This window comes from Pleurodeles waltl, chromosome 9 (genome assembly GCF_031143425.1).
Source record: "Pleurodeles waltl isolate 20211129_DDA chromosome 9, aPleWal1.hap1.20221129, whole genome shotgun sequence".
Lineage (NCBI taxonomy): Eukaryota > Metazoa > Chordata > Amphibia > Caudata > Salamandridae > Pleurodeles > Pleurodeles waltl.
Window position 1 is genome coordinate 472,119,093 of NC_090448.1, and position 576,716 is coordinate 472,695,808.

Consider the following 576,716-nt stretch of genomic DNA (forward strand, 5'->3'; position numbering starts at 1 on the left):
TTAGGCACAAAAGTGCTTTCAGCATTAGGGACAGGGGGTGCTGGGGGGATTTACCCAAAATCTTACCAATCAGTGGCTGGGGGACAAAATGCTCATCAGACATAGGGAAATAAACATAGTTTATATAAAAAAAATTGAAGGGTGGGGACCGGACCTCTAACTACTTTTCCAGTCTCCAAGTGCTCAGTCCCTTGTAAAACTAAAACAAGTGCTCAGTCCCTTGTAACACTCTGAGGCTCCCAAATATAGAAATGCCATTGCTAAAAAGGACTAGCCCAGAGACTAGGCTGCTATCATAGTTGTAAATGAAAACAAAATTAGTGGCCTGCTGTTGCTCCTAGAACCCAAACACTATGAGATGAAAAGTCAGTGGTTTGCACCCTGTCCAAGTAGGGACCCTCACTCTAGGCAGGGTAAGAAAGTCCCACAGCTAAGATAACCCATGTTCACCCCCTTGGTAGATTGGCACAAACATGTCAGGCTTATCTCAGAGGCAATATGTAGCATATTTGTAGACACACACAGTAACACAGTGAAAACACCACAAAAGTACTCCACACCAGTTTAGAAAAATAGACAATATTTAGCTGAATTAAACAAGACCAAAACGACAAAACTTCAACATACACAAGATGCCGAATTTGCTCTTAGAAACACAATAGTTCCAACTGGAGATATCATGGTGTATTGATGGAGTCATTCCCAACAGTCTGACGCCACTTGTAAGGGAGTACAGGCTGGTCACGAAGTTGCATGGACCCCAGTACAGAACCTTGGAAGACAAGGAGGAAGCAAAGACGTTGCACAGAGTCGGGGATGTGAGGTGTCACTAGAGCTGGTGCGGCATTGGTCCCTTATTGCCACAGGGGAGGTGAGGCATTGGTTCCTTACTGCTAGGCAGGGAAGGTGAGGCATTTATTCCTTATGGTTGCAGAGGAGGTGATGTAGTATTGGCGGCGAGGCATCAGTCCCTTACAACAAGGTGGGGGTCGATTAATCCAGCAGGTCAAGATGCGAGGCATCGACTTTGCGGTGTCGCGATCACACCGCAATGCCACAGGTGCTCTGGCGGAGTCAGGTGTCACAGAAGTCGGTGACACAGCACTGTGGACTCACACTGTGGCGGGACGTTGAAGTGCTGCGACATCGGACCTGTGTTGCAGGTCGTGGTCACTGCACTCGGTGGGGACCACAGCACCATTGCAGGCAGCAGGGCGGTGTCAGAAATCGGCGCCAGTTCTGAAGTTGCTCTGGAGTCGATGTGCTTAGTTTCTTCTTGGTTGCACCAGAGCTCACTTCCAAGGGCCCAGGAACTGGATTTGGCACCACTTGGTAAGCCAGGACTCTCAGCAAGAGAGCCCAGGCGTTGGCAGGTGAAGTGTTTGATGGCCCTGAGACTTCTTAACAGGAGGCAAGCTCAGTTTAAGCCCTTGGAGAACCTTGGAAAGTAGGATGTGGAAAGCAAAGTCCAGTCCTTTCACTCCCAGGGCAGAAGCAGCAAGCAGCAGACCAGCACAACAAAGCAACAGGCAGAGTGGCAGTCCCTCCTACAGAATCCAGCTCTTCTTCTTGGCAGAATGTCCTCAGTCCAGAAGTATTCTAACTTTGTGGGGTCAGAGGTCAGGTACTTATACCCATTTCTGTCTTTGAAGTAGGCAAACTTCAAATTGCACGAGATCCTGCCTTTCCTGCCCTGACCTCAAACACACTACAGGGGGCTGGATACTGCTTTGTGTAAGGAGGGGTACAGCCCTATTTAGGTGCAAGTGTCAGCTCCTCCCACCACTCTAGCTCAGCTCCCTCTGTGTGACTCTCTAGAGTGAGTTCACAAACAGCCCAACTGTCATCCGGACCCAGACATGTATTCCATGCCACTTTCTAAAAGTGGAATTTTCAAAATTACAATTCGGAAGCCAACTTCACCAAACAATGTATTTTTGAATTGTGAATTCAGAGACTCCAAACTCCCTATCTCTAACTGCTCCCGATGGGAAATTACACGTAAAAGATATTTCAAGCCAGTCCCCATGTTACCCTATGGGAGAGATAGTCCTTGCAATGGGGAAAAACAAATTTAGCAGTATTTCACTATCGGGACATGTAAAACACACCATATGTCCTAACTTTTAAATACACTGCAACCTGCCCATGGGGCTGCCTTAAGCCTACTTTAGGGATAACTTACATGTAGTGAAAGGGAAGGTTTGGGCCTGGCAAGTGGGTGCACTTGCCAGGTCCCAAACACAGACACTGCAGTGGCAGGTCTGAGACATGTTTACAGGACTACTCATGTGGGTGGCACAATCAGTGCTGCAGACCCACTGGTAGTATTTAATGTACAGGCCCTGGGCACACATAGTGCACTTTACTAGGGACTTATTAGTAAATCAAATATGCCAATCATGGATAAACCAATCGCCAATACATTTTAGACAGAGAGCAGATGCACTTTAGAACTGCTCAGGTATCCCCAATGTTATTCTATGGAAGGGGTAGCCCTCACAATAATGAAAAACGAACGTTGGAGTTTTTCACTATTAGGACATGTAATACTTAAAGGTACATGTCCTACCTTTTAATTACATAGCACCCTGCCCTTTGGGCTACCTGGGGGCCTACCTTAGTGGGGGCTTATATGTAATAAAAGGGGAGTTTAAAGCTTGGCAATGGGGTTTTAAATGCCAGGTCGGCATGGTGGTAGGGCACTGCCTTCAGGCTGCAATGGCAGGCCTGGGACAAGTTGTTAGGTGCTACTCAAGAGGTGGCACAATAAGTTCTGTTGGCCCACTGGTAGCATTTAATTTACAAACCCTGGGAATATGGTATACTACTTTACAAGAGATTCACATGTAAATTAAGGATGCCAAACAGGTATATGCCAATTAAACCATGTTTAGGGGAGTGAGCACAAGCACTTTAGCACTGGTTAGCAGTGGTAAAGTGCAGAGTTTTAAGGCCAACAAGCAAAAATCCAACAAAAATTAGGAGGAGGAAGGCAAAAAGTTTGGGGGTGACCCTGTAGAGAAGGCAATTTCCAACAGAAGGGCAATGGTCTCATAAGTACAGAAAGCTGAAGGGGGCAATGTTAATACCGCTACTCCAAGTCGCCCAAACAAAATTCTCCCCGTCTCTGACATATGGGAGTGAGAGCCAGGGAAGGCAGGATAGTACCAGTCTGGACAAAATAATGAGGATATAAAGGAATATCTTTAAACTGCCATCATATATGTCTCCTGCCCAGATTAGATTGGAATAAGGCCTTGCTAAGTAACCCCTGGCCAGGCAGGCCACCTTCATTAACTGCTATCTTAATTTAAAATTTACAAGAGAGGTCTCATTTAAATCACCATCTCTGGCTTTAAATACAAGGTAGGGGCCGATCACCAGCAAGAGTCTATCTAAATTCATCCATAACTAATCTGGGCCTTTTTCAGCCTGATATTGACCACTGGGCAAAGAAGAGTTTAAAAAAAATAACAAAATCAATGTCACTTTTGGAGGACAAATTTGCCCTAGACAGGCACATACATGGATGGCTCACCCTCAATAATTACACATTGCCTACGACCCAGTTTGTTTTGGTGAACTTTACAACGACTCAATAAAGTAAAAGTTCCTAAGATTCATTCCTGCCTGCACTGATGCATGATCCACCATGGTGTAGAAATGGAACCCAGAGCAACTACAGGCTATGTGGACAGGAGACATGCTCTATGCGCTGTGCCTGTGTAAGGCTACCTTAGAGGATCCTCGATTAGTCCTACGCAGGAAATTAAACAAAATATTAATAATGTCCTGCAGAAAGGCAGTTGTAGCCTGTTTCAATTTGAGTGATCCCCCTTGGCAGTAAAATATCTTCAGAGGGTAGAGAAGATGGTTTTGCACATTGAAACAGAAGCTAAGGCCAAGATACAAGATGAGACAAGATGACGCTAAATAAACTCACCAACCCATAAGAACAAAATTTCCTTGCACTTTGTACTAAATATGCTGAAACCTGAATTTTGCGATATGCTTGGTTTCTGTCACATACAAATTGACAATATGCTAACCTTGAAATTACTAAGCAAAGGACTAGCACTGCACGCTTTTAGAACTATTTGCATCAGTTTTATCGTACTGGGACTAGTTATTGCATTGTAGGGTCACTTTATGCGCAAATCATTTTATGATCAAAGGGTATTTCCCATTTAAATTGTCGGTGCTCTAGATTAGTTTCAGACTGTGTTGCAGCTGAATTCTTTGCAGTTGTTATGTACTGTACTGATAGCATTATGAAAAAGTAAGGTACAACTGCACTTTAATCTTTTTTGGGTCGCGTATATGCACTGTCATGCCAATTGTGGCATTATGGCTCAGTTTATACTCCTCTTATACCACTCTTATTTCAGAATGGTTTTGGAATATGATTACTGTGAAGTGATTTCTAATTATGTATTGCAATGTTTTTCATTAATCAAACAAATAAACGATACTGAGTACTATTTGCCAAACATACCTCCCATTATCTACTTACAGTGAACCCTACATCCAATTATCATGCCTATCTCAAAAGAAGCCCAAGCATATATATAATAAATAAAAAACAGAGCTCCTATTATAGAATTGAATTGAATCAACTCTCTGAGACCAAACAGCCTTAAATTTAGGAGAAACCCAAAGACCACTATTTTCAACAATGCCTTTGAGGGGGACAAGCACATTCTAGGGACCAAGCCCCATCAGACAGAATTATATTCAGACAATCTTCACTTTTTGTATTTTTTTCTCTACGTGGAATAAGCTGGGTCTGATAACTAATTTTGTTGGGGTGATGATCCATCTCCAAATCCTCTTTACACTCCTTGATTATTACCGAACTGAAGGGACCAGTAAGATCAACCCACATCATTGCACTCCGTGAACATTTTGAGTGTGATACAAAGCTTCCTTAATAAACAAATAAATAAAAGATGGTGTATAGGCCTCAATGGGGAAGTCACATACCTTCTCATATCAGCCCATTTTGGTGCGTTAATTAATGAGCAATGAACATCTATGTGGCTTTGTTGGAAAAAACATAAAAGTGCAAGTCACTAAATAGAATACCACAAGCTACCACTAAATTGATGCCACTATACACAACGTCCAGTATATCAACCCGTAATGCATTTAACATAATTAGCATCTACCACAACTCCACTGCAACAACAGACCACCTACAATTACATTGAGGCTAATCCTATACCTAACACTAATGCGTTCGGTGATCCTCATCTGAGTCCTATCCCAAAGTCCAACCTGAACACTTACAGTAACTATTTGTCACCCTACACCTTACCTTAACACCAACCCTAATTTTAACCCTAAATCTAACTTTAGCCCTACCCTTGAAACTGCCCTTACATCTTACCCTAAACCTAACCTGAACCTACCCTACCCCTAACAACAAACCATAATCATTACTCACACCCTAATCCTAAACTCCCTTACCATACCAATTCCTAGGGAATAAGGCCCTCATTAAGAGTTTGGCGGTCAGCAGAGGCCGCCCGCCAAACTGATTTGCACATAAGAACCCCATGCCGGTCTTCCATCCACCAACCCTATTAAGAGTTGCCTGCTGGATCAGCGGGAGGAAACAGTGTTTCTGCCTACCGGCCCAGAGGGGAAAAGGGCCTTAACATTGACGCCGGCTCATAAGTGAGCTGGCGGCAATGTGGAGGTACATCGGGTGCAACAGCACCTGTCGCGATTTTCACTGCCTATGATTCGGGCAGTGAAAAGCGTGACAGGGCTGTCCATGGGGGCCCCCAGGCACTGCCCATGCCAGGTGCATGGGCAGTGCAGGGGACCAATGGGGCCCCCGGCATCCCCTTTCCGCCAGCCTTTGCATGGCGGGGCTACCGCCATGCACAGGCTGGCGGAAAGGGGACCTGTAATCCCCAGGACAGCGCTGCCCTGGCAGATTGAGACTGCCAGCACCGCCAGGCTGTCTGCTGGCAGCAACCTGGCGGTGTCAGCGGTCCGACCATGGTGGCTCGGCAACAGTCGTAATATGGAGGCCCAGACCGCTGCTTTGGCGGTGGTCCCACCTCCAACGCGGCCCTGGTGGTCTCATGACTGCCAGGGTCGTAATGAGGCCCTAAATGTTTATTCATATTGAGCTTGGTAAGGTGCTTGGGATGCTTGATCATAGTACTCAAACAGTATGTTTTAATACATTAGATTTCATCTGGGCTCGAGTTTCATTTGATCTTACGCTTAAAACATTTTAGAAAACATGCTTCACTCAGTAGTAAAATATTTTAAATTTTATTTATGTTTATCGTGGGAGCTGAAACTGAAGAAAAAGAGGCTCCTGTGTGCCAGCTCAAATATGATGGATGACTTAGGTAAACAGTAGAATTTTCTCTCCATGCTACAGTGACCTTGTTTTGCAACTTATGTGGGTAAATAGCTTTCACTTTGGCTTCTTTTAGGTCCTACTCCGAATATTTGTGAGGCAGCTTGTAGGGAGGCGCTTGCACTCAAGCAGTGGCCTAGTCCATCTGCACCAGCCGTACTTCAGAATCACCTCTCTGCTCTCAGCTGCCCTGTTCCCCATGGGAAACTCTGCACATGTGGCAGTATGACCCGATTACCATAAGATGTATGGTGCATCACCTTTTTTGCATAACTCTTCTTGCTCCCAAAGGAAGCCTCCTTCCTTGAAAAACAGGCATTTGGCAAGTTCTCACGCATACGAAAGATGCTATGCTTTGTCAATGTCCCATGTAATGCTGTGATATGGCATCACTAGTTGTAAACACAGCAGGACACACATCTGTGATTTAATGTGTTCCATCAATATCTGAATGGCTTTGTCTTGGTACGTAATATCTAAGTCTTACTGTAATAGGAGGTCTTTCATGAGAGATGTTGGGCCTTTCTGGAGAGGTGGGGGTACTTTCTGGAGCATGTAGTTGGAAGCTTTAAGGCAAGGAAAATGTTATAGTTTGTCAGGGAGACATGTCATGGATCCAATTGGGCAATTTCATGCTAGGAAAATTGCATGGTTGATATGAAGACAATTCATTTCATGTTGAATAGGGAATATGTTTGTGTACTGATAACTTAAGACTTTTTTATAGTTAATGTGGGACCATTAATGCAGGAAGTGTGGTTATTTCATGCTGTTTTGACACTAATTTATCCTGAAGTCAAGTGTAGTCGCATTATGGTGATATAATTACTCAAATGTGGCAATCGGTGACATTTTCTAGGCTTGGGTATGGATAGATGTATGACTCGATTGCTATATGGTTTGTTTTTATAGCTTATGATGGGTGACTTTTAGGAGATCACGAGTGGACTATGTCATTACTTGTTGAGCAGAGGAGGGCAAAACCTTATGGCAGAAACCGAAAAGGCAATATTTACATTTTTTTCAGCTCCAGAATGAAATTATGATTGCTCTGCTTGGAAATTAAAATGTATTAATAATGTACAGGATAGGTCCTATTGTTTTTTCATTTTTCTTTTTTACATTTTATTTACTTAATACATAGATACAGCAGGCAGGTAGGATACAAAACACCCAAATTAATATTGTTTGCGTGATACAATCAAATTTGTCCCTATATTATCTCATACCAGCCTTGGAGGTTTGATTGGTCCTCCCAAATGTTTCAAAATTTCAATATTGCCCCCCATCTTCGAGCATAAAATTCTTCCCTCGTCTGAACCTGTTTCATCTCACGACCCAAAGTACATATGATGGGGGTACTACAGTTCTCCACTGTATTAATATTAATGATTTCGCTATTAAAGATGTAATGAAAGAAATCGTTTTTTTTACATAAGGAGAGATTTGAACAGATAGGGGTTCCAAAGAGAGCCTCCAGGGGGTCCGGGGCTATGCACACCTACATTTTGGCACTAAGCCATTGAAACACTTTGTCCCAAAAGCCCACTAGATTGAGGCAAGTAAAGCATACATGTAGCCAATCTCCCATATTATGTTTACACCTAAAACATTCCCCCAAAACAGAGGGAAACATTTTGTTAAGAAAAGAGGGTGTAGAGTACAACATACATTTTGTAAAAAAAAAAAACATTCTTTTAAAATCAGCCCCTTTATAGATTTATGGCCCATATATTATATTGATTCCAAAGATGTATGTCGATTTTAAACCCCGTAGTGGTCTCAATCTTAATCAGGGCTTTAGGGACCATTTTCGCATGTAGTTGTTGCTGCAGTATGTGGTACCAGTTCCTCACCCCTATTTGACCCCACACATAGTATGATTGAGTGATGGTGAAGGCTAATGCGTCCATTGATGTCTGACTTGATTGAATAAAGTAGTTAATTTGTAATATACGAGAAATATAAAGGATAGGGAATTGCAGGGTTGCTTGTCTTTAGCTGGTCCCACAATTTCATTCTCCCAGCCAATAAAAATCATTAAACTGAAGGAACCCTACCTTCTCCCATCCTTTCATACTGTTTATACCCACCTGTAAGCCCAACACCTCACACTCATGCAGTGACATAGAGGGAGGTTGTGACAGTTGGTACTCCTCTTCAAGCTGGTTATACCTGGAAATCACTATATGGGGAAGCTTATATCTAGTATGCTTTGGAAGCCTCACGGTTTTAAGGAAATGGAAAAGCTGGACATTATCCTCCAACAGCATTTGTTTGAGATACAAATTGCTGTCAGGATTGTGGGATGCTGCAGCTCTGATAACCCAATCTAAAGATGTTCTTTAAAACATTTGTTTTGGGGAACCTTAATGATAACATTTCAAAAGACAAAAAAAAAATAGTGGGAGACTCATCTTTTTAATTAACGTGGTAGAACAATAACTTTTAGAGGGAGTGATTTCCAGTGACATAGGAGGCTTCATGCCTTATTAAGAGTGGACAAATAATTCAAGTAATAGAGATCTGTGAAATCACGGGAAACAAAAAAGCCCAAATATCTAATAGGAGGTGAGGCTTGAAAATGTGCCTGCATGTCCCCTGGCAAAACCAGTTTGGTGCTATTAAACATTAGTGCCTCTGACTTTGCATGATTAACTCTATACCCTCCAAGATCTGTAAATAATTTGACCTTGGCGAAAGCTCTATCTATGTTCTGCCTTTCTGCTGCCAGATACAGAATCATGTAATCTGTGAATAGTTTGACTTTGGGTGCACCCTGCAAGGGTGCCTTAATCTGGAGATCTTGACCCAATGCAGCTGCCAGCGGCTCTATGAATAGTATAAATAGCACTGGAGACATAGGGCACCCTTGGCGGGTCCATAGACAGATTGACACCGTTCCCACCAACCATGCATTTACCATTATTTTTGCTTCTTCTTTACGACATAAGTTCTGGAGTAGCCTCACCAATTTTAAAGGAAAATGAAACCTAAGCAGAATGACAAATAGAATTTCCCATGGCAGTAGATCGAATGCTTTTTTGGCATCCAGCCTAATGATAGTGGCCTTTACCTTATTCCTTGTAATCTATAGCCTGTAATAAAAATTTAGTTTTGGTTGAAATTGTTCTACCCGGGAGAAATCTGCATTGGTCTCTGTGGCCCACTGCTTGGGCTGGTGGAGTAATTCTGGCAGCTATAATCCTCGAAAGTAATTTGTAATGGTTATTCAAGAGGCTAAGAAAGCAATTTGAGCCTAGATCATCAGCCGCTTTATCTTTCTTCAAGAAGCTAACAATTACTGCCTCAGTAAATGAGCTAGGCACCTCCCTCGTTAAGTATTTAATAACATTTATTTAATTAAACAGGATAACTAAGAATCTGGCAATCTGAGCCACCAAAATTTTGTATAGCTTCACCGGTAATCCATTGCATCCACAGGCCTTCCCGTTGGGGCCCTTCTTGCTAGCTTCTTTTGGCTTTGATTTTGTAGGCAAATTGATAGCTCCCAGGTACTCATTTCATCAGGTTGGTCAACTATGCAACACTGAACCTCATCAAATATAGATTTAATGGCTGAATTATTTAGTTTTTTCTTGACCACCAGGCCAAGGCCCTCTCTACCTGTTTGTTCTCCTGTCGCACCCGACACACAGCCATATTGCCGCCGGCTCATATGTTAAGGCCCTGTTCCCCGATGGGTCGGCGAGCAGAAACGCTGTTCCTGCCCGCCGGCCCAGCAAGCAACCCTTAATAGGGCCTGTAGATGGAAGACTGGCGTGGGGGTCTTACGTGCGAATGAGTTTGGCGGGCTGCCTCTACCGCCCACCAAACTCATAATGAGGGACTTATTCCCTAGGACCTGGTATGGTATGGAAGTTTAGGATTACGGTGTGAGTAATGCTGGAAGCATGTATTCTGATTTACTATTTCCTGGGACATGTAATGCTTCCTCAAATTTTGTCTAGCCTCCATCATGGTAGCCCCAGAGGCCGGAGTGTGGGTTAGCTGATGAGCCCAGGTTGCTTGAACTAATTCCTGGTGCAAGGCTATAGATTTTTCCCTTCTCAGTTTGGAAATTTGCACTTTATACGAGATGGCTCCCCCCTGATAAAAGACTTACATGTCTCCCATGCTACAAATGTGAAAGCCAAGCCTGTATTCCTAACTAAGAATTCGGTAACAGAGGATTATAGGGTTGCTATCCACCCAGCATCTGTCAGTAGGGATTTATTTAACATCCAACCTGGATGTTCCATTCGTCTAGCTGGGATATTTAAATCAATCAGGGGAACCGAATGATCAGAGAAGGGGTTTAGCAAAATACGGGAATTACCACTAGCCCAATGATGTGAAATTAGGAAAAAATAAAATCTTTTAGGAGGAATTAAATCTTTTAGAGAAGCAAGTAAATTCTTCGCACTGGGGGTGATCTACCCTCCAATGATCTGTTAGGGCTAGATCTTTAATGATTTTGGATAGGAAGCGGGAGGCTCGAGGTTTGTTCTGAGCCTTTCTCTTATGTGATGAGTCAAGGCTTACATCTTGTATAGTATTAAAATCACCTCCTATTATCAAGAGACCCAAAAGTGAAATTAGAAGATTATATTTCTCCTGTAAAGCGATTGTCTCATTGACTATAGGACAATTAAAACTGACCAGATGCAATACCGGACTTTCAGCTTTTACAGTGACCACGATCCATCTGGCTTGAGGGTCTCTATGGACCTGATATACCGCCCCCCAGAATTCCTGTGTGATCAAACCTGCCACCCCCTGAACTGCTGCACTAGCTGACGCAAAGAAAGCCTGGGAAATAAAACTGGGTGTTTTAGGCAGTTTGGCTTGCAGCTTAAGATGTGTTTCTTGAAGTAGAATTATCTGTACTTGTGATATATCCTTAGCCATTGCAGTATAGCCCTAAATTTGGATTAATTATTTATCTTGTTCACATTACACGAGGCTAGCATAAAGACTGGTCACTTTGCAGAATAACCTGCCTGCCTAGCTCCCTGCACGCCTTCCCCTTTATGTCTTGCTTGTTGCCATTCGTCTCCGCCTCTTCTTCCTGTTAATCAGACCTCCTGGAATTAGTGAAGTATCCTAGTCCCATAAACACAAAAGAGAAAAAAATCGTCTCCATTCTTCCCACCTACATGCCCATCCAACCTCTGAGTGATCCACTCATTCCCACCCACCACTACTACCCATGAAGCCATACCCATCATGGCCTCCCTCCCAAGCAATAGTGACCCCACCCTTGTGCCCTTGAATTGCCCCACCCTCACCCCCTCCCCTGAAAATGAGTGCCCTGACATGGCACTCCCTGAACCTGCATTTTTGGGGTAGTAGCAAACGAATATAATCAATTTGAGCATGGCACATCTTAGATTAGGCACCCTGCTGTATTATGACAGAAAAGGTTTACCAGTAGCCAGTAGCCAATTAAATCCCTGAAAAACCTAACTTAATCTCTCTCTTCCTAACAAGTTTAGTTCAGGGACCAATAATAAGAATTACTTCAAAATCCTTGACGGATCATATGGCTAATGAATCCTACTTTTCCCTTAAGTTTCTAAGGATATGTATCTTGTTGCTAATATTTTCCTCAAAATTTGCCACAGGAACTGTTTCAAGCCCTCTTCCCTGACCCCTCCCCTTTTGGCGACTGCAGGAGTCTTTTGGCTTGATCCACATAGTGGACTATTTAGGCTTGGCCCTTAAAATACATCTTTAGTTTTGACTGCTGAATAATACCAGCTGGTGGCCCTTGGCGCTTAGTCATCAATCAGGCCTATAAATTCTCGATGACGTTGTGCATGATTTACATGTCTGAAAAAGTTTGAAAAGAACAGTTATCTGTGATGTTATAAGATTTAGTGCCTGATTACGACCTTGGCAGATGGGATACTTCGTCACAAACGTATTACAAGTTCCATTATATCCTATGGTACGTGGAAAATGGTGGGCGGGATATCAGTCACGTTTGTGGCAGAGTATCCCATCCGCCAAGGTCGTAATCAGAATCTTAGTCTTAATGGTGTGCAATAGAACTCACTCTTTGATTCTGAACTTGCCAAAGTTCACCAGGATAGTACATGGGTCTTTTGCATTCAAGGACCTAGACGCTGGAACGCGATGTGCCAGAGTGACTGTTAAATCCATGCCCTCAGATGTTTGATACAGAAAAACATATTTATGGACAAGTTCTGAAATCAAATTAGTCAGCGTAGATCTTGCTTCACGATCCTCTGGTCCTCCTACGAACCTTAGATTTGAGCATAGGGTCCAGTTCTCAGTGTCATCTCATTTTAACTGAAGTTCTTCAAGTTGTGTTCGCATTTTAGAAATTCCGGTTTCGTGCTTGTTTTTTGAGTCGTACAAGAGCAACACCCTTTGCTCCACCTGGGACATGCAAGAGGGAAGCAGTGAGATGTTAGCATTCATTTGTCCCAGCTGTTAATTGGTCTTTCTATGGGTGTCTTCCTGAGACAATTTCAGCTTGGAAATCTCCATGAAAACCTGATTGAGTGCTATTTTGATCAATGGCACTGTCAGGAAACTTTCTGATGGTATTTTCACTAGTGTTTGCTCTAGAGCTCCCTCTTCAGATGAAGTGTGCCAAGTCATCCCAGATTATGCTTGCATCAGGCTAATTGCTCCATCCAATACCTGAGGTGGTAGGGCACACAAACCCTCAGGGACATCTTCTGAGGTCGCGATCAGGTTACCCCGCTGGCCTAGAGATTAGTCCTCCAGGACTGCTACCACACTTTCTATTGGCATTCCCTTGCCATTGCTCATCGTGAACAGAGGATATGTTGGCTTTTCCTTGGAGGTATCACAGGTTGTAGGACACGCAGTTGGGGGGGCTCCCATCATCCCCTTGGGGCTTAGAATAGTATTTTGAGGAGGGGCCGCCCCTAGAGGCAGGCTGAACCGGGAGTTGTTCAAATATATTTGAATTAGATGGATCTACATTTTCCTGAGTCATAGGGGAGGATGTAATAGGCATTCCCTGCTGAGACATAGCCTGCCCCAACTCACCCGGTGAATTGGCTAGGGATCTATCCTTGCTTGCTGGAGCCTTATGACCATGACTTAACGCAGGTTGTATCCGACCCTTGACAGATTTGGAAGGTATGGCCAAGATTCGAGATTTCATTGACCCGTCTCTGGAAATGTGTTTAATTTCTCTTCAACCTTCTCTTAAATTTGACTGCTTATAGGGGGAGGCCAAAGAGGTCGCAAAGGAGCAGCAAACCGCATCTGTGCTACACAGACCTCTTCTGCTACAACTCTTGATCCTGTCCACCTTCGGAGGGCCTAGAGCTCCCCACAGGCTGCTTTCAACCGCTGTCCAGAATCAGTTTAAGTGTGATTTCCGTTAGTTCACTGGCTAGATACAAGTTGTATTGTCCTTATTATTTTAGGACTGATGCTTGAGTTATGCTGAAATTTCTCTTCATAGTTAGACGTCTCAGACATAGGTCAAATTTGGTAGACCTAAACACTAGGCACTAAACAGTAAGGGGGTCATTATGACCCCGGCGGTGAGTGGAAATGTACCACCACATTATGAGAATGGCGGGTTGGCTGCAGCCAACCCCCCACTTCTCCACTCATACCGCCATGGTGGTATCAGCTGCCGGGCCAGAGATGTCAATCTCCTGCCCGCTGCCGGCATAGAACCTCTGGCCGCATTATGAGCCTGCCTACCATCATTTTCATGGTGTTAGCAGTGTCACGAAAACCATGGCGGTAGGCCCTACCGGTGACAGGGAATTCCTTCCCTGTCACTGGTAGGCGGCTCCTCCACCCCCCAACACTCACCAGATGCCCTCCTTCCATCCAAACTCCCCCTACCCTCTCCGCTCCACACACACACCCCCACACACCCATTCCTCACACTCCCCCACCCCTCTGATCCTCACACTCCCTCCATCCCCCCTTCGATCCTCACACACACACACCCACAGACACGCACCATGCATACACCCAATCACACACACTGGCATACACACACTAATATACACACATTCATACATGCATACTCCCAGACATGCTCGCACACATTCTTCACACAATCACACTGACATGCAGACATGCACTAATTTCACCATTCTTACATGCATTCACTCACACGCATACAACCACACAAACAACACAACACACACAGACACATTCACACACTCACACATTCATGCACACAACCAGACACACACACACACAACACTCCCCTACCCCCTCCCCTGTCGGAGGCCCGACTTACCTTTGTCAAGGATGTCTTCATCAAGGAACAGGAAATGGCGCTGCTACCGCCAGCAGCACCCACCAGCAGAACACAGCCAGGCCATATCACAGGTCATGATACAGCTGCCGGTGTTCAACTAGTGTGGCGGTGCTGGTGGTAGTAGCGCCAGCTTGCCACCGTCCGCCAGAATATCACTGCTGGTTTTTCCCCCTTCTTGTGGCGGAAGGCTGTCAGTGCTCATAATCTGGCAGACGGATGGTAGCAACGGTATTTTGGCGTCCGTCACTGCGGCAGTAGGCGTTTTTTACCACCATTGTTGTAATGACCACCTAAGTGTGTCTGCACAGGCTCCCACTTTGTCGTATCAATGCTTTAATCTTTCAGTCTTTCTATCTTTAAGAGTGTAAGGATCTGTGAACCAAAAGCGTTGGGAGCGTGCGACAGGGCGACCACGGAGGGGTTGTGAGAGTGCACCCTGTTTCTAATGGCTGGACGATCACAATAGTCTTGGATAGCCTTGAGGGGTTGCCATTATGACTGGCACGATGTAGAGATAGTTCTAGTGCACTGCCATGTAACATATCTCCCCCTTCCTCCCACTGGGCCCTGCTGCACCAAAGATATGCTCCTATCTGTGCTAATTATTGCTGGATATAGGGGGACATGCTCCTGTTGTGTGAAATTGTGTAGATTCTGGCTGGCTGTGAGGGGGTATGTTCCTAGTTGTATCAATTTTTTGGGCTGTCGCTGGCTGCTACCGTTCCCACCCTTGAAATTACCACTGCTTAGCAGCCTAGTTCGATACGCTGACAAGCGGCCTCCTCCGTAGTCTCCTCTTCTTCCTCTCCTCCATTCACCACTTGTTATCTGTAGCATGCTCCACAGAAAGAGTTCCACACAGCCACAGGGGATCCTGCCACCAACGTACTCGCCTCCCGTCACCTGCTGCAAGCCATGTCGCAGCTCCTACTAGTAGCCCGTAGGCGCATGAAAAAGACTTCTGCTGGCACCGAGTACCCCGTTAGAGCCCGGCTCCAACTCCGCTGACGCTTACATCTTGCTCACATGTCAGCCATCTTGCTGCTCCCCGCAGACGCAGATTCAATCACAGAGCATGACAGAGCTCTACGGGGTCCCTCGCTTCAACAGCTCCATGCTCCATTGTTGTGATATAATATGGATCCAAAATAAGCAAAAATTAGACTAAGTAGATATAACAAAAGCCTGACATCACTGATGACCCTAAACCAATGTAAAATAAGTTAACTTTTAGTAACTGAAATTAAAATAATTTCTCATAACCGTTCATTTTTGTAAATTAAAACACAGATAAAAGTTTAAATATAATCCTGTTTAATTCCCCCTTAATTATTGTGTAGAATCTTGAAATTAAATTAAATACTATTGTAATTATGTTTAATGATAGGGGCTTTGACTGTAGTGGTAACCTCTGCAGTGGTCATGTTGATGTTCCACCACTGATGTAGTATGGGATGTACAGGCAGCATTTCTTCAAATCATTTGTGCGCTTTACTGGATTGGTGCTTTCAGTGCATCTCAAAACCTACCTGGGTCAGTTTGAACAGAAAAGTGCACTGTGATCCGGCCAATTAGTACATCTAGTCCATGGTACTTTAGACAGGTACAGAAAAGGCTCAAGAATCAGATGCCTTTTTGCCTACTGATTAGATACCACAGATGTGGAGGGTGGAAACAATTTTTCGAAGAACTTTGTTAGGGTATCCTTTCATACCTATGGGAGCACCTGTTACGGGAGGAAGACACATTATGAAGCTGTACAACACGAGGCAGGTCTCAAGAACATCTTTGTCAGGAGGTAGATTATTTTGCTCTGACAAAGTAGGCTTGCCCACGGGTTCCAAACCCAATTCACAAAGAAGATGTAATCACAGAATATTAGGTTACAGTAGGCAGTCATTATGTGCCTCTTAAAGTTCTAACGAGATAAATTAATTTCCTCCAAGATGTGCAATGCAAATTTTTAAGGCAACCCTCCAAACCTCTTCACTAATTTCCCAGTGCAAATCAAAGGTGTATCCTATAGAAAATGTTGCCAAGATGGAAGTGCCCTTCATAAAACTTGCTTTGCCTATACAGGGAGTGCAGAATTATTAGGCAAATGAGTATTTTGACCACATCATCCTCTTTATGCATGTTGTCTTACTCCAAGCTGTATAGGCTCGAAAGCCTACTACCAATTAAGCATATTAGGTGATGTGCATCTCTGTAATGAGAAGGGGTGTGGTCTAATGACATCAACACCCTATATCAGGTGTGCATAATTATTAGGCAACTTCCTTTCCTTTGGCAAAATGGGTCAAAAGAAGGACTTGACAGGCTCAGAAAAGTCAAAAATAGTGAGATATCTTGCAGAGGGATGCAGCACTCTTAAAATTGCAAAGCTTCTGAAGCGTGATCATCGAACAATCAAGCGTTTCATTCAAAATAGTCAACAGGGTTGCAAGAAGCGTGTGGAAAAACCAAGGCGCAAAATAACTGCCCATGAACTGAGAAAAGTCAAGCGTGCAGCTGCCACGATGCCACTTGCCACCAGTTTGGCCATATTTCAGAGCTGCAACATCACTGGAGTGCCCAAAAGCACAAGGTATGCAATACTCAGAGACATGGCCAAGGTAAGAAAGGCTGAAAGACGACCACCACTGAACAAGACACACAAGCTGAATCGTCAAGACTGGGCCAAGAAATATCTCAAGACTGATTTTTCTAAGGTTTTATGGACTGATGAAATGAGAGTGAGTCTTGATGGGCCAGATGGATGGGCCCGTGGCTGGATTGGTAAAGGGCAGAGAGCTCCAGTCCGACTCAGACGCCAGCAAGGTGGAGGTGGAGTACTGGTTTGGGCTGGTATCATCAAAGATGAGCTTGTGGGGCCTTTTCGGGTTGAGGATGGAGTCAAGCTCAACTCCCAGTCCTACTGTCAGTTCCTGGAAGACACCTTCTTCAAGCAGTGGTACAGGAAGAAGTATGCATCCTTCAAGAAAAACATGATTTTCATGCAGGACAATGCTCCATCACACGCGTCCAAGTACTCCACAGCGTGGCTGGCAAGAAAGGGTATAAAAGAAGGAAATCTAATGACATGGCCTCCTTGTTCACCTGATCTGAACCCCATTGAGAACCTGTGGTCCATCATCAAATGTGAGATTTACAAGGAGGGAAAACAGTACACCTCTCTGAACAGTGTCTGGGAGGCTGTGGTTGCTGCTGCACGCAATGTTGATGGTGAACAGATCAAAACACTGACAGAATCCATGGATGGCAGGCTTTTGAGTGTCCTTGCAAAGAAAGGTGGCTATATTGGTCACTGATTTGTTTTTGTTTTGTTTTTGAATGTCAGAAATGTATATTTGTGAATGTTGAGATGTTATATTGGTTTCACTGGTAATAATAAATAATTGAAATGGGTATATATTTTTTTTTTGTTAAGTTGCCTAATAATTATGCACAGTAATAGTCACCTGCACACACAGATATCCCCCTAACATAGCTAAAACTAAAAACAAACTAAAAACTACTTCCAAAAATATTCAGCTTTGATATTAATGAGTTTTTTGGGTTCATTGAGAACATGGTTGTTGTTCAATAATAAAATTAATCCTCAAAAATACAACTTGCCTAATAATTCTGCACTCCCTGTAGAGAGGGTCGACTGTAGAAACGATAGCCTTCTGGGGTTTTGCGGAGGACTTCACTCTCGGAAAACATTTGTTTTCCATAGGTTTGTGGGAAGCACGTACTTCTGTATATGCAAACGATGTGACAAATCCAACACGCAGATTGCCTTGTGATATTGAAATCATTCGTGTCTGGGTAACTGTACTTAAATTCATGATATATGTTATGTAACCTATTGGCTGAAACACACCCTAGCATAAATTCGTTCTGCAGTACTGGCATTCATTCTCGACTTGTGCGGATATGACCAATATCTGGGAGTTTGCCAGCTCCTTTTAATTCCTTCTATTTTAGGAACAAACGACAGCTGCCTTTCTGTTTGGGATGTCTACCATCTCTAGACAGTGACTGAGCGAGGAGGCGCTGAAGGAACCTTCTGAAGATAATTCTGTATCTAAACGTGTGACTCTTTTTAGGTCCACCACAATGCATGGTGTGATGTCTATTTCCAAGCAAGCAGCTCAAAAGCAATATGTAGGTATTTCCCTTCGCAATGTTACATACACGTATAAAATGTTTGTGGTTCTTCTATTTATTCAGTTAAATACGGCTTTAAATATTTGAAAGTGGTTACATTTGCTATCTAGGGATTATCTCGTGTTGCAAGAATACTTTTTTCGTTTTCATCAATAAGCCTTCCTTTAGGTTTGTGAGGAAAGTGCACAGTTGTAAGTTTGCATTTTGTGTCAGGGTTATTTGCCAATTAAAAGACAATTTTCATCCTGTGAGGATTCAACCAGATGGATGTCAAACATGCCGCAACAGACAACCAATTTCAATGCCAGACTTTGCCAATTTTACTCTGCTGTGTTTTAAATGTGAACCAACATGTGCACAAAAACTGATTGTACCTTTTGCCAATAGACAGTGCGCTGTATCATTTCGGCTTCTTCAAAACTCTGATTTCCGTCTGGTATTTTTGAAACAAATAAAATAAATTGCATACCAGATAAGTACATTTGGGTCGATTCATTAAAGCACGTATGATTATAAGCAGTAGTACATCAGTACTAATTTACATAATGCCAAATGCCTTTGTGAATCAGTCCCAAAACATCAAACTCCATTTTCATATAAGTGCAAAGAGTACATAGTCCTTTCTATTCGAACTAATTGTATATTAATATTTACTCAATATTAGATGGTTTGGGGCCAATAGACAAAGACATGTACGAATAAGTAAATAAATACTATAGGAGTACTACTTTATGTACACTCCAAAATGCCGTTTTTAAAAAGACCTCATAGCTGGTAATTTAATGAGGAACTGCACAAGAGTAGTTAAGGACATGTTGGCCCTGTAAAATGTGAATTCCTGGAATGTGCACAAACTCAGTATCAATACTCCACGTGGAATCCATTTGGATATCATTCCAAAGGGAGAATACTGAACTGAATTTTAATTTAAGTGGCACCTTTTATTGACATATATTTTAATTACTTGCCTTACTAACAAGAGAGGGTTCGTGGTTTGTGCAATGTCAATAAAACACTGCACAAAGGGAATAACATTTTCACAACAATGTGGTTTCCATTGGGCAATCTGTTCAAAATACTCAGCAATCTCCAGTAGCTCAATGATCAGCCCACTACGATATAAAAAATGTAGTTTATTAACATTAACACGACAAGCACATTGCAAGACCTCAACAGAAATAAATACACAGCATGATACACAATTAACACAGTAATGCTTCCGGAAGATATAGACTGGTTGTTAATTTAAAATTAATTAACAACATGCCCACAGCTGAGAAACAAAGGGTACATTATTGGGATGAACAATGTTCAATTGCCAATTTAGAACATAAGATACACAGATAAAAATACAGTCACATGTCAATGTGTCCTTTTATATATTATCGTATTTGACAATGCGGTTGGCGTAAGGAAAGATTATAAAATCTTATACAATAATGTCTATACTATTTGCTTTATTAGATCACAATAGAAATTATTTGCTGATGACATAGAAAATATGCAATTCTACCTTTTCCAACAAGAATATCATTTCATTAGTTAGGTCATGTTTTCGCACATGTTCTTTAGAAATTACTGTAAAGTCTATCAGCACCAATAAGAGAAGCTTCACATCGCAGAGAGAGTACGACAGTCTGAAATGTTTCCACGTTTCAGTAAGATAGAATAGTTCAAATAAAACATAGCAAATCTGTAGGAGACTGACAGAAGAAACGAGCAATAGGTATCCAGGATCCAGAAGCGTAAACTTGGTTTGTGGGAAGGATGGAGGCTCTATTAGAATAGCCCCAGTTGTTTTATTCACTGACGGTGAAGAAGACTTAAGGAAATGAATGACCTCTTCATAGAGGAGCAGTAATAGCATGAGACTAATTCCGTGTGGGGACGTAGTTGATCGCAAGCGACTTGAGTTGGCTTTTACCAATAACAACAGGATGTTATTCATAATTAGAATTTTAAATGTCCACAGTTTTGTAGATCAATGTGAAACATTTTTGCACATACATGGTACAATGGGAAGTCTAGGTGATATGTTTCGGTTCAGAACACACTTACTCATTAGACTTTTAAATAAATTATTTTATAAATATATATGATTTATAAGAAACGCACAAAATAAAGTAATCTATTTGAAAAAATATCAATATATACCATATATATCACTGTCTGATTGTGGTTGTCAATTTCCGTTCAAGTCACAGAGCTGTGGGTCAATAACTGAAAGATTTACAAAGATCTTTCCAAAAATCTCCCAGGAACCATTGTCTAACGGCTCGACCTTGGAAAATACAGAGCAACACATCTGATTTACTTGAATTGGGGAAAACAGACAGCAGAAATATCACAGTTTGCTCTTTTGTTGAAAGCTTGTACAATGTGTTGGCCGTCAAGCTGTGACGCTGTATCCCTTGTCACAGTGATGCATGCCAGTGGCAACTGCAAACAGCAGGAACTGGCTCTCATGCCTCCCACAAAGTATACACTGCTTTGGCTTCCACCAAAAAAGATATGAATCTGTATGAAATGGTCAAGAGTACCATTCAAGGGCACTCTGAGCAAAGGCATATGTGCTGAGGGCTAGAAGGCCAGCCCTGAAAAGGAATAAAAATATAGATAAAATAAAAGGTTCAGCCAGCTGATAAGATCAATCCTTAAATGTCGAAGAAAACGCCATGCAAGGCCCTTCTATTGTGACATGAAGGCAAATAAGAGATTGTTCACTTCGGCTGGTTGAAATACATCCATGGTTGTGTGCTTAAAGGCTAGAGTGTGGCTTTAAGACTACAGAACTGATAAGGACATGATGAGCTCTCCGTGCAATTTATTAACACTTGAGATTAGAAATATCATGTAAAGGACCTTGAGTAGACCCAAATTCTTTTCTCTAAAGTAAACATAGATTGAATGTGGCTGTCAACTGCATAAAGTATCCTACTGCACCATCTACCTCCAGGAAAGTATTTTAAATGAGTACTGTAATGCATATCACTCATTCCGGTCACTGTCATGATTACAAGAACAGGGGAGTCTTACATTAAAAGGCAAAAAAGTGCAACAGATCTTAGTAGGACACCACTGATTAGGATGTTTGGGCCCTGACTAAAATCCACAATGATTCTATACACCACACCTTGCATGTATTAAAAACAAAGGGCCTGATTTAGATCCTGGCAGAGAGGAGTACTCCGTAACAAATGTGACAGATATTCCGCCCGCCTTATTGAGATCCAATTATAGCCTATGGGATCGCAATACGGAGGACGGGATATCCGTCACATTTGTGACGAAGTTACTCCTCCGCCCAGATCTAAATCGTGCTTAAATAGTTTTTTTATGAGGCTCATAATTTTACAGTCTTTCAATTAGTAGGGCGAGAAGGTGGTATGCTTCAACCTCGCTCAGCCAATCAACATGCAAGAGACCTGGTTTTGGACAAATCTCTGCCATGGTCCTTATAACCCTTCAGGACTGTTCAGAAAAGATAACATGGATGGGTACAATGGTTATTAGAACCTCCACGGCATCTACAGAGTACAACTTGTTGCACACCAAGCTACTGTGGACCATAACTAAAAAGAAGAGGAAACGAAAAATACATTAGTAGACGTGCTTGAGAGAAGGGGGCATTGTCAGAAATTAGAAATATTAGGTTTTTGTATACAGTGATCACCTTGAATATTTCTTGGAAGCATAAACTGATTTGGATGACTAGTCACTCCTGAACCCAGCAATACTGAAACATGACAAAATGTAAAACTCTCAGCCCACTAAATTGTGGGTACTATTGCTACTCTTCAAAGCCTCAATATTTTATGATTCTCTGAGAACAGCACTGTTGACAGTTTAAGTGTCATCCATTTTTAGTAACTGGGCTGATACAATGAAATATTGCACAAGGCTTTTCAAGCATCCCATCGAGTATCTTCTAAATCTTTCTACTTATCCCCAAACCACTGCTGTGATACTTATGTCTGGGAGTGTCCTCAAGGAGAGGGAAGACAGAAAAAAGGAATGATAAAGCAACAAAATCTGTGCTGAGGAAAAAGTTCTTGCTGAGTGATGAAGTTAGACTTTGTAAGGGCAGGCTGTGGAATGGGGCTGTGATCTTTGTTAATAGTGCTAAACAGATATTAATATAATCAGGAAGTTCAAACTATTGGAAAGCACATCTAGTTAAACTTATTTAGCAATAGTCGTCTTTTTCTAGGATACTTCTGGGGTAGAGCAAAAAGCAAATGCATTACAACTGAGTCATGTTAAGCAGACTGTTCAGCCTTATATAAGCTGTTTTGCTTGAAGCCATCATATCTCATTTTGCCTCTACTCACAATGCTGAGCGGAAGCCTGATAGGTATGGAATTCTACTCAGTGTTACTTAGACCAGTGCATCTCTAGGAAATTTCCTGAAAGTGAACGTCAGACTGTCTTTGTAGAAGAATGAGCTCCTGGATAACTACATAAGAGGCTTCCTTAAGTTAGTGACTAGCTTAAATACCAATAAAGTCAGGTTAAGTAGTAAACTGGGAAGACCTATAAGGATGACACAGGAAGTGCCGCTTCTTATAGATAACATGGGTGATAAGGGGCTTGGTCAGCAACGTGAACACCTTGTTAAAGTCCACTGACACGAGTATTTCACCAAGAAGAACAAAGGTTAGGCGTTTGCTAAGTCTAGCCTAACTAGTCACTCCAGTGTTGAAACTATACTCACTGTGTGACAGGAAAGAAAAATTGGCTGTTTGAACAACCTGGGGTCCGGAGACATATAAATTCTGTCTCTCATGGGGTCCAAATTCCCAACACCTAACCGACTTGTGTACCATAACTATCGGTCCTTAAAAGCTGTAATGCAGCAGAAAAATGCGTTTCACAAGAAGGTGTGGAAATTAATGCATATGTGGCTTTCCATATTCAGCACTCAACGTAGTGTTCACAGAATCCTTCTGGTATGGTCGAGGAGATTGTACTATTTATGTTTGCAACAGGGAGGTGATTTGGAAAGCCACCTACATTATGGTTGGGTTGGTGAGGGGCAGGATGTGTTGTGTGAAATCTATAACGTTGTTGAAATTGGTTGTATAGGACAAAATCCATGAGGAAATCGAATTTTGCTTGCCAATTGAACGGAAGTTAAAATTTTCAAAGATCAAAGCTTGTTAACAGATACAAAGTAAAATCTCAGAATAAACCTCATGAGCATGGTATGCAATGTTGCCTTCACTATAGAGAACTACTAATAAAAATGGCTGAAAAACCTCTTGGTTGAAGAGTAAGTATGAAAAGGATGGAAACATCAACCAAGTATTGTACGATCTCTGCAAATTGATTAGAGTGGCAAACGTTCAAGTAACAGTGACCATGAGCTTAAAAGGAGATTAAGCCACAAAGATGTTCATGATATAAATCCCTGCTCCTTGCTTGCGGAGGAGAAACAGCAAAACAAATAAAACACCCTCTAACAGCAGGAGCAGAGAACAGGAGTAATCTACACATTCCCATAAGGCTAAAATGCTAACCATAGCCATTAGAATTGATAGCTGTGATGGTGATGTTGGCTGAGTGTAGCATAAACCACAGTAGAGTAAAAAGACCAACAATAGGGTTACTGCCCTGAAAACTAGTTTCTCAGGAATAATATACTTATGTTCAGAAGTGGAAAAGTAGAATGGAGGATGTACTGCTGCTTCTGATATATGTGGTTTGGGTACCGTGGATGCCAGCTTAAGTTACCTTCTGATCAAACTGTAACTGATAGAATGTGTGTGCAGTTTGGCTACCACTTCATCACTGGATGTAGGTGATGATGTGGATCTGTGCGAGGCAAGGATACATATACAGCATATTCTCAGACCAAATAAGCTGGAAAGCACAGGGAGTCTATAGCAGAAGAGATGCAAAAAAAGTAGAAGACTGGGGGTCTAACATCTTGCCTTTCCAGTATAACATCTTTTAGGAATCTAGCTAGTGACAGAGGAATTGTTGGTCTTGCAAGAAGAAACACTACAGATTGCTTCAAACGCTATGTAATGCAACATGATTAATGCAGGCTCATAGAAAGGTATTCTGTAGTCAGCATGAGTGCTATTTGTAGCACAGTTGTATGCAGAATTCCATGAAAAGGTTTTAATGTACCAACAGCAGACCCAGCACATCAAATAAACCTACATAACTGACCAAGTACAAATGACGCACTTGAGGGAAAATTCTGGCTGTAATGCACAATGGTCTACATTTAAGAACCCCAGTTACACATTACTTGAAACCTGTGTAAGTCTACAGAATCTGAGACAGTCAAAATTGCTTCTGTTTTTGGAAGATTTTGTAGGGGGCTGCTTCTTTCACAATGTTTGGAACACAAGCCATTCTACTGCATGACAAACCAATGTGGCCGTGGACATGAATATCACCCACTAGTGAATTATGAATCTTGCATTTTTTTGGCGAGTTGCTAAATGGATACAGCAGGTTAATCGATAACTGGTTTAGCAATTATCATCCAGCCTGCCTTGCTTGCTTGTACCCTTTAACACCTCTTTGTTAAAGAGACTGCACCGGTACATCCCAACTCATGATCTGCAGAACCACTGTTAAGACATTTTCCAACAAGCTACTTATGGCCGATAGAAAAGAAAAGCAGATATCAGCATAGAATAACACAAATGTGTCCTACCTATGATTCAAAAAGGATTAGTAGGACTGCATTCAGTCGCATACAGGAAGTCCATTCTGCACACAGAGAGAATGGAAGTGGCAATGTTTTGTGATCATGTTCATCTTTAGGTGAATGCTTTTACTATAAGAAAAGCTTACATTCCAAGTGGAACCACGATCTGCGTAAAAAACAGGAATTTCAGAGGTGATTACATGTAAGGTCGGGAGAACCAGAACACAATAAATCTGAAAATTATGTGCACAACTAGCGTAGAGAGTCCTAGGAGACGATCCAGTACTCAAAGGAAATGGGTAACCTTAAATCAGACAAGAAGCTAATTATCTGGCTTCATCATAAATTCTTTTCGGTGTTCTCAACAATTCTTGAATGTCATCGCCTTCATTATCCACCAAACATTTAAGAGAAGCTGAAGCGAGTGACCAGTTCTGGCAAAAACAAACACTGAGAGGTAGGATATTATAAATACAAAATAAAATAATTATATAAACAAAAAACACTCATCTGAAAATCAACTAAAACAGTTCGTTGAAGGATCATTTCGATTCCTGATATTTACACCCAGTGAAAAGGAAAATGGAATTATTCCTGTAAAAAAAATATGATAATTGAAGTGAACGGCCCAAGGTGCAGCGGGTCTAACTTTCAGAGCCATCACACACTCTAGGAGATAGCTATGCAGAATAGCTCAAGGATGAAAATGCCCTACTGTAGTCTTTAGTCTTGAAATCTTCGTTAAGATACAACTTACATCTCAATTTTCTAGAAAATAATTGTGATGTCAAAGATGAAGTCCCCAAATATCTTAGAGGGTGGTATTTAAGGTGCATATTATTGAACATTTCTATGGTATACAGTTCATAATAGCATACTTTTAAACCTGGGCTATCTGTGCATCTTTCTTTGAAGCATAGCTGTGTCCTGCTAGAAAGTCTAAGTTTTCAAATGTTCAATGAGATGCAACTTAAGATCTCTGCCTCTATAATATTTAGGTAGTGGAAATGTTGATATCACCAAAAAGATAAAGAGGGAGAGCTATAATCTTTAATATCAAAATAATTTTCTCTCTTTTGTAATAATTAGGGATTTTAATGTTGAAGTTCCTAATTATTAAATAAGTGAGAGATCTAAATTGTACTTTAGAGAAAGGGTCTAGCTTTTAGTTAAGCAAATGCTTGCGAAGCAACTGCAGAACTGCTTCTTCATTCCAATTCGAGGTTTTCAGGTCCTTAACACATATTCAACACATATCAAAGAATTTAAGAACAAGGAGAGAGAATTATCAGTATCTTAAGCTCTTAAAGTGTTGACCGTGTAGGAAAGGCAGGACTTTCTGTTCTCCCATTGAACTTGAGAGTAAAGTGCGGAAGCCAGAAAAACAGACTTTGGTTTGATGAGCCCTTAACTGGTGTGCATTTTATGGAATTAAACACAAACATGATCTCACATGTACATGACATTCTAGTTTCCACTAAATTGAAAATGATCCCAGAATGTGCGCATAGCATGAGACTAGGGCCGCACATGTAAGGCTTTTGTGAACCCCAGTCTCTAAATTAAGACATTGGTTTTGTCTACCTCCCGAAAAGCGGGCATGGATTTACTACTGGTCATTTACACAGATGGTAAGCAAGCATTCTCTTCACAAACTTTCTACCCACCACCCCCACCTACATCACCTATGGAACAACCCTTTGCATATTTATGTCGCATGTAGTAGACTCATTTGGTTGCAGAGGGTAGATCTGTAAAAACCAAATGTATTTGACTCAGAACTCCAAAGTTCAACAAATGCCCTAGTTTAGGGTGAAAACAATTTGAAATCTGATAATGATGCACAGCATCGATGAGCTTTTGATTATTCTTAACAGTGCAGTAGTGTTATTAACTACGACATATATATTTATATTGTTGGTTTACATTTCAAAAGAGAAATAACAGCAGGTTAAAAAGATTTTTCTTTGTTAACCGGCGATTGCTATTCTGTCTTTCTGCTAAGAAATATCAGCCTATTCACTGTCTTAAAAACAAAGATGTATTTAGTAACTCCTCCTAGTAGCATTCTAAATAAAAAAATAAACTATGGTTTTGTTTTTTGGGGGAAATTGGATACACAGTTTGTTTCCTCGCATGTCTGATGAACAAGGTATATGAGGCTATGGAAACATATTTGCTACAACATTGCACTTATTTATTTTATTCTTTTGACTTCAGGGAGTGTTATATATGATAAAAAAGCCAAGTTTCCACAGTACACCAACCTGACCCTGTGCTACTGTCTGTGGTGTCCTTACGGCTGCATTTCAAAGAATCATGCTCTGTGGGGGCTATGTGAAGGTGAAAACAAGCTTCTTTGGGTGGCTTGAGAATGTTATGTACCCTGTCCTTACTATACTCAAAGATAGTAAAATGGGTGTTAAAAAAAAATACCAGATTACGCTGAGTTTGACCATACTGCAGCGAGGATATGAGCACCATTGGAAATTTGTTCAATTATTACTCAAACACAACTACAACATTCCCAGGTGTGATCGTCCCCAGGGTGGAAACCTGGCACCTTTCCGACATTTGCTTCTTTTAAGAATTAGAAACCCTTTCATGCTTTTTTTTAATAAAAAAAAATAGCAGCATTGCCTTTTCATTACCAAATAATTGGCCAATTTGAACAGAAGCGAAAACCATATTAGCTTTTGTTAGTGGGCTTCTTAACCCCTACATTGGTTAAACAACCCCACCGACCCTAAATGTTGCTTGATCTGTGCTAATCCACCCTCCCTCCCTGTTTTAAGAGAGCCCAGAGTGTTTTTGTATTGTTGAACGTGTAGCAGCCCTCTACATGGGGGCCTATGCTTTTACCCCGTCCGGCTCTCTTCCATGCCACAAGGCACCTCCTTGTGCGTTCTGACTCCTCGTTGAAGACTGGATGGTACAAAAACCCGACCTGACCGTTTCTTCTGCAATACCACCCACCATGTCAGGGGTCGGGTAAGTCCGAAGTATCCACTATGACCTTAATAAAAATAGTATCGTCTTTAATATATGTCCCATTCTCCAGTACGGTTTGGGCCACAAAGACTGGGCAACCGGAGGCAATGTTCATTTCTCCAGTAGGTTTCTTGAAACTACTGCTGTTTGGATCTGGCTTGAAAGCGTCCCCCAAATGACGACGTGAGGGTCCTTGGTCCATTAACATGAGACTCACTTTCTGTTTGAAGGGCCATGGAAGTAGGGCATCGTACTCTCCACGCATGATCACAAAAAACAGCGACAAATGAGTCCCTTTTCCCATCCCGTCTCCATTCAGGTAAACTCTAGCACACATCTTGTAGCCAAAGTATCCGGTGTAAAATGGCTGGCTGTACAGGGACAGGGTCTTTCCCATGACAGCCTCTTGCTTCCGCCGTTTATAATCTCGGATCTTCCAGATCAGAATTCCATTGTAACTGGCAGTCTCCAGAACTTGGAATCGGAGGTCCATGTCGGCCAGCCGTATATCATGAACACTGAGCATTTGATCATGTCTATTTATCTGTGTTTCAAGTACACCTGAAGAAGAACGGAAAAAAATTTCACTCTCTAAAACTGTAAACAATGATGAAACGTTTAATAAATCAATGAGTGTCAAGGCTGTGAAAATTACAGGCAATGTTTTCAAATCAAACAAAACACTACCAATAAAGGCAAAGCTTTGGTTATAATTTTTAAAAATGTGTAATTTGGTGTTACATACTGTAATCACAATCTGTTGTTGCATTAGGATACTTTGATAGGCCAAGAATGTGTTCTACTGTATACAATACTTTTTCAAACTTTTTGCACTACTAGTTAGTTTTAGACTCTGACAGTCCCAGAAAGACGCTCTTCTTCTTGCTAACAGTCCATTGGCTGTAGAGGCCATGCAGTTTACCTCTGTGGAACACACGAAAGAAGGCACGTTCGAGAATACAAGCCTTAGTGTATTCCATACTGAATGTTTTCACTTTTTTTTACCCATGAGGATAGTGCCCCCTTTCCCAGTGCCTGCTTCAGCATTGATGGCACTCGGTGCTCCAATGTTTGTTGGTACCCCACCTGGCAGTGACCTTCTTTCTACTTCATAGATTCCTTCACTGCCACCCACCAATGGTGCCCCTCATATCTCCTTAGCTCCTCGCCCAGGTTTATTTATTTTATATTGCTCCTCATCCCAACATAAAAGAGTGTCAGAGCCCTTTACAACATATATTTTTCGGAGTCAATGAGGCATACAATTGTGTAAATAAATGTATAGAAAATGTTACTTAAGACAATAAGGACTACAAAGTGTAGGAGCCACATTTGGGCTTTCCTAACTGCTGGTATGTTTTAAAATATTTGCACAGTTCATTTATAGGCATTTAACTGTTGTTGTGAGCCAGTACAAAAACAGTCATCCTACAGCTTTTGTTTTCATACTCCCTGTGTCCCCGAAGGACTGATACATAGTTTACTAAATCCTCCACCTTTGCAGTCAACGAAAGAGATGTAAACACCAGTCTACATGTCAGAAGAATAAAGAGCAATTTGTCATATGACACAACCTGATATTTGACCTCTGTTTTTGAAAGCTTAGCAAATGTGACTATATAAAAAAAAAAAAATGTAAAGGCATTTTCATTGCTCATTCACCTTCTGAACTTCAGCATCCATAGACCCCCTACTTCCAGCGCCCATGCCAGGCACACAGATCTCTGCGGGCTGCTCTTATCTCGCCTCAGCCTGTCATGCAAAGGACGCCCCCTCGTTTCTGACACTGCGTAGCTTCAGGGTGGGTGTTTGGGGTATTGCACTCCCCTGATAAATGTATTTTCTAAAGAATAGTGGGGTACAGTTGCTTACAGTCAGGCATGGGGGAGGTGTCTGTCGGATTTCACACGGCATTTATGCACACTGACAAAAACACACACGCTCTCTCGCGTCTCTATATTGAAAGCACTAAAAATGTTCAAGTATTTTACAAAATATTATGTTCCTCTCACTTAGTACTCCTACCAATTCGCATACCTCTCCTTTTCCACTGCCTCTTAAGCACCCCTCCTGCTCCCTGCTTGTGATATAAGATATTTTAACATTATATGCCATCTTGATTGTCGGGACATCTACAGCTCACCGCCCCCTTTCCCCTGCCCCCTCCCCGCCCCCCAATCTTACTAACCAAACTACACCCCTGGCTACATGTGTGGCAAGTTATGGGCAAACCAATTTTTGCACAACTGCACTATGCTCAAGGTACGGTTCCAAGTGTGGGGTTGCATCGAATACTGCACGGGCTTCCTTGCTGGAAGCTTGTTGAAGCATAAGACGTTTCAACTCTTTTCTTAGCACTAGAGGGCGTCTAAGGAGCTAAATATGTGTTAGAGAATTACACAACTAATCAGGATAACCCAGCAGAAGTTTTCACGTGAAGGATAACCATGCCAAAAGAGAAAGCCCATCACTGACCTGAATTGCGGGAAGCAGCGGTTTTACTGACACTTTCCAGCTGCGTCATCCTGATCTGAAGAGATTCCACACTGCTTTTCATGTTGTCGGCTTCCTCCCCAGACTGGCGTAAAAGGCGGATTTCTTTGTCCAGGTCCTTCAGTTTTTCTGTTTGGCCATCGATCACCCTCTTTATGGAATATGCGTGGAAAAAAAGTAAAAACTATTAACATCGAAATTACAAAACTATCATAACCGCTTCTCGCCCTTTTCTCTCCGTCAGCCTATTCTTCCAACTAACATGAACTCAAATTACTCCTTCCCGTTATAGGAAGGGGACAAATCTGCCATTACCAGCAGCAAAACATTGGTGGCAACTGCGCAGGAAAAGTATGCAAAACCTTGCAGTAACAAGTTTACCATATTCCAGGGGCGACCCCCAGCCAAGAGATGAAAAATAAAACAATAGTTTAATATTGTTTTATTTTTCATCTGCTGGCTCAGCCAGCAGTGCAGGGAGGAGAGGGGCTGGGTCATGGGAGGGAGGAACAGGAGAGAGTGTACCTGAGAGTGTATGTGTGTTTTACCGGCGGTTTTAGGCCAGCCAAACAACGTGCAATTACTTTTTTACAGCCTGGCTGTGTTGAACAGTCGGGCTGGAGAAACTGCACAGGCCCCAGGGTTGTGTCTGGGCGGCAATCCAACCCGCTCAGACCAATCCTGATGCTGCTTTCAAGCTAGGTTTAGCATGAAAGCAGCACCAGGACTGCTGTGAAGCCTGTGCTGGTGTCCCAGTGAATGCTGGGAAAACAGAAGAATAGGGCATGGGGGCAAGCCGCAGCGACTGGAAAGGTACATTAAAAAATATATATATTTGTGAAGTTGTTCCTCCCCCGTCCTCCCCCCTTGACATTTGCGGTAGCCGCCACTATTTTATGCCCCATTTTCCACTGCAAAACTCAAAATCAGTAGGTAATGCCAAGCGCAATGGCAACTACGCAGCTAGGTTTAAATGTGAAATGCCCCATCGCTATGCATCCAGTCCTCTGTTTTCATTGAACCAGTACATTTCGTGAAATGTAGTTCTGGTTCACTTTAAATTAACAAAGTTAAAGATGCAGCTTACAACAGGCTGTAATAACAAAGCTAAGGAATGTGCAATGTTGCAAGGGCCAGCACTAGACACCCTCATGTGGGAACCACTCAAACAACTTCTGTAGATCAAGTGGTACCACAAATTTTGCAATCTAAAGTTACTGTTAAGATTGCAATTTGCACCTCATCCCCAAGAAGTGAACTAGCACATACAAGGGGTATCCCAGGATCCACTGGAGCCCAAATCAACCTTACATACAGACTACTAAAAGTCAGCTTCATGTGAGGAATGATACTTCTGGGTGGCATACTGTTGTCTGCTTGTCTAACTTCAGCATTTGTACACTCCTCTAATAACATCCAACACCAGCTGGAACAATGACTGATCTCCCACCTGAACGGCATCCATTGTCTTGCAACAAATGCTGACACGCTCAGGGGTCCCCTTTAATCTGACATAAAGACTTTGAGTGATCACTGTCATGGTACCCTATTCCACCCTTTTCCACTTAGGATGGATCCTTCGATGTATTTGAGTGGTGGGTTTCCACCTGGGGTCAAACCCATTGAGTTGTCTCTTACTACACTTAGAAGTGTGTAAATAGAAGACATGTAACAACAGACTTATTCATTCTACCTGGATCCTCTGCCCCTAACACAGATGAATAAATGTTTTGTAAAACCTCGAGCTGAGGTTTTGCAAGCTGAGCTGAGAATTTCAATGTGCTGAGCCAGCTCAACATTTCAATCTTAGTCCTCCGTTGTACAGAGCAACGAAATGGTATAGTTGGGGGTGGCATCTCTTCCCCAAAAGGTGCTAGGACATTCTATAGCTCTGTGTTGTGCTTTATTATAAACGGCTCCTTTCCTACGTGCAAATTAAAGCCACGTATGATTAGATCCGACATGACGGAGCAGATGTCTACAAGATGTATTGTTATGAATCAAGTAAAATATACATGAAATGGACTTTGGTTTCACCCAGCGGAGTACTACTGTCTGGTGTATCACTCCACCTTCCTAGAAGTGCTACCATCAGAATGCACGAGAGACTATTTTACATTCAATATCCACTCTGTCACATTCATCCTTTATATCCTGTAATCATACTATAAATAAAGCAATAATTTTGCTACTTTTCCCCTGGATTGGCGGTCAATAGGGTTGGCTTTAACCTGACAAATAGCATTTGTTAATTCAATGCATGTAAACAGCATTTGTGAATAACTTTTACATGTGTTAGAAGCATACCAATTGGCTTTGTAAATGCTTGTTTTTGAAACGCCATCGCTCTGACTAGTCACTGAGACCATAGTGTGCAATCACTTCTGTCATTCACTATCTGGATTCTAAACCTTCCACCACCTCCTGTAGTGAACCGTCACTCTTTCAACTCATTGGGTTTGGATAGGAAAGTGTACACTGGAACCAGCTTGAATATCCACTAGAATTGCAAACAGGTTCAAGACTGAAACACCAGCGGTGAATGAGAGTATCCACAACTGATACTGCCTGGTCCAGGACTCCAATAAAAAGACCTCGAGTCTAGCATTGTAATGGGAAAATCTAGATGTACAGCTCTATCAACAAAAAGTGGATGAGCTTAAGCTGATAAAAGAATAACAAGTAATAAACATTTCTTTATTTCTAAACTGCCCTTGGTAGGACCTTAAAAGATATTTGGATCAAGTGCTTTATTCAGCAGCAAAGATAAGATAAAGATCACTTTGACAGTTTTGAGAGCTAAAGTGGATATACCCATCTGGAATAAGATCTCTGGGACTCGTGGGGGAAGATTTTTGTTGTTGGGTGTGCTCACAAATATTGTCTTTATGAATGAGAAGTGCACTAAAGCATTTATAAACGTCTAGACAAACTAGGTCAAATTGTTTTCTAAATCTGAAGGAACTATTAGGGAGACATTTACTGGGAAACAAGACGATCACATGCATACAAGGACAGAAAGTAAAAGATACAAGTTCCTCTGGATAACCGGATCTTGTCTAAGATTGAAACTGAGTTGGGTAATTAGTGTGTCTAATACTGGAAAAACAAGCAAGTACAAGTCCTGCCCGGATTTTAAATGTATTTTTGAAAGCATCCAGTTCTGGTGCATCTGTGCCTCTTTACAAAAGCAAAAATTCGATATGCTTCCATTGGGCGTCAAGTGTTACACATTGAAAGCTGCTGGATGCTCCTCCCACTCCATACAATACTTAGGCCTCACCATCACAAACTCTCTGTCACTATGGACTTGAGTCAACTGGGAATGATAGCGCAGGGCAATGCTAGAGGACCTCCGGAGCTGCGACCTCTCCAAATTTTATGGCTAGGATGCATCAATGTTGTTAATATGAACATCCTACCATGACTAGCCTACCTCTTTTAATCACTGTCCACCCCTCTCCCCTCAGATGATATCAAAAGGATGCAGGGAGATCTCTGCTCATTCATCTGGAAGGGAAAGAACCCCGTGTATCTACTGCACTACTCATGCTCCCCAAAAATCGGGACGGTCTTGCCTGTCTCAACCTACAGGACTACTACTGGGCAGCCTGTCTGTGCTACCTTTCAGAGTGGGTGGTGCGCGAGAGCAAAAAACACTGCACTGGGTACACATGGACAGAGCTGTTGCCCACTCTGGGATCCTGCGTGGCTCCCGAGACAGCTTCGCCCTCGCAACGCCAATATGGCCACCCTTACATGCATAGTGTTGAAGATATGGGACAAATTAGCCACAACACAGGGCCTAACCACATTTCCGGCCCAGAACACTCCCACTGCCCGTTCACACCGGCCCTTCCTCGAGATTCTTTCTCAGATTGGGTGCTGGGCGAATGTATGACCCTTCAAGATTTGTTTCAAGGTGAGACTATCAAGACATTCAACCAATGCAAAGCTGAATTCCGCCTCCCCGACTCTGCCCACATCAGTATTTTCAATTGTGGCACTGGGCTCTCCAACCCCCCCACCAACCCCCCCCCATTCCCCCCCCCCCCCCCCCCCCCCACTGATGCACTGGGCACTACCCGCTCCCTCACCACTGTCAAGGCACTTGTTAGAAGCTTCAATGGCACCCGTGGCCTAGTGTCCAAAACATATGAAGTCCTCCAACGGTCTTCCCTTGTACCTTACCACCCATATCAGTGGAAATGGACCCGGTAAGATTCTCCAGATATCACACAACAACAGTGGGAACAGTAATGGAGGGACATTCTAAACATCCACAGAAACTGTCCCTGACAAGATACAGGATCTTCAATGGTACTACACTCCCACCCGCTTACACACCATCTACCCTACAATCTCTCCCTTATGCTGGTGTTGTCGTATGCGACAGGGTGATTTCCATCATATCTGGTGGGCATGCTCCTCTCATCATTTTCTGGAAGGAAATCCTGAGTCATATAAAGGGCACTCTGGGCTACCCTATAACGGCAGACTAACACACAATCATACTGGGGAAACGCCCTGCCTCTCTGGCACCTTATAATTCACATGACTGGAGCAGCCAAACAGCTTATAGCCCACGCCTGGAAGTCCCCTATCGCTCCACCGATAGCATCCTGGTTCACACAGCTTTGGCACACCATGGCCATGGAACAGATGACCTCTCATGGAACAGATGACCTCTCAGTAAACTGAACTTTACTGACAAAAAGTTTTTACATCTCTGGACGCCCTTCGTTGATCACATGTCCCGTCTTGAATACTTGTGTCTTCAACCCCCAGGCTCCGAGCTTTACACCTGTTCGATTCATCAGACTAGGAACACATAACCCCCTTTTCTATAGGGCCCACCGACAACTCTTGGGCCACATTATCTTCGACCCTGGCACTCCCTGGAGGGCCCCGCCTGGGCAGACATCGACTGGAGACCCAATGCCTTTGCCTGTTTTTTACTTTCCCCTTGTTTGTTTTACCCATGTTCGACATATCCCTTTTCCAATTAGAAGCACAAAAATGCTATATCGCTGCACGAAGACTCCTACACAGGAATTTACTGTATTTTTGTTAACAACATGTTGGTGCACCAAGGAACTTTCCTCTTTCTCATCTACTAGAGACGGCACTAGCTTTCTTAACAGTTCTTAAAGCACTGTTTCTTTGATTGCATTACTGATGACCTGTATATGTAAGCAGTGTTCCATTCTCACCGATGGAAAGCTGATGTAAAATGTTATATGTTAATAAAGAGATTCTATTAAAAAAAGAAAAGAGAGCTGCTGAATGCAAAACATCAACCTGTAACTGTGGCCTGAACCAAAGAGGTTATTTAATGCACCATGCTTGCCTGCGTAAAAAGTGTAAAGGAGAAAACCTTACACCAAAGTGGCTTAAAAATGGAACAAGACTGTGCGAAAAGGCAAGTGGCTACTTGTAAAAAAACGAAAAATCCAATGGATATAGGTTGTTGACAAGTCACAGAGGGCAAAACTGTTTTTGAAAAATAAATTGGATGCGGAAAATGAGGATTTTAGAAAAAAACACTACAGGTCGACCTGTGTTGTTTTAAGCAAAACCTAACTAGGATGAACTGTGCAACTATAAATTTTGGGAAAACAAGTAAAGGCACAGGGTGATATCTTTACAGTTTTATGTGAAGATGTATACCTAGGGCGTATCTAAACGGAGGCAATATTATGACTGTGATGTTGAATGCTGTGCCCATCTTCAGAATAGCTACAACCTCAAAAGCAGAATCAGTATCAACTCAGATTGATGCCTGGATGTTGATACAGTGGCTGTTTTGGTGCAACTGGTGTTTCTTCCAGAAAAAGACACTTTAGCACCTTGGGATCAAATGTAGTCTAAGATGCGAGGGACTGTAGATGGAAATATCATCAGAGCTTCCACTAATTGCTCAAGACCTTTAGGAAACTCATATGCGCTTCTGGGAAGAACAGGTTATGGAGCCCACTGGTGACCCGGTGTAAACATAATCTGCTCACGCTTTGCTTCATAGCCAAGAAGGCCTGCAACTCCCATAAAGGCTGAACCTCTAAGATGCTAGTTAACTTGTACAATCCATTCTGAACCAGTCTAGCTGACAGGTAATTGCATATCTAGCATGGGTACAAAAGATGAGGGTAACCACCACAAAAAATAACACTTGTGGGGCAAGAAGTCTAAGGAAAAGAACTGGCTATATTAGTGTTCCTTGAAGCATTTGACCTATGACATAAATATGGGACCGGGTGCAACTGATGCTGATGATAGAGCTCCATGCTGTAAAAAATATGTACAGAAGTACCTAAAGCGCCTGGAAGTGTGTGGGAAGCCGTGGCCGCAGCATCCTCTTTTAGGGTGCTACAAGATGTGAAGACGAAGGAATGACGCAATAGTATTTTTTCCACTTAGCAAACGTATTTATCTAGCACAGACCTAGTCATAGAGGCAACAGCATAGTGCACATTTACAAAAAAATAGACCTGATTAACAGTTGTACCAGTGATCAACCTGGTAATGAGAGAAGAGCTAATTCGAAGAAAAAAGTTTGACTATTGTCCGATACCAAGGAAAAGCTAATTTTGACCACGTATTCTCAGATTCTCTAGATTCAAGCTGAACAAGCCCTCACTTTATGGTATCCTATCTCTAGCTGAACTTACATCCTGTGTGTGCCAAGTTGATACTAGAAACATTCAGCAATGCAGTGGTCCGCTTGTCTTCATCCCTCTGCAAGCCTTCCATACTCTACCCATATCACAGTTCAAGTTTGCTGCTGCACTGCGCTTTCTACTTTTGATAACTAGCCTGCCGCCTTTAATATACCATAGCATGTCATCCAAAAGAACCTTACACTGAATCCCAAATGTGTATCAATAACTTAGATACACCATATTCCTGACAATCCCCGTAAACTCACCGCCACCAAAATGCCACCCATACATACATACATGTCTGTTTTAGGGGCAGCGGGTATTGGTACTGACTTACAAGCTTTCTATGCAAGTGGTAAATCCCGCCACCTTAGCCTTGCACACTAAAAACATGGGCACACACCTAAATGAATAAGACACATCCACCTAATCGAGAGAGTCCAGAAGACAATTTCTGCAACAAACAATCATAAGCAGAAACAGACTCCTATCTGCAAAGGGAACCCCAGAACAATCTGGAAAGTCAGCGGACTTCTATGAGGTCATACCATGTGGAATTTGTCAGCCAATCAAATGGCACTTGCATAACTATTGGTTATCTTTCTTGGGGACTACTGTAGCCTATAGCTGCTATTAAGTTGTGGGGAAGCATAAGAAAAGTCGTTATCAACTATTGTGAGGTCACAGCAGAGTGAAACTCAGAGCAGAATACCTCTGTGTAAGCGTTACACAAGGCACCATGATGTAAACAATATACTGAGCCAGTCCTAGACTTTTAAGTAAAAAGAAGTTTGAATTCCAGAATTAGTCACTTCATAATTCAAATTAAATATGTGGCGTGTTTGATTGCCACCGTGCAAAGTCCTGTTTGCTGGAAAAAGCCAGGAAAGGATGAACCTCGTGAACTGGGACTGTGTAATTGCTATGCAATTGATACACAGGACATTCTGTATTGCAACAGCACAGCTATTGCGCATGCAGTTGGGATAGGGCCGAGGGGTGTCAGGAGCCCATGGCATCCAAATGAATTTTTTTTACTAAGCAAATGAGGGAGTTGGGACACCGGCCTCTTTGCTTCCATTACAGCTTATAGTACCCTTGATCCACCATTGCTGTACTGCTGTCCAGTTGCTTGTTTTTAACACAAAAACAAGTATCATTCCAAGAGTTGACACAGGTTACTTCACAGTAGGTTGCATACAAGGCAAAACTCCAATGAAAGGAGAGGGTCCAGAGCACTAGCTTCCTGTATAAATTGCCTGAATGGTATAGTTAAGTGGTATATGGGGACTTAACCGGAGGACATGGACCCAGGTCCTCCTGAGGTACAAGTGTATAGACTAGAATTGTGGAAAAGTCCCTCTGGAACAGTATCCCGGTCTTTATCAGGAGACGGACGTGTTTCTTGGCATGTTCTTGTTTTTTCAAGATTAAGAACTCATACCATGTTTATTCCGAAATAATTGGTTTGACTTGTATTGCTGTACTCTATTTGAATGCCTTGAGAAAGCCCTGGCTTACGTGCCTTTTAGGGGTGAAACACGTGTTGGCTGATGCTTCTGTGTCGTTGCTACGGACTTATCATTGATGTTACTAATTTTGGAATTAATTTGCTCGCAATAAACTAAGAATCTAGTGGATCAACTATGATGCAATCTTGTTCACCTTATTTCTCATCTAACTATTAATATTTGGATTTTCACGACAAATACTGTTCCAGAGGGACTTTTCCACAATTCTAGTCTACTTCACAGTAGGTACTGGCTTGTGGAGTCATCGAATAGTAAAATCCAGTAACATCCAGTCGGGATTTTTCTACGGCCAACAAATGTGCAAATAATCTCCATTGAAATTCATTCTATGGCAAATATCCTCATATATATCTTAATTGAGAATACCCAGAAAAACTAAGTGATTGTTATTCTACGGTGGGTCATGCTGCCTCGACCTTTCGGGATGCACGATCAGTTTCCACGAATAAAAGCATTTGTGCTCCATACAAGTCTACATTCAGGGTAATAATCGCTTCACTGTTTTCGTCAAATGGGATTAAAAAGCCAGGGCTGCATGATACATGGCAAACAATGCGCACCATGGAGGTACTGCAGGCGCTCATCCGGCGTCCTGCACTTACAGAAAATGGCGCGCGGGACGCACGCAGCAGCAGGCGGGTATCCGGTGCTTCATTCACCTCATTCTTTACCGCTCACAGATTTTCAGAAAGCAGGTCAAATCTATGTCAAACAGCCAGTGACATGACATCACCCAGGTTCAATTAATGTACTGTATTAGAAAGGAAAGTTTAAAAAACAAAAATACCAGGAAATAAGAGCCATTTAAAACTTAATGGCAATACTGGAAAGATGGTTAAGTGGGATATTAAAAATATAATATAAAGCGTAGGGAAATTAATGGCCTTCTGTTTACATGTGCAATGTAGGCTAGTGGCTTCATTCACCTGCTGCAGAGATCCGTGAGAGGCCTGCAACTCATGCTTCCAGGGTGCAGCACGGCGGGCTTGGTGTTTTATTCTTCCGAGCCCAAAATCCGAGGTTAATAAAATGAGCATCGCAGAGTATTAACTCCTTTTACGTTCAGCGACACTGACGAAGTGAGCGCTTGGTGAAGAAAATAACTATATCATTTTAAAGAAATCTGGAAGATGACGCCTTTCTAAAAGTACGCAGGACGGGAAGAGGTCAATCTGAAACACACTGTTCTTTTAAAAATGTAGATATGCAAGTATTTAGAAATATGTGGGGTGTCCACTCGTTTTGTCCCTTGCACTATTGGCTAGCAGGGCGCCTGACTGTGCCTGCTGGTTCATCGGCCGGTTCAAGTATACCCCTGACATCACACCCTCTGTGAATCACCTCAGGGCTATTCCCAGTGCGTCATGGCTAATGACAGCGGCGGTTTGTTGGGGCCATACGATCCATACTTAGAATTCGCAATACCCATTTTAGAATTACCTCTGACTGTACAAGTAAGTGTGCCAAGTCTCATGTGCCGAGGAAAGGAGACTGCGCCACGGCCGCTACTCGGGTTACCGACCACAGAGACCCCTTTTAAAAATAAAACCTTCTTTGCATCACAGCTGTGAGGCGACAAGAGAGGCTATTTACGGGGAAAGACTGATAATTAACGGCTCGCAGTGGTGCAGCGCCAAGGTATAATGTAAGCGAGGAAAATGTGCCCCATCGAGGCGGCAGACGGAACATTTACCCCCACCCCCATCTTGAACCATACCACTAATGGTGCTGTATGAAAGCACGACTCGCCTTAGAAGAGTATCTTTTATCTATCTTTCCTTCACACTACATGCTTCCCTCTTTCATTTTTACTCTCCTTCTACCACTCTTTTCTTCCTTTTACACCCTATATTTTACTCCTCCTTCTCAACCGTTCCTTCCATCTATCCCTTACCCTTCCTTCCACTTCCTTCCTTCCCCCATCCATCCTTTCTTCTTTCCTTACACCATTCTTTCATGTCATCCTTTATTCCTTCTTCCCCCTCTCCTGTGGTCTTTCATCCTTGTGCATTGCTACACTGTCCCTGGGCGCGGTATTTGGCGGCCCCGGCTTCCACCCCTCAGCTCTGACATGGTACTCGCTGCCAGTGCAGTCTGTGAACTTCTATCTGGTTGGGTAGGGCATGATAGGCATAATTAACGTGTAGTGGGCCCCTTTCAAACCGGAGCCCTGGTGCCACTGCACCTCATGTACTAATGATAGCCAGACTCCTAAAATGGTCGTTTTGCAGTGGATTCTGAGTTAGGGAGCACTGACGTTTTTCACACACTTCTTGTCGAGCCAGACAGACCCTTGCCAAGTAAATGAGTGCAGCCCTTGTATATTTTCTCGATTTATGACTACTGGAACTTCACTTCACCTGCCTCAAGCATCCTGGACTCATTATACGGAGCTATGATTGGAACACCATGAACTCCGCTACCAAGCAACACAGCACTGCGTGTAGAAGGGGTTACAATTACAAAGCGAGGGCTGACAGACAGTATATAAAATCAAGGTATTTACTTCAATTATGGTGTCTTCTTTGAGAAATTGTGATTAATGATTGCACTGTTTTACAAAGCTTCAATATCAACAGGGAAGTAGTTTCTACTTACAAAAAGTCAGCGAATTCAGTCTGTGTATGTACCTTTTGTCCTCTGAAATCCAAAAGGTTCTCAAAATACAGATTCAATGTCATAAACTGTGGGTAATATATATTTTTGTAGGATAATACAACATCTAAAGGCTAATTTTGCAGTTTGGTGATCAAGTTGCAGACTTAAGGACTGGATGACGGGGGTTGCAATACCCGCTTCTTAACATAGTCAAACTGTGTGATCCTGGATAAATAATCTAATTTCCTTGTTTCTTAGATCATATTCCCAGTGTGTACAATGCAAGCATATTCCTTTATTTATACTGCCACAGTGCAAAACTCCAGGTTCAATCTGACTCGTGGTGTGTCACGCTCAATCCGTGCCCTTCCCCCATCTCCCCAATAGCACCTAAAAAACAAATAATTTATCAGATTGTCTGAAAAAAGTCTAATTGACAACTTGGCACACACCTGCAATCACCATCTGTGCTGTCACATCTTCTTTAAACCCGATAACTAATTCTGGTCTGGGAATTACATGGGGTTCAAGTATGATTTAGGGCCTGATTAAGATCTTGGCAGAAGGGGTTACTTCATTACAAACGTGACAGATATCCCGTCCGCCATATTATGATTCCATTATATCCTATGTAAACCTTAATATGGAGGGCGGAATATCCGTCACACCTGTGACGTAGTATTCCATCCTCCAAAAGTGTAATCAGGCTCTTAGTCGTCACTGCAAAGTGTGTGTGTGTGTGTGTATATGTATATGTATATATATATATATATATATATATATATATATATATATATAATTTTATGGCAGTTTTATATAGCACTAAATTTGCCCAAGGGCATTACGGCGCTTTAAATTAGGACCAGTATATTCCACAAAATCAAATTAAATTTTTTTTAGGCATAGGGAGATTAAGTGATTTGTCCAGAATCACAGGGTGCTGAGTCAACACCAGGGTTCAAAACAATGGCAAGATGTACAAACACATTTTGTGGTCACAAACCCAGAGATTAAATAAATCACAGTGTTTGTAACAAGAAAATGTGTTTTTCAAATGTACTAAACTCGTTTAGCAATTAAACACGGTATCAACTCGCTAAGTAAGTTTAGGAAACTATTAAGAAGGGGCATGTTTAGGGAGTCCCTTCCAAACAGCGATTCCTTATGGTATGTACTAATGTTTTGTGACCAAAATGTGGTTACAAAACATAAATATTTTTTTGTCACCTAAACAGAGGTAGAAACCATACATAAACGGGATGGAAACTCCTTTCACCCTTGTTAATGATCAAAAAAACATTTTTTGGAGTAAGCAGTGGTCCATAGGGTTTAATGTCTACTCTTAAAAAATAGCTTTAAAAACGTATTTTAAAAAAACACATCCCGTTACCCTTTAAGGAACATGGCCTGTATTCAAAAACAATGATTGTTTTATCCAGAAGAATCACAGACATGGTAGTCTGCAGGCCAGCATCCCTGTGATGCCACAAAATCATAGTGGATCGGAAATTTGTGGCCTACTTCATTAACATTCATGTGATAAGTTGAATTACAACCCATTGCAGTTTGTAATTTGTTATCGTATATAGGTTGGTTCGCAAAATACCATAGGATTCGCAAAAAGTCAGTGCACAATTTTGCAACAACCTTTTCTGAATCCTATCTTAGTACATCTGGCTCCAGGTTCCCTGTTCCAAAGTCGGCAGCACCTAGTTTCCCTGAAAGAAAAACTGCAAGAAAGGCAAAGTGGTATGTGGCATTCAAAAATAGTGCTTAGTAGAGGGAGTCACATCTCACTTTTTCCTCATTTCTCATTTACTTGTAAGCAATGGCTTGATATTATACTGCCCACTGCTGCACGCATTACTGATGGATGTGAAAACTGTCCATAGCGAAAAGAGCTTCTATAAAAGTAATACATTAAACATTTTATTCTATCTCATGATGGCAGTTGGCTGAAGTGGAGAGATTATTTTATGTTTCTCTTTGCAGTGCAGAGTACACACTCCAAATGTGGTTATATGCCTAGAACTTTTTTTTTCTTTTAAAGTAAATATATCTATTTTTTAAGCACTGGAAAGGCTCATATGCTCCATTATGCAAATATTGTCATGTGTCTCCCAAAAAGTGTATGTCAACTCCGAGTCACCTTGAAAAACTGAGTAAATGAGCTGGAGCTAAATTTAGCCTGGATTTCCAAAGTTTAATTACTCTCATACCAAGCAAGTGAATCATTTTTGGTAACACTCTTTCTGGCCGATACTCTATGTAACTGCAAATTTCTTACCTTATGATTATCCCCCGGTGCCACTCAAGATCTGGACTTTTTTTTAGTAGTACTCCCATGTGCCACTAGGTGGCACTGTGAAGTTCTCCACTGCCATCTTACCACCTCCCAGAAGCGGCAGAGCAAAGCCTCTAATAAGTGCCATGCCTGCACACAGATGTCAGTTTCTTGTTTGAAGCATTCCACACATGGACACGGAGCATAAAGCAATTATTGGTACCAATATGCAGATTTCTAATTTAGGCCCGTTTTAGATGGTAGAGAACAGTGCACAGAATGGGAATGGTTATAAACCACATTACAATAGGGGGCTTAAATAGGGCAACTAGGTCGGTAAACACAGAAAGGGCCAGCAAATAACCCTTAAAAGTGCTCACTGCAAGACTTTGTTTTGGTTATTCACACAAACCACAAATCGTACTAATTCTACCAATGCATTTGGACATTGATTAAACAATACATATCCAAAGTAAGGAATTAATGCTGTATCCCTATTAATGTCATTACACATGTCAATGTTAAGGTAGTTTGTAATGTCACAAGTGATGTCATCAATGTCATTTGTGAGGTCATCTGTCACATCATCAGTGAGGTCGTAATCACTGCATTTGGGGTGCAGTTTATGGTTTCCGTTGTGGGAGCATGCAACACGGTTTATGTAGCTAAACATAACTTTCCAGGGTCAGTATTATTTCATATTTGCATATTTACTGTAATTTTAAAGACATTTCAGAGACTTTTAAATATGTTAAAAGTTTTTTTGTGCAAAAGAAATAAACTATAACTCAACAAACTTTTTCACACATAACACCAAAGGTTTTTCAATCAATCAATAGACGCATGCATACACACAGAGTCACGTGCATACAAAAAGTTTGACAAAGGAAAAAAGGAAACGGATATGGTACAACGGTCTGCACCTTCATAATTTTGGAACTCTTTTCTGGTTGCCATCTTTCTGGAGAGGTCGTCTCCAAATCTTGTCACTGAGTTCGGTTCACTGTGTGATACCAATACAAATTTTATGACAAGACCGGAGGCTCCTATTATGCGTTCTTTTCTTGCTTTATTTAATGAGCAGCAGTCAAGAAACCACAAATCCCATAAGGCTTAACATCTGTAGCCAATGGGATTAAAAACGTAGTTCAAAACACCAGAACCAATAGTCATCACGATATGCTATTATGACGTCACTTGACTGCAAGCAGCCCTCTTTTCTTGCTGCTGCAGTCGAGATAAGTCGCATTTTCTTTTATCCAAATTAATTTCACTGTATATTGTTTGAATATCGCTGTTTTATAAACATACTGCATTGTTGAATTTATTATGTACGACGGCAAGTTGCCGCATGTTTATTTTCTGATTCGGTCCCTCGTGCACAGCGCTCATATTATTTCAGCTGAGCGCTTCAGTTTTCACTTCAGCTTTTGTTTATTTTAACGCGCGTCGCGCGTTTGGGATTCCAGGCATTCCTCTCTGGCCGGCGGCAAGTTACCGCATGTTTATTGTTGTTCTGGCCCCTGCACAGCGCTCCTGTTCTCTAGAGCTGAGCGTTTCAGCTCTCACATCGGCTTTGTTGCTTTAACGCGCGTCGCACGCGCTCCGAATTCCAAACATTCTTTTGCCTCATGCAGCAACCGTCTTTCGGATTGCTCCTGAGGCAAAGACGTCGGGTGAAGAGCGCTTCCGGGAGACTTCAAATTCTTTATTCAGAGCAACTTTAGTTGCTATATTTCGACGATTACCCTACTATTAACCCCTTCCCTTTCCTTTTTTCCTAAAGGACCCCGTTTTTTCCTATTTTAGTCCTCTTAATTTTAAAAAAATAGATTATACAAATGTATTTCTATTTTAATTAATAAGATAACAAATATTTTAAATTATATAAATATTTTATTGGCATTAGACACAATGGAACCTGGCGCTTCTATGGAACAGGATGTTTCCACTGAACTAGAAGATATGAGACATGAACTCTGTGATTTTATCAGAAGTTCTGTCCATCAGGCAGTATCTTCTTCATTACAAAAATTATCAAAAAATCTGGAGAACAACCTTTCTAATTTAATATCCAAATCGGCCCAGACTGCGGGGGAAAGCAGTTAGCGTCCACCAACAAAGCCAGGTATGGGGACGCAAATGGAAGGTGAGAACATCTCACGCACGCCAGAGGACGCGGTTCCTCACAAGGCTCCTGCCAAGGAGTATAATAATATGGCCTCAAAAACTTCCTTAAAACGGAAATTTAAGGAACGTAATGTTCTTCCTGTTATTTCTCCAGTTATTCAAGATTCAGACGAAGACATGCCTGATGTAGATTCAGATTCATACATATCTGACAAAGACGATGATGATTCCTTTTCTATTTCTCCTCCAAAAAAATCAAAAATAGCCTCTTCTACCCCTTCTCTTTTCGACTCAGAAGGGTTTCCTATGTTTGATCCCTCTCAAATTCATCATCCCAATTCTACTGAGTGGTTTCCAGCTGACCATGTGGGTCGTTATGTGGCACAAAAATTATTTTCACCCCTGGACAAACAAACTAGATCTAAATTAAAGTCCGAATGTCCTCGTCCCGTACTTTCCAACAAAGCCACCATTACCCCTACTATTGATGAACAAATGTTGACTTTTTTCACCAAACAAGGTAAAGACCCTCGCAAGGGTGTGGATAAAGCATGGTCCTCTTGTCAGGACAAACTCTTAGACGTTACGGGGCCGCTTACTAGGATTTTTGATCTTGTCGAAGCAGCCAGACTAGACGGTTCCTTCCTGGACCCAGAGGAGTTATCTTTATGGGTACAACGTTGTTTCTGCCTTTTAGGAAATGCAAATTCTTCCTTTATACACGAGAGGCGTAAAGGCCTCCTTATCAAACTTGATCCCAAACTCGTAAATTTGGCAACCGTTCAACCTCAGCTTCAATCAGATGGACAACTTTTTGGAGACTCCTTTATAAAAGACCTCAGCAAATATGTTGCTACGTTCACCTCTCTAACCAAAGCCCAACAGTCAATGAGGAAAATGTTTCACCATCGGGTTTTTGCCAGGGCCGGTAGAGGAAGGGGTCGCTTTACCGGCCGTGGATCCACCTATCAAGGCTCCAGAGGTTATTACAGTTCATACCAACAAGACTTCAGACCTCAATTTTACCCCCAACGTGGCAGAGGATACCGTGCCAGGTCCGCCAGACATTCCAGAGCCGCCAACCCAACAGGTAAGCCTCCTAGTCGATTCTTTCCCGACAGGGGGTCGTATTTCCCATTTTCTGTCAAATTGGCAAGCAATAACAACAGATGCTTGGGTGTTAAACACGGTTCTAGGTTACAAAATAGAACTTTATTCTACTCCGGTACAAACCTTTTTCCAAGCTCCTCCCCATTTTTCCACAGAAATGGTTCACCTAATTTCTCTAGAGGTAGACACATTGTTACAGAAACAAGCGATTGCACCCACTCCCCCCCTTTCTTCGGGATTTATCAGCCCAATTTTTCTTGTTCAAAAGAAAAACAAAAAGATGCGTCCAGTCATCAACCTAAAACATTTCAACCAGTTTGTAGTATACCGGCATTTCAAAATGGAAACAATTCTCCATCTCAGAGACATTCTCCTCCAGAACGACTGGATGGTCAGGCTGGATCTACAAGACGCTTACTTAGTAGTTCCGGTTCATGCGGAATGCAGGAAATTCCTTCAATTCCAGTGGTTGGACAAAATGTATCACTTTACCTCTCTGCCCTTCGGTCTATCGTCAGCTCCATGGTGTTTTACCAAACTCATGAAGCCCGTAGTAGCTTTTCTAAGAGCTCAGGGGATAAGATTATTAATTTATCTAGACGATATCCTCATCCTAAATCAGTCCTCACAGACTCTCCTAGTCCACTTACAGACAACTTGCTCTCTGTTGGAGGAATTGGGTTTTATAATAAACAAAGAAAAATCCCTTCTTATACCCTCCCAAATCGTAGAATTCCTGGGATTTCAAATCAATTCTCTTACAGCTTCCCTTCTTCTACCCTCGTCAAAAATAAAATCCATAAAATCAGAAATTTTGCAAATTCTTCGCAATTCCCTAATTTCCCTCAGAAATCTAGCCCGGGTGGTAGGTCTTCTCTCTTCCTCTATCCAAGCAATTTTTCCGGGTCCCCTTCACTACCGTTCTCTTCAAAGATTAAAGATTCAACACCTAAGAAAGGGGCTTTCGTATTCCGATCTCGTCCCTTTAGACATAGAGTCTCGCACAGAGCTTCAATGGTGGATAGACCATTTGGACGCTTGGAACGGGAAAAGTATCTTTCCATCAGCCCCAGATCTTGTGTTAGAATCCGATGCAAGCCATCAAGGCTGGGGAGCCCGGTGTGGACCCATCTCGACTGGGGCTACATGGTCAAACGAGGAGTCCAAATTGCACATCAATTGTTTAGAGATGCTTGCAGGCTCCTTTGCAATCAGAAGTCTGGCAAAGCACAAAGTACATTGTGCAATCCTGCTCAGGATGGACAATATATCTGCGGTCAGATATATAAACCATCTTGGGGGTACAAGATCCAAACCCTTGGCAGACCTAGCCAAGAGCTTTTGGGAGTTCTGTCTCTCAAACCATCTTTCGGTACATGCAGAATATCTCCCTGGAGCTCTCAACACGGTGGCGGATTGGCATTCTCGTCACCTTCGAGACTCCAGCGATTGGAGACTTCATCCTTCCGTGTTTCACAACATTCAATCCTTATGGGGCCCGTTCTCCATAGACCTTTTTGCATCCCGTCTCAACACACAACTCCCTCAATTTTACAGCTGGCGTCCAGATCCCTTAGCCTTAGCATCAGATGCTTTCTCACAAGACTGGTCTCATTCCCTCAACTATGCTTTTCCCCCTTTCATAATGATCAACAGGGTTCTGGCTCAGGCCAGACGTCAACACGCCTCTCTCTCTCTCATAGTCCCGTTTTGGCAATCCCAAATTTGGTTTCCCACTCTTTTAGAATTGGCAATAGATTTTCCCTTGTTAATTCCATCCTTTCCGGATCTGCTTCTAGACCCTCTTCAACGTTCTCATCCCCTTATCCTGAACAATATTCTCACCCTATCTGCGTGGAAAATCTCAGGGATCCCCAATCTTCCCCTGTCATTTCGGCAGAAGCTTCCCATTATATCTCAAACTCCTGGGCCCCAGGCACCAAAAAAGCCTACAAGGCAGCCTGGTCTTTATGGGACTGCTGGTGTGTGGGAAGACAAATTAATCCCTTTTCAGCAGATGTAATTTTTGTCGTAAATTCTTTTTAGCCTCAGAAGCCAGTAAAGGTAAAGCATTTCGCACTATTAATCTTTACAGATCTGCTATCTCTTCCAACCATATTCATGTTCATGGGAAACCGGTAGGCGAACACCCCTTGGTATGCAGATTATTAAAGGGAGTAAAATTTTCCAAGCCTCCGCTACCAAAATACAATCAATTGTGGGACGTTAATATTGTTTTGAAATATTTGATTGCATTACCAGATAATTCAAGTTTATCATTAAAGCTTTTATCTGCCAAATTAACAATGTTACTATGCTTAGTTTCTATCAAACGTTTATCAGATGTTAAGGCTTTGGACGTCTCCAACCGTCAATTCACTCCGTCGGGAGTGCTGTTTTCGGTTGTCCGACGTACCAAGACCAATTTGTCATCAGTCTTTTATCCATATTTTCCGCTTCAACCAAAATTGTGTGTGGGACAGTGTCTCAAAGTTTACGAACACAGGACCGCAGATTTGAGAACATCCTCTTCCCAACTTCTCATATCTTTCAGGAAACCCCATAACCCGGTTTCTTCTGCTACTTTAGCCCGTTGGGTAAGACTAATCATGTCCTTGGCTGGTATAGACGTTTCCAAATTCGGGGCTCACTCCTCTAGGGGGGCTATGGCTTCCAAAGCTTTCTGGGCTGGATCTCGTTTGGAGGATATTCTCAAATCTGCGGATTGGTCCAATGATAATACTTTTAGAGTATTCTATTGTAAACCAATTGATACTGCTTCATTGAACGTGATTAATATGCTTTAAACTCGCATAATAGGAGCCTCCGGTCTTGTCATAAAATGTAGATTTTCCTAGTCTATGACGGAAAGTCTTAATTTTATTAAAGACACGGAGGCGAGTATTATCCCACCTCTTGTATAACTTTGTTTCTCCCTCCCTTTCTTTAGTTCCGGCTTCAGCCACTCAGACAACGTCCTAATCGGATCTCGTCAGACCATCCAATCATTTCGCTTCCTTCAGGATTTGGATCATCTCTGTCGGTTTGGCCGGACCATCCTTGCCGCTGCACGCTCCTGGATTTTTTCTCGGATGTTTTCGCTTTCCTCATGGCACTGTTTATCCTCTGTTTATTACTTACTTTGTTCACCGTTAACTGACTACATTTGCAAGAAAAGAGGGCTGCTTGCAGTCAAGTGAAGTCATAATAGCATATCGTGATGACTATTGGTTCTGGTGTTTTGAACTACGTTTTTAATCCCATTGGCTACAGATGTTAAGCCTTATGGGATTTGTGGTTTCTTGACTGCTGCTCATTAAATAAAGCAAGAAAAGAACGCATAATACTCGCCTCCGTGTCTTTAATAAAATTAAGACTTTCCGTCATAGACTAGGAAAATCTACATTAGCTGCAGAAACATTTCCTCCTTCCTGAAGAAGCAGACAATATGGTCCAGAAAAACAGAAAATGTTGGCAGGTCAATGGAATTCTTACCTGTAATTGATGTATTTTCGATTCATTATTCCGCAGCATTTCCTTGTGCCTTTCTATTTCTACTTCAAAGCCACACATTTGGTTGTGCAAAATCTGGATGCTTTTGTTCTTTTCCACACTTTCATTCTGCAGCATCGCCACCTGTGGGAAGACAAAACCTGCAATTAGTTGGTAGGTCTCCACCACCTGTGAGCTCAGCCCAGCGATAGGATCAATATGCACAATGAGAGCCAGGTGTCCTGGGTGGGCCACCTGCAGCACAGCAGTGTCCTGAGCTATTATGACCAACGTGCTGCTCCCTGCCTTATTTCCTCTCCTCGCATCCATTCGAGATTCACATGTTGATTAATGAATATTCATGAGCTGGCAATGTTGCACCAAGGATACCCTTCCGACAGATCCAGTGCTGAGGAAGAGCATCTATAAGAGGGCGAAAGGGCATACAAAGTCAAGAATATCCACACAAAAGGTACCAAACGCCAGGTAGGCTGCATCTAAAAATCGCAGATATCAGTCTGAAAGGGAATATGGGCGAGGCCATTTTCCAATGCTAACATCTAATTTTGAAATGACGGACAGTAGGGCCATCTTCGAGGCAGCAAGGGCTGCAGCAGTGGGTTCATGCAATAGACTGCCCCGGATTAACGTGGCACAGGAGCACCATTGCCTACCAAGAGCAACGAATTGCCTGCCCCAAGTTAGATCCAAGCTTCACGTACAGCACGAGTCAATGTCAAAAACTGCGTTGTAAACGCTACACGAAAACAAGCATCAGTATCTCGGAGTGCCTTTAACTTTTCCTTAATACTATTTGTTCATTTGGTCGGTTCGCCCTTTTCTGACTTCAAAGGGTCGCAATGATCTTAGCGTATAAAGTGTTTTACGTGCCATTTTTGAATGACTATGTCGGAAGGACACAATGTATATACTCAGAGCTCACAAGCCACACTGCACCCAACATACATTCTGTCAAATTTCCTAAAAACTCTGTTTTACAACACACTTGAAGCAACATTGAGAACAACACAGACATGTAACAAAATAATATATAGTAATTTCTGAGCTTTTTTGATTACTTTTTACATCAAACAGCGTAAGTTAGAGTGCCACGACAGTGGCAAAACCTTCAGTTCGTTATTATCTCACAGTGTTATCAGTATTGTGGTTTTACAGTAATGCAGTACAATCTTTTATTCCTCTCACCACCCACTCTTTTGCACTTAAGTTATAGCATCACACCTCATGCATCTAAATGTAAAGAAGGACTTTATTTCAATGGCCAATTCATACAACAAAAGTGCAGTGGATTTGTTAACTGAACAAATTGGCGGCTCACTTCCTCTACTACTTTCCTTTAGACAAACTGAATATATTAAGTGACCAGGTACTAGAGTATTACATTGTTTTTACTTCTGTCACTTAGAAGAAGCATGTGAAATCGCCTGAATGCTTCTGAGGATTTTGACTGGAGGATGCTCTAGGAATGGTCTAAACACGAGCTTCAGGTGGGAACGGCATACTGGGATCGTGTGAAATTAGCCAGCCAAAGTTTTGAAGATGAGCAAGTTCCCAAGCACCAAGCTCACCCTAACTTCAGGAAAGTCTACACTCAAGGTCCCACATGCAGAATAGATGGTCTTCCTTTGAGGGTGAGGAGTATGGGAAAGTAGAATGCCCCAGTATCCTCCCGCAAATGAACAACACAGAAAGCGGTGGCATTCACCCAATTCACAGTGGCCAGAATGCTGGGACTTCGAAGGGAGTGAAAGACCCTTTGAGTGTTTAGCACTCTATAAATGCTGTGAATCAAACAACATGAGAACCCACTGTGGAATTTCCATTCCATTGTCTGTTTGTGTGTGCTGCTCAATTTGGCAGCGCTGAAGCACTCCATAGTCTGAGCGATTTCACCTGTGAGAATGCCATGCAAACCACATTCTGTCCTCCCCACCTTCCTCTGACTGGCATGGAATAAAAATAAAAATTAAAAATACACATTTTACTTGGCCAGATGGAATTATTTGTGGAGGTCTACCCACTGTGTCTCAGTACAAAATGTTTTGACAACACACAATAAATGACAGAGGTGAAAGTGATTAACTAATGAGCACCTAAAATAGTCACTGCTGCTAGTTAAAAAAACATGTTTCACTTGTTTTCTAATGTGAGAGGAACGCTGAGTAGAGTTGTAGACCCTCGGCAATTAGAGGGGATCTTTAAAGTCACTGTGATGGAACAGGTGTTTTAAAGATTACATCTACAGCAGAGAAAAGATACGGATGTTGAGACAAGCTGGGCAACCCTTGGTTCATCCTTTATGCTCTAGTGCCCTCTCTTAGAAGTGATTGACTTCAGTGGAAGCAACAGCCCTTCTTTGGTTGCTCAGTCAAGGAATGTCTAAACGCTGTTTAGTTTAAACCCTAGGTTTCCTACATTAGGCACATAAACCATCACACTGCACATCATCTGCTCTCAACCTGGCACCAATCCAGCATTCTAATGGTGAGATATTTAACCATATCTCTACAGATTCAACCAGGTAATAGAATAGCATGTTCCTAGGGAACTTCAATCGCTGGTGTTAAGAATCCTCCAAAAAGGTGATGAAAGTGCTCTTCAGGAGGTTGGCCACTCCTGACACCCTTCAGCTCTTCACCCTGCCTACCCCTCACCAAAAAGAAAGACATGGACTTAGTATCCACCTCCATGAGAAACCTCACCTGCCACCCATTGCAGCACGTGAGCCAGACCACCATCATCTTTGATATGCTAGCTAAATCTCCCATCTATTGAGGTCAGCCAAATTCATCAAAGATGATAACTAGATCTCTCAAGCACTTCCTTACAGAAGCTATCCACTTCAGCCTGACATGCCTGGCGACCATGTATGACCCCAACACTGACATCAAGACTGTACAACAGACTGCCACCAGACCATCAAAATTACAGCAAATGCTCACATCCCACAGAATAGACAATATTGACAAAACATGATAGCACATCCACAATGCACCCACATTGGACTTGGCCATGATGATCCCACTCTACAGTATGTTTAACTGGGCCATCTCCAACCACCTCTCCATTGATAATACTCTTCAAGTCTCTTACGGCTACCATATACAAAGAGATTGTCATCCCAGCACCCTGACTGCCAGAAATCTCTTCTGAAAGCCTGACACGTCTCCCTACTATTGCCAATGCATCACTTGGCCAAGATTCCTTGTCAGATACTCTCAAGAGAGATCCCACATCTCATGAAGAAGTCAAACATGGGCCTTAATGACCTCAGAAATTAACATCTCATCAACAATCTACCCTTCCTGGAGAAGACCACTGACCAGGAGGAGTTCTAACCTCAATGACGTGCAGAGATGGCTACCAACAAAGCGGCCTATAAAGTCATACATATTTACAACAGTGGGAAGCCCTGCCTACCTGACACTCTCCCATCCCAAATTGGTTTCTACAGTCATTCTCCAGTGGTTTCAGTCATACATGGGGAACAGGGTCCAGTTTATTCATATGAGTACTTCCAGACCAGAATCCACCCCGTCTTCTGTGATGTCACCCAAGGCTCAATATTTTGTCAGTGATCTTTATCCAGGGAGTTCTGCTCACAGTAAGGATAGCAGAATTCACCACTACACAGATGACACACAACTCACCTGTATCTCCAGAGCCCACCAAGATTGAATTTGGGCCTGTTATCAATGTGGAGTAAACTGGTCCAGGAGACCCCTGCCAACTTTCAAACAACATTTAAAAAAAAGTAATTTTTAAAATGTAAACCTTTTCCTTTACGGGAAAATCTGATGCATTAAAAAAAAAATTACTTTATTTAAATGTCATCAGACATTGTTGTCTGTTGCCCCTGGCGTGGCATCATCCCTGTGATGGCATCCAATTGGAGTAAGTTGCAGTTTGCGACCTACCTCATCAATAATCATGACATAGGTTGGCTTGGGACCCACTCCTAGTGGTAATTGTGCAAACTGACCTATTAGCATATAAGTCAGTTCAACCTGGCTGCGCAACTACAGGCTACAGTTTCTGACCAGTATTCTGCAACCAATGCTTTATGCATCAGGCCCAAGGTGTCTTTTAAATCCTTAATATATCGGTAGGGTGGTGTCACTAGCATTGGTGCTGAAACTAGGGCTAAAGCCCGCAGTAGCACTCCCAGATAACATTCAAGAAGTGCATGGTGAAAATGAAAAATTCTCTGCATGTTTTTGTTTTTGCAACATGTACAGTTTCTTTTGTTTTCAAAGACCGCCTATCAAATGTCAGATGACTTCTTTTAACCAGCCACTAGTAATTCTGTAAAGGAAATATTTACTTTGACTTTCTGTGACTCAAAACAATGAAGGTGCTTTGCTTGACCCAAGTGACCCTCTTGCACAGAGGTGCACAGGAGTGTGTGGAAGAATAAAGCAGACTGTCTGACACACAGGTAAATAAAAACATCTGCTTGATTAACAACCTAAAATGTTCATGTATTTCAAATATTAACAGCAACACTGAAACACAGTGGGGTTTATTATAATACCTACAGGATATGAGGAGTGAATACCGCACCCAGTGAATACAGCTGCAGTGAGGTATTTACCAGGTTTAGTACTTACCTAGCCATTGTGAGCTCTACACCTTGAACTGAGGTATAACATATTACTAAAAATTGTTCTATCTTCGAGCTGTTAAACTCAGAATATTGTGGCATTTCCCATTAATGAGCACACTGCAGGTTTTACCTGCCAAACTCTGTGCTGGGAAAAAGTGAGGTATTTTCGCACAAGCTGGAAACCAGATCCAAGCTCAAATTACAGCACATTAACCTACACTCTACATTTTAGACATATATTTGTTACCATACCACTCCACACTTGCACTAATCGGTAATTCCCCATTAAATATACTAGGCTTTGGGTAGCAACTGGATTTTTCACAAACCTTTGTCTCACTGAACAGCACCTCCACTCTCAACACTATGTCAGCATCATTGGTCTCTGGACTTCTAAATTGATGCCAACCTCAGCTTCAGAGATCACATCAAAATTGATGCCAACCTCAGCTTTAGAGATCACATCAATCACAAGAATAAGAAGGCTGCCAGGAATCCATTGGCCATGCTCAATAGAGTGAAGCCATTACTATTGGTAACATATTTTAAAACAGCTATTCAGTCTCAGTTCCTTTCCCAGCTCAAGAGAAGGAATTTACTAATGACTGGTATATCCGAAATCTACCATCTTCACTAAAAAACGTACTCAGAGCAATCATATGTCTTGTTTAAGGTCTTCACAAGTCTAAAAGGATCACACTAGCTCTCAGGAAACAACACTAGCTACCACTGCCCGCATATTTTGCATTCAAGACCTGATGCACCCTCTAAAACACAGACAGTTCTAGCACCCCACCTCTATAGGTGACCAAGAATAAGATCTCCTCTGAAGCATGCTCGACGCACAGCAGTTGCTTTGCCAGACTACAAATCCAGAAATGCAGGCAGGAAAAAAAGAGATGCCAGGTTTCTTAGTTCTGGAATGCATCTCAGTCCTGATCTACCAGGCACCATCTCTTCTCCACTTCCGCAGGGAGCCAATCTCTTAAGCAACACCTCGTCACAAGGTAACAATTCAGATGCAGACTACTGCTGAAAAATTCCAAGCTCCTGTCTTTATTAACCAACTCTCACTAGGTCACTCTTATCACTGCCTGACCCTTCCAACAAGCAGCACATCATCAATCTTCCCCCTCACCGCTGTAAGCCAAAACCCTTGTGCTCTACATCCTTGTTTATCCCTTTCCTCGCACTACCTAATGTAGCAAACTGTTCCATTGCTGTGTAACTAGGTTATGGCTACATACAATCATATTATGAAAATAGAGAAATCATGAGGAAACCCCATAAATACATCTTCCACACTAAATCTTGCTGTCCATTCCTTGATGTGTATGCTCTAAGGTACCTTTATTACCATTGTACTTGGATCTAATGTTCTTTTTTTAGGGTCGAGCGCAGAAGCACTCTGGCCTGTTGTAATCTCCCTGTGGGCTTTTAACCACGCCCACTTTTGATATTCATTCTTTGTTGTGCTTGTCTTAAAATTCATTGGTGCATTTTGTGCAATGTCCCTCCTTTGTGTGCCGAGTTCCCTCCCAAGCGATTTAATGAAGTGAACATTTTTGTTGGCCATCACACTACGTCATGCTTCCTCCTGTTACACTGTGTGATAGCCCCTACTCTGGTTTCGGTTTGACTTTCATCCCAGCCGCGATACTTTCTAGACATTCACACAGGGAGATAATAACTCTCTCATAGCGGCTGTGGCGCTTTGAACTGACTTGCTCATGTCAATTGTTTTACTTTTAATTTTCAATTTATGTGGCAAGAAAAGTCCAGATAGGAATTTATAACGCTAATAGCTCTAACTCGAGCAAACGCGAGACCCATTGCATTGCGAATGCTTGTTTAATTGGTGATCTAGTTAATTTTCTATAAAGTGCTTCATTGCTTGCATTACTAAGTTTGTGGTCTGGAAATACCAAAACAAAAACATTTAAAAATAATGAATATATAACAAACCACAATGACGGTAGGAAAAATTGCAGAAATACCAAAAACAAAGTAATTTCAAAATAATGAATATATGAAAACCACAATGCAGGAATGCAAAACTTAAGAATTAATTTGTTTGAGGTAATACTGCCCCTGCAAGGTCGGAATGGTTATGGAGATTATCATGCAGGTAACTTTTGTACTAAGTGACATTATCTGGCAGGGATAAGATGTTTGTAAGAAGTTCTATGGGGCACTTCCACAGACTTCCACAAGAAGGATGAGGACAAAGAAAGAATCCTGGATGGAGAGAGCGAACTACAACTGGTGTTTTGGGGGGCCAGACTCAAAGATCATGCTATATTCCATCTTTGATTAAAACTTCCCAAAGCCAAGCCGGAATCAATATCAACACATCAAATGGGATGTTCATCATGGTGGCCTGGATGTCCTCTAAAGAGCTGAGAGGATGCATTCAGATATTGTGATGGATGGCAATGAAGCCTACAGATTGAGCCACCGAATCCACCATGTCCATACCAAAGCAGAGAATTTGTTATACTACATCTTGCCCATGAGGCACAACCTTTGTGAAATGATCATAGAGGTGGTTGAGAAGGTTTGGAATGACTGGCTGTGTCATTTGCCACAAAGATTGAAAGAAACGAACCACAAGACAGTTGCATTAGTAGATCACAGGCAAACACCCCAAGTAGAAGACCTTCTTCCCCAAAGCCTCTACTTCCTTAGACTGCTTATCTAAGGTGTAGAGAGGAAGGAATCAGAATTCTGTTTGGAAGACAAAGAGGCCTGGACCAATAAGCTCACGAGAGAAGATGATCAGTCAAAATTGGTGAACCTCCAGGAATAGGATGATGGCAATGCAAATCTGTGAATTCATAACAGATGCAGAAACTGGATTGTCATGCACAGTAAAAATATATATTGAAACAGGGCATTATTGAAGAGAAGCAATTTTCGTATATGAGGCTATATGGTCTTGCATAAGACTGACCACAAATGAAACAAATGATTCCACTGCAGGCTCAGCAAGGCAGTCCAAGTCCACATTCGAAAAAGTGTCCAGGTTACTAGCATTTTGGAGGGCCACACAGTTGTCTGCAACACTAGTCATAAAAAGAAGGAGGTGGCCACCCTGACTACTGTCATCATCCTCTTTATCATCATCATCTATGGTAGCCACCACCAGTGCAATTTAATCACTGGGAAAGGCACTGACTAGCTTGTGAGTCTCCAGGCAGGAATACTACTCGGCTTCATATTTTGATCCAAGAAGGAGAGATGCACGTAAGTGGAAGGTTGAGAGGGAACAGGCTGAGAGCAATAGGTATTTGACTACATTGAAAAAGTATACAGAGTGTCTATGTTAGAAACTTTTCACGAACTTAGACTTTACTAATGAAGTGATAAAGAATGTAACCAGTGTTGTTGGTTGCGTTGAATCTAAAACAAGCAATATAAAAGTAATACCATTCATTAAAATCCAGAAATACTTTTGATGACACCTCCTTATGTTTACCATAAAGTGGACACATATTTATTGTTTGATAATTTATAAGCAAGGAATAGATTATTCTATTCCAAAAGTAATTATGAAAGGGAAAGTACTCTAGGCGGCTTAATAAAAAGTGATGGTGTTAGAACTGAATTGAAGTGCATCTGAGTGCATGAATTGCATAGAAACAATTAGAAACTTTTAATTATGTTTACCATGGAAAATTAATTTGCAGCACAACAGGAGTGAAATATACAACAACACAATATTGTGGGATGTGCTACGCTCACATTAATGCACCATTTGACAGTGAACACTAACGGATGGTTAGTTGCAGTTAATAAATACAAATCATTTGGGAGACAGCTGAGTTTTAGTAGAAGTTACCAGGCATCTTTTCTAAATTTTTAAAAAGCGTGCTATATGTAAGAAGCACTGTTTCCATAAATTAGCATTCAACTGCTCAAACTGAAACATATTTCCCACAGGGTTCTGTCACCATACTGAGGACCGGCATGTACAACATAAGTTTCTAATTCTTCCCGTGGGGCGTAACAAAGGCCTATGTGGTGCATTTTTTTTTTTGAGGGGGGGAGAGAGACATCCCAAAATGGACTTCGCTTGGTCAGACTCCTTTGTATATCTATGAGGTGGTCTATCTGAAATGCAAGGGCTATGACGTTGTGTTGCACCCCACACTGTAAGACGTCTGACTAGATAAGGCCCTCTATAAGTACACATTAATCACCATTACGTGTGCCAGCGACCTTGAATGAATCCTCTACAATGAATCAGGGACTTGAAACAGGAAATGGCTTGCGGAGCGTTTTCTTTCTGCTTGTCGTGTAAATTCATCATTACAGCCCTAGATCAATTTATTGAGCGCGTCCTCGTCGCAGCCAGCGAGAGACAAATTGTGACAGCTCGGCTGTGCTTCAGCCCCCATCCCCGGGACGCCACTGCAGACATGTGATGCGGTCAGCTATTTCGGTAACGTCGTCGAGTGTCTTGGGATTCCCGGTGATTCAAACCAGTCATTATGAATAGGAAAGGGACTACACAGTGAGAGGTGGGGTGATGTGATGGAGAAGTGCAAACGCCAGAAACTCGATATCTTTCAGATAAACGTCATACTGGGTGCCAGGAGGTCTCCTTCTAAGGGGATATCGGACTCTAACAAACGGTAGAAACAAATGATCTAATAAGAACCAAACACCTGTGTCACCATCTACACAGGTGACCATTTAACAGAGACAGGTTGCCATCAGCTTACATAACTAGTCGGTATAAATGTACATTTCCATTAACATATGTACTCATCAAATAAATGAAAATGCAGGAACCCTGCAAATGCAAGGATGATGGCCTGCTACCACCCCTGCATTCAAAGTTATTCCAGAGGGTCACACCTTGCGATCTGCAGAGTAAACATTCATTGGGAAGGTCACTGTGCAACCCCGTGAATGCACATCTTGCGATGTCCTCTGTTAGTACACATGCTGCACTTCAAAATGACAGCCAATTCATAAAAATGATGCAGACGTTGCATTCACCACTTTGGGTCACCGGCCCTTGTGTGGCCATGGAGTCCTGGTCATCAGCTGCATACAGGGAAATGCTAAAAAGCGATTAACTGAAAGCTCTGAGTGAGCTACAGCAATACAGAAACAATACACAGGCAAGAACACCTTCTCAGGATTTCTTGTTTATCACTGGGTGTACAAAGTGGATCCAATAGCATATCTTCTGATAAGGGATTCCTGCATTTGATCTTCTATAGTCTCTCAACGATGGTGCTAGTTGTCCTTTCAGCAACCTTAAACCAAAACTCCTGACTGAGAAATTCAAGACTGATTTGACGTTGGCTTTGAAGCCTACTCAGATCAAGGCAAAACCGTTTCTTGATATGTCCACTCCCCACCCTTCGTATAGTGTTTACTACTGTGGAATTGCACACAGTTATAGCACACAATGACACAGCAGTAAAACCTTTTAAACCTGCCAGATATCATTTTGTGGATGACTATGAGACATATATGGATCTGTGAATCGAGTCCTATACATCTAGCAGAGAAAACTAGGATAATTCCACCAGTTAGAGAAAAGTATCAACTAACATCATTACACACCAAAATTAGGTGCAAGATGTAGTGTAATTATGTTTACAAATGTTCACTCGAAGTCCAAAAACACATATTTTACCAACTGGATACAGAACAAACCATTTGTAACTAGTCAACTGGAATTTTATGGCAAGACAGGACGCTAGCATTGTGCATTAACTTTTATTCACCGCCTCCAAGCAGCAAACACTTCAAAGTTCTAAACAAGAACATTGCATGGCTCATAGAACTTTACAACATTCTATCCTTAAAACCCCACAACATTCTATCTTCTCCATTTTTTGTTTGCTGTTTCTGAGCAGATAAGTATTCTCTTTTGTATTTTTAATGATTGATATTTAAGGAGTTAAATTACGATGTGTTTCGATTAGAACAATGGTGATATAGTATGGCAATTAATCTAATTTATGAATTTTTTGAAAAAAGAATTGTTTATGGAGGTTGAAGTATCAGGTTTACGAGAAATGTAACAGATTCATATTGATTTTGAGAAAAAAACTAACCATTGATTTTCAGAAAAACTGTAAGCATTGAATGGTATGGAAAGGAATGAAGTATGTTGGTAGAATGTAAGTCTGAAATTAACTGTACCTTATTGAATTTGAGGTTAGACTCATCATTACATTAGGACAGCGCATCTTTCGCTGTCCCTGTTATTTTTCAAATGTGCATCTCGAGACCTTAGATCATCCAGAATGCCTCCGCACGCCTCATCCTGGACATCCCCCGCCACTGCCACATCACAGACCACCTGAAAAACCTGCACTGGCTCCCACTCACCTCCAAACTCCTCACCCACGCTCACAAAGCACTGCAGAACACCGGACTAGAATATCTCAACAGACGACTCTCCTTCTACACCCGACCCGGCATCTCCGCTCCGCCGACCTCGCAACTGTCCCATGTGTCTGCAGAACTACAACCTGAAGATCATTCTCACACCTCGCCGCCAAAACGTGGAACACTCTTCGCACCCACCTGTGCCAGACCAAAGACCTCCTTACCTTCAGGAAACTTCTCAAGACCTGGATGTTCGAGCAGTAGCAGCGCCCCTCCCCTTCTCCCCCCTTCCCTACTCAGCGCCTTGAGACTCTCACAGGTGAGTAGTGCGCTTTACAAATTCCTGATTGATTGATTGATCATAAGGACAGCACACCTCAAGTTGTTGCCACTGTATTCAGATGCGTGGCTCAAGCCTGAGAAACTGATTAAGCTGATCGGCGGGAGGAGAGTACTACATAACAAAGTAGCAAATGGCCATGTTTGTTACTGGCATGCATTGTTATACAGAGGCAGAGGTGCCTGGCTGCCATATTCAAAACGGGCACATGCCGTGTTTACAACATAAATCTAAAGGAATTAGACATATGAAGGGCTTTAGAGGAAAAGGCATTAATTTGGCTACCAGCATGCTCTAAGGTGAGCGTTTGTGGAGAATATTGATTGGAACGTTAAGGAGCGGTTGGAGAGACAATCTTTTACAGGCAACAGGTTGTTTAGCCAGAGATTACAAATTATAAGAAAAGGATAAAGGTATGGAGGGCAGCAAAAAGTAAGTGTTTGAAATAAATATATTACAGCAGATATTTGTTAATTTATTAAAAGACAGAAATTATGTCTGAGGAACAGGGAGCTCAGGAAGAGAGCAAGCCAAGAGAAATAGTAAGACAGGATATTAAAGACACTGTACAAGATACTGTAAAATCCCTATTTAAAGAAAGCAGAAAGAGGAGATTTAAGGAAAACAATGAGGAAGAATTTTGGCCCTTGTCCAAAGAGGTGAGCTGTTCTAATAAAGCACCAGGACCTAAATGCTTGAATAAGAAGAGGCACATTTCTAATGAGGAAATATCTGAGATTTCTGGCAGTGTAGCCCCAAGCAATGAACAAAGAAAAGGTGTACATACCGGCATGTCAAGAAGGCAGGGTAACCCTGCAAATAATGAGGCATTTGAACATACCAATTCAGAAATAAAAATAAGAGATTGCGATGAAGACATTTTGAACTGGACATGGATAGCTATTCAGGAAATGCATCTGGTGACATGGATGAGGTAAAGGAAGCAGCAGCTGGCTCAATTAAAGATCCTTTAGTTCAGACTATATTTGCTCCGATAGACGTTAGACAACCGAGGAGTTCGAATTGGTGGCCTTTGAGACATGTAGTGGATTATATTAAACAGAAAGCCTTTAGAAAAGGGAGAGAAGAATGTAGTCAGGGCAGAATGTCCACGACCAGCTGTGGGTGAAAAAGAAACTATGACTCCAAATTTGGACCCTGATTTAATAACATATTTGTTTAAGCTTAGTAGGGACCCCAGAAAAGAATTAGAAAGTGCACTAAACCAGTGCAAAGATAAGCTTCTAGATGTGTTGGGTCTTTTAGCTACAAATTGTGAGTTGGTTGAAGAGGCCTATATTAATGGAACAATGTAAATACAGAGCTTCTCCAAGTCTGGCGCCAGAGGGCTATTTGCTTTAGAGGGAATGCAAATGCCAGCTGGTTCGCAGAAAAGAGAAAGGAAATTTTTATGAAAATAAATCCAAAACTGGGTGATTTGGCTCATAAAGAGTCATTAAAGGAGGTGAAAGGCTTTTTATTTGGAGAAGGGATGGTCAAATCCCTTGGGAAATATGTCTCGACTTTCATGGTCTTAGATAAAGCTCAAACTTCTACAAGGAAAGTGTTCAGTGGAAACAATTTATATGGCAGGGCCGGAAGCAGAGAGCAAACCTACAGCCAAGGAGGTACAAGAGCCCAATATAATCAGGGAAGAGGAGCATATAAAGGATATCAAACAGGAGGACGCTTTTATCCTCAGAGAGGTTGATGAGGAAGAGCAAGGGTCTTAAGAAAGAGAGGTCTGCAATCCACAGCTAACCAAGGTGAGTATGAGGAATTGTACTAGTTCTATCCAGAGAAAGGTGGGAGAGAGACTGAGACTTTATGCAGAGGAATGGAAATTGATAACTCACAACTCTTGGGTAATTGCAACCGTAAAAGGCTATGTCATAATGTTTGAGGGCAAGCCATTTCAGGGAAAGGAACCAAAGGAGTTGGTATTCAAACAGGAACAAAAGGGGGTGGGAAAACAAGAAATAAATGTATTTTTGGAAAAAGAAGCAATTTTAAAAGTATTGAAAGAAGCCATAAAGTTTGTAAGTATATTGCTTCTAGTGGAAAAGAAAGACAAAGGTTGGAGGCCAGTGATAAATCTAAGGCAATTGAATCGTTTTGTAGTATACAGGCATTTCAAAATGGAGGGAGTTCATATGTTAAGAGACATTTTGCCGGGAAGGGATGGTGAAAATGCACCTGAAGGATGATTATTTCACTATTCCAATAGACAAGGAAAGTCAATTGTTTCTTCAGTTCAAGTGGGAAGGTCAGTTATATCATTTACAGTGCCTAACTTGAGGACTTTCCTCAGCACCATGGTGCTTCACAAAGGTGTTAAAACCAGTAATCGGGTTCTTTCTGGAGTTAGGAATGCAGATGACTATATACTTAGACAATATTCTTATCATGAATCAAGAAATTGAGGTTTTAATGAAGCGTCTGTCTATGGTAAGAAACCTACTAGAGAGGCTGGGCTTTATAATCAATCATTAAAAATCAATTCTACAATCATAATTAAGAATGGAGTTTTTGGGTTTCATTGTGGATACAGAGGAAACTCAGCTTCAATTACCACAGGAAAAAATAAAGATGATAAAGAAGGAAGTGCGTAATTTGAAGGGAAAGGAAGAGGTAACTTTGAGAAAACGCGCTTGTGTGTCTGGCATTCTGTTGTCATCGAATCAGGCAATCTTTCCTGGTCTGTTGCATTGCAGAGCTATGCAACGTTTAAGGACAGTCAGATTAGCGAAGGGCTTATGGTATGGAGACAAAGTAGAGATGATGTACGATGTAATATTAGAACTGGAATGGTGGTTAGAGAATTAGGATGCTTGGAATGGTTGAGCAATATTTGGGATGATACCAGATGTTGTGGTGGAGTCGGATGTGAGGAACCTTGGAAGGGGAGCTATGTGCACAGGACTAGAAACAGGAGGGTGATGGAATCGGAAAGAGGGGAAGGAACATACACATTAATTGGAAATGTCAACAGGCCTGTGTGTTCGTCCTAGTTTCAAGAATCAGTTACAAGGACATGTGTTATTAAAAAGATACAATGTAGCAGCTGTGTCAATTATAAAAAAAACGCGGAACAGCAGGTCAAAGAAACTGTTGAAGCCTGCAAAAGAGTTTTGAAACTTTTGTCAGGAACACAAAATTCAAGTAAAGGCTCAATATTTTCCAGGGAAAGAGAATTTGGTAGCAGATTGGAATTCCCACTATTTGAGAGACCGCAGCGATTGGAAATTGAGGGAGGATTTATTCCAGAACATAGAGGCTTATTTAGGGCTGAGAGAGGTGTATTTGCTTGTGTCCCATTTGACTTGTCATAAGGAGAGATATTTCAGATGGCAACCGGATCCAGGAGCAATGGCAGTGGATGCTTTTACTCAGAAATGGTTGAATCTGAAAGGATACGCATTCCCATCCTTTGCAATGATTCAGAGAGTGCTGGTTCAGATGAGAAGACAGAAGTGTCAAATAGTTTTCTTAACACCTTTTGGGGTGACTCATATTTGGTTCCCATCAGTGATGGAATTGGGGGTGGAGGTACCTTTTTAAATTCTGACTTGCAAAGGAATGTTGAAGGTGCACAAGAAGAGGAGCATCCTTTGGTGAAATCTGGTATGCTCAACCTTCTAGGTTGGAGGATATCAAGAGATCAGAAAGATTTGGAAGTCTTTCAGGGGAAGCTTCAGAGTTACTCAATGACTCATGGGCACCAGGAACAAGGAAAAGATAAAGGGAGGCATGTAATGTCTGGGTACGTTGGTGCTTAGAAAGGGATGTGGATCCCGTGGAAGCTGATGAAGTAGAGGTTGCAAATGTTTTTGCAGATTTGTTTACAAAAGGTTTTGCATACAGGACTGTTAATTGTTAAAGGTCAGCTATTGTGGCAGGTCATTCTTTGATCAATGGTTTATCAACTGGGAAAATCCCTTTGATATGTCGAGTTTTAAAAGGGATCCAATTGTAGAGACCTCCTAAATCACGTTATGAAAGTGTTTGCGATGTCAGTTTGGTATTACAAAAGTTTGAATCATGGCCAATGAATAGGTATTTAACCTTAGGAGAACTGACATGAAAATTAGCAACTTTACTTTGTCTGATTTCATTCACACAAGTTTCTGATGTTCATGCTTTAGATATCTGAAGCAGAAGTTACCAACTAGAAAGGGTGTTTTTGAGATATGGAGGAGAACAAAGACAATGTCGGAATCAATTTTTTATACAAAATGTGAGAAATAGCCTATGTTTTGTGTAGTAGAATGTCTGAAAGAGTATGAACCTAAAATGCATGAGATGAGGAGTGCTGTTGTGAATCAGTTACTAATTTCTTATGTAAAACTAAACAAGGCTCTTACTGTTGATACTATCACAAGATGGGTGAAAGAGGTGATGAAAGAGTCTGGTGTTGACATAGACTGGTTTCAATATTATTCCACAAGAGGGTCTATGGCTTCGAAGGTCTATGCAGCAGGAGGAAGGCTGGAGACTGGTCAAATGCTGAAGGTTTTAAGAAATTTTATTTTAAACCTGTTGAGCATGTTTCAGCTCTTCTCGAGGCTTTGAACATGCATAATGCTAGCCTCCTGTCTTGCCATAAAATGCTGATTCTCCTACCTTAGTGACAATAGAATTGTGATTATTTTTAAAGACAAGGAGACTAGCATTATCCCCAACCCTTCCCACTTTCGTAAAAAGAAATTGGAGGGAAGGAAAGGGATATTTCATTTCAAGAATTCTGAATTTAGAGCAATTCATATGAAATAGATTTAAACTGTAAAATTGTTTATTTCAAGAAGTGTTTTTAACTATGCGTTGAAGATATTTGATTAGTATCATTTTTCTACAGATAATTGAAAAGAAGCGTAGGAGTTTTTGAGTACAGTTACAAGCAGGATAACTGGGAGCAGCCTAAAAGAGGGAGAAGATAAAATGTTGTGGTGGTCTTATGGGCAGATTGTTCTAAAGTTCTATATGAGTCATGCAATGTTCTTATTTTGGAACTTTGAAGTATTTGCTGCTTGAAAGAAGTGAATAAAAGTTAATGCTAGCCTCCTTGGCTTTAATGAAATCACTATTCTCTTGTCACTAAAGCTAGGAAAATAAGCAACCTTCCAGAGCCTTGTTTAAAACATAATGGCTTTAGCCTGGGACCATGCAATCAATAATGGTGAAACAACGAGGTCCTTCTCAAAGAAAACGTGTTCATATGGGTCTGAAGCTCACTGCTCATTACAGCTTAAGATGCACTTCCCAGTTGACAAACAACAAGGCCAATATGCTTGTACATTTACAGTGGGGGAATGGATTAGAACAGCTCTTCTAGAATGGGGTCAAGACTGAATTACATAGGGGTGGCTCTGTAAAGTCAAAGACTTGCTTTAAAAAGCTAGAGAATGGAATACTTGCTTTAGGAATGTATTACAATTAGGAAACTATGACACTAACTTCACCATCTACCACTAATTTATTTAATCTTCAAATTACCCATTCTAAAATCCAAATTTTAAGACTTGGACCTCAGATCCAGATAGGATTTTCATGACAGCCACTGCTACTGATAATGAGATAAATTTGAGTTCCTTTCATGTGTGTGTGTCTTATGTGGATATGGTAAAACTCTGGCGAGTCCTTCTGGACATACGGTGGACAACTCTGATGTTGACCAAGAGGTCTGGATCAGCAGCCTGATATTTTACAGCAACAGGATTGAATTCCCTCACCAGCAATTTCAGAACAGCTTTGTTACAATCTAGCTCCTCAAACATATCCTGCCTTGTGACTTCCTGAGAAAATCAACGCACATGTAGCAGGAGATAGAATGGTGGGGTGAACAATACTGGCCTATTGTGATAAAGCGTACACTGAGGCATACACTACATGTGAATTAATATAGCACAATTTTGAGAGCTCCCTATCTTACACTTCACCACTCAACAAAAAATTAAGTATACACTAGTGATATTTATGTGTCAATTGGTACAACACTTTACGCACATACAAAAAACAAAAGCACAGTTCCCCCATTTTAGTGACTTGAAAATAAACACAGCTTCTGTTTTACCCAGTGTTTTTATTCCATGATTTGTAACCAGGCTGCAGTACCTTCGTTTCAAGGGAATTACTCCACTCCTTCATTAGGTTAACATGCTGCACTGCTGAGCTTGCTTCGTGTGTTTTAATTTGCTGATTTGTCCCCTGGGAAATGGAAACAAATGGAGATTTTTAACCCACTGAAATACACTTGAAAAATAAAGAGTGCCCCACTGGAAAAGTAGCCTGCACTGCACATTTGGAGGAAGCAGCATGCATAATGAAAATACTAGGTCTGAATGTACATCACCTACGTTTAACACAATCAGCAATGAAACAGGCAAATCTAAACGCTCTGCAGAGCGCAAAAGTAAGCAACTCTGCAATAACCCTTCAGAGCAACTACACTCAATATACGTAGGGGCTTTGGATATCTGTGGGATGGAAGAATTTCTCACGCACATCAAAACGCATTGTGGGTGGAACATAAGGTTGCATACAATGTTTCCAACCCTGGGGCTTTTAACCCATAAAACATTGGTAGCAGGTGGGTTTGTCTGAACTAAGCATACATCAGCCACAGTGCATTAGGTTGTAACATGAAAGCCCAAGTCTGCAGGTTCCATAATAACGCTGAATGAGGTGCGCTGGAGGTCTGTTATGTGGCTGAGCAGTGTGATAGGCCACATTCACTCCGACCTATTCACTTACAAGTGCATGCGCATACTCACACCCACCCATCCACATGCACACTCACTCACAGCTATCCATTCACAAGCGCATGCTCAAATAAATCCACTATTCACAGGAACATATAAAGGTGCAAATCCATTCACAGCATGCAAGCACAGACGCACACTCATTGATACACATACACACACATTTATGCATGCATGCATACAAGATTCAATAAGCACTTAGCGGGCAGCAGCAATGACACTGGGTGGAAGGAGGGACCAGCAGAAAGGCCTCAGTGCTTCCTGGAGGATTCAGGGAAGGAAGGGATGGAAGACTGTGTTATGGGTCAGCCAACAAGAGAAGAACCATCCTCATCTCGTCAGAGTGGGAAGTAGCCAGGACTAATTATATAATTCTATCAGTGATGCGCCCTCTTGTCATGAGGGGGAGGACCTGTAGGAGGCTGGCCTGGCTTATAGTGGGTACCAATGTTACTTACACCTTGTGCCAGTTATCCCCTATTAGTCAAGTAGTAGTGTTCTAGCAGCTTAGGCTGATAGAGGTAGCTATAGCAGAGCAGCCAAGGATGAACTAGGAGACATGCAAACCTCATGCAATACCACCTATATCATATAGGTACTATATCATAAGAAAGACAATACTCATAGTTCCTAAAATTAAAGGTACTTTATTTTAGTGACAATGTGCCAAAAATATCTCAGAGGATATACTCCCTTAGGAGGTAAGTAACTTACACAAAATGTACACAACAAACCAAATCAGGTAAGTAAAACAGTCAGAAAGTAGTGCAAACACTGTAGAATACAATAGGATGCAATAGGCCTAGTGGCAACACAAACCATATACTAAGAAAGTTGAATGCAAACCACGAATGGGCCCCAGGCTAGTGTAGTGTGTAGAGGGTCGCTGGGAGTGTAAGAAAACACTAAGGGTGTCAAAGATACCCCACCCCAAGACCCTGGAAAGTAGGAGTAAAGTACTACTATTTCCCCAGAAACACACTAAAGTCGTGATAAAGGATTTTGCAAGGACCACAACAGACTGCAAAGCACTGAAGATGGATTCCTGGACCTGAAGACCTGCAAAGGAAGGGGACCAAGTCCAAGAGTCGCTAAAGTGTCAAGGGGGGGCAGGAGCCCACTAAATCCCGGATGAAGGTGCAAAATGGCTGCCTCTGGTTGGAAGATGCTGATGATTCTGAAACAACGAAAGGAGATAGGAAGTTCTTCTTCGTGCAAAAGATGTCCCACGGCGTGATGGAGGATGCAGAGTTTTTTCCTTGGCAAAGTACCACAAACAAGCCTTGCTAACTGCAAGAGTCACGGTTGGAGAAAAAGGGTGCTGCAGGGGCCTAGGAAGGACCAGGATGTCGTCACTTGGGAGAGGAGACAGAGGGGGCCCTCAGCAACGTAGAGAGCCCATGCACAGACAGGAAGCACCCGCAGAAGTCCTTGAACACGGGTTCAAGAAGACTGAACATGGCAGTGGTCTCAACACTGCAAAAGGAGGTCCTACGACACCAGAGAGCAACTCAGGGCGTGGAGCATCACGGGATGGAGTGCTGGGGACCTAGGCTTGGCTGTGCATGCAGGATTTCTTGGAAATGTGGTGCACAGAAGCCCTTGTAGCTGCAGAATATGCGGTGCACAGGATTACTGTCTGGGGAAGGGAGGCAAGGACTTACCTCCTCCAAATTCGGACAGTCGGACCACTGGACAGTCTGGGTCACTTGGGTCCACCACCTGTGTTCCAGGGGCCACCCTCGTCAAGATGAGAGGGGACCCAGAGTCCCGGTGAAGCTGAAGTTTGGTGCCTGCTGAAGCAGGGGGAAGATTCCGTCAACCCACAGGAGATTTCTTTGTGGCTTCCAGTGCCGGGTGAAGGCAGGCAGCCCCCAAAGCATGCACCAGGAAACAGTTGAGAAAGCCGACAGGATTAGGCGCTACAATGTCGCTGTAGTCTTCTGGCTACTTTGTTGCAGTTTTGCAGGCATCCTGGAGCAGTCAGCAGTCGATCCTTGGCAGAAGTCGAAGAGAGAAGTGCAGAGGAACCCTGGTGAATTCTTGCAAGTCGTTATCTGAGGAAAAGCCCACTGGAGAGACCCTAAATAGCCCTCAGAGGAGGACTGGCCACCTAGTCAAGTAAGCACCTATCAGGAGGGGTCTCTGACGTCCCCTGCTGGCACTGGCCACTCAGAGGCCTCCAGAGTCCCCTCGCACCTCTGGAAACAAGATGGCAGAGGTCTGGGACACACTGGAGGAGCTCTGGGCACGACCTCTGGGGTGGTGATGGACAGGGGAGTGGTCACTCCCCTTTCCTTTGTCCAGTTTCGCACCAGAGCAGGGACTGGGGTTCCCTAAACCGGTGTAGACTGGCTTATGCAAGGAGGGCACCATCTGTGCCCTTCTAAGCATTTCCAGAGGCTGCCCCTCCCCAGCCTTTAACACATATTTTCAAAGAGAGAGGGTGTAACACCCTGCTCTCATCGGCAATGCTTTGTTCTGCCTTCCTGGGACTGGGCTGCCCAGACCCCAGGAGGGCAGAACCTTGTCTGTGGGGTGGCAGCAGCGGTAGCTGCAGAGAAAACCCCAGAGAGCTGGTTTGGCAGTACCCGGGGTCCATAGTGGAGCCCCGGCGGTGCATGGAATTGGCTCCCCAATACCAGATTTGGCATGAGGGGACAATTCCATGATCTTAGACATGTTACACAGCCATATTCCGAGTTACCATTGTGAAGCTACATATAGGTATTGACCTATATTTAGTGCACATGTGTAATGGTGTCCCCGAACTCACAAGGTCCGGGGAAATTGCCCTGAACTATGTGGGGGCACCTTTGCTAGTGCAAGGGTGCCCTCACACTTAGTAACTTCGCAACTAATCTTCAGCAAGTGAAGGTTAGACATATAGGTGACTTATAAGTTACTTAAGTGCAGTGAAAATGGCTGTGAAATAACGTGTGCGTTATTTCACTCAGGCTGCAGTGGCAGTCCTGTGTAATGGTTTGTCTGAGCTCCCTATGGGTGGCAAAAGAAATGCTGCAGCCCATAGGGATCTTTTGGAACCCCAATACCCCGGGTACCTAGGTACCATATACTAGGGAATTATGAGGGTGTTCCAGTATGCCAATTGAAATTGGTAAAAGTGGTCACTAGCCTACACTTACAAATTTAAAGGCAGAGAGATCATAAGCACTGAGGTTCTGGTTAGCAGAGCCTCAGTGACACAGTTAGTCACTACACAGGGACACACATTCAGGCCACAAACTATGAGCACTGGGTTCCTGGCTAGCAGGATCCCAGTGAGACAGGCAAAAACAAACTGACATACATGTAAAAATGGGGGTAACATGCTAGGCAAGATGGTACTTTCCTACAGGACCTCAGATGGCCTTTTTGGGTTGATGAGTTTATACCCTCAAGCTGTGAAATCTTCAGCCCTGCAAAGCTTTGCTCAGGCTGTGAGAGGCCCGCGTATTAGAACATTTAACGCGATTGGCTGCCTAACCCGAACATGATGACTGTCCTTCGGGCTGACTGTTGCTCAGCCTTACAGACACTCTATGTGTTGAAATACTTTTTCAAAATATAATATAAAAAACATATTTAAATTAGTTTATAATTTAATACAAAGTTTATCTTAGGAGGTAACGCATTTTACCATTTTCTTTAGGTAGTCCTAGATCATTTTATTTATTTATTTATTTTTTTAAACGTCGTCACATTTCCCGATATTTTCTAATACGGTGATCTTCACCCGGTTCAAGAGATCTCCATAAACAGGTGTGAAGTTATTAATAGTAAGTCAAGTTGTAAATTCAGTTATAGCAGTCTCATTTGAGGGTCGAGGACTTTTACGTTTACATTTGGGTGTAAATATCCATTGGGAAATCATTAATACCAAAATTAAGTCCAGAAGTAACTGGCATGTTGTTTATGAACTTCGCATGGTGTCTGTGCTTAAATGCCTTGCTCCATGGGATATGGAACCAGGCTGAATAAGTGTGGGGAAAAATGAGAGCAAAAGTAGTGGCTTGTGCCATCACAACTGTGTTTCGCAGAAGCTATAAAAGCGTCCAAAAACATTCAATAACAGACAGCAAATGTATACAAAGCCTTGTCTCAAAAATGCTTGGACACGCTCTTAGCAGTAGTGGCACGTTGCCCTGCAAGTGTCCACGCCACTTTCATTGCTTTAGGGATGGCGCGCCATGCCTTAGCAGTAAGCACAGGACATAAGCAAGCCCCACATAAACAAGACAGAGTTATTGTTTTTTACTTTGTATTAGAACCCTGGGAAGCTCTTTGTTCACAGTGTGTCATTTATTTCTTTCCACTTTTCTATGTCACTGCAATAGCAGGCTTCTCTAATACATTACGTGATGCCAGCGGTCTGGCCATGCCACACTATTGCTCACAGTCCTACTATGGGCTGCTCTTGGGATGTAAAATTCCAGTACATGGTAAAGTTCTCTGCATAGTAACAGAGGTGCACCCCTGGCCTTCGTACCTCAACAGTACTGATGTCTCAATCAGTAATACTGATTTTTGTGTCAAAGGCAAACACGGATCACACGTGTGAGCCATGTCATAGGCCTGTCTCATGCACTGCAGTCTTGTTGGACCAGGAGAGGTGCCCAAAGTGCTATCCTCAAAGTGGTGAGAGGCTACACCAGCAGTTAAGCATCACAAGCGCGGTGGTGGCAGCATACCGTGTAGTGATCAGTAGGAGTGAACAGGTCCTTCTTAACTTCTTTTACTGGAGTGAGGCCTACAGACTCACTCATTTTAAAATTCTACTGCTGTGTGCTTAACTCATCCTGGGCCTACATTGGGTTTATGTGTAGCGGTGCGCAGCGAATGAGAGGTGTATCTGCATTGGATGTACATGTGCCTAGGAAGGGTATGATACAGGGATAATGCAGTACTGTGCAGTGCGTGCATGGTGAACATGTGTGCTGGATGTACGCGTACCTATGAGTAGTGCTATACATAGAGGATGTAGTGCGGTGCAGTACATGCACGGTAAATGCATGTGCTGGATGTATGTGTACCATTGAGTGGTATAGTACATGAAGAATACAGTGCTGTGCTGTGTGTGCATGTTAAATGTATGTGCTGGATGTATAAATGCTTATGAGTGGTATAAAACATGGAAGATTCAGTGCTGTGTAGTGTGTGTAGGCTGTATACATGCATGCGGTCTATGTGTGCTTCAAGATTGCACAATCCATGGACGGCTCTGGGTTCCATTTTGGGAGACCCAGGCCTGCATGCTGAAACATGAAGAGGTAGAGGAATCCCCCCAGACAGATTTGTGCATAGAGCAATCCCCCAGACAGATTTGTATATTTCTGCATTCCTATAAGCTGGGTGGGACAAATACTGGAGAGGGGAGAGCCAGGCTTTCCCTATACACTTCAAAGGGTAAACAGCACATCTGAGGAAGGAGATGGGGTCGGTAAGAGAATCACAAAGAGTAGGGCTAGGCTCCTGGGTTAATCTTTTGATACACTTATCACTGTGGTTGACATCAAGGTGTGAACTCTAGTCACTCCCATGATGGACATCCCATCCATTGTATTACGATATCCATATGATGTAATGGGATCATAATATGTCAGATGGGATATCCGTCACGTTTATAACAGAGTAACCCCATCTGCCAAAATCTAAATCAGGCCCTCAGTTTACCCTTGTGAATTGGGCCCTAATACCCTAAACCACATTTGGTGCCTGCCAATGGCCTATAAGAAGGGGGTCCTCAGACCACAACAAATGTCATCTGCCAAGCACCAAATGGGCTGTGTGAGGAAGGGAAGCTCTACATGACTGCTGACTGTGACCAGGACTGGGGGCCAAGGCTTGTTGGTTTCCCTGCTGGGTTAGGGGATATCACTCAGCAAATCCAAGATCACCTGTCCTGCAGCCAGGAGAACAAGCGCTTGCCTGCCTGCCAAGACCAGTGTGCCCTGTGAGGGAGAGGAGAGCGTCGGAGAAAGCAAGGGCCTGTGGGAAGCCCTGCAGAGAGGACTCCCTTTTGCAAGGTGTGAAAAGATGGCTGCTTCACCGATCAAGTAATTGCCTGTGTGCAGGATGAAGACGGTGACCCTTGTATGCCAGAGAAGGGCTGCTGTAATTTGAGCTATGTTATCACTGTGCAGATTGGGTCAGAGCCTGTGTGTAGGGGGAGCAGTGACCCCATATGCCAGGAGGAGAGACGGAGAGAAGACTGCTGTCCAATAAGGGCCATAGCCCAAATGGGGTAGTGGGGCATGACCCTGTTTGCTAGGAAGGAAGGGCCACCGCAGAGGTCTTCACTGTGATGATTGGGCCGGAGCCAGTATACCGTAAGGATACAGCAACCGCGTATGCCAGAGGGAGTTACCGGATGAGCAAGTTGTGTGACCTAGTCTGGGTCATCGCTGAGAGAAGCAAAGCTGCTGTGGGACCCTGCGCACCTGCTTGGGGTGAAGGATTTGCACCAGGAGCTTTGTATTACCATCCCCCCATTTTGGGATGAACCAGAGACTTATTTCGCAGAGATGAGCTGCTGAGAACCTCCAGTCACTGTGGAAGCGCAACTGCATGTGAAGACTCTACAACCGCTGAGTGCACCCTTCTTGGGCTGCATGCAGCAAACTCATCTGAATCATCTGCTGCCACTCTAGACCCCATGGAAGGGGCATGCTCAGGTGCTTCAGTCATTCTAATCCTGCATGGTGAAGGCAAGACTGATTTTGGGCCAGTCAGCCCCGGGGAAAGTTGCTGCTAATTAGCACTTCTGCGCTAGAACACTGTGGACTCTTGAGACTCGGACTACTAGTGGGGTTTACCCAGAATGTTTCATTTGTTGAATAGGGAATAGCCACTACCACTAGAAGCAAGGGAGAGTGGGTTCCAGGGAACCGCCTAACGAAACGCTAGATGCCCTAACCTCAGGGGCACTGTTTAGTTGCTTGTGAATGTTGTTTTTTCCTTTTTGTGGATAGTGATAGGAATAAAATACTTATCTTCTTTCATGAAAGTGACTATTTGCCTTGACAATTATTTATTGCTGCTGCTGTGCGTATTTTGAGTAGTGAGCCTGTGTTCATTCACTTTGCAGCATCCACACCCTCGCCCCCCACCTGCGGGAGCCTTGGACTGCTCAGACTAAAAGGCCTCAGCCCCCATGTTTGGGTCCAGTAACCCCTGCTTGCCCCATGGCCCTCTGGATGGGGTTCTGACAGCTGCCAAGGTGATTGAATTGTGCTCCGTTAACATGCTGAGTTGGGGACACGCACACATGCGCCCAGCAACCCCCTCTACTTAGATGTACAGATGATGTCTGATAAAGTATCCAGTACTGCAATGGTAGACGTGCCTCCTAGTTTGGAGATAATGCTTACACACACCAACCTATTCATACTTTTGTATTTACTTTTTACATAAAAATGTGCAGGAAGGTCTACACGGAGACCTTGGTGTGCACATCTGTTTTACAGTAAGTCAACATCAAGAGAAAAAGAGTGAGACCTATATATCATTTCTGGTTTGAAACAACATATTCCCTCTTCTCACTGCTAGAGATCTGTGCGGCTATGCACCTGTGCAAGGGTAAGCTGACACATAAGGTGGCCTCGCCCCCACCATCCTCACTCACGGTGAATACTACTCTAACGATTTCTCATTCATAAGATTATTTCTACAGACATCTTCAGGTTTCATAAAGCGGTTTCAACGAATTGACACTTCCAGGCATCAAACCGACCAAAACCTAGCCCAAATTGTAAAGCCTCAAGCTGTTTCCTGCTGCAGAGTTTCACATTTAGTGCATTTTGTTCGGGGCTTACAAGGCGAAGCTCTTTCTCAAATAGGGTTCTCGGGCTGAAGAATCTGAAAGTGTTACATTACAGCTTTGCACGACAGACGTAATTTGAAGATACTGACCTGGAAAGTACAACCGTAACGTTTAAAACTGCAGGTACTTGGAGCATTCACACATTCAGCCAAATGAGTGTTCAACTGCAACAGAGAAACAGAGGTAAAATGTTAACAAAATATACCAAGGTAACTTACCAATACAAAATGCGACAAATCGCTTTGTCATACATGGCATGATGTTTATCATGGTACAGGTGTTCATATGAACGTTTATTGTACACAGATTTCTAAGCCTACTTTATGGTAACGAGTTAGACCGGCGTAGGACCTACCGGATTGTAAATCCAAAGGGCTGGAGAGTCCCAATAAAAAAAAAGACTATTTCGAAACATGACAGCCTGAGTACAGTGCATCTCCAGATAAATGCCCTCTCCAGCAAAACTAGTCTGAAAGCATGTCCGCTAACACCACCGACAAACGCGAAGTGGAATTTACTGTACTTACTGGAAGTACAAATTTAAGATACATATATACTTCTGAACGCATTCTATGCGAACCAATAGCTTTCATATTTAACTCCTGTTTCAGATATGAATTCTTTAATTGCCAATTTGTTCATTTGAGATTCCAGAAAGCTTTATTTTATTCGAAAGTTTCAGACTTCGGTGATTATAAGCTCCATATCAGCAATATGTAAATTTAATATCCGCCTTTCTGTCTTTTTTGCTATTTCATTAATTAGAATAAGTTTTCAGAAACAGTAACTCACAGACGGGAGCTCTGGACTGTTGCAGTTTTTGATTGCCACGTTTAAGCTCCGACTAAATTCATATAGTGAAATGTTATAAATGGAACTTTGTGCATTTTCCAGATTAAACCCCTGCTATTCTGCACCCCGTACAAGCACACCTCACCACCAGGCGTCAATTTCGCTAATGAGCATCCCAACTGGTGACATTATTTTACTTCTAAAAACGTGAACTAACATGGTGCAACCCTGCAGAACGCAACTCCCAAATGCACTATATGTATTTGCTGTCTAAATATAGCCCATTTCCAACCACAATTGTGAACAGATTTTTCTAAATGTCGTTATCCACTGCAGGAACGCAGGGTAGAACTGGTCTCTAGGACAAGCAGGCAGTGCATTGTTCTGACAGGTGTGTGCACAGTTTTTTTCTGTGTTCGTGGCCCTGGTTATGGTTAGTGGGTCCGTTTTTGTTGATTTCCCTAATATTACCCCAAACATTGCCTGCAGCATGCACCAAATACATGTAGTTTCCAATACCCTGCAAAACACATTTGCAGCTTCCCTTTACAAGTTCAAAACTGCCCCGATTTGCAAATGAGTGACACTTTCTTTTGGCCAACTGATTCGTTAATGGGGGCCACTTTTATTTTAGTGACTGGGCCTATTTTCTGTCACAGTCTGACGCTACAAGTACGTCACAACAGCCCGAAACACAGCTGTGACATTGCAATCTTTCCCTCAGTGGGAGCCTGCCTACTTCAACCCACGAGTAATTCTATGTTTAACTTTTTGGACGCGGAAGTCGGGTCTCCACGTCCTCCACATTACCTATGGAGTGTGGAAAACATGATTACCTCTCAAGTGCGGAAGATTTGAAAGTCATGTTTTCACTCGCAGGAGTGGAAATCCCTTGGGCCCTTGCACTAGACTAGAGGGATTCTATTTTTTGCCCCACCCTTCCCACCGCCGTCCCCTCAGACCTGGAGGGGGCGCTGACCTCAAGTGGAGTATGGGGGGGGGGGGGGTGGGGGACGCTGTGTTTAGCAATAACTTACAATTGAAAAACACCTGAAGCAGACTTCCTTGTGCCTCCAGCTTTCATGCAGCAATAAAGACTGTCAAGAGAACTCTTGCGATTAATGTTCCTGCTAGAGAGAGAGATCAGAGTTTTGTGTAGTGGCAGCTTTGATTCCTAATAAAGTGGCGCACAGGGTCTACTTCCAATCAGCCCATCCTAGGATGGTTAGACAGCCCATTTGGCACCTGGGATAGATTTAAAAAACACAAAAGTAATGGGGTGGGCCATCTTTTAAAATCAAAACTATGCCTAAAAACCTCAAATTTTATCTCTCTTTCCCATGGAGATCAATTCACCAAAATACCACGGATATCGGAAGTGACATCAGGCAACATTTAATCCACCCTCCTGATGACATAACAGGAAGTGACATCACACAGCCTATGACCTCAGTGACAACACAGCAAGTGGCATCTTGCAGACTTTACCCCTAATCACATCACAGGAGGAGACATTGTGGGAGTGGATAAAGTTCATGTTTAGAGTGAAAATAATAAATGAGGTTTATAGAAGGACAGACAAAGACAGATGCCTGGCAGTAGGACTGCTGCAAATTCCACTCAGTGTGTTTCTGTAGTACTACAACACCGTTTGTAAGACAAAATGTCAAAATAAATACACAGCTTAAGATTCAAATGGTGAAGAAGCTGATAAATATGGCACTTGCAATGATAAACAAGCTGTCACAGTGCCAACTTTGTGGTGCTGACTACTCACAGTAAGTGGAGAACTGGAATTTCCCTATCCTTATGATAATGGTTATCATTAGAAGTGCAGGACAACTTGGCATACACTGCATAACATAAGTGTAATTTTAAATACAATTTTGTTAACTAACTCAATGCTACCCATTCTATTAACCACAGAAGGGTAAAACCAATCAGTGGACCTGCCTGGGCGGCAACTGGTGACCATGGGTCAAACATATTCCAAGAGTGGATTCATTGACCAACTGAGCCACTAAATCCACAAGTGCGAGGTGCACCATCCCTGGAGATTTCCTGAAATGCTTTCTATGGGACTGCTCAGAAAATACTGGGCTACAATAAATGCCCACTTGGAACACATCACAGGAATCCCCAACACTTCTTCCAAGTAGGCAGGAGCCTTGAGAATATACGCCAGACCATGCAAACACAAAATTGCGACGCACTTCTTAGACCTGGCGCTTATCCTGGCCAAAAAAACTAACACACCGCCTGCTGGAAATTACGACCCCCACCCCACTCCACCTTTAATTCATTTCCGTTCATGTCTGCTGGTGCTGAAATATCACTGTCACATAAAGCCATCTTATGGATAAGTGACAAGTTTCAATCTGAAGGCAGAAGAATAAAGTGGAAAGAATACGACAAGAGGGGCCTCTGACTGAGTAAACAGTGCATGAAAGGAGATTCCAACAGTCATTTGTAGAGCTGAAGAATAAATTCACAAACAAAGATTTCTTGAAGTACCTACAATAGTGGCAAGCCTCACAGGAAAATTACTACACTATCACGGGTAGATCAAAGAGAGACAGCAACAAGCAGACACATTAGAATGGTGGGGGAATAAAAAGCAGCACCTCATAGACCTTTGCAGTTCTGCAATACGAAGAAAGTAATCCAATGCAACAGGTGCTTGAGAAGTGGTAAAAGTATCTGAAATTCATAGCCGAAGACAAGAATTGAGTGTATTTCCTGGACTTGTGGCATGAGCGCTCTGTTGATGCTTACACAAAGATGATATCCTACAATATCTTGCATATTGGTACCCCACTAAAGAAAGGGGCATCAATGGCAAAATGTTGGAGAAACTGCACCAAGGATGTGAATCAAAACTATATGCAACAGAATTTCTCCAAACTGGGGCCCTTTTGTTTGCTCATCTTACGCAAACTAGATTCAGTGCTGGTGTTAAGGTAAAGTAGATCTGCCAGGTTAGTTGAATTAGGGTGTGATGAACAGCCTCATAAATTGCTGTTGTTTCTCCGCAGATGCCGTTGGTACCCTTTACAGTACATATGGCTGTTGTCCTCTCTCTTGGGTTGCCCTGGCAGATTCACTCACAAGGTACCAGAAAATACATCTTATTTAGGTACAATTTGCACTCATATGTAATTGTTCCAAGTAGTCACACCAGTCAGAATTTATACTCTAAGCTAAAAGTAGAGAAAAAATCACTTTTATTTGATTTCTTTATAATTATGACTTTTCAAGCATTCGTGTTCTTCACACAATCTCTGGGTTATGTGGCTTTTACATTATATTAAAACGAATAGCAAAACTGTCTAAAAACTAAAGATATAGAGAAACAAAACTCTACCAATGATTTCAATCACTGTTTTCTGCCAGAAATTAAAAACCTAAAGCCACCTCTCTTCTTTATGCAATTGCAGTATTCCGGGACACCGGCTTAGACACCGCGTTCAGTTTTAAAATTCTAAGAATGAAAACTGTATGCAAAGTTTTTTTTTATTTATTTTTTTATAATATACAGTTAGGTAATTCCAGTTCCGGCTTAACTTCCAGTCCTTTGCATGCCCATGCAGGGAAAAGGCCATGAATGTAAATTGGGGATTCTGCCATTTCCCTTACTACACCTGGTCTCAGAGGCCATAATAGCAGAGAACGTGTTGTCTTTGCTGTGAAGCATGAGCCTAGAACTGAAGAATTAATGGGTGAAGGGTTGGGATAAGAGGTCAACCCTGTGAGGTCAATGGAGTTGAAGGGCGTCTGATGTCACTTTTCCAACCCCCGGTTTTTTTGTTGAATCTATATCTATGGAAATAGCTGAAAAGGGTTGATTCATAGGAATACATCATAAATAGAGGAACATTGAAGATGGTCGGGGCTACTTGAGGCTAGTTTTCACCAGCAAGTGTTTCTGCCTGATAAGCCTTGCTTATAAAATAAATATGCCGGAATAATAACAACATATTTTTTTATGACGTGTTTCAATATGACGATTATAATGACTGTAGATAAAAGTACCCGCCTTTCTCAATAAAAACAGTTTGAAAAAAATAAGTACGAGGCTCGTACAGTCTGAAGGCAGGATCGGTCTTCCCTGTATCCACTGTCTATACCTCAAAGTTCTGGCCTTCAAATCACAATAGATGCCAGTGGTGAGAGTTTAACTCATTGAGCCTCTTGTGTGTATGCTATAATCAGTTTTACTAGCCTGTGAAATACACAACACCGTCTCACCCTACAAAAAGTACATAAATACATCAGTTGCTAAAAATACTCTCATTAAGAGACTTCTGTAAGTAATAAAAACGCAATGTAATTACCAGGTAGTTAATTTTCACTTATGTTAGAAGTAAGACTTGAAAACACACGGGATTCATTTAAACCAGTAGAATACGAATTAAATCATAATGTGCCCCTGGTGGCAGGCTCCTTAACAGAAAGGAGTCCTTTCGGTCGCATAAGCCTGTAGTTAGGATTTTTTAAGGCCTCATTTAAGCTTGTTTATAAGGTTGGTAATATCGCGCTGGATAGCAGGAATTTGCATGATTTTGGAGACAGCTGTTGATTAACTATTCACTACTTTGCAGACTATATTCTATATTTACACGACTAACAGTCTTCTATTTTGAGTAGAATATCACCCTTTCTAGATGTTCTTGGAGGCAGACGGGTTAACCTCCCCTGGTAATGCTTATTCTGCAGCAAACTGATTCTGTCTCCGCCACCTGTGCCCGCGTCATCAAGCTTGAATTAGGAGTATTCTTCGTGTTCAGGCTTTTTCGCTTCCATGACACAATGCCCTCAATCAGCTGCAAGGCACAGATGCAGAATCCCTCGTGAAATGGGGAGGAGGGTCAGGTGACTCCAGCTGGATGCAGGGTTACATTCTGCACGTTGTAGGACAATTACTTCGGATCTTTTATTTCGGATTGCAATTCGTTCGGACTGATAGGGTTTGATACATCTCATTTCCGTTACATTTTTTCGCTTTTTATTGTTAACATTACTTCCATAATTTGTTTAATTTTAAAATAAATAATTAATGTTTAAGTCCAGCGTCTAAACCCAAAAACCTCTTAAACCCGATCTCTGAACCTTAAAATAATATATATATATATATATATATATATATATATATATATATATATATATATATATATATATATATATGTGTGTGTGTGTGTATATATATATATGTATATATATATATACACACACACATATAGATATACACACACACAACCAAAGGTTATAGTTAGTTAAGTAATGTTATTGTTAGGTGAATGTTGTCTCTGACTACATTAACGTTTTCAACTAAAAAATAACTGAAATTGCTATAAGAGCTAACTATAACTTGCACCCTCACCATACACTGCTTATGACCTCACATATTACATCACTGACGGCATGTTCTATGACATCATTTTAAACATTACCGATGACACCCCAGACGCTATATATATAATAAAAAGCATAAAGGCTGCTTGGCCCCTCTCCCCAAGTCTTTTTAGGCCCCAGGGACCCCATTCCCTGGGGCCGTTCATTTTTTTTTTTTTTTTTAAAGAGAAGGGGGCATACAACCCCCCACCCAACCTTTATCAGGCCTCAGGGATCCCATCCCCCATTTTTTAAAAGGCGACGAAGGACATGTAGTCACCACTACCTGAGCCTCTTTTGGCCCTGGGGAACCACTCCCCCGGGACCATCTGTTTTTTTTTTAAAAAGGTGAGTGGAGGCTGCGTTGCCCCCATCCCCGAGCCTTGTTAGGCCCCAGAACCCCAACCCCCAGAGCTGAGTAATTATTAAGGAGAGAGGGGCATGTGGCCTCCCTCCCTAAGCCTGATTAGGCCCCATGGACCTCATCACCTGGGGATGAAATTTAAATAAAATGTGAGGCGGGTCGTGTGGTCCCCTCCCTGAGCCTCATTAGGCCATGGTGACCCCATCCCCCAGGGAGGCGTTTTTATTTTAAAGGGGATGCAGCCCCCCTCATCAAGCCTATTTTGGCCCCGGGGACCACATCCCCTGGGGCCCGCATCATTTAAAGGCGAGTGCCCGGTGCCCACACAGAGCACCCACCATGCACATGGTGGGGCCACGGGGGAAGCCCCAGGGCCCGCAGCACCAGTCGGCATTGCTCCCACCTAGAGGAAGCAATGCCTTTGGGTGGGAGCAATAGTTTATTCTGTTTCTCTACTCGGATCAGTGTGGACAGAGAAACTGAATACAAGTCTGCTCCCAGCTGGCAGGAGCGTTTTTAAAGCTCCTGCCTATTAGGAGCAGACTTTATGTTTGCTCCTGTTTGGTGAGAGTTTTGAAAATGCTCCCGGCAGACGGGAGCAAACACAAGTTTCCTTGGCCATGCTAATGCATGCAGGGAAACTGCTGTGTACCAGGAGTGAGCTCCCAGGTATACATCAAGTGAGCAGACCCAGAGGGATAGGGTCCCAAGGGCCATAAAATGCTAAGGAAGTGAGAGGAGGGGTCTAGAGGGCCCACTCCACTCAAGCAATACTTTGGTCAGGGGTTGAGCGTCCTCCTCCCCATATTAATAAATCAGGCCCTGGGAGATGGGGTACCCGGGGTAGAATTCGGCTCAGGGAAGGGAGTCGCGTGCCACCCTCCCCAGAGTATTAAATTGGGTACCATGGGATAGGGTCCCATGGCTAACAAGGGCTTGTGGAGAGGGTAATGCGTCCTTTCCCGTTACTTAATCAATGTGGGCCCGGGCCGCCATTTTTGTTTTGTTTTTTGCTGCGATTGTGCGAGAGTCCCACAGGATTGTGACAGAAACTGATAATTCTTTGTTTAATTATGGCCCCAGGGAGGCCCTTCTAGGTCCCTTCAGGAGGCCTAGGGGGGCAGGGTATTCCTACCCTGCCCTCATCTAATTTTTTTTAATACAAGTTCAGGACAGGGGACAATGTCCCTGAGTCCTGTAAAGGCTACCAGCAACACTTTTCTCATGTTGCTAGCAGCCAATCAGTGCACTGGCTGAGCAGATTTGGCTGCACCCCTGCCTAAAGAAGTCTATGGAAAATGCATGGGGGGTTTGTATTTTGGGACCCCTTTTTACTCGGCCCCCGCTTGACGGATCACCCCGGAACTTTCCAAGCACAACTAATCAAAAAGAAGTTTTGTGGACATTCATCAAACGGGGCCAAAGTTATTAGCAAAACAAAAGAGGAAATGCTGACCTAACTATAACTACCTGGTGGTGACCGTCACTGTGTTATATATTATACACACACACACACATATATATATATATATATATATATATATATATATATATATAGAGAGAGAGAGAGAGAGAGAGAGAGAGAGAGAGAGAGAGAGAGAGAGAAATATATATATATTTATGTATATGTGTATGTGCATACATATGTGTATGTATATATATATTTATATATATACATATCACAAAGGCGGATGGGCATGGTGGCTGCAAGAACCTGTTAATTCACATAACTCCAACTAGACAAACCAGTGAACGAGCACTCAGATACCAGAGGCACCTTCACTGTGTTTTGTGCACCTTCCTTAATATAGGTTTTGATTTTCAAAACTCACTCAATGATATGCTAGGGAAAGCTTTCCAAACTGGTACTCCTTTTGTTTGCTGGTACAGAGAACATGGGTGAACCATGTGGGTCGCCTAACAAGTCTAAGGAAAAAATTGAATCAAAATAAATTAAAATGAAAAAATGTCAGGGTGCGAATAGTGTGGTTTGCTTTGAGGTCTAGTTCTTGCTTGCAACGCTAAAGCTGGTCCTGTTTGTAAGCGAAACTAATGACATTTCTCGGAGTACACCTTTTATTAAATTCCATGAGCCGGAGAAGGTACTTCGTACCGTGCCTGCTGTATTTCTACCACTCTTAACAGGTCTTTGTTTCAGATGAGATCCTAACCAAACTGCAGCAGCAAAGACCCACTTTTGGGGATGGAAAAGAAAGTATGTAAAACCAGAAAACAATAAGGTACTTATCTTACATGCAGGAGGAGATGGGCTGGAATACTACTAGCAACCATAGAAGGATGGAATCTACTGAGCAAACCCTAATGGAGAAGAAACGAAATTGAACAATGTGGATCCAAGGATGACAACACTCATGAATATTAATAGTAATTATGATGAACTTTTTAAATCTGTGTGTTGTTTTTATAATATAACCATATCTTTATATGTATATAGAGGATACACAATGGGCAACTGTGTAACATGGTCAGGGTGTGGCCAAGATGGCCAACATGGTGGACGTGTGAGCTTTGAGCTCTGCAATGGCCTAAACTAATCCTGCTGTAACCTGTACCGAATCTAGATTCACCTACCATCTGAATACCACCTATGGTGGTGGGCAGCGAACGGATGGCAACTTTGGGACGTCATCTCCCCTGTGAGACAGCTGGCATCGGGTCGGGGCCTGCAGACCGACTAAAGGTGTAGCAGCCTGCAGAGACGGGCTGGATCTCTGGAGCCCGAATGTTGCAGTACTCGAGACTAGATGACTTCTTTACAACGGGTAAATCTCTCCCTAGTTTAGTGATGTCACGTATTTAGCCAGGGGCATCAGCAACCATTTGCCTTTGGGAGTGACGCTGAATACTAAGGTGTTGAGACCCAAGGAAATGTGGGAAAATGGAAACAAGGTTCCTCTCCAATGTCCAAGGCCTAGGTAAAGCATCTAAGCTGAACTTCTAGGAAAGTAAGGACTCTGTGAAAAGCACAGTGACACTCTGGGAGGCATATAAGGCCACACTCAGGGGACTCATAATTACAGGGGAAGTGGTGGTCAGAAGGGAGAGACATGCTAGGCTGGCTACCTTGTATAGGAAACTGACACAACTGGCAAGGACATAGGCGGAGACACCAACCCCCTCCGGTAAAACAGCCATGGATTTAAAGAGGGCAGAGTATCATACAGCAGCCAATTCTGAGGCAAAAGAGGCCTACCTGGCACCACAAAAGAGAATATATGAAGGGGGGAACAAGACAGGTAAACTGTTCGCATGGATCAGCAGTAAAGAGAGGTTTAGTATGTCAGTCAAGAAAAAAAGAGCGGACTCCGTCCTTATGGTGAAAGAAAACTGCGAGACAGCAGAAGAATTTGCCACACACCTCAAAACATTTTATGCTTCTCATTTGCAAGCTCTGAACAGGAAGTATTAGCTTTCATTGCTGACTGCCCCATGAGAAGACTGGGTGAGGACCACATAAGAGAATTGGAGGTGGACATTAAAGTGAAGAAAATCTCCTCTGTAACTGGCCATATGTAATCCAGGAGGGCCCCGGGCTTGAACGGGTTCTCAGTAGAGTTCTTTAGAAACAACATAGGTGGACAGCGGCCCCTCTTCGCGCAGTCTTTGTGGCAGTGTTCCAGGAGGGAGAGCTACCAGATGACAAGCGCTCAGAGACAGTGGCACTTATCCTCAAGGCAGGGAGACCTGCAGATAAATGTGATTCCCGTTGTCCAATCTCATTATTGAACACAGATAGTAAGGACATGGCCAAATTCCTGGCGACCAGACAGAGGGAAGTTGTAACAGAGCTTTTGCAACTGGACCAGAATGGCTTTATGCCTGGTCGCTTGACAAGGCTGAACCTGAGACGATTACACAATAACTTGGCGGCCACTGCAATGTCGCTGGCTGACAATAATTCTTTCACTGGATGCCAATAAGGCCTTTGATGCAGTGGAATGGACATATCTCCGGTGGGTCAATCTGCTATATCAGCGGTTTCCACCCTGTGGTTGGTAGTCCCCCAGGGGTCCATGACACATTCCCAGGGGGTCTGTAGGCCTGTGCCGGCAGAAAGGCACTTCTCCAGCTGGGGCCTCATACAGAAACACATGTGTTTTTATATGTATTACTTCCTTTGTGCAGCAGTTTTAAAAGCACTGCAAAGTTCCTTGTACATCCAGCAGCTTTTGAGAAAAAATATAAGTATCAAGATAACCCTGGTGATAGGCACTGAATTCTGCAGAATGATGGGAAAGGGAATTTTTAAGAGGAGAGGGTGCATGAGGAAATTTCACAAAATATGGGGAGGATGGTGTGAAATTGTCATTAACCAGACTGACGCTATCCTTGATGTAAAAGTCGAGTTTATTCCTGTACACCCCAGCCAGCTGCCAAACAGAATCAACTGTCAGTATCCTCTTCCCACATTCTCGAACCTTTACATTATAATGGCTCCTCGTGCATCTTCATGAGACATGCCACGAGAACACCACACTTCTCCCTTCTCACAAATACATTACATCATACAACATTTTTTCCTCAAGTTTGGAGAACATAGAAAACAAGCAAACATAACTTAAGAAAAACAAATGATATGCTAGCACATTATTTTTATGACATTATCACGAAGATACACTGGAGTCTTCCTTTCTCTTTTACTCACTCTTCTTTTCATTTCATCACATTCAGGTAATTGTTTTGGCATGCCATCACGAGACGCATTTGGTTTTCTTTGTTCTTTTACAACTCTGTTTAGGTTGCATATTCTTCCATCACATGTTTTAATTGCATTTTGAAAGATTTTCACAGCTTTTTTTTCATGTGCAAACTTTGACCATGGCTCACAACCAACTGGTGCTTCGATTTTCACTAAGTCAGCGACCTGAATCCTATTATTTCTTACTATCTTATGTTCATCAAAACTCTCCTTCCTTTCTCCTTGCATCTTTAGTTCTTTACTCCGCCATTCAACTAGACCATTATATTTCACTCCTTTGTCCTATGCCATCCAGCCACGGCATAGGCTTGTACTCAGAGATCTTCCTTTAAACAATTCAAAAGGTGATCTCCTTGTAGAAGAGTGAGGAGTCATCCTATAAGCTGTTATGAGATTGTGCAGTACTCTTTTCCAGTTCAAGTTATTCACTTTAGCCAACTGAATACTCTCCTTTAACATATTATTTAGTCTCTCTTCTGCACCATTTGTTTCCTGGTGATAAACTGATTACTTTTTATGTTCAATTACACAATTATCAAGACAAGTTTCAAATTCATTCAAGTAAAACTGAGGACCATTATCAGTCAATAAAGATTGTGGCAAGGTTCCCCTCGTACAAATTTAATTTCAATAATTTTATCATGCTGACAGATGAAATATCATGTACACAACTTACTTCTACCGATCTAGAATAAAGATCTAGTAGAACAATTAAATAAGGAAACTGATGTTCCCCCTATAATGGGCCTACAATATCCATAGCTACCTTATCCCAAGGATACTTAGGAAGTTTCCTGCAAACCATGGAAATCTGCATTGAAATAAGGCTTTTTTTTACTGTTACAGCACACCATGCAATCTCTTACACACCTTTCTACTTCCTTTTCTAATCCTGGCCACCAAAAATCAGATCAGATTTTTTCTTTGGTTTTAACAATTCCCAGGTATCCGTCATGTGGTAAAGAAATGTTTGTTCCCTAAACCCAATGGTGCAATTAATCGTGTTCCTCTCATTAACAGTCCTCTATCAACTGATAGTTCATTTTTTAATAAAGACCAGGGCTTACTTAGCAATTTAGGTTAACTAAGGATTCCCTAGATTGCACAAGAAAAACGGTGGGGGAGTTACATTCTGCATTATCTTGTCCTAATCAGGAAGTTTTATTCAGAACAAAATATGTTTTGGGAATTAATGTTTTCTCGCACTATGGGTTATTGTAGTCAGATCATGAATAAACAACACAATGGGGGTCATTCTGACCCTGGTGGTAAAATCCGCCAGGGCCAACGACCGCGGGAGCACCGCCAACAGGCTGGCGGTGCTCCCTTGGGCATTCTGACCGCGGCGGTACAGCCGCGGTCAGAAACGGAAAACCGGCGGTGTACCGCCGGTTTTCCGCTGCCCTGGGGAATCCTCCATGGCGGCGCAGCTTGCTGCGCCGCCATGGGGATTCCGACCCCCATACCGCCATCCTGTTCCTGGCGGTTTTGGCCGCCAGGCACAGGATGGCGGTATGGGGTGTCGTGGGGCCCCTGGGGGCCCCTGCAGTGCCCATGCCAATGGCATGGGCACTGCAGGGGCCCCCGTAACAGGGCCCCACCAAGATTTTCTGTGTCTGCCATGCAGACACTGAAAATCGCGACGGGTGCAACTGCACCCGTCGCACCCCTTCCACTCCGCCGGCTCCATTCGGAGCCGGCATCCTCATTGAAGGGTGTTTCCCGCTGGGCTGGCGGGCGGCCTTCTGGCGGTCGCCCGCCAGCCCAGCAGGAAACCCAGAATACCCGCGGTGGTCTTTTGACCGCGCAGCGGTATTCTGGCGGTTCCAGCCAGGCCGGGGGCTTCCGCCGCCGGCCGGGGTCAGAATGACCCCCAATGTGTTTAAAGTCTCGGAAAATAGCCCATCAGTGTGCCTATCACTGGAAAACAGTTACAGTGTAGGCACATATATGTTCAATTTTGGACTATAAGAATTACATGGAATTTTGATAATACTGTTGCCTTATTACGTGCCTCTAACCTGACTCATTTGAATGTGTATTCTATGACCCATTTCTTGTCAATTTGCCAATAAAGCATAAGTGTTAAAAAAACTGTGCAATCTGGTCCATGCTGTCACAGAGGTTCTGCTGATAGAAACCACACGGCCATAGGGCTACAGTACACATGGCACTGTTATGTATTTTATTATTATTATTTTTCATATTTATTATGGAATAGTTTGCCTGAAAAGCCTGCTTTCTTCAAACTATAGCTAACTATGGGCACTGACTGGAATATAAGTACGTAGGATTTCTTGAATAACTTGCTAATAACACAGTGGGCAATTCTGAGGGTCAGTGAATTTAGGTGATTCTGTTGCTCCAGCATTTACCATATAATTATTGATTTAGTGCACTTGCTATGTAATTTGTAAAATTTACTGATTTCATCAAAAATGTTGTTTCTACTCAAATGCATAAAATAATAATACTAACTGAATTCTGTTGCCTCATACGGTGCAGGTATTTGGGGCCATTGTGAACTGGCAAAGTTGCAAGTTGATTAAAATAGTTTTTTTTTGCATAAACTCCTTTGATTACCACGGAGTTTCCATGCCACCATAGGTCAAAAAGAATTAGGCCTGAATTATCTAGGGGATACCATTAAGACGTCCCAACCCTGTTATCGATATTGAACAGGAATCGACATGAAGAAACACTTAATCAATTGAAGAGCAAAGATTGCATGAATCTAAAGAAAGAGTGTAACATCCGGTGGCTTCAAGACATTAAGACCTAATTGTATTCAATTGGACAGAAAGAGCTGTTTGATAACCTCCAGGAAATAGAAATGCAAGTTAAAGCTCTTGTTAAAAGGGAATTTACTGGCTCTTAAGGCAAATTAAAGAACAGAAGCCAAGTGTGGAAAAAAGATGGATGAGGCCTATGCTCTTTTAGTGACAACTAATCTTATGGAACCCTATCTCTATAGTATACCTAGAATACAGAGATATTATTTGGTTAAATTTTGCCTTAATATGGCCCATTTGCAGGTCTCTCACCTGTCACAGGCATACTGCGGCAAATAGCTTTCTGGCAGTGAAATGCGCGACGGGTGCTACTGCACCTGCTGCACATTAGTATTGCCGCCAGCTCTATTACGAGCCGGCAGCAATGTTGATGTGACTTTTCCGCTGGGCCAGCGGACGGTAACACTGTAACCGTCCGCTGGCCCAGCGGAAAAGTCGAAATAGGGGGCCAGAAATACCACCAGTACTGGCGGTATTCTGGCGCCCTCAGCGGTCTTCTGTGAAGACCGCCGAGGTTGTAATGAGGGTCAATATGCCAGCCCGATTGTCGACAAATCTGAAGCTCACCCCCCCTCCCAGTCTCACTGACCAAGCCACGCCACTGCCTGTAAGAGTGATACTCACAACTTTCCAATATGGCAGTCATCATGAGTCAAGAGGAAATGGAGGTTACACCTCTTGACTGCCCCTCAAGGGAAATCACATGGGTGTGACATCACCGAGGAGAGAGCTAAGGGGAATGAAAAGAAAGAGAACAGCATATTGAGAAAGTCATCTGCAGTCGGAGGTTCACGGAGCGTCAGCAGCCATCGGGAGCAGTGGGAGAAGACGAAAGAGCACAATAAGTGCAGGAACCGAAGTCCAAGCAAGAGAATGGAGGGCGTGGAGGAAGCAGGCAACAAAGGATTAGTGCTAACTGCTACTGACACTGTCTGCACTGAGGGACACATCGCTTTTAGACCCAGCAGTCCGAGGGAGGGAGGTGCTGAGGTCCCCCCAGATGCGGCCTGAAGCGAGGGCTGTGGCTCCAGGCAGGCAGTGATTTGCTCATCAAAAGAATGGTAGAGTGCACAGGGAGATCCTAGTGTGGAGGGGGCAACATAGTCAGAGTCACTTTAAATAGCCACATGAAAACAAAAACACTAAGTGAAGCTCATGTTAGACACTATTGATGAATGGTGAAGCGTTGCACAACAGTATAAAAAGGCAGTATCTCAATAACCTCGCCTACTGTTCCCAAGGGTCTGTATGAAAAGAAACGAGGGAGATTGAGAAGAGAGAAAACCGACAGATGAGAGCGAACCCACTTGGTCATAAGAAGACTCAATGAACTTTTCTTTTGAGGGACTTACCCATTTTCTTTCCCTTAAACTGTGATAACTTACCACATAAATACTTTAGGAAAAGAATCTTGAATAACAATAAACTCTTTTCTCGACCACTTATCTGTGTCTCCTCTGTCTGAACCCGTTACACCCCCATTTATTCAAAAGCTTAGGGCTAGATGTTATCACAGACCCCTCCAGTTAAATAGTTTGAAGGTCTCCCTTCTTCCCCATTTTATTAACCCCTGTCTGTTCAAAGGATTCACAAAGATTTTGCTGTGTCCAACCCTTGTGGTGTTCCAGGATTTACTCCTGGAATTCACTGAGAAACCATGAGTAACGCAACAATAATTCACACCTATTCACTGCAAACTCTTTGTAAATCGGGCCTGTTTTCCTTGAAATTGGGAGATTAGCTGTAAAGGAGATCAACTGTACCCAGCCTCCACACACTGAGTTGGAAACACGCTCTCTGCAGAGGTTTCCAAGACGCGTCTACCACAGTATTATAAAAGCTCGTGACTGGGTGACAATGTGGAAGGAGCCCATACCATGTGACATACTGCAGCACTGTCAGTTGGCAGATTTGAAGATCACTTCAAAAGAGAACAGTTATAAAGTTGGCAACATTGTATAGTTATCGCAATTTATGGCATGGACTGGAATTACAGTGAAAAAAATTCTCCATACTTTATCAGTATCCATTACTTAATTAGAGCAAGAAAGGTCGAGCCTTTATGAAGCAGCAGTAGGCGAAAAGGGTAGGCCTCATTCCGCAAACCTAAATAATTTTGTGCATTAAGATTAGCCACAATCATTTTGTTGAAAACAATTTGTGCATTTCCACGTTATTGCTGCACAATGAGAAAACGCATCAATATTTTTTTTAAACTGCATCATTATCTTAATCTGGTCAAAATTGCCATTTTATATAACGAGAAAAGTAAGTAATGGAGTCCAGATTTGACAAGCAAAAGGGCAAGGATGTGCATGTGTTTAATATGTCACTAATAATCTGGAACAGACCTTTATTAAAAAAATAGCTCAAATGTATATTTAGTAAGTTGTACAATCGGATATCTTTGTTGTGACTTTGGCACAAATTCTTACCTCACTTCTCAAAAGCGTTTTAACACTACATTTATGAGGACAAGCGACAACGACAGACGGGCACTCCATTTCTTCATGTTTCTGAGAAGAAAAAAAATCTGCATTACTGACTGATCAATAATTCGAGCTAAAGATCTAATTTGTTACACAAAATAAAAATGAAAATATCAAAAGTCTACATTTTATAAATATAAGCACATTGAAAATATGAGCATCTCCCCTTATTGCTTTCAATTGACACATTTAAGAAAAGGTACTAAGTTTGTGTGCATGCTTTACTTAAAGCCTAAAGCAGTGGGACTGGTTAAAGAAACAGAAGTGCCACCACAGGCTGCTCCTGCAAACCCTGCTTCTTAACCCATCTGAATAAGCACCGACAAAACCAATAGAGGTCTCCCGCCTTTAAAATGATTCCTTGCATTGGAATTAGCTACGATATATATATATATATATATTAAGGGTCATAAAACAAAAGTGAAACAGGGTAACGATGGGGGAGGGGAGAAAGCCGAAAGAGGGAGCAGCGGCACGAGGAGGTGAAGAGGAACAAGTGGATGGGGGACAGACCAAGGAAAACATGAACTATCCCTGGAGTGTTTTTTTATTAATATTTTTCAAGATGCACAACTAAAGCAGTCAAAACAATCAGTGCTCGAGTTGCAGCATTACAATTTTCATCAGTAGAATCTTATTCCGAGTGTGCGCTCCAGAGGGACCTGTCACATAACATATTAATCAGAGGTGAAATCCATCAGATATTACAAGAGATCAGTAACAATTAGACCAGATCTGTGAGCTGAAATTCTAGAGTCACCACAAGTATCTCCATGATACTCCACCTGCCCAGTCACCCAATAACCCGCGGAAATGTGAGCCTGGGTCTGTCCCTCTTCCCCAGTGTCCTCATTCGTGAATTTTTCAAGTGGGACCAGAGCATTATCTCAGCAGGTGCTTTATCATCTGTGCGAGCCAAACGCATATGTTGCTCTTCTCCCACTCCCCACTCCAGGAGGTCCTGCATCCACTCATCTACCAATGGGGCCCTGTTTCCTATCCACCTAATTGCTAGCCTGCGTTTCGCTATGAGTGAAGCTAATAGCACACGCCTGTGAGGGATCTTACACCCTCTGGGCTTCCTCACTACTCCCAGGAATCCAGTTGTGGGTGAGAAAGGAATCTCTATCCCTTTGGCCTCCCATATAAGAGGTATCACCTATAGCCAAAAAGAGAGGATCGCAGTACATTCCCAGGCTAAATGTAAAAGGGTGGCATTTATGGTCCCACACCGGGGGCATTTAGCTTTTTTAGAGGAATCCATTTTGTTTAGCTTTTGAGGTGCTATGTATGTGCAGTGTAGAAAATTAAAGTGTAGTAATTTAAATCTGTTGTTGCAGGCGATCAAACGGACTTGTGTTGTAGTCATATCCCAGTCAGCATCCTCAAACAGAACCCCAAGTTCCCTCTCCCAGGCACCATGTGCTGGAACGGGCCGCTTCTTCCCTTCCTCCCGAAGTGCCCTATAGAACAATGTAATTAGATGTCTCCACTCCCCCATGTCAGCAGACTGTTAAGGACTGCTGAGGATTTTGTGGGCCTCCGGACAAATCACCCAGAGCTCCTGCGCCACTCTCTCAAGCCATGGCATAAAGAAGAAACGCCCCAAACGCTTCCCACCATCTGAAAAGGAGATAAACCTTGCACCAGGATATAAGTCTCCCACTAGCTGACATCACCCTGCCCTCCATCACTCCATGGACATGTCAACATCCATCACTCTAAAGGCCTCTAAGTCCCAAAATCATAACTCCCTAGAAAATGGAGCCACCCCAATAACCTTTGTTACCACCTTCACCCAGATCCCAGCCATTGTCTGACCAGGCAAGAGAGAGGTTGTTCCGACCGACCTCCATGCATCAATATTCTGGGCAATGTGTATCCCCCATGCTGGATTCCCAGGAGTCTCTTCTCCCAATTGTCTGTGTTGGTTAGCTACCGCGCAGCATGTTGCAGATGAGCTGCATAGTAGTAAAGTTGCATATTTGGCATGGCAAGGCCCCCCTCCTCCAAATCCCTTTTAAGGATGTCGAATGCCACCCTGCCACATTTACCTGCACATATCAGGGACACCATTAGTGTGTCCAACTGTTGAAAGAATCAGGCTTCAAGCGGGTACAGGGAGTTTTAAACCAAATATAAGCACTGTGGGAGGAAGACCATCTTCGCTATCAGTAACCTGCCTATCATGGACAGCGGGAGTGTGTTCCAAAAAACTACAGAGCTTTCAAGTCCCTCTAGTACCCTATCCACATTTCTTAGCTTATGTTCTGCCTCTGTGTGTGTGACCCAGATCCCCAGATAACAAAACCTCCCTATCTCCCAGGTGAAACCCACTGACGGCAATTGGGCCTGAGATCGCCCCGTCAGTCCCCTTAATGGAAACAATAGAGATTTGTGTTTATTGACATAAAGACCAGAGACCTCGCCGAACGAGGTCAGTAGTTGCAGCAGGCGAGGAATCGCCTCCACTGGGGAGCAGACATACACCAAAGCATCATCTGCATATAACAACACTATGGGCCTCATTATGACCCTGGCGGGCGGCGGAGGCCGCCCGCCAGGATCCCGCCCTCCAAATTACCGCGCCGCGGTCAAAAGACCGCGGCGGGTATTACAAGTTTTCCCCTGGGCTGGCGGGCGGTTCCAGTAAAACCGCCCGCCAGCCCAGGGGAAAACGACCTTCCCACGAGGATGCCGGCTCGTAATCGAGCCGGCGGAGTGGGAAGGTGCGACGGGTGCAGTGGCACCCGTCGCGTATTTCAGTGTCTGCAAGGCAGACACTGAAATACTTTTCGGGGCCCTCTTACGGGGGCCCCGCGACCCCCCCTACCGCCATCCTGTTCATGGCGGCTTTCCCGCCATGAACTGGATGGCGGTAGGGGGGGTCAGAATCCTCATGGCTGCGGAGCGCGCTCCGCAGCCATGGAGGATTCCAAAGAGCAGCGGAAAGTCAGCGGGAGACCGCTGACTTTCCGCTTCTGACCGCGGCTGAACCGCCGCAGTCAGAATGCTCATTGGAGCACCGCCAGCCTGTTGGCGGTGCTCCCGTGGTCGGTGGCCCTGGCGGCCACCGGCCGCCAGGGTCAGAATGACCCTCTATGTGTGTATCGGTGGAGTGTTAAAAAGACAGTCCCACAAGTCAGCAGTGAAACAATAAGCCAATCCAAATCAAGATAAAGAAGAAATTCTCCAGGGAGGGACATATACAAGTATAGGGAGGAATGCCAGCAAATAAGGAACAGAGAACTGAGTAAGAATGGTAAACCATCCAGTCATGAGCAAGGGGCGGATACATAGCCCACTTGATGTATTATAGACAATAGTTCTTCAGCAAGAGACAGCTTTTGTAGGCAAAACCTTAAATGTGGGCTGAAAACCATCATATTTGAATGGAATGGCTCAACAATCAAATTAATAAAAAATGATAACATAGATAAAGCAGTAGACAAAATGTTCGGAAAATAATAAAGGGAAAGGAAAAACTCAAATACAGAATCAGTTTCACAGTTAACATACCTGAAGGAAGGGGTGGGACGAAGGGATCAGGAAGGAGAAGTAGCCGGATGCAAAAGGGGTGACGGGACATTGCCTTAATAATATTAAAAGCACAGGGTTTCCCGCCAAAATGCAGTTCAGACAGAGGGCCTGATTACAATCTTGGCGGATGGAATACTCCGTCACAAACGTGATGGATATCCCGCCCGCCGTTTTACAAGTTCCATAGGATATATTGTAATACGGCAGACAGGATATCCGTGGCAGAGTATCCCTTCTGCTAAGGTCGTAATCAGGCCCTAAGTGTTTAAAAAATATTACATTGTAAATGGAAAATTAGATTTTCCAAACAATTCCTTTCTATCATTATTTTTTAACTAGATGTTTACAAACTAAGTGAATTATACTATTAAAATAGCTTTTGTGTGCCCACCTTAGTTCCAGTTGTAATAAGAGTTGCCATTTTCAAAGTTTTTTTAGGGGAGAAATTTGCATGTGCTCACTGTAACTTACTGAGAACCGACCAAAACAGAATCTGACTATGCGGTAATACACAATGCAAAAAACTTTATTTATTGAGTGTGTTTCAACAAGGATGCTGTACACAGCAACAGGAACCCATTATATAAAGCCATTAAAAGATCAGATGGTAAACATATAGAGTGTGATCCAAATTGTGTGACTTAGTGATTATGATACAGAGGCAAAATACAAACTATAAATTCAAGTTACCTATTACATTTACATAGGGACGTGTAAAGGTTAGAACGGGAGTGACCATTGGGATGATCCATTAGAGCAAAATTAATATAGTACAAGTCCCCAAATAGCTAATTTCTTTAGCTGTATCATAAAATTGTATTTTAAGTAGTTTATAGAAAGACATTAATAGACAAAGGCATCGAGTGGCTTTCACCTCTGGCTGAAAATCAATTCATGTTTTTGCTCAAGAGGTCAAACAAGTCCAAGCTTATTTAAACACGTCAAACATGGCACAGAGGACAAAAGGAATCAACAGGCAAAGAGACAGAAGAAATGTTAATGGCTGTGAAGGGGGTGTGGGCACCACAGAATATGAAAGGAGTGGGCTATACACGCTTACTTAGTACACACACGCACAGTTCAGTTTCAGAAAACGTTTGATGACGAAAGGTCAGGATTTTGATGGTGCTGGGATGCGTGTTTTGACGTACAGGTCAAAGAAATGTGCAAAGTTCACTCAATGAATAAATAAATGTGTACAGGTTCAACCAAAGAAAGTCTGCGTTTTGGCCATACGCCCACCAACCGTGCCATTCAAATGCCCATTAAGGCTCTTCTATATGCTGAATACTACACTCAATTATGATTTTTTTTATCCTTCCCATTAAGATTTCCTTCATTTGTCTGAAATACTGGAGGAGAAGATATTTTGAGTTCACAAACACGACCGTTTCTTTACTCCACAGGGCTCCTGTAAATAAAGTTAACCATCTCTACGAATGTCAATGGAGATTATAAAAACAGACCGATGGAAAAGCACTTCTGCTCAAAAAAGGAAAAAGTCAAAAATTGCTTCCCTAAAATGTTCTTGGAACGCTAGCCATTATCCATCAGTGGTAGTCACTTCAGCGCATGTTATATTCTGCCTGCTAACGAGAGGTAGAGGCAGACAGACTGGCAGACAGAGAGGAGACCAGAGAGCAAGAGAGCAATAACATTACTCCAGAGGGGGCATCCAGGCATGCTGACTCCATTAGGCAAGCACATAGCAATGCCTGGGCTCAGACAAGCTCAACTCCACCCGTCTCGAAAATTAATCCCGGCCTCCTCCTTTTAGCATGAAGGTCTACACAGAGAGAGCCCTGTAAATAAGTGTCGGCATCTAACTTTAGGGATGTGATTAGGGAACATCTCCATTGCTGAAAAAGGAAAGAAAAGGGTATGATGTGTGGCTACACATCCGCTTCAAGCTAAGGGACACACTAGGACGTTAAAGCTGCAACAAGAACCCAGTTCAAAGCGGTACTTCATCCCAAGCAATGTGGTTCCATGGCCCGCTTGTTTTAACCATGGCAACGTAACACGTAGAGTGGAGTAGTGATTAGGTGCAGCAAGTTCCTGGCCTTATTCATTCACACAATAGTATAAATAAATGTCAATAAACCAAATGTCAGAACAGTGGCTCTCAACTAGTCCTGCTTTTTCAGCACTACACAAAGGACTCATTCAAGGTATCCCAGTAATTGGATGGGACTACCGCATCTGGTAAACGCCAATACTGCAGAGTGCAATATTTACTGGGTGAGGTGTTACCCACCCATTCCAATTTCTGTAAACTAAAATGAGGCATAGTATGTGGCATCTCAGTGTGTACGCCTGATTACCACAGCGTTTGCATCTTTTGGAATATTTTCCTTCAAATATATTGCTCTAGGTTTATCCTATTGGAATGTGCCTGGGAAAAACAGCAGATGTGCGGTACAGACCACAAAACTCGGAATCCAGATGCAGGCACAAAATACAGATTTACACAGCAATTGGAATAAGAACGTATGCACATGGCCACCCAATCAGGGGGGCTCCACTTATGGCGGCAGCACAGGGCCAGAGAACATGGGGGTGGGGGTTGGGGAGCGGCAGGCTCTCCGCTCCCCGCTCCCCGCCCAAAACAAAAGTCCAGCCAATTGGCTGAAATGGTTTGCAGCCCCGGAGGCACTGTTTGTGCTTCCAGGGTCGCGCACAACAATGACGTCACGGGGACGGCCTTAATAAGGCAGCCTCGGTCGGGGAGCGCGTCTCTTACTCATACTCGTCGACCGGACCAGGAGGCCCCAGTGACCACGAGAACCAGAGTCCCTTTGTTTTTGTTTTCCTTTCATTTATTTTTAGGTTCTGCACTGCGAAGAACGCACACGAGGAGGTCGACGCAAGTAGCCCAACAAGCCTCACGGGGGCCGTACGGGTTTGAGATAAGCTCAACTGACCCGAGTTATTCTCAGTGGTGGCTCCTGTGGGGTTCCTGGGCTACTAGGTGAGCGGCCTCCTGGCCAATTTTGTGTGGGAATCGCTAGTGGCACTGTTTTTTCCTGCTAGATAGGGCGGGGCCCTAAAAAAGAGGGGTTGAGAGTAGGGGGACCCATACATGTTCCAGTGGGGGGGGTTACATTTGTAGTTGAGGGTAAGGGGGCCCTTAGATTAGGTGTGTTTTGCCAGGGGGAGTCCCATAGGGGAAGGAAGTTGATTTCCTGTTTTGGGGGGGTTTTTAGGGGCCTATTTATTGGTTTGCCCAATTTAGTGTTCCGTGGGGGGTTGCCATGTGTGTTTTTGGGCCATGGCTGAGAAACAATCGTGAATGGAGGAGCTCCTTGAGGCGCAGATGCTTAGAATAGACGCTATGGACCAGGCCATAGCATCCTTGAAGGCGCAGACATCTTCTTCAGGGGAGGGGGCGTGTATTAAGGAGAAAGGGCCCCAGCGGGCAGGAATACCATCTAGTGAGGCGTTCCCCCCAGCTCCGAAGAGGCAGAGGAAAAATAAGGGCGCTGTGGGAAGGGCGAACGGAGGCCACACCTGCGCAGGTTGGGGATGGCGTCAATCTACCACTGATGCAGTCTGAGGTTAGTGCATCCCCAGTTGTGGGTGCGGGGCAACCCTGGAGTGGGGGCTTGGGTCAGTCGACAGTGCAAACTGGGGGCGTTGTGGTCGGACCACAGAACACAGTCGCGGGTAGGGACACTGGGGCGTCTGGTGAGGGGGAGACCAGTCAGCAGGATCTTGTGGGGCATTTGGCATCGGTGTTGCCATGGCTGTCTGAGGTAGGATTGCTGTCCACCAATATAGTGGGGGGCCCATTGTCAGGGGCTAACGAGGGAGACGGTAGGGAACAGGCTCGATGTTTGGTTTCCAGGTTGGGCACTGCAAAGAGTGACCAGGGGTCTGAGGGGAAAGGGCCAGAGTCAAACACTAGCATGGGTGCAGAGGGCAAGCTCCTTGTCCTCAATCCCTACAGGGGGGGACCAGTTGACTTCTGCTAAGGTGTCCATGGCACAACCGGTTACTCCTGCGTCCGGCGCGCCTGCACAACAATCAGTTAATTCTCCAGCGACGGTGACCTCTACAGCAACGTCTTCGGAGGCCCGGGGAACCTCAAGTGCAGGCACTGGTCACGCTTCTCCCTTTACGGACTTGGGGGATATTTGCTCTGAGAATGAACAGTTAGGGCTACAAGTACCAGTTGAGGGAGAAGATTTGGAACGGGGGCTTACATCGATATCTTTGATTTACTGGCCGACAAAGCTGATAAGGAGGAAATGAGGCGTTGCAAAGAGTGCGCGCATTCAAGTGAGTGTGGGCATGGGCCCCAAAGGAGGAGGGTGGGGGAGTCTTTGTCCAACTGGGTGAGAGCCTTCTCCATTTATCAGGCCATTCTAGTGGAACGTTTCAGTGACTTAGGTGCTCAGTTAGCTTGCTATCAGAACAGGATCTTGGGGGCGCACAATGAATATGGAGGCACAGCAGGGAAAGAATACGATAAGGAATTCAGGAGAATCAAGGCATATAAGCCCTCATTGGGATGGGATCAGATACACATAATCACTATGTTGCATTATACCAATCGCACTCGGGGGCCGGGTCACCAGCCCTTTCGTGGGGCTACAGGGACGGGCTCAGGACCCTCAGGGGGGCTGGGGCCAAGAGGGGAGCCTGCTGGGATTTCAACAGGCACACTTGCTCGTGGTCCCCGGTACATTCCGTTTTAAACACTGCTGTTCCTTTTGTGGCCAGGCCTCCCACCCCAAATTCAAGTGTTTTAAAAAATCATGCGATAAAGGTGCCAAGAAACAAGACTGACGATTTGGTGTGCGCGGGTCACATGGTATCCTTTCTTGTTAAGGCTTCGTCCCCCGTTAATCTATTGCCTATGGTCCCTTGGCTTAATGTTTACCCCAACCAAGCAGCTGCGCAGGTGTTGTATTTGGGCTTTAAGGACGGTTTCAGAATACCGGCTCAGGACTATGTTGGCTCGCCCCATTGTAAGAATCAGCTGTCTCTGTGCTCCAACCCAAGGGTGGCAAGTAAAAAAATAAAAAAGGAACTGGATTTGGGGCGGGTGGCAGGATCTTTTGATGAAATTCCCATGCAGGGGTTTGTTTGTTCTCCTTTAGGGGTAGTCCCCAAGAAAGCACGAGGGGAGTTCAGACTGATTCACAATTTGTCCGCTCCAAAGGGGCATTCAGTGAATTAAGTCATTGATGGGGCATTGTGTTCGGTTAGGTATGCTTCTTTGGATCAAATGCTACAGGAGTTGGGGCATGGGGCTTTGATGGCAAAATCTGACATAGAATACGCATTTCGGTTGTTGCCGGTGCATCCCAAAGACTTCCATCTGTTGGGTTTCCAGTGGGAAGGAAAGTATTCCTTTGATAGGTGTATGCCTATGGGCTGCTCTGTGTCATGTTCATATTTGGAGAAGTTTAGCATCTTTTTGGAGTGGGTGTTTAGGGACATGACGCGGCATAGATGGGTTCTACACTACTTGGATGATTTCATTTTCCTGTGTCCTGCTGGTTCTAATCAATGTGCTGGTGCACTGGATGTTTTTAAAAAACTCATGAGGGAGTTCAGGGTTCCGCTTGCGGAAGGAAAGATGGTGGGCCCCTATCCTGCAATTGAATTCCAGGGGCTAGAGTTGGATTCAGCGGCAGGTGTGTCTAGATTGCCTTGGGAGAAGGTGGTATCTTTCTCACATGCGTTGTGGTCTTGCTTGAGGGCGCAGAAGATGGCACTTCATCAGTTGCAGTGCTTGGTCGGACAGCTCAACTTTGTGCTGCGAATCATACCCATGGTGCGCCCCTTTTCTCGGTCAATTGCTCAGGCCACGTCAGGGTTGAAAGTCAAGCATCATCACATCAAGCTTTCCAACGAAGTCAAACAAGATATGAGGATTTGGGAAACCTTTCTACATGTGGCCCAGTCCGCCTAGATCCAATAGGAATTGGGCCTTTTCACAGGCACAGCTGGCAGTGAAGGCTTTGGGGCTATATTTGGTAAAGCATGGTGCACTCAGCAATGGCCCTTACACTGGGTCCAGGAGGGCCTGGTAGCTAATATTGGTTTCTTGGAACTATTCCCAATTTTAGTGGCTTTGTCGATTTGGCCAGAGAGATTTCAGAATCAGTCTGTGATTTTCTGATCAGATAACATGTCAGTGGTTGAGTGCATTAACCAGCAAACAGCTAGGTGCAAGATGATCCTAAGGCAGCTGAAAGAGATAGTATTACTGTGTTTAAGGTTGAATGCCACCTTCAGAGCTAAACATGTACCTGGTGTGTTGAATAACGCTGCTGACGTACTCACTCGTATTAAGATGTGGGTTTTCAGGTCTCACCTCCCTGGAGCGGAGGAGTTCCCAACGCCCTTTCCAGAACATCTGTGTCAAATTAGTGCGAAGGAATACCGGACTTTGAGCAGCCAGCTTAGCACCCAGAACACAGAAGGCTTATCTGGGAGCATTTGCAGCATATATTAATTTCAGGGGTGGGGGGTATCGCCTGCTTGTTTTGATCCGTCTTCAATCTTGGCATTTTTAGAGTTTTTGAGGGCTGAGGGGAAGTCAATTGCACGGACCAGGCGTCACTCTGCTGCTATTTCTTTCTTTGCGCAACTGTGGGGGGTGCCCGACGGTACAAAATCACTTATGGTTAAAAGGGCCCTCAAGTGATGCAGCGCATTCAGGGCTCTAAGCTGGACTCTAGGCGGCCCATATATTTGGCAAAGTTAGGGGCCTTGCTAGTCGTTTTAGATCGCGTTTGTACTTCTCCTTGGGAGGTCAGCTTTTTTAAGTCAGCCTCTACCCTTGCTTTTTATGGGGCTATTAGATTGAGTGAAATGGTAACGCGCAATAAAACGGACACCTCTGGGAGACTGCATTTGGCAGATATTCATTGGCCAGAGGGGTCTGGTGGTCACCGTTCCCCACTCTAAGACGGATCAAGATGTGAAGGGGGACCACATTCTATTGCATAGTGCCCTAGGTAGCGTGTGTTGCCCTATACAGAACTTAGAGGTCTTCCTAACGCAGCGTGCTGCGGGGGAGACTGGTGCGGTTTTGGTACATGCGGACGGCACGCCACTTACTAGGTACTAATTCTCACAGGTGCTCAAGTGCTCCTTTCTAGCAGTGGGGTTGGATGCCTCAGATTTTGGCATTAACTCCTTTAGGATAGGGGCAGCTACGGCAGCTGTGGCAATGTGATTTCCTGGAGCAGTGGTTAAGAGAATTGGAAGGTGGTCCTCAGATTGCTACAAGCGATATGTGAGACTGCATATGCTGAGTTCATGTCCTTGATGCCTTGCTTTCTTTGTACTCTTTGTAGATGCTCGCAACAAGTGTTTGACGGTCCTGAAGACTCCGGTGCACGCAGGAGTTGCTTGTGTCATCAAGGTGTGGGTAATCGGACATTCCCATGTCCGATGTGCAGGTGAACTATTTTCAAGGAGTGTCTTTGCGTCACGCGCATCAAAGGCAGGTTTCCGTATCTCTTTCTTTGGCCGAGGCGGGCTGCGACTCACTCAATTAAGGACATTTCTGGATTCAATGCTCCCCTCAGGCTACTCGTCAGCAGACATCATTGTGCTGCACCTTGGGGGTAATGATCTGGTTTCTCTAGGGCACCGGCGGCTGTTTGAGCTGGTAATATCGGAAAATGGATAGCTGGCCAAAAAATTCCCTCAGGCAGTCCTTGTCTGGTTGAACATGATCCCTTGTACTCTGTGGAGGGGTAGGCTCTCAGTAAAAGCCCTCAATGACTCAGTGAAAAGAATCAATAGCAAATTGGCCAAGTTGTTTCGGACTCCGAGGTTGGCTGTGGTCTCACATGGCTGCATTAAAGGAGACAGGTTTTTCCTGCAGGATGGAGTCCATCTTTTGCGAGTCGGCTAGAGAATATATTTGCCTGGATATTTCAGCGTAAATGACCTCTGCTGGGGGGAAAGGCCACATCGTTGGTCAATGATGTGGGCCTGTGGCGGGGTGAGATCATGACTGGGAATATAAATGGGTAACATTTTACTACAAAAATTGGGTGACAAGCTAATTGGACCCTCCAAGGGGTGCTGGCTGGGAAGTGAGGATGACATACAGGGGCACGGGGTTGCGAGCGGTCGCTGGCATCTGGCCCCTAGGGCCAACCACCTGGGCATGTGCAGAAGGTCTGAAGCGAGCACTGGCCCTTTGGGAGGGGTGCAGTCTGAGGGCGGTGGTGGGCCCGAAGTAGGTATCCTAGCGGGAAGGCGGGCCCCCTCCACAGCAATCCAGTTTGGAAGGTATGAGAACACCATGATGATGGGTTTTGGGTACTAGGAAAACAGTCATGATCTCATTCACAACCACCAACATTGGGTACGCAGGAACAAACTGTTTTAGTCAGTGACAGGAATGTGGATGTATTAGCGTACTCTGTTAAGTCTGAGCATCCCTTGAAAACTCTGTAAATACTTTGTGAATATGATTGTGGTTACTGCATATAATTTTGATTATGATTAACAATACCTTGTCAATAATAAAATACGGCCGGGGGTTTATGACCCCTAATCCCAAAGCAAAGTGTATCTAAGGTTTAATTTAAGCTTTGGGGGCGGGGTGTGAGTGGTGTTTGGTGGTAAGAGGCCTTGGCGATTCCCGGCCATATGCACGGGGTCACCCCAATCATGGGGGCCCTGCTATGGTGGCGGCGCTGGGCTGCAGAACGTGGGGGTCGGGGAGCAGCAGACTCCCCGGCCCCCACCCCGCAACAAAATTACAGCCGATTGGCTGAAATGGTCCGCAGCCCCGGAGGCACTGTTTGTGCTTCCGGGGTCATGCACAACAACATCACAGGCCGGTCTTATTCAGGCCGCTGCGGTCTGTGAGCATGTCTCTTACTCGCGCTCGCCGACCGGACCAAGGGGCCCCAGTGACCACAAGAAGAATTACCCACCGCCTCCCCCGTTGTTGGACATCAGTCTCTACTGAATTAGTTTTCTTACAGTTAAATGCAAATGCTCTAAATGTTCAATTGCTGTGTACATGCTAACGATTTGTTTTTTCTCAGGTGACTCGATTTGGGGTGGAATTGGGCAATTGTAGTTTGATAGTTTGTCGTATTTTAGGTGTGATGGTGGGCAGGGTGAGATCATGACTTGGAATATAAAAGGGTACCTTTTTACTACAAAAATTGGGCGACAAGCTAATTGGACCATCCAAAGGGTGCTGGCTAGGAAGTGTGGATGACATACAGTGGCGCAGGGGGTTGCAAGCGGTTGCGGGTATCTGGCCCCTAGGGCCCACCACCCGTGCGTGCACAGAAGGTCTGAAGTGAGCAATGGCCCTGGGGGGGGTGGAGTCTGAGGGTGGCGGGGCGCCCGAGGAAGGTATCCTCGCAGGCAGGCGGGCCCGCTCCACAGCAATCCAGTTTGGAAGGAATGAGAAAACCCTGATGGAGATCCTACCCCTGGGATTCGTAGCGTAAGGAGGGGCAGAGTTTGGGGTACTAGGAAAACAGTCATGATCTCATTCACAACCACCAACACTGGGTACACAGGAATGAACTATTTTAGTTAGTGACAGTAACGTGGATGTATTAGTGTACTCTGTTAAGGCTAGGCATCCCTTGAAAACTCTATAAATACTTTGTGAATATGATTGTGGTTTCTGCGTATAATTTTGAATATGATTAACAATATCTTGTCAATATTAAAATACGGCGGTGGGTTTACAACCCCTAATCCCAAAGCGAAGTGTATCTAAGGTTTCCTTTAAAGCTTGGGGGTGGGGGTGTGAGGGGGCTGAGTGGTGTTTGGTGGTAAGAGGCCTTGGCGATACCTGGCCATATGCATGCTGTAATCTTTTATGTCCATACTGATCGGGAGTCCAGGGCTTGAGGTAATCACATGCCCTAATCCAAGTCTTAAGGCTGAACCAAACCACTTGCAGCTCAGAAAATGCATAAAAACAAAAAATTTCCAATGTGCCTACAGTTAAACGTGCATTGAATTCTTCGCAGATCATGGCTAGCCATCAAAGAATATCTTAATGATCTCTAATTTCCCAGTACCAGAGAGATCACACAGACTTTATCACAATACCACAGTTCTCTGAAGTGATGGGGAGGAGATGTGCAGCACCTTATAAAACTCCAAACTAAATAACTACACGAATAAGCGTTGGTAAAGTCAATACATCCAGCCGTTGGTGTTTATTGTGACAATTTGAGCTTAGTGGAAAGTTCTTGAATATGCGACATCAAGATATATCTTAGTTACAAAAGACTAAAGAGGAAAGAAGTGCAATTTAGGTGTACAAGTATGAGCTACGTGCGCAGTGCTTAGTATGAACGGGTAGTTGTAGGTGGGGATCAAAACTTATTTTTCCATCATTAAACCCTGAACCAGCACAACAGAAAGAAAGGCAGAAAAGGGGGGAATAATGAGGAAGAGAATGATGGAACAACAGTGAAAAAGGGAGAAGGAAGTGATTGGATAAATGAGCAGGGTTTATAGGGCGGTTGATGAAAAAGGTATGAGGTGGAATCAAAACTGAACAGTCTTGAAACTCAGCAACTCCACCTTTCGGCAGGCCGGGTGTGAGCTTCTGAGAAATAGTTTAGCACCACCACCACTTAACATTTTACAAATAAAACACTGTATGTGTGCAAAACGTTCAACTACACTGCAAATAAGTGGAAGGTACATGTCAGCATCCAATGGGTGGCAATGCACAAACAATAGTCAACATTATCCCAACTCAAAAGTAGACCTAATGAGAGCAACACAAGATTTGCTTGATTTTCTTGGTATTAGGATACTCCTGTTTTAATCTAGCATATGTCAGAAACATTTCCTAGATATGTTCATATTTTTTAACTTGCTTCTTTTGTAAAAGGTAAACTGTTCCTCTCATGTAGAAAAAACACTCTGGTAAGCTGCCGAATGAATACGACATATTTTGCTTTTGCACTTGGTAATGTGCTGGTTCCCTATATAGGTCATGCCGCTAAAATGCTCTTAGTTTCTGTGAGTCGCATACATCATGCGCCAGCGATGTATGTTAACTAGAAAAAAGAGTAAATCAACAGAGTGCATTAGCGTTTCTTGAGCACATGAACACTCAATGAATCTTTGTAAATCGGCACCTTAGACAGCCTGTCAAAAACACCTGGAAACTCTCTGGGTCTTTTGAATCTATGAAGTACTTTTTTAGAGGGGGTGTCAAAAACTCCCTGGTACATATAACGTGCTTGGTAAGGGGTGTGGTCCTGAACCCAATTTATACCTCAGTAAACAAAAGTGGGATTATCACGCACAGCTCTTTTTGCCTGTTTGGCACATAATAACCACTGCACACTGTTTCGCTTGGGAAGTTACTGAACGCTCTAAGCTAAGTGCGGAGATAAAAGAGGAACAAGTGTCCTCTGCGCTCTCCTCTTAATGGCGCTAAAACGGCTGCTAATGCTATTTGTGACAGTCTTAGCACTTACTCGTGGGTCTTAATGACACTGTAACTAGAGTCAATGGCATTGCAGCCGGTGCAGATGACATGTTATGGAGGTCTTTAAAGCCATCAGTAGATTTTCCTATCCATGGAATCAACTGCTTTCCTTCAAAATTGCAAGAAAACATGCTCTTAGTAATGGTTTCACAAGACGTACATTTAGAGACACAATAGAGACACAATGCGCCGTGCAGCTGCTGTTCTGCCCCGTTTCCATTAAGCACTTGCTCCTTCAAATCCTTCATATATAAAGTACACTGTGTTCTCACTAAGGTGACGACGGAACAAAGCGTGACACATCCGACGGACAGAAATATTTAGTTATCAAATTAAAACCTTCTTATATTATTGAATTAATAGAAAGTTATCGCATAAGAAAATTAAAGCTCTTCTATCTTGAGCAAGACATAAAACACTGCCATTAAAATAGTTATAAAATGGAAGTTCAAATACCCTGAAGGACAACCAGGACCCCAAATTCGTCCCACCGATTGCTCTCTAAATCAATGGAAAGGGGCCAGCTACGTTTACAGTAAAAGATTTGCCTTGTGATGCTCAGAATCTCCAGTCACCTATGCCCTTCTCAACCACACTTTTCAAATCCTACAATCTTTAAAGACTTTAAGGAGGTGGAACTCCATCCAAAATCTGAATTGTGTCATTTAAACAAAATTTCAAAATAAGTAAAATTAAGTGATTCAATTCTACCTGTAACTCAATAATTGGAACTTGACACTTGCAGTATTTACACGTCGTCTCGCGATACTTGCAGCCCTTTTCAATGTGGTCCGACAAGTCTTTCCTGAGCACCTTTTCTTTGCAGTCTGCACGAGGGCATGAGAGCTCTTCAAACTGGCAGTCGCTTTTTAGATGAACCTGAACAATAAGCAATACAAAAAGTTAAAACATATACCCCATGCTCTTATTTTGGTGACCTATAATCATTATATTAATAGGGCCATAGTAATCTGCCCAAGTGTCACATAGACAGGAAGAAAATCAAGAATTCCTACAAATCGAAAACCAACAAGGTGAAAGAAATAATGAAAAACAGAATTCTAAGAGGAGCTTCATTAATTCATAATTTGAGCAGGAAATTAATTCGTGAGTTTCCCTACCCAAGTGTGAAACTAAGGGGGTCATTCTGGCCACGAATGACAGAAGCACCGCCAACAGGCTGGCGGTGCTTCAATCCCCATTCCGACCGCGGCGGTAAAGCCGCGGTCGGATTGACGGGGCCGGCGGTCATCCGCCGTTTTTGCCCCGGCTGGGAGAATCCGCCAGGGCAGCGCTGCAAGCAGCGCTGCCCTGGGGATTCTGACCCCCGTACCGCCAGCCTGTTTCTGGCGGTTTTCACCGCCAGGAAGAGGCTGGTGGTAACGGGTGTCCTGGGGCCCCTGGGGGCCCTTGTACTGCCCATGCCACTGGCATGGGCAGTGCAGGGGCCCCCTAACAGGGCCCCGGCCTGCTTTTCACTGTCTGCATGGCAGACAGTGAAAAGCGCGACGGGTGCAACTGCACCCGTCGCACCGCCGCAACACCGCCGGCTCCATTCGGAGCCGGCTCCTGTGTTGCGGCCTCATTCCCGCCGGCCCAGCGGGAATGTCCGAATGGGGGCCGCAGAATTTTGGCCGCCTAGCCGCCCGCCAGAGTTGGAATCACCCCCTAAGTCTTTGAGCTTAGAAATTGTTCATCAAGAGACTATTTTGGGAAAATAATTACAAAATTATTAAAGATGCCCTTGAGACCTCGCCAAAAGAGCAAGACAAGCGTTGTGATATAATGCTGCAAGAAAAGGGATGTGTGCACAGGAGTAGGTGAAACGGATTGGATGGTGAGAGTCTATCTGTGGTTATGAGGAAAAATAATACAGGTTCAAAGGTTAACCCAAACAGACAGAACGGCAAGGGGGGAAAGGATTTATGTCAAGGAACCAGCATTTAGGAAACATCATGAGGGTAACACAGATTTATAAGTCAGGTGTAAAGAGAAGAAGGGTAACACTGTGAAGACAGGGGTGTGGACAGAACATTTAATCCTGCCTTGCAGACTTTTTTTTTATTATCAAGTCTTTGTGTCTATAACCTCAAATCAGAGGCCGGCCTACCTTGCCCGTCTTTGACTCAAGCTATGGGCTAGGGGTAGCGTAGCAAGCGTGCCATGGGCTCAGCAGTAAGCAAGGCAAATGGGTCCTCTTCCTGATGGACAGCTAGTAAAAGGCAACAATGAACTTAGTTCAGTAGGACCCTACGGCATGTGGGTCTTGGTGCCACTGCACCCATAGGTAGCTATGCCACTATGGACTAGGGTCTTGTGGCAACCTATGCAGGAGCCTGCCTAATGTGAGCTTCCTTATCCCCTTCTCAGGTTACTCAAGTTGTGACTCGCTTAAATATCTGCACGTCTGTATTTAAGAAGACAGGACTCAAAAAATTCAAATTCAAATTAGCTTTATTCGGTTTTGAAAATACAAACCATAAAAGTAGGCAACAGTAAAACAAAACATCCAATAAAAGTGACAACAGAGATAAAAATTACATTAAAAACAGAGGACAGGACTCAAAATCCTAAACAGAGAAAAACATGATTCACAGATTCCCCCATTACACCATACCCTTGCACCTTAAAGTAGCCATATACAACTATGCAACACAATGCGATGATTACACCTGTGCATTTATTCTCACAGCACTTGATTGTTTATCCTACCTAATAGGAAGGAAAACAACATCAGGCACTTAAATATATATTAACAAGGCTGTTAAGTACTACAGAGCTTGCTCCAATAGTCACAATGACTGTATTAAAACCATTAAACCCACTAAGCCCGCATATAGACTGCAATCTGAAAAGTGGCAAAAAACAGAGGCCTATGGAAATGCCAGAAGCCACTGTGCCATGGAGCCGGACTCACAGATCATTTTTGAATATGAAAGAATGAAGAAGATATTCTATACAGAAAAAGTACAGCAAGGGTGGAGGGACGATGGTAGTTTTTGTACTGCAAGAGACCATGCAGTAGAATGTATGTTAAAAGAAGGACACAAAGCTGGCCCAACGGTCCACGGTGCAGATGATAACACCTGCAGCGGCAGAAGGCCAGTTTGAGAAGTGAGCCCAGTCAACTGGCAGTAGATAATGATGATCCACGTAGAGGACTAAAAAAAAACAGACCAAAGTCGATCTTGAACCAGTAGGAGGTGGACACTCCAGGGGGTGGGAACAGGGAGGGGATGGCAGGGAGACTGTTCTTTCTTTTTTGGTTTATTTTCCTCAGATCGCACTTGCTACAGGTTTGTTGACAAATTTGTGATAACACTACTTTGAAATTGTTACAGCTTATTACATACTCAGTCTAACCGATAAATGCTGGATAAAACTCAAAATTTGTCTAAAAAAAATAAATCTTGAACCATTTGGGGGATATCAAAGCACCAATGGCCAATGTGAGTTTTTTTTTTTGCTTATCGTAATTATGGTAGCTGCTGCCATTTTTGTGCTAAAGTTAAACATGATACAGAGCTGTGCAGTCTCTGACATTTAAAACTTCACACTCATATGGAGTTTTAGATGAGAAACACTTGAGGGGACCCTCCTGCAAAGTACCTGGGGGGGAGGCCCCCTTACCTCTGGACCCAATCAGCGGCCTGCTGCCCATGCACAGTATACTTTGCTGAGGAGGCCCTCTGGAGCTCGGGACGCCGCCGCACCACTGGGGCTACGGGGGCCTTTATTACGCCACTGGTGAGAAATTCCCAAATAGCTTGCTCAGCACTGAAAGTTTACATTTTCATATAATTTCGAAAGTACAATGTGTACTATCCCACGTTTTGACTCTGCACATGCAAATATTTCTTCCTTTCAGTTTCAACATGATATGATCAGTGGAGCCATGGGCATAAAAAATGTATACATTTATACTGTGCACACATGCCTTTTAGAATGGTGCTTGGGGATCCTCTTGTTTCCCATTTCAATGAATCACAGATTTTTTTTTCTTTGGTAATGGACATTTTCAGACTTCGAGTAGGTGTGTGATTTCATCAACATAATACAAATGTACTAAACGAGGCTTAACATTTAAATCTCTAAAAACGTAACTATTATTTAAAATGAGACCAGGAAATATAATGGAAAATAGCAGAAGCTCAGCACATTCACTACTTCTGTAGTCTGCAGCCCTGTCTTTATGGTGGAGTTTTAAAATAAACCAGTCATTCTATAGATAGAAGCATCACCTTCCCTTTCCTCCTTTAATGGGCAATTCGAAAAGGAACTCAGACAGGTTTAGAATTACTTTCCTTTGGGCTACCAACATTTAAGCTTTCAGAGGATGGTTAACTTTAGGGAATCATTTACACAGATATAGGCAGAATATTATTTAGCTAACAATACTACTCAGTCAAGCTGGGTCAAGTTTTAAACAGAACATACTGGAGCTAAATTAGTGAATTTTAGAAATAATTTCTTGAAGGCATTCACTAGACACAGTTATTGACTATTATACATAGTGACATCTATGCCTGTATGGCAGCATATCAGTTGAAATCATGCACCGTGGTTCCATGTTTTGTAATGATCACTCAGAGATCACTGGTGAAAATGTTTAATAAATGGTAGACCAAACACAGAATATACTTATAAGCCAGAAAAAAATTCAAAGCAAGAGAACAGACATTTAATTTTGCTAGATAAGGGCATTGCAAAACTTTGCATCGCCTAATAAATAAACTGATCAGCCTAATAAATAGTCTGATCATCTGACTGGTCAAGACAATTCAGAAATCTTCACGACGAACAGAGAGAGACTTGCATTTAATACATCAAACCTGGGCAGTAAATAGGCGAGGGTCAGGGAACTTCAGCATTTTGCTCTTTTTCAATCTGATCCTGAAGTCAACCGCTAGGGGTTCATTAATGGCACTGGAAGAAGAGGAATCATAATCCACTCAAGAAGGTTTGAATGAATTCCTTGAGTGTAAACATATAGTGTCAGGGCTCGAAAAATCCACTCCACTCGCATTGGCGAGCTACTTTTAATACTTACTCTAATACTTACTCCTCCCAGTTGACACTGAACAGGTGCTCTGTTCAGTTGAAAAGTGGAGGGGCAATAAAAGATGCCTTTAAATCTTGTTCTTATGTCACATTTGCTCTGTGTTCACAGGCAGAGGTCAAAAGTCAGTTTTTCTTACAATTAATTTTCCTTCTGACTGCAAAGTTCCAGGACTTTGTAAGGAAACCATGTGACCTGCTGCTTAGAATGTAAAATAAAAGGATATAGGGTGTCAGGTTTTTCTTTACACACAACATGTAAATGACTAAGTCCACTGTGCAAACATTTCAAAATATATTGCAGTAGCTGTGAAAGCCCTTATTTATATTTCTGTGTGGTGAAAAAATATTTTAATAGGATGAAAACATGTCAGGATACTTTACATGTTGACGTGCAAAGGATATGTTTTCTGAAACCCAATTTTGCACAGATTGTTAATACACTATATGGTTTTAATCAGTAAAGCTGCAAGTTAGTGGAGAAGATTTTGGACATTTCTTGGAAAGTTACTGTGTGTAGCTGACAATATGTTACCACATCATGGCTTAGTAATATATTTATTAAAATTGAGTGTTTAAACAAACTGAGAAATACTCCTGCCCTGATGGCAATGTTGTAAGTAAACTAAAATAAGTCCTATGCTATGTGGGCTAGACCTCATGGGTATGTGGGCTAGATTCTTGTGATGCATGCAGCAAACTTTAGTCTCCTTAATCAAACAAAAGAGTTTTATTGTACTTCAGAAATGCTGAGCTCACATATTTGAAGGTGCAATCATATGTGAGAATTATGAAAAAGGGGACACTGCAAACTATTTGCCTAGGATCACACAATTTGAGACCCGTTTACAGGTCAAGTACATCACAGTTAGGTTGAGTAGATTATTTAAGTTACTCGACCTGCAGGTCTTGTAACATTTTTATGATTTTGCGAGCCCTGAGGTTGTAAATCATCGTAGTTAAATCCATCAATGTGACCACAGTGCATAAAATGAGAATGTAAATATCCAGGCATGTTTTAAGAGTATGAATTTGGCAAATAAAATAAGATATACCTTACAGCAGTAAATCAGAAGCTTCAAATTACCCTTCTTGAAATACAGCATGAAATGTGTATACTTACAGAAAGAGCCCACAAGCTCACAAAAAACATACTAACATGATGGTAATAAACCTTAAAGTAATAAAACACCTTATACAAACAGCAAGCAAAAAATATACTTGGACTTACTCATAGTAACAATAGTAAACTGCTAACACACACATCCAAACCTAACTATAAATAAGAGTAATAAGTCAATTAAAGGCTATTACAAAACGGAAATGATAACAACATACATAAAATGCCATTACAAAGAATGTACAAAGAGGTCAGGTTCTAGCACCACTGAAGAGGAGCCAGGGAAATTTAAACCAGCTAACAATGAGAGGTCTGTGTGAAAGCAAACACACTTAATGCAAGTCATGGTATATTTTCAAACTCTAAAGAAATTAATGGGATGAATTCAATATGCCATCATTTTAACACAATAATATTAATGAGCGTGCTGAGCACCAGAGACACGATTTCTTCATTAAAGACCTTGTAGTGCCCTTCTGTTGCTAGATTGCCTTACAGTGGTGAATTGTGCTTGATGTTTTGCAGTTCTCACATTTTGTGATTTGATACTTCGGCGGGTGATAACTAAGACTGGCTGTGCACCAAGACTAACACATCTTGATATTCTCAGGGATTCACACAGTTCAGGACAAAGGCAGATATCTGGAGGATGGTGCTGCTAAGTTGGGTTTTGAAAAGGACTAACACCGAAACCAGAAGATAGTGCTGTGTACCAGACATTTCATGCTTTCTGATCAGTTGCTCTCTCTGGGTAAAGTATTTGTTTTATTTTAATGCAGGGAAGTTACAATAGTTAACTAAGTTTAAGCGTAACCACAGTGGGCAACATTTACCAATCTACTGATGTAATTCAGGAGTTGGGAATCCAGTTCAGTGAAATCGGGTTGTGGGTCATAAATCTGGCAGGTGCACACTAATGTTTCTGAATAATGCAGTTTGCTGCCTAACAGGATATGAGATTATTCCAGTCTAATTCTCTTACACAATTTCTGCATAAATACTTATTTTGACAGAAACCTTCGCTTATGTGTGCAAATGGCTTGTTTCTTGCATGACATCTGCACTTGCAAAACCGGAATTTGTACTTGCAAAGTGATTTACACATGGGTAATATTACCATACAATGGTGTTATATTACGAAGTTGTAATTCCTAATTCACACAGTCCTATTAAGGACATTGAGGACAATTGGCGATTAACTTTGAAAATCAATCAAGACAACTCTTATGTTTCCTATGGCTTTTATCATCCCAGATGGCATGGCAAAATAAGGTACAAATAAATAAGGACATAACAGGCGAAAATAAACGAAAAATAAGACATATGAGAAACCTTGAAGACAATTGATAATATAAAAACGTTTTATTTAAAAAATATAACAGAACTTCCTATGGACACAAAAAGCATATTTGAAGTCAGTTACTCCCCCACTATAAATTCTATCGCACTATGACTTTCCAAAGATAACATTTTGCTCAAAACAAGTTTTACCAGGCAGCTTCCCATAAATAATAGGTAATAATGGAAAATAAGGTATCTTAGAAATAAAACCTTGAAGAAATGTGTCAATACAAGTATTATCTATAAAATGTAATAAACCTTACTAGGGAAAAACATAATTGAGGTCAATTACGCACCCATTATCAATCAATGGCATGGTTACTTTCCAAAGACAAAATGTTTACTGAATCCAGGTTTTACAAAGCCGTTCCCCATACAAATCTTTTGTATAATAAGAAGCTGGATTCTTGAGTTGCCAGAAAATACTATTTTACCTAAATGATAAAGGGGTGTGATGGGGTCACTGCAAGATCTTTGATGCTAAAAGTATTTTCTCATCGCATGTTATGTCATATCATACTAATGGTGTCACTTAATGCATTCAGAAATTGCAAAATATATATATATATATATATATATATATATATATATGAGCGTCACTGTAAAGTTTAAAATGACCTTATATTAAGGTTTGATAATAGGATCTGGCTACATTAAAAAACAGCAATTCACTGAAAAACATGAGTTTAAGTGATATTATAGTCAGGTGTTGAACTGATATAAAACCAACATTAAAACAAAACAAAAAAAACACTACAATTCAACAGCTATAGTTTACTGAGCTAACTATAATTGTATCTCGCTATTCATCGCTCACATATCACATCACTTATGACATCTTAAATGACCTAATTGATGACATTACCCACTGACTGAGACATCAGGTGACATAACAGATGACATTACTAATAACACCGCAGTCATATACAACACAGTTACTGATTGTACATTTGTGGGTCATAGCATCGAAACTGCTTAAGCCCTGGGAGCAAGTGTGTTTGTGTAGGTTGAAAGTTGTATGGTGCACTGTTCACAAATCACTAGAGTTTGGGGTGCAAGTCGTATTAAGCAAGCAAAAGGCCAAGCACCTAATATGGGCTGCAGAGGTATGTTTCAAAGTAGGTTGTGGCTTAAACTCAAAGTTAGGCCAAAAAATTCTCCGAGGAAGGGCATAGCCTCTGATGACATCCGATTATCCAAAACAATAAGGTACATTGTTCTGAAGTGAGGGGGATCAATTGTACCCGGATACTTAACAGAGGTCTACTAGGCACTTTTATAATTAGAAGCAGGAACCCTCACACACCCCAATGGGTGTCATGCTTCATCATTGGGCCTGCTCCTCGTCGGGCAGGCACTGCAATGCTCGACCGGCCCCTCAGGGGGGCTCTTTGCTGGAGATCTTTTGATAAGTGCCATTGTCGCTAGTAGGAATAGACACAAACCTACAGGTGAGGGAAGGGAATGACTGGAAATAGTGTTTTAAAATTAACTATAGGCCCTAAAACATATTTATCCCTACAGGGTCTATGTCAAGGTTAAAAGCATACAGAGGGAGTGACAAAGGAAATAATGTTCCCGCACTCACCAAAGAAGAAAAAGGTGGGGAAAATAGAAAAATAATCCTTTAACCTAGAATATTGGTCAACATGTTTCACCTTTATATTGTCACTAAAGGATCAGTCGGCGTTTCTTCAGGACCAAAAGGCAGGCAAAAATCCTAGACCTCACTTGAGAAACCCTAAGTGTATCTGCAATGTGTAGAAATATTAAGAGAAAGACTTGCATATAGGTACAGAAGCCCTAAATTTAGGTTGACCCTCTTATATTAAGGAAAGGGCCCCTAGGGAACGTGTGAGCTGTAGGACTTATGCAATAATTTTGCATGCATTGTCCGTTCCTCATGACCTACCCAACGGCCGCACACCCGACAGTAGATTACCCACCATTGGAAATCTGGGCATGTGCCCACATTAAGTAACTGTAACAGAGTGGAGCAGACAAATTCTATGTTGAGAAGATGCGTATAAGGTTTAGAGGTTTGTTTCCAGCACTTCACCAGAGGTTTTGCAGAGTTGTGAATTGTTGAAAAATGTAAAATCTAAGTGTCGCAGTTACAGATGGTTTATCTCAGACTGGAGTTGGATGCATAGCTCCATGGTTTTATACCATTGCGCCCACCACAGAAATGTATGTAGTGTTTATCAAGCTACAAAGGGCTGTCCACAGGGTCTGGCAGAATGATTCTTCAGTGGCAAATACATACCTGTCAACCTTTTGACTTAACATTGCAGGTCATGTGAAGTCTTTGACGATAATCCGATTAAGGTAAATACAAAACAGATGTAGCACATTGGATTCTTTCAAAGTCGCAAACCCTACAAGACACTGTTAATCATATATGGGGAACAGAGTCCCCACGTCTTGTAATGAGGGGCACAGTATTTTCATCTCCATTGTGGCCAGTCAATCAAATTGCTCAGTACTGCAGGACTGGATTCTTCAGCCAGAAGTAAACCTTCCCCGATTCTGAAGCATTCAGAAATGGTTAGAAAAACACAGAAAGTTCTCTTTTTGAAGATCTTAGTTAATTACGTGATAATGAAACACTTTAAGGTCCAGAGGAATTGCAAACTCCAAAGGAGAATACACTGGTGGAACCTCCTCAACTTTAAAAACTGTCTGATTCAAGAAATTCCGTCATGCGACTCTCCTCCAGAGTTTAGGGGTCATTCTGAGTTTGGCGGGCAACGGAGGCTACCCACAAAACTCAACCCGCCAGCTGACCGCTGGTGCCGCCAGGACACCGCCGGCCCTATTCCAAGTTCACTGCAGGGCCGGTGGGCAGAAACAGTGTTTCCCCCCACCAGCTGTGAGGTGAAGAGAGCCTTAACATTGAGCCGGCGCCAATGTGGCAGTGCAGCGGGTGCAGGAGCACCCGTCGCGCACTTCACTGCCTGTTATTCGGGCAGTGAAAAGCGCGACGGGGCTGTGCATGGGGCCCCTGCACTGCCCATGCCAAGTGCATAGGCAGTGCAGGGACCCCCAGGGGGCCCTGGGCACCCCATTCTGCCAGCTTTTCCACAGTGGTGTAAACCGCCATGGAAAGGCTGGCAAATGGGACTCGTAATCTGGAGGGCAGCACTGCTTGCAGCACTGCCCTTGCAAATTACAACCGCCAGGACCGCCAGGCTGGAGTCTGACTGCAGCCTGGCGGTGTTGGCGGTTTGACCACGATGGCTCAGCCGCGGCCAAAATGTAGCAGATCGGACCATCACTACCTTGGCGGTCCGATAGCCACCCACCCCGAATCTGGTGGTCTCAAGACCCCCTTAGTGTTTTCTCCATACAATGGAGGTTTTTAGATTACCACTTGACTCTAAAATAGAGAGATTTGTTTGTCAATGTAGTTCTAAACTGCAAACATAGATTCCAGTAAAAACAGGTAAATGACAGATATGTACACTGGTGCAATACCTGAAATAAGAGCAAAAAAACTTTAAAATTAACAGGATGGCAGCCAATCAAAAAAGCTGCCATAAGCCATCAAATGCCCAATTTAGCTCTCTCTCCTCACAAGTAATATATAGCTAATGGTCAAACAGATATAATTTGGTTTCAAACGGGTTTAATTTGGTTTCAAATTGTAGTCATTGATTGAACTTATTTGTTTAGTCATCATAGTATAAGTCAGTACATAATTATACAATTTATATCACATTTACACTATCTCATATACTTATGGTAGATGTACAAATGTGGTACAAGTTAACGCAACACCATTTTTAAAAATAAAACTCTTTTTATTGAGGTTTTTACCAGTACAGCATGGTTTGGTAAGATTATATCGACATAACATGGATATCAGGGCTATCATTAAATAATATAGCATAGCAATCTGGAAGGAATTCATACTGGATACAGAATGGGCGCAAAGTGGAGGCAATACAATGGTCGAACTTCCACTCAATAAAAAAAAATAAACACAAGCTAACCATGCAGTCTGAGGTAAGTGGTTAATGAGGCTTGTTGTTCCAGTGTCAATACCTCTAACATTCACCTCTAAAATGATAACTTGAGGGTGGGGGTAAGGTAACAAGGTATTGCGAGTCTTATGGGATTGTTGTGTCTGGGGAGGAATAGCAACATGGTGGAGGGTGGAGCACAATATGAAGCATGACACCTGAGGGGGTGGCAGAAATGGTGGTAACAGGGGCCATGTACTGGAGGGGTGATTGTGCATTTACTTGACGGGTATGGGAGAGCATTGGGTGTGTGTTGTGTGACCTTCATGGTGGGAAGCCCTATCAGGGTTGCTCAGGGATATAGGAGGGGTGTCAGCTGTGCGCATATCCTCACAAAATTGTGTAATAATGGTGTTCAAGGTGTCAGCTATGGGCCGTTTGCGGAGGTAGCAGGCCTCCTCGTAATGTAGATTTGTGCTCTTGGCGTCACCCCACCGGAGAAGGGTGTTTTGCCACTTAACCTCCTAATCGGGGGTGGCAGTTGGGATGCCCTCCAGTGTAGGGTAATGATTCTTAGCAGCACCAAGTTAGCAAAGCAGGATCTAACTATATGTTTTGGCTCCCTTTTATAGATACCTAGGGCTGTTGCCTCCCAAGAATTTAGGTGTGTGAGTTTGGTGGCTGATGAGTGTAACAGTGAGTGTTGGGTATTCCCACAACATATGTCGGAGGTCTGCAGTGTTAGAATGGGATCTGAGACATGTGAAGTGTGAGGTGGGGAATATTCAGTTGAGTTTTGCTGGGGTCAGGAATGCCCAGTGTAAGACTGTGTAATGATGCATTTGAATCGTACTTGCGGGAAATAACACGAGGAGAGTCAAGAACCTGTGTCAAGTCTGTATCATGCAATTGTCGCCCTATGTCATCCGTCCATCTTTGCCGTAGGGATACCAGGGTTACCCCAGTATGTTCTTTAATTGCTTTGCACAGCCAGGCAATCAGGAGGCGCTCTGCGTCCCCAGTGTACAGCATGTGGACAACTGCTTGTGCAGGGGGCTCTTCATCGAACATATATGACAACCTGCAACACATTGCCAATAGCTAGCAGTGTAGGAGGAACTGGCCTGGAGAAATACCATGATCATGATGCAACTGGTCAAATGACAAGAGGTAATGGTGTTGGAATAGGTCTCACAGTGTCTTGATCGACCTATCATTGCATTGGGTCAGATCTTCCCACGTAAATGCCGCTGGAAAATCGGGGAGCCCTTGGAAGGGAATCTCTAGAGTATAGGGTAGGATGTGTTACGTCATTTAGAACAGCAGCATCAGGCACTTGTGGGCTACCCACAGAAGCACTGTCCATGAGTGATTAAGCTTAACTGAGGGGTTTAGGAGATGACGTAGTACAGCTTCCTGCAGGGGACTGTCTGTTGTGGCAGTTTCATATAGGTTTTTCCCAGCTAGCCAGTGTGAGGGCCACTGGAGTTGCACCATAAAGTAGTACGACTCGAATGAGGGAGCACCCAACCCGCCCTGTCTCACCCACAACTGGAGCTTTGTGAGGGCAACTTGATGACATTTGTCGTCCCAGAACAATTCCCCTAACATGATATCCAATTCACTGAAAAATTACCTGGGTGGGTATACCGGGACAGTCACAAAGTAGTATAACAGGTGGGGTAGGATTATACTCTTGGAGAGGGCGATTTTTCCGATGACTGATTAGGGAAGATGCTTCCAGAACTGGATCTGGGATTTGAGGTAGGTAGGTAAGGGCTTGTTTTAGGTTCCCCTCAAAAAGACCGGTCTGTGAGTGATAAAGCTGGATCCATAAGCATTGGGTGGTCTCCCCAGCCCAGTTGAGAGGATCTCCGCCCATCTGCATTACCAATGGAGGCTCGTCTTGGGGAAACAATAAGATATGAGACTTTGCCCAATTAACCCAGAAGCCGGACGTCCTCTACAAGTCCAGAAGCATGGTGTGTATGAGATCAGTGCCATCGTGAATGTCACAGAGATAAACCAACACATCAGCAGCATATAGTGATACCACATGAATACTTCCCCTACTGGGATTCCCTATCGCTTGCTCTCCAGCCGAAGGAGGGCGGTAAGGGGTTCTTGTTGCAATGGCAAGTAACATGGGAGAGACAGGACACCATGCTTATTTGGAAGGGGGCAGAGAATAGGCACCCAATGTGCACTCTGGATTCCAGGTACGTGTAGGGGAGTTTCATATATGCGAGCAGCAGGTTTCCTATGCCCACCTTCCTAGGGGTTTGGAAGAGATATTCTCATGACGGCATATCAAGTGCCTTCTCCAGGTCAAGGATAAGGGCCACAGTGGGAAATGTAAGGACGCCAGATCCATCGCGTGGAAGAGCATACACTAAAAAAGATTTGTAATAGGAAAAAAATACTACATTCGTAGTTGCAACATTGAATACACAAATTAGTCACTGAAAATACAATAAATCATTTCTTAGAGTATATTTATCATAATTCGTCAGAATCATGCCGCAGCCTGTTGCTTAATATGCCTAGTACCTGAAATATGAAAACACTGTTTGCATTTAAGACAAATCACATACATCAGAAAACTCAAAAGACAAACAAACACAATGCCAGATATCTGGCTGACGGTACAAATATACTTTGGTGCAGTCTTACTCCAATCTTCCAATTTTACTCAACTTTGTGTGGCTGTGATCCTTAATTTAAGAAATCAGTCCACGTAGGAGGTAGTTTGAACAAAGAATATATTTAGGGGACACTTCTGTTCACTTCTATTCAAAAGATGTAATTCCCACACACATTTATATGTCTTTTTAGTATTATGAAACTCCTCCAAATAAGGTGTCAACGGTTTCGGCCCTTGTCAACTACGGGCCTCCTCAGGACCATGAAGAAAGAAGTACATAGTAGGCAAACATTGTATACATTTACGAACAATTAAAAAGCATAGCGATGTAAAACCGTAGCACCTCATCATTGAAAAAGTTATTATTTGGTGCCAGAAGACCCCAAGCCGAACATAGCTAAACATCAAATCAAGAAAGAGAGTCATCAAAGTTAGCATAGATAAAAGAGTAAAAGGCCCGTCCCGTGCCGTTGTGCTTCCGAAGAGATGGTGTTACTAACCAAACTTCAAATCACTAGAGGCAAAGCTTATAGGTGGGACTAAAATGACTAATGACTAGCCAAAGGTGAAAAGAAGCATCTATACTGGTGTATGCTAAAGGTGCCTAGGCACCACATTACCTCAATCAAGGTAGGATGAGCACGGAAACTATCCACTTAGGCAAAAATAACCCAACCCCACTGCTCGTATTGTAACAGGGCCCAGTGAGTAGCACAAAGCTGTGCCCGCTTCTGGAAAGGTCTAAACAAATTATTATTATTATATATATATATGTATTTTCCGAAGTTCAAAAGCACGCCAGTATCTGAAACAGAACCAGACTTAAATTGAAAGGTTGACAACTAAATGCCTTTGCATAAGGAAGCGCGGAAGGTACTATCACCCCACTAGGATGCAAACTTACTCCAACGTGGTGGCAAGAAGTGTGGTGCATACTCAGTAGCAGATTGCTCCTGTGTCCACTGGGGGGGGGGGGGGGATGACACTTGCGTCTCGTGGAAGCTGATTGCAAGGGTCAAGAGGCGAGCATAAAAATTGGTAACCTCATCACGTGACAGATGCTGGGAGCCAGAAAAAAATAGCACCATCTTGGAAAGAGCATCAACAGAGGGCTCATTATGGTGCTGTAATTGCTGTGCTGCTAGCGACACCTCATACACGTGTACATAAAAAAAATGAACAAGCTCAAAAATATGACACAAATTCCTAAACCCAACCACAATAATGGTAAAGAAGTGAAACGGGCACCTCGGAAAGGCCGGCGAGAAGTCTGGAGTTGCTAATTTCATCAAGTGGCTGTACCAGAAGGAACTTGGAACTAAGAAGAGGCGTCGGCCATCTTAAAGCATGCACCTGAAAGAATCAGTGCACACAGTTTATCTGAGCTAAAACCTCAAACGTGCCTCCATAAATAGCAAATTGAAAGTACCCCCACATTAGCTTACTGGCGCTAGGAGAGAACACTTGAATTATAACTGTAGGTAGCAGTAGAGGGTGCAAAACAACCAAGAGCAGGCTGTAGCTGAACACTCACAAAATTCAAACAGCAATAAAACATGGAAAGGGCTATATACATTAGCTATGCAAAACAGTAATACATCAAAGGTATTCAGACCCTAATCATAGGTACAATCTTATAGACAATTAAAGTCCTGTGTGAATCAAAAAGATTAAACACAGAATTTAAGACTTCCTGCATATCAATTATGGAACACACACAGCTGGGTGCAGACAAAGAAAGTATTAATCTCAGAGAGGGCCACGTTATCTTTAAATCAAGGACCATATTTCATTTATATCATTTAGCCTGTGCCGTCCTGTCCCGTATCTTTCAATCAGCTGAGCCCCAATTTTATTTAAAGCAGTCGGGGCAGGGGGTCCTTTGGTATCTGTCCCTATTATATAAAGGACTGACCACCATATATCATCTGCTGAGTGAATCAGATTCGCAAAGTGTTCTACAAGAAGAGCTCCACACACATCTGATCCTTGACCCATACTGAGGTATGCATGACTTTATTGGCTGTGATGTTTGCCTTATGTATCCTAGTCCACATGGGCATCTGACACAGTACACAACATTTATGGTGTTGCCATTTGAAGATTTCAATTGTTGATGTGTTTGGCCATTCAGGGAAACCAGTTTAGTTTTGCTGGAGAATTGACATGCTGTGCAATTATTAATTTATAATGATGGCTAAGTGGGGGTAGATTCCCTGAGGAGGGGGCAATGTTCCCAGTTTGAGTGCCTCGTTGTACATGGCAACCAGCTTCGGAGCAGGGTGAGTCGAGGAACGGTTGTAGTACTCGTTGGGTAAGCTGTCCATGCCCAGTGTTTTGTTACGGGCCGGATCGGGGATGGCTTTCTTCACTTCGATCTGTGAGGCAGGAGCATCAAGTTCCTCTCGCTTTAGTGCATATATACTGAGAAGAGGGTCCCGGTCAGAAATGTGCTGGCTGCTGAAAGCAGTCTGTTGGACTTGTGGGGTATAGAGTTGAATAAAAGGAGTGGAAGGCTTGGAGGATATCAAACTGTGTTCGGAGGGGAGGGCCATGGGCCGGGAGGATCTCTGTGATGGAAGGAGCTGTGACCTCTTGGCGCATTAGCCATGTAAGGAGGCGGGCCAGTTTGTCACCTGTAGAGTGCATCTGAGCTGTATATGCCATAAAGTTGTAACAGTGGAGCTGCTCCTGTTGGGTGAGTTGTCTCTTTTTGCTGATGGCCAGGGTCACCAAATTTCCTCAGTGAGTGGGGCCCAGTGATCTAACTCAGTTAGGGTGTTCTCCACCTGGGTTAAGTCCCTCTCGAGCTCCCGACATACTCCTACCACATTTTGGATGCACATCCCACGTGCGACTACTTTAAAGGCATTGCACTCCACTGCTCCTATTCCTGCTCTGGCATGTGTTTTTTTTTGTGCAAAATAGTGTCCAATATGTTTGAGTTGGGCACCCTTGAAGCTGGGGTCGTCGATTATGTCTTGGGGGAGCTGCCAAGTAGGGACAGGGCAGGTGGTGTTCTGCAGTCCATGTCAATGATGTGTGCTGCATGATCAGAAATTAAATGTCCCAAATAATCAGGGTGTTTGAGTAGTGGGAGGATAATGGAGGAGCAGAGGAAGCGATCAATGCGGACATATAAGTTGTGGGGGCGGAATAGTGTGAGCATAGTTTGAGGGTAGGGTGGCGGGCACTCCATGCGTCTGTCAACAACCAATGTCAGGCCCAGTGTATGAAGTTTGCAAAATCAACATGAGTGAATGCCTGAGGGAGAAGCGGGTGGGATCTATGGAGGAGGATGTCAAGCACACTATTATAGTCTCCACCCAGGACCCTGGGGAAGTTGGACTACTGCATCAGAACTCTGGACAATATTGCCCATAACCCAGCCTGGTCTGTATTTGGGGTGTATATACTGCCCAGGAGTACGTGGATTTCATCAAGGCGTCCCTCCACGAAAGCATACCTGCCTTCACTGTCCACATCCGGTGACTGGAAGGGTGGGGTGAATCCAAATTAAAGCTCCCCAAGCGTACGCAGAGTAAGTTGTGCCACAGATCGCTGCCCACCAGCGCTTTAGTAGTCTCTGCAGTTCCACAATAGTAAGCTGAGTGTCCTGTAGGAAACATACATGTGCATGTTGCTGTTTCGAATAGGAGTATATGGAGTAGTGGTGGCATGCTGCATGCCCCTTATATTCAGGGGCAGGAACCGTGCCTGTGAACAGCGTGTCATCTAATGGTGATGGGGAGATGTCACAGTGCAGGTGGGTGTCACCCTGGGATAGCTGCTTCCTCCCCCGATGGTACTTGTGTATGTGGCATAGCACTCGCATATGATGGGAAGTAGCTGTGGAAACAACATGGGAAGTGCAGAACTGTAACCACAGGCTGCTTGCCCAGACTAAAGTTTAACATGTCTATCGTGGATGGCGGGGTGGAGACAGAGTCTTTTGGCAAGTCATGACCAAGGGTCTGAAGTAAAGAGGCAGGAGGTCTAGAAGCAGAGGGGAGAGGACTCCGGAGGGGCGATCAAGGGGGTCCAAGCATGGTGAAGACCTGGCTCTAAACCACTGTGGCCCGTGCCTTGTGGGTGCCTCGATAGGGGCGGCTTCCAGCAGGGTCTGGCTGCAGCAGTGTTCTCAGGAGTCACAGGTGGGTCATCCTTGCCCAGGGGGGTGCTAGGGAGGGCTCACTGGTAAACGCTAGGTCCCCTGGGATAGGAACAACAAGTGAGGACCCCGGCTGTCTATTTCAATGGGGTTATCAGAGAATGTCATCAAATGTCTGTGGGTTAACTTGTGGGCCTGTCACGGACCCCGAGAGGTAGTCAGGTCAATGTCAAGATGGTTGTTGCTGGTTGTTGACGCAGTGTCCGAGGGTACCACCGGTTGACGGAATGATAGGGCACTGGCGATAGCCGACCACTGATCCACCTGGAGCTCTTGATGGGAATGAGGTCTTGGCTAGCTGGAAGAGTTTTTTAAGCCGTGATTCGGACACCTTTGTTGTGAGCGGGCATTTGATTTAATTCCAGATCCTTCTGAAGACAAGGTACCAGGATTGGCCTGGTGCTCTATCCTGTCCCAGGCAAATGAGGGGTCAGTAAAGAAATTGGCGCGCTGGTCTTGAATAATTTTAAGTTTTGCTGGGAATAACAATGAATATGGAAGGTTCATATCTCAGTGGAGAAGTGTGGCACAATGGTTAGAGCGGCAGACCCTGAAGCAGAGTCTGGCTCAAGACCAGGTTTCAAGTCCCGCTTCGGCAGGTCTTGGGCTCAATTCACTTAGACCAGATCATTCTCGCCTCGGTGCCTAATCTAATTATTGGGTCCCACTCTGCAACTCTGGGCAATAGCTTGCTTAATCTCCACAACGGCCCCAAAAGCGCTTGGATGCCTGGCCCAGGAGTGGGCACCTCACAGGGAAAAGCCAGGAGGGGTTCCATAGCGGTATGAGTACAGCGCCTTGAGACCCTAACGGGTGAGTAGCGCGCTATACAAGTGCAAAGTTTACAGTTTTACAGTTTACAGAGTCAGCGCTTCACAGCAAGAAACTATTAATGCTGACGGACAGCCACTTTGAAGTATGGGAATATGGATACTCTGCTGTTCTCGATCTCCAGTAAGCCCACTCTTCGAGCTGCTTGGAGGATAGTGCTTCTGTCTTTATGGTGGAGGAGCGGGCTATAACAGGGTGAGATAGAGAGCATGGTGGTGGATGTCGGGCGGGAACATGATGGGCCCATTCAAAGGAGAAGAATGCAGAGAGGTCTGAGGCTGGAGTAAAGGATCAGATCCAGGTTTACAGGTAAGGTATCATACTTTCTGGGTCCTCCAGGACCTTTGGGAGAACCACTACCCGAATGCTGTTGCGAAGTGCCCAGCCCTCTGTATCTTCAGCATGATCTTCAAGTTTCTTAAGGTGCTCAGTGAGATCGCATATACATTTTCCATGGGCTTCTTACTGTGGTGTAATACCTGACAGAGCGTACTCCATGTCTGTCACTCTGGAGGCCAGTTTTCGTTGGTCATCCCGTAACAGTCTGAGTTCAGCTCGGAGCTCCCCAATCTTGGTCTCCACAGATGAATGGGAAGTTGTAATGGCTTACAGGATGGCAGCCATCTTGTCTTGAGTAGCTGGGGCTTACGTTTTCAGCAGACACTCATGGTCCGGATAGTCTGTAGACTCCACTGCCAGAGATGGCAGCCTGGAGGACCCTCCTGATGGGACCCAGGATCCCATTGCAAGCCAAGCCTGTCTCTATGTAGACACAGCAGTGTCAGGAGAGCATGTATGCTAGGTGTATGGGTCAGGAGTCCCTTCAGCACTGAAGTTGGCTCCAGTCGTCTGGGAGCTTACTCCTGTAGTCTTGTACCCTCTGGAATGACTGCCTGCGGAGGAGCCAGAGGAGTCCAGGGGTTCACTGTGTGGTGTTGCAAGGGTGGCCAGGTGGACTGCACCCCAGTAGTATAGTCTTTGATTGGTGTGCTTGAGGTCCCATGTCAGCATCGGGCTGCATGGCACGGTCCTCCTCTGTATGAGGTCTTCTGCGCTCAGTGTCTCCGATCACACCATCTCCACCTGACCAGTGACCGAGTATCAGGGAGCAGCTACAGGAGGAATGATAGTGCAGGCCTCCTCCTGGATGATCAGGTGGCAGCCTTCTCTCTCGGCCCGTTCCCAACGTGGCTCATCACACCCAGTTACAGGTGGGACTGTGGGACCAGCAAAGGCTCTTGTCTCTGTAGTCAGGGACCCCCCACATGAACCTCCATCGTGTCTGTGGCTGCACTGGATCAGTGGGCTGACAGGCCCAGTCTCTCCGGGTGGAGGACCCCCAAGCCGATGGACACTCGGTCCACACTGGTGATCCACAGTCTGAAAGTGATTGGCAAGTGCCAGAGGTGAGGTGCCCAGAATTAAGCGAAAGCCGTGAAGGTAGAAGAAAGAGTCCCTGGGCAGGCCGCTTTGGCCGGGCCCTGCAAGGAGGGTCAATCTCAAAGGTGTGGGGTGGCACCCGCATCAGTGTTAAGGCCCTCTGTGGTCAATGATGGAGACCCGGCCAGGGCTTGCAGTGAGGTGGTACTATTGGCGGTCACAGGGACAGGTGGAGCGGCCCTCCAAGCTGGCAGCTCTGTGGAGACAGCGTAGATGGGAGAGGGGCTGTGGGGCTATTGGTCGTTCACCTGAAATGCGCGCAGTTGTCTCACACGCCCTGCAGGTTCAGCAGGCACCTGGGGTGGGGGTAGGAGAGGCAGTCTGTCCCCCCTAGTCAGTGGTAATGCCGCCAGCATCTGATGCGATGAGGTCTGAATGGAGCATCTCCCCAGCCTGGCACTCCATCAGGATGTCTCCGGTAGGAGAGGGCCAAAAGGTAGATAAGCGTTTACCCAAAGGGCGCGTGCAGCTGTACCCCAGGCCCAGAGTCGGCAAATTCTGCATGTCCCTAGGCACCGCTCAAGTGTCAGGTGCCCAGGGGAGCTTTGTTGGAGGTCATATGGCAGGCCACCCCCTCTAATTGAGTGATGATGACTCTGGCGGCCTGGTATAGTGGATTCTCCTCTCTGCCATCTATCGGCGCTGGAATCGGAGCCCCATCAGTCTGTGAGTGCTTGCTGGGGAGGTGCAGCAATTACAGCAGGATATCTTGGCCCTACAGAGCGGAGCTCGCCTAAAGACGAACTGTCATCTTGCATGGTCAAGCCACGCCACAAGTCAAGGCAACATCTCAACACTAGATTCTAGTTACTGATATATATGTACTTTGTTAAGCAAGTAAAAGCAGTGGATTTAATAATTACATGCTAATTATCTATTTGCGTAATTTTATGTGTCATTTGAAAAGGACCAATGCCTGTGAGTTTTAGGCATGTAAATGTGCAACCCATAACCAGCTGTCTAGTATTATTTCTAGGTGTAGGCCATGCTTTCTCTTTATGAGAAATACTCTTTTGTCTGCATATCACCTTACAAATGTTTCTTTCTTTGTAAACAACTCACAGATACTGGATGATAAGTGGACCACACTTTTTAGGCCCCACTTCACAGTGGCTGAACACACTGCCTAATGAGATTAAATTATTCTGGCTATTCGTCATGAAGTTGGCTAATTATGCATTTCTCTAGCTGTTATTTGGATGACATTCAAGGCTGAATTAGTCACCACGATAGTTAAGTACACTTCCAGAGCTCTTAAATATATTTGCATGGGCAGGTGTTTAAAATAACATGCCTTGCTCTAAATACAAATCTGATGCAACATACACTGTGGTAGGTGTCACTAGGCAAGAACACTTCTGAAGTGGGTACCTACATCATTAATGTTCAATGAGGTGCTTTATTTACATGGAGCAGAAAAACTTTAAGTACTTGTCCGTGGCATAGGATTCCACATTATGCATATCCAAGTTTGTCACGTTGCAAAATCAGTTTGTATTATCCAATGTGGCCTATTAGAAATGTATACAAACATATAAAAAAAGACACATTATGATAGTCATGTGATGGTGACTTCATATTCCTTCATACTTCAAAGTCACACTTAAATCTGTTCACTCTCCTTTATTTATTGGTATTTGTGCAGAAGTTCGGGGAAAGCTTCACAATGTTTTTGGGGTCTCAAGGAAAAGCGAAAAAAGGGAATAATAGTAATGAAAGAATAATATCAATGAAAAGACAAAGTCAAATTTAAACATGTTGTAAAATGTATGTACATTAGCATTTGTCTGAAACGTGTCTACTAGTAGTGGTCAGAGTTGAGGGACCTCAAGGGAAGCTCTGTTTAAGTGTTTAAGTGATTTTGTGTTTCTTTCTGTAGCGCACATCTTAGAGGGGTGGGAGAGTTCGGTGTGAGCCCAAGAGACATGTTTGAGGAGTAGTGCTATTTATGAGAGAGGGGCTTCCCTGGCTCTGAACGATCCAGTCCCAGATATCACTTATTTTGTTGTTTCTGTCTCCCATGTGGGCAGTAGCATGTTCATGCATTGGGCTGGTGGCCCTGAATGCAAACAACAGATGTGAAGAAATTATCAGAGAGACAAATTCAGGTGCATGAAAGTATACTGCAGGATAGGATGTACTTGACTCCTGGGGAAGAAAAGCCTTTTTGACATCAGACTGCATAGTGTATCATAGGCTCTAATGTAAGCAAGGAGAATGGGCTTATTTCCCCGGAACCGGATAGTTAAAGACAGTCACAATTGGGGATAGTTAGCATGCGAGAAAGGAGCAACCAGTGCTTTGCACCCCTCACATACCTGGATCCTGATGCCACTGCAACTTCTGAAAAACTGAAAGCCATGCTCCTGGAGAGACAGGCAGTGCAGTCTGAAGTACACCGAGGGTCTTCAGAAGCGACCATCTCATTAATGGACAGTGAGGCCTTAGAAAAGTGTTACCAAGACGTTACAGACACTAATCAGTCTCACTAAGTTTATGGCAATTTTGATCTCACAGCAATACTAGTACAAAGAAGATAGCAGATTCGGGGACACCTGCACTTCTGTACCTTATTATCCCACAGCTTCAAAAGGAACATTGTGTTTTCAAAAGATGCCCAGCAAAGGTATGGAGTTTTGAAAGTACCAGCATGCAGTAAAGATAATTTGAGCAAGGGGAAAACAGATGTGTTGTTCCCAGGCTTCATTCATATAACCCAGTAAAGGAAAAAAGTACAAGTCACCATAAAATCATTAAGTCTTATAAAAAACATAAGAGAACAGTGTGAGTGTAAGATAGTCCTTATTAGAGGTGGAAGTCAAAACATTATTTACAAAGTTATAAATTAAAAGCTAGTCACTGAAAGTAAGAAATGGTATACTTGGTGTATGCAGAGGTGATACCATCAATGGGTTTAAGACTGAAACAAAAAGTATGTAATGGTGTTCCCCTCCTATGTACTGACGGTAGCAGCACACAAACACTGAAGGGACATGCCGGAAAAAACAAGCGTCACTTTGTCCCCTGCGGCATCAGTTACAATGAAACTTTTTACCGGTGATTACTGGAAGGTAGTGTAAAACAAGAAATTCTGTTTCCTCTGTACATTACCTGTAATCCAACATGAAACTAAAAAAAGAGAGCTGATCATCAACTGGAAACTGATTGTCTGAAAACAAAAAAAAGCAGACTGTTCTTGAACTACACAGGAGTTGGAAAGTGTCTACAAAAGATAGTGAATTACTAGTAAAATTCGAGTTCAAAGTTCAAGTAAAGTTTAGGTTTCCTGTAGATTTACAAGTGAAACGTACTCAAACCTTTTTGCGTGAATATTTCCCCATGAGGTGTCAATTCTAATGCCACTTTCGTTGACAAGAAGTTTATTCTTCAGTTTCTGCTTTTTTTTTATATGTTCCTTTCTTTTGTTGCATTTCACAACTTTGGTTTTCACCACCATTTCAGGTAGCTATCAACTTAGCTACACTTCTTTCTCAGATTAGTTGTATGGAAAAGCACTAGGACCTTAACTAGCGTTTCCGGAGTTTTCCAATCATGAACCGTGAAACTGTAATATGCTGTTTTCCAAAAATCAGACAGATATCCACATTGACAAACAACTCAACTCTTACAGTATTTTTATTGAAAGCTCAACAACGAACAATTACATCTCCAAAGAATCACTTCTGATGAGAGCTCACCATAAGATTACCCAGTGTTACTTGCTCTTTGCAACCACGGTTTTCATTTCGGCAATACATTTGGAGGGCAAGGACCTCTCGCTTACAACAGTTGTCCTTAAAAACCTGAAATAAAAATTGAGAAAGGGCTTTATTTTTTTAAATGAGGACATTATTTTAAAAACGCAGTAAACATGTATTTCCTATACGAACACTGCCTCAAATGGTCACATTTTAATGTGAAAAAGTTAGAATTATATACAAGAAATTACAGGAAACTTGTTAAACAAAACTGATTTGCCATTTGTCTGACTCAAAAGACCCGAAGTGATTAGTTCATTATGAATAAAAAAGTAGCACCAATAATTTAGATTCTCATTGTAGGATCGTTCAAAGCACCATCTAGTAAGATTTTAATTCAACAAAAACGTGTTTCTATAATTGTCCAGGTTTGATAGTGCTTTGATCCCACTTGGTCCCTTGCAATCATCATGGGTTCAATTATCACTGGTTAATCTTGCAGCACTGGGCTTCCCCTCAGGGCTTCCATGGGGATCCCATCCAAAGGGCTTGAGGAACACTGTTCTAGGCCCCATAAGGGACCATAACCCTCTTCTTCGCCCCCCCAAAAAAAAAAAAAGCTATGGAGAAAAGGAGGGATCGCGTTGAATTAAAATGATCATTGTACTCCGCATTTTCAAACAAAACCTACTGAAATATATTTGGCACTCCTTACAAAACGCCAGACGCATGGGAATGAAATAATCAGTCTTTATAAATTGGATTTAACCATAAACCCTGCACAGTGCTGTGTTTTTGAAATGTAATGTAGCACAGAGTGATTGGGTTTCTTTGGAAATAGTATACAATGCAAATGGACGAATTTACAAAGTAAGAAAAATTTGAAAGTTAATTGATAAGTTGCAAGAGCCCTAAAGGGGTTATAGGAAACCAAGATTATAGATTGGTAAAAAGATGGACCTGCCTTGGTCTTTTCTTGTACAAAGTGTACATATGAACTCTACATAGCTTAAGTAATGAGTTACAATTACTTTTGTAGTTCTCATATCTATAACGAGGACCACTGCAATTATGCGATTGTGCAGTTATTGTGTTTTTCTGCATAGTTATGTATTTGGCACACTTGTCATATAGTCCATCATTTGCTGTGTAATCTGCAGATTCTGGCAAACAAAATGTTGTTTCTAGCTCAAACAGATCAAAAGATACCAAAAACAAAAATGCAGGGCCACGTGTTGTCCTACAGTGAAAGATCCTTCTCAAAGGTTGTCAGTCACCTTCCTGTTGCTTCTTGCTGTATTTGGGCTTCAAACGGATATTCAGGTGAAACCCTTGTACAGAAAGTGTGAACGTGTAAAACTAATGACGTAATACACTGCATTTCGCTGCAAATTTGCCATTTATTGCTGTGCAATTTAGTTACCCCTGCTGCATGATTTGGTACTCCTGTGCCACATAATTCCAGTGGTCCTGCCTATTACTAATAACCTTGTGACTTATTTATGACACAAGTACATCCTATAAATCATTAGAGACCACTTCCCACCACATCCCCAACAATTGCGCAAAAATAGACCGCACGTCTATTGAACACAGTAGAGTAAATACAATTTCACAACAACTTCCTGGTGTGATTTGAAGTTAAATGCAGTTAGCAGACAGACAAGACTAGAGCTCACGCAGAACTTGAAGTTAAACGTGAATGATGAGATTGAAAACGCCAGTACCAGCGAAGCTCTTCTGCACATTTTCTTTCGTCGGCTTATCAATCATCTTTTGCAAAGCACCAACTGTTGTGCACCATTTTTGCTGCAGCTATCCTGCAAGGATTTAGCTGAGTCACAGTCCAAAAACGGCTACTGTATTTCTTTATGGAATAGACGGAATTGTGCCTTTGAGCCTTCTATTCTAGTTTTGTTCTGTTTCCAAGGGAACACCAAAGAAATAATCAGTAGGAAAGTCCTACAACATAAATTATTACTTTTGTAACAACACGAAAGTGTATTTTCATAATCCTTATCTTTTAACAGAACAATACAGTATGATACTTTAGTGCCAACATTCCACTCACCGTCACCCACAGCACACACACACCCACCATTGCTGACATCAATACAGTCAATAAATAAAACGTCATCTTTATTAGAGAAACCCGACTCCCTCGGGTATCAATCACAAATTCATGTTTGGATGGCTCAAGACTACCTGGTTTGGAAGACTGACCACTCGAATTGTCCTGAAGGAGATGTTGCTGTCATCAATCGAACATTGTCGCCCTGCGGAGCCACGCAGCAGCCTCTACTCATTGCTTTCAAGATCCTCTTGAACACTACAACCCATTATTCAACACAGACAACAATGTCCTTGAAAACTTAAACCTTCTAGGCAACATATCTACAAATGCGTAAGGTATGACTTCTCTATCTCTTGGCCATCATCAACATGGCACAGCTCATCACGTATCCATCCCTAGGGTAAGGGAAACATCCTGGAGCTTGTTTGAACATGTACACCCAGCATCACCTCCAGCCCCCTCTGCATTTTGACTGGACAGACCAAGCTACCATCAACTGTGATATGACCTACACCTTGCAAACTCACAGAATCCAAGCAAAGCTATTCAAAACAAAAAGCGGATTCTTGAGAATTTCTCACAAAGCATTCTCCATAATAGCCTGGCAGTCACAACTGACTCAGCACATAAGTAACACTTCTTCAGGACTGCAATAGGGCTTTCCAGGTAACAGCAGATAGCCATATACTGATACAACCCAACTGCATTAAAGCCAAACCATCCACACCTTGTTACATGTAGGAGTTCAAGTGTACCATCTGATGCCAGGAAAAGTAGCGGAGGCATGCACAAATATGAAACAACATTACCTCCCTGATTCACTTCTGTGCCACCAAGAGTCTGCTCAACACAGATGCTAAGATTGCCTTCTATATAAATTCCATCAGCAAGGCATCTAAAAGACACAGTGAGCATGTAAACACCATCAGGTACTACATAAATCCATTAAGTGGACCTCAAATCACCCACTACATGTAGAGGTGGTCAGCTTTAAACAACTTCTTCAAAGACAAGATAAACAAGATGCAACAGCACAAGAACTGCACCCAAGCTCTCTACATTCACATGGTGATTTCCACCTTACAACATACGCAAATAGATGATCTGTCACACCCTGTACACAGACCATATGGAATGCCTGCTCCAGTTCCTCAAAGCAATACAACAGGAAAACAACACCTTTGTGTCTACAGTCATGAATGTGTTATCCACGGAAATGCAGACACTGTTACGAAAATCATCATAAATGTATCCTTCATGCACGACACTTTCTTAGATGCTTTCAAGACCAGCGAGACCCTGCTTTTCCTCTAGAAGGCAAACCGGAATTTGAACAACCTTGCAAATGATGGTCTAATTATACATCTACTACTTCTTGGGAAGCCCTTTGAGAATGACATTGTAAAGATCCTGCATGACAGATCAAGTGTAACAGCCTTCTGTAGGGCTTGACAACTGGCAGAAGGCCACTTTACAGTATGGACACAGGGACTATCCAAGTGATATTTGATGCTCTTCAATCAGACAATGGCAGCCTCTGTCACACTGTCCACTATCAAGTTCTGCTAGAAACCTTCCCTTCCTGAATGGCTTTGGTAGCATCACTCTGCAGTGGCTTGAGTAGGAAAGAGTTTCACTGCTGTAGTTGAGTTTCTTCAGTTACAACTGAAGATCTCAGCTAGCCACAAGATAGACCACCTAAAAATGGTCCAGCAACGATACAAACTAAATAGGAATCTGACCAAGACAGATCTTGTCTTCAGTGCTAATGCCATAATGTCATATCAGGACCAGGAAAAGCTTGATGATAAAACCATCGACATCTGCACCTTGACAAAAGTGCCCTTTATTAATGCACACCAACTTAAGCTAAAAAATGCACTTTGAATACAAAAGCAAGACAGCATTGCTTTAACAGTCCACGATTCACAGAGTGAAGCCACACTCAACAGGTGACATCTTAACAGCTGATCATGTGCTATCCCTTTCTCGTCATGAAGGCACCTACACTCCACTTGTGTGAGTCCTCCAGATCCATAAGACACCCTTGAACAAAGTTCTTCACACAGTGCTCTGCTTCATGAAAGGTCGTCTGAAATTCAATAGGATTCTGATGCCATGGGAGTGTTTCACTGAATTATCGATAGCACCCTATCATTTCTGGCAATCACAATCAAGTTGTCTGGTGGCCTTAGTAAGATACGCAGCAGGAACAGTGCCAAATTGGGATCTGGGAGGTGCAAGAAGGCAAATACCAAATCCCATGACTTCTGCTACTCCTTGAGGGGTTTTAACTGCAATTCAGAGTTTTCAACTGGAATCCCTCCCCAGTTAAAATCTTCCAACTCCAGCCTTTCCTAGCTTCAAAAACAGCTCAATGAGCCTCAACCCAATGGGCACAGCATACAGGATGTATCGGATGACTGGCCACATCTTTGACCACTGCTGCTACCCATTCTACTACCCAATTCCTACCCTGACTACTCCCTTCAGCCCTTTCTGTCTCTCTACTAGCAGCCTATCCTAAACCCCATGTCCGTCTTACAGTTTTTTGCTGTAACCTGTTGTCTGACATCAAACTGTCTCCCCTACCTATTCTTTACACTATGCATGTTCTTGTCTATTGAACTCCATAAGCCAATTAATCGCAAACATTTAGGGATGAGCTACTTCATCGTGCTGGAAGCCATCAGATGCTGAAAGCTTGAATGTAATTTTCCAGCCTCTTTCAGTGTCAGTTGTTGTGTGCTGACCAAGGCATCCTCTATCACAGAAAACAAAGTATTGCTTTTTTGTAAATAAGGCAGAATCATTTTTTTTGGCAAACTGTCAAGCTTTTTTTCGAACCAATCACATGTTTTTTTTCTTTTAGTTTTCTGGTTTAATTCCTTAAGCGTTCTGTTTGGAAGCGAGGAAGCACTTGGGCGAGAATAATCCGAAATCAATGACACCCACATTTTAGGAGGCATGATCATCTATGATGAGTTCATATTTTCTTGCTCTTGTGGGTGCTTGGCTCATTTTCTATGTAAAACTATTCCTGGCTTGTATTCGGAAATCAACTGTTACTTTACATCAACGTTGATGAATCCCTGAGTTGCCACAAAAAATAGCTCTTTACTAGGCACCAAAGAGAATTCATTAATTAATGACAAATGGAGCAGCTGTGATATATCTGGGCAAGTAGAGGCATTGTGCCCTCAGCTCTCCTCCAGAATGCATCTTGGTACCCATTCTTAAATCAGCTCCAAAGAAGGCCAACAGATGCTGTCAATGCAATCTGACACTTCAGCCTCAGGTCCCCCTCATGTCTACTGATCTTCTGTAGAACCACTACTCACTACTGCACCTTCTCCTTGATTACAATCTGTCATGCTGAGGTTTGGAAGACCACAGCGAGGACATGCCTTCTATAAAGTCTGCGCACCCTTGCACACTTCCACTACATACTCCTTTTTTCGAGGTTAATAAAGCAGAGACAGAAAAGGACCACAAAGCAACTAATCTGGGGAGGAGAGTTATTTAATTGGACAAGGAGATATTCTGAGCATAAATGTTGGATGATTTTCAAGTCAAGTATACACTCAATCCAACTTCCTTCGGTGTGCGAAGCCATTTTTCAGGATTTCAGACTTCAGGAAGCATGAAGGCAGCCATCTTGCCTGCAGCTCAGACTGAACCCCTTCAGTTGGGATCCTTAATGCGCCTCTGCACAATTTAACACACACTGCTAATTAGGTTTTTGCTGCACAATAGAAGCACTGTGAACTCTGGAGTATGGTTAAGAAAAACTTTAGCAATTAGTTTTTAAATCACAATGTGTTCCTACGGTGTTTGGAACTTTAGTTTAAGTAATTTATTACATCTAAATATGTGTCAAAAGTTACCCATTTAGTTTGGATAGTTTGGGAAACAAAATTTGGGGTACTGTTGTCACAGAACATTTTATAAGCACATCAATTAAATGATACTAGGAACTCATCCAAACAGGGTTTCTGAAGCCTTCGGATAACACAGACCTATTTTCTTTAAGTAAACCAAGTCTGGCTGTGTCTCTGCCCCCCACCTCTAATTACACTACCAACAGGCGACCTATCAGCCTCTGTCAACCCCACTGGGGTCCGACCTCAGGGATCTTCATCTTTTGGTCCAAGGGATGCCGCACAAATGTTAGAGTGATGAACCAGATGGGCTTGTTGCTTGCCATGTTCCACTTTACTGCTTGCATAACACACTTTTAATGGTGTAACAGTAGATTCACAAATTAGTAACATGAAGGGAAAGTACTTGATTTTTGGGGGATTTGGAGGCCTCCACTAGACCAATTTCCCAGGGGCCTCCCAAATGCCTCTTATGATTGACAGCCTTGTATTTTTTTTATTTAGCCTTTGTAATGTTGGGAAGTCCAAATTAAATACTAAGAATGGATCTTTAATAAGGATCCCAACAAATATGATTTCTATGTCAACCGAGACGTATAAGGTTTTCTGTAATAGAGATATTGTTCTGTCTTGTGGGTGGAGGGATGGATTCTGTTAAGGGAAGGGATGTGTTTATTATAGAGGGTTGACTATTGCAAACTGTGACTCCCTCATAAGAGCTTTTTGTGAAATTGGTCCTCATGTTGTGTTTTATTAAGTGCAAAAATAATGAAACCGTGTTTCTGGAAATATGCATTTCACATCCATTTTTGCGTTCATACCCCTATGTATTTAGCTTTAGTAAATCCTGACGTAGGCATCCCTCATTGGCCTCAGCAAGCCTTGTAACAGGGCATTTTGGAACAGCAAAAAGCAAATGAAATGGTGATGTATTTGCAGCGAGACTACGAAGAGACAGGTCTTCGTAACATCCGAGCCCCATAATCCCTTTGAGCGGCTCTAGTGAGGATTACCGCCTACCATGTAGCAGAGCAGCATTCGTCAGCATGGGATTAGCTGGGTCTCGTGTGAATCTATTCAGTTTGCAGCTTCCAGTGCTTGCTTTGTCCTCCTCCAAGAAAAAGTACGTCACTGATTAAGATATTTCGAGTCTCATTAAAACTTTGTGTGCAAAGTTTGTCCCTTTATATTTTCCAGGTGCTCGCAAATAATTTAGCACAAAAGTAAGGTCAATGCCAGATTCACATAATTGTGAATGCTTTTTAGTGTTATTTACAGGTATAATTAAACAAGATGTATGCATGCATATTATTAGCACTAGGATTGTGTGAAAATCCGCATGTGTCTGTGGGAATCCTGCAGGAGTAAGTGATGACCAGTGGCAGGAAAGGCTGAAGGACAGGGTTCTACTGGGGGAGGAGGTGGTCACTGAAATGCTCTGAGCCCCGACAGCCAGAACTTTGCAATTGCTAACAATCCGTTACTCCAGTTTTTCCCATGCGTACATTCCCACTTCCGCATTTAATAAAGGGAGGTTTCACTGCATTTGAAAAAATGATTACAAATATATATGACACTAAAATTAAAACAGAAGATTGTCTGCCAGCAGGACGTTCGCCTGGAACGAAATCAGAGTTAGCAAGTGCAGTGCTGTAAGCCTATGTGAGGCATAAATTACCAGGACCTTTGCCTAGGCCAGTGGTTCCCAACCTGTGGTCCGGTGACCCCTGGGGGTCCGCGAAGCCACCTCGGGGGGTCCGCGACTGCTTAGAAAATTAAATAATATTAAAAGATTTGTTCCACAGCTTTCAATATTCACTCAGCGAGGGGTCCCCGGATTCCAGTAATAATTCATTGGGGGTCCCCGGGTTCCAGTAATGATAAAGTGGGGGTCCACAGAAGTCAAAAGGTTGGGAACCAGTGGCCTAGGCTTACAGTGAATCAGAGTCTCCGGTTGCAAAGCCTATGTCTCCCCTATGGGGACTGTGGCTGCTTTGTCAAGTGGTTGGGCCCGCTGTGCTAAATTTGTGCTGGCGGTTGCAGGTAGTGGCTTGGGACCTATATGTTAGCATTAAACATCGACCCAGAGCAAGAGAGAGAAGGGCAGAAAAGAAGATGAAAGTTAAAACAATGACAAAAGTAGAAATCAGAGACTGAAATTAACCCTCAAGAGTGATCTAAAGAGAAAGCAAGTGTATGGTGATGTAAGAAAGGGCTATGAGGTGGAATCAAGACTAGGTAGCCTTAGTATTCGGCAACCATGGCATTAGGCAGGAGCCTCCTAACATATTAAGCACTGCCGTAAAACACATCTCTTTGTCAGAGGCTAGATTGAGAAGAATAAAATATAAATCAACCACAATCATGCACAAGACTGTTCACTGATCATTTTTCCAAAACGTTACTGTTTTCAATATGGCAATGTCACCCCTAGAAGCCATATGTTGTCCTTTACGTTAGTTTTCTCAAGACAGTAGTCAGACTGATGATATCATTATGACACAGTGGAAACTTCTGTAAGAAAGTGGATTATTATTTGGATTTGATTGTGAGACTTCACCAAGTAATAACATCACTATTCTGTACCAGGTCCGGTTAGGTTTCTTTGATTTAGACCCTAGCTCAGTCATGGGTAGCTATGGCACAGAGCAGTCAGGCTTAAGCCAAAGGAGCAAGTGTAAACCATTTATCAGTACCAAAACAGTCAATACGTCAAAAACACAACACAAAAAAACGATTCAGCCCATAAAACTAAAATACGTTTTAATAAACAAATAGACACCAAAATAACAAAAATTGGATCGGGGAACTGGAAATATGATTTTTAGGGGTTGTAGACTTTTCTAGAGGCAAAACATGGACAGTACCAACAGCAGATACCTGGTCATGCTGGACCAGGTCAAAGTCAAAAGTTAATGCCAGCTGCGATCGAGTGTGGTTCAGGTGCAGAGACCAGGTTCGTCCAGATTGAAACGTTTCATTTGACTTAGGGCCTGGTTACGACCTTGGCAGAAGGGATTACTCCGTCCCAAATGTGACAGATATCCCGCCCGCTGTATTACAAATTCCATTATATCCTATGGAACTTGTAACACAGCGGACGGGATATCCGTCACATTTGGGACAGAGTAATCCCCTCCGCCAAGGTCGTAATCAGGCCCTTAGTATTTTTTGTGGAGGATCTTTCTCGTCAGCGGGGCAGGCTGCTGGCTAAACCTGACAGAAGGCTCGACGATGGCAGTGTGATGCTCCACAATGGTCCCAGTAAAATCTTCCACAATGGAACTTAGAAACTTTTCTGAAAGTCAAGCTAGTTTCAGTGGGGCACACAGGCACATTGACTATGTCCACTATTGCAATCTTGATGGAGATAGAGTACACTCTAACACCAGTCAAGGGTGCAGGATCTTTTGCGCACCACTAGGTGAGTTAAGACTCAACCAATTGGAACTGGTCAGCTAGGCTTGTCTTCATTGTAAGCTTCTTGCAGCTTTTGTGTTTCTTGGGCTTAACAGGGGGCTAGCTTACTACCACTAGGAGTTTACTTCTCTGCCCTGGGTTCAAGTGGGAGCAGGTCCAGACCTCGAGGTTTCTCTTCACAGGAGAAACAGCAGGTTCATTTCTTCTTCTGAGTTCCAGTCCTTTAGTTCAGCAGGTGCAACCCTTTTCTGTTATCCACAGATCCAGCAGTGTACTGAAGAGGTAGCCAGAGGTGCGATTGTTATGTCTGGCACTAGCGTGTGGGTGGGGATGACTCCCTAACCAATAAGGAATACGTTCCCAGGGGCAACCCTTTCCACATTCGTTTCCTGGGGGTTTGGCACTAAACAATCTCTGCCAAAACTGAAAATGTAAAAACCTTTCTTCCCTGAGTCAGAGCTAAGGGCACACCCCTGATATGCGTCTTCAGTAATGAGGAACTCCCCCTGCAAAACCAATTCTGCGACAGGCCTCCCCGCACTGGATTTGTGCCACTCTGGCTACTTAGGCAATGACAGGGACCAGCCTATGTGTGAGTTACATCTGCCTGTGAAAAGGGCAGAACCTTTGAAGCTTGTACCGTTGTAGGCCACATATGCCCCAGCCATCCTGTCGAGAGGAGGTCACACCTCTGCTCAACCAAGGCCCTTTTGTTCAATTTCCTATGAGTCAGTCACAACCGCCGGAGATAGTGAGAGGTCTACTAAAGGCTTTGGGCAGGAAAATACCAACTTTCTAAAAATGGCATTTTCAAAATATTAATTAAAAATTTGACTTTACCATCAGTCTGGATTTTAAACTCCTCTTAATTTGAGTCCTTGAATCATGGGTCTAGCTTTTCCCAAACCAAAGGTATACATTATAAGGTGTTATAATATATCCAAATGCTTTTTTTATGGGAAAGCGGAAACTACGAGTTTGGAGATTTTTCACTGCAAGGACATGTAAAACTGAAGAACACATGTTCAACTTTTTAAACCGCATGCACCCTCCCCTGGGGGCACCTAGGGCCTGCTTTAGTGGTGAGCTACCTGTATTAAAAAGGAAGGTTAAGGCCTGGCAAAAAGTGTTTTTTGCCAGGACTAATTTTCAGTTTTAAAACTGCACACTCAGGCTGCAAGGGCAGGCCTGAATAAATGCTTTGCACTGACACTTTAGGGGTGGCGCAATAGGTGCTGTAGTCTACTAGTGAGTTCAACTTGCAGGCCTTGGGTGCCCTGTACTAGGAACTTATAGGTAAGTTAAATATTCCAATCAGGTATCAACCAATTGCAAATATATTTTAGAGGTCAGAGCACATACACTGGATGCTGGATATCAGCGCCCCAGTGTTCAGAGTAGGTAAACCAGTACTAAATCTAGTCACAGTGTGGGTGATCCTGCACGAAGGGAATTCTTCACAACTCTTATTAAACTTCTCTTCTTCCTTTGTACCTATTTGTACCAGAAAAGCTAAGCAGACCTTACACATGCCCATTTCAGAGAGGACAACCCTTCCATTAGCTTTTTTTCTTTCATCTACGTAGCTAGTAGTGTAGGAAAAATATTTTATGAACTGCAAGTGTATTTGCCCATTAATAAAGGCTCTGTGAAACTCTGTACAACATGAGAGAGGCTGTGTGCTGCCACATGGCACAGTCATTGAGGAGACACCTCTGCTAAAGGACACTGTTTTCATTTAATCTTAAAATGAAAGGAGTTTGGGTGTGTACATGGTGAAACAAGTAAAGACAAAGTCTTCAGAAGTTTTTGGAGAAAAAAAAATCTTCACTATCTTAAGAAAGGCTATTTTATAAAGTCCTAGTACAGAATTAGTTAAGCAAGCAATCCCTGAAAAAGAGGAATATAGCAAATATGATAAAAATAAAGTTGTGGGCATTCAGGGTAGGGAAAATCTTGAGATGAGGAGAGAACAGGAAGGAGGTCAAGCCTTTATCTGACCAATTGTACTCAGGTATAGTTCTCAACTAAGAACTTGGACGGAGCACTTTGTACTCAGGTATAGTTCTCAACTAGGAACTTGGACGGAGCACTTCAAAGATACGGCTTCCCTAAATAACAAATGTGGTTAATGGTGCAATTAGGGTCCCTCTGAGTGCCTGCTGCAAGCAGCTATGTATGCTTTCATAAAATATCAATTTGCAGACCAAGGTATAATGGGGAAATATCTATCTGAATTATTGATATAGTGCTTTTTATCTGTAGATGACTGATAAAGTCACACATTTAAAGTGTTGCTGCCCTTCAGAGTATCTATGACCAAAATATAAAATTTCCTGATCTCATTGAGGAAACCCTCTGACCCCAACCCACAGCCCCACCCACAGTGACACGGGAAACACCCCTCTAGAGCTATCTCTTGCTAGTTCTTCAGCTGGCCACAATGATGGGTGCAATTGCAAAGTCAAAAATATAATTTCATCTAAGAGGTCCACACACGAGAATTTAAACACACAAGGTATGCAACACAACCTGAAACGGCTTAACGTAGTATGTGGCATGCTATAAAATCCCAAACAGCAGAACACAATGTAACAGATAAAATCCTAATACAGATAAGACAAGAACTGAGCTGGTACCTTATCTTTAGCAATGACTTCCTGACATGCTGTACATTTTGCGATGGGCGAGCTGGCAAGAAAAGGAAAATAAAAACAAGTTAGACCAAACAATTTCTTGACCAAACAAATGTTTTTGTGCAGTTTTAGAAGTCTGTCTTTTCAGTTAGATACCTTTCTTGCACCTGCATCTAGGATGCCTAAGGTGAAATACACTTATGCACGCACACATACGTCCAAATTTCCAATGTCACACAGCTTTTGTTGCTCGCATATACTGAGAACAAATATTATTCGGTTTCATGACAGTGTGTTTCCTCAATTGTCTTCTAGCCCTTTCCATTTGTACAGTTCAAGTAAACTTTTGTACAGTGGTCTTTCAGCGGAGGACCCGCTGAACCCACTGTGAAAAAAGTGTGCTGCTCAAACCTAAAATCTCTCCACCAAATGACACTAAATCATACCATATAAGACTGTCACACTTCACTTTAACAAGTGTTTTTCATGTGTCTATAAGGTTAAGTACCATAGTCGAACACAACTGTAGGTGCAAAACGAAGAGCTGTTTGGAGGGAAAAAAAGAGTGCAAGGCACGTCACTACGAAAGGTTTGCGACTCAGTGCCTATCCTTGCTGAAATCAGGTACACAGGAAAAATGTTCAATTTACCCAAAAAAGACAACTGGGTCACAGGTATTCAGATGCACACAACAAGGCATAGGTTGCAGATGGGAGGCTGCCTCACATGGATTTCGTTTTTTTTTTCTGAACTGGCTGTGCAATGTCTTTTGGTGGCCCACATTTTAAAAAGAAACAGTGGTCAGGTGAGTTCCTATAAATGCGCATAGGAGAACGTTATTCTGATCTGTTTGCAAGTTCTGCATTTATATTAAAAGAAGGTTAACATCTCTAATACGACATGCGAAGGACAAGTCTCTCCTAATTTATTGTGTATATTGGATATTAACCTGGATAGGTTAATATGAACACTGATGGCAACCAAAATCATGCTGAAAAGTTGAGACATGGTTGTTGTAAAAGACCTGCCAGGATGAAGAATGGAAGTCATAATGGCGTACAAAACACTTCTCCCTTGGCAGGTACAAAGGTGGCCAGCTCGTAATTTTGACATTCATTCACTGTAAATGCAATGTAAAGTTCACAGATCAAATGTGATTTGAGGGGCATAATGAGCAACTCCTTGCAGCAGATACCCCGGCTAAAAATAGTCTGAGTGTCTTTTCTGTGGCACTAGCATGGGCATGGACTCTTGACGTAAGGCATCATTGGTAACACAGAGACTGGCGAGCATGTCTCATCCACAAGTAGAAGTGTGCCACTCTTGGGATACAGGAGGCCAAGAAACAAAGTACTCTCAAGAACTTCATGTGCTCAGTTGTGACCCATTTCTTGCACACTTGCAGTCACTGCCCTGATAGGAAGACAACCTCAAGGTGAAAGATTTTTCAAACTAGCCTGTGAACTGGATGACCCAAATGAAATGTCGCCCACTCTGCTCTCTATATCCAGAGCCACTCGCTCAGTCAAGAAAAGATTTGGGTTTCCCAAAACTATGCAATGGTCTACAAATGCCATCTTTACTTTGGGGAATGTTCTTGGTGCAGACTCAAGGTCTGATAGGCCTGGTATTAGTAATGAACGTCTACAGCTCTAAAGTGTAGGTCCTACCTTTGTTAGTGGTGGCTTGGTTAAATGGAAATGGAAATTTTTAAGCTCCAAAGACCACTGGACCAAAGTAGCTAATGTAAACTTTGTTCTACTGCCTGTCATTTAAAGAACTATACAGAGTCCAAAGCAGATGCACATATAAAAGAACACTGCATTACAGACTAGCAACTCCAGCTGCACATCCCCCACAAAAATAACTTCATTAGTGTAAACTGGATTTCTGTACAAACAGGAAGATTATGGAATCTCCCTCCCTGTAAAGACAAGCCACACTCAAGATCACATGAAATGTAATGAGAAACAAAAACCTGGTTCTTCCTTATTTAATTCACAATCAAAGCAACTGATTTCTCTTGTAAACTCTGCTCCAACAAAGACATGTACCATACAACAGAAATTCAAATAGAGCATTTATCAGGCTGCCTGTAACCAGTGCACTCCACGGTTACTCCCCTGTGGACCTACTGGAGCACTTAGATGGTAGTGTGTATCCAGTGTACGCTATGGGATACTCCTCTTTCAATCCTGCTCAACCCTGAGTTAACCTTAAAGGTCTGTGTCTTGGCTGCCTGTAACTACTGAACACAATTAGCTGCCCCCTCTGTCGCTCCTGAGTGGACCCTAAAAAGCAAAGCATGACATTTACTTGACAATGCTAATTCTGGAATATGAAGGGGCGAGTGTTATTTGTGGGAGCAGGGTATAAGGCCAAAACCTCCAAGATTTGTGAACTGTCACAGGCATTTGTCTCCTTTCAAGATGCTTTGTTTGTGGGTCTGCACACCATGAACCTGGGAATCTCACTATCTGTAACCTGTAGAAGCCCTGGATTTCCTCTCACTCTTGATAGCTTCTAAAGAGCATTTATTTTGGATACAGGTGGACCCTATATAGCATATTACAATGGCTGACTGTTACCAGCGCGGTCCGGTGGGGGTTGCTACTCTGTCACTATTGGGTAGTTTCCAAAAGCAATAATATGGTTGAGTTACTCAAGCTCAGGTCTGCTGACCTCCCCCTTATAGCTTCTGGGTGGAGATTAGTCACCACGGAAGCCTGTACCCACTGAATGACTGCAGGCCAGTTTCAAGTTCTCTGGGTTGGACTCAATAGAACTTTACAATGGTTTCCTACAACTCATGCATTCTGGTACTTACTACTCTGTCATTCTTGAGTATTAATTTACTATCCTTAGACTCCTGTTGGGGTTTGAATGCAGTTCATGCCTGCAGGTTGCTCATCTGTTTGCATAGGGGGAACATATAGAGCATCTACCATAATGACCTGTGTTCTATGAAAACTACAGAAAGTTTCTCTGTTGCTCCTGGATGAGCTCCACAGAGATCTGCTCAACCCGAGCACAATAATAAACTAATGTAAACTGCATGTATTCCATCCCTTCATTTTCTTCTCACAATTACACTCCAGCACAGTGACCCATGCCATGATCAGAGTACCACTTTGGTCAATCATGCATGACACCACAACGCTTCCAGTTTCCACATAGGCTGCACTGCACTTCAACGTTTATCCAGCCAAGCACTCCTCCACAATATGTATGCTACCTGTCCGCTGCCTGTGCTGCCTGTGTTGAGCTACCTGTCCGCTAAATCAAATCATCACTGAGAGAGGGTTAAACACCACTATGTAAATGCAACTACATGCTGCATTTTTACAAGAGAAAGAACAAGAAAAACATATTCTGAAGAGCAGATTCTAAATTTCTATGTACTGGAAACTTGGTGCTCGCAGACCATAGACAGGTGACTATATAAATAACAATTATTGACATTAATTTGTAATAATCTTGTATCATATCTATGGCTAAGTATCTAGGTGTTAATATGGCCGCCTTTCAAAGAATTACAAGATGTACCCCTTCTACTGTAGCAAATGTTGCAACACCGTCAGCAAGGATTCCTTTATGTGACAATCTAACGGCTTTGATGAAGAACTTCGCAACAGAGAATGGAAACCTTTGGACCTTTAAGCATATTAGAGTCCTCTGTTACTGGTACTCATAAAAGAGTCATTCCTTGGTATGTTCTTGCGACAGCACACTAAAAGGAGACCTGTGGTAAGACGGTATTCCCTACAGCAAAAATTTGCCCCATAATAAATGATCTTTATCTAGACAAACCGAGCCCAGGACCTTGGTAATTGCATGCCCTTTCTTCCCTGTTAATGTCATCTCTGTAGAACATGCATTAGAAAAATCTGAACAGAACCTCATAAGAAGACACCTGACAGCTATGTTCTGAAATTTCGTTTGCTGGATACGAAGGAATGCTTTGTACCAATACAATCAAGCATCACAACAAGGAAGATAAATAGCAGGCATGGTTCAAAGGCTGCAATATGCTGACAGATGAGAAAAACCAGTGCTGTGTTATTGTGCAGTATAAAAGAGGGTATTATTCTGGGGTGGCCAAAGGGTGTCAAGGGTCCAACCACTGTAAGGATATAGGCTGGTAATCCAAACCCATAGACTGTGCGTTTTGGGTTTGACTCTTGGATAATTATTGTAGGATGTCAATATATAAGTACATTCTTCTTTTTAAGAGAGAATTTAAATGGATCCTCTGGTCCACACTACTTCCAGAGAACACCTCAATGAGAGATGGAATCCTTGTTTAAAAAAGAGGGACACTTTCTATTACACTAACACTGAGCATACTCTCAGATACTACTTGCAGGAGGCATGAGTTATTGGGCCCAAATATAGCTGTGTTTAAAAAAAAAAGAAAAATCTGCAATTAATATAGAAAAAGCTACTGTTTTAATTCTAGGTCCAAGAGATAGTCCGTCTTGCCAGAATGCTGTCCTGAGAAGCAAAACAGATCCACACCCAAAATTAAATAAGAATTTGAAACATTATTGGGTTCCCCTAATTTAAATTGAGACTTCAGGAGTGGGAGGTGAAGTTTTTGGGGCTTTCTCTTAGCCTTACCACTGCATCAAAGTGGTTGGTGGACAAATAAAGTTGTGCTGCAAATGTTATAACCTTTCCTATATAAAGCTTTGGAGTATGTCCCCTAAGAGGAAAGCACAGGCCACAGAATGATCTTATTTGTAGAAAGTAAACTGAAACCTTTGTTTTCCTTGCTGGATTAGGTTCTTCATTTATCCAGTAAGCCGTATCATTAGAGGAATCGTGGAACTGGTGTACTCTAGAAAGTAAATTATGTACCAAATAACATCATTGCTACTGCATGGTAAATAATCAACATAAAAGTATGTTTTATTCAATAAAGCCAATTAGATGTAAAACGTCCTCGTTGTCCAAATTAGGGTATTGGCATTCAACAAAAAGAAAACAGTAAAGTCACAACTGTTGAGACCACCTGGGGCCCTATTGTGATAAGAATGCACTTATCCTGTTTGTGTCAGTGTGCACCTTCAAGCAGGTGCGCCACGCTCAAACAGGTAAACTGTGCTCTATCATTGTGCAGCACTTAGGGCAGCCATAAACCTGTGCTGCCCTGCGGAACCGCATTCGGGTGAAATATGGAGCAGCTGTTTAAATGCTGCTCTGTGTTTCACAGTGCAGGCGGCTTGGGGGATTAGAGATCCCTTTGCAGGTGGGTGCTGTCAGTGAATGAATCAGAACTCACCCGTCTTTCATCTCAAACTTGTACTCCGCAGCGTTACTGGTTGATTTAGTGGCCTAGCTTTACAGGGGTGACCAGGGCTTCATGAAACTCCATTTCCACTGACGGTGGACAGGGATATGGTTGATGGTGGAGTTCACTCTCTTGTAAGCACTGTCTGTAGACTGTGCATTGCCACCTACATAGGTACTTAACGTTTTGAAGCAACCACCCATAGCAAGCATTTAGGAAAGCGTGCCACTGGGTTAAAAGGCGGGGAGTACGTAAGTGCAAACATTACACAAACACACATGGTAACCACAAGGAGTATGTTGCACTGAAAGAAGCCCAGCTGCACCAGCACTGGATCCACAAGAAGGCAGACATGTCAGAATCATCAGTGTAATAGAGATCCTAAAAGAAGACATGATTTTCAGGCAAAGTGGTAAACATAGTGAATGGATTCAACAGATTCTCTGTGGGCTGTCACAAGCTCACGCTGAGAGAAAAGTGGGCATCGGCTGTGCTGTTTCATGATGTTATGCTATGCAAGTTATTGGAGGGAAACAGATTCATGAGAGGGGATTGACGGTGATTACACAACAAAATAGACAAAAATCACATAAACAATGGGTTTTCCAAGACACAGATTGTGGGAGTTGAATCATTACATCGTTTTTTAATTGTTTAAACCGGGTGCTTGAATTCTAAAAGGTTCTGTTGTCGATGCATAAATAATGCTTCATCAGTATCCTTTTACAAGGGCAAGATATTCATAGGGGGATCGGGAGAGCGTGAGAATCAGACCAAGAAAGAAAACATTTTCCTTAATAGTCCCATTAACTTCTTAACACCTTCACCGCCTCAAAAGTAGCTTTCATACCAGTAGTCACCTTCACAATCGATTTTCTGCCTGATTATCATCAGGTCAAAGCTTGACAGAGCAGCTGTCACCTGATGTAATGAGATCCATTTAAAAAGTACTCTCAGAAATAATACACAAAGGGGGCTTATTGTTAGGAGGGGTACATCTTTTAATTGAGAAGTACCACCATGCTTCCATCAAAAAAGTGCTTCCCCTCCACACAGCAGTAATTATTTTGTTTATTTACCCACTTGCCTGAGCCCACAGCAGTATGGCTGCCTGAGCTTAAACTTTCAGGGGCACACACAACACTGCACTGCTGTTAAAGTGTATTGGATAACTAGATACTTAACCGTGCTTATTTATTTTTGACAGCAGCATAGATGGGAGGAACACAGTCATGAGTATTGTATTGAGGCCCATCACCACCCCCTTCGTTGATTACCCTTGGACTTCAGAGTGCAGTTTTGTGTTTTAGAGCAGCATGAGATGCGCAGAGCTAAACTAATCTACACCGAGTTTTAGGTCTGGCTTGAGAGTGCAACTGTCACCTGACCTTATGTGATCAACAAAAAAGAACATTCAGAGTACTACTGAGAGAGGGGCTTAAGGTCCACCCACATGTTGGTTTCCCTAAGTACAGGATTTGATTGGGTTGGTTTTGTGCATGTCACTAAAAAGACTGCATTTATGGCAGTTTATGCTTGTGGCAAATCTTTCACTCAATACAGTAATACTGAGATTGGTATGGGGGGGAAGCCAATGATCATGGCTAGAGGTCTTATCTGTTTATCATAACGTTTTTGATAAAGACACTAGGCTTCACGTATTTATTCTGAAACAGATTTGCTAAAGTCAATAGGCATTTATGTGTGGATTGTTATTATTCTATAATAAAATCTACTGATAGGTATTTTGATACAGGGCATCTCAAAGCTGACAGTAGTATGCCATGATTATGGTGTTGGTTACCTCATGTGACTGTGGATATGGAAGGTTTGCTCTGTGAGAATCCTTGTAAGGACCTTCTGGGAGAGATAGCACTTTGCTAAGCCAACAGTAATGGGAGAGATAGCACTTTGCTAAGCCAACAGTAATGTCATATAACTTTTGCATTTTATGACTGTGCGCCTGATGGTTGCCTTGTGCAAATGTTTACACTTTAAACTGTAGGCCTGAGTTGGTGATGGTGACAAACTATAGGCCTGATTGGTGCAGTGGGAAATGTTAAGTCTGATTCCATAGATCTGATCTGCTCATTATGAAACGTTATGACAAAAGCAGTTGGTCTAGTTTCTCAATTATGAAAAGCATTTGATAAAGCCAGTAAACCTTTAACAGTTGGTTGGTATCACTTAGTGATACAGGATATAGAAAGGTATTTTGTGACATGTAATCTCACAGGTTACTGTAGCAGGAAAAGGATTGGCGTTGGTCACCGACTTGAATAAGCTCTGTGGGTTATCACTGTAATGTTTCTTTTTAGGCCCTGTTGAAAGAGCTTGTAATTTGTTTTGCAAACTATATATTTGTAATTTGATAACTGTATGCATGAAGGTTGCCAGTTTGTCTCTTGAATAGCCAGGTGCTGGCAATGGTGTAAAGCCACTAGTAAAGGCTTTCTCGGTTCATTTGGGAAAGTTATGCATGATATAAATTTGATCAGTTTATTATGAAACATTATTGCAAAGCCGGTAGACCTGAGCTACGTATTGTGAAAAGCATGTGTTCAAGACAACAGGCTTTTAAGGATGGATTATTACAATGTGTTAAAGCCTGTAGGCAGGCATTTTGGTACAAGGAATTTCACAATCACCTTCTTAGGCAAGGGTTTTGGCGTTGGTGATCCACCTGAGCAAACCATGAGGATAGAAGAGATGCACTACCATAATCCTTGTTAGGCTCTTTTAGGAGAGATTGTATCTTGCTTTGCCAACTGCAATTTTGTATGAATTTTTACTTTCATGGCTGTATGCCAAATGACTGCTTTGTGGTAAGCTTACGTTCAGTATAGAAGGGTTGAGTTGGTTATGGTGACAAGCCAATAATTAAAGCTGCACGTTTGATTATTTACCATGAAAAGTTACAATAAAAGCAGTAGGCATGGCATACTGATTGTGTAAAGCAAATGTTAAAGTCAATAAGTATTTCAGGGTTTTTATGACTTTGCATTAAAACCCATAGACAGGTGTCTTGTTACATGCAATCTCACTGACTGGTTCCATTGAGTACAGAATTTGACTGGGCGGAACTTGTGTGCTTTCACTAAAAAGACTGCTCATAGTGCAGTTTTTAGCTTGTGGCAAAGCTTATTCTCGATGCAGTGGGACTGAGTTAATTATGACAGGAAGCCAAAAATCACAGCAATAGGCCTGATATGTTTATTATGAAATGTTATGATAAAGGCACTATGCCTAACATATTTATTGTGAAAAACATATCTTATGTCAATAGGCATTTAAGTATGTAAAGCTTATAGATAGGTATTTTGCTGCACAGAATTCACAGATGATCTTAGTAGGCAAGATTTTCTGTGTTCGTTACACCCTCTGACAAACCATGGGAGTAGAATTTCACTGTGATGACTCTTCTTAAGTCTCATTGAGAGGGGTTGTAGATTATTTTGCCAATTGTAATTTTGTACATCTTCGTAATTTTATAAATGTTTGCTTGGTGATTGTCAGCTTCTGTGCACTTCAGTAGGCCTGTATTGTATACAGTGTCAAGCCATTGGTAAAAGCTAGAACCACTATTGATTCACTGGTAATAGTTATGTCAGATCCCTGCAGTATGATCTGCTTATAATGAAAAATTATAACAAAGCAAGTAGACCGTATTTACTTATTGTGAAAAGCATGTGGTATAGGCAATAGGCTTTTAAGGGTAGATTATTATTACATTGTGCTAAAACCTATAGGTAGGTATTTTGTAACATGGAATCTCGCAGATCACAGCAGTATGTAAGGGTTTTCGTGCTAGTGACCCACCCGAACAAACCATGGGGACAGAGGATTTGCACTCTGGTAATCCTGATTAGGCTCTATTAGTAGGGATGCTATATTGTTTTGACAACTGTGTTCTATACATATTTGTAATTTGTTTATGATAAATCTGATGGTTGCCTTGTAGGAAAGCTTATGACAAATACAGAGTACACACACAGTAGGCCTGATGTGATTGTAGTGATGTGTAAAGGTTATACGCCTGATTGTTTAAAATGAAAAGTTACAATTAGGGAAAATAAGACTGGCATATTGATTGTGGAAGCATATGTTAAAGTCAATAGTCATTTAAGAGAAGATAGTCATCACTCTGTATTAAAGCCCACAGAGAGGTGTTTTGTTACATGAAGTGGCACAGATTTCCTTTGTAGGGAAGAATTTTAGCGTTGGTACCGGGACTGACAAACCATAATGGGAGATGTTTTCTACTGTAATAATTCTTGCTAGAATGTCTTCTTAGGTGTCTGCCATGATCATCTCATAAAAAAATAATGAAACAATACATACATCCATAAATATAAATATATGTCCATTTAGACACATTGAGGGTCTTTGGGTCAGTTCTATATGCCATTTGTCTGTGAGTGTCATTTACATTCTGCTTCCACCCAAGACAGGTTATTGCATGGGGTAATGGTTCAGCCCACATCAGTCAATGGCTCCCTTGCTTTTGAATGACGACATTTTCTGATTGCATGTGTGCATCCACCTGAAACTGAAAGCACTTAATTGTCAGGGCTGGCTGTTCAGTCCTTTCGTTTTCAATTTTCTCCTTTCATAGCCCCCTTTTCATTTATTTGTGTCTTCTGCTTTTATTTTAATGTTTCTTAAGAGCATACTACAGCTTTCCAGGCAATGCTAATAGGTTGCTTGCTTGCCGCTCATTTCATCTGCTGTGAACCACATTCCATATAGCCACTTCCTCTATGCCAGAAGACCGTTATGGAATAATGTTGTCCATAACATAAGTTTGTTTTAACATTCCAAGTTGGGCAACACAGTTCTGAATATGACAGCCTTACTGGGACTTCAAATCAATAATAGACTATTTACAATACCTCTGCAAGACAGACACCTGCTGCTATGCATGGTTTTGTTAATGGAAGCATATGCCGACCGTGTTTAGATAACAGCATTTTTTTTAACTTTTATTCTTTTAATTTATCTTGCGAATGGTGTTGCGCTTATGTGTTTTACTGCAGCTGAGTCAGTGGCTGAATGAATGGATCTATGCGTGCAAAGATGACTAACAGAGTGCATGTATGAGATGAGGAGATATTGAGCACCTAAACTCATTAATGATACAAAAGGCACTTTCCTTCATAAGCCAGACCTAATGGCATTGCCAATGCTTGTTTTAGTAATTTTTAATCTGCACTGTTATTTTGCCTTGCAATTCAAGCTGAGGCTTCTATTACAGAATTGCAGAATTGTAGACATTAAAATCGGGTTATTTAAAATGCATTATGCAAGTAGGAATAGCGTACACTGTGGTAATAAATACTCAATTTTCTACTGCTGGCATGAATATCACCCCATGAAACTATTCTGGCTGGGGCGTTGCAATCCACTGGTTTCAAGACATTTGACATCTTATTTTTAGCTTTAGCACTACTCAAATGCAAACTTTAATATAAATCGAGACTACTGCAAGAGATGCTCTAGGCTTTCAGAAATGTACAACCTTACTCACATTTTGTTACTCTGTAAAGGTAGCTTCAATATCTGTGTACTATGAAGCATGTTTAAGTGTACGCTTGGCTACACTCATTCTGTTTAAAGCACATCTATGCTTCTCAAGGGAATGGTGGTTTACCACTTTACTGACCATTAGCGCCCATAAGGCTAAAGACACTGGAATGTAGTACTATAAAGAGTCACCATCTTACAAAACTATGAAGCTACCAATTTGACAAATGGTCACACAAACATATTCTGCAAAACAAATACTGTATTTCAAGTTTAGCTTTTGCTTATTGAGGTCCTGCCTATTTTCTGCATTCAGTAGTTTGGGATAATGGTATTCAAAGTGTATGTGATCTTAAGTGTTTTAAGAGGACTCTTACTATATGTGTTTTCTCTCTCCCACTGCTGTTTTAATACTCGTGAATAGTCAGCCTTAGTGCTAGTTTAAGCTTCTTTTATGCCTAACCCACTAGCTGTTACCCACTGCAAACAGGAAGGAGCTGTCAGGAAGCAGGCTAAGAGTGGCAGCTGCTACTCTCAATGATGCACAGGGGCTGTACTCTCGGGCCTGTCACTACAGTTACACGGGGGAGGGACACAAAAAGAGTTGGAGGAGAAATTCTGAAAAAAGTCACAAAGAAGAGTCACCTGCTTTGGCTGAACTGCAATGCATCTGCTGGGAAAGCAGTTCTACAGAGAGTATGGGATTATTCATAAAGACTGGAGAGCATAACAATATCCAATACAAGTTTTTATTTTGCATACATTTAAGGGAGCACACAGGGTTGCCTTATTCCCACCAAGGAACAACAATCCCAACTATATCAAAAAGTGGCACACAGGGCTGAAACCTTAGTATATTTCACACATTACGCTGCCCCAAAAGAGCGGTTCCATATCAGTGCACCATGCATTGGTGCAAGGGTGGATTGTGCAATGGCTCAGCTAAATGCAAACTGACGAGACACAAAAACCATGTTGGCCATGTCTGAGATGAGGATATTTGTTCCGTGGAATCTAAGTTGAAAGAATTCTCCTTTTCCTACCTCAAGATGGAGTTAATTTGTTTTCAAAGTCCTTGCAAGTTCTCTACGTACACCTTTCTATGACAGCAACGCTGCAGGTTGGATAACTGCAGCATGTGATCCAGAAGCATACCCACTATCCACTGCATTTTAAACAAACGTTAATCCAATTGTACAAGTCAACTTGAATATAAATGCCAGCCGGAGTTACAGGGATTAGCTGCAGTGGTTCAATCCACAGCTACTATGCCAATCACAACATGGCTGCTAAGTGATAATTGAATTACCTCAGTCAGCCACATGATGGCTGCCATCAACCATAAAGACTCAGTTACAAAATGATGGGCCTTAATACGACCTTGGCGGAGGGGTTTCCTCCATCACAAATGTAACGGATATCCCGTCTGCCGCATTATGATCCCATTATATTCTATGGAGATCGTAATATGTCGGACGGGATATCCGTCCAAGGTCGTAATAAGGCCCTATGTTGCACAGATGGTGCTTTTCTTTTTTGATTTCAAAAAGTTTTATTGACTTTTTAAAATGTTTATAGACTTATTTATTATTTCTATTAATATGCTTTTGTTTCAACTGTATAAACAGAGGAGTCCCTTTGGCTCAATCTGGACAGTGAATGATACAGAGGCTTTCAAATGACAGCTCAAACCATTAATTGCTCTGCAAAATCTGGATTAGTGTGCTCAAAGCCTTTCAACAACTGGTTGTTTTAGCAACCCCAGCAGTTGGCAACTTGCAGTTTTACCTCACTGGAGACATATGTCAACAAGAGTTTGAAGGCGAGTGAGAGATTCTTAAAAGTGTCTCCAATACCACGACGACTAATGTTTTCAAGATCTATTTCCCCTGTATGCCCCAACTCTGTCTGGTCCCTCTCTCTATTTGCCCATCTCTGTCTGTACTTCTGCAGCTTTGTCAAACAAAGATCTGTGCAAGAGGTACTTAAGAGTTCCCGAGGATAGAGAAAACCAGTACACTAATACTATTGCTTTTGTCTATACTTTTTTTCTTGGAGAAAATTAAAAAATAGTCCTAACTAGGCAAATGAAGTCAAGCTGCCTAAACATATCATAGCTCTTTGCTCAAGTAAAAGCTAGCAGGAACTGGTCAGTCGGATTATCCAGAGAAAATAAAACCCCTAAACACCAGTGTATTACAACACATAATCTTGCAACTAAAAAATCACGACAGATGGAGAAAACTGAGTGTTAGGATTGTGTAACTAAATAAATATATTCAAGGATGAGTGACAAAGTCATTAACTTGTGTTTCAGGGCAATCATCGGTACTAATCTGCACATTAGAATCCTGAGCAGGATGAAAAACCTTGGAGCTTTGGTGTTGGAAAAGAGTGACTGATAAAAGTACCGGTTTCATAGAATTGAATCTATGTTGCTGTTTTGAATACATTCATATAAGTGAGATACATAGAAGCAGGATGATGAGTCATCTGAATTTTTTATGCCATGGTCTTACTTCGTTTTTCTTTAGATCACTTCTGCATTTGGTAGGCCGTGTATTTTGTGAGGGTTACACAGCACTGGGAAAAACTCAAAGCGCTGAGTCTGGTTCTGAGTTTTAAAGTGCAGGTGGCTTTGGAAGGTGATTGTGGTGGTTGAAAGTGATATTTAGATCTGTGATGAGGTAAAAGAGGAGTTGTGAAAATAGCATTAGCGCTTGGAAGTAAAATTAAATTCAGCCAAATGCAAATTATTGTATTTTAGGTAGCGAACTGAGTCACAAGAGGAAAGGAGGTAAACACAGAATTTTACATGCCATTACCTAAAAATGGTAAAATATGTGACATGGCATGGAAGAAAGAGAGGATTGTTGATGTACATAGAGAAGGAAACAGCCAGCAGGTAAAGCAGATTGTGCTTCTGTTATCACCTTACACATCACAGTGAGAGCATATTTTGAATATTGAGTCCACTTTGGAGATACAGGTCCAGAAGGATAACAGAAGACTAGAGGTAGTCTGGAGATGGGTTACCAAAGTGATGCACAGTTTTAAAAAAAAGTCCAATGAGGACAGTAACAATATTCTAAACAAACATATGAAGAAAGTATTGAAAGACAGACATATAAACAGTCAATCAAATTCCCACACATAATTAATATGACCAAAAAGGCAACAATTCTTCCCTAGGGGCAATTCTCAAAACTAAAGGCTACAATACATCTGTATCATCCACACATTTGCAGAATTTAATTGGTTCTCTCCGTTCACCCACATCTTCTCCAAAGTCAGCTGGGTCACCTTTAGAGCGCTAAACCCGAACACTGCATTCTACAAGTGAAGCAAGATACAATCTTTAAGAGTACTTGACAACAGCCACAGGAGGAACATTGACAGGCGTGAGACAAGAAAGTGCAGGAAGAAGAAAATGTGACAGCCCTTCTCCTGGCACAAACTCGGGATCTGGAACTCTTTCCCAATCCATATCTTACATGCTCCACCGCTTGTTCACTTGTGAAAGGAAACAAATAATCCAGCTATCAAACAGCACTTGAATAAATCTGCCCCACCGTCTAAGTGGCTGCCCTGCATGCTTTGCAAGATGGTTGGTGCTCTTTTACTCCTTAGATATACAACACTTCTGAAAGCAGTGACAGGAATAACATTACACATATTTTTTCACAAAATGGGTGAAAATACGGATAGGTCTCCCAGCATGTAGTTATAACAACAGGGACGCCCACGAAGCCTAACGTAGACACAGGTTGGAAATAATTGAGCAAGTATGGGGAAAAACCCAGAGCATGGATTGTCTCTGTCAAAAGAATGTAACAAAATAAACCAGCCTTGAAGGGTCTGGCAGTCCCAAATCCCCTTCAAATTCTACAAAGGTGTACTGAGCTCTTGGGAATTTTAAAATATGGGAAGAAACACAATGTTCTCCCAGATTTTAAATGAAAGACATTTTCAGAGAGGAAACAACCTATCTTTTGGTTCTGGGACCAAAGACCCGGGCTTCATCCGTGTGTGTGAGCTTCTTTCGATTAGGAAAAAGTCATGTGTTCAAATGAGGAAGTGCATCTCTGATGAGCATCTCAAAGCTTTGCTGCATCAACCTAAGGAGCCATTCCTCGTGTTCTCGCCTTATGAAAGCATACAAGAGAGGAACTCCTTTTTGTTGTCTCTTACATTGCATACACATGTAGCACCATTCGGCAGCAGGAAAATGCTGCTTGTAAGGGAATGGTAACTATTATAGGAGTAGTGACTTGCAGTTAATTCAGCAGTTGGCTGGTTGTCAAAGAGGGTAACTGAGGCCCCCTGGAACCTGGTACCAGGTTTCAATTTTCGGTGACCACACGAGTCACCAAGGTCTAAACCCACTGCCATCTTTGAGTAAGCTAGTGATGCAAATTCTCATGCACATTTTTTGCTGAAGTCTGGACTTCAAGTCAACTTCCATCACCCATAATGAGGGACTTAGCGTTTGCTAATGGTGTGGAGAAAAAAACAAAAGCCAGTTATATAGTGCTGCAGTAAGTGCCTCACAAACACTTTTGAAGTTATGTTAATCCCTAAAACATAGTTCTAGTTTAGAACAATGTAGGAAACGGGGCACGAAGACATAAACAAACTCCAATAAAAGTTTAATTTGAGAGGTGCGATCCTTCGTCTGGGTTTGCTTCACTTTCAATCAATGATAACGTCTTTACGGGGATAGCATCCAAAAGAGCTCCAAGAATAGGCAAATAAACGGCTGGTGCATCAATGAGACCTTCGAACTAAGAAACAGTTGAAAATCGTTTTAGAAACAAGAGCTTTGTGCAAGAATTGTTTTTTAAGAAATAGCAGTTTTGACAGTAAGAACCCAAGAGCTAAACAGGTGATTCATTTGAACCTACAGTGCTATTTTAAAACTCATGAGGTAGGAGGGTTCTTTATTAGCTTGTGCAGGAAAAACAAATGCCTCATCAAAACAACACCTGTCACCTATCAGCTGCAGACCCCCTCAATCTTTCAGAAAAATGGCACATGTATAATTTCCATATAGTCGGGGGCCATCGTGGGAACATCGTGCTTCCTTATTTGCAGTCGCTAGATAATATAATCCACTTCCTGGCTTGTTCTCTGCTCACGTTGCATTAACAGAAGCAGCTCAAGTGAAGATGCCAATAAGAATTGCAACAGTGGAGCGATTATTCTGAGCACCTGGTCTTGAGAAAGAACATGGTCAATGTATATCTCAAAGCACTCATCTGATTTAGACTAAGAGCGCAGTGTTTGCTGTGACTGCAATGGAAAGCAAACAATGAGGTCTATGGTTACTTGTACAAAAGACAATATGACTGGCAAGATTTGTGAGAAAGGATAGTGGGGCAATGAGAGATCGAGCATGTGCTGGAAATCTTTTATTTCTTTATTTATTTATTCTGAGAGTTTTGTACAGCACTGACTAAGTCGTTTTATGACAACTAAGTAGTGGATAAATCACAAAGTATCTTCGTACCACGATTTGAGGAAATAGACATTTCAATCAGTCCTCCCAGCATAATCTCCACGGGTTCAAGATAGAGCTAAGGCTGCAAACAAACAGGATTCAGACAACAGGTCTTGAAAGGAGAAATGGCTTCAGATACTCAGAAGCAATTTTCTTTGTCTGAGGAACAGGCCTTGTTAATGCTTGCAATACAGCAGTAGACAAAGCATGATAAGGGACCGTAATCCATTGATAATAACTTCAGAAAGACCCAAATGGTCTTGTGCATACAATGGATGAGCTATGGGTGGATATAATACATTTGTAGAGTCAATAGGACGAAATATAAGAGGAGACCTGGCTGCAGTGAAAAACACTTATAAGGTGAATTATGAGTCAGAGTAGTGGTATCTGTGGTGGGGATACCACCAAGCCTGAGTCAGAGCTTAAAGTGGCTGGACTCATGGTAGATCAACTCTACTCATCTTTCAGCACAGCAATTCCTTCTGCTGAAAGCACAAAGACCTTCTGTGCTAATAAGACCTGTAATCATAACAATACATTTGGGAAAATACCCGGCAATTCTGGGACCAACATGTTAATCCCCACTTCCGTCCAGAATACCTGGAATTGCAGGGGCAGAAATAGCAGCTTCAAAAGCTATTTCATGTACCTGTATTACCTGTGCCCTGCCTAGTGCAATTGGTAATCAGGCCTCACGAGATGAAATGAGGAAGCAACATATTTTGGAGACTTTTTGCGAGCAATGTGAGGTAGAACAAGAACACGTGACTAAACCCCAGGAAAATGAAGTGGGTGATTTCATGCCTAATGTGATAGGCAAGGCAAGAAATTACATGTATGGTGTTGTGATGTCATCATGGTCAGTTGATGTGCCAGGTACTAAAATGCTCACAAAACCTATAAAATTAAGTACAGCATAACCGTTCAACAAGATCAAGCCTGAGAAGTGCAGAGAGCTAGAACTATAAGGAAGCACGATGTACATGTTTGGACTTTGAGTGCCACAAGTGAGTGGGGTGGAATGTCAGATATTTGAAGGACAATATTTTCAAGGGATGGGATACCAGTGGGAAAATGATCAGTAAGTAATAAGGGGATAATCAAAGAAAAAACAGTCTGAAAGATTCAGAAGTAACTCGAGTACACCTTGAATCAAAAGGATACTAGTCTCCTTTCTAATGGATAATGGGCCCAATTTAAATGTTGGTGGGGTGTACACTCTGTAGCAACAGTGACAGAGTATACAGACCGGCAGCTTGAAGGTTCGCCTGTCTGATTTAAATAATGTGTGCAGATCCTCTCTTTGGCTAAAGCAGTGACTACTGCGTTACCGCCATTGCTAAGCCTCTCCAATGGCCTGGGGGAGCAAGGGCCATCTGAGAAATGGCTACATGTCTGCCCGCCCAACCAGGATGGGCAGACATGTAGCCATTTGTACTGTCTGTCATCATCAGTCAATCTCTGGCGGTAAGGAACAGTAAAAAACAAATAATGTTTCCCTTGCCATGAGAGATTACTACAATGGCGAGGGGACCTTTACTTTTTTTATTTTGAAAAACAAAATTGGACTTTAGGATTGTCTTTTTGAAAAAAAAAAAATAATACTGTTTGGGGCAGAGTTGCTTGATGCTGAAGCAGCCCTATACCAAACAGTGGACTGCACCGACAGGAGCTACAGTGACAGTGGTTCCTGCAAACGTTTTATGAATGACTGCCAGCCTGATGGTCATTTAAAAATTTGGCAGTCAATATATAAATGAGGCCTAATGTCATTAATTCAAGGATTAGCTCTGTAAACACCTTAATAATCATGAATACTAAGGGGATTGTTATGAGTACTAATTACTTCATATGGAACAGGAAGAACTGTTGCTCACTGTAGCTATGTTTTATTCTATTACTCTTTCTTAACTCAATACATTCTTTAGATAACGGTTTACATAACTTAAGTACCTGATATGTAACATTATACCCACTCTAGATGGATGTCATACTGAGAAAAGAAAGGCTCATTTATCCTTATCCAACATAGCGGATGAAATCTCACAACATTTTCCGTAAAGAGAATGGGTTTTTGAACTTGGGCGCCATTTTCAAGAGTAAGAGAGATGCTAGTATAGAAAAAGAACACTTCCTATTGGTTTTAGTTGTATGCCATCTCTTGGTGGCAATTTCTTGGACTGAAGGCTTTTTTGAAGCTCATGGCTGTATGCACGTGAAGACGTGTGGAATTGTTAGAACAACATATTTAAGCAGGTATCTATATTAACTTTTTACAAAGAGAATGACCTCTAGATCTTGTCTGCTTGCTCTTCATTACAAACTCATGGGTGGTAGCAAAACCATTTCCCACTTGCTTGGACTATGGTGAAGAAACAGTCTCCTTAGAAAGTTTAGCAAAAAATGGGTTTCCATGCTAATGCCACAAGATCCAGTTATCTAAGTCACACTTGTAATGTTGAGAGCACTAGTTGAAGAGCAAGCTCATTAATTAAAAGTATCAGAGATAGTGAGCACCAAACTACAGGTGAAATTCCGACATTCTTGTGGACTTGGTGAGTCATCATATATAACAGTGTGAATTTAGTCCACAGATGAATAGAAAGAGAGCTCCAAGTGCTCACTGATGTTCCCAAGATGGCATCTCAAGTTGTGCCAAGTTATGGTCAATGAGTTGGCTAGGTATTGAGATTTCTTCCAAGTGAATGGCTTTGTAGGCATCCAACCAATTTTGAACTTAATCGTAACTTCCAATGGTAGAAAGTGAAGGAAATTTGTGAATCAAACCTTTAAGAAACCGTTTCAGAGCAGGTTACTTAAACAAGGACGGGTAGTCAGGTAAATACGAGAAGGACAAAAGAGCAGAGAATACTCTTTGATAGCGCCCACCACAAGACCGTTCTAGGCCAAAGACAAAGCAAACAATAAAACATCCAACAGTTTAGCTGACTGTTTTGTGAACCCCACACCAGATCACAAACTTGTCCCCATGCCTGGCATAAGTGGACTTCAATGTCAGACGAATGACAGACAGTATGACATCCATAACCTCAGGTGGTAAACAGAATGCAATTGACTGCTGCCACTCAATCTCCATGCACAGAGGTGGAGATTGGGCATCTTTGGGTGCAGAACCCTGCTGCTGCATCAGGAGATCCTCCTGAGCAGTAGCCTGCTGGGAGAACAGATGTTCATGTCCTGACGTTCCAGGTAGCATACTCTCCTGGCTCAATCTGGAGCCACATGGATAACTTGGGCCTGTTATTCCCTTATCTTCATTAGAACTCAGGACAGGAGAGGCAGTGGTGGGAAGTTGTACAGGAGTCCTGTGCTCAACTGTAGCCTGAATGCATCTCCTAGAGAGAGCTTTCTTAGGAACTCCAATGTGCAGTATTTTTGACACTGTGTGTTCTCAATGGTGGTGAAAGAATCCAGCTAGGGTTCTCCGCACTGTTGGAAGATACCCTGTGCCATCCTGGGATGCAACTGCCATTTGTGACCCACGAGGTGTCGCTGGCTGAGGTCACCTGCCCTGGCATTTAAAGATCTGGTCAGGTGGTTCATGATCAGAGAGATGCCCCTGATGCTCCAGCAAGTTGCAGAGGTGCAGAGCCAAGGACCCCTGCTCTACCCTGCTTGCTGCAATACCACATAGTGTTGTCTGTGAAAACCTGCACCAGCTTTTCCTTTATAGACAGCAGGAAAGCCTTTAACGCTAAGCAGATGACCCACAGCATAAACAGATTTATGTGAAGCAAGGTGCCAGTCAGAGACCAGAGCCCTTTGATCTACACCTCTCCCAAACAGATTCTGAAACCCAGCAGTGACACATCCGTCATCACCATCAGCTCTGGGTGGGGAATGGAGAGGGGTCTGCACTAGTCAAGTTGCAGTTGAGCAGTAAATACTCTAGATTTTCTCTTGCCTCCGAAACCTGAATGACGTTGTTGGACTTTTGGCCATACGCATGGTCATCCCTAGTCTTTTTGCCTCCTTCCTCCTGGTTTTTCTGACCTCTCGCTGTTGGCTCTAGGACTCTGAGCACTTTATCACTGCTGACCAGTGCTAAAGTGCAGGTGCTCTCCCATCTAAAGTTGGTATGATTGGCTTATACCTAATTGGCATATTTAATTTACCTATAAGTCCCTTGTACAGTGGTATCTCTATACCCAGGGCCTGTAAATTAAATACTACTAGTGGGCCTGCAGCGCTGCTTGCGCCACCCACTGAAGTAGACTTTCAAACCTGTCTCAGGCCTGCTAGCGCAGGGCCTGTGTGCGCAGTTTTCTGCCACAGGGACCTGGCATCTAAATTTACTTTCCAGGCCCAGAACTCCCCTTTTACTACATGTAAGTCACCCCTAAAGTACGCCCTAGCTAGCCCTATGGGCAGGGTGCCATGTATGTAGAAAGGCAGGACATGTGCCATATTGCATGGCCTGTCCTGGTAGTGACAAACAGTCTAACTTGGTGTCTCACTGCTGTGAGTGCTGCCTTCTCATAGGATTGCATTAGAAATGCCCTGCCTTATGTGTAAGGGGTATTGTCTGATTTATGAGGGGTAGCGTAGGCGTGTTTGGTATGGTTGTGATGGTGATAATAAATACTGCTTACTGGTGTGGGTGTATTTTTTATTACTATCACAGAAATGCCACTTCTAGAAAGTGCGCATTTATCTGTGCTTATGACTCTGGTGTTTTGCAGCTTGACTCCAATCCACGTCTGGGCAGAGTGACAGTTGGGGCTTTGTGCATACTTTTCAGACAGCCTGTACACAGGGAGGGTGGAGGTGTCACAGAGGTGCATCTACATACTGAATAGTCTTCCTGGGCTGAGAGAAGGGAGAGGCGGGGCACACCTGCATTTGTAAAGACTGTGCCCTGGCCTCACACAATAGGGTCGTTAACCCCCCACTGATGTTTGGAGCCTGTGCTGAAAGGAGAGAGGGGGCACTCCCAGAACCAGTTGTAACTGGCTGGAACCTCCTCTCCCTACCACTGTAAAACACTGTAAGAACTGACTATTAGTACAGGGGAATTTTCCCCACAATTTGGAGACGTTTTGAACTTACCTGGAACTGGACACAGACTACTGGAAGGACTCACCAGGAACCGCCATGGACTGCTGATGCTGTGCTGACCTGTAACCTGCCTGGTGGCTGAGAAGGACTTGCACCTAGCCTGCACCCCCCTTTGTGCTGGCCTGTTGTTGGGCCCTCCATCTGTGGCCCTGTTCTAGGGACTCTACTCCCCAGGGGCAGGGTGCAGTGCCCCTGACCCCTGCATTGATCCGGAAACACAAGTAGTGTTTCAAAGGTTTGCCAAAATCTGCGCTTGGGAAAGCGCCTCTTCTTGGAGCTGAAAACGCGCTCCTTCATGCCGAAAGGAAATCACCGCCGCAACCCGGGCGTAAAGGAAGACCGTTGCGCCTTCCTACAGCGCTTGGTTGCTGGGTAAACATCACCGCCGCAACCCGGGCTTAGGGGAGGACCTTTGCGCCCTCTCCAGCACTTTTGTGTGGTGCAGAATCACCGCCGCGGCCCAGGCTCCGCATCGAGAACGGCCGCAAGGACCGCGCTGCTCATTGTGCCCCCGGGGCACTTGCCGGAGTTACAAAGAGGAGCAAGGCCGCTCCTGTCGTGCTTCCGGGGGACGCGCGCTCTACGGAGCGCCCCCGGGGCACACGCCGGCACCAGTTTCCAAAACTGCCTCCCTCGTGGACGAGGGACGGCAGGGGAGCGGTCCGTGCACCAGACCGGGTGCAGCTGCCGCAGGAAGCCGGCGAGGGACCTCAACGGAGGTCCCTGCCTCTGATACTTCCTTTTGGGGCAGCCGCACCGCGGACAAGGGCGGCTGCCCCCTGGCACGCAGGACACAGGGAGGAACGGGAGTTCCCTTCTCCCCGGTCACTGCCCTAGGGGCGCGATCGCCCCCTCCACCATTTAAACTTATTGGGCGACCTGGACCTGGGCCCCCCTCAGGAGGGCCGGTGGAGGTCCAGGGGGGGCCCCAGTGATTACGGGTCCCAGAAGGGGCCTGTCAAGGAGTCAGAGAGGGTGCGTGCCGCCCCTCTCTATCTGCCATGGTCAAGGAGGCCCCCGTTTTGCGCAGAAGAGCGCCGGGGGCCCCATTATTCGTTTTAGGCACTGGGAGTGCCTCTTCATCAAGTCAGGTACCTTTAAAAGGGCCAATATACCCATAATTGAAGTTCTTGCTACAGACTTTATTAATTATGATGTATTACCTACCTGTATTGTGATGCTTTGACATATGTGTGCACATGTTCCTTTTATGGGCATGACTTGCTAATATGTTTCCCTAACTTGCCATAGGTTTTCTAATGTTCCTACTATGGGCGTTTTATGATATGCTTATGACAAGTGTTCTAATGTGATAACGTGTTCCTGACTACTGCTTATGTTGCAGAATACTGAGTAACCTGTGTGTTATGTGTGACTACTGCTAGTTTGCAGAGTAACTAATGTGTAACGTTCTGACAACTGCTAAGGTAGCAGGATAGTACTGTTATGTGATGTTGGTCTAATAATTACGTTGTGTACAATACAGTGTATTTTCATATAATCTGGTGTTGTGTTTCCTTTGTGGTGGGGATATTGTGTCACATGTATGTGTGTGTTGTGCAAACGCTTTACGCATTGCCTCCGGGTTAAGCCTGACTGCTCGTGCCAAGCTACCAAGGGGGGTGAGCAGGGGTTATCTTGGACGTGTAACTCCCTTGCCCTGACTAGAGTGGGTAAGTTCTGCCTGGCTGAGGTGCATACCCTAGCCAACCAGAAACCCCATTACTAACAGACGTCTACTAGTTTCCTTGATGGTGGGTCCACTGATACTTCATCCCACTGCAGAGCCCGCGTATGCTACCTGTCCACAATAGTTAATATAAAAGGAAGCCTCTGCAAAGGAGTCATGTGTGACCGTGGCTCTGACTGAGAACCTCAACAATGTCAGGAGGCTCACTGTCATCTGGAAGTGGTCTATGACTGACTGTGACAAACCTGATTTCAACAGACAGTTGTCGAGTGAGAAGAAAACTGATATCCCAAACCTACGAACACGGGCGGCAACCACCACTATCATTTTCGTAAACACCAGAGAGACACTGTAAAGGATGAAGGAAAGTACGGCAAACTAATAATGCTCCTGGTTGATCCTGAACCGCAGGTACCATCTGTGAGACTGCAAGACGGGCACATGAAAGTACACATCCTGCCGATTCTGGGTGACCATCCAGTGGCCCGACTCAGATCTAAAATAGGATGAAGGCCTTTTTCCTTCTTCTACATGAGGAAATATCAGTCTGTCCCTATCTCTGAGGCTTGCAACCTCTTAATGGCATCTTTGGATAGTGGAACTCCCACGTCTTGCAGTAAAATGGATCAGTGCTCCTCAGAGAGCTGCTCTGATGTGGGCGGAAAATGTGGTGGGTCAGAAAAAAACAGGAGGGACAATCTGGAGGACCCATATGTTGGAGGTTATGAACTGCTATCATGCAAGAAAATAGCAAATTCTGCCTCTTACCATAAAATGTAGTGTGCCATAAAGGGGAAACTAAAGCAGCTTGGAGGCTGATGCATGGAAGGAGGACTGGGAAGATAGGTGACCCATGTGACCTGCCTGCCAGATCCCTGTCCCCGGCCACGCAAGGGCTGAGGTGAGAGTAGCAGGGACATGGAGGCTTGTGCTGTTGATACACCAAGCCTCTGGAGTAGCCCAGAAGAACTTAAATTGGTAAGGGAACTGTCTGGCAAGGTACAACCGGCCCAAAAAGCGTACCGTATCCAGGCTTTCCTTAAAATGCTCTAGGGCGGAATCCGCTTTTACACCAAAAAGGCGGTGTCACGTAGGTTCTCATTATCCTAATGAGACTACTGGATCCGGGCGGCACAATCACTTGTATTGCAGGGGACTGAGTCTAATCCTACACCAGGTGATACCTGTCGGCCTAATCCGGGTTTTGTTCCAGCTAACTAGCAGTGTCTCATCTCCACCCAAGAGGAGGGATGATTGGGCAATCGAGCGCATGACACAAATGACTCCTAAGGGAAATCGTGGTCACTCAGATCTCATCTGTTTCTCTCAGTTACATTAGTCTCACGTATACAAGGACAATCAGAGGCAGAGTAAAGTTCAATAAGGTTTTATTGAAGCAACTGCATCTTAGTTAATAAAGCATGAATTGCAATAACTAGGACGATGATGCATGACAGGATTAAAATTGTGACAAGGAGAGTAAAACACAAAAATAACGCTACCATGTTCATGTCTAGGCTATGATAGAGCACAGCATGTTAAGCTCTAATTCTGCCCTTCAGGTTCCACTGGGAAGACATCATCCCTCATACCTGAGCAAGAGGCCTGTAGACTACATAAGCAGCTGCAGCGAAGCACTCAGCATACAGTCGTGGTCATCTGCCTGGAATCTCCCTCTAAAGTACAAGGGTCAACATAGTGTTTTTATAATAAAACAGCTGATGTTCCAAGAAAGGATCCCCACATAAGAGAATGTATGTTTTGTGAACACTGGAGACAAATCATAGCACTTTTGCTGGCAACCTATCTCACTGTAGCCTTGAGAAGGCACAGAATGAAAGAACTGTCTTCTTTAAAAACGCAGTGCTGGCCCAGGCGAAGAACAGCTAGATAGAGAAAATAAAACAAGACCCCAAATGTAGCTATTGTTAAAATAATATAACAAAGCTAAAATAAAACATATCTAGGTTAAAGTGCACAGAGGCAGGCCTAGTTTGCTAAAATAATGTGTATAAAACTATAGCATTAATGGCTAAACAACAGCGGGATTCAGCCAAAGGCATATCCATGAGGGATACTTGCACATCTCCAGAAAAGTCTGTAGATCTCATCCATGTCTGGCGCAAAAGCACTACACTAGTGCAGAGTATTCACCCCCAAACAATCAGCAGTGTCCAGACCAGTGAAATCATTTATTTCGTGGCATCCTGATCATTCTGAATAGTTGGAGTTAAGGAGGCTCTGAAATCTTCACAGACCACCAGCAAGATCTTGCTGACCTTGTCTCAGAGGACATACATATAACAGCCTCATAAGCAATCAGCACTGATCAAACTAAAGGCTAGGCTGGCCGAAGAGAATGTTGTATCCTGAATGCCTCAATTATTTTCCACTCCATGTTGGAAAGGATTGTGGGGAATGCATTAGGATTCAATTATTTGGATCACCAATCTTTCTGGTGTAGAATACTGCACAAGAAAATCAGGGTCGCCATTTGGCTCTTTGTTCAATGGTGGGCAAGAGCAAGGTTCAGATCAAGTGCCGAAAATGGTGTGACTTAAGGCTGCAGTCAAAGTCAATAAGGGCTCAGAAGGAGATGGCAAAGGGTGAAGAATTTCAATTAGTAAATTTGTTTTACCCTCAACTGAAGTATGTTGTAAATCCAGGACCTCAGCAACACATCCGATAACTACAGCAAATGAAGCACTTTCATTGGTGGCTAAAAGGCTCTGAAGTGGACAGCACTAAGGGATGATTGTATAACGAACTCCTCTATCATAGAGTCACACACCTTGGAACTCAGTCAGATCTCAATATTATGATTTTCTAATCTAGTCCATTGTTGGTCTGCGAGCAAAGAACCTGACACACTTTGATAACCTTCATCTTGTGTTTAGGCAACAAAACATGTGAGGTTAAAAGTAAACAGATATTTCACACCTTTTCACTTTTGACCACTACATACACTTAATCAGTTCTTAAACTCCATAAGAAGAAAAAAACGTTACTCGAAGGCACGGAAAAAAGGGAACTGATGCCTGCATGTCGACCAGGACCTCTTATTGCCTGGATTGCATCATACGGCGTTGTGTGGGAGTCGGGCAATTGTGACGTCATCGTCGACGTGCAGAGCTAGAAGAAAATTTCCGTCGGATGCTGGCGCATGGGGAAAATTCTTTAGGTGAGGAATCCACAAGTAGTTGTATCCATCAGAATAATTAATTTGATGTGCACAGACAGTTAGCAAAATAAAATAAGCACAAGACTGGCCTGACAAACTAAACAATATAAATTCTAAATAATGGAAACTGACCTCATACGTTTCTAAAAATATTAGCAAATAGCAACTGAAAATATAACTTAGCAGGTCCCATGAGGTAACAGGATTTAGGGATTTCCATGAAACCTGACCAAACATAATGGAGATCAACTGGAAAATCAGCAAAACATCACAATGCGATCCACTAGCAGTGCTGTGCGATATGTGTCCGTCATAACCCTGAGAAATGGAGATGTAACGGGGCTATAATGTACACATGTTTATTATATTACATACATGGCAATGGTCAGTATTGATTATAGTAGTCAGAAAAAGTAAAACACTTCTCTGGACAAAGATATTTTTTCACGATACTTATCAAATCTCCAGCGAATTGGCAACTGCCGTCCAAGTTTTATCACATACAATGGGCTGCTGTAAAGTTTGACAAAGCATGCCTTTGTAGGAAAATAATAAGCCATCGAAGGAAGCAAGAAGACTTTATACCTCAATACTGCAATCATACAGGTTTCACAGAACCGGTGGCCGCATTCCGTCTGCCGGGGATTGCACAACACCAGTTGGCACTTCTCACATTTATACTTGTCCTCCACTGGCTTCAGGAACTTCTCCTTATATCCACCTTGTTCGGGCACAAATGTGGTGGCTCCAGGGGTGCGTTCTGGGTTCGCTTTTTGTTGCAGTGCTTGAGCTGACAAAGGCAGTTCTGACTTTTTCCCAGCATCCATGGTACACACCTTAGGTTCTACAGAGGACATAAAAACACAAATGTCAGGTGAATGCAAAACAGGGGCTTTAAGTGGGATGCAAAAAGTGAGGAGTTTCTAACAGGGCCACAGCCTATGTACTTTAGGGTGTGGTTTAAACATGTAAACTAAATTTATGCAATTCCAATAACATGCCACCCAACCAGTATTTTTGCTCCTTTCTGAGCTTTCTGTTATTGTATTCCAGAAAGATTCACTGACATACACCTAAAATCAGACTGGACTCCTGGCTTTGTCAATGACTGTCAGCCGTTCAAAATAAATGAGTAACAACACTGATTTTGTTGTAAATAATTAACACTGAAAATGTTTCAATTCTGAAATTGTTTGAAACTATGAATGAAACATCACTGAAACTTCGGCACCAAGTGACGGCCTTTTTCTCTCCACATCTCTTTTAACTGCATATCTTACACCTCATCTCTTTCCTCTTTAGCACTCTCTTTTCAATCTCTCCTGAATGCACTTCCTCACATCTTCAATTCAGCAGGCCCAAACACACAACACAGCCACTCAACTGTAAGCACTGTATTTTATCTTCTTAGCACCTTGTAAATATTGTGACAGCTGTGTACCTCCTATTTCATAAAGATACATCTGACATCTCATTAAAGTACAACAGAAGTGACAAAGTGAGGGAATATACAAAAAGGGAGACTATGGAAGTTATACACAGAGACAACACGTGGGGAAACCTACCTATGGATATTTTGAATAACAATGTGCAACCAGGATTATTTCCCCAATTTAGAAATAATGAATTTGTGTTTGCTAACCAGGTTATCCTTGTGTTATGTTTCACCCTGCCACCTCTTCCCTTATGGGCTTGTTAGATGGGCCATGTGGTGTTGAATAGGTTCAGCCCTCTTTCCAGTCACCACTTAAACAGTAGACTGGCAAAGGGAAAGAGGAGTGTCAGTGTAGATCTTCATCAGGAATGTTTCTAGGCAACACTCTCATTCAATTTCAAAGCTACCGCACCTTCTTTGTGGTGTACTCCATAGCTCCCTGCTGCCTCCTAACTTAGCATATATGTCCACATTTCTATCCGAGTGAACTTGATCTCCTATAATTGGGTGGAGGTGCATATGTTTACAGTTTGCAACAGCGGCCCAGCACTGGATGAGAAACAACTGGGTAGAAGCTTAACTCAAACAAAACCAACATAAAAATCAGAGGTAGCAGATTTAGAAGCACAAATTAATAAAAAGAGGATTTGTGGCACCAAGAAGCTCACAATTACACATCTACATTCCGCAAAATTGTACGACCTTAAAATGTCAAACTAAATGCTTAGCATAATCTGTAATCCTCCTACCTTCTACACAACATTTCACACCCATAGTTCACCTGAAGACCCACCAACCCCCACTTCCACCAGTTTAATCAGTTCTCCGCTACTGGATGCTTTTCAGACTTACTAGGAATTACCACGCTATGGCAAGACTACCAATAATTATTCCTACTTTTCCGGAACTACCAGTCCTTGTGAAATTCTTTCCACTTACTTCCAAGTGGCCTACCACTTATTCCTCAACTTAGATCTTCCAGTCCCTCGGCGGAGATTGTCCTCCAACAACGAAAAAAATGACTCTGACATGAATCGAACGTTTTCAAAGTTAGGAAAAATGAAAACAAAAACACTTTTTTCTGTTAGAAGTTGTAACTGTCACACTTCCCTTTGCTTTGTTGTTATACAAACTCGAAGTAGTTGTTTTAAATAATTTGTTTGCACCCGACTTTGAATAAGCTGTGACCTGCGAGGTTTGAACATATATGTAAAGGGAAAATCGAAGTGTGCATGCAGAAAGTGGTCACACTTTGGGCCCTCTCACACTGGAACATATAGCACTGAGCAGCTCCATGTACCACATAATAATTGTTTTGTTATTAACGGTCAGGAAATAAGATAAAATTATTAAGAGCTGCCTGCCCCCAAGCATACTTTTTTTTTTTTTAAACAAAATTTGCGAGTCTAGTTCAACTTGTGAGTCACATATGTTAAATATAAATAATATACCTATATATGTGTATATAAATTACATACATGCAACACACACATACAAACTCAAACACCCCATATTGTGGTGAAACAAAACAACGATTTTTGATTTCGCAGATTCCTTTCTCCAATCAAAAGTGCTCATTCATCCACAGACACAAACGGTCCATGATCACAGGCATGAACAATATATTTCTGCATTTCTTTCTTTCATCATTATTATATACATGTTACATACATATAAATATAAATAATCCTTTCCATTTTCATTATACTCTATTCATCCTACACAAGGCGAAATATATCATCTGTCCGTGTAAACAATTAATATGGAACCAGAGACATATGACCCTCTGATTATTGTGCTTAAAACGCTTATTACTGAATCATTTTAGTATGAGTTTCCGCCATCACTCTTTCCATATTTTCCTTCTTTTTTATCCTGTGAGTGCCCGCCCTGCCCTCTTAAGTGGCTTTTCATATTTTTTTCAGGATTACGGGACTAAGTGCCCAAGTGTTCTAATGGCTGTTACAACATAATCTCCATTTTGTGGTCAGTCAATCGGAATCAACCCATCCACTTTGAATGGGCCAATCACAATCTGGACAACAACAATTCAGATAGCTCGACCTTTTTACCAATGTTAACAATTTCATGCCCACCCGCACACATTTTTTAATGCTACTTCCTTTCAAACGGCGGAACAGATGTACTTCAAACAGTAGGCATGTGTGCTTTGAGTACATAGGTTCCTCCTGCAAACCCACCTCCTCTGTCTGTGGAAGAGACCTTCCATTCAACATGACAGGCCAGCCTCGGACCTGAGCCATCAGTAGCACCACCACACAAGAGAAGGATTTGTGCGGTGAGCAGCATCAGCCACTGCATACCAGCCAAACAGCCTGCCAGCAGCGTTGAAGTGCATCTCTGCATTGACAGGTGTTTTTCTACTCCTAGTGTTCCTGAGGTTGCCTGATCTCTTGCTCACGGTCCCTGTTCTGGCATTTCCAGATGGATAAGAAACCTTCAATTATTGTTCACCACTAAAAGTCACATGGAAGAATGCCACACCTGGAGCAGCATCCGACTTGCTAAGCCTCTTTCTGATGTCTCTTTCACTACAAACTACATAATAACTCAAACCCCTTCAGTCACACAGGGTGAGGAGAGCATGAAAGCCATTTTTTACATCACACAGAAGAAGCACACCATTACTATCTACCTCAGAGCAAAATTATCTACCACCCATGTTGGACCACAAGCCTGTGTGCGCAAAGCCTAAACCTCTATAGCGATAGGTCAGATGCCAACTGTCAGGCAAATGGTACTGTTCCTTTTCACTCCAGCCCTTGCACATGCAGGGCCAGAGTAACTTAGGCATAGGATAACTCAGAGTTGGAGCACAGGATAACTCAATACTTCTTCCACTTGCAAGACCAACAGAAGCACACACTACCCTCTTCAACAGGCAGAAAAAGGCAATGATACACAGCTACCATCATAATAAAAGTACAATCCAAATGGAGAAGTATATAACAAAACACACGTATCACTATAAGCAGAAAACACTACATACCCACATCCCAATGCAGAAATAATATAGCTATAACATCCCACTCAACGAGAGAGAGAGTGTGCGTACTAGCTTACAAATCACATCACTACATATTTAGATGTGTGGGTATGTCTCTATATATAAGTATATGTCATGAGTAATTTGCTAAATTAAAAAAATAATTCTATTCCGTTCAACCTTTGTGCAATCCCGCCTCTGACTCATCCAAACTCTTTCTGACTACTATGAACTCTCAAACATCCTCTCCACACTTCTCCCTTCTTTGTAAGACTATTCACTCAACTAAAATGTTCACTCCTTCCAATAACAACTTACAACTTCCCTTTTCTAATCCACTCCCATCTTTCTATCCCACCTCAAAACACTAGTAAACGCATAAGAACACAAACTTAACAAATGAGCTACAACTATCCACAAAGAAAAAAAGAAAGCACGTATTAGTAATTTGCTTGCTATTTTACTTTATTTCTAATCCTGGGTTGTGGAGAAGTATGTGCAAAGAGTTTCAGTGCCTCATCAGGGGCAGTAAGCACTATATAAATACTATTTACAATTACATACAGGACCAGGCAAAACCAGACTCCTTCCACATACAAGACCATACATAGCATATCACACAATCTACCAAATATGGCTAAACACCTTATCACCCAGCAAAAGGACACGTTTCACACAATACATTACCTACATGCCCTAGTCCACATAGAAATACACCAGCAAGCAGCAAAAATCACTCCACAGTCAAATGCTACTGTTCATATTAACCAGGAAACACTAAACTGATAGAATGCCAAACAACTTAACAGTGAAGTTCACCAAAAACGGTGAAAGTACTTATTACTGTGAATATCCCATACAGACAGCAACAATAACTTTTTTAAAGTTGTTAGCAATATCGTAGGTTTGTTATGGCTTTTGTTAACACGTTGTTTACCAAACACAGCCTGTCACTTCACAGACATCATCTGTCAACATGCATGCCATATAACACTGTGTGGCATACGTTAAACAATGACACAGCTTGATGTGCAATCTGTCACTAACAGGCACTGCTTGCTAACACACACACATGCTCAAACGCAAAAAATAGTACAGGCAGGAAGTGAACTTTCAAGCACATAAAGCGTGCAAAGCACAAGCTGGAACAAACCACAGTGAAGTAGAAATCCTTCAACAAGCAAACCTTCAAGAAACCTCTGGGACAAGGTCCTCAAATTTGAACAAAACTTGTTGCACAATGTTAAGTTTTAACTCAATGACATAGTACTATTAGGTCGGCTCAGTGGAATTCCACTCCAGTATGCTGCCACCTACTATTTAACCAGTGTCATCTTAAGGATTTTTGGACCCTCGTCAAGACACATTTTGGTGCCCCTGTTCGTAATTGTACTACCCATTTTCTGGTAACTGAAGACTTCATGATGCCAAACAAACATTCAGAAACAAGATTTCCCCCAAAAAAAGCAGTTGAAATGTGTCTTCCAAGGGCCCACACAGATAATTAAGATGCCACAGGGCAAAGAGAGACAGACTCAGTAGTAGAGTTAGGCATAGAGGAAATATTGTAAGATATGGAAATAGGTGAGCTACATAAAGAGACACTTTACTTTCCCAGTTGGCCCATGGGATGGTCACGGCCCTGGGCAATGCTCATTTTTCCCATGGCTTAAAATGTCTCTGTTATAAACTCAACATCCGGAGATATGCCCACAAGCAGGGCAAGGAAACAAATTCTGAATCAGTTACACAGCTGGCAGTCAGGTTCCGAGCAGGCATTTAGCCTTCAAATCACACATCTGACACAGGTTTAAAGTTTCGATCATACAGTGACGGTGTTACCCATTCAGTCCCCAACAGAGACAGTACATCCTTATTCCTGTTAGCTTCAGAAGGGCTAGTTGACAGATGTTGCTGAACAACTGGAAGCTCACAGGGGGATTCCTTCCTTAAAGCAGTAGGTAACGGATGTTTGTACCTGACAGGCAGACCCTCCAGCTGATTACTAGTATGCCGGCAGACACTCCAGGGACCTGAATGCTGTCTGATGATACAGACACTAGCAGGCAATACAAATCTTTGAACTTTCTTTATATGCGCCATCTTTTTCTTCAGGATATACACAGGGGTTCCTGCTTGCCAACAAGACCAGCCCAGTTTAAAAAGGGTACAATACCTTATTGCAACGACGAATGACTAGAAAAAGTGCCCGCTCCGATCGGCCCTTTAACCGCTACCCTAACTCCAGTCTCTGTTAAGTATGATCCACATAACACGACAAGTGGAAGCAAAGCAGGAAAGTACATTACAAGGTATGGCGGTGGAACACTGGATTAATTGCATATTTTAACATCTCCTTATGGGCTTTGTAGCTAGATGTAATTGTTCTAGTTAACCCCTCCTGTTGCCTTGCTACCCATCTTCCCGTTCATTGCAGTATTTAAATCAATCATCTTTTAAATCAATGTCTATTTCCCTTTTGCTTTTCTCTCCCTCTTCTCTGTTCATGCCCTCCCTAACCTCATCTGTAATGCTTCACTGATGTTCCTGCAGCTATCATGTCCTTTATATATTTATTATGCTGATTATATCATGGTTAAAAAACGACAAAAACAAATTTAATCAGCTATTCTCAAATCGAAAACGTTCATGATAATCATAAAATTATAACAATATTCAATCAAAAACTGGGTTAACAATTTATCAGTACTGTTCATAATCTTGGATTTGAATCTGTTTTCCCAAATGAACTGAGACCTGTAAGCACTGTCAACCAACTTCAATCTAACATGATGCAAAGCGTGCAAAGAACTATAATGTGCCTGGATGCTTTTAACAATTCCTAGCATAAATGGCTGATAGATTATATCAAACCTCCTTGATCTCCTTCATAGGTATATATCCAGAACTAATCTAAATATAGTTCCTACTTTTTCAGGAGCAACTCAGAGTTTTATAGCCGTCAAAAAGAGCTTCATAATAACTGTAATACACATCTTAGAGTGCAGTAACTTTAAGCCTGCAGCAACTGCAAAGTGTGAATTGCTCTTTTTGATGCGGTCCTGAACATGCTCATAGATTTGAAAAGTTACTCTAGGATTTCAAAGCTAATTCGAAACTACGCAGCGTGAAAGCTCCCATTGATATTTACAAAATATGACCTTCATACAAATTGCTAGGACTTTGGGCAATGTTCCTTGCAAAAAATAGCACACCAGGGGCCTAGTATATTATTCTCAGGCAACAAAGCAGTCACTTTTGCAGCCTGAGACTAGTTACGCCCGGTAAAAGATGTACAAATATGACAAACAGCATAAATTGCTTTTGGACAGGATTTACTGAATCCAGTCAACTATTAATATTTATGAGGGCTTGGAATGCAGGCATGTAGGCATATAGGACTGTGAGACACAGCAGACCTTATCCTTGCATTGCATTCCAGAAAACGCTGCTTTGGTTTAATAAAAACACAACACAAATGGGCATGAGCTACATGGCACTGGAAGGAGGGGGAAGGATGCATCCAGCAGTACCTGGACCTCTCTAAGCACCCAAATGCCTGAACCTACATTCACAAAGTGAAGGCTGTCACTTAAGGACAGATTCCACTTTCAAGTTTAACAGAACCTCTGTGGAGGAGTCAGTATGGTATTTATAGTCTGTGACTGTAACTGTGGTAATAAATCATTGTGAATGGCACTGCTGTTGGTTAGGAGATCCCTTTCACTATCCTTTAGGCTAATTCTGTAAACCCAACAACGTCCTAGGAAATTTATACTTCCAACTTCCCTTGCCTTCCTTGCACTCTACATACAAGCTTCCATCTTTTCCATTTTATCTGCGGCTGGAGAGTTACTGCCAAGGCATCTGGATATCTCTAAAGTGAGGAAGATGATCGTAGCAGTAGAGTAGTTTTGAACATATAGAGGACAAATCCCCACCAATGCATCTAGTAATATCACAGGCATGAACTGGTATGCTGTATTATTTTGCGTCGTGGGTTGACAGCAGAGCCCATCCCTTTAAGCATCCCAGTTTATTACTTTGGTTGCCATAGGTCTGCAATGGGGTTTTTGAGATCCCCATCCTGTGAGATCTGACAGCATGCAATTTGGTCTAGTGTTTAAATGTTTGTGCAACAATGAATGCCTTGAAAGTTGTTCTGTGATTATTGCCCTGTGCAGTCAGCCTTTGCTGGGAAACCTATTTGCCAACGTTCCTGCCTGGACTCCTTCCACTGGTTCCACTACAGTAGGCTACTGCATGACATTCTATTCAAAAAGAGAACTTCAATGGACAGAGAACCAAGAGGGACAGGAGAGTCAGAGGCTGCTTGTTGGCATAGAGTCTACGTAAGTACTGTCTGCCATAAATATGACCCAACAAAATATTGTCTCATTGGGTGAAGATTTTCCATTATTAATTCCACTGAGGTGGTATTTTTGTAAACCATACTTAAAACTCAATATTTATGTCAGATAATATTCTGACAACATTATTCTGGTTACATAGAGCTGGTTGTCCTCATAGGATGTCCTCTCTCCTGTACCACATGTCCTACATCTATCTACCCATGTGGGCTCTATGAGTGAGAAGTCTAATGTATTGGGTATAAAAGCATTAAATCAAGGTTTTGTGTAACCATTTATGGCCTTAATACAGAAGTACACCAGGGGCGCAATGGGCGTTTGCACCTGCTGTTTATGTCCTCTAGCACTCTGGTATTACATAAGGGGCCGCAAACACTTGTTCGGCCCCTTCTGTAATACAGATAGCGCGGGTATACATGTACTGCCAGCGCTATCCGTAGAGGGCGTGCCCCCATTTGCAGGGGACTGTACTCCTCCTAGAGTACAGCCCTTTGGAGGGGAGAACGGGGGTCCCATGGACCACTCCAGACATCGCCCTGCAGGCGGGTGCAGTCACTCACTGCAAACACCTGCAAGGGGATCTCTCTCCCCTCTTGAAAGTGCAGGTGGATTGCCGCCTGCACAGAGAAATACAAAGCAGCTTTTAAACAGCTGCTCCTAGTTCTCTTCAATGCGCTACCCTAGGGGCGGTATGAGTGTGCAGCTGCCCCAAGTGCAGTACATACTTCTTAGTAGGGTGCACTTTCAATATTTGCACCCCGTGTTCCTGCTTAAAGGTGCATTGTGCGCAAAGAAGGAATATGCACCCTATCTGTAATACGAGCTCTGGTAGGATTTCTGGGTAGGCTGTGAAATGCACTGTACTGTAGTAACAAAAAACGTTATCGTTTAAAACTGTGTTTGGTAGTGCAGTCAGATAACCACTGTACAAAATGTATTTGTGGGCAACTATCATCCCTATCTAAGTATCAAATATATTTTTTAAATGATATCGTTTTGGGGAGTCTTTGTTTCAAGGGCCACTTAAAAAAATGAAAGATGCGAATGAACCGCCTTATAAATGGAAAATTTGCAATGATTTTTTAGGTGAAAGACAGTACTCGTTTGCATTTTTTATTTGAAATAATATCTAGGGAACATAGAGTGTGCTCCAGCTCGTGCATACCTTCATTTATAATCTAAAGGAAGGCAGAATGTGAATTAAATGATTAATACGAAGATCTTACTGAGTACTTAGTTGTAAACACATAATGTAAGGTGCCTCCCCAGCAAGCCAAGTTAACAGCCCTGGGTTACTACATTTTTCTTTAAAAATACTGAAAAAAGTGTAACAGAAAAATATATATGTATATAAAGTGGTAACACCATTACAGCTGAATTATTCTATAAAGTGGTAACACCATTACAGCTAAACTATTCTATTTATTTATGCGTCACACAACACTATCTATTTCATCTTGTGCTGCACAATATTTATTGTTTTTATTTGTGGTGCACAGCACGTATTCAGTTTTCTCTATGCTCCTGAAGAGTGAAATAAAGGAAAAAAGCAAACAAAAAAACAAGAAAAACGTAGAAAAAGCTGATCGTGAAGAGTAGAACAGGACCCAAGGCAGATTAGTTACCCAGAGAACAGGTTTCTAAGAAGCCAATCAAAGACCACCACTGATAACAAATATCACAGTTAAATGCTGGAAATGGGTTCCAGCAGCAATGTATGTAAATGTGAAGAAATAATTTTATAGGCAGTGTGTACGTTTGTTCTCAGGTACCTTGTTCAGTAAATTACCATTCTTATGTATAGACAAGCAGAGTTTCACGACTGTGTTTATTCCCCTCACGAAGCAGGTCTCCTACGTGCTGGTTTATATTATGATGGGAAGCAGACAGGCAGGCCAACCTCGAATGTAGTCACGGCGGTAGCTGGACGGCGGCCACAGTCGGTATGTCACACACACAAGAGCTGGCAGGGAATTTTCAGCCGCACACACTTTGAAACACTGGAGCTGGCACAGTGCCCGTGCCATAGTCAACTGTAGAGGGAGCTGGCAGAGGCTCGCGCAGCTGGCGGGCGATCTGCTACACTGCATTAGCGCGGTGGAATCCCGCGGGACGCCACAGTCCCACCACTTTACGCAGCAGGCCTTTGGTCCATTCACTTAACAGCGGGTCATCTTCCAGAACGGGTGTGGGGCCCAGGCCACCTGACGCCAAATACTGGGGTAGCTGAGAGCAGGTGCAACGAGTCACCAGGTCTGTGAAGCAGCTTTGCGGCGCCACCAGCCACAGTCATTTTAGCAGCAGCACGCTGAGCAAATAATAGGATTATTTGCTTTAGCTGACAAAATTAGCTTTGTGCAAGTGAAAAGGGGACACCAGCACACTTCTGCCACAGAAATGGACTACAAGCTATTTTAAAGAAAATCAATAATTTCCAAATTCAAGTATCTGTGAGGCCAGACCTCATCGCCTATCACAGATAACCCATGCACTTCTGTACAGCTGGGCATGGAGGGGTGGGTCCACTCTTTTCAGTATTCTGGGTCCTGTGCGCTTCAACACTTCGCTGGTCAGTTATTGATGGTTTGCACAGTTTTGAGGTTGCATTATGTTAGTGTATCTGGCATCAGATTGGGAGGTAAAGCGAGTGTTGTGAAGTAAAACTAAACATAATGTTAAAAATTCTCCCTGTTCTTAGAGGGGATCTGGTGCTCCTTGTTGAGCAAAGTATCATCCTCTAACCAGAAACCTTGGAATGTCAAACAGCAGGTAGTAGTGAGGGGCTTCAAATGTAGGCTGGCAGATGTAACAGAAGCATTTTGGATAATTCACCCCGTGGCTCATCCGGAAATGACCAATCAATCAAAGGACTCCCTCCAATGCTTGGCCTGGAAATCTAACTCAATTTGCTTCTAAATTGTGGTTTACATTGCTTGCTTATCGTTTTGTGGTGTACAGCTACTAAAAGTGAAACAACACTAGCTGCGAAACGCATGCCAGCAATGCATGATGATTACAAATTGATAAAGAGATAAATTCTCAGAACACGAAAGGTTAAAAGAGTAAAAAAAAAAAACTTTGAGTCAGTGGTTCCGAGCCTGTGGTCTGGGGACCCCTGGGGTTCTGCGAGCCTCCTCAGGGGATCCATGACTGCTCAGAAAAATAAATAATTTTAACAGATTAGGTCCCCAACTTTCAGTAATGACTCGTGGGGCTTCCTGGATTCCAATAATGATTCGGTGGGGGTCCCCGGGTTCCAGGAATGATAAAGTGGTGGTCCACAGAAGTCAGCTGGTTGGGAACCACTGCTGTAGATGATCTCCAGTAACTGAATGGGGCTTTTGTCCTTTCCTATATGCTGAATGACTTATACACCCAATTACCTCCCATGGTCCTCCTAGCGCTCCAGTAAATTAGCCATCTTTGGTGGCTCCAGTGCTTCAAGAAGAAAATCTCACCCACCTTGACATGCTGATGAAAAAAAATAGCATTTTGAAACAAGTCTTGTGCTGATTCACTCTTGAGATCTAGAACCTATTATATGAAGAAATTGACTGACTATCTCACGAAATTGTTGAAAACTGACCTATACAGGATTAATTTTGACATGCCATGACTCTGGCGTTCAGTACTGGCTTCCATCTTGACCTGGTGTTCACAGCTGTTATTGCAGCACAACAACATAATCTATGTTTGAAAGTGGAGACTTAACTGACTAATATAAATGTTTCCCAAAAATCTATGACAACACACTTTTAACCAGGATAAAAGCAACATACAGGAGAAATAAAGGATCATGTGTTTCAGTGTTTCCCTAATCATCATAATTAAACATTATTATCTAAAAGGGAAAGCACTCACAGGTAGATATTGACCACATTAAGTCAAGAGCCTCAGGCAAAGAAGTGATCAGTATTCCTTTCTAGTCAATGACAATTAGGAATGTCCTCCACTTGACCATACTATCATCATAAACCATACCAGTGAATTGTTTGTCTAATTCAAAATATTTTTGCAAGATGTGTGTTTTCATGTACGCTGCTGGTCTCCAATTAGATGAAGGATAATTACTGCACTGCTTCTATTGATAATGTACCCATCTTGCTCAAATCAACATCATTTGGAGTCTCACTCTCAGCCCCCAGACTAAATTTTACCATCCCAACTAATCAAATGTTTTCCATAGCCTCAGTGGGATCACTAGCCTTGTAAACTTGTTCAGTTCAGTGCATTTCACTGAGATTATCAGCCAGAAACACCTGACTTCACCTTCTTGGGACACTCAATGCACAGGTTGTCCTGTCTGGTTTTTTTTACAAAACAACTTGAACTTTCTATGAAAATCATTTGGAGCATAAGACAATTTTTGAGAGTCGTAAAAAGGAAGCATGTGTAACAGAGGTCCCAAAACGTATTTCCCTCATGCAATTTTCCATAGGAAAACTGAACGGCAAGTCAGAAAAAAATAGATAAGTAGAATTACACCTAAGTTGCCAGAAAGCTATTTCTTTACCCAGAAAGTGTGTTTTAGGCATACATTCGCTCAGTAGTTTTTGATAAATTAAGAGGCTGAGGCCACGCTGCCACTGCAGTGCACTATCTGCGATTCTCCCGCAAGGGCACTTACCTGGGGCCTTGGAAGTTGCAGGCAGCATGAAGGGTCCAAAATAATGGAGGCACGCTCCACCATGGTTTAGTGTGAGTGTGCTCAGGGGCTATTTTGTGTGTGTATTCATATATACACACACAAAATAGCCCCTCATTTCAGGATGGCGGTGTATTACTTCCTGTGGGAGGTTTTCCTGTTCCTAGTCACGTTCTGTATATAAGGCAGCAAGACTCTGGCTTAAATGTGTCACAAATGTTTCTTTTTTTTGTCCATGCTCCTAGCTATTGCCTTGTGTTACGGACTAGTTTTTCCTTGTGTCTTTTTCCAGGTTGGTCTTCTCAGCGTTTCTATTCCTTCTGATTGCCTCTGGAGGTTTTTTTTATACATAGGTTTTTTTCTTTCTTCAGAAGTGGTCTTTTTTCTTGGTCATCTGCTAGCATGGGTTGGTTGCCTGTTGGCACGGTGGCTTCGAGAAGAGATCGCTCTTTTTTCAACATCAAGGTCCCCAGGATGCAAAGTATGCCACCCCGCCTGGCCATCCACAGGTTGCAACGACAACGTATTTCTGTCCAATCTATGGTTATGGATCCAGTTCAAGATTTACAGGAAACCACCTAACAGCAAAATGCTGCCCTACGACAAGACCTAACGATCCGACATTCCACTGGTTTACCCACAGCACCAGCAAGACCACTGCGATTTGATGGCAACGCAGAGAAAGTGCAAATTCCTGGATTCCATGATTGTGCATTTGGCCTTCCGCCTAACCCAGTTTGAATGGGATCGTAATAAGGTGGCCTCTATAATTGTCTGGTCTGAAACATCCTATCTTGGGCTATGCCTTTAGTGTCTTTGCCCGATACTTGTCTGACAATTATGTAGTGTTTCAAAAGAAGTTCCAGAAGATGTTTTCCCGCCCGAATTTAGAATACTCTGCAGAAGATGCCTTATATGAGATTCAAAAAGGTTCTCAAGAAGTAATGGGTTATGTAACCCAATTCAGACGACTGGCTACAGAAATCCAGTGGGGTGAGTGTACTCTTTTTACTTTGTTCAGGCATGGCCTAAAGTCAGAAAATAGGGATGAGTTGGTACATGTTCCACAACTTACCACCCTAAATGATGCAATGGAAACCATGCTACACACTGAATTTCGTTTGAGGGAAATGAAAAAAGAGAGGCAAAATAAACAAGGGAGTTTTTCATACTCTTCTACAAGACCATTAACCCCTTTGCAAACTGAAACACAAAAACCTACAGAACCCCCGGAAGAATCTGTGCATATCAGTTCAGCACTAGGTCCCTTGACTGATGAGGAAAGATGAAGACGTCATAGAAAGGGTCTTTGTTTTTACTGCGGTGAACAAGGTCAGTTGGTCAAGGAGTGTTCCGTACATCCATCCACGTTATTGGAAAAAGCCAAAGCCCATCTCTAAAGGAGAAAGGAAGGAGAGATTGGATGTATGGAATTTTCCTCAAATATCTTTTTCCAAGTTTGTTACAGTAAATGGAACACAGTTATTCCTATCACCTATTGTCTTGCAGTGTATTTCTGAAAAATCGCTTTTTACTATGGCCTTGCTAGATTGTGGAGCCACAGGCAATTCTGCAGATGCTATGTGGAGGTCAGCTTGCCAGATTCCTAAACAACCTAGGGATAGGATAGAAGTCATTCATACGAGTGATGGTACTTCTTTGGTTTCTGGTCTAGTTACAGAGTGTTCATCAATGCTGTACATGACTTACAGGGCTGTGTTATCACAATCCATATCTTAACTGGGCAACTCTTAACTACATTCACACCGTTCATATGATTGCGCCATTGAGTTAAAACCTGGATGTGAAATACCCTTTGGTAGAATACACTCTGTGTCAGAATCAGAGTAAGCTGTCCTACTGAAGTATCTAAAGGAAAACTTAGAAAGCAGGCTCATCGTACCGTCTACTGCAACCGCAGGGGCTCCTTTGTTCTTCGTTCCTAAGAAGACAAAGGATTTTAGACCCTGAATACACTTTAGGAAGTTGAATGAGACACCCAATAAAGATCGATACCCACTTTTGCTTATCAGGTTATCAGGGACATCTTGAAAGCCGTTTCAGGACATAGTGTATATACCAAGTTGGATCTTAGAGGGGCATATCTTCTGCTATTAATAAAGGAGGGTGTTCAGAGGAAGATGGCTTTACGCACTCCATTCGGTCTCTACAAATATAAGTTTATGCCATTCGGTCTCTGCACTGATCCTTCGGTTTTCCAGCGAATCATGGATAGCACTTTTTCAAATATACTCAATGTACATGTCGCAATACCTTGATGATATCTTGATTTTTTGAAGAATCTATCGGATTATCGCCAACATGCTTTTGGAGTATATTACCCAGATTACGGAAGAATCATTTAACCTGCAAACCAGAAAAATGCACGTTTTTAAAGACAGACGTGGAGTACTAAATGCCACTGATGTCGCTATGGATACTAGTAAAGTTACTGCTGTTCTTGATTGTCCAGCTCTATCAACTGTCAAGGCAACTGAAGTTTTTTGGGTTTTGCTAGTTCATTAAAAACATTTACAACTATTCTTTGGAAATCTCTCACCTCCTAAATAAGGAGAATCTAGTCCATAGTTTAAAATGGGATTATCTGCTTAAAAGTCCTTTCAGTATATAAATAAGAGCTTTACCTGTGCCCCAGTCCTTCAACATCCTGACACTGAGAAGCACTTTTTTTGTAGAAACAGATGCTTTGGAGAATGCACTAGAGGCTGTTCTTTTACTACTCTCATTCCCTAACACCTGCTGAAAGAAATTATTCATAGTTAGAAAGGGACTTACTGGCCATTAAGAAGGCATTCACTGAATGGAGACATCTGTTGCTTGGAGTAAAGTTCCCTTTTGAAATCAGAACAGAACGTATAAATCTTCAGTATTTAAAAACCATAAAAGGTTGAAATGGTAGACAGGATCTGCGGGCTTATTTCTTTTTCTCAGTTTGACTTCCATGTAACATATATTACAGGAACTGCAAATCAAATTAGATCACAGATGCTCTGTACCAACGATTCCCTGAAGAATCTACGATTCCTCAACAAACTATACTAACTCCTGACAGAGTGCTCCTGATTCTAAACTCATTCAATCAGTACAGTCACAGCAAGAAAAAATACCTCCACAAGAATTAGAGAAATATCCCCTAAGCACCAAGGATGGGTTGTATTTTTATAAAGATTGTCTCTTTGTACCTACTAGAGATTTACAAGAACCTGTCCTCCAATTATGTGATGATACTATGTTTGCGGGTCAGACATTTCTGGTGGCCATCGATAGTACAGGACACTCAGGGCTATTTTACTTGTTGTCGACCTGTGCCCCAGCAAAAGTATCTCACCAAAGACCTATGGGTTCACTTCAACCATTACCTGTGGCCTCTGGCTCCAGGCTTGCTATTAGGATAGATTTCACTGTGGACTTACCTCTCTCTGAGGGTAAAACAATCATAATGCTTGTGGTGGACTCCTCAAAGTTGACCCATGTTCAGCCTTAACAAAGTTGCTTAGTGCCAAGGAAACAGTCAAACACTTTCTTCATGATGTTTACAGACCACGTGGCTGTCCAGAAAAGGTCATCTGTGACCGGGCCCACAGTTTATATCTTGCTTTAGGAAGGATTATTGCTCAGTATTAGCTATATCTTGAGCTTTAACTGGAGGTTTTCACCCACAAACCAATTGACTCACTGAGAGGACAAAAGTGAACTCAGCGTCTTTTCATGAAGAGTGCTCTTTAATAGAGGTCGCACGATTCGTCGTTACGTGTTACGGCCAATACTTATTCCGGTGTTTTTTCACGAAAAGTGCTCTTTAGTAAAATTCTGCTGTTCCCGGATTTGAAGCCGTTGGCTTCTCACCCATACAATTAATACTCGTTCTGGCGTCTTCTCACAAGGATGCTATTTAGTAACAAAATTGAAGTTCCGCTGTCCTCGGAACTAAAGCAGTTATTGCTCACAAGTGCAGCCGCTTCTGCATTTACAAAACAAATATTTCAAACAAAGTCCGGAAGCAGTATAGCAGCGATATAAGAAAATCTTTCTTATATTATAAGATTGATTACTATAAGTCGTTATGAACCTATTTGTTTCCATTCAAAGTATAAAGAACATGAAATGTATTACACAGAAAAAAAAGTGATTAACAGGGTAGATACATGTGTATATATTTATAATTTAACTGGCCCACGAAATAAGGATATATATTATTGTTTCATATATGAAAGACACTATGGATTATATGATTTGGGATTGCCACACCAATCTAAGATGGCCGTCACTGTGAGAGTACACTGAGATGTGGACCTAAGTCCGATTTTTATGTTTGGTGTTATTTACAGATGTGTTTGCATACCCACTCCATCTGTGACCAAGGCTACGGCCAAAAACGCAATGGAGGGGAGCTTTTTCTCCACAATAAATCTTATTTATACAGACAGCATTGTGGTGGTGTCCTGGCCTTCCTTAAAGTAAAGAGGAAATCTGGATAGATATATGGGAGCTCCAGAGCCCGTCTGGGACCGCTGCGATACTGCTTCCGCATTCCGGACTCTGTTTGAAATATATATATATATATATATATATATATATATATATATATTTATACACACCCAAGATGGTTTCTTCCCACTGAATTTCGATTGAAGATGGCAGTGTATTACTTCCTGTGGGAGGTTTTCCTGTTCCTGGTCACTTTCTGTATATAAACGAGGGAAACTTTGGCTTGAGTGCATCACAAAGATTTCTGTTTTGTGCCCACACTCTTAGTTAGTGTCTTGTGCTTATGACTAGTTTTTCCTTGTGCCTTTTTCCAGGTTGGTCTTCTTAGGGTTTCTAGCCCTTCTGATTTTCTCTGGAGGATTTTTTTGCCATAGGATTTTTTCCTATTTCAGAAGTGGTCCTTTTTCCTGGTCATCTGCTAACGTTGGTTGGTTTCCCCATTGGCATGGTGGCTTCAAGAAGGGATCGGCCTTTCTTCAACATCGCCACCACACCCGGCCCTTGACAACGGAGAAGATCCATGGACCCAACATATCTAAAACATAAGACCTACACACACACACACACACACACACACACACACACATATATATATATATATATACATACATATATATTTTCACTGAAAAACACAGTTAAAGTGAAGCTATGGTTAGCTTTGGACTTCTCACCGTAAAGTACAGTTATGACGTAAAACTGAAAAGGCATTGAATAGCATGAGTTATGGTTGGGAAGACGATTGTAATACTCATTACCTCATCCTTGATGTAACAGATGATTTCACAAATGGCACAAAAGATCTCACTAGTGACAATGACATATCAATTTACCACTAATATTATCAATAACACCAGTGTTAGTGTTAAGTAACATTATACTGTCAGGTCATAAGCATTGCACTCCGTATGGAAGCTATGCTATTTATGGTAGATGTGCAAGCTACGGGCGGCAGAGCTAATCATACCTGCCAAATTCTGAGGGTTTTCAGTTGTAAGTCATACCCATTACTGCATGTTAACCGTTGTTAATAAGTGAAGCGTGAAGTTTTTTTATGATGTACTACATTCAACTTTAAACCCACACAGGTAGCCAAGGGTGCCAATCCTCCTGGGGGGTGGCCACTCACCACTGTAAATGGCCACTGGTATTGCAATACAGGGATTGACTCCAGGCCTTGCAACAAACTCCCAAAAATGACCCAACTCCACTGCACACAATATTTAGCTGTGTGCTGCAGGGGTTGACAGCAGGGTGTGGTATTAGGCCTGGCTTTGCACATTAACAGCTGTGAACATCTAATCCACACTAAGCTTGGCCTTTGGATAGGGTTGGGCAGAAGATCTGTCCTTCAGCCTTGTCCTGAGAATGTTGACCCAGCAGTTTGTCCTACAGCAAAGTCCTGATCGCAACTGGTGACAGGTGGCCAGCTCATGCTATGCATAGTCTTTGCCCATGTACAACACCGTTGGTCAAAGGGCCTTCAGCCATGCACAGATGGGTTGGCCGCAGGGCCTAATCTTCAACAATGCCCTGTTCCAAACCCACTACAAACTGTCAACCCACACTGTATATGGCCTTTGGTAAGTGAAGCAGGAGTTGGCCAACTAGTGTGGACTTTAGCCAGGTCCTAACCTGCCACCGGTGACCAACTCCCACAGCAAGAGTTGGTCACAGGACATGGGATGTAGCAAAGGTACACACCTGGTATCTATTAATTTTCTACATTATTTGGATGCTAGAGTTTAAAAAGTAACAGCCCTCAGACATTGAATACTATGATGTGTACTGGAATTGTTCTATTTTCTTCACGATAAAAGGTGGCTCTAAAAAGAAACTTCCTTGTACTTGTTTACTACTTTTAAAGCATTTTTTTCTTTAACGAAAGTGAACAATTAACACTTGCACTGTAACATAAAAGGGTGAAAAAAATGAAGTGGTAAAAATAATCATGTGTTGTACTTTTTGTTGTGGTCCCTCAGCAGATGCTTCTGAAACCTAGTTTTCTGCTTATGCTGCCAAGCATGGATGTTGCACTCCCTTCAGTGGACTGCCATTCTTGCTGTATCAGGATCTACATCAGATGGTTGCTCCTGCTTTAGCTGAGCAGAGCTAACAGGTCATCTTTCTATTTTTATGGTCTCCTCTTCTGCCATGAATGATGCTGTACCTGGTTTTTAGATGGCAGGTAAGGGTGGTCATCCCAAAGGGCTTTCTACCAGCTTTTACCCGACAGAGTGCTTACTTACTGTTTTGCATGCATTTACTTTTTTTTCATATGGTGAATGACTGAAATACTTCCATACCCAAAGAAATTATTTACAAAAGATGGCTGAGGCAGAAGAGAACACTGCAGATGCCACTATCATCACTAGTCATTAAAACCGACAAGGTGTTCTGATACAGGTGCACGAGTTGGACGGAACAGTCACCATAATCTTTCATCCAGAGAACTAGATTCAAATCTTCCATTATACACCGTAACTCACCACTCTGTAAAGCATTCAAATTGAAATAAAAGTACATAAAATATAATTAGGTCCAAGTAATTTATCCAAGTTTTTAGACTTGTCTCTAAAGTGAGTATGATAGAATAAAAGTTAATCTGCAGTTCGATTTGCAGTACATTCTTTATTTATCTCATTAAACAAATCTGCTTGTAGCCAAAACAATCATCAATAACAGAAGCTGACATGTTTTATTCCTTTAGAACCATTTCAGGGCTCTTGAAAGTACTCAGTCATGCTATCCCTCAAAGATATTCTTCATTCCATGCATAAGAAAAAAGTAAATACATCCTTATCACGGTTCCCTGGTGTGTGTCCAGATAGTCATATCTTAAGGTGTGCTCTAAGCAGGTCATGATAAGTATTTAAATTGGTAAACCCATTAAGGTGAACAGAAAATTACCTACTCCTGTAGAGTGTTGAATTTCTTCATGGCCACAAACCCTATTGGATGGTGTCATAGTGAATGCAAGATGTCATGATAATGTCATCAAGATGTCCTTCGAGGTATCACCAATGTCGTTACACATGTGACTGTAAAGAGAACACAAAAATCACAGTTTTGCAACTAGAATCAATGTAGTGAAATCTGAATATCTTTTTGCAAGCTGTTCATCGGCAGCGTTGTGGGAGGTGTTCTTCAAAAACCAGAAAAGAAAATGGCTAAGTGCGCTTTTTCTTTATAGTTTGCAACTCCAATCACTTTTTCAAGACTCCTCAATAACCCTCTTCGTGTTGCATCTCCATCCCAACCTCTTCAGAGTAAGTATAACATTTGAATAAATGACAAAGCTTTAGAATAATAAAATGTTGCACCTTGATGAACTCCAACACAGTCAGTTTTGGTCAGGGGAGAATCAAAGCCAGAAACTGGGCTAAGCCTCATTAGAGAAACAACCCACATACGACTATGCCTTGCTTCCGTAAAAGCTGGCAGTGAAGACTGCAGATTTGAAAAGATGATTTAGAATGCTAACCTGGCTCGCCAAATATGCCAACACTGAGAGATATGATGTTGCCGAATTGTGTGTGTGTGTTTTCATTGAAAAATCCAAATGTTAAAGTGATGTTTTATATAGGCCTTATAAAAATATAAAAACTATTGTAACTATCATTTTAAACAAAACATTGAAAATCATCTGTAAGCATTTATTGAGCTAACTATAACTTGCACAGCACTGTACACTACTTGTGACCTCTCATATTATCACACTCATGTCACACATGTTGAATGACATCGCAAATAACATCATTGAAGGTATCACTGATAACATCCTAAACATATGTGGCACAGAGTTAGTAAGTGTACATATGTAGGTTCAAAAAATGTAAATAATGTAAGCTCTGGAGACAAGCATGATTGTGGATGTTGAAAGTTATGTGGTACCAAGTTTAGAAATCATTAAAGTTTGTGGTTCAAGCATTACTTCCTATTAAAACAAGATAAATGCTGGTCGCACCCAATGTGGGTTGAAAAAATGTGTTTTAAAGTCAGTTGAGGCTTAATGTGAAAGGTTATTCCAGAACATCTGTGAGAAAGGCCAAACTTTCTGTTCATAGCAGATCATCCCCAGATGATATCTGGACTCATACTAAATAGCTGTAATACACTGCTATAGACAAAATCTGCTTAGCGAGGATGTTTATAAGGTGTGGATGTTTACCTCCAAGACCTTGGTAAATATTTTGAGGTTTCTGAGATTGTTGGATATTGGAGAATGTTCTATTTGTAGTATTGTGGGCGAGCAGTTAGGATTATCAGGGGGTAGTGCTAAGCATTTGTTGTACTCATAGAGGCAATAACTGGGACACACTCAATAAATCCGAGACCACGTTAGAAAAATAGAAATTATTTTTATATACATTTTAAACCCAAGAATTTCATAATCAGGTAAGTAGACTTTTAAGCAAAAATACTTTGCAATTTCAGAAAAAGACACTTGTGCAATTTTCAGAGTTCTCTCAATGTTATTCTATGGAGGAAAACAATGTTAGGAAAACACAGGGTTAAGAATGGCTTACAAAGCCAATCTCAGGGTGTTAAAGTTGGCACTGTGGCAGCCGGGTGCAGAGGTGCTCTAAGGCGTCAGGTGCCCAACAGTTTCCTATGGAGGTTTTGTCCTGGTGAAGACAGGCTGCAGGCTCTGGCTAGGAAGCCAGTCAGGGACCCCAAGAAGGTAGGTAGTAGACATGGGGTGCTTGGGGAAGTAGGTGCACCTTTGGTCCTCTTCTCCTGTGCTCAGGGGCGACAGATGCACAGGTGTCCTTAGGCATCGGGTTTACATGTCCGAAGCACTCGCAGTCAAAGGGTCCTGTATTTTGAGGCTTCGTGGGGGAGTCCGGCAGGGGTGTACCCAGGGTAGACTCGAGCTCCTAGGAGCCGGGGCACGTCGTTGGCACCGATGACCCACCTCAGCTCAGATCAGGGGTCACGGGTGCAGTGATTGCTGTAGCTGTCGGATTTTCTCTCTCCACATGTCTGTGGGAGAGGAGAGGGGGCCTGCATGCAGAGGGTGCAGGCGTCTCTGGGGAGTTCAAGAGGGGTGGAACCACAATGAACTCGGTCTCTGGGCAGCTTGGAACCCGTGTTGGCACTGTCAGTTGGCTTCACTTCGTGGACGTCAGGTGCAGTGGTCACTTCTGGTGTTAGGTTTCTGGGGATCCAGCAGCTGCAGAGTCCTTGTCTTGGAGTTTCTTGTTGCAGGGCAAGTCATATGCCCAGGGGAGACTCAAGTTTTTATTGAAGGCAGGACGAGTTGGCTTTTCTGTGCAGGATTCTTTGAGGTCAGCAAGAGGGCCGGAGAGGCCGGGTCCAGGTCAGCTGCTTCTTCTTTTTCTCTTCTGCAGGTGAAACTCTTTTGTGTCCGGTTCTTCTTAGGATGTCAAAATCTGAGTTACAGGATTCAGGGGTGCCACCTAAATACTTAATTTAGGGGTGTTATAGTGAGTGCCAGGTGGTAGCCAATGGGCTGAGTATCTTGAGGGTGACTACACACTTTCTATGACCACTTCTGCTGGGAAGTGGGTAGAACTCTAATCCTTGTGGCCTAATTCCTTCCAAACAAGCATGATTGGAAGAATTTAAAAAGTAGGTTTCACTTCAGCTCGTCCAACATAGGGGTGGGACTGGCATAAAGTGGGCACACCTCCTAATCTGACTAATTTTCCCACCTCTGTGCTGCACCAAAAGTGAGGTCAGGACGGGGGGGTCGGTCATCTCCACCACCTGGAGAGACCTGGGCCGCATTACAACAGCAGATAGGACTTTGAAGCTCCCCGCCTTGGAATGTACATCCTGCCTGGGAGGGTCTCAGGCCCTCGAGAGTGCTGGCCCTCACCTTAAGGGGCCAGAAACGCATCTGTGGTAGCTGAACTGGTCAGGACCAGTCAGTCAACACAATGGTAGTTTGTACGTTTTCAGGGGCACCTGTAAGGTGCCCTCTGTGTGCATTTTTTTAATAAATCCATCACTGAGGTCAGTGAGGGTGTATTATTCTGAGATGTTTGATACCAAACATCCCAGGATTCAGAGAATCCATCATGTATCTGGGGGACTCGTAGTGATCAGTTTCCAGCACATGTATTTAAAATGGCTTCCCTGTACACTTACTATGACTGAGAATAACAAAGACATAGCACAGGCATATCTGCTCGTGCAGATATGCCTTCACATGTAATATAGTGCACCCTGCCTTAGGGCTGTAAGGACTGCTAGAAGGGTGACTTACATATATTGCATGCAGTGTTTCGCGGACATGGCACACAGGCTGTGTGACATGTTGTGTTTTCAATTTTGGAAGCACCTTGACATGCAGTCTGCATAAGATGGGTGCTTGGTCCCTCAGAGTGGCAGGAGTTATGCTGCAGCTCTGAGGGGCCCTCTTCAGTACCCATGCCCTAGGTACCAGGGGTACGATTTACTAGGAACATATAGGGGGCTTAAGGGCTAGGTCACTTCGAGATCAAGTGACCCGGTGTCTTGTTTTAGGAAAGGACCCATGGCACTGGGGACCTGGTTAGCAGGATCCCAGTGCACTTCAGTCGAAGTGGCATCTATAAACAAGGCAAAAAGTAGGGGGTGGGGTACTGCTACCAGAACCCATCTCTGTACACCATCTCAGGAATGTGTATAGTGTATCTTACTGAACTATGCAGTGTATTCTATAGGGCTTAGAATAAAGTATCTTTAAAGTGACAAATGTATACGTCAACCTCTTAACTTAAAATTGCAGGTCATGAGGCATATTTACATGAGTCATCCCATTTAGGTGAACAGAAAATTGTCCACACCTGTGGTGTGTTGAATTACTTCAAGGCCATAAACCCTATAGAACAATGTCATAGTGACTACATGATGTTATGATGATGTAATCAATGATGTCTTTTGAGATGCCATCAATGAAGTAATTTCACAAGTGATGAGTGGTGTAAAGAGACAAAAAACAGTCAGGTTGCAAAACACGGATTCTGGTGGCAAAACTGTACATTTTTCCGTTCTCTTTACAGAACTATGTGGAAAATTATTTATTTATTAAATACATTAATAAATACATATCAAAATAACAAATGCATTTTGCCTGGTCCCTCAATTAATGAGACTAAAACTGCTTTAAAGATCCAGGTTATAAGAATCTTTGGCCTTTTTAAGCATATACTATGCTTGCTATCTTTTGTGCCAAATTTCCTGAAAGTCACTAACAAGGTAGACAAGCAGGATTTCAAGACTGTATATTTGAACTTGGATTGAAAGCGGTCTCCCGCTGCTGCTGGCGGATAACAGGAAAAGAGGAGAACTGCGGTTTAGAATATCATGCTGAGTTCTCTTGTATTTGAGTTACTTCACCCATGAATTTCAAATCCAGCCAATTCAAGTCCAAGCATTTCTGCCTCCTTTTAGGCAAATGGGGCTCGTCAGAAGCTAGTCTAACAGCAGCTAGCCTCTTTAAAATATGATTTTAAACAGTTGGGCTGGAGGGGTTTGCAAGGTGGGAGCGAATAGGCATCACTCACCTTGGGGATGTTTGGGCAGGCAGTAGCATGCAGACATTACAGGTACTGCAGAAGCAATACCATCTCTCCTGCATCCAATTCCATTCGTACCAGCAGCTCTGACACGTCCTGTCTGCCAATATTTCCACTGACATGCAACCTCGGAATTTAGGCCCCTCAAGGCAAAGCTGTTGATGGGGAGGCTGGGCAGGAAACCCATCTCCAAGATTTACCAATGTATAATTGTCAAAGTTTTAGACCGCTTCCCGGAACTGCGTGAGCAGTGGGAGGCCTAGATGAGTGAGCTTGAAGACGATAAGCTGTGTGAGACCACACTGCCCCTCCCAGGGAATTGGCTATCTCCGCACACCTCCGACTGGTCCATAGATGATTCATCAAAGGCTCCACCGAGCCAGCAGAGTCATCCAGGCCCACTGTACCTGATGTTTCTTGATGGAAGCATACATCTTCCACATGGTGTGGTCCTGCCTGAGGCTAGTTTTTTTTTTGTGAGGTGAGTGTGAAGGAACTCTTTGCAATTCTAGGTCGCTGGCTCCATCTTACCCCTAGAGTTGCTTTATTGGGACTGCTAGAAGACATGCGTGGGCTGAGGATGGAGCGCGCTTTTATCAGGGTGGCAACTCTGTTGGGCAGAAGTGACATAGCTCGCAAATGGAGGCTGCGGGCCCCCATCAGTGGTGAAGTGGAGGAAGGGGGTGGAGTGGTTGGTCCAGCAGGAACAGTCCATATACGAGGCATGGGGTGGCCCTCGCAAGCATAACAAGATTTGGGGCAGGTGGTGGGCTTATCATGGACTGGAAGTGGAAGTTCAATGATCGTAATCATGTATTTTAATAATTGTGTAGGCTAGTGGACGTTGCTCGAGTTGTACCCTCATTGTTACTGCAAAATCAATACAATCAGCCTTTAAAAAATAGTTTTATTAGCATATCTCAACAATGTTAAGGAGTAGGTTGAATAAAGAGACCTTGCCAGACTAAAGATAACCTCAGTGGCGAATTGTATACATCCTGTTAGTAAATAAGAGTGTCATTTAGCAAACTACAGGTTGATAGGTTCACACATATGCCTGTTCGCCCCTTGGAAGCAGACTTTTCCCTTGTTCTTTGTAGGTGCCATAATAATGCTTCATTTTTTCCAATGTTCTTCAGCCTCATACTCCTTTACCTCAAGAGTGAGTTAAGAAATCAAAGAGTGGGACAAATATAAAGATCATAGAACAACCCCGAAGGCTTTCCTTGATGTGCCTGATGAAAGCAACATGTAAACAATAACATGTTTATATTATGCATCACACAAGGTTAAATTAGATCTACTTTGGCTGCATTCAAAATTGTCCAAGACGTTCCAGTCCATGAGCAGATCACGTTCAAACTGCTTTCCTGCAATAATATGATTTCTGAATCATATATCAGATCTATGCAAAAACAATCCACATTTAAATATTACTGGATTCTGCATCACTATCATATGCACAAATTAGTTACCCTCCTCACTGGAAAAGTTGATTGTTGTATTTATGATAAAGAAAATGACTGATCTAACGATAAAGCAATAAAGAAATACTACTCCACTTATGTTTAATAATAGGTTAGCCAAATTACGATCAGTAGTATTGAGGGAGAGATTTAGGGCATCACTAAACAAGCCCCCAGGTGATTGGTGGAATATATGTGTATCCTTCCAAAGTCCATTTCATTGTACTATCTGTGTTTACATTTATTGTAGGGCATGAGCAAAGTCTATGATTTTATTAAAAGCACAGGGAGACTCGGGATATTTAGAAGTGGTTTTATGGGTTGGTGTGTTTTTCTTCTTTACCAGGGACTTGCACATGACTTGCTCATGAGCTTTGGTCTTTCTCACTGAAGTGATGAGGTTCACATTTGGGTGGTTTGCTTAAACCTGTTTGTGGTAACAATCATTCTCCCAATGTTCTTTTATAGAAGCAGAGGGCTGACATTTCAGGCAAAGAGTGAGGGTTTGATTCTACTTACAAAGACAAAAGGTATAGGAGGTCTGATGACTGAAGCCCTAATACAAATGGGTGCTGCGCATCGCCTACAGATTGGGTCTGTTTTCAATGAAGACTTAAAAAGATGTTCAAGAAACAAAACTTTAATTTACATGGGATTATATAACTAATTAAAATTCCAGGATATCAGAGCAATGGTGTAAATAGCTCATTATGAAAAGAAACATCTTAAATAAATTAATGATAGCAATAACACAGCAGGTCTCTTTGCAAAATCCAGGTAGGGTATGTCGCCTTCCTTTTATACAACCAATTTGTTGAAGATCAGAAATACAATACCAGTTAGGAACATCATTTTATCCTGATTTTTCAGTCTCTGAGTTGTTGGTTACGCTGGCTCCTGAAGGGTCAGGAAGACTTTTGTGATTCCTTTGCAGTCCGTTGTACCCGTCGCTTTCCCTTCAGAGGTCTCCAGTTAATTAAGCACTGGTAAATGGCACAGCCTAGGAGTACCAGAATGAAGCAATAATTTGTGACTGTATAATATGAACTGTGCACTGAAGGCACACGTGGACACTAAAACATCTAATTTATAAATGTTTTTGGCAATTGGACTAAAGGTGTTTTAATTATAGAATCTAAACAGTTTGACAGATACTTAATTTAATTAAATTTACCTTTCTCATCACCCCTCATATAGAAGGCAGCTTTAGATTGAAAATACCTAGATCTGAAAGCAAGGCCTAAGAGGAAATTACTTCTCAGAGTAACTGTGAGAGTCACATATTTATTTTAATATGCTGAAAATTGTGCATTAGATGTCACTAAGATATTGCTTCCATATTCTGGGGATGGAGGGAAAGAGACGCAGTAGATGGAGAGAAGGGAAATCAATTTTATTAGTTAGATATCCCCTTATGAGAGCACGAGTAAACTTTCCTCGCACTGGCTCTAAAGCTGCTAACTCAATTACCACGTTATTATCAAAATATATATAGCAGAACTGAAAAGCTTCCATATGGCCCTGGTCTACGCAGCTACCATTTTATTTCACTCCTCACTTGCTAACTGCCCTTATTTGCTATCCTTTCTTAGTGAGACATTTACAACCTAATTGTCAAAAAAGAGTTGAAGCCTAGTCAGTGACTGTAATTTCACTTTACAATTTAATATGAGATGTTAGTAAAAAAGAAACTGGAAGTAAAGAGGATCTCCTGGCAAGATGGCATAAACATAACTTTCATGGCCTTCTTCCAGCATGTGGGAAGCAAGGGGAATACCGAGCACGGAACAATGGGTGAACAGTTCATGCCTTGGCAACAGACTTACTGGAGCGCCTCACTGTCTGTGGTGTTGCTCAAATGTGTTGAAAAGTAATTAAAGAAATGTTGCAAAACAAAATATTCCCTGCACAAAAACCAAGATGAAACAGATAAGCGAGAAAAGCGGCGGTAATATATCTCCAACACTGCAAAAAAATGTCTAGCATGCAAAGCAATTACTATTTTGCCACTTAATAAAGCATCCATTATCGACCTGTGTGTGACACCTGATAGCCGCAGATCTTTAAGCGGGTGGGTCATGGCAACTCTCAGATCCGGAAGTAATTAAGAACGGAGTCCCTATTTTCATGTCCCTAACTGAACAGGGAAAAACTAAGATTAATTTCTCAACAATATCTGTGAAAGCCCTGGAAGTAATCTACGTGAGCGATGCACTCCAGTCCCTGTTTATATTTCACGTTTTAGCACATATTCTATTCCCTAAGAATACTTCCTTTTCTCACACGACGAGTTTCTGTAGTTATTTTCACGTGACATATGCCTCTTGCATGGTGCATACCGCACACCGTGGGCAAGGTCGCCTCTAGGTGTACTGGTGAGTGTTCTTGACGGGACACAATTGAGAGCTCTGGAGTTGAGGCTGAAGACAGTGCTAGATTTCCACAGTGCCTGTCATAAGGGCTGGGGTCTGGAGAAAAGGAGACAGAGAGAGAGTAATGTGGGGAAGGTGACGCAAAGACATACATGTAGAAGGATAAAGTGAATTTGGGATCTGGTGGTGGCATCCGAAGGATGTCTACCCCCGGGATTCTTAGGGCGGGTGGTGCGACCACCTAAGGATGGCATTAGTCGATTTAGGCTCAGGCAGGGTGACAGTTTTCAGTCACTGTCCCTTGGGTTTGGCCCATTTTCAGTGCATGTGGTCCTGGCAGGTAGACTGCGATTAGTCTTTGTCTTCACCCTCCCTCCCTAGAATTTAAGTTATATATGTTGGCTAGCTTTGCTGCGGTAGGTAAGCAGACTTTAGTTGGTTGTTACTTAGGACAGATTGCAGAAAGAGGGGAGCTGAAGACAGGCCGGCAGGGCTGTCACCTTGCAAGGTAGGCATGGCAGAGGGAATGCAGGGGAGAGGTGGTTGGGTGGAGTCAAAGGGCAGCGAAGGAAGGATGGGAAGAATGAATGTTTGGTGTTGGATGGTGGACTGTTTATTGGAGGAAGAGAGGATTAAGGGTGGGGGGAGTTAGAATATTTGTTTGTATTAGTGAGACTGAGGTTTTTCTGACTTATGTTTGAAAGGAAATACAGCTTTGAGTGTGCATAACTGTCCTAATAAAGCAGCCCCTTGCTCTAAAAAATGGACTGGTTATTCGTGCCTTGCCATCCGAAGACAGTTATGAAGAGGAGGGAGATGTTGTGTGAGATCTGCAGATGGAGGTCTTCAAAAAGAGGTGGCAAGAAAAACGGAGTATGTATCTAACAGGGTCAGAAACTCGATGAAAGTGGTCTGAAGATAACAACACGAGTGACTGAGACGCTCTAAAGACTATAACCGGCTCTGCAGACCTTAGTAATGTTTCATTCACAGACACATATTTTCAGAACTGAAACATTTCCAATTTTAATTATTCCCAATAAAACTGTTGTTACTCATATAGCTGATACTGCTATGTTAAATGCCCAGTCCAAGAAACCAGTGGACAAGCTTCCTTCACAGGCAGAAGAGGTGCAGTCCAGAAAGAGCCGTAGGAGCTTCCCTCTCAGGTGGGACAGCACATGCAGAAGCTGCAGCAGCAGCTTCATTCACAACCAGAAGAGGCACAGTCCAGTACAGATGTAGGAGCTTCCCTCACAGGAAAGACATCAACTGCACATGCAGAAGCTGCAGCAGCAGCTTCATTCACAACCAGAAAAGGCACAGTACAACTGTAGGAGCTTCAATCACAGGTAGGGCAGCAACTGCACATGCACATGCTGCAGCAGCAGCTTCATTCACAACCAGAAAAGGCACAGACCAGTACAACTGTAGGAGCTTCCCCCACAGGAAAGACAGCAATTGCACATGCAGAAGCTGCAGCAGCAGCTTCATTCACAACCAGAAAAGGCACAGACCAGTACAACTGTAGGAGCTTCAATCACAGGTAGGGCAGCAACTGCACATGTACAAGCTGCAGCAGCAGCTTCATTCACAACCAGAAGAGGCACAGACCAGTACAGCTGTAGGAGCTTCCCTCACAGGTAGGACAGCAACTGCACATGCAGAAGCTGCAGCAGCAGCTTCATTCACAACCAGAAAAGGCACAGTACAACTGTAGGAGCTTCAATCACAGGTAGGGCAGCAACTGCACATGCACAAGCTGCAGCAGCAGCTTCATTCACAACCAGAAGAGGCACAGACCAGTACAGCTGTAGGAGCTTCCCTCACAGGTAGGACAGCAACTGCACATGCAGAAGCTGCAGCAGCAGCTTCATTCATGAACAGAAGCGATATCGTCCAAAAACAGCTAGAGGAGCTTCCTTCACAGGCAGAACAATAACTGCATATAGAGAAGACATTTCAGGAGGACTGGTTCTACACCGAGGGATGCAGGTCAGGCATGGTGGCTTGGTTAGGGCCTCATGCGGAATCTCTACCTCCCAGAGAAAGTCTCCACGAGGCAACAATAAAAGAGATGTAATGGGGTTGCATACCAGCTTTATACCAATGATTGCACAACAACCACTCCAGTGCACACCAGGATGAGCTGTGTATGCAGTCTGCTGTCAATGCCCAAAGGCCAAAAAAAAAAAGAAATAAAAAGAACAAAATCAGAATGGAAGTAGAATCTTACTTATATAGCATCACTGGTCTTCTATGGCCAAATAATTGTTTTTGTTTATATAGTATATTTCACGATTTGAATTTTTAATTTTTCAATGTAAATATGTCATTGTAAATTACAATGTTGTATATGTGCATTTCTTTGATACAGTCACATTTTTCATGTTTTATTAAACAGTTTCGTAACAGATTTTTTATTTACCTCATAAACTTACAGTATGATGTGTGATTGCATGGGCTACTGTTAATATACATATTATTTCAACGAAACACAATATATGGCTGCTAACAATCAGCTCAAGAACTTGAGAGTACTGTGGCATTCAGCAATGACTATGCCTCAGCAGTCTTGGAAATGCCACATAAATGTTATTTAGGAGTGCCAGGGTTAGCTACGCCTGGCTTGTCCTTTGTCAGCCGTCACTACACTTGCTAACCCTAGTCTAAGGAGTCACGTAGACTGCAACAGTGATTGTCAGTAAACAAGACTCAAATACACTTGTTTCATTTCTGCGAGTTCCACTTTTCGCAATTGCCCTAGCCATTAAACAGCAAACGGGAAGCTCTTGAGCGGCACAGGCCAACCATGTAGTCATTGGAGGTCAAAGGGTTTGAGACACCGCTTCCATTAGCTTCGGCATTTCGGTGAATGAATGCCCATGGAATACTACCATGGTAGCAGTGCATGGGGCACAATAACCTGCCACTGCAAAAAGAAGATCTGATTTACAAATGAGTAATGAGGTTCCGAAAGAGACTTAAAACATTAATTCATGGATTTCCACAGGCCAAGGACAATATGAAGAACATAAGAACATACCACAGCTCAAGGGGTCAATAGCTCCTTACTGGAGAAAAAACGAAGAGGGTGACACGGGCAGATGGAAGTTTGTGTGTTGGTTAGGGAAGAGTGACATGGAGGAGCAGATGCTTGGGAAACAATCAGAGCAATACAGAGGTGGGTCACAGGAACAAATTCCTGGTCACTGGAGGTTACAATGGTCACCAAAAGCACAAGCGTTAGAAGCACAGTATATAACTGGATAACGATGAATAATGCACACACTAGAACATGCTGCTGGTATCATGGACCGCCACTACAAGTGCAGGCCACATTCACTGTAATATGATTGGTTTACAAGACCATACAGATAAAGCATTAGGCATCAAACAATCAAATACAAATCTTAAATGAAAAGTTGGAACACTGGAACCAAGCTATTTTCAGGGCCACTGGAATAATGCACAGGGAAGGTCCAAATTATGCGGAAGTCTTTACTAAACTATACGTCAAAAAAAGGTAAATTATGGGGCTTAATGCATGGCAGTATTACAGCATACTTTTGACATTCTGTCACACGTAAACACTGCCTGGACAAAGTTTTCACCTTATTAGTACCAGTTTAACATCCAACTCCAGCAATAAGCAACTGAAAGATAACCAGTCAACCTCTGCATAGAGCTTTCCACTGGATGACAATACAGGTCACCACAACCTTAGTAACATTTGATCTTTCTGAGCTAGAAACTACTTTTGTTAATCTGCAGATTATGGAGCATATGATAGATTATGTGGCAAAAGAGGCAAATCCATATTTATGCGAAAAATGGAGCAGCTACAAAATCGCAAAATTCCAGTGTCCTTAGCTATGACCTTAGCTATACCTGGCAGATAAGCTCTAACTAGGACAAAACCAGCCCTTGAATGTTTGTGTTGGGGTTCAGGAAGGACCTGGCCTGGCAGTTTGAGCTGGACTGTTCGGACTGGAGCAGAGTCAAGACTGATTTGCATTTGGCTGGGTTCAAACTGAGGTGGCATGATGTGTAAAATAACAATGGACTGAGATACAGCAGAGTAATTACCAGTGGATGAGATTAATTCAAGCACCATTCCCTTTTTGTATGCTACAGCTAGTCTCATGGACCGGCAATATGTGCAGGTTGCATTCACAGCGATCTGATTGGTTTACACGACTATACAGATAAAGCGGCAGGCATTAAACAATATAAAAATATGTTGAATTTGAAGCTGATTATCTTTAATGTAAAGTCGGTTTCTGTAAGAAAAACTATACCGGCCTCACTGACTATTTATTGTTCACAAAGTCCTAATTGCCACCAGTAGCACGCTTCTGGTGAGAAGGCGCCCGAATTATGAAAATGCAGCTTTCACGCAGAAAGTGGGGGCTACACCGCATGGGAAGTAAACAGTTTTCACTGGGTAGCTCTCCTACAAATGTCTCCCAAAACATTATTTCGCCAAGTCTTTAGCGGGGAGCAGTGGTAGAACAGCACAAGGGTGCAAGGGCACACGCATCTAAAATAACCAAATGTACCGACTTGCATAGAGACGGATAACGTGCAGCACTAGAGCCACCTCGGGGCCTGCAGAAGTGGTTAGGGTTGGAAGTTTAAAAAAAAAAAACACAAAAAAAACAACCTGCTTTATATAGCTGGTTTCGATTCTGGTGTTGTCTTCTGTGGGGACTTTTTGAGAAACACATCCTTGTGAACCCATTCGCCAGGGCGCTTGTAAAAAGGCGTTGGGATCGAATTACGTAGACATCGCACCGCTCCTGCGAAGAGTCCCTCAGGCAGTGCCAAAATACTCAGTAAAATTAGATGTGACTTCACAAAGCTTTCATTCAGAAAGTGCGTGCGCTACCTCAACAACGTGAATGGGTTATCGCAAGTTAGTATGGTATATTAACTTTGTTTGGGGTCAAAGTGATTTCTGAGGATGATTTCAAAACGCAATATTTTAAACCGTTGAACGTGAAAAGAGCGCTTTTTACATTTTGCATACATCCTGCAATATTAAAACTTTTAAGCACGAAATCTCTATTTTTAAGCTGTCGGTGCGTAACCATCTAGGGTTTTGCACTGCGTCTGCCACTTAAATACCTTCATCACAAGTAATTTCTTTATACCAATGGCCATTGTCCAAGCTCCTCCCAGGCATGCCTCATGTTGACCTATAGTTATGATGCAACATCGTTTCCAGCCAAGTACTCCCTCTCTCACAATGTAATGTCACAGGGAACACCCTCATCCCTCTCACTGCCCACTGCGTCATGGCTGTGCTGAGCACCCCCTTGTTTGATACCCCACCTCTGGCTAGGTGCAAGGAACGGCCTCTGCCGTGATCTCCACAGCAGGTCTAAAACCGCATAGGAGGTTCGATTCACAAAAAAGTGCCACCTGAGGGAATGACAAATCCAGATTCGTAGAATCAGAATAAGACAACCTTGATGCTCAGAGGTTACACACAATTGTGAGAAAACTCACCAGGTTTTCAGATTTTCTGCAGTTGTGAATTTGGGAAAGTGGAATCCATTAAAGGTTTAGAGGGACGGTGCTGAAAGAAGTCGGGGATCAGTAGGTTGCTTAAAGGAAAGACGAGTCCATTCACAAAGTCAGAACTTTGTTGGCACTAAAAAGCATGCTGATGCATCTTCTAGGGTGAGAAAGTGCCTCAAACACCCCCTTATTTGGAAGGGATTGTTGAGGCATGAATTTTGCCACAAGGGAAAAAATCACTGTCGGACAAAAATGGAGAACCACATTTAACATACCGAAAAAACTGTGGCTCCTCCACCTGAAGACAACGTGCAGGTATACGTTTGAAGGAAACAAAGGTGCTGTAAACTCACGCTCAAAGATGATTCTGTGTCCAGTCAGCTTCCCTCAGTCTCAAAAACACAATCACCACCACCCACACAAGGAAAAACCTTCATTTAAAATGTAACAAATATGAATGCTGTTTTCAATCCGATAAAAAGATAATATGTGTATTTTCTTTTTATCGGTTTAAAACATATTTCCTAGCATTTTTGCTAACATATGTATTATATTTTTATCGGATTAAAGACATTTCTCAAGCACTTTGTCATTCATACTTGTTACATTTTGGATGAAAGTGTTTTATTGCGTGAGTGCTGGTGAGTAGGTATGTCTATATTGCAGATTCAGGTCTGATTGCACACAGAAGGAAGCTGACTGGCATCTGGTTTAAACAACCCCGGCCCCTTAGTTTGAGGGGTTCCTCTCTGTTAATTGCTTGATTCTGTGTCCATCACTTTACTGGTATTCTTAGTGCTCTCAGGCCCTGTGTTTCCACTCACGGGATGAACAAATGCAGTAATACTGGGCCCGAATTTACCAGCTGCTGCAACTGTGGTGGTCCGGACAGGCGTTCCTACACAGAGGGAGGGAGTGTGCAACATTTCCCCAACCGCCCCTCAGCTTGCCCAGCTCCCTGACACCATTCCCATCTTAAGTACACAACCACACTTTGGAAGCAGCTACATAGCCCATAGTGTGTTGCCTTGTGGTGTTTATTGCCTGGGCTTGTCTTCGGTTTTATGCCTGCTGCTTTGAATTAATGCATAGAAGCATGATATGTGGGCACCCCACGTCATAAAAAGCCTATCAAATAGACAATGCTGCCAAGAAATGTACACTGCCAAAGGTCAAGATACGTAAAAGACAGAGGCAACCTACATCTACTTACAGCTAGGCAACTTAAGTTGAAATCTTACACTACAGCAGCATCCACTGTAGGTTTTAAATTAATACATCCTTGAAGGCTTATACAGAGTAAAATGGAATTGATGCTTGGGTCATCAGATCTTGGAAACTGGCAATAATACAGTCACGTTTTCACAAACATGGTCATACAAGACTGGACAACTTCCCTGTCCTATTTTTAACACTCAGAGTCAGGAACATTCAAAATGGAGCTCAATTTTTAAAATTCATCAGGAACAAAATTCAAAAGTGAAAAGTTACAGTCTGCCGGATAAAGGAGCACATCCAAGAGGGCAGAGTCAAGGAAGAAGGGTGGGGCTTACAGCCTGCTGCCCCTGCATGACCAGACACTCCTCCCAAAACACTAAAAAAGGCTTCAGACGCTATTATTTTTGCAGTTTTAATAGTACAAACGTAGCCCAAGGCCTTTAGAGTGCTTTACATAAGCACCAGCTTACATAATACATGGTAAAATTATATATATTTTTAGGCACAGGGAGATAAAATGAGTTCTCCAACATCACAAGATGTTGCCCCTGGTCTAGGACTCAAAGCTGCTTCCACAGTTCAAGTCGCAACTCTGGATGCTCACTGAGAAACGTCACATCAGCACTGACCAATAGGTCACAAATCCAAATTTACAGACCGCTCGTGGGCGAGGACATTTTCAAAAGAAACGAATAAGAAGAAGAGTAGCATGCTTTTTAAGAGCACGACAAGCAAACAACTGAGAATATGCATGCTCTATGCTGAGGTGCCTCCTCACAAGAGAGACTTGTATCTAAATCAACACACCTATACTGTCACCACGTTGCAACTCTTCACTGTCTCGACCTTAAGTAAGAAGTACATTGCATCTCAACCTTTTCTTGTTATGCACTGGAAAAGCTAGGAGGTGACAACAGACAAATAAAATAACTGAGTTTTCGAAGCTTATGAAATGGTACCATTCTATTGGGCAAGTGTTGGACCGGCAAGGTAAAAGGATGTTAGGTAAGGAATAGATACTACTGTGGAACCCACCTCACAGCTCTCTCTCCTGGCAAGGTGACAGCTGACTGAAGAACCGGCGTCTAATCGGATCTTCCAGCAGCTTACGGTGTCAGCAGGGTACCCGGGAGAAAGCCACCCCTGAAAAAACTTCCAACGAGTCTGTCTCAAATTACGCGAAAACCCACAAATCAATTAGGTAAACTCTTTACAGTTCATAGACAACTCGTCCCAACTCTCACTTAGAATGCATCGAAAAGAGCTTGCAAGGGGAAATACTTGCAGCAAAACTCCCCCGCTATTTTCGGAAATCACTAAAAGCATATGCTCGTGTTAAAAAATAAAAATGCACTCAATTGACACAAAAATGCACACAACCCAGGTAGTAATATTCAATTAAACAAACGAAAGAAGAAAGATGCCGAGGCTTCTATTAATAAAATACGTCACTTTCTTTCCTCATTAGTAAAACATGGAGCACCCACTTTATTTTTCCACAAAATTAAATTTTAGTTCATTGCAGAGAGATAATAAAACATTTATTTTTCAAACCCTAACTTCATAATGAAACAAGCAGTGGCAAAACCGATACGTCTGGATTTGGGAATCTGTGAAATTAACATTTTTTACTGGAAGCATATGACTTAAATGAGAAAAAAGAATTTTAAACGTGGCTGTGGCATGATTTCATTAAAAATAAAAAAAAATAGAAGTGGCCATTGTTCTAGTAACTTTTTAAAATAACAAGAAGTTCAGCTGTGCCATGCGTTTTATTATTATTGCAGTTATCTGTGAAGGAGACAAGAATAATATAACACAGAGCAAAACCACTCAAATCGAAGGTAGCTATAAAGTTACTTAATCACGTTATAAACTTAAGAAGGAGAAGGAGCAACTCACCATCTAACGGTGCACCCAAAGAACATGCAATATAAATAGCCAGTATTTACATTTATTATACAAAAGAAAAAAAGAAAATGTGTTCTTTATCCCAGCTGTAGCACCAAAACAAATGAACTACTTTAGGTGAAAGTGAACAATGTGCACATGCTTTATGTAGTCACTCAAAGGCAACCAAAATGGAAGGAGTCAATGGGTAAAGTGGACTGACCCATTACGTCATGCTGTGTGTTAGGATGCACAAAAGCAGATCGTGATTGACAATTTAACAGATCGGTGGATAGAGCCCTTTGGCCAAAAACCCCTCAAAGTAGGTCTATTATATACCACATGAGATCTCAGGGCTAACAAATAAGTACATGTCGAGTAAGTATCAGCAAACTTGTATTTCGTATTGGTGACTCACAAATGCCCAGGTCAACAGGTGTTTCGTCACATGCTGCAGGTCCCGCAACAGACTTCAGGGCTAGTTTGGTGTCCCTCTGTCTTAAATCTCTCAAATTATATACAAGAGTATGAATCCTGATTATATTTGTGTGTAAGTAAGACGTTGAGTCACTCTTCTATATTGAATCTTTAGCTCCCTTGGGAGAGGACCCTTTTCAGTGTATTGAGTAAAGTTAAATGTGTTCTCAACATCAACATAACACATTAGTAGTATTAGGTTTCTAAAGCTTAGTTTAACAGTGTAGGAATCTGGCCTGGGGTGTGGTGAGCACCTATGGTGTTATCATCTTATACCAGGTCCAGGTATCCACTATTAGTGAGGTGTAGTCAGTGTCTAGGAAGCCAAGGCTCTCTAGAGGTAGCTGTGGATGAGCAGCCAAGACTTATCTAAGAGACATGAAAGCTTATGCAATACCACTATAGTCACACACCACTTACACACATGAATGAACTACATTTGTTAAAAAATAAAAGGCACGTTATTATAGCAACACAAACACTAAAATACTGTATAGGCAATACCCCAACTTGAGGTAAGTAAACACACTATTGTATATACATTAGCAATCAGTAAACAGCATAGAAAGCAATGGGCATTGGTAAAAGAAATAGCAAATAGTGAGGGCCATAGGGGAGGCCCAAACCATATACTAAAAAAGTGGAATGTGAAAGACAGTCCTCCACCCAAGGGAGTTGAATCAATAGAGGGGAGTTGGAGAAGCTAGAAACCCCATGAGGTGAGTACCAGAGTGTCCACCAGCAACCAGGAGTGCAGAGGTACATACCTTGTTTTACCCAAAAACCCACAGGAGGAATTTGGAAAGGGACTATGCAAGACCCACACAAGACTGGAAGAACCCAATGATGGATCCTGACAGAAGGGGACCTGCAAAGGAAGGGGACCAAGTCCAGTTCGAGATGGAGGGTCCGGTTGTGGCAGGAACCACCATCCACCCTTCTGGGAGGGACGGGGAAAGCTACTGATCGAATGACCATGTCTTGAGGCATTTCCTGAATGTCAGGAGGTCCTGGGTCTGGCGTAGGTGGAGCGGTAGGGAGTTCCAGGTCTTGGCGGTGAGGTGAGAGAAGGATCTTCCTTCGGCGGTGGTGCGGCGAATGAGGGGGGTGGAAGTGAGGTCGAGGCTGGCAGAGAGGAGATGGCGAGTGGGAGTATGGAAGGTGAGTCTGCCGTTGAGGTAGGCCGGGCCTGTGTTGCGGAGGGCTTTGTGTGCGTGGGTGAGGAGTTTGAAGGTGATCCTCTTCAATACAGGTAGCCAGTGTAGGTTTCTGAGGTGGGCAAAGATGTGGTCACGGTGTGGGAGGTCCAAGATGAGGCGGGCGGAAGCGTTTTGGATACGTTGCATTTTCGTTTGTAGTTTGGCCGTAGTTCCTGCATAGAGTGCGTTTCCGTAGTCCAGTCGGCTGCTGATCAGGGCGTGGGTGACTTTTTCTGGTTTGACGGGAATCCACTTGAAAATCTTGCGGAGCATGCGTAGGGTGTTGTAGCAGTAAGAGGAGATTGCGTTGACCTGCTGAGGCATGCTGAGTGATGAGTCCAGGATGATTCCCAGGTTACGTGCTTGAGTGGTGGGTGTGGGTACGGCTCCTATGGAGGTAGGCCACCAGGATTTGTTCCAGGTGGAGGGGTTGCTGCCGAAGATGAGGATCTCTGTTTTGTCGGTGTTTAACTTGAGGCGGCTTGATTCCATCCAGTTGGCGATGGCGTGAAGTCCATTGTGGAGGTTGTTTTGTTTTTAGCGGTTGTAAGGTCTTTCGTGAGGGAGATGATCAGCTGGGTGTCATCTGCGTAGGATACTACTGTATGTTGATGTGGTGAGTTTGTGCGATGTTGGCGAGAGGGGCCATGTAAACGTCGAAAAGTGTTGGGCTAAGTGAGGATCCCTGGGGGACACCACAGATGGTCTTTGAACGATTCGGACAGGTAAGGCGGAAGGCAGACTCTCTGGGTTGTGCCAGAGAAGAATGAGGGATCCAGTCGAGGGCCTTGTCACGGATCCCGGCGCTGTGGAGGCGTGTTGGAAGGGTGTGGTGACAAACGGTGTCGAAGGCTGCGGAGAGGTCCAGGAGGATGAGCGCTGCGGTTTCGCCTTCATCGAGCATGGTCCTGATGTCATCTGTAGCAGCAATGAGTGCGGTCTCAGTGTTGTGGTTCTTGCGGAATCCTGATTGGGAGGTATTGAGCGCTTTGCTGTCTTCCAGGAAGCGGGATAGTTGGCTGTTCACGATTTTCTCAATGACCTTTGCTGGGAAGGGGAGGAGGGAGATGGGCTGGTAGTTCTTGGGGTCATCTGGGTCCGCCTTGGGTTTCTTCAACAGGGCGTTGACATCGGAGAAGAAGGTTTTGTAAGGCTGAAGAGAACCAGCAAGGTCCAGGGAACTCAACCCAAGAAGGAGAGTTCGGGGTGACCCTCAGCAGCAGGGAAATTTTGCAGTTGCTGGAAGGAGCAGGAGAAACAATGTTGCAGAGCGGAGTCATCGCTGACGTTGCAGATTGTCTATTCCTGGAGGGTCTAGTTACAGTCCCAGTGGCCAGAAGATGAAGAAAACGATGCAGAGGAGTCCTGCTGGAACCTTGCACGTTGAATCTGAGGACCCACCCAAGAGGGAGACCCTAAATAGCTCAGGAAGGGGGATTGGTCACCTAGCAGGGTGATCACCTATCAGGGAGGGGTTGTGACATCATCTGCCTGACCTGGCCACTCAGATGCTCCCAGGGTCCTCAAGTGGCCACCTGGAGGAGCTCTGGGCACCACACCTAGGGTGGTGATGGACAGGGGAGTGGTCACGCCCCTTTCCTTTGCCCAGTTTCGTGCCACAACAAGGACCGTGGGTCCCTGGACTGGTGCATACCAGTTTATGCAAATGACTCCTTCAAAGCATACTGGTGGCTTGGGGAGGCTACGCTACCCAACCCAAGCCATGCAACACCTATTTCCAAGGGAAAGGGTGTTATCTCCCTCTGCCACTGGAAATCCTTTGTTCTGCCTTCCGCTGCTTGAGCTGGTCAAGCAGCAGGAGGGGAGTGACCTGTCTGAGGGGTGCAGCAGTGCAGGCTGCCCGGAAAACCCCAGAAGACTAGTAGGAGCAACGGTAGGGGTCATCTACGGAGCACCCCGAATGCATGAAATCATACAACCAATACTAGCAACTGTACTGGGGTATGATTGCGACATGTTTGATTCCAAACATGCCCAGGTTCAGAGTTACCATTATGTAGCTGGACGCAGGTAGTGACCTGTGTCCGGTGCACAGGTAAAATGGCTTCCCTGCACTGACGAAGTACAGTGCAATGGAGCTGGAGTTTGTAGGGGCACCTCTGCTCATGCAGGGGTGCCCTCACACACAGGTACCTGCACCCTGCCTTCTGGGCTAGGAGGGTCTACTGTAGAGGTGATCTACAGTGACCTGGTGCAATGTCCTGTAGTGAAAGGGTGCATGCACCTGAGTATCTGAGTACCATACATTGGGGACTTACAAGGGGGCACCAGTATGCCAATTGTGGGGTGTGCAGAGTCCTAGGCAACCAAATTTAGAGGGAGAGAACACAATCACTGGGGTCCTGGTTAGCAGGATCCCAGTGAAAACAGTCAAAGCATACTGATAGCAGGCAAAATGTGGGGGTAACCACGACAAACAGAGGGTACTTTCCTACAAACAGAAGTTATTATTTACCATTACTCTGGTTTACACATGTGCCAATCAGTTGTGTTACAGATTTTTATATCCAGTATCAAATTGCACCCAGATAATTTTCACGTTGTGGGAGACATGTCTAGTTCACTATTCACTCGACCAATTCACCTTTTCACATAGCCTCCCCTAATGATCAGACAACTCCTATTAATTTAATTTACCACAATGAAACTGGAGTGAGTGCATGGTATGGTTTGCTTAATCGCACAAGACTAATCCCAATAACCAATAGCACTATATTAACTACTAACCTTAGATTCTGGAGCACTGTGTGTCCGGTATAAAGAGATTCAACCCAAGTCAGGGGTAGAAAGGGGTATATATATACAACTACAATATATGGAAGTGGTTCGCTCCGACCAGTGGTAGATAACAATAGTAATGGCTGTGCATGTTACACAGATACTTCCTCTCTTGGGCATGCTGCTGGGTTCACATTGACTTGACGCTGTAGCGCCATCCAGCTCATCTCGGCTTGGCAAAAACGACACAAACAGTAAGGCTGCTCAGGAAACAAAACTGCTAACAGAATGAATGAGTGTCTAACAAATTTTTAGTGATGGCTGGCAATGTTAATACGTAAAAAATGTCTTTATGCATTTCAGACCTGCAGATTACAAGAACAGCAGTATCTGGCAAATGTTCTCTGACCTTGATATTAAAATAATAATAATAACAATAATAATAATATTAAAAATAATAAAAATAGGGGAAAACACACAGAGGGGACACATGGAAAAACAACGAGAACGACAGAGAAAGGTAAGAAAGGAAAAGTAAGGAGGAGAGAAAAAAGGTGGCTATATAGGAAGCACAAAAAAGAACAGGAGGAGGAAAAGTGACAGAAAGGACACATGAAAAAAGCAAAAAGGGTGACAGGGTGGAACGGTGAAAGATTGAATGCACGAGAGGGTGAAAGGATGCATAGTTGGAAGGGTGAAAGGCTGGATGGAAGAATGAAAAGACTGACTGGCGATCAACAAGTGAAATGGTAAACGGAGGGAAGGATGGAAGAATGTACAATCAGGAGATGGGTGAAAGGATGGATGAATGGATACATGAATAAACTGATAGGCTGATTTGAAAGGATGACTAAAAGAGATATAGTTGGATAGGACAATGCGTGGGTGGATGGAAAGGTGGAGGGATGGACAGACGGATGGGTTTAAAGCCTGAAGTGTGAATAGACTGCTACATGAACGGAATAAGGATGAAATTATGAATTTATTTGCATTTGCAGCTTAGTGGCAGATATGTTTCAAATCGGTGGTATTTCAATTGTTTCTCGCTTGCTTCTGAGGACCACCAAACGAGCAACATTCGACGGGTTTACAATGTGTGAAATACCTGCTGTGCACTGTGCTAGACCTTCGCAAACAGCATTATAAAACGGTTTATCAATAAACATATGTCACCTATGGCGGAGTTTCTGCAGGGGCTGGTAGTGCTTGCTTTTAAGGCACGCCCCACACGTACCCGTGACCTGAGAGCTCCGCAAGCGAGGGACGCACACTGCTGACAGGCACATGGTATCTGCAAAGTGGGATTTTCCGTCACAGGCTGGGAGGACAGGCTCGGAAACTTGCGGTGATGAGTAGCTGCATGACCTCCTAGGCCACACTTTCTTCCGTCTGCAGATGGGGCAGTAAATCCTGGATACATCGACTAATCCAGAGGAAAGATCACGGACATCCCAGGTTGAAAAAGAACATCGCCCACCATTTCTTGAGCTTGCAGCCAGTTTAAAAACATGACGCCATTCTTAACCACCCCAACATCCCACAGAATCTGCCTTTTGTAAAAGTGTTGTTCAGCTCAAACCTACCACACAGTGCAGGCGACTGGTTGCAAAATACCCATTCTGGGCTTACCAAGAGCCTACTTGATTTACTGTCATCCGTAGTTGTCCTGCTTCTATTGTTCCCGTTTGTTCAGCTTGTGTTTGTTCTTCCTCTGGTGGAGCACGCCCGCTTTACCATCTTTCTGAGTGGCTGGCCTCTATCATTCCACTGCTCACTTTTAAAGAACTACTTTTTTTGGTTTAGCAATCTATCAGATAAAATGTTTTTTCCAACTCTCCCGCTTTTGTTTCTCCCACCAAATATACCCACTAGGCTTCTGTGAACTTTCTGTGCTACGAAATATCATCTGTGCTTCGTCGCCTTGCCAAACTCCCTGATGCTCCGTGTTGCTTCCTCTCGTGGGCTTCACCCTCCGTATTGCCTCTGATTCTTGTACTGCCTTTCCCCTTCACCACCCTTGACAGCTTGCTGTCCACCCTCGCAGATTCCCCCAATCGGTTCTGTTACATATATTTGTTTTCACCTGTTTTCTGCAGGTGAGCAGGAGAAGATTGAAGTATCTCAACCAGTGCACAGCACAAAGCCTTAACCTCCCTCTTAGGCCCCACCCCCTCCGCTTCACAAGGCAATAAGTTTCAGAAGCAGGTAGGTCTGTAGACCTAGTCACTCCCCCCTCCCCCAGCCCCCCAAAACCTTCCTCTTCACACAGTAAGACGTTTCCTTCGATTAGAACAGGCAAATTGATGCTGGAGTACAAAAGCACACTAATTCAGAGACCGCTATTATTTAATCAAGAGCCTGCGAAATCCAAGATCTTATACACCCAAAAGTAAAGATATAACAGAAAAAGTCAGCCAAAATTGTGTTTTGAAAGAAGCAGCATGTCCAGTCATAATCACGGAAAAGTCCTTCTTTTGACCAGGCATGAGCCACAGAGTAGTCCTCTTAGACGTTGCTAGCTTTGTGGTGGTGTGCCCCACCCTTAGGTTCACAAGGGTCAGTGACCAAACGGCAACTGCGCCGGGATAGATGTTCGTTTTTCTGGCATGCAGGCCCTTGGTTACAAGGGCTGCTCAAACTGACATGGGGACGCTAGCAGTTCCCCAACAGAAAGAAGTGTACACCAACTTGCATTCATGTAAACATCGACCAACCCACATGGGGATACCCATTCACAGAGGCCAAGACTCATACAGACAAACACTTGAATACCACAGAGGAAGGCATACACAAACATAAATCATGCATACAGTTATACTTTTAAGCCATACAAAGACACATATGCCAGACAGCAAACATAAAAGTACAAACAGAAGGAAAACATATAGGTGGGCAGGTAAATGACACACCTACAGGTATTAATGCATGCAAAGACCAATACACATGCTGACACTCAAGCACGCCAACTGACATACAGGTACCTATGCTCAAATCCAAAAGACATGCAGACATTCATTTCTAAATTTAACAGACATATAGACACTCAGACACATGCATGCAATTAAAAAAACATTCAGAAACCAGTGAACACAAAACAAAAGACATGCAAGCACAAACACAAACTGACACACGGCTACTGATGCATAGACAAATAGATGTAAGGGCACCAATGCACACTGAACAACAGACAAACTGGCAATGACACGGATTAACAAACTGGCACCCATGCATGCATGCCAAAACAATGTACGGACATAAAGGTAGCTGTCACAAACACAGACAGAGGTACATACAAACACACATACACTAATCCCCAACACACAGTCAGATACGGATGGATGGAGGGAGATACATAGACAGATGCCAACTGGGTAATGGACGCTTATTTGGTGCCGGGTGGATACAAATGTAATCTTTAACCCCTCTGAAAATGATATATTTGAGATGAAAAAGAATCAGTGTTCACACCATTCCGTCTGCGGCCTATCCTTGAAGGAATGACACTGACTGAATGGTGAACTATTTTCTACTGCCTATCTATGCCGTCATTGCCCTCGGTGGAATATGTGCAACAATAGAGCGCACTCTGCATGCCCAGTCCATTCCTGGTTTGCCTATACAGCACTGCGGTTCAACACTAATATTTCTCCATTGCGAAAATATGCCAAATGTAAGTAAGGATGCCAGCTTTCTCAGTGTATGCTGAGCACTAACTATACCGCTCTGGGTTTTGCTTTTATATATACATTTTACCACATGAGTTACTACAGAGCTTCACTTAAAACAAACAAAAACTACAACCCCTGGCATCATCAGCATTCAACTGCTTGGGATCTTAGACACCATCCTGTAAACCTGCCTAGAAAATAGGCAATGGGCATTAACTTTATCATGTTTCATTTGGTATAAACAAACATTTAGGTTTAAGGCGTCAACAATTCTGTTATTTTTTTCCTCCAGTAAAACAAATATGTTTCTTTTACTTTTGAATATTGCACAAGTATAGATGAAAAAAGCGAATTCTGTACAATCCAAGTGTTTTGTAATTTGCTGGCACTTCAAACATTTCCTTTACTGGCATGGAACAGGAAACGTGTGCTGCATAGCAACATTGATTGTATATACTTATAATACACCAACAAAATAAAATAAAACATCAGATATAATAAAAGCTGCAACATTTAAAATCCAGAAAAACCGAAAGTACAGAAAATAGCACTAAAGAGCATTCTAAAAGCAGAGGTGAGCACTTACTAAAACATCTCTTTCATTGATGCAAAGCTGTGGATTACTGAACATCTGTATCTGTAAAGCATTGGTTAACCCTCTGTGGCCTCGCAGCGCTGAATAAAATATGTTTATTGGAAGAATTAAAGTTTGCTTGGTCCCGCCAAGATCCAGACCTGTGACCATGTGGCCAAACACAGATAGATTCCTGAAGTGAATGTAGTAGATCATTGAGTCACCAGACCATCTCTGCTGAGAAACAGAAGAACCCATAACATGGCCACTTGAGGAGTAATAGAACTGCACTGCACCGATTAAATATTTATGTCAGACAATACAATGAATAATATACAAAAACAATTGCATCCAATGGCTGATCTCCAAATCGACGAACAACGCCACAAATAAAAGATACAAAATTAGCATTATGCACACCTTTAAACTTCCCTCCTCATGCAAAGCACTTGCATACCTCATTTGATGTATGCACCTACTAGGCCTTATATTCGTTTTCTTTGTACAAATAGCACCATTCATTAAGCAAAACCTAAACAGGGAATCCCATGCTTGTCATGTTGCAGGTAAGGTGCTCCTGAGAATTCTGTGGATGTAAACTTAACAACCTGGAGAACATGGGGGGATTCATGAAGCAGACAGCAAGAGAAAGCTCGAGAAATAGTCAAGCTACAGATGTACGGAATCTGCACAAGGACTTTGGCTTGGTCAAGAACTTAGCCGGAACAGGAGCAGGATGGCAGGACCAGTTGCTGCAACATATTCCTTAAGCCGGTGCAACAGCAGTTTTGAGAGTGGGTGGGGTATCTTTAGACCGTGAAAGGCCTTGCATGGAATTGGTGTGGTCTTCAGGAACTCCTAAGCCCCCATTTATAACTAGGTAAGTGCTCCTTGCTGGTGCTCCAGGGCTTAGTGGGGTGTGAGGACCCCAAAGTAGAGAAAGAGAGGTTGGGGGTTCTAAAGTGCTGCCATCTGCACCCTCGTGCAAAAACTGTGCAACTTCCTACAACCATGTGTGACTGTCCCGCCAGTCCAGAGACCACAAAGAAAATTACATAATTAATTCCTACAGGAAATCCACCTAAAATCTTGAACAAAACTCTGTCCCTGACAATTCTCACAGACACGCCACGTTGCAAAAGAATTACAAGCCATACATCTCTAAAATAGCATCACAGTCATGCAACAGCTGATTTTCATTGACTTGACCTAGTGTCTGGATAGCATCAACACCTCGACTGGTGGCTTTGATCAAAACATAAATTCTGTATTTTTACAAGTCCAATAAAAGTCAGGTTTCAGTCTTCCAGATCACAAATTAATGCAGACCGAGGCCTTTTACAATGCTTCTGTGAGGCAAGGCCTTACTGGAGATAAAGGTTAAGAACCTTTTAAACACAGCGTCGACTATGTGAATCCACAACGTCAAGCAGTCTTTATTGACCGAAATGGTTACAAATTAGAGATCACGCTCACTTCGAGATCCCTTAAACTCAAGCTGAGATGCTTTTCCCATCTAACCACACGCAGAAAAGGATGGTGTTCTGGGTTTAAATTCTGCTGCCGGTGGGTGTTCTGCAATTCTTTCTGGGGACCAGAAATTATTTTTCACCACCAGGCTTTGATCTAGAGCAAGATTGAAAGAAACACCCTTACATTTTCTGGCCCCAGAAAACTTTACATTACTCAAATATAGGTGTCTGTACAGGATTTTGCGGTAGGCTGCCTTTTGTGTGAACCAGTCTCATAGTTACGAACCGCATTAAAAGATTAAGAACAGTCTCAGCAAGCATCAAATCTACTCATGGTCCCTCAATGGGACACACTACAAGAGACATTACAAGGCAATGTTATAACAATGGAAAAGCACAAGCTTTGAAAATTACCCAAAATCTGCTGACTTTCTTGAGGATCTTGCTAATCACACAGTTGAACGCCTGTATTAAAACATCTGAAGACACTGTGTTGGGTTTAAGTGTCAGTTTACATTGGTAAAATAAAGATGCCTATGGATGTTGGCCAAGAAAAAGTGGAGCACTGTACATTGGTAATGGGCAGCACAACTTCCTAAACACAACATATTCATATTAGTCCACAAGCTCACCCATAAATAAAAAGAGGAATTTCTAAATATGCCGGTGGACTTTTCAAAAGAAAGACCAGATGCCAAATATAATGAAAATAGGAAGTTGTGATTAGAAATTACTGATGTGTCCAAAGGATGCAAAGGCTAGACTAGTAGGGTGAAGACATTACCAATGTCTCTGAAAGGACAGTGTGCAGCACTCTACTGCACCAGTTCATTATGTACAATAACAGCAACGTTGTATGCATAAATACATTCAGAATAGATAGCGTGTGGGAGGGTTTCTTCTTTTATGTGCGAACACGGGGTCAATGTAACTATGCTTCAGTGGAGGACCAACTTAAGCAGTAGAAAAAATTACGTTATGCAGCAAGGAATTTGTTGTCATTATGAAACACATTCTGTGACATTCATAATTTTATATTTTAATACACCTAGGAATCCAAACCCTATATAGAAAGAAATGTTTCTTAAGAAAAAATAGGCACTGTCCACAGCTCCTTCTTGTATTTAACAAGAACTAATGCTTTGTCTATAGTATGAAACTCCAAGTAGACAGGTCTTGTAATAAAAGGTGTGTTTTTTTTATTTTGTGTTTCACAAAAGTGTTTTAAAATTGGTATTCAAATTTGGATTTAAGTCCATGCTTTAGGCCTATAAACGCACCTCTTTCTATCAAGAAACAACCTCGTACAAAAATGCTGTACACAACAAATGTATTAACTAAGAGCTTCATTACGAGGCACTACATGATTCACGACATCAAAACTTAAAAAGAGAAGTAAGTCGTTTACCTCCAAGCAGAGTGCACTCTTGAAATAATTGCTGCTTCAAGTGTTTTGAGAACAGTAACGGTGGTATAAAACGAAATGAATTTGAACAAATAATGAAATACACATTTTGATGGCAAAGAGAGAATGTTTATTTCCACTCTGTTTAAGAGTATGAGAAATTTACGTTTAAAGAATTGCTCAGATTGGGTATAAAGGGGTAAACCTCCAGAAAAAGTTAGTGATATTTGGGTCACTGATGTCCAAAATTGCTCTGAGTGACCAATTGTTCCCTGTGTCCTGAAAAGGATCCCTGGGGCATTGTTTCAACTTAAAGGCATTGTAGCAACAAAAAGGAACATGTGAAGGGCGATAACAAATTTTAATAATTTGTTAGAGGCACCATATTTATTTTATGAACCATGGTGTGTTCTAACATGATTATACCCTGTGAAAAATGCTTTTCTATCAGGATGTTCTCAAAGAGAATATGGAAGTTGCCCGAGAAGCTAAAATGAATGCACACTTTCTATGAACTCACACTATTTTTCTCAGCCATGTGAGAAAAAAAGTTTGATAATCTTAGTAAACAATGTACATCCAACAGCAGCAACCTGTTAATTGAGTCCCAGCTGTCCATGTGCAGCTTCACCACCGTTATAATGAACAAGTAGTGTGCTAAAATTCTGTACTTATGAAGAAAATATGGCACAGATGAATGCCATCTTGATGGAATCAAAGCTGTAAAACTGAAAGCATGTCCTACAGATACTGCCATAAATGAACAAAATTAGTTTCTTTTGTCATAGATGTTATAATTAGTGCTCTAAAAAGCTAAAATCAGGACACATATTCTATGAGTTCTCAATTATCTTCCCATCTATGTCAGTAAAACGTTCTGATATGCAGAGTGAAATGTACCGACAACACCAGCAGCAGTCTTTCAGTTAACTCTCTAATGATCAACTACAGCTTTGTCACAGTTCTAATAAGTAACTAGAGCACTATCTTTAGTATTCAAGGCAAAGGTAAAGCCAATTTGCTCAATAGGAGCAGTTGAATGTAAAGCCACTTGTGAGTAGTAAGCTGAAGTATACGAGCATTGAAATGTTCATGCACGTATAATACCAGCAAGTTAAAAATTAGAGAGGAGATAGGGTTTTTTAGTAATTTGAGGCATAACACACTTTTAAAGAGGCTACAAATAGTTTGAGAGATGTCTGCATAAGTACAGAATCACTTTTTCACACCTCTTTACCCACCTCACCTATCATCCCAGTCACATATATTTTGGCAGACAGACTTTGGGAATTGCAGGTTTGGCCTCCTACAGAGTGTAAGGCATTGTACTAATTTAGAATATGTGTTAAAAAAAACGAAATTCACTGAAAAAATGGTTAAAGAGTCGGTATAGTTAGGTTAGACGCTAAAACCTTAGCTTATGTTAAGAGAAAAATAGACAGTCACTGAAAATAACCTTATAACCTCACATACTCCACCACTCATTAGATTCAAAGAACAACATTGTTCAATTTACTGAGTACAGCACCACTGCCCTCCAAATAAAAAGCAATTGAAAGAAACATAGGTGATGGTGGGTGGGAATTAATGGAACACAGAGGGTTGGTTATGTACATCATGAGTGATGTAATTTGTGAGGTCATAAGCGTGCAGCGAATATTGATACACAGGCTCTTTAAGGCCTCACACCTAAATCATCTCCTTTGAGCCATGTGGGTGAAGTGGTCAGAACATGCTGACATCAACACAAACCTGTCCTTTTGTCCATCGAGCTCATGGAAGCCAATGTGTTTTAAAACACTGGGCAAGCGAAAAGAAGGTTGGTCATTAATTGCACGACGCTTGGCCCTCTCCCTGAAGAGGGTGTTACAAGTAAATCAGGTCCTGCGACCAAAAAAATTGCACAGTTATGTCCACCCACCATCTCTTGGCTGTCTGTGCGACTCGCGTTACTGTGAGAGCGTGTTTAATCCTTTTTTGATGGCTTCTGTTTGTGCCAAACGCGAATAGAGTCGTACAGGAAGCATCTCTTATTTGAATACTTTCTGACATGGGATTATTTAAGGATAGCTTAATTTGCATCGCTCTCAAGGCACGCATTTTGGTGTTTCATGACTAATCAAAACAACATTTTTTAATTGCATGTTGATGCCAGAGAACACAGTACTGATTTGTGGAATAAACAAGGTATGAACAAGATATCCATGACTTATACAGTAGACAGATTTCTGACTTTCTGAGATGCTGCTGGTATTGTATCCTGGTTTGTGTAACAGATGACTGGTAATGTAGAGGAATTTATTCCTCTTCACAAGGCACCAGTACGAACATTTCAGGTTAGACTCTCTTCAGTCAGTGATAGGAGTGATTTGCACATAAAATTATGTTTGCGTCTCACACCCTTGATTGTTGATTGTTTTCTAGTCAGATGTGGATCTATTGTACTTTTAGATATTGTTGTACTTTTAGATATTGTCTTAGCATGTCTTCTAACCCGGGAGGTTGCCAATGAGAAAAACTGAAAACCTCTATGTCAGTCTGCTTGACAAAGAGGTAGAGTATGAGCCATCAATTCAATGCAGACATACTGCTGTTTGTGTTTAGAGAGTAATAGACACATCTAAGACACTTCTGGATATCACTTTCAACACTCTCAGTCTGGCCAACAGGATTTTGTGATTCACCCTTGTAGCATCTTCCCAATCTGGGTACACGCCCAGTAGCGGCTGCTATCTGACAAAAATGGTAGGGCAGCGCAAGGGAACAATAACAAAAAATAAATAAAAGTACTTACCTGCCTCTTCGGTGCTTCTCTGCTGCTAGTGCACAGGCTCCCTGAATCCCCTACACCAATCCAGATGCTGCTCTATGCTGGTAATACTATTACCGAGCATGGGAGAGCGTTGGGATTGTTACGAGCGGGTGGTTTTGCTCTCCCACAGGTACTGGGAGCCTCTGCCTGCTGTTCTCTACCCAGCAATGCAGCTCGGGTTGAAGAGATCTCAGTATACATTTCGGTTTGGCCGTCCTAAAACAGCTGGCCAAACCGACATGCACACTTGCAGCAGTGCCCACCACTCCTCCTCCAAGTTTGCTTCAGGGTTGTCATGATGGCCTCGCCCTTAAGACTCGGTTCGTGAAGAAAAATAAAATGATAATAAAATTGTTTTATTATCATTTTATTTTTCATGTTTGCATTTGCTGGCAGGGTGGCGACGCTACAGAGGAGCCGCCGCTGTTCCCCCCACACTCAGCAGTGTGTTACACACATTTGTTTATCTGTGTATGGCCACAAACTCGACACTTTAAGCCTGCATTCACTTCACCACACTCTAACACGTCACAGTTCTACGGAGTCCATCAGAAGCCAAAAGGGTTCCATCATTAATAACTTACACAACACTACAGCCCCCTCTGTTAAATATATATATTTTTTTTTTACAAAATATACACATATATATATATATATATATATATATATATATATATATATATAATAATCATATTTCTTCAATGAGCCTTCATGGCACTCAGATTACTTGTCTCAATCGTGTCTTTGGAAACTGGGAACCGGCAACAGAAGTGCCCATGGTCTACATTGGCAATGCAGGAGCAAGAGCAGTCTGGGGTTTTTCAGTGGTCCTTTCAGAACCAGTCTCTACATTGACTTAAGTATCTGACGAGTGATGGGGGGCGTGGCCAAGGACCCGGAGATGGCGCACGCCTGAACTCTTAGCTCCGGAGGGGCCGGCGAATAGAAAGTCAAAATCGTGCCTTCCCCGGGCCGAATGAGGTCCAGGCTGCGGGGCGAGACCAGAGGAGGGGGCCGAGCGTGTGTGGGCCCCTGCGGCGACCCCGGGGGTGCCGAATCTGCCCGTCGGGGACTTCGGAGTCTGCGGGTCTGAGCACGTGACAGAGGCCGCGGCCTTGCGTGGTGCCGAGAGCCGAAGTGGTGAGTGCACAGACGGCACAGAACAGCGGGAGGCGCCGAGCAGGCTCTCCGGCAGCGGCGGAGGTGCTGGCGGGGGCCAGGGGGCCCAGGTGAGATCGCGCACAGCTGAAGCGCACAGAGACTGTGCCACTGGAAGCGGGCGGCCCCGGAATAACAGAGGGGGCAGGAACGGGATCGAGGTCGCGGCCTTGGGCGGGGCCGTAGGTTGAGGCGGCCCGGAGGCCTTGCGTGGACCAGAGTAGAGGGCCGAGCGTGTGTGGGCCCCTGCGGCGACCCTGGGGGCCGAAGTGGTGAGGGCCCAGGTGAGATCGCGCACTGTGGAGGCGCACGGAGACTGAGACACTGGATACGGGTGACCCCAGAAGAACACAGGGGGCAGGCCCGAGATCGGGGCCGCGGCCACGGGCAGGGCTGCAGGTTGAGGCGACCGGGAGGCTGAAGAAAGCGGAGGTTGCCGGCGGAGACTACGAGCTGGGGTGGAGATGCCATTTGGGTTCTGGTGGCCCAGCGGAAGTCGCACTCTGACGGGTGGTGAAGTGGTGCTACTCTGGGCCACGGACGAGGCCCCTAGGAAGGATTGGGGACGAAGCGAGGCCAAGAGCGAGAGAGAGGCAGTGTGGAACGATTTCGAGGTAGCGACGTGACCCGGGGTCAAACTGCGGGGCCGCTTGACTTGAGGTGGGCCTTTGGGCCCTGGTACACACCGAAGAAGCGGAGAGAACGAGGGATAACGGGACCTGGTGGACCCCTGCAGACACCGGTGAGCTAGATGCATGGTGGCTGGTTTGACCGAGCCGGGGGCCGGATCGGGGTGGCCCCGGACGGAGGTGGCCCGTGACCCATGGGGGTTGAATGAGTACCCGGGGCTGAGGAACCCAGAAGATAGGATCAAGCAAGCGAGGAAAAAGGGCCGACTGATGAAGCTGGCGGATGGCGGATCGCGCCCCCGGGGGCGAGGGGTGGATTGCCTAGAAGGTAGAACCGTGGACTCCCCCGGGCGCATTGGAGTACTGGAGATCCATAAAGGAGTAGGACTGAGCACAGAAGTGTCCCTGGTGCAACAAGGGAGACAAGCGGGAGGAAATTTAGTGCCACAATGAAGAGTGACAGTTGAGCGTCCATGACGGGCTAAAGGACCCGGAGCTGAAATGGATAGCGCTTAAACGTAGAGCGCCTGGGGAGAGGCATTCCGAAGCGGAACAACTGAAACAGCTGGGGCAGCTGTCGGGGGCCCGGGGCGAGGTCCGCTGTTGATCAGATGCCCCCCAGGAGCCGCCACAAGAACAGAACCATGGCCGCTGCAGCTCAGTCCGGGAGCGATGACTCGGACCTACAGGGCCACATGCAGATCAAAGTCCAGGATACTTTAGATAAAATACTCGGGGCGATCGAAGACACCAAAACAACGTTGCAACGGGAGATCAGTCAAGTAGCTGTGGAGGTGAGCCTACTGAGAGCGGACCACCATAAACTGGCAGACAGAGTCAAAGAGACAGAAACTGTACTGGCCGAGATAGCACCAAAGCAGAAAGACCTGAGGGCTGAAGTGACCTCCCTGGCCGACAGAGTGGCGCGACTCGAAAAAAGAGCTGAAGATGCGGAGGGGAGGAACAGAAGGAACAATGTGCGCGTGGTGGGCCTCCCGGAGGGGGCTGAGGGGGAGAACATTGTTGAATTTCTGGAGAAATGGTTCAGTACCTCAGTGGCGCCGGGGCGCTTGACCCCATTCTACACGCTGGAACGAGCACATCGGGTGCCGGCGAGGCCCCTTGCCCCGGGGAGACCCCCCCGGGCCGTGATAGCTAAACTCTTACACTACAGAGACAGGGACTCCCTCCTGCAAAGGGCCAGGGAGACGGGCCCATTTAAAGTCGCAAATGGGGAGGTGACACTGTTCCCGGACTTTACCCTGGAGGTGCAAAACAAGCGGTCTTCGTTTCTGGCAGTTAAGAGAGCCCTAAGAGAGGAGGGAATCCAGTATTCGCTACTCTACCCAGCCAGATTGAGAGTGATGCTGGAAGGGAAGACAACATTCCTCCAATCCCCTGAGGAGGCATGGGAATGGCTTGAGTCACGTGGCCCTCGGGCGGGGGTCCCGTTGGAGAGGGCCCGACCGGTGGCAATGCTCGCCGAGCCCTGAAGGGAAGGAAGACCAGAGACCGCAGACGACTGGCGCCCACACAAACACAGAAAGAGAAAGGCAGGAAGGAAGCACTGCAAGCGGCAGCACGCATGGGTGGGGAGGCATCCCCTCAGGAAGGTTCTGGGAATGAAACGGACGACACGTTGGTGTCCTCTGCGGAAGACCTGGAGCATTCAGCCCGAGCCCCGAAGGTGACCCCACAAACAGCTGACGAACTTGGCTAGCCAGGGCCTGCGGAAGGCGCCGGGGACTGGGCATGTCAAGCGTAATGGCGGCCCCTCCGGACTTGGCCACCCCCCGGAACAGAACCTCGCCCATTCAAAATGGCGAGTACCGCTGATCAAAAGTTGAACAAGTTGCACGGTTGCATAGTTTACTGGGCAGCCTACAGGTTAGGAGGTGCCCTGGGGATGGGGAGTTGGGATACACAGTTACAAGTTAATATGGCAATGTGGGTGGCGGAATTTGACTGCGGCAAAGACATGATGATGTGGGAAAATATCCTCGCGACTGGGGAGAAGCGGGGGTATTGTCACCAGAATGAAATCATGAAATGGCGGACTATAATTTATTGACCTGGAACGTTAGGGGGATGGGCACTCCAGCTAAAAGGCACAAAATACTCTCTTACTTAAAGAGAAGGGGAGTACAGTTGGCATTACTACAGGAAACACACCTGGCGTCTGGAGAGGGAGAGAAGCTAAGGCGCAGGTGGAGGGGGCAGGTGTTTGCAACAGAATACTCAGCTTATGCAAGGGGCGCTTTAGTATGGATCAGAGCGGGGGTCCCCTTCATATTGACCTCTTCCAATATAGACCGGGAGGGAAGATTCGTGATATTGGAAGGGAAGCTACAAGGTATCCCAATAGTCTTAAGCTGCATATACGCCCCCAACCAAGACCAGGTCCCCTTTATGACGAGCCTATCGAGACACCTCACACGCCAAAGCGCTGGGGAGCTATTAGTAGGGGGGGACTTCAATGCAGTACTAGACACAAATCTGGACAGGTCCACCCCGCCTCTGCATGGGGCAGCGACAATCAAAACAGCCAGAAGGCTGAGTGAGTGGCTGGACATGTGGGGGTTGTCGGACGTCTGGCGAATGCACCACCCAACGTCTAGTGAATATTCATACTACTCGGGTCTCCACCGAGTGCATACCAGAATTGACAGAGTAGTCTGCACAGCAGGCCTGATAAGTAATATGACACGCTCAGAATACTTAGCCCGCACTTTGTCTGATCATAATCCCTTGTTAATAACGATGAGGATGTCGGAGGATAGACCCCTTATACCATCATGGAGGCTTTCTCCCTCGGCACTTGAGGACCAGGCGTACAGAGAGGCCCTACGCGGCCACTTGGCAGAATATATTGAGACGAATAAGGGGTCTACTCCTTCTAGGGCCTTAGAATGGGAGGCGCTTAAGGTAGTGACAAGGGGCTTCTGCCTGGGGCAGTCGGTGGGGGTGAGGCGTACACTTGAAAAAGAATTGAATGACCTGGAGAAGGATATGCACGAGAGGGAGTTGGGACAAGGGAAGACAGCGCAGGAGAATGAAGAATATAACCGAGCTTGTAGGGAACACTCCCGCATTGAAGAGCAACTCCGGTGCCACGACAGGCAAAAATATCTAGCATCCCTACATGCGGAAGAGGGTAGATCGGGGAGACTACTGGCGTGGCTGGTCCGCCCGGGAGAGCAGGGTGAGCCCATCACATGTGTAATAGACGGGGAGGGGTCTCGCAGACTCAGGCCGGGCTCCATAAACGATGCGTTCAGAGAGTATTACTCGCAGTTGTACGGGAAACCCAGCGAATTGCAGATGGAATCTTTCAATAGATACCTACAGCAAATCCCACTACCAACACTGAGCGCAGATGAGAGAGACAGCCTGGGGGGACCAGTAACGCTAGAGGAAGTAAATGAAGCTATAGAACAGTTAGCACCCGGAAAGACCCCAGGGACAGACGGTCTCCCCATGGATTTCTATAAAAAATACAAATTGCTGCTGGCCCCCCAATTGACAGGGTTGTACGCGGAGGCGCTGCAATATGGAGAACTACCACAGACAATGCGGGAGGCTTTAGTGGTACCGCTCCCCAAGACAAAAGACAGGGAAGCTCCGGTGATGGACTTTAGGCCTTTATCTATGTTAAACAGCGACTTCAAAATACTTAGTAAGATAATGGCTGCCCGGTTGCTCCCTCTCATGACAAAGTTAGTGCACGCTGACCAGAATGGTTTTGTCCCCGGCCGTAGTACCTCCCTGAACCTGAGAAGGGTGTTTACGATCTTGCACATGCCCAGGGATCAGAGACCGCCAGAGGGAGCCTTACTCGCGGTGGATTTCGAGAAGGCCTTCGATTCCATCAGATGGGACTATTTAAGGACTGTGATGCTTAAAATGGGGCTGGGGGAGAACTGGGTAAAATGGGTGGACTTGCTGTACTCATCCCCGTTAGCAAGAGTTAAAACAGGAAGGATGATCTCCAGTGCATACCCAGTATACAGGGGAACTAGGCAGGGCTGCCCCTTGTCCCCACTACTGTTTGCCCTGGCAATCGAACCCCTGGCATCGCAGCTGCGATGTGAAGGCGTGGGCAAGGGAATTATTTGGGGTCCGTCCGAACATATAGTCTCCCTGTATGCAGATGATATACTTATTTACATGAGGGACGCGTCAAGAGGACTCACGTGGGCATTGGGAATACTGGAAGACTTCGGGGGCCTATCGGGACTCCGACTTAATCGGAGGAAAACATATGTATTCCCCGTGATGTCAGACAGTGCACGCCCAGATGCGTGCCCAGCTGACGTAAATTGGGCCCCGCGGACATTTAAATACTTGGGCATACAGATATTTCACGAATTAAACGATCTTAGGGACGGTAACCTCGGCAGGACGCTTAGATCATTGCGCTCCTCGGTGGGGTTTTGGAGATCATTAAAACTAACAATCATGGCCAGAGTGGCGCTCTCAAAAATGGTCATGCTACCACGCCTCCTCTACTATTTTGCTAACTTACCACTACAGATCCCCGCGGCATGGTTCCGAGAGTTGAACGCCTTGCTCAGAGAACTAATATGGGATGAGGGCCGCAGAAGAACTGCGCTCTCGACCATCTGTAGGCCGACGAGGTTGGGAGGCCTGGGCGCCCCAGATTTCGTAGGCTATTACCTGGCATCTCAGTTACAATGGGTGGCCGGCTGGCTAGCGGGTAGGGGGCGGCTGGACCTGGCCACCGCAAACGGTGAAATTGACATAGCTCAGATTGCAGCAAATATGGCGGGCAGGAAGATGGCCCCCATTAGAGGCAACATAATGTACAATGTGGCGATGAGATGCTGGAAACAATGTGAGAGGAGGACTGGAGTGGGGCCACCATACTCTCCCGCTCTGCCGCTGGCGGCCGTCGCTCTGGACGTGAGGGCGGAGGGGCCAGGGGGACTGGGTTTGGGGCCTTGGACGAGAGCAGGGATAGAGACAGTGGGGGAGCTATTCAGGGAGGGGGTGCTGAGGAGCTTTGCTGATGTAGTAGAGGGGGGGGTCCCAATAGGACAGTTTTTACTCTTTGGAAGGCTGGTGCATACCCTGAAGGAGCATTGGACTACGGTCAATGCAGAACCCGCTCCCCACGGAGTGTTGCACCTCCTGCTGACAGAGGGAGAGGAAACTCACCTAATAGCAAAAATATACAGGGCCCAGATAGAGGTAGCAGTGGATCCCCTGCGACCCCTAAGAGAAAAATGGGTGAAGACAATTGGGCGGGACCTGACCGAGTCAGAGTGGACTAGAGCACTTGCTTACCCATGGGTGATCTCACGCAACACTAGGCTGAGATACATACAATACAACTATCTACACAGAACATACCTTACTCCTCAACGACTGCACCGCATATACGGGGGGGAGCCCAGGACTTGCCCCAGATGTGGAGACGGGGAACCCGACTTTGATCATATGATGTGGGGATGCACGATGCTCCAGAGGGGATGGACGGCGATGACGACTAATCTCATGGAGCTGTTCGGTACGGAACTCCGGCCAACCCCCGACATTTGTCTATTGGGCCTCAGAGCTAGTGCCAAATGGAGCAGGGTAGAGAGTCGTTTCCTTGACCTGTCCCTGGCCCTTTACAAAAGGCTGATTACGAAGGGTTGGAAATCGAATGCACCCCCTTCATTGACAGAATGGAGAGGCGATGTCACAAGATGGTCCAGAGCTGAACTGCAGGACCTGCAGAGGAGGCCAGGGGAGCCCGCCAGACACCCATCGCCCCGGAGTGGGAAAACCTAGTGATAAGGTGGGACGGCCTAACGAAGGGACCAATGGTACCTGAGGGGATGGTAGGAACCACTTGAGAGGGTCACCTGATGTGCTTGTAAGCGAAAGTTCCAGAAAACAGGATGGGAGGAACATCAGGAGCCCCGCTGGCCCGGGCGCAGAGGGAGCGAGTACAGAGGACAGGACGCAATAACTAAAAGAACGAAGGAGGGAGGGGAATAGTAGATAGACCGCTCCTACATAGTATGAAACTCTATGTCAACCCCCCCCTCTTTGAAGTTAAGCAGCCACACCCACATGAGCCATTAAGCCTATATACAGTTTGAAGTGGAGTTAAGTCTGTTATCAGGTCACCAATATTAAAAGTAACGAGGGGCACTGTAAGTACTGTCTCCATAAAGTCGGATTGATTAAGTGATGGGAGCAATATTACACAAGTATTATTAAACTACTGAATTGAGCAAGTAATTGTGAAACACAATGCAAACAAAGCAAAACAGTGGTGCGGACAACTTAAGAGATGTGTATAATAATGACAAAACGTTACTGTAAAATGACCTACAAATGTAAAACAGCAAACAGTTAAATAAAAATATATTTGAAAAAAAAAAAAAGTATCTGACGAGTGATGAGCTACATGCAAGGAATCTCGTGTAATAGACTTCCCAGGATGTTGGGCAGTTACCATGTGTCCTTTACTGGGTACAGCATGGAATGGCTCAGCATCAAATTGAGCATCAGACTTACGTTTTCTTGAGCTGATGGACAAGCACTCAATCTCCTCTAGTGAAAACAATGCTTTTTGCATGTCGCCGCTTGTCTGCATAGGCTTTCATTTTCCCTTTACGATCCAAGTCTTTGCTACGGGTTTCCTCCTCAGTACTTGATCTTCTGTTGGTCAACTGAGGTAACTTGGTCATCATGGCTCTCTTGCACATCAAAGTTGCAAGGCTTTCAACTGTGGTCAATTGAGGGATCGAATGGTAAGCTTGCAGGTTCAAATGGTAAACTTGCAGGGTAGACCTCAAAACAGTTTTAAGGTTGAGCTTTTCCAATACACCACACTGAACAGCTTTGTTCAATGTACTCATGAAGCGTTTGAGAAGTTCATTGGCCTGTGGCCATAGAGATGTGCTCTTCTGATGCTTCAAATTAAGACGGCTGAGAAAATCTCAGAATTCTCGACTGTTGAAAGGTGAGCTACTGTCAGATTTTAAGATTGCAAGAACACCCCATATCGCAAAGATGCTGTCTAATCTCTTGATGACTCTCTTTTGAGTGACAGATGAGAGATTTTCAATCAATGGAAAACAGGAGTATTCATCAACAATCACCATTGGGTGATGTTCAGTGTCAAGAAGACCAAAAAAGTCAATAGCAATTCTTTCCCATTCATGCTTTGGCAATTGTGACATCCTTAAGGTGTGCTGAGTAGTTTTCGATGACTGGCAGTTAAACAGATGACAGGCCTTCAACTCTCTTTCAACTCTAGCCTCAAGATGAGGAAACCTGACTTGTCTTAGAGAGCTTGTTTTGCGACAATGACTCCACAATGTCTTTCATTGTCCACTTGTATTATCTGTTGTTGCAGACTCTCTGGAATAACAATTCTCGAATCGCTCAGGATAATGCCTTCTTGAGTCATGGACAGTTTATCTTTGACATTTTAAAACTTCTGGTATTCACAGTCACTGGCAAGAGGTCGAGTGTACTGGTTCCAAGAATGATATGTAATAATGTCTTTCAGTTTTTACATGGCACTATCTTGACTTGTGGCAGTGGCAATTTCCTCCAATTAAATGGCAGCTGGTGTGTTTGATTTCACAATGAAATGTATGTAGGCATCAGCTGTCTTGGAAGGGGTACTATGACACTGTACGGCACTCTGGAGAAGTAGTCAGCAGGGTTATGATCTTTCCCTGGACGGAGCACAATTGTGTAGTTGTATTCTTGTAATTGTAGACCCCAACATTCACTAAGAAGAGGCATCTTGGCCTTTGGATTGCCAAAGATAGTCAACAATGCTTGATGATCTGTCACAAGCATAGAAGGCTTTTCCAATAAGAACACGTGGAAATATCTGTAAGCCTACACCACTGCTAAACTTTCTTTTTCAGGCTGTGTGAAAGGACGTTCAGTTTGGGCTAAATGTTTGCTTGCATATGCCACAATATGTCTTCGAGCATTTGGGTGTCCGCTGTGCTGTGCAAGGACTGCACCTAACCCAACTGGGCTAGCATTAACCACAACTTCTGTATGAAGCTTTGGATTAAAAGCTCTAAAGTGTTCTCAATAGCTTGTCTGAGTCTCGGAAAGCTCTGCTTGCATTCATGTGACCAATGAAATTAAACATTCTTTTTTTCGTCAATTCTCTCAATGGAGCTCTCACTGTGGCAAAATCTTGTATGTATCTGGAACAGTATCTGGCCATGCCAAGGAATGAACATAACATGAAAGCATCTTGTGGGGGACTGGGACAGCGCTTGCACGTTAGCTGGATCGGGTGTCATACCCCTATCAGAAAAGATATGGCAAATAACTTTAGCTTTGTCTTATGGAATTCACATTTCTCAGCATTCAAAGTTAAACCTGCATCAATAGGTAAACAACACATTTGCTTGAGTGGTCCTTTTGTGTAGCTCCAAAAATGAATGTGTCATCACTATAGTTGAAAGCTTTCATGGCAGGCTGTATGATACGTCGAATGACATCTTGAAAAAGCTATGCAGCTGATGACAAAGCAGAAATGTAGTCTTTCGTTTCGAAATAGACCAATATGTGTAGAAAAGGTTGTAATGTACCTGCAATTCTCCTCGAGTTCCAATTGATGATATCCTTTATTTAAATCAAGGCGAGAGAAGACCTTCGCACCATTCAATTATGTCATGTCAGCAATGTTCTGGACCTGGATGTCCTTCTCTTTCAGTTGCCTTGTTTGCTTGACACGTATCCACACACATGCTTACAGCTCCTTCACTGCCCTTTTTGGGTACTGCCACTATGGGAAAAACCCATGCGTTGGACCAGTAGAACTCTCAATGATATCATGCTTAAGTAATGATTCGAGTTCCTTTCCAACGGTTCTCGTAAATGAAATGTAATTTCTCTGTGAAATTGTATTTTCATAGTCTTAAGTTTTCCTATTCCATTAAACGATGATGGCAACTGATTTACTATTTCATGATGAGCATTCATATTTTAGTTCACTGAGATCAGTCCCATATCAGCAGCAGTGCTGAAATTGAGTAAACAGGCACATGACGCCATACCTTGAAGTACATGAATGGGCCTTGCACTTTTGTTTCCTTGTGCTTCATTGCACCAACAAAATGAACCTTGACTTTTCAATGGAGTAGATGCAGCCCATGTATATACTTTAGTTTTCAGTGGAATCAGTTGTGGCAATGGAGATAGTTAATTATAGCTCCCCTCAGGTATAATGGCCATCATTATGACCCTGGCGGTCAGAAAACCGCCAGGGCCACGGTGGCGGTCTCACTACAGACGGGCCGGTGGTGAAGACCGCCACATTATGAGTGTGGTGGGTTGGCCTCTGCCAACCCGTCACATCCCCGCCTATACCGCCAGGGCGGTTGGACCCGCCGGGCCAGAAATTAGCATCTCCGACCCGGCAGTCCAATGAAGACTGCCGGAGGTATTAGGAGTCAGCTTTCCACCAGGGTTTCCGCAGCAGTAGCACGGGCACGAAAACCCTGGCAGAAAGGCTACCGGTGACAGAAAATGTAATTCCTGTCACCAGCAGATGACTCCCCCATCTGCCTGCAAACCCAATACCCCCCATCCCCCTCCATACCAGAACTCCCCACCCCCTACCAGAACAGCACCCCCTCCGCCTACCAGTACAGCACCCTCCTCCCCACATACACGCACAGACACCCACACGCACCCCGCAGACACTCATTCACCAACACTTACATACATGCATTCACTCACAAGCATCCATAGATGCATTCACTCACAAGCATCCATAGATGCATTCACTCACATCCATCCATACACTCACTCATTTTACAAGCATGCAGACACACTTACTTCAACAATCATACACGCATTCAAACACACATACACACATCCATACACACACGCATACAAACTTACATTCACACATGCAGATAACACCCACTCACACACAACACCCCCAGCCCTCCTCCCCTGTAGGATGATCGACTTACCTTGTCCGGCGAGGAGGTCGTCCAGCAGGGAACGGGAACAGGCGCTTCCACTGCCGGCAACTCCCTGCCGGTCGTAATACGTCTGGTGGAGTCCTTTTGACGGGGGCCGTGGTGGAACCGCCCATGTCCTCTGACCGCCAGCGCGACTTCTGCAGGATAGCTGCCCAAAATGTGGCGGAAATCCTGCAGTACTCGTAATATAGTGCTCGGAAGACCGCTGGGACTGGCGGTCTTCTGTCGCCCACGGCTTTGGCAGTCTTGTAAAAAGACCGTCAAATTTATAATGAGGGCCAATGTTTATAGACACACCATTGCTGATAATGAATGGTATTCAACAACTGTTTAATTACAGTGTAATCTTCGGACAATGTTTGAATGACTTTGGTGCTTTTTTATGTTGAGTTTTCTTTGACTGGTATTTCTCTTCACATGTGGCCCGTCCAAGATGCTCACATTTTTCTGAGGTAAACATCGACATTACACAATCATCGTCTTCACTTTCAGGTTGATTTGGATGATGATCAATTTTGTTTGATATCAATTTGTCTGCAATGGTGTTGTTGCTTGGTCTTGTGGATGTGCGATTAATATAACTTCTGGAAAGTTTAGGTGGCCATTTTGTCTTCACACCGTGACACACTTGCTTTCTCCTTCGCCTTGAAAACTGTAACAAAACGGTGCTCCTTCCCACAGCCTTCGCACATCTGTCCAATGGCAGGACATTCACCTTTATGTAGAATCAAAAATCCACACCTGAATCACAACTTCTTTTTCCATCGAGACATCACTTTTTGTTCTTCATCCTTGGGCTTATGCTTACATTTCATATTCATGACTGACTCACTTTGGAAATATCTGGCCTCCATGTCAGCAGCTTGTCGATCAGCACGCTCTTCAGCTCTGGCAGCCATGAGAACTCACTCCAGACTAACAGTTTCAATAACTCTGAGATGTACTGCTTTCTCATGATTAAGCTAATTGAACTTACAGCGTTTGATAAGCATATCCAGTCTCTTAACACATTTGTCTATGGTTTTACCAACTCTGTCGTTCTTGACTGAAAATGTACCTTTCGTAACCTACATTTGGCATGGGATTGAACTTGAGATTTGAGGCTTCTTTAACTTGAAGGCATGTACCTTTGTCAGCTTGCAGCATTTTCTTTTCAATAAAGACTGTGCACTTTACAAATTATTTACGTGAGTTCTCATTTTTGTAAAAGCATTTTCTTTATAACTTCTTTTTACACACTCACCAGCAAAATTCTTAAGGTATTTGATAATATTATTGTTATCTGTTTCTTCTAGTGCATCATGAAATATCCATTGTCTCTATCCAAGCAGTCCATCTAACACTAATATTATGCTTTTTGGTGGTATTGTATGGTGGTGCTTGGGTTGGTTTCAGGAAGGCAACAGCATTATAACTGTTTCTTTTGATTGGCTAACACTGAGAACGTAGTTCTCTCTGATACTGTCTGCTGTCCATTAGGACCCGTTTAATATGTGCCATCTCTGAGGCCCTGTGATATGCTGGCCTCTGGATCATCTTGGACAGTCTGTCGAACTGTGACCTCTTTCTTGGTCTCCACTGGAGCCCGTCACTATTCCAATCGCTGCTCTCGGCCTTTCAGTCTTTGAAGACCTGTGGAGGTGTTCTGAGCCCCACTCAGTAGCTTAGGTGGTGTGCCCCTTCAGGTGTGGATGGCTCTGTTGGCTCTGTAAGCACAACCTTCTCCTTGGGTCACTGCACCCAGTGCTGTCGTATGATGACTCCCTTTAATTGGTTTTGGCAAGCAGTTGACAGTTTCTTTTGTCTGTATTGCTTTGTTTTCAGGTGTCCTTTTGTGCTTTTGACACCTGGTTGAGCACTGCCTCGCAGCACTTCTGATCACAGTGTTATTTTCTAATTTGCTGTTGCTATTTGCTGCACTTTTAAAACCTGGTTTTATCAGCCTTCAGCTCCTGCATTCCGTATGATGTATAGCTTTATGTTGCAGGGTACCTCTCTTTGCTGGCTTGCCAGCAGGTTCTTGGCCAACAATGTGAGGACTTTTCAGTGAAACTTTTGTTATTTTCAGGTGCTTCACATCAGCAGGAGTTGCGCTTTGACACATTCTACTCCAAACGTCGATTCCGCACTTCGACTGAGGCACACGTGGCGCGTATTAGCAGTTTGCCTGGACCACAGTAAACTCTCTGGGAGAGCACTTTTTAATTTTCGGGTTACTTATCCCCCATCTGGTCGCTAGTTGTAGTGTCTTCCCCAGCCGGGTACCTGCCAATGACTATGCCACACACGGAGATGTGTATTACACACCTTTATTTGTCTGCGTGTAAGTGTGAACTCAACATTCTAAACCTGCATTTACTTCACCACGCTCTAACACTTACGTCGCAGTTCTTCAGAGTCCATCTGGAGCCAAAAGGGTTCCATCATTAATAACGCACACAACATTACATTCTTTCCCTACTCTTCTTTTACACAGACATGGCATTAAAGAGCTAGGAAATATGTTTTTTAAAGGTATCTTGGCACGGGTATCTTGCTAATAGTAGGAACAATCTGATGTGCGCGAACAGAAGTGTTCAGGCACTTTATCTTGGTATTTCTTGGGTAAAGAGGAACAGAGAAAGGCAAAAGGCAGCCTCATATGGAGATGCAACCACACAATGGGGGATGAGTACATGTCAAGGCCAAGTATGTTATATCTGCAACAGTTGTCACCGAAAGACAAGGATTATCCTAAGCGTGCATGCTGCTAGTAAAGGTGATATCAAATCATGTAAAAGTTTGCTCCAATATAAAAGCACAGGCAGTGTCAATAAGTCTGCCTTCTGTTGAAGTAGCTGAGCCCTCTACAGGTGGCTTTTGATTGACTGATTATAACTGTAAGTTCCTTTTCGGTTACTGATGAGTTTAGGTGATTGTTATGTCATCACACAAGCACTCTATCATGCATCTTTGCACATCCATGCATCAACCCAAAAACGAATTCTTGTTTTCACCCACTTATTCATCTGCAAAAAACAGATACACATACTTAACAACCATATGCAAGATAAATCTGCATAAATGCAAAGAGAGCAGCTCAGTAGGACTGTCGAAGGAAGTGCAGGATGCTTTCCAAACAAAAAATAAATGTACAAAAAAGGAAACAAAAAGGAGAGAAATGAAAGGGGGCCAATAAACAGGAAAAAAATGAAAACACTAGGGCATTAATTTTTATATGGGTGTGCACAAACAAGCAGACAAAATGCTGTCAATCACAGGGCAATAGAGCCAATGACAGAAATGGGCTAATGCATTTCTCGATGAAATATGTTGCCATGAAGAGAAGGAGGTAGCCAATAACAATATCCGTATGTACTACAGTAATCACAGAGATTCCATGTAACACAATACCTCTGTACAACTTTCGACAGTTCAATAACAATCCATCCTTAATGGTCTATTGGTGTTAACATATGATTCTCACAATAAATAAGTCAGGCCTAATGCCTTTGTTGTAAACAGATTAGACCTATAGCATTGGGCATCACTTTACATAATGAACCAATTAAGCATCTAGCCTTCATCATTGGCTTGTCACCAGAACCAACTGAGGCTACTCTTTTTATACATGTCAGCCTCAGGAGATGGGGTCCCTGGGGCCTAATTAGTCTCCAAGAGGTGGCAGGGTGTATTCGCAGATCCTCTACTAATTTGCAGGTAAGTATATTTTTTTTAATGTTTTTATCCCCAGGCGGGGTTCCTCAGGAGGCCTAGTGGGTCAGGATATCTGTAATCTGCCCCCTATGTCTTTTTTTTGTGCTTTTTTTTAATTAGGTCTCTGGACTGAGTCCCTAGTTCTAAAATGGGTGGCACCACTTTCTGGCTTATGTGGTGGCAGTCAACAGCCAATCAGATCTCAGGATGAGATCTGTCAGCCCCCGAATCCTCCACTGTAATTGATATATATAATTGTTTTGAACCTTAATTTCTCCCAAAACACAAAAAGCACTCTTTATAGTCCAAGATCTAGCTTTCTGACAAATTTGTTGTAAATCGATTCAGCAATTTGGGCTGTAGCTATGTCTAAAGTTCCTGTGGCAAAATGAATAGGGAAAACACGTTTGGAACGTGCCTCCGACCCCCCCCCCCCCAACAGATCACCCTGAAACTTTCCATATGCAAACTAGCCAAAAAGTAGCACTTTTTGGGACATTTTCAAGGCGATTCCTTAAACTACACCAAAGTTATTAGCAACACAGAAAAAGCATTTCCTATGAAAACATGATCCTAACTATAACTACCCAGTGGCAACTGTCACTGGGTGGAAAAATAATATATATATTATGCCAATGGCCTCTACCATGGATCATCTCTGTCTATTATGAAAAAACTACAACCTATTCAGAACTCCGCAGCCAGGCTACTATTACATGTAAAGCCGCAAGCCCACATCCCCCCGGCCTTGAGAGCACTACACTGGTTACCCGTTGCTAGAAGATGCACTTTCAAGCTGCTTTGTATCACCCACAAAACTATACATGGAACAGGACCGCTTTTTATCAGAAACAAAATAACCAAATACATCCAACAAAGAAACCTCCGCTTAAGATTGGCACCCCGCCTTAGAACACCAAAGACAAAAACTATAGGTGGTACATCCTTCTCCATCCATGCAGCCAAACTATGGAATTCATCACACCCAACTATAAGAGCCGCAGATAACTTTCTTGTCTTCAGAAAACTACTCAAGAGTTGGCTCTTTCCTTCATAACCACCATATTCAAACAACTATGGACTGTATATATGTATGTTGATAAATATTTTTTCTGATTATGTGTATATTTCTAGTTATGTATAGTTCTTTAGAAAATATATATCGCTACTATGTCATAACAATAAAATACACACACACACTCTTTAAACCTGTTTGACTAAGTATGTTTACCCATGGTTCTAATTATGTATTGTATGTACATATATGTGTGCATATGTGTGTGTATTCATGTTTGTAGCTATGTGTATGTGTGTGTGTGTGTGTGTGTATATATATATATATATATATATATATATATATATATATATATATATATATATATATATGTATGTGTGTATGTTGTTCTGTGCTTGGCATGTTTGTGGGTCATTGCATGGCTCCTGGGTGGGTTGTTATATACTAGATATCTATGAATCCCTTCTCTCATCTTATCACACTTATCTACCCATCATCATATATCATGTCTCTATCAATCTATCCTCCATTCCCACTCTGACTCATCCCAAATCCATTCTACTACTTTCATCTCCTAAAAAAACTCTGCCTAAGCTCTTCCCTCCTCTTCCACATCTAGCTCACCGACCCTCACTGTACTACCGTGACCTCCCAAACAACCATACGAAATTCGCCCTCATTTATTTCACCCTGCTACTATGATCTCCCTAACCCTTCCACAGACTCTTCCCTCCTCCATCCCCCTTTACTCATCCCAAGCCTTTGGGATGAGTAAATAAGGGATATACTCCCAATTAACACTTCTAGATTTCTTTCCTCCCCCCCCCATATTACTCCAGTCAATCTAACTATCAAACTCTCATATCTGCGGCTCAAATTAACTCATAATAATACTAAAACTGTACTCATATTTCCCGATATTAATCCATCACTAATTCTTGTTGGGTTCCGGAGTAGCGTGCTACTCGCCGAAAAGTGCTTTGACGCCTCGTCAGGGGTAGTAAGCGCTATATAAATGCTATTACAATATATATATATATATATATATATATATATATATATATATATATATATATATATCACAAACACACGCCACCTAGAAGGGGAGACACACAACCCAGTGTGAAACAAATTCAGTAGCTTTGAAATGCTTGATAAGCAAATTTATTGCAGTGCAAGCATGCAAAAAAGCACCCAACACGTTTCTGCCTTACAAAAGCCTTGGAGATATGCAATCCTTCAGATGTTGTGAAAAAAGAGCCACCCTCTCCATGAACTTCTGCTATAAAGCATACTATCCACTTCATGGTCGAGTAGTGCTATATCAAGAACTACTCAATAAAAATATTAACTCTTACACCACGAACTACCAGCCAGAGACAGTGGGTCACGCAAACGTTCCCACAGGAATGCCTAACCTGCTGTAACAGGAGTAGAAAATGCAAATTATTAAAATACAATTAATTAACTAGGCAAGTAGGGACAGAAATACATAGAAAGAAAAACACTAACCATTAGAGAGGGCGTATCTCGGCATGAGATTTGGAAATCTTTCTGCACACAGTGGAAAAGCCTATTGTGCGGGTCCAACATGCAATTTTCCTCACATCTCCTGGTGTGACATTGTGGAAGCCTGTACTGGTCAGAGTTCACACTGAGCTTTTAGCAGCACACGGACCATTTTAAGAGCCTCTTGTATTTTGCTCTCTCACTGCATGTTATGCACAGCCTTGAAAAGGTTCGCTTAGCTACAATATTTATTTTCAGAATCCTGTCCAATTTGTTGAGGCCAGAGATGGAAAAGTTCACGTGAAGCCCAGCGAGCTTTGATGTACTTGTATAGTCTGTTTATTTGAGACCTTCAATGTTTCTACTGTTCAATGTGACTTATATAAAGTATTTATCTGCTAAGGCTGCAAACTACAAAGTGTCTGGATACCACTGCATAACTAAATAGTGCAGAAAAATATTGCAAGGCAATATACTGCAAGACCACTGCATCTTTAGCCACACCCACAAATATATAGAGTAGCATAGATGTAATTGCTGGTGTAAATATAAGAGAGGGGCTGAATGGGATCAATGCCCCTAATAAAGAGTTCTATATTTTCTCTGCAGGACCTAGAATTCAATGCTTGTGAGATAGTTTACTGGGTTAACACAGGGAAAGCAGAGCTTTATATGCAATATGCTTGTCACAGGTTCTAATCACAGTCAGTTAACAAACGTAAATGCACCTAAGACTAACATTTGTGCGTATCATGCAGGTGACAGATCTTAATTCCAACGAGGAAGTTCAATAGGTTAATGCACACAGAGATGTGTGTATCGTGTACTCGTCAAAGATTTCAACCACACTGAGATAAGTGGATTAATGCACCTACTGCAATGATCTCAAGTGGTGACCTGTACACCACAGATCATCCTCCTGTTGAGAAAGGGGCCTCCCAAAAGAGTACCAACTGTCAGCTCACTAAATGAGAACTCCACGGTTATAGAACAAACAAAATGAAAAACGTATTACTACAGTACAGCAATGTCACACCTTACACCCACCTCAAACTCCAGCACCTGTTACCACCCCTCCCCCCACCCGCCATACATACCAAGGGCACCCAATACTACAAAGTTCATTGCCTTACATCTGTCAGTGGTTGAATCGCATAATCCTGTTTCCAGAGTCTACACTTCGTTGATTTTCCGAGGACGGGGGAATACTCTTGACTTAAGGAAGAGGAGAAGGAATGATGTGATATAAGGAGATCGCAAAAGAACAGACTAAGACAGATGTAGGAAGGAAAACTGCCTGGGATTAATTGGAAGAGTCAAGTGAAGATGAAATGGGCTGGGAATTTAGGGGGAAGATGGGGCACTTAGAGTGCAGTGGAGTGCAGTCATCTGAGTAAGGTAAGGCATCTGAGTGATGGTGAGCAGAATGGGGTGGGGGAAAATAAAGGGGTTAGGTCTCTGGGGGGAAAGCAAGACCTTATGAGGAGCCAGAGGAAGGGGCTGAACAGGGAAGAAGGCAAGTGGGAATGAAGAGCAATGCTGGGGAGTCACGGAAAGTGAGAGAGTCTGGGGTGTCAGGAAGGAGAGTGAGGCTTTGGTGGAAAGACAAGGAAATGTAAACAATTCCAAGGGCCTGTTAAATTAGGGTAATAAATTGGCCTTCGGCCTGGAAATGGGAATGAAAGGTCAGGCTGGAAGTCACAATAAGCGGGGTTAGAACGTTCTGTAGTCAAAAAAATGATGAACAACTACATTGAAGGGGGGGGTTGTTTTGAGGAGAGACTAGGGTGGAGGGGCTGGAGCCAGAGGAACACAGATAGGCTATAGAGTCAGCCGAGAACGGTCAGGTTAGGGAGCTGGGGAAATATCGGATGGGGAGCAGCAGAAACCCAGTGAAAGGGTGAGGCTGAGGCGAATTGACAGGACAAGATGTGAGGCAGGGTCAAACAGGAAAGGCTGCCTGCAAGGGGGTGCAGGCTCAGGCTAGCCTATTGTGCCGTGTTGAATGACCATCATGATAGCCCAGTGTAGGTCAGTTCTAGTTGTCCGCATGGGTCACACTTTAGAAGTGGTTATTGGGCTTGTAACCCTACATAGCACGAGGCCGCCGCCACTAGGGACAGAGAGGCGAGAGAGAAACAGAGGAGAGAGAGAAAGAAAGAACAATAGAGACTCAAGAGAGATTCCATGCATCTGCCTTTGCGTCAATTAGCCTGTCTGTCGGTGCCTGTGTGTGCTGCAGCCAGTGTGTCAACCAAGTGGAAGCTTACAGGGGCAAATATATGCATTACTGAAGTACTTAAGCGCCTGATAGTCTGTTGTGTGTTGCTGAGGTAAATGTTATTGTATGCTGAAGGGTATTCTTCAGACTTAGCAGAAATTAGCTACTACGTGACTATTATGATTCGATATGGGGCCTGGTGTATGCTATAGGTAGATAGACCAATAGTATAGAGAACTTGTGTGCTGACAGTTGGATCTATTAGAATAGACTTTGCTGAAAATATGGGTTTATTGTGAGATTCATAATTCCTATTGTGTCAATATGCATATTTTGGGCTAATATTTGTCAAGTAGGAGTATTTCCATGTATTTTGGGTCACTATAGACATACATCGGGCTCCGAGGAGATAGCTGGAGATGGTAACTAAGAACAGTGTATGGCTATCAAGATCTAACCATTTCAGAATTGTTATAGGAACTCTATCTAATTTGTGTTTTTGAATGCGTTTCCCTTGCATTTAATGGCTCCAGGTCGAGCTCTGACCAATAGTACTGCCTCAGCCAACTTTAACTAGCAACATTTGCCACACCTTTCCTTTGATCTCTTTGGGAGAGATCACCCATCTGTGAAATTGCCTAGTAAGCCAACCGTTACTGGCCAAGTATACATAAACACCCACAATTTACTAGTCTTTTTCCTCAACATTCCTTAAAAGGGTGTCGGGGGGGGGGGGGGGGGGGTCTCGCATGTGAAATTGTATGCAAATCTCTTACAAAATTCACCATTTGTCACTCTTTTTGGCAAAAAAGTTCCTTGGTAAAGAACACACACACCGGTATTTCACCTTTAATGGCCTCATTCCGAGTGCCCCACTAATCCTCAAGGTGCCAGCAACAAGTGAGCAGTCCTATCGAAGTAACAAGAAGAATGCGACAGGATACCGCAGGTCTGGATTTGGGGTCAAAAATTGAGAAAAGATTGGCGAACCGATACAGAACCATGGATGCCCCCACAGTAGACCACAACAGCCTGTTATAAGTGGTAATAACCCGTACTCCCCGCCCCCTCCAATACCTGGGGTACCGACTGTCCGTGAGTGGGTTAAAACTGAGCCGAACTCCAATCCATTTTAATGTGCCCCTACAACACATATTCTTCCAAGGGCTATGCTTAAGTAAGGTAGTGCTAGGGTACTATAGATCCACACAAGTGTACAATGTTTTAAATACAGCCTTTACTGGCACAATTCGTACTATAAAAATATTAGCATCAAGAACCAGGTACAAACACGTGCAAAATTAACAACAGGTAGTAACGAACAAGAATGACTTTCAGACAATAAAAAACATGTTGCTTCCTTTTGATGTGTCTCCGGTAAAGGTGCGTGTAATTCACGCTTTATCTGGAAACAATAATTGGCTCGCAAATGCAGGCTGAATTAAATGGCAATAGCAATGAATTAAAAAAATAAACATTTAGCAAAATGTATCCGTACTCGCAGTTACCAGCTTCAGCACAGGTTTTTTTCCATGCCATATTAATGCGCTGGTTGAAATCGCACAGCTTTCCCGCTAAATGTCTTTGCCGCGCGCCTTTTCTCTGCTTCCGGTTGATAATTAGTTTCACGGCACAGTGTGTCCCCGTCGTCTCATCTCCTGACACGAGACGCAGCGCTGCATCCACGTCGGGGAACAATCGATGAACGACTCGCATTTTGATTTAATGATGGAAACTGTGGTTCGCCAGTCTGGCTCAGGCGGCATTTCACCAACCTGATCTTCTAATCAAAGTGTCCTAAATTTTTAAATCGGAGTTAGCGATGGAAGTGTGGTAGATGTGAGAAGGTCTTCCTCGGAGGAGGATTATTCCCACAAAGGCGAACGAGAAAACAGAAATCGAGCATTGAAGTGTTGCACACAGGAGGGAAGGGCTGAGCAACCTCCTCTTCTGTTCATATAACTATTAAATCCCATTCAAAGTGGAATTCCAAGAAAACGTATCCACTCTAAGCATCACTGGCACTCCCCACCACCACAGGATTTTAACTATCGCTTTGATGCACGGAGTTCAGTTGGTATACAGCAGTGGTTCCCAACCATTTGACTTCTGTGGACCCCCACTTTATCAATACTGGAACCCGGGGACCCCCCCCCCATCCCACGAATCATAATTGGAATCTGCCCCCTCCCCCCCCCCCCCCCCCCCTACCCCCACTGAGTCAATTCTGAAAGCTGGGGACCTAATCTGTTAATATTATTTAATTTTCTCAGCAGTCACGGACCCCCTGAGGAGGCTTTGCAGACCCCCAGGGGTCCCCTGACCACACTTTGGAACCACTGGTATACAGTACTCTCCGGACAGGCGTCCAAAGTGAACAAAGGGTCGTGCACTGATAGAAGGCAAAACTATCTGTATTACGCAATACAAGCAGCAGATACAAATTTCAGATCACTAGCTCACAATATCCCCTTAAGTGCCACCTCTGCAGTGCGCTTCACGTGAATGGTTCATAAAGCGCACTGCTAAAGAAAATTAATTCAACTTTATTGGTGACTTTTACGGACCACGATCACATTAAAGTTAGGGGTATACACATTTTCCCCTCCATCATTCGTTCTGTGTTTTTAATTCTATCACTACCAACAATAATGTTTACTGTCTGGTTAGGCAATAGTTTTAATTTTACTTCATATATTTTCACACTCTGCTTAATTCACACATACATCTCAATCACAAAGGGAATATTTAAAAACATCCAAAGAGCTCCTTCCAATTTTAGGAGTTGCAGCTCACAACAGTGGTGTGAGTAGGAACCCTATGATGAAGTATTCCTTGGCATGGTGGATGAGGGTTTTCGTCCTAAGAAGAAAACATATCTTTCACACTGGTCGGAACCATTACTTGCCCAGCTCAATTAATTTGATTACCAAAAGCCCTTCTTGTAGACCTGGGTATGTATACCAGTGTGTGTTTTACATCGGGCTTTTCTTGTGAGCCAGTCGATGCTTTCGTTTTTCTGAAAGCATAGCTGTAACAAGAATTCTACTGATTAAATTGCAGCAAGACAGTGATGCGTCCATGTTGCCTCTCTGAGCTGCTTGCCGCACGTTGTAACACCATGAACTGCGTAGGTATCCGGTGAATGGAGAGTGCAAGATAGTTCTGCTCAGTCAACTTGTTGTTTTGCCGTGTCCACAAGTCCATCCAAGTATACGCATTCAGGCTGGTCGCTATTACAAGACAAGGAAGGTCCTTGATAAAGGACTGTTGCTTGCAATTTGCTAGCAAAATGGAGTAGGGTTTTACCATATCACCCAATGTCGTTTTCTGGCTTATTTCGCAGAAATTTGACTGGCCTAGAAATTCTGGAATCCAATCCAGTTCTTCCACCCAGATTGGTATTGACTGGTACCCTACGTTCTTTAGTGAACAAAGGATTGCTACTAATGCAATATCTTAATCTCCGTGCTGAGGATGACCCTGTGCAGATCAACTTTCTTGGGGTCGAAACATCAACATGCTCAATACCTTTGGCCTGTTTTATTTTACCTTGGCTAAATGAAATTTGGTAGAACAATTACTGTAGCTTCCCTCTCGTCATTCTCAAAATTCTTGACATTTGTTTTATCACTGCATGTTTAAATCATAAAAGCACAGTGCCACTCCTTTTTACACTACTGAAGCACGCTTTTGGCTACTGTTCTATGATTCATTATAATACACATTTTTACCTCATTTGTAGCTTTCCTGCTTTTTCGTCCAATATGTGTTTTTTCGATTAGATGCAATTGTTGAATAATTCAAAATCATTTTGGTACTGAGGGAAACATATTTAAACCCATTGCCGGCCAGGTTCTCAGGAAACCTAGGCCAGACCCTTATGTTTTTTGTATCACTGTGCATTTGCAGAGGGTTGCCCTGACTAAAAAATGACACCACATTAGGCAGGCAATGCAGAAAAGTGAGCAACATAGGTCAGTGACTTACATGTTCCCTATTTACACCTATTGTAACCTGCAGATCAAAGTTTTGAATCCCAGTGAGTGAAACTCAGAATTTCATCTTTACAAGACGCACACCTTAGAGACTTTTCAGCATGGCAAAAGTAAGAACCATTCACACAGCTATATAATAATAAAAACTGTTGAAGCAAACACTATAAAAAATCAAGTTACTACTATTGGGATTCCTGATTCTGCTAGTCTACACAAAGCTTAAGTAGTGATTTGTGGCATGTGCTACCTGTGTTGTATTTTTGTCAACTGCAATGCCTTATTAATTACTTATTTTATATGTAAAGCCCTTGATTAGCTGAAGGCTTATTGGCACCTAAAACAGACCCAACCTGTCAAAGCGTGTTGCCCATCTGGCTTACGAGTCATCGGGATCAGATTGTCTAGCCAATGAATAGCCAGAGTTTTGGAGGAAAGCTACATGCTCTGTCTGCAAGAGGAGGTCAAGGTGCAGCGACTTCCAGAGTTGAGTGGGATGAATGAAGAACACCTTGCTGCCCTTGCCTTCCCTACAAAAAGTGTGCATCTGTAGCACGACTGAAGAGCAGATATTATGTCTACGTTTGCAGTGATGGAACCTGGACGACAAGGACCCTGACCAGAGATGAAGATATGCCTTGTGCATGATACCAAGTGCCTTGACTTTAACTCCTAGCTCAAGAGGCACTGGAAATGCAGATCACACCATCAGTGCAGCTGCAGGATTTTGAAGATAAACAAAATGTGTGCAAATGGCTGCAAAGCTAGGCTTTGAATGGGGCATGGTGATAGTGAGCCCAGAGCCTTCACTCCTGTCACCAAATTCCAATGGCGGTTCTTCAGTCAATAATACCATGTATGAGGTATCTCAGTGTGCTTTTACAGTATCAGTTCAAAATTATACTTCATTGTACAATTATTCAATACATATTTATTCATTGTTATTGTCACAAGGTCCTTATACTATAATATCCAAACAGCCAACACGTGCTTCGAGGTAACCCACAATTTCAAGGCATACCAACGTGCAAAGTTTCATGTGGTGACATTGACCCGGGATTCTATTCTAATTCAATCACAGTTTATTTCAATTTTTACTCCCCCACAGACTGTATCAAGAGAATAAGGTCTGCTGGTTAGACCCAGACTCAGTCATTCCTTTCATATGGTATTACCGACTGAAAATGTTCTGCACCCAATCTGCAAAAACTATCCCGGTGGAGGGGGTGGCATCTCCGCGGATGCTAGAGGGGACGGTGCCGCTGTGCCGAGAGTATTTTAACTGCTGTTGTGATTGTTTAGTTCAGCCAATGTATTCCATTTAAAAAAACAAAAGAATAACGTATTTCTCCATTTAACACGCAAGGGTCCAAACAAAGTGAGCAGGTCACTCTCTTTTTTCCAGGAAAGAGGCGCGAAGTTACAAAATAAGTTTAAACGGGAACACGATGTTGTCTGTTATTTGTTGCAGACGGGCCTTTAATTCGCCATCTAAATTAAACTTGCTATATGCTCGATTGAACTACAATGCGAGGCTAGTGCACTGTGTTAAAAAGCTTAATGTATAGTGGACAATTGTGCATAAAAGATGAAGCTGTTATAACCACAACAGGCAAAGGCAAACAAGCGTAGTGTGATCGGCCCTGTGCATGCAATCCGTTATGTCAATTAAATATTTCACTGTGGTCTTCCTTTTTAAAAGGGACACAAGCTTCACGCTACATTTGAAAACACAAATATATATTGGAACAGGCATTAGAGTAAAATGCAAGTCTTTCTATACAATCGACCTCACTACGATCTCACACGCTCTTCGAAATGTTGCATATTGCCACATTCAGCACAGTAATAACTACATCGAGCTAAAAAAAAACAAATACCACAATAGGTAACGTCCTCCATAGTAAACAATATAGTTATTGGCCCCTAACATGTGACATGGACAGTCATTACTGGCTGACCGTATGCTGGTCTTCTGTTTGGCGCTATATGTATAAAAAGTTGCGATAAGGAGAGTGGCTGGTGGGAAATTCACAAATACATGGATCCCTGTAAAGACCACCAGTGGCAGCTATTGCACAGGTTCAGTTTTGCATGAATGGGTGCCCCGTACCTACCCTTTGGTAAAGTGAAATCGGGAGGCACGTGCACATTTCCCCATGTCCGAAAAAAACACGTGGGGCTTCTCGAGGGTCCCCTTAACTCAGGAAAGGAGGCCAGAGGGCACTCAAACCCACTGAGGAGGCACCGAACAGACCCACATTAATGAGCACACAACGAGTAAAGCCATTTCTTATAATAGGGTATAAAATCACTCTAATTAATAGGATCACACACGCAATATTGCTTAATTTATCTGCCTTTTAGTTTCTTTTAACCAGTGCTTCAAATTCAAGCTTAAACCTAATCCAATCTCCCATTTTGTTGTTCTCAACTTTCTCTTTGTTTAACCATATATTATTAAAATCCCACCCAGAACTGTGATTAACCATATTTCACCAGTGGAGCATTTCATGCTGCAAGTAATCACCTTCGTTAACACGTGCTCTAGGAGATCAAAGGACTTTGCCACATAATTTGCATTGACCACTAGTCAAAGGAAGGCTCAACTGACATTTGCTTCCATAAGAGGGGTTCACTCTACCTAAGTAGATTTTTTGAAGGGTTGTCTCGCATAGACACTATCAGCCTTATTTAGAGTTTGATGGATGGGATACTCCACCACAAACATGAGAATATCCTATCCGCCGTATCACAAGTGCCATATGTCAGTGCTTCCGAAACTTTCTAAAACCACAACCCAATTTTTACAACAAACAACTCTCATAACCTACCTAGCTTTAATGCAGTGGTTCCCATCCTGTGGTCCGGGGACCCCTGGGGGTTTGCAAAGCCTCCTCAGGGGGTCCGCAACTGCTTAGAAAATTCAATAATATTAACAGATTAGGTCCCTAGCTTTCAGTAATGACTTATTGGGGGGTCCCCAGATTCCAATAATGATTCAGTGGGGGTCCCCAGGTTCCAGTATTGATAGAGGGGTCCACAGAAGTCAAAAGGTTGGGAATCATTGCTTTGATGGATATGAGGCAGGCAATTTTCTAATCTAACTAAAGCATCATGTGATAGTATACTGTCATCTACAGACAGCGCATTTCCATTGAAAGCCCACTAAATTTGCACAGAGATACAGTTTTACTGATAAAACTATATTGTACAAAAATTATAACATGTGAAAATTGGGTTTCAGTGAATATTCATCATTTGGCAATCACCAAGTAAAGTGTCTTGATTTTTTTGGATCCTATTAAAATCTTTGTTTCCATTACACTTCACAATTACATAAAATTGGTTACTGTTTGTTTTCCTAAATGCTGAATGTGCACAGTTAATTTACAGATATTTAAATGTTATTGCGTGTTACAAAAAAATACATTCTACGCGGCCATACCTCTCATATTCCCTGTATCCCAGCAAGATGATCAAATAATTCACTTTACTTTTCTTTCTCTGACTAAAAGAGACAGGAGTTTGTAAGCAGCAATCCCTATGTTAAAAAACAGTTATTTCTCAGAAGACACAGTCTGACATTTGACCTCTGTCTCTGAAGCACAGCAAACGTGACCAGAAATATACAGAATACAGAAGCATCTTTATTTATTGGTTGGACTTTTTATTTATTGGTTGGACTTTTTATTTATTGGTTGGGCTTTCGCGACCCACCAAAACTCGGCTCATGACCCACCAGAGGGTCATGACTTACTGTTTGGGAATCACTGCGTAGGCCACATTGCACTTCTAATATGGTAAACGCGCTGACACATTTGTAATGGAGTACCACATCCCCTAAACTCTAAATATGCCCCTTAGCCCAGTCTCCCAACTAACAAGTCTAGTATGTAACTTGGCCAATTTTTTTAAGGCTGAACATAATCAAAGTTTTCCACTTGCCTTCCTTTTACAGTGCTACTCAGTTTCTGCATGAAAAATGAATGTCACTCGTAAAACCTACATGAGCTTTATCACCCAGTCTGAAAAAACAAATACAATGTAGGGTTTCCTTATATAGCAGTATACAGTGAGGTACTGAGGCTTAAATAATACCATATTGCTGCTACATTTTAAGGTGTTCCTTGCACCTGTGACGCTACAAAAACTGTACCTCAGATATGAAAGGAATGCTTGCTAATGTGAGCTCAACACATTCCATCATTGAGTGAGATGAAGCTATAATAGTACCGTTCCACCGGCTTTCCTTCCCTCCCTTTCCTAACCCCCAATTCGGCCCCAAATATAAAAGACAGGATACTTTCATAGTGAGAAGCTTTCACGACATCTCCAATGGGCTCTTTTATGCTCTTTTGATATCCAGAACCCCTACAGCTTTGATGAGGCTACCTCAATTCTGTGTTCAGTTCAAACTATTAAGTTTACATTGATTATTAAGTAACATCCAAATATGGTACGGCTTGACTGTTTGGCTTGCGCCACAAACCACATTTATCACAGCTCCTTTCCCATAATTCCCCATGTATTTTTATCTCAGTCTCTCAGATGCATAACTGTTTTTCGTGCACTGATCTCTTTAACCTCACTGCATGGCAATCTAAAAACATTGTTGGTTAGAGAGAATTCTGTGCTGTTGTTCTGCTGTTCTTGTAAGAAAACAAATTACTTTTGCTTAGGCATCCCAGAAGGTCTGTGGCACAAAAAACATAAAAAACAAACAACAGTGCTACAACTCAGTTTAATCTTAGTCCGTTTTCGATGGGGATTCTTATCAAAGCCTTTTCTAGACTACTTAACTATGTTCTGACCCAGTTATTTGAATACAGAGCCGAGCACTAATACATGAAAGCAGCCCTGACACATCCCCATCTCCTTTATTTTATTCCAGCAAAATTTAGCAATGGTGTTGCAAAACTCCAGAAAGGTTCATTTTGTTTGATTTGATTTTTCTTCACTGCTCGTTTCCATGTGATAGAAAGGCCCTAGTTACAACTATTGCTGGATTTGGTGCCATATACCAGAGGGCCGAAATCTATCTCTCCGGATAGTATCCCTGCAACAAATTGAATCAATTATGATTTTTTCCCCCGTGGGTGCTGACTACATAATTCCAGAGCCAGAGAGAATTGGAATTGTAAGATGCAGAATTTCTCCTGGAGCTAGAGCACTCTTTGATGTCCAGCAAATCTTTTCCCTCAACCAATCCAATCCCTAAAATGACAGCTTCTTAATGAATATTTTGGAACCACAGTCTGAAAGTGTCATTAGTCTGTAACTAATATGCTTATCCCATTAGCCCTTTTTTATGTACGAGCTTAATAAACTCACGTCACAAATCCGAGATTTTCTCAGTAAAAGCATATCTCGGAAACATCATACTCATGAGCTGCGACCTCCAATCAGCCTTTCTTTTCGCAGCTACTGGTGGGAGTCACACTAGACCCAAGAACCATAAGGACTTAACTATCTCAAGTTATCTTGAACTCTTTTTAGGAAAAAGCTTCATATCTCCTTCTACTACCCATCCTCGTATTACTGACTTCACCCAAAGATTAAATAATTCCATAAGCTTTTGATCTACTTTTCTTTAACCTTTGAAGATTTCTCCTGCTTCAAATACATTCAAATACACTCAAATATGGAATCCCATCTTTTTTCACCCCTTTTTAAAAACAAAATTATATGCTTTTTATATTTTTCCTACTGTCTTAATGTAATTATTATGTTAAATAAGCTTTTCATTATGTGACTACTTCCTTAACCATTCTACTGCTTCATCATACCTAGCCGATAAGCCAGCGCTTATTTCAATTCAATGAATTAACTACTTTTGATCAAGTACTCATCTTTTTAGATGTGATTCATGTCAATTCTAATGACTCAGAACATGTATCTTGATAATTTCTAGTTCCCGGAACATTCTTTGTAGGAGCCAATCTATAATTGCAACCTCCTGATAAACCAGAGGCCCTTGGGCAACTAAAGCCTCAGATGATCAATCTACATTTGTAGAGATTCTGCTGTCTTATTAATCTTATCAATTCGACCTTTGCCCCCTACATTAAGGAGCTAAATCTTGAGTAATAAAGTTTACTATGCTTTTCCTCTCTAAAAATGTTCAAGGCTTGCCCTCTATTTTTTCCAAAGAAAAATTCCATGTTGCTAACATTGTCTTTAAAGACACTACAGTTGCATCATATAAACTGGTTGAGACAATTTTACTCATTAGTGGAACAATGCAATATTTGAGAGCTCTGCTTCAGACAACAGATTGGCAGAAGGCTAATAACCGGAATTTACCTTCTGCTCCAACATTCCAGTGCTGATCTTTCAGTTTCACTTAGTTTAAATCAGAAGTTTGTACTCTAAGTGGATGGAGTGTTCTAATGTTGTTACAACCCTTCTGCTTTGGGCTATATAAGTTGTTAAAACATCCTTCCTTGGAAGAGGGTGTTTAATGACCTGATTGATCTTGGCACCAGGCTATATTGCTATATTGTAATTTCATCATGGATATAGGTGCACGTTTGGCAGCTAATTAGATAAAATTTTCCTTTCAATACAAATGTTCTGATAGTACCCAAAGATGCCATTTAAGATGGACCAGGCCCTTCTAAATCTGCACACAAAACATGTTTTGAGGCAGGAAAACAATCATATTTTCCTAACTGATGAACTGTCACTGGTGGGGAGATGTCTTCTGCTGCTTTTAAAGTTACTACAGCCCTGAAGATGTTAAAACAGGCTTAGGCCTATTCCAGCCCTGCCTTGGAGTAAGTCCAGCACTACACATGTCCACCAAACAATGCTGCAAGAAACTCTCATAGAAAACAATGGAGGCAGGAACATAAAATAACACCCTATGGGAACTACTGTTAAATTAAGTAAATTAGTTTTACATGTAATGTATAAATATTTGTATATTTTTTCTGTTATAAATACTTATTTTATTATTTTAGCCAGCGGAGCTCCTTCAGGTGTGGTGATGTGAGTGTGGCATGAGAGTTTGAGAGTTTCTGGCCACTGAGTTCTGAATGGTCTGGAGCCTTCTGGTGAGTTTTTTGTTGATCCAGGCACAGTGGGTGTTCTCATACTCCAGCCTACTTGTGATAAGTGCGTGTGTAACCGTTTTCCGGGTGCTGACTGGGAGTCATTTGAAAATTTTCCTCAGCATCTTCAGGGTATAGAAGCATGAGGTGGTGACAGCACTGCCTTGGTCAGTCATGCTGAGTTTACTGTCGATGATGATTCCAAGATTCTTGGTGTGGATGGTGGAAGTAGATACCGGTCCTAACTCTGCTGGCCACTAGGTGGAATCCCACGTTGAAGTGCTGTTGCTGAAGATCACAATTTTGGTCTTGTCTGGGTTTGGCCGCAGACAACTCGTGAACAATCTAGACAGCCAAGGGCCAACGTACCTCACTACCAGTGAGTTCCCTTGTGTATATAAAATTGTTGCCCATCTCCATAGCTTGGCTCCCAAACAGCCTAACATCAGAAACTATATATCAGAACAGATAGGCAACTAATGTATTAGGTTAACTTAAAAAAATTGTTTAGAGCAATCAATCCAACAATTAAAATTTAGAAGTCTGCTCCAACCAGATTAATTTGCATAAATCCTTTACCACACTGAATGGTGTTGGAGTTGGTGGTCATTGAGGTATTCTGTGTGGCATTTGTTGATGATTTTCTCAAGACCTTTGCCGGGGATGGTGGCAGGGATATTGGTCTGCAGTTGGCAAGGGAGGACAGTTGCATGTTTCTAAGCACTTGGGAAGTGTGTGGGTAGAGGTGGAGGTGTTCAGAATGGGTGTGAGCATATTGCTAATTGGTTGCAGTAATCTGGAATACGCATGGTGGGTGCATGGGACGATGGGGCCCCTGAATGGATGGACTTCATGGGAGTGGCAGTTCCTTCTGAGATGGTGATGGGTCTTATGGTTAGCATTTGCCTTTTGAATAAGATCTAAAGGTGTTTGGTCCTTTGGGTCCAGTATGGAGTGGAAGTTGATGCTAATGGTGGTGATTATGTTGCTGAAGAAAAATTGGTCTTTACATAGTGCAAACCTAGTAGTGGAGCAAAAGAGCACTGTACATTCTGGGGTTTTGGGGAGCTGATACAAGACTGTGTACATCAAGTGGGGATATTACATCTTTGAATTACGCATTTAAACTACATTTGACATATTGACAATTACGTTATTTAAAATGTTAATTCGGTGCAGGAAGATTACGTGGTTTGCCTAGAACCATGTGATTTTCATTCAAATGACAAGGCTGGGATTCACACCAAGGTCTCCGGTTTCCAAAGTCGGTAGCTTAGCCACTCAACCAGGTCTCTTCCCAATTACAATTAAGAGGTCGTAATTCTCACACACTGAATGCAACTACGGACCATCAATAAAAACTTACAGGCTGACCTACAATATATGCAGAAGTCACACCTTGTGCGCAACTATCAGATATGTCTTTCAACAAATCTGCGGTAGGGCAGCTGATAGCAAAAAAGGAACGTTGCTGCCTGAAAAGATTATCTCTTCAAGGAAAAGAAGTATATAGCAACAAACACGGAAGGTAGATACCCAATGGCCAGGGAACCGTGCAGAAAGTTGTTCATGACAATCATGTACACCCACGCTCCGAACACTAACAACGAGCGGTATAAAGATAACCGGCAGCCTAGGGGCTGTTCAGTGAAGCAACCTCAATCTAGTTATGGACATAAACATTGGAAAATCTCAGGGCAGCGGTGTGGTTAAGGCAGGAGCCAAACAACTACTGGACAACCTGAACTGTATTAGTCTACAAGGCACAAAGTCACATAGTAAGCAAATAACTCCGGAGTAAAGATATGAGTTTCTGCTCCTATGACAATAAATCATACACAAAAACTAATTACATTTTAACAAGCGCCACATTAATGGCAAGCAGAATGAAGGTAACAATTGAAACTATTATGGTTTCTTATGATCCATCAGTGGTAGACACTTTAACAATAAGCACCCGAGAGAGAAATCCTTGCATTGTGTGCTCATAATAAAAACATTTTATCAGAAGAGTTTTGTTGAAATGCCAAGCCTAATTCGGGATGGCAAGTGGTACCACATTTCTACACTTCTGAGTATGAGGCAGGCATTGTTCACCTGTTAAAAAGAGGCAAACTTTGCCTGAAAAGTTTCCTACTTTGGGAAAAACATGTGGAAATTAGTGTGTAAACATCAATTTCTGTTCTAATTTTCCATTGTAGTGCCCAGAACATTAGATTGTGAGATATTATCATAACTGGTAATTTATGTACACCACTCTATCTGGAATTTCAAGTGCATTATTACCACACTAGGAACTACAATTCGTTTCTAAAGAATTAAGCATTTTTAACATTAATTATGGTGAGGCCCCTTGTGTGTAAGGCTAGAATGTACTCTCTCTTATTCACCCTGGGGAAAAACTCAGCTGCCCCACTCACTGCTAAAGTGGCGGTGTGGTGATCCTTGTAGAAGCTGAGCATAGCACATACGGGACATGTACCAGAATGGTACTTTTCTAAACTTGGAATAATTTAAGAAAGTGAGACGCCAACCCACTAGACGTGTTTGTTTATTTAAAGCTTCACACGTAGTTGGTGTTTCAGCGCCCATATTTACCCACAAGAACCCCCAGTCTGTGAACCACTCATGCAGTTGATTAGGAGGCAAGATAAGCCAAAGTGAGTTGCCATATTGTATGATGACAAACATAGCACAGCCGGAAGTAAATGTATACGATATAAGGAGGTTAGGTAGATCTAGGGGTACAGATCACTGACAAATGCTGGACATTTTACTGCATCCAAACACGGATGATGTTCCTGAATCACAGACACAAGGTACCACACTTTAAATATCTACACTGTACATATTACACTACAGCTATCTTACAAAGACGTACTCCTGCATACCACTGGAAAGGGCTTCACAAACCGATTTATACACCATGCTTAGCATTGTCCACAGGCACTGGGGGCAGTAACTGGAGTGATAGCTGAAGAAACACAACAGACCATACAGGAATCACCACTGGTTGCCCTGTTGGGATATAAGATAGATATTCCTGCCCATTCTAGATGGCTAACAGCAATGCTGCTTCTACTATGTAAGCAAAGGGTGGCTCTATATTGGTCACGTACTTCATACCACACAGGAGCAACATGGCTTCCAGATATGACTAAATGCCACAACACAGAAAAGGACTAGTTATGCCTCTCTGCAGCACGCCGCTGTGAAATCACAAGACATATCAGAGACTACCTTAGCAAACAGGATTCCAGTGATGAGAAAAATCCTGCAGACAGAGTGAGGCTGATGGGGTGAGCTGGTGGGTAGGTGGGATACTTGGAGCTGTATGAATGCCGCCCTTGGCCTCTCTCCAGTCTGCGATCTTCTGCTCATAAGCAGTTATAGTGTTAATGGTGTTGACCCTGTGAAGAACAGTTAAAGAAGTTCTGATAAATGTGATCGATCTACTTGCCCGTAACAGTATATACGAATTTGTCATACTATTGTTATATTTGCACTACACGATGGTGCTGTGAATGGAGATTGTTTTAAACCCAATAAAACAATACAAAAAAAATCAAATATAATTAACTAGGGTAGTTTCAGTCGAAATAGCTCTAACATGTTCATGAGCCAATGTCCTTGTATTTTATAAAACGCTGTGCAGCCCTGATATATGTAGACAGATATGTACATGGCCCAATTGAAAATGCATATTAACTATACACTGCTTCATTTACGAAACTCCACTCTGGAGGCGCCAATGTACCTCCAACCAGGTTGTCACCATTATCATCAGAAGCATTACCAATATCTATGTGCTTCCTTCTAGTAATTTTAGTCCCAACCCCGTCCCACCAGTTGATCTGAATAAGCCCCGATTATTTCCGTGTCTACAGATGAGGATTGGATTCCTATCTTTATAAATAAAATATGATACCGAGTTGGAAAGGGAGACAATTAAAAATTAAAAAGCATGGCGCTCACACTCGAGGAGAAAACGTTTTGTATAGCGGGGTCCTTGATTATTTGTTAGGCACAAAAAAAAACCTGCATGTGGTTGTTCTATGTGCAAAACAAAACAGCAGTCGGCCCAATATTACATTTCTTACGTTAGTAATCTCACCGGGTTTTCATGAAGGGCCCTGACACCCTCTGTCCCCTCCCTCCTCTCCCTACCCACACTCTAAATAACCAATAATTCTGGAAGCAGACAGCTTTTGGGAACTCCCGGGTAATGAATGCCATGTCCCTAGGGTGGGGACTCTTCAGGCCTAGCCACTGGAAGCTGCACTGTGAACCAGCTCCTCAAAGCATCATGACACATAGGCCCTCATTTTAACTTTGGCGGTAAAAAATGCCTACCGCCGTGGCGACGGCCGCCAAAAGACCATTGCCGCGGCTACCAGCCGTCCACCATATTATGACCACAGCCGGATTTCTGCCACAAGAATGGCGGAAATCCGGCTGTGGCCATGCCGGCGGACGGCGGTAAGGTGGCGTGGCTACCACCAGCAGTGCCACACCAGTAGACCGCCGCCAGCCATATTATGACCAATAATACGGCCTGGCAGAGTTCTGCTGGCGGTAGCAGCTATCCGTCCCGTCTCCTGCCGGAGGAACCCCTGTATCCAGGTAACTCAGGTCTCCGACAGGGGAGGGGGTTAGGGGGTGTTTTGTGTGTGTGTGTGTGTGTGTGTGTGGGAGTGTGTGAATGTATGTGTGTGCGTGAATGCGTGTGTGTTTGAGTACTGAAAGCGTGTGTGCACTTATGGAAGTGTGATTGCGTGTATATTGTGAAATGTGAATGCGTGTATGTTTGGAAGTGTGTGCAGATGTATGTGTGATTGGATGTATGCATGCGTATATGTATGTGTGAATGAGTGTGTGCATGCGTGTGTGAAGGGGGCGTGAATGTAGGGGAGGTTTGGAGAGGTAGAGGGGTGGGGGGATAACTGGAGAGGGAGGGGGAGAAACCCCTATCAGTGACAGGGAAAGAAGTCCCTGTCACTGATATGCCCTACCGCCATGGTTTCATTGCAGTGGGCGGGGTCATAATCCCGCAGGCGAAACAATGGTGGCCACTGGGCTGGAGATGGATATCTCCAGCCCAGCGGCTGTTACCTCCATGGCGGTCGGAGTGGTACCGCCAATGTCATGATATGGCGGTAAGTACCGCCAGCCTGTACTTACCGCCACGGTCGTAATGACCCCCATAATCTGATGTCGTTCTCATTGTCCCCATATCAGCTGTCAGCCTCAGTATAAAATACACTCTCTCTCACCTGCCTGACAGACACAAACATACATCGAGTTAGCCCCCCCAGCAGCTCATCCAATCACCAACCAGACACAGACACTGACCTCTTTTTTAGAATAAGCACACAGTTTATTCTCTGAACCACACTCACCAATCATAAACTATATTACATTTCTGACCATACAGTCCATCCTATATCAGTGACTCAGAGGGAAACATGGTGTCTCCCAGTCACATTACCTGCTTAAACCATTCTGCGACAGGACAGTGCCCAAGTGCCGAACAAAACACAAATGGCTACATAAACAGTGGCCCAAATTTACAAACATTTTGCTTGGGTTTGCATCACAAAGTTGACACAAACCACCGCAAAATGTTTTCTTTTTAGTTTGCTTTTCAGAGCAAAACTTGTTTTGCTCTGGAGAGCTGCCTGAAAGTAACGCAAAGCAGCACAAACTGTTGCTCAGCGCTACTGTGCATCAAGAGAGCGTTCCATGAGCGGCGTTCTCATGCAACTATCCACGGTTTTTTACTTAAAGCCCTACCTAGTAACAACAGTACACAGGGTTTTACCCTAAAATATAACACCACTTTGAAACAAGTGTTAAAAAGAGCAAAGCTTTTAGATCAGCTAACCTTCCCCATTTTGCATGTAGGCTGCATTGTGCAACACACATCCGAAGTGGGAAAAGTTTTAAAGATAGTATAAGCATAGTATTTTATATGGGAAGGGTACCTTTCCAGTACAAAACCTATGTAAGACTCACACAGATACTTTTGCACTATGGTGCAAAGGTGTGTGTGTGGTGCTCAACTGCCTGTTAATGCACCAGTGCTCGGGAGAGAGCAGGATAGTGCCATATCTCTGTAGATATGGAGCTTTCCTGCTCTTTCCCTCTCACGAAACACATTGCAGCAAATTCAGGTGCTGCACTGCTTTTCATGACATTTTTGTAAATCTGGCCCTTCATGTTTTCACACAGCAAATTGAAACTTTACCACTCACATTCCCAAATAGGCTAAATACAGTTTGCCCTTATAACGAAATGCTAAAATATGAAAAATGAACAGGCTGATGGGAAGGTTGATATTCTCTGTGTAGTTCAACATGCCCCTGGAGCTTAAATGTTTTTGTAATTCATGTGCTTTTTAATCTGCACAGGAGATCCCAGCATTGGCTGCAGCCTGCCACTGTAACATGCATTGAAAAGGCTCTGGAAGAGCCTTGTATTAGCCTCCTTTTCTTTGAGTTCACCTGCATGACATGTGAAGCTTAGCAGCATACAGACATCACATGGAATACTGCTGGTGTGATTGAGATGAGAAAGGATTTGGGAGAACAGAAGAAGGCCGAGAAGGGAAGAGGTCCTACTTCTGCCAGCTGACTTTCTACCCCAACCTGAATCCTGTAACAAATACAAATAAGCATTGACAAAGCCTTCTGGCTTTGTCAGTGGTTGTTTGTTATGTTGTTGCAAAACTTTATTGTTGGAGAAGCTTTTGTGCCCTTGCCAAAGTTTTTTTTCTGAATATCTTTGTTCGCATTTTTTTAATACACATACATTATTTGGTTAGTATTTTTCAAACATTTGTGATGTATTAATGAAACTCCCCCCCAACCAGAGGTATACAACATAATAAATATGCAGCTTTGAGTGGAAAGTTCCTAATTCACCCTGATTTGTTCTTCCCATTCCATCTGAGTCCTCTGAGCTAGATGAAGGTTAGCTCCATCCTAACTTCTCCCTCGCCCCCCCCCCCTCTCCACCCTCCCCACCCTTTTCACCAGGACACTCCAGCTCCCTAGGTCTCTTTCAGCATGTTTGTCCACTCTGACCTTTTTACGTCTACATTGCTCCACTAACGAACATTCCAGTAAGTTCTCTTGCCACTTATCCGGGAGCGAGGCGACTGACAGGCCCAAGGTATTGCAATTCTGTGTCTGGCCAAAACCAACCCAGCTGGGCAAAGCAGTAGGCCATTTTAGTCCCCCGTTTCGGAGTTGGTAACAGTCCTAGTAGGCAATGTCCTGTTGTCACGCTTACCAGCTCTGTCTGTACTGCCTCTCAAAAGAGGCATATCACCCTGCATTTCCAAGCCATGTATATAAAATCAGCTGGCGCTGCTCGGCATCTGCTACAGCCTGCCTCTTGTGGGGTAAATCCCATGTGATCTCTGTGGGGTTAAATTCGTCCTATGAAAGTAGTAAACCTGTGTTTGTTTGGATCTGGCATTATTCACAACCTCCTGCAATAATGCCCTAGCTCTTTTCCATTCTACCCTGGTGAGTGAGTATCACGTTCACCATCCCATCTTGCTCTCAGAGATTCCATATCAGTGAATCTGTCCTCTTTAAGGGCAGCTTGCAGTCTGAAAATAATTTCTTTATCGGAGCTGGGGTCTAGGATCACATGTAGCGTCCTCGATTCGCTGGGTTCATCTGGGAATGTTGGCCAAATTTCGCATATTATTTGGCAGATAACTGCATTTTGTAAAATAATGGCTCCAGAATACTCCAAACTGGGTTATAGCCTCTTCGGTCGCCAGAAACTTGCTATTCAAGTATAGATCTCCAGCCACCCAATGCGTCAGACCCTTGGGTTCTCGTATTAACTTGAAGGGGCGTAGCCAACAAATCGCTAAGAGTTTGCCATAAGGGGCGCGCTTCAATATCCTCTTGACTGCTGATTCCCACGTCTGGGCAACCTGTGTAAATATGAAGGGGTGACCTTCGGACTCTCATGAGTAAACTGGGCAGGTCCCAGACCTCTATCAGGCCCGATGGTAACGCCCTTTCCCAACTCGGTTCAGCATCACACCAGAGCACTGCATTTTGGAAAAATCCTACCAGATAGTATCAATGAAGATCCGGTAGTCCTAGGCCTCCCGCTTTCATGTCCAGTTTAAGAACCTCCAGTCTGACTCTACCACGTTTTCCTGCCCAAAGCAAGTATATCAGTAACCTGTCCAAAGATCGAAAGAGGGATTGCAGTAGCTCACACAGCGAGTTCTGCATGACGTATAGACATCTGGGTAAAAAGATCATTTTGCTCAGTGCTACTCTACCAATCACCCTGAGAGGCAATGTTTTCTAAAACCTCACCTTGGCCTCAAGTCTGGGCAGGACTCATCTCATGTTTAAATCATATTGTTGCCTTGTGACATGCCTAATCTGCATTCCTAAATTATGTAAATGATGCAGTTGTCAACGCAATCCTAGTTCCGGGAGTTCTCCCACTTTTCTACCCACAAATGAAACCAGTGGGAAAAGCATTGTCTTGTGTAAGTTGCTCTTGTCAATGTTAAAAAAAAAATGTCTAAAAGCAAAAATATTTTTGGTCCCAAAAAACTTACATTACCATAGTTGTTTGTGGCACTGAAATGTGCTAATTTATGGGTAGATTTCCTTGCGAAAAGGTAGAATGCGTCACTCACAGTGAAGTCAGACAATGGCTGAAGTGGGCTGATCCATTGGCCCATGCTGTAGTGGTTGGAAGGAAAATGTGATTGCAACTTCATGCCAACGGACGCAGAGGGCTGCCTTTAAGGCCCCATTGGAAAGAATATTACAGATCTCTCTGACATCAAGTGACTAAAGGAAATCATGCACTGTGATTCACGCCATTCAGAGAACACGTGGTTGGAGACTGAATAAGCTATGAAAAAGGTGATATTTGTTTAGGGTGGGGAGGGGTGTGAGGTTAGGGTGCATATCATGCACTGTTCTCATCACACGCTGCAAATGCCGAATAGTACATTGTACTAGTTCTGGACATTTATGTGTAGTCTGCACCATATTTCCCACGTGATATCTTCAGCAAAATAATTTGATGTTTTGATGAATTTTTGAACAGGCTGTAGAAAGCAAGAAAGTTACACGGTGTATCCCTGGGGACTCAGTACATGTTGTCCCTGAAAATAAAAACGGTCTCATTAAAAAGAGAAAATAGTCCATCAGGGCAGCTTATTAGAGTAATCATGCATGAAGCCCACTCGCCTCATTTTGAAGCGACGGCTGGCTAATAATGGGAAGCAAGTGAAACTGTCCCCCTACTCTTTCAGTGGTACTTAAAGCTTGTGGACGCTGTGGCCACTGCACCATTACGAGCACCTGGCTTTATTCGCTTAATTTTGCAAAGCTTATGAGCACGCAAATATCCAAGTGTTAGTGTTTTAAAATATGACAGACGCCGACACTGCAGGAAGCACACCTTAATTTTCATTCGCAGGGGAATCCCACTGCACAAAGTGTTCTGCAGATATGCGGTAAAATATGAAAACATGACCTGCACTAGTCTCGGAAAAGGGCGTGGGGTGTTTTTTTACAATACCATCAAACTTTGCAGCACGAGACCGCGTGATAATGGATTTACTCAAAGCCCGCTCAATAACTGCGAGGGATAGAAGGAGCCTGTCAGGGCCTGCTCTCCCTTGTTATCACTTGTGCCAATTACTGCATTGCAGTACTTCTGACGGTTTAGCCGCCGATAAGCCAAAATTGTGCAGGAAAATTATGATCCAGACAGATCTAAAATCAAAATACACGAGTGGGGTTATAGAAACCTTTTCTTTTGTGTGACTTTACTCTGATCGCATCTGCATTTCGCACTACCCTTTTGCCGTGTGTGTGTGTGTGTGTGTGTTACTTTTTTGGGTGTGTGTGTGCGCGTCATAACAAATTAAGAAATGTGTAGAGAGTGAACTTTGGTTCAGCTGCTTGCTTGTGACTCAATGGCTTTGTTGTCCATCAATATCAGTAGTCTGCTCTTGATTTGATGGCTTTTTACTCCTGTTCTCTCTGGTTGTCCTATCCAAGAACAGTGATCTGACTGGATAAGTTGTATTCATCAACCGCATATTTGAAGGAACTCTTTTTATTTGTTATTGGACCTCAAAGGGTGTTTCCTTGCTGTCCCCTCATCTCAAAGATTACCAGTCACGTGCGCACGAGGCTTGATGTATGCACTTTCATGACAGTGCCAACACTGATTAGCAAAGCTAAAATCACAGCCTTTTTAAAGATAAGGCCCTTTGCCAGGGCTTGTTTGTTATTAGTTGTTTTTAGGTAGAGCATAGCAGCGCTTGTGCACTGCTCTTCTCCACATCTTGTAATCAAGTCTGTGGGCTTTAACCACGCCAGTCACTTTCATTGGTTCCTGGACCTGCGTTTAAAAAATCCCTTGATGTAGTTCGTACATGCCTTACTTTTGTCCCGCTTTGAGGTTGGTTTCTTACTGCCTTGGAGACTGACCCTGTTACATTTACTTCATCGTTTTGCACTGTGTGGCCGTATGTTGTTTCTTCCTCTTCCTTGTTTCCAGGCATCTTGCGGTTTCTTTGCGATGTCTGCAGGGTCTTTTTTATTCATTTTGTTTTGCAGTTTTATGTATCACGAACTCGACACAAAGGCATTGGAATTAATTTATTATTGTTTTTGCAGTTTTATGCAGCGCGAACGCGACACAAAGGTATTGGAGCGCTTCATTATTATTTTTCTTGGAGTTTTAAATAGCGCAAACTCTATCCAAAGGTATTACAGCGCTTTACCTGAGCACTGATTACATTACACAAAGACACATTCATTTTTGGTAGCAAGGGGAGATTAAGAGATTTGCCCAGAATCACAGGATGTTGAGCCAGCACTGGGACTTAAACCATGTTCCCAAGCTCCAAAGTCAGCAGCTCTGCCCCTTATGCCACATCATCTCCCATAGGGTTCTTTGTCTGGTGCGTGTTGGGGCACCCTGGGAATATTTATTTTTATTTTTTTATATAGAACTTGGTAATACAGGTTCTGCCATTTCATAACACGGCTAAACAGGTGCCATTCTTAACAAAATCTCTATAATTCATTTGCATCGACCTTGCAGAGATGAAGTGAAAAAGCTATGCCAGGATTGTAATCCTTGACATTCTCATCCTGTCAAGACCTCTGCAGTGGGTGCATTAACCAAATGACTTGAGTAGAGCTGAACACTAGGTGATAGCACGTGCTCTTGATAACCTCCGGAAGGTCATAAACCAAGCACATAGGTCAGTTTTAGGCAAGAAGATGGCGAAAGGCGTTGTCTCCAAAATGGTGGAAAAGGAGTTGTGATTCCAGAGACAAGGACTTCACGGCCTCAAGCTTGATAGTAAAAAACATCTAGCCTTTGGATGTAAATTGGGCCTCTTCAAATAGAGTTCAGGCAGCCATTTTCCTAACCCTGTGCCCACAGTGAGAGGAGCAGCGTATCGTAGGGCACGCAAGTGGACCAAACTCCAACACTTCCTCCTCTCATAATTCACTGGTGTCATGGCTTTGACAGTCCCCTCACAGCTATTCCGACCTTGCAGATGCCACTTCTGGGAGCGCTGTCTAAAACAGCACACAAATAGCACTGCTTCCTGTTTGAAGAGGCCCCACCACGAATCCCCACCCCCCAAGTCACTTCCCCATTACCCCCTGGACTCCTGTGTATATCACAGCCAGTCTCTAGGAATGAGGCAAAAACAACCCCACAATGGCAGCCTTGTTGTGTCCTCTCTCCTGCAGTGACAGGCCTGGCAAAGTTGCTGTGGCACCTGGCATACATCCACTACATTTTAAACCAAAACACAAAGGTAGAAGGCATTGTCATTTGTAACACCAATAGCTCGAACTCTCACAAATGCGATACCTATAGCTTTGCAAATGCTTGTTTTAAGTGCAGCAGTCATATTTCCTCTAACCCATCATATATCCAAACATATGTGCACTTAGGAAACAGGAATGTTTGCTTTTCTCTTATAGTCTAGTCGCTCTGTATAAATACAGGAGGGCCGACCACCCAAAAAAAAAGAAAATATTGCTGCACCTGCATTACCCAACAACACCACCATTCCCAACTCTATGCCCTTATGGGACAAAAAGTAGGAACTTTAAGTGATATAACATATCAATGCCTCCAAAATCGAGTCAATAACAAGTAAGATAAAAATAAATAAAATTTTAAATAATTCACAACTGATCAAAAATACAGAACAAAAAAGAATAAGAAAACACAATAGGAATAGTAGAAAGACTTGTAAACTGAATTATGTAGACTGCAAGTCCTTGTTCTATTTCAACTATTCAATTAAGTAACAAGGGAGTTGAGTAGACCTGCAAATACAGGGAAAGGGAACACTCTTATCACCATCAGAGGGGAACTAAAAGACAAAGCAGGGGAAGAGCAAACCGAAGAAAAGGTACAGCAGGGCCAGAAAGGGTATACCTGAGAGTAAGAGGGTGGAATTTGGCTAATCCTTGGTGACATGTTGGGCAAAGGGGATAAGGAAGCATGCTGGACTAGAGTGCTGAAATGGCGAGTAGCTGACAGCAGGCCCATCAACATCAGTGCCAGCCACAGGAAGGGAGGCCCTGCCAGAGGACCAACAAGCAAAGACACCCCTGTCTCTGTAGCAGCTGATCCCCCCCGCCCCTCCCACAAGCGAGGACGTCCAGCAAAGAATCCTGTAGGTCAGATGGCAAGACACCCACCAATGCCAGCAATAACCCTCTCCCTAAAGTCTTCCTTTGTGTGACATACATTCACTCTGTGGGCTGTTCCTGAATCATCTTCCATTTCCAATGAGAGGAATACTCTGGACTTTGGACTTCCAATGGTGTGGCGTTACTTCAATGATTTCATTTACCATGACTAAACCCTTCACATTTATTTTTTATGTTGATTCATGTCACAGGTATTTTCTGCTAGCTTCACAATAAAATCACCCATCACTGACTCAATGTCTGCTGATTTTTATTTCAAATTTAGCCATGTAGATATGTCAGAACTTGTGAACCACACATTGGCAATCTAAAGTCATTGTTCAAGATGGGATATGTTGCATGTACACTATGTCCAGCTCAGGGTTGCAAAAATCCCACACAAACACATACATTCAAGTGTCTGGTCAAACTAAAAATTTTATTAGTGTTCAGCAGATGGGCTGTCAATATGTCTGAACTATTGGAAATCATAAATGATCGACTTATACTGAGTAAATGAACACATTTACAGGTACAGACCTCCAGGCCACGGAAGGAAGGGATTTGTAAGACATTGTCCAGTAGAATAGGCACACACTGAAGTGGTTAATGCCACATGACATACATGATTGCATCAGGCCTACCACAGCACACAAAACAAGTCCAATGGGCACTTCTGACCTTCCATTCAAAAACTGTGCAAGCTGTCTTTGCAGAGGTCTCATACACCCAAACTCTGTGACCTACATTACCTGGAACAATGCATGTCCATTTAATATGTCAGAACAGCATCACATTCCTGCCAATGTCACAACTCTGAAATGCCCACATGAAGATGTAATAATGAAGGTACCTATACAAAGAACAAAACAAGGAGTAATAGGCTTGAAACCATACATGTGACAGAAATCACATAGCTAGCATCTGGAAAACAAAGTACATTGCAAGGAAACTAACACAAACAAAGCAACATTATCAAGGTGAGTATGTGTCAAAAGCTGTCTTATCAATCAGCCTTTGGCTGATTATTGCAGAGTATCAGCTCCCTAGCTGTTTCCAAAACACTCAATTCCCCATATTCTCACAACTACAGTTCATTGTACAGTCACAGTCATAACATCACATGACATAATTGCATTCATGAGAAGTAGCTTTGGATGAGATCTTCTCGCAAGTCAGCTCCTTCCTCTTCACCACTGCCATTCTCAGCTGGCATTTCAGGATTCTCACCCGGTGTCACTGCAGGCTCCCTCTCCTCTGGGATGTACAGGATACCGCATGCCACACTGATCTGAAACACATTCACAGGTAAATAGAGGAGGGCTCCCCCATTCTTGGTCAGACAGCGGAATCTGGCCTTCAGGTGCCTAAAAGCCCATTCCACAGCCCACAGTGTTCTTCCTTGGGCCTCATTGAAGCGGACTCCCCCTAGAGTAGTTGGATTCCTCAGCAGCGTCAATAACCAACAACGGTTTGGATATGCTGAGTCTCCTTTTAAAGAATGGGGCAAAAGTGCAACAATGAGTCACTCACTTCATGACTGTAGCACCTGACATTGCTCACACACAATCAGGACAGATGTGACTTACCAACCAGCCAGGCCCTCTCTGGGTGTAGTTGTGACATCAGCTGGGGTATGGTGCTGTTCCGCATTGAAAAGGAATCATGGGCTGATCCAGAATAACAGGAACACACATATGATATGTAGAGGTAGGCCAAACAGACAACTGGCACGTTGATGGAATGGAAGTTCTTTCTGTTGTGATAGACTTGTTCAATGGCCTGCGATAGCACCAGGAAAACATGTGTGCCATCAATGGCCCCCACCCACATGTGGGAGGCAGGCAAAATCATAGAAGTCAGCCTTCACATTGGCTAAATCCTCACTTCGGGGGAAATTGATTTAGCTGTCAATGTGTTTCAACATTGCTGAGAGGAAATCTCTCAACACCAGACTGAACACAGATTGGGACATACAAGCAGATAGGGCCACTGTATGTTAGAAGGACCCTGTGGCCAGGAAGTGAAATACTGACATGACTTGTAAAATCGCTGGTATGCAATATGGCTTACTGTTAGGTGGCATCAGATCTGACTCCAATTGATGACATAAGTCCACTATTGTTTGCCTATTCAGAGAGTACAACTGGATGACGTGGCATTCTTTCATGGTCTGAATGTCTGGCAATAAACGGTAGACAGGAGGCTGTCGCAGCCTCCGTTTCTCAGGGTACCTATGTGTGAAAGGACATGATTTGGAACATTAGTCACTGTGTCCACACTAACATACATGATGCATGCCAACAAAATAGGGTGACAAATCATTTCTGACAGGATGGACATGACACCCAGAACATATCACAGCTGGCAAACTACACAAGGGTCAAATGTGTGCTCACCGTGGTTGTAAACACGTGTCCACAATATGGATTTGGGCAACAGCCAACTATCTGCTACACAATTGCCCCTCGAAATGTGACTGTATTTTCTGATCGCCAAAAATACCGTCAGCGGTGATAGACCGTGCACCATCGTCATATGCCATCTGTGCCCTGCAACACACTACACTGGTGGTTGTGTAGTCGGACCTACACAACAAAACAGATTAAGGATGATTGTGATGATATGAAATGCATTTTGCTGCTGTTACGCATTTTACAGGGCCACCTACTGTATTTTAAGTTGCCAAAATGGCGGATGCCTGACTTACTGCATAGGACATCAGGAACTGCCCACGTCCGCCAGCGGAAGTCATCTGTGTGGTAGGCGGTTCCATCCATGGCAGACACAGCCACAGGCTGACGTTGTAGCCTCTGGTGGTCGTGACCCAATGGTTGTGTCCGTCAGTGGTGATGACCATGTATGTAACGTATATATGTGCTGTGTTGTGCAAAATCAGTCACTTGACTCCTGACACTACTGCCAGCAACACCCCCACAACTTTAGCTGCTTTGTGCCGGCTCTGGGAGCATTCATGACATGTGCAGCAGGTGAAAAGGCTCCCATCTTCTATCCAGGGAGCAGCAGAGGCTTCTGAGTGCGGTCCTTCCCCTGTATGGACAGTTCTATGGCTCACCAGAGGAGAAGGTAAGTACCTCATTGGCACAACTGACTCTGTTCAACACCATGCTTTCCCTCCTCACAGGCTACAACTACATGCCAGTTAAACTTCTTGTGTGCCTGTTGTTGCAGTCTGTGTGGTATCAATGGAATGTACATGGTGCAGGTATTGGTGACCAGTACTATATTTTGTGTTCATTCACATTGTGTTGAGTGATGTTTTTGGGGTCCTAGATCCTCCTTGTGTTTGATGCACATAACTAGACAAAGATACTTTACTGCCATCCAATGACATTTCTTTATGATGGTTGTGAATGTTAGACAACATGTATGTGCATGACAGCAAGAGCTGTGCATGCATCTTGTCTGAGTCATTTGAGGATCTTGTAAGCAAGGTGTATTGCGCCACAGATCTTTCACCTTATATCTGGCCTTGCCAGACTCTTGTCTGGAAGGCATATCATGACTCACTGTGCTCTTCAGGTTGTCACACAAGCCAGATTGCTGATGGCCACATGATGTACGGTCATGCATGGAAGTGATGGAACTGTGAGTGACATGTATGTTCTGTTTGCTCTGCCTACACATACCAGGGTCTGTCAAATGTATCTCCCAGTATGGGACAAAGGTCAGGCTGAAGGAGAGTCATTGTGGCTTTGCAACTGTGGCACTGTGCCCACTCCCTGTAGACGCTGTCATGTGTCATGGCCATTCTGAGGCTCTAGTTGCACACTTGACTAGATTAGCAATGGGTACTGAGGTAAATCCTAGAACTAGTCCATATGTGCACTTTGCGTCATTGTCAATGTGTGTCTTTGACTCGTGCCAGACCCCTTATTCCCACAGCTCTGTTGTCACCTTCACAGAAGACATATTTGTCCCATACACAAATGACAGACCCAAAGTGCTGACAGTGTGTAGATTCCTGGGAGGCCTTGAAATGTGACTCAGTAGCTTGGTTACATAGCAAAAATTGTACAATGCATACCTTTGTATGCTGAATGCCATCTCAGTAGATCAGACACATATGTTCAAAGAAGTGTTTTGTGGTACCAATACATGCCATAGAAACCCACCCAGAAGTGGCATGAGTCGGCATTTGGTAGGCCACATGTCCACACATGCACAGGGGAGACACTTTCCGTACCTACCATGCCAGCCCTTCCATTGTCACTCACGCGTAAGGGTGAAGTCTGTCCTATGGTAGTTGCCTGCAGGGACTGTATACAGGAAGTCAAACTTGCAGTGTGCAAATGTGTTGGTCCAGTCAGGCCCAAGGAGTTTACCCTTCAGAAGCCACTTTGCTGTGTGGTGTTTCATTGTGGCTCACATCACGGTACATGTTGCTAGAGGCTGGGTTACCTGATTTCAGTAGGCTTGGTTAGTCATTGTAGGCCATAAGCAGGATAGTGGGTTACTCTGGAGATGAAAACAAAGTGTGTAGTCATGTCCCTCTACGTATTGGCAAGTGTGCCTTACACTTGTGGTGTGTTGACAAACTGACCATTTTTTCCTTGGTGTTTCTGACGTGTGATACACAAGCATTTGGGGAACAACTTGTGTTTGTAATCGCTTGATTTGTTTCTTGCATCCATACAGGTAAATGCCCACCAGAAGGAGGAGATTTGAAGAGCCAGCACCCAGAAGGTGCAGACCCTGGGGGTCCACAGCCGATGGAGCACCAACAGTCACAAAAGGTGGGAAGACCTGATACACTACGTCCAGAAGATTGTGGAGGTCCATCTCGAGCTGTCTTCCCAAGTGGGCCGTATGTCGGACCATGACCTCCTAATGGCCCACATTCTGGAAGTGGCGAACCCAGATCTTGATGGACGTTTGAGGGGAGCACATCAGCCACAAGGGGGTGACTACAGGGCATATTCTTGCCTGTCACATAGCCAAGATGATGTGTTAGGTCCTGACATCTCCCCCTGATGATTGGCCATGTGTGACACACTAGATGAGTAACTGTTTGTGTAGCTATGTAATGTGGTGCATACTAATGTGCCTTGCCTATTAGACCAGGGACCTAGGGCACAACTGGATACAATCCACAAACAATTTGTTCTCCAGGGACAACACATGGCTGTGTACACTGATCAATCAAGCAATGTTTGTTGTTGTAGTGCGTGTAAATATTACGGTATGGACAACCACACCTCAGTGTTACAGGCCAAAGAAAAAGAAGTGATGGATCACTGTCTTTAGCCATGTGTCTTGTCAAGTATGTAAATTGGCATCTGCCTCCCAGTGGCCACTTGTCTTCAGTGTGTGATGAGTGCTGGTGCCTCACCACTGTCCCTCATGTGAAGGTGGCCATCATACATGTAACAGAGCATAGATTGGTCTTTGGGTGCAGCTACAGATCAGAACTTTCTCTTGGCAAGTGGGGAGTCTCCACTGACATGATTTATGTGCCACCATTGTTGCCAACATTCCTTGTGCCTAAATGTTAGCATGCGTCCCGTCCTCTTTTGATGAAATGTATACACTGCTGTTTCATGCATGGTCTGCCTGTGTCATGTGATGATTTCTGTATTCCCTCACATATATGTGTACAACAATATGTGTTTGGAATTAGACATATGCAATGGGGATAGATTTCACAGACAGGAGCATGTCACCATTGACTGTTGGCTCACACATACCCTCACCCGTCACTGAATGTCATTTGGCATGTACAACTGCAGTAGCAATGAGGGGCACGACAGGTAGGACTAGAGTTTTTACCCGCAATTTGCATTTCCATCTCACTGATATGGCATCATATGGAAATGTGCACTGCAAATGTGTAATGGGTAAGGTTTGCTACCTGACTGTTAGCATGCATCATGGAATGACTTGCAGTTATGTTGGAATCACATGTGGTTGGCAACCATCCATTCACAGACATCTGGGTTTGCAGGACCAAAATGAGGACAGTGATTTAGCTTTCCATTGGGCAACATGTTGAAGGTCGTCTACAAGTACTTGCAAATCTCTGGACCTCTCCAACATACAAAGGACTAATAGCATCTACTGATACAATCAGAGTATGTCATTGTAAGGGGTGTCAGACAGTAGTGGTGATTTCCCTAGGGGTTGCTTAGCCATTATGTTGTGGTTTTTAGGGACATATCTCCCTGACAATTTGCACATTTTTTCAACAGCTTACATTTCCATGCCAAATGTGTGGAGTTTGTCAGAGTAACATTAGTACTACCTCCATGACTCCATTAGAACAAATTACACATGGTGAAGTGTGCATTGTTGTTACGTTTCCAGTGTGACATGAGTATTTTCATGTCACCTTCTTCAGGCTACTGTACCGCTATCAGCAATAAGGCAGGATTTTGGAGCATCATTTCGCATTGTTGTGTTATTGTGTATATGACAAATTGATGTCTGCATGACTTTGTGTGGGATCTGTGGGAATGAACTTGCCATTGGCCAACTACTGTATGACAACAGGTAATCAAGGTAAGCTCCATGAGGCAAACCATAAAAGGGGATGTGGTCTCCTACTTGTTCAATGGTTACTCTGTTGCACAACTTCACCCATGCAATTGTAGTTGTCTGAGATCGTGATTTTCCTGTGGGCAACTGTTGACAGTTCATGTGGCATGCATGCACATGGTATGGTACATGTAGGAGCCACTTTGAGGTATTTTTTGCTGGGACCTACTTGGCGTCATGGTACTGTTTGCTAATCGCAGCTGTTGTTCAAGTGTGATCAGGACAGGGTACAACCAAGAGGGGAAGCACCTGGCCACGGTACCACCAGTCATCACACCTCCAACAGGGAGGGACCCAGTGGCCCAGAAGGTGAGAGGTGTGCCACGGAGGAGACAGGCTCAACCTCGTTATCATCGGATTCTACAACCAGTGGCCACTTCCTAGTGGTGGCAGACCCATCAGGACTTGCTCCTGTACCATCCTTGTCTGCCACCCCCAGTTCCATCGCCATCCCCATCCTCCCTGTTGCTCCTCACCCAGTTGGCCGTGCCTGCTCACCCAAGAGGGTGGGCGTCTCCTTTGCTCCAGGCAACTCAGCCTCAGACCCTGTTACCCCTGCTGCCCTGAGTGAGGAGGCTACAGACCTCCTGATGAGTATTTCTGTGGGGAAAACTGACATTGTGAATGCCATACAGGGGCTGGTAAGTCAACTTCAGCAGACCAATGCTTTCCTGGAAGGCATTCACCGTGACACGTGTGGCCTACAGAGAACTTTTCTGGCTCTGGCCTCCTCACTGATGGTAGCCACCCATCCCCCACATTCCTCCCCCTCCACGTCCCTCTTCCCAATCCAAATTCCCTATTCCCCTACCTGTCCCAAGTACACAGACACATCCGCACGCACCTACCTCAACACACACAAGCAGCACATATCGACACAAACACCACAAGACACACTGGCACGCAGGCACTCAACATTCACCCACAATACCACATCAGCCACCACTTCACCAGATACCACCACCACTACCTCCCCCACCCCACACACCTCATCCAGCATACCCACAAACACCACCACAACATTCAGTGAGGCATCCAGCACACCCACCATACACCCACACAACAGCTCACAACCCACAGACCCACACACCTCAGACACCAGGCCAACACTCAGACACATCCACCACATCAACCATACCCGCAGACACCACCCCAACACACACAAACACATCCACTATACCCCCAGATACCACCCAAACACACAGACACATCCACCATACCCGCAGACACTACCCCAATACACATGGACACATCCACAACATCCAGTATACCCACAGACGCCACCCCAACAGACACACACACACACACACACACATCCAGCACTCCCACTTTACCCAGCACCTCCACAACATGCAGACTCACACATGCAACAGACACCACCCAAACAGAAGCATACCTCACACAAGCACACACCCAAGGCATCTACAACCACACACAAGATGTCCACTCCCTCAACCTCCAAATCGCCGACCCCTTGTGATGACCCTACCCATTTTCCCAAAGAGAGTTTATTTTTTGAGCTTGCCCTTTACCCTGTTCTCTCCAAAAACCAAGAGATCCCCAACCAGAACCCAACCCATCCATTTGACATCCAAGTCTTCCCCTGTCACCCCCTCCTTGCAAGCACCCATTCCCCTCCCCCCCCAAGAAGAAGCCCACCCCTCTAAAGAAATAAACACCCCCTCCCAAACCCAGTCATTCCAAATCCAACCCCGCCCCACCGAAGTATCATCCCTGAGGTGTCTGCCTGCCCACATGATGCCCCTTCCTGTGGAGGTTCTCTGGCAGTGATTGGACTCAAGAGGGGGCACAGTGCCTGGACATATATTGACTGCCCAATGGCCTTTGCTCTTAAGCATTTGGATCCAATAAGCCCAAGTTGTTGTTTTGTTGGGTACACATTTGCCCTGCCATTACTTTTCTACCTTTATGTTGTTCCTGAGTAACTTGTGTTGTATGCCTATAGCTGAGTGTGTTTCACCCTGATAGCTGATCCATTTGCTATTGTCTGCAATACCTGACTTTGGGAGCAGTGCTGGTGTCCCCCAAGACAAAGGTAGATGTTCACTGTATGGATATTTGTTTGTTAATTCAATTCGGGTGTCATTGCATTGTGTTATGTTTGCTATGGTAAGTACTTCATCTTGTACTGGCCAATGTCAGCATGTATAGTGTTAGACTTGTCTGCTCATATGGATTGTACATTTGTCTCATGTGTCGGCACTCAAATTTTGTTTGTCCACACATGCAGGGTGATCAATTGTGCTAGCTTACTTTGCATTTGACTGTGCATGTGTCCATTTTGATGTGTGAACTTGCAGCCACTCACCTAGATGTATGACCATGCTGTTGTATGTGCTTTCTTGACTTGCACTTACACAATATGCAGAAAGGCATGTCACTTGGCTCAAATATTGTTTGTCCCTGAGATACCTGAAGGGCCAGTTCCTGTGCAAATGTTTTAGGGGCATGCACAAAGTGTAATATGAGTGCTCCTGATGCTGCCATCACTATTGTGCAGGTATTGTTTGCATTGTGAGCTTTGGATAGTTCTCTCAAAATATTGTGCATCCCACTGACCTTCCATTGTGTTGCAATGTGGGTGACGTGTGGGTCCATTGCAGGGCTCTTTCATGGGAGGGGTATTTGTGTTAAATAACACAACCATACATATGTGGCTTCAATCTGACTGCAGTCCATGGCATGTGTGCAATGTGAGGGTACCATTTGAATTATGTGTGATGTTGCGGTTGTGTGACACAGTGTTCTGTACACTTTACTGTCCCTGTGACTTAGATGAGCAGATTTGCAATTTTGTGGAGTGTGGCGGTGCAGTGTCAGTGACCTGCCCAAAGGGGGTGTTTGATGATTGTGAATATGTCATTTTTGTAGGTATGGCTCCGACTGTGAACACAATGACACGCGTGCTTGGTCCCTGTAGCGAGAGCTCCATATCATGTGGATGGTGGTGCGACAATCTGTTATTAAGGGAAATGACACAGGTAGGTGTGTGTTCTTACCATCGGTTGCGCCCATGGCAGCATGGATTTTAGGCTCCATCAATGAGCAGCGGCAGGACGTGTGTGTGATGGGCTTCATGGTGGCACAGGACGTGTAACACTGCCTGAAGGTGAGTTGCTCCCTTTATACTCTCTGTTTGAACCTGCTGGAATGTAGTGGTTGGACCGCCACGGGCAGGTTGGCGGTGTGCAACATCGTAATATATCCTGCGGAAACAATGACTCTGTGGGCCTGTTTGGCCTGCCTCGCCACTGTGGCAGTTGGCGTTGCCTGGCGGTTCCGGCAGGACCGCAGCAGTCTTTTCTCCATGGGCCCACCAACATCGTAATACAGTGGTCTGACCACCAAGTCGATGGTGGTCAAGCTGCTGCCATGGCGGTGCACAGACCGTCAAACTCATAATGAGGCCTTTTGTCTGTTACACAATGTAAAAGTGAAGTATGTCCTTCCCCTTGCATCGGGGAACTAGCCAGGGGGGCTTACTATCCCCGCTTTTCTTCGCCCTAGTTATTGAACTACTGGCGAAAATCATAAGGGAGGACCCACCAATCAGCAGATGGGCTTGGCCCACTGGATGTGAGGACCTCATCGCCTTGTCCACTGATGACGTATTCCTTTATCTGACCAACCCAGCCAGTAGTGGACCCCAGTGACTGCAGCTGCTGAAATTATTCACTGAGGCTTCGGGCCTGACACTTAACCCCAGTAAGTCCTTCCTGGTCCCGTTGCATCCTGCAAGGGACTGCTACGATGGCAGAGCAACATGCCTATCTGGCGTAACAACTTCCAATACTTGTGTATCACTGCGGGCCTTTTGCCTGAGTTAGCATGGTCGTTTAACATCACACCACTCACCCAGAGAATTAGGGATGAACTCCAGGGATGGCAGACCCTAGCCCTTAGTGTCCTGGGAAGAATAGCACTGTATAAGATGATGATCTTACCCTGTTGCCTTTAACTTCTGCATAACTCTCCCTATCAGCTCTCCAGTCAATGGTTTAAAGAAATGGATGCAGTGGCGCAGCAATTCTTATGGCATAACTTTCACCCTAGACTCGCACTTCACACCTGTCAGTGTGACGTACATGAAGGGGGGCTAGGAATATCCAACTTATATCCCTATTATCTAGCTACACAACTGTTGGTACTTAAAGATTGGCTGAGGGGTGGGTGGTCGGACCCATCGTACCAGCTTGAACTCCTGACAATGGGCTTCCCCAGGCTGCTTGAGCTGTTATATGGTGCCCCCCTCCCACGAGATTCCTGAAGTGACGAGAATGGTGCTTGCGGGGTGGAGGGCAGCGCAACAGGAGACAGGTGGTGGGCAAGTCTCACCCAGCAAACCCCACTGTGGCGGGGAACGGGGCTTCGTGAAGTCTCCACCTTGGAGGGTTATCACAAATGGGATAACATAGGCATTTCACTTCTAGGAGATGTCTGGGTGGATTCCCAAATGTTGTCCTTCCAGGAACTACAGCAGCAATACTCGCCCTCAAGCCTCCAGTTTCATAAATACTTGCAGCTCAGACATGCATTAGGTGCCCACATCCAGGCTGGTACGGTCCTCCCTGAGTTTAGTCCGGCAGAAGCAAAAATCCAGATGTGTGAACTGGGCAAGAGTGGGGTGTCCCAGAGATATTGCATCTTGATCACCAACACGGCAGCACTACTCACGAGTCTCAGAGAGCGGTGGGAGAGCTGGTTGGGTCAGATTGAAGAAGAGAACTGGCAGGATGCCTTAATGGCATCAAGGCGCCCGACCATGGCTACCCGCCTTCGAATGGTACAAACATATTACCTGCACACTGCATACCTTACCCCAATAGAATGCAAAGAGCGGGTCTCCGACCTCATGCTGACTGCCCCCTCTGCGCGAGCCCCAATGCAGACTTTTAACACATGGTGTGGGCCTGTCCACACATAGCAGCTTACTGGCGAGCGGTGACCGTTGAACTCTCCAGAGTTTTGGGGGTAGAGGTAGAGGTGGCCCGCTGCAAATCATTTTGGGGGTCCTCGAGGGAGTGGGGAACAGCAGAGCGGAACGTACCTTCCTGAGAGTAGCATGCCTGGTGGCCAAACGAGATATAGCAGCCAGCTGGAACTTGGAGGCAGCACCAACACTTGCTCGGTGGAGGCGAAAACAGGTCAATCCTTTGCAAATATGTTGTGAAAGTTGAATCTGCTGTTTATTTTCTTTAGTTTCATTCACATCTCACACAGAATCCTGTGGAAGGCATGAAAGCCGTGGCTGAGCATACACTGGAACCCGCTGCAAGTTTAAACAATTCAACAAGTTGCAGTGCTTCGGTCATTGGGTCGATTTGATTTAACATTACAGCTTTGTGCATTTTCACACATTTATTCAAAGAGTGACAGACAACTGATTCCTTGATCCATTCAGCTGAGTCACATAATCTGAATCTTTTAAAAGAAAAACATGTCCGGGCAAAAAACATGAGCTGGTGTTGAGCTTACAAACTTTTCCTCAGTGACACCATACCACTGCTGATATAAGCATAACAAATAAACGCACGGATCACAGAAGCTAAACTCAGAATGGCAGAGGGGACCCCTTCCATAGTGCAATTGCTATTTATGCGACTATCGTTTAAATAACAGAAATAACAGCTTCGGTATTTCCACTGTAACCCAGTTCGGTTATACATTCGAATTATAAGCCAGTATAAAGATTTACACCAATTTACTGCCTTATTAAGTGAGGTTAAGTCGCTAGAAGTACAGCAAACAGTAGAATTTCAACCTTTTCATGAATCAAGATGCCCGAAAGGCAAAACATTAATTTAAAAATCTGAGCACAAAACAGTTTCAAAGTTGATGAGATGCTGAATAAGCCGTCTGTATGTGTTTCGAAATCTCACCAGCAGGGGAACGGGGAACATTTTAGAAATCCCACACTCATACGTACCACTTTAGACTATAGAGAGGAGTGGAACCCTGAAAACCATTTGCGCGCCCTATTTATTCTCATTACCCATTACGAAACGTAACTCCTCTCTGTTCCGTGGTAGGATACCAGATGTTGCTGCGGAGAAAAAAAGAGTTTGGCTATCGCCCTATATCTCTACAATGTTACGCTGCATCCTGTTTAAGGCTGTGCTATATAAATTCCAACACAATTCAACTCAGCACAGTAACACCAGTGGGTAGCAGCCAGTGGTAATCCGAGTTTAAGGCGGTTCGGCTTCTGTTTTAATGCTGGAGCGAAATCCTGCAATAAAGGGGATTCAAGGGAGCTGTCTTGAGTACACATTATTAGGCTGAATATATTCTTTCTACTGTGTGGTGAGATAAAACCTTCCTGCTGTAACAGAATTAGGATACCAGAGTGTTAGAAGAGTGGCGGGTTTTTATGCAGGAGCTAAAAAGCGTTAAAGGTTCTTCAGGCGGTGCCAAGGTCACTGGTGGATGTTCAAGCTGTCCCAAATATTGACAGTTGGTGACCTCTGACAGCCATTGAGCGTAAATGCCTGCTTCGGCTTCTAAAGTAAGGGGATTCAGTGAGTTGGGCTAAATGTATTTATTAAGTGCAGCAGTCTCTCTTCGTAGGAAGTCTCCATGAAGGTGGATCAAACTTCAGCAGCAAACATCTTTCTTTGAAAACAGGGACTAGCGATCTAATATGCACCCCACAGACTCCAGAATTACCTTGTGATTTTACATTTGGCAAGGAGGGCATAATGTAACTCCCTATAAAATGATTCTACACTGGTTGCCTGAGTTCCTATAACATACATCAACAAGAGAATGCTTCGTCTACAGAGAAGGGTGCACTACCTGCAGGGCCCTCTCGGGGTTTCAAATGAGTTAAGTAGCAATGCGACCTATTATTCACAGTGCTGCAAACCAGCAAGATCGGCACCAAGGATGATGATAAACAAAGGTGGTTCTTATTATATTTGTTCTGGTAGGAAATCCTGCCCCTGCTTAAAATGACGGATTAGAACGGTTACCCACTACGCAATTCCTATTCCCACTCCTCTCACCCACTCACCGGAGGCACAAAATGGCTCAATTGGCATTGCAAAGCACACTCAGATGCAAGCAGGACCGGGTATAGTCAGGGGAGAGGCCATTTGGGCAACCATCAGCAACAAATGGCAGGGGCAAGAAAGGAGCAAGGCTTGTCCAGGGCACAGACGTTTCTTCCGTTGACAGGAGCAGGTGCCATCTGGAGGGCCTATGGTCACTCCAATATTCTAACTGAAGCAGATCAGATCCCAGACTGAGGTGAGCTCTGTCCTATGTTGTCTAATGCTGCTCATTGTAAATGTCAAAGTGAAGGCCGAAGGTACAAAGGCAATATGGACATTTCTCCTCACTTTGCATACTGCAGCTCTCAGCACATGGTTTTCCCTAAGAGTAACCCTTCTCAAGGTAGAAATAACAGTCTAATATCAATGAAGAATGCTTAACAACTTTGGAGACACGAGAAGGCCAACCTCTCGAAGCATTTGTTGACACTGACAGAATTCAGCGAAATCTTTTTCCTGCACTGAGACTACAGGAAGTACAGGCCCCTGAAAGCATGTGGATCAGAGCTCTTTGTACCAAAGCTGCGAAGGATGTGGACAGTCTATGTGTTCAAAATTTCATTGCATATTATTTATTCGCAAGAGGTTCAACAAACAAACTGCCTAACAAATGGGAGATCGCAACGTGAAAACCATGTGATTGGTTGCAAATGTGGGCAGGGATGGAGGCCCCAAAGAGACAGCAGACTTCTGTTCCTGGATTTGCATTTCCAAACAAGGGACATTTTTTAAAGCAGTCCTCATCCATTACAAGGATCAGTGCTGCTTCAAAAAAACACATTTCTCGTTTGGGAAGCCTTCCAGTAGTGCCAGGCTAGGCATTGGTGGTCTTGCCCTTTACAAATTAACTACCAACCCATTTTAGAGGTCAGCAGCTGATTAACAGTTTGTGACTGCAACTGTGGTCACAAACCATTGATACAGACCTTTGATACTCATAAATAAGAGGGGGATGTTCATGCCCCCTTCTATTTGCAATTGGGAAAGGGGCACAAACACCACTTATGAGTATAAAAAGCTTGTCTAACTAGGAAGTTAGAAAAAAGCTTTTTATATTGTAAAAAAACACTTTATGTGGTTGCAAATCCTATGATTTTGCAAATCGCAGGGTTGGCAACTCCAAAAGGGTTTTTTAGAGCTGGCCCTTGGTCCTGGCTGCCACTCTCTCTCTCATCCTACCTTTTGTGACAATGCAATAAACTGATGTTTTCAACATTTTTGGTGAAGTGAGGCAAGAACAAATTATGAACAATTTATTAGTGTGAATAGGAGGCCTCTGTACAACAGAGCAATCAATGAGGTGATAAAATAAAAATATTTCAGCATTCATAACAATAAACATTTAATGCTCCTCTCTCCTGACTGTTATGCAAGCTGTACAATTTAATAGGCAGTTATTGCCCATAAACAGTAAGCATTCCGACAAACTATTATTAAACAAATCCCTAAAATGAGTACTGCGATGCAAGTCTAAGTTGTAAGTAATGAGAACACTGGAGTGAGGAAATGAGCACAAAGAAGGCATAGCTAGTAGCAGCAAGGTCACAAAGGTTCCTTATTAACATGAGACCAAAGACGTCCCTGTGGAATGGATTGTCACCATGGCCCACAAGGCACTGCTCTGGTGCAGTACCGCCCACTCATGTTAGCCGGCAATGCGGTGGACTAAGATAGACATTTCACATTTCTCTGCATAAAACGGGGCCAGATGCTGTTCAATGCAAGTGGGGCACAGAGCTTTTATAAACTGAAATCTGGAAATAAGAGAATGCGCATTACATTTTATAAGAAACCACCCTTTTAAGAAAGAAATGACCGATAATGTATCACCCTGATATGATGTTTAGCTAAATACAAATAACTGTAACTACGTATACATCCTTTTTTCATCCTTGTTCGAAATAATGCACACTTCAGTTTCAGTGCATGAAATTTCATTGTGTGTTTCTTTGAATAATAAAATAAAGTTTATCTTAACACTAACAAAGTCATTAAATTCTTTTGTAATTTCTGTATATATTGATAACATAATTTACATTTTCCATTCACCACAGTGTGTCTCATTATTACCTTTCATTTTCAACTTTCTTATTAATAAAAATGCAATCTTATAATTAAAATAAATAGTTTCACTGTTCTGTATAGGAAGCAAAGCCTTTTAGCAAACATTCATTTAATACCCTGAAAACAATGATTTTTTATTAATAGCACAATTTTTAGGACCAATATTAATCCTTTTAAATAAAGCTAAGTATTATTCACACTGCGTTTCTTCTAAAAACACTACTGTAGTCTGATAAACGTTTGGTTTTCAACTTTCTTTTTAATAATAAGTAACTATGGGGCACAAACAGTTTTGGGTAAATGCTAATAAAGCAAAAGCACACGGTTTCATTGAATGAGTACTACGTTTCTGCGCCCCTTTGAAACATTCAAATGAGTAGTTTGGATGCAAATCATTTTAGGACCATTGAAATTAGTTATATTGAGTTAAGGTGTTTTGGTGGAAAGATGGAATAATATATATGTAAGTTCCATACAGCTGATACGGCAACCTGTCCCTCAATACTTAAACCACAAAATGTTAGTAAGCTTATGCTGTAAGAATCAAAAGAAAGCATTAACAATGCAGCTGAGCTGATCAGTATTAGCATGTAATATAATGGGCTCTGACCCTTTATAAGCAACATTTTAGTAAACGATAAATTAACATAAGGTAGATAATTGTTTTTGGAAGGATAATCATACCAAATGTGTGTGTGTGTGTGTATATATATATATATATATATATACACACACACACACACACACAAACACACACGCGCACACAAAATGTGTTTTTACTTATTAGGGTTACCTATGCAGTCTACCATGGTATTCAGTTCTAATCAAATGTCAATTTCAGGAGACCAGACAATGTGTGAAGGCAAAACACTCAAAATACCAATTGCAACCAAATTCAAGCAAAATGAAATTATCATGTAAAACATGAGGACATTATCTGAATTGCCAAAAAGAAATAGACGCTGATGAGAGCATTCAATGAAAGTAGTAAATATAAATTCTCTTAAAACAACCAACAATTTTTCACGACTATGTCACAATGCCAGTTTTCTTCTGAATTTAATCTATAGCGTGCAATTTCTCATTACTTTAAAATGACAACAAATAACTTTACCTAAATTGTAACTTTTGTGCAGTCAGTTTGGGATAATGGTGCAACATTTAAAATTTACTTGAGGGGCTTAATTAGGCAATGTACTGATCTTATGAAGCAAGATTGTGTTTATAAAGACCGTGTTTAAGAATAAAGAAGAACACGTTTCTAGCAGGTCGTCTAAAATATATTATATAGATTTCTCTTTTAAAAGTTGAATGCACACAAGTATTCAACTTTCTTAATGTCTTAGTAAAATTCTACACAGAGGGATAGTTTAAAAAATCACCCATACTATTGATCAGATTATAATTTCAGAATATAGCTTCCTGTGATGTTAGCTTTCATAATTTCCTGTTATTAACTCCTCTTTTCAATCTTCTTTACAACTCTAGTTCTATACCACACTTCAGATAACTCATTTTCATGGAAGGAGGTCAAACGTAACAGAAAACTCAACACTGGCCTCTGTTATCTGGGACATATGCTTTACCACTGGACTGGCCAAGAAAGCCTACTTTCAGTCACCAACGCACTCGCAACTTAGAGCCTGATTTAGAGTTTGGCGGACAGGCTACATCATCACAAATGTGATGGATATCCTGTCCACTGTATTACAGGTTTCCATAGGCTATATTGGAATCATAATACAGCGGATGGGATATCCTTCACATTTGTGATAGAGTAACCCCACCTGCCAAACTCTATCTAAATCAGGCCCTTTGTCAAATACTCTGTCACTGGCTACCAATTTCACCTTAAAGTACCCTTAGGGCTAGCACTTTCTCCTATGACTGAGGTCAGGACTCCAGGATTCACAGCTTATGGTAAAAATTATTTTACCACGAAAACTGGATTTGTGGATAGCGCATGGAGAGTACGACACATCGGGAGATGGTCTACGTCTCTACTGTCCGACCTTTCTTTGCACCCACATAACCAACAAAGAGTTGATCATCCACTCAGAACTCTTTTGCACAAACAGAGTAAAACGCCAATGCTCTTTTTGGGTCCACAAGGTGGAGTCTCCCCTCTTCCTTAGAAGGATGTGGGGGTGCGTAAAAAGTAGGCATGGTGATGGATTGGCCTACATGAAAGGGCATGACCACTTTTGGCAAAAAAGGAAGCCCTAGTACGAAGCACCACTTTGTCAGGGTAGATGGAAAGGTAGGGTGGCTTAAATGACAACGCCTGCAGCTAACTCACCCTGCGGGCAGATGTAATGGCCACAAAGAAGGCTGTTTTCAAACTGAGAAGCTTGAGAGGACAATTGTGGAGAGGCTTAAACGGAGTGCAAATCAAAAAACTCAAAACCAAATCGAAATAAATGGAAATGGAGAAAACATGAGTAAGGCCTTTAAGTAACCTATTTACAATTGGAGACTTAAACAAGGAAGGCTGATCAGGCAACCTCAAAAATGCAGAGGTAGCATATAAGTAACATTTGAGAGTGCCCACAGCAGAGCCCTGCTGGGCCCAAAAAAGTATAAATAAGGGAACTTCAAAAAGAAGGGCAAAGAGGGGGTCAACAGACTTGTCTGTGCACCATGCCACAAATTTCTAACATCAGGCGTATACCATTTTGGTGGAGGGACGCTTGGTTGCTAAGATAACATTACAGACTTTGGGTGGAAAGCTGTCAACTGTCGCAGCTCAATCTCCATACAAGAAGGTGGGGACCCTCCCCTGCTGCGACAGAAGTTCCTCCTGAAGGGGCAGTCTGATCGGAGGATCAAGGGCTATGCTCAATAGCTCAGGATAACAGACTCTTCATGCCCAGTCCGGAGCCACAAGGATTACTTGGGTCTGGTGTTCTTGAGCTTCTTGTGAACTCTGGGAAGAAATGGTATGGGTGGAAAAGCACACAGGAGGCCTGAGTTCCACTTGAGATGAAAAGCATCGCCGAGGGACTGCCACCTTGGAAACTCCAACGCGCATTACTGCTGACATCATGCATTCTCTGCAAAGGCGAACAGATCTCACTAATGCTCTACCCACTGCTGAAAGAGACCTTGTGAAACCTCCAGATGGAGACGTCATTTGAGATGAACTAGGCACTGTCGGCTGCGTTTGTCAGATCTGACGTTCAGGGAGCCTGCTAGATGTTGAACCATCAGGGAAATGCACTGATGCTCCAGACATGTCCAGAGGCGTCCCTGCTTGTTGCAGTACCACACAGCAGTGGTATTGTCCATGAATACCTTCATTACACTCCCTTTAAGAGAAGAAAGGGACGCTTTCAGTGCTAGTCTGATTGCCTGGAGCTCTAACGTGTTGATGTTGAGTCCACATCAACCAGACATCTCAGATCTCAGCCTCTCCAAGGAGCCCGCCTTATCCCAGAAGTGACACATTTGCGTAACTGTCAGATCTGGTTGGGGAAAGGAGAGAGCTCTGCCTCTGGCCCATTTGTGGATCGTTAGCCACCACTACAGATCTCGCACAGTTCCCTCTGAGATCTGGAACATGTCAGAGAGATTCCTCTGATGCTGCACCCACTGGAATTTCAGGTCCCACTGCAGAGCACATGCCATCTGGCATGTGTCACCACCAGGATGCAGGAGGCCATGAGGCCCAGCAGCCTCAGAGTCATTTTCACCGAAATCCAGGATAGAGGCTGAAACATCCGTATCATAGCCTGAATATCCTGGACTCGCCACTCAGGAGGATAAGCCTGAAACTGCACTGTGTCCAGAACAGCTCATATGACAGGGAGTGCCTGAGAGGGAGTCAGGTGTGACTTTGTTACGTTTATAGTGAACACCAGTGAAAGCATTAGGTTTGCATAGGCTGGATGTGGGATACGACAGCCTGGGGTGACCCCACCTTCAAAAGCCAGTTGTTGAGGTAGAGGAAGACTGAAACCCCTGATATGCACAAATGAGCTGCGATCACGGCCATCACCTTGGTGAACACCTAGGGTGGCTGGTAAGGCCAAAGGGGAGTATGGTGAACTGTGCTTGTGGCCCACCGTGAACCACAAGTAACTTCTGTGGGCAGGCAGGACAGGGATGTGGAAATATTCATCCTGCAAGTTCAAAACTATCATCAAGTCCCCTGGGTCCAGGGCAGATAAAACCTGAGCCAGAGTGAGCATTTTGAACTTCTACTTCTTCAGAAAGAGATTGAGGGATAGAAGGTCTAGGAGAGGGCAGAGGCCCTTGTCCTTTGTAGGCACCAGAAAGCAGTGGGAATAACAATCACAACCTACTTCTACCACAGGGACCTTTCTCTATGGCTCCCTTGGCCAAGACAGCCATAACTTCCTCGGGGAGAAATGCCAAGTGATCCTCTGAAATCCAATCATAAGATGGTGGCATGGATGGAGGGGTAGTCTTGAAGAGAAGGGAGTAGCCCCTTCAGACTATTTGCAAAACCCACCTGTCTGGCATGATGGACTGCCACCGGAGTAGGTGATGGCAGATTCTGCCTCTGTCTGGTCTCTGGTGGGGAATCGTCAGACTGGGAAGGACTGGAGACAGCTGCAAATGGGAGGGGGAGTGCAGAAGTCTGGCCAGACTACTGGCTCTCTGATCCATGAGGACTGTGGATCCCATGCGTCTGGCCATGCAAAGGCTGGGCAGCATATGCTGCACAGTGATTGAAGGAGAGAGGACATAGCTGGCCCCACTTCCATAGCCACAAAAGGGGGAAAAAGCAGACAGAGGGACAAGGGGGAGCCACGAGGCCCAAGGACCTGGCCATAGCACGAGAATCCTTGAAGCGCTCGAGCACTGAGTCTGCTTTCTCTCCGGAGAGAGAGGTGCCAACAAAGGGCATATCCATACGGTTAGCTTGGACATATCCCAAAAAGCCAGATGTCCTCAACCAGGGTTGGCACCTAAGGGCCACTGTCAATGCAACCGTTCTGTCCAGTGAGTCGGTCGTGTCCATTCCAGTCCACATCGGACCGTGAACTTTGCTGCGTCTCTCCCATCATCAACTGATTGGGAAAGTACAGCCCGAGCCTCCTCTGAGACCTGTGGTAGCACTTTCGCAGCCGTATCCCACAGAATGTAGGAATAATGGTCCAAAAGAAGACATCTTTTCCGCAAGTGTATCAAGCCTCTTGGATTCCCTATCTAGGGGTGCAGAAGGGAACGCGCCCTGGGAATTGGAGGCTTGGATAGCCATGCTCTCAGGGGTGGGGTGTCGCGTTAGGAAGCCTGGATCCTGGTGCAGGGCGATGGCGGCGGGCAGTAGTCCTGTTCACAGGAGCCCCTGTGCTGGGTTTGGACCAAGTACCCAAAAGGATGTTTGTAAGAGCTTCATTAAAGTGGAGCAGGGGTTCAGAGGATGAACCCCCCACCCCGACTGAAGCACTTCTGTCAGGAGTTTAGTCCAACTGTCATCAAAGGAAGCTCAAAGTCGAGAACCTCAGCTGCTCTCCGCACCACCATTAAATATGAAGCACCCTCCTCCATAGCCACAGTAGGGGGAGACAGCATGCCAGTATGCCAGTATTTGAGGAGCTATCCAGTCCACTGGCTTTACCCAGGTCTGTACGTTAGTCCATGGAGGCTTGGAGCTAGTATTCTAAAGCAGTGTTCCCCAACCCCCGGGCCGCAGACCGGTGCCGGTCCGTGGATCAATCGGCACCAGGCCGCCCCACTGTGGCGGGCAGTAAATGTTTGATAATTTTTCCGTGGCCCGCTTGTCACACAATGGGACAAGCGGGCCACGGAAAAATTATCAAACATTTACTGGTGCGCGGCGATAAAAAGGTTGGACAACACTGTTCTAAAGGGTCCAGCGACCCCTAACCTTCCTCATCATAAACTATCCCATAATAATAAGGCTCAGGATCCGACATAGGAGGCAAGGCCCTGCTGGTGCCAGAGTCAGCGGCGTATAATGCTCTTCCAACTCCAGGTCGGTAGGCAATGAGGATGAGGCCGGCGCCGCCCAGGGGCACGGGCGGTGCTGGGAGCATCGACATTTGAGCTGAGGAAGGTCGAAGTGGTACAACCGGCACCAGTAAGGAACCATGAATGGATCCATAGGTGCCCCTCGAGTCCCCCGGCAAGGAACCCGAAGGGGCCCCTTCCGAGTTCCCGGGGCCCAAAGGCACGGCAGCAGAGTTGGACTGCCCAAAGATGAGGCGCATGGCCTCATAAAACTCTTTAAGCTCGGCAGGGGTCACTCTGGCTCCTGGAAACTCGGGGAAGCGCAAAGGCAGTCTAGACGCAGACTTTGTAGATGAAGGCCTTGATCAATGACGCTCTTTCTCCCTCGTCTCAACAGCCGATGGACGGGGTGAAGTCGAAGAACGTTTCAACTTCTTCGTATGCCTCAACTTACCCAAACATCCAGAGGACTTGGAGTGGGACAAAGAAAATGGGGCGCTCTGCGATCGATCCCGAGACCCTCCTCTCAACCGAGATTGGGACTTACAAGGAGCCAAATGCCGGCCGCCATTAGCTTTAGGGACAGCTCCCTCAAAGTCTTCGGATCCATGGCCTGGCACTCGGAGCACGACTTCGGGTTGTAGTCATGTCCAGACACCAAAAGCACACGAGGTGCGGATCCATCACCGACATCGCCTGATGACAGGACCCGCAGGGCTTGAACACAGTTTTCCTAGAGGACATCCTCGACGCACTAAGAGCTAGACAAATCGAAAAAACTTTGACAAAAAGTCGAAAAGGACAGTCAAAAATTGACTGAGGGGTAGCCCTCTTCGGATCAGAGTGGCTGGCTTGGAAAGAAAAGAACTGACGTCAGCTCGCTGGGGTGGCACTATATAGGACCTGCGATGTCATATTTGGAGCAGACGCTGCAAGACGTTGAGCTCATCGACGCCCCCTAACGGCACGCAGGGGTACTGCTAAATACAAATCTCTGGATCCAGACTAACCCCTAGAGAAAATTCACAAGTCTCTATCAGATATATTTTGTTATCAGTTTTGCTCCATATAATGTTCCCAAAAGCTCAGTGTTGTGGGCTATTAGCTAATTACAAATTTTACACATTTGTTTTAAACCTTACATTTGATATTCTTTCAAGTTCTGTTCTTTTTATAATTATGCCACAAGCACATAATATTAATTTTGATTTAACTTGTATAAGAATTGTTTACATTTTATTTTTTATTTTACACATAAGTGTACAACCAGCAACATTATGCCATCAGACTTACAAACATCAATGGATTCCAGACCCAATTAATAGGTAGTGGTTCCTACAAGTTCTACAGCTTTGACCAATTTGGCGAGAGACAGGAGCAGATTGTCATTTTTAACAATAAGTAATGTATGTGTGAGTCTCTTTCTGCCGTTTTATTAGTATAAGAATCCACCAGATTACCTCCTATAACACATTTATTGCCATCACTTTGTAGTTGCCATAACGCAATTAGACGTAGGCCAAACCATTTATGTACTAGTGACATTTGCTCCTCTCAATAAATATGTGCAAAGTGGGCCCCATTATATCCATGGATCTGGGTTCTGTGAGTAGCAGAGGCAAATATCTCTATTTGATCAATAGGTACTTAAGATTCGTATGCTAATCCTTCTCCATTTTGAGCATGGCCCATACCTCATCCAATTGTCACTCTTCCCTTGACAATCAACAATGCCATAGCAGGAAAAATAATTCAATGGCTTTAGATTCTCGCACAAATATCCCAATAATGCCTACAGTGAGCTATGTAAATTAAATGTTTTTAACCCTTGCACCCTGGCTCCCTGACACCTCCGAAAGAGTCGGAGTTATACGCAACCCACAATACAAAAGGGTTATAGAAGAATACCTGGATAGAGTATTTTGGCTATTTTTGAGGAATCTTCCTTGCCAGTGTGTTTGGAGCTAAGCTGGAGCACGTATAGAACTATCTAGCCATTGGCAACCCCTTTCTTTGCTGGGGAAGTCCCAGCCTTCCTCACACTTATTTACATACCAGAAACTGACAGGCAAATATTTTAACTGTTCAATTATGTGGTGGGACTGAAAGAAGATAAAGCGCATAAAATAAAAGAGACAGAGGGAGATTGTCAAAATAGTATGGCAACTAAAAAAAAATGGAGAACAAAATATCAAAAGATGTTAAAGTCATTTTGCAAATGCCCAATTCTATGGAGCACTAAAAACATACAAAAAAGAGCATTAAACTTGCTCTAGATATGCTAACTGCGCAGATAAATTATTCTTCTATGAGTAGCGAGCAAATAAAGAGAATGCCAGTACCTAAATTAAAGACATAAAACATTAAAAACCAAAGCAAAAACAAAACACACTTGGACAATAGAGTAGGTTAAGTGGAATAAATGCCAAAAGAGGATCAGAAGGGCAGAGTGAACGAACTCGCTGAATAAGCGTAGAAGACGGTGACACATCAACGACACAACACCGCTGTTCCTGAATGAGATCATGTGGGAGGCCGGTGGAAAGACACCGTAGGAAATTTCAGCAGAGAAGCCAGTGCAATGTAACTGCACCCACTCGGCGGATTGTGCCAGCATCCAGTCAGCAGTAGGTAACAATCTATGTACCAACAACCCTGAAGCGGTGGGAGGGAGGGAGCATGGTGGGATTTTCCACGAAAAGGCACGAAGCTGGCATGAAAAGTACCAAAATGACATTTCATGCGTCCAAGGCGCGCAGAAGTGGCATTCGTGTTAAAATTTGTGCTACGAGAACCTGTGAAGATTTTTCACTACAAATATAATGACGTTTTTTTCCCCACAGCCTTATAACGCCACAGCTATAGTGAAGATACCGGAATACATCCTACAGGAAAATGTTGTGTAAAAGTAGGCTTTCCAGCAAAGGAACCTCAGCAAAAATCTACTCTTATTGAGAGAATTATCCGATGAACAAAACACTACTGCGGTGAAATTATCTTGCATACAAAATTCTTGTTAGAATGCATGTCTGCAGGCCACGTTTTGCAAAGTTTATAAAAACTCACAACCTTTGCAAAGTTTGAAAACTTTGCAGGTAAAATGTAAATACCATTCCCCCCTAATTACAACAGAAGCAAAGACTGAGATCCTCATTCTGAAGCAGACCCATCTGTTTCAAGGGTGAGTGAACAGCATTCACATCCTCTGTGCATGCACTTCACTTGCAATTTCCCCTTTAAGGGTCGGTGCCAAGTGAACTAATGACAACTGCAGAGACTTTCCCAATAATTTCGGATGCACATTTGTTTTTTTAGAATGGTTAAGGCCATCCTAGATTCTCCGTCCCTTGGGACCAGCACATCAGAGACCACGCAATAGATTCACCCATATTTGGTTTCTGGTCTACAATCTAAAACAAACTCAGAGATCAGTCAAGCAACACCACCTAAAAAAAGCAGGTTAGCTGCCTGTTAGAGAAAACCCATAATCATATTAGGTATAGTTCAAGCTTACTCGGGGTATTTAGAATAGGACTGCCCAACCTACATAATTTTGTTTATTTTTTAAGCCCCCCCATCAAGTAAAAGAACCTTACTATCCGAGCACCCAATTCGAGGATAGTTAGTACTTAAGTTAAAAAGGGAAATCTGACAGATGAGAGGGGATGCTGAAAGCAGGACACCTGATGTTGCTTTCATCATGACTGGGACAGAGCTGAGGAGCAGTGAATTGGAACAAAACTGCTGTTGCATCCACGTGTGACCCCCTGCCCTCATGCCCTACAGTCTGGTATTGAGAAACTGAAACATGGAGGGTGGCCTGGAAGAGGACTTTACACCCCAGTTGGAGTTGTTTGGTTCTTTCTGTTATGCCGGAAAGAAACATTGATGTTTCATCTTTGTGCTGGAGACCCCTGGGCTGCCTTCTTACTGCATGGAGCTTTCATTTTAAGTTTTCTTTTTTCAAGATATCACAGTTACAATTTTCTCTGGCACCATCTCCAGTGGATGGCCCAGGTCCAGTAGATGTCTCAGACACCAGAAATCCATGACCGGCTATGATATGGAATATAGGGCCTGATTACAACTTTGAAGGAGGTGTTAATCCGTCCCAAATGTGACAGATATACCACCAGCCGTATTACGAGTTCCATAGGATATAATGGACTCGTAATACGGCTGGTGGTATATCCGTCACATTTGGGACGGATTAACACCTTCCTCCAAAGTTGTAATCAGGCCCATAGTGTCATTATATTTGTGAACATTGTAGGGCATCAACCACCATGTGTCATCACATTACCCAAGGCACCCTGGATTTGACTTAAAATCATGCCCTGAAGCCCTGGTATATCGATAACAACACAGGCTTCAAACTAGGTTTGCCTTTCAGATGCCAACTATCAACAACCCTTCAGTGGTTTTGGCATCCAGATTATATTTTTGTTATCTCTTTGCAATACATACGGCTCGACTAACAACCATCGGTTTGTGGCACTTAGGCCTCATTTTTCAAAAACGTGTCTATCATGGATATTGGCTGCCCTGTTTATGTCCACTTTATGTTTAATTGTGAATATTGTAGCAATTTTGCTTATGGTGTCTTCAGACAGTATGTGAACAAATATAACAGCAGTGAAAACTGTACAAGATGACACTCATTTGAAGTTACTTCGTGGCTCTTACGGGTCAATCCATTTTCTTTACAGGGCACTTTTGGGACACGTGAGGCGATTTCTTAATTTGATGCTCATGTACTGACAATGTTAGGTATTCATGGCCTAGAGCCAGCACATTAATGTCTTTACTGTTGACCAGACTATCTATTGTAATTGCCAGGAGACTGCATCATGATTACAACAGGGCCTTTTCGTGATGTTCTGATAAGTTGCCTGTCAGGATATCTTACATATAAATATTAGCTGACGTGTATTGTGTTCCAAAATATTGTTAATAAAAATACAGTTCTATTAGGTGTAGATTTGCTAACAAGCTCAAAGGAGAGAAGTTTATGATATTTAGCACACACGATTTACTACAGACTGCCAATTTATGCAATGGGAGGGCAAAGCTATAGCCTTTTTGAGGATCGATATTATAAAAAAGATGGTAAACAAGCTGTGTTGGGTGTCATTTTACATCAATATGGAGTCATCTAATGTTTTTTGTTCAATATTTCTAATGCTGGTGTGTAGGTGATTCTGGGCTGATTTTAGCGTACACTCTCTTTATTACTGGACTACTGAGTGCAATTTCGCACTTCATAATATTGCTCTTTTTGCCAAAACTATTTGGGGAGATAGGGCTTGCAATATTTTCCACTTGCTACTCTTTCTATGAAAAATGCCATATTTTAAAAAACAAAACCAGTAAGCATACACACAATTTTTTGGGATGGAGTAGCATGGTATCTTATACACCCCGAATGAAATTATTTAAAAAAAAAAAATCATAAAAGTTTGAAAGAAGGGCCTCGGCCATGCTTTAAAATGTATTGTGTTGTCCCTGCCCCTTGTTATGCACTTTTTTTGGGAGTTTCGGTTTGGCGAGTGCAACGATTGTCAAATACCTTTTTTTTGCTTTTCTTGGTCTGACTTGAACTGATGAGGTAATTTATAATGTGTTGAAAGCCCACTGAGTAGTTCAGTGGTAGCAAAAAATTCAAACTCATTTTCATTTCAGGCAGGAAACTGTATAGATGTTTCAAAACAAAATTGAAAATTAAAACATTTAAATTCAAATGCCTAGTTGTAATACTATTATTATTTATTATACATTAAAATATTACGCATTTCCCCAGCAATAAACACGTCTACAAAACACAGAAACCTCACAATACAATAGAAATTCAATTTCAGGCAATAAACAAGCTTGTAAGGGCTTGTTTATTTAGAGATCTTGTGATGGAGCCTGCTATGTGGGCATACAACGAAGGCCAACATTGAAGTAAAAAAAATAACTCAATCTGTGTACATAACAATGTCACAAGTGGGCGTTGAACCAGTGCGCCCATGTGCAAGTGTAGTGGCAACTAAATGACTGCTAAGAGTTTCAAACAGCTACTTCTATTTCGGTGAGACGGGTTATTTCATCCTTTACATAACAGAAAAATAGAATAAACATTTAAGTTTAAAATACAGTAAATCGAAAAACAATATATGTGAACTCATGCACTACACACTACAAGTGGACACCACGCCAGGAGCTTTTAATGGTAGTGGCAGACAGAGGAAAGAACGTTGATAAGAAAACAGAAGATTCTATGTCAGGACCGGAGGCAAGGATTATTCGCTCTTTTTCTTTACTTTATTAACAGCAGCAGCTCTTACAGTAACAAAACACACTACATTTCCCATGAGGCCCAGGGAAAGACGTAGTTTTTAACAACCAATGACAGTCCATAATATCCTTATAAACCATGGATCTAGCTTTGAGACGCAACCAAACACTGAATGCACAAACCTTTTGATACCGCATATCTGTGCTAAATCAGTTTTGGGCTTTGAAATGAGGGGTGCTAAAATACTAATTCTCTACCGTAAGGAAACAAAACACAAAATGGGTTTGTCCAAACTGTTTTATCGGAACAAACATATTGTGGCCTGATAAATGGCATCTTTCTATGGGAGGCCTACTTCCTCCTGAGTAAGGGAATAGAACCAGTCTTCTTGCTCAGAATCAAGACTAGATGAAGAATCAGAGGGAGCCTTTGACAAATCTGTACAGCCAGCTCTTTATTAGAAAAAGCAAGCATAGCGAACAAATACACTCCTCTGCAGGTGTGTACGAGATGGGCGCTTCTCACACCACCAAATCTGGGAAGAAAATGGACCAAAAGGAACATTACTGGCCTCCACTGCAGCAGTCGCTTGCATGAAAATATCCTGCCGTCCCAGCACGTTTCAGTCCTGCCCTACTCAGCACAGTGGGATTAGTTACCAGATCCTCTGGGTTATGGAAATGTTTCAAAAGTCGAACAAAGAGTTACCCTTCTACCTGTTAAGAGTGAGTGCAAGAATCTGCTTCATAAAGCAAATCCAATGCTCTAGGTTAGAGCAGAGTGACCTGGCATCTTTGACCAAGGTTTTTGGGGGGTCAACTAAACACAAAGGGAGGCAAGTTTTAAGTGCTCAGATGTGGAATTGCGTAGCAGTCCCCAGCAGGAAAAAATATAGTTAGCACAGGTGATACTGTGAGAAATTTCATTTAATTTCCCTTAGTTTATCAGGGTCTGCGCTTCCAGTTTGGGAACGCTGTCAATTAGCTAATTTCGAAACAATCGTTCTATGCAGAATTGTAATCCGACATCTATGATTGTGAAATGTTACTGTAAAAATTTGAGAAGTGGAATTCGACGCATGAGAGAACAGCCGAGAACCCCTCTATGTAAAATATTTCATGAAGTTCATAGGGCAACAGCAGATCCCTCCCGGCATTCATGCCCCTTCTGCTTCTTCTCACTGCTGCCATGTTGTCTCCTCTCTAACACTGTGCAGCAGCTGTCCTGCCACATGGAGTGCTATACAAGTGAAATTACAAAGAGTACGCTAACACCTCTCTTCGCACTAGACATGTTGACTTATTTCTTTTATAGGGTACCGACTGTCACACGTGGAATCCTCATTTCGGCAGATACCAGACGGGATGGCATGGTGGCAATACGAGAACTTGGACAGTACTATGTGAACGTGGTGTATTTGAGGGCAAATGATCACTCCAAACAAAAGTTTGGTTATCGAAACAAAACGAATGGTGTTTGGCGAGGGCTCGACAATGCCCTCCAAACCTATTTTCAGGCGTCATCCACATTTGTATTTTCAGCATCCATTACAAATAATGACTCGTGCACAAAAGTATTGCCTAGCAACAATTTCAATGCAAGACTATGTTTAGGCAAGAGGTTTGCTACGTCAGGAACAAGGGAATTATCCATTTATCCACGGTTAAATGATCTGGATAATCAATTGCTGAGTGACTATACATGCAATACCACACAAAAGTTAACCTCCCCTAAAGACAGAAAGTATGAAACTACACTGACAAAATCAACAGATCTGACCTTTATAATGCCAGTTCTGACAGTTCAGTTGGTTCTGACAAGGTTTGTCTGTAACGTACTGTTTACAAAAAAAAAAAAAAAAGGCTTCAAAATACTGGAGGACACAAACATATCTTCTATTATCTCACAACTGTACAATGAATTCAATATTTTCAATCTTTATAAATTTTATGTTTTATTTTTCAAATACTATGAACAGAATTTACACAAGCATTTACAGTGCAACAGGACTCCATTTGTGAGATTTAGAGCTATTGGCGTTGTAAATGACAATGGGGGTCATTACGACATTGGCGGGCGGCTGAGATCTGACCGCCATGCGGCCGCCAATGCGGCCGCACCCCCGCCGCGGCCATTTGGAGATCCCCGCTGGCCCAGCGGGGATCACGGGCGCAACATAGGAGCCGGCAGTTGCACCCGACGCGCCTTTCACTGTCTGCACAGCTGCCTGTTGGCGGTGCTCCCGTCGTTTTGGCCCTGCGGTTATAATACCGCCAGGGTCATAATGACCACCAATGTCTTTTACCTATGTGCTTTGGTTTGGAGTGTAGTGAATGTTTGCCAGGTGCCACAGCAACCCTCCCAGGCCTGTCGTTGCAGGAGAGAGGACACAACAAGGTCGTCATCTTGGGAGTGTTTTTGCCTCATTTTACAGACTGGCTGTGATACCCTAGAGATACAACCCTTTCTAGTGTGTTTACCGAAACCTTTATAGCACCAAACAAGCCACAAAGAGGCACCTTTGCGGCATTTAACCCAGAGAATGAGTGGTTCAAAAGAGTTAGGAGCAAAGAAAAGGGGGCAGCCATATATTTCTGTGTGTTAAACTTTTAAAGGAATTATTCCTCTACATTGGCAATACCAGCCTAACTTTTAAAAACACTGACTGTATACAAAGAGAATACCAGAAGAGCTGGCTTAACTGCAAATTAATTATAGCAATTTTGTCAAGAATGGCACCTGCTTTGCAGCGCTATGAAACTGCAGAACCTGTATTAACAAGCACTATATTTAAAAAAAGTTATTCCCAGAGTGCCCCAACAAACACCAGACAAAGAACCCTGCAGGAGAGGATGTGGCATAAGGGCTAGAGCTGCCAACCTTGGAGCCAGGGAACACTGATCGAGTCATGTCGCTGGCTAAACATCCTGTGATTCTGGGCAAATTACTTAATCTCCCCTTGCCACCAAAAATGAATGTGTTCTTGAGTAATGTAACCTGTGCTCATGTAAAGTGCTGTAATACCTTTGTATTGCGTTTGCACTAACAGAACTCTATTTGAAGAGGCCCAATTTACATCCAAAGGCTAGATATTTTTTGCTATCAAGCTTGAGGCGTGAAGTGCCTGGGTCTGGAGTCATGACTTCTTTTCTACTATTTTGGAGACAACATCTTTCACCATCTTCTTGCCTAAAAATACCCGATGTGCTTGGTTGGTGACCCTCGCACATGCTATCAGCTAGTGTTAAGCTCTACTCAAGTCAGTTGGTTAATGAACGCACTGCAGAGGCCTTGACAGAACAAAAGTGTCACAGATTACAATCCTGACATAGCTTTTTCACCTCTTCATTTCAAGCAAGGTCGATGCAAATAAATTATAGAGATTTTGTTAAGATTCGCACCTGCTTTGCAGCACAATGAAATGGCAGAACCTGTATTACCAAGTGCTATATAAAAAAACACGCAACAGACAAAGAACCCTAGAGAAGAGGATCTGGCTTAAGGGCCAAAGCCGCCAACTTTGGAGCTGGGGAACATGGTTCAAGTCTCTGCACCGGCTCAACAACCTGTGATTCTGGGCAAATCACTTAATCTCCCCCCCTTGCTACCAAAAATAAATGTGTTCTTGTGTATTGTAACCAGTGCTCATGTAAAGCACTGTAATACCTTTGTATTGAGTTTGCGCTATATAAAACTGCAAAAAAATAAAATAAAGAGCTCCAATTCCTTTGTGTCAAGTTGGCAATACATAAAACTGCAAAACAAGAAAATGAATAAAATAGACCCCGCAAACAAACAGCAAGATGCCCAAAACCAAGAATGACGAAGAAACAACATACCGCCATGAGCGAAGCGGGGAGGCAAAAGAAAGCATAGTGCACTGACACAAAGCTAGCTGGCCGATCGTGCAATAATACATGTAAAAGAGTCAGTCTCCATGGTGGTAACAAAACAGCCTCAAGGCGGGACAAACGTAAAGCATTTACCAACGACATCAAGGAATATTTGAAAGACAGACCCAGGAACTATGATGGGCGTGAGATGGGCGTGGTTAAAGTCCACAGAATAGATTACAACAGGTTGCAAAGCAGCGCTTGTGCGCTGCTATGCTCAACCTAAAAAGAATACGGAAGCGTCAGAATGTAATGAAAAACACTTACCAAGGCCTAATTTACTTTCCACAGGATTCAGCCATTTGGTCTTCAGCAGCAGCCCAAGGAGCTCATTTATGGACCTCTACGAGAAATGTCACGCTAAGTATACATTCTGCTTCCAAGGCCAACTGAGAGTGTCCAGCAGACGGCACCTCCTCCCGGGGCCATGAAGGCTTTCACCAGCACCATCACAAGTTAAACAACTGTTTAATGTTTGTTCTATTCTGAAACAAAGTATGATGATGACTTTGGGTCCAAATCTAAGAAACTTCATGGTCTCTGATACCTTGTGTGAATCTGACATAACCTCAAAATCAACAAACTTCATGCTATTGCCTGTTTCTAAGAGAGGAGGACATGTTTGTTCATAAAAGGTAATTATTAAGTTTGACATAAATGCCTTTCAGGTCTATGGTACCTGGAATGCTGCAAGGGCACTATGTGGTTGTAGCAAAGGTCAATGTAAAATACAACACATACTTCCATTAGCCAGGCTGCCTCAAACAGAGTCTATAGCTTGTCAAGAATGCTGCAGTATGTGAGACATTGCATACAAACACTACAACCATACTCTCTGGGAGCTACAATGACTACTTGAATCCAACAGTATCAAATGTAAAATCACCTTTAATGCAGCCTACAAGTCTATCCCTAAACATTTTCAAGAAAATCTCCAGAATGTACTCTGTGCTCAAATATCGCAAATTTAGCATGCACAAACTTGTATTTTATTGTGTTAGAAATGCACTGAAATAATTAAGGCAAAAGCAGAGTTCATTTCACCAGTCTCAACGGAAGTGAGTCAAACAGAAACCATTTTCATGTCCAGCGTTAGTCAAGACCTTTATGTCTTTATAAAAATTATATGTATAATATACTTAAAGGGGCTTACAGACAACCCTTTTCAACCATTGATCCGCTGGTATGTTATTCACATATTCCTTCTGCCCACTACAGCATACAGCAATGGGTCAACCCATTTCAGACACTGGCTTGTGAGTTGGGGCATTCCTCTTTTTCACAAGGAGCACATCCACACACAAAGTACGTCCCTTCAGTGCCAGAACTACTGTAGCGATGTGTGCTCTTTGAAACTTAAAAAATAAAGTTTTGCTTTTAATTAACTTTGTTTTTATATTGTCTAGGGCGCAGCAGCTCTCCCGACAGTAACGTTTTATAAAAAACACAAGACAAACCAACCAGTAGAAGGCCAAAAGGCTAGCAAACGACATCAGACCTATACGGCTTGCCTATGATTGTTGACACAACGCTGTGTTCTGTCCACCAGCCTTAAAAAATTAAAATTAAAGATGTGTGTCAACCTGTGTAACTGTAAAAAAAATGTTTTTTTTTTAGTTTCTATCATATATTAAACTGACGCAAAATTATTTAAAATACATACGTGTAAAATGTATCTATGATAAAGATTTTCTATCCCAAGCTTTTCTATAAAGAATTCTCTTGAAGTTCGTTTAGTCTTACTGGTGATTGTATTATTTTTCTTAAAGATCTATAAGGTTTGTGCCTGGGAGGTCTCTAGGCAGTAAATTGTTAATCTTCCTTGCCGACGCTGTTTAGCTGCTAATTAGAATATGGTACTCGCAGTCCCGGTGTTTAACTGCAACGTCCACGAGTGAGGAAAAATTGAGGCAAAAAAAGACTAGCATGCTGAGACGCCCATACTCTTTTCCATTTTCTTTTCTTCTATCGTGTTTAGATTGCTTGTTTTTCAACATTTATCATTTCCATTTAAGCTTTTCTTCTATTTCTGTGATATTTTCCCCCTTCTGTTTTGTCTAAACTATCCAAGTTGAAAAATGTGTTTCTGAAATATATCAGTCTACAAAGGTCGTGTAACATGGGGGTACCCATACGGAGTGGGAGGTGCGCTACAGAGCACAGGTGGATTTTAAATATTCATACAATTAGATCCACAACAGTCACAAAGTAAAGACTGATGTGGCACAAATACCACACAAATCCTAGAGCACATTCAAACAAAAAAAGCTTAACTTGCAAATGTTCTTCACCGGATTCAAGACAAAAAAGCATATCTACCAAAACACTGAAAGTGAATCGTTGACTAGAAATGGGATATTTTAATAAAGGTGCTGGTTTCTGGGTTTTTGTCACTGCCGGGCAGTTTATTTCATACACAATAAAAACAATATTCATAAACCATTCATAACAAATATGAAACATCCGTTTGATAATATGCAACTTAAAAGAGTTTACAATACCCCTTTGAAATGAACACAATATAAACCCCCAAAAAGCGCTTTCAAAATTACAAAATCCAAATAATCTTCGTGCTCGAGTGAATGCTGAAAGGCCAGGAAATAACTGAAAAGAAAAAAAAGGAAGAAAAAAAAACGGAAAAAGGCACCTATTATCTGGGAAACTTCAACGGCACTAGTTGCAGAAGTTGAGCCAGCTGAAGGGGTGTTTATTTGAAGTACAAATACCGACTCTAAGCTTAGTGCACAAGGTCACACTGTATTACGTGCAAAAAAATTAAACTATTCTTCAAATATAATTTTATAGAAAACAAATTCAACCATTTGTTCCTACCGCGCAGTGTGGCATAAAGTTAAAAAGGAAACATGGTCCCGTCTTGCTCCGGTTATTCATCGATAATTTGATCTTTCAACTAAACCCGGACTGCGTTTGTCTATAACATGTTGTACAGGGGAATTCCTATCAGGTGCTGCACTTTGAATATTGTCAAACCCTTCCCTTGAGGCCCTCGGCTCGTGATGGGGATTTCCCCAGCAACGTGTTTACCGGTTGGGAGGAAGCTTTACAGTGTTTTATGGACTCCGGTGCATTTCAATGCCTGAAAAAATAAATAAATATATATATATCTATATATCTATATATATGCCCAGAGATGTCTCTCTCGTCTCGCTGTTTGTTGAAAGCACTAAGTGAACATCAGATACCATAGTGTTAAGTGAAATTGAGATAGAAGCTCTGCCAATGTGGTACAGCTGGGGATCGGGGTCCTAGAATAAACATGGAACATGGTGCGGCGAAGGGGGGTGACGGCAGGGTGGAGGGAAAAGTGGAGAGCAAAAGGGGGGGGGGGGGGGGGGTTGGTTGCAGGCGGGCTGGTGCTATGGCCTGTAAAAAATGTGATTTATGAACAGCGAGGATGTAGCGCACATTTATTTAAATATGGGGTGCTCCTTTACAATCGTTTTTTCCCTCTAACTGCATGGTGGTAATGTCTTTTTGGTACGGTTACTTCCTAGGTTCTTAGCTCTCCTTGCAAAACGATATGCTGCCTGCATTCGAACGCTTGGTTGATAACTGGTATCCAAATGATAGCTCATATCACGATCACTGGATGCCCTTGGACTCGTGACATCGGATCACTTTTTTTTTTTATTTTCCCCTAAATTACGAACGTGGACGACAAATGATCAACGGTTGCCTAAATGTATTGAGCGTGACAATTCAATTCGAGGTTTCTAAATTATCTTCTAAATTATCCGAACAAGCTTTAACTTAGCAGCAAATAGGTCCTGGATTTCTTTATCAGTTGAAACAACCTCTGCTCCTCTCTACAGCCTTCCAAAGGCCTCAATGATGCAGTAAAAAATCTAAATCTTGCATAAAGAGGTATACGATGGAGCAATCTACACTACTGAATCTATATAACCACTATATGGTGCAGGTTTGGTAACAACGAGTGGGGCTCCGGATAAACCGTCCCTTAGGTTAGACACATACTGGATGGTAGGACAGGTAAACACTTTACCTATCTGTGGAGACTGCATCCCTCCACAACACCGGCCCATCCTACCTCAACGACAGAATAAACTTCCACACCCACACCTCTGATCAACCAACCTCGCACTCGCCACAGTCCCTCGCATCCAACACACCACCACAGAGGGCAGATCCTTCTCATTTCTCGCCCCAAAGGCCTGGAACTCCCTCCCCACCAACCTCCGCAAGACCCAGGACCTCCTTCTCTTCAGGAAAATCTTCAAGACATGGCTATTCGAACAGTGATTGCCCCTCCTCCCCCACACCCACCCCCACCAGCGCCTCGAGACCCTCACGGGTGAGTAGCGCGCTATACACATTTTTTTGATTGATTGATTGCCCCTCTCCCTTCTCCAAAAGAATTAGTGATTAAGGCGTAGACAATGGTTGCAGGTCATTAAATTCTCATTATCCCGAGATCTCTCTCTTCAAGTGTCTCACCTACTCAATCGGTTACATGTGTTTGAAGCTCACAGCCACACCTTGAAGCATACACACATTAGTTGCTGGCAGCCGTTGGGCATCTGTCTCAAGCTGCCTGAATTTTGTCCGCTTCCACGCATCTCCCAAATTAATATTTATGTTTAACAATTAATATCTGAATTGGTAACAGGACAATATCTCTATCGGAAAATGCAAACGGAGTTGTGATTTAATCCATATCGTATAAATACACATTTAACCGAACCACACCCTCCTCGTTCTCCCCTACTAAAAGGCACTGGAATCTCTGACTGAAGTTAATTTAATGCAAAAAATTGTGTGCAGCTAAGAGAAAGATATTTTTTGCCATACTGTCTCCCTCAATATACGAATGGAGCCTGCTTGTTGTGGTGTACTTCCTGGGTGTAGGCACAGCAGCCCTCAAACGAAGAGCTCTCCTGCATCAGTGCATCACAACTTCACAGTAGCCCTCCTGTGTCAGTACCCTTGCTCTAGCAATTTCAATCTATGCAGTTGGGCCATGCGGTTAGCCCACTGCCAAACTATCAGAGGGTCAGCGGTCATGCACCTGAAGGGATAGGTGGGGTTGCACTGGCACCTGCTTTATCTCTAAATGAATGCAATAGTTGTACCCACTGCGACAGGCCCACTGCCTCCAAAGTCGCTGTTTTTCCCACTCTTCAATTCTAGGCAGCCTGCTTTTCAGAATACAAAAAACTGTCGGCGACATATATTCCCCATTCAGTTCCTTCCCATCCTTCAGCAGCCAGTGCAATCAGTTCATTTTTAAGTCACAGAACATCCAGTCCCTTTCTATATGTTTATAGAAATTCTCTGTCACACACCCACACCCTTCAATTCACCATCTATTATCCCCACATAATTAATCTTACCAGTAAATAATTTCTGAGAATAAAATGTTAATGAATTACAGGTCTGTGGCAAAATGAAAGTGAAGGATTTGTGCTGGTGTTCAAAGAAGTGGGAATTATGTTTCAGAGTTAAAATTACACGTCAACTAGCAGGCCAGAATCCTCATTAAAATTCCCTTGCGCATGTGATGGCCTGTTTTACTTGTTCTAGGAGGATTCCTGAAACACCTCCTTTTTTAAGCATATGGCTAATAAAACAAGCATTTGTAATGCAATAGGTCTCACATTTGCTTGAGTTAGAGCTATTGGCATTGTAAATTCATAACTGGACTTCTCATGCCTCACAAATTGGTCAACCCTGTCTCATAATTTCATCCTTTCCTGCCATATGATTCCAGTGGCCCGGCATATAACGAAATCACATCCATTTACCTTCTTCCTCTACCTGCAGCAAAACATGAAAATGTTGCAATTTAGAATCCTAATATAAATCGGCTATGCTAATTCTAATAGAATACCACTTTGACCACCCCACCATTAGAGTTTCTGACTGGCTAACACAATTCCTTAAAAAAGACACAAGACAGCCACAGAGGAGCAATAAACTAGAAGGGTCACCCAAACATATCACAAGTTTTCAAACAGTCATAGTGTTATAAATATGTTAATTTGGCTTGAATTATGGTCATAACTGTAATAAGAAGAGATTATTAAAACATATACAATTATCATTTAAACCTTTATCAGAAATAAACTTTTGGCATTAGAATGTAATGCTAAAACAGGAAAAAACATGGTCATGTTACCCTATTGTGAGACCCTAGCGGGCATAACCTCATGAAAAATCTGGATAAACTAATGCACTATAATCATAAGCTTAGCCCCTAGAAAACATGTTTAGGACCAACAGGCCTACTGTAATGATATTACAAACAAGGCCTTTAAAACATAATTCCTTTTAGCTACAATACAAAAGTTCTAGCCATGAGAAAGCTGAAAAGACATTGAATGGTGGAAGGGATCATTATTTTGGAGTCCCCTCTAACAGTGTGGGGACCCAGAGACAATGTAAACAGAAAGAGCACATTGCGGTCAATGGCTTGAAGGTGGTCCATTTGTCCCTGGACCACCACAGGCTGAGTTATGAGCAAAAATGTTTTGAAAAAAAAAAATGCCCTGCAAAATATTCAAATAGTTTAATATGTTGATATGACTGTAATGCTTAGAACAGCCCCTAGGCGACACCACAATGAAAATAGCATTTGAAAGAAACATGGTCATGTAACTATGTACTTAGACCCTAGAGGGCAAAACTACACAAAAAGAAAACAAAACAACAATTAATAATGCAAAGTATCCATATATGTAGCCGCTAGAGGACATAGTGCATTTTCAGGGGTAACAGGCCAACAACAATGATATTACAAACAAAGCCCCTTAAAGCAAAAGCTATCCCCAGATAGAAAACAAAAGTTTCAGCCATGCCATGAGAATGCTTAAAAAGACACTGAATGGTGGGTCGGGTTATTATTTTGGGGTCCCCACTAACCTAGTGTTGGGACCCAAGGAGGACCTGAACTGAAAGCTCAAGTTGTGCTGAACGCTTTGGTGGTGGCCCCATTGTCCTAGGACCATCACAGGCAGAGTTATGGGCAAAAATGTTGTGAAAAAGAAAGCTTGCAAAGCATTATGGGTCGAGTTTTCCCGAGCGCAGTGAATATTGTAGTATCGGCTCTCCCCTGTGCCGGGAGAGCTGCTTTCACTTTGAGGATTTCTGTTTTATGGAAAGCGTTCACCAATTTCAAGTGATTTAAGGGGAGAGCCACAAGAAATTACTCTGATTAAGTAACTGTGAACAATATCGCCAGCACTTCAATACAGCCTATCGAGTTCATGCTGTTGTGCCTGTTCGCACTGTGAGCGCCATGGCAGCCATGTAGCACAAAGTGGACAGACAAAAGAAACAAGGAGGGACAAACGTAAAGCAATCACCAATGACGTTAAGTGATTTTTGAAAGGCAAGCCAACGAACAAGTGAAAGCGATACGCGTGAGGCGGGTGTGGTTAAAAGCCCACAATACTAACAGCAGCTTGACCTAAAAAGCAATAGTTCTTGCACGCTGAAGTATATCGGCAATCGTGCAATAATCCGTGTAACAGGAGCAGTCTGCAAGGTGTGACACAAACAGACTCAAGGGTTGACAAACGTAAAGCAAATACCAATGACGTCAACTGATTTTTGAAAGGCAAGTCCACGGATCAGTGAAAGTGATGGGCATGAGGTGGGTGTGGTTAAAAGCCCACAATACTAACAACGGGTCAAAGTGATTGCGCGCTCAACCTAAAAAACGGTTCACATCTGCTACATACATCAGTATTTTGGGGTCTTTTCTACTTTGCATCTGAGGATTCTGGTCTGCTGGATGACGTGTAATTTTTTCTCTGAAACATAATTCGCCATAGGAGTCTATTTTTGTTAACAATATTTAGAACACAATATTTATGTCAGCTATTATTTCTATGTAAGATATTCTGACAGGAAAGTTTATTAAAATATTTAGGTTGCTTTGTGCACTGAGTCTGGAAGTCACCTACTGCTAGTAACAAACAGATTGCCTTCAGATGTTAACAGATGGAAAACCTCAGTGGTGGCACAAGATTTTCTCTCTCTAATAGTAGGTTAACCTTGTGATGCAATTCAACCTTTGGACACTGTCTAAGTCTAAGCACTGATCAAATAACCATTAGGACTTTCAGGAATGTAAATATTTACTCAAATTTGATTCCTTCGTCATAAGATCACAGAAAAATTCAAACAATGAATTACTTTTTGTTCTTTCTAGGACACTGGTGCTAGCTATTTTACTGATAATTTTGTAAACTTCTTCATACAAACTTAAAACTGAAGTGTAGGGAAAAATACAGGCAGCATCAATAACTAATTGAAGTTAAAATAAGTAAATAGCTCAATGCAGAAATAATGGATCTCTGCACAGAACCATTAGATGCAATTAACTAAATTGTTAACAGAGATACTGAGCTAAGCATGGATAGAACAACTGCTTTTTCAAAAAAATCAGAAGTAAATATGAAGTGCCTATTTTAACAAGTTGTCAGAACTCATTTAAGCAGGTAGGCTTAAATGTCTTTCCCCGTGCACTACAACAAAGCCAAGCACAGATGTAAACAAGCGTTACGATGAACAGGAGAAAACATGGTAAAAGCCCTTCACAAAGTAAAAAAGTTGATTCCTTAGGATGCACTGACTTTGCTTCTATGCAGAAACAGGAAAAACATGTACCTCTCTGCAGTTGGTGAGCACACGGAAGTGAGGTGGAATGGCGGGTTTTTTTCAGCAAAAAGTAACAGTCAGGGAGTGAAAGTTGGTACCTCTGCCCGACTGAAAGGATTAAAGGGTATGCTGCAAATGGTATGCTAAGCTAAAGTTTATGGGCTGAATTAATGTTACATCCAACCCCCTTGGAGAGGGCGTCAGAAGGGGGCTTAGGGCTGAAGCTTACAGTACTGAAGCCAGTTTACGTTTACCTGTGGTCCTAAGCGGACTTAAATTTGTGTTGATTCTGAAATCATGGGTCATTCATCTGGATTATAGGCTGGAGTACCTAGATGAAAATGAAAGACTAAAAAGTGAAATAAGGTTGGAAGCCTTTAAGAGATTGGGAGTGGAGCTGCACTGAACAATGAAGAAAGATTAAAAATGAAGGACAAAGGTTTATATAGCTCTATCATCACCATGAAGATAAAATCACTAATTTAAGCATTAAAACGTTTCATAATTCTGTGCACATGCAAAACAGAGCGCGGAACGCATGACAGACAGAAGATTGAGAAGGGCTCAAAGAGCCAGTGAAATCTTCAATCACAAAGGGATGTTACCTGAGCAGCCTAATAAACACATGGAAGAACAAAAAAGAACCCTACTGAAAATTATAAAAGAGTTGGAGAATGCTGGGTAATGGAGACAAATAAAAGGTGGGAAATGACAGCTTTACAGAAATGCATTGAACACAAAAGAATACAGAGGAGACTATGCATTCCAATAATGCCGGCATTAAGTGCTTTGGAGGACGGTTGATTTAAAAAGCTGGTAAAGGGGTGTGGCCTGGACAGCAAGTATGGCGGACGTGCTCCTGTGAATCCCCATCTGACCTCACTGCAATCTCGGATCCCTGGGTGCTGGTGTGCCCATGCAAGATTGGCATTGTTCTCCTGCTGAGCCTCAAAGGTTCTGGTCAGGGGCTGGTGCCGGAGGACCAACGTGGAAGGGGCAGTGACGAGCGGCAATGGGTGGCATGTGAGGGCTGGAAAATGGATAAGATGGCAGCCTACGAGGACTGGCTGGATGGTCCGACAACCCGGAGGCCAGCTCATTATTAGAGGACCCCTGCAGGTTGGTGCAACTCTCTCCTCTGGGGCAAGCACAGATAATTGCACCAGGCCGGCTGGCGAAAAGAGGTTTGTGTGTCACCAACGCTGTAGCCCAGAGAACAAGATTAGGCCCAATGGCCTAGTGAAGGTGGAGGCGGGCGTGGCCACGCAATACCTCAAAACAGTGAGGAGAGAGAGAGAGAGGAGGTTAGTGGTGGCCTATCTGGAGCCACTGCCCTCATCCCCATGGGTAGCAAACACTGGATTGATTATATTGGGAGGAGGAGGGGGAGGACTGGAGTCTTCCAAACTGCCTTCATAGGAATCCCCACATGCCTTCTGATCCCCACATGCCTTCTGATCCCCTCACGCGGGGCTGCACTACTGGGGCCTCCTGGGACACTGCAGCCTGCCTGGGAGGCAGGAGTTAGTGCGAGAATTGGCCGGGGGCCATGCAGAGGGCTGCTGACGAGGGACTGAGGTCTTGAGGTGGACAGAGGCTGCATTCCAACTGCTCATGCTGCTCAGCTGTTCCTGGACTGAGCAAGCGGGTCAGCTCCCTCTCCCGCAACTACCCCTGCGGAGTTGTGTGGAGGAGGTTGGTCTAAGGAACACGTGCGGCCCCTGGCGCAACTAGACTTGGGAGCTTAGGTCCACTACGTCCTTTGGGGTACAACAACTGCAGCAAGATGGACCGGGACAGGGTCCCCGAGACTCGAGCTAAAATGGACAAACACATTGCACCGGCTGTGGCCCGAAGGAGGGGGCCAGGGTGTGGCGACCCCCTTGGGTGTAACACCACAGCTGTGAACCTACAGGTCACCCAGGACTCTAAGACGCCACTGGAAACTAAAATTGGAGAAGTGGGTGTAGATTTTACCCTGCTGCACCAGGACCTTCATCAAATGGTAGATTGTGTAACCAAGGCGGAAAGCAGAATCTGGAAGATGGAAGATAGTACACAATCCTTCTGTGGAGGTTTCTTGCCTGTTGCGCGATTCCAAGATACTATAAAATCGGGCAGAGGATGCAGAGAACAGGGCCCGACAGAATACCTTCCGCCTTATAGGGTTTCTGTGAGTCTTGGGGGGGGGAGAGGGGTGGAGGGATGACCTCAGAGAACATTCTTGAACAATTGATTGGATCCTGGATGGGGGCATAAGATCTGTCCCCATGTTTCAATCTTGAAAGGGCCAACAGTTCACTGGCCATGAAGCTGCCCCCAGGTGCTCCCTTAAGGCAGATGATGGCAAAATTCTTGAATCACCGAGACAAAGATGCGGTAGTGAGGAGTACACAGTCAAACGGGCAGTTACTAATCAACTCAGGCTGCACCCTGATATTCCCTGACTACACTCAACAAGTCCAATCAAGACGTAAATCTTATGAACAAGTGAAGCAAAAACTACGGGCCGTGCAGGTGACCCACATGCTCCTTTACCCTGCCAGGCTGGGCATAATTCACAAATCCAAATCCCTCGTTTTTGATAGCCCAAGGGAGGCCTGGACCCAGCTCACTGAGCAGCACCCCCCTGACTGTGAACCAATGCCCACAATGGCAGTCGACCACCGCATCCATGGAGGTTAGGCGCAGAACTGATTTCCTAAAGGCAAACTGAAGGTGTAAACATTCTGAAAGGAGAAAGGAGGTGCGTAAGAAGTGGATGCCTCTGCAGAGTCAGATTGGGAGCAACAGGACTTGGCTAAAACCAGGAGTGGCAATGCTCAGAACAGATCTGCGCTGGACCAACCTAGCGTGGAAGGAGGAGGTGCAGGCCGGAGTCTGCATGATGCTGGATGTTTCTACATGACCCTCTCGGGTAGGGGGAGTGGAGACTGTCATTCTTCTCTCCTTTTAGTATGCATGCACCACTGTATCCTTACAGCAGACTCTTACAGATGAGTCTACCGAGGTGGCTGTTGGACGCATCATCTGGACCACTTGATAACATCACCCCCAAGTTAGTTCTGCATTAAGTTAGGCATGGGCGACAGGGGGGCATTGGTGGGGGAGGGGGGATGTGTGTAGTTGTTTATTGTGTTTCTTTTTGTCAGTTATTTGTTTTGGTCGCGCATTATGGCTGGTTGTACAGTTTGCACCCCCACCTGGCCCCTTTGTGGTACCTGACTCCGCATCTTGGATGGGGCCCACCGGGTCCTCCATATGAGACGGTGCCCCTCATGCTGGAGATGATAACCTAGCACCAGACGCACACAGTTAACATAAGGGCCCGCTCGGTCATGACGTGGAATGTTAACGGGCTGCTGGACCAGATTAAAAGGGGAGCTGTCTTACAATTCGTCCACAGACACAATCCGTCCATCCTGTTGGTCAAAAGGGAAAGAGGGGTGGGGGGCCAGGCACTCTTCTGCATAAGTACGTGACCCTAATGAGTATGAGGGTCAAGAGGGACGCCAAGGAGGTGATCTGTAGTTGGTAAGGCAGTATGGACAGAGCCCCCTTGCAACTTTAGTGTGTATGTCCCACCTGCCTAGCACCAATCCACACTGCCGACCTTTCAAGATTTGGTCAGCGCCTTGCCACCAGGAATCACTATCATTGGGGGAGATTTCAATGCTGTTATAGAACCGTGAGACTGGCATAAGCTGACAGACCGACCTCTGAGACACAGGTAGGGCTGGCTGACTGGGTAGAGGGGTTGGGGATGAGCAACTCCTGTCACATTTGGAATCCTGGGAAATGGGAATACACCAACACATCCGCAGCACATGGCTCACAAGCCACATTGATTATTTTGTTTTTGCCAGCATCAGACATCCTGCACAACACAGGGTCCCATATTTTACCCAGATATCATGCCCTGATCCTAACTCATTTTGGGACTCCATCAACTCGAGATCACACAGTGTAGGGAAGATCGCCCAGTGCCTGGCTCCTCACTGACTGTTCATTGACCACTTACTGAGGGAATTTAAAGTTTTCCTTACTCTTAACAGGGGCTCTGTAAAGTAGGCCGAAACTTGTAAAGCCCCAATGAGAGGGATTGCCTGCTCCTACTTCAGAGGGAGGGATTGCGAGAAACTGGTCAGTATTCACGACCTGGAGGTATTAATCTTGCACCGCAAACAGTCAGAGATGTGCTAGCGGTCAGCCTCCGTGTTACGCCAACTGTCCATTGGCCTAACTACCCTGCATCAGCTGTGTATGGAGGAACTCCGCAAATGCTGGATGGCTTCTGCTCGGAGGGTGTATGAATGGGGGGGATAAATCAAGCAAACTCTTGCACTCGTTGACCACGAGGAAGGTGGAATCCAGGGTGCTACTACATATAACTGGTGGCTTGGGTCAGGTGGTGGCAGACGCCTTGGATATTGCCAAGGTTTTTGCCAGAGCGGGCACATCCCACATGGGAAATCACTGACCCCCTTGTGACAGATCGTCCGCTGCCACACCTAAACAGTGCAGACAGAACTGCACTGGATCTGGTGTTTACGCTTGAGAAGGATGGGAAGGCCCTAGCGAACCTCAACACTGGGAAAACACCAGGCCTAGATGGTTATCCAGTGGAATACTACTGAAAGTAGAGACCTTATATTCTCCCTCCCTTCTTGAACCTTTTTAATGAAGCTAGCACCAGAGGTCATTTCCAGCACTAAACTAATTTAGTTAACCTGGTGGTCCTGCTTAAACCAGGATGACCGCAGTCCCTCTGTGCCCCCTATTGACCCATCTCCGTTATTAACACAGAGGTTCAATTGTATGCAAAACAACTGGACAACCACCTACAGATGCTTTCCCAGTTGGTCCACTCATACTATTGTGGTTTTATTCCCCACTGCAGTAGGAGGCAATGTACCCGGAGGGTTTACTTGGCGCTAAGTCAGATTCAATCCATTGTTAAAAAGGCATTTGATATCTTAAGTTGGCGGTTCTTGGAGGACACCCTTACCAAAATGGGGCTAGAGCCCAGCATTTGCATAAATGTGCTCTATGTTGCCCCCCAGGAGCTTGGTGAGCGTCAACAAGGTTCTGTCTTTCAGGATCCCCATCAATCGGGCACTAGGCAAGGCTTTTCCCCTCCTTTTCGCCCTCACAATTAAGCCCATGGTGGTCTGGGTCTGCTGTGGTGCTCAGGTTTGGGAGTTTGGTGACAGAGGACCGCATAGCTCTGAATGCAGATGATGTGCTGCTATTCCTCACCTGGGGCCTCACCTAATTCTCACCTGCATATGTCCAGGGTGGCCTCCAGGCTGAGGTTTAACTTTGACAAGTCCCTCCTAGTGCCTATACAAGGCGACAAAACAAGACGACTGTGGAATCCTGGGATCTCCATACATCGATTACGCTTTTCATACCTTGGCATTTACATTTCTTGGGAACCAGGATTTACCTGGAGTCTCAATCTTAGTCCCATGCTGAAGAAGGCACAAGGGGATATGTCTCCTTGGGATACACGCCTGTTAAATATTGGGGGCAGAATAGCCCTTTTTAAAATGATGATCCACTCAAGGTTGCTCCATGTCCTCCAAAATTACCCCCTCATGATTCTGCAGAACTGGTTTGTATCCCTTGCATGCCATGGCACGTAGATTAATTTGGGCACATAAACCTCTGAGGGTGGTTTCTGGAAAGTGTGTCTGCTCTGTGCATGAGGGAGGGGTTGGCCATGGCTGATGTCCACCTGTTACTGGGTGACCCAACTACTGGTCATAAACAAATGGTTGCATGGAGGGTGGGGTGACTCAACATACCAGGGAGAACTGTCCCTCCTTGACCTAAACTGGGTGGTTGAGATCTTTAACAGGGTGCCCATCCTGACTTCCCTTCCAAGGATGACTCAAGCGGTCTTTTGGGTGTGGAGGGCTGCAATCAAGTGGATGGGGAGGGACCACAGGCTCACACCGGAGAACCCCTTGTGGGAGGGCCATTGGCTGGCACAGGTAGCATCCCTGGAGGGATTCCCAGGGTAACACCATATAGGGATCACTCGCCTGGGAGATGTTCTACAGCATGATCACCTTACGTCCTTTCAGGACCTTTGTGCGGTCTTCCACATGTTCACTTCGCAGTTTCACTACCTACAATTTCGACATGCACTCCTGGAATACAAAGGAGAGCTGAAGGATGACCCAGATTGTAGTCCACTCGGAGGCCCTCTGTTTATGGGCCCTATGGGGAAAGGTGGCATCTCCCTAATTTACAAAACTCTGGTGTCGCACTCCCCAGACTTGATGGGCCCACTACAGGAGAGACCTCATGTGCACATTGTGAGTTCAGACCAAGCAACAGGATGTATTGTTTGCTATGGAAATGTAAATACACAGCTTCTATTAAAAAGAAGTAGGTAAAATGATACACTGAATGCTCTTTCAAGCTGATGCAAACAATCAAACAGGTACAAAGGAGTCTGGAAAGAACTGCTGGGGAAATAAGGGAGATGGACCAAAAACTGGAAAAGCATAAAATAATTGAAGAGATACAAAATGCTCTAGAACTCATGGAGAAAATTTGAGAAGCATGAAGCTCCGGTTCAAACAAGAAAGGCAAACAATAAATCAACAGAGATATGCTGGATTATGCAAATGGAATAATTTATATATTTGCCAGAAGATTTGACTCCATGAAGAATAGAGAATATATGGAAATGGCTCAAGGGCCGAAAGCAATGTCCGAAACTGGGGATAGCTCAGAAGTTAGCTCAGTGGACGAAGGCCCCTCTTGTGCAAATCTGGATTTTTCTGGGGAAATGAGGACTTATACAAATGTGTACCAGATAAACAGCAAGAGAAGGCCTGACCAAAAGAGGCACAGCGGAAACAAGACCTGGAGTAGTGAAATAAAACAGAATAATGTGAGGAGGAGGGAAAAGATAAGAAAAATTAAGCTAATGAATATCAGAGACAATGGGAACCTAGTTATGAATCTTTTCTCCAAAATCCTTACAATAGGCAACTATAGGGTACTTAATGAAGGCCCACTGTTTTATCCAGAGGGGAATTTTGACCTTGCTAATATCAGCATATACTTGTACAAATTCTCAAGAAAATTAAAATTGAAAAAGTACTTTGCCACTCGCACAAGGAAAAATAGGAGCAAAGAGAAACACCTACATCCACTATAGCATCTACAGACATACTGTGTTTAATGACCCTGAGGATCTTGGAAGAGCAATCTCATGGAAAGCCTGATTGGGAACCCTGTCATACTCCGTCAGATTTACAACTATGTAAAGTAATGCGCCTAGCTACGGGTAACACTGGGAAAAATGGATGCAAACCACAGTCTACCTTTTATCCGCAATTATCTACAGGAAATAAGATTGACCTGTTTCGGGACATCTTAGTAGAGGAAACCTATCACATGGCCAGAAAAAAATAATAAAAGAAGTAATATGACCATCAAAGAGTGGCAAGCTGCTAGGGACTTACAAGAAGATCATTAGATTATTATAAACTCTTCTGACAAAGGGGGAAATACTGAGCCCAGGATCATTCAAGTACATATCAAACACTGAAAGACAACTAAAGGTTGAACAACATTATAGAAAGTAAAAAAATAATCCAATGAATTAAGTTTCTACAGAATACCACCAAAACCTCACCAAATGGGATGAAATGGGTTTGACTGATGAAGATGAAGTGAGGTATTTGAACACTGATCACTCAGTTATACTATTTACTTTCTTCCAAAGGTGCACAAAAATAAAAAGGACCTTCATAGATGCCCAATTGTCAGCTCTATCGGCTCTCTACTGGGAAAAACTTTGAGATTAATCTATATTTTTCTCTTTCAGTGTGTGAAAGCTCTCCCCTGATATCTGAAGGATTCTACTGATTGTTTCACTAAGTTTTATGACGTACCTCGGGATGACAACTATTTTTCAGCAACTATTGATGTGGACTTTCTGTATACTTCCATTCAACATTTGCATGGAACCAACACATGCTGGTAATTTCTCAGGTCTAGATCTGTGAGTTACATAGCACACTCAAACATGCTATTAGAAATGTTAGATTTCTTTTTCAACCCCAACATACTAATCTTTAATGGTATCTGTTATTTGCAGAAACAAGGTACAGCTACGTAGACATCTTTTGCCCCAACATCTGCAAATTTGATGATGGAGTAGTGGGAAGCAAAGAATCAAACTTTGTTGGAACATATAAAATTGTGTACCAGTTTCATCGATGATTTATTATTTAGGATGGTAATAAAGAGAGCTTAGAGTCTTTCTTTACCTTCCTCAGTGACAATGCGTGAACCTCTAGTTCTATTATAACATTAGTGCGGATAGAACTGATTTTCTAGACACAGAAAGTTTTATAAAAGACAAAAGGATCTGTAGCAAGATTCATTGAAAGGCTATATAATGTAATTGCATATTGAATGCCAATAGTGGTCAACCTAAAGCTCTGAACTGGAGCGTGCCATTTGGAGAAATGTTATATGCTAGGCGCAATTGTTCTAAATTGAGATTTCAAAGCACGGGCTGAGGAAGGGCTGAGGAAGTGATTGCACGCTTTCAAGAGAAAGTCCCTGGATGTTCTGCAGAATGTCCTGCAAAGAGCTTGCACAAAATGCAGGAAGAGCTACTTGCAATCAGAAAGAAGGCATCTAAAGAGAAAAATGTTAGTTTAATCATGGAGTTTAGTATTCTGCACACTGAACTGAAGAATATAATAAAAAAACTTGAAGATTTTGTAAATGGATGAACACTTGAAAGAAGTTCTCACTGACCATCCTCAAATCACCTATAGAAAAGTAGCTTCCCTAGAGTACTTATTGACGCATAACAATATGCCACAAACAGCAACAATAAAAAGACACTGGCTCAACTAACAAAGGACAGACTTTTGGAAATGTCCAAAACATGAAACATGTGAATATGGGATGAACAAATTTACGTATAAAGTATACAACAATCAACAACAGAAAATCAAGGAATTAATTAGATGTGAAACTGATTATGTCAGCTATGTGTTTATAATGGCCGTAGTTGTGGCTCAGTGAACCCCCTCTGCCAGAGAGCAAAGCGTTAGGCGAACACACAGCACCACATTCGATCCTAACTTCACTATTGGCTCACCCTCCCCATCTGAAAAATCTATATTGCTAGAAGCAGCCAGATATTGCTGGCGCAGATACGCCCAAGGCAAAACCCCCTTGCCTCCCTACTCTCCTTTACTGCCACTGACTCAATTACCGGGAGCCAAAAAACTCTCATTACATCACAACACTCGTGAAATGAGGCTACTAAAAGCTGGGGATTTCTACTCAAGCTCCATTACACGCACCTTTCAGAAACTGGGGACTGACGGGGTCATCTCTCACAGAGCCTTCCTGACATACAATGCAATTAAAAAACTTCTCAACAATTTATGGGGTCTGGCACCGCAGAACCACGTGAATCCCAACTGCTCACCGCAATCCTAACTATAGGCAACACAAAAGGCATCATAACTAAATAATATAAAGTGCTTCTAGCAGAGACTTGTTCGGACTTGGCACTGGCTAAATCCCGATGGGACGCCGCCCTTCCCACACCATTATCGCAGAAATCCTGGACTGCAGCTCTCACCATGATTAAGAACCTATCCCGCAATATTAGACTGAGATATTCCCAATTCAACTACATTCATCACTCCTACCTGTCCCCGGCCCATATCATTAAAATATACACAAACGCAAACCCAGTATGCCCTAGATGTGCCACCCCAGCCGCAGACTTTTACCACATGGTCTGGAGTTGCCACCAAGTAAACACAGCCTGGCACTGTATAACTGACTCTACAACAGACATAGTAGCTCAAGCTCTTACGCCCACACTGGAATCATGCTTACTCGGAATACGCCACTGGGCTAACGGTGACAAACACCTGCACAGATTCATAGACCTCGCATTTGTTACCTATAAACATCAGATCGCCACGCGCTGGAAGGCCCCACACGCCCCTCTGTACTCCGCCTGGCTCTGTGACCTGTATAATCGCGCCAGCAGAAGCTTAGACTTTATGCCAGTTACAACAAATGGGTCTGATACGGGGCGGTGCTGAAACATGGGACAACTTTGTGGTACGCATAGAAACTAGAGACAACACATATCCCCCCCTGAACCTGTTGGTTCAGAGGGGTAAACAACCCCTGCTTCACCTCCACATGACTTATTCCCTGAATGCCATTCAATCGCTCTGCCCAGACACCCTCATATCCAACAGTGACACAACAGCGATAGCCTACATAAGCTCCCCCCATCAATGCCCCAGGGAACACGCATGCTGACTCGCCCCCTTCACTCGCTGTACAGAGCATCCTCCTGCCTCTGCACTAGCTATACAAGTTATACACATAGCGGATGAGCCACTCACAATCCCTAGGCAAGTGTTGACAGTATTATTCAGGTTGTCAGCTTATATATCTTTGGTATTCAATGTGACCTTATTTATTTATAAGTTGCACAGTTATACGTTTTTCCCCAGTATGCCAAAATGTAACCGCATTGTACACTCCTACATATGCGGCTAGACAAAATGCAATACCATTGATGTTGTAACGTACTGCTGTTTGCTCACTATGTTTAATAAACAGATTAAAAAAATATGTCAGCTATGTGTTGCTGTATACGTGCAATAAAAACTATGTGAGTAGTACAACTAATAAAGCGAAGCTATCACACAGCCCATAGTTAAGCATTTTTGGGAAGAACATGAGGAGAATCCAAAGGAACTCAGATAATACAGAATTCAACATATAAAAAAGAGGAGAGGAGGCAATTGTGAATTGAGCTGAATCGAGATTAATCTTTCTTATGGGAACCGAGGCCCCACTGGGTCATTATCTGAGTGCCTAGCTACATTTTCTACATTTATTAGTGGGGAATTTGACACCAATGTTGAATGGATCAGATGTGAAATGACCCGTGTATTGCAATGAAGCATTTAGAGTATCTAAGGCTAACAGAGGTGTTCTACTTTATTTAATATGCACCTTAACTGTACAAGCACTTTTTTGGCAGAGGCAGTTTATTTATAATAATTGGTGATATCTCATCAGATCGGTGGGGATCGGATATGCTATAATTTGGATTACAGGATCAGCAAGGATTATGGTAACTAGAGGTGTCCTGGTTATGAGGAATGCATTTTGATAACACTAGTATTTCATCATATTGTAACATAAAGACAGTATAAGTGAAATTGCTGAAGAACAGATTTCAAACTCTTGGTTTGGAATATGAACATCTCCTAGATTCCGCCAAATAACTGACGGTGGGGAACTGAGATGTTCTCATTGCTGTGATGCGCTTTACTAGCACTAGCAGGGGGCAGTGTGTGCATAAAAGTGCTTTGGAATTTGTTTTGAATTATAAATTTGGTTTATGGAATCCCTCTGGATATAGTTAATTATCTGCTTTTCATCTGAAGATGATCCATCTATGTTTCCATTTTAAATACCTGTGGATGCACACAAAATTTATGATGTATTATGGATATATGACATTAGAGACCCAAACTATTTTTGCTCATTTTTTCATTGAATTCCACTTGGAATTGTAGGGAAGAATATGAATACGTGAATGTCTGTATTATATTGGTCCAACACCTCAATTTACTTACTGGACTCGAGAAATATTGGATTAGATTTTTGAGCACAATGTATTTTGAGGAACAGTCTCCTTGTTATAGAGGAATACGATTCAGCTATGTTCTTTATAGAAATCTTGTTCTCTTTTTTATTTGATGTTCCCTTGCAATGTTATTTATATATGAGGGTGGTTAAAGTAATGAAAAGTTCTTGCACTGCAGGTTCAATTGCCAAGTTATTGAATGTGTCCTGAAAGTAAAAAAAAATTGAAATGACTGTTGTCCATCATGATTGTGCCTAAGGTTGATTAGAACATGAATATGACTTTCTGCTTATATTGTGAAGAAGAGTTTCACGAAGGTTCTCAATGATACTTGGAAAAAGAAAGAAAAAGGAGTTGTATGCAAAATAAACTAGCTGGTGTAATGGAGGACGATTATGGGTCGTTTTTTGTTCTCATTTGTAAAAGTCTAGTTGTTTGATTTATAAATTGTGGAAGGGTTATCCACGTAATGTCACTTTCAATACAGTATTTGGGACAGGACTCTATGGTCCAGTTGAAGACAACTCATCGAAATGTGTAGGTCAGTCTTTGTACATGTGCACTTTTTCACTTTCTGATGGCGATAATGTAATAGTATTAAAATTGTGTTTTCGGGTCACCTTGATTGTAGTTCTATCTCTGCTTTAACCTTGTTAAGGATTGCACAGAAGAGAGGGAGTGAAGGAACAAGCAAACATATATACATACATACAAACATATACATATTACCTACTGGTTGCCGGTAGGAAGTGATAATTAGGACTTAGTTTCCATAGGAAAAACTTTTTTTGTTTTGTTAATAACTTTGCCACAGTTTGACGAATCGTCATGAAATTTTCGAACTAGTTTGCCAGTCACTTCAGCAGCTGTTAGGAAAGTTTCGGGGTATTTGTCAAGCAGGGGATAACAAAAAGGGGGTGGGGTGCTATTTCCCAGGGATTTAAGACACAACTACAGCCCAAACCGCTGAACACATTTACACCAAATTTGGCAGAAAGCTAGATGCTGGTCCAGAAAGAATGCTTTTTGTAATCTGGTGTACATCTGTTCAGTAGTTTTGGAGTCATAACAAAAAAAAAAAAGATTCATGTATATCTAGAAACGCGGAGCGTCCACGGATCCGACAGATCTCATACTAAGATCTGATCGCCTGCCACCACTTCAACCAGGAAGTGGTGGCAACTATACTAGGACCTGGGACTCGTCCGAGACGTAAGAGAAAAGGGCTAAAAAATAACACAAGGGGGCAGGAATACCCTGACCCCCTAAGCCAGGTGGTGGGGTCTCGCAGAGGATCACCGGCAAAATGTTTTAAAAATAAAACAAGCACAGTCTCCCGTACATGTCTTTTATTTAAGCCCCCGGTGGGCCAGGTCCTGAGGAGGGGGGATGGGGTTGCAATTTTGAAAAGCGGGAGAGGGCCTGCATGGCCCGGGCCGATTTTGGCCTGGGGATCCCATCTCCCAAGGCCATGGCCTTATTGAAAAAAGTGGGAGGGGGCATGCAGTCGACTCTTTGGCTAATTTTAGCCCGGGGGATTCCATCCCTGGGGGCCGTCTGTATTCAAACAGGTGGAGGAGGGCATGCATCCCCCCTCTCCAGGCCGATGTTTGCCTCCGGGACCCCATTCCCTGGGGCCCAGCTGTATATGTAATGGGGAGGGGGCTGCATGGCACCCCCTCCCTTGGCGATTCTGGGCCCAGCGACCCCATCACCCAGGGTCCAGCAGCAATTACAAAGAGGAGGGGCCATGTGGCCCCCCTCTCTGAGCCATTAATAGCCCCTGGGACCCCAACCTCCGGGGCCGGATCATGCTATGTCCCATAGTGCCCACACCAGGATATAGCTGTTTCCCTGCTCGCAATGGTGCAGCAGGTAAACATGTGTCTGCCCTCGCTTGGCAAAAGCAATTTCAAAACTCCCACCAAGCAGGAGCAAACTTCAAGTCCACTTCCAGTGTGCCCTAAGGTAACTATAACTCATACTGTTGCCATGCACTACTATCTACCCCACATATTACATGAGTCATGACATCTTCTAGGACATCACTGATAACGTAACTGCAATATTTGCAATAAAATTATTGATGGGAAATATGCATGGGGTGACGCGAGTTATAGTTACCTTAGGGCACAAGTTATTGTTTCTGAAGATAACTATAAGTGCTTGAATTTCTCTGGTTATACGTGTGTAAAATCGCAACGTATCTATAACGTCCCTGTAACCTTACTTTTTTTTAGTGAATTTCTAAGATGTTTTTAAATTCTATTTCCTAACTATAACGTCCATGTAACCTTTGTTTTTATATTATATATATATTTCTATCTTATTCAACAAGAAACAAAGATCCCAGATAATCTATTTCACAGAAGACAGGGTTAAATGTGTTTTGTGCTATGTCACTTACAAAGTTATCTGTATGTTGAATCGTGGAGAAACTATTTCTACTTATTACTAAAAATTAATCTATGCTATTCCTGGACACTTATAATTCAGAGAGTTGTTGGAAATAACGATATACCTAATGAGATAACTTAAAACAGAGGGCACTGAACCAGAAAGTTGAGTGCCTTGGCATATTCAGAGTCTGAACTCTCAGAACGCCTATGTGATAAGAGAAAGAGAAGCAAAACTGAACAGCAGGCTGGACTCTATCATATCAAAGTAGTTTGCGAACCAAAATATTTGTTTTCCTCCACTGAATGCAAAATTAGCATCTTGATAAAAAAAAACTCTGTGCAATGATCATGTACATCCACAGTAAATGCATAACGATGATCTGCATTTAATGCAAGTCAGCTGAGCATTCAAACAGCTAGCACCAGTCACATTACCCCAAGAAAAATGCCATCAGTGTCTGGATCAAGTTCAGGTCCAAATAAGCATGGTTTGATGTACCACTGTAAATTTAGACAGGCTTAAATTCCTCAGTCCCTTGGAATGTGGAACCCACAAGGCAGACTGTATGTTGATGAGTCAACTGGAGCTGACTTTTCACAATACTTCTCAGAAGTACCTCTTTTGTCATTTCAGCTTGGAAGAAAAACTCCTATAACCCTTTGGCATATTTCAGATATTTCTTCATGACCAGGCAGTAGAATTATCGGGTATGACAGTTATCGTAGACGGGAACTGATCAAAGGCACCACTCACTTCTTCAACCTCAGAACAGCACAGGTCGATTGTCTATTTGTTGCAATAGCCTACAGAAGTTATCTTTTCCTCTCACGGTCTGAAAAAAGTATTTGGCTTTCCTGAACACTGACACAGCGAGCGACATCTGAAACCCTGTCACTAAAGCAAAGGAAAATGTAAAACCAGAGTAAACCAAAAACAAATATTAATTACAACAAGCGAAACCAAAAGCTTGTAGATACAATGTTGAAATTAAATGCGAAGTTTGCAGATATTTTCTGAAGCCTAATACAACTGAGTCCATACCTAAAGTATGAATCAATGTACTAAAGTCCTGTTCTGACATCGGTATTACAAGAACAAACCTACACATATAAGATAATTCTCGAGCACACTGGAGCAGTGGCAAGTCCAATAGTCCGAGAATGTCCAAACTTCGAACTGATGCCTTTTATTTTTTCAAACGTCTGAGAGGATATTCCAAACATACATGTTGTCTTCGTATGCCGAAGCTGCCAATAAACAGAAGACAATGTTCCAGGATGTGCAAATGTATCTTCATACATACAAGTAGCTGACACGTGTTTCGTCCCCCACAATTCTTTCAAGGCTGCAAAGATATATAAAGCAGCTAATGCCAATAAATAACCTATTAGGAAGCAGCAACAGAGACCACTCCAAAAAGCACCGATGTGTCTACAGGTGGCATGGTGAATACAAAAACAGCAATTTCTCACATAAGTCTGCTTGTAACCTGCCCAAAGTGAACAAATTAACCAATGAGAATCATAAAGAGTAGGGCTAAAAATCACCAGAAGAGTATGTAGTGCATCCAGTGAGTGCATAATATGATATGTGGCACATCACCATGATAATTAATTTACAATAAGAAGTGGCTGGTAAGTGGAACCATCCACAACAGAAAAAGCAAACTCTTCTTCTGTAAGTATGTACCTTGTATTCCAATGGGTTGTCCATCATGTTTTCAGATCATAAATTAAGTGGTAGTCAATAGTGTGCAAACTGGGGGAAAAAATCATATCTGAAACATGATGGTAAGTATCTGATAGTCGCAAAGGCAAAGTATTGCCCTGAAATGGGCTATCATTAATGACATGAATTTAAAAAAGGGGCCACCTAGCTTATACTCACTGAGTGGTTACTTAGTTTAAACAGGTAGAAACGTTCAACGACCATGTGTTATCCCAGAAGTCGGGGTTAGTGTATCAGCCGGCCATGATACGCCTGTAACCAATAAAATAAAATATACCATATCACAAGGTCAATCAAAGGCTAAAATGCGGGAGAGAAGCTGGTATTGACTCAGTGACGCTCTGCAAGTTAGATTACAGGCAGCTCTTACCTGAAAATGTTCTAAGAGCAGCGTGTCTTCTACTAAGTCATTAGCAAGACACGGGGTAGTGTGCGCTTATCTAAGTAAGTACAATGCACCCGTAGTTACATCGAAATGAATAACAGGCTCATTCCCCGCTCGAGGGCCTAACGTAAGTCGAGCAGTCATAAGTAAAAGGCAAATGTGCTAAAGAGAAGTTAGTATTCATTCAGCATCACACGGAAAGTCACAGTTATAGCAACTTTTACCCTAGGAGAATTACAGGTGCATAGTATTGTGCGCGTACATCAGGGGTCTTCAAACTGGGAGGCGGGCCCCCATATGGGGGCCTCAAGTGATCCCAGGGGAGGCACCAGGCTCTGGCCCAAAGAAGTGTTACACAGATAACAGTGTTTTGTTTTAAGCAGAAACATGTTATTGCATTTTTAAAAAGGTAACAGTATCTAACTGCAATGTTTAAATACATCTAGACATATTTAAGTATTGCCATCTTTATCAAATATTTGTGAAAAATTATGAGAGGGGCCCCAATTGTTTTTATTTTTCAACTGTGGAGTCGCAGCAGTAAAAAGTTTGGAGACCACTGGCGTACATGAAGTCTGTACTGCGCACCTATTGCCAACTAGGAAATAGAAAGGGGAATCCCCCCTGCTAAAGAGCCTAATGAAATGGAGCAGCCACATTTGAAAGGCACGATAGAAAGATCTAGTGGTGTGTAGTGATGTTATGCTACACATACATAGAAGACCATACTCCAATAAAGATTAATATTTAGACAGTATGGGCCAGATGTATCAAAGGATTTTGTCCATTCTGTGTCTATGGGAAAATTTGTTAATACATATGGCCCTATATGAGAATATTGGTAATAAACTTCAAAGGGAAGAGTCATAGTATTCTGACAATCTAATTGGAAAGGAGTAGTGTCTAACCGAGGATCCCTGGGAAACAGTAGTACCAGTATGGTATTCTGATGACACCCGCTGTTGAGCGTGACACCTCAAAGGAAGTATACGTCTCCCACATCTATGTAAAGATGTGGTCAAGGGAGTATAGAATCAATAAAGTGAGAGTTAGTTTAGACAGAAAGAGGGAAAGGTGATTCTAGTTAGTGTGTTTATAACATCTACGTTGAAAACGTAATGTCAGTGTACCATAGAGAAGATGTAACAAGTCACTATATGGATGAACTATTAATTAGAACATGCTAATGATCCAAATAGTGTGAGACATATAATTTTCAATTTTCACCAGTATAAGTGTGCAAAGAACATATTACAAACAGCCAAAGATTACATAGAATGCCAGACTATGTAGTAAGGCATACAGGTCTCCTGTATTACAAGAAACAGTGCAACTCTGCCTATAACAAGTCCGAACTTAGATGTACCTGGTAAAATACCTTACAAAACTTGAATCAATTACAGTGCACATCACAGCTGCCTCCAAAATGGCTGGTTAGTATATGGTACAATATTCATACAATATAATAATTCTTAAATGCAATAAATAAAGAACAGCGTGCTGGAAGATTGAAAAAGTATTATGCACATAAGGTACTCACAGGTGACTGTTGACAGAGTTGATCCATCATTATACAAAAGATGATAAGCAATTGACAATAGTGGTTATAAGTCTGACAGAAATGCATGTAATTCCCTGTTCATATTGAGGCCCATCTCAACTGATCTTAAACAAATGATCCATCTACTTTCCTGTCTCCTTAATGCAAGTACCCTATCATCCCCCACATGGTGGAGGTCCATTGGTGTCTATTCCATGGAATTTGATGTTACTTCTATCACATTGAGAATGTGCTGTGTTGTAGTGTACCTCTAAAGGATATGAAGTGTTGCTATTTCTTATGGCTCTCAAATGTTCCTGTACCCTTTATTTCAGTGGCCTGATGGTACTACCTATATATATATATATCTGCTGACAGTTACAGATGATACAATAAACCACATACTTGTTGTTACAATTGAAGTTCTTAATACAGAATTTTCTGTCAGTATTATACTGAAAGGTGATGGTCCCGTTTAGTGCAAATTGACAGACACTGCAAAAAACACATTTCTAAAATCCCTTAAGTGGTGAGGTAACCAGGTCTGAACAGCAGGTTTGTGAAAACTATTGCACAGTGTATCCCTCAATGTTCTGCCCCTTACATGTGTCATGCTCAGTTTAGCAGGAATGGAGCAACTCAAATTTGTGTCCACTTGTAGAATGTATCAGTGTTTTCTAAAGATCTTGTATACATCCACAATAAGTATACTGTACGTACGGTGTAGAGAAAGTGAGACTATTGGATTTCAAGCACCTCTTTTTATTTTTGTGAGCAAGTAATGTATTAAGAGTAGTTTTCAAACTTCTACTCTTAGCAGTGGCCAATGTGTTTGAAGGACAGCCTCTGGTTCTGAATCTTGTTTCCAACTTGTATAGTTCCATCAACAAATTCTCATCTTCACTGCAAGTGCGTCTAATTCTTGTCATGTCACTAATTGGGATAGACCGGATTTGTGAGATAGGGTGTGCACTGGTAGCACCAAGACTGAGTTGCAAGCTGGAGTTTCACTAAACAACTTCAAGTGTATAGATTGGCTCACTATATACAAAGTCACATCTAGAAACTCAATACTGTGGCTGCTGAATTGGTGCGTAAATTGTATATTATATGAGCTGTTGTTAAGATGTTGTACAAACCGGGCCAATTCATCACTGTTGCCTGATCAAAACATGATAACATCATCAATGTACCATCTCCAAAAGAGGATACGTTCCATAGGATGGCTGGGACAAGCAGACCAGATATGATACCTTTCATACCAACCCATGCACAGGTTGGCAAAGGAAGGAAAACATTTGGCTCCCATAGCCACACCTAACGTCAGCCGGAAACAAATTCCATTATGTATAAAAGCACAGTTGTCTAGTACAAGTTCAATTAAGTCTAACAACATTTCTGTGTGTTCATATAATGTGGCAGCCCGTGCCTCAAGAAAATGTCTGACAGCCAACAGTCTCTCCCCTTAGATATGCAGGTATATAGTCAACTTACGCCCAGTGTGACCAGCAGGTGCCCTTCTGTCCATTCAAACTCAGCCACTTTGTTAAGTAAGTTCTTTGTATCTCTGGTGCAGGATGGTAAGTTGCACACTAAAGGTTCAAGATACATGTCTATGTATTCAGAGATTTTCTCCGTTGGTGACCCAATGCCCGAGATAATAGGACGACCAGGAGGAAAGCCCCTTGACCCCTCTATTTCATGAATTTTTTTAAGGATTTATTTAAATGGGATCCTAGGAGTTGGATTGTACAGCTATCTATATTCAGATTCAGAAATGAGGCAAAGTTCCCTCCAGTGGTTAAGTTTATGTTGTATAGTCATGTAATGCCAAGCATAGGGTTCTGTGTAAGTCTTTGGTAAGCAGTACTATCTGACAGTTGCCTGTTGATTTCATTGTTGTCGTCCTGCATGTTCATGACCACTACGTTGCTCCCCTTGTCAGCTTCCTTGATAATTGTGTTCTTGTTAGTGGCTAGTGTATGCATGGCCTCTCTTTCCTATTTGAAAATGTGACCCTGAATCTGTTTGTGACATTGTATGTAAGTCTTCTAATTTATAGAAATCATGTGTTACTGCCTGATAAAACAAGTCAATAACATTGTCGGGTGGCAAAGACGGAGTAAATCTTGATCTTGCTTTAAGACAACTGTCCAAATCTATATTGGGTGTGGTGTCAAGATCTGCTAGTACCTACACATATGAACCAGACAGTCAGTAGTTAGTTAACATGCAGAGCTAGGGTGTAAAGAGAACTGAGAGTAGAAGAGTGCTCAGTGGGTGGTTGAAAGCTGTAAGGGAAGTACTGCCTCTGAGGGGACTCCCTGGTGAAAATACATTTCTTACACCACAAAAAGCCCCACAGAATGTACCAAAGTAAACAGAGGCAGAACCAGATGTTATCAAAGTTGGTGTAAAAAATTTTTTGGGGACACGCAGTCTTACCAAGGATAGAAACAGGCTCAACTACTGAGGCAGAGATACTGTATATATTTAATTTTTAATACACAAAGTTCTCCTTCTCCAGGGAATCACAGAGGTTTTTATTCCCTGTTCAAAAGCCTATTGACGGTTAGAACGACCTATAAAAGTGCTTCAGTACAGGCACTACACTCGCTGAAACACTCTGTCAAAAGGATTCTGTGTTCAACGTATTCCGTATAGCCCACTCAATTCCATGTCCCAGGTCACAAAGTAAGACGTGTAAAATAGATGGCAGAAAATATGCTGAGTTCAATCTCACATAATAAAGAAATTACCTCGCTGGTGGCTTAGTCATACACAGTCATCAGGCCCTTTCTCATTATCAACCTTGTGGGTACTTTGCCACCTAGCAGGACGTATGAAAATTACCTCCATAATGTTGATTCAGAACATTGCCAGTATTCTGCAGTTATGTGAGCTACATATTTTAAACACGCCTATTCACACCCCAATGTCCTTCTTGGGAAAAAGATGAAAAGTAGCCAACAGCTGCAAGTTGTTCAGTCCATGATTGAGAGAGTCGTCAAGAACACCCTTGTAGGAAATCCACCTTTTCTGCATGACCACCTCAGATTTTTCCGTTTTTTCTAGACCCTCTTTATGTTGGCCTTAGAACTCTATCTCTGCTAAAACAAGAGTGAGCGCCTGTGTTCCCCATTAAGTATGGTTAAATTAGTTTATCCCTAATTGACTTATTTAACATGCCCATAAGCCAGTAGTATATGGTATAGAAAACGTACCAGGGTCTGGAAGTTAAATGCCACCCTGAACAGCACCAATTACATTGCCATCCACTACGGTGATAGTGAAACATGGCTTTAGGCCAACCCTATTTTGCCTGACATCAGCTGCTTGAACCCTGCTGCTCAGACCAAACTCATCCTTTTGAAAAAATAAAAGTGACCCCTCAACACAATTAGGAGTGGAACATGTGTCATACTAGAAATAGTGATTCTGCCCAAAACGACTTTATCACTTGTCAGGCTGTAGCTGGCACATAGGTAAAGCCAAAGTATAGAGCATACACTTTAATCTGTAACATTTGACTTGTACCAGCTACAGACACCATTCAAAGTCTGGTTCTTCTATTTAATAAAAATTCAACCTAATGACAAAGTCAGAATTTTTATTAGGTAGAAAAGTAACTCACAAAAAGTTAAGAACATTTACCCCATTGGATAGGGAGTGCCCCAGTCATCCCCACCCACAAGCTGGTGCTAGGCATAAATGTGGCGTCCTCAGGTACCATTCTTAGGACACTTTCTGGACCTGCAGAAAATCAAAGGAGGACTGTGATCCCAAATGAAGCCCAGAATGATTGGACCCGCTTCCTTCTGTACCCAGGACAAAGAAGTAAACTTCAAGGTTCAGTTAGATAACTTTCTGCATGTCAACAGGGACACAAAAAGCTGCAAGAGGCCTTTTCCCTGAAGTACACAGCCAACAAGCAGCAAGTTGGCCTATGATAGTCTCTAAGTGCTTCCACTGAGATCCTGGGAGCCTTACAAGTGGACTACTCTGGTTGTTTGGGCACTAGAAGAAAATTTGGAAACCTTACAATACTTTTTATCCAGCACTGAAGAGCTACCAGGGGGACCTGCTGGATAAAGTGTCCGACCAACTGGTCCATAGCATCATATTAACTTTAACCTCCTCCTACTCCAGGCTCCCAGCACCTCTGAAGAAATTGCACTGAAATACAACAATTTCAGCAGGAATTCTCCAAAGCAATGCATGAACAACCTGCTTCAAGTATTCTGCCTTCAGTTCCGTAAAAAATGGCTACAATTTCAGCAGTGGCCCACAGAGGGAGGATTTTTCATCTCAAAAAGCAACAAAGTCCCCTTTTTGTACTGGGACTTAGAAGAAATGTCAACTCTTTTCTTCTGAAAAGTGACAAAATCCTTTTCTGAATTGGGGTTTGGAAACTTTTTGTAACATTTTGACTTCCATACTTTTCACTGTGACCAATCCACGTGTTGCATCCAACCATGGCTCCATCGTGGTAAGCCTCAAACTTTGCCTAACTTGCGTTCTACCACTCCCGCAGACTATTATTGGCGCTTTGTGCTTTTAGGTACTATTTCTAATTAAAACTTTAAAAATGCATATCGCTTGTCGCCCTACCTGGATTTTTGTTGCTTTGGTGTCATTTTGTTTAATAAAGTTTACTCTATGTTTCTAATTCAGTTTGAAACTTTATTGTTTGGCGTTTTTCGTATATTACTTTTTTGGTATTGCATGAATACTTTACACAATATACTAAGGAAAACTTGTCTGATCACTGCCAAAGCTACCAGGGGTTGAGCTCAGATTAATTTAATTATTTGAGAGTTCACCTGAGAAGAAATGTTAGCATTCCTTGAGGTGGGGAGTTGCCCACCCCAAATAATAATCCACTTTCTTACAATGCTGATAATTTGAAATAGCCTATGGGCTACAAGTAACAATGTTATAATAACAGTAACTTTATCCTACTCTTATGCCCTTACTCTTTTCCATTCACAACTTTGTGAGTCAATTATAGAGCAATGGAGAATGACCAATGTTATGTGCTCAATATTAAAGAGGCATTTATCGCAGTACTCACAAGAAATTACTGGTTTAAAAAATCCATTTACACTGTGTTCTCAGATAGGCAGTCTTGGGAACCCCCTATTTATTAAGGGAATAGCCCTTTTATTATATTATATGTAGAGAAGGTTGAAATATCCCCCTGTCTTCTCTCCATGGACAGGAAGTCTTTTCTTTTGGGGAAGCAAGTGAGTTCCTAATTAATCATTGAAGGAGGATTGAAATACAGATTAAGGGGCATAGCTTGAGCCACAAATGTTGGCAAAGCACCCAAGGCTTTCTGCTGTTCTGAAGGACCAACAAAATCAGAGGAGCAGAGTAAAGGAATACAAGTGAATTGCCATCTAATCCAGCACCAGGCCATCCACCACAGATCTGGGCTCCCTGCTGCAACTGAATGTTCAAAAGACTGGAAAAGGTGCATGTAAATGGATGACCCTTGTCTCGAGGATGGGGACAAGAACGTCCTGGAGAATTTCTCAATGTGTGCTCAAGCTGTAGTGTTATTGATCCCACATTATCGGAGGCTAGAGGAAACACGCCTTGATGCAAAGCCCATTCCCACAAATGTACTGTTAGCTGACACAGCTGTGGGGACCAAGTCTCCCCTTGTTTACTCACAAAAAGAGTATTTTGGATCATCCCCACTCTGGAAGCAACATTTTGTGAGGGACAACTGTGACTCTAATACTCTGAAGAGTCTGTAAAGAATTGATGGTGACAGTGAAGTGCAATAGAGCATAACGGGCAAAAGGTTGCATTAATCTCAGCCACTGCGCATATCAATGCTTTTGTTTTCTATGTCGACACCAAAGGGGGTGTAGGCGATCTCTAATTCCTACATATCCAATGTTGTGCTCGGAGAAAAAAAAGCCAATACATTTATATTTGACCTCAACTCAGTTTTTCAGGTCTCAGTATGCTCCAAGTAGGCATGCTGCTGGGCTGTAAAAAAACAAATTTCTATCTGCTAGGTCAGTAAGTGGTAATTTCCTGCTAGTATTATGTCAGTTTGTTGACTCATTATTCCATATGAAATAAAACACTGGCAAATCAAATAGGTCTCACTTATACAAGAGCAATCGGCTTTGGGAATGCATTTTTGACATGTTGTACACCAGTGTGGCTGGGGTTCATCATGGCTAAAAGTTAATGGTGTGGAGTTTCGTAGAGTGGACTAGGGGGAGTAGAGTGCTGTAGAGTTGAGTAGAAGGGAGAAGAGTTCAGTAAAGCAGTGGCAGAGTGTTGGGAATATGATGGTGGAGAGGGATGGAGTGGATTGAGGTAACGGGAATGATTGGATTGAAGTTGAGTGGGATGGTTCGGACTAGGGTAGAGTCCGGTGGATCGAAAGGAGTGGGATCGATTGGATTGGGTGTACTGGATGGGGTGGATTGGAGTGGGGTGGATTAAAATGGGGTGAGGTAGATTGGAGTGGGATGGATTAGAATGGATTGGCTTGGGTAGACTGAATTTGAGTGATTGGACTGGGTTGGGGTGGTCTGTACTAGGGTGGGATGGTTTGGAGTGAGGTGAATTGGAGTGGGGTGGAGAGGGGTTGATTAGATTGGACTGGAGTGGGGTAGATTGGACTGGATTGGGGTGGGGTGGATTCACTGAAGTGGGATGGATTTGACTGGAGATGAGTGAATTGTAAGGAAGAGGGTTGGATTGGAGTGGGGTGGGCTAAGTTGGAGTAGGGTAGGCTGGATAGACAGGAGTGGGGTGAACTGAACTGGAGTGGGTTGAATTGGGGTAGAGTCGAGCGGATTGCAGTAGAGTGGTTTAGAGTGGAGTAGGGTGGATTGGAGTAGAGTGTATTTGATGGGGTGAATTGGATTGTGGCGGAATGGATTGGGGTGGAGTGGATTGGACTTGGTGGGCTGGATTTGATTTGGTGGGTTGGATTGGATTGGGGTGGGCTGGATTGGAGTGGGGTAGACTGGACAGGAGTGGGGTGGATTGGAGTGGGGTGGGGTGGGGTGGATTGTATGGGAGTGGGTCGGATTGGATTGAAGTGGGGTGGGCTGGATTGGAGTGGCGTGTGGTGGATATGCTTGATTTGAGTGGGGTTGACTGAACTGGGGTGGGATGGACTGGACTGGGGTAGAGTCAGGTGGATCAGAGTAGATTGGATTAGGGCGGAGTGGGGTGGATTGGAGCAGGGGTGATTGCATTAGCTTGGGGGTGGATTGGATTGGAGTGGCGTGGGCTGGAATGGATTGGGGTGGGTTGGATTGAGGTCGGGTGGATTGGTGTGGGTAGACTGCACTGAGGTGGGTTGAATTGAAGTGAGGTGAATTGGACTGAGTGGGGTGCATTATATGGTGTGGTTCGGACTGTGATTGGGTTGGACTGGAGTGGGGTGGACTGGAGTAAAATGGGATGGAATGGAGTGGATTGGAGTGGGATAGGATGGACAAGAGTGGAGTGGAGTGGATAGGATTGCAGTGGAGTGGATTGAATTGGACTGGATTGGGGTGAGGTGGATTGGAAAGGTTTTCTTGGAATGGGGTGGATTTTGTATAGTGGGATGGACTGGAAAGTGGTGGATTTGATTGGAGTAGATTGGATTAAAGTGAAGTGGAGTGGACTGGATTTTAGTGGGGTGGACTTGAGTGGGTGAACTGGACTGGGGTGGACTGGATTGGAGTTGGTGAATTATATTGGTGTGGGGTTGATAGAAGTTCGTGAACTGGATTGGTGTGTGGTAGACTGAACTGGAGCAGAGTGGATTGGACTGGAAGGGGGTGGATTAAGGTAGTTTGGGGTGGGGTCGATTGGAGTGGATTAAGGTGGACTGGATTGTATTAGAGTAGGGTGGATTAAGATGGATAGGATTAGCATGGGCTAGACTGGAGTGGGGTGCGTGGATAGGATTGGAGTGGGGTTGGAATGGGTTAGGTTAGACTAGATTGGAGTAGGTTGGATTGGAGTGGGCTGGCTTGGATTGGAATGGGTTGGATTGAAAAGGGTTAGAATGGATTGGAATGGACAGGGCTGGAGTGGTGTGGGGTGGATTGAACTTGAGTAGGTTGAACTTGACTGGAGTGGTTTGATTGGATTTGAATCAGATAGTTTGTGGTGGACTGGAGTGGATTGGGGTGAGGTGGATTGGATTGGGGTGAGGTGGACTGGATTGGAGTGAGGTGGATTGGAGTGTGGTAGATTGGATTGGGATAGATTATTGGTGTGGGTGGACTGGACTGGAGTAGGCTGGATGATTGTTTTGGATCAGAAAGAGGCAGAATGGAGTGGGGCACATTACTTTGAATTAGAGTGGGGCAGACTGGAGTGGGGCAGATTATTTTGGATTGGAGTAGGGTAGATTATTTTGGATTGGAATAGAGCAGAATGGAGTGGGGCAGATTGCTTTAGAGGGAGGCAGATTGTTTTGGATAGGAGCGGGGCAGATTGGAGTAGCGCAGATTGTTTTGGATTGGAGTAGGGTGAATTGGGGTAAGTGAGGTGGTTTGGATTGGGGTAAAGTGGATTGGATTGGAGTGGAATAAATTGGATTGGGTTGGATTTATATTAAAAGGGATTGGTGTGAATTGGAGTGGACTGGTGTGGGGTGGTATTGGGTTGGATTGGGCTGGATTAGAATGGAATGGGATAGATTGTGATGATTTGAATGGGGGGAATTGGGATGGAGTGCATTAGAGTGGGGTTGATTGGGAGAATGGGATGCAGTGGAGTGAACTAGGGTGAGGTGGATTGGACCGGAGCAGATCTGAGTGGGGCACACTGCTTTGGATTGGAGTGGGGCAGATTGTTTTGGATAGCAGTTGGGCAGGTTGTTTTGGATTGGAGTGTGGCGGAGAGGGCCAGATTGTTTTGGATAGGAATGGGTCAGAATGTTTTCCATTGGAGTGGGGCAGAATGTTTTAAATTGGTGTGAGGCAGATTGGAGCAGGCAGACTGTTTTAGATTTGATGGGGTGGACTGGATTGGGGCGAGGTAGAATAGGGTAGATTGGTTGGAGTGAGGTAGATTGGATTGGGCTGTATTGAGGTGGACTGAATTGGTGTTGGGTGGATTGGATTGGGGTGAATCAGGATGGAGTGCGTAGATTACACTGAGGTGAGGTGGTCTGGATTGGACTGGGGCAGATTGGAATGGGGCAGATTGGAATGGGGCAGAGGAACAAGTTACTTACCTCCGGTGACGCCTTTTGTGGTGGATACAGTATTTACCTGTGGATTCCTTATGCACCCGGATTTTAAAAAGGTGAGGAATCTGCAGGTAGATGTATCCATCCAAATGGAGGGGGGGCAGAAAGTTTTGGACTGGAGTGGGGCAGATTGGAGTGGAGCAGATTGTTTTGGATTAAAGTGAGGGAGATTTGAGTGGTGCAGACTGTTATGGACAGGAGAGTGGCAGATTGGAGTGGGGAAAATTGTTTGATATTGGAGTGGGGCTGATTGTTTTGGACTGGAGTAGGGCAGATTGTTTTGGATTGGAGTGGGGAATATTGTTCTGGATTGGAGTGGGGCAGAATGGAGTTGAGCAGATTGGAGTTGACTGTTGTGGGAGAGGTTGAAGTGGGAAAGATTGGAGTGGGGCAGATTGTTTTGAACTGGAGTGGGGCAGATTGTTTTTGAATGGAGTGGGGCAGAGTGGAGTGCAGCAGACTGTTTTGAACTGAAGTGAGGCAGATTGTTTTGGATTGGGGAGGTGCAGATTGGTTTGGATTGGAGTAGGGCAGATCTTTGTGGACTGGAGTGGGCCAGAGTGTTTTGGATTGGAGTGGGGTGGGTTAGGAAGATTGGAATACGGTGGGTTGGGCTGGGGTTTGTGGTATGGACTTGAGTGGGGTGGAATGGATTGAGTGGGGTAGATTGGATTGAGTGGTGTGGATTGGTGTGGGGTGAGATGGAGTGAGAACAGCGCCCATGAGCAAATAGAAAAGAAAACATGAAAGCCTTAGCAAACAAAAAGAAAAGTGTTACCTACAGAAAATAAAACTCTGCAATTTTGTTTGTCCTGCTTTGCAAGTTTTTGCCAATCATATGCCTTCTGTTTGCAGGGCACCAGAAGTTAACAAGCATTGGCAAAGCCAATAGGTCTCGCCTATGCAAAAGCTATTGGCTTTGCCAATATGTTATAGCCATGTTGTACACCAGCATGGCTGTTGTTCAGCATGGCTAGAAATTAGTGGCATGGAGAAGAGTGGCGTAGGGTGTCAGAGTGGAATAGCGAAGAGTGGAGTAGAGTGTTGTGGAGTGGGCAGAGAGTGTTGTGTATTGGAGTGGCATAGTGTGGAGTCGCATAGAGTGGCACACACTGGAGTGGCACTGAGTAGAGTGGATTGGCGTAGAGTTTTGCAAAGTGTAGTGGCACTGAGTGCAGCGGCATTGAATTCAATGGCCTACAAAGAAGCATCGTAGAATGCAGTGGTATAGATTAGAGTAGCGCCGAATGGATTGGCAGAGAGTAGAGTGACAGTGCAGTGGAGTAGAGTGATGCAGATTGGAATGGCGTAGAGTTGCTTGATGCAGAGGGCAGTGGCATAGAGTCGAGTGCCACAGAGTGGCGTAGAGTTGAGTGGCATGGAGTGCAGTGGCGTAGAGTGGTGCAGAGAAGTGGAGCACAGAGTGGTGAAGAGTTATGTAGAGTGCAGTGGCCTAAAGTGCAGTGGCGTATAGTGCAGTGACGTGGAGTAGAGTGGCGAAGAGTTTCAGTGGTGGAGAGTGCAGTGTTGAATATTAGAGTGCAATGGTGTAGAGTGGCATAGAGTACAGTGATGCAGAGTAGAGTGCAGTGGCATAAAATGCAGTGGTTAAGAGTAGAGTCGGAGTGGTCCAGAGCAGAGTGGCGAAGAGTGCAGTGTTGTAGAGTAGATTGTTTCAGAGCAGAGTGAAATGGTGCAGAATGGAGTGGTGCAGGGTAGAGTGCAGTTGTGCAGAATGGCATAGAGTGTAAAGGTGTACAATGGCGTTGAGTGCAGTGGCATAGAGTGGTGCAGAGTAGATTATGGTGGTATATGGTGGACTGGAGTAGAGTGCAGGACATAGAGTTGAGTGTTACAGAGTAAAGTGCATTGGCATAGAGTGTATAAGCATAGAGTGCAGCGGTGTAGAGTGCACTGTTGCACAGTGGCGTAGAGCTGAGTTATGCAGAGTAGATTGGTGTGGCCTAGACTGGAGTGGTGTAAAGTGCATTGGTGAGGAGTGCATCGGCAAGGAGTAGAATGGTACAGGGTGGAGTAGAGATGCGTAGTGTGAAGTGGCATAGAGTGCAGTGGCACTGGGTGGAGAGGTGCAGAGGTAATGAGTGGTGTAAAGTGCAGTGGTGCAGAGTAGAGTGCAGTGATGTGGAGTGGTGCAGAGTTGACAGGAGTAGCGTGGAGCGGAGTATTCATGGCATGGTAGCTTACTGGCATTACAGACAACATATTTTCAACTGAAATGACCATTACGTTTGCATAAATAAATGTTTTTACTAATAAAGCTATACAATGCATAGATGAAAATGTGTGAAAATTGCATCACCTAGTGTAATGATTTGTTTTGAACATTTTAAAGTATTTGTTGTCAACACACTTCAGACATAACAAAAAATGTGCTTCATTTGTATTCTTAAATTTGACATATTCCAAAATACTTACAGTTAATTTAAATGTTGTGAGCCAAATAAATAAACTCTTTCGTACACCCAGTATCCAGCAAGATTGCCACATAAATCCTCACTTTGAAGTCAGAGAAAGAAAAGTAAACAAGAACCCTCTAAAGACAGTGCCTGACATTTGACCTCGGTCTTTAAATGCACAGCAAATGTTACGAGATAAGAACATGATTTACACACTTGTTTACAGAAAAGGAGCACTCAGAAGGATAATGTAAATAAGGTTTGGGCAAGAGAAGGTACAAACTCAATCTGGACAGCCTAAAACAAATAAAGCCAGCAAACGGAAAGCAAGAAGATGTGAATTACAAAGCCAAAGGCAATGCACAGGCAGAATGCATTCCTAGGTCAGCTTGCTGAATGTCCCCAAAATGTCTTTAGCAAACCAGACAGCTGTGTTGTTTGCGACCTAAAAAGAAGTACCTCAATAATGTTGGCAGCAGACAGGCACTGATTAAGTTGAATCAATCAGCGCTTGGCCCCTGTTCAACGGCCAGGAACGGAAATGATGCTTGGCCTGCAGTGACAAATTACAAGGTTGTAAAGAAGAGTGCAATGTAAGCCAAGAAATTATAAGCAACAGACAGGCTCCAAGCCTCCTTTTTGTTTGCAAGAGTGTCTTGCAAGCGAAACCCATGCGCTAGTGCATGCTATTGCAGGTGCAACCCTAAAAAGGAGGTTCCCCTCCCAGAATCCATGGCCTGCCTCTGATATGTCTGAGCATATGCAATGTAATCTTATGGGGGGTTAGGTATGCTTGATAGAGAGAACAAAAGTATCTCTATTCAAATCTGGCATTCATGGACACCATTTTTGGGAAGACTTTATCCTATTCATTGTCTGTAAATGTTGTATTCAGTTGCATTTCCTGTTTGGCCTAGCTTGGTGCTAGAGGTGGACACACCAGTCTTGAGCATTTTGTATAGTTGGGTTACTGCTTTGTGGCCTGTTCCCAGTGTAGGTCATGAACTGTCCTGCTGATAGACAAACCATATTCTTATCTAATGTACTTGAATTATTTCATCTTCCCAGCTTCATTTAACTTTCCAGGTTTAGTGATACCTGACACTGACCAGTGTTGACTTCACATGGTCTTTCTGATTTCTGACAGTTTCTCCACACTCCAGGACAGGAGATTGTGCACGTAGTGGTACAACACAATAAGCCCCATCAATTATGTTGAATGCTTTCACTGTGTTGCCACTTTGGCCCTGGTCACACTGAATTTGACAATGTAACAAATAAAAAAATGTCCCATTCTTTATTAATTTAACATTCCCAGAAATGTCTTTACTTTTTAAAGAGCTAAAAAGTTCAAATCTCAATTTCGTAGCATTTCTGGCAATTCCAACACAAAAATATAAACCATCTTTACAACAATCTTCTTAAAAACGCTTTGAGTTCAACTACTCTCATCCTAAAGGAAGCATATATGTATTTTGCGGATTGGTCACTGTATCTAAATTAATTTGCACACTGTTCTACTTAGCCACAAAGTGAACACCTTAGTACAGGGCTTATGCCATAAAGCACCCCCTATTGGTTTCTGCTGAATCCACGATAATGATCTTCGTGATGCCAGAAGAAGATCCGTTGAGTTGAAGTCCAGTGATTTTTATTTCAGCTCTTGGATGCCGTGGTTCCTTTCTGGATGCTAAAAAAGCGCCCGATTCATTTGACTGGCTGCTCTTGAAGGCAACAATGAACTATGTTGTATAAGGGGGAAGTGTTATAAAATTATTGATGCTGTTGTACTCACAACTGTTGGCTCAGATTTGAGGCAATGGTCTGACCACTGATGTAGGGTTAGCTGGCAGGGCTGCCTGCTTTCACCCTCTATTTTTCATGCTGGCCATGGGCCCTCTGGTTCATCAGTTACAATAAAGTCATACGACAGAGGACTGTATTTTTGTTCAGCCTATGTATACCGATGGAATTTGACACTTTGTACGACTGTCAGCTGCTAACCTTTGTCCCCTGATCAGAAAGGTTATTAGATTAGGTCTTTGGAGGAAGACAGGACTGTTTATGATCATTCAGAATATATTTACCAGTGACCTAGAGTTTTGATTTAGTGAGTGGAGGATTCTGTAAGATATTTAGGAATTATCTTCCCTGCAGACTGCAAGACAGTATATGGTTAAATTACAGGTCAACAGCAGACAGACTATCCTACCAAATAAATAAATGGATAGGATTCCCACCCTCTCTGACAGGCCGAGTGACTCTAGTACAAATTCTAATACTGCCTAACTTTCTCTTCTGATTTACAAGCATACCCTGAACAAAAAAGAAATCATACTGTGAAAAAGCTCAATAATTCAATTTCTGTGGCTTGATAAACAACCCAAGATCAATTGACATTAATGTACTAATGGGGTTCGGGGATTTGATATCCCACACTTGGAGTTTTATTACTTAGTGACACAGTTACATTTTCCCAGACATTATCCAACTATTATTGCCATAATCCTAGACTTACTTTACACCGAAAGGGAGCAGACTGAAGAAATTCCCTTACAATCCCTCATACCACAAGTGCTGCTAAAAATCCAGAATGAAATTCATATAGGTGCCACCACCTACTGGGCATTGCAGACCCTATGTCGAAAAGTGGGTGTACCATGCCTATACTCCACGGTTTTGAAGCTAGCTGAACATTCTCCTCTACCCCTTACTAAAATAAATTGGCTCTGCAAGTCCTATTCAGTTATTTTGGTCATTTACAGGCAGAAGGGAAATTCGTATCTTAGGATCCAGATATCAACCACCCCTATTAAAGCAGTTTATGTATCTTGTGCTGTGACAAACAGTGCAGGAAATGGTTCTGGGGTTCCCTGAGGACAAGATTTTACACCACTAACTAAACTCAGATCACCAGAAGCTATAGAATGGGCTTCTAAGTTGTACAGATTAATCTAGGAGTGGGAAACCCTGCACATTACAAACACACTTGGCAAATAGTCATAGGTACAGAAATCTCCGACACACAATGTAAATATTGATGCACACAGACAAAAATACTTTCTGTTGATCATAACCATAGACATACATTTCTCCAACTTGAAAATCTTACATCGTGCATACTTCGCACTTGACAAACAACCCTGGCCCGTCTTGATCACACCAACGCCCACGTTTTAGGCAGAAAAAACAGGAATTTTTATTTAGTTTGGGCGTGTACTTCTATATTAGAATACTGGCATGAAATAACTAGCACTTTTTCTTAGATGATAGGAAGTAATTGGAGACGCAGCCCTTAATCGCTTTGCTAGGTTATGTTAAACTGATTGTACACAGAAAGATAAGATTCGTAGTGCTGACATTACTGATGGTTAAGAGACTAATAGCTATGAACTCGTGCAGAAAGACATATTAAAAAAGGAAGACTATTTAAACTACTTTACCATTTGAAATTACAGAATTTACACATTTGCCACCTTACAACCACCCACTTCATGGCCTAAAGACATCTGGGGACCTCTACAGCTCTATGTGGCCCAAGGTGACACCAATAACTTATATGGTCAAGTGCAGAACACCACTAAAGGTGATGAGGTCTCTGGATTCATTCTACAGAACTGATACATAAAGGGCAGATATGTGTAATTAGGTAGCCAATATTTATTAGCCTACATGTAATAAACACTTAAATCGTGTGGTTAGCAATATGGATGGGTTAGTCTTGATCAGGAAATGTATGTTTTTAATATTTGCGGAATAATCTTAAAATAGAACTGGTGGCAAAGCTCTACTTACTGTGGCACTGATATGAGTTTTGTGTACATCCATGCTTCATGGTAAGTATGTGAAGTTTGCATATTGGTTTACATCCTTCTTTAAGATTGCCATGAAAACTATCTAAAAAATGTTTATTTCAGGTCAATACCCATATAAAATTAAATCAACAGATCCACATATCCTATGCCTCCCTATGGTTATATCTCTTCCACTTCCGCAGAATGGTTTTAACCACGTCCTTTTGGTTTGGCTATATAGAATGCAATCCAAAAATAAGTTTTCTACTGACTCCTAAGGCAATGCACACAATTTCCAGATAACAGTCCTGTGGTCCCTCAGTTTTTGGTGTATTTGACACGTGGGACAATGAGGAAGATTTATTTTAAGGAAAGATGTTTTGTATGAGGGCTGGATCAGATCTAGGTACAACTTCTAGAATAGCAAGCCTTTAGGATGCAGATAATTTGAGGCCGCAGGGCTGTATGCAGGCTGCTCTGCCGAGCGCCATTCTGGGTCACCGCATTATGCTGCTATTGCCAAACTGTAAGCATGAAGTTACTCACTTAAGACAAAATTCAGGCATGCATATTTTCTCCAACAGTAACCAGTGTTTAGCAAAGTGTACATGTGTAAACCCACATGTGTAATGATTTCCCTGATTAAGCTACTGATGGTAAAAACAAAAACCTCCACACAACCACACTCTGCAACCTCTTTAGTCCCAGTTCTCTCAGCAGTAGTGGCTGCCACTGAACGGGGGTGGTGGGTCGGAACAGGAGGCAACAGGACAGAGGGGTAGGGGAGTTTTTAAAATAAAACACTTACCTTCGAGGGGAGACGCGTTTGTCTCCCCCTGTCCTCTTCCTCTTCCCAGATGCACAGGTTCCCAACCAATCACAAAGCTGCGGTCGCCAGCATGACAGCAGCGTTGTGATTGATCTGAGCGGCCTGCTTCGCCCTCAGAGTGGGAATGGGAACCTGTGCATGTTCTCAACTAGGCTGTGCAATACAGCCGGGTGGAGAACATGCAAAGTGCACATGTCTGTTTGGCCGGCCCAACATGGCCAGCCACGCAGACATGTGCACTTATTGTGGTGCATAGCCCTCTTCCAGCCCACTCCCTCCAGCCCAGCCCCGCACTACAATGAAAAATAACATGATAATTACGTAGTGTACATTATTATCATTTTATTTTTCCTTTTTAGAAAATCCAGCGGGACGACACACCTCTGCCTTAGCGGAGGAGCCACCCTGTCTCTCCTCTCAGGAGAGGAACAGTTGGAATGTCTTGGTGTATGGGAAGCAAATGTTTCAGAAACAAGCCATCATTTCTACCCAGCTCATTCTCGACATTAACCCCCAAAAGCTCCACACCATTTAAGGTTGGGACCTACTGCATTCCAACATTGGGCTCACTTTTTTTCACCCAGCTTAGCAGCAAACCGCTGTATAACTATATACACTAACCATAGACAAGTATAAATGTCTGATTGTGAAACTTCCAATTTTCTTTTTTCCCCATAACTGAATGCCAAGGTAATCTAACTCATTAGCTATTACAGTGCATCATACTGTTCATCATTATTTGCTTTGTTAAACCTTTGTTGATGGTAAATGATTTTAAACTTAGCATTCGTCATATTAATTCCTGGTTGTTTATTATTAGCATAGAGAGCAAAAGGCTTCAGACAATTGCAGAAAGGCACGCAAAGTGAAAATTAAAATGGCAACATTGGCAAACAGTGATATTGGTACAGATGTACAGCTGATCGTAGGGGCCTCCTACAACACTTTGAATAAATGATCTTTCATATATTATTAATCACCTAGGCAGAACTGGAGCCAGGGCAGAACTGCCTGGTCAATACTGAACAACCTTGTTTGCTTATCATTCTTTCCATGTTTCAATTAGTCTTAAAATGCCCTCTTGCAGATCAGAAGAGTTGTGGTGGGTCACCAATAAGTTTCCGAAAAATGTATATACTTTGCAGGATCTCAGCATTAATAAACAAACCATCGAGTCACACTTAAGATGATAAAATACGTTCTCTTGTTGTAGTGGGGTCTAAACCTTTACTGTGTAAATCATGGTCATTATGTATACATGAGTATACCTCTTCATACTTTCTGTCTTTAGGATCAGAGTCTATTGGTATCTCCTTTAATAGCCAAAATCTTTTTTATATAAAAGTGTCTCATCACTTCAGTGTATTCAGCACAAGTGTTAGAAAGTCAGTCTCTAACTTTTTCGATTCTTGTGGAGGGAGTACATATCACTGCAAACACAGAAGGGCTAGTCAGGGTACATCTTGTCAGATCTTCATCTCCATGGGGAGCAATTCACTAGCCCGCATTTAAACAGGCAAAGCCACGGATTGGATTCAGATCTCAAGTTCTGGCTGATAATGGGGACTGGTTCAAGCCTTTATAACCCCTCCAATATTCACTTGTCTGTTCTTTCAACTAGTGATTGTCAGGAGTTATGGAAATCATTGCCTCCATCCACTTTAAAATCAGACACTGCATGAGCATGTCTCTGGTTTGACTCTGTTTTGGCAGTCCAGTAGGCATCTCTCAGAAATCCAGCCATGCTCTTTCTAGGGCTTGTCTCGTAAATTTCTCTATAAACTGCTAATCTACATGCAAAAATCAAAGCACATGCCTGTAGGACTTAGTGGAAAAGACAGTCATCAGCTGATGTTGGGTTATAGTCTATACTGACTACACAAACTGTGGAGCGTGTGACTGAGTCCCATTCCCACTCAATGTTCCCGTCACCCCATTACAACTGTATGAGTCATGATACTGGGGAAGGATCAGACAGAGGTTTTCTGTGGAATAAGCTTCTCTCTAAGCTGCTCAGATCACTGAGATTCCGGTAATTATCTGTCTTTTAACTTGCACCATCTAAGGAGGAAGTTGTTGGTCTTTGCCTTCAGAAAGCATCTCTCTCTAATTAAAGATATCCATCAATTCAGAAGTTGTGTACGTTATTCACTAACATCTAGGCTTGCCGTTAGACTTAAAGAACAGGAAAAAATTGTAGGAAAGCAGACAAATGTTGGACACTTCTTTTTCTGATAACATTGCCTTAACCTGGGTTTTGGTCTAGTCAATGAACATAGATTAGGATATTGTTCTAAGTTCCCCATTGATCAGCGACATGAAGGAAGCCACAAATAATGGAAATGGCCAAAGGCCATCACCGCTGCGTAATGTTACTTAATAAAAGTCAATCATTCCCCAAAGTACACAAAATACTGCGGCTGCAGCCACTGCCAGTGACAAACGCATCTTTTGCAAAAACAAAAAATACATTAATAGACTTCGGAAAATTAGAAATGCAGTAGGCAAAAAAGGGCCAGGTATTTCAGGTTTCTAACTGGCTCATAAGTATGAAATCTGTGTGTATTTAGGGCGAATCTCATGATATATGCGGTGTACAAAAGTCAAGGATTTAAATTGAATCAGTTCATCCACAGGCAGCCACTGTAGCTGTTTAAAATTTAAGATGGCTTTATACTGGTAAATACCTTGGCAACTTTGAAATCACACATGTTGCTGCGGTCCACACTACATGCAGTTTATTTATAAGAGTTTTAGGGAGGCCAAGATAGAGATTATTGGGGTATTTCAGACATGAAGTATAACTATTTTCCGTGCTTCCAGAGGTAGGAGATGTAAAAAAACGTTCAGACCCTGTAATAGACCAAAACAGGTGCCTGTGGTTTTAAGAATTTGCTGATGGAAAGATAACTTGATTTATCAGATTTAACCTCCAACTTTTTTTTTATTTTTTTTTATCACCGGTGGCGGGGAACAGGGGGTCGGTAAACTAACTAGCCACCAATCATTGGAGGTAAAGTTGTTTGCTTTCTCTGTCTTTTCGGAATTACATTTCAAATGATTAAGTTACAGCCACTGGATTACTCATGTTAGGGAGGCTTCAAAGTTTCTTCAGACACCCCAGATGAAGCTCCATCTAAAGAGGAGTATCATCTACGTGAGAAACTGCTTTAAACCAAAAGGTTTTAATAAACTCAGTTAGATGGGCCATATATACATTAAAAAGCGTGGTCCGAGGGACTCCATGCTGAAGTTCCTTGTTCTATGAGGAGTACTGTGACATCACAACCGCTGATATGTATCCAACAGGAAAGATTGCACCATTTTAACTAGACCACATACTCCCACTTCTGCCAGGCTTTGAAGCAGAAGGGAGTGGCATACAGCATTGAAACCTGCCAAAAGATCTAAAAGAAATAGGACAGCTTTAGGGAAACTATCTAAGGTTACCTTTAAATAATCTGAGACTTCTAATAAAGCTGATTCCATACTAAATTTTGTCTAAAGCCGTACTGTGAATGAGGTAGTAGTCCTGCCTTTTCTACATATTAAGATAGGCTGGAAGAAGAGAAATGAGTCGGAAATTGGCTAATACCTCCGAATTAGCGAAGTGCTTTTTCAGGTATGGTTTGATGAACAATCATTTCTTAACAACGGGGTGACTTATGATTGTCAGCTGATTGTAGGTTCATTTACAAAGTAGCAGTCATGATACATAACACTTCATTTTTAAACCTAGCAGTAGACGAGCATAAGGCAATTATCAATTCTGTTGACATTCTCAGATCATCCATCAAACATCAGAAAACAAATATTAAAAAGATTGGATATTACTCTCTGTGACAATACCAACAGACAAAATCCCTTGTTTTTCCAAACATTTGAAAACCCTTCTGTTCAAGGAATCCAGGACTATACCATTGTCTTCATACCTCCAACTGTAAGTGCTTGGATACCACAGATATTATGTACTATATAATTACAATACTCTTATACACTTAAATAGATCGAAACACTATAGTTAATGTTACTTAGTGATCTGTTTTCAGTCTTCCTCATTCGGGGATGGGTCATCTGCAGAAGAGTTAGCAGTGCATAAGCATAAGTGTGCAAATATCTCAATCTTTCTGAGTTACAACATGTATTTGACTATATTCATACAAGGAAAAAAACAAGTTCTTCTGAACATGCAAATGGAGATTCAGAAATGGGTTTAAGGGATTTTTTTTGCTTTGTTAATACCAGATTAGTGCATGATGAAAGGACAAAGAAACTGACCGCAAATAGGCAGCTGAACCTATGGGAGATTATGCCCCACCCGCTGTTTTGTTTCAATATTCTAACATTCTCCACTTTGGTTTGTGGTTCCAATTGCCAGCCAATCTGAATAGCTGGAACCCTAAACCACAATCTACGCTGGCTGATCAATGTGCGCTATGCAAACAATTCACAGGAAACACATGAACTATTTTAAGAGTTTGGAAGAAAGAACAGCATGTGAAATCTGCCCTAACCTTATCCATCTTATCTGCACATTTCCCAGCAGTACTCTTGATATATAGGACCTTCTAAACCGCATCCAGTTTGGATATAGTGTTTTCAAGCCATTAACAGACTGGTTTGCAAAGTTGTTTAAAACTTACACTACTTCCTTTGGGTCCGTTCCCTTCGCAACTGTTAATTCCAGGAGTAATCTACCATTGAAAAAGCTTTTTACTTCTACTGTGTTTACATTCTTTTGGAACATAAACGTTTATTGTTATTATTATTAATAATATCATCATCCTTCTATTACATAAATATAATACTAAATTACAATAACACAGTGTTTATTTAGTACTTGCGTTGTTATAGACTTTTTACAGCATCGAAGGCCTGTAAATTGGCAGAACTTTCTATCCCACCTCTCTCTCCGTTGCTCATATTAATATGGCTATTAGTACAACTATAGATCAGATCTAAATTTAAAGGAAAGGACCCCTTTTGTTACTCCTCTACAGAAAACCAGAAGTATTCGTTTGGCTTTATTAAATTAAATTATTAATTTAAATAATGAAATCATTCATTAAATTAGTTGGTCGGTCGAACATAAAGATGATTCGACTCCACTCTGTACTGAATTTCCAGTTTTTATCAGCTAAGCAAAGACAATGCATTTTTTTAACTGACGTTCTTTCTATCCGAAGGGGGCTAATACATCTGATTCATGGTTAGAGCGGCAGACCCTGAGGCAGAGATCTGGCTCAAGACCAGGGTTCAAGTCCCGCTTCGGCAGGTCTTGGGCTCAATTCCCCTTGACCAGATAATTCTCGCCTCGGTGCCTAATCTAATTCATGGGTCCCACTCTGCAACTCTGGGCAATAGCTTGCTTAAGCTCCACAACGGCCCCAACAGCGCTTGGATGCCTGGCTTCACCCTGGGGGTGCTCAGGAGTGGGCGCCTCACAGGGAAAAGCCAGGAGGGGTTCCATAGCGGTATGAGTACAGCGCCTTAAGACCCTAACGGGTGAGTAGTGCGCTATACAAGTGCTAATTTACAATTTACAATCATCAAAAAATTGAAAAAATGTTTTGTTTTTTATAAAGAAAAAGGTGACAACATTTACGTGTGCATGTATTATCACAAATTGAAGCATATGTGTCTTGAGGCAACAGCGGTCCAGAGTGATGTTTGTATCACTAGGCATGTTCATGGATAGGGCACAGCATGGCAGCCATTTTGCTATTTTTTTTTTTTTTTTAACTCTCATTGTAAGATGACAGCAACAATCATTAAAGGTAAAAAGAAGCGGCCTGGCATAAAGTGGGCCCTCGGAAAAAAAGAAGCTTTTTTGGCGTCGTTGAAAAAAAGTGACAGGAGGAGTAGGTAGGGACGGGACAGTAACTGAGGAATTTGAAGAATGGAGGAAAAAGACAAATGAAAAGCAACAAAAAAAAAGCCTTGCAGGAGGCGGAGGAGCAGCATGTCAGTTGGAAAGCAGTATACAAAGGAGAGAGGAAGAAAACACATGCACTCCGTTGAAGTGTCGAAAGAAAAACAAATAAATTCCCTGAATCTGAGCAATGGAATGATACAAGTTATTTAACTGAAAGAATAGTAAAGAAGGAATGCTCCCCAAGGGAGGAACACACACAAGAGGAAGGAAAGACATAAAAAAACAAGCAAATAAGATTGACATGAGAGCCTGAGAGTGGCAACGAATGGGCTGGCCCAAAGATCACTGTAAGTAGGGGTTTAGTCCACATCTGGTTTATGACAGCCAACAGCTACAAGCTACAAGCTGTCTGTATAGATAGGAAACCTACAACGTTTTCGGACAAAGACGTAAATGCAAGCAATCTGCACCCAAGAAACGAAGAAGTATAAAGACCATGGTCAACTGTTTAGAGTGCATGTACTGCATTGTAGCGTTATCAGTGAAACACACAAATGGGTGCAATAAAAAAAATCAAAATGATTACCTTAATTCCTCAAATGTACCATCAGTACACGGTCAGTTTAATCTGCAGGTCCTGGATTAACTAAAGGGATTTACGCATTTCACAAAGTGTGGCTCCGCATTTCACATGGGGCAGATAAACTTCACAGGGCGACTACGTATTTCACAGGGGCAGCTCCGCTGAAATGGTCCTAGAACAGGTGCTTATCTCTGCAGGAAGGAAAATGGTATACACATACCTTAGAAAATGCTCAACTTCAGCAAATGTAGGGTTGGCGTAAACCAAGAAACTACACAGAACATCCCTTACGCTTCTAAATTGATGCACGGTTTAGGAAATAGCACAGAAGCAAGATGCTGGTGGAACTGCAGTAAACGGCACATTCCCGAGTGCTAGTTAGTAGCAATGTTAGTGGAAATAGCTCATGAAGAAACTGTATTCATGGCTGGGAGGTTTTGTCTAGGTGGGATGAGAGAACTTAAAAGCGACGGAGACACGCATAGATTGGATGTTGCAATATGAAGATGAAACGGCCCATAGGATGTTTAAACGTGTACACAATGTGGTGGAGCTGCACTCACACATGTATAGGTTAACAATAAGTCTAATGCTTGGCAGGTAGGATCATTTTGGGAGCCGCCATTTAGTATGGTAAACACAATAAAGCAATTCTCCCCTCAAAAGAATAAGGATGTTTCTGGGAACTTGAAATGAAATATAAAATGTCTCCCAATTTATAAAACTTGGATACATCCAGATGACGAAGTGAGCAGGAATCGGAGAGGCTTTTCCCAATTGTAGAGGGCTGGCTGGTATGGCAGGGGAGCCGTGGGACATTCTGGGCCCGTGGGGCTAGCCCTGGGCCTTTGAAGGTGGGGCCGTGCCATGAGCAGGAGTTTGGATGCAGTGCTTGGGGTTCACCCCAAAACACTAAGGTGCTTCTGGGGTCCGAATCGGAGCATGGAAAGCCCCCAATGTGAGGCGGCGAGCGTCTCTCTTTTTTCCCCACAAGGATCCCTTGCTCCCTGAGAAGCCTGCATGCCTGCCTCAGCACCACATCCGGCAGTCAGGATGCTGCTGCACTGCCTATAGCCCCCGCCATGCTGCAGTGCCCTCTGGAAGCCGCATGGGCTGAGTCCTTGTACTTGCCTGACCCAAGAGTTGTTTTTTCACCAGTGTACTCTTGATGGCGGCTTCAGAGGGCTTCAGGGGTTGGGCTGGCAGGATATATTGGGGTGCCGGGATGGGGCCGTGGGGTGTAGCACAGCATTTAAATCTTATAATTTTGATTGAGTTTGTTGTTGCTCAGGTGGCTCTACTCCTTTAACTTGGAAAGGAATCACAGGGGCTTATTGTTTTGAGCACCTGATTATCAGCCAAAATAGCTCTATTGGAAGAGCTTAGACTGCAAAAGCTAGAGGTTTCAATGTGAAGGTTTGTAGTTGGGCAAAGTGATCACTCATAAGGAGTGCTGTGCGCATAACTGTAGTTTTAATTAGAAAGGATGTTTTGGGTGCTGAGCTGAGCAACTTGTTGAGGCAGTTTTTTTTTCCTTGCAGTGGAAAGCGAACAACCTGCTTACTTCTAGGCCGGGCAGGTGGGTGGCTGATGGTCATTGTGTTACTATCCTCGCAGGCAATTTGGTAGGTTCTGGGCCACTGTTTTGTACCAAGCCAGTCCTGGGCAGAAGGTTGCTGGAGTGTAGAGCTAGTTATTACTGCGAGGATGCCAGGTGGAGCTAGGAAAGTCGCCAAATGCGTGCATGTTGGGGTAACTACGGAGTGGAGACATGATCTCACTCAGAAACACTAATGTTGTTGGTTGCATAGGAACCAAACTAGCTATGGTTAGGTGAATCCCATGTGCTAGTGTCTCTGTTAGGGTTAGGTCTCTACATGACAAAAATATGTAAATAATGTGGTTATTGTGTAAATGTTCTTATGCTAAAAACTTTTTTGTGTGTGAAAAATAAATACAGCCAGAGATCTTACGACCTCTAATGCAAAGAAAAAAATGGTTGCAGGCCTGGCCACTAGTGGCCTGGTGCTGGGTGGGCAGGGGCTGAGTTGGTGGGGGGGTTGTGTCACATGGGGAATCATCGACTCCCTGGCCATACAGAGACTGACTAGTTCTATTGTTCCATCACTTTTCACAAACCTCTCATCTTCTGTGTTTTTCCATTTGCAGTTAATGTATAGTTCTTTTTGCTACAATGATGATCAAAACTAAGTATGCGTCAGATGGGCCTGCAAGCTTGCACAATAAATAGCCACTCTTAATGCCTCTTCTCATCTTTGCAACATCTTTGCATGGCACCTACTTTCTCCCTCTTCTGTCCCTGTCTGTCACAGTCCCACCTCTTTTTTGCATATTGACCTCTAAATAAGTGATTCCCAACCTTTTGACTTCTGTGGATCCACCCTAATCATTAAAGAAACCCCCACTGAATCACTATTGGAATCCGGGGACCCCTCCACTGAGTTATTAATGAAAGCTGGGGACCTAATCTGTTAAAATTATTTAATTTTCTAAGCATTTGGGGATTCCCCTGAGGAGGCTTCGTTGGCCCCCAAGGCGTCCCTGGACCACAGGTTGGAAACCACTGCTCTAAATAGATCTTAATTCCAACTCTTTTGGTAAATGCTGAACGTATAATCAATGTATTTAACAGTCTTTTATTACGCATTATTGTTTTTATATGAAAGGCAATAATGAGACCACAAGGTCAAGTTCCAATGGCAAATTTTGAAAGATAACATCATACTCACATGCCTCAGTAATGATAAAGGAGTGGGAGAATTGAAGAGAATTCATGATTTGTACATATACAATAGTAGGTGACCCGGTAAGACAGGATCAAAGCAAGATTTTCAGGATGTCTAAACAACATTAATTTACATACAATTAACATAAATATAATAGTTGGTCGTTATTCTAAAAATCTAGCATGATTCTAGACTTCCTAGACCTACATTGGGCACTCCAGCTTTACAATCTGGATGAGATCGTAAGATTTCTAACATTCATGTTGACTGACCTGGTAATATATGCAGGAGGAATATTTTTCCTTGTAGGGAAATACGAGTGTGCTCTTAACGAGAAGTCTTGCCTTGGGGAACACTTTTGGACAAACATCATTTTATTTTCAATGCCAGCGCAGTCCCAGAGAAAAACTCCATATAGGTTGCAGACTTATCTGTGCAGGTTTAGTAGACAGAGTCATCTCTTCAGAAGTAAATGAAAGGTTTGCTGCACCCAAAATTGTATTAATTAAGCACTCCCGGAACAATGCATTATTTAGTGATGACGGGTTCATGCCTACTCTTCCTCTTAGGAGAAGGAGTGTCTGGAATCCTAGGGATTTGGAAATTCCCATACAGAGGAGAGTATAAAATGGGGACTCCCAAACAGGAGGACATGGATGGTGACTTCCAAAATCACTGGTTCACACCATGGAAAGTGCAGCTCAAGCTGAATGAATCAGTAAAAATGTTACATTCAAATACTATCTACTATTATAGCAAACACCCAGTCAAATCCCCAATGACCTGCAGGAAGTCAACAGGGTCTGATTGCAAGAAGCACTATTATCCTAACACGGATGGTCTCCTCCAAACAACCAGGGTGGAGATATAGAGGATACCTGCTCAGAACCAAAAGCCCAGGTCAACATTGTTTTATGATGGTAACATTGTTACATTGCTAGGGGAGCATGCATAAACAAATTCAAATCATAAATTAAATTATGAATGTTCCTAAAGGATATAGTTCAGTCTGAACCTGTGTTTGATCCAGAAGCAACAGTTCATTTTCTACCCATGTTTAATAGTTTACCATGTGTTTATTGTTATAAATGTGGTACCGATAGCATGAGGCATCACTCTCTTTGGGTGCGGCTAGTAAGCCATAAGATGCTGGGATGAAATAAGAGCTACATGAGGCTAAAGATTTATTATGCAAGTTCAGAAAGTGCTGCTGCTGTGAAATGAATAGAAAAGCCATGGAGCTTAACACTTAAAGGCTATAAGAGTACTCATAGACTGCTGATTTATTGATGGGATAGTTTTTATTATTTAAGTTAGTGTTTCTGTAACGTGCCTCTGACACTAACTGCAGCTTCCAAGGGCTAGGTGAACTGGTAAAGGTGTGGGTAGAAAACAGCAATTAGGTACCAATTATGTCATCCCAAATGCCTGGCGAAAGTATTGGGTCTTGTTTTGAGGATCTTTGTGAGATCTTCCTCGAGGTGAAGTGTCACAAAGTGAATTCCAAATAAAAGAGCCCTGAGAGGTAAACCCCAAATTTTTTGAATCTTGAAAGAAGCAATATGGGAAAGTATTGGGAGGTTACTGGTTCTCACTTACCTTAAGCTTCCAAAGAAATTGAATTTTTGTTTGTCAATTTGGTTTCAGAATGTATTAAATAATCTGAAATTAATAATACTCTCCCCTGTGTTCACCAAAATTAAGGCCTTTTTTGATTGTTAGAAAAATCTGTATTTTCAGGCAATGTGCATATATAAAATAACTGACCATCCCCAACCCATCTCCAAGCATATAGTCGTTTGGTTTACTACTAACCCCACTGTAGGCCCCATAAACAAAGTTGGCTTACATTTAAATGAAAGATACAGTTTATAGAAATGGAGACAGGGGCCATACTCAACACAGTTTGGTCCAAAGTGGCTGCTGGACATGCTGTCAGTCATAGGCAACCATTACATTTCTATAAGATACACAAATGTCCTGATGTCGGAACGAGGCTCCAGTCTCTTCGATATTGTACATATCATGAGTTTTTAATTACAACACTGCGAGGCCAGTCTCTCGCAATCAGTGCCCTATAACAGCTATATTTATTCAACCTAACCTACAATGTTCCGCTGATTCAGGTTGTTTTTGTTAGGTCAATTTGACTAGGATTTTGAGCGGCAAACTAGAACACTATTGATTCTGGGTACCCTCCAGTATTGCAGCTTCCCTCATTTATTTTGACATTTATATATGCAAACCTACTGCTGCTGTACATAGCTACAAAGCATCTCAATGCTTCCAGAAATTATGCACGTGTCAAAGTGTGATAGACCAAAGAAAGGCTATTATCTGGATAAACTATGAGAATGTCTGTGGAGAAAATCTACATTTGTCTACAATTAATCAAATCTTCAAACCGTATGCATCAATAAAAAAAACAATAGAAAATATATTTCTACTATTCGAAGACCACCAAGTCAAGTAAACAACAACAGTTCCGCCTACTTTTCCATGTTTTAATTATATTTCCTGCAAATATTCAGAGTAATGCTAAGACTGATTCAGTGGGATGTGAACTGCGAACCTATAACTTTCAATGTAAATTCCAAATCTGGTAACACCAATCTTCTAACAAAAATACCCTCAAAGCACTGCTTGGAGATCGTCACAGGCAGTTATTAAGCATGTGTTTAAATTCCAGACGGTCTAAGATGTCTCTTAAGAACGTCTAGCTAGGTTGAATAAATCATTTTCAAATACTTCTATAATAGGCAAAAGTGTATTAAAAGACGGGTGAGCTCTGGGAGAATATATTAAAAAATGGCTGCTGAAGAGTTGTATGTAATTATCAAGATCAGTCTGCGGTGATGGCGATGGGGTGTGGATGAACTACAATTTCCATTTCACTTCACTCATTGTCGTTTGTTTCATAAGCCTTGGTGACAAAACCTATGATGCAGGACATTCGCTCTCCATGGTAAATGCGGAAAAGGGGTATTCTGGATCTACACTGCAAGACAGCAAATGGAGTTCTTTGAAATGTGTGTCCAATATTGCAGACACCTGGATTTGAGAAGTCAACCACTTTCGGTGGCTACCCCCTGTATCATGAAGACATGATAATGTGATGCCCTTACAACGGGGGTATGATGGTGCTGTTAATTATATACAAGTACAATAACATAACAAAACTAAAGAAACTAGTGAGCTCTGAACTGACTTTGACAGCTCAATGATAGTTCTGTATTATAAGGAACACCAACAATCATCACACCTTTGAAGAGTAGAAGAATCTTATGCTGTCTAACAAAATATAAGAATTCACATAATATGATGATATCAGTTTCATCTTAAAACCAAGTAATTGAATACAATGTATTTTTGCCATATAAATTGTTGCCTGGGGAACTTGACAAAGACCTAAAGGAGAGGCAACAGAGATGGATGAAAGTTGTGTTTAACTGAATGATCTACTGATCACTCACCATAAGTGTTACTCCAATGTGAACTGAAGTCTGGGACTTAGGAAAACGATGGGGAATCCAGATATGGTGCAGACAGAGTGAAAACGGGACCTGGCATGTCTGCCATTCTGCTCAGCAAACATGGTAGAGGTGCAGAGAAACAGATCAGTGCTTTGGAGGAGGCAAAATGCAAACATTCACGAATGACACATAATAAAGTCAGAGATGAGCAAAAGCAGGCTCCTGCCAGGAAATCAGCTGGGGAAAATATAAAATTAAATAAGGTCCACTAAGTAAGATGTACAGAAGAAATCCTACAAACATTGCTCATCCAGTTAGGCAGAAATATCAGATAAAAGAGGAGCAGAATGTGTTGATCTTCACCAAGTCACAGAGCAAGGGGCTCTTGGGTCCATTCCATAGTGACAACATAGTCCACAGGACCCATCGTATAGTATCTGTGAGACCTACTCTTGTACCCAGTAGCATCTCCCAATATAAGAGCAGACAAGACTGCTCTTATTCTGGCTGTGCTTTCCAGTTCACTACCAGTGTCATATTACTAGATGGTACAGCTGGGTCTGTGGTGGAAGGAGAAAAAGAAAACATTTGACAGACTGTTCTTTTAGGATAGTTGTACAGCCTCTGGAGCTTTCCACTGGATAATGCCTCACCATCTGTAATTATAAATAGTGAACATGGGGTATTAAACAGCATTACCACTCAGGAATATGCTTCTGCAGTGAGCAATACACATCAGAGTTAGCTAACTTAAACATGGAGGTGGTCCTCTGAAAATAAAACAAGGATTGGCAAAACACACAGGTCTTGTTGTTGAGAGGTACTGGCTTTGGCAATGCTTACTGGTCATACCGTACATCGGGAAAAAGCAAAACAAAATTGGCAACGCTACAAACAAAGTGTGGTGTGATGTGTGGACAGCACATACTCATGATGGTACTGATGCTGCTTCATTCAGTAGGTGCTTGCATGCGTGAGGACTTATGCTCATGCAGGTGTGATGACATAGGAGCACGCATGTATAATGATGTATAAGCATGCATGCATCACCAGGCATGCACACGTCCACTGATTGGTCTCGACTCCATTTTGTTTCTTTTTTTGTTGACCAATCCAAGTGGCATCTGCTAAAAAACAAAAAAAAAAAAAAAAAAAAAAAAACAGCGGGCCAGTAGCAAATGGCAGCTGCTGGGCCTTCGAAACTTTTTTTTGCCTACCGCAACATGAGGTGAGGAAACAAAGGAGCGGGTTGGAGGGAAGTAACAAAGACTAGGCTGGGGAAAATGACGACATGGAGAGAGGTGAAATAACTTATTGATATTAAGCAAAGGAATAGGAAGAAATGGACAGGAGGGAGAGAACAAATGGGGAGAGAGGGAGCAACACTGACCAGTCTGAAAGAGGTGGAGGGATTCGGAAAGTGCACACTTGAGAGAAATCCTGAAAGGACAAGCATTCTCATGGAGTACTTAAACAAAAAGAAAAAAGAAGTTCCCTAAATGTGATCAAAGGAAGTATGAGAGTCAACCAGTCAGGAGGAGGGTATTGGCTTAAGGTGAGGCACAAACACAAGAAGGTGAAGGAAAATCAAAGAATACGAAGCAAGGAAATCAGAGTGGCAATAAAGTTAACCAATCTAAGCAGTGGACAGGCTCCAAGTGCACTGTAATTTTTGGTATAGCCCACAAAAGGTCTTTTGCAATCAGACAGCTTACGCTGTTTGGTAGACACAACCTAAATACATACAAACTCAAAAAAACAAATACCAACCTAAAATTAACTGAAAAGAGAAAATGGATGGCTAACAAAGCAGTTCCAAGTACAGAATGTGTTCACTGAAGAGAATGGGCCATATTCACACACAACATTTCAATGGTGTATGTAAAGTAGCACAACTGGTGTATTGTGTCTTGTAAGCATGATAGTCCTTGGTGAAGAGGTCTTAGGAAAATAGGGTTATGGAATTTAAAAAAAATCTACTTGCCCATGGGGCAGGCTGCTTCACAAATCTACTCGTCCTGTAAAAAAATCTACTTGTCCCTTAGGTGCCATATAGGGCCGAAACAACTTATGGCAGAAATCTCATTACATAAGCGCTTTGATATTAGCCTCTTTGATTATTCCAGGGCTAGTGCTATAATTGGGCTTAAATACTAGCAATTTCCTTAGTTTGCCACCTTTCTGCAGAGCTACATACTGGTGCTGGAGGTAGCAGTAAGCAAAAGGTCCAGAAATGGGATGCACTTCTGAGTCTGTGCACACCTATTAACGTGCATGTTTTGAGGGTTTTCAGCAGCTCTTATCCATAATCTTTTCTCATACCTAGAGAGGTTGGAAATGTACTCCTGACTAGGGCAGAGCTCAAATGTCTTCCGAGGTTGGGGAAAAGAAGTAGTTAGAGGGGGAAGCGTACTTGTAAACGGTCAACAGTTTTTCGTATGAGCAAATCTACGCACGCATATCTAATCGTGCTAAAATACAGTTCATGTTTTCAAGGAGTACGATTTTCTGGTCTACTTCTGTAAATTCTGGGACTTCCTGAAATACGGAAATCTGCACTAATGCAACATGTACCATGAGTGCACTTTTATGACTTTCTTTAACAATTGGGTCCCTAATTAGGGCTGGCATTAACCAAGAACTTTTGTTTTTATCAACATTCTGTCTCTCTCTCACTGTGAGTGCTAGCAACCTGTTTTTTCACAAACAGCTTATCAGCACACAAAGTAGTTTTGTTTAGTGCAAGGAACTATGGTGGCAATGTGTGCTTTTACTTTGTGCCAATGTTTGTCACAATGGTGAGGGCCCGGCAGCTCCCACAAAGATAAAGTTTTACAAAAGCCATGTCAAAACAAGACATGCATTGAAGAGGATGGAATTATGCAGCAGGAGACAGTCAAATTATGCAGCAGGGATGAGTAAATTATGCAGCAAGAAAAGGCAAATTGTACTGCATAATGCGGCACATTTTGTAATAGTATTCATCATTTTGTTGTTTTTAAACTTGGTAACACTCTCTGGGTTGCACTTCATTAGTACAGGTTTAACACCCAAATATAGCAATAAGCAATAGAAAAGTGACCAATCCAGTTCTGCAAAGGGCCTTCCAATGAGTGGCAACACACATCTTTGCATGTTTAGTAACTTTTGAAAAGTATGAGCTAGAATTTTTTTTTGTTAAAATCTGCAGATTTTGCCGCGGATGATGGATTACGTGGCAAAGGCAGCAAATCTATAATTATGCAAAAACCGCCGCAAATGCACAATTGCATAATTCCAGTGGCCCCGGCCATAACACTGACCACAAATGGCAGACCTATTGCCTTTGCCAATGCTTGTTTATTTTCATGTTTCCCATAATCTTGTTGAAGCTGGTTACAATGATTTTCCATTATGAATATTTTTTGGAATTACTACAATGCATTAACCCATCTTATTAAGTGATGCTACAAAGAAATCGTACCTAAAATTTCACAGTAATTTTGTAAAACATTTATTTTCCTAGATGCATTTTTTGTGAACATTTTATTTTGAAATCAATCATGAGTCTTGCTTTCAAGCTCCTGCAAATATTTTCATCTAATCAGGGAGCATTCTGAGAGCATTATACATAGACTCATATTGTTAAACTTTTCAAATGTGTGTGTACACATTTTTTTAAGGGAACTCTGTCAGTAGTACAGTCCAAGCTTACAGCATTTATTCAAGCACTCACCCTAATAACAAAGGCTTTGCATTAATGAACCATAAATACAGGTTCCAAAAGCATTAACATATGGACAGAAATATTATCTCAACTGCAGAATATTCCCTTCCCTGCTTCATAATGTAAACTGGCAGCCAAAGGGTTTGTGCTGCAGGGGGTGGGCCAACCTGTTCAAGTACAAAATGGACATGAAGACTTGTCCTTGACACCAAACAATAGGTCCTGAGCGCACACACACACACACACACACACACACATGGAATAGTAGTTAATGGAGATCTCCAAGTGTAGAGATCTCAAGAAGTAAACTTACCTTTGTGAAAATGGCCCAACATAATACAAGCCTGGAAAAAAACCTCAGTTTGTACCCAAAGGTCCTTCCAAGCTCAACAGAAAAATGGGGATCAACCGCTGGGTGTCAATGCAGGCATGCCATTTCTTACAAAAGAGGAAATAACAAAACAACAGAGTATATTCATGATTGTAAGCTGCTGGAAAATTAATGTATTGGATCCTACAGAGTCTAACTAGCTTAAGTGTTGTAGCTCGAAGCAATATATTACATATTTACTGCTGAAAATACGTTTTAAATCCATTTGTTTCCTGACACTGCCCTTGAAGTGGACCAAAGGAAACTATGCCCCAAATCTACAAAGGTGATTTTTGACATGCCAACACAAGAAGGAAAATAAATGAAGTGTATCACCTGTAATCTGAAGAGCATAATCAATTTCACAAGCCCACAATAAAGGAGGCCTAAGATTTATGAGACTTGAATTAGCCTTAATATCTCTTTGTTAGAGGACATATTGGGAAAGCCTTCTGCAAATGGAGTAAGCATAAATTGAAACATTGGAAAACTTTATTGGTGCCTGCCTCCTGTTTAGAAATGTCCAGAAGGTATGAGTGGACAAGATTTTCTATTCTAGAAAGAGGACAAGAACACTAAAATGTATATTTAGAATCTGAAAATTGTATTTAACACTTTTGGTGGTAGGCCTTTACCAATAAGGGAGAGGCAGGAAATTAATTATTCATGTTGGTGGGGCAAGTTCATTAGGTGATGGTGGGCAATTTCATTATGTTAGTTTTGTTAAGGTTTAGCTGATTTTCTGGTTTTTCCCCAGCACCAAAAGAATTGGTCCAGGTATTGGCCTATGCAGGTAATCATTTTCTCTTTCTGCCCTGACAAGAGGTATAATATTGATAACCCGGTATTCCATATGCCTGAGTTTTAAAGTAGCAGCCAAAGTGCTCTCTTGTGGGCGTGATGGCAGATCCTTCAAAGAGGAGTGAACCGTGACAGAGATCCCATGCAATATATGCAGCTTTCACAGGCGAGTGAGACAGACTTGTCACTCTTTGCTATGAGTTAATTTTGTAGAAAGATGTCACACTGTAACATAAAAGTCGGCCTTTTCTTGAAGTCAGATAGCTGGGCTTTTTGGCATTGGCTTCGCAAGACCTTCAGATGGATCCCCATTGAAACCAGAAGAACGGTCATCCACGCCCTCGTTAGCAGTAGACTGGACTACGGCAACGCATTCTACGTGGGAACAACGGCCAAGCTCCAGAGAAAACTTCAGCACATTCAGAACGCCTTATCCTTAACCTCCCTCACCACAAACACATCACAGCCCACCTCAGAGACCTACACTGGCTCCCCGTCAACAAAAGGATCATCTTAAAATTCCTGATCCACGCTCACAAGACTCTCCACGACGCCACCCCTGCCTATCTCAACGAGCGTCTTAACTTCCACGTCCCGACACGCCAGCTCCGCTCTGCCAACCTCGCCCTCGCCACTGTCCCCCGCAACCACCGTACCACAGCCGGCGCCAGATCCTTCTCCCACCTCGCCGCCAAGACCTGGACCTCCCTCCCCATCAACCTACATCTGACCCGGGACCTTATGACCTTCAGGAAGCTTCTCAAGACCTGGCTTTTCAATCTTGGACTGAGGATGTTGTTGTTTAGAATGCAGTTGTGTAAGCCTACTTAACGAAGGCTGCCTCAGTCAAAACCCTCACAGTTCCACGACCCTTGGTTTTACTATCAGGAGAGAGGTCTATGGCAATACTGGAACCTTTAAAGCCTTTGAGGGCCACATAACATTTGGTGGCCATGTCTTCATCCTTAGGCACCTTTTGCCACTGTCATGTCCCACCTACAGAGTTTTGCTACTGGCCAATTAAACTGCATCCATTAGAGTTTATCAGATGCTTCTTCACAACTCATAAAGCTCATCATTATGTTCTGAATTGCACCCCGTCCCATCTTAGTGAAGAAGCAACCACTCAATCATTGTGTGTTTTATGACAAAGGGTGAAGGGAGGGACGTCATATGTTAGGAAGAGATTGAGTGTAGACATGTTCGTAGAAGAATTCCTGGGCCATTAGCAGCAGAACCTCTATATAGAAATGTGTTTTCTAAAGGAGGATAACTAACTGACAATCCAACGTGAAGAACCTAACAATGTACTGTGTAATTTCGAATGTATTTTAAGTCCCTGCAGAATGCATTTCAAATACAACTTCATGCCCATGATGAGGGTTTTCAGTGTGGTATGGTTGGTACTAAGAAAGTATCTCATGTGTTCTAGGCTACACATCTTCAGAGTATGACTGAAATGTTATACGTGATATGTTAACTGACAAAGTTGAACTATTCTCTTTTAAAAATAGTGGCATTCTCTTAGTGGCCAAAGATAGGGGTTGGATGGATTTGGGGTGAATATTGTTCAACGGAATGAAATGTTAATGTATAAAGATGTAATCATCGGCCAGTCTATGTGCATGTAATGTGTTTTTCTAAAACTTCATGAACATTTCATCACAAATTACAATTTCATGCTGAACGGGGCAGTCTATGGATTTAATATGAGTTGCAGTGGATACCTGTCAAGATGTAGTAAGACCAAACATTTAAAGACTTTGAAAGAGAGATGTAATGCAAGGATGATGATTTCCAGAATAAAGAGTGGCAATACAGTGTTGTTCCTTTACACACATGAAATCCACCGGACCACATTTTATGTGCAAATATTATCTTGTGACTCATTTGTCAATCAACATGTCTGCAATAAACGGCAGATAAAAATCTATTTTGGTAGTGGTATACAATATAGTGAACACAGTAGAACTGTTACTGCTGTGTTGCATAAGCAAAACTAAAAATTATATTACCACATTCAATATATGTGAACAAAACCAGCGAAGTAAATAAGGGCCAGATGTAGGTACAAACCAATTTGCGACTTGCAAATTGCGAGTCATTCCGACTCGCAAATTGTAACTCGCAAACTTGTATGCAGAAAGGTGTCTCAGACACCTTCTGCGACACGCTATGGGGTCGCAAAGACCAACCTCATGAATATTTATGAGGTGGGTCGCAGTTTGCGACCCCATAGCGAGTCTAGGCACTCACGGGGATGGTGGCCTGCTGGAGATAGCAGACCGCCATGTCCGTGACTGCTTTTAAATAAAGCAGTTTTTTTTTCTCTTTGCAGCTCGTTTTCCTTAAAGGAAAACGAGCTGCAAAAAGAAAAATTACTGAAACCATTTAGTTTTGGGTTTTTTCAGAGCAGGCAGTGGTCCATAGGACCACTGCCTGCTCTGCGAATGAGTTACCATCCACTTCAAGTGGATGGTAACTGCGAGTTGATTTGCGACCGCTTTCGCGGTCACAAATCAACTCTACATCACGATGCGGTCGCAAATAGGAAGGGAACACCCCTTCCTATTTGCGAGTCGGAATCACATTTTGCGAGTCGGTACCGACTTGCACAATGTGACTCTGCATCGCGTAAGGGCTTTTGCACCTCGCAAATGGAGTTTTTCGCCGTTTGCGAGGCGCAAAAGCCTTTCTACATCTGGCCCTAAGTGTCATATTATTATAAAGAAAGGAACAATGAATGATCATGCAGTATATTCCAAATAAATACAATTATTATGTTAAATAGTTCACTATGATATGGAAACGGATAGAGCCTAGGTTAGAGACAACAACAAAAGCCATTAAATGGGCTTGAGGAGGTATGATTTAATTTATTGTCTGTTATTGGTGAGCGATAACTGAAATTCAAAATATAAATATAAAGGGGCCTATAAACAAAGGTAATTTTACATGTGCAATAATCAATGTGTAAATTTACTTTTACACTTTGTAGTAAATGTACTACTTTTGCCGATTCCCCAATTCCAAGTGTAAATGTACTACAAAGTGTAGAATGGCATGACTCCACTCCATGAAAAAAGAGGAGGGACACACTTACGAGTATAAAGTTACTACAGACAACACGAATTGGCAAAGTCAATAGGTCTCGCCTATGCAAGAACTAACTGCTTTGCCAATGTGTTTTAGCTATGTTTACACCAGCGTGGCTGCTGTTCAGCATGGTTAATAGTTAGTGGCATAGAGGAGAGTGGTGTGGAGTGTTGTAGAGTGGATAGGTGTAGAGTGGAGTAGAGTAGAGTGGCAGAGAGTGTTGTGTATGGAAGTGGAAGAATGTGGAGTCATGTAGAGTGGCATAGAGTAGCGTGGACTCGTGTAGAGTGCACTGGCAAAGAGTGTTGCAGAGTACAGTGGCGTAGAGTGTAGTGGCACTGAATGAAGTGGCATTGAATTCGGCAGCACACGATGCCGCATCGTAGATTGCAGTGGCGTAGATTAGAGTGGTGCTCAGTAGAATGCAGTGGTGCAGGGTGGAGTAGCATAGGGTAAAGTGATGCACAGACAAGTGGCATAGAGTGGGTATTGCAGAGTAGAGTGGTATAGACCTTAATAGCTGTGAGTGCAGTGTTGCAGAGTAGAGTGTAGTGGTGTAGAGAGGAGTAGGGTGACATAGAGAGCAGTGGCATAGAGTACAGTGATGCAGAGTAGAGTGCAGTGACAGAGTGCAGCTGTGTAGAGTCTACTGGCATACAGTGCAGTGGTTAAGAGCAGAGTGGCATAAAGTGGAGGGGCGCAGAGTGGAGTAGAATGCAGTGACATGGAGTAGAGTGTTTCAGAGTAGAGTGAAGTGGTGTGGAGTGGTGGAGGGTAGAGTGCAGTTTCGTAAAGTGAAATAGACTGCAATGGTGTACAGTAAAGGGGTGTAGAGTGTGGTGGCATAGAGTGATGTGGTGCAGAGTAGATTAGGGAGAGGGTGTGGTGTAACAGCCTGAGCTGCAAACTTCGAAGCTGGGGGAACCGGGTTACAATCTCAACATTGGCTTAACATCCTGTGATTCAGGGCAAATCACTTATTCCTCCTGTGCCTACAATTCAGCACGTTGAGACCCTCATGGGTGATTTGCAGCGTGTTACAAATCATGGATTTATTGGGGTGGAGTACAGGTGCTTAGCGTACAGTGCAGGGGCATAGAGTTGAGCGTCAGAGAGTAATGTGCACTGGCATAGAATTCAGGGTTGCAGGGTCGCGTAGAGTGGAGTTGTGCAGAGTAGCTTGGTGAGGCCTAGAGTGGAGTAGGGTGCACTGGCGAAGAGTGCAGTGGTGTAGAGTGAGGAAGAGTGCAATGACAAAAATTGGAGTGATACAGAGCAGAGCAGAGAGGCATAGCGTGAAGTGACGTAGAGTGCTGTGGTGTAGACTTGTGTAAAGTGGATTGGTGCAGAGTAGAAGTGCAGTGGTGTGGAGTGATGCAGAGTAGAGTGGGATGGCATGGATCAGAGTATTCATGCTGTAGTAGCACACTGCCATTAAAGACAACGCATTTTCAATTGAAATGACCACTACATTTGCACAGTCATACAGTTTTACTAAAAACTATATAGTGCACAGACAAGAATGTGTGAAAATTGCACCACCTAGTGTAATGATTTGTTTTGATCATATTAAAGTATTTGTTTTCAACACACTACAGAAATAACAAAAAATGTGCTTCATTAGTGTTCCTTATTCTGATATATTCTTAAATTCTTACAGTTCATTTAAATGCTGTTGTGTGCAAAATACTTTGTCCTACACCCGGTATTCAGCAAGATGGTCAAATAAAACCTCTCACTTTGAAGTCAGAGAAAGAAAGGAAAACAAAACTAAATGTAGAAGTACATAAAAAAATGTTACAGCACTCTTACCTTTGAATTAAAGATGTAATTAATTTACACATATTAAATCTAAATTACTTTCATTAAAAATGTTTTAAAAATTCCTACTTAAAGAAACGTATTTGTATTTACTTATGTACTGCAAAAACATTAAATATAGAATCAATGTATATTAATTTAATTATTTTTTAATTAAATTATATGCATTTTTGATTTAAGAAAAGGGCTTCAAATATGGTAACATAAAACAATATGTTCTATTTATATATAATTTGTTTAGAAATAAATTAAATTTTGCAATTGTTGTAATACCAGTGGCTGGCCATGTGGGGTGCTGGGCTTAATTTAGGTCTGAGTTGGAGTACATTTACTATTACTTTTGGACCTTTTGGATGCAATAACCTTAGAAGTGCCATTTGTTAAAAGTAATGGTCTTACTTTTTTGTAGGTGGGTGGGTGTCTGTTCCTCCCTAAACCCTTCTTTAGTCCTCTATAAATCACTACTTACTTCTCCCTAAACCCCTCCCATTCAGCAGTAACTGTTCCCTTTTTTTTCAGCCACTCCCATGGTTCTTCCCATGGTAACTATCAAGCAATAAACTTGTAAGTGTAAGATCTCCCCACAGACAAGATAGGAGACGTAAATGTCAAGATGTCAGACTGGTACCCTACATTTTCTATCTGACAGCAGCATGTCCATCTATGAGGTTCGAATAGGCTATTAATAAGAATAGGAAACAACTACTGGCCACTAGGACTGTGGTCTTCTCTCAGATAGAGGCCATCCTTTATACCGGTCATCAATAACTGTCATATGTTGCTCGTTTTCTGTGGATCCACATCTAGCCACAGAAATCACAAAAAGCATTTTAGCTTATTTTGTTTTATATGGAGTCAATAATCATAGGAGGTTGTCCTTGTGGCCTATTAGAAATAGATAAGGCATGTTAGTGCCCACGCACTGGAAAGCAGGTATGGAAAGAAAAAAGGTTTTAAAAAAATGCATTATGCAAAACTTTTCTCTATCTTGCGGAAGAAACTACTTAAACATTACATGAAAGAGGACTGGCTTTCAAATTGAACATTTGAGAATCCAACATATTTTCAATTGAAGGATATGAACACAAGAGACTGATCATCCTAATGCATCTATTTGCCTCAAATTTAGAAGAAAATCATGGTGAAATGGTGTTGATGATTTTCTAGAGTGACATCCAGACATGCTTAAAAATAGTAAAGAGTGTTGAACTTAATTAAGTACATTTGAAAGAGGAACCTTACAAATAAACAATAGCCTCGAATGAAACAGAAAACACACTTAACAACAACAATTATATGATGGCTACAACATGTGCTTTTATTTTTTGAAGTATTATTATTTTTATGTATCATACATTGTGCAGGTAGAAGTGAGCACAATGGTCGGAGTTTTCAAGTCTGCCTTGGTATTACTGTTACAACAGTTTATCACCAGATCTGATGTAATGATTGATATCAATCAGAGTATGTGTGAATATGCAGATTAACACACCTCTTTTAAATACAGACACTATTTTATTTACTGTTATAGCCTGGTTCCGAAGTCAAAAATAGAATACCTTTGGTAACGATTTAAGAAGATCATCTAGTCACAGATAGATTAAACACTTGAGGAACACATCTCTGCTGTCCTAAACAGGCAACTAACTTGCTTGCCCCCGAAAGGTGGTCGTTTCCAAATTCTCACCTCACACATTCAAATGTAGCTATTAGTAAGGCATTAAAACCGAGAGCGACAGTGCTACATAACTGAAATCTATTTTGAAGGCCCAAGGGTACAGAAATGGGAAAGTGTTTTTTCTTAATATGGCCCCTGGGGCAAGCTAGTCTGCAATTCCATGACTACTCTGGTTCACATTCGGTGATCTTGTTCATTAATATTTAGAGAACTTGTGTCAAGATTTTGAATGACTAGAAATAGGCAGAACTACATACATCTTATCGGATATCTAGTTTGAGCCTCAAGGGGTGAATGCATTCAAACTTATGTACACAATCTTCACCTGTACAACTGGTCATTGTTACTCTGGCAGTTATTGTACATTTAACTCACTAGCATAATAACCGCCCACTTTCAGGGATGGACAGAAAACAAAACGTGGCTGCCAGCTGGGTAAAGGAGCCACTCTTCTAATTACATAAGTCCATGAACAGCACTACAAGCAGGATTTTGAACTGTTCTGAAATATGAAATTGTGGAAAATTTAACCCAAATTTAGTAACATGACCAGCAAAAAAAAGAAGCAAGACACTGAAATAAAACTGTTTGGGCCGGAAACCCCCCATGATAGTTGTAGAAAGTGGGGCAGATTTTGACCTTTATTTAGAAAGCAATTACAAATACTGCGGTGAAACTGGAACAACAATGAGGAGATAGCATGACTAAAAATCAAATATTCATTTCCAAAACAGCTCGGTTGATAACTGGGAAGACTTGCAGAGAAGCCCTATTTGATGGAAACAACTCTTGTGTCAAAGGTTATGGCAACAGCTACGCAGATTACGATAAAGGTATTTCAGAGATGGTCTGCCAGTCTCATTTAGTCTCCTTATCTCTCCTTTTTCTTGTACCACAAACCATCTTTCCCCTACGATTTATATAACACTTTGCTTGACCCGTCCCATTCTGAACGCTATTACGGCGTCTGCTCTGTGCTACCGAGCTGGAGGCTAGTTTCATGTGTCCAATGCAACTTCCCTGAAGGCAAAACCTCGACCTTACAATAACCCGGTGTTTCTTTCCGCCCAGTAACGCAGACTCGTCTCCTATTTCTCGCACTTTGGGTCCAGCAATGTGGCTGACAGACTTAATTTATCTGCTATTGTGATCTGTGCTAACATGTAGAATTTTCTCTTTATGTCGTATCAGGTGGCACTGAAGAGAGCAACAGTAACAACCGTTCTTCCATTGCTTAAAAATTCAGTGATATTTGGCGTTATGGAAGAGCAAGATTTTGAAGATTATCGTTCACTTATCCCTCTTCAAGATTAAAAAAAATGTGTGCTTGATTTTTGCAGTGATGCGCTTCAAAACAATGTTCTTTTGTAACAAGGAATGAGTTGAGTGCAGAAAGTACCACTACCAGACGCCCTCTACTACAGACTGGATGATGCTAGACTGTGGGCAAAGCTTGATTTCTGGGGAATACCCCTGCTCTTAAATTGCCGATAACAGCCCTGTATTCTGTAATTTGGACAGTGGTGTGACAGCTTAAATGAGTCAAGTGTCGTGCTGATGGGGTGCTCCTGCTCCTTTATTGTTTAAACTTTATATTTCTGACTGTGAGAGGCACTGGGGAAATTTGAATCATTTCTGCTGACATTAGGGTGCAGGATATCCGTGCACTTTTTATGCAGACAATACTCTGTTACGTAACCACACTGCAGTACAGATGTAAAAGAGCATTGCAAGATTTAGTACTGCAGTTCAAATCAAAATACTATTTTCCTTCCATTGCTCTTCCACACATCCTTACATTTTTCATTGTATTTTCCTATTTGTAACTTGCTGTGGCTCCTCTGACCCCAGTCAGTGTCTGCTCTCTCTCCTCTGTGCAGCTCCACCTGTTGCTGATGCCTCTAGTCTACTGTGTTTCAAACTGAGAGCCTGCCAGACTTTTAGTTCAAGGCCCATCTCCACCTGCAGGCTCCCTGCCTGCGCCTCATCCCTGTTGGCCTAGTGGCAATCGGCATGTAAATATCTTGCTATCTCTTTTTACTTTTGCTTATTTTTCTGTCATCTTTATTTTTTCTTTTCTTTCTTTCTTGTCTCTTTCTCTCTCCTTCAGCCTTTCACTCACCCCCCGTTTCCTGCGTTCCATTCCCTGCTGCTGCTTCCCCTGCAGCCTGCCAACCCCGTGAAGCGCTTTCTCGCCCTCCCGCCTCCCAGCTGCCCGGACCCCCCGCCGCCCTCCCCTTCTTAATGGTGACTGCTGTGCGGCTGCACAGCGGATGCGCCGAAGGTGCATCAAAGGCAAGCCCATCTGCGCCTGGACCGTGCCCAGCACCACGAACCCTGGTCCACCGACCTTCCACTGCTACAACACGGAGACCCTCCGCATGCTGAACACAGGACGCTCCACCGCCTACCATCTCGCATCACCCAGGGACACCCATGGACTATTTTCCTGCCTCCACTACCACCGCACCCTCACCCTACACCAAGCACCGGACCATCCCGCCACGGAGCCATTGAACACCAACCCTGAGCACCTCAGCTGCTTCCTCCTCAACACTCGCTCTCTCCACAAACACACTGTTGAACCCTGGAACCTACTAGACTCCACCTGCCCGGACATCGCCTTTCTCACCGAAACATGGACTAATCCAGCATCTGCACAGGTCATCGCCATCCTCAGTGACTACAAATTGCTCTGCAAAGACTGGCCTTCTCGCCCAGGCGGCGACCTGCCCATCGTACACAAATCCTCCCTCCACCTGACAACCAATGAGGAAGAACACTCCCCCTTCATGGAGCACCTCCATTTCCAGATACACTCCACTTCCAAGTCAACCTTCCGCGGCACCCTTATCTACAAGCCACCCGGCCCGACCAGCCTTCAGCAACTCCATCGTCGACATAATTTCTTCTCACGCTCTCGCCTCCTCAAACTACTTGCTCCTTGGTGATTTCAACTACCACATTGACAACGGCAACGACACCAACACCACTTCCCTGCTTGGCAACCTCGCCACAATAGGACTAAATTGACTGGTCACTTTGCCAACACGCATCATTGGACACACACTCAACGCCAGCTTATCCACGAGCAACAAAATCACTGTTGACAACACCTCCAGCTTCACTGGACTGACCACCACTGCATCCATTTCACCATCACCTCTCCGACCATCCACCTCCGCACACTCCGAACCCCAAGCTGAAAATGGAACCAGATCGCCGACACCCTCAGCACAGACGCCAACATCTCAGCACAGAACTTACACCAATGGATCTCCGACTGCACCAACACCCTAGCGCTTCTCTGTAGACCGCAACTTAACACCACCTCAAGAAGGCCAGCTGGTTCTCCCCGCACTCCACGTGCACATGCAGACAGCTAGAGAAAAGATGGAAGACTTAAAGGCCTTCAAAGCTGCCACCAAGTACTGCCACCACCTCATCAGAGTCACCAGAAAAGCGGCCCAGCAGGACTGTATCAGCACCACCGCTCACAAAACCAAAGAGCTCTTTACCGTAGTCAAAGAGTTTGCCAAAACCCAATAGGAAACAGCAAGTATCCCTCCATCTCAGACCTCTGCGACAGACTAGCCAACTTCTTCCACCGGAAAATCAAAGCCATATAAGACTGCTTCTGATCCCAAGACCCTCCGAGCCCTCCAACTACCCCTCAGCTCTGACCCACCGAACCATCACAGATCCTGCACCACTGGGCCACTCCCCCCACAGGCGAGATTCGCACCATCATACACCATCATGAGCAGCATCCACCCCAGAGCCCTTACAGACCCTGTCCTCACCACAGTTTCAATAAAGCAAACACTTCCTTCGCACCCGAGCTCTGCAACACCCTAAACTGTTCCACAGAGACAGCCACCATCCCAGAGGACTGGAAGCATGCAGAGATCCACCCGCTCCTGAAGAAACCCACAGCCGACCCCCTGGACCTCAAGAATTACTGCCCCATCTCTCTGCTGCCTTTCCCACACAAGGTCATTGAAAAAGCCATCAACGCTCAGCTCCGTAAGCACATAGAGGACAACATCATCCTGGACACCTCCCAATAAGGGTTCAGAAGCAACCACAGCGTGTAGACCACCCGCCTTGCAGCCACATATGAAACCTGCTCGCTCATCGACTGCGGTTATACAGCAGCCCACATCCTACGGAACCTATGGCCCACCTTCAGCACGGTCTTGCACCTCACCCTCTGAGCCAGACTCCACACAGCTGGCATCCACGGAAAGGCCCTACAAAGGATACACTCCTTCCTGTCTGACACAGAGAGTCAGACTCCCGCCTTACCTGTTAGAACCTACGGAGATCAGCTGCGGAGGTCCATAGGGATCCTCCCTGAGCCCCACACTCTTCAACATCTACATGGCCATATGATGATGAACATTGTCTCCTACGCTGGTGACACACAGCTGATCATCTCACAGACCGAAAACTCCACTACTGCCAAGAAGAATTTCCACAACGGGATGGAAGCCATCGTCGCCTGGATGAAGGACAGCTGCCTCAAGCTCAACTCTGACAAGACCAAGATCCTCATCCTGGGACCATCCACATCAGCCTGGGACAGTTCGTGGTGGCCATTCACCCTAGGCACCCACCCCAACAAACCACGCACGCAAACTCAGCTTTATCCTGGACCCATCGCTCACCATGACCTGCCAAGGCAACTCTGTTGCATCCTCTTGCTTTCACACACTCTGACTTCTCTGGGAGGTCTACAAATGGATCCCAAAGGACTGCCGCAAAAGTATAACCCATGCCCTGTTTACCAGCAGACTCGATTATGGCAACGCCATCTATGCCGGCACCACACAGAAAAACCTGAAGAGACTACAGCACATCCAAAATGCCTCCGTCAAACTCATCCTGGACATTCCCCGCCGCGGACACATTGCCAATCACCTAAGAGACCTCCACTGGCTTCCTATCGAGAAAATTATTAAATTTAAACTCCTCGTAAACACATACAATGCCCTCCATGACCTAGGACCCGCCTACCTCAACCACCGCATCACTTTCTACTCCCCCACAAGACCTCTTGGCTCCGCTCAACAAGCACTAGCCACCATACCCTGCATAAGGAAGACCTTGGCGGGAGGAAGATCCTTCGCCTACCTTACGGCAAAGAGCTGAAACACCCTTGCCCCTGCACCTTAGGCAGTCACCATTGCTAGCTCAATTCAGGAAGGACCTTAAAACCTGGCTCTTCAACTGAAGCTCAGATGACAAACCCCCTTAGCAACTTGAGACCCTTATGGGTGAGTAGTTGTGCTCTGTAAACCCGGATATATATATATATTTTTTTGGACTGTCAAGCACCTGTTACACTTCAGCACAGGGCTACCTGCTTCTTGCTCTTATTCTTCTAACACAAGTGTTCATCCTCAAACACCTGGATCTTATCTATGTATCAGGAACTACCAAGCGTGGTCCAGATTTCATTATAGAAGTCTCCAAAGAAAGCAACTTCCCATCCCAATCTTCCCTTCCACAAACTTCCCAGAAACATACTGACCTGATCAACCTAATTTTATTTTATTTTCTTTATATTACTTTTCTATAAAGCCCCTTCTCAAAGTGGTGTTAGGGACCTGTACATGATAAATAAATTTGGTATGATATAAATATGGTTACAATGAACATAAATCATAAACCAAAAGGACCATGGAACGGAGGGTAAAGTGAAACCAGGTGCACAGGGAGAGTGGATGGGGAGGTTAGGGTTGCCAGTGTGTATTTAAGAGTTAAGATAAATATGCGGAGCTCTTACAAGTGGGCGAGGCAATTGAGAATCGCGTGAGCAGTAAAATCTTGAGTATCCTTCGAAAGAAGAACATGTCAGGTGCCATTCTTAACTGGTCTGGGAGGGTGTTCCAGATTGTGGGTGCAGATATGGAAAAATGAAAGTTTTAGAGATTGTGCATTTTTGCATTTAGAGGATTCTAACATGAGCGAGTCTTTGCTGAAGAAGTTTCTTGCACAGCAAGAGCCTTTGAACAGTTCAGAAATGTATCTGGTGGTGCCAGACTTCAATTTGAGCTGCTAATCAAAGCCTCTGAAGGTCCTTCAGGATCAGGGAGATATGGTATAATTTTCCTTTGTCTGTTATCAACCTTCCTGAGGAACGAAGGACCGCTTTCATAGAGAACAAGACATTAGCCGGAAGGCCAGCTAGGTTTGAATTTCCTGTTCTCTAATATGGAAATAAATAGTTCTTGAACAGCTGACCTCTGATTGAGAGGTCTGTTCCTATTAGCTAGTAGAGATGTAAGCTTGTTGTTTGTGCAAGGTTATTACTACAGGGATGTAGTGATAGTCTTGCTGTCAAAAGGGAATCAGAGAGAATTTACAGTTGGTCAAGGAGAGGGTGTACATCCATAACCCACTAGCTTGAGATTGGGTCTTGGTCAATTTTATGCTGTCACAATCACGCAGTCTACTCTAAAACAGAAAACAGCAATTTCACATGATGATCAGCAACATTAGATCGACAATGCTCATCACTTGGCAATAGCTGGTGTTATAACCATTCATAATATGCACCTACTATGCATCACGTAATCCTGGCTGAATGCGCACTAACAATCCAAAACTGCTGTAGGTCTCCAAGCCTACTTCTGTAGACTTCAGTAAATTCCTGAAATAAACCAATACCCTGCACGGTCTCAGACCTTATTGTGGGTTCATTGTAGTACCTTGCTCAGGCACATATATTTTAGCTTAGCTTAGCTTAGGCCTGCAGCCTGTGCCCTTTAACCTAGATAATATGTTCTATTATCATTTATTCATTTTAGAATAGCTTGCTTTCAGTGTGGGATGTTTTATTTTTTTCCTAATCAGTTGCTTCTCTGCAAGAGTGTTATTATTATTATTATTATTATTATTATTATGCATGACATTTCACATCACGTTCCTGACCCTAGGTTGACAAGGAACAGTACGAGACCAACACGAGAAAATGTTTGACATTGCCACCACAAGAGCACTTAGGCACTTGCCCACGTCAGGCCTATTTTGCAAAAAAAAACATACTTTTCTATAAAACACCATGTAGGCCAAGTGGGGGTTGACGGGTCCTTCCAACAAGGATTTCCATCTATGCTGCATGCCATTTGTTTTAGCAACACCTCAGCCTTGTCTTTGAAAGTCAGCTAAGGAAATGGAGAGCAGACCTTCATTCTAAGGTAATGGGGGTTGGTGCTCTTCTCACCGACTGAGTATGGACAGATTGGGCTATCGCTGCTGCACTCTCACTAGAAGCTAGATGCTAGGCGTTAGGTAGGAATTCTAAAGACATCCTCATTGCAATATATTTGGATGTTCATCTTTTTCTCTCTAACTGTCACAATCCTAACTTCGTTATGCCTCATTATCCTAATATTTGAAACTCACATATTTTATCATAGATTGCAGTCTTTTCAATAAATATATTGAAAACCACCCTGCATCTCTTTATTGCCTGTGTGTGTGTTTGAGATGTTTTGCTACCATGAGAAAGGGGTGAGATCTGTTCATCGCAACTTCCCTGACAGGTTACTAGAGTGTCATGCGATAGGCTGCCACAAGTCATCTTTCCTTCTTGGGTTGGGTGAGGTACTGCTAGCAAGCCAATAGGGTTGGGTTGGCATTCGCCAACTGGTGTGGGAAGCAGTGGTGCTGAGTCCAGAATCCAGCAATGTTATTCGAACAATGAGGGTCCTACGAAATGGTGCCACCAACGATGGTTAGGCACTAATTATACAGGTCTCCTGAGTATCTCTCTTACACACACACTAAAGGCACTCTAAGTACCATTACACGGAGATAGCTGTGGTCTTAGGGAAAATCCTCCTCAGCTGAATAGGGAGTACCTGTCTAGACTGTTGGTTGTTTAAGCTTGAACCTTAAAAAGGATTTCCCCCATTGGTGTTCCTTTCTCGGATACCTACTGCTTAACAGGGCACAACCAGTAAATATCTGAGAAAACTGGAGACAACCAGTCGCACAGTTTCCTTTAGCTAATGGCTTAACTTATGAGGGTAGGGGGCTACTTTCATTGTAGAAGCTCACGGTGCCTACCAAACAGAATTATTGCATTCTTTGGTCACCTTTCCTGAACTAAATGCAGACTCCAACACATTCTACACATACAGACTAGCAAACGTACCACAACAGTACAGAGCATTTCAATACTTAGAAATACCTCTAAATGATTGAGAACACCATAATTGGTTCAATGGCACCCTTCTACACGTAGTACAACCTGTTAGATTAGGTCCTTTAAGTAATGATGGACTGTGACCTACATTTGCCACTTATACACCACATCCCAAAAGCCGTGCAAATAGCTGATGTACACACATTATACAATGAGCTAGAAGCAATATATAGACGCTTAATACAATTTGTAATGCAGAACTTAAATTCAGCTCCAGCAAGGGCTGCTCTAACAATAAACCAATTGTCAGTTACAGGAATAAATCCACAGACACTTTACTCCATAATGGGTAAAGCATCCACTGAGCGGGAGGAGATTCCGTTCTGGGATGCGCAAAAAACAAACCAGTGTTTCCCAATATGGGACCCCAAGGTAAACATAGATTTCTCACAATGTGCTTGCCATTTTTAATGGTTCCCTCCGTAGAGGATTGTGCTACTTGGGGCACAGTCTTTGCTGCAATATATACCACCACACATGGTTCCCGACACTTGCAAAGTTACCGAAAGTGTTAAAACAAATTAAAAACGAACACGAGGCAGCCCCGGGCCTGGATATGGGGATGAAACTGATGCACAACTTTGACACAGTGTCCTTAATAATATTAAGCAACATTAAAGAAGAAGTAGCAGCAGCGCAAGCTGCCAAAGATTATTTCTGAAATCTATACCAATATTGCCCAGGATAGTCTGGGGGCCAGATCAACTAAACCTCCAATACAGAGTACTTCCACTAAGGAAAGTACTAAGCAAGCACAAGAGGGCTCTAAAAAACACTGGGATAAACAAAACCAAAATAAAGATGGAAGAAGTCAGAGAGGAGAATCTCCGCCACCGGAGGCCTCAGAAAAAAGATATAATCTCAGAAATGGAGATGCTATAAAAACTCCTAATAGATACCAATATACTGACAATCGTCCATCTCGTTCCTTCCAGGACACACCGAATAAACCGAGTGACAGAGTGGGACGGTCAGAACACCAAAGCCACTGAGTGAAGCTGAAAAAGGACTCACAATGTTCTTCAGAAACTTATGTTAAAAGAGGAAAAAACTCCTCAACAAAAGCCCTAATTTATAAAGAAGGTGGCAGCGATATCAATTAAGGATGCCACTCACACTGAAAACATTGATGAAGAACAGGATGTGGGCAGTGACTGCTAGGCAGAGCAGCAGAGGTCACGATATGTCGCCAGGATCTTATAGATCTTCTGGATGTGACAGCAACCAATGACTTTCTTGAAGTTGAAACAGCGGACAGGCATGTCTCCCCACCCGACACAGCTTATAAATGAAACATTCAAATCGAGGGAGACATAGAGCGCACTATTAAAGACATTTTCTGGAGGAGATTAACAGTAAATTGTGACATACTCCTAGCACAAAAAGATTGGCCACCTGAATTTGTAGCAAGCTCCTACAAGGGGAAGATGTCATTTTGCCTTCTTTCTCAGTCCTAGTTCCAGACGTTGTAACGCAAGCCTACGCTGCTGATTGGGATTTGGCACAGGTTCCTGCACTGTACTGCAACCACGTAGGATGGGATAAAAATTCCCCCTACCATGTAATTCCAATTAGATCTACACCACAGATCCAGCCTCAATATCCCATTAAACATGAAGCTAAACCACCTGTGAGAGAAATTCTCACACAACCGGAGTATCAGGGTGTAATCAACCCCTGTGTCTCTGCAATGAATAACCCGTTATTCCCCATAGCAATACCAGACCATTCATATAGAATAGTCTTAGATCACAGACATTTAAATAGTCACATGTACATCTGCAATATAATGCAGAGGAAATACAAAACAACCTTGGATATTTCCTATGTTTTTTTCTGCCAAAATGTAGCAGAAAGTTGGGACCTTAGTGCCTTCAGCGCACTTCACTCTTAGCAGCAGTTTTGCAGTTTGCCTCAATGGTATAAGAACAGCTCTGGGTTGTTTTCTGCCAGAATACCATCAATATTACATTATATTGACACCGAGGCGTTGTCCTATGTGGACGACATCTATCTCACAGAACACAACCTCAATATACCTTTAACCAAGGTGGATCGTATCGTCTTAGGATTCGCCACCCAAGGCTACAAATTTTATTTGAAGAAAACAAAAATTGCTTATTTCATTGTCCTATTTCTAGGCTACAAATTATCAGATGACGACAAAAGCCTGGCTCCACACTTTCTAGAAAAATAAACTCAATTACAACCTCCAAACACCATCCAGAAACTGCTGTCTTTGCCGGGTTTCTTCAACTTTGGCAGAACGTACTACCGAGGTTATGCACAACGTATAAAACCCCTTTGTGATCGGATTCATCCTGATTTTTCAAGTAAACATTGGAAACTAGAATACACACAATTTCTCAGAGGACTGCAACAAGACATGCTAGAAACACAACACTTACACACATTTGATAAATCAAATTTGGTCATCAGAATAAGTGCCATCGGGTTTACCTATGTCTCATTCAACGAGGGTGACATGGTACCCATAGCATACAAATCACATTTGTACTCCAATGCAGAACAACGTTTTGCACCAAAGAAAAAATACTGACTGCTGTTCAGATGGCTATCTTTAAGGAGAGGGCACTTGCCCATTGGAAACACATTATTTTCATTACCTAGGTGCCTGCCTTAGAAGCAGTAACCAAAGCTAGTTTTCGAAACACTAAAGCATTACATCCACATTAGATTCAATGGGCAACCTCCCTGACTGCCACTGATTTCGATTATGTTTTTGACCCAAAACTACAGACTCAAGAATTCCTCCAATATGAGCTTAAATACCCCATGTCCACTAACATCTTACTTCTTTACCAATAGAGAGTCATCATTTATACTGATGGTTCAGCACAGCCAGCTGTAGATACCAAACACTAATACTGTTAGCGGGGTAATGAGGGATGGTCCATTTCTACCCTCAAAATGCCTACATGCAGTCCCTAGGTGACTGCACGGCTCAGCTTGCAGAGCTTAAAGCTCTGGTCCTGGCACTCCAACATACGGATCCTGAACATCCAACACTAATTGTGTGTGATTCATATTACTGTGTCCAATCCTACAATGATTATTTACATCATTGGCACCTGAACAGGTTCAGGGGTTCCAAACGGAATACCATCAAACACAAACACTTGTAGGGGAGGGTAGCTGATCTTAAAGACAGGTTACTGAAAGCTCATGTAGTACATACATTGGGCCATCAACTTGCAGGAGTACACATTGAAGGATACACTTTGGCTGATGAAGCTGCAAATCTGCACTAGCTACGCCCTCTGTTGCTGCAATTACTTGTTCTCATACAAGTTTGGATGATGAGATGTGGACTGCTGTGTTATGCCATTAATTGTGTTTGACCAATGACTTTGTGTTTCACCACTGCGCATATTAGTTGTTCAGTGTTCATCAGGAGCACATTACATTCTGTATTCAGTTTAGCTACCTATTGGCTTTAACATGGCATTAGACATTACATTTGGTATTTAGGTTAGCTGCCTATTGGCTTTAACATGGCATTAGACATTACATTCTGTATTCAGATTAGCTGCCTATTGGCTTTAACATGGCATTAGACATTACATTTGGTATTTAGGTTAGCTGCATATTGGCTTTAACGTGGAGTTAGACATTGCAGTTGAGACATTGCAGATGAGCTGTGTTTTTCCACATGGTAGACCAAGCTGTGTTTTTCAAATTGAATTCACATGAACCCAACGTGATAAGAGAGCGTATATTTGGTGTTTTCATTTCTGCTCAGCCTTGGGAAGAGGAGAGGCTTAGGAGATCTGGCCAATCTCCAATGGCTTGTTTTATTTCCCAAGTCTGAGAGGAAGGGGCAGGCTTTTTTAACGGTGTCCCTGGGCAGCAGCAAGGGGAGATTCTCCAGGACTTCAGTCAGGAGCGGACGTCAGCTGCCTGGCCTCCCGTTTGGGTGGAGAGTCTCTTTCTCACAGTTGAACAGGAGTCATCAACTTGAAGACATGAGAAAGATGACAAGCATTGATAGGCCCTACGGTGATGCAATTTTGACTTTTATTCTTTGCTTTGAAGTTATGCTACAATATAATCACATGTATTTGCTGTGTACATTGCAATTGAGAAGTACTTTGATATATTTTGCTTACATTGCTGTGACTACTTTTAAACGTGTGCTTCCAACCTACTAATCTCGTCTTTCAGGAACCTCGTGGTGAAGTAATGATAAGAAATGTCTTCTTTAAACTAAGAAGTGCATTCCAGAGAAGTTTTGTAAGCTTGGTCATAAGATAAGGAAAGCAAAACACTGCTGTGAAAGCTTCAGCAGACGGCAAGCCTTTACCAAAAGCATATCCAGCTAAATATTCCTACCATCTCAGTGCCCAAAACATTGCATATAGAACATTCCAGGGGAGACAGATTGAGTGATCCACAACCAAACTCAGAGATTGGATCTCATAAGAGCAGCGCATGAGGGTGTTGCGTCTGCCCATGCAGTTATGACGGCCACTATTTCCCTGCTACACAAACGCTATTGGTGGCAAAGTCTATACAGGAAGACCAAACAGTATATCCTTTGCAGTGACATTTGCCAACAAATTAAAGGGTCCACCATCAAACACCCACCGCAGGCACCCTTCCTATTGTCCAACAAACCACTACAATGTGTGTACCTGGATCACTGAGGTCCCCTACAACCTAATGGTGCATACAAATATATTTTAGTTGCTGTTGGCTCGTTCTAGATTCCTGTGGGTATGGCCACAATGGTCAGCTGACTCCTAAACTGTTATTAAAGATTTGCAAGTCTTTATCAGGACATAATCGGTTGCAGCATTCCAATCGGACCAAGGCCCTGCTTTTACCTCCAGGACATTTAGGGAAACCATGGGAACGATGGGTGTTCAACTCCATTACTCCTCACCCTACCATCCCAAGGGTAATTTGGTAGTAGAGAGGAAGAATCAAGACTTAATGCAATCGTTAATAGCAAGGGTATTAGATTTTGGCCATAGTTGGCTTCATCACCTATATGGGGTCCAGAGAGCATTAAATAATCAGCCCAGAAGCTCCTAGGGGATGCACCCCTTATGTGGTCTCTTTGGGATACCTATGTTTTTCCCAGAACTTTACAGCCCTGGCGCGTTGGCTGCAGAAACACCACTTGACATGAATGAACGTTTCACTGTTTTACTGGAAATACAGGAATTCTGTGATGAAAACTCATCTACCTTTGCCGCCACCTTGGCAATGGGGGATTTGCCAACAACATCAATGGGCTGGATTGCTAAAGTTGGGGATCTGGTTCGAGAAAAAAATTGCTGTCAAAAAGGAGTTTGGCCCATCTTATAGAGCACCTGTTCCAGTCCTAGGAATACAAGATACCAGAACTGGAATTCTACTACCGCTGCCAGGTTTCAAAATAAACCACTTTATTTCAATTAACAACATCAAATTGCACTCTGAGGCCGTTCCTGGACAGTAGACCTTGAGGATTCCTGGATAGTTCCCCTCCCCCCCTCATTACCCACTGGAAATACCTCTTCAATCAATCAACAATGCTTCTGCTACGACCAATGCTACAATTGTCTCCCTGAGCTTGGAGAGGGCAGAGAATGAGCTTCTGTTAATTCCTGTCACCACTTCATCAACAATATATATAAACTGTGAATCTATACCTCTCCACTTCAACTCAAACAGATGACATAGTTTATTATGAACCACCAGTATTCAGCCCATCTAGGAGTTCTACATCGGGTCCTGTTTTTACACAGTCTGCTTCTGGTTACCATGTCGACAGACGACTTTTCATCAAATTCTTCTGCTTCTGCAACTACACCAGTATTAAAGACACGTAAGCTGTATGACTGGCTTAAAAATAACTATCTGGTTCGTCCATGGTACTATCTATGGCTACTACTGACACTGCCTGCCTTTCTGCTCTGTATTAGTTTCATCATTTTTTTTCTTCTATTGATAAATGGTCATTATCTTCCTGAAAACTCTGCTGTTGAACTGGTGGATGAGCTACTGACACCTTACCTTTCTTCCAGTAAGGTCCGAAGAGACTTGCCCCTTGTGAACATTTCAGCTGTTCCGGTTCCAGATGGGATTGTTTGGGATAAAGTTCCATTCTATTTATTTGGTCCGATTTAGGTCATTCAAATTCCATATTTGTTTAAAATTTCTATGAGTGATGTAATTACAACTGGGGTGGTTTCTGATGATTGAGATGTTTTATGCTTTTTTAGCTTGAATATTGCACTGTTTTTGAAAGTGAAGATGTTTACATCAACACAGCGGATTATGGAGAACTGTTCTGTCATCACCATTATGGACATTACTTTCTGCACTGAGCTAGCACCCTTAGATCAGTTATTAAGTATACACAATGTGAGCATTGTTCAACTCCACTAGTGGTGAGTTCGAAAACATAGGTAGAAAAGTTTGCATATTTTACTGGGCACAATGCTAAAAATGCAGGATCGCACTATTTTATATTGCCTCCCTAAGATATTGCTAACCGATACAAAACAGATTTATTCAGATCTCTTTGTTTACCGGCTTACTGTTGAAGGCTATGAGTTTTGTAAAAATCAGATTGATTTAAAAAGTGTATTGGGAAACAAAAGACTGGCAAATACAGGGTAGAGAAGCTTTATTTAGGGCATGCCTTAAATGGTTGTCAGGTACATTTTTTTAATTCTTCAGGGGGATTCAGAGCAAGCCGACCAGACCTTCACTAAGACATAGCTCAGCATTTGGGTATCATAACAACATATAGAATGGGTGAGCTTTGCCAACAATGGTTACAGTCGTCCACATCAGCAGCTGTCAAAGAATACCTTAGTATCCTTTCAGAGGGAGTTGACTTACAAGATGTCTTGTTAGGTCCTAGAAAGCCATGCTCCAAATGTTTTCTGTATGCCGTATATAATGAGATCTGGACGCTTTTGCAGATAGAAGCTGCAGCACGTTTAAGGCAGATTGACAAAGAAAACATGGAAAAGGCTTTAGCCGTTGTTGATAATGGTATGACTGACTTGTCCAACCGCATCTACACCCTGAATAACATTGTATCTTCTGCAATAAACATCATTTTGAATGACGTGTTCTTTTTACATCACAGACAAAATCAACTCAGGTCCATAATGCAGTTAGGTTGGACGTTACAGGTTCTTAAAAGTGGCCAAGTGCCCTGGAAGCACGTTAACCCTACTGACTTATTTGCCACATTTAACTTGACCAGGCAACAACAGCTAATGGCTAAGAAAGAAGCAAGGTAAATCATGCTTAATTTTGAGAAATTGGAAAAGTCCCATTTCACTGTAGCAGAAATTCCCTCAGCAGTATGGCCCATAGATGGAGTGATAAATCTGCCTATTTTGGCGTTCCAGTAAACAGGCTGTTTAAAACATTTTACAGTTGGCAGATTTGAGTAATTAGGGGACAGTTATATCCATGTGGTGTGGGAGTTGCCTTTCAATTACAAATGTCTGAACAGCCCCCAGCAAACCATGGTTATTGCGGCCCCACACTAGGCCTCGAACTTAGAATATTACCCCCTTCTTCCCCTGCTCAAACTTTTGGACTTGATTAGTGAATTGTTAAAGTTGTTTATTTACAGTTGATGTATATTTCCTGCTCCCAACTCATTTTACCTTTCTCTACCTCCTACATAAGTACATGTCCTGCCTTTTACTTACATTGCACCCTGCCCTGTGGGTTACCTAGGGCCTATCTTATGAGTGACTTAAATGTAAAAAAAAAGGGGATTTTAAGGCTTGCCAAGTAGTTTAAATGATAGGTAAATTAAATATGCCAATTGGGTAGGAGCCAATGTTACTATGTTTAGGGGAGAGAGCACATGCACTTTAGCACTGCTAAAGTGTGCTAAGTCCTAAAACCAGAAAAACAGGGTAAGAAAGATGTGAGTGAGGCAGGCAAAAGGTTGGGGGGATGACCACCCCAAGGCTGTCAGGTCTAACACTGTGCCTTCTTTGGACACGGATCTGATAAAGTTCTCAATGAGAGTTCATTCACGGACATACACATTGAGTCTGCGGTTGATACAAGAGGCAGCTTATAGTGGCAACTTGTGGATTTGCTGGCTCCATCAACATCAGATGTAATGAGGGATGTTGCCTCCTCATCCTCATCTGGGCCTGAGCCTTTTGCACACTATTGCTCTGTGGATCCTTGGACTAATGTGCTGATCAACTTATCGCCTGCCAAAGTGGAGCTTTTCGTGGCCTCCATCTCCGCTCCTGACATTGAAAGTCTTCTGCAGGACCACAAATATTGTTGACATTCGACCACTGGCATTTTTTAAAATCCTCGAAAGTGTTTCCAAATTGTCCTTTTAACTTTGGTTTGTCTGTCTGGCTTTTTAACTTTGACATTTTATCTCTTTTATGTCCATTTTAAATGCTTTTTGTATTTTTTAGTTTAGGGCAGTTTTTAGTTAGGACTTTGGACTGGCACTCTTGTTGCGACAATGGGGAGGGTGTTGTGGGTTCATTTCAGTAACTTGTTTGGGCACATATATTTTAACGTAGCTTAGGCCTGCAGCCCTAGCCCTTTTACCTAGATAATATGCTCTATTCTCATTTATTCATTTTAAAATAGCTTCCTTTCAGTGGGGATGCTTTGTATTTCCTAATCAGCTGTGATTCTGCGAGAGCGTTGTTATTATTATGCACAACATTTCTCACCATCTTCCTGACCCAATGTTGACAAGGAATGATATGAGACCAACACAAGATAATGTTTGGAATTGCAGCCACAAGAGCACGCACATGGTCTAACCCTTGGGCACATGCCCACATCAGGCCTATTTTGCAGAACAAAAAGTAGCTTTTTTAAATAAAACACTATGTAGGCCAAGTGAGGGTGAGAGGGGTCCTTCTGACCAGGATTTCCATCTATGCTGCATGCCATTTTTCAGCAAGACCTCAGCTTTGTCTCTGCCAGCTAAGGAAACGAAGGGCAGACCTTCATTCTGAGGTAAAGTGGGTGAGTGCTCTTCTCACGGACTAAGTAGGGGCAGATTGGCCTATCACCGCTGTGCTCTCACTAGAAGCTAGATGCTAGGCATTAGATAGGAATTCTAAATACATGCTCATTACAATATGTTGGGATTGTTCATCTTTTTCCCTCTAACCGTCACAATCCTAATTTTGTTATGCCTCATTATCCTAATAATTGCAGCTCATATGTTTTATCGTAAATTGCAGTCTTTACAATAAATGTACTGAAAACCACTGTGCATCTCTTGATTGCCTGTATATGTGTATGACACCTTTTGCTAATGAGAGAAACGGATGAGATCTGTTCATGCGACTTCCTTGAGAGGTCACTAGAGCGTCATGCAATAGGCTGCCATAAATTACCTTTTCTTCTTGGGTTAGGTAAGGTGCTGCTGGCAAGCCGTTAGGGATGGGCAGGCAGCCTCCAACTGGTGTAGGTATGACTCAGTCACCCACAAGCGGTGGTGCTGCAACCCCGAATCCATCAGTCTCGTTCGAACAACGAGAATCCTACGAAAACATGAGGGCAGATTTCTCTGACTTTAAGAACTGGGCCTGTATTTTTTTTCTGTACTGAACATGATTTACACTGATTCTCCATCAACCATTTTTTTATTTAATGATGCCTTTGAAAAATGATACTTAAAACTGTTCTTAAAATTTCACAATAATTTAGCAAAACTGTCTCATAGCCTTTGTCCACTCTTTTCAAGTTCCAAATATTTTTTGAGTGCATTATATTTTGGATGCAAGCAAACTGCACAATAATTTAGAAAAACTGCATGCAACTTTCATCCATATTTTTGGAAGATGGAAATACTTTGGGATATACTTTGATTTGAATAATTAATAATCATGTTTCTATTCTTCTAAATGCATTTGGGTGAACTCAGAAAGCATTCTAGGATCCTTATCAATAGCCAAACATTTTTCAGTCCAGTCTCCAAGAAGGTGCGTGCACTGTCTATTGTGTGGCATTCTGTGGCCTATCAAGAGCATACAAGGCTTTGAACCCGCCCACTGCTTAACACTGGTTGGCTTTACAGTCACTCTCAATTTTACTGCTTCTTATTTGATGGCTTTTCTGTCAGCCTTGTGTTTGTGTCATCAGTGAAGCATTGCCGTTTTACAATGTGTTTTATTGCCTGGTTCTCATGGTCTCTATCAAGGAACTACTTTTTTCTTTTTATGTAAGATAAGCACTACATGAGTGTGCATGTGTTTTCCATCTCTCTCCTTCATGCAATTCCCCTGCCATAAACTGCATTCGCCCTTTGCTTCTTCTCCTAAACCCCACTTTCAGTGTCGCTTTCCCAACTGTGCCCTTTTTCTCTTCCCCTTTTTGCTTCTCCTCCTAACACCCTTCCGCTTTGGGACAAGCAATTGAATGCCATGTTGCAAAACAATTTATAAAATAAAAATACATCAACAATAACAACCTGCTAGCTGACTAGTAATTAGGTTTTCGTTCTTGGTTCACTAAGGAGACTGCCATCCTAAAATGATATACTTTGAATTTTGGATGCCAGAGACCACAATTGCTAGTACTGTTTGCAGTATCAGTGGCGCTGGCCACTGTTGACCACATACAACTGCTAACCTTGTTAGATCAAAGAACCGGGGGCGTGGCCAACAAGATGGCCGACCGGCAGCAATGAGTTTGTACTCCCGGCCCCGATTACGGACTCCTGCATAATCCTGCTGTCCCAAGGCCCTGCGGACCCAGCAAAATGCATGTGTAGGACAGGGGAGCTGAAGTGACGCAACGCTGGGGCAGCAGAGACTGGAACTGGCGCTGCGGCTACGATACGGGAGGAGGTAGCCGACCTCTCTTCCAAGATTGCCAGCGCGGCAGAGGGAGCATGCTAAACCCAGAGTGTGTGTGGGCCCGGTGCAGGGGCGCAGCCTTGGAGACGGTCACCGGCGGTCCCCCGGACACGAAGGAGGTAGCAGACCTTGCGCGCTGGATGGCCAGCGTGGCAGACAGTGCGCGCTAGGCCTGTGAGGGGCTGTAGCCTTGCTGATGGGCACCGGCTGTCTCCCAAATGCAGAGGTGACCTTGCACTGGGGGTCTTGCAGCTGCTGGGGAGTGGCCGGTGCTGGTGACTCGTGACTGCTAGTGAGGTCGCGTAGCTGGTCCACCACCTGCTGACGATAGCAGCTGCCACCTGCGCAAGGAGCGAATTGCATTGTGCTGTGCGTGCCTGTTGGACCGAGGTGGAGGAGATTAAGGTGAGGTGATGAGCCCCCCTGGGGGTGGCAGGCGAGTCTCCCATCTTCTTCTGCCCTGGTATGGGGGTAACAGCATGGGCGAGCTGCGCCATTGGGGACACGGATACACTTGGGCTGGAGGTTGTACAGCGGGAGACGTGGCCTGTGGGCTAGCAGCCTAGACTGGGATGCATGGAGTGATTCTGGAGACAAGCGCCCAACAGCTTCCTGGGGTGTCATCTGAGGATGATTTGAGGCTGCATGTTACTGGGAGGCCTGCGCTACTTGAAGGGTGCAACGTTAGACAGTGTCAAACAGTAAGTACTGAGGAGACAATGGTGAATGATGGATAGCTAATACAGACTGTGCTTACTTGTTCTCCATTCTGCGCTTATTGTGGGCATGATGGGCGATTGTAACTGGAGACCGACCTGGTGTGGCTGCTGAAATTGCACTTGCCCTGTGAGTGTATTGAACTGAGGCCAGTTTTTGCATGAAAAGGTGCGGTATGCACATGGAGTGAGGTTCACACACCTGCTGCCCGCTCCCCCCTCGACTCAGTTAATTGGGGTGCCTGGCTATTATTGATACATTGCGCCCTATCCACCATGGGCAAGGACAGAGCAGTAAAGGGTGCGCAGCAGAGTAAGATGGACCCACTCACGGCTCAGCTTGCTGGAGGAGGGTCGCAGCAGGAACCTCAAGTACTCAAACATGGTGAGCCAACATACAAAAATCCTACCATACATTTTTTCCCCAACTACACGAAGGCTGTTCAGCTCCAAAGACAATCCTTGAGTGGAGTTAAACAAAAGTCGAAAGCACTGGAGTATACGTACATGCTGCTGTATCCCGCCAAGTTGAAAGTTCTACATGCTGGACGCTCGCACTTTTTCCAAACTCCGCAAGTAGAATGGGATTGGCTGGAACTAAGAGGGGGTGAGCGACCTATGGCGACTCCCTCGGGGTACCGCTTCAAATAAGGGCTCAAGTGGCAGAAGTGGCAGGCCGTTATGTGCTCCTTCACGGGAATCTAGATGGGCGTGAGCTCTGTATATTAAACTAGATAGATAAGCTGTTGTTGTCCCAGATCTGGGTGGGTAGGAGGTGCAGAGTCCTTCTTGAGGTACTGAAGCTGGATTTGGCGGATGGTGTGCTGGGGTATCAGATCTCCATCTATATTATATGGCAGGTTGTTACAATATGCAGCACTATGGTGTGATGATGCTCCTAACTGGGAGAAAAAACTACTGGAAGGTTCGGTGCATATGCCTGAGATCCCAACATTATTTATGTGTGGTACTAGGCTCCCAGAGAACACCTCTTTTGTGATCTTACAGGTTGCCTGGATATGAGAGAGGGCAGGCACCCGAGTGATACGACGGGCGCCTTATGTGCGGCTTCTTCCAGTCTGGTGGCTGCGTCCCTTTGTGTGCATTGCAGACGCACTAGACTTTTCGAGGTGGCATGCGGGTGGGTGTAACAGAGCAGGAGATTTATATCAGAATGGCTCCTTTGTAACCCTGGAGGGGGCAGGGACCCAATTTGGGACAGGACAAGGACAATTCCTGCAGTACGCCAGTATATCGCAAACAGCTCAGGGGATTTGGACCTCCTTTCCAGAGGAGCCTACTGAGTCCCATCTGATGAGGGTGGTCATGGACCCGGGCTCTGACCGAGGTCTCCTCTCCCACTTGTATACTGCCCTCAAAAGAGACAGGCAGATAGACATGTTGGCACCGCGTTTGCTTTGGGATGCAGATCTGGAGATGCCACTTGCGGACAGGTAATGGAATAGGGCCTGTGAGCTGGTGCAGGATGGGTCCAGTAATGCCACATTTAAATTGACTTACTTTTACTATTTACACAGAGCGTACCTGACACCGCAACGCCTCCATAGAATTGTCCCAGCAAGATCTGACAATCGTACGTGCTGCGGTGCATCCCCAGCCACTTTTGAACAAGTCACATGGATGTGCAGGCTCTTGCAGTCCTTTTGGTGTGAAATAGTGCGAGTGCTAAGAGCTCCAACAGCAGTGAAAGTGGCGTTAACAATGCTGCACTGTTTGCTGGGATTGTTGCTTCCTCCCAAAAAGGTTTGCAAAATGGCATACCGGTTTGCACAGCTGGCGCTGATACTTGCAAAAGGTGCATTGCTATCCATTGGGCCAGGCCGACTCCCCCGACCTGAGACATGGGCAGCGGCAGGGAATATAGACTCCGCAGGGTCCGGGTAGACACGCATGCTGAGCGAGATTTGGAGACCTGGGGTAGTATGATTGAGCATTTGGGAGGGAAGGCCGAGGGGGGAAGACGCTGATGACCTGGCTACTGAGAGCTCCTGTGATTCTGATGACGATGGTAGCCCTCCGGGTGATACGGTTTATGGGTCTGCGTTAAGAGGACTGGGAGTGAGGACTGGAAATGCTACATAAAAAAACAGCACCAGAAGGTGTAATGAGTGGACGGACTATTATGTTGTTTGCAGTTGCCTGACTGTGCTGAATCTGTAATTATTCGGGCAGCATTCCGGGGCACATAAGGGGATACAGGCTTGTGGCTCATATGGGGGAGGTGCACGATGTGGCTTCTTGTTCACCGTCCCATCCGCCACCTCCTGCCTGACCAAACTGCCCCTCCAACTTCTGAGGTGCCCCCTGCGTACCCTGGTGCCCCCCCCCCCAACTTTACCTATCTGCTGCTTGGGTCAATGGGGGTTCTGGATATCTCTCTCCATATGGGATTATGTGATTATGCACTACCTATCTGCCATTTTATTGTTGTTGTTACTGCTTAATGTATTACACAGTGCTGTACTGTTCAAAATGTGAATAAACAAATTTACAAAAAAAGAAGAACAAAGAACAGGCAAGTCCTAAAGTGCTCTCTCATCAAGGACAGTTGGTGAAGATTGGAAATCATACCTTAAGCAACACACCAATTATACTGGGTGTACGCCAAGGCTCTATGCTGGGTTATACCCCCCCCCCCTAAACCTTAAAGCCTAGCCTGCATGGTCTTAAAAACTACCCTGCCCTCCCGCCCTATACCATAAAACCTACCCTGTCCCAAAAACTACCTCTCCCTGTCCTGAAAACTACCCTGACCACACCCTAAACCCTAAAAGCTACCCTGCCCTGTCCTAAAAGCTACCCTGCCCTGTCCTAAAAACGACCCCGCCCCAAACCCTAAAACCTACCCTGTCCTAAAAACGACCCCGTTCCCCCCTAAACCCTACTCTGCCCTGTCCTAAAAACTACCCCAACTCCACCCTAAAAGTTACCCTGCCATGCCCTAAAAGTTACCCCGTCCTAAACACTACTCCAACCCCTTGCTCTAAAACTTACCCTGTCCTAAAAACGAACCCATACTGTCCTAAAAACTACCCCTCCCCCGCCTCTAACCCAAAAACGACCCCAACCCCAGCCTTTGCCCTAGCCCCTAAAAGCTACCCCGCCCTGTCCTAAAAACTACCCTGACTCCTTGTCCTAAAAAACTTCCCCTGTCCTAAAAACTAACCCACCCTGTCCTAAAAACTGCTCCGCCCCCTGCCCCCACCCTGAATCCTAAAACCTTCCTCACCCTATCCTAAAAACTACCCTGACCCTCTGACCCTGTCCTAAAAACAACACCAACACCCCCCCCTCCCAACACCCCAAAACCTGGCCCCACTTACCTCTTTCTCTTCTGGTTGCTACTCCTTCCTGTTCTGCCCGGACTGCTCTCTCTGCCGTTTCCACGCATATGCTTTGAACAGGCATGCATGCTAAATGCATCTGTAGTAAACGCATATGTGTGGTAATGGCAGCGTGGTCAATGCACAGCATTACATTGGCCTTGTTGTTAGTGATGTTTCCCGGAACCAATTACATTGCATATTTCTTAAAAACGAAAACTAGATGGTTTCCTCCCACTCCACACAAAAATCACTGGGATAACAAACAGACTATGGGCCAGGTGTATCAAGCAACTTTGCATTCGAAAACTGTGAGAATCGCAAAATTTGTCCGTTTGCGAATGCAAACGTGCCTTTCAAGATGTACGAAAGGCATTCGCTGTGCAATTTTAAGGAATGGAAAAAACAGCGATTCCTTAAAATTGCGACCCCTTTTAGAGAATCGCAAATTGCAATTCTGTAAATAGGAAATCGCAAATAGGGAATTCCTATTTGCGATTTCCAAAGCACATGTATTAAGCATTTCCTAAATGCGAATTGGGCATTTAGGAAATGCAATTACCACCAAATCCAATTTGGTGGTAAACACGTGCAATTTTTAAAAATGCATTATAAATGCATTTTTTAAAATGACATGTAGCTCACATGCCCATAGGGCATGTGTGCTTCACATGTCCGCAAATATTTTTTTGGGGTGCATCAGAGGGGCCTTAGGCCCCCAGCACCCTGGGGTTTGCATTACCTAATTTGCAGATTCCTAATTGGAATTCGCAAATTGGGAAATGTAAAACCATTCGCACCTATGGGCCTACAGGCCCACAGGGATGAATAGCGTCCCATTCTCTAATTGTGATTCGGTAATAGCGATTGCGAATTTTAAGAAATCACTATTACCGAATCGCAAATATCATACATCACATTTTGCTTTTCTTAGACAGCAATTTTTTTTAATTCGCTATTTAAGAAATGCAAACCGGGAGCTTGATGCATCTGGCCCTATATCTTAGCTTTAGTACCTCTCATCAACATGATGGCAAAACCTGCTAAGTTTTTTCTACATTTACTTTAGAAAACTAAGAATCTTCTTTCTCCTGACGAAAGGAAAACTGCAGCTTATGCCTTCATCATTTGTTGACTGCATAAGATAAATACCATTCTGAAGACGTTCCTGAGTTCTCGTTTGCCCTTGAAAAGGCTGTTCTCCATGCCACAGGTCATCTTATATCCACTAAGAGAAAACTCGACCCGATCTCACAAGATCTGAGACCTTAAACTGGTTTACAATGAAGGCAATAATCTGATTGAGAGTTATCTCACATGTAATGTCTTGCATGAAGCCCACCTTATCTCACTAACTTACTGATAATCTCAGGAGGGCAACAAGTCCTCAGAATTAGAGACATGTTAACATTTGTAAACCCAAAAGTTCAAAACTATTCTTGTACTAAAAAAAACATTCCTCACAGGTGCAGCACCGACCTTTGGAAGTCTCTTTCTCCTTCATTAAGAACCCAATGGAACCTCCTGCATTTTGAGGAGAGTGCTGAAAATGCTTTTCTTCTGTTGCTATCTAAAATAATGCATAGAATGATACCCACAACACATTAAGTATTTCTTATGGTCAAGAGGATTAACTGACTGGGACAAGCAGAGGAGCATTCAGGATATAACTTGTTAAGCACCACTGGGGTCAAATCTGTATTATGCAGCAATTAAATTCCACTAATTTTAACGAGGCATTGCTTGAGATATTTTTTGAAGATAAGTGCAAGAGACCATCTAATATCGCTCAGTGATTGGCTAGGAAAATCAGCATTCCGTTTGTTTTTTTCCATCAGCAGAGGCTGCAGCTTATCGGTCTGCAATGCTCTAAATAGTGATGAGATGTGTCAACTCCAACAAGAAAAATAATTTCTTCCTGTATTGCTGTTTAAGCTATGGCAGAAGGGAATTATTCCTGATACTGAGTACTACTTTGGTGAGCCTAATGTACTGCAAAAATTCACCTCTTCGGGCACTAGACTCAGCGTGCAGCTCATCAAAAGGTTTTGATCACCCAATCCCAAACATGCTTCATAACTTTATTTATGTAAGGAGACCCACTGGAAGTTTTAATGCCCCCCAAGAATAACTATTCTGTCTTTTAACTATATGCCACTGTGACAATACCTTTCCTGAGAGAGGTCACACCGCAAACCATCCCACTCCATCCTTTAACAGCGAGGCTAAATAAAACATTTTGAGATTGGGCAGACTCCGCTCATAAACTTTTACTGTACTCTGCCTCTCAGCACACACCTATTTCACCACTTATTGGTTTAGATCTTCAAAGAAAGGGGTCCCTGTTACGTATACGGTTCGATCTGTGAGCATAGGGCCAGATGTAGCAAACGTTTGCGACTCGCAAACGGGCCGATTCGCAATTTGCGACAGTGCAAAATCGGAAATGGGATGCAAAAAGCCCATTTCCGACTCGCAAAAAGCGATGGGACCCGTTTGCGAGTCGCATCCGTTGCGACCCCATTTTGCGACCCGCAAATTGCAAGTCGCAATTTGCGAGTCGCAAACCTTATGCAATTGCAACTCGCAAATTGCGACTAGTCGCAAAAAGCCCAGTTTGCAAGTCGCATTTACCACTAACTCAGAGCAGGTGGTAACCATTACCAAAGTATAAAAGGAGACCCAGAAGGCATCTGGGTCACTCAAGATGGCGGTCATATACCTGATAGCAGTGAGGAGGAGAGTCTACGCAGCCCAGCAGAGGAGGAGGAGGGGCCACAGACAGGAGAAGATATATAGAACAAGGCAGACCCTTTTCCAGCAAACTGAAGAGGAGATCTATGATAAATACCGCCTTAGCAGCGCTGCCATTCTAGAATTAATAGATTTACTAAAACCACAGCTAGAACACAAGACTCTGCGTGGCTGCGCCATCCCTACGCATGTGCAAGTACTATGCGCACTGCACCTCTTGGCCTCAGGGAGCTATCAGGGGGTCATTGCCGTGGCAGGTGGGGTATCCCAAAGTGCAGTGTCAAGGTTCCTCAGGGCATTCCTAGATGCCTTAGTAGCGCACAGGTCTCAGTTCATATACTTACCAAGGAATGAGGCAGAAATTAACATCACAAAGCTGGACTTTTACCGCATTGCCCACTTCCCCCATGTCATTGGATGTGTAGATGGGACACACATTCAAATATGCCCCCCGCTAATCTGGAACATATTTTCCGCAACAGAAAGTGTACCCACTCACTCAACATACAGGTTGTTTGTGATGCCCATTACGTCATCACGGACATCGTAGCTAAGTTTCCAGGCAGTACCCATGACTCATACATTTTTAGACATAGTGGGATACATCAACGCCTGGAACGTGGGGAGTTTGGAGACGGATACCTCCTAGGTAGAGCTGCATACACCTTGCAGACATACACACAGGTCACTGTGCACGACTATCTGGACTTACTAACAGTGTACTTTTGTGCCCAACAGGTGACAGTGCATATGCTCTAAGGCCATGGATCATGACTCCATTTTTAACACCCAGCAATGATTCAGAGAGGCAATACAACAGTGCGCATAAGAGGACCAGGAACCTCATAGAGCGCACCTTCGGACTCCTGAAGGCAAGATTCCGATGCCTCCACCGCAGCGGAGGCGCCCTCCAATACACCCCCATTACCGCTTTCAAAATTGTGGTCGCATGCGCCATCCTCCACAACATAGCCACCCGACGTGGGCTACCTCTCACCCCTGCAGACCCAGATCCTGATGATGAAGAGCAAGAACAACCACATCGCCATCATGGGGATAGGAGTCTAGCTAAACAAGGCAGACTGAGACGGGACCACATTGCAACGCAATATTCTGGACGGTACGTGTCAACTCCCACCATACTCACCTATTAACCATTTGTTAAGTGGAACAAAAATAACTGTTTTATTAATGTCATGAAGAAACTATATACAAGTTGAAATTGTCCATGGGCAGGAAAATGCCAACCAGTCATGTGGCACATTAACGCCATGTGCCACATGAATCTGTCCTGGCTGTTATCTATGATCTCCTGCCCCTCCTGCCAGCCTGGCTGGTCCCTGCTGCGTCCATGGTGCTGTGCCTACCACTCCTCAGCACGCTACTGTGAGTGGCAGAGACACTGCTCACTGTTGAGCCCTCCTCCCAGGTGTATTTGTTAACTTCCTGGCTGTGATGTCATCATCATGTGCCAGGAAGTGTTTCCAGGGTGTTCTGGTATGCTTTCTGGAGTGTTCTGCTGCATCTGCAAGCAATTTTGAAGGTATTCGCAATTTGCGACACCCACTCGCTAATTGCGAGTTCGTTTTTGCACACTCGCAAACAGCGACCTCGCAAACTACGGACTCGCACACAGCGTTGCGAGTCCGGCTGCGAGTCGCAAAATCGGATCGCTTTTTTTTCTGGCATTCCACTTTGCGACTCGCATTTTGCGAGTCGCATCAACTCGCAAAATGCGAGTCGCAATTTTTATTTTTGCTACATCTGGCCCATAGTTCCTGTCTAAGGACTTGGGTGCAAGTCATTGAGGTTCAACACTTACTAGGGAATAAAATGGTAAGGGAATAACCAAATCAGTATTAAAAGGTACCTTGAATCATAAGACAGCTCCGCTCGTAAAGAAATTCCAGTTAGGTAGTGGTTGATGATTGTAATGTTCAGATGAACCAAGACAGTATATACAGATTATGATGTACAGAGGGGGAATATATTATGAACATATTACATATTATGAAATGAAGACAATAGCAGTGCCATTATTTCAAAGACTAAACAAAAAAAAGGATTGACCTGTGTAACAGTTTTCATCCTGTCTAATAAACTGATATCCATGTTATGTTATGTTATATTAGAGGCTTATAGGCATGCAGATACCTAAAGTGTCCTGTGTTGAGACTAGCAACTGCTCTACCCATGGACCAAAGAAAAGACCAAAATAAACAGTCAAAGAAAATCAGGCAGCAAAAATCTGAAAAAAGATTAAATACTGGAACTTTTAACTCCGACCAACAGATTTGGGGGCAATTGCCAGCGTCTAGCTCGTGACCCTTATGCCCAGCTGTACAATTCAATTATGTGCTGCATTGCCAAGCTTTCTGAGCCTTTCTGAAATGCAAATGTGGTCATGTTTTTCGTAATCTAACACAGAGAGTATTTTATAATTTTGCCTCCACCAATGAAAAAGCCCTACCACCTGACCGGGCTCGCTGGATTTTAGGAACTATAAGTAGAGGTATCAGAAGAACCTACTTGAGATACAGATATTCCATTTCTTATTCAGTTAGAGTGGACTAGAATTGTGTATGGCTCAATGGACAATGCATAAGACTCAAAAGTTATACTTTTGAGGAATGGGGAGCAAGTGTAGCATGCACAGCACAAACAGAGACAAGGCATGCCAGCCCAAGACATCTAGAATCAATAGGCATTTGAATATCCTTCAGGTTGATTTCAATAACTACAAAGAATACCTCTTTGCTTACAAGAGTGGTAGAAGTATTCGTGACCAAGCTGTCCTGTCAATGTGCAAAAAAGTGATATCTCATACACCTCCCTCCAATAGCTTGACGTTTCTTCTGTAGCCATGCAATATATGCAAACGCACAAAACCTAGTACCAGTAGGGACTTAGGTCATTGCTATCCTTGGGCACAAAGGAAACATACTACCTGGAATAGCACTAATGCATTATAAACACTAGCATACCCATATAATATGTGCGATATCGGCATGGGAACAAGGAAAACTAAGACAAAATACACCTTCATAAAAGTAGCATGAAATTTGCCATATTGGCCACAAAGATAGTAACCCACTTCATCCAGACATGCCATACTGTCAAGGATCTAGAATGGTCTGTGACTGAATGACTAACGCAATGTGGTGACAGATGTGTCACCTTCCAGACTTTGATGAAGGAATACCAGCAAATGTTTTAATTGTCCACTCCTACCGAAGGTCTCCATGATGATGTGGAATGGTGTCGCTAAATTGCAAATGTGGCGATCCGAGGACCGCCATACTCGTATGGACGGTCGGACCGCCGTATTCCGGGCAGTCCAACCGTCCAAATATGACTCTGGCAGGCAAACCCACCAGGGGACCTCTGTCTCTGGCGGAAACATGGTTCCTGACGGGCTGACGGAGGTCTTGGTTGTAGTCAGCCAGGGCAGCGCTGAACTCATCACCACCTGGCTGATTACAACCTTGCTCTCTGCCAGCCTTTTCATGGCTGTTTCTTCACCATGAAAAGGCTGGCAGAGAACAAGTGCAGGGGGCCACAGGGGGGGCCTGCACTGCCCAGGCCCATGACATAGGAAGTGCAGGGGCCTCCCTGCCCAGCACCATTGGAATGCACACTGTCTGCATTTAGAGGGTACTGGTCGGCCCCCTCAGTGCAACGAGATAGCACCCAGCTCCTTTAATGGAGCAAAATGCTAACTCGTAGCACTGGGACTAATGGGAACACTCTATTGCAATCTTTCCGCTGAGAACATTGTAATAGGGCGAGGGGGGTGAGCACCACCGCCATGGCAGTGGCACCCTCCCCACGAGTATGTCGGTCCCACGCTGGGACCGCTAAAGTCATTATGAGGCCATTAGTCAATTATGTCTTGATCTCTATGTACCCCAAAGATCCGTAGAAACAGGACTACTACTGTTGGACCAAAAAACAGTGCACCTTATTGTTGATCACATAGTTTACAGACATCAGCATATACTAGTGCTTCTATACAGTAAGCACATGAGGACTCTGGACCCTCTGACCTAGGGATCATCTGAATTAATGTGGAAACACTCATGGTTCCTAGACTGGTGTATGCCACGACCAATATGTGTGTTGCATGATGCATCTCAATGCCCTATGCACATACACAACCATAATAGCATACTCCAGTCTTATAAATGTGTTTACTCTCTAATCCGTTTAGAGATAACGCTAAGACCTTAGTAAACAAACATGACTATTGTAATGTCTCTAATTAGGGTTCAATATTGATTAATTAGGATCACGCTACACAAATCATCGCCCTTGACCCAGCATACCCTTTTCTCTTCTAAACACCTTAGACATCATCTCACATTAGATTAACTTAAGGTGCAAGCAAAACTTGATTCAAATTGGCTGACATGCTAGACTCCTCAATGACAGCCATACTACAGGTGTTGATGCCGATCATGTCCACCTTGTACGACGTCACAAGTGATTTAGTGACCCAAGGCTCTGTGAAACTGTAACCCGGTGTAATACAAAAACATCATTAAGATCGGTGGGAGACTACAAAGTGCGAAGGACTGGATTTGAACAGTGAGGCAATCTTTAGTAGCAGCACAAATGATCTTTTCCGCACAACTAAGACAGCGAGTGAACACGCAAACACTTCTCTCATCTCTCTACAATCGATGCAGCAGGTGTGCCTGTCTCATGCCCATGTTTCCCATGGCGTTTCAAATGCAGCTACTTTAAGGAACTATTACACTTCTCACCCAACTTACTTCTGTCTTAGTGATCCATTTTGAAAGTCGTCCTAACAAGTGCTGGTACATGTGAAAGTAGTTCAAGTTAAAAAGGTGTTTTTATCACTAGTTGGCAACAACGCTGATTCGCACCCTTAAGGTTGGCACACATAGCATGATTTTCCAGTTAATCTGAATATATTGATGTTGTATATCTTTGTTTATATGTTTGCACTGTGTTACCCAAATGAGGACAGAACTACAATCTGTGGTAAGTATCAAGCTGTGCATGCATTTTCCTTGTACACAGCATCATGTTAGGCAAAGAGATTTAGCTTTATTTGAACCAGCACTCTGTCTGTCATGACGAATGCCCCAGAGAGTGACTAAGAATCTAGGCAGAAACATGATGACTTCATAATGAACACAAAGGGTCGTAATAACCCATTGTGTTCCTTACTTTTAATATTGTGTTAGGGACATCATACTAAAACTAACTACCAAAACTTCACTATTTTAAGCCCTTATAAACCCTCCTGTAGAAAAGTGACTGCAGCTACCTACAATAGCAACATGCCTAATTGCCTCAAGATTAACACACTGTTCGTATTATACCACAATTACATGCAACTTTGATAATAAATCATATCACATTGCTTGAATCAAGCATCCTTCTAAGGGAAAAGCTCATCAGGTAGATCTATGTGGTAGGTATAAATTGATACGTGTGCTTCGTCATTTTTAAAACATGGAGATATCTATATTTCTACACAGGACCACTAAAATTATTGTTGATTCAAACATAATGCGTTTACCTGAAATGAAGACATTGGCACTGCCATAACTTTCCTCAGTGAAAGTTGTATGATAAGGAGAACAGTTTTGTCAAATGATTAATCCAAAACATAAAATTCCCTGTGCTGATGTAGGTGAATGATTCTTAAAATGGTGTAGGTTTAAACTTTAATGTTAACTGTGTATTAAGGATTTTTTTAAAAGATGTTTGACACTGTTTAAACTTTAATAAACATAATGTTCAATCTCAACCACAAGACAATGGTCGCTCTGACATTGTTTGGCAAGATACCTGTTGTGTGTGGCAGGGTGTCTGCATGATGGTAATGCATATTACATGCAAGACCAGCCTGATTACATGTATAGATCACTACATTTAACATTAGAGAATCTGTGTGTACTTATAGGGCCTGGGAAAGCATATTAACTGTTTGAATAGTAACACTAACAAACGTGTACGAGATTGCCTTGCTTAAACTTTAGAAACTCCATGTTTGCTGACATCGTTCAAGCTACCAGAACGGAGAACGAAATCTGTCCACTTCTCTACTGCACATGTTGTAATCATACTTGCACATGTTGTAATCATACTATCAGGGGAAGATGACCCTGCAGAGATCTATCTTGGGAGGAAAAAGAAGGTAACATTAGCTTCCATAACTTTTTTATGCTTCTACAAAGGGGAATTGTTTGCACAGTTTTGTAGCAACGCAGGACTCAATCAAGACTGACTCCTTCCTCGTTCCATCAGACATTATTTCCGATAAAGGTATATAAAGTAGTATAAAGGACAGATGCAGCTGCAAGGCTAGACACATGGACCTGTTGCCGATGTGCAATGCTGAAGGGCTGAATTCTGACTGCTGACCAGATGACAGTATACGGTATATGGAGAAACTACAAAAGGATTGGGACTGTAATACCTCATGAATTAATACTGCCAATTAGTCTGACAGGCAGAAACCATTATAAACACACTAGGTAGGAAATACACTAATAGGAGAGAAATGTTTGATGAAATGTGATTGGGGTCTTTTTAACCTTTACCATACTTTGCCTTTTATCGGCTGAGCTGTTTATGAATATTGTGATCATTCTGATGCACGTTATGATGACAAGCACTGCATAATAAATAACTGAATAATTGCGAAATATCAATCTTTGTGTGGGTGGGTGTGAGTGTGGATTCAGTAGTATTGGGCAGGTCTCTATTATCACTTGTACAGAAGAGATTCTCTGGAAGAATTGTCTGATATCTAATACTCCGGTCTAACAAAGCATAGCATAGCAGAGGAGTGAGAGACACCTGCCAGTTTGCTTTTTCTTAAAAAATTGTACATTACCTTTTGGAGCTAAGAAGCTCTACCTGGTGTGATATCAGTAATAATGGAGTGAACACAATATAGCCTTTGAGCAAATGTGGAAGTGCCAGATGCAAGAGGCCATATATGAACTATGTGCATCAGCTGACACTATCAAAATGTCCCTAGCACTTTGAACACCACTAACAGCAGTCTATTTAGTTTTTCATATTTTCCACTTGCTCATGAAAAGATGGTTGATTGATGGGTGAGGAAAACAAAATATTGGCTAATCAGATCAGCAAACTATAGGTAAGGCAAATACATAGAGATTGATGGTTTGATCAATAAGTGAGTAATATTGTATTAATTCATACAAAGAACAACAACATAGTTCAGATTTAACTACAGGCACACTAAATGGATTCAGCAATTAAGAGACAAGTTACACACAGTAGGATAACTTAATACTTAATAAAGAAAATATGCACTGAAATGACTAGGCGTGGATGTACAACTATATGTGCAGGGTTTTCATCCTGCAAATACGATATATTGGTCACCCATGTAGTCTACTTTCCTTTGACAAGAACTTTGCATGGCGAGACCTCTGTTAGCAAGTATGAGTGGTATACGAACAAACCTGATAAGTGACAGACACTGAGTAGCCATGAGGTACAACATTTCAAAGGCTTCAGGAGGCTTCAGGAAAACTTCCAAAATGTGGTAATCACATCTCTTTTTGAGGTTCCTGCTTGCAACTCCAGCCTTGTGAAAATATGTAATTTTGGGCTAACAACTCACAATGGTGATATGCACAAGTGTTTGGAGTACAGACTCAACACTTGTGATGAGGCTCTATTGCCCCATTTTGCTCACAGCAGCACACACAAAGAAAAGAACCGGAGAGCAACAGTCTTTCTTACTGTTGTGAACTTGCGCTTCTAACTTGGAAACCTATTGTGGTGGAAACAGAAGGGGTATAATCCATCCACTAAAAGATACTTTTAGAAATGTTGCTCCTCACAATGCAGATGAACCGAAACAATGGTTTAAGTGTATCTAAATATAAAGTCATGTATAATACAGTACTGGTCAACTATGAATGGATCCAAAGTTCAATATTATTGTTATTAGTACTTGTATAACGCACAACCTACCATTATTATGGCACTGGAGTATCTTTGGCTTTTCGGGTGAACCGTTTGCCTTAAGTGTGCTATTTTAAGGTGATGTGTAGAGTAACATCCCTAAAGAAACTAGCAGCATTCTCTGGAGTAAACCCTCTTATTTAGAATATTATGAGGACACATACGGAAACTATTTGAAACTTAGTTGTCAATATGACTAACAAAAGCAGAAGAAATGTGTGGATGTATTAGGAATCTGGACAGTGTACTTCTAATCCTATTGCTCTTGCTCGCCTACCAATAAAATAACCTCACTATAGGGTAGTTGAAAATACAGACTTCCTTTTTTTCTGTAAAATACCTTACTGGCAGGACACTTTCTTTGTAACTCACATAGCCAGTATTTGACTCTCCTTAATGTAACTGTGATCTCACTGAGTTGTAGTCCTCCCCAATCCTACCTGAAATAACTCTTATGGACACCATGTTTGGATAAAGTGATGGTATTAGAGTCTGTCGGGCATCAGCTATCTTTGGCAAGATAAGGACCACCCAAGGGTCACTTGTTCCTCCTTCGTCAGGAACCCGCCCAAAGTGCAACCCACTGCAACTCTTGGTGAAAATCCCTGCAGCTGAAGCTAGCTAATTATTTAATTCAGGTCATTAGTTATATTTCAGTATGTAAACACAAAATCTGCAATACTTGTGACTGACACTGATAAAGCTTTTGAGCCAGTTAACAGGCAGATTCTTAATACTTTTCTTTTTCCTTTTCAGTTTATACAGTTTTTTTTAGAAATCTATATTCTGATGCCTCTTCTAGAATAGTAATAAATTCAAAATAGGATAATCATATTATTTCTTGGGGCACTCACCAGAACTGTCCAATGTCCCATAGTCTGTGTACATTTGGTATTGACACCTTGGCAATTTTGCTTCCTAATGGCAATTCTATTTTACTTCTTCTTTTTGGCACATCTAAATTAAAACTTTTCACCGACGTTATACTTTATTTGTCAGGAGCAAAATCCAAAATTAAAAAGGCCTTAGATAGAATGGTTTCACTGCCATAGGTGTCTATCAGATTAACAATAGCAAGTCATGGATTTTGCTATTTAATGCAACAGAATTAGATCTTTCACGCCATAGAAGGGGACAATATGCCTCTGTTGTCCAATCTGTTATTTAGGCATTTATGGTACTTCTAAATTTCGGATTTATTTAAGGTAAATTATTGGGCCACCTTTGAAGAAGGAATGCCAGCTTGTTGATCAATGGCAGAGATTGCCCTTGTCAATTATAGGCAGCGTCTAATTGCTCAAAATGTGAATACAACTATTTTTTCTATTATTTTTCCTAATGTGCCGATAAAGTTCAATAGAGGCTATTTCAAGAAAATTGAAACTGATCACAAAATTTATCTGGAGAAATCTCTGTCCCCGTTTACAGATACAGTTTACAGATAAATAAGAAACAGGAAGGACTAAATTTATATAATTTGAGAATTTATTACCAAGTCATACTTTCACATACTATTTCTCTGCGTTATAATGCAACATTTTATGATTATTTTTTCCTTAAACTAATGATCAAGGAAGTGGAGATTCAGCTTCCAGCCTTTTTAAAGATACTGAATCTTCCAAAAACATCCTGATATAAGCCTTTACATGCAATGGTATTCTGAAAAAAAGAGATCTATTTAGAATATAATATCCCAGAATCCTACTTCATTTATGACCCTGACTGGCTGTGTTAGTTTGGTCTACATCTGCCCAATAAAATAAATCATGAAGTGTAATGAAAATAAGTTTAAGGTAGCAGCTGATTTTTGTATCTAAACTTTCTTGGAAGGCTTGGAAACAGATCAATCAACATAGTATGGCAGGTACCACTAGGCTTTGGTTTAGTTTTCTAAAAAAAAAAAAAGTAACCAACTGCAATATCTCCTTTTCACAATGGTCCAAGAGCTCTCTGTTTGGACATAAACTTTGTAGAGCTGCTAAGCAGTGCCCTAGGTGTCAATCAGATTCAATGACTACGTGATTTTTTTACCTGTCCTTTATTGACAAACATATACAAGATCTTGGCTATCTATAAAGCTACTGCCTGATTTCTATAGTGCTTTTGTTTTACTCGGCTACTCTAACAATAATAGGGCTCTGTGCAAGTTGGAACAAAAAATAACTCTTATCTTGATTTCTACTGCACTGTCTATAATATTACAGGTTTGGAAAATGCCACAAGTTCCTTTTTAAATATTGATGGTGTTTTTTTGTATTGTAACATATTGTATTCATGTAATTGTAGCGACTGGAGAAGGCTCAGTATTTGTAATTTCTCTTTAATCTTTGATGTATTATTCTGCTCTTTTGACACTGCGTAATAAAAAAAAAAGAAAATCCCTGCAGCTGATCTACCTCCCTTAAAGGTGAACAGCTTGAACATGACGTCCACCCAGGTCTCCTCACTTTCTAATGATATATTCCTGCTGCCATGATTTGATTTCAAGTTTCAGAGAAAAAACATGTTATGGGGTTCTTGACTTCCAGGTCGATCCCTCATTTGCCCATCGCTTAGCAAAAGGGACCACTATATTATTTTCACCTTAGTGACTGCTGTATCTGCTTCTTAAGCCACCACTGTCTTGATCACATGATTAGCTGTCTGTCAACCAGGTGAAATACTTTCCAAGTTCATCTGCTCTGACATCCATACAACAGCTAAGGGCCGACAACCAAACAATCCTACTTCTTTGATGTCTTGTCTGAAAAAACCTGACAACTCTGAAGGAGAGATAGGTGTACACTTATGCCAACCTATGCACATCAACCAAAAGGTCCATGGCAGTCAGATGTGCACTTGTGGCACACAGTGTATTTAACTCGGTCATTTGATAAGTCTATGGTGTAGGAGGCTGGCCTGGTTTGTAGTGGTACCAAGGGGTACTTACACTCTGCACCAGGTCCAGTTATCCCTTATTAGTGTAGAAGAGGTGTCTAGCAGCTTAGGCTGATTGAAAAGGGTAGCTTATCAGAGCAGCTTAGGCTGAACTAGGAGACATGCAAAGCTCCCACTATACCACTGGTGTCATATGCACAATATCATAAGAAAACACAATACACAGATATACTAAAAATAAAGGTACTTTATTTTTATGACAATATGCCAAAGTATCTCAGTGAGTACCCTCAGTATGAGGATAGCAAATATACACAAGATATATGTACACAATACCAAAAATATGCAGTAATAGCAATAGAAAGCAATGCAAGCAATGTACAGTCACAATAGATTGCAATGAGAGCACATAGGTATAGGGGCAACACAAACCATATACTCCAAAAGTGGAATGCGAATCACAAATGGACCCCAAACCTATGTGAGCTTGTAGAGGGTCGCTGGGACTGTAAGAAAACAGTGAGGGTTAGAAAAATAGCCCACCCCAAGACCCTGAAAAGTAGGTGTAAAGTGCACCTAAGTTCCCCAAAGACCACAGGAGTCGTGATAGGGGAATTCTGCAAGGAAGACCAACACCAGCAATGCAACAACGATGGATTTCCGGACGAGAGTACCTGTGGAACAAGGGGACCAAGTCCAAGAGTCGCGACAAAGTCGAGATTGGGCAGATGCCCAGGAAATGCCAGCTGAGGGTGCAAAGAAGCTGCCACCGGATGGTAGAAGCTGTGGATTCTGCAAGAACGAAGAGGACTAGGAACTTCCCCTTTGGAGGATGGATGTCCCACGTCGTGAAGAAGCTTGCAGAGGTGTTCCCACGCAGAAAGACCGCAAACAAGCCTTGCTAGCTGCAAGGGTCGCGGTTAGGGTTTTTGGATGCTGCTGTGGCCCAGGAGGGACCAGGATGTCGCCAATTGCATGAGGAGACAGAGGGGGCGCCCAGCAAGACAAGGAGCCCTCACAGAAGCAGGCAGCACCCGCAGAAGTGCCAGAACAGGCACTACGAAGAGGAGTGAACCGGAGCTCACCCGAAGTCACAAAAGATGATCCCACGACGCCGGAGGACAACTCAGGAGGTTGTGCACTGCAGGTTAGAGTGTCGGGGACCCAGGCTTGGCTGTGCACAAAGGAAATCCTGGAAGAGTGCACAGGAGCCGGAGCAGCTGCAAATCACGCGGTACCCAGCAATGCAGTCTAGCGTGGTGAGGCAAGGACTTAACTCCACCAAACTTGGACTGAAGAGTCACAGGACTGTGGGAGTCAATTGGACAGAGTTGCGGAGTTCCAGGGACCACGCTCGTCGTGCTGAGAGGGGACCCAGAGGACCGGTGATGCAGTCTTTTGTTGCCTGCGGTTGCAGGGGGAAGATTCCGTCGACCCACGGGAGATTTCTTCGGAGCTTCTAGTGCAGAGAGGAGGCAGACTACCCCCACAGCATGCACCACCAGGAAAACAGTCGAGAAGGCGGCCGGATCAGCGATACAAGGTTGCAGTAGTCGTCTTTGCTACTTTGTTGCGGTTTTGCAGGCGTCCAGAGCAGTCAGCGGTTGATTCCTTGGCAGAAGGTGAAGAGAGAGATGCAGAGGAACTCTGATGAGCTCTTGCATTCGTTATCTAAAGAATTCCCCAAAGCAGAGACCCTAAATAGCCAGAAAAGGAGGTTTGGCTACCTAGGAAGGAGGATAGGCTAGCAACACAGGTAAGAGCCTATCAGAAGGAGTCTCTGACGTCACCTGCTGGCATTGGCCACTCAGAGCAGTCCAGTGTGCCAGCAGCACCTCTGTTTCCAAGATGGCAGAGGTCTGGAGCACACTGAAGGAGCTCTGGGCACCTCCCCTGGGAGATGCAGGTCAGGGGAGTGGTCACTCCCCTTTCCTTTGTCCAGTTTTGCGCCAGAGCAGGGCTGGGGGATCCCTGAACCGGTGTAGACTGGCTTATGCAGAGATGGGCACCATCTGTGCCCATCAAAGCATTTCCAGAGGCTGGGGGAGGCTACTCCTCCCCAGCCCTGACACCTTTTTCCAAAGGGAGAGGGTGTAACACCCTCTCTCTGAGGAAGTCCTTTGTTCTGCCTTCCTGGGCCAAGCCTGGCTGGACCCCAGGAGGGCAGAAACCTGTCTGAGGGGTTGGCAGCAGCAGCAGCTGCAGTGAAACCCCAGGAAAGGTAGTTTGGCAGTACCCGGGTCTGTGCTAGAGACTCGGGGGATCATGGAATTGTCTCCCCAATGCCAGAATGGCATTGGGGTGACAATTCCATGATCTTTAGACATGTTACATGGCCATGTTCAGAGTTACCATTGTGACGCTATACATAGGTAGTGACCTATGTATAGTGCACGCGTGTAATGGTGTCCCCGCACTCACAAAGTCCGGGGAATTTGCCCTGAACAATGTGGGGGCACCTTGGCTAGTGCCAGGGTGCCCACACACTAAGTAACTTAGCACCCAACCTTTACCAGGTAAAGGTTAGACATATAGGTGACTTACAAGTTACTTAAGTGCAGTGGTAAATGGCTGTGAAATAACGTGACGTTATTTCACTCAGGCTGCAGTGGCAGGCCTGTGTAAGAATTGTCAGAGCTCCCTATGGGTGGCAAAAGAAATGCTGCAGCCCATAAGGATCTCCTGGAACCCCAATACCCTGGGTACCTCAGTACCATATACTAGGGAATTATAAGGGTGTTCCAGTATGCCAATGTGAATTGGTGAAATTGGTCACTAGCCTGTTAGTGACAATTTGGAAAGCAAAGAGAGAGCATAACCACTGAGGTTCTGGTTAGCAGAGCCTCAGTGAGACAGTTAGTCATCACACAGGGAACACATACAGGGCACACTTATGAGCACTGGGGCCCTGGCTGGCAGGGTCCCAGTGACACATACAACTAAAACAACATATATACAGTGAAATATGGGGGTAACATGCCAGGCAAGAAGGTGCTTTCCTACATATGGTAATACTGGTGAGTGCTTGAAAACAAATTGAGAACTTTGTTGAAGCTTTTGAGACTAACAGATAGACCAGAACCATAAAACCCAAGACCAATTCCAAATACACATTGTAGGATTATACTTTTATTTTTCTACATTCAGGGTAGCAATAGCAAGCTCTTCCAGTTACCGTGGATTATGGAAGGAAATTACTGGAATACAGCTTCTTCTTACCGAACTCCTAAAGAACAAATGTATATTTCTTTGTTATTCAGGAACAGGCAGGTACTTGAGTGGAATCTCAGCTTTTCTGCTTCTAGAAAACAAAACATGTGCTGACTCACCTCTCCCTTTTTCTAATGCTTGTGGATGGGTGCCTGCCCAGCCTTCGTTTCACTACACTCTGTATGTTTTGCATACTTGCAATGACAGGAACAGATCTCAGTTTTGCTTCAAAGAAATTTACGGTGATGTTCTGCACTTCAGGCAGTGGAGCAGCAATTGCTTGTGGCCTTTATAAGGCAAACGCACATTCTTTGATGGTACTTTGGGTATGTTTTATGGTAAATATAACTGCAGTAGTGTCAGGGGCATTCAAAGGGTTTACGACCAATGGTGAATGTAACCCAGGAAATTCATAGAAGACATGTTCACAAGCCCTCTATTTGTATGCATCGATGAGAGAGCTGTTGCTGCCAGACTGCTTGTTGAGAGTAGATCGAACAAGGAGGCTGAGAGAACTTGTGGGAAATCACATAAACACCCACTGTTAAATGCAGCAACCAGCACTGCATTGAGTTCAGCACAGTTGTCTGTATTGTGAAATTACCGAGATTAATTTTCTGATAACTGCCAGGTTTTGGGTATGATTAGTGTACCCAGCCCTAGAAAGAAACTTTTAGATCATATTTAAAAACGATTTAATCAAGTGACTTGATTCACATTACCTTTTTAGCCATAATCCAAATCTAAAAAGATTTATTAAATTAGATATTGAGTTAAAACGCTTGACAGATTGCAACATACTACGTATTCGGAATCTTCAATAATCTTGGTGAATGAGGAGATGTAGAATGGAGAACATACAGACACTAACAAAACCCCCACATCTGGGCTCCTTCCCCTGAAAGCCATTACACAACAGAAAACATGGATGCAAATATATTGGCAAACACCCTTGTTGCTAATCTACGAGCTGTTTTACTTTTCTAAGCACATCAGCTGGGAATCTGACTTCCAAACCTTGGAAGAGAAAAGAGTTGAATTTGAAATTATCAATAGAGGACAATAATCACTTTTCCAATTACTAATTTCATTGGAAGCCCTTTCTTGGACCATTAAAACCGCTTAGCGGGAGGATTTAATTAGCAAATAGCACTAGATACATGGGTCTCTGTATTTAAAATAAATGGAAAGAATAAATAATCCACCAACTACCCATTTCAATGCTGACTTCTGGGTAAAACAAATCAAGTTCATTTATAAATATTATTCTGTTGCTTATGCTGGACTCTGATCACAATCCATAAAAACAACACTTCATCCTTCATTATGTCAAGAGAGGTAGAGACTATAATGAAGGTTCCGATAAATTGTTCATCGGGTCAAGCAAACTCTTCAAAGATTATGAAGCTTCGTATTTACCCACATGATTAAAACTTTAGTAGAAAATTTCATAAGTGGTGATTTTTTTTTTCTGCCAAGTCAAACAGTGCGAGGCAAGTCACTTATGGTGGCAGGGCCTAATTCAGGGAAGCTTGTAAGTAATTTAAAATAATAGCAAATTATTAAATGCATTTTCAGAGAATTTCGTAAGCCTTTCATGTATATTTGGATTATAACTATATGACCACTTCTCCACATTAGGCTGCTTGAAAGCTACTCTTGCTTAGGCCTTACAAGAATAGAAATCCGCTTGATAGATGGTCAATCTAGTCAAGCACAACTTGCTGAAGAAACGAAAACAGAAGACCTAACACACCACCAAAGTGACCACAATAATAAGCATTTGTTGAAGTGTTGGGATCTCATCATGTGAAACCCCTACAAATTGTTACCAAATTCTACAGGTTTGAATTTAAAAAATACTGCCATTATGCCAACTGAAAATGTTGTGGCTTTTGTGGTTGTTGCTCTTCACAAAAAGAAAAATCAGTACAGTTTTTATGTTACTATCAAAACCTATTAAAAAGCTTACCAATAATTCCCTAGCTAGATAATGAGCATGCTAGCTAAAAATGCATTTTTTCAGACAAAGCAGGTTTGCTGGTTTGAATGCTATGTAACAGATGTGGAGGAATTTGCAATTTCATATGCAAATTTCATATGCTTTGCTAAATATCACAAACCCTTTCTAACCCCTAAAGACTTTGGGAAGGGCCTATTGGTCCCTCTCCTCCAAACCAAGATGGAGGATTTTGCAAGGAGGGGGTCACTTCAGCTCTGGACACCTTAGGGGTGGTCCCAGCTGGAGTGGTCACTCCTCCTTGTTTTTCCTAAGTTCCTGCTGGACCTGTGCCAAATGTGGGCCTTGGTCCAGGGTGGGCATCTCCACTAGCTGGCGTGCCCTAAAGCACTGTAACAGGAGGCCTAAGCCTTTGAGGCTCACCACCAAGTGATGCAGTTCCTGCAGGGAGAAGGTGTGACGCACCTCCACCCAGAGCAGGCTTTGTTCCTGACCCCAGGGAACACAAAGGCTCTCACCTCATAGGGTCAGAACATTTCGGTTAGTGGCAGGCAGGCTGGCACAGACTGGTCAGCCTCATACTAAAGGATTGGGTAAAATACAGGGAGCATCTCTAAGATGCCCTCTGATTGTGTGCATTTTACAATAAATCCAACCCTGGCATCAGTGCGGGTTTATTGTGCTGAGATATTTGATACCAAACTTCCCGTCTTCAGTGAAGCCATCATGGAGCTGTGGAGTTTGTAATGACAAACTCCCAGCCCATGTAGTTAATGGTCACACTGAACTTACAATGTCTAAGAATGGACTTAGACACTGTAGGGGCATATTGCTCATGCAGCAATGCCCTCACCTCAGGTATAGTGCACCCTGCCTTAGGGCTGTAAGGAATGCTAGAGGGTTGACTTACCTATGCTGCAGCCAGTGGTTTGTGGGGAGGGCACCCTGGAAGGGGTGCCATGTTGACTTTACCTTTTTCTCCTCACACCCACACACAATCTGCAAAGGCGGTGTGCATGTGTCTGGTGAGGGGTCCCTTAGAGTGGCACAATACATGCTGCAGCCCTCCCTGGCCACAGAGCCCTTGGTAACGGTAGTACCTTTTACAAGGGAACTAGCTGTGTGCCAGTGGTGTGCCAACTGTGGAAACAATAGTACAGTTTAGGGACGAACACTGGTGCTGGGGCCTGGTGAGCAGGATCACAGCACACTCCATCAAGTTAGCATCAATACCAGGCAAAAAGTGTGTGTGTATGTTGGGGGGGGTTTACCCATGCCAAACGGGGCACTTTCCTACACCTTTGAACCTTAATCGAGAAGTCACCCTGTAACGGAGAGCTTATTCGTCAAAAGCTCTTTCTAGTTGTGCTTGTCCCATTTTCAGTATGCGACTACAGATCCCATCATGTTGTGTGTTGTTGGCTAATTTAACAAACAAAAAAAGCAATGTCTGGAGAGGACCCAGATAATATGTGATGAGATGGCAGCTAGGAATACATTCCCTATTATAGAGCAAACCAAAAGTGGTCATACAAAACGCACTGTGAAAGCAGGATAAAGGAAAAAAAATGGATGTAAATGAGTAGGAGAAAATGACCATTTATGTCCAAAAAATATATGGCCCATCTCCTAAAAATGGAAACAGTGGCCAGGAATCCTATTACCAATGCCTGCACATGTCATAATTGCAGTACTAAGACATATGCACACATTAAAAAAACTTCAATCGTAAAGGGTCAAGTTTCATACATTGTACACCAAGATAGTCCTCTGAGTGTATGAAATATTTGCAAATCATTTTTCTGATTAATAAAACGCTGTTTCAGAATAAAAATCAATCTACAATTATGAAAAGTCAAGCCATTTCTCTTTTCAGATGATTTGCTCAAAATTTTCAAGCAGACTAGCACACCTGTTGGGAGTGTAAAAATGAGTGATCTCAGCTCTATCAATAAAAGTTCATAAAAAATAAATATATTGGCAGCCTGTTAATATTTTTAAGCTGAGAGAGGCCACTAATTTAGCCACCTTTAAGCAAATCTAATTAAGCTACTGGTGCTGTTTCAACTCCTTTCCTTCTAAACCAATAGGATGCGTAGTGCATGCAAATTAGTGTTTCTTCAAAATGCAACATTCAAAAAAATAAATATAATGCAAATATGAACAAACTTACGCTTCAGACAATCACTCTAATATCATCAAGGCCTTTGAAATAGTCTTTAAAACCTATTTGCTGCTGGTTTGAATGCAATGGCAAGGAAATGTTGTTATTTAAAGATATCATACAGTTAACTTTCACAACTGATAACAACACTAAAGATGCATGAGCTTATCCAAAACAAGAGTTGCAAGTCTAAAATGGATAACGCCTCTAAAGTGAATTTTAACTTCTCAACTGCGTCCCTCTGTAAGGTTCTGAACATATCTAATAGGTAGACACTGCAACAGTATGTATGTACACCTTTCAAAACCTGTTTAGGGGGCAAAGTGGGTCCCACTGAGCAAGGTTGTCCATTTTCATCCCAAGACTATTAGTTATCATTTTAGTGGGACCCCCAGTGAATGTTGTAAGGTGGTGCCATTGTTTACGTTACGCAGCTAAATCTGCTTGTTATTCAAAGGCATATTCAAACATGATAGAATTATTGATTGATCCAGTTACTTCACATACAATTCCCAGCTTTAAGGGGCCATCGAGTGAATGATACTTCGGTAGATTTCAAAACTCCCGCAGACGTCAAACAATCCAACATTCGTAAATGCCTATTGTTGGTGATTGTCAGAAATGCACGATTGGGTAAAGATAACTTTTTTTTCTTTTCACCAGAGGGACCCTTTAAAGGATTCACATGTGTTTTATTGAATTCACCATGGCCAGGCAAGGTTACCAAAAAAGTCCTTGAGCTTAACGTCATGAAGCTGAAGAATGTAACACTAAATGTGCTCCAATGAGGTATCTGATAAATAAATTAGGCCACACACCCCTATTTATATATTCATTCATCAGATGGAAAATATCTCTGAAGGGAGGAATTTAAGCTCATCACCGCAGGTAAAACACCCGGATAACTACTGGTGTAATTAGTTCCGACTCGATCTATGGTTTTATAAATCTACGTATTTAAAACTAATCTAAAAACCAAGCTATTCTGAATTACTTCAGAAAACGCATTCTAAGACACGCATTTACAGACAAATTTCCTTACAGATGTCCTTAGTAATAATAACCTCCAACGAATGGATAATTTGGGTTGTATGGAATGTAGTGACAGAGTAAAGCAGATCTTACTCTGCATTTTAGTAAAATAAACCATTTAGACACTAGCTCATTTTGCGAAAAGGGTGTATATTGTGTTAAACACTCACTTTATAGACTGCAGTTCACTAGCATCCCCTATGTACATGTATATTTCAGTGACAGTTTCCTGTGGAATGTTAATCAACTGTAGTGCGTGCTGCTTAAAGCAGCGATCTAAAATCGAAATACGTTTTACATGCAAAGAGTCTTGTAGCCCACTGCAGATGTAAAATTATGAGTCACTCTGTTTCATCTGCAACAGGTTTGAAAGAATGACTCGGTACAGACATTTAACAATGCAGAGGAAATACGAGTTATACGAGAGGAAAGTGGGCCCCTACTGTCATTCATCTCTGAAGGCGTAGCATGGAACCCGGGTGGTGTAGTGATGAAGAAGAATATAATCAAGAGACCGAGGGAGTCAGAGGATGAAGAGAAAAAGCGATGTTTCAAGAAGTGTGAAAGCAACTGATGAAGGGAAAGAAGGAGCTTTTAAACTAGATTACAGCAATGCTCAGAAGCAATTCAGTGGTTCACGAGGTCCTTCAAAAATATTATTTTGTTTTAACTAGTTTCAGGAGGGGAGCATCAATATAAAGTGAAAGGCATAGACTAATTTCTCACGAAATGTATTGTGGCCCGTTTGAATGTAGGGGGGAAATGCAGACAAAATCACTCTAAAAATCCACGTTTGCAAACCAAAGACGGACAGGTGGGGTGGTGATGCATACTGTTAAAAAAGTATTTTTACGGGTGGGGAAAATCAGTAGGTCCACTCGCTGCAGTACAGAGTCTAACAGAGACACTGTCCCTTTAAACACTCGACCCGCCCACCCCACGTTGAAGCGACCAGAAATTTGGCGATTTCAGTCATAAATTTGAAATAAACAGGCAGCGTTTGTTGGGTCCCAACAGGGATGGAGGGAGGCAGACTGCCCTCGGAGCAATGAGTACTTACAGAGCAGGGAGAGCAGGCAGCCTGGTCCGTTGAATGCAGGGTTTTTCCACAGCCGTTCTCAAACCGATGGGGCTCGTGCAAGCAGCGACTTGTGACCGAAGTTAAATAAAAAGACATGTATTTCCAGCCTTACCCACGACTGATAACGAAAGCTTGTTAGAGTCACCGGTGCCATTGAGCCTGGAAGACAAGCGAGTTGCAAGGGCTCCAGAAAAAGTCCCTCCCCCACCCAGTATGAACTCTGTTCAGGCTTTTGCCAAGCACGCTCTGCGTTTTTTTTTTCAAACTGGAAAGTCCCTTCTGAATTGCAATGCCGTAATTCACACACACACTCTTACACACGCACAGGCGGAGAGCGGCACTTCCTCTCTGTGTCCTGGAAATCCCCGGCCTATCCCTTTGAGAGAAGAGCCTGACAGACAGGCCCATGACACCTGATGCAGCTAAAAGGGGAGGGGGGGCTTTTTTTTTTTTAGGGGGGGGGTGAGGTGGGTAAACAAAAAGGGAAAAAAGGCGCCTTTAAATAAATTATTTTTGTGCGACCTTTCTTTTTTAAGAACGAGTGGAACATGACGAATGAAATCCGTATTGGTATTTTTTCACTTAATTTTAAAATGGCCTTGCGGCCAAGAAAAGACGACCGCGTTCTTATAATAAAAGCTAAGTTATTTTATTTGTTCTCAGAGTGCCCTATGTACTATATTAGATGTGTCAAGTTTGTAACAGTCCCTATTTCTCGAACTTGTCAACTTGGAAAAAGCTAGTTTCTACAAATACTTACGGTAGATTTTAATAATTTGAAACACAGGAGTAAACATACCTTTACTTATTGAACATTTGAAGAAGCACTTGTATTAGAAGTGTGTATGATAATAGAGTGCAAACGTGTGAGACCAGGCCTCACAAAATGTTAAAAGTTTCCAAAAATTCTGGATTATTTCCTGACAATCACGAAAGGTTGGAATCATCTCAAAGTAAATATATGATTGAGGGAACACCTATACCTACAGACAGGCACTCTGCTCCCAAACTTAACTTTTTTAAAATATTCCACTGTAGCTTAGTCCTCGCTCCACAAACACTACGCACAAATGCCTTACTCGTTCTGTTTTTATTAGTCATATAGGTTTGCTTTGGGGAGGTGGGCATTATTTTAATATATTTATTAAGTAGTATGAATCACAGGAGAAGTTCGGTGATCCTGACGTGATGGGGAGTGTTGTGCATCGTATGAAAATAAGGAGAGAAAGGAAATGTAACAAGTGAAGCTCTCTATCTACAACTACAAAAATGTTTAGTATCATCTCTCCCTTTAACTTTTAGGCAGTGGTTAACCTTTTCACTTCATTGGACCCCCACCCCCGGTAACCCTACCCTAGGACTTTTTGATCATCTGACTGCAAAACAATACAGACTGAAAAAATCCTCAAATAAATAAAAACAATGATTAAACATTTGATTTGATTCATAAATAAATATTAAAATCTATCAAGTTTTAATTTTAATAGATAAATTGGAGCTTTTCTAAATTCAATTGAGGCCACTCATCATCCATACTGTATATTGGTTGATGCACTTGCACTGCACATACTAACTTAATTTTTAGCCTCAAAGAGTGCATTTTGCTTCTTTATGTATATACACTTTATTATTCTGTCACTATTATTTAATTTTCTAAGCTGTTGCAGACCCCCTGAGTAGGCTTCACAGACCACCAGTGGTCCCCAGACCACAGATTAAGAACCACTGCTTTAGGGCTTATTTACTCAGTATTAATTCCTCAGTCATAAATTTCAACCAAGAGGGCACATCAAGCTATCAATGTCTAGTTTCCTTGGAGATTAGATTTGTTCTGCAGCCTCAGAGCAAAGAATGAGTTTACTTGCTTTCTCTTTCTTGTAGATTACACCCTCACATCCTCGCATTGGTTCTGGTATTGAGTTGACCACCAGAGATAGCCACTTTTTCTGCAAGTGAAGCGGTGCATTGCCTACTGCTGGAAATGGCCCTTTTTGCAGGGTTATCCCCAAACCTTTTGCCTTCTTCCTCCTATTTGTTTTAGATCAGTTTTGCTGGTTTATTGTCTCTGTGCACTTTACCACTGCTAACCAGTGCTAAAGCGTAAATACTCCCTGTATAAATTGTATTGGTGATTGTGGTTTATCCATGATTGGCACATTTGATTTACTCATAAGTCCCTAGCAAATTGCACTATGTGTGACCAGGGCCTCTAAGTCAAATGCTACTAGTGGGCCTGCAGCACTGATTGTGCCACCCACATGAGTAGTCCTGTGAACATGTCTCAGACCTGCCACTGCAGTGTCTGTGTGTGCAGTTTTAAATTGCCAATTCAACTTGGCAATTATACCCAATTGTGAGGCCCAAAACTTCCCTTTTACTACATGTAAGTCACCCCTAAGGTAGGCCCAAGGTAGCCCCATGGGCATGGTGCTACGCATGTTAAAGGTAGAACGTGTACTGATGTTCCTTACATGCCCTGACAGTGAAATACTGCCAAATTCAGCTTTCACTGTTGCAAGGCTCTCTCTCATAGGTTAACATAAGGACTGCCTTTAAATATCTTTTAAGTGCAGTTTCCCACTGGGAGCAGACAGAGATACAGAGTTTGGGGTCTCTGAACTCAAAATTTTAAAATATACCTTTTGGTAAAGTTGGTTTTTAAATCGTCAGTTTGAAAATGCCACTTTTAGAAAGTCTGGATTTTCTTGCTTAAACCATTCTGTGCCTCAGCCTGCTTGTGTATTCCACGTCTGGGTCAGAATGACAGTTGGGCTGTTGTGAATTCCCTCTAGACAGTGACACAAAGGGAGCTGGGGTGTAGTCTGCATTTCCTGATGAGTCTCCTGGGCTACAGTGGGGAGGGAGGAGCTGACGCTTACACCTGAAAGGGCTGTGCCTGTCTTCACACAATGCAGTCTCCGACCCCCCTGGAGTGCGTCTGGAGCCAGGCCTGGGCAAGGCAGGATCTTGTGAACAACTGAGACTTCCTTTGAAGTTTGCCTACTTCAAAGGCAGGAATGGGTATAAGTAGGGGACCCAGACCCCCAGATTTTTAGAACACTTCCGGATCAAGAAGAACCTCTGCCAAGGAGAAGAGCTGGAGGAAGAGTACTGCCCTTTTGCTGTGTGTGCTTTGCTGGGTTGGCCAGCAGTTGCTACTTCTGCCTTAAAGAGGGCAAAGATTGGACTTTGCTGTGTATGCGGCTTGTCAAGTTTCTCCAAGGGCTTAGAGTAGAGTTTGCCTCCTGTTGGAAGTCTCAGGGATATCAAAGACTTCAGCTTCATCTGCTTACAGCACTGGGAACTGTGTGTTTTGGGATGCAACAGAAGAAAAACCACTGCAATGACGTCAATGATGCCGCTGACTGCACCGTGACCTGACAACGCCACACAGAGCCGTGCTCCATGTTGCACCAAAACCCCGGTCTCACCGCCACCTGACGCTGTCACTGAGCCACTGCTTGCACCATGACCTGTGGGCCCTGCACTCTGCATCGCCTTGCTAACACCACAGCCTTGGCATCTCCGCCGATGCCGCTCCACGCTGACACCGATGCCGCTGCCTGCACTGTGGCCTGAGGACACCGCTTGTGAAGTACACAACGTACCGTCCCGCACCACAGCCCCGGTCCGCCAGCGCCATCAACTCCAGTGTCGTCAGCAGACGACCCTGCTTGCACCGCGGACCATGGGCACCGAACGAAGCCCGCCCCACGCCGCCACCTTGGACCAACTGACAGCGCTTCAGCAATGACAATGCTGCTGCCTGCACTGTGACCTGGAGACACCGCACGTCGCACCTCCCTGCTTCACACCGCATCCCTGGTCTCACCAACGCCGCAGGACGCCATCACGGAGCCGCTGCCTGCACCGTGACCTGTGAGCACCGCACGTTGATGTCCCGCTTCATAGCAGAGCCCCGACGCCATCCACGCCATCGCTCCTGACTTCGTCATCAGCCCGGAGTTCGATCTGCAACATGTGTGACTTCAAAGGCCCCATCATCCCCACACCGACCTCCAGAACCAACGTCTGCGATGCTGCACTGTGGATCTCATCACGAGGATCACAACTCCCTTCATTTCTAAGGCACTGTTTGCGGGTCTTCCCGACACATTAGGTGACCCGTGAGGCCGCGGCCGGCCTGAACTGTTGGATTTGTTGTTCATGATTCCGTGATAGCCCCAGACTGAGCTATTGACATCAAGGAACTGTATTTTTAAGTTAATTCTTGCAAGATTCCTATCTTTATTACTCTATGTTGGATTTTTCTCGTTTTGGTCTTGTTTTACACAGATAAATGTTGGCTTCTAAGCTGTTGCAGACCCCCTGAGTAGGCTTCACAGACCACCAGGGGTCCCCAGACCACAGATTAAGAACCACTGCTTTAGGGCTTATTTACTCAGTATTAATTCCTGAGTCATACATTTCAACCAAGAGGGCACATCAAGCTATCAATGTCTAATTTCCTTGGAGATTAGATTTGTTCCACAGCCTCAGAGCAAAGAATGAGTTGACTTGCTTTTTATCTCTTTTTTGTAGATTACACCCTCACATCCAAGTGATGCATTGGTTCTGGTGTTGAGTTGACTACCAGAGATAGCCAGTTTTTCGGCAAGTGAAGCGGGTGCATTGCCTACTGCTGGAAATGGCCCTTTTTGCAGGGTTATCCCCAAACCTTTTGCCTTCTTCCTCCTATTTATTTTAGATCAGTTTTGCAGGTTTATTTTCTCTGTGCACTTTACCACTGCTAACCAGTGCTAAAGCGTAAATGATCCCTGTGTAAATTGTATTGGTGACTGTGGTTTTTCCATGATTGGCACATTTGATTTACTCATAAGTCCCTAGCAAATTGCACTATGTGTGACCAGGGCCTCTAAATCAAATGCTACTAGTGGGCCTGCAGCACTGATTGTGCCACCCACATGAGTAGTCCTGTGAACATGTCTCAGCCCTGCCACCGCAGTGTCTGTGTGTGCAGTTTTAAATTGCCAATTCAACTTGGCAATTATACCCAATTGTGAAGCCCAAACCTTCCCTTTTACTACGTGTAAGTCGCCCCTAAGGTAGGCCCTAGGTAGCCCCATGGGCATGGTGCTACGCATGTTAAAGGTAGAACGTGTACTTATGTTCCTTACATGCCCTGACAGTGAAATACTGCCAAATTCAGCTTTCACTGTTGCAAGGCCTATCCCACTCATAGGTTAACACGAGGACTGCCTTTAAATATCTTTTAAGTGCAGTTTCCCACTGGGAGCAGCTAGAGATGCGGAGTTTGGGGTCTCCGAGCTCAAAATGTAAAAATATACTTTTTGGTAAAGTTGATTTTCAAATCGTCAGTTTGAAAATGGCACTTTTAGAAAGTCTGGATTTTCTTGCTTAAACCATTCTGTGCCTCAGCCTGCTTGTGTATTCCACGTCTGGGTCAGACTGACAGTTGGGCTGTTGTGAATTCCCTCTAGATAGTGACACAAAGGGAGCTGGGGTGTAGTCTGCATATCCTGATGAGTCTCCTGGGCTAGAGTGGGGAGGGAGGAGCTGACACTTACACCTGAAAGGGCTGTGCCTGTCCTCACACAATGCAGTCTCCGACCCCCCTGGAGTGCGTCTGGAGCCAGGCCTGGGAAAGGCAGGATCTTGTGAACAACTGAGACTTCCTTTGAAGTTTGCCTACTGCAAAGGCAGGAATGGGTATAAGTAGGGGACCCAGAACCCCAGATTCTGGCAAGGAGAAGAGCTGGAGGAAGAGTACTGCCCTTTTGCTGTGTGTGCTTTGCTGGGTTGACCTGCAGTTGCTGCTTCTGCCTTAAAGAGGGCAAAGATTGGTCTTTGCTGTGTATGCGGCTTGTCAAGTTTCTCCAAGGGCTTGGAGTAGAGTTTGCCTCCTGTTGGAAGTCTCAGGGATATCAAAGACTTCAGCTTCATCTGTCTACAGCACTGGGAACTGTGTGTTTTGGGCTGCAACGGAAGAAAAGCCACTGCAATGACGTCAATGATGCCACTGACTGCACCGTGACCTGACAACGCCACACAGAGCCGTGCTCCACGTTGCACCAAAACTCTGGTCTCACCGCCGCCGCCACCTGATGCTGTCACTAAGCCACTGCTTGCACCATGACCTGTGGGCCCTGCACTCTGCATCGCCTTGCTAACACCGCAGCCTTGGCATCTCCGGCGACGCTGCTCCACGCTGACACCGATGCCGCTGCCTGCACAGTGGCCTGAGGACACCGCTTGTGAAGTACACAACGTACCGTCCCGCACCACAGCCCCGGTCCACCAGCGCCATCAACTCCAGTGTCATCAGCAGACGCCCCTGCCTGCACCACTGACCATGGGCACCGAACAAAGCCCGCCCCACGCCCCCACCGTGGACCGACTGACAGCGCTTCAGCAATGACGATGCTGCTGCCTGCACCGTGACCTGGAGACACCTCACGTTGCACCTCCCTGCTTCACACCGCATCCCTGGTCTCACCAACACCGCAGGACGCCATCACGGAGCCGCTGCCTGCACCGTGACCTGTGAGCACTGCACGTCGCATTGTCCCGCTTCATAGCAGAGCCCCGACGCCATCCACGCCATCGCTCCTGACTTCGTCATCAGCCTGAAGTTCGATCTGCAACACATGTGACTTCAAAGGCCCCATGACCTCCACACCGACCTCCAGAACCAACGTCTGCGATGCTGCACTATGGATCTCATCACGAGGATCACAACTCCCTTCATTTCTAAGGTACTGTTTGCGGGTCTTCCCGACACATTAGGTGACCCGTGAGGCCGCGGCCGGCCTGAACTGTTGGATTTGTTGTTCATGACGCCGTGATAGCCCCAGACTGAGCTATTGATATCAAGGAACTGTATTTTTAAGTTAATTCTTGCAAGATTCCTATCTTTTTTACTGTATGTTGGATTTTTCTCGTTTTGGTCTTGTTTTACACAGATAACTGTTGGCTATTTGTCTAAAATTGGTGTGGTGTCCTTTTGTAGTGTTTTCACTGTATTACTGTGTGTTATGTGGAAATGGTTTACACATTGCTTTTGAGATAAGCCTGACTGCTTGTGTAAAACTACCAAGGGGGTTAGCAAGGGTTATCTGAGCTGGGTATCTCCCTTAACCTGACTAGAGTGAGGGTCCCTACTTGGAAAGGGCGCAGACCAACTGCCATTTAGAGACACCATTTTCTAACACCACCAAGCTCCTACAGCAAATACACAGGCCCTGGGCATGATGTCTGCTTGCATGAACTGCTAGTGTATGTGCATCTAGATAAGTCAGATGCAATTTTATTTTGTTGTCCCTTGATGATGTTTACAGAAGCATGTAGGATGTGCTTCAAATGTGCCAGGGTGATGTGATGCCAACAAGGAGAGTGCTGTCCTGGCTACATTTGAGAGGTTCTGTACTTGGAGGGTGAATCAGAGGTCTGATTCTGGGTGCTATAATTTTACTTTAGGGAGTAAGGAAAGCTAATACCATGTCTAGTAGACCTTGTTGGTGATGTATTTCAGCAGTTGGCATATTGGCACACGTTTATTTTCTGATGAACAGGAGGCCTCTGAAAGGAGCAAGGTGGAAGATTCACAGAGATAAATCCTTATGGGACTCCACAGATGGGACTGACCTTAGATGTTTGCTGCAGTAGCTAAAAAATGCACTAGTACACACTATTTCTGCGCTATGGACCCGTGCGCACACAAAGAAAACGAATTAAGAAATTATTAGCTCATTTTTGAACATACAGATTATATTTAACATATTTATATGTTTACATGTTATTTTACTGAAAAGCCCCCTTGCTAATGGTGAATTCAAACTGGGACCAAAGGCTTACCTGGGATTAGAAGATTTTGCTGCCCCTTCCCTACAGTCACCCATGCAAATGTCTCTATGTGCAAGGTGATGGGCCCACCTTGGTTTACAGAAGTGGACCAAGCACACAGCTTTGTGATCAGTAATTTTGAAAAATGTTGACAAATAAAATGGTTAAAGAGGGAAGTGCTTTCGGTCAACTCGCCTCAAAATGCACCAAGTTGATGCACTTGCTGTTCCTTCATTTCAGGAAAGTTTCTATTATCATCTGATTGCCAAGGAAGAAGGGAAAAGGGGTATTCCTGGGCAGGGACACTTGATGCCTAAGATAATGCTTGTCATCCCTCCCCCTTTAAGGCAACATATCACAAAGAGCTGTAAGCTGATATTACACTATTTTTGCAATTCACAGAAGTCTGCATTACCACCTGACTGCAGGGGAAGGAAAAAAGTTGATGGTAGTTAAGTGGGGTTGCAGCTAGTGGGCAAGCAATGTCCTTACATCGCTCACCCCAAGGGCCATATCTCTTAACCCAACTTTTCCATCTAGAACTCTGCAAAAGGCCAAACGCTGGAGTGCATGCTATTGATCAATTTTGGAGAAGGCTGTCTTAGCTAGCCCTTCTGGTCCTTCCAGTACAAAACAGTAGATGTGAATCATCAGTGATGCGGCACTGCATAAAGAGCATGACCAGTGTGCCAACAGGACCTAAGATAAGAATGCTGGTATTTGGTATGAATTTGTTTTATTCTCCTTTTTTAAAATACAGTGGCACTTTTTTTTTATCACAATGCGTTTCTGCACTAGTACTGTACAAACTTATTTTGTGACCAAATATTTTCATATATATAGCTTAATGGAAGGTAACATCTCTGGGGGTGATGTAAATTTGGCTGCTATTGTAGACGGTTATAGGATTGATTGTACTAAGAGTAAAGAAAGTACAGTGGTGTAGTCATCAATGTTATGTCACTGACCTCCTCTAGTGTGTGAAAAATGCAAGCGTCACACAGAGCAATTACAGCAAATGAGCCACTCCTATTCGTGGTAAGGGTAAAGTATGTAACTGGTCTTGTTATTTGGGGCTAATTGTCACAAATGTCTTGATAAATCATGGTGTGCCAGTGCACTGCCATTTACAGGCAGCACATCTGTCAATGAAATGGTCACTACATTTTCAAAGATGTAGCTTTACTAATAAAACTATATCGCTCATAAGCGATAATTATATGGAAATTGTGTTTCAGCAAATATTTGTCAATTGCGCATCACCAATTAAGGTGTCTTGATTTGTTTTTATCCTGTAAAAATCATTGTTTCCCTTACACTTCAGAATTACAAAAAAAAGCTTTGTGCTTTCCTAACTACTGATTATATTTTGAAATATATGTAGAGTTCATTTATAAGTATTTAAATTGCAAACAGTAAGATCGTCCCATAGTTCTTTTCACAAAATCCTCTTGCCGCAGTCAGAGAAAGAAATGTAAATGCCAATTTCCATGTTAAAAGCATCAGCAGTAATTTGTCAGAAGGTACAGCCTGCCATATGACCTCTGTCTTTGAATCTACGGCAAATGTGACAAGAAAAAAAATACAATTTAAAGGCATCTTCGCCTTTGGACCTCAAGCACGGTTATTTTATAGTTTGCTGCAGCAACCTCTACCCCACACACACCCTTACTTCCGGTGCCTATGAGAAATAGACTTATTAACATCTCAGGAAACAATGGAAAACAAGGCGAATAAAAAACAGCTATGTAAACAAACAACCTATACTTGTAAACAGTAGCGGAGAATATCGCTGAATCCTTTTTTTAAGACCGAGAGCATTACTCCGAAAATACCTTATGCAACACAAAGCAAAAGAAAAATTAGGCACATCATAAAATGAGGCCCATGTACAATTAGATTTCATGAAAAACCCACCCTAGTATTCCGAATTCCAAAAGAGGAAACCATTTCACAAACACTGTTGAATCTTTTAACTGATGACTTTGTTTCTTCAATACAAAAATTATACTCTCCTGAATAAAATCAACAAAAAAGAATAATCACCTGCACCTGTATCATGTACAGACAATATTATCAGTTGATAAACCTAAAGCGTCTGATTTGTTATTAGATCTTTATATGTTGATTTTTATGAATGATTTCCAAAGGGACACAGTTCAATACATCGAAATCAGTCATTCATAGTGGGAATGCTGCAAATAGTTATTTGTCTGCCTGTGCTGTATTCAGATGATACTGCTATGATGACATTCATGAGAACATTGTTAGATATGTACAATACCTCTAATTTAGCGGTATCTTTTAACACCATAAATGCTTATGTTTTGTATGTTCTTGTAGAAAAGTCATTTGCTCAACTGGTACTGACCTTCTGTATCAATATCGGATGACAGAATTTGGAAACGCGGTGCATACAAAAATATCCAATTGAAAGTAAAGACCTGTAGACCTTCACCAGGATTTCACAAGATCTGAGGCAGTTAATGGAACACTTCACTTTCTCCAAAGAAATTGTTTCCTATGCAAGTATTCTGAAGATTAATCATCTGCACACACAGCACTGGTACAGGAAGCGAATTCTGAATTATACGTGGTTTGACACTTTTCTTCAATCATTACATGGATACATGGTGAAGAGCCACTATCACATAGAGAGCTGGAAACTCTTGCACAGACTAGCTTTCCAACTCAGGCATGAGTGCTCTGCACATCTGGATTCCAAAATAACTCTTCCCAGAACCAAGGAGGTAGCTCTAGAGAACTTGAGTTCTTGCTGTGGAGGACTGGAGGTGCTACTGTTTGGGCAGTGCAGGGGGCCCATAGTCCCACTCTCCATACCCCTCTCCATTCTCACTGTAAGAGCACATTATGAAAGTTATTCTAAGGTTGGCTGGTCTGTATATACTACAGGATGTGTCAGCATGGAAACTGGCTAACCAAGGTAGATGGTCCAATATTGCCTTGGTTTTGCTTTCAGTCACAGTGCCTTTTAGCAGTTAGGGACTGACAATGTGTTTTCCTGGGACACTTCCCCTCACCACTTAAATGTATAATGGTGGTTGTGGACTACCTCAGTATGAATCCAGAGCTTGCATATTTGAAAGTATTCATCAATGAAACAGTAGCTACATCTATTATGTAGAAGCTTGCCATGATGGGCTTCCCTGAAGTTGTAAACTGGGCCTAGGATCACTATGATTGTGCAGAGTGTGAGGCATGGTGTTTTCTGGAGGGTGAGGCTTAAGAAGTTTTTCCTCAACAGGGAAACAACATCTGAACAAAATGTATCCGGTTTCAAACCTCCATCTACCTTCACCCTAAGTTTAGATCAGGTAGGCCCGTAGAAGGTATCTTTGAAAAAACAGTACTGACCAACCTGAATAAGGTTTTGAGATTTGTTCCTTCCCCATCCCCCAACATGACTCAAGAGCAAAGGGTTGCTATGAAGAACTTCCAACAAAATGGATCTATTACTGTCAAACCGCGTGATAAGGGTAGGTGTATTGTTTTGTTGGATACAGTCAAATACAAAAAGAAGATGAGAACAATGCTTTCCTTAGAGAACCACTATCAAAGGGTTAAGAGTAACCCCACCAAATCCATAATTTCCAGGATTCATAATATTTGCGAATGGGAGACACAGAACAACATTATGGGGGTCATTACAACATTGGCGGTAAATGCCGCTTACTGCCGTGCAGAAGACTGCCAACACACCGCCGCGGCAGCGGAATTCCGCCACAGCTATTACGACCCACAGCTCGGAATCCGCCAAAATCCAGACACCCACACAAGTCCGCCACACCAAAGGTCAGTGATAAACTGGCGATAACAAAACCGGCACCGTCACACCAACAGGAATACGCCCACACTATCACGACCCACGAATCCACGCAGCGGTCTTTCAACCACGGTATTCTATTGGCGGTACACACCGCCGCGCTCAAAATACACACACATTTACAAAACACTACCACATTGGACAATTCCAAATACACACACCTGATACACATACACACACCACTCCCACACACTTAATACAATATAAAACACACACCCACATCACCCACAAACCCTTACAACCAGAAATTTAGACGAAGGCCAGAGAGGCAGCACAGCAAAGACAACCCCACCATACAGGGGCACACAACACCATCACACATACACATCCACGCACAAAACACCACACACCCCTAAACATCACCCCACACATCACAACACACACCACCTCACACATCACCCACACCACCCCATGGCACTGCAAAGACACCCCAGGTTTTCTGAGGAGGAGCTCAGGGTCATGGTGGTGGAAATCATTCGGGTAGAGCCACTCCTATTCGGATCACAGGTGCAGCACACCACCATAGCTAGGAAGATGGAGCTATGGCGCAGAATCGTGGACAGGGTCAATGCAGTGGGACACCACCAAAGAACACGGGATGACATCAGGAAGAGGTGGAATGACCTACGGGGGAAGGTACGTTCCGTGGTCTCAAGACACCACATCGCGGTTCAGAGGACTGGCGGCGGACCCCCACCTCCTCCTCCACAACTAACAACATGGGAAGAGCAGGTCTTGGCTATACTGCATCCTGACGGCCTCGCAGGAGTACCTGGAGGAATGGACTCTGGTAAGTCAAAGCTTTCACTACTTCATCCCCCACCCTACCTGCATGCTATCACATACCCCCACCCTCTTCCTCACCCCCATCACTACAACTCCTCACATATGTCCCTCTATCACAACCCACCCATCCCAACACCAAGCCCTGCATGCAACAACAAAGCATGAACACCCATCACCAATGCATGGCCACTGCACATACCCACACACACCCCTAAACAATTATCACACAAGGTCCTATACAAGAATGCAAGCACTGGGGTACAGGGTCACCCACCCACTGCACACCATGGCACACACAGATACAATAATCATGCCTTTCCACCCCTGCAGGATCCCTACCCAACGTCACCGGACAGGAGGTTCCAGACATGTCCACTCCCCCCAAAGAAGAGGCACACAATGATGACAGCAGCTCTGTCCAACTGGATCTAGATGACAAGCCCGGCCCATCTGGGACCTCGGGACAGGCGGTTCCCCTCACACGGGCACAAGCCACAACAGAGCCTCCCCCCTCTGGAAACACCAGCACAGCGGGCCAATCCCCAGGACACGTCAAGCAGCAGTGGGTCCACCACTACAGGGAACCCAGGCTAACCCACCACCCCAACAACAGCAGGGACCTGGGGCAGTGGTAGTGGGCACACAGTTTAGGGGACAGAGGCCCAGGAACACAGGGGAACTGGGAGGGCTGCTGTGCGACAGAGGGAGGACAGGCCCAGGGAACCCACTCTCCACGAGGCCCTCTCCAACTTCATGGGAGCCTACCACCATTCCCAGGAGACGATGGCAACGGTGCAGGCCAAGTTTCAGGAGACCCAGCAGCTGCAGGAGGAACAGTATTTGGGGTTCAGGGAGGAACTCAAATCCATCAATTCCACCCTGGGCACCAATGTAGGGGTGCTGAAGGAACTAGTGAACACCAGGAGGGACACTGTGGCACAAGAAGGGGCCCCTGACACTAGCCTGGACGATGAACTGCCCACCACCTCCGCCGGCGCTAGTGGCAGGAGGCACCGCCACAGGACCACGACACCAGCACCCCACCCTCTGCAGATGGAGTACCACCCTGCAAGCAGTCTCTGAGATCCAGAGAACAATGCCAAGACCCCCGCCAAGAAATGAGACCACCCTGATTGTCATCCTTTTGTCCCAATTTGTCACCCTGTCCATCCATCAACTGCCCCAGCTCCACTTCCTATGCCCCTTTGGCAATGCACCTGTGAGACTAATAGACTGGATTCTGCCATGGACATTCCTCCACCATCAACCCTGACCATTTTACAACCCCCTCCACTATTTAGCACTTAAATAAACATCCTTAAATAACAAAACTACCTGGAGTCAGTATGTGCTTTCGAAAATGTGTATTTGCAATAATTGAGGAAAAATTATATATCCATTGTATTGTCAACATACCTATGTCACACAGCTCTAGTCCATGAGGAAAGAAAGCAGATGTCACACAGTGTGACCCACATCTGTGAAATCGAAAGGGAAAGTGACAACTCAGGCTCCATACACTGAGTGAAAGTGACAGACAGATGAGAGGTAGAACAAGTGTATCAGATGTAGCAGACAGTGATGTCTTCTTACCTGTGTTTCACTGGAAGTATTGATGAATCACGTGTCTCTGTTGTCGATATCCTCTTCTTCTGCTTCCTCGTCTTCACTGTCCACAGGCTCCACAGCTGCCACAAGACATCCATCTGGACCATCCTCCTGCAGAAAAGGCACCTGTCGTCGCAAAGCCAAGTTGTGAAGCATACAGCAGGCCACGATGATCTGGCACACCTTCTTTGGTGAGTAGAACAGGGAACCACCTTTCATATAGAGGCACCTGAACCTGGCCTTTAGGAGGCCGAAGGTCCTCTCTATAACCCTCCTAGTTTGCACATGTGCCTCATTGTAGCGTTCCTCTGCCCTTGTCCTGGGATTTCTCACTGGGGTCAGTAGCCATGACAGGTTGGGGTAGCCAGAGTCACCTGCAAATGTGGAGGGACAACTGTTAGACACACACTAACCCTTAGGGACAACCCCAGACCCAGACAACTATGCACAGGGTATACGGTCCATATCCTCACCTAATAGCCACACACAGTGCCTCTGGAGTTGCCCCATCACATAAGAATGTAAGCGTCATGAACTGAGCCAGGAAACTTGGCGTTCACATGGGAGATGTACTGGTCGGAAAAACACACCATCTGCACATTCATAGAATGGTAACTCTTCCGGTTTCTGTACACCTGTTCACTCCTGCCGGGGGACCAAGGCCACATGTGTCCCATCAATGGCACCTATGATGTTGGGGATATGTCCCAGGGCATAGAAGTCACCTTTCACTGTTGGCAAATCCTCCACCTGAGGGAAAACGATGTAGCTGCGCATGTGTTTCAACAGGGCAGACAACACTCTGGACAACACGTTGGAAAACATAGGCTGGGACAACCCTGATGCTATGGCCACTGTCGTCTGAAAAGACCCACTTGCCAGGAAATGGAGTACTGACAGCACCTGCACTAGAGGGGGGATACCTGTGAGATGGCGGATAGCTGACATCAGGTCCGGCTCTAACTGGGCACACAGTTCCAGGATTATGGCACGGTCCAGTCTGTAGGTGACAATTACATGTCGTTCTTCCATTGTCAACAAGTCCACCAGGTCTGTGCACCGGAGGATGCCGCCATCTCCTCACCTGCCCCAGCGGACGTGCTCTATGGACGAGAACAGCGATCTGAGGGTCAGCCAACACTGAGGTACGAAAACACTACTTTATTGCACACATTTTTCAATCCACTATGTCCCTGTCGTAATGTATATGCAAGGCCTAGATATGTGTGACGCAATTAAAATTAATGCCATGTGGCCCCCTGAAATGTTGGCTGCCTGACCTGTAATGTGGGACAAGGGGATATGAGGTAACTGCGCTGGCGTTATACACCGTCGCGGTAGGCGGTCGAAGACCGCGGCGCGATCCTGCATTGGTTAACATTGGACCCTATGTGTCCTAGGAGCCAATGACGATGTACGTCGGCGGTGACGGTACGCTTCGCCGCGGACGTGACCGCCATTTTCTATCTGTTCACTCACTTGATACCTGATCTTCGACAGGAGAGGACCTACACTGCAAGTGCTGCTGTGACCTCAGTCTGGAAGAGACAATGGCTCATGTGTCTGGGGAAAGGGCCCCTGCCTTCACCACGGAGGAGTTGGAGAAACTAGTGGATGGGGTCCTCCCCCAGTACACGCTACTCTACGGTCCTCCAGACAAACAGGTAAGTACACTATGAGGATGCTGTATGGGCAATGCCTGTGTCGAGTGGTGTGGATGGAAGATAGGGGGGGGAGAATGAGGCGTGCATGAAACAACAGTGAGTGAATGTGCGTCATGGCAAGGGTAGGAACGCGGGCCAATGAATGTGACGGTCCGGATGGTTATATCTTCTCCTTTTCCCCTGTACTATTCCTGTAGGTCAGCGCCCACCAGAAGGATATTTGGTGTGCCATCGCCAAGGAAGTCCAGACCCTGGGGGTCTACCACAGACAGAGCACCCACTGCCGGAAAAGATGGGAGGACATTCGGCGCTGGAGCAAGAAGACGGCGGAGGCCCAGCTGGGGATGGCCTCCCAACGTGGGAGGGGTGCCTGTCGCACCATGACCCCCCTGATGTTCCGGATCTTGACGGTGGCGTATCCGGAGTTGGATGGGCGCTTGAGAGCATCACAGCAGCCACAAGGGGGTGAGTACACTCTCATTCTGCTGATTCAGCGCGCATTACGAGGTGGCTGGGTGGGGAGGTGGGCTGTGGGTTCCCCTAGGCCAGGCCGTGTTTAGTTGGCAAGGTCCCTTCGTAAGGCGGGCCATGTGGCACCCCACCCCACCAGTCTTCAGAGGCAAGTACACCTAGTCAGGCTCGTGTGACTTCCATGTGTGCATCAATCGGGCATAGGCCTTGTACCCCATGTCCCTATGATGAATTAGGGAACTATAAGTGCATGGCGTAGCGCAGAGGTCTTCTGGGTCTGTACTGTCCGCCAACGGTAGCGGTATTGCATGCACTAAACATGTCTTTCTTTTGTCTTCCCCCCCCTTTTTTTGGTCTCCCTGTTCTTGTGTGCAATAGCATCAGCAGGCTGAGGAGCAGTGGCACCGGAGCAGGAGGGAGCTGCATCCCACATGGCCCTGGAGGGCGGCACAACGGAGTCGGAAGCCACCATTGGGATGGAGGGCAAGGGGAGCTCCACGGCGGGGACAGGAGCTGAGACCAGTGACACAGACTCCTCCTCTGATGGGAGCTCCCTTGCGGTGGCGGGCCCCTCTGTGCCCACTGCAATACAGGTACAGCCACCACCCCCCTACCAGCACCGCCCTCCCAGCAGCCCCTCAGCGTGTGCCCCGTGGCCGCTCACCCAGGAGGGTGGGCATCTCCTTCTCCCCAGGCACCTCAGCCACTGCCCCTGTCAGCCCTGCTGCCCTCAGTGAGGGGGCCATTGACCTCCTCAGATCCCTCAATGTTGGGCAGTCTACCATTCTGAATGCCATCCAGGGTGTAGAGAAAGAGTTGCAACAGACAAATGCATACCTGGAGGACATTCATTCTGGTCAGGCAGACCAACAGCGAGCTTTTCAGACTCTGGCCTCAGCACTGATGGCAGCCATTGTCCCTGTGTCCAGCCTCCCCCCTCCAACTTCCTCCACCCAGACCCAAACCCCTGTACCTCAGCCTATCCCAAGCACACCATCAGACGAGCATGCACACACCTCAACACACAAGGGAAGCTCTGGCAAACATAAGCACCACACATTCCACAGGCACTCACACAAGCATCATACCCATGCAGACATACCAACATCCACTGCCTCCACTGTGTCCCCCTCCTCCATGTCTCCCTCCTCCCTCCCTGTCACGCCTATACTCACACCTCCATGCACTACATCTTCAGCCACTACGTCCATCACCAGCACACCCATCACCACACACCGCTCACGTGCACTCACCACCCCCACTACCATTCATACATCCCGTGTCCTCTCCCAGTGTGTCTGTGAGCCCACCGCCCAAGGTACACAAACGCAGTCACACACCCACCCAACAGACATCCACCTCACGACAGCCTCCAGCCCATGCACCTTCACCCAAAGTCAGCAAGCGTATACCTCCTACAACCACTACCTCTTCCTCCACTCCCAAACTCCCTCCATCTACCCGTCCCAGTGTGTCTAAAAAACTTTTCCTGTCCAACCTTGACCTCTTCCCCTCACCTCCCCCACCACTTCAGTCCCCTAGGGCATGCCTTTCCAGGTCCCAACCCAGCACCTCAGCCACCACATCAGCGGGAACAGTGGTGCCAGCAGTAACCGGCTTCTGGAGTGCGCCAAGCAGCAGGGCAGCCAGTGTGCCAAGGAGCCAGACCACGGACAGTCCCCCACCTCAGAAGCATAAGAAGTTGGCCACTGCCCGGAGGGAGAAGGGTAAAACACCTGCCACAAAGGGCCTTCCCAGGACTACAGTTGGGAGTGGGAAGAAAGCTGCGCCACCAACCAACGTGGGGAAGGGGCACAGAAAGAAAGGGAAGTCGCTGCCAACCTGCATGGCGGACAAGACCGCTACCGGCACCGCTGCCCAGGACACCGCCGCCACCAGCACTGCTGCCAAGGACACCGCCGCCAGCAGCACCGCTTCCCAGGACACTGCCGCCAGCAGCACCGCTGCCAAGAACACCGCCGCCACCAGCACCACTGCCGAGGACGCCACCAGCACCGCTGCCAAGGACACCGCTGCCAGCAAAACCGCTTCCCAGGACACCGCCACCAGCATCACCACTGCCAAGGACACCGCCACCACCAGCACCGCTGCCGAGGACACCACCGCCAGCACTGCTACCCAGGACACCGCCGCCAGCAGCACCGCTGCCGAGGACACCGCCGCCAGCAGCACCGCTGCCAAGGACACCGCCGCCACCAGCACGCTCACTGAGCCACCCACCAGCCCCGCAGGCCAATGAGCGCTGCAAGCACTGCCGCTATCTCTGTCCTTGGCAGGATGAAGCACTCTGGGCACAAAGCCCCCTCCAGAACCAGTGGAGTATCACATCCACTACCTCTGTTCTTGGCAGGATGAAGCACTCTGGGCACAAAGCCCCCTCCAGAACCAGTGGAGAAAGGCATCCACTACCTCTGTCCTTGGCAGGATGAAGCACTCTGGGCACAAAGCCCCCTCCAGACCCAGTGGAGTATCACATCCACTACCTTTGTCCTTGGCAGGATGAAGCACTCTGGGCACAAAGTCCCCTCCAGAACCAGTGAAGTATCACATCCACTACCTCTGTCCTTGGCAGGATGAAGCACTCAGGGCACAAAGCCCCCTCCAGAACCAGTGGAGTATCACATCCACTACCTCTGTCCTTGGCAGGATGAAGCACTCTAGGCACATAGCCCCCTCCAGAACCAGTGGAGAAAGGCATCCACTACCTCAGTCCTTGGCAGGATGAAGCACTCTGGGCACAAAGCCCCCTCCAGAACCAGTGGAGACTGTTATCCACTTGAGAGACTGTGGCTTTGCACTCCCCAGGATAAAGCAGTGGGCAAACCACCCACTGGAGAGACTGCGGTTTTGCACTCCCCAGGATAAATCAGTGGGTAACCCACCCACTGGAGAGACTTGAGAGACTGTGGCTTTGCACTCCCCAAGATAAAGAAGTGGGCAACCCACCCTTTGGAGAGACTTGAGAGACTGTGGCTTTGCACTCTCCAGGATAAAGCAGTGAGCATGGAGCCCCTTCGTGGATCTGGCGTCGTGCACTCATCCGGCTGAGGTGCCCCCCCCCTTCCCTCCCCCTGAGGTACCTGTAGTATTTCTATCTGATGCCCCTGCAGTGTTCTCTCCGTTTTGATCGGGTATCTTGTGTGGGCCTCGCCCATGCATTTTGGGCCCAGTGGTCCACGGACTTTAATGGTGCAATACCTGGACTTGTATTATTGGTGTATATATTTGTTTATAGTGTATATATATTTTTGAGTACTGGATTTTAATAGATTACAATTGTTACAATCATTTCCTTTTGTCTTTGCATTCTTCCGGGGGGTTTGGGGGTGTAACTATATTGTATCAACATGTATTAGTGTGTGTGTTGTAGTGGGTGAGGGTGGGAGTGGGGGTGTTGCGTGTGTGTGTCACTCTCTTTTCCCTCCCCGTCCCCTGTGTCATAGGTGCAGTACTCACCGTGGCCTTCGCCACCGGCGTTCGTGCTCCTGGTAGAGGAGCAGGAACACAAAGGCAGGGAGAATATGGAGTTCCGGCTCCATGGCGTCCTGGTTCCTTGTGGGGTGTGTAGAGCTGAGCGTTTTCCCTTCCAAGTCCTGTTTCCGCCGTGTTTTTGTTTGCAGTGAAACTGCCCTGGAAAAGGTGGCGGATTGGCCTGTTGTAATACTGTGGGCGGTACATTGTCTTCCGCCTGTCTGTTGGCGGGTACCGCCATGGTGTTTGTTTGTACCGCCGTGGCGGTCGGAGAGTTAAAGTGGCTGTCTTTGTTGGCGGTTTCTGCCATGGTCGTGATTCCATTTTTTTTTCACCGGCCTGTTGGCGGTTTTACCGGCGCTTTAACACCGACCGCCAGGGTTGTAATGACCACCAGTATCTAAATCTGAATCTGAATTCCTCCAGGTGAAAAATCTAAAATTCCCAGTGATATATGGAGTACCGAAAACGCATAAAAATATAGCAGATCCTCCTTTAAGACCCTTTGTGTCCACTATAGGGTCGGCTACAGAGCCCCTTTCTAAGTATTTTGACTTGTTCCTGAAACCCTTGATAACTACAATTCCATCATATATAAAAGTGGAGGGTGTTCAGTTTAATCCCAATCCAGAATTTTTGGTGATGATGGATATTGAGGCGCTATATACTAACATCCACCAAGATGGAGCATATGAAGCTGTGGAACACTTGCTTGTGGAGGAATCTTCTAATATCCCAATGTACTTTATTTTGAGGTTTTTGAGAACAGTGTTACAGGAGAATTTCTTTGAGTTTGATGGTGTTATATACAAACAAGTTAAATGGGGTCAGTATGGGATCAGTTTGTGTCCCGTGAGTGGTGAATATCTATATGAGCCGTTTTGAAAAACAGTTCGTATACAATGGAGTTGCCCCATTTTTTGAGAATATCAAACATTGGGCCAAATACATTGACAATATATTTTTTATTTGGAAAGGTGAAATTGAATAGCTATATGGATTTGTAGAATGGCTGAACTTGTGTGATGCCAATCTCAAGTTTACCCTGAATATCAATAACCAAAGAGTTGAATTTCTTGACATCCTCATTTATGGGGATAGTGGATTACTACAGAAATCGTTGTACACCAAACCTATGGCATGCAACAATCTATTACATTTCGAAAGCTTTCACCCTAGATGCCAACACCAAGGCATTCCGTTCAGACAGTTTCTGAGAATATGGAGAAATTGCAGCAATATGGCTGCATATGATAGGAATACTAATGATCTTAAAGAAAAGTTTCTCCGGAGAGGGTTCCCGAAAAGTTCATCGGGACGCATATAAAAGGGTGAAGCATTACAATCAGGACCCCCTTTTTGAGGACCGACCAAAGACTGAGCAACAGAGGCTGGTATGCATCATTAGGCAATCCAATATCACTAACAAGATCAGGGACATTGTTAACAGACAATGGAATATTTTGAATAGTAATGGAGATGACTGTATTCTTCCTGCCCCCATGTTTGTATTCAGAGGAACTCTAATTTGCAAGACAAATTAGTCAAGGCTAGATTAGCACTGGAAAATAAATGTATTCAGAAGATTATTGTGGGAGCAATCCCATTCTGGGATGCATGTACACAAGCAATAGCATCGGATTGCTTTGTATACAACAAGAAAAAGATTCATTTGAGGACAACGACTAATTGTCAGAGCAGTAATGTGATATACTGTATTATTTGACAATGTAAATTGGCGTATGTGGGGGAAATAGGAAGACAATTTAGGATCAGATTTAGCTAACACACATCAGCTATTAGAAACCTAAGATTCCAAGCCCAGTTAGTTCCTAATTGTTCTGGGATGAGACACAAAGAGAGTGATGTCAAATGGATCATCTTAGAAAGAATGATCTCATTGAACTCTGGTAACAGTGATTGATATAGAAGGAAAAGAGAGGTCTTTTGGATTTTCTATTTGGACAGTGCACACAAAGGACTCAATGATAAGATTCCTTGGGAAAATGCATTTTAACCAAGCAGTAGAAAGCCATAATTGCTTGAAATGTTGGGGCCGAATAGTATATACTTGGTATGAGACCTTTCGTAAGCCATTTTGGCGCTTTGATGAGTTTACATCATTAGACGAATGAGTAATCCGATCTTAGTGTGGTAACTAAGAAGTTTCTTTTGGTGCTTCTCTCTTTGCCTTTTGGCCGATACATGACCATCTGTTGCCCCCTATGATAAAAGTGAAAGAAGGCTGTGATGCCTATTCTTATTATTTTGGTTTGACTACAAGCTTTAGTTACTCAAACAAAATGGCCACCGTGCTGGTTGGTGCATGTTCTAGTAGCAGCAGAAAGTCTATTAGTCCTTTTTCACGTCTTGATGAGTTGTTCTGGCTAATATACACACCTGTGAGGCTGTTGACGCTCAAACATGCCTTTGGAAGCTTTTAAAGGTAATGGTTCTGAGCCTCTTGGGAAACATTTATCAAAGGTCGGCACACATCACTGGCGGTCATTTCAAGGGTCGTCATTGCGTGGCAGGATAAGGAAGTACAATCTTGGCTTTCGATATTACATTAGGTATCAGTGAATGGCTTTATATCTGTATGTTTAACCGAGGTGACAAACAGAATGTCTGATGTTGTTTTATTTTTTCTTTATTTTTGGGAAGTTCCCTTGCCAACAGAGTGATAAGGAGGTTTGCCCCAATTCGAATCTACAATCTACGCCAAGCTGGAATTATAGGGAGTCATAGACATTGATGAAATCTCAAATCTGGCCTGTATTTTCCGGAATTACATCTTAACAATAGGAATTCAGCTTTACCACTGAGGGGTAATATTAACTAATCAGATAACATTTCTACACACACCATTAGGTAGTGAAGAACAAAAAGGGTGGAACATTTTCTGCTCCTCTCTTTTCTTTTGAGTCTATGCCTTCTGTATTATTCAGTTTTGGGGATCACATTTAGTTCATGTTTCTGGCTATTGTTGCACGGTTCTTTACCCTATTTCGTTTAGTCATCTTTAACTCTTGTTTTTGTGTCATAAGTGTGATGGATTTACAGTTTATGTTTGGTGCGTGTGGACTTTTGGGACACGTCTCACGAGAAAGCAGGGATTCACTCTGTGTTTTGATTTGTACATTGGAGATACGATTACTAAAATTTGGTTGCAACCGAGTCAAGCAATTAGTTACATGGTATAATTTGTTTCTAGATTCTGTTGAAGATAGGACCTCAATCTCCCGTGCGGAACGTTTGATCCAAGATACACTGTATTGGTCGCGTGCCCTGAAGAAGGTGGGTGACCGGCTGGTCACGTGGCATGGAAACGCATGTCTGCACGATGTTGGGCTGGACCTTATCCTCCCCTTTTGTGTGGACCCCGATTGTATGAACTATGATGTTCTATCCTATAATTGATGGATTAGGATACACCAAGTAGATTTAAAGAAATTCTTGGAAAACTAGAATCTTGAAATGCCTGAAACTGGAAAAATGAGAAAATCGTATTATTTGGATTAAGGCTATACATTTTGTATTTGCAAATGAGCTTTTGTACATTTGAAGGAGGTAAGAACATAAATGAGAGAGATGGTTGAATAGAATGGTCCTTGTAATATCAGTCTATGGATTTTATTGTGTTTGAGTCTGATATGAGAATGGTATGAATGTAATGGTTTATGGGTGTATCCGGGAGGGAGTGTGAGACTTAGGTCTTACAGGCACACAATATGTAAAGCTATGAGGTGTAATCATGGATAAATAAAATGTTATAATTAAAAAATATTTTTCTATTACACTGTTGATTATATGATTCATGCTTGACTCGTTGTTATATATAAGAATTAACGGGATTCTACCAGTGTGAAATCAAATTTAAGAGGTGGGTGATAGTTTTCATGTTTTATGCATGGTGTTTGGTACATTCTTTCCCTTGGCAAGGTAAGAAACCCTCGATTCAACATGGACTCCAACCAGTCCCTCATCCCAAATGTAAATGAAGCCACAAGCAGTGTGTTCTACAATATACAGACACTGTGACACATCTTCCCTCACATGAGATACCCACATAAACTGCAGCCATGCTCACCCTTGTGCTGTTATGAGTAGACTATGCAAATTACTCCCTGTTCTCACTATGCAAATTGAAAAGGATCCAAAGCACTGCGGCAAGACTATTACTACACCTCCATATAAGGGAACACCTCATCCTGGGGTTTCATGAGTTGCATTGGCCACCAGTACCTAAATGCTCTGCCTTTGGTGGGAAACATCCACAGGACCTATAAGCTAAATTTCAGATACACCCAGGACAGACCACTCCATTCAACACTAGCATCTGTCTGAATGCTCCTCCCGAGAGGGAAAAACATTGAATGAACAGCGTTATCAGTGCATGTGGCAAAGCTCTGTAATTTCTTGCCAGCCAAGATTGGAAGTTTTCAGGACAACCTGAACTTCGGAAAGGAAATAAAACCCTGACGCTCCTCAAAATAGGGTTATAGAACCAAACTTGTGCCTTAGCTCTGCAAACCTGCACAACTTTGAAATTGGAACAAAACACTTAACTTGAGCTAACAAAAACAGATCACAGCACACAATGAGCAATAGTAAAACAGAAGAGTCATAACATTTCGTAATGTTAGGTTAAGTAAAGGTAGATGAAGAAACCAGACACATCGGTATTCGAATCTTGTCTTGTGAAGCGAGTTCCTTTATTGTGGGCGAAGTTGTATTCAATAAGCAAAGAGCATCATTCCAAACACAGCCAACACGTGTTTCGTCACACTGGTGGACAATTCAGATGTTTGGACTGTACTACTACTCCTGAGATCTTTTAGACTTACTTTGTTGTTACCAATACGTCAGATTAGCCTTGAAAAAGTCCCCAGTGTGACGAAAGACGTGTTGGCTGTGTTTGGAATGATGCTCTTTGCTTATTGAATACAACTTCGCCCACAATAAAGGAACTCACTTCACAAGACAAGATTCGAATACCGATGTGTCTGGTTTCTTCATCTACCTTTACTTAACCTAACATTACGAAATGTTATGACTCTTCTGTTTTACTATTGCGCATTGTGTGCTGTGATCTGTTTTTGTTTACTATTACTTGTGTAAAGTTTTACACAGTGTCTGTGTCCATGGGTAGTAGGGCACTTTGATCACTTGCACCATACTCTGTTCCTCAATATTCTACATTACTGTACATTCCCCTTTGAGTGCGGCCAATCTTCACCCTTACTACCCGTTATACTTAACTTGAGCTCTCCGAGAAAGACACAATACTTGAAATTCACATGCAACCATAGCAAAAAGGTGATAGGTTACCTCAATCTTAGAGTAAATCACAGCAGTGGAATAGATTACATGACAATTTATCAGAAACCGACTGACAAAAATTCCCTGTTAACATACAACCGATCGCACCCTAGGCCACTGACAGACAGTTGGGAATTTTCTCTGGAGCAGGCCATGTTGTACTCAGAGAAACGTTTATTTTAGAGAAGTGGAGAGTCTCAGTATCCAAATTACTTAGTGAGGTTCCCTCAAGAACATAATACGTGAAGCCCTTAAAATTGGCATGGTACTGCCTGTGGGAGACACTCCCTACCCCAAAAGAAAGGAAGTATGGCGATGACAGAATGATTATCGTCTCTACTTGCAGTCCAACGAGTAATTCAATTAAAATATAATTTGCACACACTCACAATTATTTGATGTTGTATGCAGTAACAACCCCCTATGTGCATATAAAAGGAATAGAAGAATAAGAGATCTAGTGGTGAGAGCATGCGGGGAACTACAGATGCCAGAAATTATAACATCGGCTTGGGGATTCCACCAGCGGGAGGACACTTACGATGTGTTAGATGCAAGGCATGCAAACTCTCTAAAGTACTAAAGCTATCAAGGTGCTAGAACTAAAGGCACTTTTGATTTACAATAGCAGGAATATTATATATGTAATAATAATATGCCCTTGTGACTTGATATATGTTGGTCAAACAACGCAAATGATTAAACAAAAGAACCTGCCAACATCACAGCCAGATGTGTTACAACACAGAAGGCGCATCATTGGTGAAACACTTCCTGGACGCTAAACACACAGGGCAATCTGTGGTGGTACATACTGTAAGTGGTGAAACTAGATCTACGAGGGGGGGTAACTTCACAGGTTTACTCTAGCTCAGAAAATGTATGTGGATGGACCGTTTGAAAAGCACAGAAATTGGACTGATTGACATATGTAAACTTAGAGCCATGGTTGCCTCATCGAACTGAACCAGATTTTTACTGATTGAAATATTGCTGTCTGTCAGTGGACAGACAGATGCATACCTTATGTCAGTGATCAGGTGCCATGTTGTGATGTAGTCACATTTGATGTGAATTAATTAGATACACATTTAACATTGTTTCGACATGTATATGATGTTTCCATACCACAAAATGTTTATTGGTGTATGGTTACCTATGTGATTTTGTTCGGTAAATCACATACAACTAGATCATATGGTTTGTTATTGACCTAATGATGTGTATTGATTGTTAACTAGACATTGACATCACCTTTTTTAAATAACCTCTTTAACCCACTGTTAAACTATCGTTCCTCCCTTCCCTCCCCACCCCTTTTCTACTTTCCTTCCCTAATTTACCATGATTGTGAAATTTTACAAACAAGATGGCCGCTGGAGTCAATCTGTACCCAGTCTAGCGACCTGTGGAGCAGGATAAAGGAGCACAGTGGTGCTTCCTGCGTCTTCCATTGTCTGAAAAGCATCGCAAGTGGATGGACTATCTGCACCATGATACCTTGCGATCCGGTAATTGGTTTGGCATGGGCAACGTTTTGGAAAGTTTTCACATGGATTATGTGAGGCATGGAAATTTAAGAGTTGTTTTAATGAAGAAATTGTATCTCATTATTTGACTTTGGTAAACTTTTGCAGAATATGGTTACAGTTCGGCTTTCGGCCCTGCTGCCTTTGGGAGTACAGCAGTATGAGTTTGTATGAGCATAGTAACCCACGAACTGGCACTGTAGACGATATTGTGTATGGGACAGCAAGTCTATAAATGAATAACTGTTGCAGCAATGATTTATTAAATATTGAGAATCGCCAGTTGTAGGAAAGTACCATCTTGCCTGGCATGTTACCCCCATATTTCACTGTATATATGTTGTTTTAGTGTATGTGTCACTGGGATCCTGCCAGCCAGGGCCCCAGTGCTCATAAGTGTACCCTGTATGTGTTCCCTGTGTGATGACTAACTGTCTCACTGAGGCTCTGCTAACCAGAACCTCAGTGGTTATGCTCTCTCTGCTTTCCAAATTGTCACTAACAGGCTAGTGACCAATTTCACCAATTCACATTGACATATTAGAACAGTCTTATAATTCCCTAGTATATGGTACTGAGGTACCCAGGGTATTGGGGTTCCAGGAGATCCCTATGTGCTGCAGCATTTCTTTTGCCACCCATAGGGAGATCTGACAATTCTTACACAGGCCTGCCAGTGCAGCCTGAGTGAAATAACATCCACGTTATTTCACAGCCATTTACCACTGCACTTAAGTAACTTATAAGTCACCTATATGTCTAACCTTCACCTGGTGAAGGTTGGGTGCAAAGTTACCAAGTGTGTGGGCACCCTGGCACTAGCCAAGGTGCCCCCACATCGTTCAGGGCAAATTCCCCAGACTTTGTGAGTGCGGGGACACCATTTCACGCGTGCACTATACATAGGTCACTACCTATGTATAGCGTCACAATGGTAACTCCGAACATGGTCATGTAACATGTCTAGGATCATGGAATTGTCCCCCCAATGCCACAATTCCATGATCCCCCGGGTCTCTAGCACAGAACCCGGGTACTGCCAAACTGCCATTCCCGGGGTTTCACTGCAGCTGCTGCTGCTGCCAACCCCTCAGACAGGTTTCTGCCCTCCTGGGGTCCAGCCAGGCCTGTCCCAGGAAGGCAGAACAAAGGACTTCCTCAGAGAGAGGGTGGTACACCCTCTCCCTTTGGAAATAGGTGTCAGGGCTGGGGAGGAGTAGCCTCCCCCAGCCTCTGGAAATGCTTTGATGGGCACAGATGGTGCCCATCTCTGCATAAGCCAGTCTACACCGGTTCAGGGATCCCCCAGCCCTGCTCTGGCGCGAAACTGGACAAAGGAAAGGGGAGTGACCACTCCCCTGACCTGCACCTCCCAGGGGAGGAGCCCAGAGCTCCTCCAGTGTGCCCCAGACCTCTGCCATCTTGGAAACAGAGGTGTTGCTGGCACACTGGACTGCTCTAAGTGGCCAGTGCCATCAGGTGACGTCAGAGACTCCTTCTGATAGGCTCTTACCTTTTTTACAAGCCTATCCTCCTTCCTAGGTAGCCAAACCTCCTTTTCTGGCTATTTAGGGTCTCTGCTTTGGGGAATTCTTCAGATAACGAATGCAAGAGCTCATCAGAGTTCCTCTGCATCTCCCTCTTCATCTTCTACCAAAGGATCGACTGCTGACTGCTCAGGACGCCTGCAAAACCGCAAAAAAGTAGCAAGACGACTACTAGCAACCTTGTATCGCTTCATCCTGCCGGCTTTCTTGACTGTTTCCAGGTGGTGCATGCTCTGGGGATAGCCTGCCTCCTCTCTGCACCAGGAGCTCTGAAGAAATCTCCCGTGGGTCGACGGAATTTTCCCCCTGCAACCGCAGGCACCAAAAGGCTGCATCACTGGTCCTCTGGGTCCCCTCTCAGCACGACGAGCGTGGTCCCTGGAACTAAGCAACTCTGTCCAAGTGACTCCCACAGTCCAGTGACTCTTCAGTCCAAGTTTGGTGGAGGTAAGTCCTTGCCTCCCCACGCTAGACTGCATTGCTGGGTACCGCGTGATTTGCAGCTGCTCCGGCTCCTGTGCACTCTTCCAGGATTTCCTTCGTGCACAGCCAAGCCTGGGTCCCGACACTCTAACCTGCAGTGCACAACCTTCTGAGTTGTCCTCCGGCGTCGTGGGACTCCCTTTTGTGACTTCGCGTGGACTCCGGTTCACTCTTCTTCCAAGTGCCTGTTCAGGTACTTCTGCGGGTGCTGCCTGCTTCTATGAGGGCTCCCTGACCTGCTGGGCGCTCCCTCTGTCTCCACCTCCAAGTGGCAACATCCTGGTCCCTCCTGGGCCATAGCAGCACCCAAAAACCTCTACTGCGACCCTTGCAGCTAGCGAGGCTTGTTTGCGGTCTTTCTGCGTGGGAACACCTCTGCAAGTTTCTTCACGACGTGGGACATCCATCCTCCAAAGGGGAAGTTCCTAGTCCTCTTCGTTCTTGCAGAACCGCAAGCTTCTTCCAACAGGTGGCAGCTTCCTTGCACCCTCAGCTGGCATTTCCTGGGCTCCTGCCCACTCTCGACACTGTCGCGACTCTTGGACTTGGTCCCCTTGTCTTACAGGTACTCAGGTCCGGAAATCCACTGTTGTTGCATTGCTGGTGTTTGTTTTCCTTGCAGAATCCCCCTATCACGACTTCTGTGCTCTCTGGGGGTTGTAGGTGCACTTTACACCTACCTTACAGGGCCTTGGGGCGGGCTGTTTTTCTAACCCTCACTGTTTTCTTACAGTCCCAGCGACCCTCTACAAGCTCACATAGGTTTGGGGTCCATTCGTGGTTTGCATTCCACTTTTGGAGTACAGGGAGTGCAGAATTATTAGGCAAATGAGTATTTTGACCACATCATCCTCTTTATGCATGTTGTCTTACTCCAAGCTGTATAGGCTCGAAAGCCTACTACCAATTAAGCATATTAGGTGATGTGCATCTCTGTAATGAGAAGGGGTGTGGTCTAATGACATCAACACCCTATATCAGGTGTGCATAATTATTAGGCAACTTCCTTTCCTTTGGCAAAATGGGTCAAAAGAAGGACTTGACAGGCTCAGAAAAGTCAAAAATAGTGAGATATCTTGCAGAGGGATGCAGCACTCTTAAAATTGCAAAGCTTCTGAAGCGTGATCATCGAACAATCAAGCGTTTCATTCAAAATAGTCAACAGGGTCGCAAGAAGCGTGTGGAAAAACCAAGGCGCAAAATAACTGCCCATGAACTGAGAAAAGTCAAGCGTGCAGCTGCCACGATGCCACTTGCCACCAGTTTGGCCATATTTCAGAGCTGCAACATCACTGGAGTGCCCAAAAGCACAAGGTGTGCAATACTCAGAGACATGGCCAAGGTAAGAAAGGCTGAAAGACGACCACCACTGAACAAGACACACAAGCTGAAACGTCAAGACTGGGCCAAGAAATATCTCAAGACTGATTTTTCTAAGGTTTTATGGACTGATGAAATGAGAGTGAGTCTTGATGGGCCAGATGGATGGGCCCGTGGCTGGATTGGTAAAGGGCAGAGAGCTCCAGTCCGACTCAGACGCCAGCAAGGTGGAGGTGGAGTACTGGTTTGGGCTGGTATCATCAAAGATGAGCTTGTGGGGCCTTTTCGGGTTGAGGATGGAGTCAAGCTCAACTCCCAGTCCTACTGCCAGTTCCTGGAAGACACCTTCTTCAAGCAGTGGTACAGGAAGAAGTCTGCATCCTTCAAGAAAAACATGATTTTCATGCAGGACAATGCTCCATCACACGCGTCCAAGTACTCCACAGCGTGGCTGGCAAGAAAGGGTATAAAAGAAGGAAATCTAATGACATGGCCTCCTTGTTCACCTGATCTGAACCCCATTGAGAACCTGTGGTCCATCATCAAATGTGAGATTTACAAGGAGGGAAAACAGTACACCTCTCTGAACAGTGTCTGGGAGGCTGTGGTTGCTGCTGCACGCAATGTTGATGGTGAACAGATCAAAACACTGACAGAATCCATGGATGGCAGGCTTTTGAGTGTCCTTGCAAAGAAAGGTGGCTATATTGGTCACTGATTTTTTTTTGTTTTGTTTTTGAATGTCAGAAATGTATATTTGTGAATGTTGAGATGTTATATTGGTTTCACTGGTAATAATAAATAATTGAAATGGGTATATATTTTTTTTTGTTGAGTTGCCTAATAATTATGCACAGTAATAGTCACCTGCACACACAGATATCCCCCTAACATAGCTAAAACTAAAAACAAACTAAAAACTACTTCCAAAAATATTCAGCTTAGATATTAATGAGTTTTTTGGGTTCATTGAGAACATGGTTGTTGTTCAATAATAAAATTAATCCTCAAAAATACAACTTGCCTAATAATTCTGCACTCCCTGTATATGGTTTGTGTTGCCCCTATACCTATGTGCTCCTATTGCAATCTATTGTAACTTTACACTGCTTGCATTACTTCCTTTTGCTATTACTGCATATTTTTGGTATTGTATACATATATCCTGTGTATATTTGGCATCCTCATACTGAGGGTACTCACTGAGATACTTTTGGCATATTGTCATAAAAATAAAGTACCTTTATTTTTAGTATATCTGTGTATTGTGTTTTCTTATGATATTGTGCATATGACACCAGTGGTATAGTAGGAGCTTTGCATGTCTCCTAGTTCAGCCTAAGCTGCTCTGGTATAGCTACCTTCTATCAGCCTAAGCTGCTAGAAACACCTCTTCTACACTAATAAGGGATAACTGGACCTGGTACAGAGTGTAAGTACCCCCTTGGTACCCACTACAAGCCAGGCCAGCCTCCTACACCAGTGAAAAAACACAGTATAATAGATAGTATATTAGATCAGCAGAAAGGAAGCTGTATTTTTCTTTAGACTGAAGAGAATTTCTACTTTGCCTTCACCACAGCCTAAAATGTAACTCCTTTATTGATACAGTGTTCCTGGCTATTCTCTGGTTAGTTTATTGCTTTTGATTCACAACAATTGAAAAGGACCTAGTTATTTTCACGCTGGGTTATAATTATTAGACTCCGGTGGGGGCTGGAGATAATTGGTTTAAAAATGATATATGTGATAATGAGAGAACACTGATGGGTTTCCATTACACGAGATTTTTCAGTGCATGCTGGGATGAATACCTGTGTTCCTCAGTGTGGTGTAGGATTACTATGGCGCACAGGTATGTTTTAAATTATAAAGGCATGTTGACAGACACATTGATTGGCCCTACAAGCAACGCAATAGCTTTTGCAGTAGGTGGCACTTATTGTCCTGAGGAGACCCACTGAACTCCGGTGAAGGCGAAACGTCACCACTGTTGAAGGGACTTTCTAAAATATATTGATTGCAAATTCAAGCAACACATACTCATTTTGACTGTGTAATATTGGAATAGAGGTCTTTCCTTTTGTTCAATGTATGTATGTGTATCATATTTTTATTGTTCACAAGTTGCACCTATGAGCACTGAGCTGCCTGCACCACTATATATTATACATTTAACACTAACCAAAGGGATATAAATGAATGCACTATTTTCCAATTGGAAACGGTGTGCTTGTTGCTGTTCGTGAAGAATAGCTTATTCACAGGTGTTCACTAATCTGTTCATATCTGTAGTGACATTGAAATAAGACCCACAGAACTATTTGTTCTTTTTGTATACTTCACAAAATGGGGTTACAGAACCAAACGTATGTCTTAGATCTGCAAAACCCAACAGCTTTAAAGTCATAATAAAACACTTCTTTTCAGCGCTCCGAGATAGACACAAGAACATGATCAATTCCACGAAAACCCTCAGAAAGTACTATAATTGTCCACCACCACAGCTAGCTGTAATCAGTGCAGGCCATGGATTCAGCTTCTGTTTCCCTGGGCAGTCGTAATCAGAACACCTTTGCCATCAGCCGCTTATCAGAGCAAACTGTAAACATATCTACTTTCCTCACATTGGGCCAGCAGAGACAATAATAACATATTGGTGCCAGCACCAATAATTTCTTGCTACAAGCCTTCCAGGAGACCAAGGATGAGATAAGAGTGGCTAAAATGGATCTGCAGTGTAACACAATGGAAGTAATTTTCGTATCCGGGGTGTGCACAGTGCAATCAAACGAGACATTATTTTCAAATATGTAACAGACCGATTCAATGCCATACTGGAAAGATCTGAAAAAGAACCAATGAAACTGGACAGGGCACCAATACTGGTCCCAATAACACTGAACAGAAACCTTCTCCTGGTGTTTCAGTGAGAGTACACTTCTTTTTTTAGAAACATGATAAAGAGGCCATAATGTCTGTAGCCGGATAGGGGGGCCGTGATATCTTATAAGGGATCAAAATTGCAGCTCTTCCAGTATCTTTTATCCATAACACTGGCAAAACATAAAGCCTCCCAACCCTTCCTAAATGCACTGCAATACAAGGACATTAAGTACAATTGGAATCACCTTTTTAAATTGATCTTCCAATAAGAGAGCTAGCAGTGCTCCTTTTTCAAAAAAGCACAAACCACACTTTAATCTACCCTGAAGATGTTGTTGGGCCCCGCCATGCAGGGGAGTGTGCAACTGCAGATACACAAGGTCTCCTGTTGCAACAGAAGAAGGAGCCCTGATAAAAGGAAGCATATAGCCAGCAAGGAGGCAGTGATCCAGCATCTATGCCTCGGGTACCTCCACTCCTGAAAGGTAGCATGGGCAATTGTGGAATGTTCTGGGACAGTGCAAGACTTAAATAAAAGCAGTAGAAACTGGTTGTCTCCAGATCTGAGATTGGGTCAACAGGACCCGTTACCCCTTATTTCTGTTTGTTTCCTCATTGTTTTTACAGCAGCTGGAGGATCTTGATATGCCTTTCTGTTATCTTGGCACACTCAGATTTCTAGGGTTCTCATCTGGGGTTGAACTAAAGTGAAATGGTTATAAAGTTAGAACTATGTTGGAGAACTTGAGAAAAGAGAGGGGTGGGAGTAGGGCATGGAATTTCCATCACTAAAGCAACTCTACTCCCAAGTGCTCGCTATACCATCAAGGAACAGCTTTACCAACCAGTCATAGACAGCTCCACACAGTGCTCGAGACAATGACATTGAGGGCCACTATATTTAATGTCTAGTGCCGAAATAACTCAGTTTAAAGCGTTCCATAGTAGTTAGCCAACTGGAAAGTATTTTTTTCTTTTCTCCAGGAGATACATCTCTGCACAAACTTGAATACAATGGGGTCCCATTTATATGCCAAGGAGTATCATACCTCAACACCTACTAAGACAGCTGCAGTGGGAAATCTGGTAAACTTACATAGCTCTTTTTTGAAGTTTGCATCATAACAGGCAAGGTAAAGTGATGGATTGCGATTAGTGAAAAGTAGGAGGGAGACCCTACATATGCCACTAACCAAAGACATGAGATGTTCCTAAAACATGTTATTGATAAGATTATGAAGTTTTCCTCTGGTGCTTTAATTATAAGGGGAGATTATAACCTAGTAATTAATGTTCTAATGCATAGATCCGAACAGCATTTTAGGGAAACACCCAAGACTCAAAAGAAGGGGGAGTATAGCTCGCAGATCTGGGTTTAGAGAATGCCTGGATCCATCACCACCCCCTGACTGTTGACTATTCACATTTCTTTGCAGCTCATTAGGCATATGCTAAACTGGCATTACTAAACCTGACAAAGATCCCACACATTGTGCCTTGTTCCTTCCAATATCACTGTTAATTACTGAGGCAAAAATCTTAGTCACTTGGGCTGGACGAGGTGATGCCTGTGTTGGTACAGGTCGAAATGGCGGGCTTTAACGGGGAATTCAAAGCTAGTGACTATACCAAAAAGCACTTGATAGATATTCCCTGAAAACAAAGCAGGGGCACAGCCATTTACCTCCCTGAAAACAGAAAATTAGTTTGATAGAGTGATCGAGGAGATGACAGATGCCCTTCAACAGTCAGTGTTAGATTAAGTTTTTCAGGTCTGGGTGTTTGCTAATTACAACTTTTCTTGGGCCAGAATTAGAATGAATTGCTTGCACTCAGAGCATGTTGACATTTGCCATGGGATGCATCAAGGCTTTCCTCTCTCACAATTTCTTTTTTTTTCTTTTTGTGCTTACTCCGGAACCCCCGTTATAAAAGATCAAGGACATCCTCTCCAATAAAGGGATTACTCGGTGGCTGACATCAGTATTTGACAATACTGACTTCACTCCTGGACTATTTAGGTTTAGATCTCAGTTGTGGCATAATCTAGGGTGCTGAGTGTGAGATCTCTTCAGTAAAAGAATTATTAGGTCCTTTGGGGATTTTAAAAATAAAACACTACTGGGACTTGCACTTGAAACACTGGAAATTACACCTGAAGTTAAGAAGAGGGCAACTATAGTGCCCCTTCAGACACCCTACTCAACTAAAAGCCTAGTCTAAAAAATTTACACAGTCATAAATATGCCAGAGTACTATGATCCCCTACCAGTTACACTGGAAAAATATATACATATCGATCTTTAAGGGCCATTACAATTGTGATAGTTTGCATATAATATACTGCGCAAAATCAGAAGACTGCTGGAAGGACCATAGGGAGATTGCTATCATACTACATATCCTTTCAGCCTGTCCAAATTTTGAAATGTTCTGGATGGGCGCCCTGGTGAGTATTACACAAGTGACAGGGTAACAATAACCCTGGCCAACCAGTTCAGGAAGCGTGCCCCTCCACTCAGGGGGAAAAACCAATCTCACATCTCCTTATGGCTGCAAATTAGATGATCATGTCCATGTCGGAAGAACCAAATCCCAATAGCAGACCTCTGGCTGCAGAAAATATGGGTGTTACTATGTGTTGGACTTGGCCGTCTCAGCAGGGTCACAGCTAAAGGTTTTGCCTTTTACCCTCCGCTTTTTGCTGAATTCGTTTTTGTTTGCATTGGAACTCTGTGCATTTTAGCTCTGCTAACCAGTGATAAAGTGTTTGTGCTCTCCCCTTTAAACATGGCTAAATTGGTTTACATCTGATTGGCATATTTAATTTACTTACATGTATCTTGTAGTGTGGTATACCACATACCTAGGACCCGTAAATTAAATGCTACTAGTGGGCCTGCAGCATATATTGTGCCACCCACTTACGTAGCCCCTTAGTATCTTCCATTTTTCCATTGCAGGTCTTCAATTGCAGCCTTGATGCAGTTTTAAACTAACAATTCAAATGGATCAAAAGTTGCTTAAAACTCGGCAAGTGTATTGCCCCACAGTGGAAGGGCTTTTGCAAAGGTTGACTGGCCACCTTTCTGTTGCTTACAGCTGTCTTTGTGTGTTAAAAGGGTACTAACAGAATTAAACGTTTGCCCCCTGTAGGGGAATGCCTTCCTTGGCATGGTTACCCCCTGACGTTTTGCCTTTTGTTGATGCCAGTTATGACTGAGAGTGTGCTGGGACCCTGCTAACCAGGCCCCAGCACCAGTGTTCTCTCCCTAAACTGTACCTTTGTTCCCACAATTGGCACAGCCCTGGCACACAGATAAGTCCCTTGTAACTGGTACCCCTGGTACCAAGGGCCCTGTTGCCAGAAAAGGTCTCTAAGGGCTGCAGCATGTCTTATGCCACCCTGGGGACCCCTCACTCAGCACATGCACACTGCCTCACAGCTTGTATGTGCTGGTGGGGAGAAAATGACTAAGTCGACATGGCACTCCCCTCAGAGTGCCATGCCCACCCCTCACTGCCTGTGGCATAGGTAAGTCACCCTTCTAGCAGGTCTTACAGCCCTAAGGCAGGGTGCACTATACCACATGTGAGGGCATATGTGCATGAGCACTATGCCCCTACAGTGTCTAAGCAAAGCCTTAGACATTGTAAGTGCAGGGTAGCCATAAAGAGTATATTGTGTGGGAGTTTGTCAAATACAAACTCCACAGTTCCATAATGGCTACACTGAAATCTGGGAAGTTTGTTATCAAATGTCTCAGCACAATAAATGCACACTGATGCCAGTGTGGGATTTATTGTAAAATACAGCTAGAGGGCATCTTAGAGATGTCCCCTGAATACCAGTCCGACTCCTAGTGCTAGGCTGACCAGTTTCTGCCAGCCTGCCATAACCAGACGAGTTTCTGGCCACATGGGGTGAGTGCCTTTGTCACTCTGTGGCCAGGAACAAAGCCTGTACTGGGTGGAGGTGTTTCTCACCACCCCCTGCAGGAACTATAACACCTGGCGGTGATCCTCAAAGGCTCATGCCTTTTGTTACAGCACCCCAGGGCATCCCAGCTAGTGGAGATGCCCGCCCCTCCGGCCACTGCCCTCACTTATGGCGGCAAGGCAGGAGAGGATAATGGAAAAAACAAGGAGGAGTCACCTACCAGTCAGGACAGCCCCTAAGGTGTCCTGAGCTGAAGTGACCCCTTGCTTTAGAAATCCTTCATCTTGAGTTTGGAGGATTCCCCCAATAGGAATAGGGATGTGCCCCCCTCCCCTCAGGGAGGAGGCACAAAGAGGGTGTAGCCACTCTCCAGGACAGTAGCCATTGGCTAGTACCCCCCAGACCTTATCACACCCCTAAATTTAGTATTTAGGGGCAACCCTGAACCTAGGAAATCAGATTCCTGCAACCTACAACAAGGACTGCTGACCTGAAAGCCCCGCAGAGACGACGGAGACAACAACTGACTTGGCCCCAGCCCTACCGGCCTGTATCCAGACTCAAAGAACCTGCACAGCGACACATCCGACAGGGACCAGCGACCTCTGAGGACTCTGAGGACTGCTCTGAACCCGAAGAACCAAGAAACTCCAGAGAATAGCGGCACTGTTCAAAAACTGCAACAACTTTGCAACTTTAAAGAAACTTTCAAAGAACTCTCTCTTCCCGCCGGAAGTGTGAGACTTCACACTCTGCACCCGAAGTCCCCAGCTCGAGCTCCAGAGAACTAACACCACAGAGAGGACTCCCAGAAGACTACGACAACGTGAGTAACCTGAGTTGACCCCCCCTGCACCTCCACAGCGACGCCTGCAGAGAGGATCCAGAGGCTCCCCCTGAATGCGACTGCCTGGTAACAAGGAACCCGACGCCTGCACCAACCACTGCACCTGCAGCCCCCAGGACCGAGAGGAACCGCCTTCCAGTGCAGGAGTGACCAGCAGGCGCCCCTCTTCCTAGCAGTTGGCTGGCCAGAGAAGCCCCCCTGTGCCCTGCCTGCATCGCCTAAGTGACCCCCAGGTCCCTCCATTGCTTTCAATAGCAAACCTGATGCCTACTTTGCACACTGCACCCGGCTGCCCCTGTGCCGCTGATGGGTGTGTTTTGTGTGCCTGTTTGTGTCTCCCCTAGTGCTCTACAAAACCCCCCTAGTCTGCTCCCCGAGGACGCAGGTAGAGACCTGCCAGCAGACCGGAACCAGAGCACCCCCTGTTCTCCATAGGTGCCTGTGTGTTATGGGCCCACCTTTGACCTCTGCACCTGACCGGCCCTGTGTTGCTGGTGCGGTGACTTTGGGGTTGCCTTGAACCCCCAACAGTGGGCTGCCTATGCCCAGGAGACTGACTGTGTAAGTGCTTTACTTACCTGAGAACCTTAACCAAACTTACCTCCCCAGGAACTGTTGATTTTTGCAATGTCCACTTTTAAAATAGCTTATTGCCATTTTAACCTAAACTGTGTGTACTACTGTTTTAAATCAAAGTTCTATACTTACCCGTGTGAAGTACTTTGCATTTTATGTACTTACCTCAAATCTTGAATCTTGTGGTTCTAAAATAAATTAAGAAAATATATTTTTCCATATAAAAACTATTAGCCTGGAGTTAAGTCTTTGAATGTGTGTTCTTCATTTATTGCCTGTGTGTGTACAACAAGTGCTTAACACTACCCTCTGATAAGCCTACTGGTCGACCATACTACCACAAAATAGAGCATTAGCATTATCTAAGTTTGCCACTATCGACCTCTAAGGGGAACCCTTGGACTCTGTGCACACTATCTCTCACTTGGAGATAGTATATACAGGGCCAACTTCCTGCATTGGTGGATCAGTGGTGGGGTCTAAGACTTTGCATTTGCTGGACTACTCAGCCAATACCTGATCACACAACTAAATTCCAAAAATTGGCATTAGAAATTGATTTTTGCAATTTGAACTATTTTTCTAAATTTTTAAAAGTCCTGCTAGGGCCTTGTTTAAGTCCCTGTTACCATTTCCTTTAGAGTTTAAAAGTTTGGACTTAAGTTCTAGAAGTAGTTATTAGATTCTTAAAAAGTAATCCCAACTTTTAGAGTGATAATGTCAAATACAGATGAGATGGTGACGGAACTGAACCTCACCCCTTACCTGCATGTAGGAATGTCAGAGTTAAGGTCTTTCTGTAAACTTAAAAAAATAAAAACTGGGTCCAACCCTACCCAAGTAAAGCTCCAGGAGCTTTTGGCAGAGTTCACAAGGGACCACCCCTCTGAGGATACTCCTTCAGATGAGGAAGTTGGTGACCAGGAGGAAGATCTTCCTCCTCCTGTCCTAATAAGGGAGAACAGGGTTCCTCAAACCCTGACTCCATAAATCATAGTCAGAGAGACTGGTTCTTCCACAGGGGAAACCAGTACCTCCAGAAGCATTGAGGGCTGCCTTAATGAAGAGGACCTCCTGTTAGCCAGGATGGCCAAAAGATTGGCTTTGGGGAAGCAGCTCCTAGCCATAGAAATGGAAAAACAAGAGGTGGGTTTAATTCCCATCAATGGTGGAAGCAACATAAATAGGGTCAGAGAGAATATGGACATCCTAAAAATCCCCAATGGGATTGTAACAAAATATGAAGATGGTGATGACATCACCAAATGGGTCACAGCTTTTGAGAGGGCTTGTATAACCAGAAAAGTAATCAGATCTCACTGGGGTGCTCTCCTTTGGGAAATGTTCACTGGAAAGTGTAGAGATAGGCTCCTCATAGTCTCTGGTAAAGAAGCAGAATCTTATGACCTCATGAAGGCTACCCTGATTGAGGGCTTTTAATTCTCAACTGAGGAGTACAGGATTAGGTTCAGGGGGGCTCCAAAATCCTTGAGTCCGACCTGGGTTGATTTTGTTGACTTCTCAGTCAAAACACTAGTTGGTTGGATAACTGGCAGTGATGTAAATGGTTATGATGGGCTGTATTACTTGTTTATGAAAGAACATCTGTTAGGTAATTGTTTCAATGATAAACTGCATCAACATCTGTTAGACCTAGGTCCAATTTCTCCCCAAGAATTGGGAAGGAAGGCAGACCATTTGGTCAAGACTAGGGTGACCAAGACTTCCACATGGGGTGACCAAAAGAAAGAGGTCACAAAGCCTCCCAAGGTTAAGAGTGGTGAGACATCCAAGGTAAAAAGTAAAGAGTCTTCAACAGGGCCCCAACAACCTGCTTAGGAGGGTGGGCCCGAGCATCTTCACAGTCCTCAAATGGGTAGAAGGGTAAAAACTTTGATCCCAACAAGGCCTGGTGTCGACTCTGTAGTCAGTATGGACACCAAACTGGAGACAAGGCCTGTCCCAAGAAAAGTCCCAAAACAAATACTACTCCAGTTAGCACTGGAATAGCCAGTCTCCAGGTGGGATCAACAATGTACCCAGAGGAAATCAGGGTTCACATTGAAGCTACATTAGTCTCTGAGGGTGGGGTGGATTTAGCCACACTTGCTGCCTGGCTGCCTAACATGCAAAAATACAGGCAGCAGCTCTTAATCAATGGGACTAGAGTAGAAGCCCTGAGGGATACAGGTGCCAGTGTCCCAATGGTGACAGACAAACTGGTTTCCCCAGGACAGTACCTGGCTGGACAGACATATCCAGTCACTAATGCTGACAATCAAACTAAAGTCCATCCCATGGCAATGGTAAATTTAGAATGGAGAGGGGTCACTGGCCTGAAACAAGTGGTAGTCACCTCTGCAATTCTAGTAGAATGTCTGCTAGGGAATGATCTGGAGTCCTCAGCATGGGCTGAGGTAGAGCTCAAGACCCATGCAGCCATGCTGGGTATCCTTGAACTGGTGTGTGTCACGACAAGGGCACAAAGCAGGGCTCAGGGTGAAAAAGATGTGTTGGAGTCTAGAATAATGGCCCAACCTCTCAAGAGAAAATGAAAGAAGACTGGGGAACCAGCTTCAACGCAGCACAAGAAACAGAACCTGTCTTCCCAGGAAGATGTTCTATCCCCTGAGGGAACTGCGTCCATGGAGCTGGAGCCTTACCAGGTTGAGCTCTTGGGCCCAGGGGGACCCTCAAAGGAATAGCTGTGTAATGGCAAGATATTTGTCCCTCTCTTGAAGGCCTAAGACAGCAAGCAGCTTAGCAAGAAAAAGGAACTGTCAGTGGAATCCACAGGATCTATTGGGAAGATGGGCTCCTTTACACTGAGGCAAAAGATCCAAACCCTAGTGCCACTAGGAGAGTGGTAGTGCCTCGGGAGTTTAGGGAGTTCATTCTGACTCTACCCCATGACATTCCCCTTGCTGGGCATTTGGGACAAACCAAGACATGGGAGAGATTAGTCAACCATTTCTACTGGCCCAATGTGTCCCAGAAGGTAAAGGAGTTTTGCACCTCCTGAGTCACCTGTCAAGCCAGCGGTAAGACAGGTGGCCATCCAAAGGCCCCCCTCATTCCACTTCCAGTGGTGGGGGTCCCCTTTGAAAGAGTGGGAGTGGACATAGTGGGTCCACTGGAACTTCCCACAGCATCAAGTAACCAATATATCCTGGTAGTAGTGGATCATGCTACCAGGTACCCAGAAGCAATTCCCCTTAGGTCCACTACTGCCCCTGTAGCAGCAAAAGCACTCATTGGTATTTTTAACAGAGTGGGATTTCCTAAGGAGGTGGTTTCTGAAAGAGGTACCAACTTCATGTCAGCTTACCCAAAGCACATGTGGAATGAGTGTGGGGTGACTTATAAATTCACGACACCATACCATCCACAAACCAATGGTCTTGAAGAGAGATTTAACAAGACATTGAAGGGCATGATCATGGGGCTCCCTGAAAAACTCAAAAGGAGATGGGATGTCCTCTTGCCATACCTGCTTTTCACCTACAGAGAGGTGCCACAGAAGGGAGTAGGGTTTTCCCCCTTTGAGATTCTGTTTGGCCATCCTGTTAGGGGCCCACGGCACTTGTGAAAGAAGGCTGGAAGAGACCTCTCCATGAGCCTAAACAAGATGTGGTAGACTATGTACTAGGCTATGTTCAAGAATGGCAGAATACATGGAAAAGGCAAGCAAAAACCTTGAGGCCAGCCAACAACTCCAGAAGTTGTGGTATGACCAAAAGGCTGCTATGGTTCAGTTTCAGCCAGGGCAGAAAGTCTGGGTTCTGGAGCCTGTGGCTCCCAGGGCACTTCAGGACAAATGGAATGGCCCTTACCCAGTGCTAGAGAAGAAGAATCAGGTCACCTACCTGGTGGACCTGGGCACTAGCAGTACCCCCAAGAGGGTGATCCATGTTAACCGCCTTAAACTCTTTCATGACAGGACAGATGTAAACATGTTAATGGTTACAGATGAAGACCAGGAAGCAGAGAGTGAACATCTCCCTGATCTCTTTTCCATTGACCCTAAAGATGGCTCAGTAGATGGAGTGATCTATTCAGACACCCTCTCTGGCCAACAGCAGGCTGACTGCAGGCAAGTCCTCCAGCAGTTTGCTGAGCTCTTTTCCTTGACCCCTGGTCAGCCACACCTGTGTAGCCATGATGTGGACACAGAAGACAGTATGCCTGTCAAGAATAAAATATTCAGACAGTCTGACCAAGTCAAAGAAAGCATCAAAGTGGAAGTCCACAAGATGCTGGAGTTGGGAGTGATTGAGCACTTTGACAGTCCCTGGGCTAGCCCAGTGGTCTTGGTCCCCAAACCTCACACCAAAGATGGCAAGAAAGAGATTAGGTTTTGTGTGGACTACAGAGGGCTCAACTCTGTCACCAAGATAGATGCTCACCCCATCCCAAGGGCAGATGAGCTCATAGACAAATTACGTGTAGCAAAATACTTAAGTACCTTTGACTTGACAGAAGGGTACTGGCAAATAAAAATGGCACCTGGAGCAAAAGAGAAAACAGCATTCTCTACACCTGATGGGCACTACAAGTTTACTGTGATGCCCTTTGGCTTAAAGAATGCCCATGCCACCTTCCAAAGGTTGGTGAATCAAGTCCTTGCTGGCCTGGGGTCCTTTAGTGCAGCTTAGCTTGATGATATTGCTGTCTTTAGCTGCAACTGGCAGGATCATCTGGTCCACCTGAAGAAGGTTTTTCAGGCCCTGCAAGCAGCAGGCCTCTCTATCAAGGCATCTAAATGTCAGATGGGACACCTTGTAGGTGTAGGCCAAGTTCAGCCACTCCAACCCAAGATCCAGACTATTCTGGACTGGGTAGCTCCAAAAACCCAGACTCAAGTCAGGGTATTCTTTGGCTTGACTGGGTACTATAGGAGGTTTGTGAAGGGATATGATTCAATAGTGACACCCCTCACAGTACTGACCTCTAAGAAAATGCCCAAGAAAGTGAACTGGACCGTGGACTGTCAAAAGGCCTTTGACACCCTGAAGCACGCTATGTGTACAGCACCAGTTTTGAAAGCTCCAGATTAGCCTAAGCAGTTCATTGTGCAGACTGATGCCTCTGAGCATGGGATAGGAGCAATCCTGTCCCAAACAAATGATGATGGCCTTGACCAGCCTGTTGCTTTTATTAGCAGGAGGTTACTCCCCAGGGAGCAGTGTTGGAGTGCCATTGTGAAGGAGGCCTTTGCTGTGGTTTGGTCCCTGAAGAAGTTGAGACCATGTCTTTTTGGTTCTCACTTCACAGTTCAAACTGACCACAGACCTCCCAGATGGCTGATGCAAATGAAAGGAGAAAACCCAAACTGTTGAGGTGGACCATATCCCTACAGGGAATTGACTTTGTAGTGGAACACAGACCTGGGACTGCCCATGCCAATGTTTATGGCCTTTCCAGGTTCTTCCACTTAGAAAATGAAGACTCTCTTGGGAAAGGTTAGTCTCATCCTCTTTTGTTTGGGGGGGAGGGTTGTGGGAAATGCCTTCCTTGGCATGGTTACCCCCTGACTTTTTGCCTTTTGTTGATGCCAGTTATGGTTGAAAGTGTGCTGGGACCCAGCTAACTAGGCCCCAGCCCCAGTGTTCTTTCCCTAAACTGTACCTTTGTTCCCACAATTGGCACAGCCCTGGCACACAGATAAGTCCCTTGTAAATGGTACCCCTGGTACCAAGGGCCCTGTTGCCAGGGAAGGTCACAAAGGGCTGCAGCATGTCTTATGCCACCCTCGGGACCCCTCACTCAGCACATGCACACTGCCCACAGCTTGCGTGTGCTGGTGGGGAGAAAATTACTAAGTCGACATGGCACTCCCCTCAGAGTGCCATGCCCAACCCTCACTCCCTGTGGCATAGGTAAGTCACCATTCTAGCAGGCCTTACAGCCCTAAGGCAGGGTGCACTATACCACAGGTGAGGGCATAAGTGCATGAACACTATGCCTCTACAGTGTCTAAGCAAAACCTTAGACATTGTAAGTGCAGGGTAACCATAAAGAGTATACAGTCCGGGAGTTTTTCAAATATGAACTCCACAGTTCCATAATGGCTACATTGAAATCTGGGAAGTTTTGTATCAAACTTCTCAGCACAATAAATGCACACTGATGCCAGTGTGGGATTTATTGTAAAATACACCCAGAAGGTATCTTAGAGATGCCCCCTAAATACCAGTCCGACTCCTAGTGCTAGGCTGACCAGTTTCTGCCAGCCTGCCACAACCAGACGAGTTTCTGGCCACATTGGATGAGTGCCTTTATCACTCTGTAGCCAGTAACAAAGCCTGTACTGGGTGGATGTGCTTCTTACCTTCCCTTGCAGGAACTGTAAAAGAGGGTGGTGAGTCTCAAAGGCTCATGCCTTTTGTTACAGCACCCCAGCTAGTGGAGATGCCCGCCCCTCCGGCCACTGCCCCCACTTCTGGCGGCAAGGCAGGAGAGGATAATGAGAAAAACAAGGAGGATTCATCTACCAGTCAGGACAGCCCCTAAGGTGTCCTGAGCTGAGGTGACCCCTGCCTTTAGAAATCCTCCATCTTGAGTTTGGAGGATTCCCCCAATAGGAATAGGGATGTGCCCCCCTCCCCTCAGGGCGGAGGCACAAAGAGGGTGTAGCCACCCTCCATGACAGTAGCCATTGGCTACTGCCCCCCAGACCTAAACACACCCCTAAATTTTTTATTTAGGGGCGACCCTGAACCCAGGAAATCAGATTCCTGCAACCTACAACAAGAAGAAGGACTGATGACCTGAAAGCCCCACAGAGACAACGGAGACGACAACTGACTTGGCCCCAGCCCTACAGGCCTGTCTCCAGACTCAAAGAACCTGCACAGCGATGCATCCGACAGGGACCAGCGACTTCTGAGGATTCAGAGGACTGCCCTGAACCCGAAGGACCAAGAAACGCTCAAGAACAGCGGCACTGTTCAAAAACTGCAACAACTTTAAAGAAACTTTCAAAGAACTCTCTCTTCCCGCCGGAAGCGTGAGACTTCACACTCTGCACCCAACGCCCCCGGCTCGAGCTCCAGAGAACTAACACCACAGAGTGGGCTCCCAGGCGACTAAGACGACGTGAGTAACCTGAGTCGACCCCCCCTGCATTTCGCAGCAACGCCTGCAGAGAGGATCCAGAGGCTCCCCGTGACTGCCTGGTAACAAGGAACCCGATGCCTGGACCAAGCAGTGCACCTGCAGCCCCCAGGACCGAGACAAACCACCTTCCAGTGCAGGAGTGACCAGCAGGCGGCCCTCTTCCTAGCCCAGTCGGTGTCTGGCCCGAGAAGCCCCCCTGTGCCCTGCCTGCATCGCCTACGTGACCTCCGGGTTCCTCTATTGCTTTCAATAGCAAATCCAACGCCTACTTTGCACACTGCACCCGGCCGCCCCTGTGCTGCTGAGGGTGTGTTTTGTGTGCCTGTTTGTGTCCCCCCCAGTGCTCAAGAAAAAAAAACCTGGTCTGCTCCCCGAGGACGCAGGTACTTACCTGCCAGCAGACCGGAACCGGAGCACCCCTGTTCTCCATAGGCACCTATGTGTTTTAGGCCCTCCTTTGACCTCTGCACCTGACCAGCCCTGTGTTGCTGGTGCGGTGACTTTGGGGTTGCCTTGAACCCCCAACGGTGGGCTGCCTACGCCCAGGAGACTGACTGTGTAAGTGCTTTACTTACCTGAGAACCTTAACCAAACTTACCTCCCCCAGGAACTGTTGATTTTTGCATTGTGTCCACTTTTGAAATAGCTTATTGCCATTTTAACCTAAACTGTGTGTACTACTGTTTTAAATCAAAGTTCTATACTTACCTGTGTGACGTACCTTGCATTTTATGTACTTACCTCAAATATTGAATCTTGTGGTTATAAAAATAAATTAAGATATTTTTCTATATCAAAATGATTGTCCTGGATATAAGTCTTTGAGTGTGTGTTCCTCATTTATTGCCTGTGTGTGTACAACAAATGCTTAACCCTACCCTCTGATAAGCCTACTGCTCGACCACACTACCACAAAATAGAGCATTAGTATTACTAATTTTGCCCCTATCAACCTCTAAGGGGAACCCTTGGACTCTGTGCACACTATCTCTCACTTGGAGATAGTATATACTGAGCCAACTTCCTACACCCCGCAGTGCCAATGTGCAAAAATAACAAAATAGTGATGTAATTCTATCCCAAAATATGCAGTATTCCGACACATGACAATAATTTGGGTTTTTTTACCCACATAATTTAGTCAACTCTGTCAAATTTGTTGCTTGCCTGCCACATAATTCCAGTGGCCCAGGTATAGATGCAGTAGTATGTAAGGACACAGTTGAATGGAAGTGAGAGTAAGGAATGGACAGTGACTTACAAGAAGTATTGATTTTACTGTTTAATGGGCAGCCCCAGGAAAAAACTTTGAAGCAGAAGTGCCAACCTTTTTGGAAGGCTGCAGGCAAGTTATCAAAAACTGCTTCATTATTTTGAGATGACAGTTAATCCCCGCCTTTGTATTACAGAATACGGTTGTTGATATCAGACATGTGGGACATATTGAAACTAGTCTTGCCAAAAGACGAATTCAGGTGAAATGTTTGTGGTCCACTCAATGCCGATGTAGAGAGTAAAGTTATGGAATGTTCCCAGTGCAGAATGGACAATAAGCTAATTATCACATGTGCTTCTCATGCAATAGCTGTGTCATATCCAAAGAGAGTGTGGCAGAAGATACGGTTTAATCTTTTCAGATTCCTCCTTTGGCTTTGAAATGCATTGTAGTGATAACTGTTTCTGAGGTTGAGAAGAAATCAGGTTTTTGAGTGACCCCCACCACTGATGAGGTGATCACATTTTTGAAAAGTATAATTAATAGAAACAGTTCCTGAATACAGGTGGCTGATAATGAATTTCTGTTCACTTCGAATGCCATGTCTTATTTCTTCGCCCGGTGTGGATTTACACATTTGAGGACACCATGATGAAGTCCACACCGTAATGGCATGGTGAGGAGATTTAACAGAATTTTGGTGGAATGTATTCAGAGTGCCCAAAGGAGTAGAAAGAATGCTGCAGTGGTAGTTGAAGAGCTCTTGTGGATATAGAACTACTCATGTTGCTACAAATCTCTCTTTCCGCTGATAAGAGGCAGGACGGACAGTTCTGAATTGTGTGCCTCGATGAATGATCTGCAGTTGCGGACAAGGTATTTGGAGAGAAGGAGTCGTGTGGAGGGTTAAGTAAGGTGTATCAGTAGAGTTAGAAATTTGAAAGTAGGTGATTGGGTGAGAATCAAGGAACCAGTTTTGGTGAAAAAAGGTTGTCAAAGTTCAGTGATATGTGCAAGAAGTGCGTGGCAATACTGTGAAAGCTAAAGGGTGGGATGTATGGTGGAACCATGCATGCCTTTAACACAAAATGCCTTTACAACAAAAATGTAAGTATATATCAGGTAAGTGAAATACTTTACATGTATCTATAAATAAATATATATATATATATATATATAGAGAGAGAGAGAGAGGGGGGGAGACACCACACACACACACACATGTATATGTGTGTATATCTTTATATATCACCTCCTGGCATTAGCCAGTAGGTAGTTATAGTTAGGACCAACTTTTGTCATAAATTAAACTTTTTTTGTTTTGCTAGTAACTTTGGCACCATTTGAAAAATCTTCATGAATTTTTCCAAACTAGTTTGCCACTCACTTTAGCTGCTGTGTGGAAAGTTTTGAGGTGATTCCTCAAGCGGGGGCTGAGAAGAGGGGGGTGGGTGGCAGACCCAAAATGCTATTTTCTCCTTGCAGTTTCTACGGGGATTTTGCAGTTTTTGAACAAGTCTACAGTCCGAACCACTTAACAGATTCACACCAAATTTGGCAGAAAGCTAGATCTTGGTCCAGAAAGATCTCTTTTTATTTTGTGTAAATCTGTTCAGTAGTTTTGCAGTTACTAAAGGAAACAAATATAGATATCTAGGGATGTGGATCCCCCGGCAGGAGATCTGCGGGCCCGGATGAAAAGAAAGGCCCTGATTGGCTGGCCACTACTGACAAGAAAGTTGCAGCCGCCATTTTCTTTGTTGCTTGGCCCCGGAGGGAGGAAAAAATAATGTGTAAAAACACATAAGGAGTCAAGATACATGTATTCTGACCCCATTGGACACATAGAGGAGTCCCTGAAGGACCCCTCATGGGCAAAAATTGGCCCCAATTTCTTTGAGCCAATCGAGGGGACCCACTGCGGCACTCTGTGTGACCCCTAGTGTAAAACTGCAAACGATCCGCGTACCTGATAAAAATGGGGTGGGGCCTACTCAAACCCCAGCCGCACATGTCCAAAGGCTGGGCACCGAGTGAGTTTGGCCGCATGCAGCCACCTCCCTCCCACGAACATGTATGGCCAAAGGCCTTGCGAAGCTTGGGTTTGGGAGAATGGTGGGCCGGGGGGTTGATCGCAGCAGTGGTTGTATCAACATATGGGAATTATATATCACTTTAGGTTAAAAAAACAAAAGAAATTCCCTGAAAATTCAAAGGTTACAGGGACATTATAGTTAGGTTCACATTTTACCCACACAAAACCATAGAAATTCAGCAGTTATAGTTATACGTATCTGAAGAAACTATAGCTCGTGTCATTACTTAACTTTAGACCACAAGTTATAGTTTCTTAAAATAAGTATAACTGAATTTTTGTGGTTTTGTGTGGGTACTGTGAACCTAACAATAACGTTCCTGTAAACTTTGTTTTTTTCAGTAAAAAAAAAAGAAAAAAAAAATATATATATATATATATATAAAAATTACCTTATCACTCGTTAATCTCAACCACCTGTCAACCCTAAAAATACCCTTACCGCCCAAATACCCCTACTCACCCTAAACCCTAAAAATACCCATGCCCCCTACCCCCTAATACCCTTACCCACTTTAAACTGTGAAAATATCTTTACCACCAAAATAACCTTACCCACCCTAATATATATATATATATATATATATATATATATATATATATATATATACTTGCCTATATCTTTGGCACCGTCTGACGAATCCTCTGAAAAGTTTCCCCAAATAAGTGTGCTGGTGATTCTTGGTGCACACAGAAAGTTTTGCGCTTATCCATCAACTGGGGGCCATGAAAAAGGGGGGGTAAAAAAATAAAGTGCATTTCCCATGTTCATTCCGATGGGAGTTTTGAACACGACTAGAGCCCAAACTGCTGGATGGAATGACACCAGATTTGGCCGAAAGGTAGCTCTCGGAATGCAGATTACGCTTATTTGGTGTAAATCTGTTCAGTTCTTATTTAGAAATTTAAGAAAATCCAAATTTGTACATCTCTGACCGCCACAACTTTGCAAACAATGGCAAGCATGTGCAGGGAGATGCAGAGCTCCGACTGGCTGCCAACACTTCAACCAGGAAGTGTTGGCAGCCATCTTCGGACTGGGCTTCAGCTGAATCCCAGAAAAAAAGTTTAAAAAAATAAGACAAGGGGCCAGGGTAGGGACACCCTGATCCCTTATCTCTGGTGCAGAGCAACCCTGCCCAGTAGCCCCAGGGACCGCCACTTCCAGGGGCCAATGTAATCTACTATGAGGGGGGCTGCACGCCCCACCCCTCGCAGCCACAGGGACCACTAACTCTCCGGGCTAATGCATCTGCTATGCAGGGGGGCCACACAGGCCCCCCTGCAGCCTTGGGACCGCTCCCCAGAGCCAATTGAATTTTCTATGCGGGTCCCCTCTCCCCAGCACTGCCATCTTCCTGGGGCTAAAATGAAACAATGGGGGGGGAGTACGTTTCGGGCCCCCGGGACCACCAACTCCCCGACCTCCCATGACATAGCTGTTTGCTCTAATTGGCAGGAGCTTTGACAGCTCCTGCCAAGTCAAAGCAAACACTCCAGTTCCAGTAAGTGAGAGCTGTCAAACAGCTCTCACTTGCTGGAAGCGGAGGTTCCCTCTATTTCCTTGCCTGCAGAAATGCAGGCAGCGAAACAGAGGAAACAATTGCTCTCACAGAGAGGGAGCTGCATCTTTAGCAACTCCCTCTCTGTGACAGCGATGCTGGCTACAGCAGGAGGCGGGGAGCCAGTTGAAACCGTGGGGGCCTTCAGCCTCCCCCGCGGTCCCAACCATTGTCGCTGGGTGACCTGGGAGGGCACTGAGATGACATAGTTAGCAGAGATCAGCCTGGGGAGGGAGACCACATGGCCCCACTCCCCCCCCAAAAAATAAAATGTTTAGGCCAGGCTCCGGGGAGTGGGGTCCCAATGGCAGAGATCAGCCCAGGGAGGGGAGCCACGTGGCCCCCTCACCCCCTGCCCAAAAAATATTTTAGAAGGCCAGACGATGGGTTCCCTGGGGCTGAAATTGGCTGGGAGAGGGGGCCACATGGATCTGCGGCGAAATCCCGCTGCACATGGCCAAAGGCTGTGCGAAGCGTGGAGTTGGGTGGTTAGGTGTTTGGCCGCAGGTATTGGCTGCAGGCCAGGCCCTTCTACCAACCACACCATGCACAGCCAAAGGTCATGCGCGGTGCAAGGCTGGGTGGTTATGGGGGGTTGGCTGCAGAGCCAATGCACAGGCCAGACCCAGCGGCCAACAGCCAACGTGCACGGCCAAAGGTTTTGCACGGCTGAGGTTGGATTAAAGAATACTAATGAAAATTTACTTTACGTTGAAAAAAAATAAATAGAAATTCACTGAAAAAAACAAAGGTTACAGGGACGTTATGGTTAGGCTCCCATTTTAAACATACACAACCATAGAAATTCAACTTTTATAGTTACAGATCTCAAGTAACTATAATTTGTGCCCTAAGGTAACTATAACTCGCACCCTTGCCATGCACTGCTAATTATCCCACAAATTATGGTACTAATGACATCGTTGATAACATCGCTGATAATATCAATATAATATTTGCAGTAAACTTTTTGACAGAAAAACTGTGTAGGGTGCAAGTTATAGTTACTTGAGATAAGTCTATAACAGGTGAATTGCTATGGTTTTGTACATTTAAAATGTGAGCCTAATGGTAAAGACAGAGCATATTAAGGACAATGTGTGGTAAAGGCTGCGTGGTAAGGGCAATGCCTTGTAATTACTGCATTGTAAACGTTTCCCAAAGGGTGGCATTATGAAGAGTGGCACAATATAACTAACCACACCAACAAGAAATATATGTACATGTCAGAGGTCAAGCGATATTCCTCCTGGCCTTATGTGTGGTGACAGGAATCACAAACCACGAATAAGGCTTACAAATTATTCTTGTTGTTCAGGTTTCTGATTTTCTTGGCTGTGTTAAAATTCTTATCCTACCTCAAAAATGTATAGGAGTGACCATTGGCATTTTATATTTCCCCTTGCTTATACCTTTTGTAGCACAATCTATATTTGCAGTGTCCTTGCGTCTAGGTCCAATATTGTATTTAAGTTTGCAAATTTTGTAGTTATTAGGTCTAGCTGTCATCAGGTCTATACTGTTTTTATCGAGGGAAAAATGTAGTGCAAATGCAATTTCAGTGATGACAGTACATTACAGAACGTTAGCTCTCGAATGTCTGATTGTTCCAAGCTTGTTCGTCGATGCTGTTAGTGGCTGGCAAGTCATACTCCCTTATGGACCCCCTGTAAACCTTTACTCAGTTCACTTACTCTCCATGTTGGATAGTCATTTCAGGATGGTTTGCCTGTTTTTCCGCTGCACCCTCACGGCTGCTTGAGAGAGTTTTTGTGTTGATGGAGGAACGTTTCAGACATTTTATATTTTGTTTGCTTCTAAGGGATTGCGCGAAAGTCTTGTGTAGTGCCTCGTGTAGGAGGATATCACCTCAGAATCATAATCGGAGTCTTGTATGTCTATCCCTCATCCCTTGTCTGTCAGCTTTATCACAGTCGAAAAGTTCTGTTTCAAGTGAATTCCGTTCTGCCAAAGAAATATAGGGAGTAAAACTCTTTTTGTCTTGTAGGTCAATATCTTTCATCAATAATTTTATAAAACTCAAAAGCTCTGGTGGCATGATCGTATGGCGGGGGAAGGGGCCTATGACCCGTCGCTCAGTCAGTCAAAGGATCTTCTATCCTAAAAATAATATTTTAAGATGGAGCTTGCGAAAAAGTTGCAACAGTTCTGTCTTCAAGGAGAAATAGATCTCTTGTCTCGGTAATCCCGAATGACAAATCCTTACTAAGGAGGAGATCTATGTGGAAGATAACACATGCTGTGACAAAATGAAAATCTGTATTGACTGGTTGTCGTAGGAATCCAATGGTACTTCCGGTACTTGGACTAGGGGCCCTCTGTGGCCATACCTGTAGTACTTCGTTCTGGTCTGTCGATCCAATGGGCATTGATTCCATAGTCCAGTGGTTCCCAACCTTTTGATTTCTGTGGACCCCCACTTTAACATTAATGGAAGCCAGGGACCCCCACTGAATCATCATGGGAATCCGGGGACCCCCGCCTGAGTCATTACTGGAAGCTGGGGACTTAATTTGTCAATATTTGTTAATATTTTTTAATTTTCTAGCCTCTCGCGGACCCCCAGGGAAGGCTTCGCTGACCCCCAGGGGTCCCCGGACCACAGGTTGGGAACCACTGCCATAGTCTGTTCTTTCCCCCTTTGAATTGCTGGCCTCCCCATAAGAAAGACTGGCCCGGATTATCATTGTCACTGGTAGGTCCCTCCGAATGTCTTATCCAGCCCATAATTCCAAGAAGGTAAACATTTCTTATTTTTGAACCTTCACAAGTGTAGGACCTATTCTGTGTTTTGTTCTGTGGAAAGAATTGTTTTCATAAATAAATACATTTGTGGGGACTGGCATTTATCTGCATTAGATTTTTACTGAGAGCAAGAAACAAAAAATTACAAAGTGGAAAGACGGAGGAAGAGAAAGACATAAAAACCTCCACAAAGAGATAAAGCAGGAATCTGCAGAAGGCTAATGGTGTATCTGTTAGCAAATTAAAGATGGATTTAGGACTACACAACCTTGAAATTGCTGGAACGCAGATTTTAATTGCACCAGCTGCATGTTTCAGAGCAGAGCTAATAAGGGTACAACTTTTCTTTAGAAACATTCCTGATGTCTTTGGACACTTTATCTGCCTTTTTCTTTACCTTAATTCTGTTAAATTCTGCAACTGTCTTATTATGCTGCCTAGTGCCAGACAGGCTTACGTGACAGCGTCAACCCCTAGTTGTTCTTTCTCCAACTTTTCAATCTCCTTAACTCTTCCTTGGCAAGTTCTAACGTACTCTTACCCCCAAGACCATCCAGTGGCAGGAACAGGTAGTTGCTATATGGCTAAACCTGCCACAGATTTTTTTCTCTTCCCTGAAAATTCCTGGTACGTACCTCACTTGAAGGGCTAACTTTATAATCCCAACCTTCATGTATTTTGTCAGCACATGGCATGCAACTCAGTACATACATGCTTTTTCTTTGCATTCCCAAGTTTCTCAAGAATCTCCTGTTTTGTATTAGTAGTTTTTTTCTATCTGCCTAAGAACCACTTATCTGTTTAGCAATATATTAGCCTGTGTATAGTGGGGCTTATATATGTGACACATTCTGAAGAAACTGACCTAACAACCCTTCAGATGGGTATAAGGAATATATAATACATAGAGCCCTTAACGTTAAGCCGCCACTCTGCATCTATATCCTATATACTGCTGTGTAGCCATTTTAGTTATAGCTCCAAGCACGTTATTTTAACACACTAGGCCGCTGTGCACTTTAACCTAGATATATTTTATTCAGCTTCGTCTTATTATTGTTGCAATAGCCATTTTTACGGTCTTGTTTTATTTCCGTCTATCTAACTGTTTTTGCCCAGGCCAGCACTCTGTTTTCAAACAAGACATTCTTGATCACTCTGTGCTTCTTCCAAGGCTACAGCACAGTACATTGCCGGTGAACGTGGTAGAAGTTTAGTCTCCAACATTCATAGAAAATAAAAATCCTTACGTAGGGACATTTTATCAGAATATCAGCTGTGTTATTATAAAAACACTTCCTTGTCCCTTACACGTTAGAGGGAGATTTCAGTCAGGGAACCACGACTGTATGCTGATTGCCGAATGCTTTGCTACAGATGCTAACGCAGACAGCAGGCCTTTGCTCAGGTATGGGGGTTGATGTCTTCCCAGGGGAACCTGAAGCGCAGAATTAGAGCTTAACATGCTGTGCTCTATCCTAGCCTAGGTAGGGATTAGTCCATTGAAAGTAGTGACAATATGATAGCGTTGTTTTTATGCTTCACTCTTCTCGTCACAATTTTATTACTGTCATGTTGTGTCGTCCTAGTTATTGCAGCTCACGCTTTGCTATCTAAGATGTAGTCGTTTTGTTAAACTCATTATTGTAACATATACTGCTTCTGGTTGTCATTTATATATGAGACTGAATTGTAAATGAGAGAACCGGATGAGACCTGAGTGACCACGACTTCCCTGAGAAGCCAAGTATGTCATGCGCTCGGCTGCCCAATCATCACTAACCTTTGGTGGGGATGAGGCACTGCTAGTAAGCCGGAACAAAACCCGGATTGGAGCGGCAGGTGTCACCCGCAGTGGGTTAGACTTAGTCTCCCACACCGCGGGCGATTCTGCCGCTCAAAATCCAGTAGTCTCATTAGAATGGTCAGGCTCTAATTTTCGGCTCCTCCGGAGTATCTCTGTCTCATTATATATAATGACGCCTCAATACCGTATACGCAGACGTCCGTGGTACTGAGGATTTCCACCCCAGCTACGTAGGCTATCCTATTTGCAGCTGGAGGTTGTTCAAGCTTGAACTTTAAAAGGAAAATCCTATTTAGTGTGCCTTCTCTGAACTTATGGTCTGTTTATAATGGCGAATCCACAGCAGGAACAAATAGCAGTTAATATGAGACAACCTCGAACTACACATTTATTAGCAAATGGCCTAACGCCCCAACGGGGTCCAGTCACATTTGTGGTGGATGCACATGCAGCTTATAGAACAGAACTTTTTTATTCTTGGGTCACATTTCCAGCAGTTGATGGGAACACAAATACATTTCATCATTATACATTAGTGAATGCGCCTGGACAATACAGAGCGTACGCCTATTTAGAAATACCCTTATCTTATCAAGAACATAACAATTGGCTTGATGGCGCCCTACCCCACACAATATTACCAGTAAGGTTAGATCCTCTAAGTAATGATGGTCCTACCTGGCTTTTATTGGCCACCTATACAACACATCCTGAAATTGCTAATTTAGCAGTGGCTGAGGTTTGTCATTTATATAGTGAATTAACAGCTATATTAATAGACGATTGTAGGAAAGTACCATCTTGCCTGGCATGTTACCCCCATTTTTCACTGTATATATGTTGTTTTAGTTGTATGTGTCACTGGGACCCTGGTAACCCAGGGCCCCAGTGCTCATAAGTGGGCCTGAATGTGTTACCTGTGTAGTGACTAACTGTCTCACTGAGGCTCTGCTAATCAGAACCTCAGTGGTTATGCTCTCTCATTTCTTTCCAAATTGTCACTAACAGGCTAGTGACTATTTTTACCAATTTACATTGGCTTACTGGAACACCCTTATAATTCCCTAGTATATGGTACTGAGGTACCCAGGGTATTGGGGTTCCAGGAGATCCCTATGGGCTGCAGCATTTCTTTTGCCACCCATAGGGAGCTCTGACAATTCTTACACAGGCCTGCCACTGCAGCCTGAGTGAAATAACGTCCACGTTATTTCACAGCCATTTTACACTGCACTTAAGTAACTTATAAGTCACCTATATGTCTAACCTTTACCTGGTAAAGGTTAGGTGCAAAGTTACTTAGTGTGAGGGTACCCTGGCACTAGCCAAGGTGCCCCCACATTGTTCAGAGCCAATTCCCTGAACTTTGTGAGTGCGGGGACACCATTACACATGTGCACTACATATAGGTCACTACCTATATGTGGCTTCACAATGGTAACTCCGAATATGGCCATGTAGTATGTCTATGATCATGGAATTGCCCCCTCTATGCCATCCTGGCATAGTTGGCACAATCCCATGATCCCAGTGGTCTGTAGCACAGACCCTGGTACTGCCAAACTGCCCTTCCTGGGGTTTCACTGCAGCTGCTGCCAGCCCCTCAGACAGGCATCTGCCCTCCTGGGGTCCAGCCAGGCCTGGCCCAGGATGGCAGAACAAAGAACTTCCTCTGAGAGAGGGTGTGACACCCTCTCCCTTTGGAAAATGGTGTGAAGGCAGGGGAGGAGTAGCCTCCCCCAGCCTCTGGAAATGCTTTGTTGGGCACAGATGTGCCCAATTCTGCATAAGCCAGTCTACACCGGTTCAGGGGACCCCTTAGCCCTGCTCTGGCGCGAAACTGGACAAAGGAAAGGGGAGTGACCACTCCCCTGACCTGCACCTCCCCTGGGAGGTGTCCAGAGCTCCTCCAGTGTGCTCCAGACCTCTGCCATCCTGGAAACAGAGGTGCTGCTGGCACACTGGACTGCTCTGAGTGGCCAGTGCCACCAGGTGACGTCAGAGACTCCTTCTGATAGGCTCCTTCAGGTGTTTCTAGCCTATCCTCTCTCCTAGGTAGCCAAACCCTCTTTTCTGGCTATTTAGGGTCTCTGTCTCTGGGGAAACTTTAGATAACGAATGCAAGAGCTCAGCCGAGTTCCTCTGCATCTCTCTCTTCACCTTCTGATAAGGAATCGACTGCTGACCGCGCTGGAAGCCTGCAAAACTGCAACAAAGTAGCTAAGACGACTACTGCAACTCTGTAACGCTGATCCTGCCGCCTTCTCGACTGTTTTCCTGTTTGTGCATGCTGTGGGGGTAGTCTGCCTCCTCTCTGCACCAGAAGCTCCGAAGAAATCTCCCGTGGGTCGACGGAATCTTCCCCCTGCAACCGCAGGCACCAAAAAGCTGCATTACCGGTCCCTTGGGTCTCCTCTCAGCACGACGAGCGAGGTCCCTCGAATCCAGCAACTCTGTCCAAGTGGCCCCCACAGTCCAGTGACTCTTCAGTCCAAGTTTGGTGGAGGTAAGTCCTTGCCTCACCTCGCTAGACTGCATTGCTGGGAACTGCGACTTTTGCAGCTACTCCGGCCTCCGTGCACTTCCGGCGGAAATCCTTTGTGCACAGTCCAGCCTGGGTCCACGGCACTCTAACCTGCATTGCACGACCTCCTAAGTTGTTCTCCGGCGACGTGGGACTTCTTTGTGCGACTCCGGGTGAGCACCATTTCACGCATCCTCGTAGTGCCTGTTTCTGGCACTTCTCCGGGTGCTACCTGCTGCTGAGAGGGCTCCTTGTCTTGCTCGACGTCCCCTCTCTCTCCTGGTCCAATTTGCGACCTCCTGGTCCCTCCAGGGCCCCAGCAGCGTCCAAAAACGCTAACCGCACGATTTGCAGCTAGCAAGGCTTGTTGGCGTTCTTTCGGCAGGAAAACACTTCTGCACGACTCTCCACGGCGAGAGGGATCCGTCCACCAAAGGGGAAGTCTCTAGCCCTTTTCGTTCCTGCAGAAACCGCAGCTTCTTCTGTCCAGTAGAAGCTTCTTTGCACCCGCAGCTGGCATTTCCTGGACATCTGCCCATCTCCGACTTGCTTGTGACTTTTGGACTTGGTCCCCTTGTTCCACAGGTACCCTAGATTGGAAATCCACAGTTGTTGCATTGTTGGTTTGTGTCTTTCCTGCATTATTCCTCTAACACGACTTCTTTGTCCTTAGGGGAACTTTAGTGCACTTTGCACTCACTTTTCAGGGTCTTGGGGAGGGTTATTTTTCTAACTCTCACTATTTTCTAATAGTCCCAGCGACCCTCTACAAGGTCACATAGGTTTGGGGTCCATTCGTGGTTCGCATTCCACTTTTGGAGTATATGGTTTGTGTTGCCCCTATCCCTATGTTTCCCCATTGCATCCTATTGTAACTATACATTGTTTGCACTGTTTTCTAAGACTATACTGCATATTTTTGCTATTGTGTATATATATCTTGTGTATATTTCCTATCCTCTCACTGAGGGTACACTCTAAGATACTTTGGCATATTGTCATAAAAATAAAGTACCTTTATTTTTAGTATAACTGTGTATTGTGTTTTCTTATGATATTGTGCATATGACACTAAGTGGTACTGTAGTAGCTTCACACGTCTCCTAGTTCAGCCTAAGCTGCTCTGCTATGCTACCATTATCTATCAGCCGAAGCTGCTAGACACCCTATACACTAATAAGGGATAACTGGGCCTGGTGCAAGGTGCAAGTACCCCTTGGTACTCACTACAAGCCAGTCCAGCCTCCTACATTGGTTGTGCAGCGGTGGGATAGGTGCTTTGAGACTACTTACCACTCTTGTCATTGTACTTTTCATAAGAGAAAAATATACAAAACAAGGTCAGTGTATATACACATAGCCAAAAAGTTTTGCATTTCCTCTTTTCACTCTTTTTCTAAGTGCTGAAAAGTACTTTTAAACTTTCAAAAAGTTCTTAAAAGTTTAAAAAGCTTTTTTTCTGTCTTTCTAAAAAGTTCTGAAAACTTTTTTCTCTTTTTCTATCACTTTAACTCTCTCTAAAAATGTCTGGCACAGGCCAAAATGTTGATCTGTCCAAACTTGCATATGATCACCTTAGCTGGAAAGGAGCAAGGAGTCTCTGCATAGAGAGAGGTTTGAGTGTAGGGAAGAATCCTTCCTTGGAACTGTTACTTAACATGCTTAGAGAACAAGATAAGGCTATAGGTGCCCCATCTGTTGAAAAAGTACCTAATAGTTCCCAATCTGATTCAGGGACTCCCCCAGGAAAAGATTCAGGAAAGAAACTTCCTAGCCTGCCCATTACTAGACAGTCTAGCATAGTTGGTAATGATGATGAGCCACACCATACAAATATTGTTGTCTCACATCATAGCAAAAGCATTTATTCTCACCATACTGGTAGTAATGTTTCTGTTAGCCAAGCTGTTAGGGTGGCTTCTGTAAGGGACAGGTCTCCTTCTGTTCATTCCCATCATACCTCTGTATCTAGGAATGTCCCTCCCACCAACCCTGATGACAGAATGTTAGAGAGGGAACTCAATAAGTTGAGGGTGGAACAAACCAGACTGAAGCTTAAGAAGCAACAGCTGGATTTGGATAGACAGTCTTTTGAACTAGAGAAGGAAAGACAGAAGTTGGGTTTAGAAACCCATGGTGGCAGCAGCAGTATTTCCCATAGTCATCCTGCAAAAGAGCATGATTCCAGGAATCTGCACAAGATAGTTCCCCCTTATAAGGAGGGGGATGACATTAACAAGTGGTTTGCTGCACTTGAGAGGGCCTGTGTTGAACAGGATGTCCCTCAAAGGCAGTGGGCTGCTATCCTATGGCTATCATTTAGTGGAAAAGGTAGGGATAGGCTCCTTACTGTGAAAGAAAATGATGCTAATAATTTCCAAGTTCTTAAGAATGCACTCCTGGATGGTTATGGCTTAACCACTGAACAATACAGGATAAAGTTCAGAGAGACCAAAAAGGAGTCTTCACAAGACTGGGTTGATTTCATTGACCATTCAGTGAAGGCCTTGGAGGGGTGGTTACATGGCAGTAAAGTTACTGATTATGACAGCCTGTATAACTTGATCCTGAGAGAGCATATTCTTAATAATTGTGTGTCTGATTTGTTGCACCAGTACTTGGTGGACTCTGATCTGACCTCTCCCCAAGAATTGGGAAAGAAGGCAGACAAATGGGTCAGAACAAGGGTGAACAGAAAAGTTCATACAGGGGGTGACAAAGATGGCAACAAAAAGAAGGATGGTAAGTCTTCTGACAAGGGTGGGGACAAATCTAAAAATGAGTCTTCATCAGGCCCACAAAAACACTCTGGTGGGGGTGGTGGGCCCAAATCCTCTTTTAATCAGAACAAGGAAAAGAAACCATGGTGCTATTTATGTAAAATAAAAGGCCATTGGACAACAGATCCCAGTTGTCCAAAGAAAAGCACCAATGCTCCTACCACTACAACCCCTACTGCTACCCCTAGTGTCCCTACTAATAGCAGTGGTGGTGGGAGCAAACCTACTAATAGCCAATCCAAGGGAGTAGCTGGGCTCACTATTGGTAACTTAGTTGGGGTTGGCCTTCTTAGGGAGGCCACAGAGGCTGTGTTAGTCTCTGAGGGGGCTATTGATTTAGCCACCTTAGTTGCTTGTCCCCTTAATATGGATAAGTACAAGCAGCTACCCCTAATAAATGGTGTTGAGGTTCAGGCCTACAGGGACACTGGAGCCAGTGTGACTATGGTCATAGAGAAACTGGTCCACCCTGAACAACACCTACTTGGTCACCAGTACCAAGTAACCGATGCTCACAACAACACACTTAGCCACCCCATGGCTGTTGTTAATCTCAACTGGGGGGGGGGGTTACTGGTCCAAAGAAAGTTGTGGTAGCTTCAGATTTACCTGTAGACTGTCTATTAGGGAATGATTTGGAGACATCAGCTTGGTCAGATGTGGAGTTGGAGGCCCATGCAGCAATGCTGGGCATCCCAGGGCATATTTTTGCTTTGACAAGGGCTCAGGCCAAAAAGCAAAAAGGACAGGGAAGCTTGGATCCTGGAACAATGGACCAAGTGCTCCCTAAAGCTAGGGCTAGTAGAAGCAAACCACTTCCTACTATCCCTCCCTCTACAGTGGATTCAACTTCTGAGGAAGAAGAATTCCCTCCCTGTGCAGAACCTACACCAGAGGAGCTGGAAGCAGACACTGCTGAGCTTTTGGGTGAAGGGGGGCCTGCCAGAGAGGAGCTGAGTGTGGCACAGCAAACCTGTCCCACATTAGAGGGTCTCAGACAGCAAGCTGTCAAACAGGCTAATGGGGATGTCAGTGACTCTCACAGAGTTTACTGGGAGGACAACCTCTTGTACACTGAGCATAGGGATCCTAAACCTGGAGCTGCCAGGAGATTAGTGATTCCTCAGGAGTACAGAAAGTTCCTCCTAACCCTGGCACATGACATTCCCCTAGCTGGGCATCTAGGACAAATGAAAACTTGGGACAGGCTTGTTCCCCTGTTTCATTGGCCTAGAATGTCTGAGGACACAAAGGAATTTTGTAAGTCCTGTGAAACCTGTCAAGCCAGTGGCAAGACAGGTGGCACCCCAAAGGCACCCCTTATTCCACTTCCTGTGGTTGGGGTTCCCTTTGAAAGGGTAGGGGTTGACATAGTTGGCCCCCTTGACCCTCCTACTGCTTCAGGCAATAGGTTTATCTTGGTGGTAGTGGACCATGCCACAAGATATCCTGAAGCTATTCCTTTAAGGACCACTACAGCACCTGCAGTGGCAAAGGCCCTCCTGGGAATATTTTCCAGGGTGGGCTTCCCAAAGGAAGTGGTATCAGACAGGGGAAGCAATTTCATGTCTGCATACTTAAAGGCCATGTGGAAGGAGTGTGGTGTAACTTACAAGTTCACAACACCCTATCATCCACAAACAAATGGACTGGTGGAGAGATTTAATAAAACTCTCAAAGGCATGATTATGGGTCTCCCTGAAAAACTCCGCAGGAGATGGGATATCCTTCTACCATGCCTCCTTTTTGCCTACAGGGAGGTACCCCAGAAAGGAGTGGGCTTCAGCCCCTTTGAACTTCTTTTTGGACACCCTGTTAGGGGTCCACTCACACTTGTAAAGGAGGGTTGGGAACAACCTTTAAAAGCTCCTAAGCAGGATATTGTGGATTATGTACTTGGCCTCAGATCAAGGATGGCTGAGTACATGAAAAAGGCCAGCAAAAACCTTCAGGCCAGCCAAGAGCTCCAGAAGCAATGGCATGATCAGAAGGCTGTTTAGGTTCAGTACCAACCAGGGCAGAAAGTGTGGGTCTTGGAGCCTGTGGCCCCAAGAGCACTCCAAGATAAATGGAGTGGTCCCCACACAATTGTTGAGAAAAAGGGTGAAGTCACCTATTTAGTTGACTTAGGCACTGCAAGGAGTCCCCTTAGGGTACTCCATGTAAACCGCCTGAAACCCTACTATGACAGGGCTGATCTCACCCTGCTCATGGCAACAGATGAGGGACAGGAAGAAGACAGTGATCCTCTACCTGATCTCTTCTCTTCCACAGAACAAGATGCTCTTGTGGAAGGTGTAGTTTTGGCTGATTGTCTTACTGCTGAGCAGAAAGACCATTGCATAAATCTCCTAGATCAATTCTCTGAACTCTTCTCTACTGTGCCAGGTACCACTTCTTGGTGTGAGCACACTATAGATACTGGAGACAGGTTACCTGTCAAAAGTAAGATCTATAGGCAGCCTGACCATGTCAGGGACTGCATAAAGCAAGAGGTCCAAAAAATGTTAGAACTAGGAGTGGTTGAGCACTCTGAAAGTCCATGGGCTTCTCCTGTGGTACTTGTACCAAAACCCCATTCCAAAGATGGAAAGAAGGAAATGCGGTTTTGTGTAGACTATAGAGGTCTCAACTTGGTAACCAAAACTGATGCTCACCCTATACCCAGGGCAGATGAGCTCATAGATACACTGGCATCTGCCAAGTATCTAAGCACTTTTGATTTGACTGCAGGGTATTGGCAGATCAAATTGTCAGAAGATGCTAAACCTAAGACTGCATTTTCTACCATTGGAGGCCATTACCAGTTTACTGTAATGCCTTTTGGTTTGAAAAATGCACCTGCCACTTTTCAAAGGTTGGTGAACACAGTCCTGCAAGGGCTGGAAGCTTTCAGTGCAGCATATTTGGACGATATAGCTGTCTTTAGCTCCAGTTGGGATGATCACCTGGTCCACCTATGGAAAGTTGTGGAGGCCCTGCAGAAGGCAGGCCTCACTATCAAGGCTTCAAAGTGCCAGATAGGGCAGGGGAAGGTGGTTTATCTGGGACACCTTGTTGGTGGGGAACAGATTGCACCACTTCAGGGGAAAATCCAAACAATTATTGATTGGGTTCCCCCTACCACTCAGACTCAGGTGAGAGCCTTCCTAGGCCTCACTGGGTATTACAGGAGGTTCATTAAGAACTATGGCTCCATTGCAGCCCCTCTTGATGACCTCACATCCAAGAAAATGCCTAAAAAGGTATTATGGACAGCAAACTGTCAGAAAGCTTTTGAGGAGCTGAAGCAGGCCATGTGCTCTGCACCTGTCCTGAAAAGCCCTTGTTACTCTAAAAAATTCTATGTCCAAACTGATGCATCTGAATTAGGAGTAGGGGCAGTCCTATCACAACTTAATTCTGAGGGCCAGGATCAACCTGTTGCTTTTATTAGTAGGAGGTTGACCCCTAGAGAAAAGCGTTGGTCTGCCATAGAGAGGGAGGCCTTTGCTGTGGTCTGGGCTCTGAAGAAGTTGAGGCCATACCTGTTTGGCACTCACTTCATTGTTCAGACAGACCACAAACCTCTACTTTGGCTAAAACAAATGAAAGGTGAAAATCCTAAATTGTTGAGGTGATCCATATCCCTACAGGGAATGGACTATACAGTGGAACATAGACCTGGGAGTAGCCACTCCAATGCAGATGGACTGTCCAGATATTTCCACTTAGACAATGAAGACTCATCAGGTCATGGCTAGTCTTATTGTCCTTCGTTTGGGGGGGGGTTGTGTAGGAAAGTACCATCTTGCCTGGCATGTTACCCCCATTTTTCACTGTATATATGTTGTTTTAGTTGTATGTGTCACTGGGACCCTGGTAACCCAGGGCCCCAGTGCTCATAAGTGGGCCTGAATGTGTTACCTGTGTAGTGACTAACTGTCTCACTGAGGCTCTGCTAATCAGAACCTCAGTGGTTATGCTCTCTCATTTCTTTCCAAATTGTCACTAACAGGCTAGTGACTATTTTTACCAATTTACATTGGCTTACTGGAACACCCTTATAATTCCCTAGTATATGGTACTGAGGTACCCAGGGTATTGGGGTTCCAGGAGATCCCTATGGGCTGCAGCATTTCTTTTGCCACCCATAGGGAGCTCTGACAATTCTTACACAGGCCTGCCACTGCAGCCTGAGTGAAATAACGTCCATGTTATTTCACAGCCATTTTACACTGCACTTAAATAACTTATAAGTCACCTATATGTCTAACCTTTACCTGGTAAAGGTTAGGTGCAAAGTTACTTAGTGTGAGGGTACCCTGGCACTAGCCAAGGTGCAACTATATTGTTCAGAGCCAATTCCCTGAACTTTGTGAGTGCGGGGACACCATTACACGCGTGCACTACATATAGGTCACTACCTATATGTGGCTTCACAATGGTAACTCCGAATATGGCCATGTAACATGTCTATGATCATGGAATTGCCCCCTCTATGCCATCCTGGCATAGTTGGCACAATCCCATGATCCCAGTGGTCTGTAGCACAGACCCTGGTACTGCCAAACTGCCCTTCCTGGGGTTTCACTGCAGCTGCTGCTGCTGCCAGCCCCTCAGACAGGCATCTGCCCTCCTGGGGTCCAGCCAGGCCTGGCCCAGGATGGCAGAACAAAGAACTTCCTCTGAGAGAGTGTGTGACACCCTCTCCCTTTGGAAAATGGTGTGAAGGCAGGGGAGGAGTAGCCTCCCCCAGCCTCTGGAAATGCTTTGTTGGGCACAGATGTGCTCAATTCTGCATAAGCCAGTCTACACCGGTTCAGGGGACCCCTTAGCCCTGCTCTGGCGCGAAACTGGACAAAGGAAAGGGGAGTGACCACTCCCCTGACCTGCACCTCCCCTGGGAGGTGTCCAGAGCTCCTCCAGTGTGCTCCAGACCTCTGCCATCTTGGAAACAGAGGTGCTGCTGGCACACTGGACTGCTCTGAGTGGCCAGTGCCACCAGGTGACATCAGAGACTCCTTCTGATAGGCTCCTTCAGGTGTTGCTAGCCTATCCTCTCTCCTAGGTAGCCAAACCCTCTTTTCTGGCTATTTAGGGTCTCTGTCTCTGGGGAAACTTTAGATAACGAATGCAAGAGCTCAGCCGAGTTCCTCTGCATCTCTCTCTTCACCTTCTGATAAGGAATCGACTGCTGACCGCGCTGGAAGCCTGTAAAACTGCAACAAAGTAGCTAAGACGACTACTGCAACTCTGTAACGCTGATCCTGCCGCCTTCTCGACTGTTTTCCTGTTTGTGCATGCTGTGGGGGTAGTCTGCCTCCTCTCTGCACCAGAAGCTCCGAAGAAATCTCCCGTGGGTCGACGGAATCTTCCCCCTGCAACCGCAGGCACCAAAAAGCTGCATTACCGGTCCCTTGGGTCTCCTCTCAGCACGACGAGCGAGGTCCCTCGAATCCAGCAGCTCTGTCCAAGTGGCCCCCACAGTCCAGTGACTCTTCAGTCCAAGTTTGGTGGAGGTAAGTCCTTGCCTCACCTCGCTAGACTGCATTGCTGGGAACCGCGACTTTTGCAGCTACTCCGGCCTCCGTGCACTTCTGGCGGAAATCCTTTGTGCACAGTCCAGCCTGGGTCCACAGCACACTAACCTGCATTGCACGACCTCCTAAGTTGTTCTCCGGCGACGTGGGACTTCTTTGTGCGACTCCGGGTGAGCACCGTTTCACGCATCCTCGTAGTGCCTGTTTCTGGCACTTCTCCGGGTGCTACCTGCTGCTGAGAGGGCTCCTTGTCTTGCTCGACGTCCCCTCTCTCACCTGGTCCAATTTGCGACCTCCTGGTCCCTCCAGGGCCACAGCAGCGTCCAAAAACGCTAACCGCACAATTTGCAGCTAGCAAGGCTTGTTGGCGTTCTTTCGGCGGGAAAACACTTCTGCACGACTCTTCACGGCGAGAGGGATCCGTCCATTAAAGGGGAAGTCTCTAGCCCTTTTCGTTCCTGCAGAAACCGCAGCTTCTTCTGTCCAGTAGAAGCTTCTTTGCACCCGCAGCTGGCATTTCCTGGGCATCTGCCCATCTCCGACTTGCTTGTGACTTTTGGACTTGGTCCCCTTGTTCCACAGGTACCCTAGATTGGAAATCCACAGTTGTTGCATTGTTGGTTTGTGTCTTTCCTGCATTATTCCTCTAACACGACTTCTTTGTCCTTAGGGGAATTTTAGTGCACTTTGCACTCACTTTTCAGGGTCTTGGGGAGGGTTATTTTTCTAACTCTCACTATTTTCTAATAGTCCCAGCGACCCTCTACAAGGTCACATAGGTTTGGGGTCCATTCGTGGTTCGCATTCCACTTTTGGAGTATATGGTTTGTGTTGCCCCTATCCCTATGTTTCCCCATTGCATCCTATTGTAACTATACATTGTTTGCACTGTTTTCTAAGACTATACTGCATATTTTTGCTATTGTGTATATATATCTTGTGTATATTTCCTATCCTCTCACTGAGGGTACACTCTAAGATACTTTGGCATATTGTCATAAAAATAAAGTACCTTTATTTTTAGTATAACTGTGTATTGTGTTTTCTTATGATATTGTGCATATGACACTAAGTGGTACTGTAGTAGCTTCACACGTCTCCTAGTTCAGCCTAAGCTGCTCTGCTAAGCTACCATTATCTATCAGCCTAAGCTGCTAGACACCCTATACACTAATAAGGGATAACTGGGCCTGGTGCAAGGTGCAAGTACCCCTTGGTACTCACTACAAGCCAGTCCAGCCTCCTACAACGATTAGTACAATTCGTAATGCAAACATTAAATACAAACCCAGCACATGCTGCTCCAGCACATCCACATGCAGCAACACCAGGTATAAATCCTGCAACTGTACATTCAATAATGGGTAAAGTACCCGCCAAACGGGAGGAAACTCCGTTTTGGTTAGCACAAAAGATCAGTGCGCTGGAGGCAGTATTTCCCCATACGGGACCTTAGGCTAAACATAGAATATTAACAATGTGCTTGCCTTTTGGGATGGTCCCTACAGTGGATAACTGTAATACCTGGGGCACGGTATTTGCCGCGCTCTATACAACCGCACACAGTACACCGACACTTGCCAATTTACCGGATGTGTTGAAGCAAATTCAAGATGAATACGGGGCTGCCACAGCCCTAGATTTGGGGATGCAATTGATGGGTAATTTTGCCACAGTATCTTCAATCATTTTAAGTAACCTTAAAGGGGAAGCGGTCGCACTTGCAGTGCGCATGCAGCTCCGTGACATTCCGCAACAGGATCAGGAACGCAAGCTGCCTAAGATAATTGCAGAGACTTATTCTAGCATTGATCGAGAGAGTTTAGGGGCCAGACCATCTAAACCACAATTTCAGGGCAAATCGAATAAAGATATTCCCAAGCAAGCACGTGAGGGTAATAAGAAACGCTGGGATAAAAAACAACAAACTCCTAAAAAAGAGAGGGGAGAATCTCCACGTACGGAGACCCCGCAGAACAGATATAATCTCAGAAATCGAGATAATATAAAAACGCCTGATAGATATCAATATACCGATACACATCAATCTTGTTCCTTTCAGGACTCATCGGAAAAATGAAATGAGAGAGGTGGGCGATCAGAGCGAAGAACAGAGTACGTGAAACCGAGACAGGAATCACAACGCTCTTCGGAGGTTTCTGTTAAAAAGGAAGAGAAACCCACCCAACAAAAACCACAATTAAAAAAGCAAAAAGTGGCAGCAGTCACAGTCCAACATGCCACTCAGGAAGAGGGTCCGCTTGAAGAACAAGAAGTGGGCTCTAGCACTGCTAGACAGCGCGGCAGAGGTCACAATAGTTCACCGGAGTCTTCTAGAGCATCTGGAGTTGAAAGCAACAGATGACTTATACAAGTAGAAACTGCGGACATGTGTGTCTCCACGCCTGATAGGGTATATAAAGTAACGCTACAGTTAGAAGGAGACATTGAGCGCATAATAAACGCAATCTTTTGGGATCTTGTAGCAAATATATGTAATTTTTTGTTGGCCGAACAAGATTGGCCACCACCTGAATTTGTCCGCACCTGCCCGTATGGAGAAGACGTTATTAAACCTTCCTTCTTGCCCCTTTTTCCAGAGGAACTCGCTGAATCCTGTGTCATTGATTGGGCTTTGGCACAGGCACCTGCATTATACCAAAATCACGTAGGATGGGATAAAGAATCCCCCTACCATGTAATTCCAATTAAAAACGAACCACAATCTCAGTATCTTATAAAACACAAACAAAAGCACTTGTGAGAGAAATACTCACACAATTAGAGTACCAGGGCGTAATTGAACCCCGTGTCTCCCCAATGAATAATCCATTATTCCCAGTAGCTAAACCAGACCATTCATATAGAATAGTTTTAGACTACAGACACTTATGCTATACAAAAATCACATAGCACAGCACTAATGAACAATATAGTGCGTAAAAAATACAAAACAACACTGGACACTTCCAATGGTTTTTTAGAGACTTAAACAGTTTCAGTGCACTAGGCTCCCAGAAAAAATTCTGTTGTTTACCTCAGGGGTATAAGAACAGCCCAGGACTATTTGCAGATCGTGTGACAGCAATTTTATAAGAGATAGATCCTGAAGCATTGTCCTATGTAGATGATATCTATCTTACGGATGATGAATTGTTACAACATTTAAGACGGGTAGCCCGCATTGTTGTAGGATTTGCTGAATTTGGCTACAAATTCAACTTAAAAAAATACAAAAATTGCCTTCCTCATCGTCCTGTTTCTGGGCTATGAGCTGTCAAGTGAAGGGAAGAGCCTAGCGCCATAATTCTTAGAGAAATGCGCACAGTTACAACCACCAAATACGATTAAAAAACTCCAATCTCTATTGGGTTTCCTAAATTTTGCCAGAACTTACATTCCAAATTATGCTACACGCATAAAACCTTTATATGATCTGATACGTCTCGATTTTTCAAGTAAATTCTGGACAATTGAACATACACGCATTCTTCGAGATTTGCAAACAGACATGCTTGCAGCCCAACACTTACACACGAGGGACAACAAAACACATTTGGTCATCAGAGCAATAGCTGGTGCCATCGGTTTCACCTATGTGACATTTAATGAAGGTGAGACAGTCCGGATTCTCAGCACAACCTGCAATTGGCACAAAACACCAATATTGTGCTGCTTGCGCAGTCGTAAGTGGCTACATGGAGGGTGCTACATTTTGTCCTCTACATACCTTTACGCAAACCCTAGGGGATTGCACAGTTGGCAGAACTAAAAGCTCTGCTGATGGCACTGGAGCACACAGATCCTGCACAGCCTACGCTGATTGTTTGTGATTCATATTATTGTGTCCAGTCCTTTAATGAATACCTGCATTATTGGCGCCAGAATGGGTCCAGAGATTCCAAAGGCAACACCATTAAACACAGACTTCTGTGGGGGAAAGTAGCAGATCTGAAAGAGACGTTACCAAATGTCCATGTTGTACATACACTTGGACACCAGCGCGTTGGCATACATGTTGCTGGAAATACATTGGCTGATGAAGCCGCAAAGTCAGCAGTGTCTGTGGCTGCTGTAGCTGCAGTGACTCGTTTGAGTTCAAAACTGGACGCAGACATATGGGCTGCCGTGACAGCTACGGCTGATGGTATGCCCTATCCTAAAGGATTTCCTAACAAATATTCCTACTGAATGGGAGGTATGCTGAACACTGAGGTTAAGATACCAGGCATAGGGGTACAAGATATTACCAATAGAGTTATAAGATCACAATTGATTAAGGCAGCGCATGAGGGGGTGGCGTCTGCCCATGCTGGTGTGGCGGCTACAATTTCGATCTTGCAGGCCCGTTATTGGTGGCCAGGTCTCTATAAAGAGACCAAGCAGTATGTCCTTTGCTGTGACATCTGCCAACAAATCAAAGTTTCCACAGCCAAACACCCCCCGCAGACACCCCTCCTGATTTCAAACAAACCATTACAATGTGTGTACTTGGACCACTGCGGTCCCCTTACACCGGACAGTGCATACAAGTATATTGTAGTCGCTGTTGATTCATGCTCCAAATTTTTATGGGTGTGGCCACAACCCATCGGCTGATGCTCGGACTCTTATTAAAGATTTGCAAGTCTTTATCGGTACATATGCGGTTGCGCTTTCCATTCGGGCCAGGGTCCTGCTTTCGCCTCAAGGGCATTCAGGGACGCCATGGCTTCGTTGGAGGTCCAACTCGAGTACTCATCTCCATTTCATTCAGAGGGAAATAGTGTAATGGAGCGTGATTTAAAGCAATCATTAACAGCCAGAGTCTTAGGTAGGGGTTGTAGTTGGCTTAACCACCTATATGGAGTCCAGAGAGCACTTACTAATCTGCCTAGAAGGTCCCTGGGGGGTCTTACTTCATATGAGTGCCTGTTCAGAACACAAAATGTTCCGGATCTTGATGGTCCTGGCACAGAGGCAGCAGAAACACCTTTTGACATAAATGAACGTGTCACTGTCTTACATGAATTGCAACAGTTCAGTGACGATAATTCTTCTATCAGTGCTGCCTCCACAGGAATCAAGCATGTGCCTGTAACATCTACCGGCTGGATTCCCAGAGTTGGGGATCTTGTACGTGAGAAAGTCGCTGTGAAAAAGGAATTTGGTCCTTATCGAGCACAAGTCCCAGTTTTAGGGATACACGGTACCAGAACTGTAATTCTACCACCATTGGCGGGTGCCAAAGAAAATCGTTTTGACTTCATCGACAATGCCAAATGACACCATGTGGCCGATCCTGCACAGCCGACCAGGAGGAACATCCAGTAGTTCCAGAATCCCTCTCACTACTGCTCAAGAAACTCCTCTACAAGCTGTTTATACCAACACCGACACCTCTCCGAGCTTGGGGAGGATGGAAGATGATCTTACATTGGTTCCACTAACATCACACAATATAGAAACGGTTGACCGACTTGACTCAACTCCAACACAGACGGATGGTGCTGTCTATAATGTGCCACCACGGGAAACACCAACTCCACCACTGCTCCACCATTTGCACAAACTGCTTCTGGATATTTTGCCGACTTCAATGATGACTTCTCAGACTCATTCGCCTCTTCGACAGCTGATTTGTCAAGAGCACGTAAGCTAAAAAACTGGCTTAAAGAAACATATTTTGTTTTTCCATGGAACTATATATGGCTCTCTTTGACTGTCCTAGCCTTTCTACTTTGGATTGGTTTTGTCACTACCTTTTTCTTATTAATACATGGTCATTTTCGTCCTGAAAAATCAACAGTTGAATTGGTGGAGAAGGTCTTAAAACCACATTTTTCATCACATAAGGTCCGAAGAGACTTATCATTTGTGAACATTTCAGCAGTACCAATTCCTGATGGGATTGTTTGGGACAAAGTAATGTTATATATATGGTCCCACGGAAGTAATTCAAATACCATATGTGTTCAAATTATCAATGAATGAGATTGTAATACCAGGCATTGTTTCTGATGCTTGGGATGTGAAAACAGTTGATTCTATGATGAATGAGTTTCAGTATTACACTGTCTTTGAAAACGAAGATGTTTATCAATCAAAAGGGAATTGTGGTGATATGTTTTGCTATAATTATTATGGGCACCATTTCATACATAGAGCAAGTAGCCCCAAAACTGTTTTTAATTATACACAATGGGAACATTGTCTGACTCCACCACAGTTTCAAAACATATTCTGAAAAGTTTACATATTTTTCTGGGCACAATGTAAAGAATGCTGAGCCATATTATTTTAAGGTACCACATACTAAGGATATACATATATTAATGACGAATACAAAATGTATATATTCTGAATCCTTTGTTTCCCGATTGTCTATAGAAGGCTATGAATATTGGCTGAAGTCTTATTGATCTGAAAAGTGTATGGTGAACAAACAAAAAATTGGCAAATTAGGGGAAAGGAAGCTTTATTTAGAGGATGCCTCATTCCTGTACAAATTTTATTCTTAAATGAAACAGTACAACAAACAAGTTGTTTAGGCTTAGCTAAAATTAAGGAATTAAACATGCCCAGTATACCTACCCCTGCAAAGTTTTATAAATGGCAAAAATATACAAATGCAACTGAAGATCAGCCCGACGAATGGGTCCAGAATGGTACATTCAATGTTTCACTGACAAATCCTGGCGGGTGATTATTGTGGCCAGTAGATACCAATGGGTGTCATCAACGTTTTATCAACTCCTCGGGGGGGTTTTAGAATTAGTAGGCCGGACCCTCGCTATATATCATCCGAACATGCAGGTAAAATTGTGCCAGCAATGGTTAAAATCATCCTCACTACATGGGGTTAGAGAACACCTCAGTCTCCTGTCTAATAACACTGACTTACAGGACTTCCTGTTAGGCCCCATAAAACATCGTAGGAAGTGTTTCTTATCTGAAGTATGTAATGAAATTTGGAAGCTTTCTCAACAAGAAGCAGCTGCCCGGGTAAGGCAAACAGACCAGGATAATCTAAAAAAAGCATTGGCTGTTGTGGATAATGGAATTAATACCTTGTCCGACGGGATATATACTTGAAATAATATCGTCTCTTCTGCTATAGACATTATACAAACAGATATGTCTTCTTTACACCATGGACAGAGTCAGCTTAGGTCCATTATGCAGTTGGGATAGACACTTCAAACAATGAAGGCGGGACACGTTCCCTGGCATCATGTCAGTGCGAGGGAGATATTTTCTTTCTTTAATTTAACGTGACAACAACTACTGATGGCTAAGAAGGAAGCGACTTATGTCATGTTTAGCATCGAGAAATTAGAAAAGTTGCCTTTTACTTTTGCTGAAATACCACCTGCTGAGTGGCTAATACATGGGGCCATTAATCTGCCTATTTCAACACTTCAATTCACCTCCTGTTTAAACACATTCCAGTAGGCAGATATGAAAAGCTGGGAGATAGTTACATGCATGAGGTGTGGGAGCTTCCCTTCTCGTACAAATGCTTCAGTGGCATGAAAGAAGTCTTTCTTAGCGGTAGTGAATGCAAGACTTCAGTCAGCCATTCGATGGTTTGTGAACAGCTGTCCTTGGATGGGGCGTGTAACACCTCTGCTGCGAACTTGGCTTGTTATATGAAGGGAGTTCCAGTCCCCTTGATTAGACCTACGTTCCAGGTGCGTATTGCCGAATGCTTTGCTACAGATGCTAACGCAGACCGCAGGCCTTTGCTCAGTTATGGGGGTTGATGTCTTCCCAGGGGACCCTGAAGGGCAGAATTAGAGCTTAACATGCTGTGATCTATCCTAGCCTAGGTATGGAATAGTCCATCGAAAGTAGTGACAATATGATAGCGTTGTTTTTATGCTTCACTCTTCTCGTCACAATTTTAATACTGTCATGTTGTGTCATCCTGGTTATTGCAGCTCACGCTTTGCTATCTAAGATGCAGTCGTTTTATTAAACTCATTATTGAAACATATACTGCTTCTGGTTGTCATTTATAAATGAGACTGAATTGTAAATGAGAGAACCGGATGAGACCTGAGTGACCACGACTTCCCTGAGAAGCCAAGTATGTCATGCGCTCGGCTGCCCAATCATCACTATCCTTTGGTGAGGATGAGGCACTGCTAGTTACCTGGAGCAAAACCCGGATTGGAGAGACAGGTGTCACCCGCAGTGGGTTAGACTTAGTCTCCCACACCGGGGGCAATCCTTCCATTCAAAATCCAGTAGTCTCATTAGAATAATGAGAGCCTACGCGACAATACAAGGGCAACATAAGTAACTGTTTAAGGATAGTCGCCAACGTCTCTCCAACTCCTTCAGACCTTGGAAAAGTCAGAAAATACTCTTGACAAGGGAACTAATAAAACATTTCCCAGGGTGGCAAGGAGTGAATACCTCCCCCCTCCTCTGTTTGACACCCTCCCCCCCCCGCAACCATCACCTCGCTCCAGCAATAAAAGGCAGAGGTGTGAGAGGAAAAAAAGAAAAAAATAATTTTAACAAGCGTGTTTCCACATAGGCAAATACATACGCTTCGGTTGCAGGTTTCGAGGCCTACTTTTTAAAAATTCTAGTGAATTACTGAAATAAATTTACACATATGCAGTGCATTTTTGTGACTTTAAGAACTGGGTACCTAATTTTTCTTTTTTTTATGGGCTATATTTGTCTTCCATTGATTCTCCAATAACCACACTTCATTTACTGATGCCTTAGGTAAAATGTTTTTAAAGTTGTCCTTGAACTTAACATTGTTCGATAATTTAACAAACCTGTTTTTAACCTTTGTCTCCTTTATTTCCAATTTTGTTTTGGTTAGATTATATTTTGAAAGATAACTCGCACAGTCATTTAGCCAAACTTACTGCAACTTTCATCCATTTGTTTTTTTTCAAATTTGCAAATATATTTGAGGTATATTTTATTTTGAAAACAAATAATCACCATTATCACTTCCACTTTTCTAAAAGCATTTGCAATTAGTTAAGAGCATCATAGGATCATTATCAGTGCTCACATTTTTTTAAGTTTAAGCTTAGCCTTTACCATTTATAACAACATCTGAGTGCATGCCTTGGTTTATGGCCATGCAATAAACCTAGACCCCAATCCCACCCATAACAGGTGCACATTGCCTTAGGCAGAATGCAGCAGTGTCTGGAAGCCCGACGAGCTGAGCCTATGGCAACGGTAATGGAAGGCAAGAACATGCGTAGCATAACCCTCTATTAATGCTCATGTAAGGAACAGAGAGCCCATTTGCAAAAACCACGGAAGACCTTCTTGTCACCCTAAATGAAGATAAGACAGTCATGTTTATACTCCACGGCCTCTTGGCAGTCCACCACATTGTGGAACTTGAGGATCTTCTCAAAAGGTCAAATGACTTGATATGCTTTTTTGATGTAACTTTCAGAGAGAGCCATCCTGTTCTTTTTAAACAAAACTACAAAAGCCGCTTTGGCTCAGGCTAATCATAAATTTGAAGGATGAGATGTAGTAGTCTTGGAATCCATCCTCTTATGCTTTTCAATAATTATACACTTTTTTGTATTTTTAGGTAGTACGAGCTTGGCTTGTGGCCGTCAGAGCGCTTTACAAGAGAACCAGATGTTATGCTTTTTTAAGCACAGGGAAATTAAGTGATTTGCCCAGAATCAAACCTGGTCCCCAGTTCCAAAGTAGGCAGCCTTAGCTGCTTGGCCACATCCCCTTCCTACTTCAGTGGGTCTACATTCTTCATTGGATTCTCTTAGGAATGTACGTTGATGACATCTAAATTTGCATCTGACTTACTAATGAATCAGGGATTCAAACGTTACAGAGTGCTTTGAACGCCACTTTGATATCCTGCCCCAACCACTTCGGCTTCATGAAACTTAAAAAAACAGAACTCTTGAAGCTGTCATTTTGTCTCTCGCACTATAGATAGATATTGACAAATTTGGGTCGAGGACATATTTCTTGCATTTCATACAGCTTTAACTGTCCTGGACATTGTTGGTATTTCTCAGACTCTCTTCTGAGTATACTGGAATCATGCAATGGCCTTACAAGGACATATGATGCTCTATAAAAACTCCAACAAATTATTGTGTTTTTGTTAAATATATTACTTAGGGCTGTGTTAACTACTTGTTAAATTGAGTTCTAAATTAGGGATCCTAAGTAAAATAAAATAGAAGTTAAAATAGTCAGAAATTATAAAAAGCTCTAAAAATGAACTGTGTTGGGCTCCTAGCAGATTCCCTTTTCTGTACAGGAGCCTGGCAAAACACATTTGTGGGGATCTCCTAAAATGGAACTTGTTAAATTTCCATTTAGTTAATTATTCTATATTGTTTTACACAAAGTTATAAACCTTTTAAGGGTACATTTACAATCTCAAAACAGTTCAAATTCAAATCAATAATGTCAGGATAATTTAATGTACTGAAAAGGCAAAAAAGTATTTGGTGAACAACTATCTTTTGCTTATTTGTTACAGGTATACAATATTTGTTTTTTTCTAAATACATTTTTGTAAGTTGTGACAAATTTGATTAGACTCTACTTTGTCTGGCAGATTCAGAGCTATATGTTCATTTTGAGCAATTACCTCCAGGAAGGATGCTTCACAAAACAATATGCCCTTGGAAGCTTTGTGACTTGACACCTGCAAACAACAAGCTTTGATGATTCAATATACATATCACACAACACACAGAGTCACCATTCTTTCTGAATTCCTGCCCATACTATTATACTTCCAATACTGATAGGTGTCCTAATTTGAAATTGCTAGCATATTTTGTTTCTGAAGGGTAAGGCTTATGTATGTGTTTTATTTTGTATGATAGTTCTGTTTACTAGTGGCATTTTATGAAAGCTATAATTCATATCCATATTAAATTCTACCCCTGTTGAGATTTCATGATCATTATTATCATATAAGCTATTGCAGTTGCTATTTTAAAAGGCACTTACAAGAAGATGCCGTACATTAGCTGACCAATGTAATATACTTGCATACTGGTTATGCAAGGTTACTCTTCTGCAATTTGTATACATCCTCATTGCCTCCACTGAAGAACGCTCTTGGAGAGCCCTCTGGAATGCAGGTGACAACATAATCTTGTTTAGCCTTACATAGCTTTAAAGCCAAGTAAGAGTAAATCCCGCTTATACGGATTCAGTACTGAAATTCAGTCTAGGTTTTACTAACTTCTATTAGCATTTATCTTTTATTGCATTGAGCAACTGTTTTGACAGAAGCTCCACTCTGCAGGACAGCTTTGGACCAATCTTAATCTTATATGTGGTCGTAGCTAATAAAAATAAACAGGCATGGGGTGTGTCCCGTGAGGCCAAAAAGGTGGAAGCAATTTATTAGAGCTCCTCTTGGGAAACCCTGTAACCTGTCATAAATCCGGTACAAGATCTGCCATCAAGGCCTGGAGCGAGTCCACAGACCTCTCCAAGAAGACTTGGTCCTCGTGTGCGGGACGCCAGGGAGCGGCGCGCCCATGACCCAGGAGAGCCTGAGGCGTGCAGCAAAGGTGGGCTATGGCCGCACCGAGAGATGTGGTGGCGGCCTTGCTCCTAATCAATGGCCTGCCCCGAAGGCGGCTGGAGGACGGGGGCTCACGCTGGGGGCAATGGTCGGTAGCCCACAGCTGCGGATCCGGAGCTGAGAGGGAGGAGACGGAAGAGCAGAGCCTCCTCTCCTCCCTGGGCTGAGGCAGTGAGAGCTCTGCCGCTCGGGGCCCGGACATGCCCCGGTGCTCTCCCTATGGGACCGGGTGAGTGCTTAGCAGTGCGCTCCCCCTACCATCCGCCCGCCTACCACAGGCCCCACGGACATTGCCCTGCCTTAACATACAGACTGATCGCAGGCGGGGTCTTGCAGTGTACTTGGCGAGTGACGGAGCAAGAGGCCTAGCAGTGGGTCAGATTCTTGGGCCCACCTACCATCGGCACCCAGTGGGGCGTAGGCAGTGGCGGGCCCCACACTGGGTACTGGCAATCTCAATGGACCACACGATCACCTGAGAGGGCCCTCAACTCTGGCTGTTGGTGAGGTGAGGAGGGGAGCCCCTGCTCAGGAGGCACTGGCGAATCTACACTTTGCAGTGGGGAAAAGTCATGACCGAGCATGGCAGGGGCCTGTGTGCCCACCACATAAGAATTACGAGGGCCCTACTTTACCTTTGACTAAATTTCTGTATCCTTGCACCAAGCAACACTTCTGGCTTTGGGGCCCACACTCTTTTCCCCCCCTCTTGGTGTGATACGAGAGAGGAGTGAAATTGCTTCACGCCAGTTAATACTCTGTCCCTGCGGACTGGGCTCATTGGCCACTGAGTTGAGTGCTGCAAGGAACCTGGGCTCCCCGAGAGTGGGCCTGGTGTCTGAGTCTCTCAGAGTTTGTGACCCACCCCACCCCAAAGTAGTTGGGTGGCCACAGAGGGACTGCTGGTCTGTGTGGCCCTATCCCAGAGTGTACCGGCGAACCCTCTCCATTCTAAAGGTCACGCTGGGAGCTCTGGGCATCCGCTGTAATGGACAAAGACAGACACACCTGCTCCACCATGTCCCAAACACAGATTGATCAATACACAACCAGCTCTGCTGGCTGTCCGCCTGCTCCTACTACAAGAGACACATTAGCCTCCCAGTCCAGTGACCTCACGGCCATACTCCAGGCCATCCAGTCGTCTCAGACTGTGGTGGAAACGAAGATCAGAGAAGTGCGCATGGGCGTGGCATTGTTGCTCCAAGATCTCCGAAATGCCACTGCGTGCATCGCTGAAACGGAATCCCACATTTTCACAGTGGAAGATGATGTCTTGACTCTCAAATCTCAGGTATTCAAGCTACTCACCCGCACCTCTGAACTTCACAGGCGGGCTGAAGATGCAGAGAATCGCTCCCAGAGCAATAACCTGCGTGTGGTGGGCCTTCCTGAAGGGCTCGAGGGTGTGGACCCATGGAGGTCAGCTGATTTTGTAGAAAAATTGATCGGGTCCTGGATGCCCCTAGACCACCTGTCATCAGGCATTGACCCCAGGCCTCCTCCTGGAGCCCCCCTAGACCCATCATTACACTCATCCTTAAATTTATAGAGATAGAGATGCGGTCCTGGGAGAGGCCCGCAGGCAGCCAGACCTTCGCTGTGGGGGCACCAAAGTTCTCTTTCCTGATTACACCTGAAGGGTGCAGCAGCAACAGGGATAGTACATAAACGCTAAGCAAAAGCTCAGAGCCATGGGGCTTCAATGCTGCGGGTCATCCATGCCAACAGATCACACTTTTTCAATGACCCTAAGGAGAACTGGCAATGGCTCACTGAGGACTGCCCACTCCGGGGCATGTCCGGCCCTTTATCAAATCAATTGTCACGAACAACCCGAAACGTCCTACGCCCAAGCAAAGGAGGAAACGCAGCCGGTCTCAGAGGAGACATAGCAATGTCCCTTCGGAGTCCCCGCCTTCGTCTGCTCGGGCCAGACGTCTCTGCAGCACCACTCCGCTTCGAGGCAGTCTCAGGTGGGGATGGCGAGGGTAGGGCTGCAGTTCGATGCGGACCCTCTCAATCCCCAACGATGGTGGATCCCCGTGAAGATTCAGATCTTTCCCGCAGCCCAGTCCTCTGACCTCAAGGATCCCAGACTTCATCAGTGGGCAAATCCACCGTCAACACAGTGGACATCTTTATACTTGGGACTATCCAGACTGTAAAGACTTGGGTTATTATGTACCTTCCCCAACGAGCAGTATCCCAAAACTAGCAGCCGCATAAGAAGTGCCTTGATAAGTTTGCTTAGTTCTGAAGTAGTGTTCCCCCCCTAATTTGATGTTTTTCTAATGAATCATATAGTACCTTTTTTAACCTCTTTTTGTCACAGGGTAACAGATGCTTCAGGGGTAGAAGTATGGAGTGTTACTGTTTATTTTTGGATGTGCGATGTGTCTTATGCATGTTTTGCCTTTTCCTCCTTCTTCAAGTTGTAACACACTCTTTAATACTCACCTGAGGCTCGACCTAAAACCTCTGCAGTCATGCAGCACGGGCCACCGAACCCTACTCCTGCAATAGGGCCTTTAATAAGTCCCTTCCCCATGATATCCAACAGGCACATCGACAACCAGTCCCGATGGTATTTACTATAATGTCCTGGAACATTAATGGTCTTTTGGATCATATGAAACATACTGCGGTCTTCGCATTTGCCCATCGCATTCTTCCTGATATACTGCTTCTTCAGGACACCCAACTCATGGGGGCCCGTTGCCCCTTCCTTGCTCACAAGGAGTAAGATAGAGTTTACCACGCGGGGTACGCCCGGGGTTCCCGTGGGGTGGCCATCCTCTTGAGACTCTCATTCCCCATGACGGTCACAAGTGTGTTCCGTGGCCCACAGGGTCACTTTGTATCCCTGACAGGGACCCTTGAAAGACAAATGGTACACCTTGTTAACGTCTATGTGCCACATGCAATTCTTCCCTATTGCCTAAAGGATCTATTAGATGTCTTGGGGTCCCACTCAAACGTGAGATGGACTGGGGCGGGCCACCTCAAAGGATGGCTTGCTAAGCTCAGGCTACGTGATGCCTGGAGGACTTGGCATCCATGCTACCGACAATTCACTCATACCTTGGCAGCCCATCATGCCCGTTCTCAACTTAACTCTTATACCGGCCGTGGACTGTAGACTTTTACCTTAAATTCAAATCCTCTCTCAAGGGATCTCAGATCACTCCCCTCTTCTAACTCGCATGGACTGTCCTGGACTAAGCCAGTGGCCAATGTGGCGTCTGGATGGCTGGTATCTTCAAGATGACAAGTTCATCCAAACCCTGCAAGCAGAATTGCAGGCATACTTCAGCTCCAACGAAGGTTCTGTTTCAAAAGTTACCATGCTATGGGCTGCAAGTAATCAACTATACGAGGATACACCAAGGGATGTATCTGTGCCCAGGAGCGCAAGACATCGGGACATATTACCCAACTAGAGGTACAAGTCCTCCAAGTGGAGAGGAAGCTCACTTCCGATCCTTGGGAGGAGATCTCCCGCCAACTAATCCTGGTCCGTGATGAGATACACCAGTGCTCGATGGAGGCTGCCAAGCACTTGTGAAGGGCCACTACAGCTCAGGTCTATGGGCGGGGGGACAAAAACAGCAAATTGCTGTACTGGTTAGCCTTGCACCATCACGCCATGAGAATCATAACTGAGATAATTGATGATGGTGGTGTGCAGAGGCACGCTCTTTCGGAGATTGTTCATGCCTTTGCCCAGTACTATAAACGATTGTACACTCCTCCAGTGCGACAAAGTCCACACTCTTGCAGTAACTTTCTGGAGACAATTCCCCTCCTCGTTTGTCCCCCGAGGAGTCCTGGGTTCTAGAGGAACCTCTCACGGATGTAGAGATTGGAGAGGCGATGTCCAGATTGGCGGCAGGAAAGACACTGGGGCCTGATGGTTTTTCAACAGTAATACTATACTCGGTTTTGTGTAATCTTATCATATGATGAAGTTTGCCAGGTGGGCAGCTTCCCCCTGGGAGGTATATAGCTACAAAAGTACTTATTCCAAAAACGCAGCCACCCTCTACGTCATGCAAAGAGTACCGTCCCATCTCACTCCTTAATAGAGAGGTTTAAATCTTTGCAACTATACTCACCAACAGACTTAAAATGGTCCTCACCGAATTGATCCACCCAGATGAATGCGGCCTCATGCCATCGCAGATCACGAAACACTGCCTTTGTAGACTTGAGGTGGCCCTGGCCTACTGTCATCTGCTACCGGGTGACCTGGTACTGCTTTTAATTGATTTCAAAAAGGCATTTGACATGGTGGATTGGCAGTTTATCTTCAATCAGTGCTGGCGCAAGCAGGTATCGGACCCAGGTTCTACGCCATTGTGAGAGTGCTTTACTCCACACCGAATGCTCGAGTGCAGGTTAATGGGGTCCTGTCAGCAGCCTTCTCAAAATGGCGAGGAACTAGGCAGGGCTGTCCCCTATCACCGCTCCTTTTTGTGTTGGTAACTGAACCATTGGCCCAAGAGGATTGTATAGTGTTGTATGCAGATGACGTTCCCCCATATTTACCAGATCCCACCCACAGCAGCCCTCACTGCCTCCACAGGTTTGGAGTTGAGTCGGACCTTATGGTGAACCCGGATATATAGGTACTGATTCCCCTCAGCACATCACAGGATTGCTTTGACTGGGACACCAATATCCCAATTTGTAGGTTAAGCTTAAAGTACCTGGGTTTAGGGGTTGCATTTCACCCGGAGCTTGCCTAGACTCTTAATCTCCAGCTGTTAGATAGAAGGCTAAAACCGACCTCGCTCGATGGCAATCCCTTTCTTTGAATGTGATGGTGCATACAGTCCTTTTTAAGATGATGCTTCTCCCCCACTTTTTGTATGTTTTTCCAAACTTACCGCTTCACCTGCACCGATCATGGTTTAATGCTCTGGATAGCATGCCGAGGACATTTCTGTGGCATGGGTCGCGTCCTCGATTTGCATTCAAATATTGCTAGCGGGTTCCCTAAGACGGGGAACTGGGAAAGTCCAGTCTCTACTTGTACAACTTAGCATCCACTCTTGTGGTGATCAACGAGTGGTTCAATGGAGGGTGGGCTGATCCGGCGTACAGGCTTCAACTATACATATTGGGCTTTCCGCATCTGCAGGCCACACTCTATGGATCTTCAGTGCCTGAGTCTACATCTTTGTTAACCAAAGAGGTCTTTCTGGCCTGGAGAGCAGCACTCTGACACACATGATGGGGTAACAAACTCACACAGCAAACCCTCCTTTGGCATGGCACCTGGCTGAGGGGGTGAGGGAGGGGGATGGGGGGGGAGTGACGGGGCACTTACGCCATCGCACACTCAATTTTACAAATATTTACAGTTGAAGCACACTCTCCAGGCCCAAATCTGACTGTCTAAACTGCTACCTGAATTTAGCCCCTTAAAGACAAACCTTCTAATAGGGAACTTGAGGCGTGGGGTATCCCCAAATATACCGCACACTGATTATCAACACACTTGACACTTTGGAACATCTGAGGCTCCGGTGGGAAGAGTGGTTTGACCCCCTGGAGGAAGAGGATTGGCGCGACTCTCTGATGGACCCACAGGAGCTTGCCATCTCCTCCAGGCTGCGGCTTGTTCAGACGTATTAACTACACACTGCCTACCTCACACCCCTCTGAATGCATAAGGCGGGCCTTCGACCCGACTCTTCCGGTCCTAAATGTGGATACGAGCGATCAGATTTCTACCACATCGTGTGGGTATGCCCGGTAATCACATTTATTGGGCTGGAGTACGAAAGGAACTGACACAGGCTTTGTGCTGGGATGTACTTCTCTCCATGTTGATACTACTTGTGGTCATGGAGGGCTCAGGGGGTGGGTGGTACACGAGCAGAAAGATTATTCCTAGGTACAGCTCTCTTGGTGGCCAAGAGAAACATTGCTGCGTCGCAAGTCGCGATGTGGGGGGGGGGTGGACTGGGGTGAACGACAGGAACAAGTTGTGTATAAAGTTAGGGGATGCCCACAGAAACACAATCAAGTTTGGGGCAAAGGGTTGTGTCAATTGGACTAAGGTGGAGGTGGTACAGGGGATCTCACATGTCGATCACTGATATGCTGAGAATGTACTGTTTGAAAATCAAAGGTTGCTAGATTTGCATATTCAGATAACTAATGAAGTGCCTATGTGTCATTGGTCAATTGTTTACTTCTTTCACATGTATAACACCAAAACATAAGGCACTGTGTTTCAAAACAGGATTTCTATTCCTGCATCTAGTGTTTGAAGTGGCTTTCTGTTTATTTCCCACAAAAGGTAAGTACTTAACTTTTGCTAATATTCAGTTTCAAACTGCTAGTGGTACAGCCTAGTTCTTGCATCAGCAGTAGCTTTATAGAAACGTTGCTGCAAGATCCATTATCACTGTGTTGTCAGAATGGCATGCTAATAAGATGCAGGAATAACAGAGCTTGGTCAGTAATGATGGAGATGATGTCTGACACATTGGTAAATCCGATAAATAGAGCCTAAGAAAAGGGGTGCAAATAGTGTTCTTGCTTTGCGTTGTACATATTTTTGCAGTAATAGTTCTGTATTTTTACCTAACTGTACTTGCACCTAGATTCAAGAATGAAGATTTTGGGTATCCCTCACTGTAAGTCTGTAGCTGAATTTGTTGTAATAATGCCTTAGCAAACTTTCCCTAGACGCATCCAGCAATGTTATCATGCGGTACTTAATTGAGGTGAACCATCAGTGCCCTTTTGTGTATTGTCCTTTCTGGGTAACATGTACATATGCTGTGCACAAAATGTCACTAAATATTGGTTGTGAAATAAACCACCAATTAACCAAAGAATATTTTGTGATGGCACAAAGACCGGGTCTGGGTCAGGTGCACGATAATTATTGACTTTCTGAACTAAACATTTTATATAATATTTTGTTATTATGTTTGGTTTCTTTGAAGTAACAATATCATCAGGAACTCGTTATACCGTAGTAAGACAATTAACAATGTTTTTCATAAACCTGCAGGACACATGGCATTTCTTTGCCTGACATTTCCTCTTCTGTCATCTCCTGCTACCATTTCTTTGTGGAGATATGCTTATCCTTATTTTTATGATTTCCTTTTCTGTGTCTTTGGTTCCAGCTGTTTTGTCACACCTATGCCTTACTATTTTGTAAATTATTTTTAAATCATTTAAAGTAGCCTAAAAGTAACCTTTTTAATAATCATCAACCGTAAGCCTTCGCGTTTTATATTGTGTTTGTATTATCATAATTTAAATTACTTTAAAACATTTCTTATTTTTCCCCTAATATCAACATTGAGTGTTAACTTTAAATATATGTAATTATTTGTTATTTGATTACTTTTTATTGATTTCACTTATGTTTTTGAATTTATTTCGTTCAATTAGGGATTATAAATAGGCCCCAATACTTACCCAAACCTTTATTCATTTTTTGTATTTAGTTTCATTGTCTTAATTTTAATTAATTTTTTGTATTTAGTTTCATTGTCTTAATTTTAATTTATAAATATACAATATGTTATCTGTACTCCAATGCTTGTCTTATCCATGGCACTTCCCAAGTTTAATAAATATTTCTGATAATTAAAATATATTAGCTTGTGTATAATGTCATTGAAAAAGGACTGATTCATTAAAAAAAATAACAGTGTGGTTCTTCTTTTGTAACCATTTATTTGCATGTATAAGGAGGAATTCATCAGGCAAGACTGATTTAGTAGCACATTGTGATTTTTGTATTTTGAATTGAAATCTTTATTTAATAAACATTCCTTTTTCTGACCCCATATGAAGTTTGTATTGTGATAGACAGCGGTTCTAATAGAACAATTTCCTCAAAATATTTGTCCCCCAAATTGTATTTCTATAGGTAATAGTTATGAGTCTCCTTGCCACTGTCACCAAACAGGGGAAAACTTTGTGTTAGGCAGGAGCCCATTAAAGAAGGCTCATGGTGAGTACATCTGGGAGGTTGAGGGGAACCTTCACGCTGCATACAATGCTGTCACCACTGGTGAGCTGCTGAGGCAGATAGTACTTTGAATGTGGTCACACCCCACTTGAAGAACCATGCACCCTTGCATTTCATGCACTGTGATCCATTTTGGCATTACAGTTTAGTGTTGGGAAGGACCAAAAGCACTAGAAATGAGACCACACTTTTGCTGGTCTAGTTCTCTTGTGTTCCATGAGCTCAGTGGAAGTCTCGACCCAGTACAGTGTGGTCAAGTCCCACGCCTGCTTCCTGCAAGGGAACCAAGTTCCCACTCCTTGAAGAGGAGCACCATGCAGTCTCTAAAAGCATGCTTAGTATACCACAGTGCCATTTATCTAAGTATTCCTCAAAAATACCACCAATCATGTAAGCCAAAAAATACAGTGTGTTTTTTTCTGTCTCTAGGACATGGGTAGTGAGATCAGATCAAAGCGCTCTTGTAGCCTTCACAGTTTCACTGCCTGCCTGTAAAGGACACCATTGCTGCTAACGCCATCTGCCAATCGAGCTCTTGATTTATAGCCTAATTCCAGCCCTCTGGAATTGGAATTACAAGATATATTACTAAAGAAGTAGCAAGCATTTATTGAAGGTGCAATGGCTTAACTATAACCCACTTCCTGTTAGGTACATTTTCTCAAGCTCAAAGTAGATTCACTGTGTCAGGTGCTAGGCACATAGGGAAACATTAAAAAGTTTGGTTCTGTGTAAAGACAGCAGATACTCAACACAAAAATCCCTGGCTAACTGCCTGTAATCTACGACTAAGACACTTTGACCATTTGAGACCTGTATTGGGGCTAGGAGGGTTCTTATTTGAACACCGTAGGTCCTCGGTTGCTTTATAGATAAAATGTATTTTGTTTTGCAAAAGATTCTATCAATGTACAAACCATGATACAGAGTAATCTTATTGCAAACTCGTATACATGAGATCACTCAAAAACATATTGTTTCTATGTGAACGCACTCTGGATCAAACTACAATTTTCTCGTCTGAGATTTGTGTTTTTTTTACATGGGGGAGATAAAAAAGTGTTGGAAATGCTTATGCAGTAACAACAAATATTAATTTGTATTGTGACTGTTTCAACAGATGTTTAGCTCATGCCATCTGGCCTGCCAGTTTCTTAGTTTCACGTGGCGGATATAGTTGCTGCTGGCTTTTCATAGACTAAGCATTAAGAATTGTAGTGTTGCTAGGAAGCCCTGTAAATGGGTTTTCAAGGTTTATCAAAGTGGAAAAATTGGATTTATTGTGTTATGTATCTCATAGGGGCGGTAGCGCCACTGTTATGAAATCTCTTCTCTGAGAACCCCAAATTCACTCTAGTGACAGGTTATAATAACCCCTTATCCAAGTGGTTGGTGGTCTTGTGACTAACATTTTTTTTTTTACTGCTAGGGCTGGGGCCTGCTCTAAAAATTAACTCTTAGCAGCAGTTAGAGGCCGTGTAACCAACATGTTATATTTTCTATTGTAAGGACTGGGCCAGCTTTAAACATGTTCCTGCTTTAAAAAGCCTTATATGAGATAATCGTTTCATTTGTATTATTTATGTGTCAATTGTTGGTTTAAATAATAAATCAAGATACAAATATTTGCTTATGTCAGACGTGGAGATCAGTTTTTTTTAATCACATTAATTAATTTGCGCATCGAAAGTGAGCGCATAAAATGTCAACCGCTTCTACAACTCTAACTGCTCTATGGATAGCCTTTGCAATGCTGGTCCTTTACTAGACACTGAACCTGTAAGCAGTTGTTTAGTCTGTATAGTGTACTATTTATGTGCAGGACATATATCCATCCAACCTTTCCTAAGCTTTAGTTATGTTATTTCCCAAGATTTTGATTTCTTCCAAATTGGAGAACCAAGGATTATATGCAATGTGCGTTAAAGAGGGTGGATCTCATAAACCTATTAATTACAAGTCTTGATTAATTCTTAGGTGGAACAGTTTGTGAATTTAAAAATCTGAGTTATACCTTGGTGGTACTCAATATTTATGTTTGCCCCTACAGGCCTTGTCTCATTTTCTTTTCACATTCTTTTTATAGTTTGATACAAGTTTTTTGCACAGATGTGAGAATGTGTCCGTAATCTCTTCACTGACAGTGATAGTACTTTGCGTTATAGGCATTTTAAACGACCACTCCAAGGCATGCAGTATTGGCTCCAGTATAATGCCCTAAACACTGAACAGCAAGCTAAGTCTAGTAGATGTGTGGTTAAGAATAGTAATTATCTACTTACCGTGATAAGGCAATGCATGTGTGACATTTTTTTCATTGACAGTGTTGACCTCAAAGTAGTGTCATACAACCAGCCACACATCAGCACATACCTCGTTTTCAAGTAAGAGATATTCAATCAGGAAAAATCAGCAAGCTGCGCCTCCTTCATGCTTGCAAGGCACTTGAGCGGGTGGGCAAGGTGAATAGACACCTCGTTCAAGAACTGAACATGAACGAAGTTTTGCAAGTTATGAATGAGTACAGCCAATCCTATCAAGTTAGAATATATGGGCTTTGGGGATTCCATCATTAGGTAGCCATATAAATCACCCATTGTCACCAATTGAAATATTGTGATATACATTTTTCAAAATCATTGCTGGCATCATGGTGCATTATAGTGTCTAAAAACAGGGGTTCTTAACCTGGGGACCACGAAGGCCTGGGGTTCCCAACACCCACACAGGGGGTCCACAACTGTTTAGAAAATTAAGTCATTTTAGCAGACTATTAATGTATATATAGATAACAAATAACAGAAAATAACATTGTCCCCAGGGCCAGTGCTCTTTCCCTGAAAACAGCTAACAATATGTACAATTGGCACACTCCTCTACCTGTGTAAGCACATAGTAAGTGGTACCCCTGGTACCTAGGGCATAGGTAGGGCAGAGGTTCCCTAAGGGGCTGCAGCACATATTGTGCCACCCTCCGGGACCGCCGCAAGAATGAGTTGCACACAGGTGCATTACAGTTTGCTTTTTCTGGTACAAGCCAGGCAAAAACACAACATGGCACATCCACTGTGTGCCATGTCACCCACACAGCATCTAAATATATCTAAGTCACCCCTACAGCAGGCTTTGTAGACCTGAGGCAGGGTGCATTATATTTGATGTGTGGTCCTATCTGCACAAGCAGATATGACCCTGTGATGTGATGTCCAGATGTGGATAAGCGGAGCATTGCAAGTGAACAGGGAAGCCATCCTAAGGTATGTGCTGGGCACTAATCATCACAGGTGACCCAGTCACATTATGGTTTCACTGAACCCTATGGTGTTTGGTATTAAACACCTCGTCTTAAACAATCCAAGCTGATGCCGGCCTCTGATTTATTATGGCATACATCCCTTAGAGGTGCACCCTGAACCTCACTAGTCTCCAAGTGTATTGGCGGACTGGTCTCGACCAGCCTGTCATCATAGACCGGTTTCTGACCCCCGGGAGGGGACAGCCCATGCTTTCAGAAAGTCAGAAACAAAGCCTGCTCCAGAATGGGGCATTGTCACCTACTCCAGGAGGATGGCCAGCAGATCTGCATACCAAGGCCTGGGGCTTCAAAGGCAATGTCGCCATTGGGTTGCAACCCCTGGCTCCCCCAGCCTTGGGTGTCGCCACACCTTGCCCAGAGGCTCATCTGGCGTCAGGACAAGTGGGAAAAAGTAACAACTGACTTTCCTCCAAACTTGCTGGTCTGCCTGGTGTCCTTAACAGTTGTGCCAAAAAATGACTCGTCCTGTCACCATTCTGCCTTCAAAAGCCTGGGAGAACTGCCAGTGGTTCATGAAATAACCACAATCTCCTGTGAAGTAGCAGAGCTACTTTGCTGCACTTTGCAGGCATCACAGAAGAATCTTGAGAACTCCGGACTGCAAAAACCTGACACCGGAAAGCACTGCTGACCCCTAGTCCAAGTTGAAGCAGGCCAACAGTACCAGCGTGGAGGGCCCTATGTTATGCTGGCACATGCAGGCTATACTTCTGGGGAGTGGCGATTTTGATCCATAAGTCCACTCTCTTCTGCCTCACAAGACACTTCTACTTTTCTGGGCCCATAGGGTCTTTTCTAGATTGGATTATATTTTCACCCCAGCAGGGGAAGTGGGGACTGTCCCACCGGGCGGGTTATCTGGCCAGGGGCTTGTCTGATCATTCTCCTCTGATGGTGCGTATTGGAAGTAAAGGCGGGGGATCCCGGAGATGGAGGCTGCAGCCCTGGGACCTGCAGGATCGAGAGGTGGCGCATGGGCTCTGAGTAGACACTGAGCTATACCTTTTAAAACTTAGGGTTGGTTAAGTCTCCTGTGGTGCTCTGGGAGGCATATAAGACAATGAATCGGGGGTAGATCTCAGAACATGGCGTAGAAAATGCTGGAAAAATATGACCGACAGCTTCTGGAGTTGGAGGCAGCTTTGAGACAGGTTCCTGCCCCTTCCGCCTGTTGCCAATTGGAGCTAGGTAGGGCTGGGTAGGGAAGTGGCGGAGAGAAGAAGAGTAGAACTCAGCTGTGCACCGTCCAACCTAGGCTATATGAAATGGGAGGTAAAGCAGGGAAACTTCTGGCTTGACGGGGAAGGAAGGAAATGGAAGAGAGGTCAGTAGATGAGGTTGTGATCCCAGAGGGAGCTAGGGTTTCCTTGAATAAAGAAATTGCTGAGGTCTTTGCTGGCTACTATTGGGCTTTATACCAGGCACGCCCGCTACAGGATGCACGCAGGATTAGGAAATATCTACAAGATATAGTCGTCCCAGTCTTAGATGCAGAGGCTCGGGTGGTTTTAGACTGAGACATCACCGTGGAGGAGATTAAAATGACCATGGCAAAGCTGTGCTCCGGGAAGGCCCCAGGCCCTAACAGGTTCCCAGTGGAGCATTTAAAAAAACTTGGAGATCTCTTAGCCCCCGTTCCCTCAATATGTTCCTGGAGCCGAGAAGTCAAGGAGCCCTCCCTCCGGACTTGAGGTGAGCAGAGATAGTGGTAATCCATAAAGAAGGAAGACCTAAAGTGTCCTGTGCATCATATAGACCGATTTCCCTCCTCAATGTAGAGGTAAAAGTTTTGGCCACAGTTTTAGCGACGCTCCTCCATGGCGTTATCACGCCCCCCTAGTTCATAGAGACTAATCCAGCTTTATGCCGGGACGTTCCACGAGATATATTTTGAGGCGCACACTTAACTGGATACTTACTGTCCTGCAACACCCGGATCCACATATATTTTTAGCCCTGGATGCTGAAAAAGCATTCAATGCAGTGCATTGGCCCTTCTTGGAGGGTACCTTGGAGAGATTTGGAGTTGGCTCCACATATCTGGAGTGGGTGAGGCTGCTCTACTAAAATCCAGTGGTGGCAGTTAGGGCAAATGGGACCCTTTCATCTGCGTTTCCCATTGAAAGGGGCACTAGATAGGGATGTCCCTTGTCACCCTTATTATTTGTCCTCAACATTATAATCCCTGGTGTGCAGAATCCGTGTCCATCCTGAGTTACATGGGTTCAAGCTGAGATAGGAAGAAATGGAAGAGGAATGCATTTCCTTATACGCTGATGACATACTTTTATATGTGGCGAGACCCCTAGATTCTCTTCCGAGACTTTTTCAGGTACTTGCAGAGTATGGGAGCTATTCTGGGTACCAGATTAACTGTGATAAATCTCTGTTGTTTGCCCCGCAAGATAACACAGCTCTCCAATCTCTCACAGGTCAACTGCAATATTCAAGTGAGGGATTTAAATATCTTGGCATATTCATGACACACACAGCAGACCTTTGCTACATCCGAAACTTGGGGAGGGTGACTGGGACCTGTTGGGCTGATGGAGCGTTGGGGGGGCCTCCCACTTACTTTGATGAGTCGTGTGGCTATGTTTAAAATGATCCGTCTCCCAAAGATGCTGTATGTCTTACAAAATACATATTACCCTATCCCCCTGGAATTTTTCCAGACCCTGGCGCAAGACGTACAGCTCTTTCTGTGGGAGAGGAAACACCCTCAGTGGGGACCTGTCTATGCCAGATGTAGAGGCATACTATTGGGCGGCGCATCTGATCAATATTAACAAGTGGATGTATACCCCGGTGGAACACCCTACTTTTCGGCTGGAGAGACTGCAGTGGGAGGGGAAAGCATGTCTCCACTACTTATATGGAGGTGGGGGAGAGAGGCATTTCTTACCCGCTACCCAGGAAACTCTTGGGGCGTGGGCCAGGGTCACCAGGGTACTGGGATGGATGTACAGGCCCACCACAATGACCCCTCTGTGGGAAGTGTGCTGGTTGCTGGAAATCAGTAAACTGTCCGGCTTTGAGGCTTGGGATGGCAATGGAATTTCTAACATTGGAGATGTGTTAGAAGGGGGAGATCTCATGCCTTTTAAGTCACTCTGGGCCGCAAATAGGCTCAACAGGATGCAGTTCTTCCAGTATGCTCGATTGAGACATGCATGGAGGGCAGAGGGCCTCCCGGGGGAGGGAATACCGGAATATGCTCCATTGGAAGGCGTGTTGTGTAGCCATTTTAGCTATAGTTTTATACACATTATTTTAGCAAACTAGGCCTGCCGCTGTGCACTTTAACCTAGATATATTTTATTTAGCTTTGTTATATTATTTTAACATTAGGCACATTTGCAGTCTTGTTTTATTTTCTCTATCTAGCTGTTCTTCGCCTAGGTCAACACTGCATTCTTAAACAAGACATTTCTTTCACTCTGTGCTTTTCCCCAGGCTGCAGTAAGATAGGTTGCTGGCAAAAGTGGTACACTTTGTCTCCAATGTTCACAGAAACATACACTCTATTACGTAGGGATCCTTTCTTGGAACATCAGATGTTTTATTATGAAAACACTACTTTGACCCATGTACATTAGAGGGAGATTCCAGCCAGATGACCACGACTGTATGCTGATTGCTTTGCTGCAGCTGCTTATGTAGACTGCAGGCCTCTTGCTCAGGTATGAGGGATGATGTCTTCCCAGGGGGAACCTGAAAGGCAGAATTAAAGCTTAACATGCTGTGCTCTAACATAGCTTAAGTAGGAACTATCCCTACACACCTTAGTGACAGTATTGTAGCGTTATTCTTGTGTTTTACTCTCCTTGTCACAATTTTAATCTTATTGTGCTTCATCGTCCTAGTTATTGCAATACATGATTTATTATCTAAGATGCAGTTACTTCAATAAAACCTTTTTGAACTTTACTCTGATTCTGCCTCTGATTGTCCTTATAAATGTGAGACTAATGTAACTGAGAGAAAAGGATGAAATCTGAGTGACCACGATTCCATTGAGGAGTCATGTATGTCATGCGCCCAGTTGCCCCAATCATCCCTGCTCTTGGGTGGAGATGAGGCACTGCTAGCTAGCTGGAACAAACCCAGATTAGACCGACATGCGTCACATGGTGCAGGATCAGACTCAGTCCCCGCAGTACAGGTGATTCTGCCGCCCAAATCCAGTAGTCTCCTTAGGATAATGACAAATTACGCGACAGCAGATTGTTGACGGAAAAGTTAAATATTAAAGCTGTGTCTATGGTGTGTAGGACCATTAACAACAATATGCTGGATACACTTTGCAGACTAAGCAGTAGTTGGGAGGCTGATATAGGGGAACTGGAAGACATAGACTGGGAAGCAGCACTGATGTTCCCACGAGAAGTAGCCATTAGGTCACGGTTGTGACTAATCCAGTTCAAGATCCTTAATAGGATTTACTACGATAGCCAGCATCTGTATACTATGGAGAGGGTGCAGCACCCAAATTGTCTTCGATGCCAGGAGCAAATTGGTACCGTCTAACATACCATTTGGGGATGCCCTGTTATACAGGAAAATTGGACAAAGATTGTTGGGGAACTGCAGGAGTGCTGTCGGAGCAGTTCTCGATTGACCCCTAATTTATTCTATTGGAAATCCCCAAAGACGCTGACTTGCCCCAGGCCAGGCTTATATTCTGTAATCTTGGGCTGGTGGTGGCTAAGAGGGATGTTGCCCGTCTTTGGGGATCGAAGTTAGGCCCCATGGTGGACAAGTGGAGAAGGGGGATGGATGGATTCATGATGGCAGAAAAGGTAACATATGCAAACAGAGGCTGCCCACAAAAGTTTGGGAGGGTCTGGGGTGCCTGGATGGCATACCACTTGTTAAATGTGTAGAAATCTGTGGACTATGGATCCACTGGAGTGTGATGTGGACTGTAAAATACTGGCTATTGCGAGGCAGAGGGATTGGGGTGCATATGCTGAGGGAAGGAGACCAAATATTGATATGCATGAGGATAGGCTTATGTGTCTGTGGGTGGTTTGGGGGGGTGGGAAGACTGATGTTCCTCGTCATCAGCACTGGTGCTGCTGTAAAGTACTGTTCTGTATACTTTCTCTGGATATGGGATGCACCTGTTGAAAATCAAATAAAAAGAGTTAATAAAAAAAAAAAACAGTGCCTGTGTGGTCCCCAGGCCCTCCAGCTCCTAAGCTCACCTTGAGTTTCTCTACTGTGGACTCCGCAAAGCTGCCTGCATCCTCTTTGTGCAGGCTCACCTCTACCGCAACTGCCTCCGATGACAACGACCTGATGCCCAACGCCTCAAGTTACCTTTGCACCAAGGAGAACCAAAGGTGTCCCTAGTCCCCGACTCGCAGGACAGGACATATAGTTTGGGGTCAAGGACAACAAGTTTTCATGTTTATTTTGTCCTTGGGATAAGTAGGCCCAACCCTCTGCAGCACAAACCCTTTGGCAGCCAGTTTACTGTACCACATTATGGATCAATGAAGGGCATTGTATGCAGTTCAGGTAATATTTGTGGCCATACGTTAATGCTGTTCTGTTTGAACTTTTATTTATGGTTCATAATTGTGAAGCCTTTATTAGTAGGGTGAGCGCTCTAAGGAAATGTCATACGCTGGGACTGCACTGCTGACAGTGGTCCCAGTATAAAAATGTGTACACATGTTTGCAAAGTTTAACAATATGAGGCTACGTATAAAGCTCCCAGAATGCTCTCTGATTAGATGCAAATATTTGCAGAAGCTTGAAAGCAACATTGATGAGTCTTTGCTTTCAAAAGATCACAAAAAATGCAACTGGGAAAAAAATGCTTTGCTAAGCGACTGTGAAACTTGAGGTACCATTTCTTTGAAGCATCATCCACTAATATGTATTGATGTATGCTAGTACTTCCAAAAAATATACATAATGTAAAATCAGTACAACCAGGTTCAACAAGATTATGGGAAACAGGAAAATAAACAATCACTGGCAAAACCAATAGGTCTGACATTGGTGGTCAGTCTTTTGGTTTTGTCAATGTGTGTCTAGTTTTGACATTGTTTTAGTAAAACTTTATTGTTGTGGAAGTTGCAGGCCCTCACCATTATAACAAACATTGGCAAAAAGCAATAATATTTTTTTGGCCTCAAAAAACACACATTGCCACTTTAGTCTCTGCACCTGAACAAAACTACTTTGTGTGCTGATATGCTCCCAGTGAAAGAGCAGAAACTTCGGACGGAATTTAAATTAAAAGAAAAGGTCTTGGTTAACTCAAGACCTAAATAGGGGACTGAATCTTAAATAAAGTCACAAAATTAAACCCATGATGTATGCCCTTGCTTTGGTGCAGATTTACAGCTTTCCTGAATTCACAATAATATACAGAAGTAGGCCAGTAAATAATACCCCTAAATACCCCGAGAAAATATTTGTGAACTGCATTTTGGCACAAGCAAATATGCAGGTGTAGATTTGTTCATGGAAAAATCTGTGGAGCGTTGACAAGTTTACTTTTCCTCCAACCACCTTTTTCCCCAACCGTGGAAGAAGTTTTATTTCGGCCTTGTCAGGAGTACATTTCCAACCTATCTCAGTGTAGGGGAAGGATTAAAGAGAAGCTGGTGAAAACCCACAAAACATGGTAATGAGTAGGTTTTCACAGTCTCCAAGGCGTATACCAACAGTGGAACTATTGTTTACTGCTATCAAAAGCCCCAGTATGTAGATCTGTGGAAAGGTGGCAAAATGCTTGAATTTCTGGAATTCAAACCCAACTGCAGTAGGGTTTTAATTCTAGCAGAATCAAAATGCTGCCATAATCAGAGAGGCTATTATCAGAGCTTTTAAATATTGAGATCGCTGCCTTAATTTATTGTCGCACTCCGTGGCAAAATGGGACAAGTGGATTTATTTACAGGACAAGTAGATTTGTAAAGCAACCTGTCACATGGACAAGCACATATTTGATTAAATTTAACAACCCTGGGTACTGGTCCACCCAGTCCTGACGTGCCGTCTGTTTTTCCCAGGACGGTTTCCCATTGAAACTAACAGGGCACCTGATGCCGAAAACCACGTCTTCACCCGGATACCCCTGCACCCCCTTAGGTGACCAGTTGGCGCTGCCTTAGACCTTGCCCAGTACTTACCGTAACTCCAGAAGTTTGGTCCGGTAAGTCGCTGTTGAGTACCCGTATGCAATATAAGTGTTTTTCTCAATAGGATTGCATTACTGTATTAGAGACATTTCAAGTAAATTGCCTGTGTTCTTCCAAAGTGTATCACTTTTACCCCTGTAAACCAATAGGGGTCATCTGTACTATCTGCGTAGTGGATCCCTACAATTGGTACACTGCATAGATAGCCAGCTTCCTATAGAAAATAAGAATTATTTTACAATTTTCCTAATTTGTTTGTGATAGGAACAGCAATGCTGACAAACGCTTGCTTCAGCATCAACCTCTGTTAATGCTTGTTTTATTGATTAACGAGTTTCTTGAGAAAGCATATTTCTTTCAAGTACTATTGACTGTTATCTCAGATTTATGAACTCCAAAAACTGCAGAAAAGTTAATGTAGTACTGGTTGGTTTAGGTTGCACCTCTGCTGAGAACTTCAGCTACTCTCCCTCTCAAAATAAAGAAGAGCAGGCATTCAGTACCAGACAGTTCCTATCTATTTAAAGCACCAGACACACATGATTTTTCAAAATATATTATTTTTTTGGGAACACTCCCTCTAAAACTATGTCTCACACCAAAGGAATTAACTTTACAAATAAAAGAACCCCTCTTTCAGGCTTGCACGGGTGCGTGCTCACGTAGGGTCTCTCACTATGGAGTATAGTCTTCCTGTTCAGTAGTCTGAATTACAATATTGACTGTCACGAAGCCTCACAAAAAGGAATCGTAGTTTTATGATAAATCACTAGTTCTTAGACGAAAAGACTAATATAATTTATTTGCAAATCTGTTAAGTTTCCCTGAAGGATACACATGCAGTGGAATTGTGTGGCAGAGTTGACTAAATTATATGGCAAGAAAAGACAAATTATGTGGCATAATATGGTGCATTTTTTGATAGTATTACTTAATTACTTGCTCATTTTTATACATGGTAATACAGTCTGGGCAAAGATGTAACCTAATAAGTATGAGTTTAACAAACAAATACAGGAATAAGCAACTGAAGGAGGACGAGTAAACCTATGCGATGGGCCTACCACTGTTTACAGTAACTCTTGATCTGTTTCAGTTAGAAATAATTTATTAGTAAAATCAGCAGTTTATACTACAGATGATGGATTATGTGGAAAATGCAGCAAATCTATAATTATGCCAAAAAAATCATAGCAGCAGAATTGCACAGTTGCAGTTTCCGTGACCATATGTAACTGGATCATCACAGGGTTTTTCTTTGCATTCTAGGACTTGTAGTCTTGTAGTCCTGTTTGTATATGTATATATATATATATATATTAAACACAACTACAAGATAGATAGATTTTTATTAACCGATGGCGGTCGCCGCTGGGTAGTTAGGATCATGTTTCCATAGGAAAGGCTTTTTTTATGTTGCTAATAACTTGGCGCCGTTTAATGATTCTCCACTCTTATTGAAGGCGTGGTGGGCAAAAAAACAACCCAGATCTCTGTGATTGGGAGTGAATGTTTGCATTGTTCAGCATTCTGTCCATCATCTGTGCTTTTAGCCAGGAGGCAGACATATAACCAGGGCACCAGTTGGGTGCTTGGAAAGTCCCTTTACCTACTGACGGTGCAGGACGCTTACCAGGAGCGGCTCCTCCGCTAAGGCGGAGGAGCGTCGCCTCACTGCCGGGCAGGGCTGGGCTGGAGGGGGCTGGAGGACGGCTGAAAGGCGGAGTGGAGTACACAATAAGTGCACATGTCTGTTTGGCCGGCCGTGTCGGGCCGACCAAACAGACATGCGTACTTTGCATTTTTCCACCTGGCTGTATTGAACAGCCGGGTGGTGAAAGTGCACAGGCTCCCACTCCCTGTGTGAGTGCCAAAGCAGGGCGCTCACACCAATCATGTCACTGCTGTAATGCTGGTGACAGCAGCATTGTGATTGGCTGGGAGCCTGTGTGCTGCGGGAAGAGAACGGGCGAGATGCAAACATGTCTCTGAAAGAAAGGTAAGTGTTTTCTTTTTTAATTTCTTTATTTTTTCATCCCCGCCACACCCGTTCAGTGGCTGCCACCTCTGAGGCTTACTGAAGAGGACTCCAACCCCCAAGAGACTGTACAGCAGCCAACAGGTGGGACACACAACCAAGCGTGCCAGTTGATTGCTTGAAAAGCCCCTTTACCTACCTGTAGCATGGGACGCAACCACGCTAAGAGCGGGCCAGTCTTCGGAAAAGGCTTGGCTGGGCCACCCCTCTTGGCTCATGAACTGGGGGGCAAGACGGCCTGGCCTATTCATTTGGATATAAGGTAGGGCTTACTTTGGCTAAATAAGTTTAGTAGCTATTTTGTATAACATGGGGAAAAAGAAGGCCGCCCCTTCTATAGAAAAAGGATGTAAACACTCTGTTCCAAAGTCTATTGCTAACTATCTTCCCACTGCGATGGGGATAATTACATCAGAATTAGAAAACGTGGAGGAGAGGATTGATGCAGCACAGAGGAAAGCCCAAAAGCCACCTCTGGAACCAGAGGTGAATATTATCAATAATAGAGGGCCTAATTCTCAGACTCCCCTATCTGACTTACAGGGAGCTGGGTCAAGGGCCCAACCGTCCAGATAAGCATCTCTTGTCCCCTCACATGTAAGAAACGACCTAGCGAAACTCCTAGAAGCAGATGCTTTAGTGTTAGGGAGTCCCCCATGCCAAAACAGAGAAGTGATGCGAAGAACAGACCTCTAAAAAAGTCAGGACCTGTAGAAAATGTAATAGAACTTGTCAACACGAATCAAAGCAGTCGCGGGCGCAACCTTCAAAGCCATGAGATTGTGGATGTAATAAAAGATAATAACAAACTTTTGACAGAGATGCTGAAATAGTTCATAATTAAAACGGAAATGTTATTAAAAGATTTCTGTAAAAATCTAGAAACTAAGATAACAACACTAAATATGAGCTGGAACAAGCACTCCTGCAACCCTCATCTCCGACTCATAGATCTGCTGTAGATCTGAAGCAGTGGGTAATACAGCTATAAGAGTACTCAGTTTGATACTTGAGGGAGCGATTTGTGCTGATCCACAGGAAATAGTGACTCAGTCTGGCCAACCAAGAGATATGGTCAATCAAATGAGCCCGCCTAAGTAAAATGGACAGCGGGCACCACCCAATGCAAATGGCCCAGAAATCAATAATAATACTCAACATATTGGTAGAGAGTCTCTGTAGTTGCCACCTAAGTGCACCCCTCTATGTGATCATCTAAGAAAATGTCCCTCCACTACAAACTGGGGTGGTTGAGGTGACCCAAATGTCCAAAAAGACCCAAGATTTCATCTGCATATGTATCACCAGTTTTATATCTGTTCAAATTCCGGCTCTCCAAGCCTTGCTAGCATGGTCTTCCCCCTTTTTCTGGGTATCTGCTATCCTTCCCTATTGAGCCTGATATTTTATTGATAAATGTTTTCAATCAGCGTTTGAGTAATGTGATTAATCAGTTTGACAGTTTCTTGGAGAATTTTTATTTGAAAGTTAAATGTAAGGCTGTTTCAATCTGGTTAGGAGATTCTAATATTTCTTTATGTCATCTTATTGGTAAGCAGGCACATGTTTTTTAGACAAAAAAATGAAAATATGACCTATTTTAAGCCTACAATGTATGACAAGGCACTAAACACCCTCATACTGAAATATGATTTAGCCTTTACTAATGATATACTGCACAGGGAGAAAAGTAGTGTTCCCTACCTCTATGAGACGTTCTTCATGGAGCATGATTGATTTTACTTTAATATCAGCTGAACTCTTAACCTTTCTCTCTGATTTCAAAGTTGTCACTAAGGGGCTGATTACGACCCTGGAGGCCGGCGGTAAGCTGGCGGTAACACCGCTAACGGGCTGGCGGTGTACCACCAGCGTATTATGACGTGGTGCATTAGCCATGGCCATATCGCCGGTCCCTCCTACATACCGCCAGGCTTCTGCCTGGCGGTCATAAACCCCAACCGCCAGCCTGTCCATGCCAGTAAACACCGCCATGGAAAGGCTGGCGGTAAGGAGGACTCGGGGTGACCCTGGGAGCCCCTGCACTGCCCATACACTTGGCATGGGCAGTGCAGGGGCCCCCGAGAACAGGCCCATCGCGCATTTGACTGCCCGAATTTTGGGCAGTGAAATGCGCAACGGGTGCTGCTGCACCCGCTGCACATCAACATTGCCGCCGGCTCTATTTTAAGCCGGCTGTAATGTTGATGTGACTTTTTCGCTGGGCCAGCAGACGGAAACGCTGTTTCCGTCCGCTGGCCCAGTGGAAAAGTCATAACAGGCTGCCACAAATACCGCCAGCACAGGGGGTATAGTGGCACCCGCAGCTTTGGCAGTCTTTTTGGAAGACTGCAAAAGTTGTAATGAAGGCCTAAGTGTGCTAGTGGTCACAATCCTCTCACCATTATACAAAATTGTCACATGAAAAAGGGCTAAAGAAACAAAGGATCAGAGAGACTACTAAAAAAATAAAGGCCTTAGAATTAGATGGGCTAAGGTTGATCCAGTGGCTTTTAATCAAAAGATTGTTATTAAGAATAGGGATTTCTTTTTAACCTGTTTATTGGAGAAGGCAGATTGTGCTTCCATACTAGCCAAGTTCTAAAGTATTTGTAGGTCTATTTCAAATAATTTGACTTCAGATAGGGTCATTTCAGAAACTCGGCCACATGGATGGCTTAACATAGCATGCACGACCGCTCATAAACAACTGAAGACTGCCCTCAATTCTGACCTTTGCTCAGTACAAGATATGAAAACCACAAGACAGGAATATGAAATGAAGTTAGAGGAGAGAAAAAATGAGATTAGGAGCAAAGCCTGGGAAGATCTTTTACTGGTGGCAAGGGTGAGGAACAATAATAAGTTTTGGGAAATAGTTAATCACCTTTTTATCTCCTTCTTAGATGTCCTGAAGGTCAAATCTCTGATTCCGGCAGATCGGTGGGTGTCACACTTTACCAAAACCTTTGCAAAAGATGTTGCATTTCTCTGATTCGTTAAATGGCTGGTGCAGATCGGTTTTTACCTCACAGGGTTTCACCACCCCCCTAGAAATTAGTGAAGTGGTATTAGCCATCGGTCAGTGCGCTCCTGGAAAAGCACCAGGCCCAGATGGCATCCTCACTGATATTTATAAATCTAATACCAACCTATGGGCTCCCCTTTTAACAAAAGTGATAAGGAGATCTGTGGTGGGCTCCTTCCCAGATTCTTGGAGGACAGCTTTAAAAAAGGAGACCACACATCACCCATGCGCTATAGACCAATTTCCTTGCTAGACTCAAGATCAGTGTCAAGATCCTGGGACTAGTGCTTCCGTCCTGTTTGGAAACTTAGGCTGAAGAAAATAAGATTGTGTCTGATGCACAACTTGTTTTTAGACCAAGAATTGACACTGTGAAACAATCCCTTAATCTTTATCTCATAATAGGGAAATATGTTACGGCTAAGAAGAGAGTCCTACATTTAGCTTTTATTGCCCTGACAAGTGCTTTCGGCTAAGTTCATTGATCAGAGTTATGGGCTATAATGGAGACAATGGTGGTTGAAACTGAACTTCTTACCCTTATAAAATACCTGCACCAGGGTCTAACAGTTGGATTCGGCCCCATGGTGAAAATACATCTCAAATTAGATCCACACGGGGTGTGAGACTGGTGCATCCTAGCACCTTTCCTTTTCCTACTTTACATAAATGGGATTAGCAATTACTTAATAGGAATGAGAAAGGACATGCCATGAATGGGAAGTCAATCCATTCGCATTCTTCTAAAAGCAGATGACACATGTTGATCGCGTGCACAGCAAATGGCCTACAGGTCTCACTGGATTCCTTTTCTTCCTATATAAAGGATTTGGACTTAAGAGTAAACTATTCAAATTTGTATACTCTGACCTGTGGGTGCCCAAATATGAAAACAAAGCATTTTGCCAATAGGACACGCATCTAGAGAAGGTAACCAATTTTAACAATTTAGCTCATCTAGAGAAGGTAACACATTTTAACAATTTAGGGACCCTTTTTAGATCATCTCTCTCCTGGAACACTCTCTTAACCGCAAGATTGCAGCAACTTAGCAGGAACACCAAGACCATCTTTAGATTTGCACAGAGATTAAAGCACAAACCTATTAAGGAGACGATAAAGGTATATAAAAGTAAATGTATTTCCTCATGGTTATATGGTGTGGGTTTGGGGACTATAGTAATGGGGGAACTACCAAACAAATAGAAAATACTTATACCCGCAGTCTTCTTGCTGTCCCCAAAGGCACTGAAACTTTAATTTGCCATGAGGAACTATGATTACCTTACATGGAGGATCTGATCGGGCTAGCCACACTTACATTGTGGATCAAAAGTTAGGGTAACCTAGAAGCAGCTCTGGTCAGAACTTGCATTTCTGATTGTTTATCCATGGATAAGGTTAATCGGAAACCTTAGTTTCTCATATCTGAAGAAAACTTCTGAGACATTAGGCCTTACAGATTTGTACATTAATTCGCAACTGATCACTCCTGACTGTTAAGAGGCAGTGAAGCAGCGTTACCTTGAGCAGTGAATGGAAGCAAGTTTAGTGAAGGCCTAAGCCCTGGAGACAGTTGTGAGATAGTCATTTGTACCAACCACTAGGAGCCTGAAACTGTATTTATTCTGGATTGTAATCCCACACACCGTTTGTATTATACCCTTTTTAGATTAACCCCTTCCATGCTGAGGATGGAACCATTCCGTCCTCAGCACACGAGCAGGAATTGCTCTGTTGCGGGCACCAGATGGATTTTCCTTTCTGCCAAAACAGCCTCTGGAGGTGGGGACAACTTCTCTCCTCCCGATGCCAAAACAGACTCCGGAGGTGGGGACAACTTCTCTCCTCCTGATGCTGTTTTTGGTTGTCAGTGAAATGACAATCAGTGTGCACATAATTTTTCTGAATACGAAAGTGAAATTAGCCGATCGGCTCTTTTCACTTTCTCTGCATCGGTTCTGGTGGGCTATGGCTATCTCAGCCCCCGAGCACTGATCCAGATGGGAGGAGTATCGTTGGAAAGGGGATAATCTCCCCTCTCCAATGGTACGCATCCCCAGTGGATCCCTGCTTGGGGATTGTCACAGGAGGGTGATCCCCATGCAGGGATCCACCCACTAGACAACAGGGAGTATAAGGAGCAGCCCCTTGGGCAAGGGCTTTAGCCCTTCCCCCCATTTCTTTTGGGGCAGTTCAGCCTACCTGCCTCCAAGGGGGCAGAAAGTCCTCTACGGACCAGGGACCTTTTTTGATAATATGTAGGGGTGGGGATTGGCCAAAATGGGCATGCCAAAGACCCTCCCAAAAAACAGAAAGTGTTTCTGCCCCCCCCCCCCCCAGGGTTAAATGGGGGTAATTACTCCCGATCTGCCGCTCCAGGGGGCAGAAAGCCCATTAGACATCAGGGAATTTACTTTTTCTAATAAAAGAGTGGTGGGGGCTGCCCACACTGGGTAAGGACATGCCTCTCACCATATATATACAGTAGCACTGATCTGCCCTCATGGGGGAGCGGAAAGCTCACTAGACACCAGGGTTCTTTTTTTAAATATCTAGGGGTGGTGGCTGCCCCAAATGGGTATGCCAAAGCCCCCACCCCTCCCAAACACAAATGGGCAGTCTTTCTGCCTTCCCCAGGAGGTAGATGGGGGTTGTTACAATCAATCTGCCCCACCAACCCTGGGGGGAGGGCAGTACGTCCATTAGACACAAGGGATTATTTATTTGTTTGTTAGTGTAGAGGTGCGGGCTGCCCAGGATGGGAATGGCAATGCCCCCCAAAAAATGTCCCTGGGGGGAGATGGGGAGTATTGCCCTTGATCTGCAGCCCCATGGGGGCGGAAAGCCCACTAGACACCAGAGAAGAGGTTTAAAAAAAAAAAAGAAGGGTGGGGCATGGTCATGCCCCCACCCCAAAAAAATGGGAACAAATTCTTTAGGCTCCCCTGGTTGGGGGGGGGGGGGCAGGTGGGGTAATTACCGCCAATCTGCCTGACCCCTTGGGAAGGGCAGCCAGCCAGCTTGATGCCATGGAATAAATGAAAAATAGAGGGGTTGGGGCTGCCCACCACCATGGGCATGGTTATGCCCCCAACTGAAGAGGGTAACAGTCTTTCTGCCATCCCCTCCTCCCCAGCGGACTAAAGCATCTCATCTCATCCCAGTGGCAAGCAGGAGGACATTTGACTCTTTTGGGTTTTGATTTTACACATGGGCCTAGAGAGCTTGGCTAACTTCCAATTTTGTCCCACTTGCAATGGTGATCAGCGGCACATTTTGAACTTGGATACGCTGCCACCTGAAAAAACCTATCGTACCCAGACACTTATGAAAACTAAACATATGGGGGAGTCCCGGGTGGTGTGCTTCACATGTTCCCCACACCATTCTCTTACCCACAGTGCCTGGCAAATCACCAACTTTGTCTGAAATCACACATTTTATTACAAGACCGGAGGCTCATATTATGCGTTCTTTTCTTACTTTATTGAACACAGCAGCCAAGAAACTACCAATCCCAGAAACCCTGGGAAAGAAACTACAATATAACGTCATAAAGAGGTTAACCAATCATACATCGAGTACGAGTACAATTATCTTGACTGAGAGCAACAAGTCCTCTTTTCTTGCTGCTCGCAGTCAAGATAAGTACTCTGCTCGCTTTATATACATTTATTTTTCATGCGTCACGTGTATATTTAATATATAGCTTTGTTTGCCTTGCCTTTTATGTGCATTCCTCAGCATTCTATCGCGCGCTGCCTCTGCCGAGGCATTCCACCTTTCTGCTGTTATGCTCCTCTAACGGCCGTGGTGCGGAGCTCTTTCTTCGTTGTGAGGCCTCAGGCAATTTGTCTCTCGCTTGCCGCATTCTTCATTCGGCAGCCTTCCGAGCGTCCTCTCTTGCCTCAAGGGCATTCCCGGTTTATCCGACAGTCTCTCTCTGGCCCCGCCTTGGCACACGCCCTCCGCCTCAGCTATTTTAACCCCTGCATGTCTGGTTTTCATCTCCACAGTTTTTTAATAGATTATTGTGGGTTTTTCTATTGTTTGCTAGGTTTCCACTTGCAATATTCATTAAATATTTTTATTATTATTTATTAGTGTTTATTTTTAATAGTGGGTATTTTCCAATTTACCTCATAATGTCTGGGGATGAACAGGCTCAGTTTTTAAAAGACAATTTAAAGTCCTTTATTAAAGATTCTGTGTAGCATGCCGTTTCTGTGTCCATGCTGGGTATTTCCAAAAATTTTGAAGCCTCATTATTTAAGATGCTACAGCCCTCTTGTGATGTTCCTTCAAAAAAGGGAACGCGACGTGCGGCTCCCTCCCGGGTGCCTCCTAAAGGTGTTTCTCTCAAAATTGGGCCTCCCACCGAGAGGCGAATCCTTCGGGGCTCCCTCCTTCCCCCCTTAATGTTACTAACCTCAGGGATACGGACAGTGATGGGGATGATGCCTTTGACAATATTGTCAATGATGATATTTCTGATCACAGGCCTTTGGAGAAAAGACAAAAAAATTCTCCCTCTGCAATTTCATCCCTTGCACTGTCAGATGATTTGGTGGACCAGTTTGTGCAACCCATGTTCGACCCTATGTCGATCCACCATCCCAATTCCTCAGAGTGGTCCCTTCTGAGCATGTCTCGGACTATGTTTCATTTTTATTTACGGCATGCTTTAGACAAGTCATGCAGGAATAAATTAAAGTCCTAATGTCCCAGACCTTCCCTTCCATTCAAGGTGGCTGATACCCCCACTATTGACCCGAACATGTTATTATTCTTCACCAAGTTCGGCAAGGATCCCAAAAATGGGGTCGCTAGAGCCTGGTCTAACTGCCAGGATAGGCTTCTTGATCTGGGTGGTCCTTTAACTAGGATTTTGGATCTCGCCGAAGAGGCTAAATCGGAGGGCGGTCAGCTGGATCCTGAGACCCTGTCCAATTGGGCGCAAAGGGCAATTTACGTGCTTGGCAACGCCAATGCTTACATTTCTCAAGAACGACGCAAGAGCCTTTTGCTCAAGATTGACCCTAAATTAAGTTCCTTGGCTACCAAAGAAGAAGGACCTAAGGCTAAAGGTCTTCTCTTTGGAGACTCCTTCATCAAGGAAATGAGCAGATACATATCAACCTTCGCCTCCATTGACAAAGCCCAGTCTTCTATGAAGAAAATATTTTCTCAACGGGTTTTTGTCAGGGCCGGCAGAGGAAGGAGTCGCTTTGCCCGCCATTATACATCCCGAGGACAATACCTCAACCGAGGATCCTTCAACCAAGACTCCCAGCAAGACTTCTATCAGGGATACAAACCCCAGTTTTATCCCCGATGTTTCCGTGGAGGCTGTGGCAGGGGTTTCAAACCCAAGAGCGATCAACTCGCAGGTAAGAACTTTCAGTTCTGGCCTTCCTCCCGTAGGAGGCAGACTAGCATCATGTTTAAACGTTTGGTTGTCTCTAACATCGGATCCCTGGGTTTTACAAACTGTCCAGGGCTATTGCATAGAATTCTACCAACGTCCCTTCCAGACCCATCTTCCTCAACTCCTTCATTTTTCAGACGACCAATTTCTGTTTGGTCAAGAGGAGGTACATGCTTTACAGACGAAACGAGCCATAGAAAGGGTCTCCTTCGATCCTTCTGGTTTCCTCTGCACTATATTTCATGTTCACAAGAAAAACAACAAACATAAATGTAAAACTATTCAATGATTTCGTAGTTTATCATAATTTCAAGATGGAGACTATCCTTCATCTCAGAGACCTTCTCCTTCAGGGCGATTGGTTGGTCCGTCTAGACCTTCAGGACGCCTACCTCTCAGTCCCCGTGCATCCGGCTTTCAGGAAGTTGCTTCAGTTCCAGTGGGAAGATTCTTTCTTCCAATTCAAGACGTGGCCTTTCGGTTTGTCTTCAGCCCAGGCTCATAGTCTATTTAGACGACTTCCTCATAATGGCTCAGGACAGGTCCCGTCTCTTGGTTCATCTAGATCTTTGTCGGAATCTTTTGATAAGTCTAGGGTTCCTCATCAACCCTCACAAGTCGGTCCTTATCCCTTCCAAGCAATTGGAATTTCTCTGCTTTTTAGTAAATACAGTTGATTCGATTCTTCAACTCCCTCAAATGAAGGTGGACTTGATAAAGAAAGAGATTTGTCACACCTTGTCCATTTTCCATACCTCACTCAGGTCTTTGGCTCGGGTAGTGGGCCTTCTCTCTTCCTCCATTCAGGCCATCTTTCCAGGGCCTCTTCATTACAGGGCCATTCCAAGGCTAAAAATCTGTCATCTCTGTCAGGGTCTTGCTTACTCAGATCCAGTCGTTCTGGATTCGGAATCCAGAGAGGAACTCCTTTGGCAGCTCACTCACTTAGAAGCCTGGAACGGGAGAACGATTTTCTCTGCCGCCCCAGATCTTGTCTTAGAGTCAGATGCAAGTCTGACAGGTTGCGGTGCAAGATGTGGTCAACTCTTGTCTGGGGGTTCATGGTGTGCTCAGGAGTCAACACTGCACATCAATTGTTTAGAGATGCTTGCAGGTTCCTTTGCCATCCAGTCCTTTACAAAAGGCAGAGTGAAGAGCACGGTGTTACTCCAGATGGACAACCTGTCAGCGGTCAGGTACATAAATCAATTGGGAGGTACCAGATCCAGACCTCTGCCTTTACTGGTCAAAAGCCTGTGGGAATTCTGCCTGCAGAAAAACATTTCAGTCAGGGCAGAATATCTATTTGGCCAGCTCAATGTTGTAGCCGATTGATTTTCCAGACATATTTACGACTCAAGCGACTGGCGTCTGCATCCTTCTGTTTTCAATCATCTTTCTTCCATCTTTGGCATAATGTCGATAGACCTCTTTGCTTCCCGTCTCAACACTCAACTTCCTTCCTTTTTCAGCTGGAGACCAGATCCTTTGGCAATGGCCATGGATGCCTTCCTTCAGCCATGGCCCCCTTCCCTTCTCTACGCCTTTCCTCCCTTCCTCCTTATTGCTCGGGTCCTAGCACAAGTTTGCAAACAACAGTTATCCCTCATCTTGATCACTCCCTTTTGGCAGTCCCAGCCTTGGTATCCAATCCTACTGGAACTAACCTCGGATTTTCCAGTGTTGATACCTCCCTTTCTCGATTTACTCCTGAACCCCCAGGGTCTTCCCCATCCCCTGGTCATAGACAACGCCCTTCATCTCGTAGCCTGGAGGATTTCGGGGCTTCCTGGAGAGCCCCAGGAATTTCGAACAAAGCTATCCATTTTATCCAACAGTCCTGGGCTCCAGGCACAACAAAGGTCTATAAGTCGGCCTGGTTGGCCTGGTGTAGCTGGCGTTTGGACAAGGATTCAGATCCCGTTTCGGCAGATGCAACCCTTGTTGTCAATTTCCTTGCCATCTTGGCGTCCCAAGGTAAGGCTTATTGGACTGTTAATACATATAGATCTGCAAACTCTTCTGAACATATCAGAGTGGACGGAAGACCTTCTGGCGAACATCCTTTAGTGTGCCAACTTTTGAAGGGAGTAAACCTCCACTTCCTAAATACAATGTTATGTGGGATGTTAATACTCTACTTCGTCTTTTCATTGCATGGCCAGATAATACTGAATTATCACTCAAACATTTGTCTGCTAAGTTGACAATGCTTTTGTGTTTGGTATCTATTAAACGAGTTTCTGATGTAAAGGCTTTAGATGTTTCCTCCTTCCGTTATTCCTCTATAGGCATTTATTACCAGGTCAGCAGACGCACCAAAACTAATTTATCATCTGTGTTTTACCCTTTTTTCCCCTCACAACCCCAGCTGTGTGTTGGTAATTGTTTAAAGTCTTACGTTTCTCGAACTGCAGATCTTAGAAACGTTTCCTCTTCCCAGTTACTCATTTCCTTTCAAAAACCACATAAGCCTGTGTCTGCTCCCACTCTGGCCCGTTGGATTAAATGGCTCATATCCCTAGCAGGAATATCTACCCTTTCCTTTGGTGCCCATTCGGTGAGAGGGGCTATTGCCTCTCGTGCTTTTTGGTTGGGGGCTGGGTTACACGATATTCTCAGATCTGCAGATTGGTCAAACGTTAACACTTTTAGAACATTTTATTATAAACCTCTTGACCACCCATTGGACAATGTTATTTCATTGTTTTGAACTAGTATAATATGAGCCTCCGGTCTTGTAATAAAATTTAGATTTTCCTAGCCTTGGTGTCTGAAAGGCTAGATTTTATTAAAGACACGGAGGCGAGTATTATCCTGCTGCATTTTCTTTAACCCTCCCTGTTGTTTCCTTCGAAGTTTCGCTACCTTCAACCAGCTCTGCTACATCCGGCTGATTGGCATTCAGATTCGCTGTGTCCCATATCGTCACATCGTGCTTCCTGGCTACCTGTTCTTCCTGCTTCTTTCTGGATGGATTCCTTTATGGATTTTCTGCTTGCCCTGTTGACTTTCTATTTGGTTTTGATTTCGCTCTCAGATTATTCTGACTGACTCTCAAAAGAAAAGAGGGCTTGTTGCTCTCAGTCAAGATAATTGTACTCGTACTCCATGTATGTTGGGTTACCCTCTTTATGACGTTATATTGTAGTTTCTTTCCCAGGGTTTGGGAATACTCGCCTCCGTGTCTTTAATAAAATCTAGCCTTTGAGACACCAAGGCTAGAGAAATCTCAATTTTCCCTACATTTCTGTAATGGAAACTTCTGAAATCTGCAGGAATCCACAAGTTTCCTACCACCCAGCATTTCCCCATCTCGAACGATAAAACCTCTGCCCCACTTGTGTGGTCCCCAAAGCAGAGTCAGCCTAAAAACATATGGGAAAAAACTGCCTTTTTGGACTCACTTGTCTACACGGTTTTGGGCCTTAACTATGACAGGCACTTGGCCCACCTACACAAGTAAGGTATAATTTTTATCGAGACACTGAGGGGAACACTGGGTGGTAGGAAATTTCTGCCGGTCCCGTGATCCCAAACATAAATGTAAGGAAAATGTGTTTTTATTTTTTAGCTAAATTTGAGGTCCGCAGGGTATCCTTGGTAAGAAAATGTTGGGGGATCCACGCAAGCCACACCTCCCTGGACTCCCTCTGATGTCTAGTTTTCAAAATAGTCTGGATTTAATAGGTTTCCCTTGATGGCCGCCAAACCCAAGACCAAAAACACAGGTGCCCCCATGCAAAAGCAGGTCATTTTGTGATAGATAATTTTGAAGTCTCCACAATATGTTTTGGGCCCTTCCCTGTCGCAGGCACTTGGCCCACCCACATAAGTGATGTATCATTTTTATTGAAAGACCTGGGGGAATGCTGGGTGGTAGGAAATATGTGGCTCCCCTCAGATTCCAGAAATTTCCATCACAGAAATGTGAAGAAAATGTCAGTTTTTTTGACAAATTTTGAGGTTTGCAAGTGATTCTGGGTAATAAAACCTGGTGAGAGCTACACAAGTCACCCCATCCTGGATTTCCCTTAGTGTTTAAAAATGCACAAGTTTGCTAGGTTTCCCAAGGTCCCTACTGTGCTAGGTCGCAAACTCCACAGCTAAGCACACTGCAAAGAAAGGGTCAGTTTTGGGTGGAAAAATGGTATAGGTTTACGTTGCATTTTGGGCCGTATTCTGTCACTGGCACTAGGCCTACTAACACAAGTGAGGTAGCATTTTTATCAGGAGACTTGGGGGAATGCTTGGTGGAAGAAAGTTTGTAGTACCCCTCAGATTCCAGAACTTTCCATCACAGAAATGTGAGGAAAATGTGTTTTGTTAGGCAAATTTAGAGGTTTGGAAGGGATTCTGGGTAACTGAAGCTGGTGAGAACCACACAAGTCACCCCATCCTGGATTCCCCTGGGTGTCTCTGTTTCACAAATATACAAGTTTGCTAGGTTTCCCTAGGTGCTAGCTGAGTTAGAGCCCAAAAGCCACAGCTAGACACATTGCTTAAAAAAAGGGTACATTTTTAGTCGAAAAATGTGCTGTGTCCACATTGCATTTTGTGCTGTTTCCTGTCGCTGGCACTAGGCCTACCCGCACAAGTGAGGTACCATTTTTATCGGGAGACTTAGCGGAACACAGAATAGACAGAATAGTAGAACAAGTGTTATTATCAATTGTCTTTCTCTGCATTTGTGTCTTCCAAATGTAAGACAGTGTGTAGGAGAGAAGTAATTTTTGGAAATGCTCTCTAATTCACATGCTACTATATGTATTCCCACATTCAGAGATGTGCAAATAACCACTGCTTCTAAACTCCATTGTGCTCATTCCAGAAATACATAGGTTTCCTTCATATCTATTTTTCACTCTTTATATTTTACCAAATTAATTACTGTACACCGAGTGCACAAAGAAAGCCCATTTGGATGTGCAGTTCAGTTATTGTTTCTAGGTACCTTGCATTCTTGGTGAACCTACAAGCCCTATATATCACCGCAACCAGAAGGGCCCAGCGGACGTAATGGTATATTGCTTTCGAAATCTGCCATAGTTAGAAGTTACAGATAAAAACATATGTACAATTGGCTGTATTTTTTTATTTCAACTGTTACTTTCTATAGGAAAACCTTGAAGGATCTATTGAAATGACCACTTGCTAGATTCAGAATTTTGCCTACTTTTCAAAAAATGGGTAGCTTTCAGGATTCACTATTGGTTTCACACCCACTGCTACCACTAAGTGGACGGAGGTTGAAAGCACACCATAAAGGAAAAACAGGCTCTCTCCCAGTAAAATGACAAAACTATTTTGGAAAATGTGGCTTTCTGATTCAAGACTACGTGTTCCTTTATGCAGGGAAGGTGTTTTTTCTAGCACCTCAAGCCCTTTGTTGATGCCATTTGCAAGGAAAAAAAACACGCTTTCTTCTGCAGCACTTTTTCCCCATTTTTCCGAGAAAAAAAAAGAATTTGCTGTACTCCAGGGTAATCCACAAGCCCTGGGTACCTTTAGATTCCCCAGGATGAAGGGAAAAAAGGACGCACATTTGGCGTGAAAACCTTATGTGGACAAAACGTTATGAGGACCTAAGCGCAAACTACCTCAAATAGCCAAAAAAGGGGTCAGCACTGGGGAGGAAAAGGCCTAGCAGCAAAAGAGTTAAATATAGTGCATTTTAAGGTTGCTTTTCCTTTGTAAATTGTTTGGCATCATGATTTACCTCTGTCACTGTAATAATGTTTATGGAAACAAAGCACAAGACACTTTATATTGTTTTGCTCATTATATTCAGCACCTTGGATCTCCTTTCTGTTTCCTGTCTTGAGTAGGTCAAACTTGAGACAGCGTCAGAAAGGGCTGGTGTTTTTGCAGCAACTTTGCAAAATAGATAGTTGTCATGCAGCGTTAAATTTTATTAAAATGGCCTTTGTAATCAGGAAACGATATGAAGAGTTGCATATATGATCTTTTTCAGTTACCTTGCCTGTATATGAATTTAATGATTTTTATCTCTGATGACTTGCCTGAAAAATGTTTTATTTTTCAATATTAGGTTTGATATTTTTAATTTTTTGTGTGTGTTTTACAACTTTCATGGCTTATGCAGAATAAAGATTTTAACTGAACTGAATCCACTGAACTTTCCAAAAAGGTGCTACTTTTTGACTAGTTTGCGCATGGAAGGTTTTGTGGTGATCCATCAAGCAGGGGCTGAGAAAAAAGGGGCGTCGAAAAATGTGTTTACCCCATTAATTTTTCCACAGGGACTTTAGACACAGCCAAAACTACTGAGCGGATTTGACAGAAAGCTACATCTTGGTTCAAAGAGTCCTTTTGTGTTTTGGTGTGAATCCTTTCAGTAGTTTTGAAGATATTATGGTTTAAAACAATTGTATATATCATGTCGCGGAGGATCCACAGAGCCGACAGATCTCTTGCTGAGATCTGATTGGCTGCCACAACATCAACCAAGAAGTGGTGGCAGCTATCTTAAGACTCTGAACTGAGTCCTGAAACACAACATTCAAGACATAGAGGACAGGGTACATATACTCTGACCCCTACTTCTTGTGGTGGTTTCCCAGAGGTACTTTTTCTGGGGCCCAAAAACTTTTTTTAATAAAAAAAACTTTGCAGAGGATCTGTGAATTTGCAACAAAACTTTAAAAAACGCATGAGCTCCTGCGCCTTTCCAAAACAACCCCCCTCCCCACTGGGTTTATATTCACTGAAAAAACGAAGGTTCAAGTAATGTTACAGCTGAATATGTCAGTGACAACATTAATGTTTCTAACAAAAAAACACAGAAATTAAATTCACCAGTTACAGTTAGCTGAGCTACATTTAACTTGCTCCCCGCCTTGCATGATTTATGACCTCACATATTACATCACTTATGACATATTCTAGGACATCATTTATGACATGAATGATGACATCTCAAATTACATCACTTATGACATCATCCGATCAGTGTGCTAGTTTGTTTTATAGTTTACATAGTGGTGGGTAACTTCAATATTACTTACCTAATTGTGTACTTCCTTTGTCCTGCTAATGGGTTTAAGTGTTTACAAAACACATGTGCTGCTAATGCATCATAAGTGTGTAGAGGTAATAAACATGTTATAAATCTTTGTATTGAAGAGTAACTCTGTGTGCAGATGACAATTGACGGCGTGTGTCCAGTATTTTCCACACAAGTTTTTTTTGGTTCTGCAGCGAAAGATTCCAACAGGGCAAAGATTCTGCATAGTAGATAATAAGTATTGTAAGCAGCCTTCAGTTATTAGACAGAATTGTCTTAGCATGACAATTCTACATAACATAGATGACTGTGTGCACCAGGTACTAACCTATGTAAATGGGCTTCTTTTTCTTCACAAAATGGGATATCTGTAACATTTACACCACAGTATGAAGGCTGCAGGTACTATAATCTTTGACACTTCAGACCTTGGATATTTTAAGTGACTGGTGTCTTTTTGGACTGGTGTTGCATAGAGTGTACACTGTTCTTCGAAGATAATTTTTATTACTCTGTGTTGTATTTCTCATGACAGTGTCATTGTCTGCAAACAGTTTAGTACAGAGTAAACTATTTCCATAGAGTGAACACGGTTTACAGTACCTGTTTTTCCACTCAAATCAGCTTGATAAAAGCTGTGTGTAGTAGGGCATTTATTTTGGAACAGACGCTGAGTTTCTTGAGGAAATTGGCTTTCTCTGAACAGTTGTGTTCAGATTGAGCACTGTGTGCAACTAGGGTGTTCCATATATCTGTGATTGGTTATCAATATGAACTAGGCTACCTTTGAAGTGTGTGGCATAGGGTTAATACTGCTCATAACCCATACTTGCTACACCCAAGTGACTTGTTTCTGCGATGGCATTAATGATGCTTCATATTATTCTAAGACAATTTGTACTTACTTTCAGGCTAGTAATGCTATGCTAGTTTATAAAGCAATATGTGTAAAAGAAGCTTGGATGATGTCATCAATTATGTCATTTGAAAGGTATGTGATGTCATAAACGACATGTTATGAGTAATGTAATAAGTGAGGTCATAAGTAATGCATGACGGGGGCGTAAGTTATAATTATCTCTGCTAACTGTAACTGGTGTATTTCTGTGTTTTTTGTTCAAAACGTTAACATTATTTTAACCTTAGTTTATTTCCAGGGAATTTCTAATCTTTCTTTTTTTTAAACAAAAGCAGATCTTTTTAGCACACCTAACAACGTTATAAAGTAATATAAATATTTTATTACCATATGTAAAGTCAATCCCCCACCATGCTCAACCTTTGGCCGTGTGCAGCAGGGGGAAGGCTGCTAGGCTGCAGGGCCATGCCTGTGGCCAAATCCCCAGCAGGGAGTCAAACTCACACTGCGCAAGGGTTGGCCGTCGGGCCCCGGGGACCCCATCAGGGGTCAAATACAAGAAAAAAGAGGAGTGAACTGCCCCCCGTCCCGAGTCTTATTAGGCCCCGGGGGGGTGCCATCCTGTGGGGCAATACCAATTAAAAAAAGGAGAAGGGGCCATGTGGCCCATCTCCCTGACCCCATCCCTCCATAATCTATTTTTTTTTTTTTTAAGGGAGGGGCGGGCCACGTCACCCCCCTCCCCGAGCCTCATTAGTCCCTGGGGCTTCCATACCTCAGTATTTTAAAGGGGAGGGGGAAGGGGAGACCATATGCCCCCTCTCCCTGAGCCTTATTAGGCCCCCCATGGCCTTTATTTCTTTTTTTTTATGGAGGGGGGGCAACAGGGCCACCCTCCCCAAGCCATAATAGGCTCTGGGGAGCTCATCCCTGGCCGAAACATACAAAATAGGGATGAGTGGGAGGGGTGGGCTTCTGCTACTGGCTCAGGGCGGGAGTAGTATTTTGATCTATTCAGGGAAACATCACAAGTCTGGTCCCAGTCAGCAGGAGCACTTTCAAAGCTTCTGCCCACTGACAGCACACTGTGTTTGCTCCTGCATGGCGGGATATTGAAAAATGCTCCTGCCAAGCAGGAGCAAATACAAATTTCCCTGCATGTGAGGGAAGGGAAACTGTGTCCAAGGGTGGGCTTCCCGGGACTCAGTGTATGAGCCGGCCCTGAGGCCGTCAATGGCTCGGGGAGAGGGTCTCTCCCCTTTTATTAACATTTTGGCACTGGATGTGGGGTCCCTGGGGCCTATAATGGTTTGAGGAGGGGGGCCATGAGCCCACCTCCCCTTATGTAATGCGGCCCCGGGGCTATAATGGCTCAGGGAGGTGAGCAGTGAGCCTCCCTTATATAATGTTGCCCCGGGTGTGGGATCCCCAGGGAGTATAATGGCTTGGGAGGGACCACAAGCCCCCTTCCCCTTAATTAAACAACGCGGCCCCTGCTGCCTTTTTTTGCCCCACAGGAGTCCCACAGGATGGTGGCAAAAATGCATGACTTTTTTTAAACAAATTGTCCCCAAGGGGGGTTGGGGGATTCCTCTGGGTCCTCCATGGAGCCTAGGGAGGAAGGGTAGCCCTACCCTGCCTCCTTACAGTATTTGTTTGTTTGTTTACTTCAGGATAGGGGACAAAGTCCCTTAGTCCTGTAATGGCTGCCAGCGCCATTTTATTTGGGATACTGATGACAGCCATTCAGAGTGCTCTCTCAAACGGAAGTCTGACCCAAAGGGGAAAAAAGCTCCCTGGGCCAATCAGAACGCTCTATTTTTTTAATTAAGTTCGAGGAACTCTCACAAGAGCCCCTCAAACCCTACCATCCAGATATACAAATAGTTTTAAACCTTAATTTCTCAAAAACTACTAAATGGATTTATGTCAAATCACAAAGAGCACAATCTGCATACAAAGATCTACTTTCCTGACAAATTAGGTGTAATTCTGTTAAGCAGTTTTTCCTGTAGCCCCCTAAAGATGTCTATGGAAAATGCTTGAAGATTTTGCATTTTTGGACCCCCACTTTTTTCTCAGCCCCTGCTTGATGGATATTACTGAAACTTTCCATTTACAAACTAGTCAAAAAGTAGCACCTTTTTGGAATGTTTCTTGGAGATTCGTTTGCACTCTCTGACGTGCTTCTCTCTACAGATCATCTATTGTTTGGCACCAGCAAGAATTGATGTAACAATAAGAAAGATCAGCATTTTAGGTTCATTACTACTTATAATAGGCAAGAGAGTAATGTTAGGTCTATTCTGCAGTAACACTGGCATTTGATTCCCAGTAGTATGGAAGGTAGTGCCAAGCAGACAGGATGTAAGTTTCAGAAAGTTAAATCTTTAAGGGACAGTGTTGTCAATTTGTTTTCAATCTTATTTAATTCATGAATTGGAACTCCAAAAAGGTCCACATGCAGACATAATACGAAATGATGTGCTAAAAATGACCATAAAATTCCAATATAAAATCAGTGTGAAACACTGCATTCTCTAAGAATAAATATACATTCACTAAATCCTCCACCCCCGGTTAGAAGTCCATAATCCATTACATATAGTACAAAGTCTGAATAAAGTGCATCCGATTAGTGAGATTAACTTCTATACAAAAACACCTTGAACTAAACCCCAATGACTCTTTGCGTTTTTTCCACTAGGGCACATCATACCATACAAGCAATTAGAAATTAGCAGATAGAAACCACTCTTAAATATTTTCCCAATTACATAATAATTATGTCTACCATAAAAACCGATGAAAGCCTACACCTAAAATTAAAAAGGGAAAACTATAAAGATACAAAAACTGCAAACTCTCTGCCTGTCAAACAATATACAAAATAATGACATTAATATGCTCTATAACCCCTCCTCCCGAAAGCTCATTATAAATCGTACAGGGACTTTACCCTGTCGAGGTAGAATAAATAAATTTCTCTTGTACCCTACTAATACATATAACTCAATACAAAATTTTAAAAAGACTTGAAAACTTTAAAAACCCTGTGGCAAAATAATGTATTAGTCGGGTTGTACAAGATTTCCAAGGCCTCTCTGGCAGCATAAATGTTAAAATTCAGATCAGGGGGTTTCAACCATTTTTTTCTAAATATTGCCCCCGAGCGGGACAGACAAACACAACATGTTTAAGGTTCTGCACCCCCAATTGGCATAGATCACAAATGTTCAAAGATCCATCCCATTTAGGGGTAAGTTCTCGAAGTGGCAATCTATCTAATCTCAACAAAATAAAAAAAGTCTCTCCCCACGTGGGACATTCCAGGCTAAGTATGGCTAAGAATGTTTAAAAATTACAGATTTAGTCAATATCGTGAGTCTCCTCTTTAAGAAACTGGAGATCTAGAGAAAAACTTTTGGACCATGTCACCTCTTTCAAGGTTTTTTTAAGAGCAATCGGCAGTAACAATAGAATCAAATCAAGGTCAAGCAATTGCACTGCAAGATTATAGTTTCTAAAAAGCATGGATTTTTCTCTTAAACTGATAAAGATTTCTATAAAGGCTAAATGTCTCAGTGAAGAGTCCCTACTTTGAGCAAGGCAACACGCCCTCCGAATCACTGCCGCAAGGCCCTGTACAAAGGTACTCTTAATACCGAATTTGAGCCGAAGGGCAGCCCCTGAGATCGAATTACTACAGGAGGCCAGACGTCTTAAAATCTGTCCATTAGTCTTATCAAGAAAGCCCCATTTAGAAATCTCTATACATTTTATAGCATAAAGGAGAGTTGCCGGTATCTTTGCTTGATAAGCAGTGAGAAGATGTAAAAAGTGGCACCGGCCGACTGCATTAAAAAAAGCCATTAAATCTTGCGCTTGAGAGAAGGCCTTACTGACATTATTACAAACGTGGTTTTGGGCACTGAGTGAGTGGGACAGAATTTTCCCCAAAAAACAATACATTTTTACTCGCTCTAACTTATGTTGACCCAGGGACCAAGAAAAATATTTTTTTTACCAAACCTTTTCCCAAGAAAGCAAACTACTTGAGATTTAGATATATTAATTTTCGAGTGATGCTGCAGAGTATAGTGATTTAAGGCAGCCAAACGCTGATTTAGACCTTTTGGGATAAGGTCGATCACGACTATGTCATCCGCATATAAAAGGAAAGAGATAGATCGCCCTCCAGTTTTGGGTGCGAAACCAACTGCATTCAATAAGGAAGCAGGCAAATCATAAATATAAAGAGAAAAAAGCAACAAAGTCAATAAACAACCTTGCTTCACACCACTGTTTGTGGAAAATTCAAAGGACAGGCCCTGCTCTTCTCCTAGAAGAACTTTGCACCAGGTGGAAGAGCGCAAAGCAATGACCAGGCGTAACAGGTTTGGTGGAACACCCATCTCATGTAGTTTCTTCAATAAGATCTTCCTGTCTACCCTATCAAAGGCCGTTGAGAAATCTATAAAAGCAGCATATACAACTCCGCCCCAAGCTGAACATATTTTTCATTTATAGTTTGCAATATAAATATATTATCCAAGGTATAATGTTCCTTTCTAAAGCCTGCTTGCTCCAGAGGGAGGATCACATTATCCTCAACCCAAGAAGTTAAATGCGTTAATATGCTTTTCGCAAAAATCTTACCAGTAGCGTCCAGCAACAGAATTTGACGATAATTTATGGGGAGGATTTTGTCTCCCTTTTTATAGAGGGTGACTATGACACTCCCTGTCAGTGACTCTTGGATTTTACCTTGTAAATAGCAGGTGTAAAATACAGGGTGGGGAGTTATTGCCCAGAGCTGAGGTTCTTGTTTAATTACTGCCATCTGGACCTCATCTGGTCCCATAGCTCCAGATACCCGCATTGACCTTCTAAATCCCTCGATCTCAATAACAGAGGGGGGACCAAAACAATTCATTCCCGCTATATTACTTAAGCTCAGGTCCACTCCCCTTGGATCCATATCCCGATTTTCTGCGAAAAAGGGAAAGTATATATTCCCTCCAATCTGCTTCGGCTATCGAGGAAGCAGTGAAGTATTTGCGGTTTCCACACCCTTCAGATATATAATAGACCAAAATTTATGAGAATTTTTGGACACAGCGGCTTCCCTCAATGCGACCCACTTCTGATCCTCCTTCTTTATACTTCTCTGCATACGCGCTCTTTTTCTTTTTAGGAGGGATATTTTCACTATCCCTAAACTCTCCATCATATCTTTTCCTTATCAATTTATTGATATCTCTATTCAACAGTAGGACCGATAACTTAACTTTCTTTTGAGGGGGGGTTTCTACACTTGGGCTGATCACTTTGAGTGATATATCCTGTGAGTTTGGTGAAATAGTTTAACAGATCAGAGATAGATCTCAGCGAGCATTCACGGACATCTTTAACATATAATATTTTAGCCGGTGTACAATAAATTCTACCAGTTTTTCCAATAAAACGAATATCCTTGCCCTTTAAATTCTACAACTCAATTGTGGGTAACTGAATTTTTAAAGCTAAATTAAGTATCTTATGATCACTACACTGTGTATCAGTAATTATCATGTCCTCCACCAGCTGGGGCGATAGCATAAGACGCCAACATATAATCAATAATAGAATTACTTTGTAAATATTTTGTGGATGAAGGCTGCAGGAGAATCAGAATGAAAACGCCCATTTAGAACGATACAACAAAGGATCCTCAGCGCTTTCAATAAAATCCACCCCCTTTTATCTGTCCTAATTCTAGGGGGAAATAGAATGGAAGGGATGTTCAACGCGGTCTCCCTCTCTAAATCACAATACGTGGAAAGAGATAGGTTGGAGATCTTGCAGTTTAAATCCCCAATAATCAATAACTCATCTGCACACTCCTGTGAATTTGAGCAGACGGGAAAAATATGGTCAAGCATATATGATAAAGCTATATCATGGTCCTTATCTGGAGGGATATAGGCATTTATTATTAATAAGGGAAATTTCCTACCGTTCTCTAACATTGGAAACACTATCACGATCTGGAAAAAATTCAAAGAGACTGGAAGAATAACAAATTCCCATTTATAGTTGTTACTTAACAACATAACAATACCCCCTTTTGCGTGCTCTTTCGGAGAAGCCGAGTACCCGGGACAAGGGAAATCCGATACCCTCCAGGTCTCTTGGATGCCAATTAAGTCAGCCTTCCATGACCAGATCATATCAAATTATTCCAGGTGGTTCCCCAATCCTGCAGCATTCCAAGAGACCACTATAAAATTAAGGTTAGTGACCGCTGTATAACGGTTTTCCCGCACCCGAGTGCTATTTAAAGTTCCCGCCAGCCAACTCCAATTTTTCTGACTGGAGCCTGAGTAGAGAAGCGGGGCTTCTTCCATACATTTCACCACTCTTTCTCCATGGGACAGGGAAACTTTCGCTTTACCCAGAGCGGAAGGAGTGGGGTCCAGCACTTGGTAGCAAAGAGTATCGATCATAAGAGGATCAGGGGGAGACTGCTGCCATTTAAATAACATTTCTTCTCCCTATACTGGGAACACGTCTAAGCCTATACATAGTAGTTGCTCACAGTTATCTAAGATCAAATTCACAACAGCTTTAGAGGTAATCCAGACTTTCAACATTACCTCATCTCCCCTCTGATCGAGAGATACACGGGCAATATCCATGCTATCAATTAATTTTAACTCCTCAATGTCTGCAAAACAAGAAATTAAAAGAGAACGATTTAAAACTAAATTCTGATCAAATGGAGCATAAAACTCCAAGCATTCCGGAGTCATTGTATGCCCCTTTTCTAATTCCTTCCTAATGGTAACTTTCCCGCCCTTGTAAAAATCAGAGGCTATATTCAATAACCCTGCAGTTACATTCCCATTACAATATGGAGCAGCACATGGATTCAAATCGGACATAACATTCACTGAATCTAGTGAATTGTTAGATTACAAACCCACCCAGGGGTCAAATCTTGTTTTCCCCTAGGGAGCAGCGATCCCACAGTTCTCATGTCCTTGGGCGTCTCCTTCCTCTGGGCCAGATCATGATCTTTCTGATGATTCAAGGGCCCATCAGGGCCCATATTCCCAAACTTGACCTTTCTTGAGTTCTTTTTTTTAAATGTGCGTTTCCCCTCCCCCCCTTTTTTCCCCTTTTTCTTGCCTATTCTCCTCTCTGTAGCCTCCGTTACAGACGAACTCCCATTATGTTCTGCTGATAATGAGGCAGGAGGAATTTTGGGCAGAAAAATGGGGAAGGGGCCACTGCAAGGTTTAACTCTGTTTTCACAGATGCAGAATCAATTACATCTTGCACCCTATTACTTGAGGATAGAGGACTAGAAAAGAGCTTTTCCAAGGAATAAACAACACTATCTTGCATCAAGGGATCCTGTGAATTTGAAACTTTCATCAGTACCGTAGGCTTGCCACCTGAGTTCCCTGATCAGAAAAAGTCGACTGAGTACAAGGAACTATAAGCGCCCGAGAGACCGTTGGGGGCAGACATGTGCTAGAGCCTTGGCCTTCCATATTTAGAGATGCAACCTTTGCAGCCATAAATGGTTTCTCATCCATACCTAATTTGACAATCTTTTGATCTAGCAAAAATTTCAACATTGATAATAATATGGCTTGGGTATGATCAGAATTATATAAAGATTTTTCTACGAGTGCCAGGATTGAAGATAAAATGTTCTCAAGACATTTAAAGAACTCTGAAAATATAGTGTACAGATCTGGAGGACCACTCTGTAGATTCTCAGAGCACCCCAGATCTGCCATCAAGGACCAGGTAGGAAAAGTTAAAATATAGTATATATAAGAGAGGGGAGAGGAGGGGGTGTCCCGCACCTTACTTGTTCTGCCCCTGACACTGGGCCTAGGTTCCTCTCGTCCAGGCTTCTTTCCTTCGCTTCCTTTGCCGCTACTGTCCGGATCCGGGTCTGGGTCCTGGGAGGCAGAAGAAATCACCACAATCACCACGAATAGTCTTGGGGCCTCAGAAGCACCCCCAGTATACCGGAGCACTAAGCGCACCTGGCGCCAAGCACCCTCCTCGCCCCAAGCAGCCGGAACAAGCCCTTGCCCGCAAGGTAGGCCTCGATCTCGGGAGTGGCCTCTGGGCGGCACAGGGCCAACTCAGCACCAGGTGCTGAGCGTTGAGCCGGGCGCCCGGTGTTAAGCAGGGCGATTGGGCTTACGTTGGGCCGGGTGCTAGACAAGTCCCACTGATTCGTCCTCGGTCCCCCGAAGTGGTCGGGAGCAACCTCAAGAGCACAGGCCGGAGCGTGTAACGTTGAGCTAAGCCGAGAGCAGTGCAGCCACGCCCTACCTCACGTCAACAGTTAATTCAGTCAAAGACACAGTTTGCTCCAGGTTCTCTGTTAACAAGGCAGGTACCCACACAGTCCCCACAAGGATGGTAGCGTGTATTGGTCTGAAAATGAATTCCATCTCATACATGTTACAAAATCCTCTTTATTTTCTTCAATGTATGATGTCAATGCAAAACAGTCAACATGTGTTTTGAGACACTCTCATCTGAAGGGCTCAAGAAAGACACAAATGGTCACAGCTCAAATCGGCAAACAAAGTGTGGTCAGGAGTAGCCCTGAAGTAAGTCTGACAGTAAAACTGAATTGGCTTGACTCCATCACTGGATTTAGAAAATGTAACAAGTGTAGGGTTTATAGCCATGGAGTAAATGCAAAAATGTATACATCACCTTTGATGAAGAGGAGCAAACATATTGTTGGGAGTTATCACTGTAAATCGAGCTTTGTTATATGTGTCTTGAAATGTCCATGTGGGCTTCTAGATATTGGTAGCACAATACTCCCTGTGATTAAAAGGATTTTGCAGCATGTACGTGCTATTAAGAATCATGAGAGGACTTACCCTGTTGCCAGACACTTTGAGGAACTACATGGTAGTGATGATACAGGGATGCAGTATTTGTGATCGATGATATTCCACCAAATATAAAGGGTGGAAATAGAGAAAGAGCCATGAGAAGATTGGAGTTGCTATATATAATTGAGTTAAACACAAAGAGTCCTAATGGTTTGAATAGTGAGGAAGATATGTATACACTTCTATGAAATTGAGTAAGAAAAAGAGAAAGCAGCAACCTCTTCTTATGGATTTGGAAGCTGTGGCAATATTTTAATTTTTCACTTGTGTTTTTTTAATGTTTTTTAAGTGTTGTATCCAGGGCTCATGCAAATATGGCTGCAACAAATAAAATCAACAGTGGCGGTAACCTACTTGGGTGAGATTGCAATATGATATAAAATTGTATATTTAGCACCTGTTTATATCAGCAAAATTATAGAGAGTCTGATTATGTAAGGTGTAGGAATATTTTTGCTATTATAGTGTTCAACGTATCTTAAAATTAGGGGGAGGAGGGTTACCCTCTTGGGCCTAATGTCCCTGGCATGCAATTATAACGCAATAAAGTATAAAGGTGCTTTCACAGTGCCCACTTGAGCTTAATGCTATTAAGATGTGAAGAAATGCCGACATGTCTGTCAATCGAAATGCATTGAGACAACAAGCATTATACGCATTCCTTGGAAACAAAATGTGGTCTCTTAGGATAAATGCAATTTGCAAGGCATTGTTTTTAATGTGATGATTCAACGAATATGCGTTGCTGTTTTATGTGAGGCCATAGTATTTTGTCTATTTTTATTGTGATGTCATGCACATGCACTATTGTAAATAGAAACAAAAAAAGGCGCTTTCATGTGAGTGAACAATGCTACGGAGGTAGCCGAAACATGTTTGATGGTGGCAGCAATGAATTGATTAAACCTTTTTTGCAGGTATTTGAATGCAGCAAGCTTCAGTCCTTTTTGTTCATGAACATAGGTGAAGGGGATATTTTACGGCGAGTGGTGGCTCCTGGATTTCTGAAGCGAACCCCTGTCTAGAGCGCAGCGGCGTCCAGCGAATCAGAGGAAATATATATATATATATATATATGTGCAAACAAATGGTCTGAAGACTAATTTGACTGCACACACTGCTGCTGGTGACGAGGGGGACCACCTTCAAATTAATATTTTGAATATGAAGAAATTCACCACACTCCAAGAAGCTCCAAAATTACAGTCTTTATTAACAGGATTTAGCATCTACCAACGTGTTTCAACTCGAAAAGAGTCTTGTTCACAGTCAGCAAGTACCTCCACTCTTTCTCTTAAATACTGATAATCCAACTTGCCCATAATAAGGCATTCTGGATATTGTAGTCAGTATAAGCATAGTAACTTGTGTAAAAATAATAATGGTTAAAAACATATGATGGAAATATTTTGAGTGCCCAATTTTTAACTAAACACATCTGCCACTGCAATCAGTTTTGTCTTTTGGTTAGGACATTGTGTTAAACAGTTTATAAAGCTATTCAATCAGCTGCAATGAGCCTCACTGAATAAATTCTTTATAGATCTATATATTTGTTCGTGAAACAAGAGAGAAAGGAAACAAGATTATTTGACAAAAATAAATAAATTATTATAATAGATTATTTAAGTGTATTCTATCTCATTATAGCTTTCAGCTTTTTTTATAATATATTTGAAAAATCAAGGCTAAGTGCCTAGTAACCTTATATGCATCATTATTTATATCTATATGTCTCATCGTCAAAACCTTTCTCTCAATATGTAATTAAACTCAATTGTCAATAAATGCTATAATAAATATATAATTAAATGAGTTATATTCATGTATTCCATGTGAGACTGATTATATTTTTATCATTGCTGATGATAATATCATTTCTACACCACTAACCCCTTATCAGTTTTATGTGAACCTCTACTGATTACAAGTGAACAAAAAGTTCTTCATCCATGTTCAATCCATACGGTGTCTTTGTTCGAAGCCGAATAATATATTAACTCTCCAGTTGTTGCAATTTTAAAGTTTTATCTCCACCTTTTTCATCTTTGTGTACTAGAGCTAGACCATAGAATATAATGCTCCTCCAATCACTAGTATGATGTTTATTGTGATGTCTTGCAATAGCATAACTTTGATACTGATGTTTAATTGCTTGTACATGTTCAAATATTCTTTTTTTTTCAAAGGACAGATTGTACTGCCTATGTATTGTAAGCCACACTAACATTCAATTAGATAAGCAACATATTGGCTGTTGCATGTTGTTCTTTGTGAGATACATCTTTCTCTCCCTTTATAATCTTTTAGAGTTTTCACATTTTTGGCTATTTGACAGGCCTTCCAATTATTGCATTTGAAAAATCCCAATGATTCTTTCTCCAGCCAATTTGTCACTCGTGAAGTAAAATAGCTTTTTACTAGTGTATCCTTTATAGAACATGATTTCCTGTACATTACTTGAGGTCTTGGACCTATCAATTGTCATATATCATGATCACTTTTCAATTACTTCCAGTGCTTCCTGAAAATATTAACGATGTCCTTACTTTCCTTACTGTAAGTATTAATCGTGGACTCTCTTTTTCTTCCTGTTGGGTAATTGGTGTCTTGTCAATTAAAGTTTGCTGATGAGTTCTATTTCTTGCTTTTGAGCTCCTAATTCTATATGAGTTCTAGGATATCCTTTTCGAAAGAACCTTTGCCTGACATCCATGAACTGAATTTCCATTTCTTTGTCATCTAAACAGTTTATCCTTGTTCTTAAAAAATCCCCAAATGGGATACTTTTGAGTCATGGTTCAGGATGAAAACTTTTGCTACGTAAAATACTACTTGTTGCAGTTTCTTTTCTATACATAGTTGTGTGTACTTGATTGTTTTCCACATAAACATTGATGTCCAAGAAATTAATTTGTGTGGCATTGATGTTGAAAGTAAATTGTAACCCACAATCTTTCTGATTTAATTTATGAAAGTATGTTTTGAATTCTTCATTTGAACCCATATAATTCCATATAATGTGTTGAATCCAGGTAATAAAATTGATTTGTTCTACGAAGCTGTTACAACTGATCTGGAGAGTTTGAAATATCAAGAACATCAAGATAGGGAAAATCTGACATTAGAAGAAAGAAAGGCACTAAGAAAGTTCACTTTAAATGATAAGGTCATTATAAAACCAGCAGACAAAGGAGGGAATATAGTTATTCAAAGTCGTGAGGATTATGTTAGAGAAGCAATTAGACAACTTAATAACACACATAATTATCAGAAATTGAACCATAATCCTACAAATGAGATACTACATGACGATGAGGTTAAATTGAAGAGCTGTTATCAAGAAGCATTAATTAATGAAGAAGAATATACATTTTAAAAAAAAGATCATCCTATCATGCCCACTATATATTTTCTTCCTAAAATTAATAAAACACTCATTAAACCTCCTGGCAAGCCAATTACTTCAGAGTGTGGTTCAGTGTTTGAAAACATCTCAAACTAGGTAGATTTTTACCTTGCCCCTATAGTAACGCCATTAAATTCATATATCAAAGATACTAGAGATTTTTTAAGAATAATTTCCGATATAACATGGCAACCTAATTATTTCTTAGTGACTATAGATGTAGTGTCACTCTACACATCTATTCAACACAATATAGGTCTTCGGGCCTTAGAATATTTTCTCAGACAGAGAAATATCGAAGTGACAAAACACTCAATGATGCTTTTAGAAATGGTTGAAATGTGCCTTCAAAATAATATTTGTTTATTCAACCATCAGATTTACAAACAACTTTGCGGAACTGCCATGAAATATGTATCTCACAAAGAATAACATGCAACAGCCAATATGTTGTTCATCTAATTGAATGTGAGTGTGGCTTACAATACATAGGCTGTACAATCTGTCCTTTGGAAAAAAGAATATTAGAACATGTACAAGCAATTAAACATCAGGGTCGAAGTTATGCTATTGCGAGACATCACAATAAACATCATACTAGTGATTGGAGGAGCATTAGATTCTTTGGTCTAGCTCAAGTACACAAAGATGAAAGAGGTGGAGCTAGAACTTTAAAATTGCGACAACTGGAGAGTAAATATATTATTTGTTTTCTAACAAAGACACCGTATGGATTGAACATGGATGAAGAACTTTTTGTTCACTTGTAATCAGTAGAGGTTCACATAAAACTGATAAGGGGTTAGTGGTGTAGAAATGATATCATCAGCAATGATAAAAATATAATCGGGCTCACTGATATGGAATACATGAATATATCTCATTTAATTATATATTTATTATAGCATTCATTGACAATTGCGTTTAATTACATATTGGAAGAAAGATTTTGATGATGAGACATAGATATAAATAATGATGCCTATAAGGTTACTAGGCACTTAGCCTTGATTTCTAAAATATATTAATTATAAAAAAAGGCTGAAAGCTATAATGAGATAGAATACACTTAAAGAATCAGTTATAATTATTTATTTATTTTTGTCAAATAATCTTGTTTCCTTTCTCTCTCTTGTTTCAAGAACAAATATATAGATAAATAAAGAATTTATTCAGTGAGGCTCATTGCAGCTGATTAAATAGCATTATAAACTGTTTAACACAATGTCATAACCAAAAGAGAAAACTGATCGCAATGGTAGATGTGCTTAGTTAAAAATTAGGCACTCAAAATATTTCCATTGTATGTTTTTAACCATTATTATTCTTACACAAGTTACTATGCTTATACTGTCTACGATATCCAGAATGCCTCATTATGGGCAAGTTGGATTATCAGTATTTAAGGGAAAGAGTGGAAGGACTTGCTGTCCGTGAACAAGACTCTTTTTGAGTTAAAATGCGTTGGTAGTTGCTAAATTCCTATTAATAAAGACTGTAATTTTGGAGCTTCTTGGAGTGCGGTGAATTTCTTTGTATTCAATGTATATATATATATATATATATATATATATATATATATATATATATATATATATATAAACCCGACTGACGATAGCCAGTGGGTAGTTATAGTTAGGACCAACTTTTCACGTAGATGGAGTGTTTGTTGTTTTGCTAATAACGTTGGCACCGTTTGACAAATCTTCACAAAATTTTCGAAACTAGTACGCCAGTTAGTTCAGCTGCTGTCTGTAAAGTTTTGGGGTGATTCGTCATGCGGGGCCTGAGGAAAAGTGGCCCCAAAACACCTTTTCCCTTATCAGTGTCTTGGGGGATTTTACAGTTTTTAGACACAACTACAGCCCGAACCACTGAACGGAATTACACCAAATTTTCTTGAAAGCTAGATCTTGGTACAGAAAGAGTATTTTTTTATATTTTGGGTAAATCTGTTCAGTAGTTTCTGAGTTATTAAAGGAAAAAGACAATTGTATATCTAGGGACACAAATACGCTGCAGATCTATTTGTGGGGGATCCACCGATCCAAACCCAAAAGCAAGGCCCTGATTGGCTTGCCACAACCTGAAAGGAAATCTGCGGCCACCATTTTGTTTCTGGGCTGGGTCCCAGGAAGAAAATATGAATAAAAACCTTACATAAGGGATCGGGATAGAGGTAGTCTGACCCCATAGGACACCTGGAAGGGTCCCTTATCATGGGCTAGAAATTGCCTAAAATTTGTTTTGGCCTACGCCAGGATCCACTAATTCACCACTATGCTCTGTGTGGCCCCCAGTATAGCTTTGCAGTAGATCCGCATAGCTGAAAGAAAAGAAAAATTACATCAACTCAGACACCAACCCCCTATGGTGCTGTGTGCAGCATGTGATTGGGAGCATGCAGAGGGGTTAGCCGCTGGCCAAGCCCTTCAGCCATGTGCAGCGGTAGATGTATTAACATATGGTAATTATATATCACTTTACGTTAATAAAAATAAAAAAAATACATAGAAATTCACTGAAGAACCCAAGTTTACAGGGACGGTATAGTTAGGGTCACATTCTATACACAGAAAAACACAGAAATTCAGCTGTTATAGTTATACTTATCTGAAGAAACCATTACTTGTGCTGTAAAGTAACTTTAGGCAACAAGTTATAGTTTGTTAACATAAAATAACTACAACTGCAGAATTTCTATGGTTTTGTGTGTAAAATGTGACCCTAGCTATGGCGCCCCTGTAACCTTTGTTTTTGAGGACTGCCAATCTCACTATCAAAAAGAAATATTCTGGACTTGAGCCACTGTCCTGTACAAAACATGGACAGAACTAATTGTTTAGAATATTTTCAGAGCACTCAAATGTCCAGGTCCAGACCTGACTAGCGCATAGGGTGGCCAGATTTTGGAAACTAAAAACCAGGACATTTCATAAAGATAAAAGAAGGACTACAATTTTACACCATCAGCGGGGCAGAGAATGACCGTGCACATCATCAAGACAGACATACAAGGCACTAAGGGCATAAATGAATTGCAAGTTTAAAACCCAAACTCATGTCTGGTAATTAAATTGCTTTCAGATAAGCTGCTGGATAGTCCTGCTTAGAGACACATAATAAACATGACTTTTTCTGTTTTCATTCATCTACGCGGAAAACCGGGACATGTGCGACTCTTGTCAAAATCTACCCGGACACATGGTTAAACACGGGACTGTCCCGGTAAATCCGGGATGCCTAGTCACGCTAATAGTCCATTCCGTCCAGGTGTCTGATTTACTTTTATGGGACTTGTATTCCTACTTAGCGCCTTGTTAATTTAGGACTACAACTCCCGGAATGCAGAGCCACAAAAATCTAGCCTGACTCCGGTTTCCACTCACCACGGTCATGCGCAACTCGGGGGCTTTCCATTTAGGAGCAAGCCATCCCAACCTTACACATACTGCATTATATGTGAAGCCAGAACACAGTGGTCTTGGTGGCTTTCATTGCCAAAAAAACTGAGCTGGATGAAGCCTTTGCCTCACTGCGTCGCATTGGACAGGTGGCAGCTGAGCCAGCGTGACCCGGCCAGAGACGCCATGGCAGTGTGTTCTCTAGTCTCCGGAGAGCCGTGGCTCAGGAGCGCCGGCCGGCGGAAGGGCGCTGCCGGCTTTACCACTGGCGCTGCCGCGGCCCTGCCTCTAGTTACGACCGAGGCGTCTGTCAGAAGAGGACGCGGAGGAGGAGCGGCTTTCACACACAGTGGGAGGGAGTAAGCGCCGCAACTCTGCTGTTTCCGTTGCTGGGGGTGGGTTTTGTTGGAAGCCGAAGAGCAGAATTTAAGGAACGCACCTTTCTCCTTGTCCGGTCCCCGCTCCCCATCAGATCATAGTGCGGCCTAGAGTGAACGTGTTTTTTTCCTTAATCAGTCCACCGCCTGTGCTGCATTTGTGATTTGTAGGGACATACGATAAATGAGTGACTTTTTTCCCGGACTGCTGAGTTCAGTTTTTTTTCTATATTGTTCCCTACGGTTAAGATTCACAGTTTTCTGGTTTCATGGTGTCTGTACCAATGATAGGTATCTTTTCGGGTCCAGTTTTTTTTTTCTTTGCATCCTGGTACTTGTAGTCACTGCTTAGATCAGTAATTCGGGACTGCATGAACCTGGCTGCAAATAACAAAACTCGACTGTTTAAGATTCAGAATTTACCACGGTGATGTCCTGAAACAAATGCGCTGATGCACGTGTATCGTTTACCGGGCCGCACCTGCCGGACTGGATACAGCTTTACCTTGTAAATTTCCGTGACTTGTCGGGGATGACACATTGTGTTGAAATGGCGGAGCTACAATTACATCCCTGTAACCCTACTCACTTGACCCAAAGCTAGCTAATTCACATGTTCTCAATTGTTATAAAAGTACATATTTTAAAACTATAATTCACATATTAGGAAACATGCAGCCCAATCTAAGGATTAAAACTGCTGTCTTCAACCTTAAGGTATAGCTGCAAAGTGGCTGCAGGTCTCTTGGGTCGCCTTCTTCCAGTGTTGGGTTTTAGCTGGTAGCACTTTGTATTCTGGGAGATGTAGGCCTGCCTATATAATGCAAATGTGCGCTGCTAAACAACTACAAATCTGCTCTTGTCGAAAATGCTACATGCCATGGAGGCACTTGGCAGCAATGCACCCTTGAAAAACAGAAATACAAAAACGTGGGTGAAAATGACGGTATAAAGGTGAGTAATGCTACCTGCAAAGGTCACTTAGGACCGTGCTCGCCCAATGTTGCGAAGTTGGAAGAGGCAAATGTTTCTAGCTGTCTAATGAAATTTACCAAATTAGAGAAATTGGTATGTGTAGTAAAACGAGTCATGCTGGGTCTCACATGATAGTACAAAGAAAGATGCGCGTTTAAGATGTGCTAATTGCCCAATTCGGAAGAAAATGCTGCAGTCTGATAATTTGGAAATAAAACTGCGCCCTACATGTTTTCAGAGGAAGCAATTAAAAAAAATCACACCGTGATGATGTACTAGCGTGTTTCACAGATTGGCTGAGTGGTGAATGCCATTTACGAAAAACAAGCACGCTTTCTTAAATGTATGGGGAAACACTGACGATGCGCTAAAATGGTAAAGGATGCTGCGCGTTACAGGGGCCACCCAAGTTGGTTTTTATTTCCATTTGATTTCTTCATTTTTCTAGAAAACATGCTGTTTGAGGGTTGCGGTTATGTTTTATATTGTTTTCTGTGATAAGGTGAAGAACGTCAGAGGGCATATTTAATTACGCCACATTAAGTCGTTTTACCCCCAATTAAACCAAAATGTAGAAATGTCCAAGTACGCAATGCATCACCGAGATGGGAGTGAGAATGAATGAATGAATACAGTGTAACAAAAACAGCAGACGCTAAAAATATTGTGTGATATATTTACAGTCCCCTCCATGGCAGAGTGGCCAGCAGGGATACTGTGCCGCTCAATATAAAAAAGGTGCTGTTTAATCTGGCTTCAGTGCCTGGAGGTTTTTTCATCGCCCACAGTTTTTGCTGCCTAAAGAAACCAAACTGCCCATCTCATACACAGGACTGCAGTCTTTTGTCAATGAGGTTTGTGCTGCTAGGATGACCAATGGTAGGGCGCAAGGTGCAAACTTATATGATTAAATAAACAACTGTACATCCATTTCTCTCTAAGCTGTTTTCAGGTATTGCAAAGTGACAGCATGTTCCTTCATGTAGGTAAATGCATGCCCATTTTCTGCAAGGGGGTCGCATGTACATTGTGGGCACTTGGCAGACCAAGCAACGCCCCTTCCCTGGAGGCAATCTACAAGTTGCACGGAGCTCTGATTTTTATTGTGCTTGTCATATGTGGTAAATATGTATCACCCTGTCGAATTCGGCGCCTTAATTAGTATTCCAAGGGGAGTATCCGCGATTGTATGCTTATCAATCTAATTGGTATTCTAAACCTGTCTAGTCTGGTCCAAGAGGGTATGATATTTGGTAAACGTGCATCCTGTTTCTGGAAATTGCACCTAGGACTATAGGCTGCTGTCTAACCTTGCAGCAGAAAGTCACGGAATACATGATTTTTCTGAGTGGTAGGAAGGTCCTGGGCAGGTGGTCATGCTACGCCCAGGATATGTTGCTGTGCACAGAAACAGGATACGCCCCCATCTGGTGGTGCGTGTACTATGAAACCGGAGGCAGACATGGTATGAAGGCGCAAGGTGACATGCAAATAAGCACTGCTTCCCGCCTCCAGCGAGCAGCACACACATGCACAATTTGTACCGGCACTGAAGCATCTGTCAGCACGCACGCAGGTGGCACGCACCAACCACTGCAGCATGTAAAATATACAAAAATAACGCGCCTGCAGCGCGGAGCATAAGCATGCAGTCCTCGCACCACATACCTTTTTCGGACTTTGCAGAATTCCCCGCTCATTAGCCCATGTCGTTCCGGCTCCATTGTAAATCGGATGCGGGAGAGAGAGGCGCTGAGGTTACAGCTCTTGTCCTGGAATGACTCCTGGCTGCAACAGTCAAGCCGAATGGACCTGCCGAAGGCGCTAGAGCCTGAGATGGGCTTGCAGGAAAAGCCACCGTTTGCTGAGGGGAGGAGGGGGTGGGGGCGAAAGGGAGCGAAAAACCCAGTTCGCCTGCAGGCAGTAGCTCCAGCAGCAGCGTGGAAGAATGAGCCGTCCGCAGTGATGAGGTCAGAGGCAACGGCACAGCAGCAGTAGGGCTCCAGCTCAGCCCCAGCACCGGGCTTGGGGATACCGGAGAAAAGCCATCCAGAGACAGGTCTCTGGTTGTGTCGTCAGCTCCTCGGTTTATTTCCCTCTTTGGTTCTGGAGTGGTCGTGCGTTCCAACCAAAGAGGGGTTGGTGAAATGAATGCGGGCAACGTGCAAGCCATCATACTTCTGGAGTAAAATCATGACGTAAGCCAACATGCCACGGAGTGACGAATGAAAAGTTCTGTCAGGTGTTCTTATGCAAGTCACACTGGAGGAAAGGGCAGGAGCATAGGTTTCGTTATCATTTGTGCTGCAGCACCAGGGTCCAGAGGCTTGAGGGGCCCATTGAACCTTGATTATTGTATTTTACTAACCATGCAGTTGCAAAGGACCATTTTCCTTTATCGCACTATTAGACATTGGTAGAGGGAGGGGCTGTTAAATTGTGGACGGTGGGTTGACCAAGTGTGTTCCAGTGGGGAAAAATGGTCTTCAGGCACTTAAAATATTGTTTTGTACATTCATTTGTTTGTGGCCTCTTTCTGTCGCCGAACTCGCCCCGCCCCCACCCTCTATTTTGGAATTATGGGAACTGAAGGAAAAAGAGAAAGTGAGTTTGATTGATTTGGGCTGAGATTCACCACCCTATCAACAAGCAAAGTAATTATTGCCATCTGTTCTGGATGCAATAGCTCTTGGTCTTCGAGCTAAATATATTGTGGATTTTGGATATTTCATATGTCCTCAGCAAGCAATCAAAGATAAATCCTAAGGATTTAATCTTGACTGGGATCAAAACTCAAGTAAGAACCTTTCACCGCGTTTGATTCACCCACAGGTGGTAAGCTTAGAATCCAGGTTTACTTATTGACCCAGTGTTCTAGAGATGGCTTAGTGTGCTTTTGTTTTCTTTACTTGCCCTTGAAGGCAAGAAGACTATATTGTGTTTACTTGCATTTACAACAGACTACTGATTCGAATATTTTGTCTGCATGCTAAATTTGCTCTGCAAGACATGAAGGGAATTATTTTACTTTCACTATCATTTCATTAAATCAAACTTTATTGGATTTTCGAGACATAATATATTGCCAGTAATTGGTATATTTTAATTCACCATCACATAATGAACAAAGCAATAGACGAAAATACGGGTATAAAGTCACTGTTGTAAAGGTGGACATAACAAGAGGGACATCTCGAATACACGTACCTTCATTGGACATCCAAATCAATCTATAATCTCATCCGATAACTCCTTCCCCCCCCAACTGTACATCATCACTACTAATAATGAGGAAGTCAGAAACCGCATGCCTGTCCTGGGCTTGGTAATAAGTGTTAACCATTGGGGCGGTGAACACAGTTAGACTCACCATTGGTGTCATGCGTTAACTGTACTTTCACCATCACTTTGATAACTGGTTTGTGCCCTAGGGGAATGTCTGACTCACAGCTTCTTGGGAAACAGTTTGGAGTTTATGGGGAGAATTGTTACATTTCTATAGCTTGCAGATGAAAACTTTGCACAACAATCTGAATCGTGCCATACGCAGTGCTACAAACTTTATTGTTCTCAGCATTTGCCATAACAATATAAAACTCTAATAAAACACATTTTACCATTAGTACATACTACACATTCACACCATTAAAAACTATGATATATAGAAACGCCCCCTTTTTTTTTTGTGGTCACCCCCAAGTTTTTGGACGGATTCTGCTGGTTTTTCGTATACAATAGGGGCCTGGTCTGGGAAGATGGGTCAACTCCCTCCTGCAGAAAGCCACAAAGGGTATTGACCCAAAAGACAAGCTTCAAAGAAGAAGTCGCCTTTGAAGGGCAAATGGGTCACACATGGGAAAGAAGCTTCTTCACTGTTCAGGCAGACAAGCTGGTACGTAGGACAGGAGACGGTACATAGGTTGCCAAACTGTTTTTCCAGTGGCGTCTAGTTCCCTTGGTAACCACACCTAGGGAACTCCGCACACCTGGAAAGGGATTCTGCCATGTTGAAAGTGGGCAGAATGGTGTATCCTGGGATGCCCAGATGCCACACTTTCCAGGATGTGGTCATCTGGTGGGAGGGAACCTGGTAGTCCATTGGCTACTAACCACATCTTGCCCTGAGGGCTTTTTCTGAGCATAAGTAGAGCACCCTGAACTCAGATCTCGACTGGACTGGAAAAGGACTGAAGAAGGACTGCCCTGCTGCATCGTGGAACTAGTAAAGAGAGGCTGCCCTGGCATGGACTGCACCTGCTGAATCTGGTGGCTAGCAAAGGGGAGGGACTGTGCCTGCTGTGTTGTATTCCAAGAGAAGTTGTCCCCAGAGCCCAGTCAAAGCCAAGAGACCACAAGGGTAAGTGAGCTGGCCTCCTGTTCATAGCACAGGGACACAAAAGCTGAGAAGCCTTCTTGGGGGTAAGTTGGTAACCCAAAGTTTTCAAACTGCCCCAAATGCCACTGTGCAGCACCAGGTACCAGGACCCAGTGCACAAAGTTGCACCTGAGTTCGCTGAGCCCAGGAGTGTTGTCAGAGTGTAGCTGACAGCCCCAGAGGACAAGTTATCAACTTAGGAAGGATTGCCTATGACTGCGATACTGGGTGAACGGTAATCCAGTGGCAACTGGACTTCTGACAGCACCAAGAGGACTTCGAGTAATGTCAAACCTATGATTAGGACTGCCTCACCCATTTGTGAACCAAGAAGTCGCCGCAGCAAGACCCCCATCATCTGCATCGCATACACAGCATTCTCGGAGAATCTTCAGCACCCTTCATCCCTTGCATCAGGAACATTTCCATAGGAAGGCCGTGCAAAGGATAAAAAGTGCCTGGGACTGACTAAAGACTGGTTCACCTGCTTAACAAGCTGTTCTTAGGACCTTGCATGTCCCCCTGTATGTCTCCGTACTGCAGTTGGTTACGTAAAATTACTAAGTGACCACATTTCGAGTAGCCCAAACATTTTGGTGAAAATGTTTCTAAGTGTCAATTTAATTGAATTTGCAAATGCTTGTTTGTGGTTGAGTGAAATAACCCGATTTGCTATACGTACACCTTATAAATTCTGTATCTCTGGAACGCTCTTGTAGATCTTTTTTGTTGTGGTTGATGGACTAGAAAGGAAGAAGAGACACAATTCTGGTTGGCAATATAGTATAGGTTTTTATCAGATACGGCCAGGTGGAAAGATCAACTCTGTGACCAAACTGCAACATAACAAACAGTGTCTCATATATTCTCAAAACCACAATTAACTTTTATCGATCAGTGGCATGCATATGAGAGCACTTGCGTAGTACATTGTTATCTCTAATAATTTCATCACGAGGCAATAGCTTTCTGCAAAACATCTGACCATATGTTACAAGAATGTGACTGAAGTGCACCTGCTATTGATACATTTAGCTAGTAAGCACAGTGTCTTTTAGTCCCATGCTCTAAAGCATATCAATATTTCCCCCTACGCGCTTGCTGCTCTGCAAGTTAAATTCTTTCTCAGAAACATTTATTACAATGTGGCCTATTATTCATGCTGTGACCTTCCATTTCAGCTGTTTTACTAATTATTTTATCTACTACAACTCATGTCTGCCTCTCACCCAGGTCCCCACTCTGTTCCTGCTCTCTATTCTGACATCGTAAGCTGTGTGGGCCTGTGTTTGTCCTTGACCACATACAATTCTGCCCTTTTTTTCTGTAGATCCGTGCATTAGCAAAAGTGGGCCTTCTCTCTTTTCTATATTTTCAATGACAGTTCCCCCCCTTGGATCAACTTTCAACTATTTCCTCACCTTCTGTTTTGTACGCGTCCATCAGTGTGTATATGTTCTCCTCAACATCCTGCATTTTATTGACCCGTCTACTGGTAAACATCCCTCCCAACTTCTGGTTAACCCCCTTGCAGCACCCTGTCACTAACTGGAAGATACAATACATCAAGAGTATCACCACAATGACTGGTATTAAGCCCTTAAACAGTCCTGACATCCAGGATGGCACCCAAGTGAACCACCCTGAGAACCATTGGTCTGGGGCACCCCCCTTTGTCCTCCATCTTCTATTGAAGGTTATGCAGTTTGTATGGCCTCGGTTATTGTTCCATTGTCCGCATCGTTGGCCCGGACATATGTACAGCAGGCAGTTCCAATTATGACACAAACTGCCCCATACATAGCTGTCATCAAGTCCAGCACATACCTGTGCTGCATGAGCATTACTTTCATAGCTCACAGCTACTCTTTCACTACATTAAAGCCATCATCAGTGGCGTTGATGACCTTCATAAGTTCCCAGCAAGTTGTTTGCAACCAACGTGCAATTGCTTTCGCTTTGATGAGCGGTAAGATGCTTCCAAAGAACAACTGGGCATCGTTGAACAACCTGTGCTCCTACAGGGCGTTTTTCCAGGTTGTAGTGCCAAAATAATCTGCAGCTCTCTTCCTACGATGATGGTGCAGCAAGGTAGTTGGATGGCTCATGGGATGGTCATGTAAGTTTGACATGTCCATTCCTGGATTCACCAAGGATGGGGTGTGCACAGTAACCAAAGAACAGAGACCTCACCATCCTGAAGGAAGTTGCGTATACAGCCTGTTAGAAATGGGGTCTTTGGTTGGCAGTCAGGTTACCCCCTGTCCAAGCAAGGACCCTCACTCTAGTAAGGGTAAGTCACATACAATCCAAATTATCATGTGCCCACCCTCTGGTAGCTTGGCACTGAGTAGGCAATGTGTAAAGTATTTGTGCAATAAATCATACAATAACACAATATAGCACCACAAAAATACACCACACAGTGTTTAGAAAAATATATAATATTTATCTGGATAATTGCAGGTCAAAACGATAAAAGATGCAATAAGAAAATGTAAAGCTATCACTGAAAAGTGATATAAAGTGTCTTAAGTCTTTTAAAAGCAAACAAAGTCTCTTTCAAGCACAAAGTACCTGGTTTGCGTGAAAAATCTCCGCAAAGGGCCGCAGAGGAGGAGAAGCGGGGAAACAAAGGGGTGTGCGTCGATTTCTCGGGCCGCACACGGTTGATGCGTCGTTTAGTTTCCACGCAAGGACGGCTGTGCGTCGATTTCCGGCGCTCGGTCGTGGATCCTCTTTGGGTTGCGGGGTTTTCAGATGCCCCGGGGTCTGTGCGTGGAATCCTGGCCTTGTGACACACTCTGCGTCGTTCAGGTGGGCGGTGCGGGGAAATTTCTCCCGCACGGCAGGTGCTGCGTCGATTTCTCCTCTGGAGGTCGGACTGCGTCGTCCCAGGTCGGCTGGGCGTCGATCTGGTGGGCCGTGCGTCGAAGTTCCGGTCGCGCCGCAGGTGCCACGTCGATCTTTTCCTTGCGAAGTCGAGCGGCGTCGTTCCGGTTCGGCGTGCAGTGAATTTTTCACCGCAGGACAGGCTGTGCATCGTTTTTGGCAAGCTGTGCGTCAAATTTTCGCTGCACAAGGAGTCCAGTTGCAAGAGAGAAGTCTTTTTGGTCCTGAGACTTCAGGGAACAGGAGGCAAGCTCTATCCAAGCCCTTGGAGAGCACTTCTTCACCACAGCCAGGGAGCAGCAGGGCAACAGCAAGGCAGCAGTCCTTCAGAGAAAGCAGTCAGGTGAGTCCTTTGGGCAGCCAGGCAGTTCTTCTTGGCACGATGCAGGTTCTAGTTACAAGTTTCTTCTCCAGGAAGTGTCTGAGGTGGTAGGGCAGAGGCCCTGATTTTATACCCAAATGTGCCTTTGAAGTAGGGGAGACTTCAAAGAGTGGCTTAGAAGTGCACCAGGTCCCCTTTCAGTTCAATCCTGTCTGCCAGGGTCCCAGTAGGGGGTGTGGCAGTCCTTTGTGTGAGAGCAGGCCCTCCACCCTCCCAGCCCAGGAAGACCCATTCAAAATGCAGATGTATGCAAGTGAGGCTGAGTATCCTGTGTTTGGGGTGTGTCTGAGTGAATGCACAAGGAGCTGTCAACTAAACCCAGCCAGACGTGGATTGTAAGGCACAGAAAGATTTAAGTGCAGAGAAATGCTCACTTTCTAAAACTGGCATTTCTAAAATAGTAATATTAAATCCAACTTCACCAGTCAGCAGGATTTTGTATTGCCATTCTGGCCATACTAAATATGACCTTCCTACTCCTTTCAGATCAGCAGCTACCACTCCAACAACGTATGAGGGCAGCCCCAATGTTAGCCTATGAAGGGAGCAGGCCTCACAGTAGTGTTAAAAAGAATTTAGGAGTTTTACACTACCAAGACATGTAAACTACACAGGTACATGTCCTGCCTTTTACCCACACAGCACCCTGCCCTAGGGGTTACCTAGGGCACACCTTAGGGGTGACTTATATGTAGAAAAAGGGGAGTTTTAGGCTTGGCAAGTACTTTTAAATGCCAAGTTGAATTGACAGTGAAACTACGCACATAGGCCTTGCAATGGCAGGCCTGAGACAAGGTTAAGGGGCTAGTTAAGTGGTTGGCACAAGCAGTGCTGCAGGCCCACTAGTAGCATTTAAACTACAAGCCCTGGGCATATATAGTGCCTTCTACTAGGGACTTATAAGTAAATTAAATAGTCCAATTGGGTATGATCCAATGTTACCATGTTTAAAGGGAGAGAGCATATGCAATTTAGCACTGGTTAACAGTGGTAAAGTGCGCAGAGTCTAAAAACCAGCAACAACAGTGTCCAAAAAGTGGAGGGAGGCAGGCAAAAAGTTAGGGGTGACCACCCTAAGGCTGTCAGGTCTAACACAGCCACTCTCCACACTGCCAATAATAGTCCATCAGTCTGGAAGTGCCCTATTGCATGTCAGCATTATACCTTGTGGTGATGCAATTGATGGTGTTCCCCACCAGGGTCGTTCCATTCCCCCAAAACATAGAGAAAAAATAATGGGTCTTCTACCTACTCGAAGGGTTGAAGGTGTTTCTACCCAAGTTAGTCTAGATATGTTCTCATCCCATACTGCCTGACACTTTGTTGCATGATATTATCACTCTGGTTTCCTTTCCATAAGGAAAGGGCCCTGCATCCTAGTGTAGCACCTTGGTGCCAGTGACAATGAACGTAAACTGATCCATTTACTATGAAATATGGCCTCTCTTGACAATCCTGGGGCCTAGGTGTGACTGAGTAGTCTTTACAGAAAAGTGTAGGTCAGGATACCCCTAAAAATCACTGTTGTAATATTGTAGCTCTCCACCTTTCACCCTTCGTACCTCACAACTCCTGTGTTGGCCATTGTGTCTAGCTTCACTAGTATTTATTTGCAGTCTGTCAGGACGTTCATTATGTCTGCTAACTCTTCCTCGTATTGCGTGGTGTTTACTAGGAATGTTCCCTGTTTTTACGGAACAAACAAAACATAATTCATTAAAAGTGTGCATGCCTATCTCTGTCATATGCTGGTGCCACATATTATCCAATAAGCTGGCAAGAATACTATGAGATACATTTTTGTACTCTTATACTTCTCTTTACAAGCATGTGATATACTGACATAGTGCCAAACATGGGCTAAATACCATTGCAGTGCAGCTGCTAACATAAGAAGACATGAGCAGAAAAAAAACAGAAATACATAACTGTCCGCTAACAGAGTCGATAAAATACTCCACTCGTGCTTTGAAGGGAGATGTTGTTACACTTGTTTCTCTTTTTTGTCCTCTAAGTCTCCCTCTGAGGATGGCGATGTTTGACACAAAGCAGGGGCCAGTCGAAGGTCTGCCAAATGTATCCATGGTTTCCTGTCCTCCACTTTCACTGCACTGGGTGTGCTCTGGGTGATCGAGTATGGACCCTCAATTTTCCTGTCCTTCCATCTACTTACAGAATTGCGGATGTACACTTGTTAGCCAATGGGTATTGGACAGGTCTGATGGGCTGTGGTTGGTGGACTTCTCCTGTCCCAACACCTGTTTAGAGAAGAACTTGGCAGAGTTCAATAACTGAGGTAAATAACAGCTCATTTCATCCCCCAAAACTTCAGCAGACTTATGGGCATCTGTGTTTTTTGTCGCGCTATCATTAAGGGGGTAGGCATTGGATGCCCTGTCACTATCTGGTGCAGAGTCACATGGTGATCACTTCCTGGTTGATGTCTGAGGGCATATAAAGCTAGGGGGAGGCAGTGAATCCAATTCTTTTGTAACGTAGCACATAGTTTGCTTATTTTATTTTTTAGGTCATTGAGGCGCTCCACTATACCATTACTATGTGGTTTGATAAACAGATGATAAATTATGTTTTTTTTTCCTAGGTATGTGCAACTGTGCTGGAACATTGTATTAACGAAGTGTGTGCTGTTATGTGAGCGAATCACTTCTGCAATTCCCCACCTGGATATTACTTCCCTTATAAAAAAATTGGCTGCTGCTTTAGCATCATTATGTACACATGGTCCTGCCTCGATCCATCCCAAGAAGGGACAAACAACCATGATAAGGAACCTGTAATTGTTGTATTCTCTCAACCATGTCAACAAAGTCTAAATGTAAATTCTTAAATTGATCTGTTGGACGTGGTATTGTTGAATGGATCACTTTCAATGTAGGCTTAGGGCTGTACTGTTAGCATATTGCACATGCTGCAGTATACATAGTGATCATTTCAGATAGCTGTGGAATGAACCAATCTGCCTATAGTGTAGCAAGAAGATATTCCTTTGCAGTGTATGCTGGGAGATGTAGTTGTTCTAGAGCGGTGTACAACAGGGCTTGTGCTCTCTTGCCTGTAAATTAAGTCTATTGGTGACTGCATGCAGCCTTGCTGTTCCCACAGCTCCCTTTCATGAGGTAGTGCTTGTTCCTGCAACTCGTGTAAATGGAATTGTGCTGTCTCTGTAGGGGGGGGGTAATTCAGAAGCATCTTGTTGCCTGCTTGTCATCATTCGTAATGTGTTGTGTTCATCATATTAATTATAATTTGGGGATGCTTTAGCTGCTTCTTTTGCTGCCCAATCTGCCAGAGCATTACCTGGAGATAAAGTCTTGCTGATTGGTGTGCACTGCACACTTTATCACTGCTACTTGGATGGAAGAGTTAGAGCTTTTATCAATTTTGCCAATAAAATAAATAATAAAAGCAATAAATCTTTGTGCATTACGGGGGACCCATCAGATTTAAGAAATCCCTTCCACCTGTGAAAGCTAGAATGTACGGTGGTGGTGACGTATGCTGAATCTGAGAAAATGGGGATCCCTAGTCTCTTAGTGCGTTTCATTGCTTCAATGATGACCACTAATTCTGCAGCCTGTGCTGAAAAATGAGAATGTATTGGTATCTGACTAATTATCTGCAATATATCAGATGACCCCTGATGTTCAGCTCTTACAACTGCTGCTTCGGAATGTCTAATCCCAGTTTTCTCATCTATAAAAGAGGACCCATCAACAAAAAGCAGCATGCTCCCAGGGATGGGGTCTTCTCCCACTTTATTTCCTCCTTTGGTCTGTAATTAGCACAGTAATGTACTTGTTCATAATCAGTAAGTGGATGTGTAAAGAATGTCACTGGATTAACTGTGTAACAGCGAACCACTTGCAGTGATGGTATTGAAAGTATTACTTTGTATCCAGATGCTCTCTGAGTTGTGAGGGTGCTCTTGCCTCTTGTAAGATTACAAATACCACATGCTCTACAGACAGTGTTAAAGGTGATCCTATCACTATAGTGGTGCTTTTCTGAACTGCAATGCTGCAGTACCCAGTGCTTGCTCACATGGATAGTGGCCTTTCATGACGGGATCTAGCAGCCCACTGTAGTAGGCAATTGGTTTGTGTTCTATAGATGTCTTTTGAGTAAGTACCACTGTCATTGTCATCCCATTACAGTGACAGAAGAGGTAGAATCTTTTGCTGTAGTCCGGTGTACCTAATTTTGTTCTCATTAGTATGGGTCTCTTTTAGAGTGGTCAGAAGTCGTGCAGCCAGGGTGTCAACATCAAATACCCACTGTAATTGCAAAGTCCTAGGAACTGCTGCATTTGTTTTGTGGTGGTGGGTTTAGGCATGTTTCTGATGCTCTCTACTCGGTCAGGTGTCACCCTTCTCTCCTCTTTGGATAGTATCTGCCCCCAAATAGTGGACAAATGCCTGCACATATTGCAGTTTGTCTTTGTCCACTTTGTATCCTTTTTCTGCAAGCATGCAAAGGAGACCAATAGTGTCATCTCTACATATATCTTTAGTGGGGCTGCATACCATAATGTCATCCACATACCCTAGAAGGGTACATTTGAATTTTATGTTTTCTAAATCCGTATTCACTCTCCTGTTAAAGATACTCAAGGACTCACACTAGCCTTGTGGGAACCTTTTATGGCAGTATTGAGCTTCTTTGTACGTGAACCCCATTAAGTATTGTATATATGGGTGCAACGGAATGGAGAAAAATGCATTTTTCAAACCAATCACTGAAAAGTAGGTGGCATCCGTAGGAATATTTGTCAATATGACTGACAGGTCTGGTACTACTGGAAATTATGGTATTACTATATCATTCAGGGAGTGAAAATCTTGAATCATCCTCCATGTCCACCCCTAGCCTTCTTTATCGGAAAAATTTGAGTATTAGATATTGGCGATCTCTCATATATTACTCAATCCTCAAGTAACACCTGAATTGTTGGAAGATACCTTCTTCTGCTTCTTTGGACAAGGCATACTGATGTACCCTTGGCAGTATCACCCCAGGTTTCAGTGTAATTTTCACAGACTCTGCTCCGTTAATCAGTCCCACATCGTGTGGCTCCTTTGTCCACAGACCTTCTGGTACCCTTGCCAAATCTTTTTCTCTTATTGTACTGTCTTGTGTGTGTCTTTGCACTATTCGGTATTGCAACTGCACTCTAATGATGATGTCCATTTCAAATACCACTGCCTTAACAGGTGGGCTGTCATCAAACATTTCTTCATCTGATATATCCCTTAATTTGGCCCCTGGATCCGTAAATAGTATTGATGCCCACGTTTCCTGTCTCCTGTTGTATGCTATCAACAACAACACATATGTTGGCCTTATTTCAAGGGCTGATATTTCGAATATCATATCAGGTTTTGCTAAAGGATCCACAGGCCTGTTAGGTCTGAACAATAGTTTTTTTGGTATTTGCACTGTTTTCCCTAGCAGCGCTAGTGTGTGCACATACATGACACGCATAAAGGCCTCTGTGTCTATAGGAGTGGCTCTGACCTGTTGTCCCAATTCCTCATGAGCTATGAGTGAGATACCATTGACCCATCTTCCAGAAAAGAGATGGTGATGTTCAACTTACTCTTTAGGTCTCCAAGAATGTTGTCCGGTGCCTCTGGGGAATATAACAATGGTCCTTCAATTTGTGTGTCTCCTACAACCATGCTCAGTGATTCAGTAAAAGGAGCCTAGCTGATAGCTCCAGAAAACCCCTGTCCATTGATTTGTCAAAAAGTGTGAGTGTTCCTTCCTTTATACACAATTTGGTGGCCCCAGTGTAGATTAGAAAACTATAGGGGCAACCTTCTATGGCTGCCATCACAGTGCGCTCCTCATCTGAGCAGTGGGTTACCAATAGTATTGGACACATAGTGGTTGTCTGTGGTCTCTGTCATTTAGTATAATTGTTGGTCAGTGCCCCTTCGGACATTTGGGGTTGTGCGTAAAAGGGATTTCCTCCTTGCACCATTACTCCTTCCACCTAGACTTGTGTTGATCCTCCTCTAGTGTTTCTGATACCCTGGGGTGCACTCTGCGGCATTGGCCCCTGTTGTGAAGTCCACTGAACTTGAGGGACCTAAGGGGTTGCCTGCATTACTTGTTGTTGGGGCACCCATTGCATCTGTTGCGGCCTCTTCTGCCTCTGTGGGGTGACCCATCCTTGTGCTTGCTCATCGTTCTTTCTTGTTCTGCAATCCCTTGCAAAATGACCCATCTTACCACAGTGATAATACTGGTGTCCTACACTGTATCCTCCTTGTGTTCTTCCCTGCGCTGGCCCTTCGCCTCCCAAAAAATGTCCTTGTCCCTTTCCCATGGTACTTGCTGGCTGCTCTCCTAGTGTCTGCACCTGCACTGGCGTTGGAACAACTGTTGGTGGTTCTGTCACAAGTACACCTTCTGTACTTGGTTTCTTAAGTTTCTGTTGCACCAACTTAGCTGTGGCCCTCTTGGTCTGTTCTGTCCTCTCCTTAGCCTTCTCTTGTTTTCGCTTGAAATAACTTATTACATGGGCTTGTATTTCTGGCCACCGTTTACCCTCTATCCTCATTTCTCCGTCTAGGCTTGCTTTTATATCTGTGGGCAGGCCCCGTTTCAATACATTATAAAATAAAATTGCATTTCCTCCTGTGTTTTCCCAGCTACATCCTACTTCCTGTACCCATTGTTCTTTCATTGTAGTAATGAATTCTGCAATATCCTCAGTTGGTTTTATGCTCTCTGCCATAAGGGCTCCAATGTCTGGTCTGTCTGGGTATGTCCGTCGGAGCGCATCCCAGAACATATTGATGGACATTGTGAAAGGATGACCCATCAAACTGCATATTTATCAATGTTATTTGATGGAACCCTGCTCTGGCAAAATTATATTAACTTTGTCTCCCACTAAAGAACTTAGCAAGTTTTTAACATTGCCCAAGGCGAAGTTCACTTGAGCAATGTGTTTTTCAAAGCATCCTATCCATTTTCCCACCTCCTCAGATAGCGGATGTAGTGCTCTCTTTAAATCCATCAGCAGCCAAGGTACATATGTGGATACATGCCCACCCATGAAAATGAGGGGTAACCAAGTTATTGGTTGAGGGTTTACTGGCCTTGGGCCTAACCTCGGATCTGGTCTATTACCTTGTATTACGTCAGTTGGTTTGTCAATAGCATACTGCTCCCAGACCATGAGGCACTCATGCATATAGGGGTAATTCCAATTTGGAGCATCCTGTCACTGCAGTATACAATCTTCTGCAGTTGCTAAGTCAAAGGGTTGAAAAGACCCTTGTCGGGACCATGGCTTTCTCCCTTCCTTTTTAGTCCAACTTGCAAATTCATCTGAAAAGGGTTGGCAATAGTAACTACCCTCCTTTTATTCTATTATCTTTATGGTTGTTAAATCTGGCCTGCCTATTTTTAGGATTTTGAGGAAGCGTGCAGAAATTATATGGTGTATGGTTAGTTTTCTGTTCATCTGTACCCCTGTTAGGTGTTCTCACTCCCCTTCGTCCTCTGCCCTTGTACATCTTGTAACTCAGTCATGGGTTTGTTCTATTGTGACGTCTCTATATTCATATCTCATTCTTCTTCTTCTCTTATCCATTTGTCAGTTGCCTCTCTGAGTCTTTTCAAAGATGTCCCCCAACCTTAGAACGACATGCACTGTAGTCCATTGCCCTTGAAGGGGGTGCAGGACTCCTAGATCGTTCTGCCTGTCTCACAGTATGCTGCAATTCATTTATTAATCTGTCTCTTTGGTCTGGTTCTGGACCGGCCCTAGAAGTTGTAGGGGTGGGATCTGACGTAAACTCGGTTCCCTGTGATTCTTGTTTCTCCTCTTTAGGTGCAACTCTAATGGGATCCTGGTACCCTACAGCTCGCAGAATGGGATAAAGGCCGTAAGGCGTGGACTCCCTCGAAGGCTTCTTTGGGGGCTGTGTCACTGCCTCTTCAGGTGCTGTTGGCTTCACGTTTGTTTTTGTATCACGGAATACCCGCCATAATGACAGAATGGCATCCCTCTTCTGTCTTTTCTTTCTCTTATACTTAGAGCAAATGTAAGTCAATGTATGTTTGGCTATGTCTTTGTCAAATGTTCCTTCCTTTGGCCATGGCTGAGCGTGGTCCTTGGTACCAGTATACCATTGTTTACAGTATTTTTGTATCCTCTTCTCGTCTGAAGGGAAGGTTTTTATCATGTTTCAGAGGGGTCTCCATGATCCCCAAAAGGATTCATGTTTCTTGTGTGTACCTCCTATTTATTTGTCCACTATTTTATCTACCTCTTGGACCTCGTCTCCTTTACTGATGTGTATTTGTTTTTATCAATATCACTTACATATGGCAGTGGTAAGCATGTGTTAATCTCATGGAGTATTACCTGACTTCACATATATTGTTGCGAGTCCAAATGGGTCAACATCAGCCATATCTGTGAAACACTTCTTAAGGGTTATATCTGGGGCGGGTGCTTTTACAGGAGGTCTAAGTGGATTGGTACCTGATGGGGATGTGGTGTCCCTTTCATGTTTTAAAGTCCTGAACGTGAATGTCTGTGAGAAATGTTTCAAGATGAGCCTCTAATATAATGGTATCTGTTTCCTGCCACACTGAATTATCAGCCTCACTCATAGGGATTTATTATTATTCTTTACACTTGTCTTGGGATGTTTTGTTTGTGCTCCCTGTGTTTTTACCTGAAAAATGTTTCCCCACTTCTGAAATGTCAAAAATATGTTAAAGATCTTGCACCCTTTCTTCCTTGCTGATAGACTGTATGACAGCTGGCCGGGACCCCTGCCACTTCTCTGTATTTTGGCCCTCATGATTATAGAATACTGTACTCTTTGTCATCCTTCTTACTCGTTAGTCATAGGGGATATCTATTTGCTACTAGTGCAGTTTTGGGGTTTGCAACCAAGGGTCTGATTGTGCTCAGGGCAAAGTCAATTGTCCCCTTACCTAAACATTAGACTCCCCAGTGATGGTTGGTCCCTTAAAAAAACACATTCCAGATATCTTAAATCTGGGAATTTGGGAACCGGGCATCTGACTTATTCAGAGCAAGGCCTGCCGGTGACGTGACCGTCTCTTTGCCACATCAGACTTCACACTTGTTACCCAGTCCACCTCACAACTTCTACTCTGGCCCTCTAGATCTAGCTGGGACACCTGTTGGCCACTCCAAAAGGAATGTCCCTTCCAGGGGGAGTGCCCTGGGTAATACACTATTTATGTTATTTCTCCCTTCTATCTCAAAGAGGTTTCCCACTGGCTAGTCTTCCGGTCTGACCGTGAAATCACATTTCATTTCTGTAACTTAGCATTGCATCCTGAAATAAAAATCACATAAATCATGTTTGCATTTCTTCATCCCCCATACTGTAATTGCCACAGAATCTTGCAAAGCCCAACGTTTCCTCACCATTTAGGATGGCAACCTCTGGAAACCCCGCCCACCTCTTTGAATAGGCATGTGTATGCTCACCTGATTTCTGTGCAGTATTGTATTCAACCAGTGCAGGCGGTTGCCTCCTTCAGCTGCAGTCCAGGGAAGGAAAGTGGATCCTGACCTGGCCACGCCAAATATTGTCCAAATAGAAATGAAGAAGCGACACAATTCTGGTTGGCAATATAGTATAGTATTTTATCAAATACGGCTGGGAGGACAGAACAGCTCTGTGACTGAACTGCACTCAACCTGCAACATAACAGACAGTGTCTTATATAATCTCAAAACCACAATTAACTCTTATTCATCGGTGGCATGCATATTAATTAAATCAGGCGCTTAGTACATTGTTGTCGCTAATAATTTCAGCACAAACCAATAGTTTTCTTCAAAACATCTAACCATGTTACAAGAATGCGACTGAAGTGCACATTCTATTTCTACATTTTGCTAGTAAGCACAGTGTCTTTTAGTCTCATGCTCTGAAGCATATGAACATTTCCTCCCTATGCGTCTGTTGCTCCGAAAGCTACATTCTTTTCAGAAACCTGTATCACAATCAGTTGCAGCTCGCGGGTAACACTTACCTCCTCCATCGCGCCGTGACGTTCTTCTCCCTCGTCGTCACCGCAGGCACAGGCTCCCAGTCTGTCCTGCTTCAATTCTGACACTGCTCAGAGCAGCATCAGGATTGGCTGGGAGCGCCCAGCCAGGGTGCTTCCAGGCAGACTGGGAGCCTCTGCAGGCTCTCCCCAGCCCAGCAACACAGTTGCTGGGCTGGAGACAGCCTATTACGAATGTGTGTTTGGCCGGCCCAAGACGGCCGGCCAAACACACATGCGCTGAGGGGAGTGCACTGTGCACTCCCCTCACTCCTCATGACCCCAATGCCCGCCCCTTTCGTAAGTAAAGGATAATAAACATGGTTTATTATCCTTTTCTTGGGAAAGGAATTGCAGCGGTTGCTGCTGGCGGGTGGGGGGGAACGCTCCTCCACCCTAGCGGAGGAGCCTCCACTGATTACAGTGTGGCCTATGATTCATGCTGTGACCTTCCAATTCAGCTGTTACTAATTATTTTATCTACTACAACTTGTGTCTGCCTCTCACCCAGGCCCCTACTCTGTTCCTGGTCTCTATTCTGACCCTGTAAACAGTTTGGGCTTGTGTTTGTCCTTGACTACGTACGATTCTGCTCTTTTTCCTGCTGATCCATGTATTAGCAAAAGTGGGCCTTCTCTCTTTTCTATATTTTCTATGACATGGAGTCCAAAAATACAGGCCCTCATTACAACCCTGGCGGTAAATCCCGCTTACCGCCGTGCTGAAGGCGGTGGAAATCTGCTTCAGGTATTACGACCCACATCTCGGAATCCGCCACAGTACAGACACCCACACAAGTCTGCTACACCAAAGGTCAGTGATAAACTGGCGATACCAAAACCTACACCGTCACGCCAACAAGAATACACCCACACTATCACGACCCACAAATCAACGCGGTGGTCTTTCAACCACGGTAATCGATTGGCGGTACACACCGCCACGCTCAAAATACACGCACACTTACAAAACACAACAACATTGGACAATTCGAAATACACACACCTGATACACATACACACACTACACCCACACACTCACACCACTATAAAACACACACCCACATTACCCACAAACCCTTACAACATTTTTTTTTTAAAGCAGAGAGAGAGAGAATAGCAAACACAACACCAGCATCTACAGGCACATCACAACATCACTCATACAACATCCACGCACCTCAAACAACACACTCTAACACAACACATCACACAGCACAACAAACATCACCTCACACCTCACACATCACCCACACCACACTATGGCACCTCAAAGACACCCCAGGCTTTCAGAGGAGGAGCTCAGGGTCCTGGTGGAGGAAATCATTCGGGTAGAGCCACAGCAATTCGGATCACAGGTGCAGCACACCTCCATAGCCAGGAAGATGGAGCTATGGCGGAGAATCGTCGACATGGTCAACGCAGTGGGACAGCATCCAAGAATACATGATGACATCAGGAAGAGGTGAAACGGCCTACGGGGGAAGGTGCGTTCTGTGGTCTCCAGACACCAGGTAGCAGTACAGAGGACTGGCGGTGGACCCCCGCCTCCTCCCCCACAACTAACAACATGGGAGGAGCAAGTCTTGGCAATACTGAATCCTGAGGGCCTCGCAGGAGTAGCAGGAGGACTGGACTCTGGTAAGTCAAATCTTTACTACTATTTCCCCCACACCCTACCTGCATGCCATCACATACCCCCACCCACCCCCTCAACCCCATTACTCCAACACCTCACATATGCCCCACTATCACAACCCACACATCCCAATACCAAGCCCTGCATGCAACACCAAAGCATGGACACCCATTGCCAAAGCATGTCCAGTACAGATACCCACACAGACCCCAAAACACTAATCACACAAGGGCAAACACAATAATGCACGCACAGGAGTAGAGGGTAACTCACCTAAAGCACAAGATGGCACACACAGACACTAAAACTCTGCATTTACACCGCAACAGGACCTGTACCAAACGTTACCGGACAGGAGGTGCCACACATATCCAGTCCCCCCACAGAAGAGGACCACTGTGATGACAGCAGCTCTGCACGCCTGGATCAAGATGACCATCTCGGCCCATCAGGGACCTCTGGACAGTCGTTTCCCCTGCCACAGTCACAAACCACCACTGAACCTCCCCCCTCAGGAAACACCACCACAGCACCCACCCAGCGGGCCCATGCCACTGTTCCCAGGACACGTCATTCAGCAGTGTGTCCACCACTACAGGGACCCCAGGCAAACCCACCAACCCAAGACAATCAGGGACCTGTGGTCAGTAGCAGTGGGCACACGGCTCAGGGCACAGAGGCACAAGACAACAGGGAAGCTGGGAGGACTGCTGTGCTACAGGGGGAGGACAGGCCCAGGGAACCCACTCTCCACAAGGCACTCTCCAACATCATGGGAGAATACCACCATTCCCAGGAGACCATGGGCACGGTACTGGCCAAGTTTCAGGAGACCCAGCGGCTGCAGGAGGAACACTACCTTGGGATCAGGGAGGACTTGAAGTCCATTAACACCACCCTGGTCACCATTGCAGGGGTGCTGGCAGACCTGGCCAACACCATGAGGGACACAGTGGTACACAAACGGGCCCCTGACACTAGCCCGGACGATGAACAGCCCTCCACCTCCGCCAGCGCTAGTGGACAGGAGGCACTGCCACAGGAACACCAGGCCACCAGCACCCCACCGCCTGCAGAAGGAGAACCACCCTGCAAACAGTCCCTGAGATCCAGGAACAAGACAGAGAACATTGCCAAGACCCCCGCCAGGAAATAAGACCCTCCTGATTGTCACCCTTCTGCCCCTCTTTGTCACCCTGTCCACCTTAAACTGCCTTTGCTCCACTTCCTATGCCCCCATAGACAATGCACCTGTGAGACCAAGAAACTGAACTATACCATGGACATTCCTCCATCATCACCCCAGCTTAGCACAGAAATAAACACCCTTCAATCACAAATCAATCTGGAGTCAGTCTGTACTTTCACAAATGTGTAATTGCAACCTCTCTGAAATATAGCAATGTCGATGTTCATGTTCACATACCAATGTTACACAGTTGTTGGGCAGCAGTAAACAAAGCAGAGGGCACAAAATGGGGCCCAGATCCGTGAAATTGAAAGGCAAAGTGACATGTCAGGGTCCATACACAGAGGTAAAAAGGCAGATTTATGCTATGTCCTACAGTAGTATGAGATGTGTGAAGCAGTGCCATCCTCTTACCTGTGTCTCACTGGAAATATTGCATGATGATGTTGTTTCGGTTGTCTATATCTTCTTCTTCTGCCTCCTCTTCTTCACTGTCCACAGGCTCCACAGCTGCCACAAGACCAGCATCAGGCCCATCCTTCTGCAGAAAAGGCACCTGGCATCGCAAAGATAGGTTGTGCAACATACAGCATGCCACGATTATCTGGCAGACCTTCTTCGGTGAGTACACCTGTCAGATGGAGGCACCAGAATCTGGCCTTCAGGAGGACGAAGGTGCGCTCTATTATCCTCCTAGTTCGCCCATGTGCCTCATTGTAGCGTTCCTCTGCTCTTGTCCTGGGATTCCTCACTGAGGTCAGTAGCCATAACAGGTTGGGGTAACCAGAGTCACCTGCAAATATCGAGGTACAACTGTTAGAAATCCTCCAAACAGTATGGAATCTCCCATACCCAGGCACCTATTAAAAATGGGGACCTTGGGCTCACCTATTAGCCCCACACAATGCCTCTGGAGTTGCCTCATCACATATGGGATGTTGCTATTCCTCAAAATGTAAGCATCATGCACTGAGCCAGGATACTTGGCATTCACATGGGAGTTGTACTGGTCTGCCAAACACACCATCTGCACATTCATTGAATGGTAGCTTTTCCGGTTTCTGTACACCTGTTCATTCCTGCGGGAGGGGGGGGGGGGGGGAATGCCGCATGTGTACCATCAATGGCACCAATGATGTTGGGGATATGTCCCAGGGCATAAAAGTCACCTTTCACTGTGGGCAGATCCTCCACCTGAGGGAAAACGATGTAGCTGCGCATGTGTTTCAGCAGGGCAGATAACACTCTGGACAACACGTTAGAGAACATTGGCTGGGACATCCCTGATGCCATGGCCACTGTTTGAAAGGACCTACTTGCCAGGAAATGGAGCACTGACAGGACCTGCACTAGGGGGGGATTCCTGTGGGATAGCGGATAGCTGACATCAGGTCTGGCTCCAACTGGGCACACAGTTCCTGGATTATGGCACGATCAAGTATGTAAGTGATAATGATGTGTCTGTTTTCCATTGTCGACAGGTCCACAGGGGTCTGTACACCGGAGGATGCCGCCATCTCATCACCTGCCCCAGCGGACGTGCCCTATGGAGGAGAAGGGTGAGCAGAGGGTTATACACTGTATAGGTTTCACAAGGCTGTTTAGCACAATCGTGAAATAATCTTTGTGTGCCTTTGTGTCTCCGTATTCCTGGCCAAAATAGCTGTGACGCAGTTAGTTTGCCTGGCATGTGGCCCCTGAAATGGCGGCTGTCTGACCTGTAAGGAGGGAGAAGGGGAAATTAGGTAACTGCGCTGGCGTTGTGCAGCGTCGCGGTAGGCGGTCGAAGACCGCTGCGCAATTCAGCATTGGTTGTCATTGGGCCCCATGGGTTCCAGGAGCCAATGACGATGTACGCCGGCAGTGACGGTACGTACGGCCGCAGACGTGACCGCCATTTTCTATCTGTTCACTCACTTGATACCTGTCCTTCAACAGGAGAGGACCTACACTGCAAGTGCTGGTGTGACCTGTGTCTGGAAGCGACAATGGCTACAGTGTCTGGGGAAAGGGCCCCTGCCTTCACTGCGGAGGAGTTGGAGAAACTGGTGGATGGGGTCCTTCCCCAGTACACGCTACTCTACGGTCCTCCAGACAAACAGGGTAGTGAACCGTGTGCATGGTGAATGGGACATGGTTGTATGGAGTGTTGTGGATGGAAGAGATGGGGGGGGGACAGGCCAGCATGTGAGGATGGTGAGTGTATGTTTTTCTGAGACAGGGTGGGAGGTTTGTGGTCAATGTGTGAGAAGAACTGTACGGGGGAGTAACATCCATTTTTACTTCACTGTTCCTCTAGGTCAGCGCCCACCAGAAGAAGGGGATTTGGCGTGCCATCGCCAAGGGAGTGCAGACCCTGGGGGTCTACTATAGACGGAACACCCACTGCCGGAAAAGATGGGAGGACCTGCGCCTCTGGACCAAGAAGACAGCTGAGGCCCAGCTGGGGATGGCCTCCGAACGTGGAAGGGGTGCCAGTCGCACCATGACCCCCCTGATGTACCGGATCCTGGCGGTGGCATATCCTGAGTTGGATGGGCACTTGAGGGCATCCCAGCAGCCACAAGGGGGTGAGTACACTCTCATTCAGCTGACTCTGCGCGCTTGACAAGGTGTCTGTGTGGGGGAGGTGGGCTGTGGGTTCCCCTAGGCCAGAGCAGACACGCAAAGGTAGATCCATTGATTTGCAGGCTCTTTCCCACTCCAACCCCAAAGGTGGTAGTTGCCCTCTACACCTAGTCAGGCTCCTATGGGTTCCAGCGGTGCATGAAATGGGTCTAGACAGAGTCCCCCATGGGCATGTGCTTTTCCCCTGCACCGTTAGTGCATGCGCTAGTTCATAGGACTGCTCCCTGTGTGTTGTGTCCGCCAACGGTATTGGTGTTGCAGGCATTGACCATGTGTCTCCTCTGTCTTTGCCCCCCTTTTTTGTTTTGTCAGCCTGTCCTTGTGTGCATTAGCATCATCTGGTGGAGGAGCATTGGCACCGAAGCAGGAGGGAGCTGCAACCCACATGGCCCTGGAGGGTGACTTTACGGAGTCAGAAGGCACCAGTGGGACGGAGGGCGAGGGGAGCTCCACGACGGGGACAGGAGCAGACACCAGCGACAACGACTCCTCCTCTGATGGAAGCTCCCCCTTGAATGGCGTGCACCTCTGTGCCCACCGCAACAACATGTACAGCCACCACCCCCCCTACCAGCACCGCCCTCCCAGCAGCTCCTCATCGAGTTTCCCGTGCCCGCTCACCCAGGATGGTGGGCATCTCCTTCGCCCCAGGCACCTCAGGCCCTGCCCCAGTCAGCCCTGCTGCCCTCAGTGAGGAGGCTATTGACCTCCTGAGATCCCTCACTGTTGGGCAATCAACCATTTTGAATGCCAACCAGGGTGTCGAGAGGCATTTGCAGCAAAGAAATGCATACCTGGAGGGCATTCATTCTGGCGTGGTGGCCCAACAGAGAGCATTTCAGGCTCTGGCCTCAGGACCATTGTCCCTGTGTCCAGCCTCCCCCCCCCCTCCAACTTCCTCTACCCAGACCAATCCCCTGTACCTCAGCCTATCCCAAGCACACCATCAGACCAGCATCCACACTCATCAACACACAACAGTGGACATGGCAAACATAAGCACCACACATGCCACAGGCACTCACACAAGTACCATCCCCATGCAGACACAGCAACATCCACTGCCTCCACTGTGTCCCCCTCCTCCACGTCTTCCTCCTCCCTCCCTGTCTAGTCTCCACTCACACCTGCATGCACTACATCTTCATCCACTACCTCCATCACCAGCATGCCCATCACCACACACCGCTCACGTGCAATCACCACCCCTACTACCATTCACACATCCCCTGTGTCCTCACCAAGTGTGTCTGTGAGCCCTCCTGCCAAAGAACACAAACGCAGGCACACACCCACCCAACAGCCATCCACCTCACAACAGCCTCTGGCCGATGCACCTTCACCCAAATTTAGCAGATGTACACCTCCTACAACCACTACCTCTTCCTCCACTTCCAAACCCCCTCCATCTTCCCGTCCCAGTGTGTCTAAGAAACTCTTCCTGGCTAACATTGACCTCTTCCCTACACCTCCCCCCGCCCTTCCCCTAGGGCCAGGAAATCCAGGTCCCAGCCCAGCACCTCAGCCACCAAATCATCCAGCACTGTGGTCTCAGCAAGTCCTGTTACATCGCGGGCGGCACCCATCAGGGCTGCCAGTCTGCCACCTAGCGAGGCCAAGGATCAGCCCATTTCGCCACCTGCCAAGGTGAAGAAGGTGCCCACATGCCGTAGGGAGAAGCCACTCCAACCACCCAGCAAGGGCTCCTCCAAGCCAAAAGGGGACAGTGCCAAGGGACCAGCAGCGACATCAAAGGTGGGGAAGGGACACAAGGCGAAGGGCAAGTCAGGACAGGGCACTGAGCCTCCGGCTGAGGGACCAGAGTCACCTGTTCTGGCAACCAGAATAGCAACCTGTACGGCGGTGGACACCGCCACCTGCACGTTTGCTGCCTCAGCAACAGTACCCAGGATCATCCCCAGTGGGCAGCCGTCCGAGGCTGCAGGAGAAGTCCTGCTGTGTCCCTCCACAGGTGCTGACACATTCACCACCGCCAGCATCTCTGCCACAGACACCGCCGCAACCACCGCCATCAGCCCCGCAACGTACTCCAACAGTACCACCACAGCGGACATGGCTATCATCCCCAGTGTCCACAAAAGAGAGGGATCGGGAGAATTGAAGGTCCAGTGTACGTACTCCCAATACGACTAATCAATACAAAAAGTACACTGTTCCTAAATCTAGGGTGAACAATTAAAGTTTAGGAGCTAGAACCCTCACACACCCGAAAGGGTGTCATGCTTCATCATCGGGAAGCTCCTCGTCAGACCGGCTGGTGCAATGTGAGAGAAATAGGTACCAGTCACTTACTCCGGGGTGAGCACGCCGAGGGTAGGTTTCTCAAATCGAGGCCGCCTATTTAAAAAAGCAATAGGCTGGATCGTGCTACTCCCCAAGGGGCCCCCCCCACACGAAGAGGGCGGGCGACCTTTTTTTGTTTGAGACTCTTGACGGGACTGTTTACTCGAAATGTAAGTGACTGGTACCTATTTCTCTCACACACATAATTGGTTAGTGATATCTTTTATGTATAGCCAGGAGAAGTCTAGTTTGATATAGGTCCTGATGAAGCGTTAGAGGATCTTTCACAACCACAATTACGCGAAACATGTTGACCAGACCCTAGGGGTCAGGTGACAATTTCCCAGTACTCCAGGCTTTTAAAGTGGTTGAGCATTATTCTCATTTTCCACTTAATTATGTTTTTAATCTTGATCGTGACCCCTTTGGATTGCCAGTAAACAGATTAGTTTAGGGGTCTCTAATCAATCTTAAAAAAAATTCCACTCTCCTGCCATACTGAGTGCCTGACCTTCTTGATTCAACGGCAGCCACCATATATAAAAAGATCTCCGGCAAAGAGCCCCCGAAAGGGGAGCCCGTCAGACATTGCACCAGCCGGTCTGACGAGGAGCTTCCCGATGATGAAGCATGACACCCTTTCGGGTGTGTGAGGGTTCTAGCTCCTAAACTTTAATTGTTCACCCTAGATTTAGGAACAGTGTACTTTTTGTATCATCCCCAGTGGCCAGCCGTCCGAGGCTGCAGAAGACATCCTGGACACTGCACAGCGTACATGAGGCACGACACCCAGCACTGTTTATACCTGTAGGTGGCAGGCGAAGTCGCAGCAGGGTGCAGTGTGTCTCTGCCTCCATGGAGTATCATGCTACCTGTTCCCAGGCAATCTTGTGGCACACACACACCCAGGTGAGGGAATGGGACCTGCCACACTGCATGTGAAGCACTCTGGGCACAAAGTCCCCTCCAGAACCAGTGGAGGAAAACATCCACTACCCCAATCCTTGGCAGGATGAAGCACTCTGGGCACAAAGCCTCCTCCATAACCAGTGAAGAAAAGCATCCACTCACACAGTCCTTGCCAGGATGAAGCACTCTGGGCACAAAGCCCCCTCCAGAACCCGTGGAGAAAAGCATCCACTCACCCAGTCCTTGGCAGGATGAAGCACTCTGGGCACAAAGCCCCCTCCAGAACCAGTGGAGAAAAGCATCCACTACCCCAGTCCTTGGCCGGAAGAAACACTCTGGGCACAATGCCCCCTCCAGAACCATACATTTTGGGACCACTGGACCACTGGTCCACGGACAATGATTTCATTACTATCCGGACTTGTGTAGTTGGTGTACGTATTTGTATATACTGATGATTTTAATTTTGGCCTATCTGATTTTTACACTCGTTACAATCATTTCATTTTGTCCTTGAGTTATTACAGGGGGGTGACTGGGTGTAAATGTTGATGCATGTATTTGTGTGTATGGTGTTGGTGAGGGTAGGGGTGTTGCGTGTGTGTGTGTGTGTCATTCGCTCTTTCCTCCCCCCCACGTGTGCTAGGTGCAGTACTCACCGTGGTCGTCGTCGGCGTCTTTGCTGCTCCTTATAGAAGAGGAGGTAAAGCAACATGGGCAGGACCTGTAACTCCGGCTCCATGGCGATCTGGTTCCTCGTTGGGTGTTGAGAGGTGAGTGGTTTCCATTCCACTAACTGTTTCTGCCGTGCTTTTGATGGCGTTGGTACCGCCCCGGAAAAGCTGGTGGATTGGTGTCTTGTAATACGGTGGGCGGTACATTGTGTTCCGCCTGTCTGTTGGCGGTTACCGCTGCGGTGTTTGTTTCTACCGCCGTGGCGGTCGGAGTGTTAAAGTGGCTGTCTATGTTGACGGTTTCCGCCATGGTCGTGGTTTGATTTTTTTTAATGCCAGCCTGTTGGCGGTCTTACCGCCAGGGTCGTAATGAGGGCCACAGTCGTTTTATAAAATTGGTGTGGGATTTCTTTCATGTCTTGATGATTTCTTCTTCAAGTGTTTTGGTGCTATTTAAATGCTTTAGACATGTTCCTTTCTATAAGCCTGAAAGATAGAACTGAAACCATACCACATAGGCTTTAATCACGTATCCAGTTTTTGCTTATTGTCACACTCCATTTTGTCTCATGGACTATAATGGGATTGTTCATACCCTGAATCCAAGCTATAAAATATGCCTCAGGTCGTATCCAGTCCAGATATTGCTAGAACCTTAGTCTTGTACAATGATGTATAGGTAGCAATTTGAAGGCACAGCAGATGTCTGAAATACAGAAAGGGATGGCTTACAATTCCAGGGTCAGCACACGAGGAAATAAAATGCACAGATATTCTTGATGCTTGGAAGAGGGACACTGGGTCAGGAGGTCACAGAACACCGGTTTAAGCTATCTTCATCATGCGTTTGGTAACAAACAACGCAGCTCGTAATATGTATCCATGCAAATATAATTAGTAAAGCATACAAATATTGTTTTTCTAAAGAACAAAAACAAGGTACTATTTTAAATGTGCTATGGCGCAGTATACGTGACAAGTGAATAAAAGAAAAAAGTGCAAAGAAGATGAACAGCAAATGTATAGGGTTTGGTTGTTTCTCAACATATCAGCTGTCACAAATGTCAATCTAATACTAGTCCCCTGTATAACGGAGGAGGCAGAAGAGTTCAAGAATACTATATCATCTTCCGATTGGAAAAATCTATTAATATCTACAGACATAAGGCCTACTCGGGAAGCATAATGTGAAAGGATATGCAGAGGCGAGGAACAGGACAGGTACAACGGTCAGCCGCCTCCTATGATAAAGGCATGACTACACAGATTGCTTTTTCTTGCACCCCACGACGGCAATGAGAAGCCCTACCAGGGACAACAACTAGGTTTATGTAACTTGGAGCATACATATGTACCAGTGCATACATTCTTTGTGTGTATATCTCCTTCACAAAAGGACTACAGTTGAGTTCATAAACATACGTCAATTACTAGGGATCTTTGGTCCTAATGAAGGCTGTATGATAATCCTAGCAAACAAAACAGCTGTAACGTGTGACCTGACCTCATTATGCTAGAATAATAATACCTTTTCAAGTCAACCTGTGCGTTTTTAACCTTACAATGCAAGTCCACTAATAAGTGCATCAAATGGGGTATCCCATTTGGTTATTCTAAAGAAAGAAAGTGATAAAAGATTCCCGAGACCCAGATTATTAATTGCTCCCTTATTTAGGTCGAGCCCACTCAGTTGCACCGTCTTTCTGCATGCAGATCTCAGAGGCGCACTTTCAGGGGAGTTTTGGGCGTGATACCCTCCCAAGTAAATGCACTTTTGGTTCGGGGACTGGGTCTAGAGGCGGTGAGTCGTATCTGTTATCTCTGTGTTCCTTTAGAGAGAGATGAAAATTTAAAACCAGATAACCTGGGCTCAATACCAGCTTCCCTGCTAGTTCGAATTGTGTGATTCTAGGCAACTATTTTATTTCACAGAGCCTCCTTTTCCTTTATTAATATATATGCAAGGCCACTGGAATTCTGCAATTTTGTGGTGATTTCTGCATAATTATAGAATTGTTGCATTTGCTACATAATCCATCATCTGTCGTATAATCTGCAGAGTACAAAAAAAAAAATGTTTGTAGCTCAAACCGTTCAAAAGTTGCTAATACAACAGTCACATGTGTTGCCTTTTGCACGTTTCTGTTGCTTATTACTATATTTGGGTGTTAAATTGGTACTAATGAGGTGCAATCAATGCCCATTCAGTGTTACCAAGTTTAAAAATTACGAAATGTGGAAGTGATACTATTAGAAAATGTGTTGCATTATCCTGCATAATTTGCCTTTTCTTGCCACATAATTTGCTCAACTCTGAGGCATAATTTGGCCGTCTACTGACACATAATTCCAGTGGCCCACCAAATATGAAAACACTTTTAAATAACTGAGTTCAGGATGGGCGCTGTACAAGCACCAGAACCTCTTATGTTTGATTTATTAGACTATAATGTTCCTCCTATTATGAGAAAAATGTAGGCCATGTTTAAGGTTTACATGACTAGTGATTTTCTTCTTAGTTCACGAATGGGGTTGAACTATGATTGCTTCTAAAGCTATCAATTTCTGTCAGTCTATGCAGTGATATAATCTGATGTATTAAGGTTTAACACTTCAAAATGTTAAATAAATAAACCTTTTTGAATTCTGAAGAGATTGTATCATATGTGTACATTTTATTTGTTGCACAAGATGCTTGCTAAAGGTTTTCATGGCTCGGCCTGGGCACGGACTCTTAGAGCTAAGCAAGACATATAACTCGGTTCTGGCTGAGTTCGCCCTATACATTTTCCTGCGTTTCTGCCGCTATTTACAACTTGGGTCTAGTACATGCGGGCATGAGTCACTTGATAAACTGATTATTAAAGGTGAGGACTAGAAACGAGGAGTCCTGCCCATATACACCGATTTGACAACTCTACCATCAAGGCTTACTGTAGCAAAGACAAAGAAGAGTGCATGCAGTGAAAATACATTTAAAAAAGTGATCCTCAGGCAGTGTCTTCCTGCCGCTGTGTTGCCCATGACAACAATCATGGGTTCCTAGGGAGAACTACCAGGCCCAGGTGGGACGGGCAGAGGACTGCTTCAGCAGGGGTGTTTGGGGTATGACACCCCTCAAATGCATTTTTGATTTGGTAGTTGAGTCTGAGGGCCCTGAGCCGGGTCTGCTATGTTTGTGTCGGTTTTTCTTATCCTTGTTTCACTAATGGGTTTTAATTGGTTCATTTTTTCGGATCAGAATTTCAAATAAAAATGTGTGTATATATATGTAATATATAGTGAATGCTTTACCAAATAAAGTAGTAAATCGGCACCCACAGATGTACTTTTTGAATGGGTGCAAATTTACTATAATTTGAAATTCACAACCATAGGCAGTACTAGGCTTGGAAAGCTGTGCCAAACTCAAATTTCAAAGCATACCCCTGGTCATCATACATCCAAAAGGTGAAGGGATGAAAGCTTGCAAATAGTCTAACCACTGACAATTGCTCTGGGCAGCATTCCAACCCATCATTCTTCACTCACTCTAGAAAAAGAACCATCTTATGCTAATCAGCACTGACCCTGTTCCTCATGGAAACAATCCTTCCCAAACCTTAGTCATCTGACCCCTATATCCTGCAACACCGTTTTAGTTAGGAATTTTGAGATTCGCACCCCCGAATCTTACTGATTAAGCTTTGTTTCCATCTACAACAAAGCATGTCACATATAATCTGTGGGTGAGAGTCCTTCTAGAATCCTTGTGGCGATCAGAAGGGTTTCTAGAACAAAATCAGAATACCAGCAGATCCGTTACCTTTCATTTTCCTAGGTAGGCCCTATCTCTGTTGATGTGAATTTAATCTTATATTAGAGCTTGTAACTCAGTTACAAAAAGACAAAATATGACTCAAGTCGATATTGCAAACCCCTAATAATATGACTTCACCAAGACTAAGAGGACTAATTAAAATGCACCTTGGAAAAAACAACTGAGAATATGGCAAGTACCCATGTGAAAGAGTAACTAAGAAGACTAAAATGCACAACAACAACAATTTACCATGAAAATAAATTTTTATGCAATGCAGAACATCAATGTGCCATGCAGGTGATTTGTATTGGGTATAGAAGCACACAATAATGTTTGCTTAACAATATAAAAAAAACACGGAATCAGATTTTAGGCTACCCACTCATGGAGGTTGCAGGGGTAATGATTTTAGGTTAGCAACCTGCAGGCTATTAATGCATTGGTAAGCAAGAATGGTCCACTGACCTTCAATGTTTAAGAGCTGCAAAATTGACATTAGCTTACAAATGGAAAAAGCCCATAGCATCCAATGGAATACCCAATGTATGAAATGGAAGAACACCATTTGAAATTTGAGAGCAAGTAGGCTTCTTTACTGAGGGTTCTGAATAATGGCCTAACGAAAGTCTGATGCCCTCCAAGATGGAATGTGATGGGTCTATTTGGGTAAATATGATAAGGGCAGAATCTATTGTATTAATATGGATATTAATGGCAGAGACCATGTGGTGGACCTGTTGAAAAGGGAGTGGGGCTGGGGACAGTTCTCTTTTTTTCATTTGTATTATTTGTACTACCTTTACTTAAGAAAACGAATAAATAGTTTATTACAAAACAATATAGAAAAAAAGTAGTGCAAAAAAGTAGCTACTCACAGGCAAATGAATTAGCAGAGTTCAGTGCAGGGTAGGAAAATTGTTACTGACATTATACACAGGATATTCAAACATTAAACATATTGGGGCATCCTGGAAAACAACAGAAGCAATGCTACCAATGCAAGTATATGGAGCAAGTGCTCAATCTCACATATGACTAGTGTGCACCTGAGCATAGATGCTAATGTAGGTAAAAATGGAGATCGCAACAACCTGTATGCTGCTCGCGGAAAACATGAAACCCAGGTGTCTTGAGATTAAAATTGGTGAATTGAAAACAAAAAATGATGTAATAAATTTAGTACAGAGAATATAACAAGATGAGGTCTTGGGAGGGTAGAAGGGAGCCGACCACGGGAGGTCTCCACCCCAGGGAAATTGGGGAATGGTGCAGTCTGAGAACTGTGTGGGCTAGCTTTGGGCTACATAGGTGGGCTTTGGATATATAACCAGACATTTTGTTAGCCTGCCACCATTTTGTCATTAGTGACACGTGGATGGTCATTAGTTGGCAGCATTTTTTGGTCATTGGTAGCGTTGTTAGCATTTGTTAAACAGTGGTAGCGTGGTGGCAAGTAGGTTTCAGTTACTTTAATCTGTTATTTAGGCAAAGGTGATAATGTGTTATGTTGGCAGACTAGAAAGTGGCCCAGGTAATGCAGTTGTTTGAGGAGGAAGTCTGCCTTGACCTGGTGGCGGGTGGTCTGGAGAGAGGTCGTCCCGTGCGTAGGCCTCTGACAGGTTTGCAGTGTCTGAATGGGTACGTTTGGTTCCACAAACAACCCATTCTCCAGTTCCAGGGGTGAATGGGCTGGGTCCTTCTCGTGTGAGGAGAGCAGCCCCTGGGGGGGAGCAAAAGGTCTGCGTGCGGCTGGGAGGCTGCTGCTTCAACAGGCAGCTCCCATGCCCCCAAAAGTGCCCCGTTAGATGTCTCTAGAAGGGCTGTACGAGGTGCCATAATCTGGGTTACAGCACAGGCCTTCTCTGAGTGAAGGAGAGGTATTGTGCATGATAAGTAGAGGTGGCACATCTTCAAACCTGTGTGCCTCCTCTCAGAAGGGGCAAGTGGGGCTCCCTTTCAGCTCTGAGTGAGCTTTGAGAGTGCGGACATGCTAGGTACTGCTGAAGGTTTGGGAGGGGGAGCGATTGCACTGCAACATGGGGAATGGGGGGAAGAAACATCTGCTGGTTTGCTGAGAAGGCAACAGGAAGTTGGTTTTGTTTATAGGCACCAACACTACCTAATTGGAACATTGATAGCAATCAGGACAACCAGTGCCATAGCATCTCTTTATATGAAGCAGGCTGGTTGGAGAGGGTACTAGTAAGGGCCCGACAGTACTTGGGGGCAGTTTTGGACAGTGAGAAAGTAGCCAGGCAGTGGCAGCTGGGGGAGTTGCTCGGCGCAAACTGGCAAGACCAAAAAAAGGGTGGGCAGGAGGTATTTGGGAGTGAGGGTGCCGCTGCTCTGGAGGTGGCACAGCTCGAATGGAGTTAAAAGAAGTATGAGACACAGGAGTATACAGAGGATTTTCTGTATTTTAGAGCAAGACCCCAAAGAAAAGTAAACAGCAAATGGGGAAGTGGGCACAAAGACTCAGGGTCCAGTGTGGGGGCTCAAGAAGTGGTATTAAATGAGGGGGGGGGCCAGCAGGACGGGAAGCAGGACAGTTGTTCTGTAGCTGGTGGAGGTAACAAGGGGCAGGTGGTAGATTTGACCAACACTCCGGACCTTTTTTCTTCCATACATGTTGATACGTCACAGGATGTAGTAGACTCGGGGGAGCTATGTGCAAGACATGGGGTGGAGGCAGATGACAAGGGCGGACTGCAGAAGATTTCAAAAGATGAGATGGGTAAGCTTAAGGGACTGGGGACAGAGAGTGAGAAGTACCTGTAAAGATCAGTCACTTTATTCAAATACATGGACTTCATATGGAAAGCATACATTAATTTCGGGGGATACGCCTAGGCCCAGTACAACAAAGGATTTCGGGCATACATGGTGTTCGATTCG

General features: G+C 43.7%; 1 protein-coding gene across 2 annotated transcripts; it reads right to left on the minus strand.

Annotated features, from left to right (window-relative positions):
* Positions 1 to 19,954: 19,954 nt before the first annotated feature.
* TRAF3 (TNF receptor associated factor 3) lies at positions 19,955 to 412,147 on the minus strand. 2 transcript variants are annotated; one of them, XM_069207300.1, is made up of 12 exons: positions 411,879 to 412,147; positions 191,673 to 191,803; positions 171,385 to 171,643; positions 144,534 to 144,585; positions 132,520 to 132,624; positions 108,963 to 109,130; positions 93,191 to 93,271; positions 76,786 to 76,860; positions 68,228 to 68,320; positions 50,796 to 50,936; positions 30,970 to 31,138; positions 19,955 to 29,055 (listed from the first exon to the last, which is right to left on the minus strand). In XM_069207300.1, exons 2-12 carry the CDS (start codon positions 191,728 to 191,730, stop codon positions 28,484 to 28,486), a joined length of 1,773 nt encoding a protein of 590 aa, XP_069063401.1. In that variant the 5' UTR covers positions 191,731 to 191,803; positions 411,879 to 412,147; the 3' UTR covers positions 19,955 to 28,483. The 2 variants fall into 2 exon arrangements, with proteins under 2 accessions (XP_069063401.1, XP_069063402.1); XM_069207301.1 differs by lacking the exon at positions 191,673 to 191,803 and having other exon boundaries at positions 411,879 to 412,146.
* Positions 412,148 to 576,716: the final 164,569 nt, after the last annotated feature.

Coding starts and splice junctions, on each gene's coding strand:
- TRAF3 (XM_069207300.1), bottom strand. CDS start 191,730: ATGACACCATCCAATAGGGTTTGTGGCCATGAAGAAATTCAACACTCT. Junction 144,586..171,384: donor TGTATGATTGCAGTATTGAG/GTATAAAGTCTT, acceptor TTTTCTTGCCAG/CTCGCCCATCGCAAAATGTA. Junction 76,861..93,190: donor AAACGCTTTTGAGAAGTGAG/GTAAGAATTTGT, acceptor TCTCTGTTGCAG/TTGAACACTCATTTGGCTGA.